Genomic DNA, 494,876 nt, shown 5'->3' with positions numbered 1-494,876 from the left:
TTTGGGATTAATTCATTAAAATTGTATTAAATTAAATGAGATATGGTGGGATGAAATAAAGTTTCAGTGATGAAATATAGGTGATTACACTTCACACAATTATGCTCTTCGCGTTCCCGCTAAAGCGTATTACTAATGTTAAGTGGTAAAATTTTAAGACTGGGCCTATCTAACTTAAATTAAATGCCAAAAATTAATTAAAAAAGGTACTAAATTCAAATTTCCAGCTCAGGACCATTTCACTCCCTTTATAACTTGTACATTCATATTATACCGCGTGCCACGCTAGCGCTAATTTGTTGGGTTTTAGGTTGTAATTAGCTGCGCACTGGACACGTTTAGAACGTTTTAGTGTGTGATAGGTAGGTATCTATATTTTTTTGTATGTAACGGATATTTGAACAGCATTTTCACAGATTTTATGACGTCAAAATAACTTGAAAATTAGTCCACGCATCAAGGACCGATGATTAAACAATAATTTTATAACTTTGCCCTAACATCCGGACCATGCACCGGATAGGAGCTGAGCCGACGACGAGGTGCCACTATTCTGGACACGACCTGGACACGGCGGAACATACGCTCGCTCTCTGCTCCGCTTAGGAGGTGCAGCGCCGTGTCCTGGTCGCAAAGATAGGACTGGACTTGTCGCTGCCTAGCTTCGTGCCGTCGATGCATGGTGGCGACGAGTCCTGGAAGGCTACTGGTGGTAGGACCTCTTGTGAGTCCGCACGGGTAGGTACCACCGCCCTGCCTATTTCTGCCGTGAAGCAGTAATGCGTTTCGGTTTGAAGGGTGGGGCAGCCGTTGTAACTATACTGAGACCTTAGAACTTGTATCTCAGGGTGGGTGGCGCATTTGCGTTGTGGATATCTATGGGCTCCAGTAACCACTTAACACCAGGTGGGCTGTGAGCTCGTCCACCCATCTAAGCAATTAACAAAAAAAATGCTATGCTCGACTTCTGCGAGTGCACCATTTCGCGGAAAGAGACGGCGAGGCGAGTGAGGGAAAGCTCTCCTCAGTACGCAGAAATCCGCCGCCGCCAAGAAGGGGGTCGGGACCGGGGTCCCATCCGTGACCCGGCCCCGTAAGAGCTTCGGGCCCCATCCGCTTTATGCGGAGGACTCAAGCTTGGGGCGCTGTGTCAAGGCGGGTTCTCGGCCCATCGACCAAGGAAATCGTTGGTCGTGCCGTTTCGACGTCTGGGGAACGTAGCAGATCTAAAATTTTAATATTTTTCGTTACTTATGTAGTTAAAAATATGGATATTTACGTAGGAAGTGTTTCTTTCCTATATCCTATTTATATTATTATATAATTTAATATAAAGCAGCTTTCTTTAGAATCGATCATGTCATTAGCTTTTTCTTGAAATTGAGCACACACAGTCAAAAAATAGAACACACTTCATATTTAAGAATCAAACGCTAGCATTCGAGAACGTGTGTGCTTAGTATGTTATTTTATGATTGAATATTTACTGGTGGCCCGGAGGCCTTTCCAGTTTCACCAGGACAGGTGGGCGAGCAAAGGCTCAGCCAGGAGGGGTGGGATTTGCTAACAGCTACCCGAGCGCCTCTGAAGGAGACCTAACAGCTCAAGAGCAGCTGCTTCGCGAATGTATCTACTACCGGATCGGAATCGCGACCCGCTGAGAAGATCCGGCGAGAAACTCAGCGAGCTGATTCATGGGTTAGGTTGCACGGCGAACTCTTTGTCGAGTTCGACGAGTACGGTTACCGGGGTCCCTAAGCCTGCTCCTAGTGTTAGAGCTGAAGGCGTCTAATGCAAAGGTTATTGGATCTGATGGATCCGTAAGGACGTGTCTAGGGCGTCGACGGTGACTGGCTCCTGCGTGATGCTTAGTATGTACTTGGTGGATAGATATTTTGAACTATTTACTTATGTTTAAGTTTCCAGCAACTGTTGTCCGCTATGAACAGTACCAGTCGTCAAGATCATCATAAACCATTAAAAGTTGCGACCGTTGCATCGAAACGACTGCAAGAACTAACGTAGACGACTACGTCTGCCAGTTTAAAAAAACTACATTTCTCAGTTTAATTTATTATAAAGGACTGTCAGTTATAAACTTTGGTTTTAATGACTAACAACCCCGAATCATTAAACAATAACTGGAATTTAAGATAGCTGAGACGTTATATCATTTCTTCTGCCCACGCTTATCTTAAGGTTAACCGAAGTCTTCTAATCTTTCTCAGTAAATGTATAAATGGATTACATTGAAATGTTTTCGAGAATTACAATCGATTCGAACGTGATCGAAATTACACGATTTGTTGTTTTATTACAAACTAGCTGACCCGGCAGACTTCGTAGTGCCTCAATCGATAGTTATAATACTTAACTTTTGTATAAAATAAACTTTAAAAAAACAAAAGGAATCCGTCCGACAGGGGGGGGGGGACATCAAAGGAAAAACAAAATTGTTTATATAATTCCAAGCATTTTTATATTTATTCACATTTTAAACCTTCTCTGGACTTCCACGAATAATTCAAGACCAAAATTAGCCAAATCGGTTATATATATATATATGTATATATATACAGTCAAACCTGGATAAGCGAGAGTTCAAGGGAGCACAATCTCATTCTCGCTTATAGAGGTTTCTCACTAACCCGAGTTTCTCGCTAATGCTCCCTCTGAATTTCGATTCGCGATTTTCCGCATTCAAATGCATTCACTATTTTAAGTTTATGACTTTAATGACAGTACTTTAATTTTCCGTTTTTACATGATGCAGAACAGAACTTTCCTTCGCAATTGATTAACGATAAACTGAGTAAGTCCGACAAATAGGACGGTACACAGGCACACTTGTCCATTCGAAAATAATGCGATAAAAGAATACGATAAAATAACAACGTTATTTAGTTCCACAAAATAGAATAGGTTCAATATTCACGAGAAAACAATACAAAAACAATGATAGGAAGTTCCACGAAAGTTAAAAATGAGTCATCATAAAATAGCAGATGTTAAATTTGTAATTTGTTTTGTCATTTGTTCCTCCTAAATAATATAAATAAATAAATAAAGCTCGGCTGTCGTTTATAGAGGTATAGATAGGTAGCAGTCTCACTTACGGAGGTCCATGAGGAAAAAACGACTCTCTCTTACAGAGGTTTCTGTTTCTCGCTAATAGAGGTTTTGGGAGCTTAAAATAACGGGTCCTTGCTATTACTCTCACTTATATATAGAAATAAATCATTAACGGGTCAACCTAAAAAAAATAAAATTTTAATTATATATAATTAAAACTACTTTTACGATTCAGTATCGCGTTTTTTATTTTATTATCTTTTTCCGAATATTCGAATACATTACAGTTTTGGTGTTCACGGATGACTAAGGGTATAATACAATTACAATACGTTGAGATTAAACAGTAAAAGTCGTTTAAAGTACTTAAATTCCATATTTAATTTTACCCAAAAACTGGTTTACTATAATAATTATTTTAGAATAACGAAGACTCACGAAGAGAAAATGTTGAAGTTCACGAATAACTAATTAATAATTGTTACTATTTAAAATCGTATATGCGACAATGGCGGTAACAAAACAAATGTTCTAAATGACACCCAAAAACACTTGATTCAACCACTTAAAAAATAGGTAACTTTAATAAATTAGGGATTGCACTCTCGTGCTAAATAAATGAGATATACTTAGTCCTTGAAACAAAATCTGTCGTACGATTATTGTATTACTAATAGCATGAAGTAAATACCTTACCTCAAGAAAAATAAACTGTATAAAGTTTAATCCTAATCAATTAAATAATATAGAAACGAATACATTACAACGTATAAAAGTTTTGCTTCTGGTGAATAAAAATAAAGCTAAACAAAATATAATAGGGGTTAAAGTATGAAATTGCCGTTCTATTATAATAGGTACCTACTTCGAATTTACATAGAACCTTCATGGTTTGAGATTTTTGAGTGAAACTTTTTTCGAATGGTACCTATGAGGTTCTTCTTTTAAAAAATGTGCATCATTGTGCATATTGACTTTCAGTTGTTTTTTTATTCAGCTTAGACAAGAAAGATGAATACTTCGAAAATTCGAGTGATTTTTGAATACGAGTTCCGACGCGGAACTAACGCTGCAGAAACAGCTCGCAATATCAATGTTGCCTTTGGAGAGGAGACTGCTAATGAATGCACCGTGCGATTTTGGTTTAAGCTCTTTTGTGATGGAAATTTTGATTTGAAGAACGAACCGTGACCGCCCACACATGTGAATAACAATGAATTGAAAGAGATGGTGGAAGCCGGTCTGAGCCAAACTACCCAGGAATTAGCGGGATGGTTTAACGTTACCTTATCAACATTACTGACTCATTTGCGCCAAATCAATAAAATAAAAAAATATGAAAAATGTGTGCCTCATGATTTAACTGATCTGCAGAAGAAACTTGTGTTGCCTTGTTGAATCGATACAGAAATGAAGGAATATTGGATCGAATTGTGACATGTGATGAAAAGTGGATTCTTTACGATAACCCCAGGTCAAACGCCGCAACGCAAAGCTTACCGATAAAAAGGTAATGGTAACTGTTTGGTGGTCTCAGCATGGTGTTATTCGTTATGGCTTTCTCCGATCTGGTCAAATAATAACGGCAGATGTCTACTGTACCGAACTCTGAACAATTATAGCATAACTCGCAGTGAAACAGCCCCGCCTCATGAATCGATCTTCACCATTATTGTTCCATGATAACGCGAGACCTCATCGAGCACGAGAAATCGTTTTAACTCTACAGGAACTGCAATTAGAAACCATTCGTCACCCTCCGTATTCGCCAGACCTTGCTCCAACGGACTACCATTTTTTCGTGGTTTGGGCAATTTTCTACATGATAAAAAGTTTTCTTCCCAGAAGGCAGTACGAAATGCTTTCACACAGATTGATTGTAGAATCTAGATCACCAGAGTTACATCGCAAAGCCATAAATGACCTTCTTATTAGATGTCAGCAATGTATAGATAATAATGGTAGATATTTTGATTAAATAAATATGTTAAATGAAAAAAATAAACGAATTTCAATTTTTCGGTACAAATCGGCTATTTCATACTTTAACCCCTAATACAAAAACGTTACAAAAAGATGATACACGTTAAAGGTTTACTATGCTTTTTTTCTATCTATCTATATGTATGTTAGGTAATTAAAAAATCAACAAAATGTACAAAAGCGTTACAAAAGCGTAAAGGTGATACGTCACGTTAGGCACGCCGAGCCTTTTCACCGATTCTTTTAAACATTATGGATCTTTTTCGCACGCAGAATATATATAATTTTGATATACAAAAAGTACGTTTAAAATATGAATTTTAATTGATTTCTCAATTTTCATAAGAAGAGGTTTATAAATGGTGGCATTGGGTATTCAAGCCCACATGGGTAAACAGTAACTCTTTTTTTTATTGTCGCAAAGCACACAGTTCTGAAGCAATCAGTCAGCCGTAACCTAACCTAACTGACATCCAAGCAAGGCCATTTGCCTCTCAAGCAAAAAATGTAATCACGATAAACAGCTAAATAAGGATTAAGAGATTATTTTGTAGACAAAAACCAATTGCCTGCCAAGTGAGGGCGGCGTTTTATCAATCAAGCTGTACCTACTCTGTGGTCTAAAGGACAGCTGAAAGTGGGCGCTTGAGCGGACACACAGTAATCAATTATACGACACTCGCCAATCACGACCAGAGAAACTATTATTGGTTTATTACTATTGGATTAGTTATTTTATGATAATTTTATAACGTACGACACGATTTCCCGAGGGGATCGCTTCGTTTCATTATTTTAATATATCTGATTTTGGATTTACGTATTCATTTCTTAATGCTATTACTTTTTATGTGTAACTCTTAATATTTCTTATTATCTTGAAAAGTGTAAATAACATATGTGGAAATCTTTTTGTGGAAAAGTTCAATGTAAATTAATATAAATCTAAAATTATATTACGGACTGGCCATACAGAACAGAAGGGTAATTTCGACATCGTAGAGCATTTTCTTTGTAGCACAAAATAGTCATAGTCCAGTATAATACATTATTAGAACCGCGCAATACAAAAAGGACGACTGTCAAATGTCTTAAAAGTAGTGTGCAACTAAAATTACTAGTGTCCCATTCTAGGGATTTCGAAGCAATAGTCTGTATAGTATTTCTGAAAGAAAAGTACATATCGATAAATCTGTATGTTTTATCAATATATTTTAGACTTTAATCTTAGCTCTTTAATTCTTTAAGTCTAGCGTCAACTCTAAATCTTCTCCCTTAAAGTTGTGTTTTATTTCAATGACCACATGTCTTTACATTACGTACGTTATTTTATATTTATTGATTTTATGTTATCCAATTTTATAAAATAGTTTTACTGCTGAGAGCATGATGTTTTTATATATCACTTCGAAATCAACGAAGGTGTCAGTGAATTTTCTTTAGACTGTTTTAGACGACTTCCATTGTCAGTAATTAAGTGTAAGTAGGTTTTAATTACAAATATCTGGTTGTTTAATTTTAGAAAGCTAAATATTGTTTGGTACATCGCAGTTACGATTTCTGTAAAGATCGTATCGGAAACGTACCTTGTAAAGAAAACCATGAAGTGGATTGGTACTGACTGAGTACATGAACATGAGATTTTCCACGATGCATCTTGTATCGTTAAATCGAATTGATTCATTTTCGTATTTAAATATCTATTTGCATGTAAACGTTACAACTGAATTAGTTAAATTGGAGCAGTATCGTAGATGAATAATTAGTTGATTGAATCACTATGTTTCCTTTAAATTAAATTATTAATAGGGTTTCTTAAGATTAAAATCACTATTCGAAACTACATATGATTAAAAAACTGCTCTATCATACAATTTACAGAGTCTAGGGGAATTGAAAAACGAGTATTCGACATTCTAAAACTATCTTAACTTATTAGTTTTAGGCACAAAACGATTTTGAGCATACCACTAACGTTTTTGGTGGTAGGACGAACATGAGCCCACACGAGGAGGCTTACCCACCCATCTTGCTTATTTCTGCCGAAAAATGTCTATATGCCTATTTAAAAGGCGAGGCCACCGTTATGCAAGCCAATTTAGCCTTGGACCACTAGTTTCAAGGTCGAAATTCACATTAATTTGTCTTTGGTTTTCATTACCTTTTTGCTTGGACGTGTGAATGAGCTCACGGCCTACCTATGTGCTTAGTACGAGTTTTTTAACTTCTCGATCGCGTAAAAGTTAACTCGAATATGTATAGAGTTGGAACAGCGCCCCTAGCGACAAACGAAGGGAAGCACACTGGTGTTAAGTCGTTACCGGATCACAACATCAATACTATCAGCTACCACCCACCTGTGAAATGATATCACGTTTCAGCTATCTTAAATTCCAGTTGTTTTTTTACTGATTCGGGGTTGTTAGTGATTAAAACCAAAGTTTACAACTGATAGTCCTTGTTTATAATAAATTAAATTGAGAAATGTAGTTTTTTTAAACTGGCAGACGTAGTCTTCTACGTTATGTCTTGCAGTCGTTTCGATGCAACGGTCGCAACTTTTAGTGGCTTATGTCACAGTCTTGACGACTGGTACTGTTCATAGCTGACAACAGTTGCTGGAAACTTAAATATAGAAATTTAGATTTCGTCGCACGTTCTTTAAGTCATAAATTCGTAAGTGTAAGCTTAAATGGCTTTAACGATAAAACAAGCCAAATAACGACTGCAATAAAACGTGCAGTTCAAAACTGACGATAATGTTAGACAAATAAAAAGCTTGTTTAGATAATTGTACCTATTTTACACAATAATCTATCTAATCTAATATTAGAATATAAGTGTGTGTTATTCATGTTTACAACAATACGCATGTTTGCTAAATCTACGCGTGTGTGATTTGAGGTGATATATGAATATTGTTTAATTGTCTATAAGGCTTTATTTTTCAGAAGTATTTGTATGTTCCTTTTTTGCACTAGATGGGTGAACGAGAGACCTTGAGATATGTGGTCGAAGTCTCAATTATAATCGAACGCCTGTATCTTATTTCAAACCGAAAGACTCAATGTAGACGAGCCTCACAATACGCCCTATTAATAGTAATTTATAAAAAATATATAAATTTTGGGGGTTCTTTGTTTATTGTATATAGGTATATATATATATTTCTTCTGTGCGTGTGTTTATCACTGAACTCCTCTTAAGCGGCTGGACGTAGGTAGACTTTAGGTGGAGGGCGACATTCGTGTTATGATAATGATGTTGGACCGTGAGGTCGTTCTGTTTTCTATACAATTTACTGGCGGTAGGATGTCTTGTAAGTCTGCGAGGGTAGATACTATAGTCCTGCCTATTTCTGCCGTGAAGCAGTAATGCGTTTCGTTTTGAAGGGTGGGGCAGCCGTTGTAACTATACTAAGACCTTAGAATTCATATCTCTAGGTGGCGGCGGCGTTCACGTTGTAGATGTGTATGGTCTCCGGTTACCACTTAACATCAGGTGGGCTGTGAGATCGTCCACCCATCAATGCAACAAAAAAATAATGAGGTAACGAAATAAATAAATAAAACCGTCGGTTTTCATCGCACATTAGGTTCTTCTTTATATTACGCAAATTTAAAAGATAGAATTTAGTCATTGTTGCTCCTTCTAGGGTTATATATATAGTAATAAGATCTGAACGTGAATAACAGTGGTGGGCGATGGTAAAACGGATATCAACAAAAAATCATTTTATTTTAAATTTTCAACCAAAAATTTATCGATGTGGTAGGTTTTTTGATTGACTACGTTTCGGACGGACAATGCATTAGATCTACTATTTGGTAACATCTATTTCTGCGTCAATAGCAGCATGTTGACAATGAATGACAGATGAGTTTTTTTTTTATTCTAAAGTCTAAAGCAAGCGGTGCCTAACAATATAGATTATTGTTTTATATAACCTGATCGCAAATAATTTTACGTATTCGTCATCGGTGACCACGATCACTGGAAAATAGGTAGGTAAGCGTTAGGACTAATTTATTTTAAACAGAAAAATATATATAAAATTATAATCTAATTTTCAAATAATAATAGAACAGGATATGTTTTTTTTTTATAATAATACTAACGAAAAAATTTTTACGAACGCGTCATTGAACGCGTTTCTATTGACAAATATACATACGAATCGACGCGGCATATTCCCCTACTATCTGAAATTACTACTCTAAAATATCTAAATCAAACATCGATTGTAAACACTAATAATATTGTCATAAATGTTAATGGACCGAAAATGTCAATGCTCCTGCAAATAATAAGTATAGGAACTCGTGTACCGGTTATTTTAAATGCGAAGTAAGAATATGTACATAAGAAGGCACCAAGAAAATATTTTAGTACATACTGTATACATTAAATAAGTAATGAAACAGAATATTATTTATTTACTATTGGAACGTATGTACATAATATATGTATATCAGTCTCTGACCCCCGTGGTAAAGAGAATCCTAGCTTTTATCTGGTTATTACCAGATAAAAGTCACATACGGTCATCTGGTCATCAATAATAATTGTGAGTATTTAATCTCACATTTAACCATTTAGTTTTTTATTCGGGTTGATTTATAGATAAGTCATATAAAAAGCTTTTTGATTATGACCGATTGTCTATTAACTAAAAAAATTGCAGTTTTTTTTATCAAATTTATATAAATAATGCGATAAAAAATATTAATTTCTTCCTCAGGTTAGGGCCCCGTGAACTCACCTGCTCGCTCTGTTACGCTGGCATAGGCTTCTAAGGCTAAAAGCTTATGAACAAAAAGGAAAATCTATGAGACTATTAAAAAAAAAACATGATAAATACCTACTCTTATTTACTAAAATGTTTTATAACTATTATTTCAAGGCACTATTTATCCGTTCGAAATAGCTAATAGTTTTTTGTACATCTTCGTACAATATTAAAACATCTGACTACAGATTTCCATAGTAACACTTCGTATCTCATCCCATTTAATTTAGGTACCTATTAGAGACTTGTTTTTAGCAAGTAGACTATTGTGGAATCAATTGGAGTATGTAATATTGTACTTTTTATGAATTAAATTTTTTCTTCTTCTTATATTCTCTTTTTTCAATCTACCGTACGTTACACTATTAAATCATTGTTACTTTTATTTCAAACAAGTATGCCATCTTAAAAAAAAATACTACATAATTATATGGCTCTTGTAACATTTTCTGTATCTGTTAAAGTTTTTTCAACACAATATGAATTGTTACTACGCGCAACGAGTATGAGTATTGAATAATATATCGGCACCAATAAAAGCTTTCCTAACAAATCGCGTATAAACCTGACGATTGTTTGTATAAGCCCAATAATCGTCTCGGGCACGTCTACAAAATACCTCGCAATCATTCTTATGATTTCGGCTAATACGTATTAGGTGATCATAGAAATAATCACGTTCCCATAGGTTTGTAGATAATTAGCGTAGCACGCTGTAGCAGGGCCTACGCACGCCTACGCGGGGCGAGGCGTAACGCTTCGCGCGTATTCCCGTTTAGTATAAAACGCGCTCGGAAAAGTTGCGAGACCACTTCAATCGGAACATCAAAGCGTGTTCGACGTGCACTAACACAGCAGGCAGTCTCACGAGTTTCGTCCGCTACAGAGTTCCGAACTTAAAGGTAAGTTGCATTTAAGTTAGGATATTTCAAAATATGCATCTGATGTTGTCACTAAAAAGTAATTTTGAATTAGATTGTTTTTTTTTTTTTTACTCTACAAATAATGAAAAGCTTCAAATATGGAAAAATAATTCTTTGTAAAATAAACGAAGCTTACAAAAAAACTACTTAGATTACGAAATGTACTGACCTTAAAAAAGTTTTCGTAAACTTTACCTTCGATCCTGATAAATGTCTTATCGAAATAACACAAAAGTAGTAATTTCTCTTTAAAGATGTTAAGATTTTATTTTGACAAAAGGAATGTGTTTATATGAGTGGAGCAGCAACTGATAGGGCAAAATATGCATATATAAAAAAAACGTGCTTGCAAGTTATTTATAAAGTAATCGTTATTCATATATAGGGTGTTTATTGACCTGTAAAGTGATGCGGACGACGAATCCACTCACATTATAAACAAGAATTTTAAATGTAATGAAAAAAAAGGAATTTCATTATTCGGTGCTAAATACATTAAATTAAATAATACATAAAAATAAAACAAGTTTTTTTTTTAATTTCTATAATCTATTGTTTACTGTTTAATCTAAACAGTTTTTTTCTTTTAAATTTTTGTTAAAACAATTTTTCTGAAATGAATCCGAAATAATTACGTATTTCTTTTCGAACATACAGTTTTTCAATAAGCATATTCTTTTTTGCAACTTGATAAATGTAGTTCAAATAAAACAAATTTACCACTCCACTAAACCACTCCGAATGTAACTGTATTTTTTAATTTTCATTAAAAAGTTAATTACACCCGACGAGTAAAATGAAAAAAAAAAACTTCTAGTATTCATTTTCGGAGTCTTTTCACTTTTCACATTTTTCTTTAAATAAATAGAAAATAAATAGTAATATTCATCAACACATATGAATTTTAGTTACAATTTGACTCGTACAGTCTAATATAAAAATAAATACATAATAAACAAAGCTCCTAAATATTTCCCTTGTGAATATATCGTTATCAAATAATTAAAACAGCTCAACGTTTCAAATTTATAGTGTACCGATAAACGTTTTCAAATACTTAACGATAACGCATATATGATACGCATCAAGGGACCTATTAATTTTATATTTGTTGCAAACACATATCTACGAAACTATTGTTTATAAAGCTGCAGTGAATATTTTTGGTCCCATTCATTTATATCGATCGGAGAAAGCGGTAAGGGGTAATGTCATAACTTGCGTTTTAAGCCTAAATTACTTTTTACCATATTATTATTATAAATGCATACCAATTTTCAACTTTCTATCTCTATAAATATAATATGAGTTATGAATTTTTGAAATAGTGTTGTTATAGCTCTGGTGTAAAGTTGGGTTTTTCGAGCTACGACAATTTCGCTTACGTTTTTATTTTATTTTATACTAGCTGACCCGACAGACTTCGTAGTGCCTCAATCGATAAATAAAAGACCTAAATTTTTGTATAAAATAAACTTAAAACAAACAAAAGGAATCCGTTCGACGGGGGACACATCAAGGGAGAAACAAAATTATTATTTTTATTTAATTCCGAGCATTTTCATATTTATCTACCTTTTAAACTTTCTATGGACTTCCACAAATAACCTAAGAGCAAAATTAGCCAAATCGGTCCAGCCGTTCTCGAGTTTTAGCGAGACTAACGAACAGCAATTAATTTTTATATATATAGATAGATATAGATTTATTGCTTAGATGGGTGGACGAGCTCACAATCCACGCGGTGTTAAGTGGATACTAGAGCCCATAGACATCTACAACGTAAATGCCGCCACCCACCTTGAGATATGAGATCTAAGGTATAGATTGTATAGATTCTAAGGTATAGTTACAACACCTGCCCCGCCTTTCAAACTGAAACGCATTACTGCTTCACAGCAGAAATAGGCGGGCTGGTGATACTTACCCGTGCGGACTCACAAGAGGTCCCACCACCAATAGCACAAAAGGTCCTACCACCAGTAGCACAAGAGGTCCTACCGTCAGTAACACAAGAGATCCTACCAGCAGTAAACGATATAGGTCCGTTGATATGTAGATAATAAGATGGCAAACAAATATTTATGGTGTTCGATGAACAATTTTGTAACGTTCTTGGTTGGTCATTTTTTTTAATTTTTTTTTTTAAATAATACAATTCAACAAGGATTGGGCTATATATCTCAAGGTGTGTCGCCGTATTAAAACTTACGGTTAGGTAAGCGACCAGTTACTCTACCTACCCTATTGAAAGCCTACTAGATACTAGTATATATATATATACCAATATATATCAGTTTCTCTGCATATTTTTTTATTATTATAATCACATTATATAATTCTCGCATCGAACTAACAGAGTCAGAATTAGTTTTCGGGATTGAGCGCTATGTAATACATAGAGAAGTTATCAGATTAAACGTGACTTAAACTAAGCACAGATTGTTTATCGGAAGTTTCTTTGACCCATGGATACAACCCACTGAGTTTCTTGGTGGATCTTCTCAGTGATTGCGATTCCAATCCGGTGTTAGATTCTACGAAACACTACTCTTGCTTGGGCTATTGTTAGTGAATTCTTTCAGGTTGAGTCCGTGAGCTCACATACCCGTTCGCGTGTAGTCGGAATAGCCCCTAAGGCTACCAGGGAATAGGAAGCCGAAAAAAAAAGTTTTTATTGTAATTGCTGTGTGTGCAATAGTGTGAGGCACGAAAAGTACTAAACCGCCTTCCGATGATGATTTCAAGGTGTTAAACAACAAAAACAAAACAATTTAAACAATTTCATATAAACGCTAAAGCAGTTGCAAAATTTAAAAATAAGTCCCCGAAACAAATGGAAAAGGTATTAGGGTTGACAGATATCCGTCGGACGGATAAAAGCTGCGATTAAGAATTTAGAAAAAAAAGAAAAGTATAAAATTTTTAATTCAGCTACTCTAAGCCTTTTTTGTTTTGTAATAATAATAAAGTAATTCCAAAATCGAACACGTCATGAAAATTTTATTACTCAAAGTTTATTTGGTCAAAGGAAACATCTCAAAGAAGCAAGGAAAGGATTTACTAATGTAGCTATTGAGGTTACAAGCCGCGGGCTGCATACTGAATTATCCTGATTTAATCAGTAACTATGGGTCACCGTGTTCCCAATTTTATTTTTGTACATTCAATGAATACTTTTAACATTTAAAAGCTCGTAACTCCAAATATATCTCCGGAGAATTGTTTATCATTAATGTTAAAAACCCATGCAATGAAAACATTTGTGTTGTTCCGAAACACCTTCAAAACACTTTAGATGTATAGGTACATACAATATTACAACAATTGCTCTACTGTAATGAAACTTCTCGTTTCAAGGTAGCAGTGTTTCATTTCAAAATATTCTAATAAACATCTTATTGGAATACCGATTCAAGATATAAGATACCTTCATAGCATGATGACTGTGAATCAATAGTTTCATAAGCAGTAAACTCATTTAATAGATCTCCCCGGCATACCTGCGGATGCATGATTGAGTTACTTCAACTCAATTTGGCGAAGTTAAAATTTTCAAGTTATGATCTTGTTTACACTTTTGAAACTTAGCGAAGCGACTTATGAGCTCTTTTGTTTTTATAATAAACAAAACTTGGTTATATCATGTCGTTTCGTGACACTTTTCTCTAAAAAATAATTTAGAAAATTAAGCATTAATTCTATTAGTTTTTTTTAATGCTTATATGGGTGGACGAGCTCACAGCCCACCCGGTGTTAAGTGGTTACTGGAGCCCATAGACATGTACAACGTAAATGCGCCACCCACTTTGAGATATAAGTTCTAAGTTCTCAGTATGGTTTCGTAACGGCTGCGGCAGAAATAGGAAAATAAATAAAAATATGCACATACATTCACTCACTTGTAACACTACCAATTAGGTTACAATAATTAATGTATCGTTTTGTGTTATGATTATTATAGGTACAATAAGTTACTTTTGAGATACAATTGATATTCAATGAATTAAGAATTATTCTTCTACAGCAAGATCGCTTCACGACGCCTTTTGTTATTTCATAGGAAAATTCGAATTGTCTACAGAATTAGAAAATCGAAATCGCAGACACAAAGATTTCTACAAAGAGAACACGTACACAAATTACGTACCATATACGTAACTAGCAACCCGCCCTCGCTTCGCTTCGGAAAATTAAAACACACATGAAACCAAAAAATAAAATAAAAAAAGTAGCCTATGTGCATCAGGGACAATGTCGGCTTCTAATGGAAAAAGAATTTTTCAAATCGGTCCAGTAGTTTCGGAGCCTATTCGAAACAAACAAACAAACAAATCTTTCCTCTTTATAATATTAGTATAGATAACATAATCTTCCTCTTCTTCTCGCCTTTATCGCACTATATGGGGTCGGCACAACATTTTCTCTTTTTCCATTCGGGCCTATCATACGTCATCTTTTCACTCACATCCTTCTCTCGCATATCCTATTTCACACATTCCATCCAAGTCTTTTTAGTACGTCCCCTTCTCAGGTATACGTAATGACAACACCTTTGACGTTTTTTATTTTTATTTATTGCTTAGATGGGTTGACGAGTTCACGGCCCACCTGGTGTTAAGTGGTAACCGGAGCCCGTAGAGATCTATAACGTAAAGGCCACCACTTGCCTTGAGATATGAGTTCTAAGGTCTCATTTTTTACCGTACATCGGCTGCCCCACGCTTCAAGCCGAAACACATTACTGCTTCACGGCAGGAATAGGTATAGTGGTGATACCATGCGGACTCACAAGACGTCCTACCACCAGTAATTACGCAAATTATAATTTATGCGTGTTTGATTTACTATTCACAACGATTTGGCGATTTTATTAAATATAAAATCAAAGCACAGCCTCGTAATTTTTAATAGTCCTATTTTTATATTGTTTTAAACGGTCGGACAATCTGACGGTCTACCAGGTTAAATCGATACTGGAGCTCGTATAGATTACAAATTGTATTGCGTTACCCACTGGTCGGTCCCCTTTCAAACTGGAATGCATGACTGTTAAAAAAGATTACCCCAGCATCTCAGCTTCGTTTCGCGCGTGAATGGAATTAAAAAAAAACCTTTTCAAAATCTCACATCGACATGAGTGGGTGCGCATATAAATCGTTGAAGCGAGTACTTTATTACAATACCTGCGTCCTTTCCGTTATTAAAGCTTCACAACCTACGAAGCAAGGAAGTGAACGCTCCATATTTATTACGAATATTTTTGAAATGTCGTACGAGCAATTGATGAGGATAAACCTATACGATTGTTCGCTTATAAAGTTCACGTTTGATCGGACTTTTTATTTTATGAATGAGAATTTCAATGTTTATTTTGAATTGAAAACTACAGTCCCTGGGGTTCCCTGAATGTTATGACATAGCCATCTTCACTAAAGCTTTAAAAATTAGGCTTCAACAATAGGTAGCAATGTAACTATAGTTGAGACCTTAGAACTTATATCTCAAGTCGGAGGGCGCATTTACGTTGTAGATGTCTATGGGCTCCAGTAACCACTTAACACCAGGTGGGCTGTGAGCTCGTCTACCCATCTAAGCAATAAAAAAAAGGTAGCGCCGTGGCTTTGCTCCTGGCATTGCTTGCACCTATGAACGACGATAACTTATTAAAATACAACCAAATCGCCTGTGTTTAAATACTACCAAGTTTTATTAGAGGTAGTAGTAGTAGTAGTAGTAGTAGTGACAGTATAAGCTAGATGAAGCTTGGGTGTTCTGATTGAGTGCCGGGAGAGTTGTTATTATGTCGTGATTCCATGGACTGACAGGAATACCAGACAATGTCAAAAGCAAAGTGACATTTTTTTAATTTGTAGTATCGCTGTGGTGCGCAGAAGTTGCAAGTATGTACTAAAATGTTATCTTTTAAAAAAAACTTAAATGATAATCACGGTTAACGAAAGTTCGTTTTTTTATAAATTTTAATTAATTTTAATACTTTCAAGAAAACCGCGCTATGAGAGTGGGGTGTTTACGTTTACACACTGCCACTAGATGGTACTCGAGTCATAAACAACGATCAGGTGTTTTGTACAAACACAGAAAAATTTTAAATGTCACGAATTTGTAAATACGATGCTGATGCATTTTGTTTCATATGTCGTCAATTTATTAAAGTTCAAAAGCTAACTGTTTCATGCCATGTATTTTTTTTTCGTCTAATTATGATCTAAAATATCGAAATTTTATGCTTTGCAATCAAAGTCAGATTTCATGTTGACCCGTGTTATTTAACAAACTTTACTCAAATTGCTTAACGTTCGTAAATCATACCGTATTTGGCGTAGCGCATACACTGCTACGGGCTGATAAACCTGGATGTTACGAATATATTTATTTACTCTGTTTATTTCGTGTCGTTTCGATGAATCTAAATAGACCGCAATTTAATGTCTAATCTTTCATATTATTGCTTAAAATAAAAAAGGTGATGCACTTTTTCTAATGAAATACGTACCTATTTAACAAATGTTCACGATTGATTTCCACGGTGAAGGAGTATCGTCGTGTAATAAAAATCAAATCTGCAAAATTATAATTTGCGTAATTACTGGTGGTAGGGTCTCTTGTGAGTCTGCACGGGTGGGTACCACCACCTTGCCTATTTCTGCCGTGAAGCAGTAATGCGTTACGGTTTGAAGGGTGGGGCAGCCGTTGTAACTATACTAAGACCTTAGAACTTATATCTCAAGGTGGGTGGCGCATTTACTTTATAGATGTCTATGGGCTCTAGTAACCACTTAACACCAAGTGGGCTGTGAGCTCGTCCACCCATATAAGCAATAAAAAGAAACAATTTTCGCATTATCAAGACATTGCTCCGAATTGAATTTTCCGTGCATGAAAATTTTCTTTGAAATCATATTTTTGTCAAGTTTATTTATAGTAATAAATAAACGCGACCCGCCCTCGCTTCGCTTCGGAAAGATTACATTTTATTATTGAATAGTCGAGTCCCGCGATGTTACCCGCGGTTATTGTCGTATCGCGGGTGACGCCGCGGGGCAAAGGTACTCTAAAAAAAGTAGCTTAAGTTACTCCTTATATCATCAGCTACGTGTCAGTGAAAGTCCCGTCAAAATTGGTCCAGCCATTCCAGAGATTAGCCGGAACAAATAGACAGACAGACGGACACAAATTGTAAAAATTTTTATTTTGGTGTATGTACCGTATTCAACCGTATTCATATGCATGTAGTAAAAAGTGGTTATTTCAATATTACAAACATACACTCCAACTTTATTTATATGTATAGATTATTATTTAATTCAGAACAAAAGTCCTCGGTGTTTCTATTAAATGATCTAAGCGTACCATTTTTTCAATTTCACCGCTGACTCGTTTCGTTCAATATATCAATACCAACATCGCCATGCAAATGCTAAAAGTTTATCATTTTGAAATAATAACGGTTGTTGTTCTTATATTGCTTACCTCGAGGGACGTTTGCGTGACTATTTTATTTATCTACATATTGTTTCCGTATCGTATTTGACATTCCATAAGTTTGGGTAGTTCTAAAGAAAATTATCGTCACGACAAGAGCGAGTGCGGGATCACGTTCGGTTGTCGAGTTCCTGTACCCTGAGCGATGCTATATTACTTTCTATTTGACTAATCATCGATAACTGACAAGTTTTTTTGGAAAAGACACCATGTTTTAATTACGCATAATGTACCGTGCTAAGAAACAGCGGCCTTCGTTAACGAATTAATGACGAATTCATCAAATTCAAAATTTCATACAACGCTGTTTCGTAATTTAAAAGAAAACACATTGCAACAATAACGCGTTCTTTATATAAAGCCCGAGCTTAAAGTCGCGATACGTGTTTTCGCCCTTTTACCTTGTTTAATAAACAAAGCTTTTAAAAGTTTCAGCTATATAATCCTTTGACACAGCTTAATGCAGAATAAAATGCCTTTTTACGGTCGCTCGTTTAAGAAAATAACAATGTTATATGTGCAGTATTATATGCGGGTTGGAATGGTTCTCAAACAAAATTATAACAAATGTCATTTCTCATGTCGTTAAGTGTAAGTAGTATACTAGTATTTGAACCTACGTACTAGTATTTTTTTTTTATTTGCAGTGAGTGATTTTTATTTTTACAACCGTTCTATCATTGTCAAGTAGAGGACAATTGAAAGAACAATACTTTTTCTTTTACATTTAATGTCGAAATTAAATTCAAGAACAACGAATTGATTTTGAACTACGTAATATATTTTTAAAATATATTTACTATTGCTACATATTATGTATATTGCTATTACATATATTTTTAAATTAGTTGACTATAAATATTGTAAAACAGAAACGTGCTTCAAGTAGGATCAGAATAAGATCAAGGAAACCTCTCATTCGCTTCCAGGAAAATATGAAAATCCAATTCCCGTACTATTAATTTATTTTTGTATTTCTTTTTGCAATTCTGTTGCGTGATATGTTTGCAATTAACTTTAGGTGGGCGTCCGTTAAGGTAAGCTAATTAAACTGCACCACTTAAATTACTAACTGATACAATACAGAACGGTGTGAACTAACTACCTTTATCTTAATTGGATATAATCTATATATTAATACGTGAAGCAAAAACTTTGTATCCCTTTTTACGAAAATTGCGCGGACGGAGGAGTATGAAATTTTCCACACTTATAGAGAATATAGAGAAGAAGTGCACAATGCTAATATTTTTTTTAAATAATGCATGAACGATACATTAAATCAATAAAGAAAACATTACACACACTACATACCATGTATTTGACGCACACACGCATGCATACTATTTATTGTCAAACTTTTGTTCTTGACGTCTGTTGTCAAATTGAGAACAGATTAAATACTGTTTGTCTTTGTTAATATTTTTTATAGTGTAGTCTTGGCGAAATTTGTGATTATAGAAGTATAAAATACAATCATAATAGTGTACAAACTTACAATTCCAATTAATTATAGTCGAATTTCGACTACTGCGCGACCTCTAGTTATGTTAAAAACGTATCACAATTCCGAGAATCAGTTCATTAAATTATCGGCATCAGGCTAATTTATCTAACAACCTCATTAAAAGTAATACATACTTTATTAAGTATCTCATTATACATTTTCAGGTTTTCTCGGAAATACGAAATTACTAATTATAGCGAACAAACGCGTACTTGTCTATAACTTTTCAAGTATATGTATACGTACGTATATATAATAACAAGTAACAAAGACATGCTACGTCACGAATCTGCTTGTGATTCTATGTGTTTAGGTCGGCTAATAATTTTCTTAGCGACGTTATCTTCCCAATAGTTTATTTTTATGTGGAATGCACAATGTAAAAAATACTAAACTATAATATCTTTGTTTTGTCATTTAAATGTGAAAATAAATAAAATATACTTGAGAATTTTGTGAATGGCCAAAATCACTAATTGTCGTTTTAAATCCTAACGAATAATATTGTGTAAGATGTACCCTAAAAGTTAACATGGGAAGAGTACTTAAATTAAAAGAAGAACTTATACATAAATATGTGAACTCCAATCACCCGGTCTACCTAAAATCCGGATATTACTCGTTGGAGCTTATCGGAAGCTAATTCAGAGTAATAGCTTAAATCTTAGCTTAACCTGTTGTTAATATTTCAATTAGCATACACATAATATAGTACTACGCAATTAATTATAATTATTATATTCTATACTTAGATTATATTTTTTAATATTTAGATAGGTGAGAAAGCGCACGGTCAACTATAAATGTTTATTGGAGCCCAAAAAACATTTTAAACTGAATGTCGCCATCCACCTTGGGACCGTTGATGTCTCAATTGAATTATACATCGCTGTTCCAGCCTTTTTTTTATTGTTTAGATGGGTGGACAAGCTCACAGCCCACCTGGTGTTAAGTGGTTATTGGAACCCATAGACATCTACAACGTAAATGCGCCACCCACCTTGAGATATAAGTTCTAAGGTCTCAAGTATAGTTACAACGGCTGCCCTACCCTTCAAACCGAAACGCATCACTGCTTCACGGCAGAAATAGGCAGGGCGGTGATACCTACCTACCCGTGCGGACTCACAAGAGGTCCTACCATCAGTATTAATAATTTAATACACCTTTATATCGTGGATTCATGAAGGCCATTAGTATGAATGTCCTTAGCAAAATTGGTATCGCCTCGACGACCCGTTAGTGGGGCGTCCTCGGGGTGGCGCCGCGTGTCTGGTTGTAGTGTTGACCGCGGACGGAGATCGGACGTCGGGTGTAAGAGTACAGGGGAGTCGTTTAGTGGGTGTGGCCCTAAAATTCCTTGGGCCCGCGGTCTGCTCCCAACACCTTGCAGATCATCAAGTCCCACATACCCCGCACGCCCTCTAGTCGTGGGGACCTCGTAGGAGGATCGGCCCACGGCCCGAATATAAAATTGATATGTAAATCGAGCATCTTATCCTCCAGACCACGTTCGCTTAATTTCTTTATACAATATTTTTGAATAAAGCTTTAGTAAATTAAGCCAGTCATCTGAACCCAAAATATCATTGTCATTTTTTACTTCATTTTCATTCGTTCTATTCACAGATGTCTATTTTAGTTTCGTAAATGTTTGTGACTGTCGCTTTTGAAAATCCATTGATGAAGATTATTATAGCTTTCGCGCAAATCTTGTAACAGTCAATAAATAATATCCATAATTTATTTAACTTTACAACGAGGATTCCCACTGACACGTCACAAGGGTTATTTCAAAGTTGTGTCCGTACATCGTGAACACTATGAATGCGAGCATTTTTATGAATTGAACAAACTTTTTTGTTAACAGCGTACGTTGAAACATTAACAATGACGTCACAACTTCATCCTGGTACCATTCGAAGGGCTTTGTTTTAAAGCCAAAGCGAGTAACTGAACCAGTATTTTTGAGTCAATAATGTGGTAATAAAAATGTCAAAATACATCTCCGTTATTTGACGTTATTTTAATTAAATTGAGAATACGAGCATTCATGCTGTGTGATGTCTATAGGCTACAGCAATCACTTAGTATTAAATAGGCAAGAAGCGCATTTGATCTTCTAAGCTAAGAGCTTTCGAGATTAAAATTTGTTAACCACATTTCGTTTTCGTAACGTCAATAGCTTAAAAAGCCACGCATAATTGCTTTGCGTTAGAAACATGATCCTAATTCGCGTAGATTGAAGGCACAATCATCAGGTAAATCTATTTGGGACTCTTTGTTCTTGATAATTGAATTTAAAATTGACGCCTCTAAGATCAAATGGTTTAATTTTATTTACAAAATTTATTCAAACGTGTCGTAGTTCGAAGTTTAGTATTGGAAATAATACTAAGTCTTAAACGAACGCCTTTAGCGTTTGAAATTTCAGAACTGGATTTCTGAAACTGATTCAATCTTTATACGAGTTTTAAAAATTTATTCCGTATAATTTTCAAATGAATTCACACTTTAGCTTGCGTTTGTTAATGTGGGTCTCCTCGTTCTAAAACTTGAGGCGTGTTCAATAAAATTATAGGAATATGTTTCTTGCATATAGCGATTTAGCATAGAGTCCGCCATCTTGCGCAATTCTGCCGCGTTTTATTGCTTAGATTGGTAAATAAGCTCACACAGCCCACCTGGTGTTAAGTGGTTATTGGAGCCCATAGACAATCCCATCTACAACATAAATGCGCCACCCACATTGTGATATAAGTTCTCAAGTATAGTTACAAAGGCTGTCCCACCCTTCAAACTGTGAAATAGCCAGGGTGGTGGTATCTACCCGTGCGGACTCACAAGAGGTCCTTTTACCAGTAATTACGCAATTTATAATTTTGCGGGTTTGATTTTTATTACATGATGTTATTCCTTCATCGTGGAAGTCAATCGTGAGCATTTGTCAAGTACGTATTTCATCATAAAAATTGGTACCCTCCTGCGGGATTCGAACACTCTTGCATCGCTAGATACGAATGCACCGGACGTCTTATCCTTTAGGCCACGACGAATTCAAAATATTGCAAGTAATAATAATGTTCCAGATTAAAAGGCAGCCGTATATGGGCTTCTATGTTATAATACTGGTAGGCAGTCATAAATACTTAATGTCCTTTTTCAAACGAGACTTGTGGAGAGTACTTAGCGGCTGGCAGCAGTTTGGCTCCGCCTGTGGAATTGCTGAAGTCCATGGGCGACGGTAACCACTCACCGCAAGGTGGGCCGTATGCTCGTCTGCCTACAAGGGCAATAAAAAAAAAACTTAATAAAAGATTATACATAGGTTCATCGGCCTTTCTAAAGCAACTAAGAAACTTGATCAAATTCATTAAAATATTATTTCAACTATTAAATTGTGATTTTCATTAACCCTCATCTGACACTAAGGTATCATTACGTACCTAAAAACTACCTGCCTTCGCAGATAAGTTAATTAGTTTCACGTTAAATTATATTTAGCCTTTTGTGCATTCAAAAGAATCGCTCACGATGCTCTGTCAATAAAAGCCCATCAGAAATTGGAACATCATCGTCGTGGTATCATAATTTAAATATAAATATACAGTGACAAGGCGTTTATTCGGCAAATATAATTAATGACGAACCTCGTCAGATCTAAATGAACCGCCTTTCTCATAAACCTGACGTCTCCTTAAGTGGTTCATATTTGAATAACTCTCCCAAAATTACGTATCTTATTTTAACGATATACAATATGTGTATAGTGATTGTACATATATCGTTTAATATTAGTTTCACTGTTTTTGGAGGTATAAATGTAATGAAAGTATCAAATTGATCAGCTTTAATCTCAGAACTTAGTCATCGATGCACATAAGTTAAAAAATAATTTAGCGATATGGATTATAAATTATTGAATCACGGTCCAGTCAGTCGCGTGAGGTCACTCGGTCGTCTTACCCATTAGGCTATGAAATTTAATTTTATCCAAACCTCTAAAACTAAGATCTAAGAATTATTAATTTCACCGTCCAAACAATTTTTTTACTTACACAAATCGAATAATACTTCGGAATGATGACGAGCATAAGTTATAATACAGGTAACCCTTCTATAAAACGGTAGATATGTTCCTACAAAACACCGTGTAGAGCGAAACCGCGTTATATGAGACTAGAAAGCCAGTACAAAAAGAAGAGTATGTTTTCCGAATGAATCATCTCAACTATGCCTGTGTATATTTTTTTAACTATATTATACATGAAAAGTATGCAGTAAATTTTTGATTATAATAATTTTAAACAGAAAAACTCGTTATGTTGTTTTAGAAGTACCTTGTTATAATAGGATTTTGGGGTTTTTTCTTTTAGTGTTAGAATGGAACCGTGTTTTAAATAAAATACCGTGTTATAGCTGAGGACTACCTGTACTAAACAATATTAACCAGGAGTATTTCGTGGAACTAATGAAAATTATACCCTCATCTCCGTTCAAACACCTACCACCCGACACCACAGCAGGTACATCCCTTTTACTTAGAACTTCCCTCTGGTTTACTGTGTTTCCAGAAATCACAATGAAGCTTTGAAATAAATTTCCTCTTTTGGTATTTATATGGCACTGGCGTTGACATTTTCAATGGGTGGCGATGGTCATTTTCAATCGACCACAAAGATATCTGACACAGTTAGGAATAAAAAAACCCAAAGCACCTAACGTAATTATTTATTTAACAACAACTCACTCAATTCGGAGTCAACTTCACACATGATCAAAAAAGACTACACGCGGCGTCAGCTAGGTTTAGTTACATTTTATTAATAACAATAACAAGATTAGAATCTAGAGTCAAACGCTTCGGAATATTAAAGGGCAAATGCAAATAATACGCCAAATTTACGAATCGGGTCTTCGTCGGATTATCTTAAAACCATTGCTGATGTTTAGTTATGATTTATTCCATTTGTTTTGGTTACATTTACGCTAAACGGATTACACGATAATAATATATTGATGCGAGAAGGGTGCAGTTTGTTATAGAGCCATTAAATTAATTAAAAACTTTAGTTTGACCACTTGTCCAAACGAGTGGTGGCTTCTGTTTTTTTGGGCGTTTAAAATGCCTGTTCATAAAACAATGACATTTTACCAGAAATTAAAACAAACCTAAATGGAATTGCAAATAATAAAAAGTAAACTATACCTGATAAAGAACTAAATAAGATATATTCTTAACTATCTAAAGTCTAAATTAAGCTTACTCATCAGAATGTAAACAGTAAAATTGTAGACAGTAAATAAAAGTAGCGTTCGAACAGTTTGTTTAAATTTCTCTTTTAATCAGTTTATAATGATTAGATTACTCAACGATTCACAGCCACAAAGGTTTAACGCAGAATCTTAATTACACAAAGGAGAACCAATATTTGAGAAGTTTATTATTCAAAGGAGGTAGGTACCATTCCATTTATTTCCTTGGCCGTAGTTAGGTGTTGCACCCTTTTATCTCTGCGAAACTCTTGGAAAGTTCTAGACGTAATTCAACGTGGCAATAAGTTCGAACAAGAGTCGAGAGTAGATGTTAAAATTATGGAGCGGAATTATTACCGCAAGTAATTTGCACCAGTTACTTGTTGGAGCTGCTAGAAGAAGTTCATTGCTACCAAAAGACAAATTGAGTTTCTACCTTATATGTTGAAATGAATATGTCTACGCTTTGGTAAAATTGTAAGGTTAAATTTCCATTGTCGGTAACTGGAAGGTGTATGTGTGGAACCTCGTTATAACGTAACAAGATCTATCTTTATTTCGAAGAATTTACGAATTTCCTAAAACTACATAATATTTGACTAGCATATTTGGCATATTTTTGTACATTGGATATATTTTTTTAATTGGTAAACAAGTTTTCATACTTAGATTATCAGATTAACGAGGAATAGGGAAATAATCTTCAAATACATATTTTTAATATCATCAGTACATAAATATTTTTTGATAAGACTCGTAGTGGATTTAGTGGTAGTGGATTATTATTAAGAAAGCGAGATTGGAAATAAATGTCTTATATGTTTAATCCGATCCGTCGGGAAAATGGTCTAAGTCATAAAAATTGGTCAGTTAATATGTGTATTTTTCCAAAATATCCTTCTTTTTTTCTTACATTAGCTAAAGATCTCACGCTCTCATATGTTTAGGTGATATACAGACACCACAGAAATATTTCTGCTACAAAAGCTTAATACGTTAGATATCTCAGTTGTATTAGAATCTTCCCACTCTTATTTTATTATCCCAGGATGCCTACATGGCATAAAAAAGTATTTTTTAAGCAATCATATTGTTATTGGTATCTTTTAGCTATCATTGTTATGTTAGCGCACTAGTGTTATACATATTAGTATACGTTTTTATGAATGTAAATATTGCTTATTACTATCTATACCATTTATCTACCTTGGTTAAATTAGTGCATTAGTCGAAGCTTTTACGGACATACAAATTGGTCTTTAGATATGAATTCTGTACAGTGTGTAGGTATGTTTCGATTATTGAAGTTAATTACTAAGAGAAGCATTACCATAAAAATCTAACAATACCGTTGATGGATCCAAAACAAGGAATTCTGATGGAGTCAGTTATTGAATACAATAATAGATTATGAATATATTTTATAGTTAAATTCAAGGTGCCCTATTTCTAAAAATAGGCGAAAATAAATTTGTCGTTTCTTAATACTAATTTATAACTGTTTAAAATTATTAAAGAAATAGTTAATATAAAACATGCTGCTTTTAAAACAAGGTTCACATTTTGCACAACATTGTGCACATTTTGAACAGTCAAATGATCTGATTCATAGGATCTGTTTCTCAAGGAGTAGTCTGTTTAGCTTTTGAAATCCGAAAAACTATCTATAACTAAAGTATGTAAGTATATATTATACATATATAATAAGCCTAGCTTAAGGGTATTTCTCGTGTTTAGTATCTGCCAAAGGACGCATTTTTCTATATCAGATCACCGGAGCTCACGAATACAATCGATTGAAAGGCGAGAAGGGTCAAAAGAGAATCAACCAGTGACATTTCAAGTCAATCCATTTATGTAGCTCCTACACACTAGCGTTATGTAATTCTTGCGAAGAATAACGTACGTATTTAGGATTATTTTGTGTTTTGTCTTTAAAAAAATTGTGAATATAAAAGAAATTAGATAAGTAAGAAGGTAATACGAAATTAAAAGACCTCAAGCATTCTTAATTTTTTTGTGACATATAATTCTAAATTCACATTTTTTAATACGTAGGCGCTACAAAGTGGATTCAGTGGAAAACTTTCCTTATGCTCGGGATGTAAAAAGTAAAGTTGTTGATTTTAAGACTCGCACAAAATTTTCGTCCCATGAAATTTGTTAATTAAATTAATAGGCGTACTAAAATAGTACATATTAAAGTTCAGAATAGTTACAAAATTTCCATTCAGGTTTAACGATTTCGGGAACTATATGGAAATTATTTGAGTATTTGTGATAAATAACGATGTTGTATTGATTTGCATTATAATACATTACGAGATATTAGTAAAACTATTTAATAGTAAAATAAGGTAATAAAAAATTATATTACACATTTTACTTTTTACGTATTTCAAAAATAATAAAGATATACATAGCAGGTTTGAAATTTGTTAGACTATTCATAAAATGTTTATACGATAGCTAACTATCGTATAAACCTTTCGTTATTATCAATGTGTACAGAAATAAAAATTTAGCGCATATGTGTAAACGCAGCACGTAAATTGATTTCGACTTAGGCGAAGGCTTGGAAAATTAGTACGACAGAATGAGTATATTTGACGTAATGTTTGCAATGCCGAATTACCGGATTTCATATTACTAACCGACTTCAATAAAAAAAAAACAGATTGGAATTTTCTGTTTCTTGGCTATCATCTCCTTTTATACACATCTTTTTAAGTTCCTCATACGTAGGTCTGTTTTCATTAATGTACTACGATGAACATCTGCTTCGTAATCCTGAAAAAAAAAACTGAGATCCAACTATTGTTTCCATCGATAGTAATACGTAAATATACTGTACATTTTCATAATTAGTCACCACTGTGAAAAAAATGTACGAAAATTAGTTTTCAGCCTTAATGTTGCATAAAATATCGTCAAAAGAATCATAGAGTTTGACATTAAAATTATGAAATTAAAAAACACAATTGCGGTCTGCGATGTTATTTTGTGCGGTACTTAATTAAAGAAACCATTAGTCTCGTCTCTTTCGTATTTTTAAGGCGATATCGTGATATTTTTTCAAAATTGTCACAGCGTAAAAAACGATTAGGCGTCTATGAAGTTCGAAGTTTAAGATAACAAATTTTCTAAGGCCCGTTTACATAAAATACGATCTGAATTTTACTTCTAAATTCATCTCGTTTTGTTTGGATTTCATATTTAGATAAAGAAGTTTGTGATTGAATCAATATGATTTTCTGGCTAAAAGAATATCGGTAGCCTATGGGATTCCAGGACGTCATTAGATGACATCTTAAAGGGCATAGGCATGAAGGACAGTCTACTAAAATTAACAGTAAAATAGAAGCATATCATGTAATGAAATACCGGCAATTGGACAACGACTATAAGATCATGGATCTTTCTGACCATTATTCCTCAAACGAGGTTTGCCAAGAGCACTCGGCGGTAGGCATCATCTTGGTTATACCGCTGGTATTAATGGTGTTCCTGAGTTACGGTAACCTGTCACCATCATGTGGGCCTATATAACCTATGTTGGTCAGCTTACAGGGGCAAGATTTGGTTAGCTGGTTGCGTAACTTAGCCTCATATGACGTCACACGTTGTTGTTATCAGCAAGCAAACATCGCATTGAAAATTTGCAAAATATGTATTGTCCGGCCTTTTAACATTTCGACGTCTTATCTTAGAACCGAATCTAAATTTGTGGTTTTATAGGTTCCAGTAACCGTTTCCCACTAGGTGGATTGTGTGGGTGACTGCTGTGTGGTATAATTAAAAAAAACGATATGAAAACATTGCTGGAATTGGTAGGTCAGTTATCGGGAATAAAGAAGAGTAAACAACAGTGGACATAAATATAATAACAACAAATGTTTCTGATAAAGCTTCATTTACATAAACCTCAATAAGCTACAGTTAAAGACCAGCAGGATATCGGTGTTCCAACAAATAAATTCGGGCAAATAAGAGATTAAACAAAAATTTAGAGTCACTATCGATTCTCTTGGGCAATAAATTAAAAGTATGAAAGCCAGTGGTGGGCGTGTCAACATTTTCACTGGTCGCTTTAATTATCCGTTCATTTATAGATATTTCCTTTGGGGATTCTCTCGAACGCCATATGTATGACGCGAACGTATTACCCACTCCGAATGATTACAATTTCTTAGCATTTTTGCCACTACATCTATTAATTGAAAGGAAGCTCTTGATTGCATTTAGGCGATTGGTTTTCCGATCGGAAGCTAGCTATGCCCAAAAAACGATTTGGCATACAAATGTACAAGTTTACTTTCCGCATACAATACGCTAATGATTAGCATTGTAATTGTTTTGTATTTAACTGTTAATTAAAATAGAAGGATGTGCCCACCCGAATATAAAGATTATTGAAGCCCATAGAGTTCACAGCGAGAATGGCTCTGCCCAGCAGCAGGCGTTCTATTTTTACCGGATCAGTAATAGGCAGTTTGGTTGGTGCCTTATTGATACAATTTGCCTGTAAAAATGAAATTTACGGTCTGATAACTTATCGTTAAAAGGTTTCATATCTTGAAACAAATAGTGTACGTTATACATCAGAGAACAGGTTTTACAATAATATTTAAAATAAAAGTAGAAAGTAAAATACCTCTGTGAAAAATATCAATATTATGTTTGGTGTAAAAAATATGAACAGCCATCATTACAGACATTTAGATGCACACGGTGCTGGAATATAGCCTTAAATCGGTGACATTAAATTCTTAAAATGTTAATTTAATGGCTGATTTAGGCAGAAAAAATATGTTCTTCTCGGCCGCGAATTTTAAAATTTGTTTTCAGCAGGATTGTAGATTATAAAAAATTGGAGGAATATTTCTATTTAATATTGTATATAACAGACAATTCTTGTGTAATGTAAGCATTTCCATAGAAAAATCATAGCTTATCAGTACCCAGCTTAGGCGCATCTCCTGATAGGAATACTCCAGAAATCTTATCTTTTAGGTCAAGCCCAATTCAAATGATTGCTCTTGACGTTTTCACAATACATTATATCGAAACAGGATCTTAAAAATTTAATACATTAGTAAGATGTCAGTTTCCGTTGCGTAAAATCTTTTTATGAACGCTGCGTGAATACCCGAACGTTTCTCGTCTATCAGCATTGATTGAATTTCCGTTGGTCATTTCATTTTGTCGTATAAATTTGCGCAGACGGCGGACTGCGAGGGGATCCAATAAGATTAGGACGTAATAATCCGTCATAACGTTATCGTATGAGTGTGAATCGACCTTCGGTGTTCGCCGTGCGATTTCTGATCGTCTTATTCGTGTGACCCCTTCAGCATTTTTTTTCGCGTTTCTAAATCTAAAGTTGGAGTGGTGTAAAGTAATTTATTGAGACCATGACAGTCTGCACTGAGAGTGTAACCATACTACCTGAAGCCACTAAGTTCATCCACAGTGCGTTTCCAGAGATCTTTTTTGCCACGTACCATCCGGCTTTGGAATGAGCTCCCCTCCACGGTGTTTCCCGAGCGCTATGACATGTCCTTCTTCAAAGAAGGTTTGTGGAGAGTATTAAACGGTAGGCAGCGGCTTGGCTCTGCCCTTGGCAATGCTGACGTCCATGAGTGACGGTAACCACTTACCTTCCGGTGAGCCCTATGCTCGTCTGCCTACAAGGCAATAAAAAAAAAGGATGAGGCAAGGTTAGTGTTTTTTCAGCGGTAGGCAACGGCTTGGCTGTTCCCTTCATAAACAAGACCAGGTGTTTATGTCTTTGGAGAGTGACCGCTCTCAATTTTCGGTCTCGTGCGTCTTCGAGAGCTATAAAAAATATATAAAGAGTAGGGTATAAAGTTAGGAGTCAAACATATATGTTAAGTGAAGAAAATTCTTCGCTTTAAAAATGAAAAGCGCATTATATTTGCTACACTTAACATTTTAATCCCAAGATAAATCTTATTTCATTAATATAAGATTTTAACAAAAAAAGGAACCCCGCTTTTAAAGATAATAAAATGAAAATATCATCAACATAGATAACACATAAACTACTACTGGTCAGAGTTTGATAAAATTAGAATTGGAAGCACTTGCTTTCAAATAAAAAAAGAAATCATTAAAAATTATTTTCCAGAATAAGTTCTGAGGTGATATAGGCAAGCTAGCCTCCACCTTTTTTGACGTCGGCTAATAAAAAAAAATAACATTTTTGTTTTCCAAACTAAATGGCTTTAGTTTCATATCCATAATGGATCTTACATAGATATAGTGAACTCAATATCCGTTCAAAACAAACGGATGACAAAATGAGAATCCCCTTAGTACACATATTTCCGTTTCCTGTTTTTAAAAATGAATTTGCACAGAATAAACACAGACGTTCATCGTTTGAGCATTTTAATAATGTCGGAGAAGAATTGAAAACGTTGTTTTATTTTATTTCGCTGAAATCTCATAAGCCAGAAGTGCTTTTTGCTTTCAGATTAATGTAAGTTTTAGAATTATTTGTGATCTTAATATTTCGGTATGTGACAACTTGGCCTTTTTTTTAGTCGTATAAAAACCAAGCATGGTGTCGCTTAGCGAGATTACATTTTTCATCTCATTTATGTGAGTCGTGGTTAACAATAAAATGTTATACTCCTTTGTATTTTTTTTCAAGTGACAAAATAATAAGAGTTTTTGTTCATGACCAACACATTTTTTTTTTGTATCCTGTAAGTGTAAATGGACAGAGCTATAGGCGCTAAGGATCTCAGGAAATTGGAATTTATTTATAAATCGTAATCCGAGTAGATACGTTTAGAGAGGATTGCAAATGAATTGTGCGAAAGTCTTGACAATGAAATGAAATTAAATAAACCTTCAGTACTAAGACAGTTAAGCTAATAAAAAGTCGTGACTGATTTTAGGGCGTATTAGATATTCACCGTCCTACACATTTCTGGCGCGAAACTCTCATGTGTTTCAACTTAAAAAGTTGGGATATTAATTAAAAAAATGACAATACAGTTTAGACTTCGATCTCTATCACTAGGTGATACATTTACGCAGTGACGTGCTGTCACCTCGTCTGTATAATTGACTACCTCAGTAAACAATACAAAATTTTAATGAAACAGATGACCGACTTCAAAGAAAAAAAAAACGAGAACATGTTCGATTTCTTGTTTGTTCGATTGTTCGAGAGCTGTTCGATTTATCAACCTTGAACAGCAATAGCTGAGCCACCTCCTTTTGCCTTTTTCTCTTTTTTTTTGCTTTTCTTTTTTTTTTGTATTTCATTTTATGATGTGAAAGGCAATAAATGATCTTTATTATTATTATTATTTATTATTAACATCATCAATTTAGTCGAAGGAGGACCGGACCACCTCCTTTTAATAAGTAGGTTATATCTAGCATTCCGACACGTACAGTTTGCAAAGTATGCAATTCAAAGGTATTAAAGAGTAAACAGCGGGATTGAAGCGTTCCTTAAATAGCAAGGGACGAGAATGGGGTTTTCACCCTATGATGTTTTGCTGTGAATATTTCAGAAGGCTTTTTACGCATCTCCCACAACTGAGCAACCCAAAGGCAAATGGTTACACGCTTTTTTTTTTTTTTTTTTTTTTTTTTTTCTGGTCAGGAGGAAATCGCCGGACTTCCGCCCTCCACTGGGGATGGCGGGCGGAGCATGTCGGAGTCGAACCGACTAAAACCTCCTGTCGCTCAACAACCAACGTCCAAACCTCACATGAGACAGAACTCATGAAAAGGCAAAGGGGGGAAAGTGAAGTGTTTAGTGCGGAGCACATCTCTCCCATCACCCTCCCCCTCGGGACGCCGGACTGGCGGTCGTCGGCGCCACGACCACCAGCCCTCTCGGTCGGCAGGCTATCCGGAGCCTGCCTAGATGGCGCCGGTTAGAGTGAGCTATCCTACGGAATACCCCGCTGGGTCAGAACCAGCGTGGGTCGAGGATAGCCGGCCTTCCATCACCCGGATGCTCTTGCGTAAAACGCGTGCAGAGCAGCTTGCACGACGTCTTCTTAGGTCCCTCTCGCCGGTCCCCAGACCGACATGTGAGGGGGACCCGAAACACTTAGAGGGCCAGGGCTTGGGCGAGATCCGCCTCCCTGGCCCCCGCTCGACGGCGGCGGGCTAGCGCGTCTCTAACGCGCCCCGCCGCCTCCTTCTGCGAGATGGTGCACTCGCAGAAGTCGAGCATCGCCTTCCACGACTCGTCGTCGCCGAGCATCGATGCCACAACACTCGGCAACGACAAGTCGTTTCCTATTTTTGCGACGAGGACACGGCGCCACCCCTCCCATGCGGGGCAGGCGACGAGCGTATGCTCTGCCGTGTCCAAGTCGCAATCACAATGGTGGCACTCTGCCGTCGGCTCGGCTCTGATCCGGTGCAGGAACTCACCGAAGCAACCATGCCCAGTGAGAACCTGCGTGAGCCGGAAAGTGAGGCGTCCTCTGTCACGATTCACCCAGTCCACAAGGACTGGGCGAATCGCCTCGACGGTCCTACGACCAGCCGAAGGATCGGCCAGCCGCCTGGACCATGATTCCAGCACGGACCGCCGAGATTGGGCCCTCCGCGCTCTGACCACACTGGGGCTGGGACGCGCCACGCCCCGGGCACGAAGGTCAGCCCGCCACTGATAGTCAGCGGCGAGCGCCTCCGCTTCCAGAACCCAAGGCGGCGTCCCAGCCAGTACACACGCCGCCTCGAAGGAGATGGTGCGATAACCACGAATGACCCTGACCGCGATGGTGCGTTGCGGCTTTTGCAGCAGCCTCGCCACCCCCACGGCCAGGGACTGGCCCCACACGGGCGCCCCGTATAGGGCCATTGATCGCACCACTCCTGTATAGAGACGGCGCGTCACCTGGTCAGGCCCCCCGATGTTGGGCAGAAGCCGGCTTAACGCGCCGGCCACCCCCAACAAACGAGGGACCAGGTTCTGAAAGTGAGCACGGAAGGTCCAACGACTGTCCAGAATGAGGCCGAGATACTTCAGCTGCACCCCGACCCCGATACGGACGCCTCCAACCACGATATGGGCATCGACAGGTGGCACTCTCCGGGGCCTGTGAAACCACATGGCCTCGGATTTACTGAGCGCCACGTCGAGGCCCAATCTCCTGATTTTGCCGACGACATGCGCCACCCCAGCGGTGGCAAGACGGGCAGACTCAGCAAAACTCCCTCCCCGGGCCACGACCAACGTGTCGTCTGCGTAACAGATTACGCTCAGGCCCGGGAGGAGGGCACCCCTCAGCACCCAGTCATACCCGATATTCCACAAAAGAGGGCCGAGCACCGACCCCTGTGGAACACCGCGCACGACCGGGAACCGGTGCACGATCCCACCGTGTCCGGTACATGTGACCGATCTGTCTTCCAAGTAGGAACCCACCAGCCGGCGAAGGTAGGGGGGCACTCTGTGTCTTTCTAGCGCCGCCCCTATCACGGACCAGGGCAGGGTGTTAAATGCATTGGCGATATCGAGTGACACCGCCAAAGCCACCCCGCCCCTGGAGATGGCCTCCTCCGAGAGGGCCCGCACGCGAAGGATCGCGTCCACCGTTGAATGGTTACACGCTTAACATATAATGATCTCGGTTCTGGAACTGCTCTGAAAATACGTGATTATTCTGAAATACTACGAAGATTACAAATATTTTTATTGTCCTGAATGAGCAGACACATTACGGCTTACTTCGGAGCCCAAATACATCAAGCGGTGGATCTACCTTGAGACATGTATGTACCTCCTGCTTGGCTAGCAGCTACCACCTAATCCATTATTAGCGACGCTCAAGATAGAAACTAACGCAGTTAAGAAAGTTAGAAAGAAAAAAAAAACAATACTAGGTTACTAGTACGTGATATAATAGGTAGATTACTACCTGTGATATCCTGTGTGCTGTGTGGAATATCCGGGAGTGGACCGGTATTGCCTCCGTCGAACAGCTGTTCCGGCTGGCTGCTGACAGAAAGGAATACAGGAAGCTAACGGCCAACCTTCAGGATTGAAGAGGCACTGGAAGAAGAAGAAGGAACCGATTCACTTAATTTGCCGCTAGGAGCGCTGTTCCAACTCCAAACCAATTTGAGTTAACTTTTACGCGATCGAGAAGTTAAACAATTCCCACTAAGCACAATGGTGGTCACTATAGGTAGTCGCATCCTCTGTTATTCAACCGTGAAACTTCAGCTTGTGAAAAAACTTACGATCTGGTCATATTTCAAATCAATCAACTAATAAACATTCCCAACAGACTAGTGAACGACGTGTTGTCGGATACCGGACGTTTATCTCACGTCCATACGTCACACACAGCTATCGATTATTTCAGCAATTAATCGTATTTCAAAAGATGAATCCATATTTTAGCTATTCGTTTCACCATTCAACTGTCATTTCATATTTAACTAATCACTACATAGTATAAAACAAAGTCGCTTTCTCTGTCCCTATATCTGTCTGTCCCTATGTATACTTAAATCTTTAAAACTACGCAACGGATTTTGATGCGGTTTTTTTTAATAGATAGAGTGATTGAAGAGGAAGGTTTATATGTATAATAACATCCATTAAATAGTGGAGAAATCAATCATAAATAACAGTTTCCGAAGCGAAGCGAGGGCGGGTCGCTAGTACTAAAGAAATGCTATTAAGCAATAAAATGAATATTGTGGAGTTTTGAGGTACCAATAAGCTAACATCCGATACCAGCAATGCAGGTGCGTCAGACACAAGATGTGGTTATTAAATTGTGGCTACGTAAATAGATAAGCTTCAAAATCTATTTTATTGTTCGAATAACTGTTTCTATTCTATCAGCCCATGGACGTCCACTGCTGGACATAGGCCTCCCCCAAGCCTCGCCACAAAGACCGGTCCTGCGCTGCCTGCATCCAGCGGATCCCCGCGAACCTCAATAGGTCGTCGGCCCACCTTGTGGGAGGCCTACCCACGCTACGTCTCCCAGTACGAATAACTGTATTAAATTCATATTAAGAAGCAACCATCAATTTCTATTCATAACAGATATAAGACTTTTTTAAATTTAAAAACAGCTAATTTCAACCACAAATTTACTTACTTAATTACGAATTATTATCAAGGGGCTTTTATTTATACACAAACACGACGGCCTCGAAGCCTTCAAAGTTTTTGTGTTGCCAACAATTAACGAAATACAACAATAAATTAATGAAACTTCCAGAATCGATCAGCAGCCCCATTTTCGAACTTTTGATAATGTTGCCAAATAATTCGGACGCATTTATGTATGTACGAGTAAAGGGGATCGAATCGTAAATTTAATCTCACAACAGCCTTCCGATCCAGTACTGAACAGATATACGATATTATGTAAGTTGTCTAACTAAAATTAACGTACAATTATGCAGGGTAGAACCGTCGTTCGTATTACAAATCAGAATTGATGATAGGTGGACCGATCTTACATAACAAAATCCATTTCGAGTTATCCCCTTCACTCAAAGTCTAGCATTGTGTTTTCGAAATATGTAGGTACTTTATTAAGCGGACTAAATTGAAGTTTGATTATGATTTGCTAATTTTGTACTGTGACTGACTCGGTGGCGCAGTATTTAGCGGCTCTGATTGAAGGGCTCTGGACTGATGGATCTAACGGATCTGATAGGTCGAGGGCTATTGGCTCCAATCCCACTTCGGGCAAACATTCCTGGGACGTACAGGTTTGTCTTCGGTTAAAAGCTACATTAGTGAGTCGTTCCGAAGCTCTGTGACACCTAGTTTGAGGCAAGAAGGCAGCGGGCGATTAAAAAAAAATGTTTATTTTGATAATTGAGTTGAGTGTCGTTTAGGGCTTTATTCGAGGTGACAAATCATACCGTTGTATTTTAATTTAGGTACTCATTTTTTTGATACCACTAAATGAAATAATTAAATGAATAAGTACAGTTAGTATTTCATTCATGAAAGTTTCATTATTTAATTGCATTGTTTTGTAATTCTAGTTGACCTACATTTTACCACACAGTAATGACATGATTTTTGCAGACATATTTTGTGGGATAGAGAGAGTGATACGACATGTTCTTAAATCCAAGAGAACGAGAGATGCCTCATTATTTTAGTATTAAAATTTGAGCGAAGCTGAAACAGCGTCTTGAGCGAATTCCGGCATATTTACAAAACTGTGGGTTTCGTTTTTTTGAATAACCAACGCTTTTTATAAAAATAGGCCATTTAAATAAATAACAACAAGCTTTAAGCTTACGCGGCTATATACATCGGGAAAACATGACATGAGAAAATGCTTGTAAAAACCCAACAATTAATAGTATTTTACTGGTGGTAGGACCTCTTCTGAGTCCGCACGGGTAGGTACCACCACCCCGCCTATTTCTGCCGTGAAGCAGTAATGCGTTTCGGTTTGAAGGGTGGAGTAGCCGTTGTAACTATACTGAGACCTTAGAACTTATATCTCAGGGTGGGTCGCGCATTTACATTGTAGATGTCTATGGGCTCCAGTAACCACTTAACACCAGGTGGGCTGTGAGCTCGTCCACCTATCTAAGCAGTAAAATAAAAAAATTACAATTTTGTAAATAACATTTAACCCCGCTGAACGTATCCTCGGATACCGGGCGTCGTAAAGGTCTATAGAGTTATTGCTTATATTAATAGTTCCACCCAAGCTTCGCCGAAAAGCACTCAGGACATATTCGCTCTCTGAGAGTAGCTCTCTAAAAATTAAATATTCTCAATTTCCACGTAATTTCATAAAAAGAAGTTTATTAAAGTATTATAAAGTACTTTAGCGTTTCCCTTCATAGGCGGATGTAATAAGCGCAAAGAGGATTTCTTTTGTTATTATGAGTGCCCTTTGTAAAGCCCGAATAGGCATTTAAGAAACTTCTTTCTTTGAATCCGTACTAAAATGATGTTCTGAAATGTTGAAACTAAATTCGCATAAAAAAAGAGAACAAAAAGAAAACAATCCATTTACAATGGTTTTTAAAACATATCGAGTGCTTGTGTGAGTGAGTTTTTTTTTTTTTTTCTTATTGCCCTTGTAGGCAGAAGAGCATACGGCCCACCTGATGGTGAGTGGTTACCGTCGCCCATGGACTTCAGCAATGCCAGGGGCAGAGCCAAGCCGCTGCCTACCGCTAAACCATCCAGTCCACATAGCCTTTCAAGCCTTTCAAGGCTATGTGGACTATGTGACATTTAAGCAACTTTACAGGAGAGCTATTTAAAAAATATAAAAATTTGGAAAAAATATTATAACAAAAACCTCTTCGGCCAAATGAATGGGGTAAACTTAATTGAAGTTCAATTAAAAACATCGAATTGTTGATACTAATACCAAATAAAACAGACCTTTAATTACAAAGATAGATGTAGCGTACTAAGCTCACATGTCGCTTAAACCAAATACTGGTGGTAGGACCTCTTGTGAGTCCGCACGGGTGGGTACCACCACCCCGCCTATTATTGCCGTGAAGCAGTAATGCGTTTCGGTTTGAAGAGTGGGGTAGCCGTTGTAACTATATTGAGAACTTAGAACTTATATGTCAAGGTGGGTGGCGCATTTACGTTAGATGTACGTTACGTGTAGATGTCTATGGACTCCAGTAATCACTTATCACCAGGTGGGCTGTGAGCTCGTCCATCCATCTAAGCAATAAAAAAGAATAGCCTTCACACCTCGATATTATCTGTTGTTAATAAAAAGATGTATAGTGTCGATCTAGAAAAGCAACACTGTATCTCATACCGTGGGTGTCGTAAAAGGTGACTAAAGATTTTATCGGAGAATGGGTAGCAATGTTGTTTGAATACTGCGATACCGATATACTGCGATGGCTAGCTGACATTTACTAGTGATTGGGCGTATTGTAAACCCGCACGGGTATCAAATACATTCTGCTTATTTCCGCCTCAAATAAGTCGTACGTCCCGGTTTGAGCACTAGAGCAGAATACAAATAGACTTCAAACTCGTGTTTCAAAATGGTGGGTGTTCGTGTTCTGTTGTCTATGGCTCCGGTTTCCCCTTTACACTGCTTGAGTCATGAGCTCGTTCACTCATCTAGATTTTTAAAAAGTATTTCGCTCTGTATTCTACGTAGGCCGGGCTGAGGTTGTCTGCGTTGAACGGAAATCAATGAAAATTATAAACGCTTTATCAATAGTAGAATTTTGTTAAATTTAAATACAATGATAAGACGTCCGGTGCATTCGTATCTAGCGATGCAACCAACGCTGTCCGAATCCCGCAGGCGTTAAAAATTTTTATACCGAAATACGTACTTGGCAAAATATTATGTTCACGATTGACTTCCACGGTGAAGGAATAACATTGTGTACATAATAAAAATCAAACCCGCTAAATTATAATCTCCGTAATTACTGGTGGTAGGACCTCTTGTGAGTCCGCACGGGTAGGTACCACTACCCTGCCTATTTCTGCCGTGAAGTAGTAATGCGTTTCAATTTGAAGGGTGGGGAAACCGTTGTAGATATCTAAGGACTCCGGTTACGACATAACACCAGGTGGGCCGTGAGCTGGTCCACCCATGTAAGCAATAAAAATAAAAAAAGTTATTCAGTACTCACTCGCTTTCTCCAGAACCTCAAGATTTAAAAAAGAGTTTCCGCTTGAATTGCCTAAGCAGTATTGCTTTTAGACGAGAGCCGGAAATGATTTTTCTTTGAAAAAAATTAAATGCCTCTTCCATATTTAAAAATATGAAAATATGTTTTTATTATGATCGTATAGTTTTAAAATACAATGGACGTTTAACGTCACATTTGGTAGTAATTTTCTCTTACATTTTCCTAATCCTAATCTAAAATTCTAAGCTCCCGAATATCAACAGGCAATTAGCCAAACTATATATAAGTAGAACTAGAAATGAAATAACTAAAAAAAAACTGCACCTATTATGCTGACCTTACCAAGTACTGTAAAAAAAATAGCAATAATACAATGCTCCTTTAAATACATTTACGTTGTCATCTATTTCGGATGTCACGTAAAACTTTATAAACATGAAGATTTTTAAACATGAATAAAAACAAGACTGCTATTATGGCATTTGGAAGCTAACCTCTTAGCGGCACTACAGTGTGCGTAATAATATATTGAAGCTGCCATATTTCCACTACAGCGAAACATTAAAATAATCGACGAACATAAACAGACTCGGCACTTTTGACAATGACACCCTAGATGGTTGTTCTGTGAAAGACTGAATCGCGTAATATGTAAATGTAAGCGCTTCGATACAACACAGGTCATAACTTTGATACAAGCCCTTAGAGGTTTTTGAGAGATAAAGTCTCAAAAAAATCTGATTTTCTCTTCTACATCTCTCCGGACGAGTAAGAACTTAAAAGAACCAATTACCAATATCGAGTTACAGAGCACACTTTCCAGTAATTGCAGAGCGAGTTTTACACACGAATGTGTTCGATATAAGGGATGGTTTTTGAAGTAAAAAAAAAAACAAATTTAAAGAAAATAATCAATTAAAATACTTGTTGCTATTTTCTTTTTATATTAGTACGTTTTGAAACAACTAATTTGATGCTTATTAGCTTATTGCTATTAACGAGAAATAAATATCGTTTCAGTAAATTAATACCAAACTTTTCCCATCAAAGTTTACTCGCAAATATTGCCTCCAATTAAGCTTCAAATGAAATATCAATGAAAGTTTGTTTACCATTGTAAAATTATCTATATATATAAATAAAATTGGAGTGTCTGTTTGTAATATTGAAATAGTCTCTTTTTACTACATCCATATGAATATATATACGGTACATACACCAAAATAACATTTTTTACAATTTTTGTCTATCTGTCGGTCTGTCTGTCTGTCTGTTTGTTCCAGCTAATCTCTGGAACGGCTGGATCGATTTTGACGAGACTTTCACTGATAGGTAGCTGATGGTATAAGGAGTAACTTAGGCTACTTTTTTTAGACTAGCTTCGCCCCGCGGCTTCACCCGCGGTACGACAATAACCGCAGGTAACATCGCGGGACTCGGCTATCAATAATGTTTCCGAAGCGAAGCGAGGGCGGGTTGCTAGTTTAAAAATAAACTAGATAGCTGTATATGTTTTTGTGCTTATAATATTAAGAGCACATTACGCATGATACCAACTGATTATAGTGAATCCATGCGTAGGGGTATAAATAAACCTTTTGTGTATTTCTACCGCTTATAAATAATTCCTGTTTTGTTTTGCACTTCTAAGTAGATTTTATTTGACCCTTTTCAAACGAGATTTGAAAAGAGTTCGAAGTTGTAGGAAACGATGCAGTTGTGCGTCTGGTAATCATGAGCATTAATGGTGGCATCAGCAAACTCACCAAATGGGCCCTAGCCCGCCTGCCTCAAACGCCGTAAAAAGCATAGATCTACCCCACTACTATCCCATCATCAAATATTTTCTTGTGATCTTTAGCGGTAGAAATTTATACATATTTTTCTTTAATCCAATCACACAGTTCCACACCAATTTATTACGATTTTTTCCTAGTAAACCTAATGTTAACTTACTTAAATTTGAGCGGCATGCTAGAAATACCATTTTCATTCCCCGAAAGTTTCTGACAGTAATTCTATTAATACACAAACTATGACATTGATCGGGGCGAAGTTATTCCGAAGAAGTTGCCGTAATGCGATTTCGTGTGCATATTTAGCTCAAGATTAAAGGATTAATGCGTCAACTTGCCAAGTGCAATACGTTGGCTCTGTTTGTCTTGTTTCATACAATACATTAAAGGCACAACACTTGCACGTCTAGACTGAAATGTAAAACAGATAAATTAAAATACGGCGAAGGATAACTTCTTTTAGACTTCATACAGAATTCAGAAAGTATCTAGTAAAATAACTAAATTAATCATAAAAATTACAAATACATTTCTTTTATATGTTAAAATTAAATGTCTTATTTAATCTTGCGACCTTAAAACCCTACTATGATTTTCAGTACAAAATAAAAGATACATTATTTTATAAAGATACATTATTTATCTGTAAACAAAATACAGGCGTTCAAGTATTTTTAACTCGCTATTATTGGTTTGACTGTATCTGATATGTAAATGAATCTTTCAACATAATTTTCACCAACTCCTAGACGTCCGATTCACTTCAAAATTGCACATATAGTACGACGTATGCAACGCGTCAGTGATCGTCAGATTAAAATGATTTTATTGTTATATTTTAACCTAATATCTGATTACTACTATGTGAAATCTAATAACTCTCGAACTTTTGCATTTTGTCCAGCATATTAAAGTCTATTTATTATCTGTGGTTAGGTCGTCGTTAATTTTAGCCTCAAATGACGTCATATGTAATAAAGCTGCAGTTTTTAGTTAAGTATGCGTGCAATAGAAAATACTCTAAAATGATCAATCTTTTAATTTAACATCTGTTTTTTGTTCGAAATCTGTAACTGTCTTTCATGTAACCAGCACATAATAAGAATGTAAACAGATTTTCAGAGAAAAAAAAACACTAACAAGCCATAAACAGGACATTTTAGTCCCATAAAATAGCTCACAGCCTTGTTTCGAAACATACACCCCTATTAGCTCAGCGAAGAGCCCATAAAACTGTACCCTGTAAAACAACATATTTCATATATTCACTACTTTTTATAAGGTTCAGTTTCGTGTGAAAATGTGAGATAAGCAGAATTTTAAACGCCAATTATAGTGCTTTAGTGCGAGATATTAAAATATCAACGATTTTTAAATCAATGATCCCAAAAAAAATTAAAAAGAACTTAAGTCAAGTGTTATCCATATTAAGCGTAATTGCTGACACCTCAGAGTAAATGTACTTTTATATTTTACCTGATTTGACATTTCGCGAACCAAATCACTAAAATTCCGTTATCGTTTAGACAAATCTTCGTATTCTATCAAATGCGAAACGTTCGTCCAATACTTTGAAAAGTCTTCAACGACTAACAAATTGGAATGCTTATGCAGAAAACTTTCAAATGATAATTATTTTTGATTATACCGATTGGTGTCTCGGTGGGCGTCTTAATTAAAACTATCAAAACCAACGATTATTTAAAGTCAATTACAAACGATCCTGTCACGAATTTAATAGCAGTTTTAGAAACTGGGAGAAAAATCGCAATGCCGTAACCAGGTTGATTCTCAAACAACTTTTAAGTATTTTTTATAACAAAGAACAACTAACCGATTCTTGGATTTTCCGAAACGCGTAATCTAGTGGTTACACCCTGCTATTTTCGGTCGTGTAGTTTGGTTTGTAAGGTTCGATGTACTGCCGTAGCAACTCAAACTTCAGCCTCATGTCGCAAGACGGACTGTGCGATCACGACCTTCTTTTTAATTCCACTATAGATAGACTAGAGTGCGTCTACCTGATTATGAGTATTCATAGTCACTTATACCCGTTAGCAATGGGGCTACATCGCTGCTTACCGCTGACTTACTCTCCATAACTACTACAGTTAAAGAAGGAAGTATCGTGTAGCGCTTGAGAATCAGTGAAGTGAGGTTTATTCTGAAGTCGGATTATACGTCACAAGCGTATTTATGAGTTTGGCAACCTTAAATACCGACAGGCGATGAGCTTATGCCTGCCCATGACAATGATACAACATGAACAAATAAAGACGTGTGATTTTTCTATTGTTCCAGCCATGAATCTTACCATGCAGCTCGCAGTTGTGGTGGCCGTGTGCCTGTGCCTGGCCGAGGGAGCTCCCGACGGTCGATTGGCCAGGAAGCAGCAACGACCAACCCGCGGCTTTAAGAACGTCGAGATGATGACCGCCAGGGGCTTCGGCAAGCGGGACAGGTCTCACACCAGGGCTGAACGTAAGTTATAGTTTTAATAAATTGTTATTTCTGTTAAAATCAGCAAAACAGACGGGTTTTTGTAAATTATATGGAAAATGTTTGATGATCGGAACTTGTAAGCTCAAACGGATAGAACCATATTTCTGCTTATTTCTAAAGCGACGCTGTTATGTGATCCGATTTGAAGAGTGGAACAGCCTTATTCGATATAATATATACAACCTCAAGTCGCAAAGTGAGTGGTGGCATTTAGGTTGTAATGTCCACGAGTTTCGGTGGCCGCTTAACATCAAGTGGGCTGTGAATTCGTCTGACCGTCTAGTCTAGTACAATTTCAAAAAATAAGGCAGTGTTAGTTCGATAATTACTTAAATTAATATGTTTTAAATTATGTAGATTCACATATAATTTCAGGTTGAATATTACAGAAAGGTCGGCTCCTGGTCCTTACTTTGATCTGTGGCAAAAAAAATTGTTACATGTTTCAACAATGCTGACATTCGAAATTTGTTTTAGTAAAATAAAATTGTTACTACACTTTGTGTATGTATAAAGAAATAAAAATTGAATTTTTGCCTTCACAAATTAAAATCAAAAGTAAATGGGCCGAATAAAATTTACTAAGAATATTAGGCGGTCTCTTAGCCGTTCATTTCCCTTTATATTGAAATTCAAATAACAAGGGAATTGTCGGAACAAGTTTTGATAACTTTGCATTCCGCTAGCAACTGAAGTTGGATTGTTAACAACGAAATGAGCTATTTTGATGATTGTCAATCATTAACTCGCCTTAGTTTTGGATTGAAAATTTTAAAAATATTTTAGAAGCAGATTTAATTTAGAGTACACCTAAAACTGATTATCTAAAGGAATTAATTACTATATGTTCTTCTGATATAAAGCTTTAAAAGATTATTACAGGAAGCAATACGTAATCAAATACTACAGATGTAGATGTGTAGTGCAGAGTCTTTTGTAATTGTAGAAGCGCTTCGAATTTAGCGTCAATTATTTTCAACAAGTCATTTGTCGCCAAGATTCCTATGCTTAAGGAGTAAGAAGCCTTTGAAAGGCAACCTTCAGTAGTTTTATGTTACTCGATGCGACTACGAGTATAAAATTGAATAGTACCTGCTGGTGCTCTAAAGGTTAATAAATAATACTGAGTTACTAGCTCAAAAACTCAATACAAAAGTCATGATTTTTAAAATAATTTAATGAAATTAATGTTTTGGAGAAATACTAAGAAATTACGCCATTCAATTTCGAAAAAGTTACCTTCAAGAGTTATATCTTTTCAATTTTATCTCACCGAAACTGAAGTCACATAATGTCCATAATTGATAATGTTGTTTCAATTATAATCGAAGGCGATGTAGATCATCAACGATCATCTCAACGTCCTAGTCGCGGTACTCCCACATTTAAGAGTCCATCGGTCGGTATCGCCAGAGATTTTGGTAAAAGAACACCGGAATTTGAGAATGAAGGTATTTGGGAAGCTGACATCGATTTGCCATGCGTAGCGCTGGCTATCTATACCAGACTTGCACGGTGTGCTTATAAAACGATCGAATTGTGTAAACATTGAGATGATATCGATGAAAATAGTGAACTAATTAAACAAACCTGGGCTCTTTATGATAATATAAGAAAATAAACTAAAATATCACAGAAACTAAAATATACTAAAATATCACAGCGTCAAATGAAAACGAAGTGTATAGATACATATCAGTTTAATAGTTAAAAATATAAAATTTAATTCAAATTTGAAAACCACTATTTTCATCGACAGTTCGATCTTGGTGGAATCGAAGCTAGATTTCGTTCGTGACTGGCTTTCGAAGCCACAGACGGGGCCATTCGAGAAATCCGTGTCGCTTTGCAGGTGTTTGTTAAGATTGAAATCCTGTTAGTGTTCAGAATCGAAACAAGCGTCCGCGCGAACGTTTGTGTATCTTTATCGAGAGGGAGCTCATGACTTGACTTCTAATTTATACATACATGTGTTATAGGCTATTTTAGTATTTAATATTTAGAAAAAGAATTGGATTTAATTAATTTCTATTCGATTAAAGTTGGGAACCAAGTCAGTGCTCTCTATGAAAGGATCGATGCAGATTTTGAAAAGCTTAAGGCAAAATAACACCAAAAAGACTGGTAGCGCTTCAATGAAAGAACGCATTCAAATACTAAAGATTACAGAATCCATACAATTAATTCTAAAACTATGAACAATTACGACGCACACAACAGGGATGTCATTATCTATGCAATTTGTTACATACACTTATACTTCCACTTAAACAGATGATATCGGCTACGTACACCATCCCCGCATGAAGTTTACCCCTAAAATAGGTCTGATGGTGGCTCACGACTTTGGCAAAAGAAGTGGTAACGATGATTATGATGAAGGTAAAGATTGGTAGACACCTCACTGTTACCACGCTTGGCGCTTTCGGTGATCATAAACCGTCTGCTGTTTGTTGTATAAAAGAGCATATATTTTAAGACATTTTGACAGAGAATATGATTATTTGAAGTATTTATTTCAGGCCCGCTTCTTTTAGTTTATAAGGTATATTATCCCATACAGTACTTAAACTGCCTAAATTTGATTTAGTGTATTATTGTCATATTTACTGTTCACGAATCTATAAAAAAATCTTTCCCAATCTACTGTCGTGAATTGCAATTCCAACAGAAGAAGAGATCAGGGTGACCAGGGGAACTTTCAAGCCAAACTCAAACATTCTTATCGCGAGGGGCTACGGGAAACGCACAAATTCTCAAAACGAACCAGGTATCACGGCGGATCATCCCGAAGCCAATTCGAAGAGAACAACAATCAAAATATTTAACAATATTTCGTTGTTAAGAAAACGGCTTGAAAGCCGAAATCGAAATTGTTTGTTTGTGCAGACCCATCGACCGAAACGCCTCGGGGACCGGCTGGACACGACATAATATTGGGCTTACACGAACATGAAATAATATATTCGCTTATTAAAAATACACATAATACGCAACTTATACACTACTTTACAAAATAATGAATAACGAATTCTGACGCTTAAATGTGTTGCTTCGGTAATTTATCGTTTTTTTTTCTTTCAAATATGCAAAGAACTTTATATTAAAATAGTATTATGTAATTATTAATGTTTGTTCAACGAATCGCTTGTGATAAATGGAATTTTTGCTTTCTTCAGAGAACACAAGAGAAATATTAGTTTCCTCTCACAATAATCTCTCGTATTGAGATAAAAGTAATGAAGTTATTAAACTATCTTGTCCTGATGAAACGACCAGAATAATTCAACGAAAGCAAGCTATATTTCTCGTGCGTGTGTTCGAATGATATTGTTACGAAAAATGCCACTTTTGGGATTAATTCCCTTTATGAATAGCTAAAAAGAATGGAAGGTGTTATATCTCTGTAAACACTCGGCTATTTACTTCTCCGGCTTATAAAGCAAGTTGTAGGAGCGCTTATGTTACGAATATATGGGTGTATCTATGGCCCATTGTGAGGGCCAGCTTTTCATTTTGTTTTCTTTGCGCATAATATAAAATAAAATACATAGTTTTCGCAGTCTATTTCTTGATTTAAATAATTCTGTCTTATGTTGAATCATCGATAACAGATACCCTTTACTTTTTATTTTAGGAGAATATGTTGGTTTCTTATTCCAGTTATTTAAAAGTATAAAAGATTTAACATTATATTATTATTGATTGCATCTTTTTTATATTAAATTAATTATTTCTTGACCTGAATTTTTTGTTGAAGAGCTATTCTATAACAAAAATCCTTAAAGTAATGAGATTCGATACGATAATGGAACATTATTTTAACTTACATTAATTTCAAACAGTGTACGGAGTGAACAACTACTGGGACATGCTCGAGAACGCCCCCGAGAGGGAAGGTCAGGAAGCCAATGACGACAAGACTCTGGAAAGGTGAGAAATGCTTAGATACACTAAACATAATGAGTCAACCCCTACAAAATAAGTTGAAAATCAAATTCAAGTTTTTATTTAAGCCATGTCTTTAGAAGTGTTTTTTTAAATTCGCATGACTTTATCACCGATCCCACTTCGTTACTGAGAGGAGTCAACGAACAACTCAAAGCTTGGTATTTTCTTGCTTTAATTATTTTGATGAGCAGGGTCGCAAGCACGCTTGCCTACGACGTCAATAAGTTAAAAATTAATTGAGTTTTTACTTGTAGCAGATACTAAGTATTTACGGATTTTAATGTAAGGTGTACAGATATGTACATATGTATAAAAGTTCTTCTGGCTTGGGTTTCCTCAATACTGAGGGTCGAGGCAACCTCTTCGCAACAAGAGCTTATTCTGGATCATTCCACGCCATTTGATCCGATCTGCCGCCGAGTGTAGAGCATCGTGAACTACGGTGTCGAGGGTAGTGCGGATCTGGTCAGTCCAACGTATCGGGCCTCTACCTCGTGGTATTCCTCCTTCCACCTAGCCAGTTACAATTAGCTTCTCCAAGTTACCGTCATCCTTTCTGGAAATGTGGCCAAAGTATTCCAAAGCTCTACGTAGGCAGATGGTAGAAAGCCTCGTTCTTTATCTGGAGTTTTTGGAGGATCGACACATTGGTGCGACGTGCTGTCCAGGGAATTCCTAGCATCTTTCGCCAGCATTTGGCATTCCTCGACCGGCATTAGGCGATCGGCATTCTTCAGGATCCAGGTCTCTGCGCCGTATGCCATGACCCTCTTTGCCTTTCCAATCCTTCTCCATATCTCATTATCGCACGAGCCATGACAACTAATATTTGTGTCCAGGTATACAAGGTTGTCAACTATCTCTGAATCAAATCTTTCTGTGAGCTCAAGTTTGCCCGTATGATCTATGACCATGATCTTGGTTTTGGACTTGTTTATCGAGAGTGCCAGTTGATGCGTGATGATACTGATGCGTTTCATCCTATCCAAGTAGTGTCGTCAGCATATCGCAAATTACAAATGTTTTAACCACCGATGGTGATACCTCCAGTCCAGTTATTGCAGATACTCCAAATTATATACTCACCGTATAAATTAAATAGGATGGGTGAATCCTATTCAATAAATGTATATATTATATAATCTCTTCGAACAAACAATCCTACGCTAAATTGCCCTTCAGAACTTTGGATAAAATACAGCTAACGTAAATTCCAAAATATCAATTTCAGTTGAATAATTATTGACAATGGAATATAAATTTGTACAAGATTGATAGAATAAAATAAAATAGATTACAGTGAATTATATTCACTTTACAGAAAAATAAATGATCGCACCAAAGTATCCTTTAGACAAATGTTCTTAGCTAATTACCTGCTCAAAAATGATAATCAAAATGGGCACGATATTTTTTTCTGTCATTTAGTTATCAATTACGTCTAAATGTAATGTAACAACAAAATACCTGACAGCAACTGAGGATTAATCGAAGTAGACGTACTTGAAGATTTCTTCGCAGGAAATATAAAAACTATCTCTGAATCAAGTCTTTCTGTGAGCTCAAGTTTGCCCGTATGATCTATGACCATGATCTTGGTTTTGGACCTGTTTATCGAGAGTGCCAGTTGATGCGTGATGATGCTGATGAACAAGGGCTTAGTTACAAAAGCAGATGTACGAGAATTAAATGTATTTTCCAAGTTCAACGACATACCGCTCGTATTCGTTTTTCAAATATATATTTTTCATTTGATGCCGTCAGCGCAAAAGTGGCCTAAGCTTACCATTGTTATTATGGAGCAATGAAGTTTATGTTTTCATGAATTTGAATTTGAGTAGGCAAAATAACAATACGCCCAAAAATAATATTTACAAAGTCATCTGTTATCTGTGGGTGAAACTATGGATAGGCCGGTATTGCATCAAAATTTATTATATCTATATATCTATATATATATATAAATGAATTGCTGTTCGTTAGTCTCGCTAAAACTCGAGAAGGGCTAGACCGATTTGGCTAATTTTGGTCTTGAATTATTTGTGGAAGTCCAGAAAAGGCTTAAAAGGTAGATAAATATGAAAATGCTCGGAATTAAATAAAAATAACAATTTTGTTTTTCCTTCGATGTGTCTCTCGCTGGACGGATTCCTTTTGTTTGTTTTAAGTTTATTTTATACAAAAGTTTAGGTCTTTTATTTATCTATTGAGGCACTACAAAGTCTGCCGGGTCAGCTAGTTTTAAATAAATTGCAATATACATAATATAAGCATGATTATGAAAAATTGTGGGTTAAGCCACTTTTACGCTGACAGCTTCATTTAATCTCAAAGTTCTAATAAATCTAATGTTTGATAGACATATTATGTACTGATATAGTTATTAAAGATAACCTCATTGGTGCGTAATAATAACAAGTAAATCAATAACGACTCAAAAGGCTAATAACAACTTATTTGTTAAAATACTTGTTAATTATTTATATAGCATTATTAACAATCAATAGGCTTAAGGCTGCTGTGAAAGGAATCGAGTTTTACTATTCACAAGAAATATTCAACTTCTTCATAGACACTAAAATTTAAATTACATTTTAAATGACTCGGTATAACTCGGTATCAGGTTTCTAACTTTGAAAGCCGATAAGCAATGAAGTTTATAACATGAAGTTTTTAGCGAGAAGTATCATAGAGTTGTTCGAGAAACTTAGTTGAACTAAGGAGTAAGGGTTCTAAAAGAAAAACTTTATGCTCTGGATACACTTTTAAAATCGATAGATGTTGTGGAGACTCCATTTTTTTGTCTATATAAGATGAGAAATTCATTACCTAACTAATGCCGAGCAATATATCAGAGCTAATAGACCTCAAAAGAATGATACTGTCTTGAGACACGTGGTCAAAGTTTCATTTGCATTGTAACACGGTGCTCTCGCTCAATAGAGACCAAATCTTCGCGACAAAAAGAAGTAGGTACATATGATGATTATACTTAACCTTATGAATATATTATGGACATATTTATATGCCACGCTTTTAGTTGTTTTTTTTTTTTTTTTTTTTTGGTCAGGAGGAAATCGCCGGACTTCCGCCCTCCACTGGGGACGGCGGGCGGAGCATGTCGGAGTCGAACCGACTAAAACCTCCTGTCGCTCAACAACCAACGTCCAAACCTCACATGAGACAGAACTCATGAAAAGGCAAAGGGGGGAAAGTGAAGTGTTTAGTGCCGAGCACATCTCTCCCATCACCCTCCCCCTCGGGACGCCGGACTGGCGGTCGTCGGCGCCACGACCACCAGCCCTCTCGGTCGGCAGGCTATCCGGAGCCCGCCTAGATGGCGCCGGTTAGAGTGAGCTATCCTACGGAATACCCCGCTGGGTCAGAACCAGCGTGGGTCGAGGATAGCCGGCCTTCCATCACCCGGATGCTCTTGCGTAAAACGCGTGCAGAGCAGCTTGCACGACGTCTTCTTAGGTCCCCCTCGCCGGTCCCCAGACCGACATATGAGGGGGACCCGAAACACTTAGAGGGCCAGGGCTTGGGCGAAATCCGCCTCCCTGGCCCCCGCTCGACGGCGGCGGGCTTGCGCGTCTCTAACGCGCCCCGCCGCCTCCTTCTGCGAGATGGTGCACTCGCAGAAGTCGAGCATCGCCTTCCACGACTCGTCGTCACCGAGCATCGATGCCACAACACTCGGCAACGACAAGTCGTTTCCTATTTTTGCGACGAGGACACGGCGCCACCCCTCCCATGCGGGGCAGGCGACGAGCGTATGCTCTGCCGTGTCCAAGTCGCAATCACAATGGTGGCACTCTGCCGTCGGCTCGGCTCTGATCCGGTGCAGGAACTCACCGAAGCAACCATGCCCAGTGAGAACCTGCGTGAGCCGGAAAATGAGGCGTCCTCTGTCACGATTCACCCAATCCACAAGGACTGGGCGAATCGCCTCGACGGTCCTACGACCAGCCGAAGGATCGGCCAGCCGCCTGGACCATGATTCCAGCACGGACCGCCGAGATTGGGCCCTCCGCGCTCTGACCACACTGGGGCTGGGACGCGCCACGCCCCGGGCACGAAGGTCAGCCCGCCACTGATAGTCAGCGGCGAGCGCCTCCGCTTCCAGAACCCAAGGCGGCGTCCCAGCCAGTACACACGCCGCCTCGAAGGAGATGGTGCGATAACCACGAATGACCCTGACCGCGATGGTGCGTTGCGGCTTTTGCAGCAGCCTCGCCATCCCCACGGCCAGGGACTGGCCCCACACGGGCGCCCCGTATAGGGCCATTGATCGCACCACTCCTGTATAGAGACGGCGCGTCACCTGGTCAGGCCCCCCGATGTTGGGCAGAAGCCGGCTTAACGCGCCGGCCGCCCCCAACAAACGAGGGACCAGGTTCTGAAAGTGAGCACGGAAGGTCCAACGACTGTCCAGAATGAGGCCGAGATACTTCAGCTGCACCCCGACCCCAATCCGGACGCCTCCAACCACGATATGGGCATCGACAGGTGGCTCTCTCCGGGGCCTGTGAAACCACATGGCCTCGGATTTACTGAGCGCCACGTCGAGGCCCAATCTCCTGATTTTGCCGATGACATGCGCCACCCCAGCGGTGGCAAGACGGGCAGACTCAGCAAAACTCCCTCCCCGGGCCACGACCAACGTGTCGTCTGCGTAACAGATTACGCTCAGGCCCGGGAGGAGGGCACCCCTCAGCACCCAGTCATACCCGATATTCCACAAAAGAGGGCCGAGCACCGACCCCTGTGGAACACCGCGCACGACCGGGAATCGGTGCACGATCCCACCGTGTCCGGTACATGTGACCGATCTGTCTTCCAAGTAGGAACCCACCAGCGGCGAAGGTAGGGGGGCACTCCGTGTCTTTCTAGCGCCGCCCCTATCACGGACCAGGGCAGGGTGTTAAATGCATTGGCGATATCGAGTGACACCGCCGAAGCCACCCCGCCCCTGGAGATGGCCTCCTCCGAGAGGGCCCGCACGCGAAGGATCGCGTCCACCGTTGAGCGGCCCTCTCGGAAGCCATACTGTTCCGCCGACAGATCGGGTCCCACCCCGACCAGATGCTGAATGATGCGGGCCGCCAGAATACGTTCCAGCAGCTTGCCCACCTCATCCAGCAACACGATGGGACGGTACCCGGCGGCAGTATCCGCCGGGCGCCCCTCCTTTCTCAACAGCACGAGTCTGCCCGTCCTCCACGATGAAGGAAACCGTCCCGACTCGAGGCAAGAGTTGTAAAGCCTCAAGAGTCGGTCCCCTAGGGCACCAAGAGCCAAGGCCCAAACCCGGCCATGGACGCCGTCCGGGCCGGGTGCAGTGTCCTTCGCGCACATTTTGCGCACGGCCACACGGAGCTCCGCCCCCGTTATATGGGGCACCTCAGCAGGGACTTCACCGTCGTATTCCGGCGGCGCGTCCATAGCGGGAGCGACAAATCCCTCCCGCTCCTGCGGGAACAGCACCGAGACGATGTCCCGCAGCTGCTGAGGCTGGAGACGCTCCGTGATCGGGGGGGCCCATGGGCGCATTTTATTGCGCACCATATGATAGGGCCGCCCCCACGGATCCTCATTCAGCGTCTCCAAGAGACCCTCCATGTGTCGGTCCTTGGCTCTTCTGATGGCCAGCTGCAGCGCTCTCTGCGCGACGCGAAATGCGCCGTGCAGCCGAGCCTCCACTGCCGCGAACGCAACCGGATCGTTGCGCCGCGGCAGGTGGCGGCGGCGATGCCTGGCGCACTCGCGCCTCGCCCGAACGCACTCCACGCGGAGTTGCGCGATTTCAGGCGACCACCAGTACGCCTGGCGATTGGGAAGTCGAGGGCCGATCCGGGGCATCGACACATCACAGATGCGACGCATCGTGTCCCGGAACCACCCCGCCTCGCCCTCGACCTCGACCGGGTGTGGACGCATGGGCGCCCACGCCGCCACTGTAGAGGCTTCCATCAGGAGCTCCTTATTCAGGCGCTTCAATGCCCACCTAGGGAATGATCGAGACGCGTCACGGGGACGCTTTTAGTTAATGTTCTTTGTTTGAAATTAAATTTGATATTTTTTATTTAAAGGGTTTTTATATTCAGAAAGGTTTAAATAACATTTCACCGGACATATTGTTTAATCCTGTAAGAATTACGATCACACAACGACTAATGTTTTCATTAACTATCTGGAGCGTAATCTGTTTATACAAGTCGTAATTTAAGGAAGGCGTATTCGATTGTAATTTATTGCAAATGAGAACCATCGATTCGATTAATTAACAGTTATTTATTAATGGCGTTGAAGCATTAAGTTATAACCAATTGTTTCGATTTCTTTTTGTTCTCTGTAATGTTATAAATGTTGAGGTGGACCTTAAATTTATTTCCAGTTATAGATTATTTCTCAGATTTTTATATTCATATGAAATCGCCCGCCCTATTTATTATTAATTTGGGATTAATGACTTCAGTAAACTCTTTATTACTACTGCTAAATATACTTCGGTGCAAAATTAATTGAAAAATTTAAATATCTGCCAGCCCCATCAATCCCATTCGATGTCATTTATTTTTTATATACTTGTAGCGTTTTTAAAACCAGCGGTAATATAAGTTTATGACTGTATTAAAATATGTATGTTTTCGAGTGTATAAAATAAATGAGCGGTAATTTGTTATTTGTAAGTTGTACTGTGAATTCAAATAGAAGAGAAATGAATTCATAGTAAACGAATACAACAAAAAAAAATACGGTTGTCTGGTGTTTTTTCTTTAAATTTCACGTTCTATTCCGTGGCCTCAAATACAGCAATACCAAAATTTTACTGTTCTTCAAATCGTAACTTATATCCGCTTCATGCTAGTAATTAAATTAGTACCTAATCCTAATTAATATTATCTTAAAAATGTTTCTTTAATAGGTATTGGAGATGTTATCAATATATTACTTGATGATCTTTTGGTTTATCAAAAACTATGTCTCAGTGTATTTTTCGAAAATTCCCAATTGCGAACCACGTAATGTATCTCATGATTGCTTGTGCATTGCTTTAGAATGTTTATTGTGTAAATCAAATAATGAATATACAATGAGTTCTAAGCCTTTATGCTAATTCGCCTTATAATTCAGGTAATTTGCGAATTAATTCATCAGTCAAAGGATTTATTTTAGGACGTTTTAACTCGACTATAGCCTACATTCGTGTGTCTATTCTTGTACTTTCGTTACTTTATTGAGACTTGACCTACTTATTGCCTATGTTAAAGCTACAAATTGACAAAGGAAGGGGAAATGATTCCGTAACATCGCATCCTGTCGCTACGTTAATTTGATTGTTTAAAAAATAAAACAGAATCGATTCAAGCATTTCCAGAATTGTTTTTTAGAAAATTACAGGTTTATAACATTATTATCATGTATAATGTTTTTATTTTTTTTATTGCTTAGATGTGTGAACGAGCTCACAGCCCACCTGGTGTTAAGTGGTTACTGGAGCCCATGGACATCTACAACGTAAATGCGCCACCCACCTTGAGATATAAGTTCTAAGATCTCAGTATAGTTACAACGGCTGCTCTACCCTTGAAACCGAAACGCATTACTGCTTCACGGCAGAAATAAGCAGGGTGGTGGTACTTACCTATACGGAATCAGACGACGCCCTACGAAGAGTAATATTTTAGTGTCCACTTGAAAAATAACTTTCTCACTTCGAAATCTATTAACAATAAAGAGATTTCACTGGTGGTAGGACCTCTTGTGGGTTTGCACGGGTAAGTACCACCACCCTGCCTATTTCTGCGTGAAGCAGTAATGCGTTTCGGCTTAAAGGGTGGGGTAGCCGTTGTAACTATACTGAGACCTTAGAACTTATATCTCAAGGTGGGTGGCGCATTTACGTTGTAGACGTCTATGGGCTGTGAGCTCGTCCCATCTAAGCAATAAAAAAAAAACCATGATGTAAATATTTATTATTAAATTTTATTATAGCATTCCACTGGACTGGTTCGTGAATGAGGTTCTCAACAACCCGGACTTCGCTCGATCTGTCGTCCGGAAGTTCATCGATCTCAATCAGGTGACAAAAAACTACGGACCTGAATTTAATTTAATTTTTTAATTTAATTTTGAACTAAACCCCGGCAAAACATTTAATTTATTGTTTCAATGTAACTTAGCACTTCGTGTTCGAAACCTATTTATTATATAATATCGTTCGGGTATCGTAATAATATCGTATCGTTATTACTCAATCCATGTTGTCTTTTAATAAGCTATTATCTGTTTGACCTGTACATGGTATATCTATGTGTGTGTGTAACGGAATTTTTAAAGTAGTTTTTGCTAACTTCAGAAAGTCATGTTAATAGGAAAATTTACCAACGTATCAAGAACTTATGACAATACAATTTTCATCGCACTGCCTTGATATCCTGCCCAGAATTACCGGGATTAAAAATTATTATCATTTTAATGTTTTTTTTTTTCGCTTTTATATTTAATGTTTTTTTATCAATTACCGATATTTTTAAATATCATAACGAGAATAACATCCCCAACCTCAAAAATGAAATTTAAACTTTGGTTGTAGATAAACATGAATGTATCAGAATCATCCACTAAATATTATTTTATATTTTATACAAACATGACTTCCCATCAGAGCAGCCCTCTTTCCATTTAAATACGAGAACTCAAGCGATTATTATCGATAGTAATTTATTTGATCCCAAAACCGAGAATTCAAATAGTCCAGTTAACACATATTTGCACAATTTCGATTGGCCTTTGATTCGATCGATATTTCACTGACCGTAATTCCGGTCTTAATCAACAAGCGTTGTATTAACAAGACAATGTATAGTGATGATGTTGATTGAATATAAACAAAGGCTTCATCATCATACAATTGAAGGTATTTATATTAAAGGCAATTTGGTAGGCAGCGGCTTGGCTCTGCCCCTGGCATTGCTGAAGTCCATGGGCGACGGTAACCACTCACCATCAGGTGGGCCGTATGCTCGTCTGCCTACAAGGGCAATAAAAAAAAAAAACATAATTTTCGTGTTAAAGGATTACCGTTGTGGATGGTACTTAGCCTATGATTTTATTGTCATGAGAGATAAACACGTTTAACGAAATTTTTGTCTTACTGATACCAACTATTAACAAGTCCTCCTAGGTTGAGCCACATAAACTCTCCTACCAAGCCGTGCGTAGCTGAAATTGCCCCTTAAGCTAGCAACGATTAAGTAGGGGAAAAAAGGTACCAAATCCTCCTGATTACTAATACTTTTATAATTCTTAGCGATGTAGCCAAAATATCCTGTTAACATATTCAGACTTAGTTTTGACTTGATCCCTAGTTCTCGTAATATCAATATCAAATGTGGTACAAGAAATTTTAAGCATATTTTTTCAGTACCGGTTTTTAAGGAATCAATACGGTCTCAGTCAGTCATTTTGAGCCTTCATATCCCAAATAGAACACGTGCGTAACGAAAATTTTTGTTTTGTTTTTATTAATTATTATTACTGTATAAATAAATATTTTCGCATAAAAATTTTTCAGTACCGAATTTTAAGGCATCAATACGGTCTTATTCGGCCATTTTGAGCCTCCGTATCCCAAATAAAACACGCGTGTAACGAACATTTTTGGTTTTGTTTTTATGAATTATTATTACTGTATAAATACATAATTCCGCATCAGAAATTTTGTTTTCCAACAGCCCTTTACATACACAACGTTTTATTTGATTTGTTTTTACATTTGTGGATTATATTTCAGACCGTTCTTTAAATTCGACTAAATGTTCGTTGGTAACTAAGTTTCTAGAATGTTATGAAATACTACCACACCTCGCCTTTTCGCATTAAAAGTGTACAATTTCCAAAAATATTCGAAATTGAGTTAATATGCGTAAACATTTGGTATCAGCAGTATTTTTCTCATAAATTCTATCAGAAGAGCGTAGTTTTTTTTTTTTTTTTTTTAATTTACCTATGCTTTGACTACTATTAACAAAATTAATACGATACATAATTTTATCTTACTTTAAAAGACAGATAATGTAACTGGTAAAAAATAAATGATTGATATTAAAAATATTAATTGATGTTAAAAACCATTTAAAACATTCTCCCGTAAAATTAATAAGTTTTGAGATTATACAGTTTTAATGCGAGAAGACGATCTATGTCGTGAATTTCCCAAAATTTTTACACTTTTAAAATTAAAATACTCTTAAAATTTTTCGCAGGACGGTATGCTGTCATCAGACGAACTGCTCAGGAACTATTAAGCTATTATCTAACTATATAAGACGGTTAACTCTCGTTATTCTGTTAAAATCGGTTTGCGTTCGAACGTTGAATAATACTCTGTATTTATGTGTTACTGTACGTAACAGCTCTGTGATATGGACGGAAGTAGTCCTCAAAAAGAACAAAAAAAAAATCGCTTCAGATCTCATTGTTTCACTTTTTTTTTGTTTGTAAATAACTATAGTGCTATTATTATATTGAGTCCATATAAATTAACTAGAAAATGTTAATATTAGATGTTTATTTTTTTTTTTAGATATTTTGATTTCATTAGAAGCAATATATTAAATACATTAACGCGTTCTCTGTTATTTTTGGTTAATAGAAAAGGGGAAAGGCTAGTTATTTGTAATTCTCACTATTAGGCTGGGATTCTGTCTTGATGTTGATTTCATTGTGAGAATGTCGAGTTAGATTACTCTACATACATACATACATAATAATAAAAAATTAATGTTTAAGCATAGAAGAAGATAATCTACGTTCAGATACCCAAGTAATTAATTAGTTTGTTGTTAAATTATCTTTGTCGACGTTATGAATAAAAATAAAAATCGGGTATCAAAATTGTTGTTTTATTTTCATGCCTCATTATTTGTTCGTCTTATACTGCTATCTCTTATCAAAGGTTGGCATAATTAAGGCCGATAATATACTTTGACGTATATTTACTGTTGCTCAGGAAAGAAAAAGAGAGAGTGCTTCTGTCACAAATTCGTACACATGCTTAATATTTACAAAATCAACGAATATCTGTGTTAAAAATCTGATTTTTCAAAGATTTTTGTAAAGATCTTTTTTTCAAACGAGGCTTGTGGAAAATACTTTATAGTAGGCAGCAGGTTGACTCTGCCGGCATTGCTGGCGTCCATGGGCGACGGTAACCGCTCACCATCAGGTGGGCCGTATAATAGTCTGCCTACAAAGGGCAATAAAAAAAATTGTTGGTAGCGCTTTTTTTCTAAACGACTCGACGTTAAACTAACTAGTCTAAAGACAAGACTTCTGGTTAGTCGCCTTGCATTTCTTTTTATAAAGTAATTACTAACAGTGCTCTGAGTTTGTTCGAAGAGAACGAAAAATCTAGCTAGAAGCGCCAACTTTACCACCACCCTGCCTATTTCTGCCGTGAAGCAGTAATGCGTTTCGGTTTGAAGGGTGGGGCAGCCGTTGTAACTATACTTGAGACCTTCGAACTTATATCTCAAGGTGGGTGGCGCATTTACGTAGCAGATGTCTATGGGCTCCAGTAACCACTTAACACCAGGCGGGCTGTGAGCTTGTCCACACATCTAAGCAGTTAAAAAAAAAATTGTATTTCATAATCGCACATAGCGTTTGGCGTAAAATCTATAGAATAAAGGTTATAGAATACAGAGTATACAATGTATATATAATATTTATACCGTCTAAGATTCTAATGGCACGTAGATTGATCAGAAAATATTTGAACCGATATATCGGTTTTTTATAAAAAGCCGTACATAAGCGAACAAAGTCGTGGAGTTAATAAAGTCTATTTACAACGTTAAACATTAGAACCAAAGAACTAGGGTACAAATATTGTATATATTGTCAGATATATCATTTTTATATTACATCCCGGCTACGGAACATAGATAGTATCTTTGATTAGCTGCGTTAGAGGCGGACATTGATTAAAGTTTGCTGGCATAACTAAATTAGAGGCGTCCAGTGAACTCGGCAGTATGTTGTCTTTGTTGATTTCAACAACTTCAGGAATTGAAGACGTTTAACATAACGTTTATTCATGTCTTTATACGAGACAGCACCGAAATGTATGATTAAAAATATTTTAGGATATTTTTGATATTTAATTTTTTTATCATAGTCTACGCGCTGTTAAATCGATATTACGAGTATACGCCACTTCAATTCCACCGCCCTTCTTGAAACATTAAGTCCTAATTTAATTACAATGAAAATGCTACTGGGCAAATCGTAGCGAGAAATCCCTGCTGCAACAACTTTTCACAAAATTTCGCATATTGCTTGCACTAACAGAGGCATAAACCTAGCTTCCACGTTTTCGAAAAAAGGTGACAAAGTAAAAAGGAACTTTTGAACTTCATTTAAGATCGTGTTTCTATCGTGAAATTGCTTCAAATTACGACGAGCGCTTGTAGTAATTAGATCATTCGTGACCGAATCGTGGTTGTGTGGTAAATGAATTATAGGTTCGTCTCCGTACCTTCTTCGGTAGGTTCGTCTGTTAGTCATTAATTCAATTATAAATTAATTTGTTTTCGAAACTTTACAGAACGGTAGACTTTAAGTGTTCATCGTTCAATAACATTGAACGCAAACGTACCTTTACTTTGACTAATCAAATTAAATTGTATAATATGTAAATATTTTTTTGGAACGAAATTCCTTAAGGGACGATGCGGAGGGGTACCCTAACGCTAACGCTAAACTTAATGTAGGCGGTTATCTCAGGGCGAGGCTGCTCCATTGCACTGCGGAGTGGTTGACCCTAGTGATTATTTTTATTTTTATCAATAAATAAATAAAATCATAATAAAAAATGTATAACCGAATAATTATTTCCTTTATACCTCGAATAGAACCTCTTTTTTTATTGCTTAGATTGGTGGACGAGCTCACAGCCCACCTGGTATTAAGTGGTTACTGGAGCCCATAGACATCTACAACGGAAATGCGCCACCCACCTTAAGATATAAGTTCTAAGGTCTCAGTATAGTTACAACGGCTGCCCCAGCCTTCAAACCGAAACGCATTACTGCTTCACGGCTGAAAATAGGCAGGGTGGTGGTACCTACTCGCGAACTAACGAAACTAGAACTTAAAATTAATATTTTTATAGTAAGGAACTTCGTTCCTATCCGGTGTCCCACGACACTATACATCTTTTTTTTAAACTTATTACTTGGTTGCATAACAATTTTAGACGAACACTATGCAATTAGAACCTTTTTTTTTAAATCAACAAAAGGAGTGTTAATTAGATGTCTCACTAGAGTAAGCTATCGCATATTAAAACAATTTTAAATTAATTAAATTTTAATTAACTAGAACGCACTCAATAATATTCTCACAACGGCATCACATGATATAGGTAATACTGAAACTATAACAGAAATTTTTGAACTAAAAGAAAAACAACTTATAGAAGACAAAATATGCAGTAATCCGCTGTCCGCAGGAAAGGCAACTAAACTGGAGATTGATCGTTCTCTTTAAGCTGTAGTGAAGCACCAGCAAATACCAATCACCAATCATAAAAGGGGTTTATGTCCAAAAATGATAACCTGACATAATTTAAAAATATATTTTTAAGAGCTATGTCAATTCAAAAACATTCGATCAGCTTAAAAGAGTTTTTATTTAATTTATTTATTTTACACTCCGTCATAAGAAAATCTTATATTTGTATAATGCTAATTGTGCTATTTAACTGATAATTATGTAATTTTTAACTATTATAATAGTATGTAACAATAATATATAGGCCAATTTTTAATAATTATCTAGAATCGATGAAGAGGAAAACAATAATATAATTTAATAACTTATTTTCATTTTTTTTATTGCTTGCACACCTGATTTTATTTGGTTAGCGGAACGTAAATGTCGCCACCCACCTTGTGACTTGAGATTTTTTTGATATGTATATAATGGTATACAATAAAGGGCATAAGTACTCTCTTCCAGTCTACATTATAATCTTCAGCTTAATGAATCCCGTAATGTATAACAAAATGGTCTGTATGATGACTCCAGCGTTCTCTCGAGGCCATAGATCCCACGCGTCAGTAGGTTTTCATTTTTTGTTACGGCACCTACACAATTTGTTTTTCGTATTCCGCAAATGCTTCCCATAAAATGGCTACATAAAACGCTGTATAAAAATCATTAATTAATTATCATTTGTATATTCATTTTGTGTAGTGAAAAAAATTAGATTGCAGGCAAAAGATCTCGTGGCCACAATCCAATGCACTGGTTCGACCAAATCCGCACGAACCACTCTGGATACCACAGTCTACGATGCCATATACGCTACCGAGAACAGAGGGAGATGGCGAAATATCATCCAGAGAAGGATAATGGGAGGAGATGGTCACGTCCCTCAGACATGAGGAATGCGACTTGGGGAGGAGGAGTAAAAAAAAATCGTATTTGCACCTTTAGTATAACAAATTATGGTCGACAACCACCTGTCCTCACAATCAGACCCAATTTAGTTGGGACGCCAATTTCCTACGAAATACATAAACGTCAATATTTCATTACATTTTATTAGAGAATTCGGTCCAAATTATCATTTCCTGAAAAGGCCAGCTGTCGAATGTGAAAATAAAAACGTGAATCCAATTTAGTATACACATTTCTTGTACGGTCAAAAGGCGAGGGAAATTAGGCTTGATGTCAGTATGGAACCTCTATTTTTTAAAGAATGTTAAACTGTGATTGTGTGACGCGAAAAACTTATATCTTAAAACTCTTTTCAGTGAATCCTAGTTTCAATAAAGTTTTCACAGTTTGAAGTTCGATGTTTTTGTTCATTTTGAAATTTGCAATAGACACTAAATGTAATATAATTAAAAAAAGCACTATTTAATCTAAAATACAAATGCAATTCAAACTCCGCGCCAAAATGGAAAACAATTCTGCCAATCTAACAAAAAACAAAAAAAAGTTTGGAATAATAAACAAATCCGATACCGGCTGACTGACCGATACTTTTTTGACTGGCTGTATGTAATATGTTTTCGTGTTCGATAAAACATTGTGGTCGAAAACTTAAGAACGTTTGTTTTTATTTTTTATTGCTTCGATGGATGGACGAGCTCACAGCCCACCTGATGCTAAGTGGTTACTGGAGCCCATAGACATCTACAACGTAAATGCGCCATCCACCTCGACATATAAGTTCTAAGGTCTCAGTGCTGGTTACACAACTGCTGCCCCACCCTTCGAACCGAGACGCATTACTGCTTCACGGCGGAAATAGGCGGGGTGGTGGTACCTACCCGTGCGGACTCCCAAAAGGTCCTACCACCAGTGATTACGCAAATTATAATTTTGCGGGTTTGTTTTTTTTTACACGATGTTATTCCTTCACCGTGGAAGTCAATCGTGAACATATTTTGTCAAGTACGTATTTCATTAGAAAAATTGGTACCCGCCTGCGGGATTCGAACACCGGTGCATCGCTTCATACGAATGCACCGGACGTCTTATCGACTTGAAGTCGTCGTGGCCTAAAGGATAAAAGTTGTAGTATAGTGTAAGTTAACTATGTTGAGTAGTTGATATCGTAGAAATCATGGAACGTCCTACGAACACATTACATTCTATTTGCCCTTTTCTTTTTTTTATTAGATACAATTTTGCAAAGTCGACTTTGCTTTAGAAACCTTTTTGTTTCAGAACTATTTACTAAACACAATGAAATAGTTTCATGACTCGACGTGGTCTTAAATTGTTTTTCTTAGGCACCCTAGTATATTGTTACAACTTGATAGAAATCAGATTTTTTTCGTGTCCAAAGAGTATACCTATATTAGAGCTTACTGGTAAGGCACACGCAAGACCCATAATGAACTCCATGGGTAGATATTATTATCCTGTTTATTTCTGTCGCGAAGTAATTATGGTTTCTAGTTTTGAAGGTTAGAGCAGCCTTGGTAAAAGACGATTTAAATGTAGATCTCATGTCTACAGGTGGGTGGTAGCGAACTCATCGTATAAAATCGAGCTGTAAGATCATCGGACTATCGAGGGCAAGTAATAAAGAAGTGTAATATTACTCTTAATAAAAAGAGGAATAGCGTAGAAATCGAAAAAAAAAGAAATCGTTTTCATAGATATTTTTGACTTTAGTTTTATCATAAGTGAAAAAAAAGCACAATAGAGGAGAAAATCCTAAAGTCTTAAATTTTCCCTGTGACTTATTTTTTTTTGGTACCTTTATACACTCATTTTAGTTCTCTGATATTTTTTGGTACATACTCTTTGTTACTAAAATTAATTTATTCAGTAGGTATACGTCAGAGCGTATGATTGAGTAAAATCTTTGACATATCTTACAAGTACCAATCGAAATGCAGCTAATCGTGTCGAGTCATCAATTGAAACTTGATTAGAGATTCCGGTCCAAACTCCCACCGATTCAGTTAAATTGAACACGGACATCGACGCATAATGACAGCCCCTGTGCGGGCATCGAATGCCTTGAAGCAACGTTCCATAGAGCATTATTTTGTTCAAAAAGATTTATACTTAAGCTTTGGCGTAGGTGTATTTTTGGAACGGAGTTCCTTATCGCTCGTTTTGCTTGACGGCCGAGAGGCTAGACGGAAATAAGAGTAACAATAAAAACCTACACCAAAACCAAAATATATTTTTTCCGGTATTTTTGAAGCATTTCACGGTCACCTAAGAAACTGAAACCTTTTCTATCTATTCAGCTTGCTGTCAATTCTGAGAATATGCAAAAGTTTTTTGTATATTCATGTTAAAATAATGATATATTCGTCGCCCAAAACACGTCATATCGAATCCTCCCGATCCACTGACGGTGCTTTTAGATACCTCAAGCACCGGTCATCGTTCTCGTCGAACCGCGACGAAGGGCTCGGCGAGTGAATTAACCCTCAGACACAGCCCACTGAGTTTCTCACCGGATCTTCTCAGTGGGTCGCGTTTCTGATCCGGTGGTACATTCTCCGAACCCAAATTTTACTGGTGGTAAGTAGGACCTCTTCTGGATCCGCGCGGGTAGGTACCACCACCCCACTTATTTCTGCCGTGAAGCAGTAATGCGTTTCGGTTTGAAAGGTGGGGCAGCCGTTGTAACTATACTGAGACCTTAGAACTTATATCTCAAGGTGGGTGGCGCATTTACGTTGTCGATGTCTATGGGCTCCAGTAACCACTTAACACCAGGTGGGCTGTGAGCTCGTTCACACATCTAAGCAATAAAAAATAAAAAAGAGCACTACTCTTGCTATGGTCAGTGTCAGCAACTTCGTCAGGTATGAGCAACTTTGAGCTCACCTACTCGTTCGGTTACGCTGATATAACCTATCAAGGCTATCTATCAGCTTAGGTTTAAAAAAAAAGATATATTTTTTCGCTAATTTTCGAGGAATTCATTTGCAATACCAATTTTAATCACATTAATTCACATTTTATTATTCGCTCTAACGTTTGTATTTTTTATGCAATTGTTAATTAATACAAAGTCAAAAAACATATAGCGAAAGGAGATCCGTTCCAACCATAAGACACCTCTCACTTGTTAAAGTCTAAATTACCAAAAACTGTTACTGATTTGATTTTCGGATGGAAATGCAAATAACGAAGCAGAGAAGAAGTATTAGATTAAAACATGAGAAAAAAGTTTTTTTTTCCTTTCAGCATCGGGGAATTAGCTCCTCCAAGTGGGTCTTATCATAGACCAGGTAAATATCGGCGCTCACTGAATTTGAATGATCACTTGAGGCCTTCAAACGAGAATGCACAACTTCTTTGTGACACAAAAAAAAGCGGGATTATGATATAATTATCGCGCCACAAGTAAACGTACATTATAAATTACTAGAGGTCCCGCAGTAGTCGAAATTCGACTATAATTAATTGGAATTGTAAGTTTGTACACTATTATGATTGTATTTTATACTTCTATAATCACAAATTTCGCCAAGACTACACTATAAAAAATATTAACAAAGGCAAACAATATTTAATCTATTCTCAATTTGACAACAGACGCCAAGAACAAAAGTTTGACAATAAATAGTATGCATGCATGTGTGCGTCAAATACATGGTATGTAGTGTGTGTAATGTTTTCTTTATTGATTTAATGTATCTTTTATGCATTATTTTACAAAAAAAATAGCATTGTGCACTTCTTCTCTATATTCTCTATAAGTGTGGAAACTTCTCCTCCGTCCGCGCAATTTTCATAAAAAGGAATACAAAGTTTTTGCTTCACGTATTAATATATAGATTATCATTGACTTCCACGATCCAATAAGACATATCTAATATGAGTTGACGTCCCTAATGACACATTAATGGAGTAATATAGTATTATTCTATTATAACATAAGGGTATTAACTGAGAGATTTTGTCGTAAATTTTGCCTTTAATGTGACACGACTACGATTAAATAGCATTATTGTCTATTACCTTTATCTAATATAATGGGATATTCTTAATAATTAAAACCAATTTTACGGTTGAGTCTTACTTTTTATTAGTTTCGACTTTTCACGAATACTTTAGACCTTTCGTAGTCACGAATGAATGCGAATACTGATCGTGCGAGCCTGAAATACGAAGACTTATCGGGATAGCTAAAAGTGCCATGTTTCAGCTTGATAGCATCTGGTCCGATTGAAACATCTCCATAAAAAACAAGCGTAAACTTGTGACAGGTCTGCTGTTTTCTATCTTCTTAAATGGAGCGGAGAAATAGACTCTTAGACGCTTAAGAAGGCTGATCGAAGTCGGGTCGACGCGTTTGAGATATGATGCTAGAGGAAGATTGCGGATTCCCTGGATGGCACATCGGAAGAATGCATAAATCCTGGAAAAACTAGGCGTCTCCACAAGACTCTCCACCTACGGTATGGTTTTCGAGTATTTCGGTCATGTTGCGAGAAAAAATGGTGGTAATCTCGAAAGTCTACTCATCACCGGCAAAGTTGGAGGAAAGAGGCCTAGGGAGCGTAGTCCCATGAGCTGGTCCGATCAAATTAAAACGACATTAAACTCCAGCCTAAATGTCGCTATCTACTGCGCAGAAGACAGAAAGGAATGGATGAACATAGTCCAAACAAAAGTACTCCGTAAAGGTCACGACCCTCAGCACTGAGGAACACGACGTAAGGAGGAGAATGAGTCACGTACGACTTATTCGTCGACACTTGAACACTGTCCACACTATTGTACTACCGTCCGTACTACCCGTAGTGTACCTGTCGAAAAATTTTCTGCGTTGTTAATATTACCGTCGCTACTTAATTTTTAAAAACTTATTTTGTTTTTGTCTGTACCATTTCACACTCACATACTTTCCCAGTTTCTCTCGTGTTAAATCTAGAATTTGGGTGGTAGCTTCAAGGTATTCATTCAGTTTCAACTAATTTAATTCTTATAAACACGAATTTATTAACTTAGAAATTAGTTTTTATCGGTGATGTTACCTTAGCTATATGTTTTATATATCAGAGTATAAGATTTTATTTAATACCAGAAAAATTCTGACACACTTTTGGCTGCGTGTCGTTAGCTTAAAATAGCGCCACCCCATATCTTTCCATGGGTGTCGTATAAAGTAACAAAAGGGAATCTCCAGAGACTGACTTCCTTTCAGTACTACGATCGCAAACCAGCACTTAATTGTGGTACAAGGGTGCTCTAAGCACAGATGGGTAGGCTACCATTCTGCCTATATCTGCGCGTAAATTAGTTTTATATATTCCCGTTTGAACGGTGAGGCAGCTGTAACTTAATGGACCAGAATGGACAGCTGTTATATGTATATTCAAGGTGGGTGATGACGTTCATTTTGTGATGTTTATGTGCACCAGTAACCACTTTACACCAGCTGAGCCCTGAGCTTGTTTATCGAAGAGCTTTTTTAATGCCAATTAAATTAAAATTTAATTTAAAATGTCAAAAAAAGAAATTGCTTAATAATTTTTTTTAAATATAACCGCTAGAATTACGTAATGAACTGATCACTCCTCTGTCGTCGCCTTAGCTCACCTATCCCTTCCTATAAATTATATGTATTTACCCTTTAAACTAGAATTGTGCCTTCGTGGTATTATTATCCAAAACGACACCGTAAGACTTCCAAAATCTGACACAATTTGTTTTTTAAATACGAAAAGAATTTTCGTCAAAATAACAAAAAAATAGCAGCAATGAACAAAAATCTAATTCTAATATTTTTCGTAATTCTCGAAGGGTTTATATTAAAAGAAAACATTGAAAGCATTTAATGAGCGTTTTAAACATATTATCTTAGGATCACATGAGATCAAATGATCATAGTTACTTTATACAGTATAAAATAAAATAATTTCGTTGCTATTTTAAAATAAATATGGACTAATTTTCCTTTGTATTCATAACTGAATTTCAATTATGAATTATTGAAAAGAAAAGTATTGTGAGTGTACTTCCAAGAACGACTTCGGACAAACCAAACCAGAATATGGGTATTTAGTAACTACGCTAGCAAAACACATTTTTTTTCATACATGACGTATTGAATTGGAAGACAGTAAATAAACAGTTTTTATTTTTCAATTAACCTTCTCTCTCTTTCTAATTAAAACATAACGTAAAATGAAATTTTCAGAATATAAGCGAAGCATTCTCGGAACTATTACTGCTATTTACTGGTGGTAGGACCTCTTGTGAGTCCGCACAGTTAGGTACCACCACCCTGCCTATTTCTGCCGTGGAGCAGTAATGCGTTTCGGTTTGAAGGGCGGGGCAGCCGTTGTAACTATACTGAGACCTTAGAACATAATATCTCAAGGTGGGTGGCGTATTTACTTTGTAGATGTCTATGGGCTCCAGTAACCACTTAACACCAGGTGGACTGTGAGCCACCTACCTAAGCTATAAAAAAAAAAACTAAAACTACCTACATATTTCCATTACAAAGCTTTTGATATTGTTTATAAGGATTAGTATTAACCATTAGCTATTAGATTAGATTTCTACTCTATATTTTTATTTCATTTTACGAGCTTCGACCGGACCATAACTGATAAAGAGAAGTGTGAAATGACTCACCGACACACCGGCTGTAAGCTGTAACCTATAGACGTGAATGCCACCACCCACACTTAGAAATGAGGTTAGCACCCTAATTCTTACGAAAAATCCTACCGGTAACCAATGGCGTACAACGGTCGCGAAAAACCTTCTTCTTTGAAGTTAGCATTCTACAATGCTAACGGACTCGCGCTTCAGCGCGACTAAGTTTATGAGTTTCTCCGCGATAATCTCATTGACATCCTTCTGGTGCAGGAAACCTTCCTCAAACCCTCGCGTCGCAACCTCGGGACGCAGTCATTCTGGCAGGCGATTTAAATTGCCACCACACTAGGTGAAAACTGCCATCGCACGAGGCGTCTCGACGAGTTCATATCACATTCGAAATATTCAGCCCCCCGACCCCCACGTGCTATTCGTACAACGCCGCGTGTCGTCCGAGCACAATAGATCTGGCACTGCCGAGGAACGTAACTCTGCGCTTGCGCTCCATCGAGGCAATGTCAGAACTCGACTCAGACCACCGACCTGTCGTCATGCAGCTCGGTCGCCCACTCAACCACGAACCAGTTACGACGACCATGGTGGATTGAAAGAAGCTGGGCACGTGCTTAGCTGATGCCACTCCACCAATCCTTCCCTGCGGCCCGGATTCAACTCCATCCCCCGAGGACACAGTCGAATCCATAAACAACCTTACCGAACACGTCTCAACCGCGATCATAAGGTCTTCAAAACAAGTCGATGTGGAGGGCTGCTTCCACCGCATCAGACTTTCCCCTGAGCCTAGGGATCTCTTAAGAGTCAGGAACGCGGCAATCCGGGCCTACGATCGTCTTACCACGGATTCAAACCGGATTCGGATGTGTCGTATACAGCGGGAGGTCAAATCCCGCCTAAGCGACGCCCGAAATGAGAATTAAGATAGTTACTTAGAAGAACTCGCACCCACTCACCAAGCATACTGGCGACTAGTTAGGACCCTCAAGTCCGAAACTATAGTCACTATGCCGCCGCTAGTACGCCCCTCAGGCCAACCACCGGCTTACGATGACGATGACAAGGCAGAGCTGCTAGCCGATGCACTGCAACAGCAGTACACCACCAGCACTCAATACGCGGACCCCGAACACACCGAGTTAGTCAACAGGGAGGTTGAGCGCAGAGCTTCCCTGCCGCCCTCGGACGCGTTACCCCCCATTACCACTTCCGAGGTTAAGGAGGCGATCGCTAACCTGCAACCACGGAAAGCCCCGGCTCCGATGGCATCCGCAATCGCGCGCTAAAAATGTTACCAGCCCAACTGATAACGATGTTGGCCACCATCTTAAATGCTGCTATGACGAACTGCATATTTCCCGCGGCGTGGAAAGAAGCTGACGTTATCGGCATACACAAGCCGGGTAAACCGAAGAACGAAACCGCGAGTTACCGCCCCATCAGTCTCCTCCCGGCGATTTTAGTTCATCTTTGACTACTATTATCAAAATTAATACATAATTTTATCTCACTTTAAAAGACAAATAATGTAACTAGAAAAAAATAAGTGTTGCAAAGATGATTAATATTAAAGATATTACATGTTAAACCTTTAAAACACTCTCCTGTAAAATTAATAAGTTTCGAGATTATATAGTTTTAATGCGAGAAGACGAAATAAGTTGGATGGTGGTGGTATCTCCATGTGCGGGATATAATACGCTCACTTCAACATATAACAGAAATATACCGAACTGACATTTTTGAAGCTATACTTCTTTAGGCGCGTTATGAAAAATTTATGAGAGTGAAATTTTACGATGCGCGCGCACCGTGACACAAAATTAACAGAAATAAAGTTGCCCACTAAATCGCTCATTACAATACGACCGACGTAACTTGGCGAGTCTGAATATAGCCGCAGGTGAAATTTCGCGCTTTTTTTTACACTCGTAAAAAAAAGTGTTATTAGCATTCATTTTTTAGTAATATAAATGACAAAATTATTATTTAATATAATTCATACTAAAAATTATTAAATTATTAACGTTAAATATTTATTAATAATTATTTAATATTTAAAAAAAAAAGAAAAATATTTAATAAAAATATAGTATAACTTCTTATGCGCGTACATAAGTACACGCACCCTTCTATTTTCTATTGTCCTGTTTATATTACTCAGGATATCAGAACTTTCAAGTTGATCGGATATTCTGAAGTTGGTGAAAATGTTGTTCAAAGATTCCGTTACATAAAAAACGAACATACGTATAGTAACCGGCAAACATCTTGAGCAAATGACCTTGACTGCGCAGAACCGAATTTTAGATCACTTTGGTGGTGAGGGTGAGGCGCGACGGCAGGGGAAATCGTATCGAGCGCGTTATTGGTAGATCAGTCGAACCTTGCGTCCCGCACCGCGCCCTCGTTCCGCTCGCTCCCAAAAGTACGCTTGCGTACAGTGAAAAATCTATCGTTATTAATCGTTAAGTTATTTGTTATAATTGCTTGTTGACTTTGTTGCCAATGCTATTTATTGAGTGTTTGTTGATTTTTTATAAAAAATACACTATGCCGCGACAAACTGGTGTAGTAATCAAAAGAAAGGGTAGAAAAATTGTGTACGACGTATATTGCTTCATTATAAAACAGGGGAAGAATGATATGGAAAAAGTAAAACAGACTTCGGAAGCAACAAAAACATCAGTGAGTACTGTTAGGTGCATTATTAACGAAGCTAAAGGCTCTGGCTTGCTCGCCGTGTTTGGGACTCCGGGTAAGAAAAGATCAGGCAAGAAGAAAGTTACCGGAATACATAGTTTCGTTCAATCTGTAATAAAAAGATGTAATCATAATAACTACATAACAAGCAGCGAAACTCCGTACCGTAGAAAGGCTTCGAAAAATTTAAAGAAGATATACATTTTAATGACTCGGAATGAAGTTTACGACGAATTATGAAAGAGCTAGGCTTCAGATGAAAAAAAAAACAGAAAATAATCGGAAGCTGGTAATTGAAAAAAGTAACATTCGATTACTACGAATCGAATATCTTAAAAAAATAATTAATTATAGACAAAAAAGAAGATCGAACGACCGAGTTGTAAACTACACCGATGAGCCCAATGTCGACTCATCACGATGATGGCGACTCGGGTGATGAAAACAGTGATGATGATGATGGTCAAGATTATGATAACGAAAAAAAAATTACAAATACCAGTTTCGCTTCAACTGAACCAAGACCTGGCAACAGCTCTAGTTTTGACTTAATAGAAGGAATATCTATTTTACCCCAAGATTAAATTATTACAATTATTAACCTATATTTTTTGTTGATGTTCTAATAAATATATAAATAAATACATATGTTGATTTTAATAATTTAATTGCATTATGACGCAGCGTAAATAATGTTTTGCACGTGAGTGTACCATGCGCAAACTTACCCCCACTACGTCAACAAATGCTCAAGAAGTTTGCCGGCTATTATACCAAACTAATAAAGGCGTATTATTAAAAAGAACACTCCGCACTCCTCGCACCGTGTAATGAGAGAGTTAATGATCTGTTAATTAATTACATTACAGCGAGTCATCTGATTTTGTCCTTTATAACGCTCAGGAGTTCATTAAAGGGTTTTTGATCAACAAGTGAGAGTTGTTTGTGCAGAATCAGCTTTCAGAAAACCCGCAAAACCTTTGTGGCCGATGTAACCCTGATTAAAATTGTGTTAAAACAAAAATCTACGTTTGTTTTTGATTATTTAATGTGAAACAAATTTAAGGATTTCATAATTATAATACAGTTTCTATGTAGATGAAAATTGTGTGTTGCGGTGATTTATGAGGTAAATGGTCTGATGTCAAAGGATTTTTTAACGATTACCATACGAGGTAATAGTCTATACGATGTTTAGCATTTCCGTAGTCAATAGACCTCACAACTTTACTCAAATTAAGATTACTTTGGAAAAACTAAGTAACAAACTCCTGGTCTACAAACCGATCATAAAACCTGTCTGGACTTATGGAATAGAACTGTGGGGTTCCGCTAGCAACTCGAATATCGAGATCTTACAGAGATTTCAGAACGTTGCTCTTAGAACTATCTCAAACGCGCATTGGTTTGTAAGAAATAGTGAGATTCACGAATACTTAGAAATGCCGACTGTTCGAGAGGAAGTCAACAAGAACAGCAAGAGATATAAGGAAAGACTAAATGAGCACTCAAATGAATTGGCAAGGTGCCTGCTAGACACAACTGGAGATGTGAAACGTTTAAATAGATGGCAAATTTTAGACTTAGACCAAAGAAACTTAATCTACTGCTGTAATTGATGACATTTAATGTAATGTCATCCACAACTCGAACCTCTTGGAACGCATCTGATTATGGCTATATAGCCGATTGCAGATAAATAAAGAGACAAAAAAAAACTTTGGAAAAACAACTAGATATCTAGGACTATGTCATCCGCGTCATTAGACACAGCTGTAATATGATGTGTTTGCGGGTGTGAGAAGATTCACGACAATCTAAACGTCTACATAACGAGACCAAGGAGCCGTTTTATTAGCAAACGTATTGTAGAAAAACAGTTAAGATTCTGTGAGTCTTTAAATGGATCTAGGAGCGGATAGAGCGACGACGTAAAACTATTTTCATCTGTAACTTCAATCGGGTCTGTCTGTACCTTTGTGAAACTCTGAATTATAGCAAATTAACGTGGTTGATGTGATGTAACGATCAAATTGTTATTTCATATTACATCTAAACGGTATATATCTATTTATTTATTTATTTTATTTATTTATTTAATACAAGGAGAACCAACAGCCAACTAACAAAGTATAAAAATATAACAAATAATAGAAACAAAAAGCCAATTAAAGGGCCTCACCAATATAAACAAATTAAAAGCACCAGAAAACAAAAGCATAGAAACAAAAAAAAAATTAAAAACAATCAGCAAGCACGAGGACAACATCAGGAATGGAGGAAAACACCAGACTAATTTATATGTACACTTATGTATAAATGTCACAAATGAATAAAAGACTGTTGTGCTACACATCACCGGCACATGGCCCCGCACCCTCTGCCCCCTCATCGCCCACGAAAAATCGTGCACTAAGCTGACGTCTAAGTCCTGTGATAGAGGAATAAAATGGGTCAATATCTAAGAACCTGCCAAGTAATTTATTGTATGTATATATTTTTTTTAATAATGTATTGTCAATAGTACACCCACCTTGTGATATAAGTTCTAAGGTCTCACGTATAAGTTACAACGGTTGCCCCACCCTTCAAACCGAAACGCATTACTGCTTCACGGCAGAAATAGGCAGGGTGGTGGGACCCACCCGCGCGGTCTCACGAGATGTCCTACCACCAGTAAAAGTGGTCTATCGGCTGATCCAGTGAGCTTTATGGCGAATAGCTCAAAATGAAATCAAAGAGCGCCAAGCACAACGGACTGGATTTGGCTAAAGACAACAGGCCTGTTGGTTGCGATGCTGGCTTATATTACTTTCATCAATCTTAAATTAATGTTAATGTGATTTCAGTCGAAGTTTCTTAGCGGAAGTGTAACTAATAACTATATAAACGTTAGGGGAGTTTTAATGTTATTATTCATTTCATTTCAAACATCATCTTCAAAGGTTTGATATCTAATCCGCATTACCTACATACCAGCGGCGTACGAAATTTTGGAAACTTGTAATATGATAAGGTTGCTATCGTCTATGACAAATTTGTCTCATTCGGGTTCCGACGCGGTATGTTGTGCGACAGGGGTTTCGAATTAAAACCCAATTTTTAATTACGATTACTTCCCGACTTAAAAAAAGCGTCGAAGTTTAAACAAGCACGCTGTATACATGATGTAGACGAAGAACTCACAAGTCATAATTATTAGTCAATGGCGTTATTCATCCTATAGTGATAGTATTGAAAGCTGTCCTATCCTTTAATTAAAACGTATGACGCTTTGGAAAAATATATAAGTACGTCCATGGGCGAGCTTAATATATACTCGTCTTTTACAACCAAGTTATAGTATATATTGTGCACCAAGGGAGAAAAGTAGGACATTACCTCCCCCGTGTAAAATGGCAAACACGCGGGATGGAATGTCCTACTTTTTCCCGCGGTGCACATACTATTTTTTCTCCTACCACGCCGAAAGTTCATGGACTACCGAGCCAGGATCCAGGGGCGAAGCCCTGGCCGGGGTTAGGGGGGGGGGCGGAGCCCCCCCGTATAAAAAAAAAACAATTTAACTGTTTTTTAATTTTTAAATAAACTACTACTAATTGAATAAGAACTGTCTGATGAACTCATCTTTGTTTAATACTTCACTATTAAATTTTATTGCCTTTTGTTTATTTCACTTTTACACTAAGCACAATATTGCAAATTACCCGAGCACAACAATGGCGGAGAATTTTAGGTGCGTGAGAGCAGACGTAGACACTAACGCGCATGCGCACTTGTACCCAGGGAGAAAAAGTTACACTTTCTTCCCTGTACAGCGGGAGGAAAAGTTAGACTTTCTTCCCTGTACAGCGGGAGGAACTTTCGGCGTAGGTAGGAGAAAAACAAATTCTCCTGCTTTCGAAAACACGTGTAGACTTACTTGTTGGAGTTTATTGGAGTTTACTCCTTTAGAATCGATTTACATATATAGGCCCGGGGTATGAAAATTATGGGGACCAAAATCGTACTAGCATGTCACACGAAATGCGTTATGCGCCTGATTGCGCATGTCACACGAAATGCGCGCCGGGCTGCTGCGCCGGCAGTCCGCCACAAAGCCTCGTACTGATCGCGCGTTTCTCTCATTATTGTATTTTCATATATTTGTTAGTCGTTTGTTTTGTGTCTCGTTAATTTGTTAATAATCTGTAGTGTATCGTGTTGTCGTAATATAGAACTATTTCTCGTATTGTTTCGTTTAATTTTTTATATCCAGTAAACTCCAGTCGTGCGTCGGAGCGGACACACACACTTTTTTTTCATTTGTCCGTCGCTCTACAATATAAAAAAATGTTTTATTTGAAATTTGTTTTGTGAAATGGTCGTGGCCTAAAGGATAAGACGTCCGGTGCATTCGTATATAGCGATGTACCAGTGTTCAAATCACGCAGGCGGGTACCTACCAATTTTTCTAAGGAAATACGTACTTAAAAAATGTTCACGATTGACTTCCACGGTGAAAGAATAACGTCGTGCAATAAAAATCAAAACGGCAAAATTATAATTTGCGTAAATACCGGTGGTAGGATGTCTTGTGGGTCCGCACGGCTTGGTACCACCACCCTGCCTATTTCTGCCGTGAAGCAGTAATGCGTTTCAGTTTGAAGGGTGGGGCAGCCGTTTTAACTATACTGAGACCTTATAACTCATATCTCATGGAGGGTGGCGGCATTTACATTATAGATGTCTATGGGCTCCGGTAACCACTTATCATCCATTTATCGTTTCATTAATGTCATTTTATTCGTCCGTTAATGTAAGCCAAAAAAATAATCTACCATAATGGGAGCGAAAGATGGCTGAATTATGTCTAGCCATAATTGTAACTCTCGTTTGACATTATTTTTATGTTTATAACCGCGTCACACACCAATTGCCCACGGCATTTTTTCTCATACAACATAAAAATCACACAGTACATTACGTCATACAGTGAATATGTTCAGTAAATTACAAACAATTAATCCTCATTTCCAAGCAAAAATTTTTGTTAATGAACGTAAGCGATTTTATAATGAGCGCATCATAATGTATCTATCATACGTGTTTTGTGACAAGATACGCGAGCGATGACACGACGTTCATTTAAAATATACTTGAGGTCCCGCAGTAGTCGAAATTCGACTTTAATTAATTGGAATTGTAAGTTTGTACACTATTATGATTGTATTTTATACTTCTATAAACAAATTTCGCCAAGACTACACTATAAAAAAATATTAACAAAGACAAACAATATTAAAATTTAATCTCAATTTGACAACAGACGTCAAGAACAAAAGTTTGACAATAAATAGTATGCATGCGTGTGTGCTTCAAATACATGGTATGTAGTGTGTGTAATGTTTTCTTTATTGATTTAATGTATCTTTTACGCATTATTTAAAAAAAATATTAGCATTGTGCACTTCTTCTCTATATTCTCTATAAGTATGAAAAATTTCATATTCCTCCGTCCGCGTAATTTTCGTAAAAAGAGATACAAAGTTTTTGCTTCACGTATTAATATATAGATGAAAATCGCGTACCTACTTTATCATTAATTTAAAGGATTTCTGTGAGTTTGACAGGTTTTTCAAATACCAAATCAAAGTATTCCATTAATTAAATTTTAACTTGAAAAGCAAAAGTATTTTTTTTACCATTCATTCGACTGTAATATTATAATCACATATTTACATAATTATTTACATGGTAAATAATTAACAAGGTTGGCCCAGAAAACCGTCTAGACGGTTTGACTCAGGGTCATTGAGTCCCTTTTTAGGCAATTTACAATAATTTCAGTAAAAAATACAAAAAGAATTAAACAAGTACCTTTACTCAGAAAAAAAACGTGTTTTTTTATTCATTACTTCTGTCAATAAACATACATCGAAGAATTTATACATCAGACTATGACGAAGACATCCCATTCTTTTCCTAACATTACACCTAATATTTTACTTTCATTAACAATAATTACAGAAAGCAATTAAGAATTTAACGTACGAATTTATCGTATCGAGTGACGTCAGAAACCTTGTAACGAAGAAAACACGTTAATTAAATATTCAGAACAATGTGGTGTGTAAGTACAGAAGCATATGTTAAAGCGGTTGTGAGAAAGTCACTTTATATTTCATGAATACTGACACACAGACACATCGTCTTATAAAATAGACATCATTCGTAAACTTAACTCATATTAAGATACTTGATATAATAGTTTCAGGGAAATCATTGAAAACTATTAAGCTGTCCATAATCATTTCGGTTCGGTGCACAAGTACTTGATGAAAAGAAATTGTAAAAACAAAAGAGATATTTTATAAATACGATCTATAGTCTTAGTTTAGTCAAGTGATTAGATTAAAAACAAATAGAATATAGCCCTGTATATAATTTTAATTTATTTTTCCTTTCTCGTGTGTTTTTTTTTAATTATCTTTCAGCCCACGGGCCACAATGACCGGTCCTGCGCTTCCTGCATATAGCCTACTTTTAATAAGTCGCTTTAATAAGACTTAATAATATGAGAATTTTTCTAATTTTCTAATAGTTCTATTATAATATAACACATATTATGTGTTATATGTATATATTATTATATTTCTAATAGTTCATTTTTTTCTTAACACGCTTACTTCGTCCTGTTGAGGTTTGATGCATTATGTTCTTGTCAGCAATCACACATTTTTTTTTAAAGCACCTAATGTTTAAAAATATAAGCCCCAAAGCAGCCAGGAAGCCAATTTACTCTCTGTAACGAACTTTTCGATACGAACAATATCTCAAAGTCCCTCGCGAGTTGCAGTATATTTATTGAACATTGACGTCACTTGATAGTAAATCTAAAGAAGCAGTTTCACCTTGATCAAGCTGCTTAAAAGCAAGTAAGTAATTAAAAACAAACGAGTAATTAAACTTTAAAAATTAGTAATTATTTATTTATTTATTTATTTATTTATTTAAGGATTACCGACAGGGTTTACAGTAAGACATAAAATAACATTGACATGTATAGAGCAATTGATAACTGCAACTCTAATTATAGGCAATCACAGCATGCATTACATTAATATATTAATAGAGATTTAATAATACTATTAATAATAATAAATAAAAAAAAATTAAATTAATTAAATTATAATTAAATCGTGCTGTACGTACAGAACTCTAAATAAATAATTCTAACAGGAAAAATATTTTATCATTATTCTAAATCTTCTCTGGAGCCTACCGAAAGATTACTTTAAGAAATAACTTCTACATTGTAAGTGCTTGTATACTGAATAACAAAATTAAAGGCACGATTATCGATTTGTTGTAACATAGTAACGTTTGAAAAGTCGAGCTATTTCAAGTATATTTTCTTAGTTTATCTATTGAGTTGCCGTCGTATTAAAATGGTCTCTATAAAATACGACGCTTTTCACGCAACACGAAACACCACTCGCGACCCGTAATGCTTCTACTTAAGGGCGTAACTATACTATCAAACAAACTATCCCTGTCTGTAATACACGAGATGGAACCGGGACAATTCCGATTTTTTTTATTGCTTAGATGGGTGGACGAGCTCACAGCCCACCTGATGTTAAGCGATTACTAGAGCCCATAGACATCTACAACGTAAAATGCGCCACCCACCATGAGATATAAGTTCTAAGTTCTCAATATAGTTACAACGGCTGCCCCGCCCTTCAAACCGAAACGCATTACTGCTTCACGGCAGAACTAGGCAGGGTGGTGGTACCTACCCGCGCGAACTCACAAGAGGTCCTACGACCAGTAATTTTTATTTTTACCAGTATTATTGTGTGCACTATTTAAAGAGATATTTTTTGTAGTCGTTTGGTATATAGCACTGAATTTCTCGCCGGATCTTCTCAATGGGTTGCGATTCCAATCCGGTGGTAGATTCTGCGAAGCACTGCTCTTGCTAGGGCTACTTGTTAACAAATTCTCTCAGGTTGAGCCCGTGAGCTCACCTTCCCGTCCGCGCGTATCAGAAACATTACCTACCAGCGAATAGCTACTAAAAAAAATATTCAAAATGTTTACATACTTTTCATCAATAAAAGTAAAGTATGGTTCTACTGTTTATTTATTTATCAGCATCATTGTTGTTTTAAAAATAAATGAATGAGACTGCTATGCCATTTAGTTTCTACTTCCAAGAATTAATGTGAATTTCAGCTTCATAGATGGAAAATAATTGCAGCTTGGTACTGATTATTTGAAAGTAGATAATATGACCTGAAGATAATACAAAGACTAAATCCTTCTGGTGATTTTTTAGATCCGCGGGCTTTAAGGGTTTACTAAGGTAGGTACGACCACACCATGCGGACGTTTGAAATTGCTTTACAAAATTTACATTTGCAAAGTTTGGCGATAATATATTTTTTTATACATTAAAATTTTTGCCTCTTTGAGAACCATGATTCATCTACCCTGTCGATTGTGAATACTATTTTAAATAATGAATCATCTATGCGAGAAAATTTTTGATAGCGTATATATTTCGTACCGTCCATTCTAATTGACGTATACGCAAAAGTTTGCAAAAATAAAAATAACAGAGTTGAGAATTCGCCATCGAAAAAGTATGTAAACTCATCCGTATTGTTGATTTATTGAAAATCGAATTTAACAAACTTTAGGTAATCCGATTTAGAATCCCTACTAATATATAAATGTGAATGTAACTTTGTTTGTTACGCTTTCACGCGAAAACTGCTCAACCGATCATCATGAAACTTTGTACACATATTTTTGGAGGTATTAGAAGTAACATAGGATACTTTTTATTAAGAAAAAGCAAGCAAAACTATTCATAACACTGTTTGCCCGAAGTGGAAATTGAACCCACGGCCCTCAGCTCAACAATCAGAGCCGCTAACAATTTTACCACTGACTCAATCTTATTTATATATTTTTATTTGTTTATTTAGGTGTTGCAGCAAGGGGTACACAAAACAATATAATTATTTTGAGAAGTCTAATAAAAGGTAATTTGCATGTGTACTCTATGACATAAAGTTAAGTAATTAATACATTAAGCAATAATATAATTTATAATATAAATACAGAAAAGTATGGAAATAAAAATATGAAACATGGATCAAATCTAATTAAAACTGATGAGAATTGAAATGAGAAATAACCCAATGGAGACTTTTGGTACTTCCAATCAATCGATCTAGGTGTCGATGTGTAAAACATCTTTTATCGCAGATATGACCATAATAGCAATCAAAGGTGATGCATCCGTGAGGATGTGATGCGATTAGTCTGGAGTGAGCCCCTGAACTAAATACATAAATAATACTTTTTAACGAACTTTTTTTATTGCTTAGATGGGTGGACGAGCTCACAGCCCACCTGATGTTAAATTGTTACTGGAGCCCATAGACATCTACAACGTAAATGCGCCACCCACCTTGTGTTATAAGACTCAGTATAGTTACAACGGCTGCTCTGCCCTTCAAGCCGAAATGCATTACTGCTTCACGACAGAAAAAGGCAGTGTGGTACGGACTCACAAGAGGTCCTACCACCAGTAACGAAAGTATGTAATTCTGTTTGTTACGTTTTCGCGCTCAAGCCACTGAACCGACTTTGATGAAATTTAGTAAGGACATGGTCTGAACCCTGGGAAAGTAGGGTATGTTTTATCGCGCTACTGCGCACGGATCTCCGCCTACACGATATCAAGTGTTATACTACCCAGACAGCTTTGCGGGCGTAAAGTTCAATAAAGGCTTACTGGCAACTCTTTTACCTTTATAAAGTAAAGTTTCTTTCTTTTTATCAAGAGGTTAATTAATTTTTATCAATTTAATTACTGTTGACAGAGGGCCTCATTCAACAAATCCTTCCGTAAAAAAATACTTTATTCTAAGCGACGATTCTGTGTAAAGTAATTTGATTAGTGACATAATCTTTCAGAATTATATGAATACAAGTTCCGTTTTATCTGTGAATTCGAATCGTTATTTCCAAAATTTAAAAAAAAGATGAGCTTCACAATATTTTCTTAAAATGACTTCTCGCACATTTATTGTCGCTGTCCCTTCACTTATATATATTTTAATTAACTAGGAAAAAAATAATGGAGATATTAGATAATTATTCTTGCTATTAATTGTTATACAACTAAAAATGTTATAATTAATTAATTATAATTTGGAACAATTTGGATTGGTCACATATTGAGAAAGCCCGATACCTACCTATCCAAGAGAGCACTAATCTCGAAAGTGTCTGACAAAAGGAAGAGACGCCGTTCTAGAATACCTTGGCGTCGCTCGGTGGAGCATGAGCTAGGTGTCTTGGGCATGATGTGGGAGGAGCTAGACTGACCAAGACCGATGTAAGTGGAAAGATTTGATTCGAGCCCTACACCCCAGCAGATAGCAATAGGAAAGAAAGAAGAAGAAGAATTTGGAATAAATCACGCACGGTCATCCGGCCCCAACTTAGGATTCCCTGTGTCATGGGTACCAGTTATGGGTACTTCAAATACTGCTAAGAATCCTTTAAATAATAGTATTTATAATGTAGATAACTGCAAAAATTTAAGACAATTCTTGTGTTAAATGTTTATACTGCTTCTAATATCTACTAATCCAATTTACCAATACCCTCATCTATTTTCCTGTCGTATCTTATATCCTATAAGCATACTGAAGGTACAGTAGATACCAAGCTCGTTAGAGAGGGTATTACCAACCTGCTTGTGTCTTCTGTGTCTTCTGTGACTGTACGAGCATGAACAACTAGACTACTAGATGATGACCGAGCTTTGCTCGGCTTTTTTTTTACAACGCCATCTTGTTGTGTCTTTAAAGCAGTAAAAATAGAATTATTATTCGCCAATAGATTTCGGAAAGAGTAATAAAGTTGATTATCGATAAAGTTGATTATTGAAAACACGAATAAAACAACATGAAAATAAATCGTAGCTAGATCGATTTATCGCCCCCGAAATCCCCGACATTCAGATTATATATATATATACAAGAATTACTCGTTTAAAGGTATAAGACTAGTTTAAATAAATGACAAAATGTTAAAAGTACTTAAAGAGTATGAACCGGAACCCTAATCGAGAGCTATTCAAGCTAAAACTAATAAGGTAGCGACAGTACTCACGCTTTGAATAGCTTGGATAATAAATCCGTTGTGATGATTCTGCCGTAAAATTCAATTTGTTCGCCGCCTGAATCAAGGCATTAAATTTTAAGACATTAAATCTTTTAGTCAATAATTAGATTTTACAGTCGTAAATGAACTTACGTATGAAATAAATGTATGGGAATTTTATATTTTCAGATAAATAAAACAAGTTGATAGTTTTTATTTATTAGTGTTTGTAAAGTTTTATGAAAATAAATCTTTAGGATTTATAACAAGATAGTTGTAGAATTAGAAATCAAGACTCAAAATATTTAAAAAATATAATTAGACCGATACAAAATACAATTTTCAACAATAAAAATTATTGTTCCTAAATACTAATGACAAAATGTGGGTAACTAAGTTGACACGGTAATGTGCAACGTCCGTCTATCCTTGGTGCGGAGATCAGAAAGAGGCCGTTAACAAGGCAATATGTTAGTGGTGCCTTCAGCTCCCCTCTTCAACTCCGACCGCTGTATTACATCAGCAGGCCACGCCCACTTCCTAGGTATTCTTTCCTTAGAGTAGAATACATGTAAAAAAAGCTAGTGAAGCCGAACTTGCAAACTGAATTAATACCTACGAAAACATGTTCAAACTGTATGTGTAACTTCAAAGTTATTTTTTACACTTTCATGGTCAAGTTAATTTCTTGTCTGTGCCTTGTTTTTAAACAGGCATATCTGGGATATTTTATATTATATGTATGGAAGGAGAAAACTTGTTGCGCCGACCCTAGGTGACTGGGAGAAGTGTAGGAGAATGATGATGATCTGGGGTATTTTATAATACTGCACGATTACTGCTCATTTTTACTACGAACAGCGGGACATCCGTGTTTTTCATTACTTTTGATTCGACGATCTCATTTTTAAAAGTGGATTGTGATATTCACGTTTTAATCACACGAACCAGTAAACAGCCTTTTGCTCAGTAGCTGAAGTCGCAATTAAACACGGTTCATTTCGGATCACTTAATTCATGCCATTTTTTCAAAGATGTAAAGCTGAAGTCAATATGGCCAACAAAGGTGGCTTTGCGCGTCATAAAACAGGGAAATGTAATATGTTTGAGCGAAACAAACATGCCCGAAGCTATTCACAGATTACCTCAAAAAGCCCTTTATTGCGACACCTACAAAACCCTGCTCTGTACACAAGCACTTTTTATTGTAAACATTGAATATTGTGTGAAATTTTAGGGAATAAAAACGTCCGTAGTAACTTTATAAAGCGTATTATGTTTCTTTTTGTTGAATTGGGGATATTTATGCGTTTCGACTTTCGAAAATAGACTTCGTGATCGAAATAAGCAGAATGTTTCGTGCTTAGAATTTGTCCCAACATCAGCTATTACCGAACTTATAAATTTGCGCGATAATGAATTTACGTAATAATGTATACCTACTAGTGGTCGTCCAGCGGTCGAAATTCGGCCACCATTAATTTAAATTCCAACTTCGAACATTATTAAGATTCTATTGTCAAAAACTATACTTCTTTAATCACAGATTTCGCCAAGGCTACAATATAGACAAATAACATTAAGGACAAACAATACGAGTATTAATCTATTCTCAATTTGTTTACAGACATTAACAATAAACAAAAGAGTATGTGTGTCAAATACATGGTAGTACATGTCATGTTTTTATTCATTTAATATATTTTATATCCATAATTTCACAAAAAATATTTATATTCTCCACTTTTTTTTTTCCTACCTATGCTTGTATCCTGGAGCGGCTATTCCAGCGTAACCGTAACTAGTAGGTGAACTCACGGGGTTCAAACCTGACGACGATGCTAACACGAACCCTAGCAAGAGTCGTGCTTCGCAGAATCTACCACCGGATCGGAAACGCGACCCACTGAGAAGATCCGGCGAGAAACTCAGTGGGCTGTGTCTGAGAGTGGATTTATATAAACTATAAGCATTGAAAATCTAATACTCCTACGTCCGCGCAATTTTCGTAAAAAGGGGTACAAAGTATTTGCTTCACGTATTAATAAATAGATCGTTTGCAATTAGCTAAAATATTTGCATTTTATTTGTTCACGATACAAGTTGATTGGGAACAACCTAATGTCCAAATTCTATTGTATAACGACCATCCTACACTTCAAATTGGGACCCAGAAGCAAGCAGGATTGTACTTACGTAAGCGCATACAATTCGACATGCTAGTAATAATTGCGATAATAGTATTCAGGTATGTTATTCAAAGAAAGCATTCCCCAATAAAATTAATTATAGCTTATTACAATACGCATGCGATAAGATGGGTGATGCCAAAAAAAACAGGTTACTGTGACAAAATTATTATATGTTAAAGTTTATGAAAAGTACTAATCATATGAGCATTTGCTTACGACTTATTAATGAAGTGACGTTAGTAATGCACCCTAATGGATTTATAGTTGTTGAAATTTATGTTACATTGGTTTCTACAATTTTTATTGTATCATTTATCATAGCTATATTCGGTGGCGATCGCATATAATTTTTTACTTTAATTATTATCTTTTTATTTACATTCAAACTCTATCTAGTCACTAATTACCTATTTCATTTCAATACATTATTATGATATAAAAGGGAACATATTTTCTATCTTGAATATACCGTTTCAATAGGTGTTCTATATGATTTAGAGTACTTTCTATGTCTTGCTGCTTCCATTGAAATTGTTACGGAAAGCTATGTGTTCAATTTACGCTTATTATGATTTATAAGCTCATATTGAAATACCTTAATCACCTTTATACGTATTCTAGATACAAAATGAATCTATGTGATTTACAAGTCAGAAAAAAAATCGAAGATATTACAATTAATTGCGTTTCAATTAAATTCTTGGGGTAGCGTGAATTTCAATTATATGCGACAATAGTATGCGGTTAGAAGTTGAACGAATAAAATAAAGAGGTGCCTTAAGTTTTATAGATTGGAGATAAAATATTATATAAGAGAAATAAACATGTGTTAACCAAATCATCAAAATATGTGATAACGGACAACGCCTATTCGTGACTGTTTGGCGAAATTATCTATTTCACTCCAACGCGATTGCTAGAAGAGATAGAGTGATGCCTGAAGTTTCCGGCAGATTACGAAATTTAATACCATATCTAATGTGTCAAGTCCTGCTAGGAACTTTGCGAATCGACCCCTACGATATGCACCCGAGTTTATGTCAAAGATGTGTAACGCACTCGGATAAAGACTGCAACTTTGTCTCTACACCTAAGCATCGGACGCGTAGTCGGGAGGGAGGATTAGCGCCGGCCTGTAAAACTCGTTACTGAACTAATGACGACCACGACCACTCTGCCAAAAGTGTGGCCACGTAGAAGAAGCGCACTCGTAAGCTAACAGTCCCGAGTAACGTCTAGTGACATCTTTTGGTGTACAGATGAAGCTCTACAAAAACCTGAATCGCACTCGCAATAATTTCAGGAAATCTCGAGTCTATAATATTTTCACAAGAAGTATGTCGATCATCGAACAAAATCACCGTCGCTCGATCGTAGATATATTTTTACCTGAATGGTGGCTGCACCGAGAAACAAGCGTGCTGTGTATTCAGTATTCTGAAAGTTATAATAATTTAGTGTCACTATTCTACGCATATATTTTTTTTATTGCCCTTGTAGGCAGACGAGCATACGGCCCACCTGATGGTGAGTGGTAACCGTCGCCCGTGGACTTCAGCAATGCCAGGGGCAGAGCCAAGCCGCTACCTACCGCTTAATACTCTCAACAAGCCTCGTTTGAAGAAGGACATGTTTCCTAATGTAGCAGTGGAAATAACTTCTATCCAACAACCAACCATCATACAACACAAGATATTTGACAGATGCCTGAATCTCGCTTTACTTCGGGCAAATCCTCAAGGGATGCCACTTTCTGGATTATAGATTCTAAAAGTTTTTCAATTGAAGTGAAAGCTACAGTGTCTATTTTTTAATAAAATTTAATGTTTAAAGGGTTCTCCGCCTATCTGGAGTTAAATCTGGAAACCCATAAGCATCACGAAGTGAATATCGCCACCCTGTATCTCACACTTCATAAATTTCAATCACAGTCAGTGGTACCTAACGCGGACTCATTACGACATTATTCCTTCGCCCTGACAGACGCTAATGAACACATCCCGTGTATAGAAGTAGTTGAAATTAGAAAAACTGGTAATGGCCTGAGAGATTTGAGCCACGGTCGCGTTGCTCACACGAATATTTAAACTCAAACTCTTTTTAAGAGAAATGTTTTTTTTTCTTTTCATTATTTCAATATTGCAAAAACCCGATTCGAACGACTCTACTATAGGTATTTTGCTAACGATTTAGTTCACGAGTGAGCGGACATTATAGGCTTGGATTAGCAATGCCAGAGGGTAGAATTTATGAGCACTTTTTATATTTAGGTCTATTGCCGGTACAATACGTAGGTATTGCCGGTATTACGATTTTAAATTGTGATCTTTGAACCTAAAAAAAAATACATGCTTCTGTTATCTCTATTCAGGTCAGCGCTCAATAATGACCATAGTCTCTCTGATTAATCAGAGGGCTTCTACGGGCCACTGTTACTCCTAACTTTATTATCAGTAGTGATTGAATGAGGACACTAAGTCTAGACAGTTTTGGTGTTTTCGTAGCTCCTTAATTACAAATAACTGAGTATATCTCACCGCGTATGTAGTTAAGTTGCATATCCCCACAGCTAACCTTCATCCAACGTAAAATTTCGACTGCGAAGTAGCTCTGCCTTTCGGTTTCAGAAGTATGTCTGCCTATCGGTTTCAGAAGTATGTCTGCCTTTCGGTTTCAGAAGTAGCTCTGCCTTTCAGTTTCAGAAGTAGATCTGCCTTTCGGCTTCAGTTTCGGAAAACATTTGATTCTTTAATCTCACGTCTCAAGGTTTGCGCTGGTTATCACGTAATCCATGGAAGCAAAAAGCCAACCACGCCTAAATATAAAAAAAAATGTTCCGATTTCTCTCAAAATACGTAGTTTAGTTTTTAATCTGTATTTATTACTTACTTACTGTACTTATCTCTCCGTAACTTAAATTACGAATTACGTGAAGACACAATATACATAATATTCTGTTTAGGATTCTGTGAGGTAAGCTCTATCGTATGTGCATTAGTCGGTCACTTACTTAATACCTCTTACACACATGATGCTAAATAATATATTACTATGTTGCAAAGATAGTTTTTATTTCTTAGAACGTTGATAAGTTCACGATTCACTGGATCTTAAGTGATTATCGGAGCATAAAGACACATGAATGCAGCCACCTATCTTGAGACTTTAGGTCTTCATCTCAGTTGTATAGCAGACTCACGATTAAAAATCGAACGCATTGCTGCTTCGTCGCAGAAGTAGGTAGGGTGGTGATACCTACCCGTGGAACTTCATTAGACGTCCTGCCACTAATAATTACGTAAATTAATTTTTTTGCGGATCCAATTTTATACTACATTATAAAAACAAATGGTTTAACAAAAAAAAAGCGATTGTGTGGTTTTATGAAACCACGGTAAGAGTGAAACTTTTTTTCACAAGGCATTAAACTCTGACAAACAACATTTACGTTAAACGCTGACAAAAACAAACAAAATAGCCTGGAGCACTGGCACAAATGAGTAATAGTCTATACACTACACGGTCAGCTGCTGCGAACTGCCGCTTGCACCAGCCGCTTGCACCAGCCGCTTGCCCCAGCCACTAAGCTCCAGCAACTAGCACCAACCGCTATTTCCAGCCGCTAGTTCCAGCATTTAGTACCAGCCGCTTGCACCAGCCGCTTACACCAGCCGCTTGCACCAGCCACTATCTCCAGCCACTAGCTCCAGCGGCTTGCACCGTCCGCTTGCACCAGCCGCTTGCACCAACCGCTAGCTCCAGCAACTAGCACCAGCCGCTATTTCCAGCCGCTAGTTCCAGCATTTAGTACCAGCCGCTTGCACCAGCCACTTACACCAGCCGCTTGAACCAGCCACTAGCTCCAGCCGCTTGCATCAGCCGCTAGCTCCAGCCGCTTGCACCAACCGCTATTTCCAGCCGCTAGTTCCAGCATTTAGCACCAGCCGCTTACACCAGGTGCTTGCACCAGCCGCTAGCTCCAGCCGCTTGCACCAGCAGCTATTTCCAGCCGCTTGCACCAGCCGCTAGCTCCAGCCACTTGCACCAGCCGCTTGCGCCAGCCGCTTGCGCCAGCCGCTAGCGCCAGCCACTAGCGCCAGCTGCTAGCGCCAGCCGCTAGCTCCAGCCGCTTACACAAGCCACTAGCTCCAGCCGCTTGCACCAGCCGCTAGCTCCAGCCGCTTGCACCAACCGCTATATCCAGCCGCTTGCACCAGCCGCTAGCTCCAGCCGCTCGCACCAGCCACTAGCTCCAGCCGCTTGCACCAGCCGCTAGCTCCAGCCGCTTGCACCAACCGCTATATCCAGCCGCTAGCTCCAGCCGCTTGCACCAGCCGCCTGCGCCAGCCGCTTACGGTAAGACGGTAACCACTCACCATCAGGTGGGCCGTATGCTCGTCTGCCTACAAGGGCAATAAAAAAAAAATAAAAAAAAATAGCTCCAGCACTAGCACCAGCAGCTATTTCCAGCCGCTTGCACCAGCCGCTAGCTCCAGCCGCTCGCACCAGCCACTAGCTCCAGCCGCTTGCACCAGCCACTAGCTCCAGCCGCTTGCACCAGCCGCGGCCGACCGTCACGCGACATGCAACACACAGACGAAAAAGTTTGAGACGATGTAATAAAAGTTTCACTTTAATATTCCTACCATGTTTCTGCTCAGTAGTTAATAACATTCGAGCTCTGGTTACATTTGAGTCGTCAGTTCATCTGCCCGGTTATCAACTACAGATAAAAGTAATTTGAAAAATATTAGGCTGCATATTTCCGTTACTTCTACAAAAACAAAGAATAATAAATCGCTTAGCACTCACTGTGTAACAAAGTTTTATGTTGTAGTAACAAGGGATCAGTGAATTATTGAGCTGACTTAGCGCACACCTACTCAAGCCTTTTGGAGTGGACAATGTCCACGTAATTATTTCTATGAGATCAACGACCTTCAATGTATTCAAGTGTGTGAGTTTGAAGTTCCTTCTTGTATTTTAATCATACCAAACTTCAATCATGGTTGATGGTTTACTACGTTCTACCCTGTAAGCTTACAGCCGCAAAACTTTTTCTCTTCGCGCACAAGTCTCATAATAATAATAATAAGCCTTTTATTTCCTACTAAATACTCTAACAGTTATTAATTTAATTCGACGTGCAACCTAAGTCATGAATCAGCTCGCTGAGTTTCTCGCTCGAGGTAGTAGATTCATTCGCGAAGCAGCTACTCTTGAGTTGTTAGATCTCCTTCGGAGGCGCTCAGGCAGCTGTTAGCAAATCCACCCCTCCTGGCTGAGCCTTTGCTCGCCCATCTGTCCTGGTGAAACTGGAAAGGTCTCCGGGGCACCAGTAATCCTTCAATCTTAAAAAAGGTAAAAAAAAATATGTACCTGTCACATTTCCAAACAACTTCAACCTTAATACGAAATGTTTATAAGTACCTTGCGATTGTATATCTTGATAAAGAAACTATCTTTGCATAGATATCTCGAAAAGACTATATTATTATTATTATTTATATGAATATGTTTTTGTGAAACAGATAAAGATAAGATTTTTCTTAGAATGATATTATCATGTACTAGTGGAAACTCGGCCATGGCTGGTATCGCTAATTTTATGGCAAACAAAGATTTTACAGTTACAGTTTTACAGTTTATTTTATTTAAAACTAATTTAGTCAAGACAGAACCTAATACAATATAAGCTATACAAGATATAAAAATTTGGGACAAATTGAACAATTTTGCTTAGAGCACGTAAGTAAATAAATAAAAAACCAAAGACGCGGTAGTAGTAGAAATAGGTCATATGGTATAAAAAATATTAGCTCTAACCTGATTTTCGACACAAGGCACAAAATATGTTTGAGTTAACAAAACGCCTTTTTCTTTTTTCTATTTAATTGGCAGCCTACGGGGCTATTCCAAGTATGCGTAGACAAACTGATGAGCTCTCGGCCTGAGAGAATTTGCTAAAACTAGCTCTATCAAGGGCAGCGCTTCGCTGAATCTACCACCGGATCGGAATCGCGACCCACTGAGAAATACGATCCGGCGAGATATTTAGTGTATAGTGGGAGTTACGTATCAAACTCTTGTTCGACTCGAACTCGTATTCAATGAGTTTGACGAGAATTTTGAGCCGTGCTTGGAGAGCCTAAAAATACCGAGAGCGGGTCCAGAGGATCAGACAGAACATGCTTAGGGCGATGGCGGCTTTTTCATTGCCTCTATCACCTGGGTCTCGATATGACAAAACGCAATCTTTGTATCTATCTGTTTATAGCTTCTACTTGTATTTATATTGTATACGACAAAGGGAAGATCTTCAACCGAACGGGTGATATTGCTCGGTAGACCGACGGTACAAATGTTGTTGTTCGGAACTTGTATATATGCAAGCTCATCATGAAAATGTCGTAAGCGAGATTTAGGTATCTGTCAAATATATTGTGTTGTATGATGGCTTCCCGCCACAATATGTTTTTTTTTGAACCTTCTACGAGGTAACCACGTCTGCAGATTGGGAGCGGACCGGTATTTATATAGGAAGTAATTTGATGTCGTCGTGGCCTAAAGGATAAGACGTCCGGTGCATTCGTATCTAGCGATGCAACAGTGTTCGAATCCCGCAGGCGGGTACCAATTTTTCTAATGAAATACGTACTTGACAAATGCTCACGATTGACTTCCACGGTGAAGGAATAGCATCGTGTAGGTAATAAAAATATAACTCGCAAGATTATAATTTCCGTAATTAAGTACTGGCAGTAGGATCTCTTGTGAGTCAGCACAGGTAGGTACCACCACCCTGCCTATTTCTACCGTGAAGCAGTAATGCGTTTCGGATCGAAGGGTGGGGCAGCCGTTGTAACTATAGTGAGACCTTAGTATATACTTATATTTCAAGATGGGGGCGCATTTACGTTGTAGATGTCCATGGGCTCCAGTAACCACTTAACACCAGGTGGGCTGTGAGCTCGTCCACACATCTAAGCAATACAAAAAACAGTTTTTTACGGAGTATTCAAAAGGTCTGTTTCTTTTAGTATTTTTTCTTTGTTACGATTCTATTCAAAGTATTCTTTTATTCACCAACAAATCTCAAATTCAACTACACTAAAGAAGCCAAGAAAAGTTAAGTATTAGACGTATCTCAAAAAACAATTTAAAAACAAAAACGTTTCAGGTCGCATGCTTTTATGTAAGTTTGTTTGTTGATAAGGCTTCAACTTTAGAAGCCACATAGAATTTATGTTTCTTTATACGTTAAAAATGCTAATTGAAAGCCCTTTACACAATTTACCGGACAAAGGCTCTATAATATATAAAGGCTCTATAAAACACAAATTAAAAGCTATTTTCTTCCTATAATAATATAATTGTTAAAGCGTGGCTTGCAGTTTTACGTGCTTCAAATTTATCTCTTAAATTAGGAAATGTTTTTGAACCGTAAATCGGAATCGGATCTGTTGGATGCTCCGACTAACTGGGAAAAATCAAAACAATCAATCAATTTTTAACATTTACTAATAAATATTTTCCAAGTATTTTTCGTAAAGTATCCGAGCAGGGCTTTTGGTACATTAGCATTTTTACTTCATAAAGATACTATTTGATGTTACAGAATTGATCAATTTTTGATGAATTTGATTTTTTATAATATAAAATTAAATTAACATGAGATAGTTTAAATGTGAAGTTATTTGAGAATATTCTTCTTCTTCTTAGTCGAATACTTCACTGCTGAAGGTCGTGTCCTTGAAAGCCCTTCGTGGCTCTTTGTACCCTCAGCTTCCATTTGCTTCGGTTTTCGGCTTCTCTCAGGGCGTTCGTAACAGAGAGTCCAGTGAGCGCAGTTATCTGATCCGACCAACGGTTTGGTGAGAATATAAATAGATATAAAAACCCTTTTCTTTCCTCGCAAAATTTCTAATAATGCACGTTCACTGATTCCTCATTTCATACGAAATTTAATTTCTATCAAAACAATTTGAGCTAAAACTACATTTTACGGTTTAAAGGTAGGTACTATTATTATTTTCATTTAATTATGATGAGCAACCTAAATCCACCTATGATAGATAAGCGAGGACAATCGAAAAAAAAAAGACCCTAAGCTTATCGCTTACTTAACACCCGGGATCATTTTATCGTGAAGACGTAGACACCCAAGTAAAACAAACTGCCAGACCTCTTCAGATCTTTCTGTGTGCAAATGGCTTAAAAGGTCTCGTTACTAGGTCATAAAATCTTTAAAAAAAAAAACTGTTTGCAAAGATAAGTAAACGTCATTAAATATTTTTAGAAAAACTAGACGGTGCTAACGCGATATTTCTCTTTTAATATAATCTCAACGAACAACTCAGTCAGTCATTGCCATGAAAATATAAACGTTCTTTGTAAGGTAAGGTTCAAGACATAATTACTCCCTTACAAATTAATTTACCCTCAAAATACTTAACTACCTAAATTCCCGATACTGCACTAATAACGCTTGCAAAAGCTGCGGTTGTCATGCTCTATCTCGCCTTTGATGTAAATCGACGCTTGAAAGGCAAACGTGATTAAGCGACAACGCGTGAACTTTACAGTAGACTAATTTAAAGTTGAAATACCTGAAAAAAAATCTATTTTAACGAATCTAGCTGTAGGATTGAAATGATTTTAATAGACTAAGAAATTTTATTTTTTTGCACATCGTATATAGTTATTGCCTATAATTTATGTACAAAACAGTTATTGTCGCTTAGTCACGTTTGCCTTTCAAGCGTCGAAATGATCTGTGACGTAGAAACGTATATACATACACATATGTACATATGTGTATGTATACATACGTACACATACATAGTATTGTTTTGATGACGTATTAACAGCCGTGCGGTACTGCTGAGTGCGTTCTAGAAGGCCCGGATTTACTTCTCAAGATATTGTCGGTCTAGTCCAAATAACGTATAGATTAGATTCGATAATTTAATAGTAACAGAATGAAGCTTATGCGGTTTTCCCCGCAATACAGCTGTTCTTAATTAAGCAGTGCATTAATAACAACAAAAATTATTTATTTTGGTACCTTCAATCAACACTATTGTTGATCGAAGTTTGGTACGGATACTTTTCGTTTCTGTAAGGTATTCAAGACGTTAGTAATAACCTTATATAATGACAATAACAAACGTAAGATTAAACCGTAAAATTAAATGCAAGCACTGTTAAAATAAATTTTATCAGTGTTTGCAATTTGCGGAAATCGTAAAATTACTTAAGGGTAGCAAAGCATAATTAGGTACACGCTTATTTTATACTCTGGTTCTTATTTGACTTTATTCATATCTATATAAAGCTGAAGAGTTTTTTTGTTTATTTGAACGCGCTAATCTCAAGAACTGTTAGTCCGATTTGCAAAATTCTTTCAGTGTTAGATAGCCCATTTATTGAGGAAGGCTATATATAGGCTATATAACATCACGGTAAGACGAATATAAGTAGGGCACCAATAAATAATGTTTCAAAATAAGGGTTTAAATAGCTCCTTAACATTCTACAATTCAAAAATATTTTCACCTTCTAATTAAATGAAATGGGGAGTAAAATTTAGCATTATGCTAAAGTAACTAGTCCACGCGGACGGAGTCGCTGGCAAAAGTTAGTCTGTAATATTTTCTGATGCATGTTGGTCGACAAGCCAGCATAGACTGCTGACTTTACAATTGAAACAAGTTCGTTAAGATTGGTTCTCGGTTCTTCTCAGGACTGTAGTCCGATTTTTATGGTAGCGATTAGCGATATTTGATTCCCAAATTGAAATTAACAGTAAAATCTCAATCAACTGTTTCGAATGCTCGTAAATCTTAAAATTTTGTAGTTTAAAAAATAAGCACAAGATTATAAACTCTATTTAAATATTTTACCAGCGGCTCTTGATATAATTTATGTTCCAAAATTACGCACCGCATCCTATGCCGAACATTATTTATAGCTGTCATGTAGTGGTTACTGGAACCTACAATTTGGAAACAACTGGCCACATTGAGACCTGAGACAGAAGTTGGTAAAACGACTTTCTTCGTTTTATCCCTAAACTCCTCATCAGTATACATCGCTCACAGATATCAGTCATGCTAAGATAACGAAGCCACTAACATAGGCTTCTATTCCAAAAAATGGCACATTCTTGATGTTACTCTATGATTCTAATAGTACTTATAGTGAATAATAAAGACATTTTGAGTCTATATTTAGTTGAGGTTCCAAGAGACACTAAGAAACCATTCGAGTCTACGTGAACGAAGATTGACGACCAGGCCCTAGAGAAAACATCAAGGAAATTGCGTGATAGAACCAGAACCCCAACTATAAAAACATATTATTCTTGATATTTTTTCTCCACTCTATGACTAAAACCCGGGATCTTTTAAATGGAACTTGGAATTATCTGAACATTTTAATTATTCGAAGGGCATGAGTTTAAAATTATAAGCGAATCATTAACCAAATCACCAACAACTTATACACTGATTTCTTCAACGTTTATCTGTGTATATTTAATTCGTTAGCGGCTAACTACATAATTATTAGCATACGCTGTCACAATGTTAGCTTTATAGGTAATTAGCTCCAGCTGTTTGATAAAGCTTTCCATGACCAGAACAAATGATTAGGTACCACGTTTTCATTAACTTTGCGTTATTCGTTTTTGGTGCGAGTGGAATTTCTTTTATGTTATAATTTCCCAATGAATTCACACTACGTAACCTAGCTCAGAATAGGGTCTTTTTAGTTCTAGTGTATACTTTCTATTATCGTTACTTTACTATTGTCATTATTAAAAATATATATCAAATTAAATAGACTATAAAAAAGACATAGCTGGTGAAAAAGCGTACTGTGAGTTCAAACAAATTTAAATTGGGCGAAATTCCTTTTGTTGTATTTATTTAGTCAGGTAACATCGGATTTTCTGATAACTCGATTTAAAAAAGAAAAAAAAAAATTTCGTCTGTAAAATTATTGTTTCTGTCTGTTATAGGTCTACCATTTCACAATGATCGAACTGTTTTATATATTACCGCAAGATTACGAGTATTTTTTTAACTGAAATAATATATTTAAACTGAAAATGTAATGAGACTAAGCACATTAACATTTTCCAACACGTAATTTCGCAATGTTATATTGCATGTACATAACAAGACCGGTAACGATTATTAAAAAAGTTACTTTTACGTTTAAGCCCATATAAAAGTGAATGTGGGATTTTTGGCAACGTGCGAAATTAAAAATATATCAGTATGAAAACAAAGCAATATGAACTCCAAGCCGATATTAAACAGGGGCTTTAGACGTAAACCAATTTTTTTAGTAGTAAAATTTCCTACGCTATCTACGGATTGACGCTAAGTTAATTTGTCTTGTTTTACTTGTTTAATACCAAGCTCTGACAAGAAGATTTCTTAAGTGATAACCAATAACTTAAGCGTAAATAAGCAAACGGTCTTATTACTCACGAATGTTTTTTTTTTATTTTTTTCCTACCTAGTCTAACAAATGATCAACGTGGACTAAACGATAAGACGCCCGTTGTACTGGTATCAAGGGACACGAGTATGTCGGCCGTCTAATTGCGCAGGTACATACAATTATTTTAAGGACCTTTATACCTATTTATACCTACCTAGCATGTGTTCACGTTTTGCTTCAACGATGAAGGAATAACGTGGTGGGATCTATATCTATACTAATATCATAAATGTGAAAGTGTGTTTGTTTTGGCCTTCTTTCAAGTCGAAAAGAAGCAACAGCTTAACATATTTCTGTTTAAAGTGATAGTATTAGGACAGGAAAGGGACAAAGGCTATCTATTATCCGAAAAAAAACATCACATTTCTACAGGAAACTACATTGATACTTCCTTGAAAACGCAGACGAAGCAGCGGGTAACACAGCTAGAACAATAATAATATGTATAATGCACAAAATTTATAAATTTTTATCTGTCCTCGCTTTCAGATACTGCCACCCTCACTATTTCTGCTATAGATCTGTCATGCATCTTGGTTCGTAGGACTATTAGAACTTCGACCTCATGTCTCAAAGTATAAAAACAACTGAACATCTCTTTTTTTATCTAATATACTTGGCAAGTCTATCTAAATCTCAAATTTCTCAAGATAGTAGAAAACAAGATAAGATTCATCAGAATTCATGGTTAAGCCATGTTGGTGCTATGACAATTCAAAGCGAACTGTTTCGTCATTAGTTAACTAGTAGGTAGTCAGGGATGCATCAATATTGTTCCTATCACAACACTCTCAGCTTAATCAATATATTCACTGTTTGCTTCCGACGTTGTACTGGCACTAAAATACAAATATTAATTAATTTCCATTCTGACTCCGAGATTCTTACGGTCCTGATAGTTCACAAATACTGATCTCATTATTTTGATCGTGCTTTTATGTAAGCTACTTACTTTTAATTACTGGTGGTAGGACCTCTTGTGAGTCCACAGGGGTAGGTACCACCACCCTGCCTATTTCTGCCGTGAAGCAGTAATGCGTTTTGATTTGAAGGTGGGACAGCCGTTGTGACTATAGTGAGACCTTAGAACTCATATCTCGATACGAACCAAAGAAAAAAAAAATTGTTTCGAAGTCATATATTTCGAAGTTCACTTCCCGTATTTATAGTTTCTCATCGATTTCTCATGGATTCGTAATTCTAACACATAAAGAAAGAAACGTACACAGGGTGTTATCCAAAATTCTCCGAAAACGAAGACAAGTAAGTGATTTTGTATTGCATGAAAACAGAATTTGGTTAACATGCTCGACATAATCGACAAGGTATCATAGGCCGCCGCTGTGTATACATAAAATATACAAATAGCATACATATGTGCATATGAGGTGACCACACAGAGCTCGTAGATTATAGATGACCCAATTTTTACTATCGTACAAAAATAACTTCGTTTATTATATCACCCGCTGTAGTTGAAAACCCAAAAATATCCTTTTTTTTATTGTTTAGATGGTTGGACGAGCTCACGACCCACCTGATGTTAAGTGGTTACCCTTCAAACCGAAACGCATTACTGCTTCACGGCAGAAATAGGCAGGACGGTGGTACCTACTTGTCGGTTTCAATTGAAGTGTGTGTGTGCGCAATGTTGATTTGACCTGTAACAGGAAGAGCCAATACAAATCAGCTTATTAAATAAATGAATTGGAGAGAATTGCGTGCAAAATCCTATCCCAAAAACGACACACCCTATGTATGTAAGTTATTGATTCGTCATTCACACCTGCTATCATATGATTAATCGCTAATACGCCAGGTACATAATTATTAGGTTATGACGTCATAAAAAGGTTTTTATCGCCGACATCAGAAGAGGAGGCTTTGTGATTATTCGACGTGTCTCAGATATTACGAGTTTTATGTGGCAAGATTAAGATCACAAATACGAATATTGAAGTAAATTGGAAATTCGGGACTATTTTTATTAAGAAATATTGGCACGAATTTCTCTGAATTCCGATACCTCGACCTCTAAGCTATAATTCAGAAATTTTATATAAATTATTTAAAAAAATCTAACTCTATGTCCTAATATAATTTGAAAATAATAAAACAAAAGTTATTATATTAATTTTTTTGTGTAGTCATCGATCCTTGATTAGTGTGTTAAATTTCAATTCGTTCCGATGATAGTATGTGGGTGAAAATCACGCTCAAAGATTCTGATAGATACATACATATACATACAGGCGAGATTAGTAACAGAACGTATTAAAAAAAACGTGTGGCACTCGGGAACTGCCGCGGTAAAGCTATTGCATAGCATTTTTTATCAACTTATGCAATTATAATTAGACAATGATAATTTAATATTAAACATTAATAAAAGTAAAACATTCACTGTCCCCTTCACACTCATAAGCTAGACCGCGTGAGAGAGAGATGGGCAGACTTTTCATGATGCGCATGCAGTGTGACGTCACGCCACGCGCTTATTCACAAACACTACACAAGCGCAACGTGTGAATGCGTTGAACGCGAGATACATAGTAGGCGTAGTGGGGGTGACAGGTTATTTTCGTTACGGAATTCGGCGGATTCAGTCGCCGCGCTCAAAGCCTGCGATCAAATTTATGCAATAGCCTAAAATAAGGTAGGCACAAGGTATAACAGTACTATTAATGATATTATTTAATTTTATCATATCATCATTAGGCTACGGACGTATGGTGCTGGATATGAGCAGCCCCCAAAGTTCGCCATATTGTTGGTCATGCGCAGTCCGTTTCCAGGAGATCCCCGCGACCACCAGACCGTCTCAGTCCACCTGCTGGTTTTTTTTATTTTTTTTTTACCTATGCTGATAGCCTTGAGAGGCTATTTCAGCTTCGCCCTAACGTTAGTAGGTGAGCTCGCGGGGCTCAACCGGAGAGTTGCTAACACTGACCCTAGCAAGAGCAGTGCTTCGCAGAATCTACCACCGGATCGGAAACGCGACCCACTGAGAAGATCCGGCGAGAAACTCAGTGGCTGTGTCTATGGGTTAGTTCGCTCGTCGAGCCCTTCGTCGCAAGCGACGGGTTCGACGAGGACGGTGACCGGTGCTTGTGGTGCCTAAAAGCACCGTTAATGGATCAGGAGGATCCGTAATGACGTGCTTTGGGCGACGTCGACGGTTTACCATTCGGTCTACTGGGTCGGGTATGTAATTTCCAGCGGCTACGATGAGAGGGTTCTCATGTCGTGCCGCCTTCTCAAAATGGCGCAGCGATGCCGACTGTAGATACTTACTAAGAGAGTCGAGCTCCAGGTCATCGTGGAGATCCACATTCCTAAGGAACCATGGCGCTCCGACGGCTATCCTGCAGAATCGTGATTGAATAACCTGAAGGGATTTCAAGTGGGTGCGGGCTGAGTGAGCGAACACTACGCTTGCATACGTCATGACGGGGCGTATACAAGTTTTGTAGAGAGTTACCTTATTGCGGAGGGACAGTTTGCTTCGACTACAAAGCATTGGATAGAGTCGTCCTAGAATAAACGCGGCGCGGTCGCGTACCGTTTTTATATGGGGACGGAATGTCATCCCTCTGTCGACGGTGACGCCTAGATATTTGACCTTCGAGACCCACGGTAGAGAGTGCGGAGCCTTGCGGGACTCCGGCAGTCAGATGACGGGGACGAGAACGAGTTCCCTCTACTCGATATCGAAACGAACGGTTCGACAAGAAGTCTCGTATGATGAGCACGAGTCTGTCTGGCACTCCCATGTTGTACAGTTTGTAGATCAAACCGTTGTGCCAGACTTTGTCGAACGCCTTCGCTACATCGAAGAAGAGGGCGCCGGTCGGGATTTGTTTACGCCTATTTAGCCCTATTAAGATGTGCTCCGTGAGGCGGTGCACTTGTTGTACGCACGAGTGTTTGGCGCGGAATCCAAACTGCTCGTCTATTAGAATTTTATTCGCGGTAACGAAGTCCCAGAGGCGTTTCCGAAGGAGCCGTTCGTAAATTTTGCCTATCGCTGGGAGGAGACTAATCGGTCGGTAACTAGCGGTTTCATTATTCGGTTTGCCCGGCTTGTGTATACCGATAACGTCTGCTTCTTTCCATACCGCCGGAAAGATGCAGTGCGTCATAGCGGCATTTAAGATGGTAGCCAACATTGTTATCAGTTGGACTGGTAAGAGTTTTAACGCGCGGTTGCGGATGCCGTCGGAGCCGGGTGCCTTCTTAGGTTGAAGGTTGTCTATTACTTCTCTAACTTCGTCAGAGGTAATGGGGGGTAACGCGTCCGAGGGTGGCAGGGAAGCTCTGCGCTCGACCTCCCTGTCGACTGCCTCGGTGTGTTCGGGGTCCGCGTATTGAGTGCTGGTGGTGCACTGCTCTTGCAGTGCATCGGCCAGCAACTCTGCCTTGTCATCGTCATCGAAAGCCGGTGGTTGGCCTGAAGGGCGTACGAGAGGAGGCATAGTAGCGGTAGTTTCGGACTTGAGAGTCCTTGCTAGTCGCCAGTATGCTTGATGAGAGGGCGCGAGTCCTTCTAAGTAACTATCCCAATTCTCATTTCGGGCGTCGCTTAGGCGAGATTTTACATCCCGCTGTAGACGACGCATCCGAATCCGGTTTGAGTGCGTGGGAAGTTGATCGTAGGCCCGGATTGCCGCGTTTCTAACTCTTAGGAGGTTCCTAAGTTCGGGGGACAGTCTGATGCGGTGGAAGCTATCCTCCACATCGACTTCTTTTGAGGATCACGGCAGTTCGCGGGGTGCCCTTGCTTAAGGCATAGGACACAGCTTGGAGGTTCGGTCGCGGTTTCCCTAACACGCGAGCAATCTAATGTGGCGTGGTCGCCGAGGCACTTTACGCAGCGGGGGCGCGCGTGGCAATTACGAGCCGAGTGGCCGTAAAGCTGGCATCTGTAGCACTGCCCGGGAGTGCCACGTTTATGGGGGGCTTCGATGGAGACCCCGGATAGGCCGCAAACTGTCGAGAGGCATGAGATTTTCTTTTTTGCCTCCGGGGTTGGCTCCAACGCGACGAGTATCATGTTATAGGGCTGCTTGCCCCGCCCACTGTGCATCCGATGCACACTAACTATAGGGAGTGCCTGAGCGATCAGGTCCTCCTTAACGTAGTCTATGTCCAACTCCTTGGGGACTCCGCGTATTACTACGCGGAGCTCGCGGTCCTCCTGAAGAGCATAGGTGTGGAAACCTATGTTCTCCTTTCGGAGGTATGAAGAGAGGGCCCTATGGTCGCCCGGCGTTGCGACCTTTGTCTGAATTCCATGCGCGACGTTACGCGCATGGGTGTAATTGATTTTGTTGGCCTGAAGGGCCTGGGACACGCGATTCCACGCTGCTTTCTCTTGAAGTATCAGCGGGGGCGGGGCAGCTATTTTAGGAGCGGGCGCGGGCTTGGGACGCGGCGGCGGGGTTACGCGGCGAGCGGAGTCCGACTCCGGTGTCACGACTACCTGCGGGCGGGAGGCGGTCGCGGATTTTGTTTGCTTCGTCGTGGAGCTCCGGGACTCCACGGCGCGAGTACGCTTTTTACCGCGCGTTACGGTTTGGAACCCATCCGAAGTTCCAGGCTGAGGGCTTGACGCGGATTCGAAATCCATCTCCGATTCGGTATCGGAGCCTGAACTCGAAACGATCGAGGTCGCGACGGACGAAGCGCGCGATGACGTAAACGACGCAGACGCGGGGGTGGGGGTAGCGTTAGGCGCTTTGTGAGCCGCATTGTGGGAACGTGCGCTCAAACTTGACGCGGCGGCGGGGGGCGCGCGACGTGCCTCCGAGGCACGGTTGAGAAACGCGGCGACGGACGCGGGGGGAGAGGGATTGCCACGAGAGGCCCTAAACTCCAGATACTCGGCCCTAATTGACGGGTACCTATCCCGAAGGAACCCGACAATATCACTAGCACTTTCACTTTCACAGTCTTCCATTTTTCTTCCTGTCTTCTTGCCCGGGGGGGGCGGCCCCGGGACTTTTGTTGAACTCGCCGAAAGGCGAGGCCCCGGATAGGATTGGTTTTTTTATTTATTTATTTATTTTATTATTATTTGTGGTCATAGTTTAACAAAGATTAATAAGCTAATATTAATAAATGTATGACTATGTCCTGCTAGTAAAGCGTACAAATATTAGGTGTAAGTCTACATAAAAATAAAAAAATAAAACTTAAATAATTCTACTTTATCATCTTAATTATCTAAAGTTATCGTCTAAATATTCTGACATACTATAGTAAGCCTTATCTATTAAAAATACTTGCAATTTTTGCTTAAAATCTTGTAAATCTACTGTCTTTAAAATTTTTATTGGTAGTTTATTAAATATTCTTGATGACATACTAAAAAAACTCTTGTCATAAAGGGCAGTTCTATGAGGTAGCGAAGAGATCTTTAAAGTATTCCTAACAGATTGCGGTTTTGCAAACAGATATTTGTTCGTTTTGACAAAAATCGCTACCTCATAAATATATAACGATGTAAAAGTCATGATTTTAAACTTTTGAAAGAAAGGCTTACATGAGTCTGGTACATGAATGTTTGCTATAGCACGCACACATTTCTTTTGTGCTTTAAATACGTACTCTGTATTAGTGGCGTTTCCCCAGAATATTAAAGCATATCTAAGGGTTGACGCCACATATGCATGGTAAGCTGTCAGTACAGCTGATTGGTCTACTACTTTCGCTAACTTATACAAGGCATACGTATATTGGTTTAATTTTTTACATATTGTATCAATGTGTGTTTGCCATTTCATATCATTATCAATCCAAATACCCAGAAATTTAGTACTATTCACTTCTTCAATATGTGTCCCATCATATTCTATTTTCAAAGAGTGTTGTATTTCTTGTGGGTATGTGACAATTTTTGTTTTATTTAGGTTAATTACTAAATTGTTTCTTAATAACCATTCTATAACTAGCTTAAGAGTAGTGTTAATAGCGGACTCTAAGGAATTTAATTCTTTTTCTGTAAAGATGACGGTGCTATCATCGGCAAAGAGAATCATCGGATGTTCTATGGCTTTAGGGAAGTCATTAATATAAATTAGAAAAAGGAGCGGCCCTAGTACGCTGCCTTGAGGTACACCGAATTTCATTTTCATCCAATTTGAGTGATAGCTTTGTACTGTCCTACTCAGTGGACATACGTTGTCTATTTCAACCCTTTGATATCTGTCAGTTAAATATGATTTTAATAATTTATGGACATTGCCTCTAATTCCGTAAGCATTTAATTTATCTAGAAGGGTTTTATGATCCACATAATCAAACGCTTTAGTCATGTCCATGTACAGTGTAGCAGTAGGAGTTCGATTATCTAAGTTGTAATATATAGGTTTTAATAGGTCATGTATAGCCATATTAATTGATTTATTTCTTCTGAAACCTTTTTGCTCTTGTGTAAATAAATTATGTTTTTCAAAGTAGGAGTTAATAGCTTCGTAAATAATTTTCTCTATAATTTTGGAAAAAATGGGAAGTAAAGATACCGGTCTATAACAAGCAATGTTTTCTTTATCGTCTTTCTTAAAGAGTGGCTTAATGACAGATCTTTTTAGTTTGCTTGGAAAAACGCCATGTTCTATACATAAGTTTATGATATGGCTAAGTACTGGGCTTATAATAAGTGCTACCGATTTAATTGCCGATGTAATAATATTATCATAACCAGAACTATGAGTGTTTTTAAGGGATTTAATTAACAAAAAGATGTCGTACGGAATAACAGGATTCATGAATAAAGAGTGAGGTGTATTGTGACTATTACTTGTATCTATTTTCAAAATTTCTGGTGTTTCATTTAAATTTACCGGAGAGTTTATTTTATCAATATCATTATCAGTATTAGTAGCATTAATAAGAAAGGTATTAAATTCGTTGGCAATGTTAATGGGGTCTGTTATTATACGGTCATTTACTTTTATTCGTGTTATATATTCTTTTGGAAAATTTGCCTTACTTTCATTAATTATTCTCCATGTAGCTTTCGATTTATTGTCTGCATTTGATATATAATAATTGTTTTGACACTTTTGAGTTAGCTTTATAATTCTTTTAAGTCGGGCACTATAATTTTTTAGAATCTGCTTTTGACTTTCTGAAGGACTGGTTCGATAATTCCAAAGTAATTTTCTCTTTTGTTTACAGCATTTACCAATCCCTTTAGATAGCCACCTTGTTTTTTTAACACAGGTATTTCTTATTTTTATCTTGGGAAAACAAAGGTCATAAAATAGTTTAAAATCTTCAAAAAATGAGTCAAAGGCATATTCGGGATCATTTGAATTAAATACATCATAAAAAGTTAGACTTTGTAAACATTCTTGAAATTTTTTTATGTTTTCATTACTAAAACCACTTCGTATTGTGTACCAATGACTAAGAGTACACGTTTTTTTGACGGGGCACGTTAACATCTGAGCAGTGTGGTCTGACATACCAAGATCAATTACTTCACATTTGCTACCTTGTACATTATTGAATATATTATCAATACATGTATTACTACTTGGGCGAGTTACTTCACGTGTACCTATTTTCATGTTAAAGCTATAAGTTAAATGCTCAAATCGTAGAGAAATAGAGTTTCTCTTCAATAGGTCAATATTAAAATCACCACATACAATTACTTTTTTGAATTTCCGTTTATGTACTAAACACATTATAGAATTGTAAACGTTAAAAAATATATTTAGTTTTTCTTGTGTATATTTTGGTGGTCTATATATACAGATTATAACCAAGTTGTGTTCAATTAACTCTATAGCTGAACACTCCACATCATTACAAACGCTGAGATTAGATATCTCTTGCAATACTTTATATTTGTGAAACTTCTTTATGAGTATACAGGATCCACCATTTCTATTTTCTCTGGCAAAGTGTGCACCTAAATTAAAGTTTGGTAAAGTTACATGCACATAGTCTAATTTGTTCATGTTGTGCTCTGTTAAGCAAATTACATCTACATTTTTTGCACATTTATCAAGTTCTTGGATATTTACACATAATAGGTCAGACTTACTAAGCAATCCATTAATATTTTGATGCATTACTCGTATCTTATTGTAAACGAAAAAACTCTTTTTGGTTGCTAGAACTAATCTGTGTATCGGAAATATCAGCATTATCATATGAATCAGATTCATTTAGCTGTAAGGTAGATTGTTCATAACACTTATTTAGGCTTATTATGTAGTTTTTTAATTTACTGAAAACAGTATGTATGCCTTTATTGTTAATTTTTTTCGTATACTTAGAAAACATAGCATAAGTATATTTTAAATATCTGTTGGTATCAAAGGTGTAGGCATATTCATAAGTTTTGTTACTAAGGTATAGATGGTAATTAAAGGCCTCGATTTTCTTATTGAATAAATATACATTGGCACCAAGTTTGAAATTTGGGGAACATATTATAACATTAGTATGAGTTATTTTTTCTAATTTATTTTTTATGTATTCTACTAATTTTTCATAGTTGAAAGACATTTCAAAGTCTTTTGTACCTAAGAAAATAATACAGTAATCTTGTAAAGTATAGTTGACAAGTTTTAATTCTAAATTTACAAAAAGTTCAGTTATTCCTGCATTTGTTAAACAATAATGTATTATTTTAGAGTTTGTGAAGGTATACTCAGCTGTTTTCAATATGTTGTTTACATTATTATCACTTATAATACAAATTTTGTTAGAGGTTATTCTATTATTAAGATTACATTGAGTTGAAATAGCGGTCCCACCTGTAACTGAGCTACAGAGGTGCTGTAAAGTATGTTTATGTTTATTATTAATTAGGTTCAAAAGTTGTTGGTTGCACATCGTTTCCATAGATGGCGTGGTTTTTAATTTATTTTGCGTATCAGGTGGATTTCGCTCGTTCGCGATTTCAATCGCTGATTTATTAGATTCAATAACAGTGTCGTCATCTGTGGTCGATGCCTCAAAACAACTGGAGTTACCTATTGCCGAGAGAGGTGATGACGTTCTAATATTATTATGTCGGGACTTTTTCTTCTTCGGTTTCTTTCGAATAACTTGTTTTTCTTGTCGGTTTGTTTCTGAATGTAATATTTTTGAGTCGTTGTTATTTGTTTGCAACATATTTTCTTTCAATTTGTTTATTTCTTCATAGGCATTTACTAATTCGTTTTTTAGTTGCAATATTTCTTTCTTGAGCTCTTCTATGTCACATCGATAACGAGTAGACAAGTCCAGTTGCAGATCCAGGTCTAGTGGGCTATGCCTTTCTATTTCCGAAGTTGTCGATCCAAAGGAAAGATCAAGTGAATCATTTGTAAGGGTCCTGTGACGACGAAGAGTTACATATTCGTTTGCAGATGTAGTTGGTGTTCTTTGAAGAGGCATTGTTATTGTTAATTTATAAATAAAACGATGAATAAAAAAGAAAAGCAAAAATTCAATAAAGCGCTTAGAAGCTTAGCGGAAAAAAAATGTCACAAGCGCCATGCAATATAAACGGCACTTTATGAGGTATTTATTTGTATAAAAACTGTTCATAAGAATTCATAAAAGTCACAAACTAGCATGCACGAAACTCGGTTACAAACCCGTGACACCCTTCACTACAAGCTACATTCACTACAAAAATAGTAGCGAAATGGTTCTATTACGCAAAACTCTCAAATGTTCGTTAGGACGCTTAGGTATTTCAAATTTTTGAATTTGAATGACTTGCGCGCGCACTGTTTACAATTTTGTTTCTAAAATTAAATGTTTAATATGAAAGTCACTATAAGAATTTAACACTGCTAATTATCGTCTTATTAGTTTGTGATTGCTTTCAGCAGGTATTATATTGGTATTTATCACTTAAATCTTATAGTTAATTGATATTTTATAGTCACTGTTTTGCACTCGGTTTTGATAGGTTTTAAAGTCTAACACTTATTGTTTTGAAGAGATAACACTTATCCACGAGAATTAGCACAAATATATTCTATTTTACTATAAATTGTGTCTTATTATTCGTTAAAACTATTTTTAATGATTTAAAATACGCGGCTCACTTGTTTACGTTCGCGCCATTTTCGCGCCTTTTTGATTTTGGTAACCCCCCTGTGCTGCAGGACAGCAAGGAGCAGGGGGGGGGAATGCCTATGCCGTGAAAACGGCAATCGGCGGGGAAAAGGAAAGGAACCCGCTCGGGCTGTATAGTGCTACAGCAGGCAGAATCGCGAGCGGGGGTCTAGTCTTGAAAAAGACTGTTGTTTTGGGAAGGGTTAGGAAATCGCTAGCCTGTGATAGTGCCACAGGAAGCCTGATCGTAGCGATTGGTTTTGTCTTGAAAAAGACAGTTGGTAAAGGGTGGGTTCGCGGTTACAATACTTTAGCGCACAAAAATGGACTTCCGAGACGCAAATTGCAAGCGACCAACGGATCGGAACGTCCGCACTACCGAATTGTAAGCACGATGTATTCACGGTCACTACACTGTCGAGCACAACTGTGAGTTCAGAGACGCAGCTCGCAAGCGGGCCACGGATCGGAAAGCACGTCCGCGCACGACCGAGTCGTGAGCGAGGCACCTGCTGGGAAGCCATACTGCGTTTTTAGGTCTGCGGTGACCACTCAAGAATTACTCAATTTAATGCTATTGTAAAAATCATGTGTGTTATTTTCTTGTACTTAATTGTGAGTACTACCGAAATCAAGTTTTAAGTCGTCGTGGCCTAAAGGATAAGACGTCCGGTGCATTCGTTAGCGATGCACCGGTGTTCGAATCTCGCAGGCGGGTACAAATTTTTCTAATGAAATACGTACTTAACAAATGTTCACGATTTACTTCCACGGTGAAGGTATAACATCGTGTAATAAAAATCAAACCCGCAAAATTATAATTTGCGTAATTACTGGTGGTAGAACCTCTTGTGAGTCCGCACGGGTAGGTACCACTGCCCTGCCTATTTCTGCCGTGAAGCAGTAATGCGTTTCGGTTTAAAGGGGGAGGGCAGCCGTTGTAACTATACTGAGACCTTAGAACTTATATCTCAAGATGGGTGGCGCATTTACGTTATAGATGTCTATGGGCTCCAGTAACCACTTAACACCAGGTGGGCTGTGAGCTCGTCCACCCATCTAAGCAATAATAAAAGCTAATTTTGTTCTCAATAAGAACTTTACAATAACATTATAAATATATTGATGTGTAATTAAACAACAACACTAAGCTTACACTTCTTTAACGCATTCTCCCAAAACCATATTTCCGACTAGGTACCATAGTTTCCCCGCAATTCATTATTTCTCCGAATCTAAGGCCGTCTAAGTCTATATAATGTATACAGGGAAAATAAGCATCTGCCACACAACCTAATAAACGTGACAATTACGTGATCTCGTAAATACAACGTTTTAAGAGCCCTCGACAATTTCTCGAACGAAATTCTGAACAATTTAGTCCTTTCATTCTAAAAGAATTTTGGTAACAATTTACACTAAAATCGAGTGAAATTATTTCTGAAAACACGCTCTGGAATTACATATTTTAAACATATAAAATTCATAAATATAACAATATGGATTCCGTATATACGATACCCTTGGACGAAAGCCGTGTACATTTTTTAAAAGGGTTTTCGGGATGTTCTTCAAATATATATTTTTTATGAAAAAGTACGTATGACATTTAGTATCATTTGAGGTAAAATTAGGAGGCGAGTAGAATTTGCCTGATATTTTTATATTTGGTTTATGTATATACTATAAAAGCATCTTAAAGAAATTTAATAAAATCATTTGATTTATTCATTACAAGGGTAGGTGACTGATATCACAGCCCACCTGATCTAAAGTAATTACGGGACACCATAGACCAAGGTGAATGCGACCGCCCATTTTAAAATTTAAGGTGTGAATCTTAATTATATTTTATAAAGACTGCCCTATTCTTCGTAATTCGTAAAAGTTAACTCAAATATATATGCAATTGGAACAGAGCTCCTAGCGGTAAACGTAGGCAAACGTAGCAATTTGAGTTAGTTTTAAGCTCGTGACAGAGATGAGATAAGGTGGTGGTGTTATAAGCTGATGCTTACTGATCCATAAACTATATGTATACAGGGTGTTTGAAATTTTGATCTATGACGTTCCACAACTAAAGTACTCCAATTGATAAGACGACTCCACGTATTTCGCCAAAAATCACTGTGAGCTAAACTGTGAGTTGTACGCAGCTTTGTTGATAATTGGCTTGAAATAAATTACTTCGATCGGATTCTCATTTGTGAGCCTTTGATATTAAAAAAATACCCAAGTACATTCTTGATACATTCTTCTATAGAGGACCCTAAAATTAATAAAAATAAAACGGACATACCTAAAATGTTTGTTGACGTCCGTTTCATGAATAATGAGGTCTTGACTTTTAAATTACATTAAAAAACTTCTTGAATTACCGTAAATTGTAGTACAGCACACGACAGTTCGAATTTTCGCAACTGCTGCTTTGAATGTGTATTTTTTTTATAAATTATAAGCTATGTACATATATGTAGTTCATATTATCTAGAAGTTGGAGGTTGTTAGGAGATAATTTTTTGTAATATTTAGTTATTGTACTTGGCGTTTTAAAGGGGGTTTGACATTAAAGGTTATCTACTCAATGGTGGTTGGCCTACTCAATAATAAAAAATGCATCTCGATTTAAGTTTAAATAAAACTAAACCTTATTTGTAATGTTAGAAGGCGGAAACTTTATTAAATTATGTGTAATACTTTCTTCGGTTTTCGCAAACCATAGATATAATTAAGGCTCCTTTTACAGTTTAACCTCGCTTTTTTTATTCATTGTTATTAGTCAAACGACCTGATCTCAAAACTTTCGAAATGTTGGAACTAATGTAAACACATTACAAACGGGAAATAAAACCGCAAAAATACTTTCAATCAATTATACCTTTATTGTATGTATAGAACATTTGCTAAAATACATATATTAAAATAAAAATTCATTGTTTACTCGTTCGTTCGGATTATGCCATCCGTCCTGAAATGTTATCATCTGTGTGCTTAGTGCGAGTTTCTTAACGTTTTCGATAACGTAAAAGTTAAATCAATCTTGTATGCAGTTGGAACAGCGCCCCTAGCGGCAAACGTACGCAAACGATCCCATTCCATACAAATTATGAACTAACTTTTACGCTATCGAGATCGTTAAAAAACTCACACTAAGCACACTGGTCACATCTCACCATCAGAATTTTCTTTCTTTAAACACCTCTCACAAGACTTTGCCTGCAACAATCAGCCGATTTTTTTTTTATCAAATCTATTATTTTATTATTATTTATTGGTTTGGTAAAATATTCATATACATTCGTATTTTCACGATTGTAATACGCGAGAGTGAATTTTTCAAGTTTCACAAAAGGTTTAGTGGTTTGTATAAGTTATGAATTTTAATTTTAATCAAATACTTTTATGCAACAAGTATTGCATCTCTTTACTTGTACTGTGGGTGTAGTCCACAAAGAATTGCTTTGTATTATTACGCATGTGTCTCAACACCCACCCACCTATGACACACATAACTGTGAAAATACTTTCAGTCGCTTGCCTACCTATTTATATATTTATAATGAACAATAGCGGTGGAAACTATTGTATTTTCAGAACAAAGTTCACCCACGGATTTGTAATTTAAAATCAAAACCATACTTCTAAACACATAAAGATTTGCTCACGAGAGCTCATGCTCGCCTCATGTTAAATTATCTTCCCTTCTGATAGCGTAAGATGAGAAAATATGTCTTTGTTTAAAAAAAGTATAATTTAACTTTTTAGGGCCGAATCACAAAATCTAATCTTAACATAAAATTGAGGCCGTCGGCGCAAAGGTGGCCTAACCCACAACTTTTCATAATCATGCTTATATGTATATTGCAATTTATTTAAAATATAGTAAATTTTGTGCGTATTGTTCTTTTGCTAATTCAAATTCAAATTCTTAAAAATTTAAACCTCATTGCTCCGTAATAACTATGGTAAGCTTAGGCCACTTTTGCGCTGACCGCCTCAATTGTAGATAAAATAATTTATTGTTTCTTAAAACGCTATCCAATAGTATAAACAATTTTATAGGCCACTAACGCTAACAGCTGAATAAAATCGCGGAAAAATATTATGTGTGCGTTAATATTTTTAATAAAGAGACCCGAGACGGCTCAAGTTGATATCTACGAGTTGAGAAACCATTTACTGGCAGATGCACAATTTAAGGTTTCCCAGTAAAAAACGAGCGAATAAAACGCGAGTTCTTAAAATAAAAAAACGTGTGGCACACGGGAGCTGCCGCGGTAAAGCTATTGCATAGCATTTTTTATCAACTTATGCAATTAAAATTAGACAATGATAATTTAATATTAAAACAATAATAAAACAAGACCACGCTACGCAAACATTAATAAAAGCAAAATCTTAACTGTCCCCTTCACACTCATAAGCTAGACCGCGCGAGAGAGAGATGGGCAGACTTTTCATGATGCGCATGCAGTGTGACGTCACGCCACGCGCTTATTCACAAACACTACACAAGCGCAACGTGTGAATGTGTTGAACGCGAGCTACATGGTAGGCGGAGTGAGGGGTGTAAGGTTTTTTCGTTACGAAATTTCATGATTCGGTCGCTGCACTCAAGGCCTGCGATAAAAGCTATGCAATAGCTTAATAAAATTTCTCTCACACTTAACTGTCACTGAAAAGTTGATTGACTTCCACGGTGAAGGAATAACATCGTGTAATAAAAATCAAACCCGCAAAACTATAATTTGCGTAATTAATGGTGGTAGGACCTCTTGTGAGACCGCACGGATAGGTCTTTTTTTTTATTGCTTAGATGGGTGGACGAGCTCACAGCCCACCTGGTGTTAAGTGGTTACTGGAGCCCATAGACATCTACAGCGTAAATGCACCACCTTGAGATATAAGTTCTAAGGTCTCAAGTAAGTTACACGACCCCGCCTATTTTTGCCGTGAAGCAGTAATGGGTTTCGGCTTGAAGGGTGGGGCAGCCGATGTAACTATACTGAGACCTAGAACTTATCTCGAGGTGGGTGGCGCATTTACGCTATAGATGTCTATGGGCTCCAGTAACCACTTAACATCAGGTGGGCTGTCAGCTCGTCCACTCATCTAAGCAATAAAAAAAAACTGCATATAAATGCGAGTTAGCTTTTACGCGATTGATAACGTTAGAAAACTCTCAACTAAGCACACAACAGTTCTTAAACTTCATTGTGTCCTAGAGATTTTATATTACAAACACACAGAGTGATATAGATGTTATAAGTTCATCAATCGCTTTAATTATCACTTTTAAACGCTTTTATTGTCGATGGTCAAACGTGCTCTTGGAACACAGTGCTCCACGATTTGAAGTAAGCTTCGGAACAAACAGACATAAAGCAATATTACCAACCTCGTCAATGACGAGTAGATCGAGATCTTAATTTTAATATAAAACAAATATTCTACTCTTCAAATCAGAGCGTATAAGCTCGATTTTTTGTACCATCTATATATTCATACGTGAAGCAAAAACTTTATATACCTTTTTACGAAAATTGCGCGGACGGAGGAGTTTGAAATTTTCCACACTTATAGAGAATATAGAGAAGAAGTGCACAATGCTAATATTTTTTTTTAAATAATGCATTAATAATGCATTAAATCAACAAAGAAAACATTACACACACTACATACCATGTATTTGACACACACACGCATGCATACAATTTATTGTCAAACTTTTGTTCTTGACGTCTGTTGTCAAATTGAGAATAGATTAAATATTGTTTGTCTTTATTAATATTTTTTATAGTGTAGCCTTGGCGAAATTTGTGATTATAGAAGTATAAAATACAATCATATTAGTGCACAAACTTATTATACAATTCCAATTAACTATAGTCGAATTTCGACTACTGCGGGACCTCTAATAAATAACTAATATGACTCTCTGTACCTACTCATGCCCACACAATAAAAATATATACAATCCACAGAAAAAAAATCGTACTAAACCTTTTTTGTACGTGTAACATTTCTTTTGTAATATTCAATTTTAAAATTTTTTCAATAGATTTAAAAATCTTTCGCATCGCTCGATACGAATACACCGAGCGTCTTACGAATAAGACAACGTTATCCGAAATGTAATCCGGAGAATAAGCCCATATGGCACCATTCGGCTGGTCAGATTATGTATTGGTAAGATAACAGAATGAGTTTTCATTTGTCAGTGGTAATTGGTTCGGGAACTGATCGAGTTGGCGTTTAGTTGTTTTTCTTCACCCATTAATATACACAGAATTACTTCGTCAAACAAAATTGTAATTTATTGGCGTATAGAGGCAGACGTCCTACCGTATGAAAACGACAAAGACGATTTTTTGATGTGAAACATCTATAGCCGGACGTAAAACCGATTGCTGGCATGGCGACGCATGCCGAGACGACGCGTCTATGATAGCATATTATACAGTCTCTTTGTAGTAGTGTATACGATGTGGCGACGTGTCACCATGCGTAAACGACTGTTTCTTAATACATATTGTTAAGCCGGTATGAGTAACGCCATCTATCGCCGAATTGCTGAAACTAATATCAAAGGAACTCGTAGAAAGTTCGAAAAGTACAACACCATCTATTGTCAGATAGAGGAAACACACATCGAAGCTACTCGACTTGCCTAGAATGTTCTCGATAAATCTAGGGATGTCGTCCAGACTATAAAAGCGTTGCAGAGACGGCACGAAGCAGTCAGTAATCGGAACTACTCGAAGCGAAACAGCGAACGGATAATCTGAAGCGAAGCGGAAGAAGCGAATTCAGAATTTTAAAGTGCTCGTTAAGTGTTTTAAGTGTTAATACAGTTTTAATTTTTACTTCGTTAGAATTTTATTTATCCCGAACCCCAGCGCGTAACAATATTAAATATTATATTTTTCACTATGCCGCATGAATTTCCTGTCGTAACTATCCTTTTGTTTTTTACATCTGCCCGCATTCATTCCCTGGATGGCTCATTTTTTAAATTCACACATACCTAGTACTCGTGGAAAGGAATGTATTTTCGTAAAATTACTGGGTCAAGTACAAGTTAAGTTTGGGAAGAGCTCGTTCGATTTCTTCGAGGGCGAGCACGAAGGAGTCGCTTTGTAAAACCGATCCTCTTTTTAATGTTTGCCGCCGGTTCCCGTTTCCTGCAAGTACCCACGCCCTGTTGTTCTTGTATTAGAAATTTCTTTTAGAAACATTACACTTTACTCACAACGTCAATTTCTCGTTTTGAATTTATTGTTCTTATTATTTTCGAATTTTTTTGATGTGAAACATCTATAGCCGCACGTAAAACCGATTTCTGGCGTGGCGACGCATGCCGTGGCGACGCATGCCGTGGCGACGCGTCGCCATGCGCAATCGACTGTGCGATTCTCTCCCACTCGATCCGGCGTTAAGCCATCTCTCTCGCTACACTGAGCTCGGATACCTATAGTGTATACTCCGTAGTGTATACAGTGTTGTTTACTACAGTACACATAACCTGTGTTTTATTTGAAAACAAATTATTTTTTCGTAATATTTTACTTATCATTATGATATATTTAGTTCCTATCACAATCTGTTCTTTTCTGCATACATATTACTTTTACAAAATAATGTCGATGTTTCACATCTGCCAGGCGTCCTGTGACGGCTCACATTTTTTTTTCTTATATTTCATTGCATTCAGAGCGTTTCATGAATAAAACAAAGTCAAACGAAAATCTAACATATTCGATAAAAAAAAATCGATAAAAATAACATCACAAACTCACCCCTCATGTTGAACTTACATCATTTACGACAGTGAGTAGTCGCCGTAGCTAAAGGATAATATCAATACCCATTAATGTCTGGTTCGATACACGTACGTATTTGAAAATGAGAAAGTGTGCCGATACTTCGTAGTGGTGCAAATGTATAAATTAATAAACAATAATGTGGCTTGATTTCATTGAATCCTATCCTGCTTGCGGTGGATTCCGAACTGACGATTGTCTCAGACGAATCTCAGATTCCAATAGAGCTCGTAATTGACAGCAAACATAGTATGCACTACGCCCAAATAAATGTATGTGATATAGTTAAACCTACTTTTACAATGAAATCTCGCATTTTTATTGTTCTTCTATTATAATATTTTCGAAGTTCGAAGAAGTTTCGAAGAAGAACCTTTTTACTGGTCCGCGCGGGTAGGTACCACCACACTGCCTATTTCTGCCGTGAAGCAGTAATGCGTTTCGGTTTGAAGGGTGGGGCAGCCGTTGTGACTATACTTGAGACTTTAGAACTTATATCTCAAGGTGGGTGGCGCGTTTACGTTGTGCATGTCTATGGGCTCCAGTAACCACTTAACACCAGGTGGGCTGTAAGCAGCGGCTCGGCTCTGCCCTTGGCATTGCTGAAGTCCATGGGCGACGGTAACCACTCACCATCAGGTGGGCCGTATGCTCGTCTGCCTACAAAGGCAATAAAAAAAAAAAAAGCTCGTCCACCCATCTAAGCAATAAAAAAAAAGGATATTTATTATTCGAAGTTACGAATACAATACAGTTTTCGTAATCACATACTACTACTAAGGCGTTATTTGTCGACATTTGAATATTGTTCTAACTACATTTATATATATTATTTTTAAAAAAAATCTAGACTTCATTTTACACAGACCGAACGAATAGTATCTTGAAATCTAAAAAAACGCAAGACTTAGCCGTAAAATTAGTTTTAATTATATCAACGAAAATACGAAATATATATATAATATATATGTGTTTAGTATTAGATATAATCGTAATAATATATATTTTGATGAATGAAGGAATTTATATGAATATTTAAAAAATATCTAATATAAAAAAAAAAAGAAAATACACTTGCCCGCTGAGTTTCTTGCCAGTTCTTCTCAGGACGGAGGCTAGTTGTTGTGAATTGGCGGTAGTTCTTTTTGACGTTCAACAAGTGTGTACTTTCATTTATGTTTAATAAAAACATTTATTTTTATTTTATTTCATTTCATTTAATTTTATTGTTCTTGTAGGTAGACGAGCATGCAGCCCACTTGATGGGGAGTGTTTACCGCCGCTCATGGACTCTAGCAATGCTATGGACAGAGCCATGCCACAACCCACCGTTAAGTATTTCTCCACAAGCTTCGTTTCTTCTTCAAAATTACTTCATGACATTACAGATAGATACAAACACCACTTCTGTAATAAAAAATGTCTATATTTAACTTGTAAAAACAAGCGGAGTCTATCTTTGGCCAATATTTTATAAGAAACCTTTAAGCGGTAGATTCAATTATATTATTATGGCTTAACGTGAGAGCCTCTTACGGCGCCTACACATGTTTAATATCTTATTTCTGTCCCAAAGCAGCGTTACGTTTTTCTTTCAAGATATGTGTGTTTTTGTAACATTTAATTTGTATTGTGTGTTACAATTTTTATAATTTTCGTACGTAAGCAATAGATGCTATTACAATGATTTATATTTGCCAACAGTATCCAAATTAAAGCAGGAAGAAACTGGATGAGCACTGCTAAAGTTTAGGAAAAATGGAATTCTTTGGAGGAGGCTTTTAACCTGAAGAGGTCCACATTAGAAGTAGATTAAATTGCATGAGTAATAGATTTATTATGGTTACTCAGTAACATAATTATTAAATACTAAATTAATCAAGCTCTATCTAATTATTGTGAAATCAAATAAAGAATCAAATAAATTTATTACTAGTGGTAGGACCTCTTGTGAGTCCGCACGAGTAGGTACCACCACCCCGCCTATTTCTAGCGTGAAGCAGTAACGCGTTTCGGTTTGAAGGGTGGGGCAGCCGTTGTAACTATACTGAGACCTTAGAACTCATATCTCAAGGTGTATTGCGGCATTTACGTTGTAGATGTCTATGGGCTCCGGTACCCACTTAACACCAGGTGGGCTGTAAGCTCGTCCACCCATCTATGCAAAAAAAAGATATTTTATTTTTATTGTTTTATTTTTATCCAAATTAAATGTAAAATGTTCTGAGGAATTCCTATAAAGATGTGACATACCGAATCATTGTATAGTTGAGTAACTTTCTCGGTCCCGCGCGTCCTATTTTTAATTCTATTGACGTCATATACGTCGATCTTTCGACGTCTTGTTTTTCGTATATAATCCTGTAGACTCACCACCGTCATCTAACGGTACGAGTCCCACAAGGCTCCGCTCTATCCCCAAAATTGTTTGATTTGTATATTAACGATGTAACCCGGTCTCCGGACACCCATCTAGCGCTCCTCACCGATGACACGACTATCTACTAATTGTGTAGAAAAAAGTCGTTAATTCATCGGCGACTCCAAGCTGCAGCAGCCACCATGGGATAGTGGTTCCTGAGGTGGCGCATCGACATCAACCCCACGAAAAGCACAGCCGTGCTCTTAAAAGGTGGTCCCCTTTCAGATACCACTTCGAGTATCCCACTCCGTGATAGGCGCGGTAACACCAACGCCATTTGCCCCATCATCCTCTTCAGCCAGCCCATACCGTGGTCCTTGAAGGCTAAATATCCAGACGTCACCCCCAAAAGAGGAATGACATTCCGTCCCCACATTCAATTTGTTATCCACAGCTGAGGATAGGCAGGAATGGTGCAGGATAATCCAGGAGAAAGTTGTAAGAGGAGGCGATGACCCTTAGCATTGAGGATTATTGACGCAAGGAGGAGAGAATGCTTGAGAATCTTTAATGTTAGTGTGAACGTTGACCTCCGTGACTATAATTTGTAATAGTCGGTAATATATTTGTTATCAAAAGGTTTTATTTATTGCCTTCGAAAACAAATTAAGGCACAGCCAACACGATGGTGAGGGGTCACCGGTACTTATGGACATCAGCAATGCCGGTTATATAGTTGAGACGCCGCCTAATGAGTCTAAATATATACAAAACAGAAGACTAAAAATTTTAATGAACACAAAGCATCGAGAATGCATGTTCTATTTATGGCTTCATAAGCCGTGAAAACAATGAGACATTTCACATTGTCTCATAACAATGGATCCAAGTCCATTACTCGCTATTTGCTGGATCGAGTTGTATACAAAGTTTCTATACGCTGAACCTTTCAAGGTGTTCGTGCTCTGGGTTACTAGAGCATAAAAAAAACTACAATTCAGTTGTTTTTTTTCGTTTTTAACCTTTTTAGAGTCTGTATTTTTTATTACCATATTAAATGATGATACATGCACGCAAGTCGACGTTATCACTTCATCAGAGGCGTGAAAGTTTAGTGTTTTGTTTTACTGAACAGACTGGAGAACGACCTCGCGGTTTACCTGGTGTTAAGTGGTCACAGAAGCCCATTAACTTCACAGGGTGATGACGACAACCGACTTAAGACTTCATCATCATCATCATCATCTCAGCCTGTCCATTGTCCACTGCTGAACATAGGCCTCTCCAAGTGATCTCCAGTGCGGCCGGTCCGTTGCCACCTGCATCCAACGTGACCCAGCGGTTCTTACCAGGTCGTCGGTCCATCTCGTAGGTGGCCGTCCCACACTGCGCTTGCCAGTACGTGGTCTCCACTCGAGGATCTTTCCGCCCCATCGGCCGTCCGATCTTCGCGCTATGTGGCCTGCCCACTGCCACTTCAGCGTGCTAATCCTACGGGCTATGTCAGTAACTTTGGTTCTTCTACGGATCTCCTCATTTCTGATTCGGTCCCGTAGAGAAATACCAAGCATAGCCCTCTCCATAGCTCGCTGCGCGACACTGAGCTTCCTAAAAAGATCCCTTGTGAAGCACCACGTCTCGGAACCGTAAGTCATCACTGGTAGCACACATTGGTTGTATACCTTTGTCTTAAGGCACTGAGGGATTTTGGACGAGAACACATTTTTTAATTTACCGAACGCTGCCCAGCCGAGTTGGATCCGCCTACTGACCTCTCTCTCGAAGTTGGACTTACCTAATCGGACTGCCTGTCCCAGGTATATATATTCGTCTACAACTTCAAGAGTAGAGCTCCCAACAGTTACTGGGGTGGGCTTAACATGGACATTGAACATGATTTTTGTTTTATCCATATTCATTTTAAGGCCCACTTGTTGGGAAACTCTATTGAGGTCACCGAGCATCTGCCCCAAATCTTCCAGCGACTCAGCCATGACTACTATATCGTCAGCAAATCGAAGGTATGTGATGTATTCGCCGTTTATATTGATGCCAAGTCCTTGCCATTCCAGGAGCTTGAAGGAATCCTCTAAGGCAGCGGTAAACAGTTTCGGAGATATAACATCTCCCTGTCTTACTCCTCTCTTTAACGTGATTTCCTTCGTGCAATGCTCCTGTACTCGGACTGACATGGTGGCGTTGTTAAACAAGTACTTCAACACCTCGACATACCGATAGTCAATACGGCACCGCTGGAGAGATCTAAGGACCGCCCAAGTTTCGATGGAATCAAAGGCCTTTTCATAGTCCACAAACGCCAGGCATAGTGGTCGATTATACTCTTCGGTCTTTTGTATAATCTGCCGCAGCGTATGTATGTGGTCTATGGTGCTAAAGCCTTTTCGGAAACCGGCTTGTTCGGTAGGCTGAAAGTCATCAAGCCTGCGTTCGAGACGGTTCGTGATGACTCTCGAGAACAGCTTATAGACATGGCTCAGCAGTGTTATGGGCCTGTAGTTCTTCAATAAGGTTTTGTCGCCTTTTTTGAAAAACAAAACCACAACACCCCTGTTCCATGCCTCTGGCGTTTTTCCTTTGAGCAAGGAGGAATTAAATAGCTTCTGAAGGACTTTCAGTACCGGCGTCCCGCCCGCTTTCAGAAGCTCTGTGGTGATTCCATCCTCGCCCGGTGCCTTGTTGTTCTTGAGCTGTTTGAGGGCCATCCTAATCTCGTACAGGCTGATGTCGGGGATATCTTCGGTATAATGTCGGGTTAGCTTGGCTCTAGGGTCTGCCACCAAGCTTGCAGGCTCATTGGACATCGAGGTATACAACTGTTCATAGAACCTCTCTATCTCCCGTAGCACCTCTGCCTTATTCGACGTTACACGTCCATCTTCAGTTTTCAACTTTGTCAAGTGGCTCTGCCCAATAGACGCGTCTCTTGCAAACACTTTGGAGCCTTGGTTCCGCTCAATAGTCTCCTTAATACGTTGTGTATTAAAGGAGCGTATGTCGTGTCGCATGGACTTCATGATTTATCTATTTAGCTGCCTATATGACTCAGCGTCCTCAGAAGTTTGGAGTGTCATAGAACGTCGGCTAGCCATGAGGTTCCGGGTGTGGTCTGATAGTTTTTGAGGTCTATTTTTGTGGTGAGTTTTAAAATACTTAGACCCTACCGTATGGACAGTTTCCACCAGCCTGCTGTTGATATAATCCACAGACGCTTTGCTGTCTAGCCCTTTAAAGCGATTTGACAATTCGAGTTGAAAGCCCTCGCGGTTATGAATATGTGCATTCGGCGGCCGGAGCGTGGATTTCATCAGACGCGATCTTTCCAATTTGACATTGATACTCAATATGCCCCTGACAATCCGGTGATCACTTCCGGTTTTAACCCTATGAATCACAGAGACATCATTGAATATCTGTCTACTGGTGCTCATGATGAAATCGATCTCATTTTTTGTTACACCATCGGGACTCATCCAGGTCCATTTCCTGTGGGGCGGCTTCTGGAAGAAAGAATTCATCATATAAAGTCCTTCTTTCTCCAGAAAGTCGACCAGCCTCTGTCCCCTGGAGTTTCGCTGCCCATATCCAAATTGCCCTACTTTCAACTCATCATTGCTTCTACAGCCCAGCTTCGCATTAAAGTCTCCCATAACAACAGTGAAGTGTGTTTTGGAGCTATGTATGGCCCTACTAACGTCCTCATACAAAGCCTCCACCTCATCGTCTGGGTGTGTTTGAGTGGGAGCGTAAACCTGTATGACCTTCAGCGAATATCGTTTAGATATTCTGAGTATAAGGCACGCTACCCTATTCGACACACTCCCGACGGACACAATGTTGTTCACGAGAGACTTGTGGATGATAAACCCAACACCACCTTGGGACTTCTGCTCTCCCTCTCGGTAGAAGAACAAGTGGCCGGACTGCAAAGTTATCGTATCCTCTCCCTGTCTTCGGATTTCTGATAAACCAATAACGTCCCAGCGCAGCTTGTCCATCTCTTCTTCCAGCTCGACGAGCTTCTCGTCTAGCCTCAGAGTGCGCACGTTGTGTGTTACCAGGGCCAGTGGTCGTCGTTTTGGGGGGTGGTAGCCGTGTCTCTGCCGGGGATTCTTAGCACCCCCTGCCCCACCGTTACCGTGACCGCTACCGTAGCCAGGAATAGCGGGGCCGCCGGGGACTAGGGGCCTGGTCTCTCTGTTACTTTCCATGGAGGTATTTAGCCTACTGTACCACGCTGGCTAGACGGGTTGGTACAGGGTTTAATTTCGAGTTTTCCTTCTCTTACACTGATCTCTTGTGCATATTCCCTTAGTCGGTTCTTACGACTCCCTGGGATTGTATAGGGGTGGCGACACATTGTATTCTTACTCCGTCACCACACGGACAGTTAATTTACTAGTAGTTAGATTAATACTGTAGGTACGTAGTGAATATGCAAATTATATTTTTTCGAATTTGATTTTTATTACGCAATGTTCTTCCTTCATCGTGAAATGTGAATGTTGGCATGCGATGTTGACGTTTTTCATTAGATTGGTAATTGGTACGTGGCTGCGGAATTTGAACATCGGCATATCATTGCTAGTATATCTCTCAATACTAGTACACCATGCGCCTTATCCTTTGAGCCAGCGTAAATTCTAAGTGTTGTTCCTTTGAGCTGATTACGTCTAGACCAGCCTTGAATACGCCCATCTTATGTAGATAAAACAATCAATAATATCTATAACAATCATTAATGGACATCAAGATAAATATGTAATGTTTTGGCTCTATATAGACACGACATCTGGTACATCCATCTGGTATTAAGCAGTTATCGACGTCCATAGTTTCTGCAAATACCGCTACTTTGAGAAAGAGAGTGGTCGTCGCTGTTGTATAACAGCTGTCTCAAACGCTAAGCCAGAAAGCATACAATAGATGGGATTTTTGTATCTGCTCATGCAGGTTTACAAGACGCCCATTCATTTTTTTTATTGGTTATGTGGGTGGACGATCTCACGGCCCACTAGACACTTACGACGTAAATCCCGCCACCTACATCAAGACGTACATTGCTATCGACACAGCCGAGGATAGACAGGCATTCCTGTCTATCATTGCGCAGGATAATACCGGAGAAAGTTGTTAGAGGACGCCACGACCCTCAGTATTGAGGATTATCGACGCAAGGAGAAGGAGGAACTCGAGACATAAGTTCTAAGTACTAAGTGTTTCATTTACATACGTATTTCGTTAAAAAATATGGTACCTGCCTGCGGGATTCGAACACCGATGCATCGCTTGATACGATTGCACCGGGCATCTTATCTTTTAGGCTGGGCGACGAACCAGTAACAAATAATCTAAAATTTTATTTTAATACTAGCTGACCCGGCAGACTTCATAGTGCCTTAATCGATAAACAAAAGACCTAAACTTTTGTATAAAATAAACTTAAAACAAACAAAAGGAATCCGTCCGACGGGGGACACATCAAAGGAAAAACAAAATTGTTTGTTTTTATATAATTCCGACCATTTTCATATTTATTCAATTTTTAAACCTTCTCTGGACTTCCACAAATAATTCAAGACCAAAATTAGCCAAATCTGTCCAGCTGTTCTCGAGTTTTAGGGAGACTAACGAACAGCAATTCATTTATATATATAGATAATGCATCGGATTGTTTGAAAATATTTTCATTCGTCTGAACACACTGCTCATGATGCGTTTCATATATTGGTTTTCTCGTAGCCATAAACTGATTTCAAGATTCACCGCCACGAAAATTAGATTTTAGTTTACTTTAAAATACGTAGTATCTCCATTATTTTCATATAGTGTACATAAATTATTATCAAATGCATTATTATCTGAGGCTTCGAGTGAGTACTGAATAAAGTGAAATTGAGAAGCTAAAACAGTGTTTTTTCTTTCTAATTCTTAATTAAGATGACTTTTAAAATTCTGAAAGTAGTAGTAAGGCTTTATTATCTACACTTAAAAAATGGCATTTTTTTAAAAATATTTTCCACTTGCATTCCAAAATCTTTGCTAATTTTAAAAGTCATCTTAATTAAGGATTAGAAAAAAAAACAGGGTTGTTACTTTTCAGTCTCGGCTTTATTCAGTACTTATATTAGCACCATCTCTTCTCGGAGTTGTCGTAAAAGCCGATTAAGGAACCGGATATTGGAGCAGCGTTCATTGAGTATTACAGTGTACTGCGATCGTCTTCCGGCATTTCCTGGTACTAAATCGGATTGTATCGACCAGCTACCTATCACCATGCCTTTAGATAAATCTAGTATTAGAGTTATATAGCGGTCATTCTTATGGTAGCCTGTTTTGCGACTTAGTTGCAATTTATTTTGAATTAAATGCTATATCAGTTTGTCCCCGTACTCAATTGCGATACAATGACCTTCAGAATCAGATTACAGAAGCTACGCTTGGTTGATGAAGAAGCTACTGCATTGTGGCAGTTCAAGCAAGGTCACGGGAGCCATATTCCCATATCCCGTCTGATCAATAAGGGAGCTGACAGTTAATATGTAAATTCAAGTGATTTTTTTTCTGGAAAAACAAACTGCCAACGAACAATGACCCCGTGAGATTGACTCGGAAAATTAAAAAAATTTAAAGCGATTATAAACAACGGAAAGGTTCCGCTGATTTTATCGTGTTTTATTATTCTTTGATGTTCCATCGTTTTGTTTTAAATGTGAATTCAATAAAACATGAATAATACCGTGAAAGCAATAATATTGTGTAACAAAAATAAAAAAACACAAAAAAAAAACCATAATTACTGGTGGTAGGGCGTCATTGTGAGGCCGCACCACTATCCTGCCTATATCTGCCGTGAAGCCTAATTACCTTCCGGTAATGTACGGTGGGTCAACCACTGTTACAACTGATACAACTGAGACTTAGATTTCACGTGTAAGTCATGAGGGCCGGCATTTACGTTCTTAATGTCAACGAACTCCGCTAAGCGCTTGACGATGGCAATTGCAAATTGACTAGTAAATTAGATCATTTAGTAAATAAAATATATATTGTATGTATTTAACCAGATATGGATGACAATTATTTTGTATCGATCAAACTTTTCCTTATAACGTATTACTTAGACTATAAATTTTAAAATTATATGGTTCACGATGCTAACGGAATTTTTAAAATATTGAAAAGTGATCAATAACATGTCGAAAATATGCTGTTCTTGATATGTCAGAAAGTGCACTGAGTCGTACGAAGATTTTGATAACATTTTGATTCGTTGCTTAACCTGTCATTAAACGATTGCAACAGGAAAACCGTAAGAGAAAACTTCGAATAATTTTTTTTTTCATGACCTTCAATTATTTATATTTGAAACAAGAGTCGGCAGGCAATAATGAATAAGGTTTTAGAAAAATATGCTGTCCCGACACTTTTTGTAAGTAATAATGTGCTCTACAAAGTCGTAGTACATTATTTTATTTTACCATCAATAGTTTTCACAGGGCACGCGATGTAAAGAATATTTTAGGTAAATTTTTAAAAACCTTGGGTAACATTATTGGAGTTTTAGTAAGGATCCCTAATTTTTTTCAAAAAAAGATTATAGCCTATGTCACTCGAGTATAGTGTAGCTTCCAAACAGTGAAAGAAATTTTCAAATCAGTTCAGTAGTTTTGGAGCCTATTCAATACAAACAAACAAACAAATCTTTCCTCTTTATAATATTAGAATAGATGAATGTCAAAGGCGTTTTAAGTTTTTTTAGTTACTTCGAACAAATAACTAATTTTTTTATTTATTCCTTACATGGTTGGACGAGCTCACAGCCCACCTGGTGTTAGGTGGATTTCGGAGCCCATAGACATCTACAACGAAAATGCGCCACCCACCTTGAGACATAAGTTCTAAGGTTTCAGTATAGTTACAACGGCTGCCCCACCCTTCAAACCGAAACGCATCACTGCTTTACGGCAGAAACAGGCAGGGCAGTGGTACCTACCCGTGCGGACTCACAAGAGGTCCTACCACAAGTAAGCTTAGTTGTAGCGAAAATAAAACAAAATAAAACCAAAGAAACGAACAATGGTATAAGCTTATGTCAAGTAACTGTTGATCGACAGATTTATATAACAGTGCAAAGTAGTAGCCAAATCCTAAAATGCTTCATAAAATTTAAATGAAATGCACTTGAAACTGATAAAGACGTATTCCGATTGTGACAGCCGGCGACAACAATCTGTTGTCAAACGCGATTTGACATTATCGCTGCTAGAAATTTTGTAATGATAAAGGAAAACTGTCGATGACAATTCTTCAAAGGAGAAACGGGAAATCTTTCAAATCTCGTATGTATTAATCTTGTAAGTCATTTTAATCGTTGATGTGGATTACCTAAGTGTCGTTGTCACGAGCAGAATTTCAAACTGTTCGAGTACTATTTATCTCGGATTCAATGTTATGTTTTCATTTTTCTTATCGGCACGTCAGAATTCCAACTTAACTTCAGATCTACATATCGCATATACGGTGCTATAACATCGCTTATGCAAATTATGTAATTTTTCAGGAGAAGCGTTGAAAAATTCAACATCTTAATACAATTATATAGGTATAGTTCTTCTCGACTAAAGAAATAAAATGATAATATTTAAACTACAGCTTTACACGTTATTATTAAAAGCATACATCTCACAAATAACTATTAAAGAATAGATTTGGTCCAACTCAGCTCAGTTTTAACAAGAATCGCAAAAGTGACATTGTTGCACCGCATATGCGATATGTATATGCTTTGCAACATTTTTTTATTCTTCAAATCGCATGGATGTAGTAGCAACATCTTTACTTTATACCACGTGGGCGCAGACACGTGATCAGCGGTGGGATAAAATCAGTGCATATTTTTAAACACAAGTCAAATTATTTCTATACGGAATTTCGCAAAAATTTGAACAGACAAATAGAAATAATACTATAGATATAGATAGTATAGATTTCCTATTGATATGATTTTCAAGGTTTTTATAATAGAATATCTAATATTAATATTCTACATGTCCTACACATATCAGTTTTGAGACTAGGCAGGCAGGTTGCTAATGCCTTTCTCCGTATTTTTATCGCGTTATCGCAATTTTGGAATATGGCATTATTTATAATAGTAAAAGTAAATATAAGTAAACAGGAGGAAGAAATGAAAACAATATTTATATATCCCTAATACATATATTATCGCATAAAGCCAACTTGACTGATAAACTCCCAATTATCAGAAAAAAATTAAACATTTAACAATCTGCTCCTGATTAAGAAAAAAGAAACAATGAAAATATTTTTATCATCATCATCATCTTAGGCCTTACAGCCCAGGGTGGGCCTTAGCCTAAAAAAAATATTTTTATAGTGTAGCAAAATTATCTCTTCTAGTGTAGAAGGTCTTCCTTCGATAACAAAAATGAGAGTAACAATGTCCCCTCTATATGTAAATCCATTACATTGGAAACCCTGACACGACATCTTTCAATGCAATGACAAATTTGAGACTTCGACAAAACTGCAGATAACATGCGACGGGGCATCATCCGTAATAAGATTATTATGTAAGTCTGGGTGTATTATGGACGGAATTTTAATCTCACTCAAATATTCCAGTAACAGAATTGACTGATAGAAGCCGTTGGGTCGCGTGATTTCCTACAATTGACGATAATATCAGTAAACTCTCTAGTAAATGCCAGAGTATTCGCGAGTGATACTTGTGTGCAAGGACATATCGATTATCTGAATTGCGACTGACCGCTGAAACGGATTCTAGGGACGGTTTCACTAAAGCATTTCTTTGAAAATAAATAGTATTGTGAAAACAGAAACCAGTTATTATCGTTATTTTATTCTTCCAGATTTTTTTTTTTCTTTCCTATTCGTAAATAGCTCAAGGGGCTACGCTCGCACAGGTAGGTAACCTGACAGAATTTGCTAACACTAGCAGAATTTTCTTATTGCTGATTGGGTTCACTCTCCTAACAATCGTTCTCCAGAAATATCACTTTTAGTCGTTCCAGATTAATACTTTTACCACCTTTACAATATTTTTTTTGATATTCTCGTATTCTTTCTTCTTCTCCAACGCTCGCTCATTACTGAGGATCGTGACTCCGTTTCAGCTTGTCGACCGCCAGCTTCCATCGGCTCCGGTCAATTGCCTGGTGTAATGCAGCGCTAAGGTGATCCGCTGGTTTGCCCGGAGATCTGGTCGGACCAACGTTTGGGCCTATTGGGCTTTCTCGTATTAATTCACATTTTAAGCTATATCCAGTCTCGTGTCGCCTAACGCCAAACTTTGTAGTTTAAAAAATAAAATACTTTGTCACGGTAAAACAAATAGCCTTTACGGAAACGGACCTTAATGTTTGATAAGGAGCTGTCGATCGACAATATCTCCCGTGTATCTATCTGCCTACATAATTCCTGACGTTATCACGTCTTCGAGATACGGTGCTCTCGATAAAATTGATGGTTTTACCAATTTCTGTTTTATTTTCTGAGTAGATCGCATCGGACGCATTTTTGGTAGCGGTCAACATGAACAGTAAGTTTTAATATTCTCAGTAATTAACGGCTTCGTTAAATTAAACTAAATTACCGTACTTGTATAAGCATTTGATCATAGTTACTTAAAAGTTATGTAAATTCAAAAACACCTGACAAAGTTTCCGTTGTTTGCATGTTACATAACTTTAGACGTAACTTATTCGAAATTAAAATATAAAATATGATCATTATGATACGCAGCTAGCTTTTTTAACTTCCTAATCTATACTAATATTATAAAGCTGAAGAGTTTGTTTATTTGTTTGAACGCGCTAATCTCAGGAGCTACTGGTCCGATTTGAAAAATTCTTTAATTGATAGATAGCCCATTTATCGAAGAAGGCTATATATAGGCTATATAACGTCACGCTAAGACCAATGCAAGCCGAGCACCAATAGATAATGTTTCAAAATCGGGTTTTTTTCTCTTTTGAGAGCTTTCACTGCGTGCGCTGCGGAAACGGTTAAAGTTTCGCTAAAGTAATGTATGAGAAAATTGTTTCCCTTTAAAAGATCTAAAAAAAAGTCCTCGACCGCCTATGTCTATATGTTAAGGTTGGCTCACTATAACGTTTTTATGCTAATCAAATTTGTTCTAAAATAAAGCAATATTTGTGAAGGTGTTTTATAAAAGTGATATTAATCCCTATCCAAATAAATACGTTAATCATTACAACATTGAAACACCCAAATCACTTCAAGATAGGCTTTGACAATTGTAGATTTTTCTGAGTTTCTCCAAGATCCCATCATCAGATCTTGATGTAAGCAGGACCATTCGGGAAGTCTACCCTTTGGAACAAAAAAAAGATAAAAGAATTATCAGAATCAAAGATAAAAGAATTAGCGGTAGGCAGCGGCTTGGCTCTGCCCCTAGAATTGCTAAAGTCCATGGGCCACGGTAACCACTCACCATCAGAAGGGCCGTATGCTCGTCTGCCTACAAGGGCAATAAAAAAAATAAAAAAATATTAGAATCGGTTCAAGCATTCTCGAGAAATCGGTGAACATACATAGATAAAAAAATTATGGTCGAATTCATAACATAATTGAAGTCGGTTAAAAAGCGCGATTTTGGTTTCCTAAATAGCTCCCTAACCTTCTATTATTCAAAATATTTTCACTTTCTACCTAAATGAAGAGACGAGTAAAATTTTGCGTTATGCAAAAGTAACTATTCCCAGTATAATATAAATGACAATGTGAAAAAAATAACGGTAAAAGGATAATTCAGATAAAAAAAAATTTTTGTCTTTTCTTTTTAAAACTATTTTTTTACGTCAGGGTACAGTAAGGGTTGAATAATAGAAACCGTCACATACGGAAAAACGGTTATGCACTTTCCATACGACTTCATCTCTTTCTCTCTCTCTCTCTATGTCGGTCTTGTTTTACTATTTACGGGAATTTGCGTACGAATATCCAAAAACTTGTAGATCGTCAGTGAACTTCTGACACCTCCTATCTGACTATACACTTTACAGGAAGAACAATAAACTGATTTATTTTCTCTTCGTGAGGTGTATTAAAAAAAAAAAAAAACACTTGGTTTGTTTTTAAGGCCCCTTGAAAAATACCTATTATTATGACCTTTACTTTATTTTATGGAAGTACTATTGTCTGTCTTCCTTTTCGGAAGCGGACCTAACACCCAGTATAATTAATAGAAGCATTCGTCGATAGGTGAGGCATTTACAAAATGTTTACATGAAATTGTAATATTAAAAAAAAAAAAAAAAAGATAACCTGTCCTAATGTACCTAAGATCGTAACTTTTTTTTCTTACTCTACCTAATCGTTCGTAGCCTAAGTGGCTACGAACGCAGACCGGTAGGTGAGCTCACGGGCTCAACTTGAGTTACTTGCTTACACTAACCCTAGCAAGAACAGTGCTTCGTTGAATCTACTAGCGGATCGGAATCACGACCCACTGAGAAGATCCGGCGAGAAACTAGGTAGGTTGTGACTATGGGCTAGTTCGCACGCCGATCTCTTCATCGTTATCGACGAGCTGGACGAGGACGTTGACCCGTGCTTGGGGGTCCTAAAAGCACCGAGAGTGAACCCGGGGCATCCAACAAGACATGTTTTGGCCGACGACGGCTTTGCGTAGCCTCGTCGCGGTCGGATAAGTAATTAACGGCAGCCACGATAAGAGGGTTTTCGAGTCGTGCAACTTTGTCAAAATAGCATTCTGACGCTTCCTTAAGATACCTAAGTATCGTTACTAGATTTAAGTCGACGTTAAGATGTCCATTCCTCACATACGACGGTGTTCCAACGGCTATTCTGCAGAAACGGGATTGGATGACCTGGAGAGAGTTAATGTGTGTACGGATCGCGTGAACGAACACTACACTTGCATAGGTCATGACGGAATGTATGCAAGTTTTGTGGAGTATTGTCACCTTGTTATGAAAGGACGACTTACTTCGCTTGCAGATCATATCATAACTTTATGACCTTATTAACGTATGAAAAACTATATTAAAAAGGAAATACTATAATCGTTGACGGTTTACGATAATGGATAATGGACACGAGAATTACCTACTTAAGATCATAGAAAGCACGCTTTTTGACATACAATTATGTACGTCAATATATTATTTTGTATTGATTCCAGAAGCCTTGTGGCTCCTGTGTTGCGCGGCGGCGCTGGTCGGGGCCTCCGCATTCTCAATAAACTTGAGACAGAACCCGGAGACGCTGTGCATTGGCCAGGAGAACTTCCTGAGGATAGCCAGCATTGAAGATTGTTTCCACTACTTCCAGTGCTATGCTGGCCGCTCATATCTTATGCGATGTCCAGAAGAGACATGGTTTAACGAGGCAGAACAGGTTTGTTATTTTGACTTTTATTAAAATTAATTGTTTTTAGAGTTTTGGTTTTAGAAAACAAATAATTTTGAGATCGAAGCGGCGGTGTAATAGACCTGGTTATTACTTTATAGGTTTGCGACTGGTCGGACCTACCAGAGCGCTGTGCAAAAGTTGAACCAGAACCAGAACCAGAGCCGGAACCTGAACCTGAACCCGAACCAGAACCCGAGCCTGAACCTGAGCCGGAACCAGAACCGGAGATAGAACCAGAACAAGAGCCTGAGCCAGAATCTGAACCCGAACTCGAACCCATTGATTCTGAGGAGAACCAAGTAGAAGAACCAGCGCAGCCTAGTGATGAAGTTGCTGAAAACGATGAAGGGTCCGGAGAAGAATGGCAGGAGGATGCCGTTTGGCGTTTTGTTAAATCTTCTCGCGTAAGACAGGAAGAAGTTGAACAAGAAGACGATCAAGACGATGAAGACGAAGAAGGCACTGATACTGTGGAAAATGATAATGATGACAATGAGGAGGATGACGACGAGAATGAGGAAGAGGAAGAAGCTGAAAAACGCTCGAAGAGATCATTGAGACAAGAAGAAACTGAGGGTGATGATGAGAATGAGGATGATGAGGATGAGGACGAGGATGAGGAAGAAGTTGAAAAGCGCTCTAAGAGATCATTGAAACAAGAAGAAACCGAGGATGATGATGATGATGATGATGAGGAGGAAGATGAGGACGAGGAAGAAGTTGAAAAGCGCTCGAAGAGATCATTGAAACAAGAAGAAACCGAGGATGATGATGATGATGATGATGAGGAGGGAGATGAGGACGAGGAAGAAGTTGAAAAGCGCTCGAAGAGATCATTGAAACAAGAAGAAACTGAGGATGATGATGATGATGATGATGAGGAGGATGAAGACGAGGATGAGGAAGAGGAAGAAGCTGAAAAGCGCTCGAAGAGATCATCGAGACAAGAAGAAACCGAGGGTGATGATGACGATGAGGATGATGAGGACGAGGATGAGGAAGAAGTTGAAAAGCGCTCTAAGAGATCATTGAAACAAGAAGAAACTGAGGTTAATGATGACGACGATTATGATGACGAGGATGGTGTCGAAGACGAGGACGAGGAAGAAGTTGAAAAGCGCTCTAAGAGATCATTGAGGCAAGAAGAAACTGAAGATAATGATAACGATGAGGATGATGATGATGATGAGGATGATGTCGAAGCCGAGGACGAGGAAGAAGTTGAAAAGCGCTCTAAGAGATCATTGAGGCAAGAAGAAACTGAGGATAATGATGACGATGAGGATGAGGATGATGATGATAATGAGGATGATGTCAATGACGAGGACGAGGAAGAAGTTGAAAAGCGCTCTAAGAGATCATTGAGGCAAGAAGAAACAGAAAACGATGATGATGATCAAGAAGAGATTGAAGACGCAGAGGAAGAACTTGAAGCCGAAGAGGAAGAATTAAAAGAAAAGAGCTTCATTAAGAGGTTTTTTAAATTTTTCGCTTGAACCGGAATATAGCAGTCAAAAGCAGTTCCAGTAGGAATGCCAACTTGATTTGCTGAGTGAATAAGTAATTAATTTAATTTATTAATTTAGATGTTAGGATCACTTTGTGCAATTTTGTAAATATACTGTAATCAGTACGTATATACTATTTATTTTGTCCTAAGGACATGACTTTTTTTTATTGCCCTTGTAGGCAGACGAGCGCACGGCCCACCTGATGGTGAGTGGTTACCGTCACCCATGGACTTCAGCAATTCCAGGGGCAGAGCCAAGCCGCGGCCTACCGCTTAATACTCTCCACAAGCCTCGTTTGAAGAAAGACATGTCATAGCGCTCGGGAAACAACGTGGAGGGGAGCTCATTCCATAGCCGGATGGTACGTGGCAAAAAAGACCTCTGGAAACGCACTGTGGATGACCGCAGTGGCTCCAGGTAGTATGGATGAACTCTACTCCGGTCGCGAGCGGTGCGATGGTAAAAACGAGATGACGGTATTATCTCAAACAATTCGTTGACGTTGCTCAACTACTCGATAATTGTCATTTCTAACATTTGTCGGTGACAGGTATTACGTAACTTTTACAAGGTGCTTATAGCTTCAAGTAAATTCTGGGTGCTTAGTGCGAGTTACGCTTCTCGATCGCGTAAAAGTTAACTCAAATTTGCATGGAGTTGGAACAGATTGCCGCTAGGGGCGCTGTTTCAACACGCACACTGGTTAAAGAATATATAAAATAGGCGATGGGTGCGCTACCTATTGTACCTTTGGGTAATTCTGATGTTATGTTAGCTCACGATAGACATTTAAAATAAACAATACACCAAACAAATATACAGAGTTTACTCTGTCAAGACAGCACGGGAAAAGGATCAAAAAAGCTATCTATGCAAATTTATTTTAAGTATGCTCCATTAGAAACGAATAATTAATATAATCTATTCATCAAAACAATTTTTTAAACGCTTTTTCCACTATTGAGTTCTGTTCATACTGCGAATGCTCCTTTATGTGCGTGCACATATTGTTGAGTTTTTGGTTTAAAATTTCAATCACAATGATGGCTTGATTTGAAGACGGAATACAAAATCCAAGATTTTTTTCCATAAATCTGGTCTTTTTCATTGAATTTGCTTTCCGCAACTATCGCTCGATTAATATTATTTATTTATCGTTTTACGTTCCGGAAAGAATTCAGAGTGCCCAATATTACGATAGTCAAAGAAAAAAGTCAAAATGACTTGGCATGGTTTTTCAGTTTTGTTTAAGTAGGAAGGCACCATTTTGAAGCTTGTTTGCATGTCAAACACGTAACCCCACGTCTCGTCACCAATAACAATGGGTTTAATGAATGTTGGGTCGACATTTATTCGTTCTAGTATGTGCTCGGCGATTCTTATGCGGTTAAGTTTTTGGAGGAAATTCAGGTCTTTTGGGTCTAGCCGAGCAGCAAAATGTGGGTATGAAACAAGTAATTATTTATATATGGTACGGATCGACTAGTGAGATAGAAAGTTCGAAAAGCTGATGTACTATTCAGCGTAGTTCATAAACGAAAAATAAAAAAGCGTTTCGTCTTCATACTAACCAGAGAATCAAAGTTTTTCGCCCACCATTACGTTCTGCATACGAATTTCACATTAACCCTGCTTTGCAAGACAAAGACAGAGCATCATTTCTCAGTCTCAACCATAACCTTCACTTACATTTTCATTCCTTAACCTATACGTTTAGTTATCATCACGATGCACTCGGTTTTAGTAGTCTATTCTTTTTCTTATTACGGCATTTGTATAAATAAAACACGGTCGCACCCCACTTAATGCCATGAGAGACCTTTACTGAAAGAATTTTATCAAGCTTCATTACAGTCGGATGAATTACGAACACACAGGGAGGAATTGTTTGAGATGATTCCATCATCTCGTTTTTACCATCGCACCGCCCGCCACTGGAGTAGAGTTCATTCATATTTCCTGGAGTCACAGCGTTAGTCCACACTGCGCTTCCAGAAACCTTTTTTACCACGTACCATACAGCTTTGGAATGAGCTGTCCTTCTTCCACATGTCCTTCCTCAAACGAGGCTTGTGGAGAGTACTTAACGGTAGGCAGCGGCTTGGCTCTGCCCCTGGTATTGCTGAAGTCCATGGGCGACGGTAACCACTTACCATCAGATTGACCGTATGCTCGTCTACCTACAATGACAATTAAAAAAAAAACACCGAGGACGAACACATAATTAAACCTTCTGTTTCTATATATAGGTCATTAATGAAAAAAAACGACGAAAACATTTTTTTAGCAATTTATTACATCATTATTATACAAAATAAATCTCAAATACAATAATAATCATAAGTATATAAGTAACACAACCGAAGCAAAACGTTAACCGGACTTGAGAGATGTCTGACGGCCGCCTTCTGCCGACCCTAAATGCAATGAGGGGCTTTGAAGATACAAAACTATTTCATTGTGTGTTAGCGAACTCTACTCATCGATAATATTGAAAACAGAGCATATAGTAGTAATGAAGTATTAAAAATACAAATACAAAAAAAAGGAGTACGAGCGGAGCACAGTTTTAATTATTTACCATTATTATTATTTTTTTAAATAGAAACTGTCATACCGTATAATTTAGAAAAAAAAAAGTCAGCAGTATTATGTCAATCGATGAGGATATATAAAAAAAAAAAGATAGCTAAGTTAACCTAAGGCATACTCGGCAAACAGTGCCATATATCAAATACACCGTGGTCTACCTAACGCACAGTTTATATAAATAGTAGCAATGAGTAGATATGTGATGTGTTAAAAATATTACATTATTATTTTATGTAAAACGTGCGACTAAATAACGTCGTTTTAGCGTTTCCAATTTGTGCATGACGTAACGACAGTCGCATACAACTCCTACCGACTAAAGCGAGCAATAAGTAAATTATATGTTTGTATAACTAGGATAATAAACAAATAATTATAGTTTGAACATTACTCGGCGGGTGTTGTCGACGGACGTAGCGAGACAACCCTATTTGGTGTTTGACGCTACTCGACAACACCTGACGGTCGTATCAAAAAATATCTCTATTTATCGATATCGATAACCTATCGATATGTCACATCCACGTTCGACTAAAAACTCCGATTAAAAAAACATCTACTAAAGTACTTTACAAAATTTTCAAAATCATAATAATGTGCATATAAAATTATACAGACAGAATAGGGTTGTAAGGAATAAATATAAAAACAATTATATACAAAACAAGCAAAGTCGTGGATATCACATTATCGATAATATTATATTTACCAAAGACACAATTCCAACGAACAAATCCGCATTAAACGGCTACATCGCCTAGTCCTTACCGCGGCTATATGATAATATCACGAGAGCGAATACATAGTTAGGTACATAACGTTAGTTAGTAGAAAACGATTGTTCCATTCGATTAACTATAGATTTAAAGCGTGCCCTTAAAATTATTAGTTACATCAAATCCATTGACATTCTCGGTAAAAAAGTACGAAACAGCTGCTGATTTACAAAATACTAATCTAATCGGGAGACATTCATTGTGTCTCGCGCGTCTATCGGGACTTACACGAAACGCGAACAAACAACATCGACACGGCATTTCTCAATACTACTGAACACTTATCGATATCTCACAGCAAGAATGTTGTCGATTAGAGTCGGGCTTCGACTATCGATAGAAATGTATCATCGACCTCGATCCCGCGTCTCGCGTCGCGATCGGTCGCACCGGACGCGCAGTGTACAGATCCAACAAGTGCAAAAAGGCTGATCGATCAAAACAGTCCGAGATCTTTCTTCATGTTAGTCTGTTTCCAGGCCGGCAGAACCGCGAATTCTTCTTGAGTCATACCAAAGGCCTCCTGCAATTATCGAATAAAAAAAAACTTTTGTTAATTTCGTCATTTAACGTTAGCTTAATTATTAATCTAACGACTGTACCATGTCGCTCGTGTTAGATTCTAGTCTTGGTCAATTTTAAACATATTTCACAGTTGATAATTAAGATTTGTTGTAGTTTTTACGTGTGTCTGTGTCATTCACAAGAAAATCCCAACTTGAGTAACAACTAAATTAGTGTAAGTTTTTATTTACACTACACTTTAAGGTACACTTTAGACACATTGGTACATTAGTTTCACGCTCGAAGTTATCGAAAAGTATTACTGAGGGCAGACGCTACTATTGGATAAAAACAATTATGAGAGTGAAGGTACTAGAAGTATTCAATGGGGCTGGGCAGCTTTTGGTAAGCTTCGTCGAATTTTCTCGTCCTCCATTCCGCAAAACCTAACGACAAAAGTCTGCAACCAGTGCATCCTAGCCGTCATAACCTATTTAGCCGATACTTTGACACTTAGGGCAGAGCTGTTCCGATACTCGGTGTTTTTCTGAGAGATCGTAAACGAAACGAAGTCAATCGCATATGAGTGAAAGTTGCCGACATAACTCAACGGAAGCAAACTGAAGTGGCAATGAGTGGTCATATCTGTCGCAGAACCGATAAACTTTGGGGTAGACGAATTCTGGACTGGAGACTGCGGATCGGGGTAAACGTAGTGTAGGAAGCCCAGTAACAAACAAGGTGGAGGAACGAAGGCCTACCTACGTCCAACAGTGGAGTAAAATAGGCTGTTAATGAGGATGACATTGAGACAAGCTTTTTTTTTATTGCCCTATAGGCATACGGCCTACCTGATGGTGAGTGGTTACCGTCGCTCATGGACGCCAGCAATACCAGGGGCAGAGCCAAGCTGGTGTCTACCGTTTAATACTCTACAGCTTGGACTGACATTTGGTGTTTGATTAACTTACGTATTCAAATACATCAGTTCACACTCCCATTCTTGTTCGGACCAACACAATAAGTTACTTAAATATGCAACATTAACTATTTAGGGGTTCATAGCGTTTAATTGTTTCATTTCATAAATCTATTTCGTTTTTGTTTCTTGAAAAGTGAACGTGTAAGACTGACTTATTACAGTGAACAATTGACATCATTTCCAGATAGAACCTATAATTTTTCTAGAATCACAACGACCAGCTAAAAGGACGAGTTGCCAAAGATCCGTTAACATGTCGACAAAAAAACGCGAACCGAAACTAGCGAGTTATCGCCAGTCGTCATTATTTCTAGAATCACGACGACTAAAAGGACGTGTTGCGAAAGGTCGGATCGACAAAAAAAAAGGATGTGTATGTGAGGAAGTCACACACGGTAGAAGTGAAACTTATAAATAAGATATAGATATATATACATATTTTATACTGACTATCCCACTACACAGGAGCATACATATGGACAATGTTTAGTAGACGATAGTGGGGATGCTACGAAGAGTCGTACAAAGAGGAGACCGAGAGCATCTAAAGTGTTCTATCTCGTTCTCTCGCCGGCTGAATCCTATACATTAATGTGTTTGTGTCTCTATGGACTTATTTTTTCGTTTCATCGAGTTTGAAATCACAACGATTCTAAAGAAGTTTCACATCAAAAACGTGTACGAAACGAACGAGCTATCGCCAGTCGCCATTTTTTCAAGAATCACAACGACCGACTAAAAAGACGACTTGCCAAATGTCCGTTAACGGAGTGACAAAAAAAAAACGTGTACGAAACGACGAGCGAGCTATCAGCACTTCATCGAGCGCAAGGTTACCGTAAAGTCGTGCGCCGAGAGGTGCCGCTCGAGGTGGTGCGGGTCGACGTGGTCGGGCAGCGGGCGGCGCTGCAGCGCGGCCAGCGGCAACTCGGCGCGGCTCGACAGGCGCGTCAGCTCCCGCACCCCGCACAGTACCTCCCCCGCCTTGAACCCGTGCTGCAATGTACAGGTGCCCCTTTACCGATGTGCGCTTTTTTTACAATGTGCATTTCCTTAAAATCTATACTAATATATAAAAGATGTGTGGTGTCGTGGGATACCGGATAGGAACGGATAAAAAAATATTAATTTTAAGTTCTATTCGAGGTATAAAGAAAAGAAAATAAAACTGGAGGATTTGCAACAACCCACGGTCATTCGGTAACGTGCAAACTTATTGTGGTACACTTTTTTGCATAAGAGTTAGTGTATTGCGCAAACGAACGCTCTGAGATCGTGGTCAATGAATGATAAAAAATATGTTATTTTTTGTACGTTATTACAAAGTTAAGTCGTACACTGTGTGCATTAATAATTTGTACGTTATTACAACGTTAAGTCGTACACTGTGTGCATTACTAATAAAAATCTTACGTTACGGACGTTTTTTCCCGGTTAGGGTACCCCTCCGCATCGTCCCATAAGGAACTTCGTTCCCAAAATATACAGTGGTTTTTACGGATGTTCCGTTATACCTACTGAACCATGCATCCGATTGACTTGAAACTTGGTATCCATGTAGAAAATACATGTACTTAATGGATAGGCTAATATTTATATGAGTGTTGGACTCCAGAATAATAATGACAATAAATGAGAAGCGGGCGAGTATGGCTAGTATTTTATATGTTCAGTGCAAGTTATTTCACAAAGCTTACAAGTCTTTCCTTTTTTAAATAAAAAAGTAGGTTTCGTTTTTAGATACAAAGAAACGCAGGTTTTTATCAAAATTTGTTTATGCAAAACTGAAGAAAGCATTGGACTTTTTGGCGGGATAGCGATGAGTGAAGTTGTGTGATTTGTTTTATTTTGTCTATTTAGTGTTTAAATGCATAATAACGGTGGTTTAGTATTTGTGAAAGTGCACAATTGTGGAAAAATGAAGCAAAGCTGCTGGACGTAGCTTCTTGGGTCCTCCAAAAAGGTTACTGAAAAATTCTCAGTAAATGACCACCATTTTACTGAGATTATATTTGATCACATGTCATCTCATTTATAAATTTAATTAGTTTTCAATCATTTATGTTATGTTGCGATTAGTTTCCTTCGAATTTAATTATTCATAAACTGTAAATAATTAAAAGGGCGAATTATAAAAATCTTATTACTTGACGCTGGCTAATGCACAAACCGTACCGGAGCCAAAAAATAAAGAAGAAGAAAGCATTATACAGTATCGACCAACACCAATCAAAACAATAAATAATAGGTTTTCAAAGCATTAAATCGTATATACACAATGATGATGCGTCTTATATTATTATGTGATAAATTTACACTTTATTTTACACTTAAAGATATTTTATTTATTTTTAATCTTATATACATATATGAATATGTGTGTGCAGGTACCCATACATATGGAATATGTATATTATGTTGTAGGGTTTTCGTATATACCTATTTTTACTGTGAAAGATGATTTTTATTAATATTGTAAGATACATATGTACTCCGTTCATGTTTTTTCCCTCGCCGATTATCTAATAATGATCTGTTAGCAATAAGACCGCATTTCGTTTCTACTGTGTATCCTTTTTTTACACTATTAACTTGTCTCATCATATTGTGATCAGTATCTTAGATTTCGTGATATATTACAAGCACATAATTAATCCTTAACAGCTCATGTAAACGACACGTCGCAGAACCAATTCCATTGCGGTGTCCTGTCCATTACTGCCCGGCACTTTACAGTTTGCTATGACGTGCTAGTATCCAGCAATGTACTATCGAATATACGTACATTTATTAGCTTCAGAAAATTTCTATAGTGTATTTTAAACACGATCACAATTCATGATGATACTTTATTAAAATTGATAATTATTTATATAGTTTGAAGTTTATGTCCACCGTGTTTTATAAATAACATCCATATTCGTTAGTGGAACGTTGCCTTTTACCGTATCAATCTTAATATAGACAATTACAATGTTAACCCACACCGAAAGTTTATTGCAGAGAATAGAACTCACAGCAATGTTAGCGTCGGCGGCCTCGTCGTGATGCTCCCAGGTGTCGAAAAGGTCGGTGAAGGCCTGCGGCTCCAGCCCGGCCGCGACCACGCGCAGCTCGGCGGCGGGCGCGGTGGGGGGCGCGGCGGGGGATGCGGCGGCAGACGCGGGGAGGGGCGCGGGGCGGCGGCAGTACGCGGCGGCGGTGCGGAGGGCGGCGCCGCGCACGGCCTGCCACCGACCTGCGAACGCTCCCACACCTGGAATTGATAAACAAGCAACATTTTTAATACGCCTTTATTAGCTTCATACGTATGTTGGTATGTAACGGAATATTTGAACATTATTTTGACCCCCTTCAAAAGGTCGGATTAAGTCAAAATTTACTTATCAAGGACCGATGACAATTCAATGTTTTAAACAGTTAGACCCGTTATTTAATTTCGGCAGTCAAAACAATAAATTTATTTGAGCGTCTCCCTTTTTTCGCTTATCAAATTGGAAACTGTTGTATTTGCCTAAATGTACAGTAACGAATAATTTATGAAAACATAAGTTTTCTATACTAATATTATAAAGAGGAAAGATTTGTTTGTTTGTTTGTATTGAATAGGCCCCGAAACTACTGAATCGATTTGAAAAATTCTTTCACTGTTGGAAAGCTACGCTATCCGCGGGTGACATAGGCTATATTTATAATATTAAAAAAATATATAGGGATCCTTACTGAAACTCGAATAATGTAACCCAATGTGTAAAAAAATTACCTAAAATTCTTTACCTACCCAAGCGAAACCGAGGCGGGCCGCTAGTTTTTTAATAAATTTATTTTCTATTTTTTAGTTGGATTTTCTTTATAAGAGTGTTTTTAGCTTTTTTTTAAACTATTATTTATTTATATTGTGTTAGAGTCGTCGTGACGTCAAATCGAACGATAGAAATAACAATTGAATATCTTGTGGAGATCATGTTCGTCTTACCGTTGTTAATCTCTGCGGGTTCAAGTTCACCGTCTTCGCCGCGAGGCCACCATCCCTGCCACAGCCACACGTGAAGACCGTCGTCCAACAGGAACAGAGCTGCCAATAATAATAATAACGAACTTTAGGACTTGGAGTGAACACCGAATGTACACAACGTGGTTTTTTTTATTGCTTAGTTGGGTGGACGAGCTCAAGGCCCACCTGATCGTAAATGGCGTCACCTACCTAGAGATATAAGTTCTAAGGTCTCAGTATAGTTACAACGGCTGCCCCACCCTTCAAGCCGAAACGCATTACTGTTTCACGGCAGAAATAGGCAGGGTGGTGGTACCTACCCGTGCGGACTCACAAGAGGTCCTACCACCGGTAATAAGTGTGGCTAGTGGCTGGCAGTAATCCGGACAAACATAATGTGATGTGATCAGAACAATAGTTACCAGGTTGCGAAGCGGAATACAACTCCTTTTGCTCAAAAGGGAAGGGTGTCACCAGCTGCTCGTGCCGCAGCGGAGACAACACCTCGTTAGCCTCGAACTGTCCGCTCGCGTCCGTGAAGTGGAACAGGCGCGGCGTGACGTCACCGCCCGCCTCCCGCCCGCCGCTCAGCACCGAGTTGTAGTACTGCTTGTTGGAGACGCCCAGACCCTCCAGCACCTCCTTGGGCTCATCGCCTTCCTTCACCTCGCTGATCTCCAGCTCGCCGCCGAACAAGTAATCAGACTTCCTGGCGATCAGCTTGTTGGCGAGTTCGATAGCGATGTTCTTCGTGTGCTTGAGGCTGCGCGCTCCGTGCCAGATGTACAGCCGGCCCTTCTCCGTGTCGATCAAAATCAGCGAGCCGCGGCTTCGAAGTTGCCGCACGGAGCAGGGCACTTGAAGGAGGTACGCTTCGTTCGACAGATTACCCCGAGTCACAAATAGTCTGTATCGGCTTTTATCGACTCCGCGCTTTCCCTGGTATATGACCAAGTTCCCTTGGAACAGGTTCAGGAAGGCGGGAGGTTCGTTGCCTTGGGCGACACGGACTTGCGGCCCCTTCTCGCGGTCCAGCTCGACGGTGAGCAGAGCCGCCGCGCCTTTCTCGTTGGGAGACGCGTCCTTCCCCTGCCAGCAGAAGTAGGCGCATCGGTCTCGGCCGGTCACGTTGTGTTTCGACGGCTTCCCGTTCAGCTCTCGGCCGGTGACGGTGATCTGGTATTCCCAACGAATGATGTAGCTGTCCCCGGAGAAGAACTCCGGAATCTCGGCTTCGTTTTCGACCTTCTGATAATCGTATTCCCGCACGAGCCACTTGCAAACGGACTTAGTTCTGATGTCGTAATGTCTCATGTTGTCTTTGTCGTAGTAATGCGTCCCGCGGCCCAGGTGAGATCCCTCCAGAACGAGATCCGGGTCCTGGTACTCGTTCGACCACATCTCCTCGGCATCGCACGGAGTTATTTCGGCGGTGTTCGTTTTGTTTTCTTGGGTCTTGACCCGAATTACTCGGGTGTAGTCTGGCCAGTCGAGGAACTTCTCTTTGAACAGAATCGTTTCCATGTGTTGGGTGACTTTGGACAGTATCGCCCACTCGGGTCGGGTCTTGGACGTTTTGGCGGTCGCGTCAATCTGTTCGCGTGCGCCCTGATACATTGCGGCGTTCAGAGGGTTGACGTGGCACTCCTCGTAGTTGTAGCCGTCGTCGTACAGCTCCTGGGCGAGCTGGGCCGCGCGACGTCTGCTCTCGAGGGGCACGTTCTTGCCGTACCATATGTACATTTCGGAACCGAAATCGAATACGATGACCTTCGATTGGTTCAGCATCGCGATCCTCGGCATCTGGCCCCAGTACTCCTTGATCGGCACCAGCTCGTCGTCCAGCACCTCGTAGCACATGTTGGTCTGGACGATGCACGACTCGAATATTTCGTCTTCGTCGGGGTGTCCGGTTTCGGCCGGTTTGTAATCTTCGATGTCTTCGGTGACGCCCAGCAGTGTCCAGAATTGGTTCCAATGTTTGTTGTTGTAGTTCTTCGATTGCTCGTCGATTTTCGTGATGCTCGCGGCGTTCTTGCATCCGAGATCTTTTGTGTTGAGGATGTGCTGAGCAACGTCCATGCTACGATTTCTGAAAAAGGATATTTTCATTTCAATATATAGTATTTATATTGTTGTTAATGTATGTTTGTGTCACATCGATAGATCCCTATATGATCCCCCCTATGGTTTGTGGATTGCAACACATATATATTAAAAAAAAAAATCTGTTTGTTCGTGTTCTATACATCGTTTTTAATTAACACGATTCGCCCGGACTCATTAGTAAATAGTAACTGTTGTCTTTAATTAGTACAAAGTATCAAAATATGAACGTAAGAGGTAAGAGAGTGTCAAGAGAGTGTTAGCTATGAACGTGGAAGGATATAGAAGAAGAAGTAGACCTAAGAAAAAATGGATAGATTGCGCGAAAAACAATATGTGTAAGCGGGGAGTGAGCGAAGAAATTGTGTATGATAGAGGTGTATAGAAGGAGAAAACATGTTGCGCCGACCCCAGGTGACTGGGAGAAGGGCAGGAGAATGACGATATTAAAAGAAGACACGAACCTTTCAATGACGTTAGCGTATTGTCCAATATAGAGGAACAGCTGGTCCGCCGAGATGAGTATGAAGCAATCACCTCGGTTGATGTTCGTGTGAACAGGCTCCACGAGTCTTGTCTAAAGGAAACACTTATTTTTTTAATTGAATAAATACACAATTATACCGGTAGCTAACAAAGAACTCAAGAGATACTTGATATAAGCTTGAATCGCGCTAACGATGTTTACAGGAAACGTTTATATATTTTTTTATTGCTTAGATGGGTGGACGAGCTCACAGGCCACCTGGTGTTAAGTGGTTACTGTGGTTACTGGAGCCCATAGACATCTACAACGTAAATGCGCCACACACCTTGAAATATAAGTTCTAAGTCTCAGTATAATTACAACGGCTGCCCCACCCTTTAAGCCGAAACGCATTAGTGCTTCACGGCAGAAATAGACATGGTGGTGGTACCTATCTGTGCGGACTTACAAGGTCCTACCACCAGAGAGAGAAATATTTCGAGCAAGAACATTCGGTCTGTTGGTTTACCGAGTGATTTACAAACTGGTGAGCCCGGTGTGATATGAACAAACAGCCTTATGATTATAATATAGTTATAAATACCTTTATATATAGCTGTTTGCGTCACGATTCGTGGGAGGAGCAGACAGGACGGGGGAAACTACTCTTGCGGGCTAACAATTGGAATTTTTGATGACGAAATATCGATTTTTTTATCGATTTTTTTAATCGATCGCTTCATTTAATGTATTCACCATCTTAGTACCTATTGGTGTCGCAAACTTCATCGACTGAGATGAGATTGAGAGATGTACCTGCACCCGTCGCCTGCCCTTGACGTGGAGCAGCATGAGCGCGCGGGTGCCGTGCGGGGGCGCAGGCCCGGACGCCGCACTGCGCAGGGCCACGTTGGCGAAGTCTTCCTTGCTGGCGAGGGCCGCCAGAGCTTCAGCTGCTAAGCCCACGTTTGCCGTCACTGGAAATTATGTTATTATTAAACGTTATCTTTATGACCAAATAGAAACATTCAGAAATCGTGCGCCACCTACCATATATACCACCAATACAATAGATTCACTCAAACGTATGAAAAAAAGTCATTAACATTAAAATAGGTCCAGCAGCAATTATTATACTAAAAAAACGCAAAACTTTAAGGTAGTGCTACATAATCCGTTACATTATTTTCTAAAAAACTTTATTTGAACTAAAAAATAATTGGTTATTTCTAAGTGGCGATTACAAACAAGCTGCTTTGCATTTTTATATTTATTTCTATTTAAATAGATATCTAATGTCATATATTTAAAAATGCAAATTATAATTGAGGCATTTAACTCGACACTGACAAGAGTACCTAATTAATCATCAGAGAAAACGCGTATTTTCCATTCCCTTACATCCACCTCCCTAGCTTCCTAATTCAAAATGGAATTTTCTTTGTCGAATTCGGAATGGAATTTTAAATTTGTGTGTTGGCCAACGTATGATTGATTTCCTATTATCAACAATCGATTACTGTCAATATCCGTAATTAATCAGATAAATGACATATGAATGTTCACTTTCAAAATGTGCTGCAAATAATAGCGTATAAGGTTTAGAATTGAACGTACCTTTCTCCTTGATAAGCTGTTCCCGTATATTGGTGGAGGGGGGCGGGACGTACTCGTCGCGCAGGTCGGTGCGCGCGGCGAGCGCCCTCAGCGGGTTCCTGGAGGCGGCGTGGCGACGCTCGCGTTTGGCACGACGACTCCATTCATTGGCCAACCTTTGGCACAAACATTAAACATTACTGTCATATAAAGCAAGGTGTAGACTTAATGCTATTAAAACCAAGTTGTTTCTTATGATATTGGATTAAAAGTTATGTGTATCGTGAACGTCAAATCAAAACTGCCAATATAAACACAATCGCGGTGATGTTTGTGTGTGGTCCCGAAATGTTCTTCCGCAAATAAAATATCTCGAATAATTGTGGCAGCAGCAAGCTTAAGCCATGGTCACCTTCGCTGGTGGTCATATGTGTTTATTCGTTTGATTTATTTATAGTTAAAACAGTGTCTACATATTTTTATAGCGAATAAGTACCTAATTTGTCCACTAAAAAAATACTTATAGACTACCATTTATCATATTTTAGATTTAAACGTAGACGAAATCGCAAGACAAACTAAGCGTTGTACAACTAAGTATCACACTTACAATTGCCTTGAGCCGCTATCGATGGCGTCTAGATCGACGTCCACGGCGTCAACGGTCTTCTCCTGTTGCTGAAGAGGAGCGAAGAACGCATGGAAGGTCTCGTCGTCTGCCCGTGGTACTCTAACTGGGCAACCCGACTTTTCTGCACCGGGAGATTCATCCTCTGAAAGAGAAATCAATATTGCAATAACATCTCCTAATTGCATATTCGACTCGGGCGCAACGCAAAGCCAGCGTCGACCTAAGCATGTCCTCGATCCACCCTTGGAGCTTTTAAGCACTTCAAGCACCGATCCCAGTTCTTGTCGAATGCAAACATGCAACCTAGCCCATATACACAACCCACTAAGTTTCTCACCGGATCTTCTAATTGGGTCGTAATTCCTTTGGTAGACTCATCGAAGCACTGCTCTTGTTAGGGTTAGTGTTAGCCATTCTCTCAGGTTGAGCCTGTGAGCTCAGCGATCCGCGCGTATTTGCAATAGCCCTTTAGATCTCAAGGGTAGCAAAAACATTAAGCCAAGATCAAGCGACGCAAACATACGCGACTGTTTAGAAAGATCTAATTTTTTTTATTGCTTAGATGGGTGGACTAGCTCACAGCCCTGGTGTTAAGTGGTTACTGAAGCCCATAGACATCTACAACGTAAATGCGCCACCCACCTTGAGACATAAGTTATAAGGTCTCAGTATAATTACAACGTTTGCCCCGCCCTTCAAACCGAAACGCATTACTGCTTCACAGCAGAAATAGGCAGGTACCCACCCGCGCGCACTCACAAGAGGTCCTACCACCAGTATAAAAGTATTAGATAAACAAGAAACACTCACTCTCTTCGGCTCTGCTGCTAATACTCTCGCTGACGGAATGACTCCTCTTGAAGGATTCTCTGTCGATTCGCACCGGTTCCTTGGGTTTCAGTTCAACGGCTGCAGCACTGACTACAGCGCACGAGGCCGACCTGAGCGGGCCAGATGGGAACCCGTTTGTTGGTGACGATGGCTGTTTGCGAGATCTGTATAAGATTTTTTTTATTACTGAAGTTCAGCAAAACTGTTATCGGATCAGCCAGAGGTAGCTTGTACCGCACTATTATAGACTCCTCCTCCGTGCGTCGTGTTCCTTAGTGCTGCGGGTCGTGACCTTTACGGAATACATACGCATACGTAAAGGTTTTCTTGGGAAAATTGCTAGTGGTGGGTTCCCGCGTCCTTCCACAGCAGAATTTCAGAGGCGATTTAGTTCCTCTGGGCTACTGAAGCCCTAGTTCGGGTTAGTTGACCGCCGCCCGTTGCTCGGCGTTATATTTTTACGGCCGGGTAGGTGGCATACCGACGCTAAACCTCCCAATTATTACAGATAAATTACAAATAAATCACAGACTATTGCGGCACACGATGAATATAAATCACAACCGTTTTTTCCTCCGTATATTGCGTACACATTTTGGTAATCACAAACATTTTAAAATTTCATTTAAATCTGACGTGTGACAATACTTTGTAAAAGTACGGAGATTACGCAATTGAGAACAATCTTTAATGTAATTTGAAAGTAGTCATTTAACAATCGGTGATAAAGCACGTTCCAGTCGTTACGATATATAAAAATTTTCTTAGTACAGAGTTACATTTTAAATATGCGGACATAATATGCTGTTTAAAACTTCTTTTGTTTCTTTATAGGTTTAACAAATAGCTAAATAGCTCAATATTTAGCTGGTAGCTCAGTTTTATATATATATATTATATATTCTATTATTATTTATCAGGTACTAGATTTCTAAAAGACACATGAAGAATTTGTCTATTTCTAATATTTGGGAATGACGGAGTTGAATTCCATCCCACACATTACGGGAATCTTTAGTCATAGTTATGAAATCATTGGTATGCCGAAAACAAAATTTATAATAGACCAATACGTAAATCTGAAATAGACTTGTAATTCAACGAGACGGATAATTTAATTTCTGTCCGTACAAGTTTTACATTTTTGTTTTTATCTGCCGCCGGGAGATCGCGATTACCAGTTTTAAGAGTAAGTAAGAGTCTACAATGCAATCAAGGCTTAGATTTCTCAAAAATTAATAAATTCATGTTGAAATATATATTTCTTTAGGATTTACTGGTGACCCGAAGGCCTTTCCAGTTTGACAAGGACAGGTAGACGAGTAAGGGCTCAGCCAAAAGTGGTTGTGATGTCTACAGATAACCATGAGGTTCGTAGATTCGTCCAAACGTCTAACGAAGAAAAAAATTTAATATTTTTTAAAAATATATTAACATTAATGCAAAGACAATTAAAGTTATAATAGCGTGCAAAATTCAAAATCTAAACGTCTTAACTAACTCTTTAACGGTAATACATATCATATTGTACTGTAAGAATTTTATAAATCTTATTAACAACATTTATAAGTTACTAAGATCGAACGTCATCTATTGTTTTTCAATCAAGATCTGTAACAAGTTTAGCTGTCCCTCAAAAAGCTTCAACCTGAATGCGATCCGAAAATATAATAACCGTTACTGATTCTAAAATGAGGAAATATAGCAGGACTAAATAGCTTTGTTGGCCAAAGTAAGGAGGAAGTTCCCGAATGTAGCTGCAATAGCCCTTTAGGCTACCAGCTATTAGGCAGGGGAAAAAGGAGGGAATATGACTTTTGGTCACTCAAAAATCTTCATATGCGATATCCAATCAGCAAGCAACTGATTTCATAGACACGAGTCTCAGAATTTCACTGAATGGTTTTCAATTCTATAGGAACTCTGTTATATTTAAAAATATGGAACAAATTCGACACTCTAAATAAATTTCATATCAACGTTCCGTACCTGAACTTGTTCGGAGGCGGTATGCCAGGTGATGCGACTGCCATTGGTGATGGTATCGTCGGAGGAGTCAGCGGTGGTGTGGTCGTAGCGACCTTGTCTCGTTCCAGACGGCCAGCCACCGTGAACATCGTAGCATCGTTCTGGGGAACTCTCTTGCGCCATCCCTGAAACAAATCCCGATATTTTTTCATTAATAGATTGACGAGAACGTGGCTCTAACGCATTGGGGAAGTTGGTTTTTCTCGCACATAGTTTCTGTTGGTTAAAAGGTCGTACTAGCATGCTTTAGTCCTCGCCTCGAACAAACCCTGTATTGGGTACTTATGTCATCATTTAGAAAGAAATCATTTAAAAAATATCTTGTTATCCACAATGACTATAATGGGTTACGCCTGTTAACTTTATAGCGGTGAATTTATCTAGGAAAAACAAAAGAAAGAAAGGATTGCACAGATTCAGACTGTACGTGATCATAAATTACTTTACGTACGATGAAAATATATTTTTTTATAAATTTATTGTCTGAAAACGGCATTTGGTTCTTTTGCGCGAAATGGGTTAAAGCGATCTGTTCATAACGAAATATTTGTAGTAATCAATTACTTTTTGTTAGGCTCGTTCCACAGAAATTCAATGTTAAAAATGTGTCCTCGAGACGGAATCAAAGTGCTGGATATTTTTTTGGTAGCTATAACAAAGTTTTGGATGTGGACCGACTGTTATCCATTATATATAATGGCCTTTGTAAAACTCCGAGAGTGCGGGAGATGCAATAGTGGACGTTGATGACGCGCTGATGGTTCAAGTGTTAAGACTGAAGTTGTTCCTTCAGGGTCACCAGTTTATAGTGACAGCTACGAACGGAAAGATCTTCTACAGAGAAGGCCACATTGTTTGGATAACTGACAGTCCTAATATGGTTTTTCGAAACTTATATGCACATAAAAAGTTTTTATAAAGGATATCGTTAGCGAGATTCAGATTTATTTCAAATATTCTATTCTATCTATCTGTTCTGTGACGGGCACCGCGCAAACAAATCTCTTTAATTTCATTCTGATTGTTCTGCTTAATGCTTTGTGTGAAATGTTTCTAAATTCTTGATACAAATAAAATTGTTTGGTGGCATCATTTTAACTTTAATTATCGAACAATTGATGGTATTGGGGGGAATCGTTTCACGAAAAGAAATTGTTCAAAAATTAATCACAAAATGAATTGGTATATAATAAATAAGCGTATTAAAAACACACAAACACATACATAGACAGAATTAAACAAAGAAAACTCGTATCCTTGAACTTTTAAATATTTATGTGCAGGTTAAGGATATATCTTTTAGCGCAATTAACGTTATTTTGTACGGCCCAGCATAATAAACATTGGAAAGGCGAGTATTCGGAGGTCGTACAATGGTTGCGGGTATTCGAAGCAAACAAACCATACGAACATTAACAATTGCGCAATCTCGTATTGTTTATAAAGACTTGCGATGTTTTGTAGCAATTTTGTAGCCTATGAGGCAAACGAACTCATGGTACGGGTGGTGTAAAGCTAATTATTGGTGGTAGGACCTCTTGTGAGTCCGCACGGGTAGGTACCACCACCCTGCCTATTTCTGTCGTGAAGTAGTAATGCATTTCGGTTTAAAAGGTGGGGCAGCCGTTATAACTATACTGAGACCTTAGAACTTATATCTCGAGGTGGGTGGCGCATTTACGTTGTAGATGTCTATGGGCTCCAGTAACACTAGGTGGGCTGTGAGCTCGTCCACCCATCTAAGCAATAAAAAAAAGGTGGTATAGGGCGTATTGAGCCAGAATAGACATCACCTTTTCAGCTTATTTCTGCCACGAATCAGTAATACATTCCGGTTTAAAAGGTGCAATAGCCATTAAACAAGATGATTTTCTAAGACAAGTATTTCTGTGTACAAAGTTTTCTTAGAATCCGAAGTTGACTAATGCCGAATGACTCACGGAAAAATGTATGCACTTTTCGTAATGGATATCAATTAAACTATATAAACGCCATATTGCATTATTAAAACTCTATGGTATAATTAAGGTAATTGTCATCTAATCTTCATTCTTGATGAACTTTTTTTGAAGTACATAATATGTTTCTTCCGTTAAAGTACATTCGCGCATTGGCAAATGCAACGATGCCAATAATAGTGCTTTTGGCCGGGCGAACTGACAGCCCCGCTATTGCTATATCACAAGAGCCCATTGACATTACAATATGTAACTCTTTTTTTATGTTTGAGAGATTACTGGTGGCCCGGAGGTTTTTCGAGTTTTTACAGGGCAGATGGGCGAGCAAGGGTTCAGCCAGTAGAGGGGTGGGATTTGCTAACAGCTATCCGAGCGCCTACAAAGGAGACCTAACAATTCAAGAGTAGCGCGAATGAATCTACTACCGGATCGGAATCGCGACCCGCTGAGAAGATCCGGCGAGAAACTCAGTGGGGTGATGTTTAGTTTAGGTTGCAGGTCGAACTCTTTGCCGAGTTCGACGAGAACGGTTACCGGGGTGTGTAATTCTCGATAGCATTGTATATCATTTCAACCTATCAAAGCGGGCAGAAACCGACCGAATAGACAAGCCAACAATATCTACTCTAGCATCAATCAGTATGTTGTATTTTTTACCCATAGTAGTATAGTGTGGAAAGATAGTAATTACCTGCGACGCCGTCTCCAATTTGTTTCTTCTGTCAGCAAGAATATTAGGCCCTAATTCGTTTTCGTCGACTTGAACCTTTTTCTTTTCATCTGCAACAGCGTTCAGAGATTCCTGCAAAAAAAAACAACATTTATATGTTTATCCTTCGTACCCGAGCTATCATTAATACGCTTTTATTAGTTTCAGACGTATGTATGTAACGGAATCTTTGAACATGATTTTGACCCCCTTAAAACGTCGGATCAACTCCAAATTTGGCATACTTATTAAAGACCGATCACAAATCAATATTAAAAAAAAACAACTAAAATTTAAAAAGAAATAATAGCTTAAAAAACTAAATGCATGCAATGCATGGTATCAGTAGTTATAAATATTTTATAAAGAGATATGAGTAGAAGGGTTATTTTGATAATTTTCTGAAAAGCACCCCACGCTTTTTTTACAATAAAATATTTTTTTCTTACACTATTTTTAATTCAAATTTATTAAATTTATTTTCTATTTTTTAGTTGGATTTTCTATAAAAGCGTATTTTTTAAATTTTTTTTAAGCTATTATTTATTGGAATTTCTGTTGCTGTAGTTGAAGGCCCACCCATTTACGTAAATACCTCCAATTCAGTTAAGTTCAGTAACTTAGTATTCAAGTTAAGTATATGTGGACGAAATCATATTGTAAAACAACTGACTTAACTTTCGTTCTTTAAGCCGAAACGCGTGATTGATTCTCGGCGGATAATGGCAGGATAGTGGTACACCCACTCGAGCGTTAATATCATTAAAACACACACCAAGTATAAAAGAACGACAACAGGTTAGTGTTTATATCAACAATGTTTATTAAACAGGTTGTAACTATACTGAGAACTTAGAACTTATATCTCAAAGTAGGTTGCGGAATTTACGTTGTAGATGTCTATGGGTTCCGCCGGTTCCGGTAATCACTATAACACCAGGCGGGCCGTGAGCTCTTCCACCCGTCTCTAAGCAATAAAAAAAAACAAGCATCCTGAATAAATTAAGTTTAATTTGGATAAATAACCTCAAAAATCTACAACTACAAGAATCTTTAAATAGTCGATTCTAGTTGTTATCATATTATTATAATAAAACAGATTACGTTTCATCTAGATTCAAGTATTGGTTATTTGCCACGCTCTGTCGCATAAACTAGAATAATACTCAGTAGCTATATCGTTGAATTAAAACTATGCAGAACTAGATTCGGTTGACTATTAATAACATCGATTATTTTTTAAAGAATAGTTTTTTAATCGTAACCAAATTGATTTAACATCTCTTAAAAGACAGCACTTTTAAGAGCTGTGCTTAATGTGACAGCAATGAGATGTATGAAAACCAAGGTCAGTCGCATCTACCTAAAGTTCAATGTGCTATATTTACTAAACAATGTCAATATAAAATTGTGATTTTCGCGTTAGAATATTAGTCATAACGTATTCAGCTTTATTAAGTACAAATACTTATTTATGTATTAAATGATATTATATTCAGTATTACAAAATAACGAACGAGAACCGACAGGAAAACGGCATTAAGCGCGTAATTAATTTTGACGAACGTTTCGCTATAATTCAAACATCCTATAACCCTGAGTTTAAAATACAAATAATGATACATTTAGAAATTGCATAAGAAAATAATAACCTGGGCATTGTCCACGGTGTCGTTTTCAAGATCGAACTTCTTGAAAACGGGTTTTAAGGAGGTGTTGCTCGTATTTCTAGTTTTACTCTTCAATTCGCCGATGAGCGAACCGAAGTTGACTCCGGAGGGTACGCCCGATTGTTTTTGAAGTCGCGCTAGTAGTGGCTTTTGTTTGTTGGTTTCAATACAACTTTCCTTTTCTTGTTCATTGTCTGAATATTTTCGATAATCTAAATTACCCTGTTTAGTTTCAGATGAGCTTAAATGTTTTATCGTATCGGCTATCTCGTCTATGGATTCTTGTAGTTTTGTCGCTTTCTCGCTGAAATTATTTTCTTTAACTAAAAGCTTCGAATCAATAGGTTTAATAGCAGGAACATAGTCTTCCTCGGTTTTTAATATAACGTCTTTATCCAAAGACAAATTTTGTATGATCGACTGTATTTTGTCACCGCTTAAAATAGTTTTTTCGAGGAATTCCGCTAATTTTTCTTTTGGCGGACTTTCTCGTCTGTTCAGTTTCTCAATGTTTTTTTCATTTTGTTGTTTTAATAATACACTTGGAGTTATTATTTCTTTACTGTTGGTTATATCATAACTTTGTGGCACATGGGGTTCAGTTATCTGTTTCCGATGTTCGAATGTAATATTTTCAAGGACGTTATGTATTTTTTCATTTCTTTCCGTATCTACTATTTTGGAGTTTACATAGTTTTCATTGCAATCATTAATGGAATTATTTACTTTTTCTAATTCATTTTTCTCGAGTGACACTTTCCTTGCAGGTTCAACGTTCTCTTTGTTTGCAATATTAGTTATTGACGAACCCTTCGCGTCTGCTAAAGGAGTCGTTTTCTTTTGATTTTCTATATTTTCATCCACTCCGGACTCCGAAAATCGGACTTCAGGTCGTTTCTCAGGAATAAGAAACTTCCACAATAAATATATCAATACCAATGATATACTTATGATCGATTCGAAAAACATTTTTGCTATTTATTTCTCATTACATCACTGACTAGTTAATTCAATATAGTTTGTTTATTACGCTACTAATTTCAACGTTAACAATCCTTGAAGGTTCTGCGATTCAATTGTGATAAGGTATCAATTGAGCATTCATCTTTTGGCACATTAATATCCGCACATTACATATTGCATTAATCTAAATTATATTTTTTCACTGCACTTCATCGCACTGCTCTGAAATAGTGACGTTTAAAAATGAGTTTTTAATAATAGCGCGTAAACAAAGCGTGTGCGGCAACCGATTGAAGCAGACTGCGGATTCCGATCGGTCGTCACTATCATCTGGTAGCGGACACTGTACGCGTGAGTCATGAGATCCTAGTAAACGTATAAACATTACAAGCGGCAGCAAAAATATGACGCACAATGAAAACGACAACCGCGTCAAGACCGGTAAGTTCATCTTCGACAGAACCTTGAACAGGGAAAATATACGCCCAAACAGAGGACGACCTCAGATATATTTTAAATACCCAGAGTATAAGCTCATAAAAGCGTATTGCCACAACTAATTATCTACTGACATTGAAACCGACCGGAGTTTTCGAGCACCGTTATTACCAGACAATATTACACATAGCATTACAATGCGTGGCCTCATTTTGAAACAGGTATTAAAAATTCTTAACACATTGGATAAGGAAAACATCGAATCGTTTTTCCTGACATTCTGAAGCACAACTCAACGATACACGCTATGGTTTAGAGGTAACGAACGTGTACCAAATATGTCAACTTGCCCCGGCCAAATTTGGCGAGAAGCACTAAAATTATGGACACTTCATTTATGAAATGTCTAACAGCAACCCGTTTTATACGTATATCTTGTTTTATTAATTAACTAGAAATAGGAAGGCGTCAAAAAGCATTGTGCCTTAAAAGGAAACGACGAAAGTTAAAACATCAAACACAATAAGGCACCATATTAGAGCAATATGGGATGCATCTATTACAAGTGCACGACGAAACATTGACAAGACGTATTAATATTCATTGAAATTCCAAAGTCCTCTTGAATACAAACGATCACGAATGACCCGTACTGTTTATAGAACAGCCGTAACACGTAGACTTGGACCAATGAGTGCCAAAACAGTTACGGCACGTGTGCAAGGGAAAGTATTAAAATTGATTGAACATTATAATTTCACCTATTTATTACGACGATTTAATAAGTTTTATTTTTATAGATGTATTTTTTCTAAAAAGAGAGCGAATTCGTCGCATCGTATTAATTTAATATTGAATTTCGCAAGGTCAATGATAAAGATAAAACAAGAGATAAAGCGATAATAATAGAGATAGGCAACGTGCGACAGTGTTACTCTAGCAAGAAAAAAAAAAAACAATTTTAATTAAAAACTTAGTATAAAATGCTAAAGAAAAATCCCGATCCACACACTTGTGTACATTCGCTAAATAGACAAAGAGATTCAGTACTTAAACAAAACGATCGATGATGAATTAAAATTTATAGAAAAAGATTTCACTTTTCAAAAAAAATATAATTGAATGTGTATAATTTTTCGCGAACACACAAAGAAACTAATTAGACTGGCGGCAATTAACACTTTTATGCGGTTAAATTTAAGAATGGTTTTTATTTCACATCACCGTGTGTAGGAGAAAGTGTTTTTTTAAAATACGATTCGCGAGGCGAGGGACATTTACGCGACCACCATCGTCGGGCCCGTCAAAACAACTGCCGGTGCCAATACGTCTCGATGACCAGCCGGCAGGGTCACCGTCGAGTGCATTGACGGAGCCACAAGATATTTATTTTAAAACATTCCTAATTTAAATATTCACAATGCAAATTCAGAATAAACGAAAACAAAGCTTGGTTAGTGTGAGACGTTATGTATGTATGTACGTATATTATCAATGTAAATAACGTAACAGTGAAGTAAGATAACAAATTGCGGAGGCGTGTCATGAAGGCTTACTTCTGTACCGATTATAAATAAGAAGACGAATGTAAGTTATGAATTTATATAAAATACTAGCTGAGTCCCGCGATGTTACCCCCGGGTATGGTCGTACCGCGGGTGAGGCCGTGGAGCGAAGCTAGTCTAAACAAAGTAGCCTAAGGTACTCCTTACATGATCATCTACCCTATGAGTGTAAGCTCCGTCAAAATCGGTCGAGCCGTTCCAGAGATAAACCGGATCAGACAGACAGACAAAATTTAAAAAATAATAATTATGTACTGTGTATGCATACTTACGCATTTAGTAAAAAATGTTTATTTTATTATTACAAATCGACACTCCAATTTTATTTATTTGTACAGATTTAGTTAAGCGAATTATCCGATTTAGATTTCGCGTTTGATCAAAAAAACCCTTTATGGTTATGAGGTCAGGGCCCAATACAAGGTTTTTAATAACAATTATGCTGTCCATAGAACTTCAGATGATTTGCGGTGAAAACAGACTGAACCCGAAGATGTTCTACCACAACTCAGAATATGTTTTTATTGCCATAAAATAGAACGCTAAAGTACAATGAACGGTCTTATTATTGAAGAAAAAAAGAGTTCAAAAGAGTTTAGATAGTCATCGGAAGAACAGATATGATCAAAATAAATGCACGTCAGAGGTGGGGCATTTAAATTGTAAAGAAAATTATATTAGATTCTTATTAATTTCTTTATTAACAAAAATGAAACACCAAGTTTCTAACCTTAATTTATTGTTGTAATTCATACTATTCGTATTTCGAAGTAACTCAATATTGTCTACAGTAGACTGAAGTTATACCTTAATCTATATATTAATACGTGAAGCAAAAACTTTGTACCCCTTTTTACGAAAATTACGCCATCCGAGAAGTATGCCCACACTCATAGAGAATATAGAGAAGGAGTGCAGAATGCTAATTTTTTTATAAATTATGCATAACAAATACATTAAATTGATTAAAAAAACACATCAAACATTAGACTCCAACTTTTGTTATTGTTTAAAGTTTGTGGTCAAATTAAGAATAGATTAATATTGTTTGCCTTTAATATTATTTATCTATAGTATACTCTTGGCGATGTTCTTTTTTTTTATTGCTTAGTTGAGTGGACGAGCTCACAGCCCACCTGGTGTTAATTGGTCACTGGAGCCCATAGACATCTACAACGTAAATGCGCCATTAGTAAATGCAATTTAAAGTCTGTGATTATAAAAGTATATTAAGTAGCCTTTGACAATAGAACCATAATATTGTTTAAACTTATAATTTCAATTAATTATAGTCGAATTTCGACTACTGGGGGCCTCTTAGTACAAAAAAAGATACATAAGAAAAGCCAATTGACAGTTTGCTCGTGTATAATAATAACTTACTAAAATGAAGTATGAAAATAATAAATGCCCTCAAAAAGTGAACGGGAAACATAAAACAAATAGATTTGAACAACGTGGCTACGGATTACGAACGGGAAACGAATTTCGTGCGAAAATAAAACTATTATTACTGCGGACGAAGAAAGCTAAATATTTTGGAACTAATGTTTATGAAGCAGTTTGTGTTCGCGAAGCATTTACACGATTAATCCGGAAACCATTGTTAGAAAGTTAATGGTTTTAACATATTATGGGAATTTTAACGACCTACACTTGCACTGAATAATATATAACTAACGCTAAATATTTTTGTTAAAATCAAACTATTTTTACTGGTGGTAGGACGTCTTGAGAGTCCGGGAGGGTAGGTACCAACGCCCCGCCTATTTCTGCCGTGAAGCAGTAATGCGTTTCGGTTTGAAAGGGTGGGGCAGCCGTTGTAACTATACCTGAGACCTTAGAACTTATGTCTCAAGGTGGGTGGCGCATTTACGTTGTAGATGTCTATGGACTCCAGTAACCACTTAACATCAGGTGGGCTGTGAGCTCGTCCACCCATCTAAGCAATAAAAAAAACACAAATACAAATAAACCATTAAACGACCGTTTCTTATTAGATGACTATTGAAAAGTCACAGTTAGAATAGATTTCATACTAACATCAAATGCAAAAAATCTTTTTCAGTAATTAGAAGACATTATAATTAAAGGTACTTTTCCATTTTATTTCCCTTTGGAGCCTTTGCTCACTCGACTTTGAATATTTAACAAAAATGGAAAACCGACTTCAAATATACATTAAAAATAAAATGTTAGGATCGCCAGTGTAGTCGAAGTTTTATTAAATATACATTATAAATAACTCAAAAGACACTGGTCAGATTTTGATCTAACTTCGATCGGACATGAAAAGAACCAGCTTTGAAATAAAATAAAAACAATAACTCAATGGGAAACACAGTGGGCAATTCCATTGATAGTTTACTTCCTACTACAAAATTCGGAAAGACAAATCTTTATAATACTGGGCTGCGTTTATATTGCTCGTATTAAAAACGGTAGCAAAATAACAAGATCACAGCGGGTGGGCCAAAAACTATATAAAGCTCACGAACACACGGCCAACCTGTAACTGGGACGCTTCGCTATAACTCAACGCATCTTCGATGGACGTTACATAAATTGAAAATGTCCCAGGAGGCGATCGCGACAGTGCGATTTGCACACTTCGCGAATTCCGAGAATATTTTGTGCACGTTAAGTCATTGTTTGGATAGTAGTATATCGTTTCACAAAAATATTTCATAATCTATTATAAAAACTTTTACGCGAATTTGAACCGTAAATTCAACGGGTTTAGGGTTCTAACGCAAAACGAAATAATTGTTTACGTCTCGGATACAGTGAACAAGATATTGAGGGAATTTAAACGTATTCAAAAATATTAACATTTTTACCAGACGACTCTATATTGACTTATTATGATTATATGCGTTAATGTCATGTACATATGTATATTCATCGCTGTTGATAAATAATTCAATACGTCTTATGTTGTTAACTTTTTGACGTAGTTCAACGGCTAATTCACGAAACGACTCGGACAAAATCAAAGTTTTAATTTCGACTGCTTCACGACCGAATTTGGTAGTATATTGGTAATCTAGTCGGGTATAATTTATGAATGTACCTATATAAGTTTCATTTTTAAAACACAATGTTGCTCCGACAATCTATATCTTAGTAGAGCAGCCACGGTAACCGAACAGTAGATCGATAATTATTTTATTACCATATCAGAGAAGCTGAGTGCAGTGAAGTGCGCGTTTGGGATGGTATGGACATGTGATGAGACGCAATGAAAATGAGGTTGATAAGAGTGTTAACTATGAATGTGGAAGGATATTGAGGAAGAGGTAGACCTAAGAAGAAATGGATGGATTGCGTGAAAGACGATATGTGTAAGAGGGGAGTGAGCGAAGATAGTGTATATGATAGATAGAGAAGTAAGTAAGGAGAAAACATATTGCGCCGACCCTAGGTGACTGGGAGAAGGGCAAGAGAATGATGATGATCTGCCAGTCTTCTTCTTTTACATCTATAGCAAAAATGCGCTGTTTTGAGCTGTAAGATATTTAATCCATTGGATTTTTCACATGTCACAATCTATGGGCTCCCGTGTATGTTTATAATAAGACGGGTCCCAAAATTATTTCGAGAGGTGAATTACAAAGATAAATGTCGCGTATTAAGCGAAATGTCGCTTTAACCAAACAGCCTTTCACTCTCCGATTTATTCACAGTTTATTTTTTTTCATTGACCAAATCATACTACATTTTATAAAAGAATAAAAACTATAAAGTCAAATATAGTAATCACCCAAAGCAACAAAGTCAACATGTTAATGCACACAAAATAATATCATCGTTCTGCGATAAAACTAATGAACCAGTGAAGTGGGCCTACCCAATACTCAATAGTTAAACCGATTAAAGGATAATACTTCAACGTTTAACTTATAATCGGCTTATAATGCTGCTGCACATACGACCTTCTTAAACTGAAAAAGGCAATGCTAAAGAGTGTTACGATGCACCATTTATGGAGAAGTCGGCTTGGATCGAGAATGACGCTTGCATTAATGTACTGCGATTCGACCTAGTATTAATGTGGATCGATTAAAATAAGTTTAATTTGAAGAATGTTGAAGGTTCTAAGAACAAGGAAAATTGTATAGCAAAAATTTTATGAGTATATATAAAAATTAATAAGGCTCCTTTATTTTGTCGTTCAAGAAATAGGTAAGTATTATATAAGTGTAGTTTTTAATTTTTTCCTTACTTAGTGAAGATGTATTAATTCTGGATTGGATAATTCTTAAAATATTTCATTATATTTGTTTTCAATTATCCTTACTTTTGTAATTTTAAGATGTTGTCAATTAATTGCACTATCGGTTGTATGTATGTACCTACACTAAATTATACTTATAATTGAGGTGACATTTGTCATGTACTTCTTATCAGTTTGTCAGTGTTTAATATTGATGACCACTTTGTTGGTTGCATTAAATAAATAAATAATGTGATGTAATTAAAATTGTAGACAAAGCCTTGAGTTTGTAGTAGATTTTTATTTAATCGTGAAACTAGATTCCGTGAAGGAAAATATAAATACATATAAACTTTAATAAATAATATACCTTTTTTAAAGTTATAAAATTCTGTTTTCATGGTGAAATAAGCGTAAACAACATGGTAATCAGGTTTTCCGCGTTACGGCGTAATTGCATTTGGACGCCGCTTGGCATCGCCGCGTCGCTACCGGGTTAATTTCCGCTGCCGTACATAGATGGCGCTGACATAAATTTAATAAAACCGTTCGCTGGCTTCAATCTAATATTCCAATTGAACCAATCCAATAGTTACAATGAGAATGTTCGAATATATCTTTTTTGACCGTTTTATTTTTAACCATTATGAATAAATATTGCCGTTATTATCTGTGGTGATTTTTCGTTGTTTAGAATTAAAGGACCATAATAATATTATGTTGAAGCAAGTGGTAAGTATCGTACATACATGTTTTAAAAAAAATTAGAATGTTACAAAAAAGGGTAAATCTAAATGAATTTGAATTAAGCTAAACAGACTTTTTGGCGGGAACGTGAGGAGTGAAGTTGTGTGATTTGTTTTATTTTGTCTATTTAGTGTTTCTTCAGGTTTAAATGCGTAATAACGGTGGTTTATGAACTGTTTAATATCTCAAAATGTGGGAAAACGAAACAAAGCCGCTGGACGTAACTTCTCGGAATCCTTCAAAAAATCTCAGTAAACGACCACCATTTTACTGAGATTACATTTCATCCCATATCATCTGATCACATTTCATTTAATTTCATCCCAGTTGATTAATGTCTCAAATTAATAATCTTCATTTCATTTCACTCCATATTATCATTTTTTCATAAAAATATAAGAATATAAATTAAAATAAGACATGACCTAAAGGTCTTAGTTACCAGGTCATAAAATCCCTTAAAAAAATTAAGCTAAACAACTTTCAATTTTTTTTTCGTGTTCCGCCAATATGTACCGTATTATGTAATTATTATGTACAGGGTCATTATTCCCTTGACTTTTCGGATCTCAATATAGAACAAGCCAAACACCATTGGCTTAAAACAAAACAACGGTGGAAAGGTCAGGACTGCGATATGAGGTCGGGGTTTTTCTATAAATAACACTATGATGTTAGGCTGGGCAACAGTTCAACTCTGAACGTCTTATTAACTAGTTTAAGGGCTCAATGATTATTTTGATTGAAGAAAAAAAATACTAAGATGCATTTGAAGTTTTTGTGTGTGTGAAATATGTAATATTTATTATTATAAAGTTCCTTTAAACATTTTTCTAAATATTGATTATAAAGCTAAATAAATATGGCCGCATGTGTCAGAGCCGGAATAATTATGACAATATATGGTTCGTTATTTTACTGCATACTTCGACGCAGAAGTACGGCATTTTTTAAATAATTCAATCGCTTTATACTTACTTTAGCCTTAAACTGAAGCGAATTATCAAGCACGTGACAGAAGTCGGTAAGATTTTAATACATATCGACACAGTCGTGGTGACATAGTCGTCGTAGCCTAAAGGATAAGAAGACGTCCGGTGCATTCGTATCTAGCAATACACCGGTATTCGAATCCCGCAGGCGGGTACCAATTTTTCTAATGTGTGGCATCATCCTGCCACGGCTACCTGAGTGCGGACCTGCGCGCAAGAATCAGGTGATGCGTGCGCGCGCCAATCAGGAGCCAACGCGCGGCCGCGTTATCGCAGGTGACGCCGGGCTGCTGCGCCGGCAGTCCGCCACAAAGCCTCGTACTGATCGCGCGTTTCTCTCTCATTATTGTAATTTCATATATTTGTTAGTCGTTTGTTTTGTGTCTCGTTAATTTGTTAATAATCTGTAGTGTATCGTGTTGTCGTAATATATAACTATTTCTCGTATTGTTTCGTTTAATTTACCGACATCGCTTTGCTTGTGGCCGGACGCCGTTCGGGTTCGATTCCTGGACGTATCGACAGTTAGTGGGTTGATACCTGAATATAACCCGCTACAATTGGTGACCCCGACGTGATCGTGGATCGACGTGCATCATGGCTTCCAAAAAAGATAAGAGCAGCGCGTCGACTAGCGAAGATACCGGCGGGGGAGTACTGTGGCGGACTGCCGGCGCAGCAGCCCGGCGTCACCTGCGATAACGCGGCCGCGCGTTGGCTCCTGATTGGCGCGCGCACGCATCACCTGATTCTTGCGCGCAGGTCCGCACTCAGGTAGCCGTGGCAGGATGATGCCACAAATGAAATACGTACTCAACAAATGTTCACGATTGACTTCCGCGGTGAAGGAATAGCATCGTGTAATAAAAATCAAACCCGCAAAATTATAATTTGCGTAATTACTGATGGTGGGACCTCTTGTGAGTCCGCACGGGTCGGTACCACCACCCCGCCTATTTCCTGCCGCGAAGCAGTAACGCGTTTCGGTTTGAAGGGTGGGGCAGCCGTTGTAACTATACTGAGACCTTAGAACTTATATCTCAAGATGGGTGGCGCATTTACGTTGTAGATGTCTATGGGCTCTAGTAACTACTTAACACCAGATGGGCTGTGAGCTCGTTTACCTATCCAAGCAATAAAAAAAATTAATAAAAACATACCTCATCACAACACACCTCACTACAATACCTTTAAAGAGGGCAACAAAAAACGCACGTACTTGCTAATCAATACGAGCCCTGATTCCCCAGTGAATAATATTCGTTTAGGCGTGCAAATCGGAACCGGCATCGTCCATTACCAAACAACGAACCTTCGCCTTCCTGGATTACGTTTGTTTTATGTTTTTGACAAGCTTTTACTGTTGTTTAGGGGCGCCATTAATTCGCGATCTCGACGAGTTTCAATTAGGGCGCCAATAATATCTGAATCTTCTAGCAAAAGGGCAACCAAGGGACAGAAATGTAGTTTCAATTCTTCTTCTTCTTCTTGCTCTTATCCAACTATGAGGGAGACGCAGCATGTCCTCTTTTTTCTTTCAGGCCTATCATACGTCATCTCTGGACTCACACCCATCTCTCACATATCCGCTTTCACATTGTCCATCCATGTATTTTCAAGGCGCCTCCTCCTCAGATTTATTTTCAATAATGGAATGAAATTAATAGCGTGTAATAGATTGTATTCGTGTTAATTTTCAAAGAAGTAAATTTACAAATGCGATTTATTTTTCAAAGTAATATATTAACGAACAATAAATAGCTTGACATGTTCCGTATTTAGTTATATTAAGTGCTACTTTTAGAAAAGGTATATTCCACTATTTCGTAATTTTTTTCTTTATACAACATAAAACAACATGCTTTTATTAATTTGAAACAATTTATACGCGTCACTATACATAAGTTCAATAACCTTTTAAGTTTAGTTAATTGGGGCAACGGAAGTCGTATTTATCACGATAAAACAATTTTAATTATCTATGTCGAAAAATTGTTTCTAAGCTTTTGAGCGTGATTACATTAAATGTGTATGATGAAAACTGTAAATTAAATATGTGTGTGTAAATATGACTAAGGTTGAATCAATTATTTAGTATTATTTTTATTTACAAAACAATTACCTAGCTATTAGAGATAATATAAGAAAAATAAAACAATATTAAATAATATCTTCGCTGTCTCATTGCTACTGCCGGCAGGTGCGCATACTGCCCACCTGATGGTGAGCACTCATCACCCCGCTCATGGACTTCAACAATATCAAGGATAAAGCCAAGTCGCTGCCTACCGCTATTTATTATGTACTACAATTATAGTAAATAAACTCTAACAGATACGCTAGGCTTTATTAACTACGTCTACCTTCAAATCAAACTATTAAAACAAGTTATGCGAAAGGTTAGATACTTTCATGGAACTTTCAGTGTTCTTGGAGTTCACGTTCAAAATCTACCGCCGAGACATATGTTTGTTTAGTGGTATATTACGGGTTTTTGTGAAGATTTTAGAACTGGTAACGAGACCTTTAAGCCAAGTCTTATTTTTACTTAGATTCAGTTACATGAAAAATTACATGAAGCTAAATGAGATGGAATTGATTAATTTGTGATTTTAATCAATTAGGATATAATTAAAGGAAACGACATGAGTTAGGATGAAATAAAATCTCAGTAAAATTGTGGTTTTGTCCTGAGATTTTTTGGAAAAACCCGAGAGGCTACACGTCCAGTCGCTTTTTCTTTCATTTATCCGCATTCGTGCACTTTCACAGACGCTAAACAGCTAATAAACCAAGGTTATTGCATGCTTAAACCTGCAGGGACAGTAAATTAACAAAATAAAACAATTCAGACAACTACGCTCCTCGCGTTTCTGACAAAAAGTCGAGTATTCTGTGTCTCACTTGACGTTGATGAAATCCCACACACTGTGTACTAGTATTTTACGTGAAGCAATAACAAAAAACGAATATAAATTAAGAACCTAATTTCTGTTTCGATGTAAATGCCTTGCGGCCAAGGCCGCGCCGGTATCACGCAGGAATATCTCGAGCTTCAGGTACTAACATATACATTAGTAATTGAATCCTCCGTGTCATAACAAGACGATTACGAACGTTTTCAATATTTCGATTAATAAGTATGTTTTAAATGATCGCAAAAAACAAAACAAAATACGAAAATAATTAGCGAAAAATCTATACATGCTTAACAATTTAATATTCATCATTTTAACTAATAAAAATACGCGTTCTTTTTTCCAACTACATATTTTGTATCTCTTTAACTGTATTTTAGTTTTCTAATGAGATTTTCTTATTCGTATTAGGTACTGAAATAATTTTGTTTTCTTTTATTGCATAGGCGAATGAACAAGATCATGGTCCAGCTTGTGATAAGTGGTCACCAGAGCTCATAGATATCACTTACGAATGGAGCCCACATTTGAGTCTCCATCATATAGTGCAGAGGTGACCAGCCTTTTTTTTCATAGACCACTTTCAAAATTTAGCTCGTTCTGGTGGATCCTCTACAGCTACATTTTTACCATGTTCTTCTGAAGATTACATCTATCTACTTATGGAAATTTGCGTTGCGGCTGAGTTTCAACTGCGAATTATAATAGTTTTCGAAAAAAGGGGACCATTGATTGGTTCATTAATTGTGAAAAAAGTATAGTAGCCCAAAAAAAAAAAAAACCTTTATTTTTTGTCTTGAACTCATTCAAATACTTAATGAATACAGTATTCATTATTGTTATCATATTTCAATGTAATATATATTAATATGTACGTTTGTATGTATGTGTGTATGACATAATTTTAATAAGAGGGATGTAGCTGATGGATTGACTGCAAATAATTTACTACAGGAAAACAAATTTATTTTCGTGTACGATTGTAATTTTTTTTTTTTTTTTTTTTTTTTTTTTTTATGGCTCGAGTCTCTTCTTTTACGAATTACTCTGCCAATGTCAGGTAGATAGAATATCAATGATATAGATAGATATAGATTGTAGCAGATGAGATGAATGAGAACTGGAGAAAAATTTGTAAATATTTTTACAGTTCAATGTTATTGCGGGAAATAAAATAAGCTAATGCATTTACAACTTTAGGATTAGGGAATGTTAAGAGATAGTTCATATTAACTGGGAACGGGATGTTAGTGTTAGTTAGTAAACAATATAGTGGTGGGCATTCAACATTAAGAGCGCATTCCAGAAATATATGATCTAAAGTACCGATAGATTTACCGCAACTACACATAGGAGAAGGTTTAATTTTTAGCTTAAATAAAAATTGTGGTGAGCAAAAGTGACCCAATCGAAGCCTGATAAGTACACTAGTTATTTGCTTGTTGAATTTTTTGAACTTATAAAACCAAGGTTTGATAAACACACTAGGATTTATTTTAGAATATTGATATTTGTAGGTTTCCCATTGCTTTTGCCAGTCTGATACGAGATTAAGTTTAATATTATGAATAAGATCACGACTTACATTCGCGTAGTACTCACAATCACCACTATGTGTTGCTTCTTTAGCCATTTGATCCACAGTTTCATTCCCAAGAATTCCTGTATGTGAAGGGATCCAAACTATTTCAACTTTGATGTTGTTTTGATGACAGGTGAACAACAGGTTTTTGATTATACAAACTAGCGGATTTTCTAAACAATTCTTTATCGGATTCTTTGAAATGGCTTGAATAGCACTAGAACAATCACTGAATATCGCGGAGTAGTTAATTTGTAATTTTATTGTATGTAACGTAATGCAATTTACGAACTGTGAACCCCTGTTTTTTGACACGCCAAATGTCCCCCCCGGACCCCTGGGGTTCCACCTAGACCCTAAGGGGATAGTGGTTGACCCACCCTTAAAATCTGAATGCTTTACTGCTTCGCGACTGGCCTAGACAAGTCCATGATACATAACCATCCAGGCTTACCACACGCCGTACCGCCAATAATTATGTAAATTAAAATATTTGCGAGTTTGATTTTTAATATACGATGCCATTATTCTTTCTTCGTGAAAGCAATATTCGTAATATTTATTATCCTTAGAAAATTGGTGTCGTCCCTGCGGAATTTGAACATCGGCACTGTTGCATTGCACGATACGAGTATCTTTTAGACCACGACGACGACTTTTAATAATTTTTAAGGGCTTTACCTACGTCTGCACGGTTTTATCGTAAAGCACCTAACATTCGTTGTCCTGTCACTTCGTCGACAGCTTTGTATTAAAACATGCAACAGGATTTATTGCGTAGCTCACAATATGGAATAAGCTAGTTTGCATTTCCATAGTTCACGGCAAGGAAATTATATTCTTTGGGCCGTATCCGCGTCTGCCTTCGAAGACAATAAAATTGATTCATGTTTGGTTTATGCTCACAAAAAAATCTTTATGGTTTTCTTAAATTCGATTCTAGTATACATGTAGAGTGTTTATTACTATTTAGTAAATATGTATATATATTTTTTATAATCTGCGGACCTTTAAATGTTCAAAAACAAAATATACGTTATGTATCCGGTTTAGTGAAGAAAAACACTATTTTGTTAATTTTGATTATCTCAAGTTCAATAATGACGAAATAAAGTATTCAATGATTTAATAACTGTGGAAGATTAAAGTGTACAAAACCTGAAAACAAACACAAATCTTTCTAAAAGCTATATTTAAAAATATGCATGTCCCTAAAACGTTTCTTCTATCTAATTAACATTTACATAATGTAATGTTTTATTTTTAAATGCAACAATGACACATTTGGAATTAACTTAAGGCTGTAACACACTTCCCGAGGGGGAGGGTGATGGGAGAGATGCGCTCCACACTAAACGCTTCACTTTCCCCCCTTTGCCTTTTCATGAGTTCTGTCTCATGCGAGGCTCGAACGTGGGTTGTTGAGCGACAGGAGGTTTAAGTCGGCTCGACTTCGACATAACCCGCTCGCCATCCCCAGTGGACGGTGGGAGTCAGGCGATTTGCTCATGACCAAAAAAAAAAGGCTATAACACTGAAGGAACTTACATTTATTCTGTTCTTTGCTCTTTCAATGGCCTTGGTTTCGTCTCTCTCAGGGCTGAGACGGCAAACTCTGGCACGCCAGTCATTAGCTCCCGCCGCCTGAAGTGCAGCAAGCCTGCAAGTAACAATTAACAACACTTTTAACTAGAAATAACGTTTTTAAAAACAACGGACTCAAATGATGTAAAAATTAATTTAATATTTTTTTTTTCATTAACTACCTTAGTGGCCCTTGTCTTTCGACAATTTTTCTTGTTTGTTATTGCCGTATAGGCAGACGAGCATACGGCCCACCTGATGGTGAGTGATTACCGTCGCTCATGGACGTCAGCAATGCCAAATATTAACTAAACTAAACCGGAAACTAAAACATTATTATTTATTGCATGAAAATGTAAATTAATCATCATTTTCGTCGACAGTAAAATGAGGTACGAACGGACTCTTTCCTTCTAAACTTAAAATATTAATTATTTTAATATTAATTTTAATTCGATTTATATACATATAGGTGTATAGGCTTCCTTGAAACTGACATTTAATATTGTTGTCGCGTATACAACTCGTATAAGCAATTAAACATTTGAAACAATTCTATTTACAGCAAACAGTACGATACGGACTAACGGGGTGGCCTGAACCTTCGTAACTGATAGTATAAATATTTATTGACATTCACTGATTTGTTGCATTAACCTCGTTATCTATCTAAAGCAGTTTGTTTAACCTTAATGTCTAAAACTGATTAGTTTTAGTTTAGTTCAAAGGGTTTTTATTATATCTAGAGGTCCCGCAGTAGTCGAAATTCGACTATAATTAATTGGAATTATAAGTTTGTACACTATTATGGTTGTATTTTATACTTCTATAATCACATATTTCGCCAAGACTATACTATAAATAAAAAATGTGTGCGTGTACTAGTGTACACACGTAAGAAGTGAAACTTGTTTATGGCCTTATTTTTCGAAAAATGATCTACATGCAACTTTCTAGAAATTGGTTAAATAAAGTTAAATTAGATAAAGTTTAAACAAAAGGATTTTATTATCATAGACATGAATACAAATAATACAATTATTTCACTTTACCTTTTTGCTACTAAGATTATTACAGCATTTTAATAATACATCTCTTTGATATCATAATACCCTGGTACTTTTCTTCCTATTATTTTACGTAATAACAGTAATAAATAGCACGGTCCACGTGGTGTTAAATGGGGTTCCTGAGGTTCGTGAAGTTTGACCCACCTTGAGACATGAGGTCGATTTCTCAAATCCGAAACCATGCTTCAGAACATACCGCCGTTAATTATTAATAAATCTCTTTGCTATCATAATACCCTGGTACTTTTCTTCCTATTATTTTACGTAATAACAGTAATAAATAGCACGGTCCACGTGATATTATTAAGTGGGCTCCCTGAGATTATTGGAATTACAAAATGATTTCCGTAATCCACCTGGAGACATGAGGTCAATTTCTCAAATCGGAATCCATACTTCAGAACATACAGCCGTTAATTAATAAAGAAGGCTGTACGTCAGAGTAAAGTTATAATAATACATCTCTTTGATATCATAATACCCTGGTACTTTTCTTCCTATTATTTTACGTAATAACAATAATAGCACGGTCCACGTGATATTAAGTGGGTTACCTGGGATTATTGCAATTACAAAATGTATTCCGTGACCCACCTTGAGACATGAGGTCGGTTTCTCAAATGCGCATCCATACTTCAGAACATACAGCCGTTAATTAAAAGATGGCGCGTAACGGAAAAATGTGACGCGTAACCGAAAAATGTGACGGTAAATTTTTTTCCAACGCCGATAAGGAAGTTTCACTTCAAAAATATTAACAAAGACAAACAATATTTAATCTATTCTCAATTTGACAACAGACGTCAAGAACAAAAGTTTGACAATAAATAGTATGCATGTGTGTGTGCGTCAAATACATAGTATGTAGTGTGTGTAATGTTTTCTTTATTGATTTAATGTACCTTTTATGCATTATTTTAAAAAAATATTAGCATTGTGCACTTCTTCTCTATATTCTCTATAAGTGTGGAAAATTTCATACTCCTCCGTCCGCGCAATTTTCGTAAAAAGGGATACAAAGTTTTTGCTTCACGTATTAATATATAGATACGATTTACAGTTAACGATACATCCTCGGATCATTTGAAGGAGTGACGGACTTATTTCCGAATGTACAATGAATCATCTGAGATGATGACTATTACTGACCTAAAAGCCCTTGGTGTTAAACTAGCTAATTGGCCCCACATAACCGCTAGTACTGTAACACTAATCCGAGATTTAGTGCGAAAGCAGTTTCCTGTTCTGATGCTTCTATCACAAAACATTTACAACTGGTTTGAATAGTAAGTTGGTCATTATTTTAGTATCATTTGTAATTCCAACTCATTTCCCAAATGGGAGTTGCTGTCTAAATTAACGTTATGGTTTTGTCTATTCATATTCATATATGTATTACATTTTAACAATTCTGTTAAAAGCGCGTTGTTTTCGTATGGTGATGAACAGATGTGTTCATTCAGAATCGTTGTCGAGAAAATACAGAGTGTACTTTTTTAGTACTCATTTAATTTTTTGTTAACTTAGCATTGCAACACGAGGCTTGTGAAACCAAAATAATAAAAAATAAATTTAGCCACAAGCTTTATAAATAAAGAACAAAACCAAGAATTTTTGTAAAAAAAGTATGAGAATTTCTGGAAAGTTCGTGTTATGTTGAGAGCTTTTGGGAACTTAAAAAATGAGGCTTATTTTAATACATTTAAGGAAAAAAGAGAATTTATCTGCAGAAAATATTCAAGCCTTTTTCATTTTTAAAAAGCCTTTTTCTTTCTCTCAATTTTTTTCCCTTCACTTGTGACCAAGTGGCTGGTTCAACAGACGATTACGGAATAAATAGGATTACTTTAAGCTCTCAATAATAGGCTTATCACCGTTTCATGAATTTAAAAGGCTCATGAAGTTTTCGATTATTTAAAAAAATATATTGTTGACAAATAATATGGATCATTTTACCATATTTTTTCCTTCCAATTACTCTATTTGACATTTTTTTTGAGGTGAGTGTATTCTTAGTAAAGCTTATTTATAACAATTAGCTATGCTTAAGTAAGAAAACAAGCTTAACCGTCAGTAGAAGATACATTTTAATTTATGCTACCTCGTGCCCGGAATTAATTTCCCTGGGAAATTTTATGTTAATTGTTGCGTCAACGCAACGTTTCCTCAAGGAAACACTTGGCCAAGAGGAAAGAGCGCGAGTCTATTTCAAATATTGTCAACAACTTCATTATGGTGTGGAAATATTATTATTAATATTAATATAATACAAGTATAAATATTTCAGTATATCATTATTCGTCTAAAAACCAGGATAACTTACTATTTAAATATTAATTTATAATTGCCGTTTATATTTATTTACGGCTGTGTTTGAAATCGAGAAGAATTTAAGATTAGTCCGAGATCACACTACTACTATTTTTATTAAGATTTAAAAAATTAAATTTAGAAAAATACTTTTCTATGTGAAGATGAGTTTACGACCCACATGCTAATAGATGGATCCTATAAAAATCACGGCGGGAACAGACATGCTTCTGTAGCCGAAGCAAAATAAGTTATTAGCTAGAAGAGGTATATTTAGCCCTGATGAACAGCTGGCTGCTAGCACTCTTAGATCCTTTAAGCTTAAAGAGACGATTCCACCCATCCAAACGAAATGCGAAAGTACTTCATGGCATAACTAAGCAGGGTTGGATCTTATAATGTTATTAGAGAAGAATATATATAAGAATTTTAAAGGCAAAATTCAACCTTAATCCCAATAATTTTAAAAACGTATTATTTACCTTTCGGCGATCGTTACACCTCTGTTCGGCATGTCCGCATGTGTGGCGCTGCGTTGGACTCCACCGCCGACCCTGTTGGCAAACATACAGATACTGTTATTGTCACGAAACACGGTATATGTAAATGAAACTAAAATTGTAAATCGCCTAAGATGATTATTCGGTTGAGATCAGTTTTCGGGTTTTATGTTATACGATCAAATGATAAACATTTTAGAAAATTGCAGTAATTTCATTTAATGTTTTAATTTAACCATTCTAATTCAAAGAGACATAACCTAAGGAGGGTGTTGACCTTAGGCAGGCAGTCAAATTGTAAAACTCATGCCAAATCTCTGTAGAGCATGATAAAAGGAAGTGCTATGCCGACCCCACGTAATATGGGATAAGGACTAGAAAAGAATGAACCATTCTAGTTCAACTACCGTGAGTTCCATGTAAGATTATTATGAACGACGAACACAAATAAATAAACTAATTGGTACAGGTTGTTGGATAGAATGTGACCCCGTACGCGCAGATGCAACCTTAATACCTATTTGATCCGCGAAAAAGTACTTGTGTAACATTGATGAGTCTTCGACCTCATGTCTAGTTGTGTGTGATGGTATTCACGTTATGGTGTCTAAGAACTCAAGTAACCACTTAAAACCGAATTGGCCGCTCATCAAATTAACTCGAAAATCTTTACGAGAATGTATATTAAATAATAGATTAAAACACCAATATTTATAAATTGAAATTAATAAAAGGTAAGGATCTCATTTACAATATTTATAAACTAAAAATTACGTATTAATTGATTCTTCTCTTTTCACAATCAATAACATTATTATTAGGAAGTTTCACTTCTGTGATTGCTTTAAGTCATAATTTATTATTGAAGAAATGATCATTAAATTTAGCATATACGCTGTCAGAACCATATATTTAAAAAGGACACAGGAAACCTTTGAACAAGAAAAAAGTCCTCTTTCTATGCGATGTATTTTTTTTGTCTATATATTAAAGAGTGGGTAAAAACTTGTATTTATTACATTAAAATTTGGGCAAGCTTACAACCAAACCTTAACTCGGCAAATTAGGAAAAACAATAATAACAAAAGTAGTAAATTAAAAACAAATAATACAAACAAAACCAAAAAATATATACCTTGGCTTCTCGAATTTCTCTTTCAGAGATTTGAAATTAAACAGTCGCTGCTCGTAACTACTCATCGACAACATTTTCACAGTTTTCAATGCACTTAAAAATTATACAAAAAAAAAGAAATCACTAAACACTTATATACAAAATTATTAATTAAAATATAATATTATTCAAAATCACATTTCGACTACGTCATTCCCGTATGAAATATGAACGATGACTGATTGAAGTGATTGACAGGAAAGGGAGCTAGCCGCACGCGTTCTAGTCTGGACGCGTTCAAAGATAAGGATAAGGTCCGAACCTTACAAGTGAAGGTGCATTGTCCACTGCAGATAATAAAAGGAATTTCATTGTTCCAATGATAATTTAAACCTTATTGTTTTTTAAAAAAATATTTAAATTATGCACGAGGTAAAATATGTACTTTAATTTTAAATATGAAATTACACGACTTGCTTCCGTTTGAGGAAATAACAAGAAAATTCTATAATAAGTTTTCCTTTGTACCGTGAAAACTTCTTTTTTTGTTTAGATGAGTGGACGGAGCTCATGTATAATTTTATTATATGATTATTAAAATTTAATTTGATGAGTTTGCTTTTTATCACACGATGTTATTCCTTCACCGTGGAAGACAATCGTGAACATTTGTTAAGTACGTATTTCATTAGAAAAATTGGTACACGCCTGCGGGATTCGAACACCGGTGCATCTCTAGATACGAATATACCGGACGTCTTATCCTTTAGGCCACGACGACTTCCGTAAACGGATTCCCGAGTGTTAAAAAGAAAAGGGTTAGTGTTAGCAGCTCTCTCAGGTTGAGCCCGTGAGCTCACCTACCTGTCAGCGTGAAGTTGGAATAGCCCCTTAGGCTACCAACGATTAGGTAGGAGAAAAAAGTAAGACCACGTACGTCGACTCCATTATTGCCGCAAAGAAGTTATGCAATTCAACTTGAATCATGAGACAGTCGATACACCAACACAATTGGTGGGTGGATTATGGTGTTCATGATGTCTACGGACTACGGTAACTCGTTTGCTTTTCTACAGCAATAAAAATACGCAATGATAAGCAATCCAAATTAATCAGAGCGTAACCTTTGTTTATTGTACCTAAACAATGACGAACGATAACTGCGGAGATTCCGTCATATAAATAAGTATCTATTTTAAAATTTCAAACTATTATTATAAAAATAAAATAATATTGAACATTTATTTAGCATTAATAATGCGTGTTGTTTACTTTTTATTGCTTGGATTGGTGAAGAAGTCCATAGACATTAACAAAACAAGCCCGCAAGATTAAAGTATAAAGTGTGTTATATAACAATTCTCGCAGCGTTTAAACCATAAAGCATGACGGCTTTATAACAAAAAACTGGAAGAATTATGGTAGTTTACATAGACAGTTCCACAGTGCCCTACGACTTAGACCATAATGAAAATCCTAACTTAATTATTACTGTCTTCGTTCTTTAATAAATTCGCAAAAAAATATTGACGCAAGGGGACCTGTGGTCCTTATTTAAATACCACCCCAATAAACTCTCATGTAACACTGGGACTATTGCTATAATATTTGAGAAATTACACCTATTCATTGAAACCATTGATGCGGCACTTAAGTATGGTAATGGTAAATAATATGACAAAAGCCAATATATAAAAGAAAATTTTCAACTAAATTGGGTAAGCGGTATTAAAAGTAACATAAGTCTGATTAAGTAATTACGAAGCATTAAAACTGTAAAGATATAAGGTTAACAATATGTATTCGTGTGTTATAAATTAATATATTTCTTTATGTATATTAAATAATGAATGAAAGCTGAGAAGCTTTCAGTAACAAAACACGGTTAATCGAGTGAAGACTGTAGTGGAATTTTCAATGAAACTCACAAATATCAAAACTTAATTAACCAAATAATTCTATAAATATTTAATTTTGAAATACAGAACAACCAGTTATTTTTTATTTTAAATACAATCCTTTTATCTATAAAGAGCATTAACCTGAGAACACGCGGAAAGTCTATTTAAATTAAACTAAATAACTATATCGCGAAAAGATAAAATCGCATCTCGAAATTCCAACTGCAGTTAAAGTATAAAATTTTACACGCGTGTAAAATCTTAAATTTCAATTCATCGCACCCTAATAATTTATTTTGTGAATCCATAACCATCCATACCAGCATTATAAAAAGTAAAAGTTTAGATGTTACGTTACTAAATCACTCAAAATGGCTGATCGAATTTGGATGTAATTTCACGCAAAGATACTTTCTGTTATGATCCGGGAAATGGTGTGTATATATACTATAATAAACACGAGCGTGTACTCGGAGGTTTGTAATAGTTGTATGGGCCAACGGATCTACAAATCGAAGGGTTAGTTTATGGACCAGACGTAAAATACTTTATCCCGGGAAAACGCTACATGCTTCATTATAAATTTATCGCTCGTAATGCCACCAGCGTTCTCTGACCTTGCGTATTAGCTGTGACAGCTAAACACTGGTGATAAGGCGTATTGTAAACCCACACGTGTAGTGTACTAATATCCTACCCATTTCTGCCACAAAGCCGTCATGCGTTGTGGTTTGGCATATATATATTTTTTGCTTAGATGGGTGTACGATCTCACAGCCCACCTGGTGCCAAGTGGTTACTGGAGCCCATAGACATCTACAACGTAAACGCGCCACCCAGTGTAGCAAGCGGCTTGGCTCTGCCCCTGGCATTGCTGAAGTCCATGGGCGACGGTAACCACTCACCATCAGGTGGGCCGTGTGCTCGTCTGCCTACAAGGGCAATAAAAAAAATTAAAAAAAAACCCACCTCGAGATGTAAGTTCTAAGGTCTCAGTATAGTTACAACGGCTAGCCCACCCTTCGAACCGAAACGCATTACTGCTTCACGGCGGAAATAGGCGGGGTGGTGGTACCTACCCGTGCGGACTCCCAAGAGGTCCTACCAGTGATTACGCAAATTATGATTTTGCGGGTTTGATTTTTATTACACGATGTTATTCCTTCCCCGTGGAAGTCAATCGTGAACATTTGTTGAGTACGTATTTCATTAGAAAAATTGGTACCCGCCTGCGGGATTCGAACACCGGTGCATCGCCACGACGACTTTAGGCCACGACGACTAAAATGTGTTTATATTTAACTAATTAAACACGGTCACACTCGACTATAAATATCATTAATTGTTTGAAAAACATTCGATTAATTTAAATTATTCATTTGTTACCTAGTTTTTTTACTACCTAGAAGGGTGAACGAGCTCACAGCCCACCTGGTGTTAGGTAGTTACCGGAGCCCAAAAATATCTACAACGTAAATGCCGCCACCCACCTTGAGATATGAGTTCTAATATCTCCGTTTTTAAAGTACAACGGCTGCCCCACCCTTCGAACCGAAACGCATTACTGCTTCACGGCAGAAATAGGTAGGATACCTACCCGTGCGGACTCACAACGCCGTCCTACCGCCAGTAAAACGGAAATCTGTCCTGGAGTTCCAACGACAACAGTACGAAATTTGATCACTATCGCCTGAATGGCTTTAAAACGTATAGAGGCAAACAAACATTCATAGTTATATGTTGTTAACATTTCTATTAAACATACTTAAAACGAAACCAGAGATTAACATATTATAGTTGATAAAATCAAAAGTTATACTGATTATATAACGGCCGTCTGGTGTATTGGTAAGTGACGCGGTCACTACACAAGGGGGTCGCGGGTTCGAATCCCGCCAAGGGAAGATATTTGTATGATAAATATAAATGCCTTTTCCAGGGTTATGGATGTTTATTAAACATATGTATGTGTATAATAAAAATCTAACATTTATATCCGTTATCTGGTACCTGTAACACAAGTTCTTTGCGAACTTATCACGGGACCAGTTAACGTGACGTGATTGTTAGTAAATATTTATTTATTATTTATTTATTGTGAGTAAACAAACAAAAACATGTTACTTTATGAGTAACCATTAAATCCTATTTATCTAACGGAAATATTGTCAGTGAACGCAAGTTAAAAACTCATTAGGCAATTCAATTACTTAACATCCAGGAATTGGTGTCGTTTGTTTGTTGTGTCGCTACAAATTTAGTTTAATGGTTTATTATCGAGCAGTAGTGCTCGTAGTATGCGGTAGTATTATTATACGAGAAAAGGCGGTAGTACTGAGGAACAACAAAGAAACAAACTTTAAAAATTTCTATTGCGGTAGTCCCGTCAAACCTTGCCGACTATGCCACGAAAAGCACTGAAGTATTCCCGTTTCCCTCTTCGATACTGGAGCGACTTTTATCATTACTACCCGTGTGTTTAGTGATGGGTGGACGAGCTCACATCCCACCTGGTGTTAAGTAGTTACTCGAGCCCATAGACGTCTACAACGTAAATGCGCCACCTACCTTGAGATATAAGTTCTTAGGTCCCAGTATAGTTACAAAGGCTGCCTCAAACCAAAACGCATTACTGCTTCATGGTAGAAATACGCAGGGCGGTGGTACCTACCTACCCGTGCGGACTCGAGAGGTCCTAACACCAGTAGTTACATTTTGTTTGTTTGTATTTACATTTTGTACCTTACATTTTGTTTTACTCATAAAACGTAATTTTTGAGTGTTTTAAAGCGCGTTTATATTTTGAAATTATTTCAGCATAATTCGAATACGTACTAGCTAACTCGATAGAGAAATTTCATATCCAAATTATTCTAGTTCTATAAACTTTTTAAGAATCCATTTTTTTTTTAAATCTTACAAAAATATAAAATCTAGTTCCCTATAAACATGAGGACAACTACGAACATTTAAAACAATCACAGATTGGTTTAGCAGTCCTCAAATTTTACGCTTCCCACTGAACATGATTTCATTAATATATTTTATTACATAGATTATAAAAAAGAAAAACTTACAATTTCACTAAGAAAACATTTCAATAATCATACACTGACTGACCTTTGCTGTAAAATATAGAAAACCTTCTAGTCAAGAACAATGCAGTCTAGAAAAACTCAACCGAGAGACGGGACCTGTTTAAAAAATAAGAGACAACGTTTACGACAAGGGTGGACGCGAGTTGGTCGCACGAAGGGCGCCCGGCGACTGCAGGGCGGGCGGTTCCGTGCGATTTTCAGGAATCTGAATTGATTCCTACCTTTGTAATTCGAATTTCGTTCGAAAACTAAACAATTCCCGAAAATTAAATGAACTATTACGTTTTTTGTTGTTTGTAAACACAGAATATGTATTTGACGGGTAGTCGATCGATGATTATTTAATGGTAATAAATTCGGTTTCATTCCTGATGTCCGAGTCGTAATCCGATATATTTTTTTTACTATTCTAATCGACATTTTCTAAACTTTTTTCCATAAATTGTTATCTGTGATCGGCGTGAAATATTCATTAATTGAAAAAAAAAATACTCTTCTCGTCGAGTAAGTCATGCGAATTTATATTATCACACCAAACGAAAAACAATGGTAGTTCTAAATCGACTGCAAATTTCTTCGAGTATAATAGATATGTATAGATTGTTCGACGAGCTTTTGCAGGCTTCGACGTCGTTTACGGTGGAAAGTAAATTAGTTTATGTTGGAACACGCTGTCTCTTCAGTAAAGTGTAGGTAGGTAGGTATGGAGCATCTACTGGAGGTATCTACACCAGTTACAGACATTAATTTTAGTATACTACACTGGAGATTTATAATGTCATAATTAACATAAGCTGACATCAAGAATAATGTTTTTTGGCAGAAATATGTATACTATACGAAAAATAGATAGATACATAAATCAGTGCAAGACACAGCAAGCCCTGATCACGCAAACCTGCAGGCAACAACAACTAGAATAACTTCGAAAACATATTTTAAGTTTAAACAACGATTTTAGAATTTCAATTGTTTCGAATATTATTCAATTCACTCTAAGATACACACGGATTCGTGAAAACTGAAGAAAATACGTTAACATTAAGCGTTCTGTAAATAAACAAAACAAAAATTCAAAACATTTGAACCCTCTCGGCAGAACAATGATCAGACGTTTCCGCATAGGCATGCTTGTATTTCCAGCCGACAGCAAAACTTTGGCCCCGCTCGGTCGCGTCGTACCCCAGACTGCATTGTGGTGTAAACAAAGGCACGCCTCTCATTAATGCACAACACTAGTTAGACGTTGTAACGCATTGTGAAACTGCAAATTCGCGAACATCCACAAGGTTCACGTTAAGATTTCAACAACAAAAAGAGTAGTTTAAATATGAATGTATTTTTTTAATCGCAACCAAGGTAGAGTGGGTGATTCCGAATAACAGAAAAATATACATTTATTTATTGTTTTTTTCTTCTAAATGCAGACATTAAAGAAAGAAGACAATTTAACATTAACTGACGCGTTCTATTGGCTGTCTTTTTTCCTACCTAATCGCTGGTAGCCTAAGGGACTATTCTAGCAACGATCTTACAGGTAGGACCTTGAGTACCCCTGAAACCGTGGGAAGTGGATTTAATACCTCCCTTTTTCAAAGTAAACTTTGATTTCATTGATTTAACTAACTTCGGCAAATGAAATTCAAATATTTTTAATCTAAGCTTTTTATTTGCTGCAACAAAGTATCGTTGTATATAATATTATGGTACAAAATGTATATCAAACTAGCTGGCCCGACAAACGTTGTTTTGCTATATAAATTATTTCGCGGAAAGATAAATAACCTAGATACCGACTGCAGCGCCATCTGCCGAGCTGATTTGTAAATCTAAACCATTCTCGAATCCACCTGAAGGTATACCGAAAATTTCATTAAAATCGATCCAGTCGTTTAGGAGGAATTCAGTGACAAACCCACGCACAGAAAAAATATATATATTAAGACTAGCTGACCCGGTAGACTTCGTAGTGCCTCAATGAAAATTCTCAACGAATCAAAGGAAAAACAAAATTGTAATTTTTATTTAATTCCGAGCATTTTCATATTTATCTACCTTTTAAACCATCTCTGGACTTCCACAAATAATTCAAGACCAAAATTAACCAAATCGGTCCAGCCGTTCTTGAGTTTTAGCGAGACTAAACGAACAGCAATTCATTTTTATATATATAAAAGATAGAAGAAGAAGATAGAAGAAGAAAATAGAAGATAGAAGAAGAAGATAGAAGATAGGTATTCGTTTACAAAAACACACATATCCGATCGGCATACCTCATAATTCACCAAAAGGAATAAATACGCGCACCAGTATTTATGTAGGTGGTCAGTGAATGTCTGAGTTACGACCGCTGAAATGTCGGCTTTTCCGGATCGCTCTAAATGCGATTCGGAAACGGCACTAAGCCGGAACGCGACTGTGGTTCGATTTCGAATTTAAAGCGTTTAAATTCGAAACGATTTAGTACAGCTATCTGTTTCCTGTGAACACATTTCGTTTAGTCCCGATAAAGACACAAGTTTGCGCGTTCACTGCGAAGAAGGACCCCTTTGTCATGGCGCCGCAATTCCAAGGAGTATCCCTGCAACCTTCCGAGAGTATCGGGATACTTGGGGTCGACATTTCGAGCGATGTCCAGTTTCGGAGTCATTTGGAAGGCAAAGCCAAGTTGGCGTCCAAAATGCTGGGAGTCCTCAACAGAGCGAAGCGGTGCTTCACGCCTGGACAAAGACTTTTGCTTTATAAAGCACAAGTCCGGCCTCGCATGGAGTGCTGCTCCCATCTCTGGGCTGGGGCTCCCAAATACCAGCTTCTTCCATTTGACTCCATACAGAGGAGGGCCGTTCGGATTGTCGATAATCCCATTCTCTCGGATCGTTTGGAGCCTCTGGGTCTGCGGAGGGACTTCGGTTCCCTCTGTATTTTGTACCGTATGTTCCATGGGGAGTGCTCTGAGGAATTGTTCGAGATGATACCAGCATCTCGTTTTTACCATCGCACCGCCCGCCACCGGAGTAGAGTTCATCCATACTACCTGGAGCCACTGCGGTCATCCACAGTGCGTTTCCAGAGATCTTTTTTGCCACGTACCATCCGGCTATGGAATGAGCTCCCCTCCACGGTGTTTCCCGAGCGCTATGACATGTCCTTCTTCAAACGAGGCTTGTGGAGAGTATTAAGCGGTAGGCAGCGGCTTGGCTCTGCCCCTGGCATTGCTGAAGTCCATGGGCGACGGTAACCACTCACCATCAGGTGGGCCGTATGCCCGTCTGCCTACAAAGGCAATAAAAAAAAAAAAAAAAAAAAAAAAAAAAAAAAATAGTCTGTCCCATAATGACCACAAATCTGTGCGGGTTCGACCAGTAAAAAACTATTGATATTTAAATTGCTATTGATATTTTTTTTATTGCGTAGATGAGTGGACGAGCTTACAGCCCACCTGGCGTTAAGTGGTTAACGGAGCCCATAGACATCTACAACCTAAATGCCGCCACCCACCTTGAGATATGAGTTCTAAGGTCTCAGTATAGTTACAACGGTTACCACACCCTTCAAACCGAAACGCATCATTACTGTTTCACGGCAAAAATAGGCAGGGTAGTGGTACCTACCCGTTCGGACTCACAAGTCCTACAAGGACATTAAATTTCAACGTCAATATCCATTATATCCAGAGGCACAGTTTTATCAAATCCCATGAAGAAAGTATTCCCTTATATGAGTGGCATGCTTATTAGTAGATTATATAACTGAGACGTGATGAGCTTGTCCGAATGTGTCACGCAACCATCGTTAATAATAAATTTAGACGTTGAATGATGGCGGGAACACTGCGCAGTTCATTTACAATTCCTAATTACGCTGTATTTTACGACAATATTTTAATGTATCGACGACACTCTAAAACTCGAAAGGAAGCAGATAATATGAAGCAGATAATATGCAGGGATGTTTTGTGCAGGGCGAGTTTCTTGGACACGGGCCGATAAGAAAATGGTCCGCGAAAAACAATTCGCGTGATTATCGTTTAGCTATTCACACGATGTAAAAACTAGCCGAGCCCTCCGAATTCGAATCGTAATTTTTTATGGCACACGGGATACTAATAAGAACACGTTAGTTTACGAACAGACACGGTTTCCAAAGTAAATTTTCTCATTAATAAAATAAACTTAAAATTGTCAAGAAAAATTAACACAAAAACCAAACATATCAATAAACACTGGCACTGTATTCACACTTCAATCGATTTATTGAGTTATATGACTATCTCATGAATAATATCGTAACATATTACAAATTAAGCACTTTACACGCTGCAATGAAGAACGAATCGTCTTAAATCAAATAATAAACTGACAACACACGAAAAACATAAACTAAATATTATAAATTGGTCAAAATGATAACGTTTTTATCATTAATGCTATTATTATAAATGCACAATTCGAGTCGCTTTGTTATCGATAATTCTTTCGATAAAAATCAGGCGATGGAAACGTAAACAGCGGAGCGGAGAAATCTGACAAAACAGATTAGCTATTACTACTAAGGGCTCCCACATATAAACACGATACGACGTCGCGTCGTACCACGATGCGACGTCGTTTTACGATGCGACGTCGCGTACGTGTAAATATACAACGCGAAATCGTGACGTACCACGATGCACAACACGACGCCGTGTATACAATAACGGGTGAATTGTCGTAGTTAATTCCGAAAAACGGACGGCACTAGGCGTGTTCTGTTCATTCTGTTACTAAAAAGAAGGATAAAGAAAAAAAAAACAGATACTCAGAAGATACTAGATCAACCTATTTCTTTCAATCATAAATAATAACGGGAGTCACTTTATAAAGAAGTACAACGCTTTAAAAATAGATTTCTTCAAGAGTTACTTACGACACGTCGTCGTGTCGTGCATCGTGGCACGTTACGATGTCGCGTCGTAGATTACCAAGACGCGACGTCGCATCGTGAAATGACGCTGCATCATGGTGCGACGCGACGTCGTATCGCGTTTAATTAAAACCTAGTCTAATCGCAGTCATGTCTGCGTAGACCAATAGACGATTTTGTTAGCGTTTTAAATATTGTGGGTACAAACTGGTGTTGCAAGCCTGTACAACTGAAACCTACTTGAAACTCGAAGCGTTCTTTGAGAAGTGACTTCTTACTAGGGCAGATGTTGGGCAAAGTCTCTAAGGCTAAGACCAAAACTCAAAACTCACTGTATATATAGTGTAGTACAGGGACAAAAACTGAAAAAGTCAACCCGTGTAAAGACTAGACATCAAATACGTAACATATACCCACCCTGTCTCCTTAAAAAGGATGTTGATATGTTCTTTTTTTTTAAAGAAACACGCTCTTTGCAAGCAAACTGCTTTCTCATTGGATATAGACAACAAAAAAATCCCTCAAAATCAATAAACTTGGCTTAAACTAAATACTTATCTAAACCTTGATTCGCAAAGATAAAAACAGAGTAATAATACCACATATCTAGCGATTAGCCGATTAGTCAATAAATTACTTCTGCACTCATATATATTGTTGCAGTGGATATCTGTTACGATAAACTTGTATAGTTAATAAAGGAATTGATAAAGTCCCCTGAGCGTAAACATTGTTATTTTAAAACTATTGAACACAGAACGCTCGTAAGTTTGACGTGCGATTTATTTGGAAAAGTTTACGCTTTCGACTATAAAACCTTTTTTTTTGGTCAGGAGGAAATCGCCGGACTTCCGCCCTCCACTGGGGATAGAGGGCGGAGCATGTCAGAGTCGAACTGACTAAAACCCCTGTCGCTCAACAACCAACGTCCAAACTTCGCATGAGGCAAAGGGGGGAAAGTGAAGCGTTTAGTGCGGAGCACATCTCTCCCATCACCCTCCCCCTCGACTATAAAACCTAACAAAAAATTTATTTACAATACAAGTACGAATTACAACTTCGGATCAATTGCATGTTAAGAAATTAATAAAACATTGTTATTTTTCAAACAGATATTTTATTAAATTTCAGCAATTTTATATCGACGCTCGTGATGCAAAACCATTACAGCTTAGACGCATCAAATGTAATGATAATATAGTTTACGTTGGCGTGTTAATAAAGTTGTTTCATCGTTCAGAGCAAACTGCGTTACTCCTACGATTAAAGTTTAAGGGAAATAGTTCACAGCATTATATTTGTGTTGAACGAAGCCAACGACGATTTATTACTATGAAAATCAGTAGTTTCGACCCGTTTGATTATTCCGTAATTATAAACTAGATAAATCAGACACGTCGTGCTTTATGTGTTTCTGGAAGCTAATAATTGTTAAGACGAATTTATAGTACATGATGAGACTAACGGACCATTGTTTACGTAACAAACAAAAATTAAATCAAATTTGGGAGGCGTGCCAACCCTGGCATTGTAAATACCCTCATTTACACTAAAATACAATATGAGTGTTAAAGAAATCACATAAATGATTCCATGAAAAAAAATTACTTACTATGTTGGCTTTATTTTGTACCAAAAAAAAAAAAAACTAACCAAATATACAAGTATTTTCACATCGGAATGTATCTTAGAAATGTCGCGTCAACGCTGATATTTCCTGTGAAATGAACGCAGCAGATACCTACTGCGTACGGGTTGGCTTTGTTATCTTGCTGCATGGAGGCTATATCGGTATTACCCTTCAGCTAACGAAGGTATGAAAGGGGCTTTTTGATGAATACTCAGCAGGATGTTACGTGTGTCGTGTGATGTGAAAGACTTTTAGGTCTTTGAAGGCAATACCACTCTGTTCAAATTACCCAACCTAAGTTTACTGTTTAATATCACATACAAAAGAACTATAAACAATTATAAGTGAATTCTCGTATAGATCCCTTGTCAGTAATATAGTTAATGTTTATTTAAGATACTGAATTGATTATAATTATTACTGTTTTGAAATTATAATATTGTATTATATTATAATTACGTATCACACCAAAGTTTTGTTAGGCGGTAATGCCAACAACTCTTTTTTTATTTTTTTTATTGCTTAGATGGGTGGACGAGCTCACAGCCCACCTGGTGTTAAATGGTTACTGAAGCCCATAGACATTTACAACGTAAATGCGCTACCCACCTTGAGATATAAGTTCTAAGATCTCAGTATAGTTAGGACTGCTCTACCTTTCAAACCGAAACGCATTACTGCTTCACGGCAGAAATAGGCAGGGCGGTGGTACCTACCCGCACGGACTCACAAGAGGTCTTACCGCCACTAATTACGCAAATTATAATTTTGCGGGTTTGATTTTTATTACACGATGTTATTCCTTCACCGTGGAAGTCAATCGTGAGCATTTGTTGAGTACGTATTGATTGACGTACGTAAGCGTTGATTATTAAAATTTATCAAACAGTTGACAGTGCATATTTATATTCGCAATATTTCTTTTTACTATTAAAACTCAAGCGCTCATTTGTACTAATTAATAACGATTAAGGTAGCAAACGTCCATGTTTTTGTTCGATTTATCACACCACGTGCTCTGTAGACACGACCTTATGGCGTACGTACTATGTGTCTCTGAAACATTGAAATGAGGTTTGAGCCGTGACAGGAAACGGAAATCAACTCCTGTCCTAGTTGTGTTATTCGACTTTAGATAGCGTAGCTGTGTGACATTTATTTGCGGTACCGCTGTCGCTTTTCTCGGAATAAAGGAATTTGCACTAAAATGCGGTTAATATAACTGAGGTTTTCCTATATCACGTATTAAGTACGCTCATAATCATCGTTTCCATGTCTGTCTTCGTATGAAACTCAATAATAAAAAAAAACATGTGTGCAATTCACACGTGGTAGAAGCGAAACCTTCCAAAATTAAAATACAATTATCCTAAACGTCTTAAGTATATGTAAAATGTTGTCATTAGTAAATAATTGTAAGGTAGCGCCCTCTGTGAATTGATATTTTAATTTCACGTATAATCCTAAATTAAAATTCACTACAAGACCTTTCATACACACGTTAGTATTAAAAAATCTCACAGATGGCGCTGTATTAAATAGTATGTATATTTCTGTCTCATTCATCCTACACATTTTTGTATTTGTGTCTCTTACCTGTCGTTTTTTCCGTTGCATCCGGTTTGAAATCACAACGATTCTAAAGAAGTTTTCACTTCAAAATTGCAATTACAGTTAACATAATAATATAAAGCTGTATTGACTGTTTCATTGCATTTACTGGTCCTTATCGATTCATCTAACAAGAACGAAAACTAACAAATAAACAGTGTTAGTTTATATCCGTTCACACAAAACACTGCAACTAAATACATTCTATGTGTTTGTGAAACTAACATTTTAATTGGCCCGTCCTTCCCGTCGCTGTGTACTAAATAAGCGTTTATTTATTCACGAGCTTGGCATTTCTATTTTTGTTATACTTTAAAAATGCTATTCCTGAATGTACGATACGCTACGTAATTTTAGTTGCGGGCAGAAGAGACTTTATTTGGAATAATTTTTTTTTGCTTTTAAGAATTTTCTACACGATAGAATTCTTTATTCGAATAACGTTAATATGTATGAAATAATTTCGTTATATTGTATGAAACATATCCCGTTCGGTAGGTGTCAATAATTTTTCAACTGAATCCTTAGTCACAGTGAAACGACGAGGAGTTACTCATAAATTCATACATACTTTACATGAATTAATTTCTCCAACTTATTTCAATCGCAACACAGTTCACATAACACAAAATAAAATTACACAACGAAATATATCAGAAAACTCGTAAACTACACAAGATAATATTTACATCCTAAAAAAAAACCCGTCTCCTGTTCAATCGTGCCACTAATATTCACAGGGTTTAAGCCACATTCTGATTTAGGTACTAGATGTAGGAATAAGCGCATTTCTCCCTGCCCCACCCCGTCTAGACTGGCACTGAATCTTGAAAGCGATGCTTTTACAGAAAAATGCTGCACGAAAATATCAAAATATCAAAGTCTAGACTACCCAAGTAAATTATACGAGTATTATTCTATAATTTTGTAATAAAAAACATGAGAATGTTAAACATTTTCGAAATGAAGATATTTTAGCCCCTATTATTAAAATGTAGCATAAAATATTTTGCTATCCAATTTTAGTAGGCGTTCAGATATTCCGAATGTGGAATTATAATTTAAACTAGTGGTCCCGCAGTAGTCGCAACACGACTATAATTAATTGAAATTATAATTTTGAACATTATTATGGTACTATTGTCAAAAGAGTATAATATATTATATAATCACAGATATCGCCAAGACTACACTAAAGACAAATAGTAAACAATATTAACCTATTCTCAATTTGACCACAGACTTTAAGCATTATTAAAAGTTTGACAATAAACAAAGAGTATGTGTGTGTGTCAAATACAAGGTATAGTATGTGTAATGTTTTTTTATTGTTTTAATGTATTTTTAACGCATAATTAAAAAAAATATTATAACATTCTGCACTTCTTCTCTATATTCTCTATAAGTGTGGGAAATTTCATACTCCTCCGTCCGCGCAATTTTCGTAAAAAGGGGTACAAAATTTTCGCTTCACGTATTAATATATAGATATTGTTTTAAATATTTAGGATATGACGAAAATATATTCTGTTTTTTGAAGTGAAACTTCTTTATCGGCGTTGGAAAAAAATTTACCGTCACATTTTTCGGTTACGCGTCACATTTTTCCGTTACGCGCCATCTGTTTTGTATTCATGTCTATGATAATAAAATCCTTTTGTTTAAACTTTATCTAATTTAACTTTTTTGTATTCATGTCTATGATAATAAAATCCTTTTGTTTAAACTTTATCTAATTTAACTTTATTTAACCAATTTCTAGAAAGTTGCATGTAGATCATTTTTCGAAAAATAAGGCCATAAAGAAGTTTCACTTCTTACGTGTGTACACTAGTACACGCACACATTTTTTTTTTATTGCCCTTGTAGGCATACAGGTCACCTAATGGTGAGTGGTTACCGTCGCCCATGGAATTCAGCAATGCCAGGGGCAGAGTCAAGCCGCTGCCTACCGCAAAATACCTACCTACCGCAAATATGTACTGCATACGAATTCGGTATACGTAGAGAATCGTTGCAAGGCCCGCGGCTTTATGACTAGGAAAACCGTCGCGACGCCTTGATGGAAACGTTGAGAATCTTGGATTAAAAACCTACGTACTTTAAAAACTTCCTTTGTAAAAGTTGAAGTTAGTAAACTTCCTTTACTAACTTCCTTGCTTTCCAAGGTGATGGAGCGAATTATAAATACACAACTCCTGAAGTATCTTGAAGATCGCCAGCTGATCAGTGACCGACAGTACGGTTTCCGTCACGGTCGCTCAGCTGGCGATCTTCTTGTATACCTTACTCACAGGTGGGCTGAAGCCTTGGAGAGCAAGGGCGAGGCTCTTGCTGTGAGCCTTGATATCGCGAAGGCCTTCGACAGGGTCTGGCATAGGGCACTTCTATCGAAGTTACCATCTTACGGAATCCCCGAGGGTCTCTGCAAGTGGATCGCTAGCTTTTTGGATGGGCGGAGCATCACGGTCGTTGTAGACGGTGACTGTTCTGATACCATGACCATTAACGCTGGCGTTCCACAAGGTTCGGTGCTCTCCCCCACGCTTTTCATCCTGTATATCAATGACATGCTGTCTATTGATGGCATGCATTGCTATGCAGATGATAGCACGGGGGATGCGCGATATATCGGCCATCAGAGTCTCTCTCGGAGCGTGGTGCAAGAGAGACGATCAAAACTTGTGTCTGAAGTGGAGAACTCTCTGGGGCGAGTCTCCAAATGGGGTGAATCGAACTTAGTTCAATTCAACCCGTTGAAGACACAGGTTTGCGCGTTCACTGCGAAGAAGGACCCCTTTGTCATGGCGCCGCAATTCCAAGGAGTATCCCTGCAACCTTCCGAGAGTATCGGGATACTTGGGGTCGACATTTCGAGCGATGTCCAGTTTCGGAGTCATTTGGAAGGCAAAGCCAAGTTGGCGTCCAAAATGCTGGGAGTCCTCAACAGAGCGAAGCGGTACTTCACGCCTGGACAAAGACTTTTGCTTTATAAAGCACAAGTCCGGCCTCGCGTGGAGTACTGCTCCCATCTCTGGGCCGGGGCTCCCAAATACCAGCTTCTTCCATTTGACTCCATACAGAGGAGGGCCGTTCGGATTGTCGATAATCCCATTCTCTCGGATCGTTTGGAGCCTCTGGGTCTGCGGAGGGACTTCGGTTCCCTCTGTATTTTGTACCGTATGTTCCATGGGGAGTGCTCTGAGGAATTGTTCGAGATGATACCAGCATCTCGTTTTTACCATCGCACCGCCCGCCACCGGAGTAGAGTTCATCCATACTACCTGGAGCCACTGCGGTCATCCACAGTGCGTTTCCAGAGATCTTTTTTGCCACGTACCATCCGGCTATGGAATGAGCTCCCCTCCACGGTGTTTCCCGAGCGCTATGACATGTCCTTCTTCAAACGAGGCATAAGGAGAGTATTAAGCGGTAGGCAGCAGCTTGGCTCTGCCCCTGGCATTGCTGAAGTCCATGGGCGACGGTAACCACTCACCATCAGGTGGGCCGTATGCCCGTCTGCCTACAAAGGCAATAAAAAAAAAAAAAAAAAAAAAAAAAAAAATCCATTCACATTCGCGTTTCGCCATTACAATTCTAAAGAAACTGGAGCTGTCTGGGATATATACGCTTTTGTGTGTTTTAACAAACAAAACCAGGCTTGAATGAAACTGGGAAGTTAAAACATTTTTTTAAGCTTTTCAATTTTCTTACATTAGTGTAATTTGAAGTTTTAAATTTCTTAGTCATTTATAATGACTTTTATGATTTACATACAGAACGCCAACAATCAATTAATATCAAAAATCTTGATAATTTTATAGAGATGCTAACGAACTCATATGTCCCCTGGAATTTAGTTATTGCCGCCCTTATATTATACACTACAGCGATGAGGTTGAATTTTCAACTGTATTAAAATTAGGATTGTCTCTTTAAAATGTGGCAGAAAAGCAATGGATCTTCGCTTCGATAAATGTCATCTCTCTTGAACGTAATTTAAGGTGATCAAAACTATTTTTACTTTTAAATTTCGAGTTTACCATTCATCATCATCATTATCCTGCCCTTCTCCCAGTCACCTGGGGTCGGCGCAACATGTTGTCTCCTTCCATACTCTTCTATCATATACCATTTCTTCGCTCACTCCCCTCTTACCCATATCGTCTTTCACACAATCCATCCATTTCTTCTTAGGTCTACCTCTTCCTCTATATCCTTCCACATTCATAGTTAACACTCTCTTACCAACCTCATTTTCATTTCGTCTCATCACATGTCCATACCATCCCAAACGCGCACTCCTCAGCTTCTCTGTCAAAAGTGCCACTTTCAGACTTCCTCTAACATATTCATTCCGTATTCTATCCATTCTCGTTTCTCTACACATCCATCGCAACATTTGCAACTCTGCTGTATGCAATCGCTACATAATATTTCTAGTTTTAAAATTAAAAATTACGAAAATAATAATTTTAATTATGTCTCCAGCTAGCGAAAGTCAAAGAATTATATTACGAAATTGACTTCAAAGAAAGAAAAGAAAACGACACATGTTCGAAATATTATTAACTGATTCCTATAGTTACACAACACCTTTGTAGCAAACTCGTGTATGAAGCGTCGCTAACAACTGTCCGTCAAACAAGTTGATTTCCTGAAACCTCCACGGACAGGAAATATCCAGAGCGACTGTGCATTTTACATTGAAAATGTTTTCTATCTACAAAATTGAATTTATATACTCGTAGTTAAAGTAAAGTAAGTAAGTAAAGAAAATCTGATATCAATTCAACACTTACGAGTTTTTCGATTACGTTATTGTCAGAGTTTGGGATATATAACGTTAACTTCACACTGATTTTTTTAAATTATTGCGTGGGTAGATGAACGAGCTTACGACCCACATTGCGTTAAGTGGTCACCGGAGCCAACAGGCATCACAGCCTGAACGGCACCACAGTATAATGGTACCCGTACGTACCCTACCACCAGGAACTTCATCCCAACTGATCCAAACGTGAAATGTGATTTTGTGGGACCATATTATTAAGATACCTGTGCAAAGCCATTGTTTGCTAAATAAGTAATTGATTTTTTAGCGTCTTTTAGAAAACCGCTGCACAAAACGGATTAGTGATCGTTCAGAAAGCGAATCCCGGATAAAACCGACACGAGGGAGAGCACAAAAGCCGACAGACCGGAAACCGCGAGATAAACTCCTCGTCGACTGTTGCCGACGACCACCAGTGTAAACAAATTATATATTATACGGCTCATTTAAATAGATTTTATATAACTTGAATTATTTTAATCTTTCGCAGTTACCTACATTATAAACACTGTTATTAAACGGGTCATTATCACTATTTAGGCTTTCACGAGTTCCAGACGCTGTTTCAAACGCCATAATAAAAAGGTAGACTAAAACGACGATTGAACTAATTAATCTTTGTAAGAGCCCGTTAGATAAAGATTGTTCATTTAATATATTAAATAATTGCTTATATCTGATTAAAAGTTACGGTCGGCCAGAATACAGTTTTAGCTCACATTTTGGTAATTATAACATGAAAACGTTCAGCGGGAATTGAAGATATTAACTTTAATTTCGAAAATTCTACATTTTTTGTTTCAAAAACCATACAACAAACAAATAGCCAAAAGAACGGTCTTGAACATTGCCAGAAACGAATGAATAAATTCATCGAATGTAACCTTTGCATGCCGTCGAGATCGTCGAATTAAATTTGAAAATCAACGTTCAACGCTGTTTTCATTTTACTAAGGAAAGACGGAAAACCTAAATAGTATTTACATAATACCTTTAAATCGGAACTGATAAATTACTAAAGATAATGGAATCTATTTGTGCGTTATCATCATCATCATCATCTTAGGCCTAAGGTACAGCCCAGGGTGGGCCTTAGCCTGGTCCAGTATGTCTCTCCAGACAGTTCTCTGTTCAGGGCTTTTTCCTTCCAGTTCTTGACACCGATCACTTTGAGGTCGTACTCTACAACATCTAACCATAGGAGTTTGGGCCTAAACATGGTTTGCTATGTTTGTCTTGGCATTCTGGTCTCCTCCATTCAAACATGTCCTGCCCATCGTAGGCGACCAATTTTTATAGTTTTTATGATATAGGGATCTTTGTAAATATCATAAAACTCGTGGTTATATCGCGTCCTCCATATATTATTTTCTTGCACAGCGCCGAATATCCGTCTTAGGATTTTACATTCGAACACAAGTAGACGGTTCACATCCTTTTTACTGAGTACCCATATCCTTGAGCCATATAAGTAAGAATGGGTATCAACAATGTTTCGTGCATTATGGGTGGGCCCATTAAAAATGAAAATTTATAAGACATATTGATTTTTCACACGAAATTATTATCCATTCACCGATCTACCTGCCCGAATGGCGAACCGCTACATCGGGTGTCTTACCTACTAGGCCACTGACGCGTTTCGTTCCGCAAGTCGTGTGACATGTACCTGATTTACATAAGCACGCGTTATAATGTCACCGTGACGTAGCGTTACACGCTTCAGGTCTATGACCTTTCGTATGTATTTACACTTTTTTATTAGCTTACGTGTTTTTCAACATTCAGAATGAAAGAACGAAAGATCATAATTGATATGCATTTATAATAATATGCTTATGTAAAAATTATCTGGGTAATTTCACTGGCTTACGAATCGAAAGGAACGCGACCATTTATAACAGACACATTACAAATTTGGAGCATTAACTGATATTTTTTTATCAAATAAAAATTAATATGCTTCAAAGAGCAGTGGAATAATTATTTCGTTATTATAAGTCGTAATGCATTTCTGGAAACGATCATGAGAACTTTATCGTAATTAGTGAATGCGGTTCAAAACTTTTGATTAAAATAAACTTTAAAGTGAAAATATTGTTCAATAATTTTCGTCGGTAAATATACGTGTAATTACTGTAATTACCTTTGCTCTCTCGCTGAAATCGATAGCGCCATGTTAACGGATACGTACCTGTAATCAAAACAAGGAAAATATTAATTACAGAATACATACATCAAAATTTCTTTTAAGTAGAGGTCCCGCAGTAGTCGAAATTCGACTATAATTAATTGGAATTGTAAGTTTGTACACTATTATGATTGTATTTTATACTTCTATAATCACAAATTTCGCCAAGACTACACTATAAAAATATTAACAAAGGCAAACAATATTTAATCTCAATTTGACAACAAACGTGAAGAACAAAAGTTGACAATAAATAGTATGCATGCGTGTGTGCGTCAAATATATGGTATGTAGTGTGTGTATTATTTTCTTTATTAATGTAATGTATCTTTTATGCATTATTTTAAAAAAATATTAGCATTGTGCACTTCTTCTCTATATTCTCTATAAGTGTAGAAAATTTCATACTCTTCGGTCCGCGCAATTTTCGTAAAAAGGGATACAAAGTTTTTGCTTCACGTATTAATATATAGATTTATAAACCGAAACGATTGTCAGTTACTGTCGCACACACAAGCATTCAAATAGCCAAATTAATAAAATCTAATAATTCTACATTGATACCTGAATTCAAATTGAATTCGTTACTATTTGCTCCCTGTCCTTTTCCTAATATTAAATTAAGTCTAGAATTTTCGGCTTCGTACTTTATTAAATGTTAAGGTCAAGGTCAGAATCATCCAGATAAACAAAGCATTATCTATATTTTAGTTCATTTGTTGCTATGTAATCGACTAAGGTTGTATGTATCATAGCAGTGCCATTTGCAATAGAATATGCACTCTCTTTCCTACCTATGCTGATAGACTTGAGAGGCTATTTCAGCGTTGCCCTAGCGTATAGGTGAGCTCTCCGGACTCAAACCGGAGGTGTTGCTAACACTGACCCTAGCAAGAGCAGTGCTTCGCAGAATCTACCACCGGATCGGAAACGCGACCCGCTGAGAAGATCCGGCGAGAAACTCACTGGGCTGAGTCTATGAGTGTATGCACTAGACAGGTTTCGTTACACAGAAGCCAAACATGACGCGCAGCCAGTTGCACTTTGCACTCCAGTGCACAGGGTAAAAACGACGACTACGGTGTCAGTGTCGAAATATTGATGTTTTACTTGCAATCTCAATAACATTCACGTAGATTATTGACCTACTGCTATTATTTTCGTATGTGCATGTTAATCAACAATTTATTATACATAACAAACACGTAATCTAAATAATAGCACGTTCCGCATAATCTTTATAATCAATATTTATGGAATAGGAAAATCGTGATTATGATGATCTTAAAGAATATAATAACTGTTAAGACATGTCAAAGTTAAAGTAGTCATAATAACATTAATTTTAATTTTGTCAATTTATAATATTTTATTTTATTGAGATTATCAATAGGGTCATTGCGACAGCTCAATCAATTGCATCCCTATAAAAACCCGGTATTTCGGAAAACAATTATGACAAGACCACACACAATAACATCCAAAATTCCAATGCGCAGTTTCAATAATTTAACGGTCATCTTCTCACCGCCATCAGCCGACCGTGTCGCAGTCCACCGCAAAATGGATTAGCCCGGTCTCCGATTGGCTATTACCGATGTCACTTTGGTTGGTCAAAATCTCTGGTTGGTCAATTAATAATTGCATTGCAAATATACATTTTTCTTCAAATAAATCGTAAATAATTTGTTATTTTATGAAAATACAAAAGTTGAAAGGAATGTGAATTGCAACAATATTTTTGTTTTACAACATTATAATTCAAAGCCAGTGAATGGTTCCCGAAAACGAAGACAGTAGAAAGTAATGCTGGTGATTTGAAATATTCTTTTTTACACTGCACGCAATGTAACGCAAAAAAAAACCAGTAAACACCCGGGATCAACGACCCGCTAGCCTTTGTTATAGATGTCTCGTTAACAAAATTTCAATCTACCAAAATAAGCTAACCTTAGTGTTTAGTTTAGCAAATGACTTTTTTGTTGCTTAGATTAGCTTAGAACATACTCACGATCCATTTAGTATTAAGTGGTTTTGGAAACCTGAATTATATTTTTACGAGTTCCTTTTCATAATATTAATATATAAAGCATCTATTTACACTTTAATAAATTTTAACCAGAACAAACAATATGAAAAGCAATTGATTTAAGTTTAGAATTAAAAGATTGTAGGTACTTTTGAATTTACTCTTCAATTCCAAATTTGAACATCATTACATTACGAACAGACTTAAGGAATTGTTTGTTTACCGAATTAATATTTTATACCAAGGTTAGTCTCTAAGCTTTGAATTCAGAAAACCTTTGATCGGTAATAATATTTACATTACTAAACGCAGCTCCGTACATTTCGACCTTGGATCGACAATTACAATCTCACAACTAGTTTGACATCACGATTAAACGGATAATTTTAAAATCCCCGTTTGTTTGGATTTCATCATGTTTTCTGCTTTAAAAATTACATTACTGTCATCGTAAACTTTAGTTTTTTTTCTGCCTTAACCTTGCTACCAATGAATGTTTAATAACATCTATAAATTAAAGGTTAAATAACAAACTGTTGCTGTTTTATATCAGTTTCAACAGTGAAAGGTTAGAGTTGAATATAATTTGTACCAACAAACACTACAGTACTGATCGATTTTTTTAAACCTCAACTATACTAACAATAATATCGACAGAGTTTATTTTCCATATTAATATTTTTTACAATTTACCTCAACATACATGAGCTTGGGGATAATAATAAAAATCTTCAATAAAAACCCAGTTCTTAGCAAAAAAGGTCGGACATTACAAAACTCAAATAGAACCTGTATTCCCACGAGTTTCATAATGTTCTAGTACTGGCACCTTTCGAACATTAGCAATTCTATGAGCAGCATTTAGTGCTCGCGTGTTAATAAACCAAAGGTCTCTATGATGAAATTAACATATAAAACTTAAAGAGCTTATTGCGTTTCATGGCTAGGCTAAAATCTAGTGGCTAAAATTAAGAAGAATAAAACTAGGAATGAGGTTATTCGATAAACACCTAAAGTCAGCTCAGAGTCACTAAACTCAAGCGGCACTGGGCTTGTCATATGTGTCTTAGAACCGAAAATCGCTGAAGTGGACGGGTTATTGACAATAGACCACAAATCAACAAACGTTTTGTTCTCGACGTACGACAAACAAAAGGCAGCTGGTAGAAATGGACTAAGAGAACCAAATTCCGGGCCCATTAGCGGAAATTGGGAGACGCTAAAATCAAGTAGTGGACGAGTATGGGCTGATGATAATCGTGATAAGTTCATGGATATATGGCAAATTTGTACTCGAGAGTTCGAGCATGTTCATTAATTTAGAACAAGGAAACAATAAAAGTTAAATACTATATAATACATACCAATAACGCGGCACCCGATATGTGTTCGCTCCTACTTGTATTCTATCGTATTCTATAGTTAATACATAAAAATCTAATAGAAATACAATTTATGATTCTTCATCAAGCTTAATGCGAACGAAAAAGAATTCAAGGGTCAGTGATCTCGTATCATACAAATCAGGATGTATCGAGAGATCATAGCATAATGCTCGGGATTAAGTTCATTACTCCTTTCAAGTTACACCTTGTGATAATGCACTTAAAGCAAACATTGTAGGAACGACATCTTATTTGATACCTGTAATTTTTATATTGCGTAAATCATCGATGCAGCTCCAAGTTTCTAATAAGCTCAATTCATTTTCACAGCAGGTGCTAGTGTCCGTTGGTTCAAACCTGTTGGTCATTTGTTACAACGATTACTGGAATTATTTGTAAGACAGGAAAGTCATTTGTTCGCGATTTTATGTGTCCGAAGTATCAATAGCCGATTACCATGATAAATAACGCTAGACATAGTTCGCTGCTGGTGCTTTGTAAACAAGTTTAAAATCATCTATAGTTTCGAGATAACAAAAGGGTAATATTGTTTCCATGATTAAAAAAAAACTGGCATACGCCTAGCCAGAGTGATCGATTAATCCATACTCATATTGCTATACAAATGCGGAAGTGACTTCCTTTTTTGAACTAATCATTAAATTTCGCATGCATGTCGTCAGGAGTACAGAAAAATACCACCCTGGTACTTTTTACATACAAAAAAAAACATATTTTTTTAAAACTCAACTGAAGTATCATCAGTGAATATATAGTGGTATTGTAAAAGAAACAACATTGAAGAGCTTTTTCTTAAATCGTCGTATTTTGAACCGAACCGAAATCTCTTTGAATTGAAATTATGATGGGTCATTATGACCAAATCTATATAATTGCCATTCGATGGAATACACGAAACAACCGCTTAGAACAGGAACAAATACAATACACAAATAGAAAAACGAAAAAAAAAACAGGTTTTGCAAATCAACACATGCAAGCGAAAACATGATTTTCATCTTTAGACGTGAAGCCGTCACGCTTATTGTAATAATGATGTTTTTGTGCCTAACAATATTTACTTTATGCTATTGCTTATAAGAAAAAGATAAATAAAATTAAAAAAATGAAGGTTTTTTTTCGTTTCACAAAAACCCGAGCAAGGAAAAATCTACGGATATCTCAAGCTGAACATTTATAGGAATAGTATTCTCAATTTGAAAAGGTAGGTTAGGTATATTCTACCAAACTTGAAGAGTAGTGCAGATTAATTAGTTAACGAACTAGAGCCCATAAACTCTAAGAGGTTTAATTATATCGAGGGGCGAAAGGCTATTTGGTTTAAACGATATTCTTGCAACTTTTCAGGAGAGCCATTGAAAGACTAATATTAAAAGAAAAATTGTAACAAAAAAACTTCTTCTGCTATTTGTATGGAGTAAACTTAATTGAAGTTCAATTAAAAACATCAAACTGTTGATACTGATACCAAATAAAAAGCACCTTTAATTACAAAGATAAATATCGCGTATTCAGTGAAATATCGCTTAAACCAAACAGCATTTTACTCCTTGATATAAGGATTGCTTAGTGGCAGTAGCATCTACGAAAGATGTCAACATGTCAAGTAAAAAAATATTATATATCAGCACATTATGTCCAAGACAATTAAAATACGATCCACAATACACAAACGTTCCAAAATCTTACTTCCGATAAAAATACGAGTATAATCATTATGATTATTCTGCGAAGCACTCTTGCTAGGGCTAGTGTTAGCAAATTCTCTCAAGTTTAGCCCGTGAGCTCATCTACCCGTCCGGGCGTAGCTAGAATAGCCCCCTAGGCTACCAGTAAATAGGTAGAATTAAAAATGATTATAATTCTGAGACCTGGGTCGCTGTGGCTTGCGGTTATTCATACAAACAAGAGTCGTTTGCGGCCCGCTACGGCAGCGTGCGGTGTATAGTCATATTCGGAATCGTACCTTAACTTAGTATTCAGTAAGCCATGAATAAATTATGAGCATAAATAACCAGTCGTATTCCCTTTGAAATTTTCACCGTTGAGGACACCACCCACACTTCTAACCACTTACCACTTTATCCGGACCTGCGCTTTTAACGACACATGAAGTAGTACTGTTGTGGAAATCATAGAACAGTGAAGTGGAAATTAATGGACCGACCAGTAATGTTATTTCTTTATTTAAGTGATTTTTAATGTTAACGAACTAAATATGTTTTTCGCCTTTTATCATTATTCAATTCCTGGTATAGACAAGTATACTTCCAAAAAGTCATTCGTGAACCAATTTTTTTTATTGCCCTTGTAGGCACGAGCATACGGCCCACCTCATAGTGAGTGGTTACCGTCGCCCATGGACTTCAGCAATGCCGGGCGCAGGCCAAGCCGCTGCCTACCGTTAAATACTCTCCACAAGGTTCGTTTGAAGAAGGACGTGTCATAGCGCTCGGCAAACACCGTGGAAGGAAGCTCATTCCAAATCCGGATGCTACGTGGCAAAAAAGATCTCTGGAAACGCACTGTAGATGAACGCAGTTATTACCAGTCTATATAATAATATCATTTTACCAGCCCCAAAACTAGACTATGGTTTATGGTTCTAAAAGTAAACTAAACGACATTTCTGTTAAGTCTTATTATGAGTTCATTTTTAAACTAATAATTACATAGCTACATACAATAATTACACGGAAATATAATAAGACAGGAAACGAGAAAAACCTTATAACGACATCAACTCTAAAGTTTGTACGAAAAAAAAAAAAATTAATACGTAAATCCACATAACGACGCACGTATGATATAAAACAAAGAAACATAACAAACAGTAGGCACTAGAAAGGTTATTATTATTGTATGTCTCCACCGAGATTTGCTCGTGTTTATGAATATTCATTTAAAATACAATACTTACATTCGTAATGATATTACATCATTCATTTCAAGGTGTTTAACGACGTATGAGTCATTGTAAAAGAGAGGGCGTGACGAGTATTACGATTAAGGTCATTTCATATCGTTACATTTATCTGTCTAAAACAAACCAATCTAGTGATTGATTTGTAGTTTCTTATTTAAAGATTATCTCAATCAAAGCAGCGTGTTAATAATATTCTACAGTAGGGTAAACCAGACTTGGGAAGAAAGGCTTTAGTGGTTACATCTTTAAACAGCTGTCATTTTATCCGTGCGTTTGAAACACAAGTCCAGCAAAGGGCCGGATCTCATGATTTTAGATTTACGTTCGATTGATGAAACTCAAACGTTCATTACATTTTTAATATTAGGTAGTACAATTAGAACACAAACCGCCTTGATTATCGTTAAATTTATCAAAAACATGCATTAGTTAACACGACTCGAACGCCACATATCTTTTTTTAATTTTATTGCCCTTGTAGGCAGACAAGCATACGGCCCACCGGATGGTGAGTGGTTACCGTCGCCCATGGACTTCAGCAATGCCAGGGGTAGAGGCAAGCCGTTGTCTACCGAGCCAAGCCGCTGTTTATAGCAAAAAACTTCCCGGAAGTGCTAACTTTTTTTGATTCGGACGAAAGACGCGTAGGTGTGTCGCTTACAAACAAACGTGTTTATTTTGATATATAATAAAATCAGAAAGTACCCATCGCAATATCTAAAAAAATCTACAGACAACACGTAGATCATTCGTGAAACAAAAATGGAAAGTATTCGAAAAATAATAATAAACTATAAAATATAAAAACGTTAAACTAATTTACGCATTATATTATCGCTTGCACAGAACATAAGTTTTTTTATATAAAAAATCCTAAAAAAGAATTATTATAAAGTTAAATTGTAATACATCGCAGTGTCAATTAACGAGATAATCTAATTCAAACATATTGTTATATAGATTTAATAATGTAGCTGTAGCTATAAGCTATAGGTTCAAGGTTAATAATAATCAAAGAATAATAGTCAAGGCAAACAATATTAAACCGAAGGATTTATTTTTTGTAGTTATGGACTATGACGTGATTCATTACTCGGTAAAGTTTTACAAAAAACCTTATTAAATTATAGTAGGATATTTTCACGTTTATTTCACGTAGACACATACTTAAAATATGCGCAAATTTGTATTTTAAACATTATGGGCAACTGCTTAATCTACTCTTCTCATAAGTCGAATATTTATTTTGTATATATTGTCGAAAAGGCGTTGCTCGGAGACTGAATAACGCATTTAACTGCCTAAATTAGAATCGATAATGACAACTATAAATTAAAAGAAAAAACAATTTTATCAAATACTAGCTGACCCAGCAGACTTCGTAGTGCCTCAATCGATAAATAAAAAATCTAAGCTTTTGTATAAAATAAACTTAAAACAAACAAAAGAAATCCGTCCGACGGGGGACACATCAAAGGAAAAACAAAATTGTTATTTTTATTTAATTCCGAGCATTTTCATATTTATGTACCTTTTAAACCTTCTCTGGACTGCCAGTGACTTCCACAAATAATTCAAGACCAAAATTAGCCAAATCGGTCCAGTCGAGTTTTAGCGAGACTAACGAACAGTAATTCATTTTTGTATATATAGATTACAAGACTGACTACTAACAAAATTGCGTAAAATTTGTACGTTGATTAATCTACTCTTATCAAATATCAAACTTGCCACTTCATTTTGTAATCTATACAGTTCGCAGAAACTGACTAATTAATTCTACTTGCTTAATTACGCATGCTAGGATCAAATTACATATAAACATCTAAATAATAACGTTGTATGCAACTAAAAAGTTAGAGCGTAAAATGACAAAGTGGATGTATATTTTTAATATACTGTATTGTAAAGTTGTTTGTGAATTTTTGTGTGTGTAATGTAAGCTGCATCAGGCTAACTGACGATCTCATAAACATCTATTTATCGACCAACTAACTTGTTTTAGTAACTTTACAAATATAACCCACAACAATAAATCAACGTCACATCATGTTTAACAATTATGGATTTAATTTCTAACTCATCGAACTAAATGATAAGGTCTAAGTTTCCACAACAAATTATTGTGACTTCGAATATAAGCCCTTTGACCTGACTGCACTATATTGAGTGAAAGCGGCTTTCGCGGGTCGCGATAAGAATGGCCGTAATCTTCATACAGACCGTTAGCACGTTTTTATATTATATTATTATTATTTCGACTTGAGAAACAATTATCGGAGACCACGTACAATAAAAAAACAAAGTACCAACATTGGGCTACTTAAGTAAAATTACAAAGTACACTACCAACAGTGTGCTACTTGCATCACGTTAAAAAAGTTCACGCGCTAAACAGCTTTAAGAAAGCTTTGAAACAGTGGTAAGTAAACATTCTCGAAGCTGTCACATTTACGTTAAGAAGCATACAAACTAATCGAGCTTCTATTGCGCTATGTCTACAACGATGCTCGTTCATAGAAGGTACCTATCGTGTGGTTTTACCGATTCACAAAAAAACCGGAATTCCGATGACTCATGTTTACGTTCTACATTAGAAAAATTAACGAAAACATCTGTAATTGAGCACAGATTTATGTTGCCATAATGCGTTGGGAGAAATACTGACGAAAATATGAAGTTTGGACATTACTAATTTTTTTTTTATATTAGCATTTATTATCTTCCTTTTTACAAAAAAAATGTCTAATCAGTGTCATCTCAAGCGCCAAATAGCGCGGGTATGTCAAGAGCTTAGAATTATTTTATGCGATAGAATCAGTTTGAGCGTAGGTCGCAACACAACGAATATTTAAATTAAAAGAATCTCGCTGCTTTCGTATGGGTTCGAAAAAAGCTCACCTTATACTGATAGAATTAGGTTGTTATAAAAAATGTCGTTTTATTGTTATATCTCCACGTCTCGTCATCGTAGTGATATTTCAATTCTAAATCTAGCTTTAAAGCACAAACAGGTTCATCAAATCGGTTCAATGGCTTTTACGTGATAGTCAATCGAATATTGAAAATTGCTTTTTTTTTTTAAATGTCAATAAGGACGCAAAGCCATAATATAATAAAGAATAAAATGAACCTAAGTCTTGAAGAGTCACGGAATCATTATAAGTTAATTTCGATCATTGGGTGTTTACTAGTTAAAAAGCTATACGCTGTTCAAAGGTAATGTTAAATTTCTAAGCCCCGCAATGATTTCTTTTTCGGTAGCAAAACACGATCTATTTACAATAAGATAAGATGGCCATTATTCGAACGCAATTGAGAGTTAGTCCTATATCCCATACTCAGTGTCGATCGCCAAAGATTGCCCCAGCAGAACGTATTCCCTGAATTTAAAAATAACAACAACAAATAACTGTAAGTAACAATTATCTCGACAGTTTTCTTCCTGCAAACCTAAATATGTGCAAACGATCCGAACGCTAATAATATGTATTGAGGAGACGTGTATTTAAAATAAAGTCACGTACATACCTATATTAAGAATGTATTATTAGACAAGAGTGCGAATAACAACAATGTAAGCGTTCACTGCCTGTTAGCCATGATGAACAAACAAAAGCCGACCAACTAATTTTCACACCAGCGAGTACCGCTATGACGTTATATGGGTCGGACAAGGTACACTATTTGAACCAGAAAAAGCCAGAAGGCCAGAAAAATGTAAAATGGCATCGAACATAACTGCAACACTTGATGATCTTTCTATATTTCAGGACAATAATTGTGGCGGTCAGCGCAAAAGTGACCTAGCCCACAATTTTTCGTATTCCTGCTTATATATATATATATATATTGCAATTTATTTAAAACATTATAAATTTTCAAAGCAAACCGGCCTATCCATATTTTGACCCCTAGCTTGGCTAGATGGCTTTGTGAACATTATTTTGCGCGTATTGTTTTTGCCTACGAAGCAGTGTAAAAGTAAATGCGAACCTCATTATCTCCATACTATGGTAAGATTAGGCCACTTTTGCACTGACAGTCTCAAATACTACATCGATTTTCCTATTATTTTTATTAATTGTAGATATTAATAATAAACACCATAACAAATAGCTAACACACCTTCCTGCGAACTTTTATTATATATATGAATATTCTATGATCTATAAATAAATGTTATTAATAATTAAATAAACCATAACGATATATTTAAAACGATTAGTGAATTTATCTCAATTTACCATTTTTTACATTACCATAAAATAATAAAGTAAAAAATTCGAAATTCTAGACATAAAATGTGTAAGCATTTAACTTTTTTAGTGACATTGTATTTTAGAAATAATTTTAATATTTAGATCTAGATAAGATAATAGAGTAATTTAGTATTTTTGAGAATAAAAGTTGTGAAAAACACATGAATAAACTGTGCTAAAATATTGCAGGGTCAAAGTTGGTATTTATTTTATAAAATTTTCCAACATTTTATATGTGTGATCACGGTATTATTAATAATGCATACAATGTTACATACATGTAATGTTTACTGGCGGTAGGACCTCTTGTGCGTCCACACGGGTAGGTACCACCACCCTGCCCATTTCTGCTGTGAAGCAGTGGTGCGTTTCGGTTTGAAGTGTGGGGCAGCCGTCTTAAATATACTGAGACCTTAGAGCTTATATCTCAAGGTGGGTGAAGCATTTACGTTGTAGATGTCTATGGGCTCCAGTAACCACTTAACATCAGGTGGGCTGTGAGCTCGTCAACCCATCTAAAGCAATAAAAAATAAATAAATAAAAAACTGAGATAATCGGGAAAAATATTACATTACGATATTTAAAGACCTTTAAAGACCTCCCCGTAAATCTGTTATAAAATCTTGCACTTGATAATCATATAACGTAATCATTCAACATTAAGTTAAGACTCAATGTCCTTGATAAATTAATAATTTCTACATTATATTATGTAGTTTTATAATATGTTGATACAGTTGGATTGAGAGAATCAAAGAGAGGCGTCGGATATGTACATTTATATTTCGTTTTTCTCAAATATTTTTTTGATACTCAATGCCGTAATTCGTATTTAGTTCAATACATTATGATAAATTGATAAAATTTTAATAGTCGATAAACTCGATGTTGAAAACAGCCGAATTAGACCCAAGAATACATTATGTAAATTTAGCAAATTTTTTTCTTCAAAATATAAATCCCTCAAAAAAATTTAGACAAATTTTACTAATTTACTTTTATATTCCGTGAACGAGAACAAAATTAGCAGTGTGAAAAATTTTTGTCAAACAAAACGAGATAATAAAAATACTGAGAAATACAACTGTAAAAATGAATGATCCACTTATCACGATATAAGACAGAAGAGAACGTGAGGTAAAATACGTGATAACAGAAACTTTAATCTATTCAAAATAATAAAATACGTGACAGGTCAAACAGTGACCATTTTTTCACATGTTAAACGTATATGAGCATTTTAGCGTTGTTATATAATGTATGCAATTGAACGTTTCAATTACGACTAATAAAAATTACTACTAAAACAATTACAAGAGTACGCGGACGCAATTGTTTCTCTGTTTGCGATCCACGAGTCAAACATAATCGGTCACTTTCTTTCTAAAAACACGAACTGATAGGTATGAAAGTTTTTGTAGCATGCGTGTTTCCTAATAAACTTTGTAAACGAACTTATTGGACGATGAGAAAATATTAACAAAGAAACCAACATCAATGCACGTTGTCTAAACATAGTAACGTATTAAGACAAGAGAACGTCTAACGTTTACGGCCAACAGAAATAAACACTTCACCTTCCGAAACACGTTCAAAGGAACCACAAAAAAAACCAAGATCTAAAATAAACGAAACTCCCTCCATATTATTAACATGAAAACTATACGCATCCATCAATCACGTGCCCAGAAATAGATTATCCGGAAACGCGACCCGGTCCGTGGTTAATTACCGTGACAACTAGAGTATACTCTTTATGCTATATCCGGAACACACCTCACTACTGACGGCTCGACTACTTGGGCACTTAATGCTTACTGAAATAGAATTTTATGTACTCGAATTCGTGAAGTGGCTATTAATCAGGATTGTAATGGTATGCAGATACCACTTTAAAATGCATTTAAGGCATGCTTATAGCGGCCTATTATACATTATTTTTTCATGGAGTTTACTCGCCGGATCTTCTCAGTGTGTCGCGTTTCCGATCCGGCGGTAGATCCTGCGAAGTACTGCTCTTGCTAGGGCCAGTGTTAGTAATATTCCCGGTTTGAGCCCCGTGAGCTCACCTACACGTCAAGGAGAAGCTGAAATAGCCTCTGAAGGCTATCAGCATAGGTAGGAAAAAAAATTAATTCATCAAGTACATAATTCCAAACTTAGATTTTAATTAGCGAACTAATCTGAACTACTTGTTATTTAAACAATAGACGAAACTCGGCTAGACTAAAGATAAGTCAATATGAAAGGCACGGCTCTAGTCACAGAACTCGTAAAGGTTAATAAGAAGCAACCTCAGCGCAATTGAGCGCAAAACAAAAGTTGAACTGAGATGTGATCAACTTTGTCTAGCGGGTCGCAGTCAACCACCGCAAATCCTAATCATTTTACGGTTACCAAGAAAAAAGCACCAAATCATTACAAGTAACCTCAAACAGAAACATGATTTGTAAACAATAAGTAGTTGCATTATGCATAGTGTAAAACTTTAGTAAAATTATAATCAAAGCTAAATTATTTACATGGTGTAAAATGCAACTGCTGCAGATAATTTATTAGGCCATGTGGAAGTTTTACCAGTTGTTAATGCGGTTTTAAAAATGATAAGGGGTTTAAAGAGTTATCCGAAACTAATTATCGTAAGCGTTAAGCTATCGTGATTTCCATCCAATAGTAGATTCAGCGAAGCACTGCTCTTGCTAGACTCAGTGTTGGAAATTCTATTAGGTTAATCCCGTGAGCTCACCTACCGGTCCGTGAGTAGTTTGAATAGCCTCTTGGGCTACCGACGACTAGGTAGGGAATAAAACAGTTTAACTATCACCATATTGTCTTTTACCTAAATTAGCACTTGTCATTTTATTATTATCAGTTAATGTATTACGTTATTAAATGTAAGACAACATGGCTTTATTGTATATTATAAAATTTGTCCGTGATGATAAATACATTGCTATACTATATTTTTTTATTCATGCCTTTTTCGTGTTATCGTGTTACCAGCAATACGAGCGGCTGTCTTCGTTATGTGGAACGTTTCCAACAGACCCGGTGCAGCACGAAGAGTTTTCGTCCAAAATATACATTAATATGTTGGTCACGTAACAAATTATGGACGGACGTAGAATATGAAATTGTCGTATATGCAAATTTTGCTTTGTTGACATGATAAGGAAGGCAGTCCACGTTAAACTATAACATAACTTTCGAAGGACAATTTATATATACACGTTTTAATGATTCCGTTTCTTTAGCTACTGTTCTTTAATATGAATCATAAAAACGTTGGAAATTGTAATGTATTTTGCATTGAATAAGAAATATAATCGAACGATAACATATTTAGAAAAAAGAGAAAAAGCGGAGTCACGCTCTGAAGCACACGACCACGAGGTTCATCAGGCGCAGACCACTTTAAAATCGGTAGTAATAATTTGATAAAGCAGCATTCCACTTGAAATAAAGTTGTAAGCAAATTTAAATACATAATAATATTACAGTTACCAATATGATTAAAGAACTTCGACACGGTTTAGGGAAAGCGAACAAATAACCGCCACTACCTCAAGTCAGAACATTTTAATGAACGTGGAGAACCAAAATCAAGTTTTTTTTTATTCAATTAAAATAATAGTGTTTATTTTCATCACCATACGAATAAAATCAAATAACCTTTGATTTGTAACTCTAACCGTTAAATGTTTTGTCAATTACGACTTACCATTAAGTCCTGTGATAAGAATAATGAAGAGTTAATATTACATGTTACACTGTACTGCAAGCAGGGCATGTTAAATACCCACATGGGTGAACTGTCTACTCCCCACACTATCTTTATTTATTTTTTTATTGCTTAGATGGGTGGACGAGCTCACAGCCTACCTGGTATTAAGTGGTTACCGGAGCCCATAGACATCTACAACGTAAATGCCGCCACCCACCTTGAGATATGAGTTCTAAGGTCTCAGTATAGTTATAACGGCTGCTTCACCCTTCAAACCGAAACGCATTACTGCTTCATGACAGAAATAGACAGGGTGGTGGTACCTACCCGTGCGGACTCACAAGATGTTCTACCCAGTAAACTCACAAAAGGTCCTACTACCAGTAAACTTACAAGAGGTTCTACCACCAGTAAGCTAAACTATCACAGCGGTTGTAACAATACAAGGTAGACGGCTGCATACACGGACTTTAGTATCCGCTTGGCATCTGGAGGACCGTGAGCCCATCTAGCTATCAAGCTATTACAGAAACGAAGGTAGTTAAGTTATACGAAATAAGGAAAACGAACTTTCTTTGACGTCTTTCTGATGCACTTCCCTGAATACAAAATAAGGTGAAATTGGTTTTGTCGAAATAAACTTTAACAGCAAAACTTTCTTGCGTTCGACCCTGGTATCGAAACAGAATCCGTTTTAACAGTAAAAGTAGAAATTAATTATGATCTTGTTTTGTTCTAATAAAGTCTGTTTGTTTACTTGCAAAAGATAATTTCGCGCATTCGTGTCTCACCTGATCGATATTACAACAATATATTTTAAATATATAATGTACCTACATTATTTTCCTTTGGGAAAACTCGGATCTTTATCGGAATACGATGACACCCGAACTGTCAATGAATGATCGTATTAAATGAGTGATATTTTCATATCAATTAATAAGGAACTTTATTGTTTAGTGTCAAATGTCAAAACGAATAATCTCATTGTAATGAAGCTATTTGAGAGAGCACGATAAATACGAACTTATCCGAAAAATTACGAAGAAAAATCTTTTCTCACTATATGTACCTATACCTCATTTGAATATTCAACAATGTCAGTCACATAATTCACGCAACTGTAATAGTGAAAGTTTCTATTCATTTGCGAACCGTTGTCATACAAACATTGAATAATACGCTCGCTTTGACAGACGTGTCGAGAAATATAGTATACATGGGCTGAGAAACATAGTAGGTATACATTAATATACATACGTTACGGGAGATTAAAAAAAATATGCTAATGCGCAATGAAATCGAGGTTGGCGTACGAGGTGTGTGCGGTACTTACATGTCACGTAATATGCATTGATTTGGAAAGTACTACATGGAATCTGTACATCTCCGAATATTGTTTATAATTATGCAGTTTGACGTGCTGTGAAATCAAATGGATGAATACGTAGCACCTACCTGTATCTTGCCAAATTCTGTAGAGAAATATACAGTGGGTTCTGGATTGAATGGTAGATGGCTGCTGTTACAAGACAACTGAGACATTGACCTCGTGTTTCAAGGTGAGTGGTTCTTTTCGTGTTGTGATACTAAGGGGTAACCGTTTTACGTATGGTGAACGAACGAAAGAGATCTCGGATGGTCATAATCGCCATGGATTAAAACAAATGCGGGGTTGATGTGGCATATAAAGTTTGTATCTGGCTCCACACTACCGACATCCGTAAGGCTTTATGAAATCATTTTTCCAAATTTCTTCTACTCCATTACCGCGATAAACCGAATTCAACGAGGAAAAGAGCAAGCCTTGAGTTAGGAGCCCTTCTAAAGCAATTAAAGGAAAAAGCCTAGAAAATACGTTCTAATGTAACAAATCACTAACTAAGGACGTTGATTTTGTAATTTGTATAAGTCTCGCAATAAATTAAATATGAAGAAACATGCAAAGTTAAGTCACTGCCAATTACTCACTTGCTTATATCGTTAGTAGGAAAGACGATGAAACGATAAGAAATGAGCACGTGAACAGTCGAGTCGTTTTCTAGATCGCAAGTGCAGGATAAGGCATTTCGTGATGAAATAAGGTAAGATCCCGTACATTTTGACATCAACGACCTGCTAATTTCTACTATAAACCAATCAGGCTATTTGGTTCGAAGGATAACCTACAATCCAATGCGATTAGGACTTCAACACTTCAGTCTTTTTTATCAAATTGGAAATTCGACGGCTATAGGGTTTGATGACCCGGTGTTGTTTCACAAAGGGTAACGCACCCCTCAAGTTCACAGACGACCCCGAAGATGGCGCGACGCGACGTATTCGACTAGGGGGTGTGATGACACAAAATCCAAAAACAAATCTCGACAGAATCCAGAGATTTCGAAATTGATTTTCGCAATACAATATCGATAGTGTGCTAATATACAAGCTTTGTAACTTAATATGCGGAGCACGTGCGATAATGATTGATAGTTTGTTCAAATCATTACAGTTGATATCAAATATAACGCAATATACAATAAATCGATTTACTAGTTATTAAAGCTAATAAGCGCGACGCAGCCATGACTTGACCACAAAAGGTAATTAAGGCGTAATGAACAGAATTGTTTTATCCTCAATACCGAGAAACTGATAAGGAATTCATAACTTATGAATATTTAGTTCATGTCAAATGCTTAGCGAACAATGGCTGTATATACGAAGACGATGAAGTAAACAAACAACATACTCACGTTAAACAATAGCGTTAAAGATGCAGTAAAGAACCTTATCTTAAATTCGTTTAATGAAATCCATTTGTCACGCACACACGCATTAATCGCACAGTCTTATTATTTTTTAATTCACTAAATATAAGAAGAAGTGTTTTTGTTTATGTATTGCAGCAGCAAGTATCGCACGGGGTGGTTCGACCGTATCGCCGGGAAGCCGCACCGTTCTCGGGATATCGATCTGGATAGCTGTTTGGTGCAACAACATCGAATTCACACTTCTATTTTGATTTTTATTTTGGCTCGCTTCAGTGAGCTTGCCTTTTGATATACGTTGAATTTATTAATTTTATTTTATAATTCGAAAGATTACGATCAGCTGTTTCGTATAATAAACGCATACACAATACGAGCGAGCGGGCAGAAATGCCGCGCGCGACTGACGGGCTTGCCGCGAGAATGCGAGAGCCATCGGCTATAATAGTGGAGGTGCCGGCGGCTTCTTAACAATCCGTTACCAACAAAATATAGTCGTACTACGGAGATATGTAAACAAACGAACGACACGCCTTTAAAATTATCTTGTTCTGAGAGTGTTTGTTTTTTTAAATTCGAATCGAACGTTTCAATAATGGCATACCGGTCAAAGATGCGAGTAATTTGACGAGAGTGGTTTGAAGATAAATGCACAGTACATTACAACTAAAATATTATGTGGCTAAACATAAAAAATTTATTAGGGTCAGTTGCATGTAATCATGGAACAATACGAAGTAAAACACAAACTGTTTGGATTTCCGTGAAGTGACTCACAATCATTGTAGTTTCACTTTTAACGGCTATCACTACTTACTAAATAAGTAGTTGAAACGTATTTAAGGTTTCTTTTAAAATTATATTGAAATAAAAATGTTGTACTTCATACTTGATACTTTTGTTTGAACATCACGCATGACTCATGTAGAACGATTATATCACAATGCCTCTATAAAAAAATATTCAGAGTCAATAAAAAATACTAGCGATTTATTCGTAGACGTGAATGCGCAATGAAGATTCACACACAAAGCTTATCGAATCCATAGGATAGCTAGCTAGCGTAATATATTCAATACCTGCAGAGCCTTTTGCAACACAAAGGGTACAAAATTGCAGTAGGCGGTCGCCGCGTTCTAAATCGAAATAGCTACAAAGGAAGATATGGAACTTTGAGAATGGGGAACGATTCCTCTGTATAGATTGACCTGAGAAACATGCAACAGTCGTCGAGCCCGTAAACATGTCGCTAGTATTATTATCACACAATACTTTTATTGTGTACGCAGCATCTGCCAACCTCTATTCACCGACTGACCTTTGAGCTTAGTTTCAACTCCGTTAAACACGTGCGCTTGCAGAACATCGCTGTGTAGTCTTAAATACCAAGACCCTTCGACATTTAACATCACATATAAAGTCACTTGGCCTACTTATCGCGTAGTTAAAATGTTTAGGAGGTTTTTCTTGAAGCACTTTCTCTTCGTATCATTTAATCGGACCTTAGTGCCGCGATAAACAGAAACTCCATAACGTTCAGCCGTGATCATTAGTGTGACGTAAAACCGTGTCGTGACTTATAACACGAGAAACGTGGGAAATGGGTGTGTGGGCCCGGCAGCTCAGACGGCGCGATCAACTTTTGTATTGACGTTCTATAAATCTGGGACCGAAGCTCATCGTCCCCATTAGTTATGCGGTGAGACTTGAAACGGTACATTTACAATGCCGCGTAAAATTTTTACAAAGGCAGAGTTGCATTGTAAATTCCCACGGAATGCAAACAAAGACAGGGGTGTTGGAATCAGCATAAGCTGTAACGAAGCAATGTACGGAATCTAACATCGGGCGCGCGCGAGTATAGCGCAACTGTGAACACACATGAATCAATAAAATTCTAAATTGAGAACGAAAACGCATTAACTGGCAGTCGGTCGGGCTTCAAGCGAGACCACTATCAGATACATTAACCTAGATACAAAACGTAACTCATAACAGATTGCGTATGAAGTATGAAAACCAGTGCACCACGTGAGCCGGCGTAAAGCCGATTCACACATATCTGTTGAAATGGAAACACGTTAAATTTCTAACGACCAAAAACCACGGTCCAACCTACGCTTAACATAGAAAGTTAAACTAAAAATTTAAGCAAACGCTAAAAGTTATATCACCAAAGATACTTTGGAACTTTTATATTATATGTCTAGACTAGTAGAGAATTAATTTACGTTAACGGAGGACCGAAGCGTGTTCACTTCATCCCTTTGTTCCAAACTTCCAATGGCAATGTACGGATAAAGGTAGTCTAGACTCAGTCTAGACATTCATCGTTGGCTAGGATCTCAATATTTATTTTGACACTCAGGCTGCCGGTACAATTATTTAGTTTTTAGATATATCTTATTTGTTCTTCTTTTTGGCGAAAATGATAAACTAATGTTAATGAAATTACAATGAAAAAAGAATCATATCATTGCAAAACGACGATACGTTTTGATCTCTAGTTGATTAGATGAAACAAGAAAAGTTATTTACAATTTACTTGTTATACACTTTATTACAGGAAATTACGCAAATCGTCCGCTACATGTTATTGGTAGAAGCAAACCGACTTTATGATTTGTTTTGTGTGAAACAAAGAAAATAACTAAATTATTAGTTTCATAACTCAGACAATTTCCTATTGATTAAATAGAAAATTTATGATTAAAGAAATAGTGGGGACGTAACTTTAATAATTTACTTCAAAACTAAGCTACTTTAAAAAAAATGATTAATTGCATTAATTGTAGATATCAAAATTAAAGTGTCAGCAGATAAAAATCGGTCTAATTAATACCATTTATTTTACAATAAAATTAACCTTAAGCTCTCGACGATAGTACGCTTGAGTGAAAAGCGATGGTGTGATTATTTAGTTAGCGGGTTCAATACAAACCCTCTCACAACCACATCGCGTGAGGTAATGATCCGACAAGTCAACCTTTCGCGTATTTTAACTTGGCAACTGTTTTTTTTTCCTTTTCTCATACGCCATTTTTCTGTATGGATTTTTTTAGAGAGGACGGTTGAATGAGTACGGGCTTAGCACTTGAAAGGGTGGAATTTGCTAAAAAGTACCCGACCGCAACAGCCGCTTCGCGAGTCCGTCTGCTACCGGATCGAAATCGTGACCCGCTGAGACAATCCAGCGAGTAACTCAGCGGTCTGATGTTATGGACTTGGGTCACGACGAGTTCAACGAGTATGACCACCTGTACTGTGACGGTTGCTGGTAGCGTGCGACAACAGTAACAGTGGATCGTGTGGATCAGGCTTTGGAAATAGATAACCTTACATCCTTTGTCTCGAGTTGTTGGGGTAATGAATCATTAAAATAACCGATTTTTTTGGCAAATACCCTATTACCATTTACCTTTATTTACGTTTACCACTAACCGCCGGATGCTGATCGTTTGCGAGTCAATAAATCTCTAAAGTGTACCGCGTTATGAGATAACAGTGTACAAATTAACGTACATGAGTCACGGCAGTTGCTTCACCTTTGAGGTTATCAATGTTATTATTCGTGTTATCTGCAATTAGGCCAATTATGTACGTTTTGTTTATGCCTTTTAATTGTTACAACGAACTAGATTCTTTTGTTTTTATAATGACATCTACATTATTTATAATACATACAATAAACAACGATATGTATTTGAAACTAGTGACCCGCCCTCGCTTCGCTTCGGAAACTAAAATGTATTATTTATTGATTTTATTGAATTTTCCTTTTATACAAATCTGATATTTTCAACATACGAATAAATAATAAGTATTTATTCGTAGTTTTCAACACGCATTTAATCAATTATATGTCAAACGCCATAAGGTTACATTACAAATTTTAGTATGATAGTTAAGTTTTCTTAAATTTTCAAATTTTCCGCGCAATTTTCTTAATTTTTTTTTTTGCATAAGCACCTTCTCCCGACAATAACAAACATAAAAAAAAGAATTATCCAATTTCTTGGCGGCGTTCTGAAGTTATACGCGTACGAAGTTATACGTATACATTACGCAGATTCATTTTTATAGATAAAAGATTCTGATAATGTTTAAGAAAAGGTCAACGTTCTCACAAGAAAATGAATGATATTATAATTTAAATAAACTTGATATATAATTTGTATAAATCTATTATATTTAAAAATAGCGTTAAAAATTGGGAATAGAAATACCAAACTAACAAACTCCAGTCTGATTGATGATACACTGTCATTGAGAATTAATGTTATACGATTTGATTCAATTATAAATTTCATTGGAAACATCGGTGAATATAAAAGCAAGAAGTCTTTATACTCAATTAACATAATTAGAATCTAGGGTCATTGCCATATACGTGCGCGTGTCTTATGCAGAAATAAATAATGTACTTCCGATACGACCATAATCGATAAAAGGAACAATGCCATTTATAGTGTGATACTTTAGTTAGAACATTTAATACGTTGTTGACATCTTTATTTAAACTGAACTAAGTTTTCCTATAAATATCAAAACGGCATACGCGTCACCTATCAAGCTAGAGTACATTTATATTAGGTAAGTTATATATAGGTATATAATAATATAAATATTTCGATTCATATATGAAATTAATCGAACTTACTGATGGTAGGACCTCTTGTGAGTCCGCACGGGTAGGTACCACCACCCTACCTATTTCTGCCGTGAAGCAGTAATGCGTTTCGGTTTGAAGGGCGGGGCAGCCGTTGTAACTATACTTGAGACCTTAGAACTTATATCTCAAGGTGGGTGGCGCATTTGCGCTGTAGATGTCTCTGGGCTCCAGTTACCATTTAACACCAGGTGGGCTATGAGCTCGTCCACCCAACTAAGTAATAAAAAAAAAAAAAAACTTGGCAAGAGAACATTTTTTACGAAAGCAACCCAACTGAGTTCTTGCAGACTGTACAATTTTCAAATCTATGAACACCAATCATAAAATTTAATATCATATAAATCATAAATAGTCTCCATAGACCGTTTTCAGATACCTATCGTGTTTGAGTGTGGCTTGTAGCCCTGTTAGAAATACTTACAATCTGTATAACAAATAATGACATTCCACTATGTATACTTACAAATTCAATTTAGTATTAGGTCCCTATAGTTGTCTAACGGTTACGAAATCCGATAATCACCTAACAACAGGCGGGCTTCGTCACACATGTCCATAAAAAACAAACAAACAAAAAAAGTTTAATTATATTTTAATAACTAGCTGGCCCGGCAAACGTTGTTTTGCCATATAAATTATGTCTAGGAAAGATCTAAATACGGACTACAGCGCCATCTGTCGGGCTGATTTGTGAATCGAAACCATCCAGGACGCCACCCAAAAATAAATACCATACAAAGAAATCGTTCAAATCGGTCCAGCCGTTTAGGAGGAGTTCAGTGACAAACACACGCACAGAAGGAAAATATATATAAAGATAAACATTTAAAAAAAATTATGTATTCGAACCTGAAAGCAAATAATCTGTAACAACGTTTTTCCGATAATATATATTATGTAGTATATTGTGATTTAATTGCAATTCAAATAGATAAGTTGAGTTGCGGGAAGTGGCTTGACTATGACCCTGGCACCGTAGATATATGTTACTTTACACGATCGCCTGTAATTGCTAATTCAACGCAATTTAAATGAATGATTATTTATAAATTGACAACCAGCAACCGCCAGCATTGATCATCATTCAATTCCACAATTTACTAGGCTACGTCAATGACACCTAGAAATTTATATTCATTTTATGTATTATATTCAATATTTTAATGTGGCTGACATTTTGAGAGGGAAAAGCGGAAATTTGCCAAAAAAAAAAAATTGAATTTCAGTCAGTATCTACTAAACAAAAAAAAAAGAAAATGGTTTGACAAAAAGCAGAGAAAATTGTAAAATACTTAACGGTTTGTCTTCGCGTTTATATGGACGAGTATACTTTTACTTCTTGAGTAAGTTTTTTTTGATAGGATTCATTTGCATAGTGCTTGAAAAAATTAAAAACAATTTAAACATCGAAATGGTTGTTTATTTCGGATAATTGGTGGTAAAAAAATTGCTTTTATTGTTTTTATAGTTGTTCTTGCAGACGTAGCCTGATTATATATATCTACCAGTTTTAATTATAATAACAAGCTCTTAAACTGCAAGCTCCAACAAAATAGTTCTGACCGTTTCTATGATACAATAATGATTCTTGAGAGTACGCACGAAAACATTCCCTTAATCGGTGTTTCGATATCTTGATATTACCGTTTTTTGGATTAGATAAAAGAAGAATGGATAGTACATGATTAAAAATCGTGAACGGCATTCAGATGCTGTTAAGGATAAAGTATTCCCCTAAGAACAGCCACCAGCATTCTCAGTGTACTATACCAGGGATATAGTATTCGCCAACCGGCTTTTAGCGGTTGTAGGAGGACGTATTATAAATAAACCCGAACTAGCGGTACCAAAACTGTACATACATCTTCTATTTTGATTTAAGGGACTAGACATAAGTTAAATTCAATTAATACCTCAATTGTACATACAAAAGGGAGTAGCGTAATTTAGAAAATGATAGACATTTTCTCTTTGCTAATTGGTCAATGTCACTCATAAAGACAACATAACAAAGTGAGGAGGCAAGTCGAGAAGGGAATAGCCCGAGCGGTAAATTGGAAAATGACATTTGAGATATTAAACGTAAAGTACTTGGTTACTAAAATATCTCCCAACATTGGCGTAGGTAGCGGAAACACGATGATTGTCAACTTTTTATATGGGTGTTGCAGATTTTGATACATTAAAGGCCTGAGACAGCGCAATAAAAAGGCAATGGAACCACCGGTAGTCTGAATGGTACTGTTACTCCGCTAAGCCAACTATCTTCGAATAGCAGTAACGAATATCAAAAGAACTAGTAAAATCGAGAACGCTCGAAAAGTGCAACGCCATCTATTATCAAATAGCGGAAACGTCTGGCCTTACCGAGAATGTTCTCGATAATTCTAGAGATGTCATATCGACTATAACAACTTCAGTGGAAGTTTTATTTATCCCAAAACCTAGCGCAAAACAGTACATTATATTAAAAAACGAAATGATTAACTTGTATTTGGGTAGTATTATTCTGAGGTCACATAGTTAGATATTTTGCAAGTTTACCTAGTTCTTTCTCATGTATGTAAGGACAAAAAATAAATTTACTTAGCAGAAATGAGCATGTTGGTGGTACCTACTTGAGTGGCTGTAAATATTCCTGCACACTATTGTTCTATTGACGCCAACGTTCATTTTGAATACGAGTTAAATTACAAATTAAGAAATAATCGAACAAGTGTGTTCAGAAGAATCAGTCACACACTGGCCCGTTAATGGTGTATGGCAACAACATCGTAAATCAGCGACAGAACGCGGATCTGTTGGGGTAATTAATCGAGATTCTACTATATAGCCTACATCAATTATATTTTCAACAAACGACCGAAATATATCGATTAATTGAAAGCGCCAATTGATTTATTGATGATGATCTTTCTGAAAATTATTTTCCACGAGATATGTAAATCAAAGTGTCAATTATATCGATTTTAACTAGTAATTAAACTTATTTTATCATTTATCGCTATCAACCAGTCAGTCGTAAATTTTCAGCCACTGTTTTTCAAAAGTAATGACGAGAGAGTTTATAGCTATGAATAATTTCTATAATATTATTATTATTAATATTATTTATTTCAATAATATGCATGCAGTCGGTACCTGTAATTGTGTTAGCATTTAGTGTGAAATCATAGTATATGATACCTGTAATGTTCTGTGCTGATGTATAACATGTTGGTACCCAATAAATAAAATAAAAAAATAAAAATAATTAAGGGCATAGATTGACTGTCTCCCTATATAAGATACGTGACGTCGAATAACCGTACCTAATCCCCGCAAATATATTTTAAATACGAAGGTAATTATGTCTGTTAGGTCTACACGACCAAAACACTGAAAACAAATGAACCGATATTGACGAAATCAAAACTAGTATGAATCGTCAGAAACGTTAACAGCTACTCTTCATCTTACTTGAGCGTGGGTCTCCCCGCTCGTGCTTTATAAATTGCAATGCACGCGAGCTAAGCTGCGGGCGGACAGCTAGCCTTCCCGATAAACATCCTCACAGATCTTATCAGAAATTCTAGCCTCAGTGTTTATATGGCTCAAACGATTTAACTACAGTTAGATATTTGTTTTAATGCTCATGTGGTTAAACGGGGTCACACCCCACCTGGTATTAAATGGTTACGGGAGCCCATAGACATTTACAACGTACATGCCGCCACAAATCCCGCCGCCGAAAATCAAATAACCTATGATTTGTAACTCTGACCGTTAAAGGTTTTGTCAATTACGACTTACGATTAAGTCCTGTGATAAGAATAATGAAGAGTTAATATTACATGTTACAGTGTACTGCAGGCAGGGCATGTTAGAAACCCACATGGGCGAACTGTCTACTCCTCACACTATCTATATTTGCTTTGAAACTTTTATAGATCCCGCATTAGATATAGTAAACCCGGGTTTTTTTTATTGCATAAATGGGTGGACGAGCTCACAGCCCACCTGCTGTTAAATGGTTACCGGAACCCATAGACATCTAAAACGTAAATGCCGCCACCCACCTTGAGATATGTTCTAAGGTCTCAGTATAGTTACAACGGCCGCCCCACCCTTCAAACCGAAACGCATTACTGCTTCACGGCAGAAATAGGCAAGGCGGTGGTACCTGCCCGTGCGGACTCACAGCACGTCCTACCACCAGTAAAGATTACAGCACTTCAAAAGTTCGGTAGTTGCGAGATCTGAATCGGTTTAATTACGGTGGCTGACACAAAAGCCTTGTTTGTGGGGCACTCGTGCGCGCTGTTAGATACATGAATAGCGTGCATTGTGTTGTGATTTATTGCGTAATTTATAATTGCATGGGAGACGGTATGTAGGTGGGTGCTGTGTGAAATGATATTGATGTGGTGTCTGCTTTTGGTAAATAGGGTTGATACATTATTGAGAACAGGTGACTAGTGACATTGAAAGCGAGATTTTAAGTTTTAGCAGAACTGCGTCCTAAAATGGCGGTATGTCATTATGTATGCAAAACACTTCAGGCCTCTATTTCAAGATAGATTTCATGATATTCATACTTTCTTAAGACTTTTTGACGTGACAACGTCTTATAATTCGATGGAGCCGGCTGCACGCACGAAAAAACATGACTCATTGAGGCGTTCCATTTAAGGCTTGAAGTGCAAGCGAGAGCGCGCAACGAGCGACAAAGAGGCACAATCGGTCACCGCGTTCGGCAGCGTTCGACATCTGTCTCTCTCCTACTTGCGTGAGCGATGCATCCGCGTGGACAGCTGCTATACAATAATACATTTACATGTTTTCGTCAAGTATGAAGTTTAGTGAAAAGTGAATGTGGTATCAATTGTCCATACAAAATATCAAAGAAATAAAATTAAAATTTTCTTTTGAAAAATGAAACCATTCCATCAGTATTTTCTTATGACGTTGTCACGTTCAACTATCGTCAGTAAGCCCACTTTACAGACAACCGATTTTTTATTTTATTTTTATTTTCTTGCTTAGATGAGTGGACGAGCTTACAGCCCACCTGGTCTTAAGTAGTTACTGGAGCCCATAGACATCTATAACGTAAATGCGCCACCCACCCTCAGATATAAGTTCTAAGGTCTCAGTATAGTTACAACGGCTGCCCCACTCTGCAAACCGAAAGGCATTATTGCTTCACGTCTTTAAAACAACTGAAAACATACATATTGTACTGATAGTTCCAATAATCGTCCGTTCATTGATAGATACACCTATCTGCTGGACCATGAGAAGAATTGCATTTGAGCACGCATAGAAGAATGAACACGAAATTAGCTAAAACCGCATTTTTGTTCTCCATGATAAAAAAAAATTTAGATTACATCAAATTCAGAAGTCAAGTAATTTCGCTAAAACAAAAACCACCGATGTGCCAACCACATCGCAATACACCGTTGTGTAAGTAACCAATTTGCCACGGTTATTTAAACCATTTCCCAAAAAAAAGGAAACAACACGAAACAAACAAATTATGAGTCATCATCGTTTCCGTTCGCCCACCGTTTTCAATTAGCTTTCCCACGCATTTCTTTACCACTTGATTCGATCACGCATCCATCAAACAGTCATACACAAATACGTTCATAAATAACAACAGACAAGAAGCCACATCACACGAACCGACCACGAAATTCAAATATTCACGCGAATTCAATGTACGCATTAATTACAAATCCTTTTACGACGTTAATAAATACCAAAACTAAGAACGGACCACGCCAAAAATTGTGGCAATCAAAGTGTTACAACGGCAATTTCATAATTCTTTAAATGGCGTCTGAGCGGAGCGTTCCAAATAAAAAAGCGAAACACAAAAATAAAAAAAGATACTGGCACACTCAACAATACAACACAGATTATAATAGATAGCGTAGTCAGCTACTTGACTAAGTACGCGCGTTATTCATGTACTCTCCGAAACAATTGCTGGAAAAATAACCATTAAGGTCTAACAAAAGACGGTGAGCTTCCCGATTTGTCTCAACGAGGAAAGACTTGTAACAGATGATTCACACTCCGGTCAACAACTTTTAGGTTTCGACGAAGTTGCTGTTTTAGGAATTAAGTCTAATGTAGGTAAATTACAGAACCAGAATTTGAACCAGAATTTGGTAGGCAGCGGCTTGGCTCTGCCCCTGGCATTGCTGAAGTCCATGGGCGACGGTAACCACTCACCATCAGGTGGGCCGTATGCTCGTCTGCCTACAAAGGCAATAAAAAAAAAAAAAACTATGTACCTTCAGGAAAATCTTCCTTTGAATTAAAATTTGTATGCTGTATTCGTGACAGGCAATTTTGGACCCTTTGTAGTGACCTGAATTTCTCCAAATTTATTTGTTTCTAGTAACCTTAATTGCGTGAAAGTTATTAATACTCTAGATGATGAATTCGATTGAAAATACCGACGAGGCAAACTTATTAATACAAGGCCCACAGATTCATACAAAAATAGATTAACATCTTAGAAGACAATCAATTTTTATAATGAATTAAACTAAATTATTCATGAAGTTTTCTATGTGCTATTAAGAGCGTAGCATAAAAGGAGTTGACACCATTAAAATCACATAATAATAATATTGTTAATAACAAATCATATTATTATGTATTTGTCAGCTTTTTTTACTTCTTGTAGTATTATTGTCTCACTAAGAGGTCACTGATCTCGCCAGAACCCCCACACAGCATGCTTGAAAACATGAAATCGAAATTATTGTTATATCTATTACGTAATTCTTGTAGTTAATAGTATATTTGTGTGTTGCCTTGAAACATAGCTCGTAAGATAAATATCCTAGTTCCGACCCCGTATCTACATATATCGGTAATTCGCTTTGCTACAGCGATATCAAATGTACTAATTCATAAACAAGTATTAGCAATAATATTGATTTAAATCGTTCCATTGGCCTGTTTGTGGGTCATGCACTAGCAAACAAACAAACAACACAAATTTATTTATATATATATGTGTGTGTGTGCGTGCGTGTGTGTATTGTATAGGTATTATTCATTATATGTCACAAAAAAACATACTAAACGCTATTTTTATAATATCTATAACATATAGATACACTTCTGCTAAAGTTCTATAATCGCATTTAAAAAATAACAGATTAAACATCTTTTTTCTAACTAAATAATATGAAATATTGAACTGTATCGTTGCCCGTCGATCGCATAGCATCACACTTAATTTTATTGATAAGGTTGAAAGGCATGTCTATTAGTGAATTTGTCTAATCTATAAACTACGATCATAGACATGACACGCGCTAAAACAATGGCTCTGTGCACAAGAAATTGCATAGTAATTCTCTTGTATCTTTAAACTCCATTGGATAAAGTTAGTTATTGAGGCGTGGGACTATTTTCCTACTATAATAATCACCGAATGACACAATACGATACACACTCAATGGTTTTGCAATTGACACATCGATTATTACCAGTACACGATTAATATAATAATTAGCGGGTTCATGACTCGACTCCCGACTCCGAATTACGATTTCCCGTATTAAGAGAATCAGAGACTGATATACATACTGATATATGTTTAAGTATATATGATGGTTAGACTGATTTCATGTTGTTTTTAAAGTGATGAGACATTAGCGTCGCGGACGCCATTCTCTTCATCATTACCATTGCCTTCCATGGTGACAGTAATTAAAACTTACTTTTCCAAACTATTACTTTTATTTAATTTCAAGTGTACAACAATAACAAAAGAAAATTCCACACCGTCCGGATGATCGAATTGGAATGTGTTGTGAGACAAAAGTAACTCATATTTGTAGTAGAACAGTGGGGTAGTTTGTTCATCAATTTTCCTGAATACCGTCTTAAACAATTATTGACATGCGTTATTATAATAGTTATTTAAAAAAAAAATGGTTGGATGGCGTGGAGCGCGACCTCAAAGTTATCGGTGTCAGGAACTGGAAGGAGAAAGCCTTGAACAGAGCAGTCTGGAGAGACATACTGGACCAGGCTAAGGCCCACCCTGGGCTGTAAACCCTAAGATGATGATGAACAATTTTAAAATTGAGAAAGAAAACGCTTAACTCTGACCATCTTAGTGAACTAAATAGCAGGGTTGCGTCGATACATACATATAGAGATATAAAACACCCAGACAAAGTGTCGGCTAATTGTTTACACGGCCCCTGAAATCGAATCTAAATTGCAAACGATATTTTAGAATTACTAACATTAGTTGTTCGTAAATAATTAATTTAGTAATTTAACCGCTATAGAATTTTAATTATTCAAGTCTAAAAAAAACCATATTGATAATGAACATTCATTAAAGAATACGATTGAGTACGCGACTCCAGTCATTTCTAGCTAATGTTTACACGTTTTCTTAACTCATCAAGGTTAGTCAATGGTAGCAGTATCTTCAATCAGCTACCTTAAGTTCTGGTGGTATGGCCTATTATAGCTTAAAAAGGGTAGGTTCTATCATGCAACGTAGGTTCCTATTGCGACATCAATATTGACTTCCAAGTCATGTCAGAAGGTGTGCATTTTCGTTATGAAATCTACAGGGGCTCCGGAAATCATAGACGTATGTATGTACCCAGTCTAAAGCAATCGAAAAAATACCTACAACAATGTTTATAAAATACGTATAATATATATTATTTTACGAAGACCGCAAACTGATTTCACATAATAATAATAATAATAATAAAATTTACTTAACAAAACACCTAAAGTAATTAACTAATTACGAAATAAATCTTTCTTTTAAGTGTATGTAACGTTTACGAGTTGTTAATGAGCGTAACGTAATCTCACGAGTGGGTCAAGTACGTTGCCGCTGGATGCCCAATATTACAATAGACACGTGCTCGCGAGAAATAACTGTAGTTAGTCATCTCTACAACAAAAATGGCGGAGAATGTTAACACGTTGAAAACCACATGAAAAATGGAGTATTTTCATTGAGACCACCGTGCTCACCGGTGAGCCTTATTTTACAGAACCGTTGGGGCCATGAGGGTTCCCCCGTGGCTGGTGAACCGCACGAGGTTTCAAATGTAAACGCTTCCTATTAGCCACAGATTTGCAACAATCAAACAAAAAGCGTATGGAAGTGAGCCGCGTGGCTCCTTATCCGAACCGAACGCCTTTGTTTTCAAATCCAATAGAAAGTTAAGGTTTTTATTAATATTAGTCTTTTAAAATATCTTAATAACTAGACGATAAAAGTCGCTATTTTTTATCTGCCGTGCCAATTGTCGCATTTTATAAATTTCCGAATGAAAATCTCAAGTTGATAAAAATTACTGATTCCCTAATTTTAGCTTGGCCTTATAGTGCGCAGCGTTCAACGTGTTAAACCTCACTCTAATCGTAAATTAATTAGTACAGTTTTGGGTACACACTAGTCCCTATAAGGGCGGTGCATTTCTATCCTACTTCGAGTTTATTTAGACGTTCATCGCTTAAGGCAATCGCTTATCGCACGGCGAGGCTTTGACCTGATTTATTTTTGTATAATAAAATTAGCAGTTGGCTCGACCGGCTTAGCCCTGAGTCCGTGGAAAACTCAACATGTACAATAGAATAGTGTACAATATAATTCCACCTCACCGCTTGAAACCCCACTTCAAATCGGAAAATACTCAGCTATATACAAGATGGTGCCATATTTTGTGTATTGAGAATTTATAACCTTGGTTTATTTGAAATCTTCATTCCAAGTTACAGTTCCTTGTAATTTCACAAGTAGCAGTACAATAGAATCGCATGCGTAGTGAGCAACAATGATTCGTGTTACGTTAGCTATAAGAACCAAATTGCCGTATCACATTACCGGCACTAGTAGCGCAAGCATATGACCATTTTTGGTCACAAACGTGAATACGTTTTGCTTTCGCACGAGCTGTCGTAACCACGTAACTTTTTAAATAACAATTCAATTATATTTTTGTTGATTTTTGATTATTGTTTCAAAGCGTTAAATGTTATGTGAAGGTTCCATGACCTACAGTGCTAAGTATATTCGTATATAGAGACGTAATTAGTGTATCGAGTTTTAAATTCTTTGGCATATTACAGTTTTTCTAATAAACTTACCAAATACATGCTTAAGCTTCAATGAAGAAAGAATGATATCGAGTAAGTAAATTGATACATAAGCTCAATATTTTTTTAGCGTAGGCGGGTAAGCGATCTCACGCCTCTTTCAGTATGAAGGAATCGGACCTTTATCGATAGGGTCTCACACTACAACTTAAAACTTCTAAACCAAGTAACCAATTATTTAATTCAAATTGTAACAACCCTAACGTTACTTAATTTGTGACGTAACACGAAAAGAGAAATTTTTGTTTCCTCCGATCTATGGGAAACGTCCGTGAAGTTGATGCACTGTTGCACTCCGTTTCCCGTGTTGCTTGATTTTTATAAACTTTTACGATATTTTTAATTTTTTGTTTGACTGAGAATAATTTTGTGAAAGTGCATTTAACGTTCAACCAATATAGTGTGATCTCATAAAACCTGAATTAACAAGTATCGTATGTGAGTAACAGTGAGGTTGTTCAATGCGTATTGGTCATGTCATTAGGTTATGGTTTTTAATAAATCTATTTTATCAAATGTTTCATTACTTTGTCAAATACCTGAATTATATCAATATATCTTTATCAACTTTCCGATTCGTTTTTCGAAGCTACGTACACAACTTCCCTTCAATGAGGCAGTCAGCACAAAAGTGGCCTAAGCTTACCGTAGTAAGTATCGAGATAATTAGGTCTGAATTTACTTTTACACTGCTTCCTAGGCAAAAACAATATGCGCTAAAATAATGTTTGCAAAGCCATTCCTTATCTATGAAACTAGGGATAGGCCGGTTTTGCATCAAAATTTATTAAGTTTTAAATAAATTACAATATACATATAAGTACGAATATGAAAAATTGTACGTTAGGTCACTTTTGGGCTGACGGCCTCAAATATGTATTCGCTTTACATTGCATGTTCCCGAATATTGAATTTGTATCTATATAAAAATAGTTAACTACTATTATCTGCCTTGTTTCGTCAATGGTTTTACTTTTATTTTCGTTTATTTACTATTGGCGATACATTAACATAAACATGAAAATTTTTTGGAAATAGTTTTTCTTTCAACATCTTAAAGACGGAACATACAATGTAATGCGTACAATTAATCCAAATATTGAAATTTTAGTGATTAATTATTGTGTTCCAATTCCATTGCGCCGAATGTATTACACACGCGAATGCAGTATACCAGGGGTGGCCAACCGGTAGATGGCGGTCGATCGGTCGATCGTGGCTGAACTAATAGTCGATCGTGGCAAGGCAAAAAATATGAATATGTACCTACATAGAAAAGACTGCGCAGCGTAGTCACCAATTGCTGCGCGCATCATCTTCATCTTGTATCATTTGTTAATGACCATTACGTCACATTATTTATGCTCTCTTCTACACAATAGTTCTCTTTTATTATATAACTAGCTGACCCGGCAGACTTCGTAGTGCCTCAAACGATAAATAAAAGACCTAAACTTTTGTATAAAATAAACAAAACAAAACAATAGGAATTCGTCCGACGGGGGACACATCAAAGGGAAAACAAAACTGTTATTTTTATTTAATTCCGAGCATTTTCATATTTATCAAAAACCTTTAAAACCTTCTCTGGACTTCCACAAATAATTCAAGACCAAAATTAGCCAAATCGGTCCAGCCGTTCTCGAGTTTTAGCGAGACTAACGAACAGCAATTCATTTATATATATACATATATAGATTTCAGGATTATATTAATATTTTTAATAAAAGAAAATACGTATATATACCTATTTGTACTACTTATTTGTACACTGAACTACATTGTTTCATTAAATTTCATGAAATGTAATTGGTAGATCGCAGTGTGTTTCGTCAGTAGCTGTAGATCTAGGTTCTAATTAAGTTGGCCACTCTTGCAGTATACATTTTGGCATAAAGGTCAAAAAAAAAAGTGGCCTAGAACTGACCTGTGGCGTCCTCTGGTGTTGATGTGCCTCACTTCCCGACCGCCACTGCTCTCGCCGTCGCTGCCGGAGCCTTGCACTTCGATGGTGTGCACCGACATTGACTTGCTCATCTATAACAAGAACAATACAGATCAATTATATATCAATAAGTGAAGCAAAAACTTTGTAACCCTTTTTCCTACACTTATAGAGAATTATAGAGTGAGTGCAGAACGCGAATTTTATTTTAAATTAATTATGCAAAAAAATACATTAAATCAATAAAAAAACCGTGTAAATCAATAAAAAAACACGGTAGTGTGTAAAAAAATATACTAACTGCCATGAATTTGACACACACACGCATATATACTCTTTGCTTGTGGTCAAATTGAGAATAGATTAAATATTATTTGTCTCTAGAGCAGTCTTGGCGAAATCTGTAATTATAAATATATTATCTTTGATAATATAAGTATATTATCTTGTTATACTCGAATTTCGACTACTGGGCGACCACTACTTTATCTAAATTTGCATACTTTAACAAGGAGTATTTTCCATTAAGTGGTTATCGGAGCCTATAGACATATACAACGTAAATGTCCCGCCCTTCAAACCGAAACGCATTACTACTTCACAGCAGAAATAGGCAGGCTGGTGGTACCTACACGTTCGGACTCACAAGAGGTCCTACCACCAGTAAATTTATACCAATATGTCCATATAGCCAATCGCCATGTTTTACGAAGATAGGTATCAAAGTACCCAACAGTAGGACATATTATGGGCCCGCAATGGTAAGCAGTCACCGTTCTCGCAGAAAGGTTATAACTTTCACTGGTGGTAGGACCTCTTGGGAGTCCGCACGGGTAGGTACCACCACCCCGCCTATTTCCGCCGTGAAGCAGTAATGCGTTTCGGTTCGAAGGGTGGGGTAGCCGTTGTAACTATACTGAGACCTTAGAACTTATATCTCTAGGTGGGTGGCGCATTTACGTTGTTGATGTCTATGGGCTCCAGTAACCACTTAACACCAGGGGGGCTGTGAGCTCGTCCATCCACCTAAGCAATAAAAAATAAAAATAACACAACTCACCGGTGGAATGTACTTTCTGACGGCTGCAGCTAACTCATCGATGCTCTTGTCCTTCTTCTCTGTTTCAATGCCGAAGAACTTATTCTTGGCGGTCTGATTGAGGGCAGATATCTTCATGACCGGCGCCGGAGGGACTTCAGGGTTCTCTGTGGGGCGTCTCAACTTCCCCAACTGCACGGGCTCGTCTAGTTTCTTAATAAACCTCCTGTATCTCGTGGCGTCGTCGTCGACTTTACCGTCTTGTGAGGGCCGCCTTCCCAGTTTCCCTAGTACGGGGATTTTGACGTCAACGTTTTTGGCCTGATTGATTTTCTCTTTGAGTTCATGCGCGCCTGGTAGTTGAATCTTGCGGGGAAATGCTTCGTGGTCCCGTATTATATCGGATTCTGTTCTCGAGGTCTTCAGTTTGTTGTTCTTACGTTGGAAGCGACGCGGCTTCGGGTCTGGAAGCTCTTCGGAGCTATCCGATGATGAGCAGCTTTTCTCTGACGATGAAACGCTGGTTGCCGAATCGGACTCGTCGTCTGACGAGCTGTCGATGCCTTCGTCTTTAAGGCCCTGTGTGTGAAAGTAATACATAAAAAATATTTATTTATCACAGTAATTTATTATTTCAATACTAATTTTACTTAACAGCCGTGGTAACTATACTTGAGACCTTAAAACTTATATCTCAAGGTGGGTGGCGCATTTACGTTGTGGATATCTATGGACTCCAGTAACCACTTAAAGCCAGGTGGGCTGTGAGCTCGTCCTATCTATAAAATAATCATGCAAATTATTTTTGTTTTTCATTGTGTTTCCATCTTCTTATAAAAAAATATTTTCGAGACTAATTTCTATTTTAGATTCTGTAATTTTACAAATAATGTATATACAATAAAGGTAAGATAAGCAGGTGACCGTGACAACATGACCCTTTATCTAATTTTTTTTTGTTATTGAAATATTCCGCCCACCTCCTCTCTTGCTCCCACAGTATGTGACTGAGTCGTTTCCCAAAAGGTCCAATAGTATTTTTGCCATTCTAGATTATGTCCAATGCTTTGATAAAACTTATAAGATTTTTCCCCCACCTATTCCTTGGTAGCCTAAGACTATTTCAGCTAAATTGTAAGATGGATTCAGTGATCATTTACGTTACGAACGCTAACAGTCCATCAATCAATTTAATAATTATTTTTTAGAAACATGCAATGGATTGTGTCTATTGAGATTGAGACATCATCATTAAACATAATTTCGACAGGTGCGAGGAATAACATTGTAACTCAGTTTTAGGTATACCTACAATGCTATTGCTACCTATTTACAATGTTATTCCTTGCATGCAATTTACACATGGCTTTCATTTGTAAACCTAAAAAAAGGCCAAATGCAAAACACAGATAACGTACAGTGTGATGTTTTTTTTAAATCCTATATATAAAATTCTCGTGTCACAATGTTAGTTACCATACTCCTGTGAAACGGTTTGACCGATTTTTATAAAATTTTGTATGCATGTTCAGTAGGTCTGAGAATCAGCTTCTATCTATTTTTCATACCCCTAAGTGATAAGGGTTGTCCACCCCTAACATTTATATTTTATTTTTTGGACAATTTTATGTTTTTGTTTTAATGAGACATTATGTGGTTGAATGAGGTTTTGTTATTTTTATATTCCATCATCGTTCACAGCGCTACATGCCGCTTTCACTCATTTACAATTACACTCACACAATTACAATAAGTTTTTTTTTTCTACACTGGAAATTCTTCTTATATATGGCAAAACAACGTTTCCCGGGTCTGCTAGTTTTTATATATAATTGAATTAAATAAAAACACGTTCTCACCGTACCAACCTCAGAGCTCTCGCCTTTAGCCAGGACCTTGGGTCTCGTCGGCACTACGGTCGAACCCGACTTCAATATGCCTCTCACTTCCGGAGTTATCATTCTCTGAGCGCGCTCCGGGGGCGAGTCATCGTCGTAATCTATAAAACGGACATATATTACAAAAGTTGTTCATTGAATTATGAACCTTATGAACCCAGGGTCACACGGCGTGTTTAGTGTTTTAGTGAAGCCCATATCGATGTGACGAGGACGGTTTCGTGTACAAAGAACTACAATTATCTACTCGTACAAGTCAGTCAACAAGTATCAAATATTTATACATTTCCTTATCTCGAGCCATTTCATTTGACGTATTATAATCTACCTAGATAATACAGGTCTATCTAGTCCGTAAGCAAATCAATTTAAAATTTAATCTAAAAATACAATTTCCGAAAATTTGCTATACATTGCGTCGCCATACTGTAATATTGAACGCGCATTGTAATGAAAACCTTGCGAATACAAAAATAGATAAGATCGAATGCAGTGTCGTTTTATTTACATTAAACAAAAATTAAATTACCGTCCTCGTCCACATAACCGTGGCAGCGTCCCTAAAAAGCGAACTCGAATTTCGAATACCAGTTCAACCGATCGATCGATATGCAACCGGTTAATTGAAAGACACACAATTAATTGAAAATGACCGAGAAAAAGTGCGCGCACAAGATATTCACACACACCGAGCATGAGTAACGTTATTGAGCTGAAAATAATGTATTACTCAATATCCCGCCAATGATTTACGACACGTGTCCAGCGTGACTTACTTCGTATAGCATGCATAATATAACGTATTGTGAAATCACTGAAACGTTAAAACTAACAGTTCGTCTCGCAGGAAACTCGATTCAATCGAGAATGTATAGTACCTACGAGCACAGGATAACAATGTTACGTTCTACGTATTCGTGCAGAGGTGCATGCAATAACTCACCGTTAGATATATATATCGACGCTTGAAAGGCAAACGTGACTAAGCGACAATTTGTGAACTTTACAGTAGACTAATTTAAAGTTGAAATACCTGAAAAATATTCTATTTTAACGAATCTAGCTGTAGGATTGAAATTATTTTAATAGACCTAGAAATATATTTTTAAGCTATTGCATAGCTTTTATCGCGGGCCTTGAGCGCGGCGACCGAATCATGAAATTCCGTAACGAAAAAAACCTTACACCCCTCACTCCGCCTACCATGTAGCTCGCGTTCAACACATTCACACGTTGCGCTCGCGTAGTGTTTGTGAATAAGCGCGTGGCGTGACGTCACACTGCATGCGCATCATGAAAAGTCTGCCCATCTCTCTCTCGCGCGGTCTAGCTTATGAGTGTGAAGGGGATAGTTAAGGTTTTGCTTTTATTAATGTTTAATATAGCGTGGTCTTGTTTTATTATTGTTTTAATATTAAATTATTATTGTCTTATTATAATTGCGTAAGTTGATAAAAAATGCTATGCAATAGCTTTACCGCGGCAGTTCCCGAGTGCCACAGGTTTTTTTTTTTTTTTTTGCGCATCGAGTATGGTTATTGCTTATCACTTATGTACAAAGCGGTTATTGTCGCTTAGTCACGTTTGCCTTTCAAGCTTCGATACGTATATATATACAATCGTAATACTGTATTAGTGCACATCCAACCAAAGCGCGTCTCGAGCCAAGCGCGAAACGACAACAAAAAACCCAAAATCATAAAAATACAAAATCAGACCTAAGCTCCTAAACTTTGCGTTCTCCCTCATGAGATATTCTAGGGACGTGTTCTTAGCGCTGGCCGAGCGGAACAGTTCCATTTTGAGTTGGAAGTCCGGATTACGCGGCACGTCCTCGTGGGTGAGCGACTTCGTCAGCCTCTCGTTCTGCTCCATGGCCTCCTGGATCTGGCTGGCCAGCACGGGCATGGTGCGCAGGCGCGAGGCCCGCGGTGGCCGGTCTTCCCGGGGCCGCGGCAGGCCCGCCATCGGGGGCTTGTGCGTCAGCCTCGCGTTGAACATCTTCATTTTCTCCGACAGCGACATCTTGGCCGGATCGTCTTCGTCTAATTTAGCTGCCACCGGTGTTTTTGTGTGCGTATTTACATAACATTGTGTGCGTTTTGTGATTTAATAGTCCCGCATTTACACATAGTAGAGTCGAGGACATGCAAAAAAGAAAAGCCGACGATCATAAGACAGGAAGCGTATTCCCTATTTAACGCAAAGTACATGCTATCGAATATTCGTAAAAATAAAATAATAATATAAATCAACTAAACGAACGTGTAAATATTACTTACCATCTTCATCTCTGTCTAGCACGTTTGCTGTGCTCTTAGAGTGAGCGAGCGAGACGGGTTTCGCGGGTGGTTCGCTTGTTTCATCCGAAGACGCAAACGATATAGGCTGAGTCTTAAATCTCTCCGCCACCGGGGGACCCTCCTTTAATTTGGAGCGACTGTGACGGATCAAAGGTTTCGGTGTTCCTGGAATTAAAAAAAAATCAATATTTAGAGAAAGCGTGAAAGAAATGCATATAAAGTGTTTTAGTTCAAGGCCGAATTATGAACAGCTGCCTGAGCCAGAATCCGAATAATAATACATAATTTCATAATAATGTGCTTAATTTGTTTTTGGATTATTTTACATTTACAATTACAATTACAAAATAATTAAATTAAAAAAATATAAGTAATAATAAAATTAAAAAAAATATTAAATTAATAAAATTAAATTATAACTTCTAAAAGTTCAATTGTTTTTTATTTATTTATTATTATTATTATTATTTTATTTAGTCATCACTATCTAATTTCATATCCGTTACGAACAGTAGGCAACCCGCCCCCTTACCCCTGTCGCCCTCTAAAGCGCGGCCAACTAGTTCCGCGCACACAATATTTTTAGTCACTAATGGTCAAATAACTGATAGTCAGTAGTAGTTAACGAGCTATGATTTAGAGTATTACGAAACTGTAATCACCTTTGGCCTGTTGTTGCAATTGTTGCCACATGCTGGCCCTTGCGACCACGCTGTTGCTCTTGACTAGCCCGAGGGCGAACCCGCCGTTGTCCTTCTCGTCGTCGCTGGGCGTGTCGGGGCTCCCGGCATCGTTCACCGTGGACTTCCTCTTTCGGTCCATCGTGACCAACCCGCGTTCGATGGACGACGACGACCACTCGTTGCTCGTACTACTGATTGTAGCTTGATTGTCCTGAGCCTCCTGGCTTTCGATCAAGCCCAGTTCTTCACCTGGAATTTTCAAATAAACGATTCGATTGATTAAAGTTATCATAGTAAGCTCGTTTTTCGCACGACATCTGTGATGCACAAAAAATGACACGATTCAATAACCGTACGATTATTGCACTCGAAACTTATTCAATGACACTTTGACAAAGAACACGTGCATTACATTGACCCAAATAATTGAGCCGAGAGACATCCACAAGGTTACGTCGTGTTTATTTTCAAAACCGACCTAATACGAATAGCGGCGCATTCGGGTAATTCTAAATTTACGAAACAGAACGTAAACAAACCACAAGCTAATGCAACTCCGGAGCTGACCGACTGCTCTTGGTGTTTGTTTTATGGCGGCACCAGATGCGTCTTCGATCGCACTAAATATGTCTAAACGCTGTTTTCGCATATTTCCATTGCACGCGTCATGTCCGATAAAAATAAGCCAACGGGGTGAACAAACTGACGAGATCAGAAAATATTCTCACCGGAATGAGGACCGGAGTCTCTAGATGATGCACGGTTGTAGACTCCGCTGTCACAGGAGACATTCAGACTCCAGTTGTCAGCTTCGGCTTGCTGTCTCTCGTCTTCGTCTAGCGCGCGACTGTCCTCGTCTAATGCGACTCGTACTTTGTTTACTTCTTGCTCTATTTCGTCCAAAGTCGACGATTTGCCCACAACGTTTTCCAAGTCTAGAAAATTGGCCTCACCGTAGCTGTCGTCCTTGGGACTGTCGTCGGACAAACAGTGCGGCGTCGTCGGCGACTTGAGACCGAACGAGCTGGCTCCGTACGGAGGCGAGTTTAACGTTTTGGCGAAGTCTGCGAATGGATCCGTTTCCGGTTCCCCCGAAAGGGGAAAGACGCCCCTGGACGAGGGAACAGCACCGGCCACGACGGGACGGCTCGGAAAACTACAGTCCGTTTCGCCGAACGCTTGAAAACTCTCTTGGCTCGGCTCCAAGCTGCGAAATGAGAAAAGAAACTTGTTAATGTTGTACACAGGCGTACATTAGAAAGAGACGGTTGCAGTTTCAGTTCGCCTCCGTAAATTCGGATGAATTATAGCGTGAGTGATTGGGATTGGCGTTGCCGACCTATCTTTTAGGAAGTTTGACACCATCGTCAATATTAACTAAATATAAATGTCTGAACTTGGTTGCCGCATTATCAATCTAAATTATAATATAAGAAAAACACACATGAGTTAACACTTGTTTGTTTAAAAGCTTGGCCTAAAACAACTTCTTTTTTAACTGCTCAAAATCAAAACCGTAACGCGATTTCCGCAATTACGTGGAAGACTTGTAATATAGCGTCAGTATTTTATGACCTAAGAGGTGGTGGGACTATTAGTCCATCGGTCACTGCAACCCACATAGATCTACTATGACTTCCTGATAGTGTATAATATCTTTGTCTAGGCCCAAGCTATAACTAAGTTGGATTTTTTAGGCGGGCAGAAGTATAATAACGCGGTTAAATATACCATCGGAACCAGAAGACTTGCGAGGACGTAGATATTTCTACTTCACGTCTTCAGAGCAAAGAATGTACTCTCCGAGGCTTGTGTATATATTGCTGCTTAAGACACAGTATAATGCTGACAGGTTTCGTCCTACTCACAATACCTACAGATTGAATAAGCAGCAAGGCAACCATAGCCTTTATAAGTACCTTTGTAATTTACAGTACCCAGTAAGTGTTCTAAAGTATACTAATCATATGGTATAAGATCGACATTTAAGAATTACATACACAATTGTTCCATAATAAGAAACCGTATGAAAAAGACGAGTGAAACCTTTGCTCTGTCCTGTGTGACCAGACCACACAATCTCTTCATCTAATGATGAATAGTGACTTATTTATGGGCCAGTGAGCTGACAGCCTTTTATGGTCTGATGGTATTATGTCAAACGACTACCGAACCTCATAACCGCAACAAACCTGATTTCAAGTCCCAATCAGAATTGACAGAATGAGTAACATTTCGCATGAAAGAATGAAAAAGGCATGACCGCATCGCGGCCAAAAAACTATTTTTATTACGTAATAAATTTTTTTCATTCTTATGCATTAAACCGGAGACCGGGCGGCTCCAACTTAAAGTACAATGAAAAACGAGCATGATGTTTAAATATTGATATTTTTTTCCAAAGAAAACCTGTTGTTAATTTATTTAACACAAGAACATCGCAACCTTTTGTCAGTGCGATGTTCATGAATAACCTCTTTATTCTAGCTCGTGACATCAACGTAATCGTTGCGCATATAAACAAACAAACGCGACAATAAAACAGATGCAGTAAATCATTAAGGACGCGACGCACAGCTGCCCGCACCAGATCGGGCCCTCATAAAACTCTGAGCGTGCTTTGGAGCACACCAGATCCAGAAATAATGCTTGACCCAGTAACGTTTGGAGCGATTATATCCGTCATCAGGACGCGGCTTCTACTTGCAACGCAGACAACTGATGTTGATCATTATACAATAAATGCAATTGACGAAAATAAATCCGTTACCAAAATAAAACATGCTTTATATCGTGTGCACGGGAGCGGTCTGGTGGTTTAGTTTTTGGTAAGTTCGTATACCATATTAAAAGTTTTGGAGCAAATATTCTATCTTCGATTCACTTTAAAGAGGTGTGAATTGGCTAAGATACAGAACACTGAAAAGATCGAGCGGTTACTCATCGTTCGTTGACAATGTCATCAAACAAGGTTGAATTATGATAGAACATTTGTTACCAAGTACAGTCGAATGCAAATTGTTTAGTAAAAATAGTTCTATAGTTATCGACAGTTATATGTACTATTAAAAAAATTCCGGAAAACTTCCGGGCGGTTTTTATTCATTAACAAAATCCAAATGACAGTTATGAAAAAAATAACGAAAAATAAAAAGGAACGTGTCTTGAATCTGTAATTAACAATGTTGTTCTGCGTGACACGAATAAACGCCCCGATTATCCTTTCGAGTCGTTGAACGTTCGCACTCATGACCTACATCTTACTGTTCGTGAAACGTAACGGGATACTCACAGCTCCTTGAAAGGTCGCCAGTTCACAAAGAAACTTTCCATCGTAAATTAAATATTTACGAAACACTTTAAGTAAGATGCTGTCGAGACCCAGAACATCTGTGGACTGATATTATTCAAACATTGAGGTGGAGCAAAAAGATGACGTCAGAAACACATTAACAAACTTCAAGAGCGAATTTCTGTACTAATTAGATAAGAACCGTCAGGAAACATTGATTCGAACAAGAATTAATGTTCCCAGGACTCGGGGTCCACAGAATTGGGACGCGATTAACGGAAACTGACACGTCCTTTCTAATTTTAACCAGTTTGTAAATCAGAGAGTGCTTTACGCCCATTTTGGTTGTCGTCAAATTTATTCGGAATCAAAAGGAATAGTGAAAAGGCTTCCGATCAAAGAGACGTATTATTTCACGCAATGATTAAACCTTTGAGTGTCGAAATGGAATTTTTATACGGTATACTTGATCAATTGCTTTACGAAATGAACGAATATTTTCTCGTATCTTCACAAACTCGTCTAATCAAATATTTACTGTGACAGCTTACGACGATTATTATTGTTTAAAATTTATTTCAAGCGCGTTTAGAAAACGTTAATTATAGAATTACTAAACATAAGCCGTGGCTTCACTCGTGGTAATGTGAAACTCGTGAAAAATATATATGACTCGGAAATAGCATCTACTTTTTTCTCGATAAAAAGTTCCATAGTAATTTTTTGTACCAGCACAACGTACACGCCAAATTTCGATAAAGCAGTTAACATGTGAAAACGTGACAAACTCAATTTCGGCTTTATAATATTAGTATGGATAGAATGATATTCAAATCCGTTTAGAACAAAATATTAGGGAACCGGCTCACACAACGAACGCTCTTCAAAATAATGGCTACGGGCCAACGTTTGCCTCGGAGACCGGGTAGTAAACAGAGCTCAATCACCTCTGCTAAAGAAAAGGCATACAAATAACATCCGTCCAGCGGAAATAAAAAATAAATAAATGGCTCATAAACGCGACTCCCTAGTTACTTTATTGGTAGTGACAATACTTCAAAATTCGGTTACATTAAACCAACTGTGCCGGTGGCTAATAACGTAACAACGTAACTGCACTATGAGTCATGTACATGAGCATTCCAGTGATGAAAAATAGAATTGTCGAAAGATGTTATTAGTTTAAAATTTTCTTTTGAAAAAGACAAACTACGGGTCACTGGATTCATTAAACGAAATACATTTTCAACAAACGTTTTTGTGTTCTTAGATCCCTCTAAACTAGGTCGAAATTTTTTCTTAAACGACATGACATAATGATGACCTACCTGGATGTGATCAATCGCATTTCATCGACGGTGATGGGTTGTGTTTTGTATCGTTCTTTATCTCGTCCTTTACTTCTAGATGTTGATGGCAGATCTTTTGGAAATAAATCTTTAGTAAGAGCTTTTTCCATGCTCTTTATCCTCGATGCTATAGATGGAAATGTTTTTGGGTTTTTCTCATCTCCATTTTCGTTTCTCTGTTCACTAGACCAAGTTTCTGAACGAGCACTGTCACTACTTTCATCCACTTTTAATCTTCGATTGTTCAGAATGGATAGTAGTTCATCGTTAACATCACAAGCTAAACTTTTTGATCTAGGATTCGTTTTCGGTCGTTGGTTTCTCCGGCGAAGCACTGCACTTGGGTAGTTCTCCTCCGGATCGGGCGTTGGTAAAAGATTCAACACTCGGCGCGGTCCAGCCGCACACGAGTCGTTCGCGTCGCTACTAAAATTCGTCACACAAATATTCGCATCGTTGTCCGCGCAGAACGAAAGTCGTGGGCGCGGAGATTGGCTTCGTTCCCTTGTTAAACTGGAACCTCTCTGCTTTAAAATAGGTCTAACTGCTGCTTCACACTCTGATCCCGAATGGTCTGACGTCCGTGACCTGAGAAGTGATGGTCTTCGGGAGCTTCGGTCGTCTTCGCTCAAATCGAAACTAGAAGCATGTCCATCATCGCTGGATAATTTTTTTGAAGACTTCAAAATCGGTTTCTTCGGCAGGTCAAAGTCATGGTCATCCTCGGTAGATTTTTTTTTCAAAATAGGTCTAGGTGTGTCCCACCCGGCAATATCGACACATGGCCGTTCTTCAGAAAAGCTCTTTTTCTTTAATATAGGTCTTACGATTTCTTTATCGTCATCAATAATCTCTGCACCTCCTGCAGCTGCTAACAAAACGGCTTGAGCAATAGAGACGTGTGACGATGCTGTGCTACTGCTGGAACTTGAATTCGATTTTCGTTTTAAAATACTATGAGGTTCTGGAGAACTATGCGACATTTCATCATTAAGGGGGTCGTCTTCTCGGCTTGTTTTTCTTTTCAGTATGCCATGTATTTGCCCATCTGGTGATCGATTTCTAACTACATCTTCTAAAGACGACCTTCGATTTTTCAAAATTGGTTTGTTTGTCTCCAAGGTGCCATCATCAGCAAAAGAGACTTCCGGACTACATGACCGCCTTCTAGCAACTTGCGATTCATCCAGACTTCTCCGTTTCTTCAATATACCCTGTCTCTGTCTGTTTTCAGATCGGCCGTTAGATTCGACAACGCTTGGAGAAAAAGTAACCGGTGGAGATGCAATGGCATGATTAGAAATAGCGGAAGAAGTATTTTCTTCGTGAGCGGATTTCCGCTTTAAGATAGATACGGGCGTATGACTACTGGACGATGACGAATCAAGACGACGATTTTGACTAGTATCATTATTGAGATCAGAAAACATTGCACTTTGCTTTTCAAAGTCTATAAGTCTCTGAGCAGCCGTATCTATATCCTTCAACCTTTCTGTTACTCCTCTATTGTATATCGGTCTATCGTTGTGCAGACCATAATTAATAGGATGACTAATACTTAGTTGTTCTGGTTTCGATTTAAACAACGTGTCTAACTTTTGTTCTGACGAGTCTAGATTTAACTTAGCACTAGTTAAGTTATTCGACAATTTGTTAACCCTATCTAACGTTTGTTTAGTCAATGCGGCTAAACTATCCATTTCCTGCGAAAGTCTAGAATTACTTGCATGTGGTCTAACAGTTTCGTGAAGCGTGAACATTTTGGCAGTATCTTTATTTTTTTCTAATGCACATGTACCAAAGTTTTGTTTTGTTTCTGTTTGTAGAATGGCGTTTAACACTTTTGTCGGTGAATGATTTCTATCACCTTTGCTGTCTTTCGGAGAATTTTCTAAACTAGTCAGTCTTTTCTTTGAATAATGATATTTTTCACTAAGACTTTCACTATTTTTTTGAGCTTGATTTCTTCTATCGACACGTTTATTTTCTGTCTCACTCTTCGCTTTCTCGGGACTTTTGCGAACAGATCTACCTCTGTTGGATTCAAGAAATTTTGTTTCCGTTTTAGAAGTTAACTGTTTTGATAAGTCCTGTTTGATAGGCGACGTGGAAGTGCGGACAGATGTTTTCTTAGAAAGAGGTATATTGCTGGGTTTAATGTTTGTTTCGTTACTCCGACGCCTCTCGTGCGATTTGTGGGAAGAAACGTTCGAATTAGCAGACTTTGAAAGGGTTGACTTAATACCAAAAGATATATTAAAAGCACTTTTCGTAGATTTGGAAGACGGTAATGAATTTTCAGTCTTGGAATGTGGCGCTTCGAGAGAACGTCGGTTTTTCGTTCTTGCGAGGCTTCCTGAAACAAAATAAAATGAGATTAGCATTTCTAAAAATTTTATTCCCATACCGCATAATATTTTTTGACTTTGTAACTAAAAATTCAATCGTGTAAGCGTTTGTTGTATTTTAAATAAAAATTAGGGCTTTTCGCAAAAGTGGAAAAGGAAGTTGGACCTGTAATTTCTCAATATGATTATTCTCTAATTTAGTAATTGGAATACAAATTTGCTTTTTTTAAGCGAAATATTGTCTCTACAGTAACGATAACAATACAAGATTTTTCTTTCCATTTACATTAACAAAAATTATGTGTGGTGTAATTTTTTTTTGTTTATTTATTAGATGGGTGGACGAGCTCACAGCCTACCTGGTGGTTACTGGAGCCCATAGACATCCACAACGTAAATGCGCCACCCACCTTGAGATATAAGTTCTAAGGTCTCAAATAAGTTACAACAGCTGCCCCACCCTTCAAACCGAAACGCATTACTGCTTCACGACAGAAATAGGCAGGGTGGTGGTACCCACTCGCGCGGACTCACAAGAGGTCCTACCACCAGTAATTACGCAAATTATAATTTTTGCGGGTTTGATTTTTATTACACGATGTTATTCCTTCACCGTGGAAATCAATCGTGAACATTTGTTGAGTACGTATTTCATTAGTTAGCGTATATTATTTCCTGATCACAAAAGGTTAAAAGATTTAGATCAATAAAACATTTTTCGATTCACTTAATAGGTATTTTTCTAATTCGATAATTGATTGGTAAATTTTACTAGATTTGTTATTAAAACGTGACAATATATGATTACTATACAAATGAACTAGATAAATGACCTCAGTAAATAAATCCATACGCGTTCTTCTATATACTGTAATGTAGAATGAATAGACGTCGAAAACAAAAAGAAATAAACGAACCATCAGAATGACAATGGAGCATCGAGTGATGTTATTATAATATTATTTTAGCTTATCTCGTCACCCGGTCCATTAGCCGGGACACCTGACACCTACTTTTGCATATACCGAATATGACCTCGCAGATTAATTTACGTTAATGTGTGTACGTACAAACGTATAGGACGAAATTTTTACTTATTAAATGAAAATAAGCAGTTAAAAAAATCGATATTCACAAGAGATCATGTTTTATTTGTCAGACTCACAAGTGCACATTATTATTATTATGTTACATTGTATATTTGTATGTATATTTATAAATGTATATGTGTAAGGAATTTGCGTATTTATATGTAGGTATGCGTGTGTGTGTATCTATACTAATATTATAAAGAGGAAAGATTTGTTTGTTTGTTTGTTTCGAATAGGCTCCGAAACTACTGGACCGATTTGAAAAATTCTTTTTCCATTAGAAGCCGACATTGTCCCTGATGAACATAGGCTACTTTTTTTAACTTTTTTTTGTTTCATGTGTGTTTTAATGTTTCCGAAGCGAAGCGAGGGCGGGTCGCTAGTATTATTATATAATGAAAATCAATAATAACCATGCCGCTTACAAAGTTTTTCGTTAAAAAATAAATTTAAAAACTGTCATAGGACCGCTCAGATTTGCTTCTGGTGTTGCTAAGGTTCACGAGCATCGATGACCACTCATTATCAGCTGAGTCGTATGCTCGTCTGCTTATTAAGGCATTCAAACAGCATCAATGATTCAATCATAAAATTAATTAGCCACGGACATTACAGAAATTATTTCTTAAGTAACTTGATTGATGTTTTAATATGAAGCGTTAATTAAGAGAATTAAAACTTTTCAAGTTCCGTGTGTTGTCAATTAATTATATTGTTAATTAACGAAAATTTACCCAAAAATGGAATTTTGACAATGAATTCTTTAATAATGTGTTTATAAAATGATTACTGGAGTTTTACAAAAATGGCTCGATGTTCAGTGCGCTTAGTGTGAGTTTTTTAACGATCTCGATAACGTAAAAGTTAACTCAAATTTGTATGAAATTGGAACGTAGTTAGTCGTAGGCAAACGTTCCAACTCCATAAAATTTTTAGTTAACTTTTACGCTATCGAAATTGTTAAAAAACTCACACTAAGCACACAGGTCGAATTGTAAAAACGCAATACATCCAAAGTTGTCGTGGCTTAAAAGATAAGTCGCCCGGTGCAGTCATATGTAGCGATGCGACTGTGCCGGTTTTCGAATCCCACAGGCTGGTACCAATTATTCTGATGAAATACGTACTTAACAAATGTTCACGAATGACTTCCACGTTGAAGGAATAACGTCGTGTAATAAAAATCAAACCCGCAATAAATTATAAATGGCGTAATTACTGGACATACAGCAGGTGGGCCGTGAGTTCGTCCGTTTTAACTTTTTTTTTATTGCCCATAGAACATATACAACGTAAATGCCGCCACTCACCTTGAGATAAGAGTTCTAAGGTCTCAGTTATTACAGTCCAACGCCTACCCCACCCTTCAAACCGAAACGCATTCCTACTTCACGACACAAGCAGGCCGAATGGCGGTACCTACCCGTGCGGGCTAAGAAGATGCCCTATCATCAGTAAATATGCAAATTATAATTTTGCTAAATGCAATTTTTAACATAACATCTTTTTTAAAGTTCAGAGTTTTCTAATGCAAAAATAGCTTGACCTCATTTCTAATTTGCTTCCGCGAGTTTTTTTTTTGCTGTAGTCACCGCAGTATTACGGTAGATAGGTAGATACCCCTCGGTGTAATCTTATCAAGCGATGCGACTATAAATATGTTCAAATCCCCTAGACAGCTACAAGTTTTTTAAAGAAACAACAACGTAAAATGTGTTTACGTATGACTTTAATCTACAATGACTACAATTACACGATGCATTAAAAATGTAACTGGCAACATTTAAATTTGCGTAATTACTAGTGTAGTAATAATATCCTGTAAAGATCGCACTAGTAAGTGACACGATTCAGGTTATTTCGGCCGTGAAGCTTCTAAGTGAGTTGCGGTATTCGCCTCATGATGCCTATGAGCTCCGGCTCCAGATGGGCCACCAGCTCTTTCACCCATGAATGCATTAAATAAAATATTTTTATTTCGCAAATATATAGTTCGCGATCTTAGTGTCAAGCGGTTACTAGAACTCTGCCATACTCTGACAAGTTGCAATATAGCGGATTGATGTAAAACAATCCTCCAAACTGACTGATGAATTGCCGTCGTTCACTGAATCTATTGACATCATAACGTTTCCATCACCCTGTTCAGACATGAGGTCCAAATCTCAAATGACAAATTGGAACACGTGATTTCTCTGCGGCAAATCTCTACGGCAATAGACTGAATAAAAATAGTAGCCTGTTAAAGTTCACAATGCGCTTTATCACTATTAAAAGCTATGTGACACAGAATAGCAGGTGTAAGTGAAATGTGATTCCGTCACGGGCCACCACTAATAGTCGTGAGTCCGATATGTTGAAATTAGAATTGATCGCGAAATTCGATTGCAACGATTAACGTCGCGAGTCGATGGAACGATTGTCGGGAGTCGATGTTTATAAAAACCGAACTTACGCCACCAGACACGATGATTGACGTGCAAGTCAATCGATTTGAATTACAAAAACGTCTCGATTATTGTTTAATCGGAGGTCGAGATAATCATTAACTCGTTGTAATTGCGCACCGATCGCTATCATTTCTATTATTTAAAAACGAATCATCATCCGTCTATAATTAATTAGGAGCAATTCCATTTTCTAAGTTTTTTTTTTTTTTTTTTTAATAATTTCTTTACCACGTTTACAAATACTGATGTAAGATTCTAGAGCTAAATTTAAGTACAAAGCTGATAGGTACTTGTAATTCAGTGAGCAATCGCTTATAAAATTAAGGCTAAGATTAAGTTATACTTATAATGAAAATTAATGTAAAGTTCTTAAGCGAATTTTAATTTTCTTTGAAATACAATATAATATTTAAAGAATCTATTTTCGTCAATCAGATAACGCTCGAATTCTGAAGTAGGTAATTAGAGATAAGTTTTCGAATCCGTTTTAAGATAAATTAGCCATCAAATGCCTCAAAGGACTAATTACCGTCCTTTTACTTGAATTGAGACAATTTTTGTTCGTTCCTCGTCTTTTTCAGTGCCTATGGCTGAAGAAAATGAGAGAATGACTGTTTGAAAACATAGCTTAGTTACCCAGGCTGATACCGCCAAACCGGTTTTTTTTTTTGAAACGGTATGAAACAGCTGTGTTTTAAATATTTCCATCGAAAAACTACAGTTCGCTTAATAAAGGAACATTAAAAGCGTTAACAATGACGAGTTAGGTTGTATTATCGTTTTATAATTACAAACATGTCGTTACCGCATTGCGCGACAAGCAATTGTGATTAATGTGACACGTAATAACAACCACGAGTCTATCACACATGTTTGGCTGATAGAAAGAAAATACATCCTTGTGATCATAATTTGAGAGAAAAGACACTTAATTGACTTAAAATTAAAGATCATTTTTCTTTGTTATAGCTTTTGTTTGAATGTGTTTTCTTGTGTAGTTTACTGGACGCGAACTCATGGAAGCTATTTGTCGAGTAAGTTTGATAATTTAATGGATAATATTTTATGGGTGTAATTGTACATTATTATCAAGAACAAAAAAAAAAAGAAAAGGATTACTTTAATTTGGTTTTATTTTCCATTATTTTCGAAGGAGGAAATTAAAAATATAGCACCCTGTATATGACTATGAGTCATTTTAGGGACGAAAAAATTATGTAGCAATGGCGTGTTATCGTTGAAATACTATTATTTGTGGAGCTAGAACCTAAATTACTTCAAAATTACACCCGAAAGGCCGAAAATGTTATATAAAAATGAGAATCGTGTTACTAAAACTAATACATAAAAATTGCGACAATTTTGTAATTTTACTAGTTCGGTTAAATGGTGAACCGTTTCCGTTGAAACTTTGTACTATAGTCAGGTACTATAGGGAAGGTTTACTGTCGCAGACCATCAACATAGGATTAATGGCATATGTGAGCAGTTTAACCAACGTCTTTATTTCCTCGAAATAATTTGATCAGTGAACGAAGAAGCAAAGCATGACCGAGATTTAATAATTTAACATTATAAATGTTAATAAGGTAAATTTCTGTGAGCAACTTCTCTATGATTATCTGTGCGAAAAAATATGTCGCGAGTCCTTAGTTACGCTGTCAAGGTATAATGTTAATTTAAAATTATAAAATATATAGGTTAAACTGTTTCTAATTATGCACATATTAGAATTATTCTAATTATGTTAGGACAACAATAAAGTTGATTTTTATGCGTCGACGAGCTCAAACCATTCTTATATTAAGCGATCTCCGGACCTACTATATACAGACACTAGATGATGACCGCTTTGCTCGTTTTTTTTTTTTTTGATAACGCCATCTTGTTGTGTCTTTAAAGCGGTTAGTTGCCTTCAATTAAGAAAAATAGTATTATTATTCGCCAATAGATGTCGGGAAGAGTTGATTACTGAAAACACGAATAAAACAACATTTTCTGAAAATAAATCGTAGCTAGATCGATTTATCGCCCCCGAAATCCCCTGTATACTAAATTTTATGAAAATCGTTGGAGCCGTTTCTGAGGTTCAGATTATATATATACAAGAATTGCTCATTTAAAGGTGTAAGATTAGATAGCAATGTAACGCAAAAAAACCCAGACCATCTGATAATTCTCAAGAGAAGTGAACTATCTGATTTACGAACATGTCATTGGCCCAAACAACCACAAGCGACGGAGGTGATTCAATAAGGGCGACGAGGTCACCAGCCCCTGCTCATTCGTTGAGACGCAGTTCATGTCAATGATCCTCTACGACGCCCAAACTAGATAGCTCAATTGAAGATTCATCATTAAAATGTATCTAATTTATCCTTAAGTAACAAAAGGTGTACGCAAGTGAAACTATTTAATAGGATTTTAGTCGGTTTTCGGGTGTCCTAGACGTAATTTAAGCTCCTTTAGTAGATATTTTATACTTATTTATGCAGATCGCATATCTACATATACAGTACAAAAAGGGATATGACATGATGATAGCTGAAAATTCTTGTCACGACAAAAATGTGAACTTTTAGTTGATTTCTTTAAAGGCAATTTAATTCAATTCAAAGTCTATTGACGCGCGAAATTGACTGTCTCACACAATCTTCAGTTACTGTATGAGTGTGAGTTAGTGTGGTTACTGTGAATTTTATATAGGTATATTGCATTGCAAACATTTATTATTAAAACATTTGTTATTAAAATAACATTAATGAAATTATAGCTTATTAATATCCTCGGGTAGCAACCGTTTTTATATCATATTATTATATTAAGTACCATATCTTACAAATTTCAATATTTATTGAGTATAAAATGCAAAAGAAGCCACATAACATAATCGTAAGTCAAATAGGTCACGACCTACTTTTAAGTAAAATGCCGTGGAAAAAGTAATTGCACAATTAAAACCACCAGCACTTAGTGGTTCCACATGCTTGTACTCACATGACATATTAAATATAATGAATTATAGTTTCCTACTAGCTGCTGCGATTCCACCGGACTTTTTAAATATGCGGTATTTGAAATCGAATGTCAGATTATATTCGTTACTAAATATGAAACGAAAGACCCATGTATTATCATATTTTAAGTAAATATAAAGTAAATTTAAACACAAATGTTTGTTCTGAATCGGTCTGGTCTGGTATCGGTCTGGTCTGGTATCGGTCTGGTGGCATTTCTATATTAAGCTAGCTCAATTGATTATTGAATCCTAGACCTAAAATTAAACCCTTTCGAACCGGAGTCCTTTCGATCACTGATAAAACTAAATCTCTACTTGTATTTGTATACTGTTTACATAAGAAGATGTATTATGCAATAAAGTTATGATAGATGTGAAAGATATGACATATGTATATTGTAAAACATAATATAACATTTACGCTTTTCCTTTAGGACGTGACCGGAACGCGACCTCATAGAAGCATAACATTTGACACGGGAAAATTCTCAAAGGACCGCCGCGGACACTCCAATAGAGATGGAGTTGACTTTGGCGTTCACTAAATAATATCGACAATTTCCTTCTTCAGGTGTTGTTTTATTATGGTACTTAATAAATAGGTAAACCGTGACGTCAACGGTTAAAAAGGTGAAACACACTAATTCGTTAAAATTTCACTCAAGAAACAATTGTATGTTAAGTTTAGTAAGCAGTTTTTTTTTCTTTTATCAGAGACCAGACAACCACTAAATATATTACGATGAAAATACAAAAAAAAACTTTCGTCGTTTCGGCTGATCGTGTATTCTGTTTCTTATCTCTTATTTACATATACTTCAACTAAGCTAACAAGTAACTACGTTACAGTGAAAGAAAATACGGTAGGCTCGAAAACAGAAAGCATTTGTCGAAAAGAAGTAGGTGTAATTGAATTACTCAACGTACGAAACTCTATGAAAAAATATTAGAATAATCAATTCAGAAACACATGTAAACACGAGATAATAAACATGATACATATTTTTTTTTTTTGGTAGACTTCTTTAATATGGTTACGAAATATTTACGTAAACCAATTCAATTTAGTGAAACTGTTATATGTTTTCTAAGAAAACTCCCGTACACGTGCCCATTGTTGTAAACACAACAAACACTTTGTAATCGTAATCCTAAAACGCTGAAACATTCAATTACGCAGTTTAGAATTAGTTACTGTTTATGATTTGTATATTCAGTACCCAATGTAATGTTTAAAATACACACGAGGTAAATTTAAGCGCTATTGAGAAAAATTTAAATGAAAGCTTTTAGGAGCACAAATAATATATTATTTGGAATTGAACAAATCGAGATTCCATCGCTTGCATAAAACAGCCAGACGGTTCGAAAGTCTAGTCTAGTCTAGACCTCGAATCTGCAACTTACTTGCTTGAGGTATTAAAGAACATTAAATTAGAGTTAGTTTATTACATATTAGTGAAGTTCGAAATATTTACTTATTATATTACTGGTGGTAGGACCTCTTGAGAGTCCGCGCGGGTATGTACCACCACCCTGCTTATTTCTGCCGTGAAGCAATAATGCGTTTCGGTTTGAAGGGTGGGGCAGCCGTTGTAACTATACTTGAGACCTTCGAACTTATATCTCAAGGTGGGTCGCGCATTTACGTTGTAGATGTCTATGGGCTCCAGTAACCACTTAACACCAGGTGGGCTGTGAGCTCGTCCACCCATATAAGCAATAAAAAAAATAAAAAATAAAAAAATTATATAATAAAACAACAAACAAGAAATCAGCCTGAGGAATTGCACACCCAACTTTTCTTGAAAGCGTGCATAAGCTAAAAATATAATTTTATTCGGGAAATCGGGAGCATCCATATTATCCGGGCAAAATGCCAAACACCTGAAATTGGCCAATTACCCTGTCAGTATTACATGCCGTAAATTATACTTCTATTAACTGCTAATATCTTAGTGATTTATCTGTTGATATTTTTCTATCGAAACTAACTTTTATGAACACAATGAATATGAGTTATTATTGTTTGGTAACTGTTAATGTAAATCTGGCGTTTTTTTTACAATTTAAAGTGAAAAATGAAAATTATAAAAAACGGTTAGGTAGTAAAGAGTTCGTGAATACCATTAAATTCCATTAAAACCACAAATAATGAATACTGGCAAGTTTACACTCTACATTTATTCAGTGAGTGTCGTTACACTCAATAAGTCGCTATTCTGTGTGTTTAGTGCGAGTTTTTTAACGTGCTCGATAGCGTAAAAGTTACTTCAATTTGTATGGAGTTGGAACAACGCCCCTAGCGGCAAACGAAGGCAAACGTTCCTACTACATACAAATTTGAGTTAACTTTTACGCTGTCGAGAACGTTAAAGAAACTCACACTAAGCACACTGAAGCATATTCGTGTCAATGCTAATAGCTATCAAAAATAAGAACACAGAATCCAATCTTATTTTATTATTGAGAAGAATAATTCCTAATTATCTACGGTGGAGAAAATCTCCAGTATCTAGTCAGCCGAGATTAACTACTACTTTTTGTCTGCGAACCGAGAACAGCGACTAATAAGGACTTATACAACTAGTAATCTACTGATAGGTACAAGATCTCGGTTATCTGAATTGTAACTATGTCTAGACTTCGTTCTGAAAAAAGAAAATAACACAGAGGAATTCTATTTAATTAGAATTGTATCCTCCGTTTTTATTTATATATTTAAATCGTGAAAGACTTTGTCTTTAGCGCTTAAACACTTTTAAACCGAAATATATGCAATGTCTTTGGGATTGCGTCTTTTTTCTTAAAAAGGGATCAGAAGCGCTTAAATACCTTAGGTTTACTCTTTCAAAATGCATTATTTTTAATCATGGCCATGGAATTGGGACATATTCGAATATAAAAGCATCAGAGTGTGTATACCACCGAAGAGAAGAAACATAAGAAATGCATTAAAAGAATATCCCATAAAAAACTTGCAACACAACGAATGTTCTTCAAAGTATTAAAGTACTTTATAGAATCAGGAAGATGAATGTTTGACTTTAATTTAAGACATTGATTAGGATAAAGCTATAGATACCTAAGACTAGTGAACGATGATTGACCTGAACATTGAAATGAAAAATCCCATGTGGTTAAAATTTTGAGCTCATGTGTAGACCTCTATACTTGGCACTGGTATTTATATTTACGTCTCTATAGGCTGTGGATGCCATTTTCAATTAGATAGATTAATCTATTAATATTTTCCCCCTGCCTATTCGCTGGTAGTCTAAGAAGCTATTCCAGCTACGCCCGGACGGATTCAACCTGAGGAAATTTGCTAACTTTAGCCTTAGCAAGAGCAGTGCTTCGCAGAATCGACCACCGGGTCGGAATTGCGACCCACTGATAAGATCCGCCGAGAAAATCATTGGGCTAATCTATTAATATCACTGATCACAGAAATAAACAAACACATAGTTAATCGTAATGAGATGTATAACACAGTCTTAGCTGGAATTTTTTTGGCTTTAACGAATGTGTTTCATCGAACACCAAAACTAAGTCTTTTGTCCAACGAATCTGTCTTGACTTTTGTAGACAACATACTGACCTTTCTTATTGTAGTAGACAAGCAAAAGTAATGCTATAAAATTAGGCACAAGGCGGTCGTGTTTCACACAGGTCTACATCAGGAAAACCACATAGCCAATAAAACGTTAGGTCAATAAAAAAGCTGTAAAATCGAATAGATGCACGCGCACTTTGCGTTTACTCGCACGAACCGAATGTACCGTGTTCAACATCAAAACAAAATTAACGATTGCTTTCGTAAAACAAATACTGTTTTCGTAAATACGTTCGTTCGATGCTAAAAGTGAATTACGTTACCGGTTTGTTTGGACAGTTGCTCCTGCCGAATTAAAGACGTTTAGGTAACAATGGGGGTTTTAAAGTTTAACACCGTATTTGCTTGTAGCGTACGATCAAATGATTGGGCAATTTTGCAAATTTTGAGGTAGGCAGCGGCTTGGCCCTGCCTCTGGCATTGCTGAAGTCCATGGGCGACGGTAACCACTCACCATCAGGTGGGCCGTGTGCTCGTCTGCCTACGAGGGCAATTAAAAAAAAAGCAAAATTTGATATTTAATGATGTTACTACTCGTTTGTTCTAAACAAAATAACAAGTAATGTGTCAGTGAAGGATAGTTCCTTAGTTACGCAGAAACAAAGGATAGATTTTTTCTCAATTTCACGGTTGTAACATTCAAAAGGGCACTCAAGGATTTTCGCACTGGCCATAATGGTCGGTGCGATGAACCTAGAAAATAAAACAAGCGAGACCTAAGGGGATCGTGACGAACAACTGGTTTATAGGATTTAGTGGCGAGTTGTTCATAGGCAGAAGCAGATTCACAAATTATACGTAGAAGACTTTAATTTGATAAATATCAATGTTGCGAAAAATTACAAATGGCTTGTTTAAACACATAAAAACAGACATAGTTTGGTGTAAAATATTTCGACATAAAACTGTTTAGACGTAAGGTATGATGTCGTAAATTTTCGAGCCATAAAAACCGTTAACCCCTCGAAATTATATGGCGTTTTCAGTGGACTGGTATTATAGCAGTACATCTACCTCAGCTATTTAAGTAATTAAATTTTATACAACCTGAGACACTTTCTAGAGTAAATGCAGTCAGTAAGACTATTCACCGCACGCATTTGGAAGAGTCGGCTATTAAATAAATAATGGGCTCCGATTATGAAAACTGAAGAAACTTAATCTGAAAATGGGATAGATGGAAGAAAAATCGTCATGGCCGATGACAAAATTAAGATGAAGACGAATAGGGAGATACTTTTGTTAATACTCGTACAGCAAATAAATGAATTAAAAAAATTAGGCTTGATGTTACAAACCAAAACATGATGTCCTAGCCTGTTAAGTCCAGTAACGGTTTACGCGACTTACGACAGCAAATGACGTTCAATGATCCTCTCAGACTATGTATGATACCTTTTCACTGAACCTTGAATTGTTCTACACTCTTTATGTACGAGTGGTACCTAATCAGTTTGAGTTCCATTAACCAGTTCAATTACGGTCAGTTTGATCTTGATTTGAAAGCTTACGTTTCGTTTGTATGTCAACGAAAAGACTTGGAATTAGGAGAATTGGTATTCGCTGCGTACTATTTATTGTGGATTAGCATGAACACTTATTATGCTTTATAATTCTATATTCACATTTTTGCGAAGTAGGTACTGTTTCAAAGATAACAACAGTTCTGATATAGAGTATAGCGACAAAACTCTGCTAGTTTTGCACTGAGATGGTTCAGGATTCCGCGGGGCATTAACTTTGGTGTTGCAAAAAGTAATCGCGTCAACTTTACAAATTGTATTCTAGAGCTACAGTGAGATTTAAATAGGTGAATTCAATTTAGTTTACAATGTAAACAATTTAGGTGCTCGAATAATTTCGTGTTTATCGAATCCTACTTACTAGAAGTTCAATTAATTGCGGTACGTGTTGCAGAAATAATTTTGTGATTAAAGTTCTGAAATAAGGAATTATGCTAAGCATCAAGTTTTTGATGTACATTGGGAGTTATTAATTTGCTCGGTTTTGTCAAAAGCTTACTTTGGGCGCTTTAGTTTAAAAAAAACTCATTTCATTTTCTACTTGCAAACTCAAAGTTACTTTCTGGATCTAAATTATAATATTCGTTCGTCCCATTAATTATTAGTTATGCGGGTCTGGTAAGCCAACAGCTTTAATATCCAGGGCGGTGACTTCGAGAGTATAATACTATTTGACAGTTGTTAGGCAAAAGCCTTTTCGCAATCTAATACGTTTAATCGGTCTATAAAATTTTGCAAGATTAGTTTTAGAAAGTTATTTATTAATCTTTTTCGTAGAGTTCATTTATCCACGGGCAAAAATTAGTTTTAATTTGACTAGTTTTGAATTGTACTTAATATTTTCAATAAGTATCTCAGTCTAGTCTACACAACAATGAGTACATCCCGCGTATTTCGGTAGTAATAAACAAGATAATGATAGTGGGATCGCGAAATATACCCTAGCATCAGGAAATCCGATCATCATATCTTGATACTAAGAGCACGCTGCAGTTGTTTGTACAGTATATAATAAATAAATAATAAATATTTACTAACAATCACGCCACGTTAACCGGTTACGTGGTAAGTTCGTAACGAACTTGTGTTACAGGTACCTACCAGATAACGGAAATAAATCTAATATTTTTATTATACACATAAACATATTTAATATACATCCATAACCCTGGAAAAGACATTTTTATATTTATCATACAAATATCTTCCCTTGGCGGGATTCGAACCCTCGACCCCCTTGTGTAGTGACCATGTCACTTACCACTACACCAGACGGCCGTTATATAGCCGTATATAGTCGTCTTTTACGTAAATCAAGTTGTGCGTAGTTGAAATAGCCTCATAGGCTACCAGCGAATAGGTAGGGAGGTATACTCAAGTTGAAGAGCTAGAGTAGTGCTATTCTAGGACAGGAGACAGCCGAAATAAAAGCGAAATAGCTCATGATGCTACCGTTTGCTACTAACAAGCGGTAGACTAACACCAAACTATGGTAAAACGTTCACATTAACGACAACACGTTTAGCAAGAAGTCTAATCAATCACAAAGTAAATTTCGCAGTCGAATTCGACCTTGTAACTTCATGCTGTCCCAACCTTGTCGTTTATTACGAGACGATGAATAAATGATAACTGAGTTTCGAGCAAATTACCTTTTTAAATTTTAGAGTGTAAATCGCATATAATGAATGACTAGATGATGACCGAGCTTTGCTCGTTTTTTTTTTTTAATAACGTCATCTTTTTGTGTCTTTAAAGCGGTTAGTTGCTCTCGATTAAGAAAAATAGTATTATTATTCGCCAATAGATGTCGGGAAGAGTTGATGATTGAAAACACGAATAAAACAACATTTTCTGAAAATAAATCGTAGCTAGATCGATTTATCGCCCCCGGAATCCCTTGTATACTAAATTTTATGAAAATCGTTGGAACCGTTTCCGAGATTCAGATTATATATATTATTATACAAGAATTGCTCGTTTAAAGGTATAAGATATGCAAACGAAAACAATTTAGTTTCAAAAGTGGAATCTTATAAACTATTTTTTTAACTGTTAAAAGCTGACCGGTTTGTAATTAAAACATTTTCATTGTTCTTATATCAGTTGATACGAAGTGTATCATTTATTTTCGTGGCAAAACATACAACTTTTCAAATTCGTTTATTCTTATCTAAAGAGCTGGTCGTATTGAGTCGGCAGGGGTGGTTCCAACCGTCCTCCCTATGTGTCTGCCAGGACTAATGTAATGCCATTGAGTCTTGTCTTGTCTTGTCTGAGCTAATGTCATCGAATGTCTTTAGGCTACAATAACTGTTTATGACAAGACAGGCTGTGATATCCTTTGTCTATATTAGCTAATGAGTGTTAAAAACAAAGCCCAATAAATAATTCAACACACCAAGATTGAACTACTTTACTAATAAGTTTATTATCAGTGTTCTATTTTGCATTACAACCGAGAAAGAATATAGACATCAAATCGAGATATAAAAGCGCTAACACGTAATTGTCAAAACCTCTTTCTCGTGCCATTGTTCAACACGCACTAACCCTTTTTTATATAATCAACTAACATAATTAAATCAAATCGAAAACATCTTACAAAATTAATCAGCAATATTTTAATTATGGTAAAGTTAAATTGAAATAAAAGTTAACGGAACGGAAAAATTTGTTCGAGCAAGCTATCGTTGTGAGAATGTTTCTGGAATTCCGCCCTCAGATTCTACAAGTCGCCGGTATGTTTCTGCCTAGTACTTTAATTAATCAACTAAGAACATTCAAAGTTATTCCTTTGGTGAGGCCAAATTACGTAACGGGTGCTTACATTTAGTGACAAAAACGATTTCGCACTATTGGCGGAAACCTGTCTGTTTTTGTGCTCTTGTTTATTCTCGCCAAATAGTATCTGTTTTGATATCGGAATCGCACTTCATTTGATACGGTTTTTCGGAGAATTTAATAATTGATAGACAGTTACAGAAAAATATTCCGAATTATTAGTTCACAGTGATCTTTTATTGTGCATCAAATCAAATCAAATCAAATCAAAAAAAAAAATTATTCAACATAAATGAAAGTATGTACATACTTGTTGAACGTCAAAAAGAACTACCGCCAATTCACAAAAACTAGCCTCCGTCCTGAGAAGAACTGGCAAGAAACTCAGCGGGCATCACAGTGGTTGCGTGTCCACTTCCACTAAAATTATTAAATTGCAATATGTTTTTGTATGTTATATAAAATTATGTCCTCAAGTGCTCATGGTAGGTAGCAAAAGCTAAATACAACCGATTTGATTTTTTAAGGCAGAATAAAACAAACCACGACTGTTATTATTAATTAAAACCGGATGTAATCAGTATCGAAAGTACAGTTAGAAATTTAAATTCTTAAATAAAATCAAGTCGTAATTAAAACTTAAGCACTGCCCTTAAAATATTATCAAATTTTATATAGGACATTAAACCTACTACAGAAAAATAAAAGCTTATTTATTTTTAACGCTCCACAATTCAATTCAACGCTCATTAGTCTGGACTCATAAATAGACGAACAAACATAAATAAATAAGTAAATAACGAATGATTAAGCCGTCAAAGCAGTTTTAATTATGTCTACGGCTCGCGATAACCGAAGAAGATAAAATAATGAGTTTGATTTTATTCAAATGCGCACACCCCTATTAGTTTAAAAACATTTTATTCCGAAACATACAAATTTTAATTAAGTTATTTATCCGTAACATATACCAGCAATCAAAATTTTAATTTTACTATTTAAATTTAATAAATTACAAATTTAACAATTACAATAAACGATACACGGTTCCAACATCACTATTGTATTCATATATTCTACCTCCAAAATTCAAGGGAAAGACAAAAACATTATTCCTTTAACAAAATTTACGAACAGATCCTCTGTGTTGTTTACGCGTTACATTAGAAAACGTATGGCTGGCTGTACAAACACACAAGTCGGGCACCAGAACCTTTGTCCTCACAAAGGTATTACGTAAAAGCTCACTTGATTGTGATTTTAATAATATTTCTCGGAAAATACGTTAAAATCGCTACTTTAAAGAGAAAAAAACGTGTGGCACTCGGGAACTTCCGCGGTATAGCTATTGCATAGCATTTTTTATCAACTTATGCAATTATAATGAGATAATTTGAGACATTGATAATTTAATATTAAAACAATAATGAAACAAGACCACGCTATATTAAACATTAATAAAAGCAAAACCTTAACTGTCCCCTTCACACTCATAAGCTAGACCGCGCGAGACAGAGATGGGCAGACTTTTCATGATGCGCATGCAGTGTGACGTCACGCCACGCGCTTATTCACAAACACTACACAAGCGCAACGTGTAAATGTGTTGAACGCGAGCTACATGGTAGGCGGAGTGAAGGGTGTAAGGTTTTTTTCGTTACGGAATTTCATGATTCAGTCGCCGCGCTCAAGGCCCGCGATAAAATCTATGCAATAGCTTAAAAATCTACATTTATTAGAGCAAGTCTTCTCTCTAGTGGGATGGTAGTGGGGTTGCTAATTTTATAATCGATATAGACAGTTTCATATCAAACAACCAAACCAAAGACAGAAACGGCGATTCAAAACCAAACAGCTATATTTTTATTTTTATACCGTAGAGTCCTCTTCTATATTCACAGCGTGTCTAGCACGTCTGTAACAACCTCCAATCGTTTTTTTTTGTCGGGTGGAAAGGGGTCCGAGAGATAAACTAAGATACTAGGGGAAATAGGAGGTAAGTTTTTATTATTTTTTTATTGCTTAGATGGGTGGATGAGCTCACAGCCCACCTGGTGTTAAGTGGTTACTGGAGCCCATAGACATCCACAACGTAAATGCGCCACCCACCTTGAGATACAAGTTCTAAGGTCTCAGTATAGCTACAACGGCTGCCCCACCCTTCAAACCGAAACGCATTACTGCTTCACGGCAGAAATAGGCAGGGTGGTGGTATACTACTACGGTGTATGGTGGAGAAAAATCAGGAATAGTTCCAGCTAACTGATATACCTCCATACCTGTAATTATCTCTGCAAAAACAAAACGTTCCAGTACCTTTCTCTCTTGTTTGTCAATGGATTCCCTACGATTTTTTTTGTTTATTAACCATTGAGAAGCTATAGTGTTGTCAATAAAAAAATATTGCAAACGGTAACTTTATTGCCACATTTATGAAAAAAATGTCGAAGAAAAAATTAAAGAGAAAATGTAACACATAAAATGAATCTAAATCATCAGCAGTTAAAGTCGAATTTCGATTACCAGTCATAAAAGATCTTAGAACCTAGGGTGGCGAGTCGTAGGTCATCTACCTATAAAAGCGAAAAAAAAAAACACCAAGTGTTTCAATACAAGTAACTTACACGACCGAAAGTTGTTCGATCTCTAATAAATCTCGATTCGTCTTTATTACGTTCGTAACTTCGTAACAAAACAAACTAAAAAAGGTTCGGCCAGTACGAATAACACTGAAACCTTTTCGCTTACATTGTAACCACAATTACCTAGGAAAGCAAAGTCTAGATTAAAACACGTCAAAACCCTCTAATACTAAACGTGTATTAGCTTAATGAAAATTTTTACCTGCCAAGTTGGTTCGACCGAGAATTTTGTTAATGAATACTAATAAATTCGTAACCTAAATATCACGCTGATTTCGCAAAAGTAAACAAAAATAATGAAACTTCTAAACATAACACGAACATTCTAGAAAAATTATATGAAATATTCAAATCAAGTATATAAAAAAATTTAAATTATATTTCAGGCAATTAAATGATCGATATTCTCTACGAAACTGATCCAATTGCTTTAACTCGGAACTTACTTATGGTGAGCTCACCTTTTATTGGTTGTTAAGTTTGTAGAATATGTAATTTTATTTCATTCATTCGTCAGTGTATCTCTTACAATAAGATTTTGACAAATTTATATATCAAATTTTGAAAACCAAGAAGTTTAAGTCGGATCAATACATTTATTCGAGATGTTCAAAAAAAAATACACGAATCGACCGATAATAGACATGTACTTTAGTGATCGCACCATTAATATTCAGAACGTCGTATGTCTTCTATATTGATATCGAATCGAATACGATCAAAAGAGAAAACGCTATGTATAGCATTTTAATAACAAGCCTCGTGTTTCCCATATTCAATTTTTTTTTACCTACCTATGCTGATAGCCTTGAGAGGCTATTTCAGCTTCTTGACGTATAGGTGAGCTCGCGGGGTTCAAACTGGCAGTGTTGCTAACACTGGCCCTAACAAGAGCAGTGCTTCGCAGGATCTACTACCGGATCGGAAACGCGACCCACTGAAAAGATCCGGCGAGAAACTCAGTGGGCTGTGTCTTTGGGTTGATTCACTCGTGGAGCCCTTCGTCACAAGCGACGGGTTCGACGAGGACGGTGACCGGATCCATATTAAAAATAATTCAAAGCCTTACCGCCTATATTTTAATAAGACACAGTCAAAGATTACGACGTCAAAATTTACTTACCCAGTAATGATTCGATACCAGCTGAGCAAACAATGTCTAGCTGTATGAACACACTTTATTGCGACCGCTGTAATGAGTTCTCGACTAATAAACAATGGAACGACGTTGTATAAATTAAGTTCTAACATTACGTTAAGGGAATGATTTTTAATAAACTGCAGAAGCTATACCAAGTTTTATATGTACCTATTATAGATGATGGCAGTGGAGCGTATCAAGAGGTGGTACTTGTTTTTATAGATAAACCCCAATAATTCCTATCATATCGATTTACCAATGAACGCTCTCGATACCTGATGCGTTTAAAAGTATAGGCCCCCAAAAGCAATGAAGACAATTCTATTTAAAAACATTCCTTCCACGATAGTATGAAATGATTTTTTTATGACACGCAATGTAACACAGATACAAATCAGCTGACTAGCAAAGCCAATTTTGCCACGCTACGCAGGTTCACACAACACAAGTTACAAAAACGACAGATATATCTTAACTTAATAGACGAATCATTTTGATGTAAGAAGAATATAACATCTTCAGACATAATATTTACCAATTTATTTGATACAAAAACTATCATACCTTTTAAGCACCAACACATGACTGGTTGGCGCTAAAACTAAATATTGTTACCAGCCGCCAATATTATTTATTACTTTGGATAAAATGTGCGTCGTGTAGATTTAAGGGCTGTCGTCACTACGAGTACAGTGAATTGATTTATTTTGACAAGTTGTTACGAATAAAGTCAAAGAAAGTATTGCAAAAATAGGTCACGAGATCTAACTATATTGACAACGGACATTCATTGCCGTAGAAACTATCTCATCTAAACTCGTTAAAAAACCATAAAATCCGTGGTAAAATTTATCTACACACCGTATTCTTAGCGAAAGTGAAAACGATGATGGCTGACTAAAAGCTCAAAAATAACAATGGAAACAGAAATATAATTTTAAATCCCCATAAAATAGTTATCTACATAACTTAGTTTACATAATTCGAAGCTTTCGAGTAAAAATTTTTTTTTTGCTTTAAACATTTCCTGAAATTACTCAACTAACAAGCTTTACCAAGAACTGAAATTTACTTCAAGTAAATACCTTGTTGTTGTTATCGTTAATGTTTTAACCACTAAGCCTCAATATTCTAAGTAAAACAATTTAAATGATCTTTGAATAAGCCACGCGAACAGAGGCAATGAGCAAGTGAATGTGAAAAATAAGACCACCTAAAATAGAATATTAATTACGCTAAAGCAGTTTACTAAGTTTTATTTATCATGGAAAAGGGTTTGTTCAACTCGTGTCCTGAACTAATATAATCTAATTTAAAACTGGTCAATTTTATTTAATATAGGTATCGGTCTTTTAGTGGTTTCCTAATATAAAATAGTCGTTCGAAGTAACTCGATAAAATAGTTATCTACATAACTTAGTTTACATAATTCGAAGCTTTCGAGTAAAAATTTTTTTTTTGCTTTAAACATTTCCTGAAATTACTCAACTAACAAGCTTTACCAAGAACTGAAATTTACTTCAAGTAAATACCTTGTTGTTGTTATCGTTAATGTTTTAACCACTAAGCCTCAATATTCTAAGTAAAACAATTTAAATGATCTTTGAATAAGCCACGCGAACAGAGGCAATGAGCAAGTGAATGTGAAAAATAAGACCACCTAAAATAGAATATTAATTACGCTAAAGCAGTTTACTAAGTTTTATTTATCATGGAAAAGGGTTTGTTCAACTCGTGTCCTGAACTAATATAATCTAATTTAAAACTGGTCAATTTTATTTAATATAGGTATCGGTCTTTTAGTGGTTTCCTAATATAAAATAGTCGTTCGAAGTAACTAAGCTCCACCACGACTGTATTACAAAAAAATTAAAATGTCTTGCTTTCGTCTAACAAGTCTTTATTAGTAAGCACAGGGAGTCAACTTAATGGAATTTGAATAGGTATGTACTTTATTCTTAATAAGAAAGATTTTTTTTTATAACATTGACATTTTGTGAAGGATTTTGTCAGAGGAAGTGTGAAAGTAACCCCGGTAATTAACAAATGAAAGAGTGGACGGTTAGGGTGTTATGGACATGTGATGCGTAGATAGAAGATGCATGTGACTAGGAGATGTATGGAAATGGTAGTGCAAGGTAGAGGGGGAAGAGGTTGACCGAAGAAGACATGGATGTAGTGTGCGAATAACGAGAGAGAGAGAGAGCAGTGAGAGTGTTGAGATGACGGCTGATAGAACCCCACCTAAGGTAGAGAAAAAGGAGAAGAATTTTGAATTTTATATTTATGAAGTTTCTTTGATATTATTGAACTTTTTGTTTTTCGGGGCCGGCGGCCAAATCTCCTACGAGGTCCACGCGCCTATGGGACGAGCGGTGTATGGGAATTGATGGTCTGCAGATGTTGAGAGTAGACCGCGGGCCCAAGGATGTATTGTTAAAATATGTCCAAATTATATTATTTAACCTGTTGTACTCATAGTATTTGTTTTTACCGAATAAAGTAAAACAATCTAATGTGTACCGTGGAATGTCAGGAATAAAACCATTTTATTTAAAAAAAATGGGTCAAGTTACTTCGCTTTATATATTTTGCATTGTCAATCAATTTCGAATACTATCTAGTGAGAGAAAATCGCACAACGCATACAAATTTTGAAGTCGAAGGGTTAATTGTGTATGGAACTCTTACAAAGTACACCGGCTTCATGCTTGCCTCTCATTACACCAGAAGATTATTCATGAGTGCTCACGGACGTAGCCTGTTACTGAAGTTTTGACTTTGTTAATGGGTGCACTTGCGTTTTGATCCTCCTGCTAAATAATCTGGGAGCGCAAACGAATAGAAAACTAATTAAGGGTAAATATTTATTATGCGTGATTTGTTTGTTTCAAAACTATTTTGATTTGAAAATTAAGTTTTACGTGTTCAATTCAAATTCGAGTTTGTGTCATACAAAAATAGCATATATTATATACTAGAGGTCCCGCAATAGTCGAAATTCAACTATAATTAATTGGAATTGTAAGTTTGTACACTATTATGATTGTATTTTATACTTCTATAATCACAAATTTCGCCAAGACTACACTATAAAAAATATTAACAAAGACAAACAATATTTAATCTCAATTTGACAACAGACGTCAAGAACAAAAGTTTGACAATAAATAGTATGAATGCGTGTGTGCGTCAAATACATGGTATGTAGTGTGTGTAATGTTTTCTTTATTGATTTAATGTATCTTAGAAGCATTATTTGAAAAACAATATTAGCATTGTGCACTTCTTCTCTATATTCTCTATAAGTGTGGAAAATTTCATACTCCTCCGTCCGCGCAATTTTCGTAAAAAGGGATACAAAGTTTTTGCTTCACGTATTAATATATAGATAAAATTAATCAGTTAGTTACGATTAAGAAACAAGGATACACTCTGGATCCGTGCGTGCTAAAGCGTGTAATCTCTCATAAATATTGTGAGTTATATCGAATCAAGAAATACGTTTTACCATGTTGTATTAGTTAAACCATAATATCTTGTAACGTTAATATAAATAAGCATTTTGTCGGAAATAAACTTTGTTGGCAACGATATTTAACAATAGAATTTTAATGAATATGCTGGCAAAGCAATTGTATTTAATTTGAATTTAGCGTTTATAAACTATTATTACTCTGAGCGCGTCACCCCGTCATGACCTATGCAAGTGTAGTGTTCGCTCACGCGGCCCGCATACACCTAAAAACATTTCAAATTATTCAATCCCGTTTTTGCAGGATAGCCGTCGGAGCCCCGTGGTTCGTCAGGAATGTCGACCTCCATGACGACCTGGACTTAGAGTCCATCAGTAAGTATCTGCAGTCGGCGTCCATGCGCCACTTCGATAAAGCGGCACGACACGAGAACCCTCTCATCGTGGCCGCCGGTAACTACATTCCCGATCCTGCGGACAGAATGGAAAGCAGTCGACGTCGCCCAAAACACGTCATCTCGGATCCTCCCGATCCACTAACGGTGCTTTTAGGTACTTCAAGCACCGGTCACCGTTCTCGTCGAACCCGTCGCTTGCGACGAAGGGCTCGACGAGTAAATTAACTCTCAGACACAGCCCACTGAGTTTCTCGCCGGATCTTCTCAGTGGGTCGCGTTTCCGATCCGGTGGTAGATTCTGCGAAGCACGGCTCTTGCTAGGGTTCGTGTTAGCAACATCGTCAGGTTTGAGCCCCGTGAGCTCACCTACTAAAGTTAGGGTTACGCTGACATAGCCTCTCAAGGCTCTCAGCTTAGGTAGGAAAAAAAAAAGCGCGTCAATAGCTCTCAATTATGATATCTTCGTGCTATAAAACGTAAGTACAAACATCTGCTAGTATTACTCCAAATAAAAAAAAAAGATCAAAGAGACCTAGAGATGTTGGTTAAGTAAAGAATTACACGTTTCTTGGTATTACAAAAGGTTAGGTAAACTTACAAAACATTAGGTACATGGTTTTCCATTATTCCATTTAATAATCATTGGACAGAATAATGGAGAAGTTACTTGTGTATTGCCAGATCGAACTGCCCAAAATAAATTGTTTCCAAGATCGAGCATAGGTACTTAATAAGAATACCTTCCGTTTAGGTAAGAGTTTATAACACAAACAATGAGAACTACGATATCGCCTTTCATTTTAGTTTCAATGGCACTCTGTTCGCAGTTGTAGTTAACATTTATTGTTGCTCCATAATTAGGTTTAAAAAAAAAACAGATTTACGATTACAAAAACAACAATAAAAGGGGTCGTCGTTAAGAAATACAACATAACCTAGTTTCTGTTCGATAATTATTTAAGAATAGACAAAAATCAACGCATCAATTCTAATTTTCTGTTTAAACCCTTTTTTTTAACGGTTCTTATTTTATTTTTTTTATTGCCCTTGTAGGCAGACGAGCATACGGCCCACCTGATGGAGAGTGGTTACCGTCGCCCATGGACTTCAGCAATGCCAGGGGCAGAGCCAAGGTTCGGCAAATCTAAAATGTCGATTACAAAGTGACTATCATCGCTCACCGTGCGTAATGAAGTGGAAATCTCAATTTTATTGTGGTACATTTTTTTTATTTTAGTGTGGAAATGGTAGTGCAAGGTAGAGGAAATGGTAGTGCAAGGTAGAGGAAATGGTAGTGCAAGGTAGAGGGGGAAGAGGTCGACCGAAGAAGACATGGATGGAGTGTGTGAATGACGATATGAGAGAGAGAGAGGAGTGAGTGTTTAAATGACGGCTGATAGAAGAGAATGGAAGAGAAAAATTAGCTGTGCCGACCCCACCTAGTGGGACAAGGTGGAGAAAAAGAAGAAGAAGAAGTACACAACGTGCTACACAAGTGGCACACAATGAGACTAATAAAGAAAAAAAAACAAGGAACGCTGCGGTAATTATTTGGAAGGGAGAAAAGTTAATGGGGAGATTTTACTGCCACTACGAATGAGTTGATAAAGACTGCGATGCATCGCTGCATCGCCCCAGTCAAAATATCGTACCAATATTTACAGGCTTTAAAAAATAAAATGTCTTCTCATCGTTATGAAACGCCCTAACTGAGTCTTAGTATAACTCTGTTTTTTTTACAGTACTTTTTATTTACAAGTACATACTTATAATACTTTTAATAATACTTAGAACCGATTTTTAGTTAGATCTAAGTTATTCATCAAGCAGATTTTATCATTTCAATTTTACTAAAAAAAAATCGATATCATTTATTATAGAGTCACTATTCTTCCTCTAAGTCAACCTTTAAATCAATCAATCAATCAAATCAATAATCAGTCCTTTAAATCAATTTTTTTTTCCACCTTTCCACGAATATATGAGCTCAAGGCGTTCTAACCTGACGAATTTGCTAACACTAGCCCTGGCAAGAGCAATGCTTCGCAGAATCTACCACCGGTTCGGAAACACGACCCACTCAGAATATCCGACGAGAAACTCAGTGGGATGTTCCTGACGGAAGACTATAAATCTTTTACTTCGCTATAAAACTATTAAATATATTTTTATTGCTAACATCGGCAAACAAACATAATTATGGACCGTTAAACGGTAAACGACACGAAACTTATCTCTATTTATATTTACTAGCTTGTGTTAATACTAGCTCATTAGCAAAACAATAGAAAGTAACTCGTTACGTAATACTTTCAACACTAACCGAGATTAAAATGAAATAAAAAAATAGAACCTTGAAAATACAACCTCGTATCTTTTGTTTTTTTCTTCTTTATTACGCCAAAGAGGAGTCTAGAAATTTCTAAAGATTTCCACCGTGAATAATTACATTTTAACTACGAATTTCATTAATGAGAAAATTGCGTGTATAGAGTTTTTATTTATTTCATAGATGGGTGAATGTGATCACGGCACATTCGTACAATGATTCCTCTGTATGGACTATGACATGACAACAACAGACTATGGACATTACAACAATAATGCCGCCGACTATCTTGAGACATGAGATTAGAACTTCAACTGTATTTAATAAAGGCTGTCTCGCCCTTGAAAGTGGATAGCATGACTGCATTGCGGCAGAAATACGCAGGATGGTGATGAAGAGGTGGCGGCGGTGGAGCTGTCCTAGGGCACCTTGACACCACCCAACAATATTGACATTATCATCTTACATCATCCTAAAAAGATAATACAAAACTAATATTTAAAAAAAAGACCGTTATTACATTCTGAATAGATCGTATTGAAGTTCTTAAACTAATACAATGGACAAAGTTTCAAATATTCAAAACAATACCAAAGACCAAACGAACGCAATATTCTAAGAGCGCTTTTCGCTCCATTAGAGCTTAGAAATGGGTTCGTGTTAAAAGTTTTCAGAGTATACAGAAACATTTTATAAACACACAAATATGGAATGTCTCTTTAGTAAGTCGCAAAGTTTTTAAAGTATCTTGAGAGACGATCGCGGATGGTTTTAAAATTTAAAACCGGCAAAATTAATATATATTTTTTTATTGCCCTTGTAGGGAGACGAGAGCATACGGCCCACCTGATGGTGAGTGGTTACCGTCGCCCATGGACTTCAGCAATGCCAGGGGCAGAGCCAAGCCGCTGCCTACCGCGGAATTGTTAGTGATAATAGTTGATATTTTGTTAGTACATGTTATTCTATCGATTTTGCCGAAGAGGTTTTCAATACGGGAGCGTATATTTTTGTTACAGAGCCGAAGGTCGAAAAGCGATGAATTAATTCTGACAATTTCAAACTGAAAAGCCTCTTTCAAGATTTTTCTCTGAAGTTAATTGAAAATACGTAGCTCGCGATAGCCAGCCGGCCATTGAAACCACATTACAATTTTATATATTACTAGCTGTCCCGGTAAACTTTGTTTTTCCATATATAAGATTTCTAGTGTAGAATTTCTAATGTAGAAAAAAAAAACTTATTTATTGTAAGTGTGTAAGGATGTGGTAAATGAGTGAAAGAGGCATGTAGCGCTGTGAACGATAAGTAAATATAAAAATAACAAAACCTCATTCAACCACATAATGCCTCACTATAATAATATAAAAAATTGTCCAAAAAAATAATAATTTTAGAGGTGGATGACAACCCTTATCACTTAGGGGTATGAAAAATATATAGTAGCCGATTCTCAGACCTACTGAACATGCATATAAAATTTCATAAAAATCGATCAAACCGTTTCAGAGGAGTATGGTAACTAACGTTTTGACACGAGAATTTTATATATATCATTATTATGTGGTAAAAGTTTCTACATAATTCTGAGTATTCAGAAAACGGTCTGGTGATAGTTCCAATTGCGATAGAAAGGAGATCGGTAGTACTACTAATCCATAAGGCATATTAGCTCTAGTGATATTTTAGATAAGATATCTTGAGACTACTTTACTAGTGTTGATTCTCCTTGAAATGGACTGTTGACAAGTAAACAAATCATATTTATCTCGAATATATTTGATTTTCAAAAAGACGGCAAGGAATGTAATTTTTTTTAAAGTTTTATTTTGAATGTCAATTATTTCAAACTAGGATCTTATGTATTTGCGAATATGTGTGAACGAGCTTACGGCTAACTCGATGACAAGCAGTTACCTAAACCTATAGAACAGATCTAGAATAGTAAATTTGACTTCCATTAGGAATCCGAACCGGACCCGGGGCAAAGCAGTCAGTCACTAAACGCTAGACCAATATCAAATGGGGCGATCACAGAAAAATACAAAAGATACGGACTACTAAATTGGCAAAAAGTAAACGCTATTGCCAAAAGAAGAAGAAAAAAAGGACTACTAAATAGAACTAAATTCTTGATATTCACTACACAGAGAAATTCAGATTCAAACTTTACGCGCCTCAAATAATAACCAATTCAACTTTATTTATTTGTCCAATGGCAATCAAGGGGATTTTATTGTATGAAAAATAATAATTACAAAACTGTATAAACAAATTAATCACGACACTAGGCATTATTATCATCATCAGCCTATATGAGTTTACTGCTGTACATAGAGCTCTCCAATTGCACGCCACTAACCACGATCCTCGGCTCCTCTCATCCAGCTTTTGCCAGCTACCCTGCATAGATCGTCACTCCACCGAGCCTGAGGGCGTAACTACATAACACGTTTGCCAATTCGCGTAAGTTTGCCAAGAATACGTTTACTTCAACTACACTAATACCAATAATAATAAAAAATATATAGGGCTATAAACAATAGGGCAAAACACGAAGCGCTAAAGAAACAAGATACTTTTAAAACCTTTTCGATCTACGCCAACAACTATTCTATTTCACTTATGTTAACTCTATTCACTGTGTCTTAATCTATGATGTAAAAGAAAGAGCAGTGTAAATTACAAAAGATGAAATAGAGCTTTCTATAAATAAAACGAAATGCCGCTCTGGACGAGACCAGTTTCCATTTAACCCGATTAATCTACACGAATGCATCTAAATCATGTTTTTTTTGTTGCATTTCATAGCACTATATTGGTTTGGTAGTATCTAATAAATAATAATTTTAAAGGTATTCGATTAATGAACATTTATTTGAGCTACTCATAAAACATTGTCAGCTTTAGAAGTCTTTCGAGTTGTCAATGACTACTTAATGCATTAATGGTACTAAAATCGTCAACGGAGCAAAATTTGGCCTTTTATGTTCTCCAATTTTACAATAAAAAATGGCTTGTCTCCAGTCTTTGAAATGCCTAGCATGACACTTGCCTTCACGGAAAACATACTATAGTTCTAAAGAGCTGATATTTTGAATTTCTACAAAGACCTCTAGATTTTGACAGTAAACAAATTATTAATTAAACAACCTACATCTATTTTTATGAACCGATATAACTTAATCAAACATTGTTTGATGAAATAAGCTTGTTGCCGTGGTGTTGGGCGAGCTTTCTTTGTAGGGGTTCTATCCAAGTGAAATACTTTTTTTGTATTATTAATTAAATAATTGGAACTTTGCGGGAGTCGCTTTATTACAATGCGTAATGACTGTAGATTAATTAAATTTTCAATAAATTATGAGATATTAATTACTAGACATTTACCATTGTATATTTATTGAAATATCACATAAAAATTGCTGTGCTATCTTTTTTTAAATGTGTTTAAATTGTATAAATATAACCATTACATATACTCGTATTAATTTCTCTGCTGACAGAGACAGACGTCGATTGAAAGCAGTATTCTCTGGTAAGCAGGTTTTTTTCAAGACAATTTTAAACATATTCGATGGAAATTTAAACTATCTTGGCAATACATAGTCATTTGGTAATACATGCAAACATGTAAATACATGCACACAGAGACGGGATTGTACGTCATTTCCGCGCCCGTACACTTTTTCTAGATAGAATATTCCAACTGAGATTTTTGAAGATTTAGAAACAAACGATTCATAAAACAGAAGCTTGGCAAGAAGCGTATTTGTTCTGCGATTGGCAGACCAATGCATTTTCTAAAATTATCTCTGACTCTTTAATAGTGCACTCGTCGTGACTGACCGCTTCCTAGTTTCATTATACATTAAGATCGCGATTAAATCTGCCTTTATTAAAAAAATGGCAACGGGTAAAAAGTATGATTTGTTTTTTTTTTCTCTGAAATAAATATATAAACTTTTAGTCTAAATGAAAACTACCATGAATTTTTATGACGAATAATTAAGATAAGGCAAAACTATAAGAACCGCAGTGATCCCGCAGTAGTCGAAATTCGACTATAATTAATTGGAATTGTAAGTTTGTACATTATTATGATTGTATTTTATACTTCTATAATCACAAATTTTGCCAAGACTACACTATAAAAAATATTAACAAAGACAAACAATATTTAATCTACTCTCAATTTGACAACAGACGTCAAGAACAAAAGTTTGACACTAAATAGTATGCATGCGTGTGTACGTCAAATACATGGTATGTAGTGTGTGTAATGTTTTCTTTATTGATTTAATGTATCTTTTATGCATTATTTTAAAAAAATATTAGCATTGTGCACTTCTTCTCTATATTCTCTATTAGTGTGGAAAATTTCATATGCCTCCGTCCGCGCAATTTTCGTAAAAAGGGATACAAAGTTTTTGCTTCACGTATTAATATATAGATAGGTACATCTTTAAAATGTTTTAATATCCTTATTAATAATTTTTGATGTTACCATCATTGTGCTTATTTGGCCGCAAAAGAAACCAAACTTGCAGAGTAAGAGGTCTGTTAACTGCTTATATTAATATTTATCTTGCAAAGTACCGCTGCTTTATAACAAAGTATAAATTACAAAACGCAATCAATAATTTAGGTAACTTTTATTTATTTATTTTTTATTGCTTAGATGTGTGGACGAGCTCACAGCCCACCTGGTGTTAAGTGGTTACTGGAGCCCATAGACATCTACAACGTAAATGCGCCACCCACCTTGAGATATAAGTTCTAAGGTCTTAGTATAGTGACAACGGCTACCCCACCCTTCGAACCGAAACGCATTACTGCTTCACGGCGGAAATAGGCGGGGTGGTGGTACCTACCCGTGCGGACTCCCAAGAGGTCCTACCACCAGTGAAATTTTGTATTAAGATCAATAATTTCAGTCATTTGTGCGACGGATTCAAGGTCCGCTTAGGACACGATAATGTCGTTTCGTATTTTTTATACTTTTCAAGGTTACTACTGGAATAACGGTGTTTGCATAATGAAAGTGTAATCAAATGGTATGCCGAATTTGACATCAATTAATGAAACAAAGTGTACCAAAAACAAAGATATATTTTATAAAGAAAATTATATTTTACTAGTGAACCCGGCGAACTTTGTTCCGCCACACGGTTTGTTTCAAACACATCAACCGGTCAACTTCAAAATTCTACTATAATTAATCATAGAATATATTACGTTTAGCTGTCAGTTGCGTTTTGTTATTCCATATCAGTTGCGTTTTGTTATACCACGTTTTATGTTACGTCCAATGGGAACGTGATAAAAAGTATCCTATGTCCTTCTCCTGGTTCTTAGCTACCTCCTCACCAATTTTCAGCCAAATCAGTCAGCCGTTCTTGAGTTATAAATAGTGTAACTAACACGACTTTCTTTTATATATATAGATATAAATCTTAAGATATAATAATATCATTGGATGAATTATATATAGTTTAGTTTCCATCGTGTGAGCAACTACGAGTATAACAGTAGTTTAAAATTAGAAAAAATGCGCTATAAAAGCGAACCGAACTAAATTAAAAAAACAACGTGATGCGTGATGACCCAGTCAGAATATTAGACTAAAGTGATAAAGTTATTGTATAGTCAACGGTCCTTGATATTCGTGATTTTTATCAATTTACTCGCTCGATATTTGAATTAAGTTGAAAAATTCCGTTACATAGATAAAAAGATGCAATTTAAAGTAATAAAAGGATATTAAAAGTGAGTCGTCGCCGTCGTGGTCTAAAGGGGTGAGTAATCCGTATCTAGAGATTTCACTATACCAAGTTCCATATCTCACGGGTAGTAGTGACAGTTTTCATTTATTGAGATTCATCCTTAACATAATAATATGTTCACTGATGACTTCGAAGGAACATTCGAGTAAAACTCAAATCTACAAAATTTATAAATTTGCATAATTTGTTGCTATTCTGAAAGTTTGTTAGAACTATAACGCAAGATAAGTATCTTCTAAGATAAGTATCTATTATTTTTTCTAATAAATAAATAAATAAAAATGTATAAAAGAAACAAAGCACAAAGAAAGGAAGTAGTACCATTCGTCAGGTAACACATCAATCTAAAGCAAAAAAAATTTTGCTTTTTTTTACATAGTCAAATATCATCATTCTCCTGCCTTTCTCCCAGTCACCTCGGGTCGGCGCAACATGTTTTCTCCTTCCATACTCCTCTATCATATACCATTTCTTCGCTCACTCCACTCTAGCACATATCGTCTCTAAATCTAAAGCCTTCCACGTTCATAGTTAAAATTTTCTTAACAACTTCATTGTCATTTCATCACATGTCTATAATATTCCAAAAGCACACTTCCCAACTTCTCCGTCACAGGTCCCACTCACACAAACGCATTCTACATACTCAAATACCTTCTAAAGAAAATAAATCGCCATTCGAACAAATTAATACAACGATTGTGGTCTTCACATCGCAATGAAATATCAAACTAAAACTGCAATCATCTAACTGGTCAAATATCTGACAATCAGATATCTAAACAAGTTTTTATATTCAACAGAATTCACATGGGCGATTACGTTAATAACGACGAAATGAAAAAAGTAAATCAATCGTTTTTCAATCGCAAACGACGCAAGAGACACTTTTAAATCTCATTAAAGTACAGAAACTCAGTATAAATCTTTGACAATTTTATTAAGACCGTCCCGATGTTCACATCAACTAATCAGCCACTGAAATAGGTTAAAGCAATGGCTTGAAATAAACGAAAATTAATTAATTGCCTATTCCTATTTCTGCCTGTAACCACTTAACACCAGGTGGGCTGTGAGCTCGTCCACACATCTAAGCAATAAAATAATAATAATAACAATAATAAATACGATTTAAATGTGTGTTTCAACGGTGTTAATCGGTTTAAATAAACGAATGAAATTAATTCGTTGAAGATCGGAATAATTCACATCAGTATAATTAGAAACGAAATTAAATTCGCGTTTGTTATTTCATAATGACTAAAACGATTTAATGGAATAATAATGAGACTAGAGGTACTGGTGCGAGCCGGTAGCTGCCTATCAAATACACCACAACGTCACTTGAGAAATATTGGAAATCCTGATTTGCATTGTTGTAGTAGTATTAGTTATCTCATTGTTGTAATCCGAACTGAGTTAATTTTAGGCAAAACAGGAAGACGAGTAGGAGAAGGACCAGGAGGAAGACACGTGGATCTTTGACAATAAACACAGCAGTAGTTCGGATGTTGAAGAAGGAAGTATATCTATACTAATATATAAATCTACAGTGGTTATTACGGATGTTCCGTTATAACTACTGAGCCATGCATCCGACTGACTTGAAACTTCGTGTCCATGTAGAAAATACATGTACTTAATGGATAGGCTAATATTTATTGAAGTGTTTTGGACTCTCTAATTTTAAATGCCCAGCGAAGCGGGCGAGTACGGCTAGTTACATATAATTCTGCTAGTAAATTTACAGTTCATTTTGAGAGATCAATTTTTATGGCTTATCCAACTTATGACGATACGAAACAAGAAAATGTATTGTATAGACAGTGGTGATAAAACATAATCACATTTATACGCGTTAACTTTATGTAAACATTCGTCATTTCAGTGGAATATGTAACAGCTATAAAATATCAAAGTGGCCCATGAAGCACACATAATACATAGCAAATGAGCATCGATTTGCGTTAATCTACACAAATTATGCGAACTAGTTTAATATTTGACAGCTTAGTAAGGAAATTCCTCAATTGAAAAATTCAATTAAACAGGTTCCATTGGCAAGAGCAAATAAAAACGAGGTTTTACTATATCTTCTGCCATAGATAAAAGTATATAGTATGTATATACCAATCTTTAACTTCAATCATACCTCTCTCGAACTGTCTATTGACTCGAACTAGAAGATCCGCGTGTACGACTCTAGTTTCTCCGACCCATCTTGTATCTTGTACTTCTACCATACAAGTATTGAGGACATTATTAATTACATTCTCGTACTCAAATTCTTCTATTCCTCCCAATGCCTGTCTTAAACACCCGTGGCAGATCGTATTGTGAATCAACTCCGGTTCGCAATTAAACTTAGAAATGTATCAATAACTTTATGTAGTAAAATAAATAGAAAGTCGGGTTTTGCCTTCAAATAATGTTAGCATATTAGCACCGTTCCAAATAACTATTAATTCAGTAAAGTTCGTCCGTTCTCGCCAACAATAATTAACTAAAGAACAACATAATATGTAGGTACATGTAATAACATGAGTATTTAACATAGTCTTGAAACATAACAGGAATTCTTGCTTGGGAATAAGACCATGCGTTCACAGTTACTAACCGGAGCTGTATCAGCCGTGTAGGAACGGGTTAGTTTGTCCATATGTACCTAATCATATTAGTTAGTTTTAAAAGTAGTTGTAAAAAAGATGTGTGAAAAAAAAGAAAGGGACACCGGACAGGAACGAAGTTCCTTATTATAAAAATATTAATTTTAAGTTCTATTCGAGGTATAAAGAAAAGAAAACTGGAGGTTTCGCAACAACCCACGGTCATTCGGTAACGTGCGAACTTATTGTGGTACACTTCATTCACAGTTGCTTGCATAAGAATTAGTGTATTGCGCAAATGAACGCTCTGAGATCGTGAAAAAAAATGTTATTTTTTGTACGTTCTTACAAAGTTAAGTCGTACACTGTGTGCTTTACTAAGAAAAATTTTACATTACGGACGTTTTTTCCCGGTTAGGGTACCCCTCCGCATCGTCCCATAAGGAACTTCGTTCCAAAAATCATGGTCGTAAAATAGCATTTCACTGACGTTTTTCCATTGAACGCAATGGAAGACATTTAAAAATTAAGGCCAACGATCTCGCGCGAAACGAAACCTCTGGCTCCTTTTAGATAACGTTCTCACTAAATATGAACATCTTAAAACGATAACTAATTATGTTTGGCTTAGCAAATTAATTTTGTTTTCCGTTGATGAGGAAGTACGACGTTATTACAACTTAGGCAACGCGAAGCTGTGTTATTTAATGCCTAAATTTCATTAATTTTCACAATGAATAAAACACAAAATAAATTACGAGATTGCGTATTAGAAACAAGGCACGTATTATCTTTCTAAAATATACGACAATTCGTCTTCTCGCACTAAAACTGCATAATCTCAAAACTTACTAATTTTACAGGAGAGTGTTTTAAAGGTTTAATATGTTATATTTTTAATATTAATCATATCTGCCACATGATTTTTTTATTTTTTACCAGTTACATTATCTGTCTTTTAAAGTAAGACATAATTATGTATTTATTAATTTTGTTAATAGTAGTTAAAACATAGGTAAATGAAAAAAAACTAAAACTGAACTACGCTCTTTTGACAGTATTTATAAGAAAAATACTGGTGATAACAAATGTTTACGCATATTAACTCAATTTCGAATATTTTTGGAAATTGTACACTTTTAATGCGAAAAAGCGATTGTAGAACTCAAAGTGGAATATCTTCACGAGTGCAAACAGTTTGTCTGTAGGCAATATTTTTATTTTTCATTAATGTTTTATTAAATTATATTATAAATATTTTATTAGCATAGGAAGAAGTTAGTTTAAAAATCCGATTTCTCCTTTACTACAACCTTAGGGAACAAAAAATGAATTCTGTCCAACTATTTATTAGAAGACATGGATGGATACACACGGACATGCCTCTCGTTGTGGTGCTAGAGCCTATTCTGATTCCACACGGGACGGTACTACTATCTTGTCTATTTCAGCCACAAAGCTGTCATGTGTCATATTAAAGATTATAAGAACCTTTATACAATACAACTGGGAATCCTGCCTTATATTTCAAGGTTCCTATGTCTTTGAACTCTGGTGATGACTCAACAGGAGGTATGAGGTTAGGTCCGTAACCACTCTACCCCATCTTTTATCCGTGGTAATAATAAATCCCTTCCGTAATGCGATAGGTAATTTCAATTCACATATTTTATTAGAAAGTTCCATACGTACCTACGAGAATGTAAGAAATTGTTAAATGGACTTCCGAGTGGTTATGCAGTATTTTTTCACTAATTACACCTAAATCTACGTGCTTAATTCGAGATTCTTATTGAGAATAAATTTTAGAGTAAACAATTATTAATATAAAATTTTATGTTAACACAACCTGTTCTTTACTTGATTTTAAATTTAACTTCGTTCACAGTTCTTTAATACCATAATCTGAATCGGTACAAGATTGAACTGGAGGATGCCTATGTCCATGAATGAACATTTGCAGGCAATGACGATAAGTTATCTCGCTGTTCTCACAATTTGACAATAGTTCTTACTTCAAGTTTCAATATTTATCAAATTTACAATATTTTAATAAATTTATCTAGTTTAGTACAGTTTTATTTATTTTACAAATGAATTTACTAAATAATAATTTTATAAAGCGGAAGAATTCAATCAAAATCTGAGAAACCATTTCTGATACAAGATAGATAACGTCAGAATATTAAGATGACGAATCGATAAGAACTAAGATAATACAATTTAAAAAGATAAATCTTAATATTCACGATAACAAAAAGGAAACAAACGCAATACTTTTATCCTACACAATAAAGACAGAAACAAGACAGAATGTATTATTGAAAAAAAATTGAATTCAAAATGAACTTGAGCCAATTAGATTGAGACAGAAAGGATTCTTGACTGAAGATAATACTTTACCAATTAAGTAAAATTGTGTTACACTTCTATACGAGCAAACACATAAAAATAAAACAATTTATTGATACGTATTCAACAATGTGTCAGTTCCGAATATTATAAATATTGCGGACGTGTGCAACGATTTGAAACATACTTTACCATAAAATTGACATGCGATTAGTCTATTCTCATGGTTTGAATAACTGGACTAGTTCAAATCTCAAAACATACAATATTTAATGAGCCAACTTAACCGTCAATCATTCGAATTACTACTGAATGTTTCAAAACATGTTCTTCAAATCATATTATGAATTATAAACATCCCTAATAACATTAGAGTGGATAGATCCCAGCTGATCGACACAGAAAACAAACTCACCTCAAATAAATTCATGCGTCACATCAACTTTGAAGAAAGAAACGTTCAGTCATGTAAAATATTAAACTGCCTTTGTGAAACTGCCACTGAAATACGGGAACATGCGATTTCCGTGAACTAAAAATATTTAAAACATTCAAAAGGTCGCGTTTGTGGTGACGCTACGGAGACAAAGGGCGTGCGTCTCAGTCTGCAGCCGGCAGAATACTGGCGCCTTTACTTTACCGTACTGATACTCGTACTCGCGACGAAAGGCGAGACTGCAAAGCCATCAGGTGGCACGAGGAGCTACGACTCCTTTAATTGATGTGGCTTTATGATACCGACCGGCTCGACTATTAAGTGAATGAGCACCTCAATTAAAACCGAAATAAATAAATATCGATTAATTCGGTTAAAACGTAATCGGATAAATTGTTATTGCTAATGCATCCTCTCAACGTTTGGATCTTAAATGTGTTTTGATCATTTACATCAGCGTAACCGACGGCGGTGGATGAATATAGAATACAACCGAACTCGTCAGTGCAGTAAGCTGTTTATTGTGTACTGCACTACGAAGCCAATTAACTGACAACAGCAACAACAAAGCCAAAATGTGCGAGGCGGGTGTAACGGGGATATCGAGTTTTGCCAGCTGCTAACTGTGTCAGCGAGTACGACCGTTCCGAGCTGGTTTTCAATGGAATTGTTATCCTGGTAATAATACATGCAAGTTATGGGCGGATCATGGACCGAGTTTGAAGATACACGCGCTGCGGAAATAATTCCAGAGTGAGTTTATTAAAGAAAAGGATACAGACAAATGTAAACCGAAACATGAAAGGTATTGTGATATTTAATAAGAAAAAACAAGAGATTTGTTTCAAATGTTGTGCAGAGTTTTGCTCTTGAAGTTTATATTCCAAAATTGAAAGAAGTTATGCTTTATTAAAGGTAAATGGCAAGGTAAAGGTAATCTTATCACAATACAATTAGGAGTGTCATTAGCGGTAGGCAACAGCAATAAATGCCTTTCTCATTGCGTTAGCATGTGCTAGCAGAACCGGCGCTGACCACTCTTCTTAGGATGGATCGTGTGATTGATTACCTTCGGCAGCAACAAAAAATAATTCCTTTCCATTTCTTCCAAAAATTATAATAGAATTAAATCGATACCTTATAAACTGATAAAATCAAATAAGCCTTTATTGCTGTTTTAATTAAAAATCTGGTTTGTACGTAATTATTTTATTTCTGGCTTTCTCAGTAAGGCGAAATTAAACATTCAGACTTTTTGTTTTATCTATATTAAGCTTTTAGGCGATTAATGAAGAAATATTATGACAGACAAAACATTACAAAAATAAAATCATTTCATATTTTTTGTCAGTTTATTTTATCCTCAAACACACTTCTATTTCAAGTTTTATTTTATAGATGAAACAATTAACGCAAACTTGTCCATCCTACGAAATTCACGAAAGTTATTTTTTTCTTCTTTTTCTATGCATATTCCAGAGAGTTAGAGTTCTGCTAATTCATGGCCTGGAGCCATTCCAACCGATGCAGAATTCAAAGCGCTACGTTGCAAGTTAATAGACAAAGTTAAGTAAACAGAACCAAGAACAATTCTCTTTACAATAACAGAAGAATCTTATAATTTCATTATGGCAAATGTTTTCTAAGAATCGCATTAAGCTATTGAATGATTATATTATTGTAATTTTAGGAGCGGAGCGTCCTTTATTATAATATATCCATCGAGAATTTTTGCGCCATAATTGATATCGAAAATTGTTTTTTCTTCATTATTTGCTCGATAAAAACGAATAAGGAAATATTAGAGCAATGTTTATCAATAGGATGTTGTTTTCTCTTGGTAGCTTCACGTTCGCTACTCTATTTATATCGATATAAAACTCCAAAGACTTGTTCGATTTATATCTGTCTTCCGTTCTCGCCAGCGATCACAATAAAATTAGTATTTACACGTGAGATACGGTCCGATTGTATACCACTTGTGGACTATAATTGAGGAACATGATAATCTAACATGCAATACTGAATCAATTGCAGAATAATCTATTAGTGTAGACCCCAACGGACTGGAAATTTAGGTTGATCGATTGAAGACTAATGATCGACTGCTTTAGATGAAGGAAAATTCAACACAATTATAATAGCCCTATTAAACGGTGATAACGCTAGTAAATACTATGAAAATTAATTTATTTAGCATACATAATTATTAAGCATACAATCGTAATGTGACGACGAAAGTAAGATATAGTGTTACGATACTATAAGGCTACGATGTGAAGATACTATTAATATGTTATATTAGGATGCTAGCAAACCATGATGTGACATTAGGGGTGTATGGTGGTGACAGTGACAGCTTTAGTGAGTTTTATAAATAGTTACAGAGCATACTACATTAAACAAAAGGCAGGTAAGTGGTTTTCCAAAGATAAACGCGGAAACTACTGAAAATTTAGAGCACTTAGATAACATACTATAAATTATGAGGATGTTTCATAAATATTTTACGTTAATTTGATCCAGGCGTATTATGAAAACGAATGGGGAAGTTCAAAGTTTTATAATAAAAATGAGAACTGGGCCAGTGTTTATATTTTTCCATGCTACAGAAACATTAATCCCTCGAGGCGATGAAGCAACGTGTATTAATGCAGGTTTCGAGGAAAACTAGGAAAACATTCCTTTTTATTGAAGGCGCATAATATAGTGTACTGAAATTCAATTTTATTTACTCGGTATAAATTAATTATTTTCGCAGTTTGAAAAATAATTTTTTAACGAACCGTGACATTATTTTACAATTCGTATCCCATAAATATACACAATATCTTGTTCAATAAAACAGTTACTAATTAGTATTTTCTTCGGTTTTCGCGAGTCGCAGACGAGAAGATATCTACGAGCAGTTTTAATTATGTCACTAATTAACTTAAAATAACGACAAGGGTATTTTCACCAAAAACTTAACGACATCGGATATATGATAGTATTTCTCGTTAAATTGTAATGAAAAATGCAAACAATAAATAATACAATAAATATTAGACAGTAGACCGTACAACTTAAAACGCTTCCGAAAATTTAGACAGGTGGCAACACTGTCAAATACCTGACACGATATTATATTTTAGCAATTTAGATATGATATTACATTAATATTTCTAGAATTAATTACTTCATTTTTAGCTGAATTAATTTTTTTGAGCACCTTATCCACCCTGATGCGTAACGTTGCAACACAGTTTTCATTACTAACAGTCATTATGAATACTGGTTAAAATTCGTATTTTATTGATTGTAAAATAAACGAAAACTAATATAAGTTATATAAGTATAAAAAGTTTTGTAAAAAAAAAAATATTGCTTAGATGGCTGGACGAGCTCACAGCCCACCTGGTATTAAGTGGTTGCTAGAGTCCATAGACATCTACAATGTAAATGCGCCACCCACCTTGAGATATAAGTTCTAAGGTCTCAGTATAGTTACAACGGCTGCCCACCCTTCAAACCGAAACGCATTACTGCTTCCCGGCAGAAATAGGCGGGGTGGTGGTACCTACCCGTGAGGACTCACAAGAGGTCCTACCACCAGTTACCAAAAGTTATATATATATAAGTTATAAAAGAAAAGTTATATAAATACCGATAAAATAAACTAGATGATGCAGAGTTCGTTGTGATGCGCGAACATGAGACACGTCTTACAAACTGCCTATATAGATGCAATTTGTTTGCCGCTTGGTGAAATATGAAGTTACTTTATACAAGTACTTAAACTCAGTTTAACAAGAGACTAATGTTCTAGATTGTTCTGCAGTACCTAGTTGTTTATTGGGCTTCAGTACGTAACGACCAAGCTTTATATTTTTAATAGGTCTGAAAATGAAAAGCAAACCTGTTTAAAAAGTGCGATTAAGTGTTTAGATTTAATTAGAAACTACTAAGGCTTCGTATTAATAGAGCTCTAGGAACTGAGAGCGTACGTGACAAAGAAATAACGTGACCAAACTCAAGTTAAACGACTTTATAAAACAAATATTTAAGGTCGAATTTAATCTAAAAGATTTTAATGTAATAATACGTTTTAATTATTCCGTATTCACGTCCATTAGGGGATTACGATAACTTTGTAATTTTCATAAATACGAAGCATTTTGAAATGAATTTATTGCCGAGTACATTTTGAATATAAGTTTATCATAAAATGATTGTGTAACGTCGATTTTTTTAAATCTATGGGACTACATTAAATAATCATACATTTGAAATCTCTAGACCGTAATCAGTATCATTTTCTGAATCAAAGTCTGTATTAAGTAATAAGGTTTGTAAAACATTTTTCTAAGCCTCCAAACCCGAGCGTATGATTGCTTTGAGGCAAAAATAGACAGAATAGTGGCACTAACCCGTACGGGTTTATATGTTCATGACATATGGCCAGCAAATTGATTCAAAAATAAAAATTGATAGGGTATAAGCTTATAATATGTAAACTAATTGAGGTATAATTTGCATCGGTAACGGAACCGAGCCGGGGGGTCACTGACCGGCCGCGAAGGCCGTTTGTTAGGTGCGTGACGTCATCGGGTCATGACATGACTGATGGAGTGCGTTTTACTTCCGACTTTTAATAGAAGAAATGTACTTTGGGAACGCTCCAGCAATTTTGTTTTTTTTTTAAAAACCGTTCAGGTTCTAAATAATTTGAGTACGTCAAGAAATATTAGATAGTTTCTATGTACTCCCATTTTAAAAACGTAATAAATAAAAAATATGAGAAGGTTTGTAGCTTATTTTTAATTGTAAATAATTAATAGAACAATTTGTGATCATTATTTTTAATTTCACTGAATTTCAGAACTATAACTGTTTTTATAATTCGGATTTTGGTCTTTTCATTCCACCTCCTCCTTCCTCTTTTGGATAATGGTGATTATGAATTATCGTCAGATTGTATTTGTTAGAAAGCAAATGTTATAAAGCGTGATTGATCAATTGTGTTCTGAATCGTCTCAAATCGCATAATGCTATGTGAATTTTGCATTCATTGTATATTTTGTTTATTCGTTTTTTTTTTTTTTATTAATGAAAGTGCTCGCATCCTAACTCGAGCAATGCAACTAAATATCAAACAATGAAATCAATAATCATTAATTAAAGACAGCTATTGAAGCAATGATAAATATCAGAACGTTCACCTGAATTCACATCGGCAATGCGTCTGTTCTAAATTTAGATTCAACATTTTAAACTATACCTGTTACTTCGAGTGCGAAGTTCTTGTTTCAAATTTAGTTGAAGCAGTATTTAATCCAAATCTATGCGTATAATACGACTATATCAATGGATGAGATGATGGGTGAATGAAACAGAAATTTGCGCCCACAGTCATAGTTGCGTTAAGATCTAGAAGCACCATGTTACCGTAAGCTACTCAAGATCGGCGAGCGCGTTTGATTGGCCATTAAAAAGGCGGTTTATCTCACGGTAAACTGTCTTGTGTAAAAGCTTTCTCATTTTAATACCGATACTTAAAATTACCTTAAGAACAATAAAACTAAATGCACTAGAAAACTTTATAACAAAGGCGAGGCCGGGCCGGTATTCAAGAACAGCAACGCGGAAAATAGGGTTTTTTTTTTACAAATATCATACGTTCCAAAGATCAAAGGATACTCGGGTACGTTCCTCGTAAAGTAAGCGATCGCATGAAAGTAATTTGAGTGCATAGAGAATGAACTAACTAGACCAGTACAATCGATCACCAAAGTGTTTAAATAAATAAAGTTTACTTTAAATTACCTTAAAAGTTCCAATTTAAATAATGTTGTGTTTCTCTTTTGTTTTTTAAATTTCACACAAATTGATTCAACTACGCAAATTATATTGATTGATCATTAAATATATTAGGTATATCTAACTGAGCGTGACATTTTTAAATAATGAAAGCCAGTTATTTTTGAGAGATACAATTTATTTTATATTAAAATTTTTTTATTGCACTAAATTGAAATTTTAATTAAGAGCGGGTAACACCGAATAGCGATGCGTTTGTCATGGGGCATGAACGTCATGTCATTAATTCTGCAATCAGTTGCACGTGATGGTCACTAACAAAACGATTGGTTCTAAATCACTAAATATCATTGTAATGACCGGTTGTTTAAATTATTTAATCATCAGTGTGCTACATCTATATAACAGTGATAACAGCGCATCTAGCGGCAAACGTAGGCAAAGGTTTCAAACTCCATACAAATTTGAGTTAACTTTTACGCTATCGAAAACGTTAAAAAACTCGCACTAAGCACACTGTATAAGTAAGATAGTTAAAAGCCAACACTGCAGTCTACACATTTCAACGTTTCCCGAAGATCAACGCCCAGCATGGATTCCATTGCTGACGAGTTCACAAATCAACAACATTCGTTGGAGGCAGCCCGGCCTCTCGACGCCTCGATATACAACACCATAGTTTTTAATGATGTTTGTATAACATAAAAAACAACCTTTCCCAAAATTTAAGTCACTTTGAAACTTCAAGGAACACTAAAGTATGTATGTATATAAAAAATATAATTCTAAACATCAATCATCCATACTATTCTTAATATAATAAATGCGAAAGTGAGTTGTTGGTTTGTTCATTTGCTGGGCTTCGCGTCTTCACTACTCAATCGATTGTCATGAAATATAACATATACAGGAGTACAGAAAATGACAAAGGGACAAATAGTTTCATTTGGAAAAAAAAAACTCTCTCGAGGGATATATTTTTGTCTATATTTATGCGAGTAAAGCTGCGTGTAACAGCTAGTAGTATATAAAGTAAAGTAATTGACAAGAGCAGCTGCAAAATACCCAACATTTCTCCTAGTGAATTTTATAAAGTAATTTATTACACGAAACGTATGAAAAAGAAAGCGTATCGTATTTTGGCCGTCCATCTGTCTTACTTATTTCAAGACACATGTCAAAATAAAACCTTCTCAGGGCATTTATCCACTATAAAGTAGCATACCTATTTTCTAAAACGATTTCAATACAGTAACACGTAATTACGGATCCTCCCGATCCACCGATCCGGTACTTTTAGGTACCTCATGCATCGGTTACCGTCCTCGCCGAACCCGTCGCTTGCGACGAAGGGCTTGACGAGTAAATTAACCCATAGACACAGCCCACTGAGTTTCTCTTCTCGGTGGATCGCCTTTCCGATCCGGTGGTAGATTCTGCGAAGCACTGCTCTTGCTAGGGCCAGTGTTAGTAACACTCCCAGTTTGAGCCCTGTGAGCTCACCTAAAAGCGAAGTTGAAATAGCCTCTCAAGTCTATTGGCATAGGTAGAAAAAAAAGCAAAGGAATTAAGACGTTTTTATTACTTTTTAATCTAAATATTTAAAATCTACAGAATAAAATGACAATTGTTCTTAAAACTTTTTATAAGTATAGAACATTCATCTTTATCTTATTTAAATTTTAGAAATATTGAATCCACCATGAAGTTTGAGGTTAAGTTTCAATTATATAGAAGTATAAAGGCTGTAACACTCTTCAAGCCGGAATGCATCACATAATGCATCGCGACAGAAGAAATACAGGGTGATGATTCGTGCGAGTTCAGAATGTACCACTAGTGAAAAATATGGACTATTATTAAAAAACTTCAATACGTAGTGACACAATCTAATGAATTGAATGAATTTTTCGCCTGAAACCCAACAAGTATACGTCTGAAAGACCTCTAATGTATAATAATAATAAAAATATGAAAACAGAGACATAGCTATGAAGCCTAAGTACTCTACTGTCACCGACCTGTCAAGAGTGATTGAAAGTGAATGCGAGGTCGAAAGTAAAAACAGGAGATGAATTGATATTGTAATGTAGACCGGTGTTTGATCATAATTAATTACGAACACAATAAGGTGAAGAAGCTAACGAAGACGAAGAAGCTTAATTAAAAAAAGGGACAACACTAGTAACAACACGTGTGTTACCAATAGTAACAAGTAACGATAAATATAGGACATATGATAATGTATATTAAAAAAACCTTGGAACAGTAGCGAAGGTGAAAATAGGTACTGAATATTTACTAGTTCTTCCAAGGTCCATTTAGTTTCTCGCGACGAGAGCTAGTCTTGCAGTTTGCATTCCCGATTCGCCTCCTTTAAAGTAATCTCTATATTCAATTTTGCTGTGTCCCCGATTCGATTTGACTGAAATTTAGTTACACACTTATGAATCTTGGCACGCTTTCCGCCATCGAGATGACATAATTATAGTATCTAGTGCCGGCTCATAATTTTTTTATATAAAAATGGACATAACTATGATGGACTAATAGCGTATGTTTAAAAACTTAATTTGATTGATCGGTGGCACTTTGGTATATCAATTTAGGCTTGATTTTTATTCACTGATTCTGTGACAAAATGTGCAAATATGAGAATTCTAAAAGTTGATAACATAAATTTTAGACTCATGTGCATCTACAATAAAGTTAGCACTTCTCGAGTCCGTTGTACCTACTCGAGTTTAATGCAGTTAGAATTTCTTATGATACGGTTTTAAGGACTTGTTACTAGCAAATATTAAATTATATACACTTAAAATTATTGCATTTGCAACTATAATACAATTCCTTTTTTTTAATTGAGTTAAGAACGAGAATGTAAATATACTGTATCAGTTAACAAACATTTGCAAATTATTATTTTCCAAATCAAGTAACGACAACTGAAAAAATTATCTCTCCAATTCTTTACGTATTGATCAAGCAGATACTACTTGTAGTCCAGTAGTATTGCCTAATTTATCCACTCAGAAGTTGTAAGTATGAAAATGCATGAAACGAATATTGAAAGATAGCCCGCAAGAAATCATCCACGAAGAGTCGAAAATGAATTTGATTTCGTAACGTGAATCCCGTTAAAAACGCTCATAGGAATCAGATTTCTTAAATTTAAAATTATTCATCTATTATGAAGTGGGTTAAAATATACGTATAGGACGAGCTAATAACAAAACAAAAACCAGTTATCATAATATCTAAATCTTTGTCAACGTTAAAACAATTTTGCATCATTCGTAGCTATTGAGTAACGAATCGATAGATAGTTCCAACGGACAATCCGGATTCATAATAACTTACATAACAAAACCTCTCGCAGTCCATTTCGTTCGTATTCCACGAGCATGGCGGATAAATTTTAAAAGTATCGCAATTCTGTAATACAACGAGCCTGCAGCTGGGGAACCAGGTCACCTAGATGCTGTAAGCCGCCCGAGACGTCTAGTCCGAGTAATGTATTTGTGCATCAAATGCGTATAGCAATTCCGGCGTTACGTACAGGGGAGAAAGAACAATGCATTCCATTTTTCTCAAGAATATTTTCAGCAGTGGTTTTAATACATTTTTTACATTTTCTCTAAGCATTTTTTTTTTTACATTATTTATTTCATCAAATAGATCTGGTGGTAGGACCTCTTGTGAGTCCGCCCGGGTGGGTACCACCACCCTACTTATTTTCTGCCATGAAGCAGTAATGCGTTTCGGTTTGAAGGGTGGGGCAGCCGTTGTAACTATACTGAGATCTTAGAACTTATATCTCAAGGTGGGTGGCACGTTTATGTTGTAGATGTCTATGGGCTCCAGTAACCACTTAACACCAGGTGGGCTGTGAGCTCGACCACTCATCTAAGCAATAAAAAAAAAGATCGAGTTAAAACATTTGAAAATTTTGTTTGCATTATGGAATTAGGAGTATTCTGTCATAGCACTGTCATTATCTATATATTAATACGTGAAGCAAAAACTTTTTATCCCTTTTTACGAAAATCGCGCGGACGGAGGAGTATGAAATTTTCCACACTTATACAGAATATAGAGAAGAAGTGCACAATGCTAATATTTTTTTAAAATAATGCATAAAAGATACATTAAATCAATAAAGAAAACATTACACACATTACAGACCATATATTTGACGCACACACGCATGCATACTATTTATTTATTGTCAAACTTTTGTTCTTGACGTCTGTTGTCAAATTGAGATAAAATATTGTTTGTCTTTGTTAATATTTTTTAAAGTGTAGTCTTGGCGAAATTTGTGATTATAGAAGTATAAAATACAATCTTATTAGTGTACAAACTTACAATGCCAATTAAGTATAGTCGAATTTCGACTACTGCGGGACCTCTAGTATTATTGTAATGGTTATAAAACAAAAATTATACAATAGCAACTCAAATAATGATGGTTCTAAACAAAAACATCCAGGAGCGATCAAACAAAAACAAAAAAGCGACCCCTCAATTACCAAATCGCCGGGTTGAAAAAACAGAGATAGAAAAATGGATAGATCTAATAAAGCATTATTTATGTCTATCGTCACGTTTCAATGCATTAATTAATGTTCTTGAGTTTAATTCAAGCTATTCGACTATTTCGTTTGAGAATTTTAAAAACAAGTTGTGTTCTTGGTTTTCCTTGCTTAAGTGCAACAATTACAAAGCAATGACGTAGGTTAAATTATCATTACAAAACATCATTCTCTTTAAGAAACCGATTACAACAATCGATGCTTTTACCAAAGCGCCCATCCCTTGAACATTACGAAATTCATCTATACAACCATTAGCACAATAAATAGAAGTTTCGAACGCAAGTCTCACGCGTCCCGTCATAACATGTACTCTGTTCAATAAAACTTAGATCACAAACGACATTATACGTTTAAAAAAAAAAAATATTGACACGTGCGCACAACGATCTATTTTGGTTTTATCAACGTTGCATGCCTGTAACCGACCTAATTCGACGGAGCGACGGCTATAAAACAATGGATTCCGCGGCGAGGATGTCATGTCAGTATTCGTTAGTTCGATGCCACTAAAAATAGTTCGAAAAGTTTAACATTTTTTTAAACGAATCAAGCTTTGCCATATGTCAATTCGATGATTAGGAAGTAAATATATTTGTCTTTACACTGGAGCTCCATTAAAGGTGCATATTTTTTAATGACATTTTAGACAAACTAACCATCGGATGGTTGGTAGTTAATTGCACGACATCAATAATACCACACCCAAGAAGTAGTCTACTCTTCTCGAATCTCATTTGAAGAATTTCAGTGCTCAGGAAACATCGTGGAGGGGAGTTCATTGCTAAGCCGTATGGCAAAAAGTACTCTGAAAATCCACTTTAGATGAACAATGAGGTTTGAGATAGCATCTATGATCACTGCACCGTTGTTCGGCGGTGCGATGGATAAACGGTAATGAACGGATAATCTCTAAAAAAAAATATAGAGCACTTTTAAACAAACTTCATTTAAATTAAATTTGTTAGATTTTATTGAAAGGAAGGAAAGGTAGGAAAGCAACTGTTTTCCTGTATCCCTGGTATTGCCGAAGTTCACAAAGTTATATATATGTAAATACAGAATTATATTATGTAAAATATCAATTAAAATTAAGTAAACAAATTATATTTATAATTTTAATATTTATCACTGAAAATTGTTCCCCAATAGGTGTTTCTTAAATTCGATTAGCTAGGATAGCGAAACCTATTCGTAAATACGCAAAGGCCCATTACTATTCAAATACTATACTTAGTACTAAGTATCTACTAATAAATATATTAAATAGTCCGTACTTAAAGAAGAAAAACAGGTAGGGTGTGGGAGGAACGGACGTGATCTGTTTATTTACGCAGACAAAAATAAATTTAATTTTACACGTATATAGCGAAAAAAGATTACTTCGGCGTAACTAACGTGATTGAACTTTCAAGTATTTATATTGCTCCGTCTAGAAAATTCTATTTTCTTTTTATTAAAACTCGCCACTTAAAATTCCATGTGTTATTTTTATAATTTAGCGAGAAAACGAAACTAGTATTTAAAGACTGTCTTCAGTGGTGGTGATAACAGTCGATTTACAACAGAAGGGACACGACTATGTGAACTTAATAATATCGAATACAAAGTAACATTTATCGAAAATGCCCTGAGATTATTCTTGTTAATTAACAAAACATTACTTTGTGACAATTTTGATACTGCATGCAATGAAACTCGTTTTTTTTAAATAGATGAGGTCTTCATTTCTCTTACACCCGATATTTATGTATAGTGTTTTATTGAGCACGTTTAGGCTAATATTTACCTATGTATTTTTGAAATAATTTAGATTTTCCGAATACATTCAAACTATATGCCTATTACGAATGCAGATACATCGATCGGACCTTCCGAACAGCGTATGTGTTTTTGATTGACAACTCTACGTCGATCTAATATTCAAATCGTACGAGGGACAATCGATATGCATAATAAATATGGAGGTCGACAACTGAATTGAATAAATCTTCAGGACGAACTCGTTTCGATTCTAGAATATATTTTTTGACATTCTGCCTTTTCAGTTGAAAAAAAAATCTCTTTAACTGCCTATTTCTAGATTCAGTAGCTCCGTAGAAGTCACGCTTCCGGTTTAAAGAGTATAATAGCCATTTTTGAGGCTACAACCTCATGCCTTAAGGCGGATAGCGACGTTCACGTTGTTACCTCTATGAGCCGGTATGAGCCGGTAATAATTAAACATCAGGTCAGCCGAGATCTCAGCTTCCTGTTCAAATCAATAGAAGAACAAAAAAATGGATTTAAAATTATATTTAATTAAAAGTCAAAGTGTTTTTATTTGCGCTTTAGATTTAACAACAAACAACCGAAATTATATTCGATCGTTTCTTTCGATTTAACTTACAATACATTCGATTCACCCGGAATATTGATTTCATTGTTAATGTATAAAAGGTAACCTTCCTGTAGTTAGCGTTGAATTAATTGCACAACGGCCAAGGGATGTCATCGACACGCTTTACGTATTGACAAACAGTTGACATTGACCACTGCTTGTTTTATTTATATCTAACCGACTTTAAATAATAAAAAAAGGAGAAGGTATGTACTTGATTCGTGGTGATTACGTTTTTAGAGAATTTCGATGCGCGTTTTTTTTTTTTTTTTTTTTTTTTTTATTGCTTAGATGTGTGGACGAGCTCACAGCCCACCTGGTGTTAAGTGGTTACTGGAGCCCATAGACATCTACAACGTAAATGCGCCACACACCTTGAGATATAGTTCTAAGGTCTCAGTATAGTCACAACGGCTGCCCCACCCTTCAAACCGAAACGCGTTACTGCTTCACGGCAGAAATAGGCGGGGCGGTGGTACCTACCCGTGCGGACTCACAAGAGGTCCTACCACCAGTAATTACGCAAATTATAATTTTGCGGGTTTCATTTTTATTACACGATGTTATTCCTTCACCGTGGAAATCAATCGTGAACATTTGTTGAGTACGTATTTCATTAGAAAAATTGGTACCCGCCTGCGAGATTCGAACACCGGTGCATCGCTCGATACGAATGCACCGGACGTCTTATCCTTTAGGCCACGACGACTTCAACGGTTTTCTTCTCGGTCAGTTTTATTTCTAACGATAATTATTTTACATGCAATTAGTTCCACAGTTTTTTGAAAATTCTTTGAAAATTATTTCTGCCGTGAAGCACTAATGCGTTTCGGTTTGAAGGGTGGGGCGGGGCAGCCGTTGTAACTATACTTGAGACCTAAGAACTTATATCTCAAGGTGGGTGGCGCATTTACGTTGTAGATGTCTGTGGACTCCAGTAACCACTTAACATCAGGTGGGCTGTGAGCTCGTCCACCCATTTAAGCAATAAAAAAAATGTAATATGAATAATATAGGACATAATTCAAGTCGCACCAAATTTAATAGAGCTCACCGACAGCCCGTTTTAAGAGATCAATTTATGGTCTCCGGTTCCAAAACAAACTTCCCTTGGTAATTTTTCTTGAGCGCTATGACTTGGTATACGAAGAGGGTCCTAAGTAGCCAACGACTTAACTGTACCCCAGTGGCGGACGTTCATAAGCAACCCGAACAACTAACCATTGGGTAAGCCGGGGCTGATCTGCCTTCACGATCAATAAAAAAATTAAAAACTATCATAATTTTTATTAACACAATCCAGCCTAAATAAAAAATAATAGATACACAATTTATAGTATAATTATAGAATAATTCCATCAAGCCTTCAACGCATTTTTTTTTTTTTTTTTTTTTTTATTGCCCTAGAATGAAAGAATGAAGAATGAATTAGAAAGAATGAAAGTAAAAACAAACTATTTCATTAACAATACCTACATTAAAATCTATGATCTGTTTATTTTGAGTATTTATGCAATCGTCTCATTCATTGGACACGTATTACAGAGTCACGTGAAAACGTTCAGCAACGAACACAAAAGACCGTAATGACACCGAAGGACTAATGTAAGTTAAATAACACAGCATAAACAATGGAAAATATGAACAAGTGCAAATTTGATTTGTTTTCTTTTCTATACATTAGCGGACGAGTAATCAACGCAGCTGGTGTTAAGTGTGATCTTAATCAATTAATTTTAAAATGAATAAGGCCTTCAAGACAAGGGGTTTTAGTTACAATTATATTCGGACTTTCTTTAATATCCTCCATCAAACTGATATTACTTCGTGCCAAAAATGACAGGATTGCGGTACCTAATCCGTGCAGGCACACAATGCACCTTACAATCAATAATGTTTACAAACAAAATTACACATATTTAAACCGAATAAAGAAAATTAAATAAACTAAATTCTCAATTCAATTCTGTCAATTTCTTCTACTCACTAAACTAACACAAGGTACTATTTATTCTAAACGTAATGTTTTCACAACTAAACGCTTTCACTAGCGACCCGCCCTCGCTTAGCTTGGGAAACTGTAATTTATTATTGATTTATCCACTATTTAATGAATGTTATTATACATATAAACCTTCCTCTTCAATCACTCTATCTATTAAAAAAAACCGCATCAAAATCCGGTGCGTAGTTTTAAAGATTTAAGCATACATAGGGACAGAGAAAGCTACTTTGTTTTATACTATGTAGTGATAAAGCGATAAGCTTACCTCTCGTTGTGATCAAACTGATCTGATAATAACAACGAAAAATCAACACCAAGAAAACAATCCACGATAAAACGATGGGTCCATCTTGAACGATTAAAGTTTCCATTTCGTGTGTAAACAATATCAGTTTTTAATGAGACAAAAAAAAAACTACAAGTTACACACGCTTATTATATTCAACGTAGACGGTACACGATGAAAACAGAAGTGTCAAAATTATCGAACACTGATAATATGAAGGTATATATTTAAAAAAAGAACCGTCAATAATTTTGCGTGCCCAGTCGACCAGCGACGACGACACTTGCAATTAAGAAAAACAACACTAAAATAAAACTCCACCCGATATACAACCGTTAACTTTGTTTTAATTATGAAGGAGCACTGTTTGTTTTAATGAACGAATTTAAAAAAAAAAAGACTAAAAACACTTGCGCGGGGTAGACAGACGCACTGGGTCGTTGTCATCGTTCGGCCCCAAAGAAATGCGCTCGAGCGCTTGGCACACACGCGCGCTTGCCGGGATCCAAATACCCGATTAAAACAAACTTCGTTCGTTGTTTTCGAAAACTCTCCGAGCACTAATCGATTTTATTGTAATATACATCTTTATTATTATAAGCACACCTCGTTTACCGCAAACCGAGTAATCGATACGTATAGATGAAACCATATGTTTTATATAAAGTACACAGTTTATATCGATTAATTGCGTTATCGCAAAACAAACGTGCCGCGACTGACCTGCGCCGGCGCACGCGTCTCTCTACCATGTCTCCGTTGCCGATGGTAAATAATAAAACAGCTATCAAGGAGAAATATTATGCTGTAAAATACCGCAAATTCTAAATGTGCACGTCGTTGAACTTTTAAAGATTCAAATTTTATGTTAATATTGACCAATTCAATTTATTGACGTTATTTATTTAAATTTAAATCTTGCAAGAATTTTTTGAGCTGACATAAGCCTGATTCAAAAAAGTTTTTAATTACTGTCAGACAGAATCATGGCCGACCTGATATTAAGTAGTTATTTGGAGCTCGTAGACTATATAACGCGGATGACGCTACCCGAATTATTGTGAAGTCAAATTAAAAATCTTGAATCCACAGAGGCTGCCCTCATCTTTCAGACAAAACATAGCATCTTTTTTTTTTAAATAAAGTTGTGTATTTCAAGTTTTCAAGGGGCCATGTGTGACCTCGTATTACGTTATTGCCATTAAATGTTTTTATTAGTCCCCAACATCATCAATTTACATGTTCTAGATATTCCGAACTGCGTGTCAACATTTTAATGTGTGAAATGTTTACCCAATTGCATATTCGAACAATCCAAGTAAATTGACATATTTTTTTTATACCATCGCTCTAATCATATTCTTAATATAGGTAATAAGTGTAATAGGTTCGTAACATAAAAAAGGAGATAACTCATTTAATTTTTTTATTATTATTATTTCTTCATGTCAATTAGATAGCAAGAAGCTAAAAGAAGGCACGTTTAACCTTAATAGCACCTATGTATTTCTTAATACTTTTTACTAATATTTTTATATTAATAGTACATACTTTACCTACCCATTATTATAGATAGGACAACATTTTGTAAAAAAACTTAGCAATCGTCCATCAATATAATAGGCAACAGCAAAATCATTAAAATAGGTTAATAACATTATATTTGATCGTTTCTTATATTTGATCATTATATTTGATTATCATTATATTTGATCGGCAATTTCAATTACTTGTACTTTATTAACACGATTAAATATCCCTTAAATCACGATAACATAAATAACATTGTACTTTGTAAGACTGAAAGGCAATGTACCCACGTCCGTACTATAAACTTTGTAAAAATGGTAAGTAAACTTAACTAGTAGATTTCATTTATTGTAGACCAATGACAAGAAGACTGTCTGGACACCGACGTGGTAAACAGTAATTGGTCAATTATTAAGTACTTTCCTTACACTTCGTTTGAAAAATTATATGTTGTAGACCTATGGAAACACCGTGCAACGTGGTGCATTTTAAAATTATTCTAAACTTTTAAACTCTTGCGGTTATCTGCATTACATACGCTATTATTTAACAGGTTTTTACACGATTATCACGTTTAATTTAAAATTTAGTAAGAAACAATGCATTCTCAAAATTTTCGGAAAAACTCAGCTCCAGTTCTAACTAGACTAAAAAGAGGGTACATAGTTTTGTCAGCTACTACCCGCAGTCTTTAGTTCACACGTGATAGCGGTGCTTGCCACGCGAAATATCGGGACTCGAATTCGTTAAAAATGAAAATTGTTGTAAGGTAAATCTTGTTTAATAATAGTGTACATAGCGATGTATCTACTCGTATATTAATGGAAATTTTGTATATAAAATGGTGAAAATTGGAACAAGAGCTGAGGGAGTTAATTCCAGCGCTTGATAGTAGTACTAGGAGTAATGACCTGTGGTAACGAGTTAGGTGAGAGCATTTTAATAATAGCATAGTGTTTTCCTCTTTTTTTTTTAATAATTAAAACTATTTTTGTCTCGCGTTTTTATTGTCCTTATTTCTGACGTTACGAATACTTTAAGAGTTCTTGTGGTCACAGACGATTGTCGGATACGGATTATAAGCTGTCAGACAATACGAGTATGCATCCCTCGCCTTCGCCAACTACTGCTATAGATACAGTTTTTTTTTCGTTACCTTTTTGCTGGTAGCGAGAGAGACGATTCCAGCTACACAAAGTATGTCATTTATTTTCGTGATCAATAATATTTTTTTCGAATTCGGAAATTCTTATCTGAATAGCTGGTGGAGGGTTGTATTGTGAGTCTGTACGGGTGAGTCCAATCGTCCTCCATATATCTGCCAGGATTAATGTAATGTGATTGCGTAAATCTTATTACTCAAACTACACAAACGGACTTTACGTCGTGGTGTCTTTAGGCCATAAACTCAGTTTATCACAAGACAGCTTGAGATATCCTTTGTCTATCTTAGCCAACAAGATTGTTAAAAACAAAGCCCAATAAATAATTCGGCACGATCGATTCTCAAACGAACCCTCAAGGGCACGACATAATATTAAAGACAGGTTAGTTCCAATCGACTTGGCCGCGAAAATAGCAATCCTTTGATGTAAGCCTCTCGAGAGTCAGTCGTTTTGAAGGAGACAAGTGCTATCGCGTTTGCGCTTGAAGGGTTGCCGGTCCTTGACACACACTCGGAAAAGGAACAATTGACATGTGAATGAAGAAATATGATGAGAGACCGTTTAACGTTTAACACACGTGTGGAAAGATCCCATTCACTGCTATGGATTTTCAAAATTTTTGATTGATCAAATGGGATAAGACCTCGGATATTTTGTTCCTCGGCTTTTTTCCTACCTATTCGCTGGTAGCCTAAGGGCCTATTCCAGAAACGTGCTGGGAATTTGGTAACAATGGTCCTGGAAAGAGCAGTACTTCGCAGAATCTACCACCGGATTGGAATCGCGGCCCACTGGGAAGATCCGACAAGGAATTCAATGGGTTAATTTTGCTGTTAAGGGTAGGCAACGTGAATGTGACGCGAGGTAGGAATCTCAGTTACATTCTACATTTACGGTTGTCCTAAATTACAAACATGAACAAACGAGTATGGCGGCAAAAAAAAAACTGACTGGGCGGTGGTTCCTATCCTTGCGGGTTCATAATACAACCCTACGACAATTAAAATAAAGTTTAGTTTTGTCTTCATTATCATCAGTCAGCATAGTCATACACTATACGGCCAAACATGTCTCTCGTATACTAAGCATTATTGTCATAATTTTCCCAGGCGTTTAATAAAAACTGTTGTGAAAATTTGTTCGAGTTCAAGGTATAAATAATAGTCTCGACCTCGTGCTACTTTACTTAGTGCATTACCACCCACAGCGATCTTATGACTTAGCCGGGTTTCTACCAGGATAATCAAGGCGACTTTACGTCTTAACGGGAATCCGTCGCGAGGGTCAATCGTTGCTATTATTGAAGAATTTAATTATATAAAATTCATATTATAATATCAATATACTCGAATAGAATACGAATTATTCTTCTTATTAATAAATTATTCTAATGAATTCGAAAATAAATCGAATAGAATAAACTCATTTTGTTGAAAAATAGTAAAATGAGTCGTCTATTATCAAAGGCGGCAATCTGTGCATTTGGACAACAAAATTTTATTGATATGTCAATACAGATTTATTTGAATATAATGGTCTCCTTCAAAGAATACGGTTCAAAACCTGCATTAAATAAAGGTTAATAGTTAACCTGTTATTTATCTAAGATGTCGTTCCGAAGAGTTTTGTGACTGCCGATGGAATACAAAGTCAATAATTCGTTTTTCTGATTTACCAATCATTGTCCAAAAGTCAGATTGCCGCCTTTGATAATAGTCGACTCAAATATAGATTTTCACAAAATTGGCTTTCGGAAATTTCGTAATTATAGAACGTCGAATAAGTTGTAATATTATTACTGTTCTAATTACGTGACAACCCTAAGCGAAATTGAGTTTTATTTAGTTATTGTTAACATATATGAATATAGGTACTAGAACCAGATGATGACCGTTTTTTTTTTGATAACGCCATCTTGTTGTGTCTTTAAAGCGGTTAGTTGCCCTAAATTAAGAAAAATAATATTATTATTCGCCAATAGATGTCGGGAAGAGTTGATTATTGAAAACACGAATAAAACAACATTTTCTGAAAATTAATCGTAGCTAGATCGATTTATCGCCCCCGAAATCCCCTATATACTAAATTTTATGAAAATCGTTGGAGCCGTTTCCGAGATTCAGATTATATACATATGTATATATTAATATACAAGAATTGCTCGTTTAAAGGTATAAGATTAACTTAGAGGATAGGTATGGGTATAGGACAAGTATCGCCTGCGTTAAAAAACAGAATTAAAAAAATACGAAATATTTTTCTTCTTCGAATAAGCCTTTTTTTTAAAGTTGGGGAATCCGTTTACGGTTACCCGGTCAACGGAGGTAACAGACCGGGTTATGTCGGACTCCGTCTTCGAATAAGCCTACGTTATTTTTCAATTTAAAAGTCAAATCCTTGAAAACAATCATTTCAATCCGTTGCTCCATTGCTGCGTGAAAGATACCAAGGAAAACATTTTATTTTTTATGATATTGCTTCTCATATTATGTTTTGAAAATTCTACAGCAGTTTGGTGAATAATGCTTAATTCAAATATGTAGATTTTGCAAACGCGTGGCGGATTCTTCTGTAAGTATATTTTAAATTATTCGCGTGTTTTGTTAGAATGAATATTCGCGTGCAGATCGACCTTCATACCCATGAAGCGTGGAATCTTTCAAAATTACACGAAAAGAAAAATGCTACAGTGCAATCGAAACTTCTCGTTCACTGCAGGTCACTTAAGAAATTAATGTAAGTAGTAAACGGTATTTTCTCCGGTTTTCGTGGGTCGTAGACATAATAAAAACTACTTTTACGGTTTAATCTCGTGTTTATTTTTCTAGCTACCCTCAAATTTTCTGTCTATCTATCTAACAAAATTTGACGGTAGTCACCAATCCGGGACCACGAATACTGAAAATATTTGAAACGTCGGGAAGAAAAGTCCCAAGATTAAATCGTAAAAGCGGATCGAATTATTAATCCAATACATATTTTGAAACTATATTTTAAAGACTAGTGTCGAACCACGCCTATATTAGAGAAGCATCGATCGATATCACGTCCCTGATCTGGAATCAACGATTATATTATTCCCATCTGCATGTTAACATTACAATATTATGTAGTCGTTTACTCGTCTATAAGTTTCAATAGCAATCTCAGCAAACAAGCTACAGCGCGTCTAGTGCAACTAAAACCCAATGCAACAAACTAATTAATTTTAAACTAACTACCATTAGTTAGCTAACATAACGAAATTCATAACAGAAAACAAATGCTATGATCAGATCACAAGGTTCACCCTTAACGTTCGCGTCCTCAAAACTCCATAATTTAATCAACAACTTGTTTCAAACTATAACGATGAAGCATTCGTTAGTTGGTATAACTTTTAAGGAAACAACGCTGCACATTTTAATTAGGAGATAACATCAATTAACCGCACACTTTCGCCCAAGACAGTTTAGTGCTGCGTGTAAATTTTGTTCACAGTGAATTCACTTATAACAAATCGTACGGTAGTATGTACATTTTTAATCCTAATAAAAAACGACATTTTCGCCTTTTAATACACACATAATGCAAGGAAACTGTAAAGTGATCAAAAATTCACAGTATACCCCCGACTGATCCACTCGCTTCGTATGGAAACTAGTTCGAAGCTCAACTTAACTGTTATGATGCCCTGGTATAACGTTTCGGAACTAACATGTAAGTATCGCGAGTCAACGTGGAAACTTTACCTGTACGGCACGAATAAACAATCTTGTTCCATAAGGCACTCTAAGACTTCACGTAATAATTTAGATGCCTGGGGGACTGTTCTTGTATTTGGAGTTGCGAAATTTCAAAAGCCTAAATTCTGTATTCCTGTTTGAATATCTTAACGTTTGGTCTACATGATGTTTTGAAATGTATAGGCCAATTTGCCAAATTGTTTGACATAGAATATCAAACAATAACATTTCTTTGTTGTGCATTATATTTATGGGCCTTTGAGCGATCATCGGAATCAATGAGCATCACAACGTGAATGCAGTCTAATATCTTGAGACATTAGGTCGCAATTGCATGGTTCCTACAAGGCTCTACAAAGCCTTTCTAATCCTTCCAACTTAAACGCATGATTGGTTCGCGGCAGACATGAGAATGACGATATTACCCACACATAAGAACCATTATAAGCACTATCACTAATTAATACGGTCGCAATATGCTGTGATACTCTGAGAACAGTCGTCTAATACAACACCGACGTGACACGATAAGTCACCACATAGCGAAGTCTCTAATCGAGCAACAGGTTGTCTAGATAAGTAGCTCCTCAATATTTTAAGGCGCCAATTGTATTCCCAAAATACGTAAACTTTAACTAACACTGTAATTTATTATTGATTTCTCCACTATTTAATGGATGTTATACATATAAACCTTCCACTTCAATCACTCTATCTATAAAAAAAAACGCATCAAAATCGGTTGCGTAGTTTTAAAGATTTAAGCATACATAGGGACAGATATAGGGACAGAGAAAGCGACTTTGTTTTATACTATGTAGTGATATATTAAACGGACTTTCGAATCTTGATCAAGTACATTATTAATCGCTAGAAAAAAAACCTATCTTTGAAGCTTTTACCCCGAATATCTCATTTATATAGCCTCTAAATTCTCTACTTGTACCAGAATGTGGTACCACCAGCAACATGATTTAAATTATTCATACTATCGACAAGACTAAGGTGTAGACTCCAGAATGCTGAGAAGTCTTGAGATCCATCACTCTATATGTACACATAATTTCAATAATTTATAACACTCTTTTATAAGTCACACGTATATCTACATGAAATTATATATTTGTACGTGTCATGACGTAACGATCGCTGCATATTATCGCGTATTTAATATCGTAGATGAAATCTTATAATTTCTATGCAAATTCTAGGAAATTCACTGTGCATTGAAATAGATGGAGGGTTTTCAAGCGGAAATACACGAACCGTAATTTGATTTAATTACTCCACAATATTGTATCCGGCAATAAAATGAACGACTTTCGAATATTCCTTATCGATTTATTGTTTTCGAACGTATTGCCGTTCGAGAACAATGTCACCTTCGTGTCAGGTATAAAAAAATGTAAGGCTGATACATAATAAAAAAAATCTATAGTATTAATTGATTGCGAAACGAAATTTTCAAGCACGCATTAGATGATTCCAAGATAATTAGCCATTTTAATGTAACGTGATACCGCAAAAGAATTTCGTAAGGTATTTTAACGATGTCAAACTCGTCGACTTTCAACGAACGAAATTCACAGCTATTAGATTCACGATATAATGTAATATAATAGCTTCGTTTAATATAAATACATTCGTACAAATCCAATCGTGTTTACCGAATTGAAACAAACAACTCAGCTACTCAAAATCAACAAGTTTGTGAAACTCATGGAATTGAATGAATTAATTTCTAACAAACGAAATTATGTACTACCCACAGACGAGTTACAAAAACTTTCGACCACGCTTCTGCATTGTTTTTTTTTATTGCTTAGATGTATGGACGAGCTCACAGTCTACATGGTGTTAAGTGGTTACTGGAGCCCATAGACATCTACAACGTAAATGCGCCATCCACCTTGAGATATAAGTTCGAAGGTCTCAAGTATAGTTACAACGCCTGTCCCACCCTTCAAACCGAAACGCATTACTGCTTCACGGCAGGAATAGGCAGGGTGATGGTGGTATCTAGCCGTGCGGACTCACAAGAGGTCCTACCACCCCTCTGCCCCAACTTGAAGTCCCCGCCCTCTCAGCGGGGGTGCTTTCTCTGATGCAAACGGATTAAAGATGAAATTGATGATGAATGATTGGTTCACGAAATAGTGACGTGGTTCCTATTCAGTCCTTGATCCTGTTAATACTGTCAACGCACTATTTCTACTACTCAAAACGCTGAAGATACATCCATACGATATAGAATGGGTGAAATATTAAAAGTCCTCATCAAATATCAAGGTGATTTCGGTTGGCAAATCGATAGTGGTCTATCGCGTCAATAGCATTGTGTAACCGATACGCGAGTTCGGTTCATGGTCGAGGTGCTGATCTAAAATAGACAAAAGGGCAAACCTATGAAATGTGGTGATTGAATAGTGTCAAATGGCTTTATTTCGATTTCAATACGTGATGTGACCGTATTGCTAATTTTGTTTGCATTGACATAATTATGTGTATAGTTTACGTTGAAGATTTTATGGTGGTCTGTATTGGTTTTAGTCCTAACGAGCATCAACTAATAATGAATGCAATAGTAAGTGTATGTGTTTAAAGCATAGGCGGACCCTAAGCAAGTCTGTGTAAGGATATTCCTGGGACAATTATTGGTTTCCTGTGCTAAATAAATACCTTAAATAATTTAGATTTAAAAAAAAACATGTTTTCTTAAACTGCTCTAGATATAACTATCTTTTATCTTTTTTGAGTAACACGAGGTTTACTGTAGTCGAAAAAAAAAATTGACTATAATCGGCTGAAATTAATGACCTTTTATTTTTATACTCCTGTGATTACGTCTAAGCTTTATAAGAGTGTAACATGAGAAATGTTTTACTCTTACCGACACGACATTGATTTGATCAGCAAAAACACGAAACGGCTGTAAGACTGCGGTACGGCACGGCATTCGCATCGTGATGTCTATGGGCACTGGTAGCTAATTAACAGCGGATGGGCTTTGCGCTCATCCACCCATCGATGCAATAAAGAGTAATACAAAACATACCTGTGGCTTCATTATTCGTGGCGGTCGCCTGCATTGGAGCCTTTTTCGGCGTGCTCGTGGTTCGTGTAGTGGGTTGAGCTCGAAGGCAAGGCGCTGTACATTCTGGTCCCGTCGAACGCTGTAAGAAACACTGTGGTTTTATAAAAATAATATTAGAGGATCTTACATGAAAGATCTAATTATTATTCAGATCATATTTATCGTGTAAATCAAAATAAAAAACCTAAAAAATTAACGTGTGTCGAATATTCGTTCCTAGTCCATTCACGCGAATGTGATGAAACCTGACACATTTGTTGTTGGCACTTCATGGATGATTTCTATCACAGGACCATGTATGTACGACTGATGGCGCGGGTGAATTTTCAATAAGCGGTTTTCACATTCAGGAAATTAGTAACAGCGTAATCACAATTCCACTAGCGTTTTCGTAAAAAAATATTTGCTTAGATGGGTGGACGAGCTCACAGCCCACCTGGTGTTAAGTGATTACTGGAGCCCATAGACATCCACAACGTAAATGCGCCACCCACCTTTATTTATATACATTTATCTGTCAAGCGCAATTAAAATTCTTTCAATAGTATAACAATGATACTTAACTCAGATTTTAAATTTCATTTGAAACTAGACTTAAGATTATGCTATGAAAACGGAAAATCAACTTTAATATTGAATTACTTTCATCTCATTTTCGTATGTCTCTTGTCGTATACATTGAACGACTCATGCGTTCATAATTGTCTGAACAACACCGTAACTACACAACACAAAGATATTACACCGATAGATCTTCTAAAACTTTTCAAGTAAATAGTTTTAGACAAAAACATTAAACAGAATACCGAGGCGTCAGAAAAAAAATTTGACAATAACACAATAAGAGTTTTATCGGGTTAATAAATTTTTAAAGCTATCATAAATTTATTTTATGCAATGTATTACGTTAATCTATCAATGTTGCCTTGTCTTCAAACATTTCTATTTCAACCTAAATATTTATTACTTGCGTTTCATATTATTTTATTCGTGAGTTCATTCACGTATCTCGATACATTTTAGATTTTCATTCGCAAGGGATCTTCGGTCCCGAACAGACATTCAGAGGTTGAGCACCCCATTTGAGGGTACCTTTCGGGGTGAATGTGATTCGAGAATTACGACGTCTACAAAAAGAAAAAGTTTTTAATACATTTTCCAAAACTATTGTCTACTTTTATAAAATTAAATAGTTTTAGAAAAATGTCTTATAAAATTTTATAAAATTGTAGACTGAATTCAACCATTAACGTAAAACTACTTTAATTAAACTGTAATAATGGTCATATTAAAATGGACTTTCTCATAGGCAGTCGAAAGCGATTCAATAATAGTCAGGTACACCATAATTATCTAGATAAAATAAAACGATAAGAAGTCTGCCACAATGGCGCGCATCACGCAGTAACTACCGGCTAATACATATAATATGATGTTCTTTTTTTTATTTTCTCCTACGTTTGTTTGGTCCTTATCAAGATAAAATGCTACATAATGACTTTACAAATGTAGTAGTACGAATGATTAATAATAATAAGTGCCCGCCACTTATTACTATTATTCATAGTCTGTTACTCTTGGCAGAGCAGTCGTGGTCATATGAATCCTTATTTATTAATAATAGTTTAATTGATCCTATCATTAATTATAAATATTAATAAAAGGATAAATTAAATAGTTGGCCGTTTTGTAGGTAATTAATTTTCAAATATCATACTAGACTAAATATAATAATGATAGAATTGAACCTTTTTTGTAATAATTAGGTTGTGTACATGGTTGCAAATTATTCCGTAGAAATCTTTAAACGTATAGAGTGTTTCAAAGTTTAATTTTAACCGTATTGTGTTATTTGATAATAAGGGACATACATAATATATATTTTGTTTTCGATAGGTTAGATAACATTGTAAGGATTACTCCGGGAACCATTATCGTTTTTTTGTAAAAACTCTAAAGCTGCTTATTTAGGATTCAAGAAAATAACTAACGAGTCACATTGCAGCGTCAGCTGGGAATGAATTTCAACAAAATTAACTTGAATTTATTTAACAATTCATAAACATTCAAATGAAGATTTTGTTGAGGACATTTACTGAGTTGCCTTCCTCGCAATTCATTTAATAACAGTTTAGACTAATCCGCTAATTTAGTGTAAATCTATGGCTCGAAATATCAGCTTAATCTATCGCAAAACAAATATATTACTGGTGGTAGGACCTCTTGTCCGCGCGGGTAGGTACCACCACCCCGCCTGTTTCTGCCGTGAAGCAGTAATGCGTATCGGTTCGAGGGGTGGGGAAGCCGTTATAACTACACTTGAGACCTTAGAACTTATATCTCAAGATGGGTGGCGCATTTACGTTGTAGATGTCTATGGGCTCCAGTAACCACTTAACACCAGGTGGGCTGTGAGCTCGTCCACCCATCTACGCAATAAAAAAAAATCATATAAAATCTTCACGGATTGTGTTATATTACTTTCAGCAGTAAGCGTGTGCGTACCGTTTATTTGTAATGATAACGGGCAACGGTTGATAATGAAAATGCTTCGATAGTCAACTAATACTTTGTTAATTTAATGAAAAACTAATATAGCAAATATTTTAGAGTCAACATACTATAGTACGGAATTTATAGCGTTCGAAATATTACAAATTGACTAATTTTGTAGGCTGTAGGACGTGTTTAGCGTTCGCACGGGTAAGCACCACTGTTTTGTAATTAATTAATCAGTTACACAATATAATTCGATCTCATGTCCCAAGATAAGGATGAATTCCGGTAACCGTACAACACCAGATGGACCATGAGGATAATGTTTACGCAACATGACAACGTTTTGTATTTATTTTGAACATGGGCCCTTGTTTACCCTATACGAAATTTAATATGCGTTTTGTGTTTTTGGACCACAAAAGAACACTCATTCATTCTCTATGTTTCATTTGATACAATGACATACATTTGATTCAATACTAGAGGATGACCGAGCTTTGCTCGGTATTATTATATTTTTTTTATAATTTTTGTTTTTTAGAAAATATATTTAAATACGAATTACATATTGATATTATATTATATTATTTGTTATTTTCTTTCAATAAAAAAAAAGTTTATGTTTAAGTTGATTATCGATTATTGAAATCACGAATAAAACAACATTTTCTGAAAATAAATCGTAGCTAAATCGATTTATCGTCCCCGAAATCCCCTGTATACTAAATTGTATGAAAATCGTTGAAGCCGTTTCCGAGATTCAGATTATATATTTATATACAAGAATTGCTCGTTTAATGATATAAGATAAGATAAATAAAAACATTGTTTTGTCATCTAAAAGCGTAAAACGTTTTAAAACATGCGAACGGATCCGACCTCATTAGCACGAGGCAGTGGACATGCGGTAGGTTAGTCGCGTGCACGGCACAGGTCATTCCGCCCTTGAAACCGGAACCAGTATCGCGAACGTACAACGGATACAGACAAGACATTACCATAAAGAACTATTAACGTGATTAAAAAACAAATTGCATAGCGTCTATCCTCACAGCCGGTTACGATGCAATCATCGCCTGTGCTTTGTCAAAAACAGATTTAGCAGACTTCCAGCCCGCACGTATTCGTGGATAAACTTATAATTAGGTACATCCATATGATGTTTTCGAAGCCCAATAAAACAGTTAAGTGTGTTTTGTTTTTCGCAATAAAAATTAATCTAGCCTGTGTAACTCAAAAGTCTGAAGGAACAACATGGTACTATGAATTGAAACCCTTAAAAAAATATTGAGTGTACTAAGGTGGGTACTACGATACTATAGACGAATACATCTGCAGCGAAGCATTTTTGCGTTCCGATTATTTGTAGCACAGTATTAAGGTCACTAAATTATATGGACTCTGTAACCATTTCAATCCATCTTTTTTTTATTGCACTTGTAGGCAGACGAGCATACGGTCCACCTGATGGTGAGTGGTTACCGTCGCCCATGGACTTCAGCAATGCCAGGGGCAGAGCCAAGCCGCTGCCTACTGCAAATCTTACCTTAGATGTACCGGCCACCACGATACCACTAAGCCATAAGCGATACAATACAAGACGTCAGAACTACTTACTATTTTATGTGCATATTTAATGTTTATAAATTCAGAAAGTTAAAACCGAAGTATTTGTAGAGATTTGTTTAAAAAACAATCCATCAATGTTTGACTGTAAAAGATTTAGATTTTGTTTTATTTCTTCAATAAACTCACCGTTTTTATCTTGTATTCTTTGAAGTAAACCCGCATCGTGTGATATGTACTCGCGCAGCTCTATGACGTCACACATAAAACTTGGAATACTAGAACACAACGATCGCGTCAATATGATTGATAACTGAAAGTTCGTCCCTTAAGAAACTAATTCCAGTACGCGAGAGCGATGAGAACACTTCAAATAACTTTCCTAGAACCTTGTGAATAGCGTCGTTTTAGTAAAAATTCTATTTTATTAATAACTGTACTCAAACTTCACTCATCAAATTCAAATTGTTGGTAATCAGAAAAACAAGTTAAACTTCACAGTGAAAGGATTTAAAGTCTAAATTCATTTAAGTTTGATGTCCGACATTCAATTGTTGTAAAAATAATGAACAATATTGGCTCGACTATTCAAAATTTAATAATAGCCATTTGGTTTATAAGAAAAGCTTTAGTTCTAGATAAAATGACATTATTACAAGCGAATTGCACATACATATATTACGTAAATATTAGCCGGGAACCACAAACAGTAACGTAGCCTTCGTTAAAGAGATAGAATGTCCGATCTAGGTAACCTAACCGGCCTTCCTACGCGATACGAATTTGTCATACCAAACCGCAGACCGAACTAAGCCGTATAAACATTATAGGTACATAAATTATTTTCTGGTAAGCCAACAAAGACAGCCATCGAAAAATTTAATACCTTTCTTAATTCTAACTACATAAAGAAGAAGGAAAGTCAACAGGCATTGCAGTATTAAACAAAATATGCACAGGGAAATGAAATGAATAAAGAAATAACCATCATACACAAAATTTCCTTATGTATTATTTTAATTTCGACCACACATAATACTCGTTTATGTATAACTATTTAATTTTTACTCGCGTCAAAAGGCAGGCTGAGCTAGGGTCGAAGTTGCAAGTCAAATAGTAAGCTATTTACTGGTAAGCAAATAGATATTCTAACAAATAAGAATAAGGTAGCCTTATCATATAAGAATATTTTTGGAAATGGACAAACACAAATAAGAGTATATTATAATTTTTTTTATAGAAAAAAGAAAATGTTTAATCGCGATTTAAAACGATAATAAGCTTCTCTAGATCATGAGCTCAGATGATGCTAGGAACCGCATGTTACACTTGTAAGGATATTGAACTGTAGACATTTCCGTCTAAAAACGTCTAGATTAATAGAAAGAAAAAAAAACACCATATTACTATTGGTGAATTCAAATTATATTAAGATTTACTCTAAATAGAAATGGTAATTACCGAACGCTAATGTCTATCGACTGAAATGTATAAAATGACGAAAACCAAAGACTAATTCAAATTACACAAAAACATTATTATGTATGAAGCAACAAAAATAGCTTAACTCAGTACGAGACTGCGTTTTTATAACGTTTCGCGTTCCATTTATTTAATTGCTCATGAAATATGATACTTCGAAAACATAATATAGAATCGTTGTTACTCAATGAGTTTCAGCTTTTGTGTTGGTATTTATTTACGAAATATTTGTTTTACTTTGGTTTTATTTAGGGGTGTCCGTCGCAAAGGTCTAGCTTACGAAATATTTGTTTTACTTTGGTTTTATTTAGGGCTGTCCGTCGCAAAGGTCTAGCTTACGAAATATTTGTTTTACTTTGGTTTTATTTAGGGGTGTCCGTCGCAAAGGTCTAGCTTACGAAATATTTGTTTTACTTTGGTTTTATTTAGGGCTGTCCGTCGCAAAGGTCTAGCTTACGAAATATTTGTTTACTTTGGTTTTATTTAGGGCTGTCCGTCGCAAAGGTCTAGCTTACGAAATATTTGTTTTACTTTGGTTTTATTTAGGGGTGTCCGTCGCAAAGGTCTAGCTTACGAAATGTTTGTTTTACTTTGGTTTTATTTAGGGATGTCCGTCGCAAAGGTCTAGTCTAGCTTGCTTGAGGTCCCGCAGTACCAATTCAAAATGATTATGAGAATCAGTGAGGACTTATCACGACCCCCTTTGTATACAGTTTTAAATATATCTCCAGTTACTTTTTTCCTATCTGATCGCTGGTAGCTGGTTTATGGTAGACAGTGGCATTGCTGACATTCATGAGCGACGATAACCACTTACCATCGGCTGGGCCGTATGCTCGTCTGCCTACAAAGGCAATAAAAGCTTCGAGGGACTGTTACAGTTTCGCCGGTTTGGAAGGCAAGCTCATAGGCTCAGCCTGAGAGAGCTTGCTATCACCTACCCCAGCAAGAGCAGTGCTTCGCCGAATGTACTACTGAGTTCAACGAATATATCTGTTCTGTCAGATTGACAGCCAAATCTGGACCTGGAGTTAAATGACATAGGCAATCATTATTTTCAATCTCCAATGAGATAATTGGTATATTAAATCTTGTTGATAAATTATTTTTAGCATATAACTAAAACTAATCAAGCCAAGGTAAACTCAAATTCTAAATTTAACCTGAATGAAATATCTCGTAAGCGGCAGTAAATTTGAACAAAAATATTCGAATTTCGAAATAAAAATATTATTTAATCAGCCCATAGAACTTATAAAACATCTCGCCATTTTAAAGCCTGAAAATTAAAAGTTTAAATTTCACTATATTGAAATTGATGACTTGATTAAAAAAATTTACTCGTGTATTTTACGATGCGGATTTATTATATTTATTCAAAGTAAGCTTTTTTTAATTAATTAGCGTTTCAAATTTATTGAACGAAATTTAAACGATATTCTCGTTGAGAAGTAGTTTTTTTAAATCTTTATACGACTAAACCTGAAAGCGATGTAATAATATATCTTATACCTTTAAACGAGCAATTCTTGTATATTAATTAATATATACATAATCTGAATCTCGGAAATGGCTCCAACGGTTTTCATAAAATTTAGTCTACAGGGGATTTCGGGGGCGATAAATCAATCTAGCTACGATTTATTTTCAGAAAATGATGTTTTGTTCGTGTTTTCAATAATCAACTCTTCCCGCCATCTATTGGCGAATAATAATACTATTTTTCTTAATTGAGGGCAACTAACCGCTTTAAAGACACAATAAGATGGCGTTATCAAAAAAAAACCGAGCAATGCTCGGTCATCATCTAGTTTTTTTAATACGAGGATTCACTTAATAGTTATCGGAAGCTAATGATTTTGTAACGATTACAGTCCAATATATTATTATTATTATTAGATTCGTTTATTTCAGATAATATTAATCCATATTAATGTTAGTAACAGTGAGTACCAACACCCCGCCTATTTCTGCCGTGAAGCAGTAACGCGTTTTGGTTTGAAGGGTGAGGCAGCCGTTGTAACTATAATTGAGACGTTAGAATTTATATCTTAAGGTGGGTGGCGCATTTACGTGGTAGATGTCTATGGGCTCCAGTAACCACTTAACACCATGTGGGCTGTGAGCTCGTCCACCCATTAAAGCAATAAAAAAAAATTAATTTATATAAACACGAAAACTGTAAACTGCTCAACGCCTCAAAAATTTTAGATTGTAAAAGAATTAAATTTCTAATATTTAAAAATTTAAATTTATGTCTTTTTATTACGGCATACGTCCCCTTGAAGAAAAAGTAGCGACTTTCGCTCGTGGACATTAGCAATGGCAAGGGCAAAGGAAAAACCTTGTGTTAGCAGATAAGCCGACATGAAACAACAACAAAATTTTATTTATAATCTTCTACGTTACATCGTTACGTTTATTAATAAGAAACTAAGTGTAAGTGATCATGTACCTACGACTCTCAAAAACAATTCTCAACAGGGATTCTTACGACATGTCTAATTTGTCCAGCTGACAATTTGATGTGCGTCCAATCGAATCATATTTTTTTCGGTACGTTTAACGAACTTATTTAGTTGAGATTGATATTAATTGACATTTAAAGACACTAATCAGACCCCTAGTGGTTTGACATTATGATGACACAAACATTTTTGACACTTTCGATTTCATTATCGACATTGATAAGAAGTTTAATGTAGACTTTTTGTGCTCACTTTTAATATATATAACATATTCACTACCAGCATGTATGAGCTCACAGTTTATTTAGTGATATGTGCAGTCATCCATCTTGAGATATCTGTGCGAAGTCTACATAGTTTTTTTTACTCTCAAATCCTTAAATCAGGTACGAAGTTGGTACCTCTCTTTTCACCATTCACTAAAAACACCTATTAAATGGCTCAGGTACTTAGCTCGGGTATATTTGAGGTTTTTATGTTCTACCAAAACTATTACAGACATTATTAGATAGATTTATTTGGTAAATAATGAATGTCAAACAAAATTGATATATTTTTATGTTTTTGTTTTTTAAATGGCTTCTGTTTGTTGGACCTAAAGGCGAAGACTTATCCTCTTATTAGCATATTTATTAGGAGATCATAGTCATAGATGGTTCTATTTAAGTAACCAACTTTGTCAATATAACGCGACACTGTATTCGATGACTATTTCCGGAACCCGTATTTGTATGTTTTTACAATGTCACATTTGCTATGCAATGATAAGCTAAGCCGGAACACAAAGTTCAGGGTTTAATGCCGATAGCCGTCGATGAGTTAATAAAGTAATATCAAACAAATTGTGTTCGATAAATGTTTTATCTGGAGATAGGTATTTTGTTTTAAAACGTTTTTCCTTTACGCAAATTTAAAACCGATAAACTAAATAAAAAAACAGTACAAATACTCAACAGTAAACAAAAAAAGGTCTATATTTATTTAAAACAACTACAATTACGGTTTGGTCTCGCATTCATTATTTTTACATTATTTATTTCCGACATTTCGAATATTTTACAGTTTACGTAGGCGACGTCCGTAAGCCTTAAAAGCAATTGCAATTATGTCTAGGACTCTTTAATTAATGTTGTTCCACAATATTTAACACAAAACTTTCGGACAAATATCATATTACATTTCACGCGAAAAACGAAACACGTATAAGCCATGTTTTAAAAAAAAAACCATTATATTTAACATCCAAAAAATAGAAGCAACTGAACTTTCACAATTTTACATCGCTCCTTTTCGCATAAACACATCCCAGTAACCGCCCCGTCACTAAGAACCCTTAAATTTTATTAACATTACCGCAACGAATTAAATTAGCGCTATATTCGATTTCAAATCGCCAATAGCGATCGCGGTGCGTTTAAGCGTACGCAATGTTTGTTTGCAACTAACCGTCCGAGATCTTTAGACGTACACGTCTTTCACTTTATTAGGCTCTAGCATGATACGTTGAAGCCTCGTTGTTTTTGACACGAAACTCTTTTGTTGTAAATTATTTACGAGTGAAGCGTTTATTTTTGTAGTTCACCAGACAATATTACGGCCACGAGAACGGGTTTTGATTTTAAGTAACTATCTGATTTTCTTATCACAGTTCCTGGATTGCTTATTGTATGACGTCGTTCGAAGCTTGTTAAGCTTAATATTGCATTTGGCCACAAAAAGCGAAATTAATGTTATTACAAAAAACGAATCGATCCAAAATAATTATTCTCATACAGAGTTTTATATAGTTTATAGAAAATTAAAATGAGTCCAAAATATGTTTTTTTTTTTTTAAAAAAAGAGAGGTTACCTAGTAAGCATAAAACAGAAATGTCGACGAATAAGGACGTGTTAGGAACGTTCAAAAATAATATATCTAGATTAAGAAACGTGACATCACATCATAATAGTAGTTTTCATTATATTTATAGGTATTTAGGTTACACTTATTACTAATTATAAGTGATTGTTTTTTTTCATTCCTAACATCTTTATTTACACTTGAAAAAGCTAATTTATGTGTACCATGACATCACGCTTCGTTTTGAATATTGAAAATCACAAACAACTGTTTAGAATATACACAATGGCTTGTTTCAAATTAAGAATTCATCTCATTATTATTAGATTATGATTCTTTGTTCGTACATCATATACGTAAATAGCAATGATTCAAATTTTAAAAATTTAAAAATAACACAAAAAGACGAGTTACTGATCTCAGATTTTATATTACACCAGTGATATTCGTCAGAATGAACTGCTTTAGCTAGTCGGAGAGTTATAAGAAAAAAAAACATTACTATTGTTATTATTGTCTGTCTCAATAGTCAGGTATCACGTTTTTTTTAATATTGTTATTTTTCTTGAACTCATTCTTTCAATTAACATACAAACTACTGTTTCCTGTGGAAAAAAATAGCGTTCAGGTCAACTGTGGCGTTGTTCTAAAAAAAAGATGTGTGGTGTTGTGGGATACCGGATAGGAACGAAGTTCCTTATTATAAAAATATTAATTTTAAGTTCTATTCGAGGTAGAAGAAAATAATTATTCGGGTATACATTTTTTGTTATGATTTTTGATTGATAAATATTAAAAAAAACTACCTTACAAAGTTATCAACTTTATTTTATTCACAATGATTTATAAAAAATATATAATAAAAATATGTCATTTTTTGTACGTTATTACAAAGTTACGTCGTACACTGTGCATTAACTAATAAAAATCTTACGTTACGGACGTTTTTTCCCGGGTACCCCTCCGCATGGTCCCATAAGGAATTTCGTTCCAAAATGAAGTGAAGGATGTTAAGAAACTTCTATTTTTAACAAATCTATCAATATTCCATTGTTCAGAAATCCAAGGAGGTTGTATTAAGTTCTTATACACTTATACGAGATTTGAGTGTACTTGATGGTGCTTCGAATGTTTTCAACAACTATAACACCCAGAAATAGCTAGCTAATAGCTAATAGTTGTATTCATGTAATACACGTCAAATTAATATCAGCTGAATTTATATTTTGAAAATAATATGTGCCTTTTTCTTACGCACGGCCAAGTCGAGTAAGGAAAAGGAAAAGGCCTGCAGTAATTCAATGACATTGCACATAAATAAGTACAAAAGCGAACTTTGCTCATTCGGTGGCTTGTACGCTCGTAACTATACCAATATTACTTACTCCGTTTTGAAAGGTAAAAGTAAAAGCGGTTATTACAAACGCTAATTCGGTACGAAGTTACGTTAAACGTTACCTCATGCTGATATATAGTGAAATTGTTTTTAATAGTTACATTAATAAAATTATTTTTGATTATATACATACATAAAACGCCTACTTAGAAATCACGAGTGTTTCGTGATTTACATTTAATGACAGTAATACAATAATTTAATCGTAACTTTTAACAAAATTGAATTAAACAAAATAATTATTGCCTGTTATATTAACATATTACGTATATATTGGTCGACTAGGCGTTACACAAAATTCCCAAATACTTCTAAACTATTTATCCTGTTTGGGCAAATATCATATCAATTCCATTGGTAGGTGTTAACGTCGCCCCGTTTTATAAGGTACACATCTAATTGTGGCGATTTATTTTAGATATCACTCGGCACCGGAAAGGAATACGACTATGCTGCTCTTTTTTTAATTTATTGCTTAGATGGGTGAACGAGCTTACAGTCCACCTGGTGTTAAGTGGTTACTGGAGCCCATAGACATCTACAACGTAAACACGCCACCCACCTTGAGATATAAGTTCTAAGGTCTCAAGTATAGTTAGAACGGCTGCCCCACCCTTCACACCTAAACGCATTACTTTTTCACGGCAGAAATAGGCAGGGTGCGGACTCGTACTTACCCGTGCGGACTCACAAGAGGTCCTACCGGCAGTCTAAATTTAGCTTTCAATTTTTATATTAATTAAACACGTACTTAATTTATATTCACGAATAACTTCTACGATGAAAGAATAACATTGTGTAATTAAAACAGAATATGCACGAAAACAGTTCCAGCTTGAAGAGTAAACAGGAAATCCGCAAACTACTCTACTCATCTCCGGCAACAAAATACGTACTTCGCTAAATTCGTAAATTTTGTTTGTAATTGTGATTAGTATTCGAGAATATATTAACATTATTTTTGAAGTAGATATTTTGTTTCGTCCAAAAAAGTACATAAGACTAGAATATTCCATCGGCCTCATTTCACAAATCTCAATAAACATATTTCCTTTAGTAGGAACAGAAATACGAATATTGAAAACGAAAAAGACAATTTGTCCGCGCTCATAAGGTTATTGATCATTGAATAGAGTCATAAATATAGATTCGATATGCAACATAAATCCGACGAACAGAACGGTCTTCAAAATGCCACTCATGCGAATAACGAACGCTTCAATCACGCGATTATATTTTTTTAAGAGCGCGGAGGTGTATGAATTATTAAAATATTTGTCGTGACAGTTTTTAACGATAAACGGTTCCTTTAATTTCACTGTTTTACAATTCATTGAAATATGCATTAGCATAGACGAATGCCCATTCTAACCGGCGCCATCTAGGCGGGCTTCGGATAGCCTGCCGACCGAGAGGGGTGGTGGTCCGGCGTCCGGAGGGGGGCACTAAATTCTTAACTTTCCCCCCTTTGCCTTTTCTTGAGTTCTGACTCATGCGAGGTTCGGACGTTGGTTGTTGAGCGACAGAACGTTTTAGTCGGTTCGACTCCGACATGCCCCACCTGCCATCTCCAGTGGAGGGCGGAAGTCCGGCGATTTCCTCCAGACAAAAAAAAGCATAGACGACTAGGTTTGCAGTTGACACAACCCTCATGGCGGAACCGTTGCAAGATCTACAGATCTTGAGCGGCTCAGCGAATCGGACTGCGGATGAATGAAATGGATCAACTTGAAAACTTCAGTAATATTAAATTAGTAGAGGTCCTATCGTCCTAAAAGGCTGCCCAGTTAAAGTTTTTCAGGAATACGTGTGGCCAGCAACAATTGGATGAGGAATGCGCAGACCGGGTTCAGTGGCGTAAATTAGGAGAAACCCCCAGCAGAGGGGGAGAGATCGTGGGCTGATATATACAAATCGAACGAGTTGACTGCGTAACTAGATGATGTTCCCACAATTTTGTCACATATAAATTTACCAAGGTTGAAAAGTACTTTAAGTTGTGCGACGGCCAAGCTGTTCTCCTATTGTTGCTGATGTTTGCGAACGGGAGAAAAAACAACTACGTGAACCGCAAGCATGTATATTCTTCGAATGCAGTAAATAAGAAAACTATATCAACATATTTAACAAATTATTTAGACGTCAAACATTAAAATAGGGTTCATTGACATCACTGAACTTTGCGAATGTCTTCATCGATCATCCAGACGTACACAGTCTACTCACGTTCACGATGCTTCAAAAGGATTAGGGTAGATGGTTATTAGAGAAAACGCAACGCTTTTAGTACTAGCAGTGCCCATCGAGAGTCGCAGTGCAAATATGTCAATCTTATTTATTTAAACATATCTAATTGACGAGTTCAAAAAGATAATAGAGTGAAGGAAGAACTGATTGTACCGGCTTGATTGTACCTCTAGCACCGCTGGTATCCGTGACTACTTATTGTCAGAAGAGCCGTACGCTCGTCTACGTATAAATGGTGTTGTGAATGCTCTCGGTTAGACATCACTATCGTGCCTATTTCTACCCTGAAGAAGTTACCCGTTCTAGTTACATAATATACATACAATTGTTGCTTAAAACCCAAGTGGGTGGCTATATTTGCTGTACGAAGCGATATTAATAAAGTAATTTAAGAAAATCAAATTTACGAACTAAACTTCTTGAGTATTTTACAAAGAAACTCAACACATGTATGATTTGTATGAAAAAGTTACATTCACGACGAACATGACCAAATACGAAGACCTCGCAATCGGGAGACGAGGTTAACTGCATGTCAAATATGCTCCTGTGGCATTACGACACAATCAATATTGTGGGTGCCACCAAAGTTGGTGGTTCAAGACCATTTTAGTAAGACACCCGGTCGTTAAGCAAAAACCGATTTTTTTATATTAACAAAACGCACATCTTTGAATTTTCGATGAACGAAAATCGAAAATGATCGTGTCCAACTAGCGTCGCGTAGCCGATTAAGGCGTACGTATGCCTTACACATACGCCGTACATTGACAATCAAGGTTGACAATATTAATGAAAAGCATTCCAATTGTTCACGAAAATATTTACGTAAGTAATTCATTGTCTTATACCTTTAAACGAGCAATTCTTGTATATTACTATATATATAATCTGAATCTCGGAAACGGCTCCAACGATTTTCATAAAATTTCGTATACGGGGGATTTCGGGGGCGATAAATCGATCTAGTTACGATTTATTTTCAGAAACTGTTGTTTTACTCGTGTTTTCAATAATCAACTCTTCCCGACATCTATTGGCGAATAATAATACTATTTTTCTTAATTGAGGGCAACTAACCAAGACGGCGTTATCAAAAAAAAAAAAAAACTGAGCAAAGCTCGGTCATCATCTAGTTGTAATTAAGAGACGTATTATTATAATCGATGGTTGTAAAAAATTATCTGAGCTCACTCGAGGCAATTCGAATGCAATCATCAGGAGCGCAACACGCGGCTTATTATATTACAACAGGCGCTTTGTGGATTAAATTATCAAAAATTTGTTACTGTGTAGGAATTATAGCGGTAGGCAGTGGCTTCCCTGGCATTGTTGACATCTATTAGCGACGGTAACAACTCATCATCAGGTGGACCATAAGCTCGTATGACTACAAGATTAATAAAAAAAAATTGAATCATTTCAAGTCTAGATGGATATATGCGAGCTCATGGCACAACTAGTATTGAATGGTAAAACCATAGACAAACGTAAAGGATAACCTCTTCAAACCAGAATGAACATCAATGGACAGGATAGTGATAGATGCCTGACCGAGCTCATAATACTATGTACCTACCGCCAATAATTACGGTTTACAAATCTAATAAAGGCTATCCGATACTTAAATATGTTTGAAACATAATTAAGATCCAGTACCAGATTTAATATTAGTCCATACATACACACGTCCACAACGTAATAACACTTAATATCCCCAAGTTTCTGTACCGTTGAAAGACTTTTTAAGAGTTGTTCTTCTCTTATTCGGATATCTTTGTTTATATGCACAGACTTGTATTGTTTAACGCTATTTATTAACCGTATATCAAAGACGATTATGTATTTGTGTGTAATGTCTTTTTTCGTCCACTCTCGTTAAATCACGATGTTGTTTATCACTTATGTACTCTCACTAAGGGATTCATATTGACATCAGGGGTCCAACCGAACCACTTTGGGGATCACTGGACTGAACTGAATTTATTACAAAACGCCTACTTCTTTCGTGACTACTTCTAAAGCTCATACTTCTATTATGGGGCGATATTGTTTTATCTTACGAGCTTAATGGGTGGAAATATTTAGGAAAAGCGTAGGCGGAACGTAGGTTTATAACATGAAAATATCGGAGGCTTTTTTAACAAACAACTAATAGTAAGCCCCATTTGATCGGATGATTATAATCATAATGAAGCATCGTGATAGATTTTAAATTAAAAAAATGTACGTGTACGAATTCGTGTAAGGCGTTTTATTGATTTATTGTTTGTCTGATGGAATTGTTGATGGAATGTATTTATTTCACAGTGAAAAAAATAATTTTTATTTATTGCTAGCTAACAGCCCACCTGGTGTTCAGTGGTTACTGGAGCCCATAGACATCTACAACGTAAATGCGCCATCCACCTTGAGATGCAAGTTATAAGGTCTCGAGTATAGTTACAACGGCTGCCCTACCCTTCAAACCGAAACGCATTACTGCTTCACGGCAGAAATAGGCAGGGCGGTGGGACCTACCCGCGCGGACTCATAAGAGGTCCTACCACCAGTGATTACGCAAATTATAATTTTGCGGGTTTGATTTTTATTATACGATGTTATTCCTTCACCGTGGAAGTCAATCGTCAACATTTGTTGAGTACGTATTTCATTTGAAAAATTGGTACCTGCCTGCGGGATTCCAACACCGGTGCATCGCTTCAACACGAATGCACTGGACGTCTTATCCTTTAGGCCACGACGACTTCTATTTTACGAAGACGACGAATATTATAAAATTTAATTGACTTGTATGTACAAAATGCAATTCTCTTACCGCTAATGAAAATTAGAGTAGAATAGAGTAGAGTAGAGTAGAATTTCGAAAATGGAAAATGCATACATATAACTAGTCAGGTCATAAGTATTGTCACACAGTAAAAACTTTTCTTTTAGAATGCTGGCCACAAAAAAGTTTATTGAATTCGAATTTCGAATTGTTCATGAAAATAAAAATGTATAACTTTTAGAATTTTACTCATTTTTAAATATGGAGTGGACGCTTAAAGAAGACCGTGTTGCAGTTATTGCGTTGCATCGTTGCGGTTACGCGCCAATTCCAATTTTTAACATACTGAAAAATTTGAATATAACCAAAAGATTCGTTTATCGTACCATCAAAGGATACAATTAAGACTCTAGTGTAGATAACAGGTCAAGAAGTGGTCGCCCTCGGTCTGTTAGGACTCCAGCAGTGATAAAAGCTGTGAAGGCGCGAATTCAAAGAAATCCCAAACGTAAGCAGAAACTGTTGGCCCTTCAGATGGGGTTAAGCAGAACCACGGTGAAAAGGGTGTTAAATGAAGACTTAGGGCTTCGGGCATATCGAAGAAAAACAGGAAATCGTTTGAATGCTCGTCTAATGGACCTGAGACTGAAGAGATGCCACGCTTTGTTGAAGCGATACGCGGGAAAAAAATATCGGGAAATTCTTTTTTCGGATGAAAAAATTTTTACCGTAGAAGAGAGCTACAACTAACAAAATGATAAGGTGTACGCACACAGTAGTGAACAAGCGAGCAACCGTATTCCGCGTGTCCAACGAGGTCATTTTCCATCCTCGCTCATGGTATGGTTGGGAGTTTCTTATTGGGGCTTAACATAGGTACATTTTTGTGAGAAAGGTGTAAAAACGAATGCAGTTGTGTATCAAAATACAGTCCTGACGAACCTTGTGGAACCTGTTTCTCATATCATGTTCAATAACAGGCACTGGGTATTCCAACAAGATTCGGCGCCAGCTCATAGAGCGAAGAGCACACTAGACTGGCTGGCGGCGCGTGAAATCGACTTCATCCGGCACGAAGACTGGCCCTCCTCCAGTCCAGATTTGAATCCGTTAGATTACAAGATATGGCAACACTTGGAGGAAAAGGCGTGCTCAAAGCCTCATCCCAATTTGGAGTCACATAAGACATCCTTGATTAAGGCAGCCGCCGATATTGACATGGACCTCGTTCGTGCTGCGATAGACGACTGGCCGCGCAGATTGAAGGCCTGTATTCAAAATCACGGAGGTCATTTTGAATAAACTTTAGTGTCATAAGAATCTATGTTTTGTTAAGTTCATTTTGGTATATGAATGGTTACATAATGAATAAACTTGTTTCAATTATTTTACATTAAACATGTGACAGAATTTATGACCTGACTAGGTAGAAAACAATATTCAATATTGCACCTGTCAAATATTTGTAAGAATTTCCTACTTATTTATGTATGATTTTCAGACGCCGGTATATAACCCCAGCCACTTCAATCATCCATCAAAATGTATTCAGCTTATATTCCTGCCAAATTCGTCACTAACTCTCTATCTCCGCTTGAGTATGGGGTTAATGGGGTTATATAAAATCCAACAAGGTCACGCTATGTAACGGTCGGTGCGCTTGTGTCGCGATGCAATTATGTTTGAATGCAATAGAATTGAGTGGACGCCATTGCCTATGGGCAATGACTCACTTACCTACTCTTTAAGCCGAAACGCATGACCACTTTACGGCAGAATTATGGTGCAGGATTTAATATCTCTAGCACCAGTATGTAATTCTGGGTTCATGGCGCAATATCGCCCGTACAAACTAACTAATCTAATAAAACGTATTTACAAAAAGATATACCTCTGACCAATCCGATAGTAAATTCAACCTTGTTCAGTCTAGACTTAGGATAATTATTATTTAATTTACATTCACAGTTTATTATTTTAGACACAAACTATATATTATTATTTTCAGTGCTTTGAATTTTGAAGCGTAATTTTCATTTAAATCTGGCAACGAATTTTCTGGGACTTATTTCAATTTTCATCACTAAATTTTAATGAGTAATTTCATAGATATTATATTAAGGCGTTAGTATTTAGAACTGAAGAGCTACGTAGTAAGGTTACTCCTAAAAAAACCCTTCCTAATTTTAATATTCCAAATTCCAGAAAGAAAGAGAGAGAGAGAGAGAGAGAGAGAGAGAGAGAGAGAGAGAGAGAGAGAGAGAGAGAGAGAGAGAGAGAGAGAGAGAGAGAGAGAGAGAGAGAGAGAGAGAGAGAGAGAGAGAGACGAGTTTTCATTCATTCAAGACAAAATTGAATACATTTTCACAGCTGTCTGTCTAGACGTTGTACTTAGGAAGGTTCAAGGTACTTGTATGATTCTAGTTCAAGGTAAACAAACTCAGATAAATTGATATAACATCAGACGGATTGTAACAATACAACTAATTTCGAAGTATTAATTTGAATACTAAAGAGGTATTTTAATTTGATCTTTAATTTTTAATAAAACTACACAGTCTAAGTAATACCTAACCTACATTCAAACCTTAATAAGGTAGCAGTGTATTTTGCATGCGTCTGAAATTCAATTAGTATGGCATCTTTGGAGCTTTTGGTTTATGGATCTCGCTCTTAGACCAGAGCAGCATCAGTCGTTCTTGACAGCATTCCGATACCACTAAGCCAAGCTACGGGGCTCTGCTAACGCTTATTCTCCATGTCACTAATACATACCCGATCTTGTGGACCGAATGGGTCGACGTCGCCCTAAACACGTCCTTACGGATCTTCCCGATCCATTAACGGTGCTTTTAGGTACTTCAAGCACCGGTCACCGTCCTCACCACGGAATAGATAAATAAGGTTGGAAAGGCCTTTCCTCTAATTTTGTATTAGAACCAGTGTCGCCGCTTCATCCCCACTATTTTAATTTCTACACATACACACGCTGTGATTACAAGTCTTTCGCACACAACAAAAACACCCACACATAAATCTCAGGACAGATATTCGTTCGCAAACTAGCACAAAACACCCGTAGGCATACACACTCACACACGCAAAAAGGCAATAAAAATGTTCATACACGCTAGTGCTTGATAAAATCTATATTCTTTATCGATAAATTATCTGATGAATGAATGGAGAAAATGAAACATGAAATAAATATTGAAAAAAAAAACTGTTTTACTTTTATTAATTACAAATAGTCACTGTCGCTGGAATAAAACGTATTTGTTAAGCAGTTGGCGCTTGCTATTAATTGCGAATGAATTTTTCAAAACTAAGTGTATTCTGATTTTTTTTATGGTAAAGTCATTTTCAGTAAAATGTTTAGAGCACTCGTCTTTGTCTCCAGTTTCCTCTACCTGTCACGTCAATCAATTGTTCCCTGGCGTTAGGTTCTTTAGGAAACCTGAATTTTTTCATTTACTGCTTAAGTCAAATAGCATTTTACTTAGATTTTAATACGTCTTAGACAATATAGTAAAATACCCGTAATTGAGAGGTCTACATGTCCCTTTATATTATACCTTCACTTTAATTCAATGATAATAATTCAATAATAATAATACATATTTATTTTACTCAAAATACGTCTCACTAAGAATATACTAGGTATCATTAATTAAATATAAAATAATGCAAAAATTATCCATGTCAAATGTAAATATAGTCGAGAATTCTGTCGATGATTTTATTTCACCACATGGTCACCTCACTATCGACAAACTAGCGCCGTGCACCACGGCCAATCAGGGCAAAGGCCGAAATTTCAAAGATTGAAGTGTAGAGAACGCAATGCATAAAGTACATTGGAAGCTGACTTGGTCATTGCGTTCATTGGGCGAGTACACATCGCGCAATGTATGCTATTTATAACTTGCTGCAATAATATTGTTAATGTTTGGAATTTCATAATGCTCAGTATATTTTTATGTTTTAGACAAATAATATTGTAATTAAATGGTAATTTCGACTTAGCTATCGAAAGATATACCTCCTCGCTCTATACTTGAGGTCTGATTTTTTGTTTTACAAGTTATAATTGCACAACACGGCATTATAAAGCGGAGATCTGTTCGCCAAAGTAGTCCGAAGCGCACTAAACGCGGTGAATGAAAGAATCGGTCGAGTTATGTTTGTACAATCATAACAGTGGCACGCTTGCCCCGCCTACATTACCATTCCAACCTTATTTATCTATTCCGTGGTCCTCACCGAACCCGTCGCTTGCGACGAAGGGCTCCACGAGTAAATTAGCCCATAGATACAGCCCACTGAGTTTCTCGCCGGATCTTCTCAGTGGGTCGCGTTTCCGATCCAGTAGTAGATTCTGCTCTTGCTAGGGCCAATGTTAGCAACACTTCCGGTTTGAGCCCCGTGAACTCATCTACTCATCCGGTTACGCTGACATAGCCTATCAAGGCTATCAGCTTAGTTTGGAATTTTTTTTTATCACTAATATGGATGACATGTATTCATATACAGGTGATAACACGGTATTTGCGTGATATACGAGTCGCCAGAGTTTGCCTCAGAACTTGGTTTAGCTGAAGCGATTACAACTTACACTAGGGAACTACACTACTACACTAGGGAGCTAGCTACGGTCTTGAATTGGTCAAATTACATTTAAGCTATTCAAGACGAAAGCTCGAGTACCTACTCAATCCTAGCAAAAACTAATAAGGGCCGCGCAATACGAATATTTTGTAATTTTGATTTCGTTAAGCCTCCGAATCCTCTTAACAGATGCCGATTTAATCGTTTCCAATAACTATAGGTATTGTAAAACATAGTTCATAAATACTTTGTTGATTTTCTAAATGATTTCATCAATTGCTGTTTGTTGATTCACCAAAAATAGCCGACGTGAAGCGTGTCACGATTTATCTACTCAATAATAAATTCAACGAATTTATAATGTGCCTTGCAATGAGTGCTGTGTCAATAAGCAGTATCTTCGTTATCATTATTAAATTACGTGAAAATATTCACCTATTCATTAAGTTTGTTACATTATCTGAAAGTTTTTAGACGTGTGGCGTTCAAAGGTTTAAATATCCTCGGGTCAATGTATAGCTTTAATTTTGATTATAGTCAAACACCTTAATAGTTTGTAAGTTCGATGAACTTTAACAATTTAAATAAGAATTAAAATTGCAAGATTCAAGTCAACCATAATTTAAATATACAGGACTGACTGGATTAACAACTAGCCATCTGCGGAGAAAGTAGGAATACTAATGTTAAACGTCCATATTATTAATCAGGTGAAGAAACTCGTAATGCGACTCGGTATTTGCATTTTTAATTCCAAAATGAATTACTTCGAGTTTTAATGTGTGCAATTTAGTGAAACTGCACCCATTTGTTGAAACTTCACACTTTTGCGGAAGCTATGCAATGGCCGTCTGCTTTCGAAGGCATTGAAAAAAAAAACCATTATTAAATCTACATCGTACATCGAAGCCACACATATGTAGGACATGCATTCATTTGTTAAAAATACCTTTTGAAAAGCACGTAAATTATCTTTCGATGAAAATTTTCTCTTTTTTTTACTATCATCTGTCTCGTTGGGTCTCCAATAAAGAGATTTTAGCAGATTCCGTAGTTCAGTTGCAATAAATAAATTCGGAAGAAGTGTGGCAATTTATTCATGCTAATTCGAAGTATCAGTCAATCCTTTGATTGGATATCCTGTTGAGATTTTCACTCATACCAGATTAAATTTATAACACATCGTAAGCATCAATAACTCGTTTAGTTTGTGAACATTAAAAGTGTATTTGTGAACAACTACCATTCCACATGACCTTGCCAAACGGATCGATCGAACGTATTCAATTCATTGTCAGTTTAATTTTATTTTTCAACAGTTCATTAAATGTAATTTTAGAAAAATCTCTACTCAAACTCTCATTGCATTACACGATAACACTATACTGATAAATGAGTTCCATGGTTAAATTTGAAACATGTTTGCTTCTATAATTCCACATGAATTTTTGATGTAGCCAATGTAGTTTTGCAACCATATCAACGAGAACAAATTCGAACAACCTCTTAATAACAGCATTTCAATTATCCCTCTATTTACAACGAAGAATGGTTCCCCACAAAACCGTGTAAAATAAATTCTTAGATAAGACCGTGTAAAAAGAAATAAACTCGCAATATGCGCTCAATTCAGTCATTTATATAAGTTAAATAAATGTAAATCATCTTAAATAACTTACCTATTGAATCCTATACTAATTTGCGTTTTCGTATGTACATATTATGGGTACATACATATGTCCCTAAATGTTTAATGCATTTCAATTAATTTCGTTATTGCCATTAATGTTGCCAAATGAATAAGACCCAAAAAATGTTTAAGCGATATATTATGTGTACCTACTAGTATAATTATATGCTTGCATATTTGCAATAGTATTCTTATAAATTATAAAATTTCGCTCATTTATATACCGTATAAAAGCGAAATCGCGTTAAATAGGTACCGTGTATGGGGATAGGTGTATTATGTCCTATTTACTCACCATACTACTGCTTCCATTGATCCCATTCTCTACTAAAATATCTTCGAACAGAATATCAGCTTCGCATGGTGAACACAAATTGCTGAGCAATTCACTAAACCTTTCAACTTTCCGTACACACACGGCTCCTAGCAAGCTCCCAACGTCCTCTTTCACTTTTGGCACTACACTTTCTTCTATTTTCACATTATTAACATCTATTGCTTTATCGGCGGTAGGAGTAAAAGTATTGTGACTATTTTTGAGCCCTAAATCCTCTTCAACGACGTCATTGTTAATTCGTAATTCGATTTGTCTATCTACGTCATCAATAACAAGACTATTGAACAGGTCGTCAATTTTATCATCATCAAAAATTTTGTGTTCTTTTTCGAATTTCATATGAAGATCACCGTTAACCAGTAACGGACTTTTCTCATCATAAGCTTCTTTTGTCTTGTTCTCAATGCTTACATTCTTTCTATTATGATCTAACTTATTCTTCTCTTGCGCACTCTTGCTTTTTGGACTGGTCAATATAACATTAATTCTGTCTTTTTCTAAAATATAATTACTCATGGAATGTTTAGGTTTCATTTTAATAGCACCAATTTCTTTATCAAACGTACTTTTATTTTCTTTTTCGCTACTTTGTCTTCTATGTGTTGTATTCTTTTTATCCCTATCTATAATTTTGGAATTTTTAGGTAATTTTGATTTAGAATCTTCGAGCAACGATTGGACAGAGGAGCTCCGGTTAGATTTTCGAGCAGAAGGTGAAAATTCGCCATTATTCGTGGCTGCTGCTCTCAAACGCGAAGTACGAGTAGTTCTAATAGGCACTGTAGTTGAAACTGTGTTTATGTTCAGTTCAGAGGAAGACTTGAGATGAGCTGCAGATTCTTCAGCTGCTGCCCGATTCGTTGATCGCTTCGTGCGTCTGGAACATAAAATTAAAATGTTGCAATTACGTTACAGAAATTTTTTGCTAATTATTTTAGGAAAAATCATCACCTTTCAGTGACGTTTGCGGAGAACAATGTCGCTGTTCGGGCCGTTAGTTGTTTTCTTCTCTCCTCCTTATATTTTTGGATTCGAGCCGCTCGGGCCTCATCTATAGACTGGCTCATGGTGCTCTCCTCCTGATCCCGTCGCTGTCAAGTACGCCAATGCTTTTCTCTATTTTTATAATATTGAGCTTTTCTCTTATAATTAATATGGACCTTGTCTAGCATTGCGGCATTTAGCGCGCAAAAGGGCGGAATAGTTGGCAGTGATGAATACAGGCTGGTGATGCGTGTAACCTGGAAAAACAACACGTGGTATGAGCCGTTAATGTTATCTAAAGCGTGAGTAATGCGAGAACAAAAAGGCCGGGGGCGAAGTAACGGAATATAAACAATGTTACTTTATCGAGAAGCTGAGGTTTGTATTAGACATGAAGGGGCTTTGTTTCATTGCGATGAGTGCGGTGCGACATCATGGAATAACGCAATAACTGCGTACGAATAATACAGATTCTCCAAAGTCGATGCATGTTGACGTTAGCCCTGATGCAATATAAATGAGAATTATCTGATTAAAGACCAACGACCTCGACTTCACAATAATTATTATCAATAACAAAAAACAAAATACATCTTTGTTTATTGGCACAAAGATAATGAACTCAAACGCTGACCTCATAAACCTATATTTGTCTAATTGGTATGTTTTGACGAATTGATGTTCTAGCGATCTTATTTTATTTATTACCGATTATTGTGTTTCCAATACTCGAACTGTTATTTCCGATGACCTGGATACACTTAAATTACAGGAAATTAAATGCTGATATAATGACAAACACTAGAGAAATTTCATTATCCGCACGAAATAATGGAATACTCACACAAGTACATCTGTACAGTAAGTAACCTTTGCTGGACATACGTTAATCACATTAATGGGATAATCAAATAGATGAAACCGCTTTGTTGTTCGATGTGGTTTAAACTTCTGACGATATGTTGACAACGTTTGTTTGTTAAAAGTATGCAATTACAATGATACTTACATGACATGATCTTGATTACAATTATCTTAAATTAAACCGGTTCTTAGGTTAATTTTGGGATTTGCATATTTTTTATTGATTTATATACAAAATTACATTGAATTTGATTTACATTTAGTTACAAGTACTATTTATTAAATATTTGCTAAAACACTATTCTACAAATGAAAACGTACCATAGATTCAAGAAAAGCCCTTTTCTAATTTAAAAAAAACTTTGAAAATATTTCTTCACGGGTGTACTTGGACATGGCTTGACCGTCCTGGTGGCATTGCTAATATTTGAATTTCATGTGTGAATGCTGAATACATGGCCTGTCATCAATGAGAGAAAGGCTGTTGTACCGACTCAAGCGGATTAGTAATAGACATTCGAAAAGTTGGTATTTTACTTTTTTATTGAAACTTAACTTAAACTCATTCGAACAAGACTCAATATATAAGCATTAACGCAATTATAATAATTCATCACCTTATAAGCACACTTTTTGCAATATCAACAGTGTTCGTACGCGCTAATGCAAAAATACTACAATCACTAAGTTAATGAGCGTTCATTTGTTTTACAAATGAGCTCCATTCGAGTACCGGTAAGTAATATAAATAATATTTTAACATAAATGATTCACGACTACCATTTAAAGAAACGCTTGACGACTGTTTCAACTTTTATAGATGATGACACGGCTATTTGCATATTACTCGTGGATTTGTATAATAAAATAAAAACAGCAAACAGCTCAGAGTTTTAGTGATAAAAAAGTGAAAAGTTATTATTACACTTATACGCTTTAGTATATAATTTTATGAATATGTAAAGGTTTTTTTAAACGACCTCGTTCACTATTATATTCGATGAATCTCAACAGAAATGAAGCATGCCTACTCCGTAAGCCAACGAGTCTTTAACTAACACCTTTGCCTATTTGTTTGGAGTTATAGTTGTACTCACACAATATATAATATAACTCGTAGTAGTGGTAGTAATAGAATCCTTATTCTAACGCGGTGCAAATTTAAATAATTTCAAAACTACGTCACAAGGTGAACGGTGGCATTTTTTTTACGTCAAAATGTCAGAAGTCTCTGGAAACCTCACTGCAGATGATTGACGAGCTCATCTGCCCAACTATGAACAAAAACCACGTCAAAAAAGACCGTGAAGTTGAACGAAGAGAATAACATTTAACATTATCGTATAATGGCACGAACGCTAAAAGATTTCGAAGTATAAATCTACAATATCTAGTAAAGAAAAGTTATTCAAGTCTACAGTTATGCATTTCTTATTTTCAGTCACTAATCCTCTTTGCTAAACGGAAAGCACGTTTCCCTTAAACCATTTATTTGCGTTATTATCTATAACTAGAGGTCCCCTGGTAGTCGAAATTCGACTATAACTAATGGAAATTAAAAGTTTGTACACTATTATGATTGTATTTTATATTTCTATAATCACAAACTTCGCCAAGACAACTCTATAGAAAAATATTATTAAAGACAAACAATATTTAATCCATTCTCAATTTGACAACAGACGTCAAGAACAAAAGTTTGACAATAAATAGTATGCATGCGTGTGTGCGTCAACTACATGGTATGTAGTGTGTGTAACGTTTTCTTTATTGATTTAATGTATCTTTTATGCATTATTTAAAAAAAAAATTAGCATTGTGCACTTCTTCTCTATATTCTCTATAAGTGTGGAAAATTTCATACTCCTCCGTCTGCGCAATTTTCGTAAAAAGGGATACAAAGTTCTTGCTTCACGTATTAATATATAGATAATATTTCCTATTTCTAAAGTGTTGGTCTGTGATTAAAAAAAATAAGGCTTAATCTGTTATTTGTATTTGGACGTGTTCTAAATCCATCTAGTGTACAATGCTTCCAGAGCCCATAAGCACTAAACCTATGAGTTCCGAAATTGTCCTTGTTTAAGATAAGACGCTCAGTGAGATCGTTTCAAGTGATGCGACTGCCGATTTACTTACTTACTCGAAAGCAGGTAACATTTTTTTCTAAGAAATAGCGTACTTAACACGTTGACTGCCATGCTTTCCCCGGTGTCCTACACAGCGCACTGAACTAATTATGTCGATTTCTCCCTTCGATCTTACTAAAGCGCCGGAATAGACTCTGGGTAAGACGAATCCGAAGATACTGAAAATGAATCTATTTTTAAGCGACCTAAAAGACTAGTGGTTACTGGTGGTAGGAACTCTTGTGAGTCCGCGCGGGTAGGTACCACCACCCTGCCTATTTCTGCCGTGAAGCAGTAATGCGTTTCGGGTTGAAGGGTGGGGCAGCCGTTGTAACTACGTCGTAGATGTCTATTGGCTCCAGTAACCACTGAACACCAGGTGGGCTGTAAGCTCGTTCACCCATCTAAGCAATAAAAATAAATAAATAAAAAGACTAAAACGTACATTAACAAAAAAAAGAAATCTAGGCAATCCAGGCGGTTAGTAACAGAAATCGACATAATTACATCAGTGCGCCGCGTAGGACACCGGTGACCTACATGGCAGTCAACGTGTTAACAGGTGTTCATAAACAACTTCTACGATGAAGGAATAACATCTATGTAATACATATAGTGACAGATTTATGTGAAATTATGGACTGCGAAACAGGTTAGTAATTTAGTAATAATTGATTTACTGGAATTCAGTCTTCCTATCGAGACGATCACTTCTTGTATCTATCCGTTAGAACTATAACTGTAATCTTGAGTCCACATAGTGGTAACGTATTATCCGAATAATCGGATTACCCATTTTATCTTATTTGTATTTGTATAATTTGTTATATCTATTTATTGAGAGATGAGTTAGTGAGTTAATGAGTTAATGTTGCTGAGTTAAACCTAGTTAATATGACCCACTCATGCTTAATCAGAATAGTTCTGCGTTTACATATAATGTGGGTAGTTTTACAATTTGTGGCCTAGAATCACAGTTGCAGTAACTAAGTATTGGAGATTTTTTTGGATTGGATGGTCATAGTCACGATCCACTGGTGGTAAAACCTTAAAGATAACTCCCGTATACGTCGGAACCTTTAGATACCGCATTGTGAAAGCCACCTCGCACTTTAATGAACAAGTTAGGAAATTATTATGAACATTTTATCCATTAAATAGGAGCCGACGAAGTAGTCTGTAGCTATGCAGGCTAAAAGACTGACATGGCGTTAAACTTATGTTATTAAACGAATAACCAAATCTCCAAATTATAAAAAGGAATTAAATGTAGTAATTCATTCAAAAATACTAGAGTAAGGGAAAAAAAGAAATGATAGATAATGATGTCTAAGCAAAAGACGTGATCGGTGTTTCTATTTCTTGTCTTCTCTTTTTCTTCTTTAAAACTGGATGGATTATAATTTTTCCGAACAAACTTTGTTAGGTTTAGTTCTGTCACTCATAATTTGATGTTAGCCTGCCATAAATCAATGGCAAATTTGTCAATTTTCATAATTTTACATAGGTTTCATATTATTTCAACTCAAAAACAATAAGTAAAGATATGGCAACGGTAGATACAGGCTATGTGAAAATATTTACGCCAGCATCCAGTTATAAAACAGGAGAATATGTTTGTATCAACAAAACGCACCAGCTCGTCTGTCTATATATATGTAAGCCAATAATCGATATCGTTGAACGAATTTAACTTACCATCAGCTCAATAACATTTTCATCTGATTTTATTAGCAATGAAAAATACATGCAAAAAGAGTTTTTCATAATAAACTGAATGTTATCTTCTAGTAATCAGAGACACATTAAATTGTTAGCTCTGGATACCGGATGCATTTATAAACTACATGCTATTATCGACTGTACCTCGACCTCAAATGAATGATGCTAATGAACAAATAATACCACTCGGCACTTGACATTGACATTGTACTTGAGCAAAACGAAAAGTATTAAGTATTAAACAGTAGTGTCGTGCTCAAATGTCACTCGTAAAATTTCTGTCGCGGTGGTTTTATGATAACGGAGTAAAAACTCTCCACAACTACAAATAGAATTACGCTGATGAAACAATAAATGGATTATTACGTTTTGCGGTCTTTATGAAAAGGTTGGCTTTTCTTTTCGAAGTATAGTTAGTATCTAACCACTTTAGTTAACTTAACGAAGACAATTCGTAATTATTCAGTATTATCACTTTGGATTGCTGTAAGTTACGTGGAAAGTGGAAATGATCCAGATCATGCCACTGTTTCCATCATTTTTAATATCAGAGCTAAGAACCATCTCAATTACAAATTATATTCTCAAAAATAATTTATACACCATTAATCTTTGAAACGAATTCTCTCGCCACATAATTACCACAACGCACTGACATGATCATTTTGGAAATTATCATGAAATAATTAAGACACTATAACAACAGAATTAGCATCACGGAAGGCGCAAAGTATTCGCAATTTATTATAAAAATGTATACTATTCGAATTCTAAAAGACTGATGCTGCATTAAATACGTTGAACCCGAGTTTAAAGTCCAGAATAGTCTAGACAGCTGGAAAGTTCGATCGATGTCTCGAATCAAGTTAATAAAGTTGGACCTCTCTCGAAAACCTTATTCATGAGTTTCATAACTCAGTGTAACTTAGAGAATTATGTTTAAAGCAAAATAAGACATCTGTTGCACATAACGCATTTGATACAATTGAATTTGACATATTTGAGATAGTAGTACGTGTACCGTCCGGAAATTTAAAAATACATCGAAAAGGATGATCCTATGTGAGCCAATCGCAGGCCATGTCATTCCTAAGCTCAATTAAATAATCCTTTCGATCCGTTTGATCAGACTCTGCACAAACATCATGTGACTAGCAGTTTCGTGCAAATCGGGTTGATGCCTTCACATACATCCAGATAATCTAGTGCCAAGATAACAAATGAGAAAGTGATCCAGATACGACGTGATAAAGGTTTATCTTTAAAAATGATATCAATTTAGGAGACTGGGACATTCGACGAAAAAACATGTGGATTTTTCAATGGAATTCACCACTTCCATGAATGCACTCCAAATAGTACCTTTACTCTTGATTCGTTTTTATTATTATTAACAGAGCGGTTCGGTCGCGTGCATCTCTCAGTCTAATTCACACGAACGAAGAGCCACGTATAATAATATTATATAGGAGTTTTATGTCGGCAAGCCACGCGCCGTTCCGCATTGCAAACGAGCAATGAAAGATCACGACCCGAATGAGAAAGAAGAAAATAACACTGAAAATAAAGTAACGTCGTGAACAGCACGTAAAACTAAAGAAGACACATTAAAGAAAAGATATATTCTAAACAATCTAGAAACTACAGCTAATGTTAGTCTTTAAGACTATCCAGTCAAACGCACATTCGATCGCTTCGTTGACTATCTAAGACGTATAGTTGGTGACCCTGAGTATTGTGCTATGATTACCTTGTTAGATTCTCAGTCTGTATTAGTAACAGTGCGATCGATATATTCGAGATCTGGATTTTTGTCTAGTATCTGTTTCGGGCACCTATAAAATAATGTCCCAGCTTTTAGAGCATTTGTATGTAGATGATTTATTTATTACTCGATTAGATTAATTGCGACCCGTCGATACTGTTGAATTATTATTATGAAGAATTTATCTGAGATTTTTTTTTAAAGAGCACGGCATAATATATCACAAAATAAATCATTTAAATTAATTAGAATTCAATGCAGATTGTTGGTCTGGATAGCCACTTTAGGAACTCTATCAACAATTTGAAAGCCCCCTCAAAGAGAGTCCGTTAATGGAATAAAATTTGAAACTTTAACAAAAAAAAAAAAGAGTGGTACCATTATGCGGGACCAGTTTCGTGTGTTGCAAAAAGTTTATTTATAGCACTGAATGCATACAATGGCGTGATAATTTAATTTACTGTGAATGCATTTACAGTGATTTAAGTCGTTCTCATTTCTCGCGAAAATGTGAATGTCATTTTGAACTCTGCAGATTCTGTGAAATTTATTGTTGCTAAAAACGTCGAGCTGTATACTATGGGTATTGTTTCACTCAGTGGGCAAATAGAAAAATAACCATAACACTAAATGCTCAATATGAATTACTTAATTTTATATAAGAACTAAACTTAGATCAAATCAATCAAGAATCCTAAAATAATCCGCCGTTTCCAAAAACAGACAAAGCACTTTTTTTTATTTTTTTTTGTAATTTAACTTTCTTTTAGGTAGGTACACAAACAAATCGGTCACTCGTCGTGTCGGTCGTATGCAGTTATCTACGCCACATTTGAAAGTGTAACATTCTAAGCATGACTGGAATGACACGTAGCCACGATAATTTCCCTTGACAATATTTGCTCGGATCATAAAAGTTAAGATATAACGCAAATAATTCGTTCCGTAGACTAGTCCGTTCTTTTGCAATATGTATCGTTTTTGACTTCGCACCAGAAACGCATGCAACAGTTTCCAAAACAGAATTTATTATCAATTGCGCAGTGTCATAGAAAGAAAGAAAGAAATAAATCATTTATTCGCTAAGCATAGTGAAAATGAGTTTTTACATATTTTATGTTAAAAGCAGCGTGTATGCTTTGTCATTATTTGACATGCGAATATTAGTGCAGTATTATGATATTAGCGGGAAGCACATGGACCAGAACAGCTGAAAATAGAAGCTTATGGAGGCAGTTGGAGGAGGCCTATGTCTATAATAGACAAACAGACACTAACTAATATTAATACCACTACTTACTTAAAACATAGTAAAAAAAATAATTATTGTATATGTAAAAAAAAAAAAAAATGTAATTGTCTGAATAAAGGCTTTATTATTATTATTATTATTATTATGATATTATATAATTTACGTTTCATTCATCCATAATTCAAAAAATAATTAAAAACCACTTATTTTTAATGTCGTCCCTAAGAAAATCATTTATGTGATAATAATTTTCACTAATATGTTTATCTTTTAGTTTTTTTCTTAAAATGTAAATCATCTAGGTCTCTTAATTTCTTTGGTAGTTTAATAAATATCCTAATAATTATAGCACAATAAATTTCTTTTGGAAAAAACTATAATATATCTGCATAAATAGACACAAGACAAAACAGTGCCATCTTTGCAACGTTTCAACGTAATTTTCATCAGCTTGAACATTTGAAAACTCGTATCAAGGGCCAACGATAGATAATACGATAATTTTAGTAAAATCCTAAAATTATATATTACCAGAATTATCAAGACTAAAAAGAATACTTTGTAGTTCAATTTTATATTAATGCGTGTATTTTTATAATATTTAATTCTCTTTTATATATCAACGATCTTTTTTTGTTTAACTAGGATTGTTTGGCTTTAGTTATTATCATTAAAAACATTTTGGAAATAGTTTTTGCTCATTTTCAAACAGAGTATGTCAATAGCAAACACAAAAAGAAAAATAGCTACATAAAATGAATGAAAATCTTCGATTAGGACGAACAATAGTTACTATAAGTGCGATAATTTATTTTAATATTTCATCACTTTATTACAAAGAAAATAATTCACATGAAATTGAAATGTAAATCATATTCCAAAAATAGTAGGATCACGTATCCGAAACGTCCTCGTTAAGTAAATCGAATGAGTGAGTCATATTATAATCTTGTAGACTTGTTGCTTGGGACTTTTGCTTCGAGAATATAGACGGTAAAAGGTTTAAGTACAAAAAGCGTTATATGCTGTTCATGCTTTTTACTGGTGGTAGGACCTCTTGTGAGTCCACGCGGGTGGGTACCACCACCCTGCCTAATTCTGCCGTGAAGCAGCAATGCGTTTCGGTTTGAAGGGTGGGGCAGCCGTTGTAACTATACTTGAGACCTTAGAACTTGTATCTCAAGGTGGGTGGCGCATTTACGTTGTGGATGTCTATGGGTTCCAGTAACCACTTAACACCAGGTGGGCAGTGAGCTCGTCCACTCATCTAAGCAATAAAAATAAAAAAACCCGATGGATGGAAGGAGACATGTTTGATTAAAGATATCCACAAAAAGAAAATTCAGAGCAAGCTGCTCTTTCCATTTATAGTAGAATTGAATAGCGATATGTAATAGTATTATATTAATAATTAATGAAGTTATCTAATAGACGATTCTTTCCCACGCGATTTCTTTTATTTAAGACATCGGAAGTTGTGTATTACATTATCCAAATTTTCGTCCGTCTTATTATATAAAACAATTAAAATTTCGGCCACCTGATATATCTGATGAAGTTCTAAATTAGTGAAAGGGATGATTAATTATTAAAAAAAATCAAATATCGCATCTCGAGTTCGTTATAAAAAAAAACGCGGTAATGAATATACAAACTTTCAACGAGAGTGTAACTCCGGTGGAATTAGAAAATTAAAACTATAAAAAATTCCAGTGAATTACAGTCATATTTTTGTAGCTTGTGAATACTTTTGTCCCTTGATAAATGAAGTTTCTCAATGTAATATTTATGCCGATTTGTATTTTCGCGTAATAAAACCGTTGCGTCGTGCACCCTGTACCGCTATATAAAAATACAGCCAGACCGGATTTTATCGAAAGCCAGTTTCGCCTTGGAGATTCTTGCTTAATTTATACTCAGATAACTTAAAGCTGCCTAGACTTTTTTGGAACGCGGCATTGAGCACCGTTGCTTTATTAGGAACCGAATCCTCTAAAACAATTTAATTGGTTGTTATAATAGCTTTCTGAAAAAGATTGACTGCTCGGTGATGTAAATTTCGAAAAATGTTTTTTTTTTTTTTTTGGTATGTTTCACATAAAAACTATGATGATATGATATAGCAAATAAGATTACGCAATGATTTATAATCTATAAAAAATCATAATGTATTTTTATTGTGGTATAAAAATCTAGGACATAAGCAGAATGACCCGGGTGGCCTAAGCATAATAAAAGTTATGTTTATTTATTCAAACGAAGACTTATATTAGGTAACCATAGCATTCGTTATGCCAATAGACTGCTGTTAATAATTGTATTTTCGTCTTTTAAATACGAAGGTGCTCACCTCATTTTAACTGGTTATTTGAGCCTATGTATCATGGCCTCATCACCATGAGACATCATTAGGTCTGAGTCTTTAATTGTAGTTTGACGGATATCCCATCCTTCAAACTGTAATTAAGTAAGTGTTCATGTATGCTTCACTTCACATTGAATACATTATTATTGTGATAATATTAGCGTCCGAAATCATGTTTATTTTTAGCTTTTTCACCATTTACAGTAATTGTTTGGACACAATCGTATCTTTTGACCGGATGGACGTTTTATCACGTTCTTTTGACTACCGTTGCCAGTTTTTTACGAAAAAAATATTAGACTATGTAGTAACGATTTAAATATAGTGCAAGGTAGAAGGGGAAGAGGTCGACCGAAGAAGACATGGATGGAGTGTATGAATGACAATATGAGAGAGAGAGAGAGGAGTGAGCGTTGAGATGACGGCTGATAGAAGTGAACGGAAGAGAAAAATTAACTGTGCCGACCCCACCTAGTGGGATAAGGTTGAGAAAAAGAAGAGTAGTAGCAATTTAAATGTTCACAACGCCCTCTACGTCGCCAGAAAGAGATGGAGAAAGATCGTGCGAGAGAAAGTGATACAGAATTGTGGTCGCAACTCTCAGCACTGAGGAACACGATGCAAGGAGAAGAAGAAAACGCGCACAGGGATTTTAGTATTTCCTTTGGTTTTCGCGTGTCGTAGATATAATTAAAACTAGTTTTACGGAATAAACTCGTGTTCTTTAGTGTCTATAATGGCACTAAAGAACACGAGTTTAATAATTTTATATTTATATAAAAATATTACAATTACGACGTTTCGAATACTTTTCGGTTTTCCTGGTCACTGAAGACTTTAAAACCGCGAGATTAAACCGTAAAAGCAATTTTAATTCCACAGTAAATTTGTTAATTTTTTATTAATAATTTTTTTTTTTATTGCTTAGATTTGTGGACGAGCTCACAGCCCACCTGGTGTTAAGTGGTTACTGGAGCCCATAGACATCTACAACGTAAATGCGCCACACACCTTGAGATACAGTTCTAAGTTCTCAGTATAGTCACAACGGCTGCCCCACCCTTCAAACCGAAACGCATTACTGCTTCACGGCAGAAATAGGCGGGGCGGTGGTACCTACCCGTGCGGACTCACAAGAGGTCCTACCACCAGTAATTACGCAAATTATAAGTTTGCGGGTTTGATTTTTATTGCACGATGTTATTCCTTCACCGTGGAAGTCAATCGTGAACATTTGTTGAGTACGTATTTCATTAGAAAAATTGGTACCCGCCAGCGGGATTCGAACACCGGTGCATCGCTCGATACGAACGCACCGGACGTCTTATCCTTTAGGCCACGACGACTTTACACATTTAATCCTAGATACTGAAGTTTTTATTTATTTTTCCTTCTTCAGATACATTCTACAAACAGTAATACAGGCTCTTCTTCGATACACACATGTAAAATTAACAAATGTATGGTTTTGAAGAAATATCCTCAAACCTCCTAAATATTGTGGTCTATCATACCACTATTTGGAATCAGCGGATTTTTCTTTCGTTTGAGCGAGGTCACAAACATTTCTGAGCTCTTTTAGGAGCTCCTTAGGAACCACAACTAGATGTAACCACATAGAATACATTTCATTTCGCGTGAAAACACAAACAGGGATATCTTTGATATCTTAGAACACCACTCACGACTAATGCCGTCTATTTATAACTCGTATCTTACATTATACGTATATGATTAACGCATGCAACTATTAAAGCGTTCGCGACAGATAAGACGACCCGGTGTATGTAAATTATACTCTATTTTAATAACTATTAACACGTGTTTAGGGACGAGTACTTTGGTGAAAGTATAAACCGAAATATAATAAATAATAGTTTAAAAAAATTAACGAAATACGCTTTTATAGAAAATCCAATTAAAAAATAGAAAGTAAATGTTATTATGTGTCAATTTTTTTTAGATGAATTTCAATTTTTTAAATTTTTTAAATTTTTTATTTTTATTTGTCATTGGTCCTTAATAAGTATACCAAATTTCGAGTTAATCCGACGTTTTGAAGGGGGTCAAAATCATGTTCAAAGATTCCGTTACTTACTAACATACATACGTTTGAAGCTAGTAAAAGCGTATTAAAAATGAAAATTTCCGCTATTAATGTCTGAACAAAATTACGTCGATTTTTTTGCAGGGAAAAGGACCGGCGTTCTGATTCGGTGGATAAGTAAGTCGTTAACCAAAGCAAGCCTGACTAATTTATATACAAACCGCGGTTTTTACGCTATATATACGCTACGATAACAATTAAATACCAAACTTGTTGATCAAATAACAAAAAGTCACACGAATTAATCGCGACCTCTTCAATTAATTCTTTCAAAAGTTTAAAATCTCCTGGCTGCTTTAATGAAGCCGATTTAAGTAAACATAACAACGCAGATTTATGAAATTAAATCATATTAAACTTTTCCAGTTACGTTTCATCCAAGCTGTGACAGCAGTACAACTTTTTGATTGCCTACCGTTTTTATCAACATTCATTTATTTACAACAACAAAAAAGTCGGAACAAGACTCATTTATTTTAGTTAAGTAAACAATGAAGTTATTTTTTTCTTATCCAAGGGTAAATAATAAAACACTGGTTTTATCTGTTTAGTTCCCGTTATAAATAAGGTAGGTTCTAGATATAAAATGTTAAATGACCTTTATACGTTTTTAAATACGAACGACAAAATTAGTTATCAGTGCCTTTTCGGAGATTTATTAGAAAAATAAAATATATTTTTTGCGCAAATAAAATTTTTAGTCGTGGCCGTTTTTACTCAACCGAAGACTAGATATCGAGGTTAAATAACACGAGAACATTAAATAAGTTTGATGCATAACTTTTCTTTGGACTAATATTTCATTGAACACTGATTTACCTTTTCGGACGTAAAAAAGAACAACACATCACGCACAGAACACTGAAATATTCGTCGGAAGATATTTCAAAAAAAATTCAGAGAACCAGGGCCGTTGAATAAAGCAGAGGGTTCCGTAGCGCACCTGTTGGCGCGACGCGAGTGACTATACTACTGGCACGACGACGCGGACCATTAGTCGCACTCGGAACACGTCATGCGGAAGCCGGTTCTGCTCCGGACATCGGTGCCTTGGAAGAAAACCGCGATAAAGATGCAGAGTAAAAACGAGGACGCACAAAACCAGCAATTACAATGTTGCAAGAATAAGGTGACGCACGTTAAGGAGAGTCGAAAATAAACACATTGCACATGTCGTGAAAGTGCAGTTAGCGGTCTCGGACCTCGGTCGCTCGTTATTGGTATCTCATCTTTGATCTCAACGTGCACATACACTTACATACACTTCAATAATCATCACCCGCTGTCGATAGTATAACAAAGAAGGCAATTTGTTTACTACGCTGACGAAATTCAAAGCTAATTTGAAACGAGATTAAGGGGAGATTCAGTCTCCGCATAATTAACATCTGACCCGTAACTGTAACAAAGATTTTATAAATTCTTACTGATTATAGTTTACGACACGCTTTACCGTTAGTGCGGGCAGACAGATAATGAACTGTTCTGATGTTACAGAGTGAGTGATATGCAGATGTATAACAGCTTCTTTTTTTTTGAGTTAATAATTAATTTGCTTTATTAATAATTTAACTAAAACTAAAACGTCTGTGAGTTTTTCTTTCGATCACCGCGCTCTCGCTCTCGAGCGCACTAGTGTCACGACGGCAATCGAATCGACACGACGACACACACACACAACTACTGCATCACACACACACACACACACACACACACACACCACAAACACAGAACAACACTGTAATTTCGGTGTCAGTAATGGTATTTTGTAGTGCGCGTATAGTTTTATGCGTGTGCTGCCGTGCGCGTGCAGTACGCAGCAGTATTAGATATATAATGTCAGCAGTCAGATTCAATTTCGTCGCGACAAACGCGCGCGAGAGCGTGAGAAATCGGATAAACGATAAAAATTAAGAACGATCGAATGTATGCATGCGTATATATATATAAATAAATAAATAAAATATTTACATATCACACACAATACAACACACGTTAATGATCCTTCCGCAGGTTCCCCTACGGAAACCTTGTTACGACTTTTACTTCCTCTAAATGATCAAGTTTGGTCAACTTCCCAACAACGCCGACGGCCGTGAAGCCACCGCGTGTCGGTCCGAAGACCTCACTAAATCATTCAATCGGTAGTAGCGACGGGCGGTGTGTACAAAGGGCAGGGACGTAATCAACGCGAGCTTATGACTCGCGCTTACTAGGAATTCCTCGTTTATGGGGGATAATTGCAAACCCCAATCCCCAGCACGAAGGAGTTTCAGCGGGTTGCCCGGGCCTCTAGGCCAGGGAGAACATGCTGATTCCTTCAGTGTAGCGCGCGTGCGGCCCAGGACATCTAAGGGCATCACAGACCTGTTATTGCTCAATCTCGTGCGGCTCGAAGACGCCGGTCCCTCTAAGAAGAATTTTAATACGTCGTCAGTGAGTTGCGCGACACGAGGCCGCGCACACCTAAATAACGACGCCTATTTAGCAGGCTAGAGTCTCGTTCGTTACCGGAATTAACCAGACAAATCGCTCCACCAACTAAGAACGGCCATGCACCACCACCCACCGAATCAAGAAAGAGCTGTTAATCTGTCAATCCTTCCGGTGTCCGGGCCTGGTGAGATTTCCCGTGTTGAGTCAAATTAAGCCGCAGGCTCCACTCCTGGTGGTGCCCTTCCGTCAATTCCTTTAAGTTTCAGCTTTGCAACCATACTCCCCCCGGAGTCCAAAATCTTTGGTTTCCCGGAAGCTGCCCGCCGAGCCATTGTAGTAACGTCGGCGGATCGCTAGATGACATAGTTACGGTTTAAGCTCATAAATTAATCATCATTCAATTTGATCATTATCAACAGCAGTCATTTTGAAAATTTTTCAGTCTTCTAGTACAAACGATGCCACAAAGAATTTTTTTACTAACAACTCTATGATCCGCAGCAATAAGGTTATTTTTTAATAGGAACGAGTTTTTAGACAATTTCGAAATGCTTGGTCAAATAACGTCAACTTTATTGGTCTATTAGCAGATTGCTCACGCCTTAACTGCGCCACTGAAAGCAGCCTGCATAATTTAACGTTTACGATAATGTTCCCGGAACCCTTATCACGAACGTCATGAAATTATGGCTCGTATTATGTTAGAATGGCCCATTTCAGACATACAATCGTTCTCCGCGAATTCTTATCTATTAGATCGCAAACTTTCCATGTACGCAGAAACGTGGGTCAGTAATCTATTTTGATAATTATCAGCCTCCGCCTGTTTAGTTTTTTTTTTCCTTGTAGACAGACAAGCATACGGACAACCTGATGGTAAGTGGTTACCGTCGCTGATGGACGTCAACAATGCCACGGGCATAGCCAAGCCGGTGACCATCGCTAAGGACTCCACGCAAGTTTCTTTTGAAGGGAATGATTAAAGTTAGATTCCCGAAATCCATTCTTCATATTAGTTGGTTATTTGCGTGATTATAACAGTAACCGTGGTAATAATGCCTAAAGTCGCAGAATGTATTGTGTATCGACACTGGAAGTACCTACTATGGTCCTGCTTGTTTCTAGAAGCGATCACACATTCCATTATCAAAGTGAATTGAAATTTTTAATTTACTTGCGTTTACTTGGGTGCAACGACGCTTTGTGATATCTATGAGTTTTACAACTACAAGTAGCTGTTTGAAACCAGGTATCCATCTTCTTTTTTTTTCGTGTCGGGGTCTGAACCTCCTACGAGATCCCCGAGCCTAAGGGGGCGCACCGACAATGTGGGACTTGACGATCTGCTGATATTGGAAACAGACCGCGGGCCAAAGGAGCTACCGCACTAAGCGACTTCCCTGCACAATTACACGCGACGTCCGATCTCCGTCCGGGGTCAGAACCCCGGTCAGAGTAGGGGGGTTCCCCCGGTCAACACTACAACCAGGCTCGCGGTGCCACCCCGCCAGGTATACACCCTAAGCCAACTTAAAACAGCTTTTACGTAACATTAGAAAACTAACCGCGATCGTACTCAAAGGCACAAGTCATAAATTACCGATATATGTAAGTGCGCATAAATGTTCACGCTCCGCAGAACATTACGAACGTTGCACTGACCGCTATGACTATGAGCAATCGATAATACAATAGGCTGTCGATCACGTATTACCAGGTCTGTTTTTATAACACTTCATGTACAATTCCTTCGATGAGTTTTTACAACATATTTAAAGGAATGCGCACGGAGGTGTTTCGAGTTCTTTAGACACATTGCCAGAAAGAGAGGTGACAATATAGAGAAGCTGCTGTTACAGGCAAGTTATGCGGAAGAAGATGCCCAGAGACAGAAGTCCAAGTCCACGTTGCTATCCACAGCCGAGGATAGGCAGGAGTGGCGCAGGATAATCCAGAAGAAAGTTTGTTCACGCTCCGCAGAACATTACGAACGTTGAACTGACCGCTATGACTATGAGCAATCGATAATACAATAGGCTGTCGATCACGTATTACCAGGTCTGTTTTTATAACACTTCATGTACAATTCCTTCGATGAGTTTTTACAACATATTTAAAGGAATGCGCACGGAGGTGTTTCGAGTTCTTTAGACACATTGCCAGAAAGAGAGGTGACAATATAGAGAAGCTGCTGTTACAGGCAAGTTATGCGGAAGAAGATGCCCAGAGACAGAAGTCCAAGTCCACGTTGCTATCCACAGCCGAGGATAGGCAGGAGTGGCGCAGGATAATCCAGAAGAAAGTTATTAAAGGAGGCCACGACTCTCAGCATTGAGGATTATCGATGCAAGTAGGAGGAAAGGACTGTAGCATGTAATTCGCGTATATGGTAGCACGTACATCACAAACAACCAATATGAGGTCAGCGGCAAAAAAAAAACATTATAATCCAACATTTTACGAATGATTAACTTTATTCTTAACGTTTTGAATATGTATTGAACTTATTCATAAGCAAAGAAGAATTAGGAAAAATGACTTTTTTATCGTATCATTGTTTATTTTTTTATTGCCCTTGTAGCGCCTAGGCAGACGAGCATACGGCCCACCTGATGGTGAGTGGTCACCGTCGCCTATGGACTTCAGCAATGTCAGGGGCAGAGCCAAGCCGCTGCCTACCGTTAAGTACTCTCCACAAGCCTCGTTTGAAGAAGGACAAGCCATAGCGCTCGGGAAACATCGTGAAGGGGAGCTCATTCCAAAGCCGGATGGAACGTGGCAAAAAAGATCTCTGGAAACGCACTGTGAATGAACGCAGTGGCTCCAGGTAGTATGAATGAACTCTAAAACTGTTATAGTAGTTCATGAAAATGGATGTAAGAACGTTACTTGTATACCGCCGTCTGTTCGTTTAAAGTACATTTAATCATCAAACACGCAATCCTTATTATCCATAATAATTACTAATAAGTAATATAAACGTAAAAGCTTGTATTGTTGGATGTTTGTTAGCCATGCGAAAAACGATGAACGGATTCGGACGAAATTTCACACAAAAACGAGAATTTATAGCCTGTGTTAACTCAATTTTATCATGATATAATGTGAACCGGGTAACACCGGGTATTTATGCCATTAAAAATACGACAACTCTGTTTGTTGGTTAGTGATTTTACCTATAAACAGATGATTTTAAATTCAGATCATTGTCAAATAGAATCTTTTTCATTTTTTCTGAATAATAAACTAAGCACGGGTGATAACACGCGGCGCGTCTAGTGTATAATAAAAATCAGACGAAATGAACAATTAATAAGGTCAAGAATGATAGAAACCGCTGTATAAATAATTATAAATAATTATAAATAAACATTTTTTTTGATAAATAAACAGGTCAAATGATAATAACGGATTAATAAGGGGACAAAGTTTTTTGTTGGCTTGAATAGGTTAACCACTTTATGGGTCATCATCAGCCCACGGACGTCCATTGCTGGATACAGGCCTATGGCCCTGGTATGTGCAATTCCTCGTGAATGCTGCGTGAATGAATATCTAGGTGTTGGCAATTTTAAAATTCGTTCTTGAAAGTAGATATGATTAGGATCTTATTGATCACTTGCTTTGTCCCACTTGTTTAGACGTTAACAAAAGATAACTAGTCTTAGCTTTAACCTTATCTAAGCGGTATCGTATGGAAAACAGAATCCTAATATGGACAAGATAAACGAATACATTCAATAAAAATTTCGATAAGCTTTTTTTTATGAAATCTATATACGCTTTAGGTAAATAAATATGCTGTGATAATTGTAAGCCTTGTAGATACAGGCATAGACAAAACTTAGAAAAGCCAATCTTTAAATTAAAAATAAAAGAAATCCATTCCAATTCCAAATCTAATCCAATCCATCGTGGCCTGAAGGATAAGGCGCCCGGTGCATTCGGGTCGAACGATACAACGGCAGATACCAATTTTTCTAATGAAATACGTAGTTATCATAATATGTTCACGATTGATTGCCACGGTGAAGGAATAACATCGTCTAATAAAAATCAAACCTGTAACAATTATTTGCGTTATTTGCGTAATTACTGGTCGTAGGACGTCTTGTGAATCCACACGGGCAGGTACCACCACCCTACCTATTCCTGCCGTGAAGCAGTAATGCGTTTCGGTTTGAAAGGTGGGGCAGCTGTAAAAATTGAGACCTTATAACTCATGTCTCTAGGTGGGTGGCAGCATTTACGTTGTAGATGTATATGGTCTCCGGTAAACACTTAATACTAGGTGGGCCGTGACCTGGTCCACCCTTCTAAGTAATAGAAAAAAATGAAGAAAAATTAAAAAAAAAAAATTTGGCCTTGAGCTAGGCTATGAATATTTTTAACAGAAATCATGTCTTGTGTCAGTGTTGATGAGGTAAAATTAAAATTATCATGTTACATTTAATTTATAGTAAGGGGATTTTGGTTTCAAAGATGTATAAGAAATTAAATATTTTTACATATCAATTTATTCAGGCTTCCCAATAATATGAAAGGCCATGTGGAACCCAAACAAAAATATCTCATTTTACATTCAAATCAAAAACAATATCTTTGCCAGAATACATAATATGATCTGGTTTCTCTTGTTTGTATGACACAAACAAAAAGATTGCTGTTTTTGTTTACAGATAATTACGATATAGAAATTTGAATCCTGTTCATTAATATGTAGATGGATTAATTGGTTATTTCATCTTATGTCATGAATGTTACAAATTTCAACTTTTCATAAAATAATAAAATGATCTTTGCTTAAATTGTCTTCCCCATAATGTGTAGCAAGTATTCATGGGCAGGGGTCCTAATGATATTAATGTATTTTTAAATTGAACATTACTTTTTTATTTGTTTCTCTGAAGTCAATTAAATGCTCTATGTCAGTGTTTCCCAACGTAGGGTCTACGCCCCACAAGAGGGCAATTTGATAATTAAGGGGGGCAATCGCAGTAAATTAATATAGAAAATCTGTATTAAATTATTTTGAATTTGTATTTCAGTTTTTTATTATATGTTTTGAAACTTCTGTACTTCTTGATAACAATTTCTGTAGTGTGATTCTATAGTGATCCTAAAACCTATCATTTATGTTTCGTAAGTGAACAAATATTATTTTATTTATGTTAAAAGTTATGTATGGGGGGGCATAAAAATTTTAGCTATGTTACACTGGGGCATAGCACAAAAAAGGTTGAGAAACACTGCTCTATGTCCTTGCATTTTATCATAATGTCTCTCTCTCTCCCTCTCTGTCTCTTTTATGAGTGTTAAAAGGTGATTATTGAATGATTTGTCAAGTTCCAGCAAGTAACTGTTGCTCATATAAAATGTATGCAATGTATGTATGTATAAAATGTAAAAGTACCTTGCAGTGGCCATTACCACTTTACTCAGTCTATCAGTGCTTATGCTAAAATGAACAATGAAAAGTTTTGATATTAATTTTTACTAAGTACTAGACTATTTAAAATTAGTTTTTTCAAACTTTAGTTTCTATACTTAATGCGTTTAACAATAAATTATAAAAATGAGAAAAAATAGCACTCATTTCTTTTAAACTAAAGCTATATTGTTACATAAAATCACATTCAATATGCTAGTGGTTAAAAATAAAGCAAGTTTCATATCTTAATGGCAAGATTTACTACTTCCTAGTGTTGAGTGAGGACAATTGTCCAATTACGAGGATTTATTTTAGAACTTGCATTTTTATCTGTATTTAACTCTTTACTTTTTGCAATCTATTTATAACAAACTTATTAGTAGTAGTTTAAGATACTAATAATGCTGATTCAATTGAGGAAATTTATTAAGTACCTACTTGAAAATAAAAGAAAAACAGTAATGGCCTAAAAGTTGGGGAACTTCAGAGACACAAACTGATATTTTATTGGGAAATTATGAATAATATTCATGCTTAAGTATTTCTAATTGAAATAGGAATGTCTAGCGGTTCATTAGTGGTGGTGTAACAGAGTTTGGATAAACTCCCTAATTAGTTTTAGTAAAATTAACATGTGAGGTGTTTTTTTTTTCTAAAAACATCAAATCAATCAGTACTTGAACAATAGTTCAACATGATGTTTAGAACTGATTTAATAAAATCAGTTTTATAATTAAAAAATGTACAACAGAATTCAAAATTCTATAATTTATTTAACCACACAATTGTTACCTTCATTTCATAATTTTTAGTGTTTCTGAGTTAAGATGTTATTTTTAAAAGTAAACAATAAAAGTAACATCTATTGTGTCTGTGTGTTTGACTCACAAAATGTAAACTTAATATAAAAAAGCCACAGTGGGTTTCTATATAAGTAGGTCAATAGTTGATGTTTATATGAAAAAAAAAAAACATTATTAAAACAAGTCACCTACTTACTGATTCTTATTATCAATCATTAACTTTATATAAATAGAAGTGATAAGATTGTGATTTACATTTGTGTTTACAAGATCATTGATTTTTATATTTTGTAATCTTTGAGACTTTAGTTGTTCTTCTACCCTTAGGCATAATATTACACAAAAAATTTAAACATATACATTAAAAAAAATGTTGAATTTGTTTCAAATTGAAATTTATGTATTTTTTACTCATAGTTTGCCACAATTGAATTTATTTGTATAGGTAATAAGGGATGTTGCAAAATTGCATAAGGGAAACGAAGACTGAAAAGAATGGAGTGCATATAAAGAGACCTACACTCAGCATTGCATGGACACAGGTTGAAGAAAAAGATGATGGCATGTTGTGCAAAGAAATAGGTAAGTTCCACTGTGCTGACTTTCTCTCTCTTGAAGCAATCATCCATTCATTCAATCATGCATTCTAGACTAAAGAGTGGTACACCCATAAAACATGGTTAGTAAAATTATAACTTCTTGTTTTAAAGTGGAGGATGCATTCAGATTGAGGTGTGGTTTTCTGAACCCTATTCATAACAAGAACTTATGTTCCACACATACACTGATAAAATGAGAAATAGTGTGTGAAAACTGTTAATCTCATGCAATTCATATTCAATTTGTACTTTCATGATTGCTTTGTTTGTTAGTTATTAAATTACTTCTAAATAAATAATGAGTAAGTTTAAAGTTTAGAATTTGCTTTTTAAATTAATTTATCCACTGAACATTAAGCAACACTGCAAGGGCCACAACCAGCCAATTGAAAATCTTCAAAAAATTCCGTTCTATTAAAACTGAGAATTTACAAACAATAAACAAAGGCATCAAAATCGATTCGTACGTATTTCACAACAAAATTGATTTGTAAATTTAATAACATGAATAAAACTGAACTATAAATTGTGTAAGCAGAACATCTCACTCGTGGTATTTGTTAGTCGCAGTAAACAAAATAATAATAATCAACCGTTACCTTTCAAACGATCACAGTTCGAGGCAGGTCAACAGGAACAAAGTAGGTTGCTCTTGAACACGATATATTTTTTCCACGTGTTTAAAATACATAAACACTGTATACATACACTAACTACTAATTTTTTTAATATGTTTTCTTCACGATCTATCTAACATTTTTTTAAATCCAAAACTACAAAACTATTTGCAAAAGAAAAATTCACTACATGCATTCATTACATACTATCATAGAAGTAGGTAGCTCGCGAAAAATTTGACAGTTTTGACATTGACAGTTATTTCATTTCAAATTGGACATTCGGTTCCTATGAACAGATGTACTGTAGGTACCTAGGTACTTCATTTTTGCAATGGACATCATGTTAGAATTGTAAAATGTTTGCAAATTATATAGTTTTATTAAAACGAGTGTTTGTACAGCTAATAATTTATTTTTGAAATATAAATCTAAGTTCTTTTCTACGATCCTTATTCCTGGATCGGCTCACTAATGCCACCTGTCGGCTGAGTATGGGATCACAAAATATTACTTAGAAATCACGCATTTAGTTCATGTAGAAGTCACAAGATGACTTGTTTTGTTATATTTTATTAGATTTGCAAGCGGCGACCGCATTCGAACGGTTGTGTTATAATTGAGGCCTATAAAAACAAAGGCAGCTAAATCCAAGTCTGTCAAATATTCAGGTAAACTACAAAAATCGGCCCTAAACACGTCATTACGGATCCTCCCGATCTATCGAAGTACTGCTCTTGCTAGGGCCAGTGTTAGCAACACTCCCGGTTTGAGAAGCTGAAATAACTTTGTTCGAATAGCTACGATATTCTTTAATTTAAAGCAGATTTATAAAGAATGAGAATATCACTAATAATCTGAATTTTAAATGATAAAACTTCGTTTATTAGTACTTAGTACTGAATAAAAAAATTTTTTTTGAACTGAATTTGTTAGATTTAGCTGCATTTGTTATAACATGAAAACACAAAAGCGTGTCCAACTAACTAAACAAGATAACGCCGTTGTTAATCCATTTTACGACATTATGGCGTTTAGCTGCCTTTGATTTTATAGGCCTCAATTTAAAGTTATCTTTGATCCTACTTTATTTATTTCCCGAAATAAATTCTAAGTATTAATGTCTTATGCACTAATTATTGCATTATTAGGGCGATTAAAAACGAAATGACCTGTGTTGGTTACATTTGTACTCACATGTGTTACTTTAATTTTAATGTACCTACTTTACATTTACCTTACTTACATGTGTTACTGTATTTAGGTAGGTAAATTTTATTTAATAAAAAACACTTAATTCAAAGGGCTAAATGAAACGGCACGATAAAAACTGAAACATTTTATTTCAAAGTATAACTCTTCATCATATACGCAACGTTTATTAAAATACACGTAACTGGAAGCCTCTAAAAATTTTAAACAACCTGATTCCAGACAAAATAAAGTAGCTTAAAAAATGGTGTAGCTTAATTAAATTTAAAATAAGTTAGGAATAAAGCGTCTTTCGACGGAGGCCAGGAGATCACTTGAGGTTATTTTTCACCTAGAAACAAATTGAATTGTTAATTTTAAACTTATATATTAATTTTAACGTAGTACATTTTCATACATACTCGAAGATTGTACGATTGAACGAGGATTTTGAATGTGCCAATTAGGTATGTATAACTGTGATCATAGAAGGCGCTGTACTAACATTTCTAAATATTATTCACTTTCAAAGATGTATTTTAAATTTGATTTAGGTTGAAAATTCATACAGAATGAACATGCGTACTTATAAAAGTAAATCAATATCTACAGCTATATTTATATCTAATAATACATACGTATTACATTATTAACACTAGGAAGCTGTTTTAAAATAATAAATGTATATAGTTCTTTTATTGAGTTAACATAAATATAAAGAAATTAGCCATCGCGTTTTACGTTTTCTAACCTACTGTAATTTTTTTTGCGTACAATCTTAAATTCAATTAAATTAATATTAAAATATGGCCCACGCATCAATATGCCGATGTCATGAAAAAAAATATTTGATAGCAATGTATTACATATAACAATATGTCAAATTTGGTATGAACACTTATAGTCGTGACATTTCACCATGGAAAGCTACACGCTTGTCCGACGGTTTCATCGACCCTTATTTCTTGAGATGATAGCAAGACGCCGCTCTCACTGTCAATGGCGACCGATATCGGACGACGATAACAAACTTTTTGTGTCCCAGGATAGATGCTATGGATCTCACAAACATGTGGTTCAACAAGACGGCGCCACTTGTCATACAGCACGGAAAATATCGCGCTCTTCGTGAAATTTAGCGCCATTTATGCGAAGATGTCATACAAAATTGGTCCAACAGGATACACCATCTACAGCGGAGGCGCGGCGGCCATTTGGTTCAAATTATATTCCATACATAATGTCATCGAATACTCTATAAAATAAAATAAAAATTGTGGCAATATCACTTAAACAGTTTTTTTCTATATTAATTTTAAGTTCGACCGCTCTTAATGAAAAACCCTTTGTTTTGCAATCGTTGTAAATTTCAACTCGATAACCGGAACGGACATCGTTGAATATTTATTCTCGATATTGTTATTTATTATTATTGTGTGTATAGTACAACTGTGTGACCATTTTTAGAAAAATATTGGTATGAGCTCATTGTAATTTTAAGTCGTCGTGGCCTAAAGGATAAAATACCTGGTATACTCTTATCGGTCGATGCCTGTGTTCAAATCCCGCTGGCTGGTACCATTTTTTGTAATGAAATACGTATTTAGCTCATGTTCATATATTATGACTTCAACAATGAAGAAATAACATCATGTAATCAAAATTAAACACGCAAAATGTGTAGTGTGCTGGTGAATCGGCTAGGTACCACTATTTTCATTTATTTTATTTCTTCGTTGCGATTTGAAAGGCGCCGCCGGTACCTATTGTACTATACAACTGAGACTTAAAACTCACGTATCAAGGTAAATTAAATTAAATTAGTGGGCAAGATCAAAACTTTTAACACAAGTCCGCATAAAATTTAAAAAAAAACACATGAATACTTACCTGCTTTTGCTCAAATATAAATTTCAGTATAAGGGCAATAAATTAAAAAACTATGCACGTAAACATGCAGTAAAATACTAATAAAAAAAACACAAACATGCTTAACGAATAAACTTTATCATTAATAACTTTTTGATTGAATTTGGCACAAGGCAACATGAATTTGAAACTTATTTCTTGATTTAATATTCTGAATCAATACAAATTTATATAGAAATCAATCACTTCATATTTATACTTATCAAATATTTACATCTGCAGTTTTGAATTCCAAATAGTTACCTAAATAATGAATTTCGTAAATTTTACTATTAGGTACAATCACAGGTAAAGTATATTGATATTTTAAAAATTAAATCTTTTAAAAATTACGACCTCCTCAATATAGGCTTAGTTAGGTAACATCTTGTTATAAATAATTAAACATGCCTATTCTAAAGTAATTTAAATGTACAATGTGGCTTAGGCCAGAAACATAGCTCATGTAAAAAATATGAAAATTAAAATTTTATAATATTTCAATACAATTTAAAGTAATTAAATGTAACTCATTATAAGTATACATAATCAAGAAAAGCTTAGGAATTTCAGAACAATAGGAATAGGTAACTAACTCATATTAATTATAAATATTTAATATTACTATTGATCGCTCATTAGAATGTTACATTACATGTATTTCCACACCATGATAATAATGTTATACATATTATTTCCTCATAATTCGATACCCAAAGTAGACAATTTTGTAAATAAATTAATAGTTCTGATAAATCATTTTCACGGTGTGGAATTACTCTACGCTAAAATAATTGAACCGGATGCAGGATCGCGCGGGCTTGTTAAATAATTAGCATAGCGATTATCGTGATCATTGCTAGGAGTAAGCCGAGGAGCGTCAGCCAGTCGAGTTCTGGAAGGTGTTGGGAGAGCATCAGAGTGTACGTACAAGCTAACGTCAACGTGCCTGGGTCGCGCCAACAGCGCTTACGCTGCGGACTATCGCCTGTCACAACAAAAACGGCAAACTATAAAATAATAACGAAACTGACTGGTCACACACACCAAGCTATAAGAAAATTAATTTTCATTAGTACTTAAAGTAGTCGAGATCATTGTTGAAAGTTATACTTTGAAAGCAAATGTTATTGTTTATATAGCTTGGTGTTTGTCCAGTAACTGCAATTAGTTAGGAACTTAATTAAGTTTTGGGAATCTGATTGAGAAACTAGAACGTAAAACAAAAAGCGGGATGCAAAATGATTAATATGATAAACATACACCATGCATAATAGCGGGCCACGTACCTCTACTATCATTCTGTGAATTATTTTGCCTTTTAGATCTCCACGGCACTACATTATTTGGGAGTGAGCAGCTTTGACTAAGAGTATCATTTGCAAGGTCTACTGAAAGCCTTCTCAATTGCTGTGTCATAGTCTGAACTAATTTCGGAGAACTAAGTTCTTGTCGAACTTTATCATCCTTCTCATCTTTAGCTTCAGTTCCTTGCTTTTTACTACTTCGAGATTCATTGTTTTCACAAACGTTACTTTTTGTATTTGTTTGGCAGTTACTGTCTAATTTAAAGATGGTCGCTAATTCCTCGGAGGAGTTATATTCTGTTGAATCAGGGTATTTCCTTTGTTCTAAGTCATCTTCGTAAATAGACAGATTAACGGAAGCCCTACAAGGCATTTCTTGTGTACTCTCACTTTGTGATGTTTGCCGCAGTTTCTCGCTAGCTTCAGTAATGCTCGATATTTTCGAAACCTCACTCTTTTCACAGTTAGTTTTTGTATTTTTAGGTGAAAAAAGTTTTTCGTTGACCTGAGTTATGCCAGCTATCAAATCGGAGATTCCATCTTTTAATTCTTTGAATGCGTTTATTTCGTTTATTTGCCTTATTTGTTCATCGGTATTCAAGAAAGGGTTAAGACGGTTGACTACTGGATATTTTGGTTCGGGCTCTGATTGTACAATCACTTTATTAGCATGCTCTGGTTTGTCAACGTCACTATAAATATCAGATGAAGTTAAATCGTATTTTGATTTAACGTTTGGTAGAATAACTGTGGTTTCATCAGCTTTTGAATGTTCTTGTTCTTTAGGTACGTAACTAGAAAGTTTTAGGCTTTCGTCTTCGAAATTCAGTTCTTTTTCAAAGCTGTGCTTTAGTTGATCTTCTACTTTATGTAGTTGATCCGATATTACCAGTAAACTATCTTCGGTTTTCTTTGCTTTGGAGGTCTCATCAGATATAGATTTTCCGTTCTGATTAAAATTCTCTTTGGGTTGACATTTTATATGATCGGATTCAGGGGGAAATTCATCGTGTGATTTATTTGTCAAGCCATTGAGAAAACTTAGTCTTCGATCAGAAATTCTGCTTTGGATATCTTGTTTCTTTTCATTGTTATTTCTATTTTTATCTAACTCAGCTAAAGCGACACCTAGCTTATTACTTGTATCCATAGCTTCCTGAGCAAGCATACTAAGAACCTGTTGAAACTCGTCTTTTGAAGAACGCTTAGAAGCTTGAGGTGATCTACTAGATGGAGATGAGCTTTTAGACTTATCACAAGAAAAAGTTTTAGCAAGATGCTTTTCATCACAATGTATGAATGAATCATCTTTGGTGAAATGATGAGAAGGTGCATGGGTGTTATTGACTAATAGATTTACGGTATTGTGTCTTTGTTTTACCTTATTACGTGGAAATTGGTCCTGTTCGTTGTCATTTTTGTCATGACTATCTCGTAGGCGCTTCATTACATCACTATTACTATTTGTTTTCTGCAGGGTGGCATTTTTGGTCATGTTCAAAGCTTCATCGATTTCTTTCTGAATCATGGAGAATATATTGGCTGACAAAGATCTTACAGCTCTTTTCTTTTTCAGGTTTGCTGCAGATTCTTTAGTGAGGGGGAATTCATTTACACTTTGGTTATTATTTATCATGGCACTATATCCATCTCCATTAAAGAGAGCTGAATGCCTATTATCTTTTCTGAGACTTCTGTACGCTAGATCGTCAGACACCAAGTCAGGTGACCTTCGCGGAATAAAGCGTGAACGTCCTTTGTTTTCTGGTGTGGCATGCAAATAATCACTTTGAGGAGCAGGAGACACGGGTACTATGGGAATGCCAAAAGGTGGTTGGGGGTCAAGCGTTTTTAAGCGATTGTTTGTTTGAGTAATATTTCTATACATCACATCATCATGTACAACATCAGGCTCATTGCGCTCAGATCTTCTGTCATCATCTGACGCATATGGTACGTATACTGGAGATGCTAACATATAACTTATTTGTGCTTGAGCTTCTTTATGTGTTGGTTTATCTTTAGTCAATGAATTCAATCTACGAAATGCCATATCGTCTTGCAATTTATCGGGTAAGGTGGACCTCCGTGAGTTACGTCTTAATGGAGTTACAGGCTGACTTCGTAGTTGTACATCGTCGTCGTTTCCATTCCAGTCGTTGAAATGATCGTTAAATTTTGGCGTCATAAGCTCACGACGTTCGGCTCTATCTAACAAATCTTCGTCACCCAAACCTAAGCTATTATAAATTGCTTCCAACTCATTAAGAGCATCGTCTAAGTTTGTCGATTTGCGTCTTTCGGAGCTTTTTTCATCATCAGACAATTGGCTGGTGCTAGAGACGAAAGTATCAGATTTATGGCGGATATGTGTTTTAGGTGTGGGTGATGTAATAGCTTTCGGTGGTTCAACTGTTACTGATCTTTTATATTCAGTTGTCGCTTTCCATATTTTAGGACAATCTACTGTGTCAACGGATGACGCCCGAAAACTACATCTATTTTTATTTTTTTCACCAGCTACGTTCTGGTCTAGTCTGTTTAATTCCGATGCCGGATTTACTCTACGATGCAGAGCATAGTTTGAAAAATCACTGGTGCTACGATTATTTCCATAAAGACTTTGCTGCTTCCTCTGTCTTTCTGCATCATCAATTTTTTTCCAAAATTCTGCTGATGCATTTCTTGGTCGTCGGTAAACACTCTCAGCGACATTTTGAGATGATTGAGAATCACTTAAATATTGATTTTCGTTTCGCTCACCAGAGCCGTTTTGACCATTTTTAATACTTATCGGTCTTCGAGACCTAGGACTTTGATCGGCGTAGTATAAGTAATCGTTTCTTAACTGTACAGATTCAGGCTTGGTGACATGAGTTTGTCCAAGAGATTTTCTCCAAGGCGAGTTCATGTAAATACCATAGTGATTTGGCTCAGCTGAAACAGACGCTGGTCTTCTTGGTTGATCACTTCTCTGTTGGAAGTTCCACTTGTATTCATTATTCTGCATTGCAATGTGGTCTTCAGAGTTGGATAAAGGTCTTCGTAGTCCATTGAATCCTAGGTCAATAGACCGCTCTTGACTTCGTCTCATAATTCTTTCAAAATCATTGTTTGGTACACCGTGTAAAGTTTTTGGGTTACTGTTGTATCTGTCAGTTATTACAGGATTATTTTCATAGTACATAGATAATGGTGTAACGACTTTTCGATGCATATCCCTCGGAGGTGGCACCGGTGGCGCCTTTTCTTCTCGTCTCACATGCGTTACATTTCCCAACGGAAATTTCACGCATAATACGTTTTCAGGATTTTCATACTGGCGACTGATGCTTCCATCTCTATCGTTATTAATATGAAGCGATTGCCTGTTTTTATTAGTATTGGTTGGACACTGAATGGAGTAATTAATGTGTTCATTGTTAACTTTAGCATTAAAATTAATAGACGACGGATAGCTCTGGGTAGAAGGGAAGGATGATATTGATTCAGACTTCATAGGACGACGATTAATATCATTGTTATGGGTAGCTTCGGATTTAATTTGATTGTTTTGATCTCTTTTGCAAGTTCCATAACCGCTGCTTTGACTGGTGGGAGTTCTTGTCAACATATCGACTTCAGCTTTTGTATAGCCTTGATGTAATAATTCGGCTTCTTTATTTAATTGATTCTCTTCGTCACGTGATAATCTTTTGATGTATCTCTCATTTCTTGCGCTTCTCGATCTTTTATTCAACGAACTATCACGTGAACGCATCAACGATTCATCGCTTCGAAATCTTAGCATTGACGACGAGTTTGAGGACCTAAGTGATTCTTCATCGCTACTGGTGTCGCCTTTAATACTGTTTCGCAAAGCTTCTACTCGGGCTTTTAATCTACCTTTTCTCGTCTTCCGAGAAGGCGTATCCAATGCAGTTTTACTAGTTTTGTAGCTGTCCTCTTTTAAACTGAGGGTTTCTTTTGAGCCTCTGTAAATTTCTTGATTTTTATTACGGTAATTGAGGAAACCTGCCGATGGATCGGATAATACACCATCGTCAGTTACTTCCCGGGCATCTCGTTTGGCTAGACTTTGAGCGCGTCTCGAATCTCTTATGACTATATGATCAAAATTGTTGACTGCGGGCGTTTTCTTTTTCTTTTTACATTTTCTTTTCGAAGGCGATCGCGTACTGACTCCTTCGTCGGATTCAGAAGAGGAAGCGCTTTCTTCTTCTTTTTTCTTTCTTCGGAATAGCTTTCCCAACGACCATTTCTTATCTTTTTTGGTACGCTCTAGGTCGTCGACGCGTCGCGGTACTGACGCATACTCTTCATTATATGGACGGTATGTTGATGAGGTTGCGCTTGAAACATCTCGGTGTGGAGCGGGCGGCGAGTTCACGGCCTGAAATCGAGAAATATTCCAATTAATATTAAACTTCAATACTTTTATTGTGTGAAAAGTAATGAGCATATACCATAACAAATTAGTTACGACTAGATGTCTACTAGCGTACGTTCTCTCAAGGACTAGTATTTGGCCACTTATCAAATTTAAAATATTCCGTTGTACAATACTATTGTGAAATAATGCTTTAAAATATTTTTGTTTGATCTGGGAGTATATTTTTTTGTATTACCAGGAATTTTATTTTTGTAGTTAAGGATTATTATCAAACAAGGTTGAAGTTCATTTGGGTCAAATGATCGAATGATAAATTTTATTTTACTAAATTTATTCCACAATAAAAAATATACTTATTGCGTTTTATTCTTATTGAGTGTTTAAAGTATATTTCAAATATTTCTCTTTAACGGAAATTAATTATGGTATATTCGGAAGAGTTTAGCGGTAGGTATATTTGTATCGTTTTCGATATGTTTCAGAAAAAAGTCTTACTGGTTTTGCACAAAAATCGTTATAACAATATTGTAAATTTACACAATATTTTAAGTGTTATCATATTTTTTGTAGGCTCGTTTCACAAAGCATGAGTATCATAGCTTGAAAGACATATCTTATGGCTTGGAGTGCGACACAGACTTTTGTTTTCGAAGAATGTCACGTATTTCATCTCGCAATAGTAAAATCATTTTTATTTTTGTTTGCCTAAGTGGGTGAATGAGCTCACAACTCACTCGATGTCAAACGATTACCTGAACCTATAGATATCACAACGTGAAATCCACCACCCACCCTGATTCACGAGTTCAAAGTCTTATTTGTATTGCAAAATGGCTGTCGCAAATTTCAAACAGCAGCGCATAAACGCTTCGCGGCAATAATTGTGGGGCTAGTGGTGCCTACCCGTGCGAGAATGTCGCCAGCTAATGTCGATTCGCGTTCAGAGAACGTTGCTACACATTAATCCAATGAATCCCTACATAGACTACCGGTCTTATATTTGAGAGACAAAATAAACAACCCAAAAATAATATTAAGCGTTGGCCACTATTAAAATTGGAGTACATAACAAAATTTCATTTAAAAGAAAAAAACTTACAGGCAGGAATGATCTAAAGTAGTCGTTATTAGTCCTTTCAGCGACAGCTACCATTGTAGCCATAGTCGATTTCACACATGTATTTTAGGATCGCACACACAAACTCCCACACTCGAACGCGTTTGGCGCGACATACCAAACAAACGTTTTAATAGTTTGTATATTTATATGTTTATTTGTTTTGATTTATAGCAGTCGAAAATAAATAAAAATTATTATTTCGCTTGAACATAAAATTAACACTTTCTTAACTCTTTATATTTTTACGAAACTAACTCAATTTATAATTTCACAATTTTTAAAGTACATGGACTCAACTCAAAATAATAATAAACTTATTTATTTCACGGTCGTTTTGTAGTAACATTACCGATCTTCAGGTATATTCAGGTTCTATTCTAATGAATTATTCAGATACTATTTTAATTAAAGTCTATACAGAGGAGCTGCTAACATTTAATATGTCTGCTGCTCAGCTGATAACTTTTATCGCACTTTATTAATTACACTATTATTTTCATTAACTCAACAAATATAACGGTATAAAGAAAGGATAAATTTTTATATTTCACTTTTTTTAAATTGTTTTTTTGTTTTTCTTTGTTCTTATTATTGTTTAATATTTGAATTAATTTTGATAACAACTGTTAATTGAACAATATGCGTGCGTTCGGCTGATAAGTCGCGCACTATACTGCCCTCCGCGACGGCGACTCGCGATAATTCGGGAGACCGACGCGCGCTATAGACCTGTCACAATATTGTCCAGAACTTGTTATATTACGAAATGACTGTATTAGTTGAAAAATCTACTGTAATCGATATTAGATGGAAACTGCAAAAGGCGTTTGTGATTATCGAATGTGTTAGGTATACTTCACAAACTTAGGACTTGATTCGAAATTAAATCATATTGTGTCTCTATTACTTTTGATGGAATGTAAAAATATCAGTAAACAACTTTTTCAGTGTGCTGCACAGTAGACTTTTCGTAAAATAGCCTATCTTCAAAATGGTCAGTGTCAGAAGCACTTGTGATCCTAAATTTCTTAGCTATAACAGAACGGCGCTGCTCCACAAATCTAGCTATTTATAAATCCAGGAACGTCTAGCGTTTTTTTTCTTTATTTAATTTTATTCAGATGCAATTCTCGCGTCCAGAGCGGGCTCTTGTTTATATTCGTGTTAATTTTCACGCTCATTCTGTCTGGAATAACGGCAAACGATATTAGAATTTTAACTTTTCTCTACAAGCACGGTCAATTAGCGCATGGTATTCCTTGGTAGCATATATAAAGTAATGCAGTGAGCGCAAGGTAGCGTATCTTTTTTAGAATTTACTTTTTATTTTTTTATTGCTTAGATGGATGGACGAGTTCACAGCCCACCTGGTGTTAGGTGGTTACTGGAGCCCATAGACATCTACAACGTAAATGCGCTACCCACCTCGAGATATAAGTTCTAAGATCTCAGTATAGTTACAACGGCTACCCCACCCTTCGAACCGAAACGCATTACTGCTTCACGGCGGAAATAGGCGGGGTGGTGGTACCTACCCGTGCGGACTCCCAAGAGGTCCTACCACCAGTGAAAACTCTTTGGAAGAGGTCGATTTTAGCGATCAGGCGATATTAACTATATGTTTTGAGGTGGAATAAAGCATACCTTCTCACTCTTTAATGTAATTTAATGTTGCTTTTCTTGTTTCTCATATCCATAAATGTTTTTTTGTAGACCAAATGAAAATAATCTTGTTCAATCAAATTTCATATATTTTTACGATTAACTATATTGTGTTCAACTAATGTTACGTTCTAATTTATATACATTATACAAATCGTTGTGATTTTCCGGACTCTATTACGCATTTGAAAAATATTCAAAAAGTTAACTATTGACGAGATATTGCAAATTAAATATTTTACACCTAACGTAAACAAACAATGATTTTATGGTTACGGAAAACAGTCGATGGTCACATTACAAATGTATAATTTAATTATGAAAAAAAAGGGGTTCATGACCCGACACAGTAAGAGAAAAGGGTGCACGTAGGTCAAGAGTTCTTTCAAGCGCTCTTAAGGTACAGCGTTTGTGAAAGTCTGTATTTCTGTCACGAAAAAAAAGAAGATAATTATACGAATAAAACTTTAACTGAGATTACGAGAAACATTATCTGAAGTATCATCAAAAAGTGTATAAACGCAAACGCATAAACGCAACGCAACGCAAAGACAGAAACAAAGAAACAAACAAATTTTAAATGCCTGATAATTTTAAATGGACAATTATAAATAATTTTAAATTAAACACTTTGTTTTACTATGTCCTTAATTATTATAATGATGTCGCAATCGAGAAATCAGCAGATGACCTAAATCTCCCACCGAATTCATTACGTCAAACGATAACATTCGCGTAATGAGTCCATATTAATTTAAACGTTATTATCATTCTTCAATCAACCTCATTCGGTGTAGTTTTATCAAATGTATGTATTTCTTTACGGAAAGAAAAGCAGTATTAATAACTTTAAGTATGTATGTACCTGTTTTAACCGACCTCAAAAAAGGAGAAGGTTCTCAAATCGACTGTATGTTTTTTATGTTTGTCACCGCATAACTTTTGACTGGGTGAATCGATGTTGATGATTCTTTTTTTATTAGAATGCTGACGCATCCCGCGTAGTCCCATTTCAATTTAGTCCAGTTCTTATAATGGTATCTATGAGAAAACCGTATAAGTCTTAAATTTGCATTAAGTACGTGCGCGACAAATAGATGAATAACTCACTAACTCAATATCACGACAACCGATTTCGACGGCTATTGTTTTTAGTGTGTATTAATTTGTTATGGAATATCTTTTTTTTTCTATTTGAAGTCGGTTTTTGTTAAAGCATGTCTTTTTACAATTATTTTTATTAAATCTAAAAAAAAAACTCCATATTCAAACATTCAAAGTAACGACTTGTACTTTATTAAGGATACCAGATATGGCATACAGGAGTGACTGCTAATTGCAGTCCGTAGTACAGCGTCAGAAACCACTAGAATCAAATTAAAAGACAACCCATTGGTATCAAGGAATTACAGAAGTTTTTTACCAATTTGAATCACCATCATCTCTATTATAAAATTACAATTTGAAATTAAACTAAAATTATAACTTGCGTAATATCTGATGATAGAGCTTCTTGTTAGCTCGCCCGAGTAGCTACCACCACCGCACCTATTTCAACCACGTAGCAGTAAAGCGTCTCGATTTAAAAGATGATAAAATTAGGACTCAGAACTCGTCTCAAGATGGGTGATGGGGTTCATGATATAATGGGCTATATGTCTATACTATCCGGTGGGTTCCGATGTCAACTTCACACAATGTGAATCATGAGCTAGTTCGTTCGTCTCTGCCGTAAAAAATAGCATTTGAATTATTAAAAGTTTCGAAATTGATCACCTCAATTTGAACGTAGATGATTTTATAATTGTCTTTAGTAAGAGTGACAGTCGTTCGGTTCACGTGCGACATTTTAGATGTCAAGTAGACGGAACGCATTGAACACATTCTCAAAGCTATCATCGATTAACTAGATTCGTATTAATTGAGAAACAACTACTGCTATTTCAAAGCAGATTCTTTAGATTTATTTTTCAGCCGGGCGTTGACCTTTCCAATAGAGGAATATGGCTGAAGTCCGCCTTCAGGAGCTACAAATCTAAAACTGACTTTAATCCGGATTGGTTCTGTTGGAGAGTACTACAAGTGCAAAAATCAGCTGTTAATATTAATCGTAGGAGAAAAGTTTTTCAGCTATATCATTCATCACATACATTTTTTAATAGTCCTAGAGCTAGTACGGTACAGCAGCTGAGTCGGTTTGACGAAAAGAGAGTTCATTTTGAGTTCATTTAGATAATGAAAAAAAAAGCCGATCTACAATGAGTTCTGTCATTGAAACAATGGCCTTCGGTACACATCGCATCGTTACAAAATAGTACGCCCACTGTGAATTACATCACAGGAATCGGTTACGTATTGTTTTGTGTAAACAAAAATTTTGTAAGCTAAACAACATAATATGTTTTTTTAAATTTAAAATGAACTGTCTTGGGAAAAATCAAAACCTATATTTGCCAATAGTAAGCATGTATGCACTTTAGTGTTCTCCATATATTTATGGGGAGCAGAGCCCTGGACCCTGAAGAAAGGCGATCGCGACCAAATTGATGTATTTGAGATGTGGTACTGGCGAAAGATGCTATGAATTCCCTGGACAGCACGTCGCACCAACGTGTCGATCTTCCAAGAACGCCAGATAAAGACGAGACTTTCTACCATCTGCATACGTAGAGTTCTGAAATACTTTGGCCACATTTCCAGAAAGGATGACGGCAACTTGGAGAAGCTAATGGTGACTGTGAAGGTGGACGGAAGAAGACCACGAGGTAGAGGCCCGATACGTTGGACTGACCAGATCCGTACTACTCTTGACACCACAGTTCACAATGCTCTACACTCGGCGGCAGATAGGAGCAAATGGTGTAGAATGATCCAGAATAAACTCTTGTTGCAAGGAGGTGGTCACGACCCTCAGTATTGAGGAAACCGAAGCGAGAAGAAGAAGAAAACGGAATATGTGACGGAATATGTGTTTATGGTGAATATGTTGCTTGCTACATGAACACGGATGCTCAATTTTATTGGGAGACCGTCAGCGATGGTTTTCCGTTAGTTTTTGGAACACCCTGTACACGGTAGGAAACCCTCTAAAATACTAAACAGTTGAGAAGTCACTCATTTAAAATCAACATAAGTCACAGAACGTTACAAATGTCGACGTGTATTGAAAATTTAAAATCTCTCACAATTCCCATCTCATGGTATCATGGCGTCCCATAAATTTAACTGACAAGATATAAATCTACGGAACTCTGGCCTATTTATAATGGCGCGTTACGTTTTCGTCGGTGGTCGCGGAACCTAAACATTTTTCAACTTTAATTAAACAGTCTCTTTAAATTTAGACGCGGAATTAATTGATATGTATAAGTTTTGTATTGGAATTGACTAGTTGAAATAAGATGCATATTTCTCAATGTATGCTAAATGATTGGTACACGTTCATTTCTTTACGCAGCATTTAGGAACATTTTCTTTGTGATAATTTATTAGATTCGCAAGGATTTTATTTTTTATTGCCCTTGTAGACAGACGGGCATATAGATTTCCAAGCGTTAGGGCTTACATAAATGCTTTTTGGTATTTGACAAATATCTGTTTTGATTGTTTGCACTTCAATTGTATAAAGATTTAGCTTCCTATCGCAAAATCTAACTTAAATGCATTCTTAAGTGAACTAAACAGATACATAAAAAAAATAAAAAAAATAATGTTCGGCACAGAACCGAAAGCAAATGAAAACATCTATTTATCTACAGGCCACCAGAATTCTGTGAGCTATTTTCGTAACGCCTCTTTTTAAATAATTCAGGTGTTACTATTTATATTTTCAAGGTAAGTATTTCTCTAGTTTGGCACCTCATTTGTTAGCTTCTCTGAATCGAATTTCAGTGGCAAAGAGTTTCGTACAATTAACGTTTTCTTTACGATTATAATTAGAATTAACAAACGCTAAAACGAACATCGTAAATCTATTCAGAAGTCCACAACTGAGCTTGACGTTGAGTGAAAACTTCAGGGCATCTCGACACTTAACTGTTTAACGACTTTGGGTGGCACGGGATTGTCCATATTCAAATTTGGAATTTAAAATTAACTATTTATATTTTCAAGGTAAGTATTTCTCTAGTTTGGCACCTCATTTATTAGATTCTCTGAATCGAATTTCAGTGGCAAAGAGTTTCGTACTATCAACGTTTTCTTTACGACTATAATAAGAATTAACAAACGCTAAAACGAACATCGTAAATCTATTCAGAAGTCCACAACTGAGCTTGACGTTGAGTGAAAACTTCAGGGCATCTCGGCACTTAACTGTTTAACGACTTCGGGTGGCACGGGATTGTCCATATTCAAATTTGGAATTTAAAATTACGTGTTAGTTTGAAAACCGGTATTGCAATAAATGGTATAAGTTGAAATGGATTTAAATAACCGTATCCATTGATGAAACGAAAATTTTTGTCTGCAGTCCGGAGTGCGATTCAATCCCAAATCTTTTCTCTTATTGCACCGCAGCGATAACTTGAAAGATTTGCGATAATTGGGCCATGTTTGTTCTACCTTTTATTGCCATTAAAGATTCATTTACAGCTCACCTAATCGCAATAGGTTTTTGCTGTGGCATTCACATCGATGTGTCGTTGTTTGTTTGTCAATTTAATTGTAGGAGCTGTAATAAAGTCTCTTAATTTATCAGGAGGAAACATTTCTTCCCTACCTTCCGCTGGTAGCCTTGCTGGCTATTCCAGCTTCACCGGTTTGGTAGATGAGCTCACAGGGCTGAATCTAAAAGCTAAAGCTAACTAGCCCTAGAGATCTACCATCGGAGTCGCGACCCACCGAGAAGATCCGGCCGGTCATCCAATATGACATATTGATATGGTGGTGGTGTATTGCCCAGTCGAGTCGGTAATGTATTTCAAGGTAGTCGGAAGATACCACCGGACCTCAGTCTTCGCATTAGATGCAGCCCATAAAAACCACAATGTACTTTAAGTATTATACATTTTTATTTAACATATACAGCATTGCCGATTCAGAAGACTAAGAAGGAGTACATATATAAAAAAGTTTGTATGTTTATTATTAAATCATGCAATAATGGATTAGCAGATTTGGATAAAATTTCGAGTATAATCCGTCTTTACCTATCTATGATTAGGCTTGGAGGAGGCTTATAAATTGTGTGAAAGACGATATGTGTTAGAGTCGTAAGCGGTCCTTATGTTGATTAGACTATGGATCAGCACCCAGGCAATGCACCAAACGAAAACTTACGTCTAAAAATCATGGTCAGTGCTTGGTGCTCATGTGTCAGTATGATTAATCATAGATTTATAACAAATGCCATCAGCGTTATTGCGGACGTACTGTGAGCAACTGGACTCAATGATAGGCTTGTAGAATATCCGGCCAGCCTTGGTTAATCACCCGTTCCTCCTACACGACAAGGCTCGCCCTCATAAGGCACAACCGACGATCTCTGAGCTACAAGAGCCCACTGCGTCTCTCGAGATCTTCTTAGTGGGTCGAGTTTCCGATCCGGTGGTAGGTTCTGCGAAGCACTGCTCTTGCTAGGGCCAGTGTTAGCAACATTCCCTGTTTGAGCCCCGTGAGCTCCCCTACTCGCCCGGTTACACTGACATAGCCTTTCAAAGCTATCAGCTTAGGAAGGAAAGAAAAAGTTACAAGAGCAAGGGTTGGAAGTTTTGCGTCATTAACCGCACTTACCAGACGTTTCGCCAACGGACTTCTACTTTTTTCAAAGTTTGGACAAATTTAAAAAAATTGTCAAGGATAAAATCAATACTCGAGAGGCAGTACAAAAAGCCTTTGAAGTGCTTGTCGGTTGCCGTACATCTGATTTTTTCAAGGTCTTTGAAAAATGTAAATATAAATAAGGACTTTCTGTATATTAAACGGATATTTCGTTGAGTTAAAACTTTTTAGCATAGTAAATGACATTACCTGAGTAACGCCGGGATACGTCTTTTTTTATATTAATCTACAATTCATCTGGTATATTCCAGACCAATGCAATGATTCAAAAACTTAGTCCGAGTTAAACAGCGCGTCGCGTCTCGTATATACAATCACTGTTTAGTAGATCAAGTTCATAAAAATCACCGCAGCGTAATCAAGTATTGAATAACGAGTGAAAGTTATTCTTTTGTTGTTAAATTAAAGTTATCAATAATCTCACGCTCCCGTTTAGATGGCACAACACATAATTTGGAATACTTATCGTTTCCTGGCACTTTTGTTTTTGATGTTACACTTTATGAAGTCATTTTAAAGTTACGAAAATAATTTGGGTACTTTGAGATTGTTCGTAAAAGGCATTCTGGTCATGGGCGTATTGTCATTTAACCAAGTTTTAAGTAGCATTGTATTCAATTAAGAGTACTTTAAATTTTCTTAAATGTAATTTACGAATTAGTTGCTCGTTGAATTTAATATTTGGGGTCCCTAGAGCAATACTTTTCATTTTAGATCGAGAGCTGTGTATCTAATAAATCATTAAAATTTAATTGTTTGTTAATCTAGTAAACACCTGTAGTACTTTTCTACGGATTTTGCGAGTTGTAAGCATAATTAAAACTACTTGTATGGTTCAATCTCGCTTATATTATTGGTAATGTTTATTTAATAGACGACATATTATAAAAAAAATCGTGACTAGAGAAAATGTAAAGTTTCGAAGCTTCGAAAATAATATCAACAGTATACCTACGGGAAATGAAACCGTAAAAGTAATTTGGATTATAAAATTCTATTATACAATAAAATAGTCGTCGTCTACCGTACCTTCAATACCGTGGCTTCACCCTTAGAGTTTCAATGCACTCATTTATACGGAGCACATATCGTCGTAATAAAAAAATATACTATAATAAAAGAAGTGTCAATTGTTGGGGTAGCCACTGTGCTCTAGCGATAAAACTCAATATCGGAACCGTGTTCATATCCTCCAAAGCTTTAATTCACCAAATTATAATTGGGAAATTGATTAAAAAAGTACGTAAAATAAAGAACTGCATGGATGTAACAAACAATTATGTGGTGTGACGATACAATCCGAGTACTTTCTTACAACACGTCCTTACGGATCCATCAGATCCAATAACCTTTGCATTAGATGCCTTCAGCTCTAATACTAGGAGCAGGCTTAGGGACCCCAGTAACCGTACTCGTTGAACTCGACAAAGAGGTCGACGTGCAACCTAGCCCATGCATCAGCCCGCTGAGTTTCTCGCCGGATCTTCTCAACGGGTCGCGATTCCGATCCGGTAGTAGATTCATTCGCGAAGCAATTGCTCTTGAGTTGTTAGGTCTCCTTCGGAGGCGCTCGGGCAGCTGTTAGCAAATCCCACCCCTCCTGGCTGAGCCTTTGCTCGCCCACCTGTCCTGGTGAAACTGGAAAGGCCTTCGGGCCACCAGTAATCTCTCAATCATAAAAAAAAAAACTTTCTTACAAACAATATGTATTGATGCGTGACGCACGCACTAAATGTACGCACGTGGTTGTCTTTGTGTATCCACAGGATGTGACGCAGTTCCCATGCACACCATTAGTGCGCTAGAATTTACTACTATAGTACAAACATGTGTTTGTTCTTAAATGTCAGTATTAACAATATCAGATGTTTAACGAAGAGACGGACGCTTAATTTATCGAGGCTTTAGTATAACGATTTTTACTGATATTCTATGTATATACTGAAAATGGATGATAAAAGCCGTAGATTGAACTAAGTGGTCGATTTTGGTAGGGACCAGTACCACAATTGAGAAGTAGTATGATAGCAAGTGGTATCCTAAGAACGAACGAATATTTCACAGTGGTAGAGACATACTAAATAGAGATTTTTTTCGTACCTATTCTAGTAGCCTCGTGGGGTTATAGTAAATTCTCCGAGTGAGTAGGTGAGCTCATGGGATCAAACCTGACGACGTTGCTAATACTAGCCCTAGCAAGAGCAGTGTTTTGCAGAATCTACCACCGGGTTGGAAACGCGACCCACTGAGAAGATTCGGCGAAAAACTCTGTGGGCTAAATAGAAACACTGAATAAGCGAAGCACTTATGTATTGTACTGACTCAGTAGCGTAGTAGTTAGAGCCCGTGACTGCTGGGCCGAGGATCGCGGGTTCAATTTCCATATTCGTTTTATACGACATAGCTCTAGCTACAGCTGTAAAATTTCGTTAACGCTTCATTTCTAACGCTGGTTATGAATTGCCTACGACCTACTTACTGTTATTTACTTGTAAGATCTCATTTAAATCTCAATGCGAATACCGCCTTAAAATTTAAGATGATGATCACATGAGGATGTTTCAATTGTATTGTAAAATCACCGCGTCGCGCTGTTTCGTGACAAAAACAGGCCGCGCATTAAATCACTTTGACCTGATATGTTGATAACACAACTGGGAAATTCGGAAAACGTAATTAAAACTTTAATTAAACAGGGCTGCAGGAAATAGTTACTAGATAACCGGTTTGGCCGTGTTAAAGCCACAAAGCCGTTAAGCTAGATCGTAAAAATAATAACGTAGGCGTTATTCTAGATAGCGGGTTGGTTACCTAGTTACTTTTTTTCTATTTGATCTATTTTCATGGAATTTTGTTAAAACGAAGAAAAGAAAACTATTTTTTATTTTTCGCGGAGTTGTGCAATGAAAAACATAAAATCATAGCAGTACGGCTAAGTATAACATTTACATTATTTCAAATTATATTATTTCAATATGTTATTGAGAAATTTAAGCGATCACTTTTATGATTTAATCTAGTTAGATTACAAATAAAGTTTTTGTTAAAATTACATCAAAAGGTTTACTTACATTTAATAATTACGATTCGACGTCCTAAATAATCATTAATTAGCATGCCTTCAACTTCACTTTTTTTTCCTACCTAACCTGATGTTAGAGTACTTTAGAGATACCATATCAGCGTCACCGGACCAATAGGTGAGCTCAAGGGGCTCAAACCTGACGATGTTGCTAACACGAACCCTAGCAAGAGCCGTGCTTCGCTCACCTGGGGCCTCTGACGTATGGTAAGGTTTTTATTCTTAGGGAAGCAATAATTGCATTTTGGTTTCGACTTTTGGTTACGGTGAGCTCGTAATAATGGTAGAGAAATAACTTCGTATTAGAAAAGTGTTTCATTTCTATATACAAGGTAAATTTTCTATAAATTCTATTCGAATTTAATAGGAAATAGTATATTTTATTAATGAGTTGTAATTATTACTCATGTCTCTAAATTATAATTTATTATCACAGTCCTTGTCAAAGTAAAGGTATAGAGAGCATCTTTTGATAAAACAAAAGTTTAGTAAAATTTTATACTTTTCTTAAAAATTCTCACCACTTTGTTTAATACTAAACATTTTTCATTTACGAACATCAACGAGTATTATAAGATAATTACGATATTTAATAATAATTAATTTAACGATAATTACTTTCACGCTTTAATCTCGGGTTTATTATTGCGACCAGGAAAAGTATTTGAAACGTCGGAAATAATGTAATGACAATAAATGAAAATAATTATGTCCACGGCTACCGGAGATTAGTTATATAAGTTCAGTGCAGAATCAACCGAAAACTAATGTCGCGCGAAATCCCATGAAACTTGAAGTAAATAATTAGTTAGATACAAAACTTTTTATTACAAGTAGAATAACAAGAACAATGTCGAACTATTATTACAGAGAACGGTCTATGAACTGACCCTTATGCATTATGAATCATTTTTGTTTTCGTGCAAATTAATATATAAAATAATATATAGTGCTAAATATATAATAATATAAATATATAATATTAATAATACTTATACTTTATACTTATACTTACTATGGTAAATGATTACTAAAACTAATATAACATTTCATACCCATATTATATTATTTATATTACACACAACTATAATCCATGCATAAGTAAGTAAGCTAGTTTAATAAAGGTAAGAAAGAGGGCCTTTTAAAATTTTTATTTATATAAAAAAAATTACATCAGCCCTAAAACATCCACCACTGATCATACAGACATTGTATAAACACAACCAAACAATTGGGAATGGAATATTAATATACCATTTAATTATATGTATAATATAAAGTACTTTACTTTATACGTAATACGTATGTACCTACGCGTTTCTCTAATGAACAGGCAAATTCATATTTTTTCACAATAACGTCATGTTATATTCCTGTAATTTCAAATCTACTACAATTATAATTTGGTTGCAAAATAAACTTGCAATAAAAATGTATAAATCCAGTTTCCAACCGTCCACTGACAGACTCAATTATAGATAAGTTTCGATTTAGATTTTGACCCTATAGAATTGAGCAAATGATTTCGGAGAACGCAAACTTACATAGAAAAACGATGTTAAATGCTCCAAAACGATGCTATAAAGGTACGTACTAGGTAGGTACATATTATTATGTTAAAAATTTATATCGTAACTTATTCATCTCCGCGCTGCATTGGCGAATCTCATTTGACACGTTGGTATTTTATTGGGGGCAAATGGTGCAAGTAAACAAAACGTTAGAATTTTTGAAGTGAAAACTTCTTTAGAATCGTTGTGATTTCAAACCAAACGCAACGGAAAAAACGACAGGTAAGAGACACAAATACAAAAATGTGTAGGATGAAGCCAGCAAAGAATGAGATAGAAATATACATATTATTTAATACAGCGCCATTTGTGAGATTTTTTAATACTAACGTGTGTATGAAAGCTCTTGTAGTGAATTTTAATTTAGGATTATACGTGAAATTAAAATATCAATTCACAGAGGGCGCTACCTTACAATTATTTACTAATGACAAAATTTTACATATACTTAAGACGTTTAGGATAATTGTATTTTAATTTTGGAAGGTTTCACTTCTACCACGTGTGAATTGCACACATTTTGTTTTTTATTTCAATTATTAATATTCCCAACAAGTTATTTCTCTATTGGATAACTCTGAGAAGATCAGGGTTGCCCGGACGCGGACGGTCAAGAATGTCCGCGAGTTCCCTTGGTCCGATTCCAGACATACTCGGCATAACCTAAATTTTTGTTTACGAATTGTCGACATTCTTCGGGAGATTATATTTTAGATGTGCCACCACAATGGCACGTCATATAACAGTGATGGCGCGTCGTATAAAAGTGCTGTAAATTAATTTAAGCATAGTTGTAAAATGTATCAACGTTTTCTTATAGAGGTAACTTATATTGTTCGCCCACTAAAAGAGTGCTTTCGTGATCAAACGCATAGAATTTACCTTTTTTTTACTTAATATATTTTTGTTTAAGTTCCATCCAAATCCGAGTTTTATCCGAATTTTAAACGCCTGTAAAATTGCAAAAATCTCGCTTAAACCAAATAGCCCCTTCACCCCTCGAATCATTCAGAATTCTAGGCGGACCGTACCTGGCCAACGTCCTTAGTTATTTTAGTGCAGATGTGGAGCGTAACTAGCGCGCTCCAGAATGCACTGGGATCCGACTACTTGACTTCCTAACGAATGAAAACATTCCATTAGTACATTAATAAATCATTTGGAGTACATATACGCTCATAATTTTAGTTTATGTTGGATAAAAATAAATATCGTCTAATCTAAGATTTGCTAATGTTATCGTATTCGATGCTTAACTATCTTATACAAAAAAATATATTTAACATTCCCTATTATTTAAAATTAACTTTTGTTTTATTTTTCTTATATCTTTAAACGAGCAATTCTTGTATATAAATATATATATGTATTCTGAATCTCGGAAACGGCTCCAACGATTTTCATGAAATTTTAGTATACAGGAGATTTCGGGGGCGATAAATCGATCTAGCTACGATTTATTTTCAGAAAATGTTGTTTTATTCGTGTTTTCAAAAATCAACTTTATCGATAATCAACTTAAATATAAACTTCTTTTTTTTTATTTAAATAAAATAACAAATAATATAATATAATATCACTATGTAATTCGTATTTAAATATTGTTTCTAAAAACACAATTTTTCACATCAATTTCAACATCCTCATTCAACATCCTCTAGTTATTATTTAGTATACATGTCTACGACAATACGTTTACAAGTTAAACCCAAATTCAAGTCAGTATTTACTATGTGATTAATGGTAGAAGGCACAGCAAGAACTCTGTGTGATTCTAAATTTAAGTTTTAACTAAGTGGCATCATCTACTCACATAATAAAAATGAAACGTAGGTACGTAAATCGTAAATAAACAAAATTTCAACAAGGAAAGTCAGATGTTGACAAATCACGAAGTTTATTCAAATATTGGCTGCTAACTCAATATTGTTTTAAATTGTCAATTGTATCCTTCTGTATTAAAACAATACAATTATGTACATATATTGTGAAAATAAAGCTCATGGCCCGTAAGAATGGTTACTGACGTTCATTTTAATTTGGAAGCACGATTTTATTATTATATTGACGCATTGATGTCACGCTGCAGAGCAAAGACCTATGGCCTCATTTTCTATATTACAAAGACGATTTTTTTAAATAGTGGACTAAAGTTCCTTTCGCAACAACATAAAAAAGTATTATTTAACTTAAGGTAATAGAAAAATAAGGTAATTGTGTTATTTCTTTGTAAACTTATGACTAAGAAAGACCAATACAATGGAAAATGGAGGTGTGTTCAAAGCCTCTTTTGTGATAATCTCTATAGTTCCCAAATTTACAAATGTTTACGGATGTTTACCGCCACCTTGAGGTCAATAGCGGATCTAAGCCATACAGACTGCTGTAGCTGTGTGTGTATTATAATTATAATTTAGCTTTGTATACAAAATAAGAAACTATAAATAGTTGTTTTGAAATGGTACGGCTCAGAATACATTAAAGGATAGGAGCCTAGTAAAAAGAAATTCCATCAATAAAATCGTGAAAAATAATTATATATAAATATATATAGGTATATTTATTGTAACTCTCTACAGACACTGTGCCGGAAGCATTTCTTAAAGAGCCAAAAACAACAACACAAAGCTTTAACTCAACCCAATAAGTAAAACACAAACAAACAAATCAATACATGAACCCGAGTATTAATTGGCTGTCCAAACATTCCGATCAGACCTCGCGATTGTTCGCTGCAAATAAACGCAGATTGGATGTACGGTACATATCTATTGTCTCAGACTACAATCAGTAAAAAAGATGTATATAAAAACATTATCCAAATTAACTACTAACTAGATTATAATACTGTTAATAATATATATATATATAAATGAATTGCTATTCGGTAGTCTCGCTAAAACTCGAGAACGGCTGGACCGATTTGGCTAATTTTGGTCTTGAATAATTTATGGAAGTCCAGAGAAGGTTTAAAATGTAGATAAATATGAAAATGCTCGGAATTAAATAAAAATAACAATTTTGTTTTTCCTTTGGTGTCCCCCCGTCGGACGGATTCCTTTTGTTTGCTTTAGGAGTCACGTTTTGAACGTGTTAACAATAACACGGCCAATGTCCCAGAAACTGTTCCCGATTTGAGAATGGCTACGGTAGATGGTATCGCCCACGCGGATCAGTGCGATTCAAATGGGACTTCACATTCGTTTTTATTGAAAAAAACATTACAATGTTTGTTTTGGTTTTCTCGTCCCTTTGAATATGTACCTACTACGAAGTTTAAATATTTTCACACATATTCGAAATCATTTATGTACTTATTATTACTTCTCGCTTGGTTTAAAAATATTTCTATCTCACGCACGATCTAAATTTTTTTGGAAATCATAAAATACATATTGTAATACATAATGATGTTATTTATAAATACAAATTATTATTCCGACTAAGTACGAATTAGACAAAGCTATTTATATAATTTATATATGTGTTTATAATGTATATACCACATACGATTTATTTGTGGAGTAATATATTTGTGTAACCGATTTCGCTCTTTGATAAAAATACTCTAGAACTATTTTTGAAGAAAAAAAACGCATTTTCGTTTAATTTTAATCTTTGTGTTACACCTACAACATATATCTATATTTTTTATTTATTGCTTAGATAGGTGGACGAGCTCACAGTCCACTTGGTGCTAGGTGGTTACTGGAGCCCATAGACATCTAAAGCGGCTGCCCCACCCATCAATCAGAAACGCATTACTGTTTCACGGTAGAAATAGGTATATAGAAGTATATATATATACCATACCATCACTTGTCATGGGTGTCGTAAAAGGTGACTAAGGGATACACTGGAGAATGAGCAGTAGCGTTCTTTGAGTAATCGGACCGCCAAGCAACCATGTGTTCCGGTTTCATCTCAAGGTGGTTGGCAGTAGTCACGTTATGATGTCTATGGACTACAATAACCAACTTACACTAAATTAAACGTGAGATATTCTACACAGATACGCGAAAAAATTAAAATTATTTATCGATGCATTGTATAGTGAAATCGATAAGTTAAATTTCGTTCGCGGCCGTAAGAGAATTACGAATATATTATAAGTTCTCATGGTTTATTGTGGTGAAATGAAGCTATTTGTCTGAATTGAATCCAATGTACAATTTTACTGTATATCACGATCTATAACGTTAATTAACATGTCATCTCATTATTACAATGAAAAAATGGATGAAAAGGATTAATTGGTTGAGGAACTATTTGAGATGATTTTATCATCTCGTTTTTACCATCGTACCGCCCACCACCAGTGTAGAGTTCATCCATACTATTTGGAGCCACTGCGTTCATCCACAGTGTGTTTCCAGAAATCTTTTTACCATTCGACTTTGGAATTAGCTCCCCTCCACGGTGTTTTCTGCGTACTATGACATGTCCTTCTTCAAACGAGACTTGTGGAGAGTATTTAACAGTAGGCAGCAGCTTTTGCTCTGCCCCTGGCATTGCTTAAGTCCATGGGCGACGGTAACCACTCACCGTTAGACGGGTCATATGCTCGTCTGCCTACAAGGGCAAAAAAGGGAATCTGTTTGTGTTAAGTAATGGTTGAGCAATGGTTGTGAGATAGAGCGCGTTTTTACAGCTCTACTGCTGTTCGTTTCACTTCAGAAGATAGAAGAGCCTATAGGTTACCTAATAGTAACTTGTTGGCTTCATTCAACAAGCGCGGCAGTGCACTGTCAGCCTACCGCTGAGGATTCTTTTTACACTTTAGTTGAAGAAGGGCATGCCATTGTGCTTGAGGTACACCGTACAGGGGATTTCATTTAATTTTTTTTCCCTATCTAAGCTGATACCCTTGAGAGGCTGTGTCAGCGTAACCGGGCAGGTAAGTGAGCTCACGGGGCTCAAACCAGAAGTGTTGCTAACGCTGACCTTAGCAAGAGCAGTGCTTCGCAGAATCTACCACCGGATCGGAAACGGGACCCACTGAGAAGATCCGGCGAGAAACTCAGTGGGCTATCTATGGGTTAATTTACTCGTCGAGCCCTTTGTCACAAGCGACGGATTCGGCAAGGACGGTGACCGGTACTTAAACCGATCGTTACCTAAAAGCACCATTAATGGGTCATTCCAAATCTGTAAATCGGCCAGGTCGAATAAATGACGCTGTAAAATTCATTATAGATGAACAATTTGAGGTTGTAAGGATGCAGCCTGCTCCAATGGCTAGTAGAGCTACAGTAAGAGATTGTTGGACCAATACACTTCTTATTAAATCTGCTTAAAAGTAGTTAGTTTATTTCCTTGCGATATTGAATATCGTTGACATGTTAAAATTTTAATAACTATTTAGTAGAACAGATTATGTATTATACTTAAATAAATTATGTGCTTAAGCATAACATTGTTGGATAAGAATGGAAGAGTTTGTTTTGTTGGGTCCATTATACAAACAATAGCAATATTATCGGGCATCAAAATACACTTAACGGCATTTGCTTTCAACGATTTGCTATAATTTTTTATAAGTGCTCTCGATTGCCAGAGTTGCCAGTAAATAAAATTGAAGAGACTAAAATTTTTTTGGAATATTTCATTTGAGAACAAGTCTAAAGAAAAAAAAAATTTTGTTCTAGTAAATTCAACAATCCAACGCATGAATTAAAAAAATTAATTAAACCAGGAATTAAGGTTTACGTTTATTTTTAATACAACCTACGAATAGATGATCCAAAATATGAAAGGAAATATCGTTTTTTAATTATGTATGCATATGTATTATGAAACGTTCTGTAAGCCGATAAAGGTAATAATAATAATATATTACTTTTACAAATGAACACACACACAACAGTATCAATATTCAATTATTAATAAGGTAAACTAAATAGGTACTTTTTTCTTTTAGTGCGTTAATATTACATGGAAAACTACAAACAACATTAAATTATTAAACTAAGCGAAGGAATGAGGCGAACACTCGCTGCGTCACACATTCAAAGACAATTCTTGCATTGCATTACGTGCAATGGGAAAAGAGTACATATTGTAATAAAATTTTGAGCGGTTTTAATCTTAACTAGCCAATCCTACTATTTATTTTTTTACCGAAAAAAAAAACTTCTAAAATTATATTTTCGAATTTTCCTAGCAACACCATTCGCGTGCCACCGTCCTTCAATATGACCACAGCTTCTGTAATAATGTATTTAACTCACGAAACCGAGATTATTAAAATGATTAAGACTATCGTTACAAGCGTGACCGGCACAACGTGTGTAAACCAGTGGTTCACGAAGTTTTTCAATGAGAAAAAAATGTTGTGGAGCTGTGTTTAGTACATATGTGGATTGGGCCTATTATACATTATAATTAAAATTAGTTAGCACTCTGTGTTCTATATATGTATATATATTTTTATGATTGAAGGATTACTGTTGGCCCGGAGGCCTTTCCAGTTTCACCAGGACATGTGGGCGAGCAAAGGCTCAGCCAGGAGGGGTGGTATTTGCTAACAGTTGCCCGAGCGCCTCCGAAGGAGACCTAACAACTCAAGAGCAGCTGCTTCGCGAATGAATCTACTACCGGATCGGAATCGCGACTCGCTGAGAAGATCCGGCGAGAAATTCAACGGGCTGATACATGGGTTAGGTTGCACGTCGAACGCTTTGCCGAGTTCGACGAGTACGTTACCGGGGTCCCTAAGCCTGCTCTTAGAGCCTCCTTAGAGCTGAAGGCGTCTAATGCAAGAGTTATTGGATCTGATAGATCCGTAAGGATGTGTCTAGGGCAACGACGATGACTGACTCCTGCGTGATCAGGATTCGGTGAGTAGTCAGCGGCGGCAACGATAAGGCGATTATCACGACGATTCTATAATACATGTCTCAAAGTACGCAGTATTTACGTTGTAACATCCGTTGTTCGCTTAACATCAGGTCAACGGTAAACTTGCCAACATACAATATTTATCCTAGTAATTCATGACATTCAGTACACATATACAATTTTTTTTAAAGTCGATTACTACACATGCTTTGTTCATTTTAAGCTTACTACTATGATAATTTATTTTAGTATAGGTAATACATATTGCAATAATATGTAATGTCCATTTTTAGTAGCCAATAATATAATAATGCTGAGGGCGTGCGGGGATAAGCATATGATAGCGAAGCCCCACGGTACAGGCGTGGCACGCACGGCCAGGTCAGCCGGGTCGAACTCTAAGCACAGTGCCGACTTATTCAGTGTGTCAGTTTTTTTTTGCACATATCGATAATCAGTACTATTTGCAAACAAATCAAACGAACAGTTAAAGTAGCAGAAATCGTACATGGCGAATGAGGAACCGCTTCCGAAATTGTATTTATATCCTACTAGGGGCCCGCTTCGACTCCGTTTGGGTCTTTAACAAAAATTTCAACGAAATTTGATGTTGTTTTATTTTTTAAATAAAAGAACACTTATTGTGGCATAGCTATAATAGTTAGACATATGCGGTCGCGATACTTTTTTAAATAATAATGTTTTCTACAAAGTCGCAGTACATTATTTTATTATATCATCAATAGTTTTCGCAGGGCACGCGATGTAAAGAATATTATAGGTAATTTTTTTACACCTTGGGTTACATTATTGGAGTTTTAGTAAGGATCCCAATTTATTTTTTTTAAATACTTTATCACATCTCATGTATAAATCACATTATCTCATGTCACTCAGGAATAGTGTAGCTTCCAAACAGTGAAAGAATTTTTCAAATCGGTTCTGTAATTTCGGAGCCTATTCAATACAAACAAATCTTTCCGCTTTATAATATTAGAATAGATTAAACTAAAGAATATGAGTGCAGTTCTTTCCTTTAAGCTAAATACTATAAATGTATAGGTCTGAATGATTTTCGTTGTTTCCTTTTTATCAAATTTCAAACCACAACGGTGCTATGAAAGTTTTCGCTACAAATATCTAAACAGCACTGGCGACGTCCCCAGCTGTCATATTGTGTAATATTGTATTCAGGCAGTGAACTTGTTGTTTGGTACGCTTTACTTATCTGCTAGGCTGTTTGTTTACTTTTTTATTAGTCTCGTTTACCGTTATTATTGCTGCTCACAATTCCTAAGCACTTAGGTCATGTAATTGTATGTAATTTTTAGCTAATATTGGTTACTGCGATATTAAGATGATAAGATATAACACAATACAGAGTATTTCCATTATATGATACTTATAGCTAGTCAACTTGTTAATAGGAAAACCTACCAAGAATCAAAAAGCATTTAACATTAAATTGAATCAAATTGAATAAAAAATTCAATTCAAATCTAACTTTTTATTTACAAATTTAAATGACGCCTTCGGCTCCAAAATTAAAATAAACCGTTGAAGACTTATTAATGAAAAAGTAATAAGGAGAAGTAATGAACTTGTAGAAGATTAAATTATATTAAATTATATAGTATAAACGATACTTTTTCATGTTTCAGGAGTTAAGAGACCTCGCAAAATGTTTTATCGTTTAGAAATTATTAATTATCATTTATGTACGATAGTTTATCTGAAAGTGTATGATTAAAAAACAGTAAAAAAAAACATCCATAATAATTCACTTGGACACCGCCTTACTGTTTGTTATTACACTGTACTCTTTGATATTACTCGACCGTGTAAAAAAGAAATTTATTTTAACGTCACGACAATAATGTCGGATTTCGATCCTTTATTTAAAGTTACGACTTCCACGTGAACTTAAGAAAAATGTGGACAAAAATTCCAGGGAATATTACAAAGAGCACGCTGCAAATTGTTATTTGAATACCAGATTTATATTTTTTGTTCAAGCGTTTTAACAAAAAGCGTGCGATTCGTTTCAGTATGGCGATAGTAATAGCAAACCTATAATTTTTTGAAGTGAAACTTCCTTATCGGCGTTGGAAAAAAATTTACCGTCACATTTTTCGGTTACGCGTCACTTTTTTCCGTTACGCGCCATCTGTTTTGTATTCATGTCTATGATAATAAAATCCTTTTGTTTAAACTTTATCTAATTTAACTTTTTGAAGTGAAACTTCCTTATCGGCGTTGGAAAAAAATTTACCGTCACATTTTTCGGTTACGCGTCACTTTTTTCCGTTACGCGCCATCTGTTTTGTATTCATGTCTATGATAATAAAATCCTTTTGTTTAAACTTTATCTAATTTAACTTTTTTGTATTCATGTCTATGATAATAAAATCCTTTTGTTTAAACTTTATCTAATTTAACTTTATTTAACCAATTTCTAGAAAGTTGCATGTAGATCATTTTTCGAAAAATAAGGCCATAAACAAGTTTCACTTCTTACGTGTGTACACTAGTACACGCACACATTTTTTTGTATTCATGTCTATGATAATAAAATCCTTTTGTTTAAACTTTATCTAATTTAACTTTATTTAACCAATTTCTAGAAAGTTGCATGTAGATCATTTTTCGAAAAATAAGGCCATAAACAAGTTTCACTTCTTACGTGTGTACACTAGTACACGCACACATTTTTTTTATTGCGTAGATGCGTGGTCGAGCTTACAGCCCACCTGGTGTTAAGTGGTTACTGGAGCCCATAGACATCTACGAAGTAAATGCGCCACTCACCTTGAGATCAGATCAGATCTGAAGTCTCAGTATAGTTAGTTACAAGGGCTGTCCCGCCCTTCAAACCGAAACGCATTACTACTTCACGGCAGAAATAGGCAGGGTGGTGGTACCTAATCGCGCGGACTCACAAGAGGTCCTACCACTAGTAAAATATATAATATATAAACCAGTAAAAATATATAAAATATATATGTCGAATGCGTGGTGTCCTAAAATACCATCGATAAAGGCCATTACTCACTGAAGAAGTATCTTTCAAGTGGAACAAGTATTGGGTATACTTGTCCCATCACACTACGTACTTCTGCCGCGAAGAAATCATGCATTCCGATTAGAAGGGTGGGATAACCTTTATATTATAAAATTGACACTTGGACCTCATGTCTCAAGGTGGGTGGCGACATTCATTTTGCATCGTCTACGGGCACTGGTGACTTCCATACCAGGTGGGCCATTAGCTTATTCATCTATCCAGACTATAAAAACTAAAATAACTCAACCTGCATTATTCCATATTTTTAAACAAAACAACTGGAGAGCAAAGTTGATTGCGTAATATCATTTACTTTAGCACTTACTCCATCAAATTCTTTCTTCGAATTCAATCTATTAATCTCTCATTCGTTTACTTTTCGATCCAAATTTAAGAACTTGTAGTTTACCTGAAACAAAATGAAAATGGCAATTAATAAACGCTAGACGAAATAATTGATTAGGTATGCGTTTTCAGTGATCATTCCTCCTTCGTAAATTTAAGTTTTAGAATGAACTCCTTGCTCGTCTTGTGCACTTTTTACCCTTTTATAGATATATGTAGATATTTAATGAAGTTGATTTGCGACGGACAGTGGTCTGGATACGCCCTTGCCATTGGCGGTGACCATGGCCGGTGGTAGCTTATATGTCTTTGACAGCAATAAAAAAATGGCCGCTAAGTTGACGCTAGCAGTGTATCTAGCATTGCATGTCCATGAACGACGATAACCACCAGGCGGGAAGTGCTAGCTTTAAAATACAATAAAAAGAAAAGTAAAAATATATTTTATATTAATGTACGAAGGTTGAAAACGAAAAGTATGAAAAGAGTGTGGATTGGCGCGTTAAAGCGTGAGTGAGAGAAAATGGTACAAAAGGGAGAAAACAATAAAAGAAAAAGCAAAATGGCGTGGATGATTGAGTGGGCGATGTGTAAAAAAGGTGTTAATAATTTTTTTTAATTATAATAGTAGAAAAAATTGGTGTAAGGACAATAAAACTACAATCTATATATATGCAAAGCTACTACTGACTAAGCTTAGTAGTAGCATCACACTGTGTCTTGCTTTGTAATTTTCAATGCGGTAGAGATATGACGGATATCCGTTAGCATATCACTAGTTAAAAGCACGACGTGTTATAAAGCAGGGTGCAGCTGATAATATAGGGGTGGCAAAGAGGCCTTTTTTGTTGTGAGTTTTATTAACTTGCTGTATGCATATTGATTCAGTTAGCATGTCAATCCATTTTTAAGCAACTGATAATATAGGGCTGGCAAACCGGACTTTTGTTTTTATAAGTTTCATTAACTTGCTGTCTGTATGCAATATGCATGCTACTCCAGTTATTATGAGGTTCCATCTTTTTGGTAAACATAACCTGAATCTACTTAAAAGATTATCTCCAGATTTAAAAAAAAACTCTTCAATAGGCAATAAGGCATACGAAATCGGATGAAATCGCAGGTACGCTATTTAGCCGGTTTTAAAATTTGATCATGACATAGTTGCGGCACTGAGCTGAGGGTTGTGTCCGGACTAAGAAACTCTTCCAATCAGCTCTCAACGAACTCAAATTAAGTAATTAAGGATAAAAAGTTTCAACCCTATAAGCGGGGATAGAGTGACTTTATACGCGCTTACGTTACATCATAAACCCATTAGTGCACCCGTAACCAATACATACGTGATGTACTATTTTATTGCATATATGGATAAGCGAGCTTCCGATTCACCTGGCATTAAGTGTTTACGGGAGTACATCAATACATAAATGTCGCCGCCCACTTTGAGACCTAGTCTAAGTCACATATAATATAAAGACTGTCCCATCATTCAAATCGGTACTAATTAGTATAACGCTTCGATGTAGAAACGGGTAGAGTACCACCGTACCTAAGCATGCAGGTTCACAAGACGCCCCAATCTATATATTAATACGTGAAGCAAAAACTTTGTATCCCTTTTTACGAAAATTGCGCGGACGGAGGAGTGTGAAATTTTCCACACTTATAGAGAATATAGAGAAGAAGTGCCCATTTTTTTTTTTTTTTTTTTGTTTTTTCGGGTAGAGGGCCGAACCTCCTACGAGGTCCCCGCGCAAAAGGGGCGCGCGGGGTATGTGAGACTCAACGATCTGCATGGTGTTGTGAGCAGACCGCGGGCCCAAGGATTTTAGAGCCCACCCACTAAACGACTCCTCTGCACTCTTACACCCGACGTCCGATCCCCTCCGAGGTCAGAACCCGGATGAGGTAGGGGGGCTACCGCGGTCAACACTACAACCAGACGGCGCGGCTCACCCCAAGGACGCCCAGCCGACGGAGCCTTCGAGGCGAATCGAAGGCTCTGAAACATCGGCCGTCTCGGTACGGCAGCCCGTCGGGCCGCCCAGACGGTGCCGCTGGTGTCCCGGAATACCCCGCTGGACCAGAACCAGCCTGCCGGGTCGGGACGCGATACACCGTCGACCGGTCGCTCTATTCACTCCACGGCAGCGCGCTAGAGTGCTGGTAGCGCGCCGCGCGGCCTCACCCCCTCAGGTCGCCCCTTGACCTTCACCGGGGGGAGGCCGCCACCTACAGGGGAGAGAAGAAGTGCCCAATGCTAATATTTTTTTTAAATAATGCATAAAAGATACATTAAATCAATAAAGGAAACATTACACACACTACATACCATGTATTTGACGCACACACGCATGCATACTATTTATTGTCAAACTTTTGTTCTTGGCGTCTGTTGTCAAATTGAGAATAGATTAAATATTGTTTGTCTTTATTAATATTTTTTTTAAGTGTAGCCTTGGCGAAATTTGTGATTATAAAAGTATAAAATACAATCATAATAGTGTACAAACTTACAATTCCAATTAATTATAGTCGAATTTCGACTACTGCGGGACCTCTAGTACAAGTAAAAATGCATATGTAGATGTTATTGTGGCGGGTAGCCATCATCCCCGGAACACACAACACCAAGGTATTTGACAGATGCCTGAATCTCGCTTACCAAATTTTCAAGATAAGCTTGCATATATGTATACAAACTCTGAGCAACAACATTCGGACCGTCGCGTCGGTCTACCGAGCAATTACACTCGCTCAGTGCAAGATTTTCCCTCCGTTTTTGAGCCCGCAAAATAATAATACACTTTAATATGTGCAATGTAATCTTAATAATTAGTCTTATCAGCTGCTATATAATATGTGTACACGCGTTGCTTCGCTTTTTAAATGTTCAAATTTAAACAGGAGACCGATTGGCTTTTGAAGGGTAAAATTTCATTCCAAATCTTACCGCGAAAATGATACTTCAGTTTTGTTAGTTCTTTTAAAAATAAACAATATAAACTATTGTTTATTTTTAAAAATAAACAATATAAACTATTGTTTATTTTTAAAAGAAATAGAAATAAACAATAAAAACTATTATTTAAAGCTTTGTGAACAATTCGTCGGCTTTTAAATTACGCCTCAGGGATCAATCGTGATCGCTCGCAATATACATTCGCAATTTTCACTAATTGAATAACTTAAAATTAATTTTATTGACGTCCCAAAGACATTCTCGTCCTACAAAGCTCTTTTTCCACTAATCAAAGTCCCCATAATTTAATTGCCATAATTTATGCAAATCTTCCGAACCATCATTATTGAACAAAAAAGTTAATTTACTTTCGTTTTTTTTTTTTATCGAAGCTCCAGATATTTTAAGATCTTTTCCCTTAACCGACTACGAGGAAAATATTATATTCCGTAAAAAAAATGAGACTTCCCAACCGAAGAGGGTCCGTGCTAGAATGAAATTATTTATGGTTATAGAACAATTTAACCTAAGATTATCTGAGTTCGGAGACGGGGTCGCGCCTTATGGAAGCTAAAAAAAATCCTTTTGTGAAATTCAGGTGAACATTTTCGTTGGGAATTCAAAATTTTAGCGGAGATATCGTATCTTGAGAACAATGGTTACTATATTTTACGGAAACAAGAGGTTTCACAAATTTCAGGTGAACCGCGTGGTATTATTGCAATAGCCAACCCCCTGATCAACATAGAGATATGTATTTGCATGTAGTATCTTAGATCGGAGGCTCCACACCAGGCACGTATGTTATGAATGTTTCGAATTTTTCTGAGAATGCATAAAACATTGTTTTGTTAATTGGAAAGTGGTTCCGTAACGCGGTTTGTGATCATCATTCTTTCCTATTACCCTCTGCTGGGGTGTAGGGCTCGAATCAAATCCTTCCACTTACATCGGTCTTGGGCAGTCTGTTCTAACTACTCCCACGTCATGCCTAATACCCCTAGCTCCTGCTCCACCGAGCGACGCCAAGTTGTTCTGGGGCGGCCTCTCTTCCTTTTGCCAGACACTTTCCAGGTCAGTGTTCTCTTTGATAGGTGGTAGGCGGTTTGTGGTAGGAAAATTATTTACCTCTAAGGAATTTTAGCCAGGCGGCACTCGGATTTTCCAGCGAAAGTGCAGGGTGATCGTTTAATGGGTTGCTTCAACAGGACCATATACATCAGGCGCCCTAATGGCGGAGAGATCTCGCACGAGATTTAGCCATCGGCCCATAAATAAAAAAAAGGAATTGACTGATAGAACGTCACGTAACAAGAAAACGTTATGCCTCCTCCGACTTTCTCCCTTTCTCACTCTCGCTGTCTTTCTTTCAGTCTAATCTATAATATTATACAAGAGTCTGTACCGAAATTCGAGTATTGTGCACGGCTGATAGTATATGATTTATTACCCACTTTTCAATACAAATTTTTTTATAAACAAATCTTCCGGATATCTGACCGCTCACGGTTTTTTGAGTAGATCGGCATACAATCGCTCGCCTCACATGTTATTAAGGAGCCATCGAAGCTATTATACTTTGGAACATACATATCGCCACCTATCAATAGATATTAGCTCAATGTCTCAATTGTATTATGGGCTCAAAATTGGCCCTTAAGGTTCTCTGTCAATATACATAAAAATATATTCAAATCGACAAATTAGGAAATAAATATTACCGTCATGAATTTAAACCTTAAAAACTTGTAATCATATTCTTCTTCTCATGCGTACACTCCTTGCGGAGTGGTCGTGATTATGTATGTCTTATTGCTTGGTTGCGGCTTTTGAGAGATTTCTCTCCATCAGATCTCTCTCTATTTGTGGCGGTACGCGTACATTCAATGTAATCATATAGACCGTTTAAAAATATACTTTCAAATGTTTTCTAGAGATATAATACACATAGGTCTTTGAACTTTTTTCTTTCCTACCTATGCTGAGAGGCTATTTCAGCTTCGATCTAGCGTGTAGGTGAGCTCACGGGGCTCAAACCGGAAGTGTTGCTAACATTGGCCCTACAAGAGCAACCCACTGAGAAGATCCGGCGAAAAACTCAGTGGGCTGTGTCTATGGGTTAATTTACTCTTCGAGCCCTTCGTCGCAAGCGACGGGTTCGGCGAGGACGGTGATCAGTGCTTGAGGTACCTAAAATTTCCTTTACCATTCGGTCCACAGAGTCGGGTGGTCTTTGAACTCAATTACTATGCTAACATAGGAAAAAGTACTTAGATATGTAGTCCTTATTCTTTGAGTCCATAGAATTTAACGAAACTATCTCTTATTACCCTGAAGAGTTTGCATATTAAGTTTTCCTTAAGATTACAACGATCAGGTTTTAATTAAGGTTTTTATTGTTTTTTTTCTTTTTCGAATCAGTAATTTTATTTAGGTCGCGTTTTGCACAATGCAACTTAATTACTTGAAACGCAATTATCCCTTGAGCTAGCTAAAAGCTTAATTAAACCGGAATGGAAAAGACCATTAACGTTGTTCCGTTTTGTCTCATTCTTTATTAACATATATTTGAAATTACAATTAGCTATTTGTATTCGATTCTAAAATTTCGATTCGATTAAAAATACCTAGTAAATGTACCTAATAGGAATACCAAGATGTACAAGAATGTAAGTACAAAGATTAGAGTTATATATTGATTTTTAATTGAATTCTTATTTTGTCTTAATTTTATGAAAATTGAAACTTTAAGCCAACATTTTCCTAACACTGAATTTCTGTATCTTTCCATATATACCTCATCTGCTTTGCGCTTTAATGTAAACTTTCTCATTGCGTGTTTGAAATAGGTATTTTTTTACGAAAACTTATTTTACTTGAAATCTAAATCAGAAAGTTTTTTTAGGAATACGCTCAATAACGAGATGTTAGAAATCTTTCAAATCTGGTATCGGGGTAGTGTCGAACAGCGAGAAAAGAATGCATAGTGTGAATTATAACGTAATCATCCTGCAGGGCCGTGTGAGAGAGATAACAAGAAATTCACGTTTTTTTTTATTTTATTACTTAGATGGGTGGACGAGCTCACATGGTGTTAAGTGGTTACTGGAGCCCATAGACATCCACAACATAGACGCGCCACCCACCTTGAGATACAAGTTCTAAAGTCTCAGTATAGTTACAACGGCTGCCTCACCCTTCAAACCGAAACGCATTACTGCTTCACGGCAGAAATAGGCAGGGCGGTGGTACCTATCCTCGCGGACTCACAAGTTGTCCTCCACCAGTAATTACGCAAATTATAATTTAGCGGGTTTGATTTTTATTACACGGTGTTATTCCTTCAACGTGGAAGTCAATCGTGAACATTTGTTGAATACGTATTTCATTAGAAAAATTGGTACCCGCCTGCGGGATTCGAACACCGTTGCATCGCTTTAACACGAATGCACCGGACTTTTTATCCTTTAGGCCACGATGACTAAAAAGTTTATTTTAAAAGTATTTTATCAGTTAATTCTGTGCTTCTTTTTCAAAGAGATTTTTTATCCTGTATTTAATGCTATAAAAGGCGCACAGAGCAAAATATTTATATTGTTAAAAAACGATTGTCGACCAATCGAAATAAGAAAACTGATATTTGGTAAATTCTATTTTATAAGTGTTCTACCTCAACCGTTCCCCTAACACACATGTATTTACCAACAAAATGACGAAACGGGAAGGTAGTTTTAACTCGAAATTGCACACCTACCCGCATCATTTAAGCTTATGTAACGTTGACTAAGCCCAGTACGTGCCGCCCTTGGTTGTATAGGTATTAGCATCCATCTACGGAGGATTACGTTTTAAACCAACCTAAGAACCCACCAGAAAATAGCTGATGTCGGTTAAAACGTACGAGGATTTCGCACGTGCTTTCAATCTAAAATAATTGAGATAACTGATGGTATGCTTGTGTACGGTTGACTTTCAATTCTGTATAGTAAAATACCCAAATAAAATCTATTGATTTCATTGGGCGGGCTTAGTGACGGTAGGGCGTACTGTCTACCTGAAAGATCAGGTATTTTTCTTGTGCAACAGACGTGGGTTCCATGAAGAAAAGTAATTACAATAAAATTAAGGATTTGGCTTTGTCGTATGTGGCGAAATCTATGTTGAGATGCCAATGTACATAATTGAGTTTGTCCTTCAATCTTAAACAGTAACGTTTTTCGACCAACCACGATCCTTCCAGCACAAAACCTTGCACTTAATGGTGGTAGGACCTCTTGTGAGTCCGCACGGGTAGGTACCACCTCCCCGCCTATTTCTGCCGTGAAGCAGTAATGCGTTTCGGTTTGAAGGGTGGGGCAGCCGTTGTAACTATACTGAGACCTTAGAACTTATATCTCAAGGTGGGTTGCGCATTTACGTCGTAGATGTCTATGGGCTCCAGTAACCACTTAACACCAGGTGGGCTGTAAGCTCGTCCACATTTCTAAGCAATAAAACTAATAAATAGATGACTCGAATTCAGGAAGAGTCGCATCACTAATACCTCGGCAGCCTTATCCTTTATGGTATGGACACTTCAAAGGCCTTATTATTATTATTTTTATCATGTTTGTTTAGTGACATCACTCGAACATAGAACGGCTTCTTAACCATAAAATCATGAATTATAACAATACGCACATCCCATTACGGTTCACGAAATTCTTGATGACGTATATGACATAGTAAAAGAACAAACGCACGACGTCAGTTGCCCCATATAGTCGGGACGCATGTGTTCCTCTCGACTTATTACCGTCCGCAGTGCGCTTGCCAAGATCCAAGATTTATTGGAAAATTTATATTTTTTCCACCAATATCAGAGTCCGCTTTTCGGGTAATTAGCATAATATTGTAAATGTGACGTCATTATACAATTAAATTTGGTTATCATTACAGCCTAAAAAGCAGCAGTTGTTGTACATTATAATAATTCGACCTCATATCTAAAGATGAGGGGGTGGCATTGGGTCCCGCTGCCATCATACCTCCTGATACATTTGTGTAGAAATAACATTTGTTATTGGATATTTATTAATTATATTTTATGTTATTATTATACTAAATTCAAGATTAACAATCTTGTTTGGAGACCGACATCAAAAGTGTCAAACTTAGTAGCTGAAACATAACTATTTACGCCGTGTGATGCATGCGAAAGGGCCAGAGACCGGATCTATAACAGCAGGATCTGTTCTAACTACTTTGTCCAACGCATTTGTTCAAACAATGAAAATTTTCGACGCACATGTTGGGTTTTTTAATGAAACACGTGCGCCGATCGGTTGTAAACACTTGGATTTTTTGTTAGTAAGCGTAAACAGTAACTCTTTTGATTGGAAAACGTTGAAGCTCAATCTGTAGTGTAAGGTAAAAATTGTCTCGGCTTTGTTTAAGGCAACGGTAAATATGTAACTTCGAAGGAAAAAAACTAGAGCAATAAACATAAGGTTATCATTGGTGTACTAAAAGATGATAGGGACTTTACATACTGCAGGATCTGTGAATCAAATAGACCAAGAATCTAAATCTCTTCCAGTATTACTTTAATAATATATATATTATCCTTTAAGTATAGCCAATCCTCACGTTAGAGACGTAAAACAAAAAGAAGTGGATATTACCACAACTGCCTCAATAAAAAGAACCCATAAAATCAGTTTAAGATCGAAACTCTCATAAATGTATGAGACTTCCTAAATTGCTCTTCATGTACGAAATGAACTTATTACATTATTTTTTATATTCAATATTAGAACTTCGATGGAATATAAATACATCGGAACTGCCGTGTAGGTTTGCTAGTGGCTACGTCTGTAAATATAAATATTGTTTCTTTTCTTTTACATCTTTGATAAGTTGGTGCTGGCAACTCTCAATATGCCAATGATTTATAAATACAGTAGAAGAGGGTTTTAACAACCAGTAGAAATATAATATAAAGCTTAATACAAAAATGCAATAAAAAACTAAATAGCTTTAAAAAACAAAAAACAAAAACAATGGAATTTTAATCTAATATACTTATCGTATTGTCATATTTATTGCACTACACTAGAATGTTGTGCCTGACGCATCAATGAGCGAGCGAACAGTTTGTTTGCAAGGAAACTGTTTTCAAGAATAAAGGCAGAGTTTAATATTAGTGATTCCTGGGTTGCTGGCACAATAACATTCCACGGTCTTACTTAATTACTGCCTATATAGCAATGAAAGGAACACAATAGAAATTGCTGAAGGGAGTCTCTCACGGAACGGCGTCCGTCAGCTACTTGCCACAAAAATAAAACAGGGTTAGCACAATTTAAAGCAAATCACCCAGAAAACAAGGTTTCACCGAGATCGAAGACAGACAGTAAATCATCACCATAACCCCATTTCTTAGAGCCTTCAAATATAACATGATAAATCTTATTCGCTTTTATATTATCGAGTACATCCCCTAACTTTACGGTTATGCGTTAGCTAAATCATTTCTCGGCTTATTTTTTCCGTATCTCATTCCCGCATTGGCTCTTTCGCTCTTTGATTCGGGATACTTCCGTCTCGAAGTTATTTCATTTCTGTTCCTTTGATGTCGTGTATATTTTTTTTGGTTAGTAAGTTTACTTTATTTCATTTCGTATCCGAATGGATAGTTATTCGACTTCGGGTTCTAAGTATTATTTTCTGATAAATTTAACAATTCTGTTTGTCGATCTATTAACATCTGTATTATTTTATTTCAATTGGTTCATTGGCAAGTCCAACAGTAATACCTCAATCATAAAAAAATATTGGCAAGCATTATGTAGATTAAAAGGGTGCATTCTATATTTTCTTCTCATAAGCACATTGCCGCACATGGGTTTAAAATTATTAACAATATATGTATCTGTGTTCATACGATTATAAAATGGTGATTATATCTGCGTGTGGCACATGTCGAATGTGTAATATTGGTTATGCCATGAACCCAGCATTTTGGGATCGCTCGTTGTCACCTCTTCTTGTCATTTTTCCGTACAACAATTACGAGCATTTAAATAAAAATACAAATACTTGATATTAAATTGAAAATAATGAATTAAGCCGATGTATTTGATAGTTTAATAAATTGGGATGAAATTGATTGGAAACGAGACGAAATGAAATAATGTTCCAGTAAAATTTTTATAAAAAAACTGATAATTTTGGAAGAACCTGAGAAACCGTAGCAGACTTTTTTCATTATCCCAAAACTATGCAGTTCCACAGATGCTAAACAGTTAATAAGCCACATAACTTTCACATAAGTTTTGACACGAACCCGCAAAAAGTCTGATGTATCCTCTTCGCTTCGGTGTTATTAACTCTCTAGAGATACTTAACGGTCCAAAGTGACCATAGATTATCCAAAATATATAAGATAAACTTGAGACTTCCACTATTGGTTGTCAGGATAAAACTAAAAATGGCCTCCTGGAAGCATGAAGTAAATTCAAATGTCTACGATACGCTAAAATCTTTAAAAAAATCTCGCTCTTAAATAACGTAAAATTTTATATCATGCGTTATTATTTCGATTGATTGAGCTTCAAATCACGTAATAATATTCCATATATTGCCCGAAGCTATTAAAATCTCATTACATCTCAATAGTGTCTCGGATCCAACACGTTCTATGCCCATTAGCATACAATGATTGCGGCCTACTACAAACAGATGTTCATGACTCAACTTCGTGTGATGGTATGTGTTTGTATTTGCAATTATTGTTACAATATTCGGTATATTTCTAACTTGTAACTAATTTAAGTTCTCGAATATAGGTCATTGTGTTCTAACTTAATGGTAAATTGTCTGCAATTACCCATCGACCATATGGGCAAGGAGGGTGACATCGACATTCACAGAGTAGACAAGGCTTCATTCCGTGGCTTTGTAGATATCCAATGTAATCTTTTGGTCGGTGGAGATCTGACGTCTAGGTCGAAACGTTAAGGAGGGGTAGTTTTGACGCTCGGCAATGATCTGACCATTATAACTCCCACCATAAAAAAGCTAGTTAGAAATATTTTCAATCTATTAGTGGGGTAGGTAATTCGAAAAATTGTGAAATAATAAAGAATGATTTCCTTAGTGATCCATGACGTTCCTTTACAGCTGCGAAAGAGATAATGTCTCACCCCTACTATTCAAATCATTTTCCGTATTCGAAAAGAATGTATTTAAACAAACATAAGACACATCCCAATTGTTTATAAAAAAGTCTGCCCTCGCTTAATCCACCTGGTTAAATTAACATTAGAAAATGTGAATGTGGCGAAATTCACCCACCTTCAGACATGAGGTTGAAATCTAAATTGCTTAGCCGTCAAAGTGGAACGTTGACTGCATCGCGGCAGAAATAGGCATGATGTTTGTAGAACCATTCCCCAATAATCTCTGCTCAATTTATCACATAAACCTGATTCAGTATAAGGCTTAGTCCATGTAATATAACGTAATCTTTCAACATTTCACTAAAACAGAGTCACTCCATTACGGCATTCATTCCCACATCATAGTTGGGAACAATGGCACTTTTAACGCGAAACACAACAAAGGGCTCAGCTATGATTTATAGGGAATAATGCTTGGCTAGGTACAACTGGCTGTCGTAATTTCGTTTTTCTGAATTTGCCGGTTTGTAAGCGTTAAGTTGTGTTGGGTTATGTCGAATCCTACTAATTTGAGTTTTTTGGCACAAATCTAATTTAGTTAGTTTTAATCGCTTTCAGATGCTTCTTTCTCATCTGCATTTTACTTATTTCTTAATGATAATAGAGTAGGAAATAGATTATTTCGGGAATCATTATTTCTCTTTGTGCTTTAAAACGATCAGTATTTTTTTAATAGATTCTGTGGAAGGCGATATTAAAAAGAGTAACGATGCTTATATGATTTAAGATTTGCGTTATGCAGATATATGAGTAGCGTTTGTAGAATTTTTAAATCGATTTTATATTTTAAAGAAATACTGTAGGTACTGAAAACGTTTGCAAAATTTTCAAAGTTGATAATATAATTGTGCGAATTTATTACTTTAACTTCATTCCATCCAGGCACAATTCTAGATAACTCTATCCCTTGTTTTAGCAGCCAAGAGCGTCGCGGGATAGCTATATAAATAAATACATCACGTAAACAGCTTTTGCGAAATCGGGTTATATCTCTTTAAAAGTCAGTCCTTACTTGCCCTAATCTGTACTTAACTTGTGTCTTAATGAAACTTTGTTTGTGTTGTTCAATTGTAGTCATGCAAAGTTCTGTTAAACGTTATTAATGCGACTTTTAACACTTTAATCACTTCTTTCTGTTCTTCTTAGATAACTATCATAATTCGGCACCATTTCAAGAGCCATGATTACGTACCCGTGATCAAGACTACCTACCCACTGGGTTTTTCGCCGGATCTTCTCAGTGGGTCGCGATTCCGAACCGGTGCTAAATTCAGCGAAGTACTTACTATTCTTGCTAGGGCCCGTATCAGCAAACTCTCTCAGGTTGAACCCGTAACCCACTACCGATCCGTGAGTAGTTGGAATAGACCTTATGGTTAGAAATGAAAAAAAAAACGGAAAGACTCTAGAGTCGTCCAAACTAATCAAACGTGAAAATCGTGTTAAGTAGCCGTTATAAATATTTAAATAGTAACAATTGCTGCGGCTGCGAAAACAATTGCGCCACACCTCGAATCTCAGGCTCTTTTATATTATTCCCCTGTCTTGTACTTCCTCATATCCCAATACTGCTCGCGCAATTCCGAAATATAGTGGCGATAAGAGCCTAAGCACATCTTGGTTCGGTACTTAATTATAAAAACTATATTTTAATCCATATCCGTTGTAAATTTAAACAAAGAGTAAATAATTAAACTCTTGTCTAATCTTGTAATGTATAAAGAATCGATTCAGATAACAGCTTCATGGTTTCGCTCGACAGAGTCAACAGAGAACCCAAAGGCAGGATATTACGCCTTTAACGCGTCAGCTTCCGGAGCCGAAGGATTGTCGCGTACCCACCGGATTGTTTACATAGCCCTTACAAAAATAACCCTTTACGTGGAAAAGTTCAAATCTCCATTGTGCATCGCGCTATTTACAAAATATTCTGAATTCGACAAGGTTACAATGGCTTTTGGGAGGGACGGAAATATTAAGTGTAGGTAGTGTATGTAGTTCGCCTCGGTAAAATTTTGTGGGTCCAGATTATTTTTGTTCCTACCACTAGTTTGGTAGTCCAACCGTGTGAGCTAGCAGCATACTCAGTATCAAGATCAGCGACCAAATATACTACAGCCTGAACTGAACATGTTCAAATAAAGTTGGAAAAAATACTATAAAGAAAAAAAAAATTGCATCACATTTTTTCTAAATAAATACTTACCTAACAAATATTAATGAACGGCATCCACGATGAAGTGGCATGATAAAAAAAAGATGTGGTGTCGTGGGACAACGGATAGGAACGAAGTTCCTTTATAAAAATATTAATTTTAAGTTCTATTCGAGGTATAAAGAAAATAAAACTAGAGGTTTCGCAACAACCCACGGTCATTCGGTAACGTACAAACTTATTGTGGTACACTTCATTCACGGTTGTTTGCATAAGAGCTAGTGTATTGCGCAAACGAACGCTTTGAGATCGTGGTCAATTAATTATAACGAATATGTTATTTTTTGTACATTATTACAAAAGCCGTAATTAGGTCGTACACTGTGTGCATTACTAATAAAAATCTTTCGTTACGGACGTTTTTTCCCGGTTAAGGTACCCCTCCGCATCGTCCCATAAGGAACTTGTTAATAAAATCGATGGTATTTTATCCCCAACGGATTGGTCGAACATCTTACTTATTTATCTCTATCGTATATCGTTTAAGAGCTTACAATATAATCGAAACTTCGGTCTCTCATTTATCCTAGACCAAAAAAAAAAATGTGTATGTAAAATAAATAAACGGATGAATTATACAGATTGGTGACTTGTAATGTCTTAATTCGGTACAGATGTTGCCGCTCGTTACATCTAGATGTTTCGTTATAGCGGCGGCTCTGCAAATTGTTTTTTTTTTTCTTAATAATTTCGTAGCTTTTAAGGTTTAACGAATAAAGAAACGATTGCATTATGTCGATTTCGAATTATTCGAAACATCGGAGAGTGTGTAAAAATGTAATATAATCGTATCGATTCGACTAATTGTCACATTACACGTCCTTACGGATCCATCAGATCCAATAACCTTTGCATTAGACGCCTTCAGCTCTAACACTAAGAGTAGGCTTAGGGACCTCGATAACCGTACTCGCCGAACTCGACAAAGAGTTCGCCGTGCAACCTAACCCATGAATCAGCTCGCTGAGTTTCTCGCCGGATCTTCTCAGCGGGTCGCGATTCCGATCCGGTAGTAGATTCATTCGCGAAGCAGCTACTCTTGAGCTGTTAGGTCTCCTTCGGAGGCGCTCGGGTAGCTATTAGCAAATCCCACCCCTCCTGGCCGAGCCTTTGCTCGCCCACGTGTCCTGGTGAAACTGGAAAGGCCTCCGGGCCACCAGTAATCTTTCAATCATAAAAAAAAAACTAATTGTCACAAAATCTGTTGTTTTCTTACACAAAGCTAAACCAAAAAAATAATATATTTTTTTCTGATAGTGATTAATTAGTATTTTAGGTCTGAAATATAGGTAGGAACCTGATTGTTGGTGACAGGAGCATTCTTAAGTTGTTGAGACGTTCACTTTGTGTTATTCAAAATTCACGTTATTTTACTTGCGTAAAGTTCATTAAAAGTTTTCATGAATATTAAATGTTGTAACAAAATCCAGAATCAACGACTGTACTATGTCACGTTGCATTTAGTAGGCGTAGAAAAATTAGCAATGACATCAAGACCCTGCGTCAAGCCAAACAACAAGAGAAAAAAATAAAAGCATAACGGTGTTGCCACTATATTCCCTTAAATTTGTTAGGTAATTATATTTAACGAGAGGCGGTAAATCTTTCTGGTAATTTAATTTCGGGAGATAGAAGCTTCGGGCTGGCAACCGCCTTGAGTTAGTAATGAGATAGAAGCCGATTGCCTTTTGTTTTTAGTTGTGTATATATTTTGTGGGGAAATAAAAATTAGTATTCTACAGGGTCCGTTTGCGTGCTGTGGTATTAAATAGGGTATTCACGAGAGATTCCGGGTAAGTAATAAGAAATTTCTGAATTTTTAAACAAGAATTTGACAATCTATACAATTAAACTGACGGAATATTTCATCAAACCAAAGGTTAGGTCGCTGAGGATACAGACGTATTTTTTTTATTCCTCAATGATGTAGGCATTCATTATGGAAGAATTTTCCTAAAATTTCAAGTCTAAAGGTGTAAAATAATGGATAAACGGTTGTATATAAGATATATTCAAAGAAGAGCGCAAATTCATATACCCTTTTCTGTTGAGATATAAAGTACCCGCCTGTCGGTATTTTGCAAACCTATTCCTCTGAGAGGATGCATTAGATGCTGAAAATTTACGTGGATTGTTCGTTGTTTTTGAAGGATAAAATATGAAATTGAATCTTAATAACATATATATCGGTAGGCAGCGGCTTGGCTCTGCTCCTGGCATTGCTGAAGTCCATGGGCGTCGGTAACCACTTACCATCAGGTGGGCCGTACGCTCGTCTGCCTACAAAGGCAATAAATAAATAAAAATATCGTAATAAATAACTGAAAACAAATCACGCTCGGTCATCTGGCCCCAAATTAGGGTTCCTTGTGTTATGGGTGCCAGATACTGACGTTATAATAATATGTGCTTAAACATATACATATAAAGATAAAAATCATCCAGACAATGACCAAACAAACCTGTTCACCACACGAATGTTTGCCCGATGTGGGAACCTACGACATTTGGCGCAACATTTTTTTTCCCACCCTATGCCGATAGCCTTGAAATGCTCTTTCAGCTTCGCCTTGACGTGTGGCTCACGGGGCTCAAGCCGGAAGTGTTGCTAATGTTCACCCTAGCAAGAGCAGTGCTTCGCAGAATCTACCACCGGATCGGAAACGCGACCCACTGAGAAGATCCGGCAAGAAACTCCGTAGGCTGCGCAACATTAGGTAATGTGCCGTAAGTACTGCAGTATTGAGTCAATTTTGGTAAAAGTTAAAATTATAATTAATAGGTTTTAAATTACAGTAATTTATTTCAGCACAATATCCTGAAACACCCGTGCGATTACGAGGCGGATTGCTGGCTGTTTCGTATAAAACGTCACTTCAATATTTTATTTCATCACAACGATCAATTACTTATGTATATTTTTCGGTTCAATGACATCAAATACAAAAAAGCGTGCTACGGTCGAATGTTTTCCGTAGGATAACCCATTCTAACCGGCGCCATCTAGGCGGGCTCCGGATAGCCTGCCGACCGAGAGGGCTGGTGGTCGTGGCGCCGACGACCGCCAGTCCGGCGTCCCGAGGGGGAGGGTGATGGGAGAGATGTGCTCCGCACTAAACGCTTCACTTTCCCCCCTTTGCCTTTTCATGGGTTCTGTCTCATGCGAGGTTCGGACGCGGGTTGTTGAGCGACAGGAGGTTTTAGTCAGTTCGACTCCGACATGCCCTGCCCTTCATCCCCAGGGGAGGGCGGAAGTCCGGCGATTTCCTCCTGACCAACAAAAAAAAAAAACGGTCGAATGTTTGTTTTTGTCAAATAGCGCCAAATTAGTATGAAAACAATCCGCATACGTTTTAAATAAATACGAAACAGCGAGTTCAAACAAAATGTTCAAAATTTTATTCCAGTCGATCGTGTTCATAATAAAAAAGAAATTGAATATCTGTCAGAGGCAGCGACACAAAAGCGCTTTATGTGCTCCCATTTTTTTTTAAACTATTTTCAGCCAATCGGGCTGATGAAAAGTTCAGCGAAAATCTAAAATGGATTCGATGTGTCATAATAATATTTTTTTTGTTTTTTATTTGAACTTTTTTATTATTATTTTTCAGAACTAGGTAGATTAACATACTCACGGATCACCTGTCATATAGTTACCCGGAGTCCACAGATACATACCTATAACAAGATAAATGGTCGAAGTCACATTTTCATCGAAAATTATACTTCTCTGTAGAAAACCTTTAACTTTTCACTTCAATTAAACCCTTATTTTAAATCAACATGATCGAATATCGCGTCCATCATACCACTACCTAATATTTATTGCTTACTAGCTGACCCGGCAGACTTCGTAGTGCCTCAATAAATAAAAGACCTAAACTTTTGTATAAAATAAACGTAAAACAACAAAATCGTTATTTTTATTTAATTCCGATCATTTTCATATTTATCTACCTTTTAAACCTTCTCTGGATTTCCACAAATAATTCAAGACCCCAATTAGCCAAATCGGTCCAGCCGTTCTCGAGTTTTAGCGAGACTAATGAACAGCAATTCATTTTTATTTAAATAGATAAGTTCTATTTCATGTATACGTCGTATTTATACACAAAACCTATTTAGAAATTGATTTAAACCTTCCGATTTCGCGGGATTTGGGTATTTTGGGTCACGTTCTACTGAACTGGAACTGCGGTCTACCTTCTAACCCTCGTCAAAGAAACAAAACAATTAAGGATATTTCGACTTAGAGATTTAAATTTGGAACTTTTATTTTATCAGTCCACAGATACAGTTCAAGTTGTGTTGAATAAATACTTTATGTGTTTTATACGTTTTTATTGCATTAAAAGGCACACGAATACACTGTCCATCTATTGGTGAGTGGTCAGCAATGCTCATAAATGAACCTCGAAAGTGTAAGCGCCCTCTAATCCTAAACTAATTATCCAATAACACGTATCTGAATCCTGATTAGCTTTGTAAACGCATTAAAAAACTTTTTGAATTTTGCAGACAAAAAATACTCATTTTGCCTATACTATTTAAACGAATAGCCCTTAGTCAACCACGCCACTAAACAGATAAATACAATGTAAACGGACAGTTAACGGTGAACACTCGTGAAAATACTGTAAAAAAACTTACATAACGTTTAAAACAAATCTGCAGATACCGTAGTACACAATATCTCGACGGCAGATACTAACTAAAATGTTCGTAAACGACACTAAAAGTTAAGTCTGAAAGTGGCACCTGTGACAGAGAAGTTGAGAAATGCGCGTTTGGTATGGACATGTGATGAGACCAAAAGGACAATGAGGTTGTTAAGAGAGTGTTAACTATGAACCTGGAAGGCTATAGAGGATAAAGTAGACCTAAGAAATTAATGAATTGCGTGAAAGACTATATGTGTAAGACGGGAGTGAGCGAAGAAATGGTATATGATAGAGGATGTAAGGAGTATACAAGGACAAAACATGTTGCGCCGACCCTAGGTGACTGGGAGAAGGGCAGAAGAATGATGATGATGATGATGACTAAAAATTAAACCTACAGAATGACGTACTTTCCTCGGTATCCACTAGTCGTTTACTTTAAAACTACTTTACAGAAACGAAAAGGTAAAGAAAGAAAACACGTGCAAATACATTATAAAGTTTTCCCAAAACGTCTGAAATTAATATAACGACAATAAAAAACTCTAAGATTAAGCCGTAAATGTATGTATTTTTAATTATGACTACAGAATGACGTTTGTAAAACAGACACAAAATGTGTCACTTTAAGAAATATTGCACAAGTGTGTAGAGTGACTAAACGTCTAGACAATAAATAAACACAATATGAAATTGGAACTATTCCGGCATTAATGTATTTAAAATATAATTGCAAGGGAAACGTGAGGGTGAGATAGTTTGTAAATTAATACATTTTTTGATTGGATTCGCCGAAGATTTGGTTATTGGAAAAATAAAACGAGCAATCCTCAATCAGATTAAAAGAATTGGAAGAATAGTATTTTGCCAAAAAATAAACTTTCGTATTGCTTTCACAATTTAATACGACAGTTGGCAATGTACAGTGCTAAGCCTCATTGCAATTGATTAAAAGGGTTTTTGACATGCATGCTACAATATAATATGTAGATACAGCTAGTTTTATTAAATAGCTTAAAAATGTTTAAATAATTTAGTAGTGTATTTATTTTTGTTTATTTAATACGTAATTACTATTTTTATTTAATTTAAATCATTATAGTTTATCAATCGGTTAGAGTATATTCTTAGCAACCTCGTGTTAGCGTAGCTATACAAAGTAATTCCTTTATTACCACAGAAAGCTCAATTTATTTAGCGCATAATTCGATAAATGCACTAATAAGATCTTGTTAAATTATTTAATTAAACATACAAATTTATCTCCGTTTATAATTTAATTGCAAGCAATTTAATACATTATTTATTCAGTATTTGCCCCGCGGTTTTATCAAAGCTACGTTTATTATTTAGGAAGATTGAAACACGCCGCGTTTTCTCATAAAGTATCTTCTCTGGTTCACAACTACCGCTCTTATAGTGACGGTTATTATTACATCTTTTGGTATGGCCATGCTTTGTTCACGTGTAGATGGTAGATGAAAAAACCATTCTGGATTCATGTTATTATCATTCTTAGCGTGCGCGCCTATATCGCAGATAGAGTATATATGCCAAAATTAAGCGCTATCAGACGAATAATTTCGGTTGTGTCATGATGAGTTAATGTAATTTCGGTCTTATATAAACAGAGAGAAAGACGATATGATTTACTAGCTCATCTATTAGATACTGATTTATGCACAGCACGTAAGTAAAATGAAATCGTCATCAGCTCACATACGTCCACTGCTGGACATAGGCCTTTCCCAAGTTTCGCCACAATAACCGGTTCTGTGCAATCTGCATCCTGCAACCTGGATCCTACCCACGCTGCGCTTTCCGGTAATCTTTTATATAAATTTAATTTAAATTGCGTAATTACAGTTACCAATTGTTGTTTTTAAACCGTGATAAATGATTTGTTTTATTTTATTCTTCCAGATAGTCACCGACTTCAAACTCTCAGTCTTAAGTAGTTACCCCCATGATTATTACCACGTAAATCCCGCCTTGAGATATGAGGTCAAAGTTATATTACGATTGCTCCAATCTCTAGGCTAGAACTGACTGGAACATGGTACCTATCCGTGCGGAATTTCCATATTTACGCAAATTTATGAAAATTTCTGATTTGATTTAATTATACGTATTTCTTTAGCAAAACTGACACCTGTCTACAGAATTTTAACATTGGCATAATTTCATCATTTCGTACGATTAAACCGTGTAACAAACACTACGTCCAGAGAAAACATCGTGTATCCAATACGAGCAGCATTGGTTGGTTATTAAAACTGTTTAAACCCAATTATCCTGTAGCGTAACTTAACGCTGCAATACGGAGAAATGTAAATAACTTATTATCATTACGTAAAGAACTTTCGTTCGCAACGTGCCCTTTAAGATCAACAAAGAGATACCTAATACCGGTTTTACAGAATAACGGTACGCAACAACCCGCTTTCGCCTTCACTTGACTGACCTGTAAATTTTTATATACAAATAATTTTGTCACATGCATCAGGCCATAAATTAAATAGTTTAAGTTATTTTGAATGTTAAATGTTTGTGATTTGCCAGTACTTTTTTTTTTAAATAAAATAAATAAATAAATTATACAAGCGGATTATGAACGATCCGTGCCCTGTAACATGTGAACTCATTGAGTTGGTGCCGTCATCTTTTATCAACTGAACCCCGAACCTGAATTTGCTAAAAGCACCCGAAACTATTGCGATCATCCCTATTATGTTTACAGAGCTTTTTCTGCAACGTACCATCCCTGTTTGGATTGCTCCCCACCCCCCCACTTGTGTATAGCGTCCTCAGCAGAGGACAGCGGATGCCTAACATCGCTGTTATACTAATATTTAGGATAATGTGGGCCTTTTGAACAACAAAAAAATAGTTTATTCAAGAAGTATCGAAGTAACCCTCTCTTACGAAACACCACGATACAAATTTAAACTATTTCCAATTTCATGAAAATGTTATTAAGGTCATGTTTTGGCATATTATGTATTATTGTTATTCAGTGTAATTTGACTACAATTTTTTTTTGGGTCTCTATTTATTATTTAATGTAAATTCACAGTTACATGAATGACTAAATGCTATTATCATAAACGTTCCTTAGTCATGATTGTGACATTGATAACGAATTCCTAATAAGTACCCGAAAAACAATGAGGTATCTGTTATAAAAATACTAATATTAGTGATGATAGAATATACAACTCGTTACGCCGAAACGTGGGTTGCCAACAAACAGTTCTTTGATTTGAAATAAAAACACAGTGTTTAAAGCTAGGTGCATACGTGAGATGTTTTGCAATGTTTTTTATAATTTTATGTTGTTACTTTTTAAACAGCGTAGACTCTGTCTCACCTTTAAATGCGAAAATAATAATTGCTATTTGTATAGTAGTTGTCGTTTTTATTTATCTTCATAAATTCTAACGCTTGTGTCAAATGTATTACAATAATAGGTAATTAATATTTAACCTATAAATAATTGGTGTAACGTTTACATTCAATAGCGCACGTCACTGCCAAAATTCTTAAAAATAATAATTAAATTCACCTTATTGAAAGGAAATAAAATATAACGACATAACGTTATTTTTGAGAGAAAATAAAACAAACACTAATCCTCTAATTCCGATAAAAGTTCAGAGAAAAACTATTAATCATAAAAAACACGGTCGTACGTCAGAAACAAATTAATCATGCGTACTTCGCCTAAGTTCATTGCTCATCTTGCAAGGCCAAATAAGGTTCCCCTTGTAGAACCTCAGGGTAAAAAAAATAACAAAAACTTTTCCGATGGCCAAAAAAAGCAACGTACTGATAATGTTTTTGTTATATGCTCTATGGTCGTATTATAACGTCTAATAGAGTTTGAAACATTCTTAGCTAGTTTACTCGTTATACGCTTCGCAGTAATTTCGCCTGAATTAATTAAAGAAACGATAAAAAGATTCGGGCGTCATCTGTTCTCCCTTGTCGTTGCAAACGCAGCCAACGTTGTCAATTCAACTCCCAGGTTACAAAACTGCGTATTTAATAAACCGATTGAAAGAGTAACCACTGTTTCAGTCAAACTGGATCTCGCCGAATCATCTCAGTGAGTCGCGGTTCCGATCCGGTGGTAGATACTGCGAAGTACTTAGTGCTCTTGCTAGGGCAAGTGTTTTTTTTTTATTTTTTTTTTTTTTTTTTTAATGCTTAGGTTAGTGGACGAGCTCACAGCCCACCTGGTGTTAAATGGTTACTGGAGCCCATAGACATCTACAACGTAAATGCGCCACCCATCTTGAGATATAAGTTCTAAGGGTCTCAATTATAGTTACAACGGCTGCCCCACCCTTCAAACCGAAACGCATTACTGCTTCACGGCAGAAATAGGCAGGGTGGTGGTACCTACCCGTGCAGACTCACAAGAGGTCCTACCACCAAATTACGCAAATTATAATTTTGCGGGTTTCATTTTTATTACACGATGTTATTCCTTCACCGTGGAAATCAATCGTGAACATTTGTTGAGTACGTATTTCTATGAAAAATTGGTACCCGCCTGCGGGATTCGAACACAGGTCCATCGCTCAATACGAATGCACCGGACGTCTTATCCGTTAGACCACGACGACTTCAAATTTGTTGGCCAATTCTCTCCGGTTGAGCCCGTAAGCTCACCTACCAGTTCCGGCTTATCTAGAATAGCCTCTTAGGCTACCAGCGAAAAGGTAGGTAAAAAACAGACCAGACCTTGACTAGATTCAAGTAAATACTTAATATATTGAGCTCCTGAGATATTCCTCGTAAATACGAGTACAAATTTACGGTAAACATAGTTAATGGTTGTTGACAACGATGAATCAGTTCAGCCGTTTGTCTGTCCGTCTACGAACATGAGCTGCGAAAAGGCCTCAGTTACCACGTAACCATCAACTGACAAGAAAAAGTACGTAATTTATCACCAGCTGACATGAAAACAAAAAGTTTAGTTATTATTATTTATGGCATTCTTTGGATATTCTTTATTATTCTGTCTTATGATAAAATTAAATTATATTTTTATGTATTATATTACATTTTCTTGGTGAATAGTGCCGCCAGATTAGTTTAATCATATTTAGTTGCATTTTCATAAATAATGACGCGACTTTTTTACAAACAAAACTTTTCTTGAAATTTATATTTTTGAAATTATTTTATATTACACAATTGATCAATAGAATAGAGTTCTTTGGTTACTAATCACAAGTCACCTTGTCTTGACTAAAGCTTACCATAAAAATAAAATAACTAGGTGAAGGTAAGCCTAATGAATCAAAAATATTCAAATAACAGCGAATGTTTTGATTACTTTAAATTATTGACTATTTTAATTTTATTTTATTTTGTTAAATTAATTATTCATCAAATTATAGACGCAATTTTATTGTTTTAATCGACTATAATTCCGTTATTTCTACGTTTTTTTTATTTTATTGCTTAGATTCGTATTGAGGTTGTGGCAATGGGATATATCAATACTGGGTAACATTACTGTTTCAACTAAGATAATGGGTAGCAGCTTTCTTTATGTATAATACCAGCGTACTTCGATCACCAAATAGCATTTACTGGTAAGTAAGGGGGTAGGTATCATCATTGACTCTTTTTCTGTCGTGAATTGCTTAGATGCGTATTGAGGTTGTGGCAATGGGATATACCAATACTGGGTAACATTACTACTTCAACTAAGATAATGGGTAGCAGCTTTCTCTAAGTATTATACCAGCGTACTTCGATCACCAAGTAAAATTTACTGGTAAGTAGGGTAGGTATCATCATTCTCTCTATTTCTGCCGTGAAGCAGTAATGCTTTTCGGTTTGAGGGGTGGAGCAGTCGTTGAAATATACAAACTGAAACTTAGAGCTCACGTCCTAAGACCGATAGCGGCATTTACATTGCTGATGTCTATGAACTCCATTAACCACTTAACACTAGGTGGGCCATAAGCTCGTCGACCTAACCAAAAAAAAAATACATAAAATATTCAAGTAATTAACTAAAGCGCTTCAAATAGGAGGTTTGTTATTGATCCAATACCATTTTGTGATATTTATCATTTGAATTCGGCCACATAACATCGATCTCCAATCAAAAGTAACACATTTTTCATGCGGATCGCCATCTCAATCGAAACATCCATTTCATGAAAGTACTGTAAAGTGTATTGGGAGCTATCGGCCGACAGCCAAAAAGCCAGTTAAAATCACTTGTGATCTATGCGAAATGAAAAAGTTCCGTTTTTCTATGGATCCGATGACATAAAAAAAATTGTGTATTTCAAAAGAACTAGAGGTCCTGCAGTAGTCGAAATTCGACTATAATTAATTGGAATTGTAAGTTTCTACACTATTATGATTGTATTTTCAACGACAAGACTACATGCTACTATAGAAAAATATTAAAAAAGACAAACAATATTTAACCTATTCTCAATTTGACCACAGACGTCAAGAACAAAAGTTTGACAATAAATAGTATGCATGCGTGTGTGTCAAATACATGGTAGTGTGTGTAATGTTTTCTTTATTGATTTAATGTATCTTTTATGCATTATTTTAAAAAAATATTAGCATTGTGCACTTCTTCTCTATATTCTCTATAAGTTTGGAAAATTTCAAACTCCTCCGTCCGCGCAATTTTCGTAAAAGGGATACAAAGTTTTTGCTTCACGTATTAATATATAGATTATAGTTGTGGCTATCATACGCTAAAATGTATCGAGCTATTTCAAATTATAATTTGCGTAATTACTGATGGCAGGACCTCTTGTGAGTCCGCACGGGTAGGTACCACCACCCTGCCTATTTTTGCCGTGAAGCAGTAATGCGTTTGAAGGGTGGGGCAGCCGTTGTAACCATACTGAGACTTTAGAGCTTATATCTCAAGGTGGGTGGCTCATTTACGTTGTAGATGTCTATGAGCTCCACTAATCACATAACACCAGGTGGGCTGTGAGCTCGTCCACCCATCTATGCTATATAAAAAAAATCAACGCATAGATAATTAAAAAACGTTCATTTCCAAGAAAGATATATACAGATAAACATAACTAGACTGTCGCCAAAACATCCAAAGTAAACATAAACACACCACAACGCGCAAAATACCCAGAGTAATGAACCGAGTTTACGAAACGTCTTAATAAAGCTATGTGATCGTATTAAAGGAATATACCGATATTAAGGTTTCTGAAAATGAAGACAGGTCGTGATGTTAACTACATGGTAACGTTAAAAAATCACAATAAAAATTAGCTTCTAATTGTTCTTTCACTCCACGCAATGTATAATGTGGCGCTATTAAAAATCAGCTAATGGGAAACGGATGCTGGAGTCATGATCCAGGCGGTTGGCCGATCCTTCGGCTGGTCGTAGGACCGTCGAGGCGATTCGCCCAGTCCTTGTGGATTGGGTGAATCGTGATAGAGGACGCCTCAGTTTTCGGCTCATGCGGGTGCTCACTGGGTATGGTTGCTTCGGTGAGTTCCTGCACACGCTCGGCGCCTGCACCACATGGGAGGGGTGGGGCCGTGTCCTCGTCGCAAAAATACGAAACGACTTGTTGTTGCCGAATGTTGTGGCATCGATGCTCGGCGATGACAAGTCGTGGAAGGCGATGCTCGAGGAGGCGGCTAGGCGCGTGAGAGACGCACAAGCCCGCCGCCGTCGAACGGAGGCCAGAGAGGCGGATTTCACCCAATCTCTGGCCCTCTAAGTGTTTCGGGTACCCCTCATATGTCGGTCTGGGACCCGGCGAAGGGGGCCTAAGAAGACGACGTGCAAGCTGCTCTGCACGCATTTTACACAAGAGCATCCGAGCGATGGAAAGCCGGTTATCCTCGACCCACGCTGGTTCTGACCCAGCGGGGTATTCCGCAGGATAACACAGTCTAACCGGCGCCGTCTAGGCGGGCTTCGGACAGCCTGCTAACCGAGCTGGTTGGTGCTCGTGGCGCTGACGACCGCCAGTACAGCGTCCCGAGGGGGAGGGTGATGGGAGATGTGCTCCGCATTAAACGCTTCACTCTCCTTCCTTTGGTTTTTCATGAGTTCTGTCTCATGCGAGGCTCAGACGTGGGTTGTTGAGCGACAAGAGGCTTTAGTCGGTTCGACTCCGACATGCCCACCATCCCCAGTGGAGGGTGGAGTCCGGCGATTTCCTCCTGACCAAAAAAAAGGGGAGGAAACGGTGTCGCGAACGCGGTATCGGAACGCTACCCTCAATTTGTATTGCTGGTTCACCATACACAAAAGTTACTGAAACGAAAACTATTCTTTATTGTTATGGTTGTGCCTAGCCAAATGAACTTTATTTTACCCCTATTTAAAATAAAGTTCAAACATCTCAAAATTAGTTATTTCTGTGTGAAAAGAAAGGTAAATATCATTTTTTTTTAATTATACGATAGCTAGCACAATATTCAAGTGCCGATGACACCGTATTCGTCCGTGCCCACGAACACTGTTAAGTATTGCATACGTTGGAAATAACATAATATAATGACAGGTTAATAAATCCGTGATTAATCCGTAAAAGTGGTTTACGTTTAAAACTTGAAAACTGAATAAATCTTACATTTTAAAGTAGTTAGTTCATTGTTCGTTTTTCGAATCCTTACATCGCTTACATTGTATATTGCTATGATGCTATGCTATATCATAGCATAGCGTAGCATGTTGTGCAATACAAGACTTTATTAATCTAGAATTGTGTGGCTTTTCCAAGTTTATTGGCTCCGCTTTTATTGATTAAGTACGTGATAAAGATTTCATGAGATTCATTTATGGGTACTGTCATCGACATCTAGGTTGGGTATTTCGATTCTAGTTTATCTATTTATTATTTGCGAAATAAAACAAGCACTCTCGTTATTATATCTGCTAGATACGTGTTTTATTCTGGATCGAAACACGAATAGAAGCATTTTTTTTTCATTTTATCATTCTTCGAATTTCCATTTTAAATTTTATAGGTTTCCAAGCCGGAGACAACGGTCAGCGACCTCGCAAGCCAACTGAGAATACAACGTTGCCAAATAACAAATGTAAACAAAGCCGAAACGATGACATCAAGCGAACGAATACAAAACGAGCGGTACACGAAATCAGCAAGAACTTTATCCGAATAATCGGGACCTTGTAACTTTTCGGATTAATGAAAACAACCCTTCCTTGTCAGCGGTGCCGTAGAAAATTCTAACACAATCTAACTTAGAAAACAAAAGCTTTGGAGTTTGTAAGGGACTGGGGTAACGCTGATCAGAGCTAAGGGACATTTGGAAACCAAAGCACGTACATTTTGAATGGACAAGAGGCCACCGGATCACATATGCTTGATCAGCTAACTCCGATTATTTTTCGGGAATTTTCGGCCTTCTGTTACGATAGTTCTGTTAAATCTAAAATAATGATGTTCTGTACAAAATTTAGCTTATACCTAGCTATATAGGCTCGCTGGTCAATGATGAACTTGGAATTCTGAAACCAAACCACGTAGTCGTGGACGAGAAACGAGAAAGAAACCAGGTTATGCTTTCTATTTGTTTTGATTATTATGCTATACTGGAGTAAGGGAATCTAAAACAATATTAAATATTATACATACATGAAAATTTTGGTGTTTCATTTATAACGTAAACGATCAATTAAGTTTTAACAACGTTTAAAGCAATTCATAAATTTTAGCGTACGGTACTAATATATATATATAACAAAATCTTACGTTACGGACGCTTTTTCCCGGTTAGGTTACACCTCCGCATCGTCCCATAAAGAACTTCGTTCCAATAAATTCAAACAGATTATCCATATACGATTCTTATCTATTTAAATTCATCGCATCAGGTCTGACCCACCCCAAACATTCGCCTAGTAAGAATGAATGCACATCCCTATATTAGGGTCACCTACTAAAAGCAAGTGCTTTGAATATAAAAGATACATTTGTTAGTGAAATAGGTACTCGTGTGTGAATTAAACTTCTTTCCGCTCGCTCATGAATTATTCAAAGCGCAAATTACATTCGGTAAGTAGATTATTTTGTTGAACGATAAATGAAATCGTGTATGAGAATTTAAAACGATATAAATATATCGGAATAGCGATGTGTCTTATCGCGACAACGTGGTTAATATGACCCATTTGTTCCTTTGAAAAGTATGTGTTTAGTGAATGAAATTTTTTAACAGAATAGGGTACATAATTTAAAAACCATTCAGAATACATAAAAGTGTATGGTATTTTGAATGACAAAATATTTATTACACATTTAAATTTACACTCTAATGATTAAACATGTGTAAGTATGTAGTAAGTGTGTAGGTATTTAGTACGTGTTTTGGTGATAAATAATAATTAAGTAGCGAAATCATTTTCTTCGACTGTTAGTACGAAATTTACATTATAGATATTTAAAATTATTATTATACATTTAAATTATCATTATTTTTCAGAAAATATATTATTTAAAATAAGCTCTCTCTATTGAGAATCTCTATCTATCTATCTCTATCTCTATTGAGAAAGCCACTTCTTCTAATCCACGCTTCCTATTTTGATATGGTTTTCACTAATAGAAAGAGTGATAATTAATGATTTTTTGTAAATATTTTATACGAAATAACTGTATGATGATGGTGTTCTATAAAAATAAACAGTTTTCATACATTTTCATGGCTAAGGTTATGGAAATCTAGAAAGCTAAGCGTCTATGCTGAAGTACCATAGAACAATATCTTCAGATTAGTTCTACGTACCTAGTTCAAAAACCACCAATCCCATCGAATATCGACTAATTCATTGTATTTCTGCAATAAAACGAATTCAATAAAGCATGCAATAAAGCCAGAACATGGGCGAAGGGTAAGCTTTCACTTATCTGTACTGAAATCTGCTATTAGTGATAATTCGTGAACAAATTTCGCATGACTTAATGGAATCCTAATGGACTTCTTAATGTTGGTCGTAATGGAGTTATCTTAGAATATCAATCGTAGCGGGGCTGGACAATGGCGTAGCTGTCCTAAATGTCGAGGCTGCCGCCCTTTTTCAATTTCCTACCTAAGCTTATAGCCTTGAGAGGCTATGTCAGCGTAACCGGGCGAGTAGGTGAGCTCACGGGACTCAAACCAGGAGTGTTGCTAACACTGGGCCTAACAAGAGCAGTGTTTCGCAGAATCTACAACTGGATCAGAAACGCGACCCACTGAGAAGATCCGCCGAGAAACTCAGTGGGTTGTGTATATGGGTTAATTTACTCGTCGAGCCCTTCGTCGCAAGCGACGTGTTCGGCAATGGCGGTGACCGGAGTGCCGCCCTGAAGAACGAGATAGTAATGCGGTCCATCCACCCTTTGACGATCAATTTATGCTGCCTCCGACTGGCTTGCCTTTTCCCGGGGATCTTTCCCTGAACGATTAATTCTTGGTACTTGTTTTTCTTTTTTCCCTACCTACTCGCTGGTAACCTAAGGGGTTATTTTATTTACGCCCGGACGGGTAGATGAGCTCACGGGCTCAACCTGAGAGAATTTGCTAACGCTATCCCTAGCAAGAGCAGTACTACGCAGAATCTACCACCGAGTCGGAATCGCGACTCGCTGAGAAGAAGATCCAGCAAGAAATTCAGTGGACGATATCTGTTCGTTATATGCCTAAAAAATAAAAAAAGGTTGTCGTCTAGTACGAAAATATTAAACAAGCGGAATCTAATTTTACGTAACCTAATATACAATACAATATGGCATAGTTTCAGACCAATTTAAACTAAACATAAGTGCTACTTGGAAGTTTGTGAGATAAGCAAATATCTATGTACTTAAATTACATTGTTTGAATGTCAATTTAAGCGGTAGCTTTTACTTAGATTGTCATTATATTGGAATTTCTGAAGAGTTATGTAACTATTTTAGGTCTTTTATAAGATTCTTTTGTTTTGAGATCGTATTCCATCGTATCCCATATCGCATTCCATAGTAATTTTACCATTATATATGTCTACGTAATGGTCATCTTTAATAAACTACGAACATTGACTATAATATAAAATATGCAATAGAAATAATAGCAACAAGATTCATAAAACACTTGAAAATTTTTGTTTTAAAAAAATAGATATTATCAAAGTCCATTAAAATTATTCTTCACGTAGCTTTGCCGGGATAACGAAAAGTTTATTTATATTTCGAACTTTTAATTTGGACGCGGAAGAAAATCTATGGCTGTGGTTAATGGACGCGAGGTCTTTTACTGTGGAAACTTTTCGAATTTATTGGCTCTTTGTAATCGTTTCGTATTATGGTTTAAAATATTTTTAATACAATATCTCCCGTAGAAGCCCGCGTGTTTCAGCCAGTCCGGTCTTATTCTGCTGTGGAGGAGTTATTGCTGTTTCGTTAACAACAAGGAGAATGGCGGTATTCTCAGTGATCTCCGGGGGTCCCAGAAACCTTCCAAACCGTAGTTTAGTTCTCTTGTCTTGTACAATAAATAAATAATAGTTTAAAAAACTAACAAAATACGCTTTTATAGAAAACAAAATGTAATTCTAGTTGGATTTTCTATAAAAGCGTATTTTGTTAGCTTTTTAAACTATTATTTATTTTTCAATTTGTAGTTGAATTTCAATTTTTTAATATTGAATTGTCATCGGTTCTTAATAAGTATATATACCAAATTTCGAGTTAATCCGACGTTTTGAAGGGGTTCAAAATCATGTTCAAAGATTCCGTTACATACATTACGTCTGAAGCTAATAAAAGCGTATTAAAAACCATTATGTGTTACAGTGAAAAATACGAAAGTAGCGTCACTTTTGATGTCGAGTTTTATTGTTGAAAAATCTAGATGAATTATGTACCCCACGTTTTTACTTAACAAGACAAACGACTGGTCCACGTCCAAGAGTGAGTGGCAAGGCATGTTTTCACCGCATTGCCGGTACATTTCCGTTAAGAACGTCTGGAAATCGTAGGAACTCCTTAAAATACGCACGACAATTCTTTAATTCTTTTAAGGTAAAACGGGAAAGTGTTCGCATTTTATAGCATGGCTTGGCTACAGTAATGTCGTTTGAAAAGCGTTGAGAGTTCCTATTACATTTTTAAGCATTATTCAGTCTTATCTTTTACGGCCTAAGGTAGGTTTATCTTTGTTTCTATTCTAATTTGGAACGAGAAAAATAGCATTCGCTCTTCAGACTAGCTTGACTAGATTCCTCATAATATATGGTTTCAGCGATAAAGTGATTTCTTATAAGCAAGATTATGGAATAGCTGCATGTAATTTGTTTTTTTTTCCTACCTAAGCTGATAGCCTTGAGAGGCTATATCAGCGTCGCTTTAACTAGTAGGTGAGCTCACGGGGCTCAAACCTGATGACGTTGCTACCACCGGATCGGAAACGCGACCCACTGAGTAGATCCGGCGAGAAACTCAGTGGGCTGTGTCTGAGGACTTGGTTTTTTTTTTTTTTTTTCCTACCTAATCTGATAGCCTTAGGGGCTATTTCAGCGTAACCCTAACGTTAGTAGGTGAGCTCACGGGGCTCAAACCTGATGACGTTGCTAACACGAACCCTAGCAAGAGCCGTGCTTTGCAGAATCTACCACCGGATCGGAAACGCGACCCACTGAGAAGATCCGGCGAGAAACTCAGTGGGCTGTGTCTGAGAGTTAATTTACTCGTCGAGCCCTTCGTCGCAAGCGACGGGTTCGACGAGAACGGTGACCGGTGCTTGAAGTACCTAAAAGCACCGTTAGTGGATCGGGAGGATCCGAGATGACGTGTTTTGGGCGACGTTGACTGCTTTCCATTCTGTCCGCAGGATCGGGAATGGAGGATATGGAAGAATTCCTCACAGTACGCGAACGTAAGAGAGCCTTATTTAATGCTGGTTTAGGCACTCGAAGCTAAAAAACGAAAACTCTTTTTGTTTTATCCACAAAGGATAATTGATCTACCTTTAAAAATGAGTAAAGGCACCTACTAATGTTAATTATTTAGGCCGTGATAAGCTTCTTGAGAGAGGCCAAGCGAGATGGCTATTTTCTGTTTCAAGAAACGTGATTAAGGTTTATGAATCTTATATTATCTGCTCCTTTAATATTCATAGTTAGTTCATAGTATAATATGATAATATATTATGATAATAATATGATAATAATAAAGCATCGGTTTACGTACAATTATTTTACCAATTTAATACACAGTATGTTTTTTTCTGCATCACCCCTAGTCGACCGGTACAGAATGCCTTCGACATTTTTTCTTATGTACGATAATGTGCATGAAGTGTAATAAATACGTAAATAAAAAAATAAAAAACACAAGAAAACTACGAACGTGTCACACCGGTCTGCATATTACAGTGAAATCGATCAATCCGTTCTTAATTAAACTCGTCCGTACCGTAATACAAATAAAGAAGTGCAGCTACTGACGCTTGCTTTGATTGATGCATTTTTTGCTCGCAAACTAAAACTTTTACTTCATTTAAATTAGCCACTCCTCTTGCACTACGAAATTGACACACAAAAAAAAATTGAAAGAGAATGTATTCGTTTGCCCATCCAGAGCACTGATCTGGAAATATCTATTAATAAACTTATATCGAATTCATTGGTAATTTTTTGCTGTAAATATTGCGTCTTACTTTTTTTTATTGATGCTATTAATGGACGAGCTTACGACTCACCTGGTGTTAAGAGGTTACCGGAGCCCATAGACTACAACCATGTTAATGCCGCCTCCCACCTTCAGACATGAGTTCTATGTCTCTGTTTTTACAGTACAACAGCTGCCCCACCCTTCAAACCGAAACGCATTATTGCTTCACGGGTAGTGGTACCTACCCGTGCAGACTCACATATTATATTACCCTTCCTTCAATGTGGAAGTCAATCGTGAACATTCGTAAAGTACGTATTTTATCCGAAAAATTGGTACCTGTCGGGCATCTTATCCTTTAGGCGATGACGATTTTAAAGATTTACTTTCGGGTCTCTCAGATATTTTTCAATTGAAGGCACCTAATAAAATTAAAACCTTCAAAGCCATTTCGTTTCAAAGTCAAAGATACAAAATAGCATTCAAAATATCATTAGATGAAATGCGATAAGAGGCTATTTAATATTTAAAACAAGATTACAGTATCTTACAGAAGCAAAGGGAAGAGGCGGATAAAATCGAGCCATTATCTTTAGGAAAGTCCTCCATTAGAAGCGAGATTATATCAACACATCTTTCAAATGTATATTACGATATAAAATGCACTTTGTGCTTGTACAAATATTTGTGCGCTTACGTACGCTATTTTCTGCAAAGGCCAATTTGGATGTAACATTTCAGTCGATGTAAGTGTCGAAAGATTCAATATTTTTTACGATTTTATTAGCGTGGGGTCTATGTGCGTTTGTTTGTATGTCACGGAATTGAAAGTCCTTTTTGTAGACTTCAAAATTTTTAAGAATGCTTACCTAAAATTTTGCATACACAGAGAACTAACTCATGATGATACAATTATTTTGTAACTTCGCTCTAATATCCTGACCAGTACCTATCAACACAATGAAAAAAAACCCTAATATTAATCATTAGTTAGGTTTGTTATTTAAGCGTGGCTTTTTTTTAAAAATAGATATACGAGTATTATTACGTCTTATTCTTGTTTCTATCTTATTACTCTCTGCTGGGGTGTAGGGCTCGAATCAAATCCTTCCATTTACATCGGTCTTGGACAGTCTGTTTTAACTCCTCCCATCTCTTGCCAAAGACGCCCAGTTTTTGCTCTACTGAGCGACGCCATATCACATGTTATGAATCAATATATTATTTTTACCGAATAATCACATTTGTTATTTTCCGAAATTATAATATTCATCGTCTTAAGGTAGTATTCATTGTAACGATAGTCGACAAATATCGTTGTTTAATTTCAACTATAAAATTATTTTTCATAGTTCATTGGAATTTAGATCATCTCGTCTTAAGGCGAGAGGCGGTATTAGCGTGACCTTATGGTGTCTAATTATTAAAAAAATTAAAAGTGTATAATTAAAGTAATAATAATTAAATGGCGTACAATTTGAAAAAAAAAACATTTAACAAAATAGACACATACACATATAGCAATCATATTTTCTAACTAACAAAAAGTATGCCACAAAATCCTATATCTATATTCTAAATCTCAGCACAAAAAATAATATAAATTAATGTTTATAAGATACTAAAATAATTGTGGTTTTATGAAATGCTACACATACCTACATGAGTCAACATTATCGAGACCATAAAACTGTTGTCTCAAGGTAGGTGGCGATATTTACGTTGTAAATATCTATAAGCCCCAATAACCACTTAACACCAGGTAGACCGTGAGCTCAACCATCTATTTAAGCAACAACAAAAAACATCACATTTCATCTAATGCTAATGCTGAAATTCTCACAACCGCATTACGGAAGACAAAAATCTACGAAAAACAACAATGACCATTAACAGTAACAGAGTAATAAAATAAATTGAATTACCATTTATCCCCTTTTGTAGTATAGCGTAAAGTGGAGAAAACTCTTCAAGGGGACATTACGATTGCCTTATAGCAAAATAACGTTTTACAAGGACCGAAGATATCACCACAAAACGAAATCAGTTTCCGTACGTAATTCGCATTCCGCAGTCGGCAAATAGTAGCTTATTATTTTAACTGTTCGATGGATACGTAAGCTCTTCAAGCTAATTCTATAGTTACTAGTTTAATGCAAGTAGGGGATTTGCATTTACATTATTTTTGATATGTCTAAGACGAATGGGCTGGTGTCTAGCAATTACCAGTGGAGCTGAAAGACTCTCGCGAATAGTAGTTACTTTACTTTTACATCACACATCTTACTCGCACGCCAAATCGTTTCTGAGAATTTCAGTATCATACGTTTTAATCTAAGTAAATGTCATATGCCAATACGGATATTTAATTCAAGAATGTCTGGGACCCCACACACAGCCCACTGAGTTTCTCGCCGGATCTTCTCAGTGGGTCGCGTTTCCGATCCGGTGGTAGATTCTGCGAAGCACTGCTTTTGCTAGGGCTAGTGTTACCAACGACCTCACGTTTGAGCCCCGTGAGCTTACCTACTAGTTAAGGTTACGCTGAAATGATCTCTCAAGATCATTACCATAAGTAGGAAAACAAAGACTGTCAGTGTGACTGAGTATCATTGAGATATTTTTAAAAGGCTATCTTATATCTATAATAGTTTTTTTTTTTCGTAACTTATTCTAAACACAATTAATACTATTTTTATGATTTAATCTGGATTTATAGTCAGTCGTTCGTGTCTTTGATAAAAAAAAATCCTACCTAACCGTTGGTAGCCTAAGGGGCTAATCCAACTACGCGCGGCCCGGTAGGTGAACTCACGGGCTCAACCTGAGAGAACTGCTAACATAGATCCTAATAAGGGAAGTGTTTAACTGAATCTAGTACTGGATCACAATGAAGAAGATTCGACAAGAAAATCAGTGGGTACGAAAACTGTAAAATATTCGAAATATTGAAAATAGGATTACAAAAAAACGGTAGGAACATTAAACCGTAAAATCAGTTTAAATTAATAATTCCGGTCTGAGTCAATTTTATATATACTTTTACTAGAGAAATTGTTGATATGCGTTCTCGCGGATCGATGCTTTTATCATGTCTATTTCTGCTGGAAAACAATCAAAATCTAAAGGATTTGTTGCATAGATATACATATGTGTGTTTGTATATCAAAGAGAGAACCATATTTGACCGCGTGTCTATAGTGGTAACACAATGCCGTGAAACGGTGAAGCAGTAATGCGTTTCGGTTTGTAGTTAATTATAAAACTATACTGAGACCTTAGAACTTATATCTCAAGATGGGTGGCGCATTAACGTTGTAGATGTCTATGGGCTCCAGTAACCACTTAATACCAGGTGGGCTGTGAGCTCGTCCACCCTTATAAGCAATAACAAAAAAAACTGAACAAAATTACAATACGACCCCACAATATCAGGACTATAAATGCACACACTAGCCTCCGAGGCGGTGACTATTGTGTCATTATGAAATACTTCCGAATCTCATTGTTTATAGATTACTAGCGACCCGCCCTCGCTTCGCTTCGGAAACATTAAAACACACATGAAACCAAAAAAATAAAATAAAAAAAAATTAAAAAAAGTAGCCTATGTTCATCAGGGACAATGTCGGCTTCTAATGGAAAAAGAATTTTTCAAATCGGTCCAGTAGTTTCGGAGCCTATTCGAAACAAACAAACAAACAAATCTTTCCTCTTTATAATATTAGTATAGATTTAAATGTTAAATCCACATTAATCCTTTTTTTCCGTTCTATGAGCGAATTAATTGTGTCTATCGATTGTCCGTTTTATGAGTTGTTTAACTCAACGTTAATACACGATCGCCGATATCAACATTTTCAAGTGCTTTATTAATGGCTAAAATGCAATAAGAATTATGTTACTCGCTTATTCATAGTGAAAGGAAATTTATGAGATTATAAATGAGATTTACATATAGGGTAAAAACATTCATTATTAAATTAAAATAAATAAAATTATATAGTATTTAAAACGTTAGCAAGCAAACTAATTAGAAACAAATTCAAAAGCAGTTATTTCCACTTTCTATCCTGATAATCTGTGACAACTTAATTATAGGCTAACAATTCCGTTCTAAATGGCTAGAACATACTTTTTTTTTTTTAAATTCTTGTTTTTTTATGTTGTTTATAATTTTACATTTCAACATTTGTTAATGTTATCAACAGAACGATCCACAAATTTTTAACGACACCTAACTTGATTATGCATGTTAATAATGCCAGCTTAATGAATATTCGCCCATAGACACGGGCTGCTGAGTTATTCTCAGTGAGTCGCAATTCCGATCCGGCGGTAGATTCTGCGAAGCACTGCTCTTCTTAGGGCTGTTGTTCGCATATTCTATCAGGTTGAGCCCGTGAGCTCACCTACCCGTCCGCGCGTAGCTGAAATAGCCCCTTAGGCTATTAAGCCAGCGAATAGGTAGAAAAAAAAAATGAACGTTCGCAAACTTCTTTAAAATAACTTTTACGGTTTCGTAAGTACTCAATATTTTTAGCCAAATTAGTATGTACAGGTTTTATAAGATAAATTCGCAGACGTGATTTTTTATCTCGTTAGTTCATTATCATGAAAACTGTCAATTTAGAATTTAGAACGACGACATTTATCATTTGTCAAAAGTAAAAGCGACATAAAAGGGTTAGTGTATTTTTAATCACAGCTCGGAGACAGCGTTAGTAGAAATACTAAAGTTTATAAGATATTGTCCCTACATATTAGTAGCACAAGTAATTAAATAACAACATTGACTTTTATAATATTCCAGGAGTACATAGAGTTTCATAGAGCATTTTAACAAAGGACTATTCACTCTGAAATGTATTTAACTCTTGTGTTTCCCGAGAGCTACGATACGTTTTACAACGTTGGAAAAAATCTTTAGAATGAGCAGAGTTTAAGCCTGTGACATTGCATAGAATGATACGTAAAAATCTTGACATTGCGTCGACCGTAACAGCAATTAATGCTATTTATTTGTATTTATATCTTATACCTTTAAACGAGCAATTCTTGTATAATAATATATAGGTATAATCTGAATCTCGGAAACGGCTCCAACGATTTTCATAAAATTTAGTATACAGAGGATTTCGGGGGCGATAAATCGATCTAGCTACGATTTATTTTCAGAAAATGTTGTTTTATTCGTGTTTTCAATTTAATCAACTCTTCCCGACATCTATTGGCGAATAATAATACTCTTTTTCTTAATTGAGGGCAACTAACCGCTTTAAAGAAACAACAAGATGGCGTTATCAAAAAAAAAAACCAAGCAAGGCTCGGTCATCATCTAGTATAACACATTATAAGAAACAAGTTTTAACAAGGTTATCGTAAATCATAATGATTGACACCTTCGTAGCTAAAGAGACACGGGTAGCGAAATCGACTGAGCATTAAATTTATAATACTCGTAATTGTATTGGCGGGCGTCAGAGCCTGTATACCAAGTTCATTTACCTCCACAATACATACACTATAATATACTGCGCCGGCAGCGATAACAATTGTAAAGGTGATTACTTTGCCACGAACAGACTGACGTCTATCGTGTATACGTTCATTGTCTACACGTCGTGGAGACAGAAAACTTGGATAAGGTATTTTATGTTCTTATCAGTCATTATGTGTGCTGCGAGTTATCTTCAGTTTACTATATACGAATTTGAATAGTAAAGTTTAAAAACTAAATCGTTTCCACTGAATTAAAATAAAAAGGCTAGAATTAATTTCAGTTTTTATTTGTCGCATTTCGTTATTACATTTTAATGAAATAGATAAAAATACGGTTTTACGATTTTTACGTATTTCGGTCCATGCGTTTACTGTTGACCAATAGAAGGTTCACTGTAACTAAATTTAAAATCAAAAGCATATATCATAGTCTACAGTTATGTCGGCGATTGTGTGAATGATGAAAGGACGTAGGTTTCAATTTATGCAATCAATGCAGAATGTTTTTTCTAGACATCGTTATTAAATGTAGTACCTACCCACTACCTGCTGACTTTTAAATGTTTTTTATATTTTCTGTAGTTTTTCCAACAAAAAAAAAGACCTAGAGTTGTCTTGCCTATTCTTCGCAGTACTGAAACTGCATTTCGAATCGGTTTTTTTTTCTAATTTTACCTACCTATGCTGATAGCCTTGAGAGGATATTTCAGCTTCGCCCTAACATGTAGGTGAACTCACGGGGCTCCAACCGGAGTGTTGTTAACACTGGCCCTAGCAAGAGCAGTGCTTCGCTGAATCTACCACCGGATCGGAAACGCGACCCACTGAGAAGATCCGGCGAGAAACTCAGTGGGCTGTGTCTATGGGTTAATTCGCTCGTCAAGCCCTTCGTCGCAGGCGACGGGTTCGACGAGGATGGCGATCGGTACTTGCGGTATGTAAAAGCACGGGAGGATCCGTAATTACGTGAAAATCGGTGGTAAAGTCACCATGATATACAAGCGCCTGTGAAGGAGTACTATAATAAAAAAAAGACGCTAAGTAATTAAGTAATTACAAAAACAATCTTTTGACTGCTCTCCTTTCATCGCTGCCGAAGCTTTGCTGTAAAGCCGAGCTCACAAACTACTTGATATCACGTGAACATCCTCATATCTACCGTCGAAACACGGACCGAAGACACAACTATGCTGCATAACAGCTGCAGTCATCTTCAAACCGATCACTCGCTTCGTAGCAGAAATTGTATACTAACTAATGATATAGTATAGTATAGTATAGTATAGTATAGTATAGTATAGTATAGTATAGTATAGTATAGTATAGTATAGTATAGTATAGTATAGTATAGTATAGTATAGTATAGTATAGTATAGTATAGTATAGTATAGTATAGTATAGTATAGTATAGTATAGTATAGTATAGTATAGTATAGTATAGTATAGTATAGTATAGTATAGTATAGTATAGTATAGTATAGTATAGTATAGTATAGTATAGTATAGTATAGTATAGTATAGTATAGTATAGTATAGTATAGTATAGTATAGTATAGTATAGTATAGTATAGTATAGTATAGTATAGTATAGTATAGTATAGTATAGTATAGTATAGTATAGTATAGTATAGTATAGTATAGTATAGTATAGTATAGTATAGTATAGTATAGTATAGTATAGTATAGTATAGTATAGTATAGTATAGAAAATTCGGTTCATGATCACAGTAATAATGTCTTTCTCCTCACTATATCATATCTGCATATTTTTACTATTCCTACGCTTTTATTTGCATTGTTATCTTAGCGTTCGTACAGATGTCTTTAGTTTGTGTAATAAGTTCAACATGAAATGTATATTATCTCAGTTTAGCTTTTCTATACACACTCATTTCTTTTGGATCATTCTTAAAGAAATAAACAGTACTTTTTTAATTGATACCTATTTTTGGAAGATATTATATTTTCAAAGCAAATTGCCACATCCAAAAGAGCTATCACAATATCGCTTGATGTTTCGATATCAGTAATAACAACGTTTGAGCTGTGGCATTGAGACGCCGTGACGAATGTGATAATAAACTTTTCAAGTTCCAAGTCAGTATCGATCACGACTTGACGACGGCACAAAGAAACGAATACAAATGTTTGTGCCGTTATCAATTTGATTGGATAATTTATCAATGTCTTACTCTCATATAGCCGTGTTTTAAGGTCTCACTGTACGTGGATGTACAGACGAGGTTATAGGCCACCTGGTTTTAGGTAATAACAATAATAATAGGTAATAAGTCTCGTAACTTTGAAGTTGAACATAAGTTGGGGAAGTTTGAATAACCAAACATCGCATTTTCTTGAAAGAAATAAAAAAGTATGTAGTTGACTGAATTAGTTGAGCGAATTCACGATCCAACCGGTGTTTGTGGCGACTGGAGATTTGGAGTTTAATTTAATATAATTAAATGAAATTATAAGTTTGAACATTAACATGGTTCTATTATCAAATATTATTATACTATAGTCATTGATTTCGCCAAGACTACACTATAGATAAATAATATTAATCTATTCTCAATTTGACCACAATGCAATAACAAAAGTTTGACAATAAACAAAGAGTATATATATGCGTCAAATACATGGTAGTGTGTGTGTAATGATGTTTTTATTGATTTAATGTCTTTTCAGGAATAGTAAAAAAAATATGAACATAATGCACTCCTTCCCTATATTCTCTATAAGCGTGGAAAATTTCATACTCCTCCGTTTGCACAATTTTCGTAAAAAGGGGTACAAAGTTTTTGCTTCACGTATTAATATATAGATTAAATCAATCACTCTGCCAATCAGTTTTGAGTTTTTTCTTTATTTTTTGATTCTCGGTCACTCGCATTGGTGAACAGCGCTTGCTTAAAATGCCATAACTGAAAAAACTATGATCCAATTATATAAAACGAACGTAGGTTTCATAAATCAAGTTGTACCTATTATGTAACGTCCATTACTTGATACAAGATAAAGATCTCAATAACCAGTGCTTAGTAAAAGGTTTTTTTATTGTCTAATAACTTTAATCGTAATGACGTTCATACGTACGGAAGTTGTCGGCTTCAATATGCGGAGTTGTTTTTTTTTGTATGTTGGCTTACCTGTAAAATAAAAGAAAAACTTTTTAGTAAGAAGTTTGAAATATTACTTACTATTTTTTATGCAAATTTAAAGTAATTTCTAGAACTAGTGCTCGCCATAATATGATCAAAATTCGACCGTAATGACTAACACGTCAAGATTGATTTTGTTTTTGTTTTATATTTTATCTTTTGTTTTGTTACTTAATAAAAATATTTATTTTATTTAGCTGTTTATTATTTATTCATTCACATTCCTCATACATTCAACACTTATATGAAATAGAATTACAAAACTATAGAACATAATACAATTGTATGAGAAACCGATCATTAGTGAGGACACTCTCTACTCAATTAGGATACAGCATCGCCTGGAGACTCACCGTGATGAAATCAGAAAAAAATGTTCTTAAAAATGAATGCTGTGTCATACCATAAAATTTAATGGTTTAATATTAGTGAAGGTCATTTTGCTGTAACATTTACTTTAAAATGTTGTTTCGGATTACGCTGGTTCTGTAAGAGAATTGCTGTTTGATAAACCGTAGAAATTAATAATATACATGTATTAGTAATTAATATAAACTAGAGGTCCCGCAGTAGTCGAAATTCGACTATAATTAATTGGAATTGTAAGTTTGTACACTATTATGATGGTAATTTATACTTCTATAATCACAAATTTCGCCAAGGCTACACTATAAAAAAATATTAATAAAGACAAACAATATTTAATCTATTCTCAATTTGACAACAGACGTCAAGAACAAAAGTTTGATAATAAATAGTATGCATGCGTGTTGCGTCAAATGCATAGTATGTAGTGTGTGTAATGTTTTCTTTATTGATTTAATGTATCTTTTATGCATTATTTAAAAAAAACATTAGCATTGTGCACTCCTTCTCTATCTTCTCTATGAGTGTGGGAAATTGCATACTCCTCCGTCCGCGCAATTTTCGTAAAAAGGGATACAAAGTTTTTGCTTCACGTATTAATATATAGATGTATGCAAATGAATGATTATATAAATACATCACATATTCATTCTTATCGTTTACAATCTTGTAGTTACCTTGTTGTAAATAGAGAATTCTATTTTCATTGTTTTGGAAACTAATTTAGTGATAAAACTATAATAATTAGTCGGTAGGCAGCGGCTTGGCTCTGCCCCTGACATTGCTGAAGTCCATGGGCGACGGTAACCACTCACCATCAGGTGGGCCGTATGCTCGTCTGCCTACAAGGGCAATAAAAAAAAACATTTTAAAATTGTTTTCATTTTTTTTTAGGAAGTTACAGAAACACTGAGAAATTAACATTAACTAAGAAGCCTTATATTCGAATATTAAATTATAAATATTTATTCAAATAGCTTTTATAATATTCTTCGAATATTAACTTCAATTTAAAAATAATCTCAAGAGTAATAATACCTTGTTAAATTAAGTGGATCCTGATTGATGTGAAATAAGTAGAACCGAGACTGCTTTCTGATTGGTTGGGGTTCGAACGAAGTCCAACCTAATATAATTCGTCTTTCTGGAATACGTGGGCTGCATCAATTATGATAAATACCATTCTAATTTCAAAAAACAAAAATAGAATATTCGAGAAATTCAGAGAGTGACATACATAATAATATAGTGTTAAGACATTTAATTTGGCTTTTTTAGAATGATCAAGGGTCTTAAACGAAATAAATTCACTTCTTTGTATCTTTTACACGTATTGTTCTACGTAAATATAGCGCATTTGTTTCATAAGATAGTTTACAGAATCTAGCTTTTTTTTTTATTTCAGATTTTTTTATATAATATTAATAAACTAATAAATAATATTATAAATAATTAATAAATGAGACGATGGGCCCTTGGGGCCCTAAAGCAAAGAAATTTTTATCAGAAATCTCCAAACGCTTGAATGAGGTTACACGTGATGCTAAGGCTGGCTAGTACTTTGCGCAGAGAGTGAGTCTGGCTGTCCAACGAGGTAACGTAGCCAGTATCTTGAGGACTGTGCCTCCTTCAAGCGCATTGGAAGATTTGTTCTACTGTGTGATTTGATTTATGTTAAATTATTTTGATTTGTTATATTATAAAATTATCTTATAAAAAATATTAGAAAAAATATATATTAATAAATAATATTATTAAACATAATATTAATAAATGAAAATTCAAATCCTTCACGGACCCGGACGAAACTCGTCCGTGTGAGCACGAAAACTGTATAGTATTCGTAACGTCGAAATAATATATGGACACTAAAAAACCGCGAAATTAAACCGTATAAGTTTTTAATTATATCTACAACTAAAGAAAACCGAAGAAAATATTTTATGTAAATTATATTTTTTTGGGTTCCCTACCTTTATTTACATGCAGCGTCGAACCGAAAATATCCAATTCCTCAAATACTCAACATGTTTTATTCAAATATAATTTCGTTGAAAGCGTATGTTATGTTTTATAATAATCGAAAAAATTTGCAGAATTGTCTACTACACAGTTCTGAGTATATTAAAAAAATGCAGGTTCGGTTTGAAGGGTGGGGTAGCCGTTGTAACTATACTGAGACCTTAGAACTTATATCTCTAGGTGGGTGGCGCATTCACGTCGTAGATGTCTATGGGCTCCAGTAACCGCTTAACACCAGGTGGACTGTAAGCTCGTCCACCCATATAAGCTATAAAAAAAAAAATGTTAGAAGAAAGGAAATAAATACTTTTTCCGAGGGTTTGTTCGGCTTAAGAAACTTTTATATCATCAGTTAAAAAATTTATTACACTTTAGTACGAACTATTTGCTTCCTTTTACAAATACGGAGTCACCTACTTCAGTTTTTCGTAATTTCAGTTCAACATTAGTGTTTTATTGAAAATATAACTAACCTCTATTGTCTAGTGCTAATAGTGTTATAATCATGGCTGTGACATACAATAAAGTTGACAGATAGTATACTCAACTATACAAAAAAATACATCTGTTTCTATTTTACTATGGTATCCAAAGAAAACCACAGTTTTGGTTACTTAGCATACTTACTTACTTAGTATAATCATGATTTTTTTGTCAATAGCCTAAACTTAGGACGCCCTTTGGCTGGTTGATGGTGCGATATTGCGATTGTTATTACAAAACGCATGCCGCTATTGACCTTGAGACATGGGATTTATTATTAATCGTAATAAGGGCTCGTTCATTTCAAATCGCGGCACATCATTGCTCAACAGCAGAAAACATCAAGTTAATGTACACAACCACACCAAAAAAAAGTTTCATTTGCCTCCAACGTAACATAATATGCGAACACAAACATTAACCGAATTCTTCAACAAAATTGACCTTATAACCTCCTCATTTTGAAGTTTTATATGACGAATATAAATAATATACACTTTTGCACAGAATTACATTATTCATCGTAAATTACAAAATCGTTACGAGTCATCGGTGGTGAATTGATGATTCGTTTTAGATGTTGATTACGTCTGAATTATTAATTTAACGTCCGTCTGGTGTAGTGGTAAGTCACATGGTCACTACACTAGGGGGTCGCGGGTTCGAATCCCGCAAAGGGAAGATATTTATATGATAAATATGTCTTTTCCAGGGTTATGGATGTATATTAAATATATGTATGTGTTTAATAAAAATCTTACATTTATTTCCGATATCTGGTACCTGTAACACATGTTCTTTACGAACTTATCACGGGACCAGTTAACGTGGCGTGTTTAAAAAAAATATATATCAACAGCGGAATTATTTGTGGGCTGTCCTTCAGTGAGTTAAGGATTTCAATCCAAATATTATGGTAATCTTCGATATATTTGATGATGAATTCGAATACATTGAATTCGATAAACGTCTCTAGTGAATTTGGGTATGTTGTAAATTTAATGAGGATTTTAAGAACGCTGGATGCAGTTATATTAAGTCTTTCGTATTTAATTTGTTAATATGCATATAGTATGTTTATTGCTCGGTGGTGCAGTAGTTAGGGTGGCCGCAGTAGTCGAAATTCGACTATAATTAATTGGAATTGTAAATTTGTACACTATTATGATTGTATTTTCTACTTCTATAATCACAAATTTCGCCAAATATAAAAAATATTAATAAAGACAAACAATATTTATGTTTAAACAATTAACAAACAACAATATTTAAACAGACTTTAAACAAAGAGTATATTTATATGTATGTGTTGTGTCAAATACATGGTAGTGTGTGTATTGTTTTTTTATTGATTTAATGCATTTTATGCATAATTTAAAAATAATTTTAGCATTCTGCGCTCCCTCTCTACATTCTCTATAAGTTTGGGAAATTTCATACTCCTCCGTCCCCGCAATTTTCGTAAAAATGGGTTCAAAGTTTTTGCTTCACGTATTAATATTATTATATAGATTTAACAGGAGATCAAAACAGAAACACGTTTTTGAGAAAGAACACGGACTGGTAGGTGATCATAAATTTCTGAGTAAGCCCACATTCGAGTTTCATCAATGTATGACAAAGATTTCGTAGATTGAAAATGACTTTATATATGACGTACTTTGCTCAACTGTTACATTGTATTATTTGAGGTTATCGGCGCGCATAAAAACATATTCATAAAACAAACAGCAAGCGTTGTAGCAGTAAAATTATTATTCAAACAATGACGGCTGTTTCAAAAAGCCAGTTAGTTAACCGATACGTAATGTGTGCGACCAAATAGCAACTAAACTGAAACAAAGCATTATCACATAGCATTTAAGTACAAATGTTACTGATTCACATAATCTCAGACATAGGAAGTCTGTATTTATTATGAGACTAGCGACCCGCCCTCGCTTCGCTTCGGAAACATTAAAAGACACATGAAACAAAAAAAATAAAATTAAAAAAAAGTAGCCTATGTTCATCAGGGACAATGTCGGCTTCTAATGGAAAAAGAATTTTTCAAATCGGTCCAGTAGTTTCGGAGCCTATTCGAAACAAACAAACAAACAAATCTTTCCTCTTTATAATATTATATTATATTATGAGATGCCCCTTATCCCAGACAAGCAATATTAAATAGTAGGTATCACATTACAAGCGAATCATTCAATTGACAATACTAACTAATTGTTTCGGGTCCACTAACGCGTAGAATCATGATTTAAAAAATGTTCCTAAAACAAAACGAGAAGTAGACGTGAAACATTCTAATATCGTGCTCTGATGAAGTTGTTGAATGTAGGACGTAAGTATTGCTACACGCGAGCATTCTCCGTGTCGAGATGGCTGACAATCCCTCAGAGATGTAAATGATGTAATCAAGATGCAAGGAAGAAACTTACGGAGCAAACGAGACTCGAGCAAATTTGATTAGTTACCATTGTCTGTGAAGAATGAGTCGCACGCGAGGTTTTGCATAACGTATCATTAAAGCAATTTTTTTCTACAGAGCTGTTGATGATCCCGAGGCGTTGACTAATCACGATTCCAAATGAGAACCGAGAACGATGACGTACAGAATTTCGGTATTCTATTTAATTTTAATAGCTATTATGTATTCCTTTCTACCTATAGTATATTTTTTGACTTAATTACGTAACTTTATCATGTACATGAAATCAATCTAAAACATAACGTAGGTTTTGTTCATTTTGTGATTAGGTAAGTACGCTCTCACGGTGGAGTTCTGGACTTTTAGTCGCGGAGCCTTCTTCGACATCCGTGTTCAGTATCATTGAAGACTTTCATAGTCAACTCCTATATACAACGTCAATTCGCAACGCAACAAGGATATAGTCATGCACACGTAACCACGTATCTTTGTTCACGTCCGGCCTTTCCGATGTGTCTCCAACGGCGGATCCGGGGGGGGGGGGGGGGTCATGGGGTCATGACCCCCCCTGAGCTGGTTCCAGGACTTAGGTGAACCACTAATTGAACATAATGATTTTATTTATATATTTTGTCACTATACAGATTTTATGTAACTACATACCTTCAATATTTAATTAATTTAATATAATATAATAACTTTGTATGATGGCAAGCGTTTGGGAACGAGCGCATCGAAAATTTGACTATGTGACCCACTCCTGGCGCCAAAGCTGGATCCGCCCTTGTGTGTCTCGGTGATTTGGCGAGTGTCTGCATGCATATGTCTATATTGTTTGGACTCGTTGAGCGTATTGACAATTATAATAAAAAAATATGACACTAATCAAGCATATCTGGATGTTCTTGCGGAAATAAAAAATCGTATCGCTTTTTTTTTATTAATAATGTACGTTTGTATTCTATTAAAACAAACATGAATAGATAATACATCTGATATTTCCAAATAAAATTATCCGTTAGTCAACATGCGCGGACTATTATATCCATCGATTGTTTTCAAAACAAAATAAAACTTTATTCAGTTATAGGTATGACAATTTCTAAAAATAACACCATAAGATTTCTTATACCTTCAAAAAAGTTTAACACTATCAGGGCAGAAAAGATTACCAAACAAAAATCAATTTAAGGATCACATCTTAAATTACAAAGCTGCAAGAATCTCAAAGTTAACACCGTCACGAGCGTAATGATCGCAGTATCACGAGTTCGCATTGGCCATGAGCTCATGACATATCCGCTGTTTCCAACACCGTCATAAATGAATGCAGGTATGCTTACTATCGTCGATCTAGTAAAGGCTCCATCTTTTCCTCAGGTGTGTAGGAGGTAGGTTGTAAGTCCTTACGATGCGTCACTATCCAGCTTTTCTCCCGCGAAGCAAAGATACACTCCAATTTGAAGGATGAGTCAGCCTATATTCAATGAGATTTCGACCCCATGCATCAAGGCTGGGTGGTAGAATAAATTGCTTTAAGAGAGTTACGTATTTAATCAATATTCGAACCTATTTAACGATTGAAACGTTGAAAAAGTATTGTGTGGTTTTATGAAACCACGGTAAAAGTGAAACTTTTTTTCACATTATAGACATTTAACTAAAAAATTTTGGAATGATATTCCATTAATTGTATAAAAATCGTTTTATCAATCTTAATTTTATACTTGGAAAATTGGAATGATAATGGGAAAGGATAAAAGTAGACTAAGTCTCCAACTAATATTTTTATTGAACCCGTCGCCATATTGGCCTTGGCTGCTCTGACCAGCGTCTTTCACTTTATTCCTACTCCGCGAGCGACCGTCACGCGACATGCAACACACAGACGAAAAAGTTTGAGACGATGTAATAATAAAAGTTTCACTTTAATAAATGATTGAAAAAGAATGCAAAACAAAGGTGTCGTCGAACGAATGACACGGTTCATCATTCGAAATTCGTATCAACTTTATTATGTAAACTAAACAGCACAACGAACGTAAACAAAGCGAGAACAATGAGTTGTATTCCGCATACATTATCTTCGCGTCGCGTACACATAAAATTTGTGCGAAAACCGAGAAAACGCCAACTTCGGCCGTTCATAAAGCCGAGGCATGAATGAGTTAGCAGGGCCTGGAGATTTGTAGCTCCATTGTGATATAGCATTGGGTTATTATAGCAGATCGACATAAATCATAGCGCAGACTTACGTTTGAAACGGCGAAGGCTTTATGTTTTTATAATGTGAATTTTGCAAATGTAATTCTGCTGCTTTACTTCTCTTAAATATAAGCAGTGCAAATTTCTCATTGATCCATTTAAAGGTCTCGTAAGATTCTAAAGGTATAAGCGCCCTTGAATGGTTAGACTTACGTGACCGGATAGAGCTCACATTAAGAATCATGTGGATCCGATTGTTGATCCTGTATTAAATTTCGCACCAAATGGAAGTGGAGTGATTGTATTGGAAACATAATTTACCAGTGACATTTTCCAATGATTTAACATTGGAATCCTCTTCGATTGAACATTTATTTTACAATTTTATTTAGTCTTTATAATTAGAGATGTAAAGTGGAGATTTGTTTACTCGTAATAGAAAATCAACAGATAATTCTGCAAGTTCGCAATAAATAGATCTATTTTGATGTTAACATATTAATATGATATTTAGGTTTTGTAATTTGAAGGTACATTCGTGTCGTAATATTTGATAGCCGGTTCGATACAACATACCGCACAGCAATGCCACTGCTGCTGTCACTATAACCGAGGACCTTCCTCAAACAAATTCTGGGAAAAGCCACGTTATAACGTAAATAACTTGAAAAGAAGTTCACTCATGTATGGTATATTACAATAACAGTCTTTAGAAAGGTGAATAGATGGAACCGTTCATAGTACTGATCTTAACACTTCTATTAGCGTAAAGCTGTTCCGATTGCGGATGATACGATTACAGAAATGGAAACGGTGTAATCATTTCAAACAGTTCTTCAAAAGACTCAGAAGCAAAGGACCCTGATATTCCAATCGATAATCAATCTATCGAACAACTAACGCATCCATCTGAATCATCATGCTGGCAAAATTGCAAAGCTAGTTCGCCACACTGAGTTAAGTTCTCTATTTCGAGGCGTCGTCGAGAAACCTGGAGATGTGTATTTTTAATTGTTAAATTTGTAGTAGCCATAATGAATAATAGATCTGAATTTAATTTTTAATTTTGAGCGTTTTTCACAATTTAATATCCTGCTTCTTCGGTTTATTTCAAATTCAATTGTACATAAATCTATCTAGCAAATGCTTTTGTGAAAGTGAAGTCGAACCGCACTAGACAACCCACGGTTACTAGTAAACAGTGAAATCATATTATTAAAATTATACTATGTAGCAAATGTATATTCACTAAAAATATAGCCTTGTTTCGGTGCAAAGAAAAAATTGCGTATAAAACCTACATTGACTTAACTTACGCATCGAAGATAATCATAGAAAAAATACTCATTTTTCCAAGTATATTCTTAATTTTTGCAAACTTTAAAGTCGACTGCTTTTTTTGACGTTTTTTATTTGGAAGCTGGTACTTCACATGTGGTATTTATCATTTAAATATTACCAAATACCAAGATCTCACCAGTAGTTAAATTAATAATGATCACTTAATTAACTTCGTCTACGTTGATGATATTCTCATTTTATTGTTTTCGTCGTTTGCTATTTTATTGTTGTCATTGTCATTAAAGTCGATTTTATTGTTTATTAAATAGCTAATTATAAAATAGTTATTAAAATAAACGTTTAAACTCTTGAAAATTAACGTTACTTTAGTCACACTATGAACACTTACTATAAGCATTACTCCAAAGTTTGTGGATGAGACTGAGTTTGTATGCGAATGTCATTGCTTCAACTAATTGAATTCAAGTAAGCTAAAAATTAAAAAATACAAATTGGGCAAATCTTACTTCATTCACTGGGAAACTCATTATTACTGAAAGATTGACAGGACAATCATTGTTCGAAGAGTGTGGCAGCCAAGAAGAAGAAAAAGAAAATAACCATCTTACAATTCTATATCCAGATTTTTTTTTCTATTGCCCTTTTAGACAGACGAGCATACGGCTCACCTGATGGCGAGTGGTTACCGTCGCCCATGGACCTCAGCAATGTCAGGGGTAGAGCCAAGCCGCTGCCTACATTTGAGAATAAGATTTAAAAAAAAAAGATTGTGGATAAAAATCGATATTAAAATTTAATTGACCTAAATATTGATTCGATTAAATTCCAACACGTCACAGTTTCTCACACATCAATCGCTTATAATGTTTGGGTTGAGATTTCTTAACACCGAACGTACCGGTTACACTGGGATCGACACACTTTCGCCTCAGCAGACGGAAGACGTATTCGGTCGGTTTGTCCTCTGCGCCTGCCAGTGCTTATACATAAATATATAAAGCCTTTTTTTTTATTGCTTAGATTGGTGAACGAGATCACAGCTCACCTTTTGTTACCTTGAAATATGAAGTCTCAGCATAATTACAACGGCTGCCCCACCCTTCAAACCGAAATGCATTACTGCTTCACGGCAGAAATAGGCGGGATGGTGGTACCTACCCATACAGACTCACAAGAGGTCGACCACGACTAAACTTATAATTCCTGGGTATGTATTATAAGAGATGAAATATGACGGGTATTTGTGGAAATATTTTCTTTTTCAATTTCGAACTCCAGTCAGTTTTGAAACAAACTCCGTAAGAGAAATAAAACCACAGTACCACATCATTCAAACAAAGTGTTTCAAGTTAACTTTGCAGACTTATTTGAACAGAAATAAAACAATCTGATGAAATCAAGTGTTGCAGCAAGTTTTGGTGCAAATTCGACAAGTTTGAGTGAACTCATCTACATAAGGCAACGTAGCAGTGAAACAGCACCAAATAGGTAATACATTTGGGGCCCTACTATTTGTTAGATCGCAGATTTTTATATTTTTTTCGTCGATCGAGGTTTAGGTTCTAGTCGGCACGTGTGTTGGGGATCAGTAGGGATAGAGAATGAAACCTCAAACGAATTAATATGACCGCTTGATTTACTTCTTTAAAATAAATTTAAATATTTCTCTATTTTAATCCAAAATATTAAATAGGATATTTTTAAATGCAAATTCGCATTTTATATCATGATCAAACTTTGTCAACTTTTTGCTTGTAGTTTCGCGAAGGATATTATAGGCCACAGTAAAATTAATTTATACGTAGTTTCAATAAATGTATGTACTTCTCACTTATTGTAATAGTCGAACCGCGACAGCAAATCGTGACCGGATTTCAGTAATATTCAGTGAAATTCAGAATACTCGTGTCACTATCACTATTTAATCCGACTATTTTCCCATTAATGTTCATTTCTTAATCTTAAAACACCTGTTCCTAATATAAAAAGTATGAGACATTTTCACGCGCCATCTGTAAATATTTTACTACACAAAATCTCTAGCGTGAAAATCGATCATTCATATTAAATAAGTTACTTTAGCAATATTACTAGTACACAAGACACTTGCGACTCGTAGTAATAACACAGACCTGTGCAAAGGGATTACCCGAACTCCAGGGCTACCGTTACAGAGTGTAAATTAGGGAATTTGAATGGTAATGTCGGATCAGAGGTATTGCTATTCCGATCACTATTTAACCCGACAATTTTCCCATTAATGTTCATTTCTTAATCTTAAAGCACCTGTTCCTAATATAAAAAAGTATGAGACATTTTCACACGCCATCTGTAAATATTTTACTACACAAAATCTCTAGCGTGAAAATCGATCATTCATATTAAATAAGTTACTTTAGCAATATTACTAGTACACAAGACACTTGCGACTCGTAGTAATAACACAGACCTGTGCAAAGGGATTCCCCGAACTCCAGGGTTACCATTACAGAGTGTAAATTAGGGAATTTGAATGGTAATGTCGGGTCAGAGGGATTGCTATTCCGAAGGCGAGTTTCCGTTATTGGCCCAAAGATTTATAAGGTAAATACCGAAGTAATTGCGACCTCGTAAATAAAGCCTTAATAAGAAATACCTAATGTTGAATTTATCGACGGTTTAATGTGTGCTGATTTGCGTGTTAGATTTTAATTGGTTTTGCCTGTAGATATATGGCAACATTGTTAGAATTACTGAAGGCGGTAATATAGTTATGTCATCTCGTTCGAAATAATTGTGTCAAAACTAAATTAAGTAATTTCTGCGATGCGTAGCACTTTTATTAGGTGTTACAGTTATATAATTTTTCACTTTCGAAATACTTGGCAGTTAGTTATCTTTGGTCAAGAGCTATGTGTTATTTGTTGAAATTCGAATATTACACCATCTAGTTATAGATAGATAGCTTCAAAAATATCTACGACCACCCAAAAGGCTATAAAAAAGCATTTGAACATGCTTTTATTGGCTTGGTATTTCTGTACATATCTTTGTTTGTATGTAACGGAATCTTTGAACGTCTTTTTCATCGACATCAAGAACTCCAATTAACTTGAAAATTTACACACGCGTGTAACAATACAATTTAATAACAATACAATAATTTTATACCTTATGTCTTTAAAGATATGATCTAACATCCTGACCCGTAAGCAGGATAAAAAAAAAGATAATTTTATATTATTTATAAGCTTGTTATTTAAGTTTATAAACTATTATACATATATCATTAATACACAGAATATGTTCTTAACAGACTTCGACGAGTACCGAATCGAAAACATTTACAATGTAGTCTATTTAAATGTTATTTAATTCGTCAATTATCAATATTTAAGTCGTCAATTTATCAAAAGGATTTTTTTTTTTTTTTTTTTTTTTTTTTATTGCCTTTGTAGGCAGACGGGCATACGGCCCACCTGATGGTGAGTGGTTACCGTCGCCCATGGACTTCAGCAATGCCAGGGGCAGAGCCAAGCCGCTGCCTACCGCTTAATACTCTCCATAAGCCTCGTTTGAAGAAGGACATGTCATAGCGCTCGGGAAACACCGTGGAGGGAAGCTCATTCCATAGCCGGATGGTACGTGGCAAAAAAGATCTCTGGAAACGCACAGTGGATGACCGCAGTGGCTCCAGGTAGTATGGATGAACTCTACTCCGGTGGCGGGCGGTGCGATGGTAAAAACGAGATGCTGGTATCATCTCGAACAATTCCTCAGAGCACTCCCCATGGAACATACGGTACAAAATACAGAGGGAACCGAAGTCCCTCCGCAGACCCAGAGGCTCCAAACGATCCGAGAGAATGGGATTATCGACAATCCGAACGGCCCTCCTCTGTATGGAGTCAAATGGAAGAAGCTGGTATTTGGGAGCCCCGGCCCAGAGATGGGAGCAGTACTCCACGCGAGGCCGGACTTGTGCTTTATAAAGCAAAAGTCTTTGTCCAGGCGTGAAGTACCGCTTCGCTCTGTTGAGGACTCCCAGCATTTTGGACGCCAACTTGGCTTTGCCTTCCAGATGACTCCGAAACTGGACATCGCTCGAAATGTCGACCCCAAGTATCCCGATACTCTCGGAAGGTTGCAGGGATACTCCTTGGAATTGCGGCGCCATGACAAAGGGGTCCTTCTTCGCAGTGAACGCGCAAACCTGTGTCTTCAACGGGTTGAATTGAACTAAGTTCGATTCACCCCATTTGGAGACTCGCCCCAGAGAGTTCTCCACTTCAGACACAAGTTTTGATCGTCTCTCTTGCACCACGCTCCGAGAGAGACTCTGATGGCCGATATATCGCGCATCCCCCGTGCTATCATCTGCATAGCAATGCATGCCATCAATAGACAGCATGTCATTGATATACAGGATGAAAAGCGTGGGGGAGAGCACCGAACCTTGTGGAACGCCAGCGTTAATGGTCATGGTATCAGAACAGTCACCGTCTACAACGACCGTGATGCTCCGCCCATCCAAAAAGCTAGCGATCCACTTGCAGAGACCCTCGGGGATTCCGTAAGATGGTAACTTCGATAGAAGTGCCCTATGCCAGACCCTGTCGAAGGCCTTCGCGATATCAAGGCTCACAGCAAGAGCCTCGCCCTTGCTCTCCAAGGCTTCAGCCCACCTATGAGTAAGGTATACAAGAAGATCGCCAGCTGAGCGACCGTGACGGAAACCGTACTGTCGGTCACTGATCAGCTGGCGATCTTCAAGATACTTCAGGAGTTGTGTATTTATAATTCTCTCCATCACCTTGGAAAGCAAGGAAGTTATCGCGATAGGCCTGTAGCTCGATGGGTCCGACCGGTCACCCTTCTTGGGGATAGGGTGGACGTGGGCGGTCTTCCATGAAGACGGAACCCTGTTAGTGCAATAAGAGAGGCGATACAAACGCGTTAGCGCAGGTGTCAGCTCAGGGGCGCACGTTTTCAAAACCACTGCGGGGATGCCGTCTGGCCCACTCGACTTATGGACGTCCAGGAGTCTGAGCTCCCGCCTGACTGCACACTGTGTGAAGCAGATTTCCGGCAGGGAGCTATCACACCGGGGGATGTTCGGTGGTGTGGCACCCCCGTCGTCCACAGTCGAGTTCGAGGCGAAGAGTTTGACCAGAAGGTCAGCCTTCTCTTTCGCGCTGTGGGCCAGATTGTCATCGGACTTGCGCAGTGGTGGGAGACTAGACCTGCAGAAGTTTCCTTCTGCAGCTTTGGCGAGCGACCAAAAAGCACGGCTCCCGGAGGGATAGCTCTTCAATCGCTCGCCAACTCTAGCGACGTGCTCCGACTTCGCCTTGGCAATTACCTTCTTGTAGGACCTGGAAGCGGCGTTATATTTCCGCCTTTCCCCTGAGATGTTAGGATCCCGACGTCTCCTGGCATTATCCCATGCCACGTATGCGGACCGCTTGAGGTGTGCAGCATCCCTGCTGGCATTGTTATACCAGGGTCTGCTGCGACCCCCAACGGGCACTTCAGAGGAGGGAATAAACAATTCCATCCCCTGGAGCACCACGTCTTTAAGACGGTCCGCACAGACGTCAGGATCAGCAGAGGAAAAGCAGAACCGCCCCCATGGGTAGGATGCGTAAAATTCACGCAATCCATCCCAGTCTGCTGACATATACCGCCAAACTCTTCGATACCTGGTCGTCGTTCGACGATCAGGACGAGAGAGTGGTACGGCAGCACGAATAAGGCAGTGATCAGACGATCCAAGCGGAGCGTCGACCACCACACTGTATCCGGCCGGATCTGTGGTCAGCAGAAGGTCCAACAAAGAAGGCTCGTGCCCCTCGATATCTGGGACACGGGTGGGCTGTGTCACCAGCTGGGAGAAGCCGTAGGCCAAGGCGAAATCGTAGGCAGTCCGACCCGGGAGGTCAGTGGTTCTGGATCCCAACCACTCTTGGTGGTGAGCGTTAAAGTCTCCAAGAACCACCACCTCCGCAGATGGGTACTGCTCAAGCACGCGGTTAGTCCCCTCTTGCACATGCTCAAACAGAGCTGAACCTGCATCACTGCTGTGGGACCTGTACAGGCACGCGTAGATTCGGCTACGGCCCCCGTGATCTACGCGCAGCCACAAGAGGGACAGGTCCCGTTGTTCGAGGCCCCGAAGACGGCGACAACAGACATCAGCCCGGACGAATACGCACACCCCGGCTTTACGCAGGAAGTTGTGCTCCAATACGTAGCCGGGGTATTCAAGGTATGAGGTATCATCCGGAGCAGATATCTGCGTCTCCGTTAAAAAAAGCAGGGCAGGCTGCGCCGTCTCAAGGTGGTGGTGTACGGCGTCAAGGTTGCTATGTAGGCCCCTGACATTGCTGAAATCCACATTAAATGTGGAATGGGGGACCGCCTGTGAAACCCTTTTCTTTTTTTTTGTCGTCTTCATCATGTTTAAGTTTTCGGAGAGTAGGATTAGGAGAGGTAGGATGTTGGAGGTGAGATCGAGGCAACACCTGAATGAAGCGCGGAACATAGTACGTGCTCGACCACGGGTTGCGAGAGAGACTGACGCAGGGCATGGAAGGGCCCCCAGTCCACTCTGCGTGCGATCGCCGGGATCCACTCCGGTCTCCGACTCCGGCACGACGACCGCACGGCAGGATTTTACACCGGTTGGCGGGACAGCTTCCCGGGGCGGAGTTTAGTAGAGACACCCGGGTTCAGGTCCCCTACTGACCGGCGGGCGGCAGCGGGTACCGTTTCACTGGGTCTCCCTATACCCCCGTCAAACAATCACGCCCCGTGAGTTCGCACGCACGTCTGCTCCGCAAGTTCCAGGCGTCACCAAGACTCAACCCCAACAAGGAAGGGGAAAGGGAAGGGATAGAACTGGCTCTCCAACCCACACGCCGGAACACAGCTAGGCTATTTGGCGGCGGACTCTAGTTGGAGGGTGGTCGCCAGCCAGTCGGACTAGGTCCTACCACCGGTTATGTTTTCGGCTCCCGTTTAGCACCACCCAGGGGTCACTTGTAGGGAATCGCGGGTTAAACCTACGGAAGCGGGAAGCACCAACCCCCAAATGGTGGCCTAAAGCAAATAATTAGGGAGTATGTTTACCGTGATACAATTTTTAAATAAAGCAATTTCGTTAACCCTATAGAGAATTCCACAACAATAGAGAAAAAACGAAGGTAAGCGCGCAAAGTAGCGGCCCATTTTGGGCTCCCTGCTTAGTCCACTGTTTTATTCAGAAGCACTTTCTTTCTGAACGCTTACGTACTGAAGTCATATATGTACATACGCGATGAGATGAAATTTATTATCTAATGTTGGCGGGATAACGATTTCGTAAATGATTTTAATGTTTTTCTTGTTATTTCTTGGCTTGCTGACAATCTAAATCGGCGAAGTTAAAATGATTGTCTTTAAGAAATACATGCGTTCGTAGTTTCAAAAATAACTCGTAATGTAATTAATAGCTTAAAATTTCGCGATTAGTCGCAATAATTAAAACTCTTTGTACGGTTTCATCTCGATTTTTTTATTCTCATTATATTAGAGGTAACGCTCCTATAACCGGTCATCGTTCTCGTCGAACCCGTCGCTTGCGACGAAGGGGCTTGACGAGTAAATTAACCCACAGACACAGCTCACTGAGTTTCTCGCCGGATCTTTTCAGTGGGTCGCGTTTCCGATCCGGTGGTAGATTCTGCGAAGCACGGCTCTTGCTAGGGTTCGTGTTAGTAACGTCGTCAGGTGTGAGCCCCGTGAGCTCACCTACTAGTTAAGGTTACGCTGAAATAGCCTCTCAAGGCAATCAGCTTAGGTAGGAGAAAAAAAGAAAAATATGCTCCTATAAAATGGTATTTTACAACACGGTTCCACTCTAATAGGTAAATAATTGTAAATAGACGTGCTTCAACAAAAACCGAGTTCAAATAATAAAAAAAAGATATTCCAAAAGAAATTAATATACACTAAAAACAATAATCATCGAAATCGGTTGGCGTGATATTTATTGTTGGCGTGATAGTTATTCATCTATTTGTCGCGCACGTACTTAATGCAAATTTAAGACATATAGTTTTCTCATGGATACCATTATCAGAACTGGACTAAATTGAAATGGGACCACAAGGGAAGCGTCAGCTTTCTAATAAAAAAAGAATCATCAAAATCGATTCACCCAGTCAAAAGTTATGAGGTAACAAACATAAAAAAAAACATAAGAGTCGAATTGAGAACCTCCTCCTTTTTTGAAGTCTGTTAAAGATACATACAGGCATAGTTAATATGTTTTGTTGTTATGTATAGTTAAGATATTAAGTTTCAGAAAAATTACTCTCAGTTTTGTACTGTCTTCTAGACTCATATAATACGGTTTCGCGCAACTTGGGAATCTATAGAAACGTATCTATCGCGTTATATGAGAGTTACCTGTACTTATAATTAAAGTATTCGAAAGGTCGGATATAATGTAATGACAATAAAAAACGCAAGATTATCCCTTTAAGTGGTTTTAATTGCGCATGGTATGCTCTTAGCGATACAAAGATATAGCTCTCGTCCTGTAAGCAAATACCAGCTTGTTTTAACGTAATTCATAATTACAGCGTGCTCAAAAACGACACTAACAATGGAAGGTTACATCGAAGGAATAATAACACCATGTAATAAAATCTGACCTAGAGTGGTAGAGGCGTACTTAACCGCACGGGTTGGTACTACCGACCTACATAATATTTCAGCTGCGAATCAATCATGTGTTACGCTTTGAATAACGTATATCTCAAGGTGCGACGAGGTGCTACATTTATATTCCCATTGAGATGGTAACCATTTAACACCATAAGGAACTTTACAGTAAGGCAACGTTTATTACTTTTTCTCCTACCTACGCCGAAAGTTCGGTTTTCCTCCCGATGTACAGGGAAGAAAGTGTAACTTTTTCTCCCTGGGTACAAGTGCGCATGCGCGTTAGTGTCTACGTCTGCTCTCACGCACCTAAAACTCTCCGCCATTGTTGTGCTCGGGTAATTTGCAATATTGTGTTTAGTGTAAAAGTGAAATAAACAAGGCTACGCCCCTGGTCCCCGGTTCGGTAATCCACAAACTTTCAGCCTGGTAGGAGAAAAAATAGTATGTGCACCGCGGGAGAAAAGTTGGACATTTCCTACAGCATGTTTGCGTGGCAATTTTGCACGCAGGAGGAAATGTCCTACTTTTCTCCCTTGGTGCACAATGTACTATTTTTTTTAACTATAAGTCACTGACATCGTCGAAACCAAACAAAACGCGCAATGTAATGAAAACGTAAATATGTCTCTGCGTTTTAAGCTGCTTTCAGACTACGCTATACTATAGCGCCATATAGTATATCAGCGTATACTTAGCCAATAATATATAGTACAGTACAGTGTGAACGTATCCATAGCAATGTATGGCGCGCGATATTGTTGTGCTAAGACCTATAACACTATATGCTATTATAGCGTAGGCTGAATGCAACTGTAATCGTGAACTATATTTGAAAACGGACTAGAAAGGGGGTAGACAGATTTATCTGGCCTCAACATTCTACCCGCAGGGTGCTTGCAACACGCCAAAATATCGAGAACTTGTGAAATGTGAAAATCATGGTAAGAGCCCGTTAAAAATAGTGTATATTTGAATGTTTAATCCAGCCTTAAAAACCGCATCATAAACATGCTACGATTAGGCCGATACCATCGTTTCTACAGATATTGCCTCTTATTTTTAAAAACAAAGTAAAACGAAGTCTTTGATTTTTTATATAATGAGTAATAAATCTATAGACCCAAATCGCTAAAAACTAAACAATCATGAAAACTTAACTAATAAATTAAAACATAAAGAAATCGACATCACCTCCTCTATTTATTTCAAGACCGCATATAAAATTACATTCGAATTGAAAAATAATTTTAATTTTCTGTAACAGTTCAACGTTTGGTTTAATCAACTCAAGTAATTAAATAAAAACATTCGTGTCTGAAACTTTTCCGATTCCGCTTCGTGAATTCCAGACTAGCATTGTGTGTTATTAAATTATTAGATTGCGCCCGCAAAGGAGTGGTTGCGACGTAAATATTGTAGCTCTTGCTATTAGCAATGTTAATGACAAAGCAGGCCTTTTTAGATATAGGCTATGTAGACGAGCACACGGCGCAGGCGATGTTGAGAAAGTAACAATGTAGAAGCTACAACATGAATGCCCACATTGAGATACGTGACTGAAGTTTGAAATGCATTGGTAGAACGAATGTCGTACGTTATAAGCCGAATTATTACGTCGCGGCCAAATTAGACAGAATGGCGGTACTCAAACTTGCGATCGGAAGGATAGGAATTAGTGAGAAATGTTAAGAATTATTAACAATTCAAAAATATTTAGTGAGTCTGAGGACAGAAGTTTGAGAGTCATCACGTAAGCTCGTGATTCTGATCAATAGTTGAGTCAGACCCAAAGATCAAGTAGCTAATCCTGAGATGGTTTAGGTAAGTATGACCATCCTGCCTATTTCCGCTGAAAGATAATTATGTGTTTGGTATAGGTGGGTAGGAGAGTCGTTAATAGTTAAGACTCGACGTCACGATTCGAAGTAGGTGACGGCATCACATTGTAATGTCTCTGGAACGAAGACCTCTCTTGTCAACAGTAAGAAAAAAATGTCTGCTTCAATCGCGATACTATACTTTACTTCAATAGACCTAACTTATTTTTGATAGCAAACAGAACAATAATCCATCTTGGAACCGATAATGGCTCACAAATTGATAGAAACGCGTGTTATCTATACCACTCCAGCATTAATTGGTCCCTCGTATCTGTTGCTCTGTTCGAAGCTCTTAAGTGCGCACGTGTCTAAACATTTTGGATATTCTAAATCGGCCAATAGGGGCCAAAAGGCAGAGTTAAATTGTGATTGATTGCCGCGTGTAGCCCAAACGATTGGACCCTGATAAACTTGCATTAGTTTATTATACGACACTAGTTATATTTCATCGATCTGTTGAACAAGTGTTCTTATTCCAAGATATATTATTATCTACTTTACATTTTCTGCAACCAAATAAGTGTCCCTAAATAAAATCTCCATGTTATTAAGTTCATTAAACGCATTTAATACTTCATTTTCTTATTGTAAATGATAATTACTATTGTACTGCTGTTAGCGGGGTAAAATTATAAACACAATGTTGCTAACTCACGAATTGTTTTTAGGAAATAACCTATCGAGACGTAACAAATCAAAACCGTACAATTTATAACTTTTCGTAATTACTAACGGAAGACACAAAGAATGATGACAATTCGTTGTTATATCCACACTGTGGACACGGCCTTTTAATACCCCCCAAGGCACTAGGAAACACGAAAATGTCTTCCATTTTCTCGGAAGTCTACCGTGACTACTGGCATTTGGTCCGATCCGGGTTTCATGCGGCGTCTGACATTAGGCACATTAATGTTGCGCTCAGGAAATTTGGATCGGTATAATTAAAAGTACTTTTACGGTTTTATCTTGCTTTTTTTTATTATTATTGTCTTTTACTGACGTTTTCAATAATTTACCTTCGAATACTCAGTCTTCTTTAAGAACGAAAACTGTAAATTAAACCGTAAAAGTAGTTTTAAATGTGTCTATGACTCGTGTAGACCGAAGAAAATATTGTATTTGTATGTATTATATTTAAATTAGATTAAAACTGTGAAGCATCTGAAGTAATCTATGTACGCAGCGCGTAAAATAATACGAAAAATATTAAATTTGTAATACCGATCTATTGCATTGTGCTATTCGTAATCAACTCGTATGTTTCAATTATTGTAACCGTCGGATTAGCGTACAACATAAAAGTGTGACTATGAATGCTCGCCTGGATCGCCAAACTTCTTAGGAATCTTTTGGCATTGTTAATAACACAGGCAACGGTTCCCTTAAATACTATTCTGGCAAGGTATAGGAAACTGAGGTACTATAACTTCACATAGTTAAAGCTTAATATTCTTTATGAAGAGAGATGAAGTGTCACAATGTTGTTTTAATGACGCATCAGAACACGTCTAATATCAGTGAAGTCATAGAAGTAATATGCTTACTCTAAGAGTAAAGTCGTTTTCAGAGTTGTTAATTTGTCATTAGAGACGTATTCACAATGTTTATGTACTATAATGTATGATTTCATAATTACGATGGCTGTTATATGTATGCTACGTAATTATTTATTTATTTCCTGAATATCCTACAACTACAGATCCAATTTAAGCGAATGTATGTATTCGATAAAATAACATATCTGCTAGTTGTCATACATTGAAATAACACGTAATACAGAAATACATTTTTCATTTCACGTGCACACACCCACAAAAAAAACATAATGAAAGAAATAAGGACACACAACTAGTACTTAATGATGGCAAGGCGACTTATTAGCCCACTGAGTTTCTCGTCGGATCTTTTCAGTGAGCCGCGATTCCGACCCGGTGGTAGATTCTGCGAAGCATTGCTCTGGCTAGGGCTACTGTTAGCAAATTCTCTCAGGTTTAGCACGTGAGCTCACCCACCAGCGAATAGGTAGGTAAAAAGAGCAACTTATGTCAGTGGTCGTAGCGAGCCTTATGGGCCCACCTAAGTAAATATCATCACCCTGCCTATTTCTAACGCCAAGCAGTAATTTGTTTCGGTTGGAAGGGGCAGCCGCTGTATTATAAAACTGAGGCTTAGAACTCATGCTTTAATGTGAACGGTGGCATTAACGTGTCACCATATAGCAGTCCACTGCTGGCTATAGACATTTCCAATTTCACGCCACTGAGCACTATCCTCGACTTCTTTCAGCCAGTCGCCCTGCATGGACCGTCACTCCACCGAACCTCAGGGCGTCCTGGACTATGTTTGCCAATTTGCGTTCTCCAACCATAGATGACAAAAATTTAAAGTGTACATTAAATATTCTACGCACTAGCGAAACCCACGCTTTTTTTTCCTACCTATGCTGATAGCCTTGAGAGGCTACTTCAGCTTCGCCCTAACATGTAAGTGAGCTCACGGGGCTCGAACTTGACGACGTTGCTAACACGAACCGCAGCAAGAGCCATGGTTCGCAGAATCTTCCACCGGATCGGAAACGTGACCCACTGAGAAGATCCGGCGAGAAACTCAGTGGGCTGTATCTGTGGGTTAATTTACTCGTCGATCCTCTTCGTCACAAGCGACGGGTTCGACGAGAACGATGACCGGGCCACACTTCGCTGTGCCTATCGCTAAATGATAAAACTACATCGGTGCCTTCAATTGTAAATTAATTAAACAATGCCTACAATCTTCGCGCATGGAATAACGGCAAAGTTTTATCGCGATCGGATTATCGATATGCCTAAAAATATCAAAAAATAAATAATCATTGTTTCAGAAATATTACATCAATATAATTAGGCATTGTTTTAAAAATTTCGAGCTATACAAACACATCTAAATATCGATATTTGACGTTATTGCAGGCGCCATTGTCACCGGAAGACTATCGAGAACTAATTAAATGTGAAAATAGCAGTAAAAAACTATTAATTTCTGTAAAATCGAGAAATTACAAAGAAGGTTCTTTATGATAACATGATAAGTTCACTCGGTTCTCATCTTGGTAGGATATACCCGTTACGAGTGAGCCAAAACCTTAGGGGATACGGTAGTAGCACAGACATCCATGCATCACGTCATAGGAAGCCAAGGTCAAGGAACGCCGCGGGGTTGTTAGCCTCGGTTCGCATGTTCGGACGTCGGTCCATCCCCCATTGGTGACGTAATGCGAACTAATTAAACATTCACCATGACAAAGAAAAAAGACGAAGCTTAATCGCAACTGTTAATCCACTTGTTTACCATGGCTTCTGCGCCAAAAGACTCGGTATGAGTTGTCGGTCGGAGACAGCACGCATCCTCGTGAAATGTATTTGGATTGTCTCCAAACTGGACTGGAACTCCAAATTTAGTGTCGTTGGTTGTCGATTGTGTGTCTACTTCTAAATAGGAAATGTGGAGAATCATTTAACCTCTTTATTCTACGCGCTCAGTGTCCGCACGAAACATTATTTTGAATTACACGCAATGTATATCTACATATGTATAAATAAATTGACAGCGAAATTTACAGTATCGAGGGAAGGTGGGCGTCGGCTTCATTTTCATTGCGGGTTCGCATAATATCATTTACTACAACGACAAGTTTTTATGTGTAATTTAATAAATAAATATTGTTTTCCGCTCGCTTTGTGTTCCTAATTTATTTCCGTTTCGGCTTCTGGAACGTTCCAAATTTTTTTTTAATTTTTTTTATTGCTTAGATGGGTGGACGAGCTCACAGCCCACCTGGTGTTAAGTGGTTACTAGAGCCCATGAACATCTACAACGTAAATGCGCCACCCACCTTGAGATATAAGTTCTAAGATCTCAGTATAGTTACAACGGCTGCTCCACCCTTCAAACCAAAACGCATTACTGCTTCACGGCAGAAATAGGCAGAGCGGTGGTACCTACCCGCGCGGACTCACAACACGTCCTACCACCAATAAAAATATACTGAAGTGGAAAAAATACACTGAAGTGGTAAATCAAGTTCGAAACGTTGCAAAATGTTCGTCATTAAGGGTTGAAAAAAAAAAAGGGAACGTGTAAAAACTTGCTGCAACGTCACAAGTAAATGAAAATTTAATGTAAGTACACCATAAAACCTGCAGGGCGTGAAGGCGTTTCCTTGGAACTGTTCGGACCCTCATTATTTCTCTGTCCCTCTGGTGTAATGGTCCCCCTATCTCGAATATTCTCGAATATTGCCTTTTTGAATATTGCATTCTCTTTTGCGATATGTTTTGAATGCTTGATTATGAAGATGAGTTTTGGAGGTCTGCATTTAGTTTCTATTGAAAGTGTTTACGAAAATGCTTAACATTTATTCGGCCGCCGAAATTGAGACATTATATTGAGGTCTAGTGGCAGAATAATAACATGTAAAACTCTTTTTTTCCTCATGAACAAAAACCTTTAAATGAAATTGAAAAGGAGATTGTAGAACTCTTATCAACTTTGTAAATACTCCACGAATTCCTTTGAGATTCGTTTAAAAGCATTCCTTCAAGTTTTGTGAATTGTTTCACCGATACAAAAGTATTGATAAGGGTCATTAGCCCTCTTTAAATACCTTTACAGTTACTTTTATCGTCTTCGGTTGGCTCAGATTTCCTTTAGATATAGCTAGCTATCTTTTTGCCGAACAAATTTAACATTATCCAATACTTTAGCCGTAGAGCTTCATCAGATAAACTAAAGAATTATTGCTACTCTAATGTTTCGATGGTCATCGACACTGAAGCATTAATTGTATTAATTATTACTTTTATTTACTAACTTAAAAAATTATTACCGACTAACTGAACCGGCAGACTTCGCAGTGCCTCAATCGATAAATAAAAGACCTAAACGTTTGTATAAAATAAACTTAAAACAAACAAAAGGAATCGGTCCGAGGGAGAACACATCAAAGGAAAACAAAATTGTTATTTTTATTTAATTCCGAGCATTTTCATATTTATCTACCTTTTAAACCTTCTCTGAACTTCCACAAATAATTCAAGACCAAAATCAGTCAAATCGGCTCAGCCGTTCTCGAGTTTTAGCGAGACTAACGAACAGCAATTCATTTCTATATATAGAGATAATAGTGATACGGCGTACTGTCAGTTCTCACGAGCAGGTACCACTGTTCTTAGAAATAAGCTAGCTTTGAGACTAGAGTGTATAGTATACTTTATTGCACATCAAAGACATGATTTAATTGAATTGAAAATTAATTTAGTTAACAGAATAATTTCTAGAACGAGGGATTAATTGCTAAAAGCAATCACTTCTAAGCAAACGTTTTCAAATAGAGAAATTCCAAAAATATACAGCGGGTACCTATATTGCGAAGTCGGCTATGCTGACTGCGTTATCTTGTTTCAATTTCCGAATATCTGCAGTAACTTCTGTGTATCGAATATCTGGTTCTAGTTCTTTGTTGTTGATATTGCATCCTTCAAACCCTCTGACGACCAAAGAAGATAAATTGGATGCAAAAAGATTGGGTTGGAGTCCGAAAAGATGGAGTTTTTCTTCCCTAAGGAAGCTAATCCAGTTACGCGCTACAGGTAGGTCAACTCACGGGCTCAACCTGAGAGAATCTGCTAACACTGCTTTGAAGTCGTCGTGGCCTAAAGGATAAGACGTCCGGTGCATTCGTGTTGAATGATACACCGATGCTCGAATCTCAGACGGGTGCAAATTTTTCTAATGAAATACACACACTCAACAAATGTTCACGATTGACTTCCACGGTGAAGGAATAACATCGTGTAATAAAAATCAAACCCGCAAAATTATAATTTGGAAAGTAGGACCTCTTGTGAGTCCGCGCGGGTAGGTACCACCACCCTGCCTATTTCGGCCGTGAAGCAGTGATGCGTTTCGGTTTGAAGGGTGGGGCAGCCGTTCTAACTATACTGGAGACCTTAGAACTTATATCTCAAGGTGAGTGGCGCATTTACATTTTAGATGTCTATGGGCTCCAATAACCGCTTAACACCAGGTGGGCTGTGAGCTCGTCCACCCATACAAGCAATAAAAAAAAAATAAAAAAAATGCTGCCTTCAGATACTAAAGATGGAGTGATCAAGTGTCCCAACACCTAGACAAGAATCTGAGCAAGGCACTTCGCTGTGCTACTGATCAATATGAGTGGTTACAGTACAGACCTTAAGAAAATGTCTGAAGCGGGCGCAACACGACGATCAGCAATGAGCGAACGATTAGAGGAGGGATCTTGCGAGGTACTATTATTAATAATATCGCTTTAGTTTAATAGTTCAAACATTTAAATTTATTAATAAGAAACAATGTAAAACGTACACAGTAAAGAACCATATAATATTAAATCTCTTTCTTGCTCACTTTTATTATTGAACTCAAATGTCGAACATTAATACGAAGCTCACTTTTCTTCAAAAAAAAAGACCGAACACCAATTTGATATTAGTTTCAAATGTTCTTGGTAAACGCATTATTGTTTTTTTTTGTGTTATCCCGAAATACATCTGTCAAATAGAAAAAGTTTTTTTCCTCGAACGCAGCTCTTAGAAGTTTGTTTTTTATTGTATCTCGGAAAGGGTCTTTCCTATCCGTCATGGAACAGATATAAACAGTATGACAAATTCAATTCTGGCACTTTTTCTTTCGTTCGATACAATTTGACTATTCAGTCAATGGTACTACTACTAATTAAGGCATCCCTTTTTAAAGAAATTTATCGCTCTAGACCGTTCAATAAGAAAGTTATTTCTTGTACTTATGTTGAATTTCCGGATAATGCTAAATTTATCAAACAAAACTTAAAAATTAACGCTTAAAACAAAAGTTGAAAGAAAATTGTGTAAGAATGTATAGAAAATAAAACAAACAGCCGATAAGTTAATTTCACTTATTCATTACAGAAGCGGAAGTTTATTTGGATATTTAACAACTGAAATAACATTATTTACTAAGCTCATATATGTGATTGGGGAGAAAGTTCAAAGCATCTGAACAAAAAAATTAAATCCGTAGGATTTGAGAACCAAATAGAATTGAAAATGTCATTTTGTATCTCAATTATACATTAAAGCAAATATTTCCATACTGTTCCTTTATTTACTGCGTCATATGGATCGTATTTCATAACTCCGTGTCGGACAAATAAATAAGAAATATATTTAGGGTTCGGCCACTGAATATTTACAAATAACCCGCGTGTTGCTATAGGAGTTGGACCTCAGGCGCAAAATCGTATTTTTTTTGCACCGAAATAAGTACAAGTAGAGTGACCCATAAGTTAGTATGATATTGTTCGTCCATAAATACCGGGTAACAGAGAACTGTCACCTATTTCCTTGCGTCTAATTCCTCAGCGTTTATTACAAAATATTTAAATTAGTTAATTGTAAATAAAATAAACAAAATATTAAATTGAGGCTTCGACTTTGTATTTCAATATGTAAACAATATGTCAAGACCGCTTAGAAGAAATTAAGTGAATTTCTAATCCACTTTTTTAATTATTTATTTTAGATTTTCGGTGCTTTGATTTTGCCGAGCCGTAGATAAATTAAAATTAATTTTATGGTTTTATCTCGCGTTTTTATTTTCGTTATATTATTTTATAACACTTCACAGTATTCGTTGTCACACGCGGGGAATGCTATTATATTACGATAGCATATTATTTATAGATTCCTCCAGAATAAATACAATTAAAACACCACACCTCTGGCCTTACATTGAATAGTTTCACAAACACGAAACAGATTTTGTGTAGTTCATGTAAACTTGTTTACTTTACGTCAGCCGTACCCGGTTTATTTATACACTCGACTCGTAGATACGAAACATCGATTTTGCTGAAAAGTGTAATTGGCAGAATTCATTTAATTTACTTTACGAGTGAATGATAGAAATTCGATGATTTGTACTGTTTGTTTGTGGTTGGGTTAGCTCAGGGCCCATAATACCCTCACCCACCTTGAGACATGAGTTCGAAGCTTTCAGTTTTTACAGTACAACGTCGGCCCCGCCCTTCAAACCGATACGCGTTACTACTTCGCGGCAGAAATAAGCAAAGTGGTGTTACCCGCGTGGACTTACAAGACGTCATATCACCAGTTATTACGCAAATTATAATTTTGCGGTTTGATTTTTATTACACGATGTTATTCCTACATCGTGGAAGACAATCGTGAAAATTAACCCGCTGAGTTTCTCGCCGGATCTTCTCAGTGGGTCGCGTTTCTGATCCGGTGGTAGATTTTCCGATGAACTGCTCTCGTTAGGGCTAGCAACATCCACAGATTAGAGCCCCGAGAGCTCACCTATTCGCTCGGTGAATCTAGCAAGATCCCTCAAGGTCACTAGAATAGGTAAGGCAAAAAAAAGTGAAATTTTGTTAAGTAGGTATGTCATTACAGAAATATGTATCTGCCTGCGGGATACGCACACCGTTGCATCGCTTCAAAAATATCCACACAACGCGGTCCTTTGCTTTTAGCGATAAGACCGTCTATTGTACAAACGTGTCTGCTTTTTGACTGTTTTTTAATCTAAATTGTGTTTTGGTGTGTAATAAAGTGTATTCTGTCTCTCTCTCTCTCTCTCGCCCTGACTGTATTCATATCAGCTATAAAAAAAAGAAAACCTAGATAAGTCATTTTGCTTAAGTAATATTTTACAATATAAATTAAAACAATACTAAAAACTGAAACCGGACCGCTGGGTGTGCTTCACCCAGTTATGTTATCTGCGGACTGTACCCATTAAGTACACCCGACAACACAACTTCTTATCTTTTGAACAAAAGGAACTGAAGTGTGTACGAGTATGCTTGTCAAGATAGAGGTTTGAATTAAATGTGACAGAAATAGAATTCTTTCAGCAACTATTTGTTAGGTTTTTTTTCCTGTTGTTCTAGTAACCTCGAAGGGTTATACTAGATTCACCGAACTAGTAGGTGAGCTCACGTGGTCAAATCTGACGACGTTGCTAACACTAACCCGAGCAAGAGCAGTGCTTCGCAAGATCTACCACCGGATCGAAAACGCGACCCACTGAGAAGATCCTGAAAGAAACTCAGTGGGCTGTATCTGTGAGTTAATTTACTCACCGAGCCCTTCATCGCAAGCGACGGGTTCGATGGGAACGGTGATCGGTGCTTGAGGTACCTAAAAGTACCGTTAGTGGATCGGGAGGATCCGAAATGACGTGTTTATGGCGACGTCGACTGTTTACCATTCGGTCCGCAGGATCGGGAATGTTAAGTTATAGAATGTAAATTGTTCGGACGAATTATCGAGTTCCAACCCTAAGGCCCGAAACTGGACTTGAAAGAGAGACGAGGATGAGACTAGAGGACTAGAGAGAGAGAGAGAGACTACAGTAGAGTAGTAGTAGAGATAGTAGTAATAGAATGAGATTTGGCTGCTCTTAGAATCACCACCCTGCTCATTTCCTCCACGAAGCAGCCATGCGTTGCGATATTTAATTTCTTTTTAAAGTTAACATATGCTATTCTTAGATATTTGTTAGTAATACACACCTATTTCGTTTAAAACTAATAAACTTACATTTAATTACTGTAATAACTTTAAATTGTTTCTGTTTCTGGTCTACTCAGTGTAACACTTACACCTTAATGGCCAAACTGTTATGGTCGTATACTATAACAGGCAGGTTTTACGTCAACCCGCTCTGATTACTATGTAATTAATTATTTCTAATGATCATAACAAATTTAAGCTCGTTCTGTAATTAAATGTTTTATTTTTTCTAATGTTACCGAGGCCTTTAAAACGGGGCAGTCGTTGTAATTATACTGAGACCTTACAACTTATATCTCAAGGTGGGTGGCGCATTTACGTTATAGATGTCTATGGGCTCCAGTAACCACTTAACACCAGGTGGGCTGTGAGCTCGTCCACCCCTCTAAGCAATATATAAATATTGTGAATAAGTAATGAGTTACGTTTTCCGCTTATTTTACGTACATGTATGCAAGTACATTGTTAACAGTACGCTAACCCGAAGCGGTCGTGAATGCATTTTCATTGCGCAAAATAAAACAATATTAATAATATGTAGTGACGTCGTGCCCCGATTCGAATGTGCAAACCTTCGTATGAGGCACGAGATGGCAGCAAACACGAGCTAATTATATTATAAACATTTATGAAATACAATAAGCACTTGCAACATGCATTCCACACCCCATTATTCTGCGTGCTTCATATGGCACAGTTCGAATTTCGAATCAATAAACTTAAAACAAAAGACCGAAGCATTGTAATTATACCTACTTAGTCTGGCCATAAATACTGTACAAATGAAAAAAAAATCTATTGCAAATAACATTTATTACTTTTACAGTGTGTTAGTTTAATACATAAATATAAAACAATTTAAAGTATAAAAAGCTTTTTCGAAGTGGTCTCCATTGGCTGCAATACAGTCCTTTAAACGTTGAGGCCAGTTATCAATAGAAGCATGCACTCTTTCCATGGGAAAATTTTACACTGTCAATCGTACGAATTGTTTTAGGGACTCCAAATTATCATGGCGTTTAGAGCAAGCCGCACTCTCTAAAACTGACCATAAATCATAATCCAGCGGATTAAGACCAGGACTAGACGACGGCCAGTCTTCAGCTCTGATGAAGTCCAAAACGTTCGTTTCCAACCAAGACTGCGTAGACCGAGCTTTATGACCTGGCGCCGAGTCTTGCTGGAAGGACCATTCTTGATTATTGAACATGGTGTTATTAAAGGGCTTCACTACCATCTCAAGAATAGTATCTTGATACACTTGTGCCGATAATTTGATACCTTTTTCACAAAAGTATGGCTCTGTCACTCCTTCATAGCTAATACCCCACCAAACCATCACTGAAGTCGGATAGTGCCCACGTTGCCCTGTGTCGACTAGTTGGGAAGCTTCCTTAGAGCTTTGAGCATAAATACGGTCATTTTGTTTGTTAAAATGTTGCTCAATTGTAAAAAAATTCTCATCCGTAAACAAATTTTTTCTATGACCTCCCTTTGCGTACCGCTTCAGTAGTTGTTTCGATTTTACCACCCTATTCTCTCTTAAATTATCAGTTAACAAATGACCAGTGCGTCTCTTATAGGCTGCAAGTCCTAAGTAATCTTTTAAAATACGCGACATGGTTCTAGGTGCTATCTTCATCTCCCGAGATAAAATCTTTTGCTTTCGGACAGGATTTCTTCGAATTCTTTCCCTTACTGCTTTAACCACCTTTTTCGTACGAACACTACGTGGACGGCTAGACCTGTTTCTGTCACAAACAGAGGAGGTCTCATTGCACCTATTAATAGCCCGGTACACAAATATTTTACTAATACCAAGCGTATGGAGAGTTTTAAAAATTGCATTTGGCTCCATACTTATTTTGTGTAATGCAATCACAGCGATTCGGTTCTCTTTATCGCCCCACTTCATTTTAATATCGCAAAATATTGTACAATGTATTGGCGCCAAAATGAGAAAACTCAATGAGCAATCACATAAAAATGACAGATTCCAAATTCAAATGTAATATTTTGTTTATTTTTAATTGTAGCAGTATTTATGGCCAGACTAAGTATTAATACGTGAAGCAAAAACTTTGTACCCCTTTTTACGAAAATTACGCGGACGGGGGTGTATGAAATTGCTCACACTTTATAGATACTATAGAGAGGGAGTGCAGAATGCTAATATTTTTTTAATTATGCCTAAAAAATATATTAAATCAATATGTATGTATGTATGTATGTATTTGACACATACACACACGCATATAAAATTATACTCTTCGTTTATTATCAAACTTTTGAGAATAGATTAATATTGGTTGTCTTTAATGTTATTTGTCTATAATGTAGTCTTGACGAAATCTGTGATTATAGGACGTAAAATAATAAATAGTCTTTGATAATATTCGACAATAGAACCATGATAATGTTCAAACTTATAATTTCAATTAATTATAATCGAATTTCGACTACTGAGGGACTACTAGTTATATTAAAAATACCAGGACACAATAAATTAGAAGAGGTAAGCTACAATTAATCACCTCGCATATTTTACGTGTAGAGCGTAAGGTACACTATCTGTAATGAGACACCTTGTTTGCCGTGTGCACCGTCCTTATCGGGCGACGTGTGCTTACCGTACGTTATCTTTATACGACTGACACAAGTGACTTGATTTTGTATTATTTTTGAGCACACCAAAAGAGTGAGTCGCTAAGAAGTTCACATAATCCATCTAGAGCCATAATAAAATTTAAAAATGAAGTCGAAAGGTTATAAGTAGCTTTGATAATATAATTGATAAATAAGTTAATAGGTAAGCGGTAAGCGGTATTAAAGATTATTTTAACTCTAACAAGTGATACTTGGCCATGATCCGCTGTGACTGTCGATAAAATATGTATGAAATACATCAATTTGTTGAGGACAAATGTACAAAGCTCACTTTGACATTTTTTATTAATTAATGTCGGCCATTCTTTTTTTTTTTTTTTTTTTTATGATTGAAACTTTACTGGTGGCCCGAAGGCCTTTCCAGTTTCACCAGGACAGGTGGGCGAGCAAAGGCTCAGCCAAGAGGGGTGGGATTTGCTAACAACTGCCCGAGCGCCTCCGAAGGAGACCTAACAACTCAACAGCAATTGTTTCGCGAATGAATCTACTACCGGATCGGAATCGCGACCCGCTGAGAAGATCCGGCGAGAAACTCAGCGGGCTGATGCATGGGTTAGGTTGCACGTCGACCTCTTTGTCGAGTTCGACGAGTACGGTTACCGGGGTCCCTAAGCCTGCCCCTAGTATTAGAGCTGAAGGCATCTAATGCAAAGGTTATTGGATCTGATGGATCCGTAAGGACGTGTCTAGGGCGTCGACGGTGACTGGCTCCTGCATGATCAGGATTCGGGGAGTAGTCAGCGGCGGCAACGATAAGGCGATTATCATGACGCATAGCCTTATCGAAGTATCGTTCCGACGCTGACTTCATGTATTTCCGAATTGATTCGAGGCCCAGGTCGTCGTGTAGGTCAACGTTCCTCACGAACCACGGAGCCCCGACAGCTAACCTGCAAAAGCGGGATTGTAGGGATTGGAGGGTGTCTATGTGTGTGCGGGCCGCGTGAGCGAACACCACACTCGCGTAAGTCATGACGGGCCTTATGCAAGTTTTGTAAAGTGTCACCTTGTTCCGAAGGGACATTTTACTCCGCTTACAGATCATGGGGTAGAGTCTACCGAGAATAAACGCGGCACGGTCACGGACTGATTTTATATGCGGGCGGAATGTCATCGATGCATCCAGGGTAACGCCCAGGTACTTGACCTTCCTGGTCCAGGGTATGGGTTGTCTAAAGAGAGTAATCGGGGGTGTGAGATTCCTCCTCCTAATCCGGGAGGAAATCCGTGTGGAGCTTCCCCTCTGAAATAGCACCGCAGTACTTTTCGCTGGGTTGATGTCTATGCGCCATTTTCGGAACCACTGTCCTAGGGCTAGGGCTGCGCTCTGAAGCTTCTTCGCGATTAGGGACTTATTTCTACTAGAATAGTAAACAGTCGTGTCGTCGGCGAATAAAGCTAAATGGGTCGGCGGCGACCGGGGAATATCGTTGACGAATAAGCTAAATAGGAGGGGTGAGAGGACAGAGCCTTGCGGGACTCCAGCTGTGAGAGGTCGTGGGGAGGAGCGGGTTCCCTCGACTCGATATCGAAAAGAGCGGTTCGACAAGAAGTCCCGTATGATGAGCACGAGACTATCCGGCACGCCCATGTTGAATAGTTTGAAAATCAAACCATTGTGCCAGACTTTGTCGAACGCTTTTGCGACGTCGAAGAAGAGAGCTCCCGTGTATAACGGTTTTGGTCGATTAAGCCCCACAAGAATGTGCTCCGTGAGGCGGTGCACCTGTTGAACGCATGAGTGATTTGTACGGAATCCGAATTGTTCATCGATAAGAATGCCCTTGGATGAGACGAAGTCTCTGAGGCGTTTGTAGAGCAGACGCTCATACAGTTTGCCTAGAGACATGAGGAGGCTAATCGGGCGGTAGCTCGTCGGATGATTTTTTGGTTTACCGGGTTTATGTATGCCGATAACGTCCGCTTCTTTCCACACCGCGGGAAAGATACAGTTCGCCATAGCGGCATTGAAAATAGATGCCAACATCACGATGAGTTGGACGGGTAGAAGTTTAATAACGCGGTTGGATATACCGTCGGAACCGGGAGCCTTGCGAGGACGTAGGTCTTTGATCAAGTCTTTAACTTCCATCGGGGTGAGGCCATTCTATTGGGTGTTCTCTTCTAGCGCCCATTTCAATCAGTAACTTAGAGACAGCGGCCGTATCGTAGCAATACTTTCGTTAGACATTGCAGCAAAACAGTCATCGCTCTGATAAGTAACTCAATCGTTTCACAGAGAATCAGCGTTTCCAGGTAGCACTGATAATGGTGTGATGAAATTATTCATGATGGACCCCCTTTAACGTCACCAATAGTTAATAAAAGCTGTTTTAGTGCACGAACACATATATAAACCCTTTAACACTGAAAATAGTACATCTTTGAAAATACATAGTAACATTTCGTAATATGTTCTCATTATAATAACTCGTCAAAAGTCAAAGCAATTATTCATTTTTTTTAACTTTTAATTTACAAAACGTAGCTAACATATTATTAGCAATAATAACTTTTCTAATAACTCTGTCCGTGTTTTTTTTTCACAACATACCCGCTGCTTAGGAGCGGTCATCTATCAACAACTATAATTAGGTTGCACGTTTATTTGACCGATGACTAAGGCTGTATAGAACGAAACCCGTTATCTCCGAGGTCACGAAATGAAAAATAAAACACAAAGTAATGTTTTTTAAGCAATTATTGGATTGAGTTATTGTTAAAGGAATTTCATTTATACAACCATAAATTAACGAAAAAATTTATTTAAATTAGTCTTTCATTTACTCTATCTTAGTTTTTCCTTGATTTGTTGTACAAATAGGACCCTCAGACATAGCCCACTGAGTTTCAGGCTGGATCTTCTCAGTGGGTCGCGATTCCGATCCGGTGGTAGATTCAGTGAAGAATGGCCTCGCCTCGTGTTAGCAAATTCAGCAGGCAGAGCCCCGTGAGCTCGGCTACACGTTCAGCAAAGCTGATATAACCCTTCGAGGCTACCAGCATTGATAGGCAATAAAAAAAAAAACCAGTTCAAACCGTCGTCACTAAGCCTATAATTTTTCATCCTATTAAACTATATGTATTTTTTTACGCACTGTTTTTGCTCAAGTATCTATATATTAATACGTGAAGCAAAAACTTTGTATCCCTTTTTACGAAAATTGCGCGGACGGAGGAGTATGAAATTTTCCACACTTATAGAGAATATAGAGAAGAAGTGCACAACGCTAATATTTTTTTAAAATAATGCATAAAAGATACATTAAATCGATAAAGAAAACATTACACACACTACATACAATGTATTTGACGCACACACGCATGCATACTATTTATTGTCAAGCTTTTGTTCTTGACGTCTGTTCTCAAATTGAGAATAGATTAAATATTATTTGTCTTTGTCAACATTTTTTATAGTGTAGTCTTGGCGAAATTTGTGATTATAGAAGTATAAAATACAATCATAATAGTGTACAAACTTACAATTCCAATTAATTATGGTCGAATTTCGACTACTGCGGGACCTCTAGTTAATGTTAAAGGGTTAATGGATCCGTTATTATTAATGGATAAAGCAATTGCGTCGTCCAATTTTCGTTTATTTCTCAACGGCTCTCCGTTTTATAGCGCATAACACGTAATCTTACAAACACACTTACGCAACAGGGCTCCAACCTTACTTAATAAGTAAACGGAGTGAATTACTGCTTCGCTTGCAGTCTACATTGACATACTCACACGAAGCCCCTACTTGGATGGATTCCGTGGATTTATGCGCGTACAATGAGTATGTTTTCATAAAATATTAAGTCTGTTATTTAAGAACGATTTAAATTATGATATGCAATTAAAATTTTTATTGAGAAAACAATGCAATTCCATATTTTTTTGGTTAGCAATTTCATATTAAGGGTTTGGCATAGGTTTGGTATGTAAGTCCCGTTAAAATAAAGGAAGTAGTTTCTCCGGGTAATGATAAAAAGTAATCGTCGTACAGGGAAAGGGGATAATAATAGCACAGACATATTAATTTCGTTTTTTTTTTATTATTTACATTTTTATTATTCAACTCTCAAATATTTTGATTTATTAGCACTCTCAGCAGATAAGGAGCGTCCTTACGAATCCATCAGATCCAATAACCTTTGCACTAGACGCCTTCAGCTCTAATATTAGTAGCAGGCTTAGGGATCCCGGTAACCGTACTCGTCGAACTCGACAAAGAGTTCGACGTGCAACCTAACCCATGAATCAGCTGGCTGAGTTTCTCGCCGGATCTTCTCAGCGGGTCGCGATTCCGATCCGGTAGTAGATTCATTCGCGAAGCAGCTGCTCTTGAGTTGTTAGGTCTCCTTCGGAGGCGCTCGGGTAGCTGTTAGCAAATCCCACCCCTCCTGGCTGAGCCTTTGCTCGTCAACCTGTCCTGGTGAAACTGGAAAGGCCTCCGGGCCACCAGTAATCCTTCAATCCAAAAAAAAAAAGATAAGGAACAATTTTGTAATTTTATTCAGATTATCTCCATACCATGTCATTTAAAAGACGCGCTACAATTTTATATATACAATTTTTGGAGTCCATCGAATCGTACAGACTTGTTTTTAATCTGTTATTTAGTATCAATAAAAATAACCTTAAACCTTAAAAGCTCATCCGGTACATAGTTCAATAAATCGGATGACGTTAACATTGACACATTCACTGCAACCATATTAGGAAATAATTCGAGAATAGTACACGCGGGAATCGAAAATTCCGAGTACAACAATGACGCAAGGATATCCAGTTCTGTCACACAACAACATCGAACGTTTTTAAAATAAATAAAAATGAAGTATTCTTATTTATTTTCCACAGAGTGCTAATAAATGAGCTTCATCGTAACCAGACCACAGATTAGTTGTCATCACTACATAGTATAAAACAAAGTCTCTTTCTCTGTCCCTATATCCCTATGTATGCTTAAATCTTTAAAACTACGCAACGGATTTTGATGCGGTTTTTTTTTTCAATATATAGAGTAATTGAAGAGGAAGGTTTATATGTATAATAACATCCATTAAATAGTGGAGAAATCAATAATAAATTACAGTTTCCGAAGCGAAGCGATGGCGGGTCGCTAGTGCTTTATATTTTACGCTATAGTCGAATACATACTTTTTAAATTCCGGCACAGGTGTCCTCGTGCGCTTTAGCAGTGACGAACACGTCTACAACACAGCCAAACTTATTGTTTACAAACGAATAAATGAACTAAATCGTACTATTCACAAACTCATGTTGCCAGAGCTAGAAATCAGTGCTGTAAATAATTTGGTATCGTTTTTCTTAGAATACGGTATTTATCATAGGAGCTGATTTTTCAGAATGACACCTCGAAGTTTTGGTAAAACCATATCTATACTAATAATATAAAGAGGAAAGATTTGTTTGTTTTTTTGTATTGAATAGGCTCCGAAACTACTTAACCGATTTGAAAAATTCTTTCACTATTTGGAAGCTACACTATTCCCGAGTGACATAGGCTATAATATTTTTTAAACAAAATTAGGGATCCTTACTAAAACTCCTATAATGTAACCCAAGGTGTAAAAAAATTACCTAAAATATTCTTTACAGCGCGTGCCCTGCGAAAATTATTGATGATAGAATAAAATAATGTACTACGACTTTGTAGAAAACATTATTATTTATAAAAAGTGTCACGACAGCGTATGTCTAACTATTATAGTTATACCGCAATAAGTATTCTTTTATATAAAAAAATAAAACAACGTCAAATATTGTTGAAATTTTTGTTAAAGTCCCGAGCGGAGCCGGAGCGGGCCGCTAGTCTTGTATAAAGAGAACAAACCCTCTACTTAAATGGTGATCGAGGATTTAATACTGTTTCGGTACTAGAAACAAGATTCTGGTAAAGAACGAGTTCTCGGTTTCATACGGAGGATATGCGCCATTATTATTATTATTATTTTTTATTGCTTAGATTGGTGGACGAGCTCACAGCCCCCTGATGTTAAGCGGTTACTGGAGCCTATACACAACTACAACGTGAATGCGCCACCCACCTTGAGATATAAGTTCTAAGGTCTCAGTATAGTTACAACGGCTGCCCCACCCATCAATGCGAAACGCATTTGCTTTATATTGCGATTAAAGATGCGTAAAATTGCTTTATCTACGACTTGAAATACATAGTCTTGTGTACCGGTGGTAGGGCTCGTACGACTTTGAACTACGAACTACATTTTTTAAAGAGCCTAGAGCGATGATAAAGAGCAATTGCGCACCGAGGTTCTCGCCGGATCTTCTCAGTTGATCGCGTTTCCGATCCGGTGGTAGATTCTGCGAAGCACTGCTCTTGCTAGGGCCAGTGTTAGCAACACCTCCTGGTTTGAGCCCCGAGAGCTCACCTACACGCTAGGGTAACGCTGATATAGCCTCTGAAAGCTATCAGCACACGTAGGATAGAACAACAGCAAGCGCAAGACAGGGTGAAGTGGGGACAGATTGTAAGAGCCCTATGTCCTACGGGGTATACTACAACAACAACAACTGTATGATCCGAGCAAGAAGCAATTGCACACTTTAGGTAAAAGATTAAATACACGATATTCTAATACAGCTGAGACTTCAACGTGAGTCTTTAGCGTACATAAGCATCGAATCCATGTAGCCTTTACGCTCATTTGGTCGCCTACTGCAATAAAAGCCGTAAAAATCTAACACAGTATTCTTGGAGTGATATCGGTGGCTTTAGTAAACGTTTAAGACGGGGCAATCCGTGAGCTGCTCATAGGTCTAGAGCAAGAAAAAAAAATGTGTGCGTGTACTAGTGTACACACGTAAGAAGTGAAACTTCTTTATGGCCTTATTTTTCGAAAAATGATCTACATGCAACTTTCTAGAAATTGGTTAAATAAAGTTAAATTAGATAAAGTTTAAACAAAAGGATTTTATTATCATAGACATGAATACAAAAAAGTTAAATTAGATAAAGTTTAAACAAAAGGATTTTATTATCATAGACATGAATACAAAAAAGATGGCGCGTAACGGAAAAATGTGACGCGTAACCGAAAAATGTGACGGTAAATTTTTTTCCAACGCCGATAAGGAAGTTTCACTTCAAAAAAGTCTATTTAAAATTCATAAGTTGGTCGATATTACAATAAAAGAAACCGGGAATCCATCCCACGACCGGTTGTCACACGTGCGTGACGATACGACACTGACCTGCGACATGCCGCAGCTCTCAGGCTCGTTAAGCCGGCTAACATCCAAACGACTGGTTTACAACAGTGACCCGGTTTCGATGGCCCTTACAATAAGTAAGAAGAACAATTCGTAAAAACTATGTGAAATGTGTTGTAAATACCAAGGTATCATTTTGGTATTTTATAATACATAGGCGTGTTTGGTAAATTAGTGTTCCTATTAATCCCAGAAAGGGGTTAGGGCGTCACTGTAAAGTGTAGTAAGCTGTACATTACCTCACCACAGTTTTTTTGAAGTGAAACTTCTTTATCGGCGTTGGAAAAAAATTTACCGTCACATTTTTCGGTTACGCGTCACATTTTTCCGTTACGCGCCATCTGTTTTGTATTCATGTCTATGATAATAAAATCCTTTTGTTTAAACTTTATCTAATTTAACTTTTTGAAGTGAAACTTCCTTATCGGCGTTGGAAAAAAATTTACCGTCACATTTTTCGGTTACGCGTCACTTTTTTCCGTTACGCGCCATCTGTTTTGTATTCAAGTCTATGATAATAAAATCCTTTTGTTTAAACTTTATCTAATTTAACTTTTTTGTATTCATGTCTATGATAATAAAATCCTTTTGTTTAAACTTTATCTAATTTAACTTTATTTAACCAATTTCTAGAAAGTTGCATGTAGATCATTTTTCGAAAAATAAGGCCATAAACAAGTTTCACTTCTTACGTGTGTACACTAGTACACGCACACATTTTTTGTATTCATGTCTATGATAATAAAATCCTTTTGTTTAAACTTTATCTAATTTAACTTTATTTAACCAATTTCTAGAAAGTTGCATGTAGATCATTTTTCGAAAAATAAGGCCATAAATAAGTTTCACTTCTTACGTGTGTACACTAGTACACGCACACATTTTTTTTTAAATTGAGAGATCAGCAAGACCATGCATGTGGTCGGTCCAATCAAAATCTATTTGAATAATTACTTTCTTATCAACCATAGACCGTAATAGTCGTAGTAGGCCTTAATGATGTTCTTTTATCTTAATAATTAAAATAGAAGAAAAAAAACTTTGTTAAAAAACCGGCCCAAAAAATGAAAGTCTGTTTAAAGAACCACTTTTTAAGCCGATATTTATAAAGTAGACACCAATCGAATCCACACCGCTTTTCATTATTTTTTCATTTTTCATTTCAACGTGATTGTGTATTCGAGTGAATCTCAGTGAAATCGAATGTTAAGTGAAATGAATTCGTTACGAAGTCAGTCTACCGTGAACGACTGGCTATTAATATCGATCTACAGACTTCAAGACAATAACGCATTGTTTGTTTAAGTGTTTCTGAGAATGTCGCAATCGTAGTCGCTTTTGTACTAGGGTAGATAGGGTGAGCCAACGGCACCGTTTTAAACTGCAAACTGATATTGCTCGAAGATGATCCCTCCGTACTTATAAACACGAAATCCTACTTAAGACAAATCAAAACCAACCTTAACAAATTAAAATTTTTACTCTATTGAATGCAATTTTCGAAAATAAAGAAGGCGTTCTAAATTGCATTTTAGAAAAGCCTCATAAATAAGTTTTTTTTCAACAAACCAACGACAATGTGTTAATGGATTTTACACAGAATTAATGTGATTTTTTTTTTTTAATATAATGAAAAAAAAAAATTTGTACGCGTGCAACTTGGTGCACGTGAAAGAAATGAAACTTCTTTTGCGGTATGTAGTATAGAGGTTTTATTCATTTTTCATCCTTAAATCAACGGTCGAATGATTCGCGAGGCGCTCTGTCTATTTTCTCACTCTCGCTCTGCCTAAATTGTATCTTTTCTCTGTAGTCGTAACGAATCTGTCGCGAATTAAATTTTACTTTGAACACGCCTAAAGAAGTTACACTGCAAAAAGTTGAAACATCCCCATCACTAGTACTAAGAACTAACAAATCCCAGAGTAACTGTTCAAAACTGTCCACAAATACCACGTTTGGAATTTCAACTGTGCAGTCCATGCCTTCATTCGTGCATGCATGTTTCATTCGTGCATCGAATTTCGCAAGACAAATACCAATGAACATCTAAAGACATCTAGAGCTGCGAATAGCGATCCAACACGCCACGACAGTAGGCGCGTGCCAAATAAATTGCGATACTATAAGTATTATTGTCTGTTTGATAATTCTAACTACCGATGCTGCCATTAGCGATTTCAATAAAATTATATGGCCAATCCGATTTTGAAGTCATCGTGGCCTAAAAGATTAGAAGCCCCGCATACAAGGGACGACGACACGACTATGTAGAAATTTTCTAAAGCCTGAGGTGTAGTGTGAACCTTGAAGAATTGTTTTGCGTTTCTGACTAAAAGGCAAGACAGCAGTTAATGGTGTTATACAATGAAATTCGGCGATGCAAAACTTCAACATCATGTCCTAAAATGGGTGGCGGAATAAAAAAATTGATAATAAACCATGAGAATCACTTAGCACTTGGAGAGATTGTCCACACATATGTACATACATAAAAATACTAACCGCTTCCTTATATAATTCAAAACCCAGAATCGAATTTTTCGAAGACATAAACAGTTTTTGTACATACTTAATGTTCCACGTTTAATATGACCAGCTCGGGGTAGTGTAGTAGTATTTTATCATGTGCTGTGGGGATCGGGAAATGTACAAGTTATCAACAAGCCCAGATTCCGAGTAAAAATATAATACTCGCTGCAACCAGAAATTAAAATCCGTTGCGCATTAGTCATTAGCATAGCTAAACCAACAAGGCGAGACGATTCAAGCATTTGTTTACTCAAATTAGCATTCGTTTTGATTTTATTACTGTCAAAGTCCACAAGAGTGCAACGTATATTTTGATCATGAATTCTGCCAATATCAAATGAACCGAAAAGTCTTTTAGTACTTGAATAAAGACGTATAGTTTATTGTCCTACTTTCTACAATATTATCTTAGTGCATGCAACGAATTTGATAACGATATGAAATTGTATATTGCAAAGGTATGTATTGTCCGAAATATTCGTCAGCAATCATATTCATTTAGAATCACACTATGTATATATATTTTCTATAATATATCACATTTGTCTTCTAAATAGCTGTTTGTACTAACTAAATAGCTTTCATTTGCAATTTTAAGCTGTTTTTCGGGTAAGAATTTCAGAATAAAATTTTACTATAAACTGTAACGATTGTTACTGCTATAAAAACAGTATAATTTAATGTGCGAACAACAACAATATATTCGTATAGCACACTAGCAAACATAGAACTAATTTAAAACAATTTTTCAGTATTAACCGTTTGGCTTTTGAAATTGTAAATTTACTTTGAAAGATGCAAGGAAATTTTTAAACGAGTTTTTTTAGAATTACGTTTTAAAAACAATTACTTATAATAGTTAGGTGAGAGTAATGCATATACATATTTTGACGGACTCGGTGGTGCAGTAGTTAGCGGCCCTGACTGTTGTGCCAAGGGTCGTGGGTTCGATTCCCACATCGGGCAAACATTGTGTGATGAACAGGTTTATTTGCTCTTTGTCTGGGTGCTTATAATCTGTATATGTATATATTTAAACATATATAAATATTATATCAGGCATGCTATAATTGCCCAGAATCCTAAATTGAGGCTGGATGACCGTGCGTGGTTTGTTCCCAGTTATTAGTTTATTATTAGTTGTATTAGTAGTAGTATTAGTTGTATTAGTATTTATTAATAAGTAGAAAGAATTTTAGATAAATATAAACGGTAGCTACTGCAATATACATAAGTGGTTGATGCATAAGACCTTAATCGTCCGTGGCCGCAAAATCTGAAAAGTATTCAAAGCGTCGGAAATAATATAAAGACAACAAAACACAGGATTAAATTGCAAAGTACTTTTAATTACAATTAAGTGGGTAAACAAAACTATAGGATAAATTATTTCTGTTTGCATATTTCCGTCCAAATTAAGGAAAACACTACAATGTTTTTATTGAAGCAATGCTTTCAAATTATCGTGTCAGACGCCATTTCGCTGATCAAGTAGTGAATTCAATTTGTAGATGGTTTCTTGTAGTAATAGATAATTTATTTGTTTTCTATGTTTTGTTTTACGATGATTCTGATTAAACACCGCTTCACAATTACCGCGGAATTTATTATATGACAATTTTAGTTAATTTTGGACTCGACTATTTTTGTATAATTTGATATTCAATTACTATTTGGAACTGTTTTCAAAGAATCTCTGGCTTGTTATTTATAATATTTTACTGTGAATCATAATTAATTTAGAAACACGTCCGGACCCTTTACAAAGTTCAAAAGACAATCTTTTCAAAGTATTTTCGTAAAGTCATCGTCATCAATAAGAGGAATGTTGACTCATTTGTTAATGTTTGTCAAAGCAATGTCACCTATGTTAACAGGCTCTAAAATAGAAATAAATTTATAAATAAATACGTACAGAATTGATTGAGTTAGAAAAATTTCAAATCTATTTATTGATCATTAACAAATAATAAAATGTATCGAAATTGAGCATTAGCACTTCATGTTCATAAGTGTGCACATGGATAGACATGGATAGAGAGAAGTCGCTTTTATACTCTCACTCTGATTTTCTAACAGTACTTTAGAAATTAGTTTTCTATACGTAATACCTGAAAATCATTATATTCATTTTATTATAATAACTAGCTGACCCAGCAGACTTCGTGGTGCCTCAATCGATAAATAAAAGACCTAAACTTTTGTACAAAATAAACTTAAAACAAACAAAAGTAAACCGTCCAACGGGGGACACATCAAAGGAAAAACAAAATTGTTATTTTTATTTATTGTCGAACATTTTCATATTTATCTACCTTTTAAGCCTTCTCTGGACTTCCAAAAATAATTTAGGACCAAAATTAGCCAAATCGGTCCAGCCGTTCTCGAGTTTTAGCGAGACTAACGAACAATAATTCATTTTTATATATATAGATATAGAAGATCGCAAACATGAAACATTGAAAGTTCAATGTAAATAATACATTTTCTTATGTAATATATAGAAACTTAATTTTATTATAACAAATAAAACAAATTTATAGCTATGATAATTTTAATGTCAACGTAAAAAGGAAAAACAGACTAAGAGGTAGTTAAGAAAACAATAGCATTTACGTTGACCGTAATGGAGGTTACAAGGCCTGCCACCACGGACAAAATATGTAGATTGTCGGCGATTAGTATTGTTGGGGTCCAAGGGGAAGTTTTGTTGAGTTCCAAAGAGTTAGTGTGTTGTTTGAGCACCTTTATTATGTCGGTTAAGCACGGATGGTAACGTCTTAACGAGTGCGTGTTGCTAAGTGCACTGCTCTGATAATATAATAAAATAACCTGACACCACAATGACGACGCACGGCGTGTCCACGTATTATTTAGGTATGTACAAACCGTACATCTTGGCAACCCAAAAGAGCAAGAAACAATCGATTAACAATAAATGAAATAGTTCGTAAGCTTAAATAAAAATGTAAAAAATATAAAAGTTAAAAATGTAAAGGTAAAAGTAAAAATATGTATAAAATGACATTTCACAACAAAATTACTTAAAATTTAACTTAATCAAAACTAAAGGCAAAGTTGGTTCCACTGGTGTTTACGCTTCGGGCTGGCTTCGGTGGGAGGCGCGACTTGGGCTTGAACACCATCATCTCGTCGGTCGTGCCGCAGGTGAAATGTTTGAAGTTCGATATCTTCAGTGAGTGCAAGTGGATGGCTCTTCTTTTTCCTTAAGCAGTGGGAATGTTTCCTCACAACCCACACGAGACCAATAACCAGAGCTGCTACTAATAATAAGTATGTAATGACATACTGATGTATGTCATGCGCTGATATGATGGTCGACGGAAAGTGTTTTTCCTGCTCCTTTTGCTCAGCAATCTCTTTAGTGATAATTTTTGTTTCACGTGCTGTAGGCTGGAACAGATTCGGAGTGTAGTTGTATGTTAAATTTACTATTTTGTTTACTGAATTGTCGAACGTTGTACTTGCGATTTCATAATCTAACTTCACACGGCTGTTATAACGATTATGCGCATATATCGTTAAGTCATTAGACTGAAGTACACATCCTTGTGGCAGCGATACTATCCCCGATGACGTCATGGTGTGTGAGAACACGTCACCGTTGCATATGGTGCGTAAAGTACACGTATCGCAGCATATGACGAGCCACTTGTTCGATGCATGTAACTCAAGCCACGCGTCCTTGCATGACGCGTTCTCGACGTCACAGGGCTCGAGGTTTTGATGTGACAGCAGTTTCGCTTCGCATGGAGCTCCGTTGCTATGCATGTCAAAAATAGGTTTATTTGTTTTGCATATAATTTTATCTGAACTTTGTTGGAGACAGCTCTTAAGATCATCTTCATTTAGCGAAATATATATATTTTTCTCCAAGTTTACTGCGATATATTTCGATGAAGTTCGCATATATGCGTAGCTTTCATTGTTTTTCACAGGCAATGGTATCGCCCTGTATAAGTTAAAATCTTCATTAGATACAAGTGGTATATAATATGCATTTCAAAAAGAAAATAGTTTTCGGTGCGACGAGTTCCTTCCCAGTACGTTTTAATGTTGTAATACATAATTAAAGTCCATTCATTGTGTACCATTTGAATTTTACTGATTGCGTCGTAGTAGATAAGGCGCTCGCGTTCTAAGCTAGTAATTTGAGCTCTTAATAGCGCGGACCCATATGATCCAGATATAAATGTAAACATTGTCAGCATCGTAAGTAAAAGACTCGATAATTAATTTCTGCCTTTTTTGTTTTTGCTTTCAAAATTTGACCTTTGTTCCTCCTTAGTTGTGGGATCTCCTTGGTTTTCGATTTCAGAGGCCAACGGTAGAGGTGATAGTTTTGTTACGGGACGTTTGGTTACTCCTGTTCGAGTTTTGATGGTCGTAACTCGGACATATCCGTCAGAACCTGGATGAGTTTCGAGCACCCGCCCTAGGGCCCATTTTCCAGGAGGTAAGTTGTTGTCCTTAACCAATACGATATCGCCGACGTTGATATTTTTCGTAGGTTTGTTCCATTTACTCCGAGTTTGCAGTTGTGTTAGGTACTCGTTGGACCAATTTTTCCAATATTGTTGTAACATTTGTTCTACAAGTTGCCATCGACGACGTACGCCAATGTGAACGTCAGTGTAATCTGATAATGGTAACGTCATTATCGCGCCGCCAGTGATGAAATGGCCGGGTGTTAAACAGTTGTAAAATTCTTCTGGATCTTCAGTAAGAGGACACAAGGGCCTCGAGTTTAAGCAGGCTTCTATTTTTGTTAGTAGCGTTGACATCTCCTCGTAGGTGAGTTTCTGGTCACCTAGCACTCGTCGTAAATGTCGTTTCATGGATTTGACGGCGGCTTCCCACAAACCGCCCGCGCTCGGCCAGGCAGGGGCGTTAAAATGCCACTCGACTTCCAGTTTAGCTAATTCATCAAAAAATTCGGGTGTCATGATTTGTTTGAAGTTTTTGAATTCCTGACCTAGCACTTTTGCCGCGCCGATGAAATTAGTTCCACAATCTGAGTACATATGTTTAGGGGTACCACGCCTTGCGCATAGTCGTTGAAAAGCTGCTATGAATGTTTCAGTGCCGAGATCGGAAACGAGTTCAATATGTACGGCTTTGGTAGCCATACATATGAATATTGCAATGTATCCTTTAGAAGTTTTAACACCTCTGCCTTTGTTTATTTTCAGTTCGATGTAACCAGAGTAGTCAACCCCTGTAAATGTAAAGGGTCGACATGGGGTTACTCTCTGTTGCGGAAGATTACTCATCAGTTGATGGTTGTCGGTTTGTGTGAAACGGTGGCAGCGCACACATTTTCGTAGTTGAGTTTTGACAGCCCTGTTGCCTCCGACGATCCAATATCGCTGTCGTATGTAAGTCAGCGTTAGCCGAGCTCCTCCATGCAGTGTAGTTAAATGGGAATATTCAATCAAAAGTTGCGTTAATCGACCTTTATGTGGTATGATAATTGGGTTTTTCATTTCCGCAGGTAAGTTTGAGTTTTGGAGGCGGCCGCCCACGCGAATTATCTTATCTTCGTCTAAGTAGGGGTTCAGCTTCATAATTGCGCTCCTTTTCGACACATTTTCGTTTTTCAAAAGTTGTTTATATTCTTGATTGAATTGTATTTGTTGTATGTGTTTGATAATAATTTTTCTTGCTGCAGTTAGTTCGGTAGTAGTCAGATACGGGGCCTCAGGTTTCCTTTTAGCGCTCATGTTTGTTATGCAACGTAATATCCAAGCAGTAACTCGGAAAAGTTTTGTTAATGAACTGCATTTATTTAACAAGGTTGTTATCCAATTATCATTTTCGTGATTTGACGAAGTCTCTTGATTTTCCTTTTCTTTGCAGCCAATGTTTGTATGGTATGTTTTGTAATTTGCAGTCTCATCTGTTTCAATTTTCTTCAAAAATGTAGGACCTTGAAACCATAAATCGAAGGTCATTAGTTTACTTGGTAGCATGCCTCTCGATGCACAGTCGGCAGGGTTATGCTCTGACTTAATGTAACGCCATTGTATGGTAGGTATAATGCGTTTGATTTTTGTAACTCGATTGGATATGTAGGCCTCTCTTTTAGTAGTGTCCCCTTGGAGCCACGCGAGAACTACTTGCGAGTCACACCATGCTTGAATTTTCAGATTGTATTCCGATAAAGCCTTCTGAGTTTTTTCCATGAGTTTAGCCAACAGTAAGGCGCCACACAGTTCGAGCCTCGGCAGCGTGGTTTTTTGTGCTATAGGAGCCACCCGTGTGCGGGATACAAGTAGCGTAATTACTGGAACTTCGTTGGAATTTGTCACGCGACTGTATATAACACAAGCGTAAGCTTTCTCGCTTGCATCACAGAAACCCAGTAATTCTATATCTTGTTTTGTTTCGCCAATCCATCGTTTCAAAGTTATGTTACGAATGAAAGGCAATTCTATTTTTAGTTTTTGCCATTCTTTCTCAATATTTTGGGGAATTTCATCGTCCCAATCAATGTTTAGAGTCCAGACCTTTTGAAATAGTAATTTTGCAGTAATGGTCACCGGAGACAGCCATCCCAACGGATCATAAAACTTAGAAATTTCAGACAGTAATAGTCTTTTTGTTAGTTGTTTAGTACTTTGCTTCACAGGCCATTTTAAGTGAAATGTGTCGCTGTTAGTGTTCCAGGTAAGTCCCAACGTTTTTGATGTTTCATCAATTTTGAAATCGAAGATGTTTGTTGTTGAAATTTGCTCTTTAGGTAAGTCTTCTAATAAAGTTGGATAGTTGCTGGACCATTTGCGTAAATTCATCCCCGCACCCTTTAGTAAATCGATTAGGGACCGCTGTAACTCCTTGGCGGTTTCGAATGACCTTTCACCACTCACAAGGTCATCTACGAAGAAGTGGTTCTCCAGGACCTCTGCAGCTGCAGTGGGGTACTTATGACCTTCGTCAATGGCGAGTTGTTTGAGTGTACGTAAGGCTAGCCAAGGAGCGGGTTTGGTACCGTAGGTCACCGTACAAAGTTTATATTCTTGTAAAGGTTGTTCTGGTGAATCTCGCCAGATAATTTTTTGTAGGTGTTGCTGATCATCATTTATCCACACACAACGATACATTTTTTCAATGTCAGCAGTAAAGGCAAACTTGTATGTTCTCCACTTCAAAATAAGCGACTGAATGTCCTTTTGAAGGTTGGGGCCCTTTTCCAAAAGGCTGTTTAAACTGTGACCACTCGATGTTTTTTGAGATGCATTAAAGACTACTCTCAATTTGGTTGTTGTAGAGCTCTCTTTCAAAACACCGTGATGTGGTAAGTAGCAGTCGGTGGATGTTATATGAGGCGACAGTTTCATGTGGCCCAGGTCCGCATATTCTCTGATAAATTCTTTGTACATAGTTGAAAGTTTTTTATTTTTAGCGAGCCGTTTTTCCAGTTGTAAAAATTGCGAGACAGCGATGGGTCTCGATGAACCTAATTTTTCTTTAAGGTCAGGGCGGAGTGGCATCTTCACAATATATTTTCCGTCGGGAGCACGTTGTACTGTTTCCGAATAAAATTGTTCACACTGGTCGTCCTTGGAAATATCTTCAGAATTTTGTATTTCTTCGCTCTCCCAGTACTTTGTTAATTCATCAAAGTTCACCAAGGTCACGTGGCAATTAAACGTTTTCATTTTCCCACATAGGATCCATCCTAGATGTGTCTGTTGTGCCACAGGGGATTGACAGCTTCCTTTCAAAACTCCATTGAGTATAATATCTGAATAAACATCGGCACCCAGTAGTAAGTCGATGGGGCGAGAGATGTTGAAGTCAGGATCAGCCAGCTTTAAGTTTTCCAAATGAGGCCAGTTCGATTTTTCGAAAGTAGCATTCGGTAAGTTATTTGTAAGTTTTTTCATTATAAGTGCTTGTATTTCGAAGTCGTATTCAGAGTTTATTGATTTACAAGATAAGTTTAGTTGACCCCTGCAATCACCAGATACTGAACCAACCCCCGAGATGGTAGCAGCGAACCTTTTCCTCGGCAGGCGTAATACCTGAGCGGCATTTTCTGTTATTAAGTTTACTTGCGAGCCCTGATCCAAGAGGGCCCTAAGTTTTACATAAGTGCCATCATAAGCCTTTATTTTCAGTAGAGTTGTAGTTAGTAAAATTTCAGTTTTATCCGATGATAAGTGATTCGAAGCTTGTTGCTGAGAAGAGGAGGCTTGTTGTCCAAAGTTATTTTTACCATTCGCTGGAATTTTCCAGTTCACGTTGTGCAACATGGTATGATGTTTCATGTTACACTCCTTACACGTTTTCGCTGATTTACATTCTTCGTTATTGTGGCTATAGAGACAATTTTTGCAGAGTTTCAATTTCGCAACAGTGTGGTTTCGCTGTGCAGTATCCATGTTAATAAATTTAGCACATTGCATTAAAACATGATTTCCATTACAATTCGGGCATTTTCCATAAGTAGCGTGATAGTTATAAGTTTTCTTAGAGTCATATGTAAATTTTTTTACAGGTTGTTTGTTGTTAGCCGGTTTCCAATGAGATGTTTTTTCGGAAGTGGTATTTTTAACAGATTTTGTTGATTTTGCAGTTTCATATGCCATAAACTTGCACTCCAAAAAATATAAAAAATCTTGCAAGTTTTGTAATTCTCTGTGATCTCGGATTTCGTTCATATAATCATTTAAAGTTGTTGAATCTAATTTCGGCAACATTAAATGCACGATCATTGGATCCCACGTTGCCGTATCCAGCCCGATGTTAGCTATGCCGTTCATGCATTCCTTAATGACGTCATGCATTTTCTTGAGATTGTTAGCGTCGGGTTGATGTATAACAGGGAGACTCATCATCGTGTTGAAAAACGATGAAAATTGTAGGCGGCGATTATCATACCGTTGCACTAAAATATCCCAGCAGGAGTTGTAGTTTTCAGCACAGACTGATAAATGCTGTACCAGACTTTCTGCTTCCCCCTTCAATTTGGTTTTCAGGTGTTTCATTTTTTGCGCTTTGTTAATTGTTGGGTTGTTATGGATGGTTTCGAGAAACAGATCCTTAAAAGATATCCACTTACTGTAGTTTCCGTAAAAATCAGGTAATTCCATTCTCGGTGTCGACTGCTGATAGTGTGCATTCGACCAAATTTTAGATTGAAGTTGTTTTCTCAATTCATCATATTTTTCTTCTATATCTGAGTACATGCGGTAATAGTGATCGTTAGACCCCTTCAGCTGAAAGTCAATTTCCCAGTGCAGTTTGTCGATGGACTCCCACTTTGATTTTAAAATGTTAAAATTATCTTCCAGCTCCCACTTTTCACTAGTTCTAATGATGTCAATTTTAGACAATGCATGATAAATCGCATTAAAATTGCATTCTTGTTTATTTAAAAGTTGTTGTATTTTCTCAGATTTTCCGTCCTCGCAGTCTTGAGTGTAGTCAATAGAAATGTCACTTAAATCAAAATTCACACTATGTTTTTGCTGTTTCAAGTATTTAAGTCTGTTGTTTAAGTCTGTTTTTGTTGCTAGATACATTTCTTTAGTTTTGTTGTAAACGTCTTCAGAGAAATAATGTATAGTTTTGTCTTCCAGTTCCAGTAGTAATAAGGCATTTCTCGCCTCGAAGTCTCTCCACTGTTCTTCCAAAGATGACAAACGTATGTTGAGGTACTCTTCAGTTTTTCGAGACGAAGAATCTTTGCGGTATTTTGTACACAAAGTCTTGATATTCTCGAAACAAGTTGATTGAAGTTCAAGTTTGTCCATGTTGATGTTATGAAATAATGTGATAGCTCACCAAACTTGGCACGTAGTTGACGGTGACAAGTACAGCTAGGCGTAGTTCACGACACGAAGATCCAATTTTGATAAATTGGTCGTATCCAAATCTCACTATGTTTATGCACTCTTACCCAGTGTGTGCGCCCTTGTCTCAATGCAGCTGGGGATTCTCGCTTGTGAGAGGCCAGCCGAACCGATTCGCCACTGTTGTAAGAGACACAAAAACATGCGAGAATAAGCTCGAAGGACCAAAAAAGATGTTGGGGTCCAAGGGGAAGTTTTGTTGAGTTCCAAAGAGTTAGTGTGTTGTTTGAGCACCTTTATTATGTCGGTTAAGCACGGATGGTAACGTCTTAACGAGTGCGTGTTGCTAAGTGCACTGCTCTGATAATATAATAAAATAACCTGACACCACAATGACGACGCACGGCGTGTCCACGTATTATTTAGGTATGTACAAACCGTACAAGTATTGTTGTGACTTCCTAAGAGAGTTCTAGAATAAGTACACTTTAAGGACTCAACTTTATTAAAGGACTTTTTGGTGGGAACGCGAGGAGTGAAATTGTGTGATTTGTTTTATTTTGTCTATTTAGTGTTTCTTCAGGCTTAAATGTTTAATAACGGTAGTTTATTAACTGTTTAGTTTCTGTGAAAGTGCACATAACATAATTTTTCATAAAAATAAGAATGTAAATTAAAATTAGACTTGACCTAAAGGTCTTAGTTACCAGGTCATAAAATCCCCTCAAAAAAAACTTTATTAAATTAAATGCTGTCTAATGTTCTACGTCTAGTCTGTAAGGGTTGTCTTATGTTTATATCACCTTTGAATTACCAGGTTCTTCAAATGTTTATTAAAATGGTTACAGATTAATTCACCTTCGTAATATATACATACGTATGGACTTGTTAATGAAACTTCGGTACGTCCAGTAGTCGAAATTCGACCGTAATGACACCTCAATATTGAGATTCGTGTTATGTTTTCTCTTTTGTTATTGACATCCTTACTTGTAAAAAGCAGACAGAATTAACTATCACATCATTACTATTAGTAGTTACGGAGCACATTATACTTTACGTTGAGAGTTAATTAAAAAAAAAAAGGTGTACATGTAAGAAGTGAAACTTCTTTTGCGGTATATAGTATTGTGGTTTTCGTCATTTTCATCCTTAAATCAAATTTCTCTTGTAATAGGGAATGCTGCGTATAAGAGAAAGAACCTAGCTCGCTTTGTCCTTTTCCTCTCTCCACGATCGAGTGGTTCGCGAGACGCTCTGTTTTCTCACTCTCGCTCTTCCTAGATTATATCTTTTCTCTCTAGCCGTAACGAATCTGTCGCGAGTTAAATTTTACTTTCAACGCGCCTAAAGAAGTTTCACTTCAATAATTGAAGGAAAAGTAACATTTAGTTATAGTTACAGTATGTTTGATAAAAATTGTATTAAGTAATGTGTTATAACTTCAATCTGAACTAGCAAGGTGGGCAAGCAACGAGCACGCTGTTTCGTGTCTGAGCAACAGTAACCGCCTAACATCAACGATCAAGAGACCTATATATACAAAATAGAATTATTTAATACCTTTATTAAAATTACATAATTTTAAAAAAAATTGCCGTATTATGTAAAAAACTTCATAAAAAATATCATCTTTTTTACACGCTTTCATTGGCTCGGTATGTATATGTTTGTTTGTACCTAACGAAGTCTTTGAACGTCATATTGTCAGTTTCCTAGAAGACCGATTAACTTGAAAAATTGGACATGCATCATGGACAGATGACAATTATGTACAACAATTTTATAACTTCGTTCTAATAACCTGACCAGCATCAACATGATCAATGAAGATAAAATTTATTGTTAGTTCGATTTGATATTTAAGCGTGTTTTTATGTATTTTTTATAGTTGTGAAACTACATATATTGTTGTTATTAACTATTTACATTTTATTTTATATTACGGCACCGCAGTCAACTGTTTACGACAAAGACCTGAGTCCCTAGGATAGACTTATCAAAATCTAACCCGGTCAGCTTAAGGAGTTTCAATTCATTTCCTGCCGCTAAGTAGACGGGCTAAATGTAAACTGTTTACTTTATCCGTTAGCGCGGTTTCACACGTGACGTGTTAATTTTAGCCGCACACACGCATCCGGCGCGGCCCGGCCGTGTGGTACTGATTCACGGCTTCGGCTTGGATCCATGCACTTATATGTAGCTAATTTAGAACACTTTGTCACATAAATAATACGATATTTTTCGTGAGTTTTAAGGATGTTTCACACCAATTTGCGTTCGAATTTCGTTATTTTAAAAAAAAAAAATTTTTGTATTTATTGTGGGTATAATATTATATTCTAAGTAAATTTGGTTTTCGCGTCTCAAAGTTGGCGACTGCATTTACGTTCTGGTGTTTTAAAACCCAATAACTGTTTGACACCAAATGAGCCGTGTTATCATCAGCCATTAACTTACAAATAAAATGGTACAGAAATTTAGCTATCTATATATTAATACGTGAAGCAAAAACTTTGTATCCCTTTTTACGAAAATTGCGCGGACGGAGGAGTATGAAATTTTACACACTTATAGAGAATATAGAGAAGAAGTGCACAATGTTAATATGTTTTTTTAAAATAATGCATAAAAGATAAATTAAATCAATAAAGAAAACATTACACACACTACATACCATGTATTTGACGCACACACGCATGCATACTATTTATTGTCTAACTTTTGTTCTTGACGTCTGTTGTCAAATTGAGAATACATTAAATATTGTTTGTCTTTATTAATATTTTTTATAGTGTGGTCTTGGCGAAATTTGTGAATATAAAAGTATAAAATACAATCATAATAGTGTACAAACTCACAATTCCAATTAATTATAGTCGAATTTCGACTACTGCGGGACCTCTAGTTTGTATTAAGACATTTTCTTTTCCCCTACCTAATAGTTGGTAACTTAAGGGCCTATTCCAACTTCGCGCGGACCGGTAGGTGAGGTCACGGGCTCAATCTGAGAGAATTGCTAACACTAGCCCTAGCAGTGGCAATGCTTCACACAATCTACTACCGGATCGGAATCGCGACCCACTGAGAAGATCCGGCGAGATACTCAGTGGGTATTAAGACAATGTATTTTTTTGTAATTCCATACAGAACGCACAATGACTCAGAACTGTTTAGATTATTGCACTCGGACGCCACCCACACCAAAAAAACCCTTTGTTGGACATATTTAAAAGGATTGTTGAATGACAAATAATTCTTAGAATTAACTCGAGTCTCAACAAAACATTAAAATCCAAATGCTTTTTCCATTTTCTTTATTATACATATCGTCATCAGTCACAATGTAATATCCATTAAAAACGTGCGTATACGTAAAATAAGTTTTATTGAAGTGAAAACTTCTTTAGAATCGTTGTGATTTCAAACCGGATGCAACGGAAAAAACGACGGGTAAGAGACACAAATACAAAAATGTGTAGGATGAAGCCAGCAAAGAATGAGACAGAAATATACATACTATTTAATACAGCGCCATCTGTGAGATTTTTTAATACTAACGTGTGTATGAAAGCTCTTGTGAATTTTAATTTAGGATTATACGTGAAATTAAAATATCAATTCACAGAGGGCGCTACCTTACAATTATTTACTAATGACAACATTTTACATATACTTAAGACGTTTAGGATAATTGTATTTTAATTTTGGAAGGTTTCACTTCTACCACGTGTGAATTGCACACATGTATTTTTTTTTATACCTAGTCAGGTCATAAATTCTGTCACATGTTTAATGTAAAATAATTGAAACAAGTTTATTCATTATGTAACCATTCATATACCAAAATGAACTTAACAAAACATAGATTCTTATGACACTAAAGTTTATTCAAAATGACTTCCGTGATTTTGAATACAGGCCTTCAATCTGCGCGGCCAGTCGTCTATCGCAGCACGAACGAGGTCCATGTCAATATCAGCGGCTGCCTCAATCAAGGATGTCTTGAGTGACTCCAAATTGGGATGAGGCTTTGAGCACGCCTTTTCCTCCAAGTGTTGCCATATCTTGTAATCTAACGGATTCAAATCTGGACTGGAGGAGGGCCAGTCTTCGTGCCGGATGAAGTCGATTTCACGCGCCGCCAGCCAGTCTTGTGTGCTCTTCGCCCTATGAGCTGGCGCCGAATCTTGTTGGAATAATCAGTGCCTGTTATTGAACATGGTATGAGAAACAGGTTCCACAAGGTTCGTCAGGACTGTATTTTGATACACAACTGCATTCTTTTTTACACCTTTTTCACAAAAATGTACCTCTGTTAAGCCCCAATAAGAAACTCCCAACCATACCATGAGCGAGGATGGGAAATGACCTCGTTGGACACGCGGAATACGGTTGCTCGCTTCTTCACTACTGTGTGCGTACACCTTATCATTTTGTTTGTTGTAGCTCTCTTCTACGGTAAAAATTTTTTCATCCGAAAAAATAATTTCCCGATATTTTTTTCCCGCGTACCGCTTCAACAAAGCGCGGCATCTCTTCAGTCTCAGGTCCATTAGACGAGCATTCAAACGATGTCCTGTTTTCTTCGATATGCCCGAAGCCCTAAGTCTTCATTTAACACCCTTTTCACCGTGGTTATGCTTAACCCCATCTGAAGGGCCAAAAGTTTCTGCTTACGTTTGGGATTTCTTTAAATTCGCGCCTTCACAGCTTTTATCACTGCTGGAGTCCTAACAGACCGAGGGCGACCACTTCTTGACCTGTCATCTACACTAGAGTCTTCATTGTATCGTTTGATGGTACGATAAACGAATCTTTTGGTTATATTCAAATTTTTCAGTATGCTAAAAATTTGAATTAGCGCGTAACCGCAACGAGGCAACGCAATAACTGCAACACGGTCTTCTTTAAGCGTCCACTCCATATTTAAAAATGAGTAAAATTCTAAAAGTTTATACATTTTTATTTTCATGAACAATTCGAAATTCGAATTCAATAAACTTTTTTGTGGCCAGCATTCTAAAAGAAAAGTTTTTACTGTGTGACAATACTTATGACCTGACCAGTTATATACGAATCACGAAAATTTAAGAAAACACTACATCGGGATAGTCTAAAAACCTTCTATTTTTTTTTTAAATAAACGCATAAAAACCTTTTTTTTATTATAACCGCAATCGCTTATTGTGAAAATGTATAAATTTATGGTTACATCAGTAGAGGAAAACAATTGGTAGAGCGAAATAGAAAATTACTGTGAAGTGACAAAACGCATACAATAGCAGCGCTATAACAATGAAAGAATTTATGTTGCTCATGGATAAAACTCACCAATACTATTTTTTTTTTTTTTTTTTTTTTATTGCTTAGGTGGGTGGACGAGCTCACAGCCCACCTGGTGTTAAGTGGTTACTGGAGCCCATAGACATCTACAACATAAATAAATGCGCCACCCACCTTGAGATATAAGTTCTAAGGTCTCAGTATAGTTACAACGGCTACCCCACCCTTCAAACCGAAACGCATCACCGCTTCACGGCAGAAATAGGCAGGGCGGTGGTACCTACCCGTGCGGACTCACAATAGGTCCTACCACCAGTGGAAAATAAAAACAGCTAAATTATAACAGAATTAATATTTAAATCTATTTGCATATTTGGAACAAAATAGCTATTGAGAAAGAACACAATTCAGTTGACGGCTGAACTGATTCACAAGATCACATTTAAAAAAATTCTTGTCTTCGTCGGCAGATGAGCAGATAAGATGCCTTTTGGTCATCGTCTTTCATCGAAAAAACCCATTGACACAGTAAAGCCAGTAATGACTTCAATTTACATACATAATATAGCCTTTTAACATACCTGCTTCTTGCGAAATTTTCCAAACATAATAAAAAAATTACACAAAAATCAAGACACCGTATTGCACTTCACCAACAGAAAGCGTGAACTAAACAAACATTACAATCATTATCGGTAACTTATCGATATCGTGTCCTTGAAGACTACAAAAAAATATTTCATATCTCGTATCTCATTCATTCTTACGTATTATAAATATTAGGAAGAGCAGGAAAGAAAAATAACGATATTTTCAAATTCAAACACACTTATTTATCAGCTGCTCGAAGATTGAGAATTCTAAAGATAAATTACTGTATTACTTATGACGTAACGCACATCACCTATGCGCTTAGTTACATAGTATCATATTAAGCATATTAATGCTGTAAATTTAATGGAAAATGTATTATACGAAAATAAAGTATTTCAAATGAGAATCTTGTAATAATATCAACTTCTTTACTGATCCAGTAAGCGCATAAAAAATATATTCTGAATTAGTAAAAAGATACATACAAACAGTTTGTTTGGTGGATGCGTGTTGTTTGACCAAAAAAGGCAAAAGTTTCATCATAATAGTAGAGGGTCACTTTCCCGGAAGGTCCATCATAAAACTTAACGCTAAAATTGAAAAAAAATATATGCCAAATTGCAATATCTTTTTCTAGTCACGTCATCTTAAACAAAAGTATACATTGTTTATTTAAAATATTAGTAGTGCAGTAAGTTGGTTTCATTACCCGTCAATACATCGCATACATGAGTTTCAAAACAAATGTGCAGTCATATTAAAAATTCAACCTCTTTGAAAATATGTAGTAGAAGATTAGCTGTGACCGGTTTTATGTTCATTGCTGTATCCCTTTGAGAGACGGTAAAATCAGATGGTTTATCACCGTCTTTCTTCGTCAATGAACACAAATGTTAATGTCTATTACATATTATACAACTCGCAATACAAAGACAAGACATTAAGTATTAAAAGGCGTGTGAAACGGTATCAACGAAATTAACTCCAATAAACGTGAATTGTCGACCGATTACGTTGATTTACGTCACGTACGGTTGTAACGTGAGCACAACGTACATTTTATCAGAGTTTATTGCCGTTAAAATGATATACAGTTTATTATCGAGAGAAATATTCGAATGTTTTTTGTGTGAGCTCTTTTCACGAAACTAAATTAGTGTTAGCTTATGAACGTTTTGATGAAAAGGGTTAGAGTTTTTTTCGTTTTTGATCCTCGTCACAGTTTTGGCAACTTCATTATTATTTGAGGTTCTACAGCTAAACTAAGTAAGCTATTTTTTTGCAATTTTACATGCACATCTAATAAATCTTCCATATTTAATATTAATAAAAAAAATACTTAAATTATATGATAGAGTTCATTAGGATTTAAAAATATTCAAATATTACCCTTGGATATTTAGTTATTATAAGCTACATTTAATTTATTCATTACCAAGCCTTTTGATTCATCGGTTAACGACCAAAGTAGAACTAGGTTGGTCACGTAAAACCTTGATGGAAGCCAGGGCTGCCGCCACCCGCTCGTCTGTAATTACTCGAAAGCACTCTACGCCCAGATTTTACAAACTATGATCATTAACAACCCTGGAACGGGGAAAAAAGGAACGGTTTTTTCATAGCAGTTGAACAAAAATAATCAGATTAAAATGTCGTGCAAACGCAACTTAGCTTTCGACAAGGCTTAAACGGGATTTTCCTTACAGTTTCCATTGGACGTGTGTGTACTAAGTACGAGCTTTTAATTTCTTGATCGCGTAGAAGTTAACTCAAATTTGTATGGAGCGTCCCTAATGGCAAACGAAGGGAAGCACCAACTCCATACAAATTTGAGTTAACTTTTACTCGATCGAGAAGTTAAAAAACTCGCACTAAGCACATTGTACATATATCAAAGTCCCTTTACACGAAAACTATAGACTTTATGTCTACAGTAAGATGAAAAAGTGAATGCATGATGTAGTTTAAGCCAGATGAACATATGTACTAGTAAATAAAACGTAGCCCGCTTTACTGGCCGATTTTTTTTTTACTTTGATTCGATCACTACCAAACTACAGGATCACCAGAGGGTGAGGCTTAGAGAAGTCAATCTGTAAATTTCCTGAAAATTTCGAAATCGATGTAGCCATTTCTGGGTCTATAGAGAACATACACACTTCGAATTTTATACGTATATGATACGTAACGGCATATCTTAGTAACAAGATAAAATACGTGAATTCGATTCATTCATATTTGGGTTTTTTTTTGCTTAGGTTAGTGGACGAGCTCACGGCCCATCTAATGTTAAGTGTTTTCCGAAGCCCATAGACATCAACAACGTAAATTCCGCCACCTAACTTGAGATATGAGTTGTAAGGTCTCAGTTTTTAGAGTACAACGTCTGCCCCATCCTTCAAGCCGAAACGCATTACGCAAAGTTTTCGATCAAGTGCGATGCCCGCTTACCTTCGTAACCTAATAATAATTTTTGTTTGAAGCGAACGAGGTCACGAGATTTAATAGACTTTAATAAAACACTGTTTACTGTCGAACGGCATCGGATTCTCTCTTTGAATCAGTATGATGTGTAGCGTGTATTGCACAACGTATTCTATTCCATTTTTTTTTTATTTTTTTTTTATTGCCCTTGTAGGCAGACGAGCACACGGCCCACCTGATGGTGAGTGGTTACCGTCGCCCATGGACTTCAGCAATGCCAGGGCCAGAGCCAAGCCGCTGCCTACCGAATTCTATTCTATATATACCTAATTCTATTCTGAAGATATTCTATTCTATTCTATTCTATTTGGTGTTTTTTGTATTATTTTGAAGATAGCTAATATTTAATTTTGCTCTAAACGACTAAGCGACCTTCAGCCCACGTGTTATGATAGATTACCGGAACGTTTGAACGGAGCGTTGATGCAGACACTGACCTTGAGATCGGAAACCCAATGGCACTGCATAACGACTGCTCCTCTCAAATTTAAACTCACTTACAATATTACGGGAGGCGATTGCAGCACGCTGATAACTATTACAAAGAGAGCGTTGCACAATTATCGACTGAATTATTTAATAGCCGACGGAAAAATATGACTTGCTATTCCAAGCTAAGTTTTTTTTTTATTGCTTAGATGGGTGGACGAGCTCACAGCCCACCTGGTGTTAAGTGGTTACTGGAGCCCATAGACATCTACAACGTAAATGCGCCACCCACCTTGAGATACAAGTTCTAAGGTCTCATGTATAGTTACAACGGCTGCCCCACCCTTCAAACCGAAACGCGTAAGTACAGAAATCATTTAGCAAATATTGTAATTTATGTGCGTCCTAAAAAATTATGCAGTTTTAAAAACTGTAAGCGCAGACTAATTAACAGGTATAAAATAAGTGACGCGCATACTTTTAGTATTAATAACTATTCATCTAGTCATAGCTAACAGCAGTTTAAAAAACAGCTAAACGGACTGTTTGATGTCGTAGTATATGTATGGCACGGCATGTATATGTATGACACGGCAAGTGGGCTGTGATCTAGTCATCTACACTAATAAAAAATTTGAATTCGTCGTGCCCTAAAGAATAAGACGTCTGGTGCATTCGTATCTAGCGATGCGATCGAATCCCGCAGGCGGGTACCAATTTTTGTAATGAAATACTTAGGTACTTAACAAATGCTTTCGATTGACTTCCACGATGAAGGAATAACATCGTGTAATAAAAATCAAACCCGCAAAATTATAATTTGTGTAATTACTGGTGGTAGGACCTCTTGTGGGTCCGTACGGGTAGGTACCACCACCCTGCCTATTTCTGCCGTGAAGCAGTAATGCGTTTCAGTTTGAAGGGTGGGCCAGCCGTTGTAAATATACTGAGACTTTAGAACTCATATCTCAAGGTGGGTGGCGGCATTTACGTTGTAGATGTCTATGGGCTCCGATAACCACTTAACACCAGGTGGGCTGTGAGCTCGTTCACGTATCTCTGCAATAAAAAATAAAAACTTACATGTTTTCGAATTGAGCTGAATTTCTAAATATTAATAATACAGAATTAACCTTTTTTTATTATTTACACTATATATTTAAATATAGAAAAACTTATAATGCCTCTATAGGGTAAATTAATTCAGTTGAATAACTGCTATCAATATCACATAATTCAACAAGTAGGGTGTCGATACAATAGAAGCTGCCCCCTGAGCCGCCATTGAACACAAATGTTCTTTAGAATTCACATCGTGTGTGAACATGTGTATAGAAGACACAGCATATAGTGCCATTTCCAAACATGTTTGAATGAAGTTTAGACGTTGTGCTTTGAATTATTGCATATAGAGGTTATTTCCAACATTATTTAAATAGACCAAGGAGAGGTCTTAAAGAGCTTTTTGTTGTTCTATGGTTCTTTATGATTGTGAAATAAACTATAACGAACAATAGCCAACAAATAATGTACCGTGTAATTTTAAAGATTAATATATAAAAAAAACAATAGCAAAATTCTATATAAAAAACAATGTTGTAATGTAATATAAAATACCAATCATTTTTTTACGCTTACATTACATAAACTATTTATTGGAAAAATTCTTATTTTCATAATCCAGGCGAATTTAGCATGTGGAAGTAAATCTCTTTTTGTCGTATATTATCTTTAATATGAGTACTTTAAACAGCATTATTGAAGACACCAACATTATTTGGATACACTCTCAATCCAGTTTCCTTTTCAATATTCATCTAACATCATTCAGTATTGTGAAAAATTACATAAATCGGTTTCGTCCTGTTTCAAGTAGTGACCGTTAGTGCCAAAAGGTTTTAGACCATTTAATTACATCTATAGACATTATCGATCCATTAGATTTATGTTATCAACTGTACCATTAAATGCCTAAGGCTTTGGAGGCCCTATGAAAACAACTAAATTCCGAGCTTATAAAGTACACAAATGCATTAATAATTCAGCTTTGAGAGGGAAAACCAGACGTTAACCGAAAGCTAAGATTGATTCAAGTGTGCTTACAGAGTGTACTTACATAATTAATATTCTACTTGAAACTAAATGTAGTTACGGGATTTAAGCAAACATATACTTTGGGTGTGTTGTGTCGGGTATAGAAACAGTACCACCTCTCTTCCCTTGGGTCCGCAATGGACCACCGAAGGATTAACTGGAATATGGAAAGCGTACTAAGACCGTCAACCAGCATTTACTTTTGGCAGGGTGTATTATAACCTGTAGGTGGCGGCCTCCCCCCGGTGAAGGTCAAGGGGCGACCTGAGGGAGTGAGGCCGCGCGGCGCGCTACCAGCACTCTAGCGCGCTGCCGTGGAGTGATTAGAGCGACCGGTCGACGGTGTATCGCGTCCCGACCCGGCAGCCTGGTTCTGGTCCAGCGGGGTATTCCGGGACACCAGCGGCACCGTCTGGGCGGCCCGACGGGCTGCCGTACCGAGACGGCCGACGTTTCAGAGCCTTCGATTCGCCTCGAAGGCTCCGTCGGCTGGGCGTCCTTGGGGTGAGCCGCGCCGTCTGGTTGTAGTGTTGACCGCGGTAGCCCCCCTACCTCATCCGGGTTCTGACCTCGGAGAGGATCGGACGTCGGGTGTAAGAGTGCAGGGGAGTCGTTTAGTGGGTGGGCTCTAAAATCCTTGGGCGCGCGGTCTGCTCACAACACCATGCAGATCGTTGAGTCTCACATACCCCGCGCGCCCCTTTTGCGCGGGGACCTCGTAGGAGGTTCGGCCCTCTACCCGAAAAAAAAAAAAAAAAGGGTGTATTATAACCCCGCGCAGCTATGTACCACCGTTCTACATATTTGTGACGCGAAGCAGTCGTGCGTTCGATTTTGAAGGGTGGGGCTGCATTAGATTAGGCCGGCAAGAGTGCAAGGGAATCGTGTTTAGTTGATGGACCTTTAAAGTCTTCGGCTCCGGCGAACCGGCCGCTTTAATGTCGGAATCATCACCAAAGATATCAGTTTTGTTATTGTATTCTTCTTAGTCATCACATCTATGCCTTAGAAAAAAATATAGTCATGTGTCTCAGATAAATAAAATTTTAGAGAAGATCGGTATAAGGGTTCTTTGGAAATCTTCAAATCTGCATTAGCGTTATATGAATATACGAAGCTGTCAATCAAAAACCGTGTTAAGAAAACACTGACACGATTTCTTAGTAGTTTTTCGAGACATTGACGAATGTAGAATGATCTTACCTTGAAACGATTTGCATTGAACAAAAACTTGTCTGTGCCAGTCAACAATGGGATGTCGACAATATTTGATTCTCGAATATTCTAACGGGAACACGCAAATAAATGGGAATCTTTTTATAAAATAAATGGTAATAAAAGTAATAATATTTCTTAGTATTATAACATTATCCAACAGTTTTGAATGATCATTAAAATATAAGTGTTGTAATAAAAACTTTTTGTGTTGTGTTTCCCTATCGTATGTGCTACAAATTAATAGTAATTGCATGACGATTTATGTGATTTTTTCCTTTTCAAACTTGGCATTCCCCAATAGGGATCAGAGGCGTGTAGCATTAATAATTTCTATTCGTACTGTTTGGTTTTTATTGCCGAAAATGACAGATCACATCTACCTATCACATGCTACCATGTATATCGACACTTGACATTAAGAACCCATAGCCACAGCCTACAGAGTTTCTCGCAGGATCTTCTCAGGGGGTCGCTTTTCCGATGGTAGATTCTGTGAAGCACTGCTCTTGCTAAGGCCAATGTTAGCAACACCCCCGACTTGAGCCCCGTGAGCTCACCTACTAGCTCGGTGAATCAAAGATAACCCCTCGAGGTTACTAGAATGCAGGAAAAAACAAAAAAAGACATTAGGACAAAACGCTTATTAGTGTAGGCACACGCCGGCCGTGCCTCTACTTTCCCGTGCTCCAAATCTTTGAGGACATTATAACTTTTTTGTGTTTTATTCGATACCTCAGCACCGATATTCCACATTCGATATCACCACTCTCCATTTGTTAGGTAAACCTGCGCTTCTCAAGTATTTATTGAGAAGCAGGGTATGACGACTTCACTCAAACTCAATCCAGAAGTTCGGCATTGAGCAGTTCCCTGCATCATAGATCCTCCACTACTACTGTTTGATCTGAAAAGGACTAATAATCTTTACCTTCAGTCTGGTTTTACACAGGATAACCAAGAACCACGAAACAACCACGCCACGAATAAGCAGATCGACTAGCTCGGTTAATGGATTTGCCACACTGAGCATTGCAATTCCGCAGCCTTATAAAGTATGTAAACATCATGAATGTAATCTAAAATTATCACAAACTCAGTGAAACAACTGCACCATACATTACATTCACATATGCATGTTACATGAAAAACTTCAATGTTTCCGGTCCATTATTATTGCTTATCTATTGTTAACGAGCAACCGATGTAATTATAGTGTATTACGTAACAATATTCGTATTTGCAAAATTTGCTTAGGTCAGTTTTTGAAGGCTTTTGGAATGACTGTACTATGTATGTATAGACTTGAATAATTGAATAATAAATTACTCTTAGAATGGCCGGACTAGCAGGATAATTCTTTTTTATTTTTTATTTTTATGATTGAAGGATTACTTGTGGCTGGTGGTCTGGAGGCCTTTCCAGTTTCACCAGGACAGGTGGGCGAGCAGAGGCTCAGCCAGGAGGGGTGGGATTTGCTAGCAGCTGCCCGAGCGCCTCCGAAGAGGAGACCTAACAACTCAAGAGCAACTGCTTCGCGAATGGAGGATAATTCCTAGAGACTTGTGTACTCCAATGACGAAAGACATGATAATTGTATGTATGTTAAGTTTTCAAATGTACTTTTTCATCTATGTAACTTGTGTTTAATCAAAAAACAAGATCTATTTGTCTATCTTGTACTTTCAACTCAAAAACTCTTGATTCTGTACCAAAAAAGTCTGTCCAAATTAGCTACTTAAAAAATTTAAATGTTGTCATGCATACATGCACACACATAAATACGGTAACTGGTACCTGCTCCTTCGCTTTCGTTGTCAACGATAAGTGACAATGTAAATAGATGTAGATGAGATGTTTTTCGAGACAAAAGTTAGCCTATGTCACTCACTCTCTTGATCCCTTTATAAATGACTTTAAAAAATTATCTCAAGCCGTTGCTTCTTTACAACATAAAATAAAGATAAGCAAAAGTTTTCACATTTGTAATATATATAAAAAAATCTATAAATATGTAAGTATCGATTAAATACAATTAAAAATGCTTAAATGAAAGAAACAAAAAAAAACGCAGCAATAAAAGAATCCTGTAGTGTTTTCTCTGAGTATTATTAAGGACGATATTCTGTTTGAAACGCACAAAATCAAAACAAAACCAATATTCTCCATCCAGCTGCTGAAAAGGTTAAGGAAAATGCAAAGGGGCGTAAGAAATTTACTTTTATGACTATCCGCCTTTAGAGAAAAGCGTGTATGTTAATTCAGTATGGCGCTTTGTATTGGTTTCTGAAAACTGACGCTATTATTGGGGTTCATTCACGTAATACTAGAGTAAATAGTAAAGGAGCAATACAAGCAGCAGATTAATACTGCTGATTCTGCATGGTAGAAGAAAAACTATAGATGCATATGTACATTGTAAGACAGTCTAGCATGGACGACACAGGTATTTTGGGAATTGCTTATCCAGACAAAGGTCTTTGTAGGCACTTATCTCCACGAGTGGATGGCATAAGACCGACGCAGGGTCTCAAACGACCAATACAACTAACGACCTATCCAAATCGACCCAATCAGGACTATAATGGGAGCCAGTTAAATAAGTATAGAAGAATGGCGAAACATCGTAAGATGCGTCAAGTGTGGACCTCCAGGGTTACAAAACTCACGCGAGCGGTGTCCGGAGATTCAGACTAGGATAGGGATAGCCAAGGATTAAAAAAAAGATCTAAGTACGAAAAGTCAGTCAATATTTGCCAAGCCTAGAGGCTTATAAGAAGCAAAAGCAAGAGCACTATAAGAATATAAGTAGTACTAAAAGTTCTCAGAGGTAAAATGTTTTCTTCTTGTCTCGGGGAAAACCGCCGCTGGTAACGCCTATCAGAGGTTGACAGTTGATTTGATAAACTACGTTATATTCTGCGCTAAAGGGAATAGTTGATTTTCCTGAACCACGCTTGTTCTGAATTTCGACTTTTCCTCTCAATTCTGCCCACATAACCGACTCAAGTACCTAGCAGACATAAATCGCACGTAAACCTGTGACCGGGATATTCAATTTTACGACTTCTAATAGTATCAATATTTCATAAATGTTATATTCATAGATTATATATAATATTTCATAGATTTCCTTGCATTAAAGAATTGAAACTAAAAATATGTAGATGCACATAAAACAAATGACCTTACACGCTTTCTGTTATCTTGGCTTATATGCAGCTTCTGTATGACTGTATCTTCATAACAAACTTGATGAACTATTTATGAATACAAACATGGAAAGTTCCCATCGATCCAGCCGGACTTTTGCGTCTCTACCAGTAAAGTCATTGAGTTGGGGCTTATTAGATTTGTATAAACGAGTATCAATCATGGTTTGATGTAAATGACACGAGTGTTTTTTTATGTTTAAGTCTTAAACTGTAAGCTTCTTCAACAAGAGTGAGAAGAAAGTAGTATATTCTGTCAAGCTGTCAATGTCGTACATTAGGTTGATTGTCTGTTATGAGACAAACTGGGAATCTGCAATGCTTCATCGAATTAAACCAGGTTATTCAGACTATTATCATCCTCGTTTCGGCATATCTTCTTCGGTTTGAAGACCGGCTGTAGCGCTTTCTATGACCGCGAAGTTTGGATTCACCTACAGGACGTTTTAGCCCATTGAGTTTCTCGCCAGATTTTCTCACTAGGTTGCGAGTTCAATTCGCTGGTAGATTCTGCGAAGCACTGCTCTTGCTAGGGCTAGTGTTAGCAAATTCTCTCAGGTTATCAGGAAGGTTGTCAGGAATAGCCCCTTAAGCGAATAGGTATAGGATCTTCCCTCTGCAGTGTTTGCTGAGCGCTGTGATACATCCTTCTTTCAATGAGGTTCCCAAATGATCTTTCTCTGTAGGTAGCGGCTTATATCGCCCATTGACATTACTAATGGTCATGAGCGACGGCGACTACTCACTATTAGGAGAGCTGAGCGGTTCTGTGCCTTCAATGGCAATACAAATAAATATCTTACCGAATGACCACGTTTTTTCTCTCTTAGGACGAGTCTATTCTAAAGTAGATTTGAGACGTCTTTTGAACATGCGTCGTGTGCTTTGATAACGAAGATTAGTTAGAACTTAACATAGATTTTTAAAATTAGCCGAAAAACTTGCCAATGTGGGACAATATCCCACACATTAATCACCAAACATTTTTTTGCGAATACTTCTAATTATTCCGGATACACATAAGAACTTTTACAGCGATTTTAATTTCCATGTTTGCACCTGAACGACGATGACCTTCATGTGACCTTGTGCGGTTATTGTGTTAATTACGCGTCATGACGTTTGCATTGCTATAATAAAATAGAAACAGTAATTAACTAGGCACCGTGATGCAGTTTAACCAATGTCCTTGAATTTCATTTCGATGGTTATTTTCCTTCTGTGACGCGAATATAGAATGCATGTGCTGCTAATTTTAAATCATCGACGATTGTTAGCTAATTTGTAACTAAGTCGATTAAATCTAATAATATGCCCCCAAAAAATGTTGTAAATAACCAAAATAACTCGACAGGCCTCCTATTTATTTTTTAAATTGCATTCGTCTGTTTGAATTGGCGTTCAATTTACCATTTAAAATAAAAATTGTAACTTATCTCTCTATTAACGAGCAATCGTAATGAAATAATAAAAGATTAAATAAAAATTAATGTTTTAGTTTTGCGCAAAATTGTGACGCCTGACATTATATGGAAGAACACATTGAGACGTAAAAAATGGCACCCACTTTGAGACATAAGATAGGCGTCTCAATACATACGTAAAAATTAATAAGGTAAACATAATTTTATAGCTTCCGAAGTTATTTATATTAAATAAGTTTTCGTCGTGGCCTCGACCTGTGAACATCTAGGCAAAAGCTGGAATTATTTCACTAACGAAAATTCAAGAAGTCCGTGAATCTCAATTTGTGGTCCGGCCACAGGACGCAGTGAAATATTTCCTAATCTACCGGCTATCCAGTGAACGAATTAATTAATTGCAAAGGTCGCATTTCGTCCTGGCTTTAGTAATGAAATCAAGCTTAGGAAAATACTGTTTACCAAAATACAGTGTGTTCGCAAGTAGATTAACGGGTTCCCTTCATGAAATTGTCTACATATGCTGCTATAATTCAATGGTGTGCAGAGATTCTCGCAGTAATAACAGCGGGAAGAGAAAAATCAATGGATTTATGTAAAAAAAAAGGTGCATTTACATAATAATATGTTTAATTGACATTTTTGAATCTAAGTTAATAATACTTAAATATGATTTCAAGCAAATTGCGTTTAAATACATTGTGGTTATAGTCCAGTTATTTAAAAATTAAGACCAAATAGTCATGGAATAATTTTTAAATCTCTGATGGTGGGGTGACATTTCTGCTGTTGGTATTTCCGGAGCACTATGACAAACTTTTCTTCAAACGAAATTTGCAAGCAGCGGCTTGCAACTTGACTTCAGCTATGCCAGGGGCACCGGCTTGGCTCTACCCCTGCCATTGCTGAAGTCCATGGGCGACGGTGCTGACGTTCATAAGTGACGGTAGATACTGACCAGCAGATGGGTCATATGATCATCACATGACAGTAAAAAAGAGTTGTGAACCCACATGTGTAAGTACCACCCACTTGCCTCTAAGCGTTCTGATCGTAGGCAGTCGTAATACAATACAATAAAGACTGACCTCATATCTCAAGGCGTGTGGAAAAAAAATACGTTTTTTCCCCCTTTTTTTTATTACTTTACAAATCAATTTACTCACGGCCCCCCTTGCGTTCAAACCGCAATGCATTACTGCTTCACGACAAACATATACTTTTTTGTTGCTTAGATGGGTGGACGAGCTCATGGCCCACGATGTTAAGTGGTTACTGGAACCCATAGACATCTACAACGTAAATGCCGCCACCTACCTTAAGATAATAGTTCTAAGGTCTCACTCAGTTTTTACAGTACAACAGCTACCCCACCCTTCAAACCGAAACGCATTACTGCTTCAGGGCAGAAATAAGCAAGGTGGTGGTACCTACCCGTGCGGACTCAAAAGAGGTCCTACCACCAGTAATTACGCAAATTATAATTTTGCGAGTTTTTTATTTTTATTACACGATGTTATTCCTTCACCGTGGAAGTGAATCGTGTACGTCTGCTAAGTACGTATTTCATTAGAAAAATTGGTATCTGCTGGCGAGATTTGAACATCGTTACATCGCACATACGAATGCACCGGACTTCTTATCTTTTAGGCCACGACGACTTCAAGACTGGATGGTGGTAACTAATCCATTTGGCTCACAAAACGGTCTCCGGTAAAGCATTCAAGCAAAAGAAATATGAGTTCGTCTTCTTATCACTACATAGTATAAAACAAAGTCGCTTTCTCTGTCCCTATATCTGTCTGTCCCTATGTACCTATGCTTAAATATTTAAAACTACGCAACGGATTTTGATGCGGTTTTTTTTTAATAGATAGAGTGATTGAAGAGAAAGTGTTATAGGTATAATAACATCCATTAAATAGTGGAGAAATCAAAAATCATTACAGTTTCCGAAGCGAAGCTAGGGCGGGTCGCTAGTCTTCAATAAAAAAAACGCTAACCCAAATTTCGCGAAATTTAAAAGTTGACAAACAACAGTTACTGTTAAACGACCTAAAATCACTACGACTCGGTGACGAAAATGATCTATGTCTTATTCTGTGAATGTAAACTGGTTTTATGATTTATCGTTTTAATTATTCAAAGAAAGTATGTCAATAAACGTAGGGTAAACCACACAATAATTGCACGCTGAGGCATAATTTTCCGTAAAATAAATATAGTATAGTGATCGATGTTAATGCCCTGATTATTATTAATGCACGATGTTTCGGCTCTTTTTATTCCTTTGCCCTATAGGTAACAAAACTTTCTTCGTCTCTTAACGAACTCATGAATGTAAACAGATATATGATACAACAAAACAAAAAACATATAATTTAAAATAATGTATTCTACCAAAACATATTAATGAATTTGGATTAAAATGTTTGTTATTGGATTTGACATGATTGGCGTTACATTCATTATAGCGGTATCGAACATACTATGGTTTACCCAATACATACTTTAATAAAAATACAAGGTAACAATGTTTTAACAGATTGGCATCATGTACGTCATGGTACTAACTTCTCATCATGCGGCTCATCTAATCCTTTATCCTCAAAAGTTAATCAAGATTTAGAGTAACTTACCATCATCATTGAAGTATGCATAATGTCGTCGCCTGCCCCTGGCACGGGAATCGAACCCGGTACTTTCCTCAGGTTACATCATACGCGCCAAAATTAACTCGCAACGAGAAAAAAAAACAAGTCAATCAACAAACACAAGGTTAAACACAATGTGGCACTGTAATGTAATTTTAAAAATAATTTAAGATTGTTTTTTTTTTAATTATCAAGTTTATTTTAAACGAAAATTCCTTAAATTTCGTATAAAAAAAATATTTAAGCTATACACGACAAAGTTTGTAAATACGTAAATTTCTGGGGAACGGAACGACACATCCACCTTGTAACACGATACTGCACTAACTGAGTTACTATTACTAACGGTTTGACGCGTACAACGTACAATCAACGCGCTAGCACTGTCTCGTTTTAACACCAACCCAATCGTACAATAGACAAAGACGGCGAAGGTTTAACGATTGCTACTTGCATTGCACTTGTTCTTTGTTGCTTACCAACTTGTTATTTACTTAATAACAATCAAAATAAAGAATGAAATAATAATACATCGCATATTTAAGCATCTTATCGTCACTATTGTTCATGGATTAATAATTTTTTTTGGGCTCCGCGTTATAATGACGAACTATTTTATTTTTTATATCACTTACATTTATATAGTTCCACGCCATTAATATTCTCAATCTGCTATTAGTTACAGAGCGATATCTTAATGAAAAAGTCTCTGAGCAAGGCTGAAAATAAATCTATCATCATCATCTTATCAATCTATACTAATATTATAAAGAGGAAAGATTTGTTTGTTTTGTTTGTTTCGAATAGGCTCCGAAACTACTGGACCGATTTGAAAAATTATTTTTGAAGTGAAACTTCTTTATCGGCGTTGGAAAAAAATTTACCGTCACATTTTTCGGTTACGCGTCACATTTTTCCGTTACGCGCCATCTTTTTTGTATTCATGTCTATGATAATAAAATCCTTTTGTTTAAACTTTATCTAATTTAACTTTATTTAACCAATTTCTAGAAAGTTGCATGTAGATCATTTTTCGAAAAATAAGGCCATAAAGAAGTTTCACTTCTTACGTGTGTACACTAGTACACGCACACATTTTTTTTCCATTAGAAGCCGACATTGTCCCTGATGAACACAGGCTACTTTTTTTTTATTTTTTATTTTTTTTTGTTTCATGTGTGTTTTAATGTTTCCGAAGCGAAGCGAAGGCGGGTCGCTAGTGTCTAATATTGTGTCTTGTGACAATTTCTAAAGTTCTTTCTGTGTTTTGTATGACCAAGGTGAATGCTCTGGATTATTGCTTACGATGATCATCTCGTTTTTAGCATCACACCACCTCCCACTAGAGCATAAGTTATCCATGGAACCACTGCGGGCACTCAGAATTCGTTTCCAGATCTCATTTTTGTAACGAACTATTGGACTTTGGAATTAACTCTCTCCTTATCTTACTTCAGTTGTATTAATTTAAGTCCTTGAGTTGTGTTAAGTGAAAGTATTAAGTTAAATGAATAAGTTTTTAAAATACATAGTTTCATTGTACAATTTAGTTTTTTTTTTATCAATTTTTTTTATATTAGTTTATCATTGCGTTGCTTTTCTCGTGATAAATTCAGACTGGTATTTTAAAAACGTACGAGCGAATATTATAACCATCAATTGTTTTACAAAGCTGCATTCTTCAAACAATACTTAACAATGCATGTACTCATATTTTCATACCATTGCCGATTCTTAGAATTCTATCGAATGTTTTACTTACAAAATACATACAGGGTGTATTTGAAACATCTCAGAAACAAATATAAATTGTGGACGATTTTTGACGCGGAAATCTTGATCAAAAATCATTTTCAATTTTATTTTTATTTGTGTGCGTTCTAGAACTTACGACTTAAGATTTTCTGTATTGCATTGAGTACTCACACCGGTCTTCGCCTTAGTTACGTGGATATAAAACATTGAAATGCAAGAATCTATGTCCGTCAAGCGTTTCGTGGATCTGGAAGTGTCAATTATTATTTGAGTGACATCGCGGCAGAAATAGACATAATAACATAAACACGGAAAGCTTTTAATCGTTACTGGTTTTATTTAATTATCTTTACTGGTTAACACGTATTTGATACATTTCTAGGTACATACTTAGTAAAATATTGGTACCTATCTGCGGGATTTGAACCTTGAAATTGAATCGTCGTTCGGTGTACGCATCATCTATATATCAATACGTGAAGCAAAAACTTTGTATCCCTTTTTACGAAAATTGCGGGGACGGAGGTGTATGAAATTTTCCACACTTATAGAGAATATAGAGAAGAAGTGCACAATGCTAATATTTTTTTTAAAATAATGCATAAAAGATACATTAAATCAATAAAGAAAACATTACACACACTACATATCATGTATTTGACGCACACACGCATGTATACTATTTATTGTCAAACTTTTGTTCTTGACGACTGTGGTCAAATTGAGAATAGATTAAATATTGTTTGTCTTTATTAATATTTTTTATAGTGTAGCCTTGGCGAAATTTGTGATTATAGAAGTATAAAATACAATCATAATAGTGTACAAACTTACAATTCCAATTAATTATAGTCGAATTTCGACTACTGCGGGACCTCTAGTATCATATATTATGGCTAACAATTAAACATAGTTTTCCATTTACAAGTATGTTAAAATTTTGTAGTTTTCGGTTTTAAAAAATTACATCCTGTATACGCTGTAGATGTTTTACTTGCTTGCGTCAGCGACCCAGGATAGCTTGAGCATAACCGTCGTCCATGCTATTAATGACGTCAACGTCGACCATAACTTGTCAGTACACTTTATTTTTCGTATCGACGAAATAATTTTAACTAATTAGACTATAAGAGCGAGTCATGTGCGGAGTATCTGATCTGATTAAAGATATGTTTTTTGAAATAAAGTTCACTATTAGAAACCGTTACATCCCCGCCAAGCTTTGATATACAAGTGTTCGTGCGAATGGTGAGCTTGCATTAGACGAGCATACAGCTTCCCTTTTCCCCCCTACCTAATCTTTGGCATCCTAAGAGGTTATTCCAACTTCGCGCCAATCGGTAGGTGCAACCTATGCAAGTGTAGTGTTCGCTCACACGTTCCGCATGCACAAAAAACTCCAGGTCAACCCGTTTTTTTTGCAGCATAGTCATCGGAGCACCGCTGAGTTTCTCGGCGGATTCTCATTGGGTCGCAATTCCAATCCTGTGCTACATTTAGCGAAGCATTGCTCTTGTTAGGGCTAGTGGTAGCAAAATCTCTCAGGGTGAGCCCTTGAGATCACCTACCAGCCCGCGGGTGAAATAGCCTCTTTAGCTACTAGGGAATAAGAATGAGAAAAAACTGTTCTTTCTCAAAAACTTGTTTCTGTTTTGATCCACTGTTAAATCTATATATTAACACGTGAAGCAAAAACTTTTTACGAAAAGTGAGCGGATAGAGGAGAATTAAATTGGAGTACACACACACGCATGCATACTATTGTTTATTGTCAAACTTTTCTTTTTACTTATAGTCTGTGATCAAATTGAGAATAGATTAAGATTAAGTAGTGTTTGCCTTTATTAATATTTGTCTAAAGTATAGTCGTGGCGAAGTCTGTGATAATAGAAGTATTAATAAATAGTCTTTTACAATAGAATCATAATAGTGGACAAACTTATAATTTCAATTAATTATAGTCGAATTTCGACTACCACGGGACCAC

The 494,876-nt window shown here is 36.5% G+C and overlaps 5 protein-coding genes and 2 long non-coding RNA genes across 26 annotated transcripts; 4 read left to right on the top strand and 3 right to left on the bottom strand.

The window, feature by feature from the left end:
* Nucleotides 1-10,603: 10,603 nt before the first annotated feature.
* LOC101740561 (allatotropin) lies at nucleotides 10,604-58,827 on the top strand. The gene is made up of 8 exons (XM_021351590.3): nucleotides 10,604-10,746; nucleotides 43,774-43,953; nucleotides 45,306-45,425; nucleotides 46,249-46,356; nucleotides 46,646-46,744; nucleotides 47,820-47,907; nucleotides 55,924-56,011; nucleotides 58,197-58,827. The coding sequence occupies exons 2-8, from the start codon at nucleotides 43,776-43,778 to the stop codon at nucleotides 58,236-58,238; spliced, it is 723 nt and encodes a 240-aa protein (XP_021207265.1). The 5' UTR covers nucleotides 10,604-10,746; nucleotides 43,774-43,775; the 3' UTR covers nucleotides 58,239-58,827.
* A 62,110-nt stretch (nucleotides 58,828-120,937) lies between these two features.
* Nucleotides 120,938-122,128, bottom strand: LOC134199619 (craniofacial development protein 2-like). Its single transcript, XM_062670868.1, has one exon. The coding sequence runs from the start codon at nucleotides 122,126-122,128 to the stop codon at nucleotides 120,938-120,940; it is 1,191 nt and encodes a 396-aa protein (XP_062526852.1).
* A 5,516-nt stretch (nucleotides 122,129-127,644) lies between these two features.
* On the top strand, nucleotides 127,645-132,997 carry LOC101740802 (uncharacterized). The gene is made up of 3 exons (XM_004931529.5): nucleotides 127,645-128,502; nucleotides 131,131-131,345; nucleotides 131,459-132,997. The coding sequence occupies exons 1-3, from the start codon at nucleotides 128,496-128,498 to the stop codon at nucleotides 132,854-132,856; spliced, it is 1,620 nt and encodes a 539-aa protein (XP_004931586.1). The 5' UTR covers nucleotides 127,645-128,495; the 3' UTR covers nucleotides 132,857-132,997.
* A 2,150-nt stretch (nucleotides 132,998-135,147) lies between these two features.
* LOC101741882 (supervillin) lies at nucleotides 135,148-347,139 on the bottom strand. Of its 15 annotated transcripts, none has more exons than XM_062671091.1 (26): nucleotides 346,850-347,139; nucleotides 324,745-325,034; nucleotides 323,752-324,670; nucleotides 300,852-300,969; nucleotides 238,294-240,670; nucleotides 234,402-234,880; nucleotides 233,653-233,922; nucleotides 232,970-233,155; nucleotides 232,406-232,741; nucleotides 230,649-230,788; nucleotides 228,811-229,368; nucleotides 227,733-227,842; nucleotides 172,582-172,653; nucleotides 168,684-168,795; nucleotides 152,027-152,137; nucleotides 149,339-149,502; nucleotides 147,329-147,513; nucleotides 146,498-146,660; nucleotides 145,909-146,063; nucleotides 145,108-145,268; nucleotides 144,290-144,402; nucleotides 142,142-143,811; nucleotides 141,702-141,800; nucleotides 140,743-140,981; nucleotides 138,563-138,721; nucleotides 135,148-136,762 (listed from the first exon to the last, which is right to left on the bottom strand). In XM_062671091.1, exons 2-26 carry the CDS (start codon nucleotides 324,858-324,860, stop codon nucleotides 136,676-136,678), a joined length of 9,099 nt encoding a protein of 3,032 aa, XP_062527075.1. In that variant the 5' UTR covers nucleotides 324,861-325,034; nucleotides 346,850-347,139; the 3' UTR covers nucleotides 135,148-136,675. The 15 variants fall into 15 exon arrangements, with proteins under 15 accessions (XP_062527075.1, XP_062527076.1, XP_062527077.1 ...); XM_062671092.1 differs by having other exon boundaries at nucleotides 230,658-230,788; XM_062671093.1 differs by having other exon boundaries at nucleotides 234,627-234,880.
* LOC134199680 (uncharacterized) lies at nucleotides 345,732-349,352 on the top strand. The gene is made up of 2 exons (XR_009974273.1): nucleotides 345,732-346,233; nucleotides 349,104-349,352. It is a non-coding gene; the product is annotated as an uncharacterized LOC134199680 (long non-coding RNA).
* LOC101742172 (uncharacterized) lies at nucleotides 348,192-491,475 on the bottom strand. Of its 6 annotated transcripts, none has more exons than XM_012695014.4 (3): nucleotides 491,120-491,475; nucleotides 351,256-355,666; nucleotides 348,192-350,954 (listed from the first exon to the last, which is right to left on the bottom strand). In XM_012695014.4, the coding sequence occupies exons 1-3, from the start codon at nucleotides 491,138-491,140 to the stop codon at nucleotides 350,791-350,793; spliced, it is 4,596 nt and encodes a 1,531-aa protein (XP_012550468.2). In that variant the 5' UTR covers nucleotides 491,141-491,475; the 3' UTR covers nucleotides 348,192-350,790. The 6 variants fall into 6 exon arrangements, with proteins under 6 accessions (XP_012550468.2, XP_062527091.1, XP_012550467.2 ...); XM_062671107.1 differs by having other exon boundaries at nucleotides 348,192-348,410; XM_012695013.4 differs by lacking the exon at nucleotides 491,120-491,475 and adding an exon at nucleotides 477,613-477,707.
* On the top strand, nucleotides 397,833-406,847 carry LOC134199681 (uncharacterized). The gene is made up of 2 exons (XR_009974274.1): nucleotides 397,833-397,943; nucleotides 406,209-406,847. It is a non-coding gene; the product is annotated as an uncharacterized LOC134199681 (long non-coding RNA).
* Nucleotides 491,476-494,876: the final 3,401 nt, after the last annotated feature.

Source organism: Bombyx mori, chromosome 11, assembly GCF_030269925.1.
Source record: "Bombyx mori chromosome 11, ASM3026992v2".
In the NCBI taxonomy this organism is placed as follows: domain Eukaryota; kingdom Metazoa; phylum Arthropoda; class Insecta; order Lepidoptera; family Bombycidae; genus Bombyx; species Bombyx mori.
Note: the sequence above shows the minus strand (reverse complement) of the source record. Positions and strands in the feature narration are given on the sequence as shown.

Excerpts from the sequence above, each read along its gene's own strand:
- LOC101742172 (XM_012695012.4), bottom strand. The coding sequence starts at position 356,828 with ATGGCTACAATGGTAGCTGTCGCTGAAAGGACTAATAACGACTACTTT. Across the intron at positions 355,667-356,765 it reads ACTTTAGATCATTCCTGCCT|GCCGTGAACTCGCCGCCCGC; the intron begins GTAAGTTTTTTT and ends TCTCGATTTCAG. Across the intron at positions 350,955-351,255 it reads TTCACAGAATGATAGTAGAG|GCGATAGTCCGCAGCGTAAG; the intron begins GTACGTGGCCCG and ends TTGTTGTGACAG.
- LOC101741882 (XM_062671091.1), bottom strand. The coding sequence starts at position 324,860 with ATGAGCCAGTCTATAGATGAGGCCCGAGCGGCTCGAATCCAAAAATAT. Across the intron at positions 229,369-230,648 it reads AGAGCTCTGAGGTTGGTACG|GGCCTTAAAGACGAAGGCAT; the intron begins GTGAGAACGTGT and ends TTTCACACACAG. Across the intron at positions 149,503-152,026 it reads AATTGGAGACGGCGTCGCAG|GGATGGCGCAAGAGAGTTCC; the intron begins GTAATTACTATC and ends GATTTGTTTCAG.
- LOC101740802 (XM_004931529.5), top strand. Across the intron at positions 131,346-131,458 it reads GGTTTAACGAGGCAGAACAG|GTTTGCGACTGGTCGGACCT; the intron begins GTTTGTTATTTT and ends ATTACTTTATAG.
- LOC101740561 (XM_021351590.3), top strand. The coding sequence starts at position 43,776 with ATGAATCTTACCATGCAGCTCGCAGTTGTGGTGGCCGTGTGCCTGTGC. Across the intron at positions 43,954-45,305 it reads GTCTCACACCAGGGCTGAAC|GCGATGTAGATCATCAACGA; the intron begins GTAAGTTATAGT and ends TTATAATCGAAG. Across the intron at positions 46,357-46,645 it reads TAACGATGATTATGATGAAG|AAGAAGAGATCAGGGTGACC; the intron begins GTAAAGATTGGT and ends CAATTCCAACAG.
- LOC134199619 (XM_062670868.1), bottom strand. The coding sequence starts at position 122,128 with ATGGAAAGTAACAGAGAGACCAGGCCCCTAGTCCCCGGCGGCCCCGCT.